We start from the raw sequence: 576716 nt of genomic DNA, 5'->3' as shown, positions 1-576716 counted from the left end.
TAGTGATAAGGGGAACACAGTGACACAATAAATTCAAGATTCAAACCTAAATAACCTCAGGGGTAGGTACTCAATCAAGCCATGCTTCATCAGACAGACCCCTGTCAACTAAATGTCATAATTTTATTAGCAGGAAGAAATTGTAAATGTCTCTGAAAGAAAATTGTTTTGCAGAGGTGGAATTATTAAATACAGAATTGTAAACTGTACCTATAATATTTCAGATGTTAGAAGAACAAAAAGTTTCACATGCAAATCCAAAAAAAAGGATATACAATAGATTTTTCTCCTGAGTTTCATTTGTTCATCAGAAATTTGATATTTTAAAAGTGATATTTGCATGAACTTATTACATAGTTATATTTAGAGAAAATCAAATAAAAGATTTTGGAAGACAGAGGGAAGAACATAAAGACATAACATAGAAAGAATCAAATTAATACATAAAAAGAAAGAAACGGTTGACAATCATTGTCCCTGCCAAATTGGTTCCCAGAAGGGATCTCAAATCAACTGCAAAGTTTGTGTTATAGTCAACAATTTTATATCATGAAACTTACTGCCCTTCCTACATTTGTGCCAGTTCTAAAGATTATCAGAAATTTTCTCCATTACAATAATTATTGCATGGTAAAGTACAGCCAGTCCATAATTGTATAATAGATGAATATATTCAGTCAAAAATATTTACTGTGTACCTACTAAGAGCCTGGCACTGGGCTAGATGCTGGAGATACAGCTGAAGGCAAAACAGACCTCCCTCCCTACCCTTGGGGTTCTTCTAGTCTAGAGGTGCAGTTAGACATTCATCTCACAAGCATGTCATTGCAACAGTGCTTAGTGCCAAAAGGCAAAGGTCCAGGGTGTTATGAAAATGGCTGTCCAAAGGACTTGATCTAAAGCGAGAGGGTGAACAAAGGCGGTTTGCTTTCTGAGTGTCCAGGGAGACAGTGCAGATGAATGCAAATGAAGTCCTAAGGGCTTGTTTTGTTTCCTGTTTCTTAAAGGTCTGCTATCCTAGTGGATTAAATTTGCTCGGCTTAATGTTATATTATACTGTACTATTATTCCTCCACCGCCCAGGGAATAAAAAAGATTTTAAAAATCAAGGTGCTTTCTTGACCTTTATGCAAAGGATCATGGTGTAGATTTCTCCTCTGAGACTCTTCTCCAAAACTATGCCGACATTGTATTTTTTTAAATGCCTACCACATTATAAAACAGGGCTACAGAATGAGGAAAGTGGATGTTGTAAAATTACCTCTTGTTTTGTATAATAAACTATTTATTATGAAAAATAATCTTGATTCTGACAAAGCACATCAAAAAGAGATATAATTCACATAGAGCATAGATTTACATCCTGCAGAAGCAGCAGTATTAATGTCAACCATCAAAAAGATGGCATCATTTTGTCATGGCTATATTGCCAAAATAAAAGTGTTTAAATATCCAAAAGCTTCCAATTCTGCTCAACACTATTTAGAAGTTTAAAGATGAGCTTAACTTTGTGAAAATATAAGGCTAATTCATCCTGAAATTTTCTGCGCTTGTGAACTGAACTTAGTGGATTTGAAAGTTTTGATATTTTTTCCAGTTTTTTTTTTTTTGAAGTATAGTTGATTTACAATGTTGTGTTAACTTCTGCTGTTTAGCAAAGTGATTCAGATATAGATAGATAGATAGATAGATAGATAGATAGATAGATAGATAGATAGATAGATAGATATACACACACATACACACACACATATATATACATTCTTTTTCATTATGGTTTATTACAGGATATTGAATATAGTTCCCTGTACTATACAGTAGGACCTTGTTGTTTATCCATCCTATATATAATATTTTGCCTCTGCTAATCCCAAGCTTCCAATTCATCCCTCCCCCACCTCCCCCTTGGCAACCACAAGTCTGCTCTCTCTGTCTGTGAGTCTGTTTCTTCTTCATAGATAGGTTCCTTTGTGTTGTATATTAGAGTCCATGTATAAGTGATATCATATGGTATTTGTCTTTCTCTGAAAGTTTGAATATGTTAGAAATCTAAGATGGATAAGATGTACTCAACCTCCTTACCTTATCAGATACTTGTTGTTCATTACTGAGAAAAATGGGGAATCAGTGCATGTACATGTGCATTCAGAGAAACATTGTTTCTGCTTGGATGCTCTGAATGGCTTAGCCTTGAGGGAATGTCCACAGCTTCCTGGTTCCTACTCCCCTAATCCAGTTCCTCTCCCCTTTGTTGTTACAGAATCTTTTCCAACTTCCATATCTTTTCACCTTCCTGCTAATGAGCTCGGAGAGTATGGGCTCAACTTCTGGCTTATCCAGGTATTACATGTCTCCATTTCTAAGTATCAAGGAAAGGATTAGAGCTTACTTCTCCTGTCCAAGTTCAGAAAGCAAGAAATATGGAAAAATTAGGAAATTCCTGGCAATATGAGAGACTGTGATAATGGAACCCTAAGGTAAACTATGAACTTTGGGTGATTACAGTGTGTCAGCGTAGGTTCATCCTTGGTAAAAAATGTATCATTCTGGTGAGTGATGTTGATAATGGGGAGGCTGTGCATGTCTGGGGAAAAGGGGGTATACAAGAAATCTCTGTACCTCCATCTCAGTTTTGTTGTAAGCTTAAAGCTGCTCTAAAAAATGAAGTCTTTGAAACATAATAGCAATATCACGAAGCATAGCTTAGACAAAAAGACAGAAAGGAAACCCCAAGTGATCAGAAACCATAAAAACTCAAATCCAGGATGAAAAGCAAAGCTGATGATGTACAGGGACCGGGGGGAATCAAAAGGACATCGGTCATGGTTTCCTTTGATGTTTGTCTTAAATTTCACCCATCCTTATACCAATCAGTATTCTCTATTCTTATCACAAAAGCTATTTTTATTTTATATGTTCTCAAATAATTTTTAAAATATTTTTATTACTTTGAATGAGAACTGTATTAACTTGTGCTCTTCTTAACATTTTATAAAAGTCAGAAGAAACATGATTCTCAAAAGAGTGAGAAACCTTGTAAAAAATTTTTTATATAACTAATGTCATTAACAGGTCTACTTTGAAGAAGACACACTTTAATAATCATTAGAACCATAAAATATAAATTAAAATCCACAGGTTTCAATTTCCACTGGCTTGACTATAACTCTGGGAAATTCACTTGATATTTCTCTGTCTCAACTTAGCCATTTGTAAAACCAATTTAATAATATTCTTAATTTACTTCTAATGTCAGTAGGAAACATAATTAATGTTGGTAAACTAATTTTCTTTGCTTAAAAAGGCTAGATAATTATGCACTACTTTTTAATTTTGAAAGTATTTTAAGATGTTTAAATGATTAAATCTGCAAACTTTTTAAATGATCTTTATTTTAATTCAATTAGTCACAACATATTTTAATTTTTAAAACATATCTATGGCTTTTCAAAGTGACAAAATCTCTTAACATTTGACTTAATACAAACTACATCAAAATATTCTCTCCTAAATTTTAAACTTTATGTACCTCATTTCTAACATGTATCCATTGTTCTGTTTTTACTTTTGTTCAAAGCCAATATAATTGACATAAGAGGATTCATTTGTCAATTAAGAATATGTATCAATAGATTGTAAATGAGCTTTAAATGCTCACCTCATTCATCTTATTCCTTCAAATATGGTGTGAATATATGTGCATATATGTGTATGATGGGGTCAGGGGACAGATATAAGTTCAACATATGTGTGTTAGAAGTAAAGTTCATGACAAATGTAAAGAAAAATAGGTAAAGAAAAATAGGACTTGGGTATTTAAGAATAAGAATATATATTGTCTTATCATATCTCTTCTTCCAATGAGTTAACAAAGAAAATAATTTAAGGAAAGTGATTTTTGCCTATGGTTTATCCCAGAGCCACTTTCTCCTAATATCCTAGCCTTGGTTTTGCCTAATGCATTTTCCTCACTTCCTTTTATGAAAATCAGATCTCCTTCTGAGAAAAGGCAATGTGGAGAAAACTGCCTTAAAATTAGCTTTTCACAAAAGATGACATAAAATATCAGTGCAAAGAAAGAGATAATAGGAGATCTAGGGAAAGCATGTCAGAGTAGGTATTCTGCAGCATTTCCCTGCCTTTCATAAAGAAAGGCAGAAATTGTCAGTCCACTAATAATAATTTTGATGTGATTTGGGTGTTCCAGGAACGGTGCTGAGGGATGTTGGTAAAGTCTGCCGCACCAGCTGAGTTGCTTTCTACATTCCCTGGGTAAGGACAGCCTGTGTATTCACCTTGTCCCATTTAAGAGCATCTGTGCTCGTCATGGGCCTGGTGCCTCTGTGCATTCCTCAGCCATTAACCTAGCGACCTGTCCTGTCTCACTAAATCTCTCAGCAAAGCATTTGTTGGTTCTTTGGAGGAAAGACAAAATGTGGTCAGGTCTCAGCTATCCACATGGAGATTCTATGCTGCACATTGTCCTTTTACTCCCTCTCTGCGAAATTAAAGGGTGAGTGGGGAAGGGTTACACGATATAATGCTGGAAAGATGTGTTGAAGTCAAATCATGGAAGCCCCAAATGTTGCCCCAAGGAACTCTGTACTTGATGAAGGATGGCAGTGGGGAGCCACGGAAGGGGTTTGAGCAGGGAGGATGATCTTCTAATTGTACTTAGAGGAGATATGGAGAAGATTAAGATAATTTAATATCATTTTTTTTTAATTTACAACTAGAGAAAATCACAGAACCCTGCTGGCCGGTCTTACCTTAAATTTACAACGAGAGATCCTAAAGGGTTGTTCGGCATTGCCCAGCTATGAAATCATCTTGTGTTAATTTCATACTTAACTCTCTACTCTCGGACATGATTTTTTAATAACTTCTGTCTTCTTAAGACTCTAATCCTTCTCCCCTTTTAATGATATTAAAAGATAATGTCATTTTATCTTAAATAGATTAAAAGGATGGAGATTGAAGCAGGGAGAGTAATTAGGAGATCGTGTTCATCAGTGGTCCCAAACTAAGATGACGCTATTGGAAATGGAAAGAAAAGGGCAGGGGGGCGGAGAGCTCAGAAGTGGAGGTTGGAAGAGTCAGAGGTGACCCCAAGGCTTTGCAAAGAGTGCCTAGGAGGACTGGGGTGGTGATAACAGAAGGAAGACCTGGGCGTGCTGAGGCTTTAGAAGCCAGTGGGTCAGCCGGGTGAGACAGGAAGGGGAGGGAGATACAGGCTACTGAGAGCATCCTCAGAGAGCATCCCTGAGGTGGAGAGAGGGTGCCAGAGCCCCGGAGACAGCAGGGGGAGGGGAGGGGGTAGGAAGTCCACCCCAGGGGGAGGTAAGGGAGGTGTGGAGTGGGCAAAGTTCTCCAAAGAAAGTTCAAGAAGGAGAAAGGTCCCCAGTCTCAAAGGTGGTGAGAGGTCAGGGAGGAGGGTATGAAGCGGGGCTGTGGCCTGGCAAGCTGGGAGGACCATCCACTTCTCAGGCATCCACGTCACCACTCTCTCGGGCACGAGGGACTGATATAGACTCTAAAGGCACATCAACGCTGCTGTGTATCATTGCTGCTCTTCCCCTTGTTTTATAGCCTGTTGTCCTGCTTTGTCCCTTGAACCTGGATTGTAAAACCAACTTTGAGAAGTTCAGTTGCTCCTCAGTTCCGTAGGATGCCGGGTACCTGGGGTCTGAGTGACACGGAGCGAGCACTGCCCAGTTAGGTCTTCTCCAAGGAGCAGTCCTTGGTTAGCATAATCCTGGTCCTTTAGAGGAGTGGGTAAAATGCTTTATTTCAAAACAGAGCTTTGGTTTTCCGGGAAGGACTTTTTATCATAATTGTGTAAGCACTTTTCTAGGAGTAGATGCCAAATGACCTGTTCAGAAGTGGCCATTTACTTAACATAAGTGGGTGACCTCTTTCCATCCATCGTACAACAAGTATCATGTCCATCAGGCCACTGCTGTCTACTTCATTACCTAAGTGGATACGTGTGCTTAAAACCATGGTTGGCCAAGCAGCAGCCTTTGCCACGTGGTATTTAAAATCACCTGTCCTCTAACAAAGATAATGGCCACCATTCTCCCCGTTTATTTCACAGCCAGCTCCATAGCTCTGGGCTAGCATGATACTGGGCTCCAGCCAGGTAGATCGCCAGATACCAATGTGGTGTGTTTTATTCTCAGAGGTTGATTTACTAAGAAGCTAATGAGGGTTAAGCTTGCATAGGTCCGTTCCATGTCACCTGTTATTATTAAATTTGCCAAACTGAGAGATTTTAATGCTGATCAACATTTGGGCACTGTCTCTTTCCACCTTGACATCCCTCCTCCCCCAAACTCAATCTCATGTTCCCTCCTTTCTGTTGGTGTTGGGTATCTTTGGAATCCAGCCGAGAGGAACTTCAGTTTGGGAATCGTTCTGTTTGAGATGTCACTCCCATGTTATTGCCAGCTGTTCTGGTGAAGGAACGGCCTCAAGAAGCACTCCCTGTCCCAACTCCTGTGCCCGCTGCCCCAGCAACACAGCAGGAAATAGGGCTAGAGGTCACACTGCTGCGAGATCGTGTCCTAGAGAGCCTAGCACTGGAAGCGTGCCAGTGACACGAAGCCTCTCCGTGGAAAACAAATCCCACAGCTACTATGAGAAAGAAACTCAGTGCTTTCCCCAAATTTGACAACAGCCCTGAAAATATGCACAACAACGAGTTGTGATGCTGAAGTTTTTTCTAAGCCGCCAATAATTCAACAAGAGACAAATTTCAATCAAATGTGCTAAAGGGAAGACAGAATTATTTTTCAAGTCTCCCTATTGAAAAAGATATTATGTAAAAGCGATATCATATGATATTTGTCTTTCTCTGTCTGACTTATTTCACTTAGTATGATAATCTCTAGGTCCATCCATGTTGCTGCAAATGGCATAATTTCGTTCTTTTTATGGCTGAGTAGTATTCCATTGTGTATATGTACCACATCTTCTTTATCCATTCATCTGTCAATGGACATTTATGTTGCTTCCATGTCCTGACTATTGTAAATAGTGCTGATGTGAACATTGGAACATTGTGAACATTGTATGTATCTTTTTGAATTATGGTTTTCTCAGGATATATGCCCAGGAGTGGGACTGTTGGATCATATGGCAACTCTATTTTTAGTTTTTTGAGGAACCTCCATACTGTGCTCCATAGTGGCTATACCAGTTTACATTCCCACCAACAGTGTAGGAGGGTTCCCTTTTCTCCACACCCTCTCTAGCATTTATTGTTTGTAGACTTTTTCATCACGGTCATTCTGGCCGGTGTGAGGTGATACCTCATTGTAGTTTTGATTTGCATTTCTCTAATAGTTAGTGATGCTGAGCATCTTTTCATGTGCCTGTTGGCCATTTGTATGTCTTCTTTGGAGAAATGTCTATTTAGATCTTCTGCCCATTTTTTGATTGAGGTTATTTTTTTGATATTGAGTTGTATGGGCTGTTTATATATTTTGGAAATTAATCCCTTGTCATTTGCATCATTTGGAAATATTTCCCTCCATTCTGTGGGTTGTCTTTTCATGTTGTTTATGGTTTCCTTTGCTGTGCAAAAGCTTTTATAGTTAATTAGGTACCATTTGTTTATTTTTGTTTTTATTTCCATTACTTTAGAACATGGATCCTAAAAGATATTGCTGCAATTTATGTCAAAGGGTGTCCTGCCTATGTTTTCCTCTAGGAGTTTTATAGTAGTCAGTCTTAAATTTAAGTCTTTAATCCATTTTGAGTTTGTTTTTGTATATGCTATTAGAGAATGTCCTAATTTCATTCTTTTACATGTAGCTCTCCAGTTTTACTGTCTTTTCCCCATTGTATATTCTTACCTTTTTTGCCATAAATTAATTGACCATAGGTGCATGGGTTTATTTCTGGGCTTTCTATCCTGTCCCATTGATCTATATTTCTGGTTTTGTGCCAGTACCATGCTGTTTTGATTACTGTAGCTTTGTAGTATAGTCTGAGTCAGGGAGCCTGATTCCTCCAGCTCCATTTTTCTTCCTCAAGGTTGCTTTGGCTATTCAGGATCTTTCGTGTTTCCATACAAATTTAAACATTTTTTGTTCTAGGTCTGTGAAAAATGTCATTGGTAATTTGTTAGGGATTGCACTGAATCTGTAGATTGCCTCGGGTAGTAATAAACTTTATTTACAAAACCGAAATAGATCCACAGACATAGAAAACAAACTTATGGTTACCAAAAGGGAAAGGGGGAGGAGGGATAAATTAGGAGTTGGGGATTAATGTATACACACTACTATATATATAATAGATAACCAAGAAGAATCTACTGTATAGCACAGTGAACTATACTCAATATTTTGTAATAACCTATAAAGGAAAAGAATCTGAAAAAGATTATGTATATATATAAATATAAATATGTATATACATATATATGTATAACTGAATCACTTTGCTGTACACCTGAAACTAAACAAGATTGTAAATCAACTATACTTTAATAAAAAATTTTAAAATGAAACAAAACAAAAAATGATGCTACAAAACAGTCATCACATGAAGTGGCAATGAAAGAGTTTGCAGCCAAAAAATGTAGGGAAACCATATCGTAGATGTGGGTCCATGATTAATAAAAATGTATTATATTTCTGTATTCTGCAATGCTGTTAGGATGGGCTTGGGGAGAACACAGCCTGTGAAGTCACATAAGGCCCTGCACTCAGAAGCGCCTGGTGCCAGGTTTAATGCCCTGCTGTCACCGTCTTGAAATCCTTAATTTTTGACCAAGGGGTCATGGATTTTCATTTTACCCCTGCCCCTCCCCCCCGACCCCAAGTTATGTAGCTGGTCCTGACAGCATCTCTCTGGTGGTGGTGAAAACAGAACAGGATTAGTGCAGTATTTGAAATGAGAAATGGCAGGTCCTAGGAGGGGAAGTATTTCTCAACTTTTAAAAATATGTAATTCCCTGTGATTTCTCGTTCTGAATAATTGTACACGTTCACACCTATTATTGATTTCATAAACGGGTCTTCTTCTTAAAGAACCCACCCCCCAAAACATGATATCTGCGCTGGTCCCCCACCCCCAATTCCCCCACCAGGGCGTGTCCTTCAGGCTTTAGTGACCCAGAGCCGAGCAGAAGCTGGTACCTCGTTCAGTTCAACTTGTGCTCATTTCTCAGCTTTTTAGCTTTTACTTTCAGCAGAGGCTGCAAAGAAGCGATGGGAGGAAAAGCACAACTTGGCCGGTTCTCATCATTTTTGAAGAGCTCCAGAAATCAAAGGGGTATTAGTATTGTTCACTGCTTTCCTCTAGAGGGGGGCTGCCCCGTACCTTGGTTTCCAAGCTCCACGCCGGAAGGAGGGGTGTTTGTCTGTCTACTAATATTCCTGTCTCCTCTGGCCCACGGAGCGCCTTGCAAGTCTCAGAGCATGTGTCTCTGCTGTGAATTTCCCTGGTCAGTTTCCTTCCTCCTCTGTGCGCTGGTCGCTGGTCGTGGTAGAGAAGCTGGGGACCGCAGCCCCCTCCTTAACTAGGCTGCAGGAGGGTTGGGTGTCCATGAGCAGAGCCAAAGTCTGGGTCTGTGTGGCCTTTCGCTGCATCCTTGCTCTCTCCATCCCTGAGGCCCCTACGTTCAGCCTCACGCTGGTACTGCACTCTCCTTCCAGGCTATTTTAAGGCTGAATTCACACAGATTTTATTTTATTAAAAGGCAAAATTGTTTTCTTCAGCTGGTAAAACGTGAAAGGCATTCATGCCTTTGGATAATGTGATGACTTGTCTCCTAATATGCACAATGGCTCTGCACATCATATTTACCACGGTCAGTACATGCAAAAATCAAAGGATATGGAAAGCAATGATTAAGCTCCAATTAACTTTCCTCAAGAAATCGATTACCCATGAATTCTAAAGAACTGAGGAGGAAGCTAGCTAGTAATACAGGGAGTTTCTTCAATATACTAATGTCTATTTTTTTAGAAGAGGTTTTAAATTAGACTCAGATTGCAAATTACAGCTTTGTATAGGCTCCCCACTGCTCGCCAGTGAAATCCTCTGGCTTCTGGGGATGAAGCAATTTGGCTTTCCCTAATAGGACCACGAGAATCTTATTTCCCACTGGTAGAATTATACGTCCGCAGTCTGAAATGCAGGAATCCAACACAGGTCACCAGTAGGGATACATTAAATGCAAAGAAAACAGGTGTGGAAAAACCGTGATCTGCCTGTGCATTTCAAATTTATCCTCAAGCCTGCCCTCCTGCATCGGTTCCTCAGATGTGGCTCACAAAATTGTATTTTCCTGTCTGTGAAAGCAGTTAACCTCCAGGTGGCTTCTGGGCATGTGATGTGCATACACAGTGATGGATGCCCCAGTGGTTCTTTGTCCAGGCGCAAGTGAAGGTTCTTTCCATTCACAGACCACTGGATGACAAAACACGTGGTGAGTAATTGCTATGTGGGCACCTTTTTGGGCCTTTAGGACTCACTTAGGAGCTGGCTTACGGGACACACCTTCCACGTTTACGAGTTAAATATATACCCATTGAATGCCTGCCTTCACAAGAGACCACAAATTCCTCTCTCTCTAGGGGATATTTCCCAGATGGAGGCCATTGATTCGGTCAGAGAGTCTCATTCTTAAATATACCACCTTCCTCAGAGTTTTGTGGAAATTCCTGCACAGCTTCAATTAACCTTCCTGCTTCTTTTGGTTATTGGGGGCAGGGGGTGGGGGGAGGAGGGTGGACCAAGGGATGCAGAAAAAGAGAACAGATTTTATAATAGTTGATCAAAATTGTTTGGCCTCGTGTGGCTTCTATTGCCCTTTCTGCTGTGTCTCTGAGTGTTTGGAAACCATTCATGTAGCTCTAAGACTATTTTTCTTTCAGAAATTCCTGCATTTGAAATTCACCTCTCAACAGTCAGCAGGTTGTTTGCTCTGACTGTACCTTTTCAGAAGGCCCTTCACAGGGTCCCTGGTGGCATATTCCTCAAACCAGAAATTTTCTTACTCCAAAAGCCTGGAAGGCTCCTATTCCAGCTGGCGGGAAGAGAGAGGTTTAAAACAGTGGGCTAATCCTTCTCGCTTCCACTCAGCAGTTCCTCCTGAGAGTTCTTTGCCTCAACCTCAGGCAGTATCCTCCCTGCCTTCCCACCCCTGTGATGGCTTCATACCCTGGTTCTGTCTTGCCCATCCCTGGACCTGTGGATGCAGCACCCAGCTAGAATGAGACCTCAGGCTTAGTAACTACCCAGGAAACATTTCTCAGTCTCTTTCTCTCTCTTTTGGCATCACTCTCCCTTTAACATAAGCTTGGTGGTGCTTTCCAAGAATAAAAAGTATGAGATTTCTAGAAACCCATCAACCGATATACCAGCACAAGTCATTGCTGTTGTGGTTAAATTTATTTGCAATTAATAATTGAATTAGATTGGTTTAAGATAGCGGAGTAGGAGGACATGCTATCAATCCCTCTTGCAAGAGCACCAAAATCACAACTAACTGCTGAACAGTCATTGACAGGAAGACACTGGAACTCACCAAAAAAGATACCCCACATCCAAAGACAAAGGAGAAGCCACAATGAGACAGTAGGAGGGGGGCAATCACAATAAAATCAAATCCCATAACTGCTGGGTGGGTGACTCACAAACTGTAGAGCACTTATACCACAGAAGTTCACCCACTGGAGTGAAGGTTCTGAGCCCATCAGGCATCCCAACCTGGGGGTCTGGCAACAGGAGGAGGAATTGCAAGAGAATCAGACTTTGAAGGCTAGTGGGATCTGATTGCAGGACTTCGACAGGACTGGGGGAAACAGAGACTCCACTCTTGGAGGGCACACACAAAGTAGTGTGCACATTGGGACCCAGGGGAAGGAGCAGTGACCCCAGAGGAGACTTAACCAGACCTACCTGCTAGTGTTGGAGGGTCTCCTTCAGAGGCGGGGGGTGGCTGTGTCTCACCATGAGGCCAAGGACACTGGCAGCAGAAGTTCTGGGAAGTACTTCTTGGCGTGAGCCCGCCCAGAGTCCACAACTAGCCCCACCAAAGAGCCCAGGCAGGCTCCAGTGTTGGGTCACCTCAGTCCAAACAACCAACAGGGAGGGAACCCAGCCCCACCCATCACCAGGTAAGCAGATTAAAGTTTTACTGAGCTCTGCCCACCAGAGCAACAGCCAGCTCTACCCACCACCAGTCCCTCCCACCAGGAAATTTGCACAAGCCTCTTAGATAGCCTCATCCACCAGAGGGCAGAGAGCAGAAGCAAGAAGAACTACAATCCTGCAGCCTGTGGAACAAAAACCACATTCACAGAAAGATAGACAAGATGAAAAGGCAGAGGGCTATGTACCAGATGAAGGAACAAGATAAAACCCCAGAAAAACAACTAAATGAAGTGAAGATAGGCAACCTTCCAGAAAAAGAATTCAGAATAATGATAGTGAAGATGATCCAGGACCTCAGAAAAAGAACGGAGGCAAAGATGCAAGAAATGTTTAACAAAGACCTAAAAGAATTAAAGAACAAACAAACAGAGATGAACAATACAATAACTGAAATGAAAACTACACTAGAAGGAATCAATAGTAGAATAACTGAGGCAGAAGAACAGATAAGTGACCTGGAAGACAGAATGGTGGAATCACAGTTGTGGAACAGAATAAAGAAAAAAGAATGAAAAGAAATGAAGACAGCCTAAGAGACCTCTGGGACAACATTAAACGCAACAACAGTCGCATTATGGGGGTCCCAGAAGGAGAAGAGAGAGAGAAGGGACCCAAGAAAATATTTGAAGAGATTATAGTCGAAAACTTCCCAAACGTGGAAAAGGAAATAGCCACCCAAGTCCAGGAAGCACAGACCCAGGCAGGAGAAACCCAAGGAGAAACATGCTGAGACACATAGTAATCAAATTGGCAAAAATTAAAGACAAAGAAAAATTATTGAAAGCAGCAAGGGAAAAATGACAAATAACATACAAGGGAACTCCCATAAGGTTAACAGCTGATTCCTCAGCAGAAACTCTACAAGCCAGAAGGGAGTGGCATGACAAATTTAAAGTGATGAAAGGGAAGAACCAACAACAAAGATTACTACCCACAGCAAGGATCTAATTCAGATTCATTGGAGAAATCAAAAGCTTTACAGACAAGCAAAAGATAAAGAATTCAGCACCACCAAACCAGCTCTACAACAAATGCTAAAGGAACTTCTCTAAGTGGGAAACACAAGAGAAGAAAAGGACCTACAAAAACAAACCCAAAACAATTAAGAAAATGGTCATAGGAACATGCATATCGATAATTACCTTAAACGTGAACGGATTAAATGCTCCAACCAAAAGACATAGTCTGGCTGAACAGATACAAAAACAAGACCCATATATATGCTGTCTACAAGAGACCCAATTCAGATCTAGGGACACATACAGACTGAAAGTGAGGGGATGGAAAAAGATATTCCATGCAAATGGAAATCAAAAGAAAGCTGGAGTAGCAATACTCATACCACATAAAATAGACTTTAAAATAAAGAATGTTACAAGAGACAAGAAAGGACACTACATAATGATCAAGGGATCAATCCAAGAAGAAGATATAACGATTATAAATATATATGCACCCAACATAGGAGCACCTCAATACATAAGGCAACTGCTAACAGCTCTAAAATAGGAAATCGACAGTAACACAATAATAGTGGGGGACTTTAACACCTCACTTACACCACACCAACGGAAAGATTATCCAAACAGAAAATTAATAAGGAAGCAAAAGCTTTAAATGACACAATAGACCAGATAGATTTAACTGATATTTATAGGACATTCCATCCCAAAACAGCAGATTACACTTTCTTCTCAAGTGCGCACGGAACATTCTCCAGGATAGATCACATCTTGGGTCACAAATCAAGCCGCAGTAAATTTAAGCAAATTGAAATCACATCAAGCATCTTTTATGACCACAACGCTATGAGATTAGAAATCAATTACAGGGGAAAAAACATAAAAAACACAAACACATGGAGGCTAAACAATATGTTACTAAATAACCAAGAGATTACTGAAGATATCAAAGAGGAAATCAAAAAATACCTAGAGACAGGGCTTCCCTGGTGGCACAATGGTTGAGAATCTGCTTGCCAATGCAGGGGACATGGGTTCGAGCCCTGGTCTGGGAAGATCCCACATGCCGCGGTGCAACTAGGCCCGTGAGCCACAACTACTGAGCCTGCACGTCTGGAGCCTGTGCTCTGCAACAAGAGAGGCTGCGATAGTGAGAGACCCATGCACCACGATGAAGAGTGGCCACCGCTTGCCACAACTAGAGAAAGCCCTCGCACAGAAACGAAGACCCAACACAGCCAAAAATAAATTAATTAATTAAAAAAAAAAAAAAACCTAGAGACAAATGACAATGAAAACATGACGATCCAAAACCTATGGGATGCAGCAAAAGCAGTTCTAAGAGGGAAGTTTATAGCAATACAGTCCTACCTCAAGAAACAAAAAACATCTCAAATAAACAATCTAACCTTACACCTAAAGAACTAGAAAAAGAAGAAAAAACAAAACCCAAAGTTAGCAGAAGGAAAGAAATCATAAAGATCAGGGCAGAAATAAATGAAATAGAAACAAAGAAAACAATAGCAAAGATCAATAAAACTAAAAGCTGGTTCTTTGAGAAGTTAAACAAAATTGATAAACCATTAGCTAGACTCATCAAGAAAAAGAGGAAGAGGACTCAAATGAATAAAATTGGAAATGAAAAAGGAGAAGTTACAACAGACACCACAGAAATACAAAGCATCCTAAGAGACTACTACAAGCAACTCTATGCCAATAAAATGGACAACCTGGAAGAAATGGACAAATTCTTAGAAAGGTACAACCTTCCAAGACTGAACCAGGAAGAAATAGAAAATATGAACAATGGGAACATATGTATATGTATAACTGATTCACTTTGTTATAAAGCAGAAACTAACACACCATTGTAAAGCAATTATACTCCAATAAAGATGTTTAAAAAAAAATATGAACAGACCAATCACAAGTAATGAAATTGAAACTGTGATTAAAAATCTTCCAACAAACAAAAGTCCAGGACCAGGTGGCTTCACATGTGAATTCTATCAAACATTTAGAGAAGAGCTAACACCCATCCTTCTCAAACTCTTCCAGAAAATTGCAGAGGAAGGAACACTCCCAAACTCATTCTATGAGACCACCATCACTCTGATACCAAAACCAGACAAAGATACTGCAAAAAAAGAAAATTACAGACCAATATCACTGATGAATATAGATGCAAAAATCCTCAACAAAATACTAGCAAACAGAATCCAACAACATATTAAAAGGATCATACACCATGATCAAGTGGGATTTATCCCAGGGATGCAAGGATTCCTCAATATATGCTAATCAATCAATGTGATACACCATATTAACAATCTGAAAAATAAAAACCATATGATCATCTCAATAGATGCAGAAAAAGCTTTTGACAAAATTCAACACCCACTTATGATAAAAACTCTCCAGAAAGTGGGCATAGAGGGAACCTACCTCAACATAATAAAGGCCATATACTAGAAACCCACAGCAAACATCATTCTCAATGGTGAAAAACTGAAAACATTTCCTCTAAGATCAGGAACAAGACAAGGATGTGCACTGTTACTGCTATTATTCAACATAGTTTTGGAACTCCTAGCCACAGCAATCAGAGAAGAAAACAAAATAAAAGGAATACAAATTGGAAAGGAAGAAGTAAAACTGTCACTGTTTGCAGATGACATGATACTATACATAGAGAATCCTAAAGATGCCACCAGAAAACTACTAGAGCTAATCAATGAATTTGGTAAAGTAGCAGAATACAAAATTAATGCACAGAAATCTCTTGCATTCCTATACACTAATGATGTGAAATCTGAAAGAGAAATTAAAGAAACACTCCCATTTACCACTGCAACAAAAAGAATAAAATACCTGGGAATAAACCTACCTAGGGAGACAAAAGACCTGTATGCAGAAAACTATAAGACACTGATGAAAGAAATTAAAGATGATAGGAGAGATATACCATGTTCTTAGGTTGGAACAATCAATATTGTGAAAATGACTATACTATCCAAAGCAATCTACAGATTAAGTGGAATCCCTATCAAATTACCAATGGCATTTTTTACAGAACTAGAACAAAAAATCTTAAAACTTGTATGGAGACACAAAAGACCCCGAATAGCCAAAGCAGTCTTGAGGGGATAAAAATGGAGCTGGAGGAATCAGACTCCCTGAGTTCAGACTCTACTACAAAGCTACAGTAATCAAGACAATGTGGTACTGGCACAAAAACAGAAATATAGATCAATGGAACAGGATAGAAAGCCCAGAGATAAACCCACGCACCTATGGTCAACTAATCTATGACAAAGGAGGCAAGGATATACAAGGGAGAAAAGACAGTCTCTTCAATAAGTGGTGCTGGGAAAACTGGACAGCTACATGTCAAAGAATGAAATTAGAACACTCCCTAACACCATACACAAAAATAAACTCAAAATGGATTAGAGACCTAAATGTAAGACCAGACACTATAAAACTCTTAGAGGAAAACATAGGAAGAACCCTCTTTGACATAAATCACAGCAGGATCTTTTTTGATCCACCTCCTAGAGTAATGGAAATAAAAACAAAAATAAACAAATGGGACCTAATGAAACTTAAAATTTTGCACAGCAAAGGAAACTACAAACAAGACAAAAAGACAACTCTCAGAAGGGGAGAAAATATTTGCAAACGAATCAACGGACAAAGGATTAATCCCCAAATATATATAAACAGCTCATGCAGCTCAATATTAAAAAACAAACCAGCCAATCCAAAAATGGACAGAAGACCTAAATAGACATTTCTCCAAAGAAGACATACAGATGGCCAAGAAGCACATGAAAAGCTGCTCAACATCACTAATTATTAGAGAAATACAAATCAAAACTACAATGAGGTATCACCTCACACCAGTTAGAATGGGCATCATCAGAAAATCTACAAACAACAAATGCTGGAGAGGGTGTGGAGGAAAGGGAACCCTCTTGCACTATTGGTGGGAATGTAAATTGATACAGCCACTATGAAGAACAGTATGGAGGTTCCTTAAAAAACTAAAAATAGAATTACCATATGACCCAGCAATCTCACTACTGGGCACATACCCAGAGAAAACCATAATTCAAAAAGACACATGCATCCCAATGTTCATTGCAGCACTATTTAGAATAGCCAGGACATGGAAGCAATCTAAATGCCCATCGACAGATGAATGGATAAAGAAGATGTGGTACATACATACAATGGAATAGTACTCAACCATAAAAAGGAACGAAATTGGGTCATTTGTAGAGATGTGGATGGATCTAGAGACTGTCATACAGAGTGAAGTAAGTCAGAAAGAGAAAAACAAATATCGTGTATTAACGCATATATGTGGAACCTAGAAAAATGGTACAGATTAACCAGTTTGCAGGGCAGAAATTGGGACACAGATGTAGAGAACCAACGTATGGACACCAAGGGTGAAAGCAGGGGGCGGGGGGTCGTGGTGGTGGTGGGATGAATTGGGAGATTGGGATTGACATATATACACTAATATGTATAAAATGATAACTAATAAGAGCCTGCTTATAAAAAAATAAATAAAATATAGTTCAAAAATTCAAAAAAAGTATGTGATTTCTAAATCTTAAGTAATCCCAACTTCAATCAAACTTACCAACCCATGTTATTCCATTTGTAATAGTCTCTTGAACTACTCAACTTTGTATAAGACTAGAATTATCTTTAACATCTGCTCATCCAAAAGGGCCATATTTACTACATTCCTCAGGCAAGGGGGTTGGGGGAGGCCATAGGGCAGTGGCCACAAGGTGTGGATATTCCTGTGTCACGTGTTAATACCCACCAGAGATCACCCACCACAGAAGAGGCAGTAAATAAGGGGACAGAGAAGGACCTAGCCAGCTTTCAGCATCAGCTACCCCAGAACCGGCTCTGATGCACACGGATGCCATGGAGGATGCACGGGGACCCAGCAGCCTGACGCCCACTTCACAGACCCCATCCAGCCCTTCCGCCTCTGACCACCCAACCTCCTGGCAACAGAACCCAAACTGAGCCCCGGTATGGTTCACCCCTCAATGAGACCAACTGGCCACTTGGTGGCAAGCTGACTACTTTGCACCCCTTCCATCCTGGAAGGGCCAGTGGTTCCCCTTCACAGGGCTAGACACCTATTATTACCAGCCAGGGTTCTTGGCCTCCTTAATCAATAGAAATTGATATGAGGCCAGACAAGAAATTCAGGCAAGGCTTTATTGGGACTCGTGCTGTAGCACGGGGAGTCGAAACAAGTAACAGGTGCCCTTGCTCGATCCCCGGGGGCGGGGGGGTGGGGGGCGGGCAGACCCAGGGGTCAGGCCTGAGGGGTGCCTTAAGTGGTCTGCCCACCCCCTGGTGGGGCTCTGTGCAGGGATCTGTGTTGTGCTCTGGACCCTGCTTTTGCTCCTGGCACCTTAGAAGCGGCAGTTGGGTGTTTGGTCTTTTTTGCATCTTGTTCATAATTTGCCCCAACTGAGCATGCGTGCAGTTATTTTTAGTCCCTTATAGTTTCTTTGTATTTCGTTGCTCAAGGAGACGTTTGTCCAGGTGCCAGCCCTGCAGCAGAGGGGCCCAGGTCCCAGCCTGTCTCACTGTTACACACATGGTTTTGTTTTTGCTGTCCTCAGACCCTCAGCCAACACCCTCTCTGGGGGCTGACATGACACCTAATCCACTTGGGTTTGGGACCCACACAGTAGCGTATCCGCCGTGGGGCGAGCTTAAGGAAAACGTTGAGAGCAGCTGTGGCCGCCCCCAGGATATAGTGAAGCTGGGGTCCGATGGAGAGGGGCTGTGGAGCAACTGGAGGAGGAACGCAGACACACGCACCTGTTGTCCCGAAGCAGGAGGTCTGGCAGGAAAACAGTCCCAGACACTCTCTCCACTTTCTCTCCAATGTCCTGCCTCTGCTCCCCACCCAGCCCTTCTCCAGCGCCTGAATCCAACCTGGTGATGCCATCCCAAAGGGTCCGCCTCCTGGTGTGCAGCGCGAGGCGTGGAAGGGCAGAAAACGGACCCGGGAGGGAGGGTAAGTAGACACACCCCCCGTTCCCCCTACCATTCCACAGCCCAGCGGGGCACACGCCCACGTCCCTGGCGACAGCACACAGCTGCAAGCCTCACAGAGCCCAGAAACGACTTTCCGAGGGCCAGGCTGAAGTGCCAGCTCTGGGGTAACGCTCTGAGAGATGGGGTGCCCTCCTCCGTGGTGCAGCATCTACCCTAAATCAGAGTCCTCTGTATGGCACTCTGTCCCCACAGGAAGAGCCCACGGGTCCAGGAAGCGACGGGTAATTCTCCCTGTGCCACAGCCTGAGCGTCTGAGGAGGGTGTGATTACCACGGGCTCAGCCCCGCAGGTATAAAGGTTCAGACCACACGTCCCAAAGGTGAGCCACCGAGACCTGCTAGGTGACAGCGGAGGATGATGGGGATGCAGGCAGGACGAGCACCGAGGTGGCCCTGAGACCAGCTGTGGTGACGGGACCTCGGTTTGTCCCTAAAAGGGGGACCCGCCTCTCTGAAGTCTCTCCTCTGGGGAAGAGGCCCACGGCGATCACGGAGGCTCCATTCCCAAGCCTGGTGGAAGAGGAGGTCTGTGCAGCGCGGGGCGGGGGCACAGGGGGTGTGCCTGCCGCGAAAAGGAGCTTCTGGGATGTTTTGCGGCAGAGAACATTCCAGATGCCGCCCTCCCTCCTGCCGAGGCCGCAGGTGCCCCCGGCTGCTGCCCCCTGCTGACAGCTAAGCCCAAGGACACGGGACACAAGCTCTTCCTGGGGGACCGGAACTCCTTCCACGGGTGCAGGTATCGCCACTGTGCCAGCCGCATCCTTCCCGGAACCGTACCTCGTCCCATTCTTCCCACCCAGTCTGCTGGCTTGCCCACCTCTTTCACAGGGTGTGAGCTCCCTGCGCCCTGTGCCCTCCCTAACAGTAGGGCCAGCTTGCTTGGCTCAGTGACCTGTGTCGGTTCAGGTCCTTCACGAAGCAGATGCTAAGATGGGACCAGGCCTGAGATCGATGTGCCGGGGTCGGGGGTGGGGGAACCCCAAACGCAGAAGAAAGGGGAGGGAACCAGAGGGGGTGATTGAAGGGTGGCTTGACCTATGCCACCCCGGAAAAGATATGTCCATGTCCCAGAACCCGAGTCTTTGCAGATGTAATTGGGTCGGGGATCTTGAGATGACATCATGCTATGTTATCCAGGTGGTCCCTAAATCCAAGTGCCCTTATTGGAGAAAAGGTAGAGGGGGACTTAGGAGAGAGAAGGGGAGATGGCCATGTGACGATAGGGCAGAGACTGGGTGACGCAGCCCCAAACCAAGGAACCCCTGCCGCATCAGAAGCTGGAAGAGGCCGGGGGAGGGTCTCCCCTGGAGCCTCTGGAGGGAGCGCCGCTCTGCCGACACCTTGACTGGGGCCTCTGGCCTCCGGAACTGTGAGATGACCCGTTTCTGTTGCTTTAGGCCACCAACTTTGTGGTCGTCTGTTACAGAAGCCCTAGGAAATGAACAGAAGTGTGCAGAGCCTTCAGGCCACAGTGCAGGTCAGACCATACGAAGAAGGGGGGAAGGGAGAGTCCCAGACTGAACAGCAGAGCTAGAAAGCCTTTGCTAAGCCCTGGGGAGTCCTCCCACCCATTAGAGAGGGCTCCCCTTCGCAGGCGTTCCAACCAGTGAGCCAACACACACAGTACAAGCACAGCAGGCTAGCCTTGGAAGAAAGCACGCAGCTGTGCTGTATTCACATTCAGGCCACACACAGGCAAGGAAGCCTCTGTCGTTTAGGGGTGTCCACAGAAGTGGTACAGCTGTAAAAAGAACAAGATACTAATGATCACAGAAGTCATGTTAGTGCTCACCTTGGGGAGGGAGGGGTACTGCCATGAGGAAGGGTACACGGGTCCCCTGGGAACGGGCAGAGTTCTGTTTCTTAAACCACGTTGGCCCAAAATTATCCAAAGTTCTGGTTAAACAAAAATTGAACCTACATATGGCCAAAAACCTTGAGAAAAGAAGTTCAACCTCACTAGTATGCTGAGAAATGCAAGTTAAACCAAGAGGAATGATTTTTCACTTATCAATTTGGAAAAGACATGAAAGAATAACAGTACCCAGTTCAGGCTCATGATGGGAGGAAATGGATAAGTTTATACCTTCAAGTTGGGGGGTCAGTATACATCCCGACAGTTGTTCTAGGCAAAGTTTTTGCAAAACTTAAAAAAATGTATCCTTTTGGCTAAAAGACCACAACTTTTAAGTGTATTTTAAGATAATAATGTTATTAATATTTTAATTTTTAAATTATTTTAATTATTATTTATATATTTTTATAGAAGTATAGTCGATTTACAATGTTATATTAGTTTCAGGTATACAGCAAAGTGATTCAGTTATACATTTTTTTTCAGCTTTTTCATTATAAGTTATTATAAGGCATTGAATATAGTTCCCTGTACTATACAGTAGACCCTTGCTGTTTATCTGTTTTATATATAATAGTGTGTATCTGTTAATCCCAAACTCCTAATGTGTCCGTCCTTCCCCTCTTTCCCTTTTGGTAAGCCTAAGTTTGTTTTCTATGTCTATGAGTCTATTTCTGTTTTGTAAAAATATTCATTTGTATCTTTTTTTAGATTCCACTTATAAGTAATATCATATGATATTTGTCTTTCTCTGACTTACTTCACTTGGTATGAGAATCTCTAGGTCCATCCATGTTGCGGCAAATGGCATTATTTCATTCTTTTTGATGGCTGAATAATATTCCATTGTATACATGTACCACCTCTTCTTTATCCATTCCCCTGTTGATGGACATTGAGTTTGCTTCCGTGTCCTGGCTATTGTAGACTGTGCTGTTATGAACATTGGGGTGCATGTGTCTTTTTGAATTATGGTTTTCTCCAGGTATATGTCCAGGAGTGGGATTGCTGGGTCATATGGTAGTTCTATTTTTAGTTTTTTAAGGAACCTCCATACTCTTCTCCATAGTGGCTGTATCAATTTACATTCCCACCAACAGTGTAGGAGGGTTGCCTTTTCTCCACACCCTCTGCAGCATTTACTGTTTGTAGATTTTTTGATGATGGCCATTCTGACAGGTGTGAGGTGATACCTCATTGTAGTTCCGATTTGCATTTCTCTAATAACTAGTGATGTTGAGCATCTTTTTATGTGCCTTTTGGCCATCGGTATGTCTTCTTTGGCAAAATATCTACTTAGGTCTTCTGCCCATTTTTTGATTGAGTTGTTTATTTTTTTGCTATTGAGCTCTTTGCATATTTTGGAGATTAATACCTTGTCAGTTGCTTCATTTGCAAATATTTTCTCCCATTCTGCGGGTAGTCTTTTTGTTTTGTTCATGGTTTCCTTTGCTGTGCAGAAGCTTTTAAATTTAATTAGGTCCCATTTGTTTATTTTATTATTTACATATTTTTAATAGTTATTTTAAGAAAATAATCAGAGAAATGTATCAATTCATAAGTACCTGTATAATAATAAATATATTATTACACATCCATATGATGGAATACTATTTAATCATGACAAATCATGATGTACAAATTGACTTATTAATTCACAAGGAAAGATCCATGGTAGGTTAAGCAAAAAGAAACAGGTCTGAAAGCAATACATAAAGTAAGATGGTGTTTTTGTAAAAACACCTGTGTGTGTACACACATGTGCTCATATATAACACTGAAAAAGTCTAAAAGAACAGAAAATAAGCCTAGTTATCTCATGATGAGATTATCGTGATTTTTTTTTATACTTGTCTATATATTACAATTTTCTTAAAACTGACAAATAGTATACTTATAACAATGAAAAAAGTAAAATATTGGAAATATTCTGATATGCCCGGACCTGGCCTCACATGAGCCAAAGTAAGTCCTCGATTGGATTGAGGATTTCGTTTATTGGAGGAACACTGGCAGTGCTACTGTGTCCATAGTTTTAGATGAATATTATTTCTCTTTTCCTGAAAGTTCTCAATATTCCTATCTACCACTTCAAAACACTGGAGAGGGGCTTAAGTAATTTTCATTTTTACACGTTATCATAAGAAAGATGGTTAAAAAGTTCTAGAAACTAAAAATTCTTGCAGGAAGGGCTCACATCAGTATTCAAAAACTGAGCATTTCTGGTCCAGTGGCGGGAGAGAGTTGAATAAATATGACATGACAGTACAGCAGGATGAGTTGGGGCTTACAGGAGGGCTCCTCAGAAGGAGTCCCATCTAGTCCTCTGGGCCTTGCCGTCCCCCAGCTCCTCAGGGATTCCTGGGGACACTCAAGGAGCTGAGGCCTCCTCAAGGAAGAGCATGTCTTCAGGCACCTTCTGATACAGGTCTGCAGACAGAGAAACGAAGAGGACACCACTCCCAAATAAGCCTCATTCCTCTGACGCTGCATCAGCAGGGAATACACATCATCATCTGAGTAACTTCCCCTGCCACGGGGTTCAGAAGGATATCCCTGGATGCGGTGCAGACGGTGGAGGATTAAACCCCATCTGGCACCTGATACAGAGAAGTTGTTGGATGCCCTGTAGTGTAGACAAATATGCTCTCAATCTGTTGGCCAGGCAACAAGTCCAGGGAAAGTAACAACTCTTGATTTGGAATGTCACCTTTCTTCTTGTCACATACACACACTATATTCTGTAAAATGGATGTATTGCAGCCTATGCTTATTCATGAGGATTTCTCTAATTACTGCAAAATCCCAGATGTAAATCTTACTGCTGCCTGGGTGATTATATTAAAAAGCTTCCACGCTCTTTGTGCAGTTTCTCACATTGACATTAGCGGTTCATTAATATTAAAGAGACCTGCAACACCGTGAATATTAGCTAGTCACACCGAAGACTATCTTTGGAATCTGTCAAGCTTAGACCTGGCTTCTATTTTTATAGCTTGATGTGCACAATAGGCTGATCTATTTTTAAGACTATCTATCAATCCCACTTTGATGAGGAGAAAATTGTCTGCTTTACGATACATGCTTTAACCAAGGTAAATATCACCAGAGATTAATATAATTTGAATTGCTATTTTTGAGCAATAAAACATGGGAAATACGTATTCTGTTCAGTTCTCTAGGCTCTCAGACCAACTTTTGTAAAGCTAAAGTGGTATGTCCCTGAAGAGTTTGTGTAACATGAAAGCGCAAACAACACCCACCATCCATCGGGTGCCATGTAGCCCCCCGGCTCTCCCTTTCGGGGGCGGGGGTGCAGGTACATTTCACATGAGCCTGAATATTCCTCTGCACATGGAGTTATACCATTTGGTCACGTCCAGGGACCATTCAGAACTGAAGAGCAGAACGTCAAAGTCCGGATGCAGAGAATACTTTTGTATTGATTTCATCCTCTGGTCACTGCACATGCAGAGAAATGATATCAAAGGTTCCTTAGATCGATGCAGTATTTGCTACGTGAGTGATCCTTGCCCTCATCTTCAATAAGAAATCAACCATTACCACATGCCTGCTTCATAAAAGGTGCCCTGCTGGACCCTGTGGGAAAATCAAAAAAGCCAAGAGAGAACCTGCTCTCAGGCCCCTACAGCCTGCTTGGGAGACAAGAGATGCTGGGACCCCACCAGCAAAAGGAGGCCTGGGTGGATGGCGTCTGTAGACACCAGGGAAGATTCTGTGAGGGAAACCTTTCAAGACCTGTTTATTTGACACTAGGCAAAAAAGTCCAAATGTTGGTGTTATCTTACACTGGTTAATTCTCCCTGATCCTTCATTTCCTTACCTTCCAGAAAGCAATTCCTCTGTGTTATACAGTCAATAAGTCAAAGAGCCAGGACTCAGATCCTCACTGGAAATTCAGAATTCTTTCATTGTTTGGAAAAGCAGGGATTTCAAAAGAAGCATGCTACCTGCAGAAGTGAGTGCATTTTTTTTACCCTTATTTTTTTTATATAACAGGAGGGATTATAAAAGAATTTCATCCTCCATAAAAAGTCAAGGTTAAGTAGTGATTCATAAAGGATGAAGTTCAGCACCAGAGCAATAGCAAAATCTGTGAAAAAAAAGGCAGGTTTATGGTGTTTCTTTTAAAATTTTACCCTAATGTGCTTCTCTGTTTAATTCCTGTAGTTTATGTTTAAGATTAATCCTTACCATTATTTTAAGGTCTTTATTTAATTAAAAAAAAAAGAATCCATGAGTTTAGAAACATTTGTCTCTCTAATTTCTGATATTTTGAGAAAGCTGAAATAGCTGGTGTCACAGCCCTGGTCTTCTAGAAGGCAGAGCCTGAGGCGAGGATTAAGTTGCTAAGGATTTATTTGAGAAGTGCGAGCCCAGGGTGGTGAGTAAAAGGGTAAAGGAAGAAGTAGACTGTGATGGAAAGTGGTCCTCCTCAATGGCTGTGGCTTCACAACTGGCTTCGGAGAAACCAAGAGACACTCAGCAGATGTGCTCACTCAGCACATGGAACTTTTCCAGAACACTGGGAGGAGGAAGTGCCCCAAGACGTGTCCACACACCAGACAGCAGAGTGGGGATTTTCACTCTACCCCCTCCCATCTCCCTTTTCCCTTTGAGCAAGTTTCTCCCCCCATTGGAGGCTAACTCCCCTCAACTTTGGGGTTGCATTCCATCAGCCCCTCAGTGGGTACTCAGATCCTGAGCAGCCCCAGAGGCACTGCCAGCCCCACTCCATGCAAAGATGTTTCATCCAAGTCCAAAAGTGGGCCCAACCAGCGCAGGAGGGAAAGAGGAAGCATTGAGAAAACTGGAGAAAGTGTGCAAGATTTGTGCCCAAGGCAGATGGTTTACACAGCGTAACTTTAATCTCTCATAGCATCTCTCGTAATATTTAACGTAATATCTTTTAAACAGTAAGTGCTCGATAGCTATTGATTCAGTGAATTAAAAAGGGGTATAAGGCACCTCTGGGTCTACTGGTGGCAATCACCGAAGTTTCAGGTTCAGAGTCTGTAGCAGGCAGAATAGCGGCCCCCAAAGGTGTCCTTGTACTAATCTCTAGAACCTATGACTATGTTACCTTACATGGCAAAAGGGACTTTGCCAATGTGATTCAGTTTGAGATGGGGAGGTTGGCCTGGATTATCCAGGTAAGGTCAAGCTAATCACACGGGTCCTTAAAAGTGGAAAGGGGAGGAAGGCAGGTCAGAGTGATACGATGTGAAGACTCGTTGCTGCTCTGAGGGTAGAGGGAGGGGCCACCATCAAGGAATGGAGGCGGCACCTAGACGAAGGGAAAGGCAAGACACAGATCCCACCCAGAGCCTCCGAAGAGGAACCCAGCCCTGCCGACATCTTGACTTTAGTCCAGCGACACCCACGGCAGACTTCTGACCTACAGAACTGTAAGATAACAAAACCGTGTTATTTAAGCTGCTGAGTTCATGCTAATTTGTTACAGCACCAATAAAACACTAATACAGCGTCTGGGGAAAAAAATCAGGCTCTTTATTCGAGGCTGTTCTGTCCTTCCATCACAAGCCTTAGTTCATTCTCACCGTAGGATCACTTGTCTCAGGAAATATGACTTAAATGGGTATGTTTTTATATGACTTAGGTTTTATAACCTTTATAATTAGTTAGAAAAGTAACATGCTATAATGTTTAATGATGCAAATTAAAAACCATGTTCATTAGTAGAAGGTAAACTTCTGAGATGGTGAAAGAGCCCTTTACAAGAACCGGAAGAAAAAGGAAATGTGCAGATAGCATCATTGTTGGTCAGATATTTATGTCGAAGAAAGGATACTTACGGGGGCGGGGGGGACAGAGCAAGGAGGTAATTTGGTACAATGTAGATTTGACCCAATGTAAGGAAGAATTTTCTAAAAACTGAGTTGCGCATATAGGAAACAAACTTGGGAGATGGCACTCGTTCAAACACAGCTGATAAACATTAGAGAGATATGGTCAAGGAAATTCAAGCTTCCAATGGGTTATTGGGCTGGATGACCTTTATCATTCTTCCAACCTTGAAATCCTGTGATTAATCTAGGAAATAATTTTATTGACTTTATTTATATTCATGACATAAAAAAGAGAAAGAAAAACAGAACCTAGATACCACAAATATGTCTACAGGTAAATGCAAAAGGAAAGAATCAAAAGAAAAGTCAAGCTGAGATAATAGGAAAAAATAAAACTCCAAAATGAAATGTCTATTATACCAGCCATATCTGGAAAATTATATTAAGATTGATTCCTGTGCGGTATCTCTCTAAAAGAAAAACAAAAAATGTGCTATGTTCTTGGGATTACTGAGACATAGTTAAAATAAGGAAATGGTAGCAGGGAGGATATGTCTACAGGTAAATGCAAAAGGAAAGAATCAAAAGAAAAGTCAAGCTGAGATAAGAGGAAAAAATAAAACTCCAAAATGAAATGTCTATTATACCAGCCATATCTGGAAAATTATATTAAGATTGATTCCTGTGAGGTATCTCTCTAAAAGAAAAACAAAAAATGTGCTATGTTCTTGGGATTACTGAGACATAGTTAAAGTAAGGAAATGGTAGCAGGGAGGATTCAAAATATCAAAGAGCTACATATGTTAGAAAGACATAAACATGATAAAGAGGAGATGGGTGACATTAATGATGATGGATGACATAATATTTTATAAGAGAAATGGTGATATTAGAGCTCTGGTTGACAAAAGGAAATAGTTTTGGCAGAATCTGCAATACGGACAAAAATAGTAGAAAGCTAATCCTTAGATATGATGACATGGTGAGAAATGCATTTTAGGCTAGGTTTTCTGAAAATTATGAAAGATGGAAATGACAAGACCATTGATCACAAGAGCTCTTAATTGACCAGAAATTGTTTAGAGGCTATGCTATAGGAAAAAATTAAGGAAAATCTGTTCCCTAAACGTGCTGAAATGTGTTTACAGCCTTACATAAATTATTGAGCAGTCAGCATCCTGAAAGCACACTCACACTGTCGTCCTTGGAAATGAATCAAACATGTAACGAGGAGGAAGACTGGAGCAGAGATGCTGTAAAAGGATTCCAGCCTGTCGACACTCACAGTCTAATGGGCTTCCTGGGATTAAGATGTGGCTCAAAGGTTGGCATCACTAACCTCTTTATGTCTCATCTTTCTGTGCAGTAAAGGGTCTGACTAAACAGGCTCTGTGTTTCTTACAGCACAGAGTCGAAGGGGATGCTGGTTGGTAATGGCCGTATAATATTCCGTTGGTCCCAATCTAATTTGTTAAACTTAAGCCTCACTGTGATCATTTATGCTCGTCTTTAAACTTCCACTTAGAATAATTTGAAACGTCCCTCTTTCTTACACATTCATACTGACTTATTCCTCGGCCTAATGTCATATTTCACAGATGACGATGAGGATCCTATCTTGTAACCGTACTCCGAACTAGCCTGGAGTTGTTTTCCATCTCAGTCACTCACTCCATCACCCACCCCTGGTTACATTAGTTTCTGGACCACAGGTAAACCTTCGAACCTGTGTTAGTTCTCCATTGCTGTGTAACTGGAGTAACAGAGGGGGCTGCGATTGGGTGAGAGTGGAACAGGGAAGAACAAATCTGACTCATTGCATCTGTTTCTTTTACTTTAACCTTTGTGTTCTAGTGCTTTTGCTACACGTTAATCACTAAAGGGATGTGCCTATAAGCTTAAATTATACATAATGGCCCATCTCCAGAAACCCCACCTCCCATGCCTGAGTGTTAAGCTAAAATACCTTTGTTTAGCTCACAGGAAACATCCAGATCAGGATCACCTGTGAATGGTTGCAGGAAAGAAGAAATTAACACATCCCCTCCGGAATCTGGCCGGAACCAGGAACTATTTGCAAAAACGTATCGCCTTTTTTACTTTACCTCCTCACCTCTCCTTATTTGTTCTATAAAAGAAACTAGCATCCAAACCCAGGTAAGATGGTTCTTTGGGACACGAGTCCACCGTCTTCTCGGTCTGCTGGCTTTCCAAATAAAGTCGCTATTCCTTACCCCAACACCTCATCTCTCTATTTATCGGCCTGTCATGTGGCAAGCGGTATGAGCTTGGACTCGGTAACAAGAGGAAGAGGGAAGGGCAGGTTCCTTGAAAGTCTATACAACAGCGGTCCCCAACCGTTTGGGCACCAGGGACCGGTTTCGTGGAAGACAATTTTTCCATGGAGGTGGGGGGAGGGAGGAATGGTTCAGGCAGTAATCCCAGTGATGGTTCCGGTGGTAATGCAAGCGATGGGCAGCGATGGGCAACAGCAGATGAAGCTTCACTCGCTCACCTGCCGCTCACCTCCTGCTGTGCAGCCTGGTTCCTAACAGGGGGTTGGGGACCCCTGCTGTATAGGAATAACTGTAGAGTCCAGACTCCCAGCCTGAGCCCCACTTTCCAATTCTCACCCCAACTCCAGCACTAAGAGCACCATGGGGGTGTTTTACCCCTAGGCAGGCGGAGGGCTCCTTCCTAAAGAAATTGAATTAACCATCTGGAGAGCTTAAGGCTTCAGGCATGCACACTGGCGTTTCTGCACACAGGAACCCTCTGAGGTGAGTTCCCTTATTATCCCCATATTACAGGTGGGGAGACTGAGGAGATGGAGTCAGCTAAGTCACTTGGCCAAAATCACATGGCGAGTCAGGGGCAGAGCCAGGATTTGAAGACAAGCAGGGAAGGACAGACAGTGTGGAAGGTCATGAGCAAGTACAGGCGGTGTGGACTCACTGACAAGGGGCAACCCAGTGTGACAAGTCGGGAGAGGCCAATTTGCTCTCATTTTTCCCTGTCAATTGTCCTTTTCAGTCTCCCTGGGTGCCCTCCCCCTCTGCTCTGACACATGCGTTCGGCTATAACCAAAGGTCCTGTGCGGTGCAGGGAAATTCTTCAATTCTTAATATGTCTCACTTTGGAACCCAAAGCTTTTCTCCATGTTCAACACTTGACAGATTTCCTTCCTATTAAACTACCATCTTCTTTACTTGCTTTCAGTTGCTTGATGCTTATTTATTTAACTTATCCCTGTAAGATTAGTAATGCTTGACAATACCTCGTCACATGGCATCTTAGCTACTAATTGTCAGGAGGATGTCACTCCCGGGGCACACTGCAGTCGGCCAGATGAGGGGAAATGCGTGCACACAAGTTTGGGGAGGGGAGCTATTGCATCCTTAGAACGTGAGTTTCCTTTTCCTTCAATCGTTTTTTTTTTTCTTCCCCCAAACTAATACTTTGCATCGTTAAGAGGCTTTGATTAAAGGTTTATAGATCCTGAGTTGCCTGTGGTCAGTTCAGCAGATTTTATGGCAAATGTAATTCATTTTCTTTTTCTCTTGCTAGTCGGGAATTAAGAGAAATCAAGTAAACAGACTCTTTGAAAGAACTGTTTGACATAAAATAGCACTTCCCATGCAATGCAAATGAATAATTAAAATTTTCTAGGAGCAGATCCTGCCGTTAAAAGATATGAGACTAAGAAAAATAAGAGATGTTGGTTATATCTGTTGAAGAAAAAACTGCCTACACTGAAAAAAATGTGCTTGCAAAGATAACTTATGGAAGGAGTACAAGTAAAAATCACAAGTATCCCTTACTTAAATACACTGATTTTAAATTCAGAAACAAGCATGGAATCATAAATATATATATACTGTAAAAGCATCTCCAGCATAAGCATTTCAGTATAAGGAATGTCATTTTCCATCGAGCTTTGAAGAAGTGAATCTATTCTCTTCCTAGCTGCTATGCAGAGAGAGAAGGCTGTATTCTACAGGGGAAGCAGGTGTGGCCTGGATTGGGACACGTGAGCCTGTTTCTGAGGTCTGTCATGTGTGATCTGGAAAGCACAGAGTTAAGAGTTAGGGAAACTTGGGTTCTGGTTGTGTGTGAGTCACTAATACTGAGCAACTTCAACGGTTTAACATTTATGGGTCTCAGTCTCTTCATCTGTAAAAGGAGACCATTTTATTTTTAATTTTATTTAATTTTATTTAATTTTATTATTTTAATTTTATTGTTCATTTACAATGTCGTGTCAGTTTCAGGTGTACGGCAAAGTGATTCAGTTATATATATATTATATATATATGTATATACACACACATATATATGTATGCTTCTTCAGACTCTTTTCCCTTATAGGTTATTACAAAATATTGAGTAGAGTTCCCTGTGCTATACAGTAGGTCCTTGTTGTTCAGCTATTTTACGTATAGTCGTGCATATGTTCATCCCAAACTCCTAATTGATCCCTCCGCCCACTATCCCCTTTGGTAACCGTAAGTTTGTTCTCTATGTCTGTGGATCTCTTTCTGTTTTGTAGATAAGTTCATCTGTATCTGTTTTGGTTTTTTTTAGATGATCCATGAGGCCCATTCCAGCTACAAATCTGATGATCAGATCAGGTCAGGATTCCACCCTTATGACCTCATTTGACCTAGTTACCTACCTGTCTGCAAATCCAGCCACACTGGGGAATTAGGGCTTCAACATATGAATTGGGGTGGGGGGGAACACCTTTGGTCCATAACAGATGGATAACTGATAGATCCACCCACCGCTCTCCCACCTGGCCAACCCCAATCTCCATTCTAGCCTCAGCTTAGCCTTCACTCACTAGTGACACCCTCCTTGACCACCATCCCCCCGGCCCCCCCCCCCAGCCCACCCCGCTGTACCTCTACCTGCTTCCTGCGTGGATTACCCACACGGCATTGTATGTATGCTGTCGGTGACTGGGTCTGTGTCCCCTGAGGGAAGAGATGCTCACTTGTTATTCAGGCCCCATCCCCAGCCCAGGCTAAGTACCTGCTGAGCTTCCATGATCTCATGGCTGAAAAGACATGGGTCTTAGAATCAGACAAACCTGTGTGCCATCAATTTGCCACTATTTCTTAGCTGGTTGACCTTGAGCTAATTTTGTTTTGGGGATAATCTGAATCTCAGATCCTCATCTATGAAGTGTGTAACTTTCAGGGTTGCTGAGAGGATTGAGAAAAGTGTACCCAAAAGTGCCAGCACTGGGCCTGGTGTATCTGAAGAGCTACTTTCCCTTCTCCCATAAATCTGAGATTGAATTAATCAACAAATAGATATTGAATACACCCCCCCCCCAAAAAAAGTACAAAGATTAGCTCTTCTTCAGATTTATGAAAAATAAACAGGATATATTCTCACCAGCTGTGAATAATCTAGAAGTAGACATAACTTCACATTTGACACCTTCAAGAACTGTGTTAGTTTTTTTGCCTGAAGAAATAACTGCTTTACACACAGCAAGGAGGAACTCTCTGGTAGTTAAAAGTGCTCTAAAGAATCACTATTTGTTGCCACCAGTTAACCCAACCAACTGAGGCACAGCCCGAAGGAGTCTTTTAATGGAGTGACTCAAAAGTCCCAAGTAGCATTTTTAAATGCTTGTAAAAATGAGCATCCCACAGCGATGGAGTTTTAAACACTTAAGGGTAAACGAGTGTGCAGAGCACAAAATGAAGTCGGGATCTGGCAGCTGTCCAGCCCGGGCAGCTCTCTGCTGCAGAGGTAACCCCTGACCCAGGAGAATCAGCCTCCCTAATGGAGGGCCCTGTGCTTCACCACTGCCCCCCAACCCGGTGCCGACAGAGCCCCCTGCTACAGATACAGAAGCTCTCAGGTAACTCAGACGGCAAGTGGATGTTTGGGAAGAATCCACAGGAAGCCCACGGAACCAGGATCAAGCCAGGAACAAAGCAGGGAAAGGCACAGCCTAGACCTACCACCAACACCTCCTTAGACAGCCGCCCCTGAACCCTGGCCACTGGCCCCTGGCCCCGCTGGACTCCAGGCTCAGCCTCAACCCCTTTCTCAATTAATGTCTAACTGCCTTCTCAGGGCTCTCCATCAGGAGTCGGCAGTGCTCTCAGGAAGCAGCTGGTGATTCTCTTCAGCAAAATCTACTTGCCGCCTGGGGTTCTGGCTCCTACAGATAAAGAGAGGAGATATTTCCCCTTTCCGTGGGGAAAGGGTCCATGTTTCCCATCTGTTTCAGGAGTACGTCCGAATTTAAAGGATATTTGGCTTCTGTGTAGCCAAATGGCGAATCTCTGTTGCAGGACCTATTACCCCCTGTTTCACAGTGAAGGAGACTTGCCCCAAGGCCACAGGGAACGGAGGAATGGCGCTCACGTCTCCACCGTGCACCTCCCACTGCACTCACTGGCTAGCCAAGTTTGATTTTCTTAACTGATTAAATTTATCAGCTTCCTGCCAAGCCTTTTTTGTTGTTCTATAAGGACATTGCTTGGGATTTATAATTGTTCCAGTTCTTCCAGCCACTTAACTGCTTTTCTTTTCCCTTTTAAAGGCATTTCCAGATATGACAAAATCTGGGAGTCTGCATCTTCTTCTCCATCCGAGAATAAATCCCAGGGGTGATACCCTCAAGTTGTTACTGAACCAAACTTGAGTCCCGCATGTGGTAAAGCCCATCTGCTGACACTGGGTTGTGGTGAAGGAAGGTGCAGCATTTGTTGTAGGCACCAAAAAAAGAGTCCAGGCAGCTAATGCTCAAAACACCTGAACTCCCCGATGGGTTTCACGGAAGCATTTTCACAGGCCAGGTGAGGGAGGAGTGTCCCAGGATATGTGACCAGCTCGGTCACAGTTCTCTGGTTGGTTGATGGTGAGGTAACCAGACGGTGTCACAGGGCTTAACGTCATCAGTCCTCAGGCTCCAGTAGGTCTGGGGGCTACGTGCTCATGGTCATCATGTAGTTAACTTCTTCCATTGGTGGGTGTTTAGCATCTGTAACACAGCTCAGGAATGTGTACCAGACACCATCATCTGGATACTTCAGGGAGGGGCTAAAGCCGAGGATATGGGGGAGGGGTCCGTCCCGGGACGGCCCCATAGGGTCCTGGTCCATTACAAAGTTACATGAAAACACACAGCTGACATCAGCCTGACTCACTCAGAAGCAGCTGCGCTTTGCGTCCGGATGCTTTATTACGGAGCTAAGTGAAACCATGGGTCTCACCCTATCAAGGTCAAAGAGCATTTAAATGGATGGCTGTATGCGTGACTCATCACAGAAATCTGGGATCAATTCTGGAAGTTAGTCAATCCTGAAATTTTATTTACTACCCAACACAGATGTTTACCTTCACTTTCAGATTTCATAGTCAGTTGGAAAATGTATGTAACTACCTCCCCAGATAACCGTCTCCAGGTGTGATCTTTCATGCCAAGAATTTGCAGCAGTTTGGTGTCTGCTGTAGATCTTGGCACTGGATGGGGAACTAAAGTTCTGGGAGAACTCTGTTGTGAAAAGTAACATAGGCTGGCTCACTCAAACCCATTTCAACCTTAGTTCCTTTTCTTGCTTGACTATTGCTGCTCAAAAATTCAAATTCACCTTTTCTGACTGCCTTACCACTAAAAAGCTCACGCTGTGACACAGTTCAAGTCAAAGAAGTAAAAGCAGATTTCCAGGAGTGTCTGAGCAAGTCTCTGATTCCCTGATGCAGGCACCACCCCTGCCTCCTTCCCCTGTTTCTTCTTACCTGGATCATGGACGTGTTGACAGGAGCTGCAGCAACCACCAAGGGATCATGAAGCAGGAAATGAAGAGAATTGCAAAGAAGTGGACTCAGATATAGCTTGAGCCTCCAAACCACTCTGGACTTGCTGCATGAAGCAAAAAATAATAATAGTAAATAAACCTACATGTCTTTAAGGCTCTATTAGTCTGGCTATATCTTATGAACAACTAAAAACAACCCCTCCCTTTTAAATCTGATAAATGAGAAGTTACTAATCTCCCCTGCAGGACACACAGTCACCTTGGAGGGTGAGATTAAGTGTTGTCCTATGATGGCATAAAAATATGATGGTTTCTGCCTACACCAATAGTATGGATTTAGAGGCCATTGATCCCCAAAAGCAAAACATCATCTAAACCTAGCATACTAATTGGAAATACTACCTTTAATTAAGGTCCTACTCTCAATCAGATTTATTCTGAAAACTGGCCTAAAGCCATCAAAATCTGCTAAGTGAGCAAAATAATTTTATGTAAAATCATGGTTCATCATTTAAACTCACTTTTTAATCCTGAAAAGGCCTTTGGCATATAAAATTAAATATGCCCTATTGTTTTCTTTGATCCTTTTCCTGAACAAAACACTTCAATAGTTTCTTGGCATTCAAGGAATAAAATCCAGCTCCTTGCCATGGCCTAACTAACTACCCTCTCTCACCTTACTGAATGTCTTCTCCCAGCCATACTACCTCCCAGCCCCATCACCCTTTCTGCCCCTAAGTCTGCGAGGCAGACCCAAACCTCCCTGGGATTTTGTCTCTTCCCCACTCTATTAAATATAAGTCTCTAGGACAGGGACTTTGCCTGTGTCCTTGAAAACATAAACTACAGGTCAGAAAACAAATTGTTCATTGGGCTGTTTCATTCCTCAGCCAGGTGTTTCTCAGCAAGTCGACAACATCTCAGACTACCTGTTTTTTAGATCATGTGTGAAACTAAAAAAGAATGATAACAGCCGTTGACGATGCAGCTCTTACGATGTGCTGGGCAGTGTTAGTGCTTTATAAGTATTAACTTAATCTCCACAACAGTTCTGTGAGGTAGGAACTATCACTGTAATCCCACTTTACACGTGAGAAAAGCAGCAGGTGGCTAACGTCACACGGCTGATGGGTGGCAGAGTCGGGACTGACCTCCAGGCCCCTCAGCTGAAGGGTCCTTCCACACAAACACATCCCTGCTCTACTTTGCCCTCCCAATAACGACTCTCTTGCACTGATGCAGTGCTTGCCTGGTTAAGAAATTCTTTCAGACATGTTATACTAGACTTGCCAGGGATGCTATCAATAGCCTTGTTCTACAGATGAGAAATTTAAGGTGCAGAAAGATGAAGTGATTTACTTAGGATCATAACATCACTTGGCAGAAGTGGCCCAGGAGTTCCAATTCCTGGCCCTACCTTCTTTCCTCGGCATCATGCTGCCCGTGGACCTAACACAAATCTACATGATGTGTTATCCCCCATAGGAGTCCCTGTGAAGAATCCATTTCCAGTGGATGTTTGATTTCTCTCCTACATGACAGTAATCAACATTTACATTTGCTTGTGTGTGGACCTTAAAAAGAATCTTTTAGATGCAATCCTGCCACTACATGCTTATATGCTGATATCATCCCAGACATAATCATTTTCATAATGAATATGAAAGCAATTGGAAGCTATAAGACATTTTACAAGCATGAATATATTGGAAGCCACTGACTTCACATCAGTAATTATTCTGATGACTAGAGATTAGAGAGCAGCATGCTGAGAGGTTTACCACAGTGTGAGTGATCCCATGTGTACAGAGCTCTCACAGACCCCCTTGTTAAAGTCTGAATACCTCCCAAGTGCCTTCTCATTTGTTTTATTGTTTTATGACTCTCATAGTTAAACACATACTTGAGCTCAAATATTTTTAAAATATTAAGTTGCATGTGTATTTAAAGCTAGGGTCTCTTAAAGTTGTTCTAGGTGGAAACAAATGTAAATGTTCTCTAGGGAATGGTAACATCATCCTAAGTGTCAGATTTTTCTACAGTTTTGCTAATACAATGCCTAGCACTCAATCAAAAATAACTAGACAGTACATATGTTCACCAAAGATATTCTTAGCTACACTGCTGGTTAAAACCTCAAACTGAAAACTACAAATAATATTCAATAGAATGCTAAATAACTTGTGGCATAAACACAATAGAATACTAAATAACAGTGAGAATGAACAAGCTGAAGCTACTACATGAAATAGTATAGATGAAGCTCACAAACACAACGTTAAATGAAAAAATCAAAACACAAAAAAATGCATAAAATTCATATAAAGTCCAAAAATCAGGCAAAAACTCACCTATGCCATGACATAACAGGGTAATTGTTCTCCTTGGGTGGGTGCAGGAGAAGAGAAGGAAAAAATAATTTCTGGAAAGTTTCAAACAGGACTTCTAGAGTGTTGGTAATGATGTGTTTTTCGATTTAGGTGAAAGTTACATAAATGTGCTTAGTTTGTGGAAATTTATCATGCTATATGCTTATATGTGCACTTTTCTGTTTGAATAGCATACGTTAATAAAATTTTTTAAAATAACAAGGTATACAAGGGTATAAGTAAGTAAAATGTGATTAAAACCCTGCCCCCAAAAAAGAACAATATTTACACCCACAGAGGCTCCAACCAAATATTTTTGTTATCAGACATAGACTTTTAAATAATTAGGATTTTATGTTAAAGGAGATAAAGGATAATTTTTGTGGAGTTCTGAAAACTATACAAAAAAGAACAAAATGAGAATTCTAGCCCCAAAAATACAAAAACCAAAACAAAGTATTCCATTAATGTATTTAGCAAAAGATTATACACAGTTGTAGGAGGAATTAGTGAACTGGTAAATAAGTAAGAAGAAATTATTCAGCATGAACTATGGAAACTCAAAAAAGATGAAAAATACAGAAGAGAGGGCAGAGACATAAGGGATACAGTGAGAAGTTCTAACATAGGTGTAAATTGAGTCCCATTAGGAGAGAAGACAGAAAGTGGGTTAAAAACGGTATTTGAGGAGGCGATGACTAAAAGATTGTTCTAAAAATGATTAAAAACGTCAAGCCAAAAACTCAAGAATTCCTACAAATCCCAAACAGCATAAACAAAAAAAATTGTTCAACACACCATAATAAAACTGCCAAAGACAAAAAGAAAATTCCTAAAAGCAGCCAGAGGAGAAAAGACTGATTAGCTTCAAAAAAAAAAAAAAAAAAAACCGCAATTAGACTGACAGTTTAGTTCTTAACATAAGCACTGGCAATAGAAGCTAGAAGTAAATGAAATAATGCATTTAAGTGCTAAAAGGCAATAACTGCTAACCTATAATTCTATATACCATAAGAATAGCTTTCACAAATGAATGTAATGTTAAAATATGTTCGGATAAAGAAAACCGGAAAATTTGTCATCAGCTGACCTGCACTAGGTAAAATACCAAAAGGCATCTTCAGGCCCAGTGAAGAAGTTCCCGATGAAAGTCAGGGATATAAGAAGATATAAGAAGGAGTGAAAAGCAACACGTGGCCTCAAAGGGCTCTGTTGGGGTAGGACTCGTCTCTCCTTCCTTGTTATCAACCACGTCTCTGTTCTTGCGAGAGAGGGGGCAGACGGTGACCAAACTCCCCTTTCTCATCCTCTGTGTCACGCTGCTGTGGACAGTCAGGAAAGCCTCTCTCACATGGTCAAATGTGTGTCCAAGAAAACGCCTGAGTCTCTAGAACTGTCCAAGGCAGCTCCAGGTCAGACTCCAAATAAAAGTAATTTCCACAGGGGGTAAGTCAGTACCTCTGAAATGCAGCCCCATTTATTGGACAGGACATGAGCACAACATCCTCTACCTCCGAGCAGTGTTCATCACATTCCAGCCACGGAGTCACTGGGGAGGAGACTTGGCTGAAGCTCCTGCTGACGCCCAAGAGGCCATCATCCCAGATGCCAACACCTCCCTGAAGACGCTGGTTTTCTCGAGCACACCTAACTGGACCTGTGCCTTCAGTCTACAGCCCAGCACCCAGTCACAGCTGGTATTCTTTGAATTCCCCATATTCTTTCAAGTATTCTTTTCCTCCTGGTTCAGCATTTCAGGTTTTATCTGAGTTTCTCAAAACCGCCTGCCACTTTTTGACAGTTTATTTCCACTGCCTTGAGTTCCTAAATAAGCCTCTCTCTCCACTACATCCACAGATGCTACTTTCCCCCCCTCACCCCTGAGCGCCTTCATTGCCAACAGGCATTTGTAGCTCTGATACTCATCTTCAGTGACAAGAAACTGGGTGTCTAGTCTTCTGAAAGGTTAGCGCTCCTCACATGTGGATTACTCACATCTCTCTGACACCATAGGAAGTCAAGTGTCCCCAGGAACCTTCAGAGTGGAGCTGAAGATACCAAGGGTGCGTTCCTCCCTGATTACGGTGAGGCTGCTGACAATTGCCCAGATGTCGCTCCCCACCCCCATCCCAGAGGGGTCATCCAAGGCCCCACCTTGTAGGCACCTGGCTTCTCCTTGGAGTCAGAGCCCCCTGGAGTTATCGTCAACCTCCAGGGTCTTCTCCGCTTCTCCTGGGCAGCACCAAGCAGCAGAGCTGGGAGGCCCTGACGGATGCTCAGCCTCCTGAATCCGCATCCACTTTCGGTGGCTGGCACAGCGCTGGCAAATGCCGTGCTCTCGGGACATGGCAGCACTACTGGACATCTGCTATCTCACCTTGACCCCAGACCTCCTCTGGCTCCTTGACTCCTGACCTTTGAACCTCCCCTTCTGAAACAGGGATCATCTAGAACTGCCATCTTACAAATATCACCTTAACACTCCCTTAAAATTAGCACTACCTTCTTAGTTCTACACTTTTACACCCTCCTTTGCTTCCGCTGATTCAGGGATCTTTCCGAAAGGGAGATCTGATCATTCACTGACCCTAACGCTTTCCATGATGCTCCTTCTTGAAGCAGAGTGATATTATTTCTGAAATGGACATCTGTGCTGGCACTCCCAGGATCTGCCTGCACAGGGTCCTCAGGTTTCAGTCCAGTTTTTGTCCTTTGGGCCTGTCCTTGCCTATCCAGCCCCATCTCTTACCATTCTTGGCTTCTCCACTCACAGCCTCTTCTACTCCACATCTCACCCACGCAGAACTGCCTTTTAGTTCTTTGAAGACTCCATACTGTTTCATCAATCGGGAACACTGTTTCTTCTCCCCAGCCTGGCTAACTCTCACTCCTCCTCGACTTAGGTGTCACCTCCTCCAGGAAGTCTTCCTTGCCCTCCAAATCTACTTTCAGTGCAAATGAGCACACTGTACCTCCCTTAACACACTGAGTTTTTTTAATGAATGGGAGAAAAAAGAATGAGTGGGAGGTAAGACGACAGAAGAAGTCTAGATTTCTCTAAAAGAGAAATCTTTTAGAGATTTCTAAATCTCTAAGGGTGGGGGTGGGGAGTGGCATTAAAAGTAAATATAAGGAATACGAGATCACAGTCATGGCAGACTGAAGTTACCAAGGAAAAGGCTATTGTTGATGGCCTCGGGACCCTGAGGAATGGGCAGAGAGTAGATCCAGAGCTCAGACAGCAAGGTTAGTCTCAGATAATTATGACAGCAACTATCTACTGAGTACCACCACACACTGGATGCTGATTTAAGTCCTTTGCAGACAAAAAAGCAAAGCGACAAGTTCACGCACCTGGAAATTACACAGCTTGTAAGTCAAAAGTCAGGACCCAATCCAGGTGGCCCAGCTCCAGAGACAATGTTCTTAACCAGCCTACAAAACTGGATTTAAAGAGGTACATTTCCCTCTTTAAACCCGAGGGAGGATGTTTAACCACATTATCTAGATAATGTGGGATTGAGAGTGTGGAGAGGGAGCAGGTCCCTGCCTGATGGCTCCTGCATTTTCAAGGAGAAATTAATGTCATCTGAGGGGAGGTGGGGCTAGGGGTGGGAATGGGGCAGGAGGAACTCGGAGGCGTAGAGAATTCTGGAGCTCCGGCTGCATTATTTTGGGGCGTCTTATTCACAGGTGAGTCTCTTAGACCTGCGTACTCAGAGTGTGGTCCGTGCACCAGGCCTGGTTTGCAAGCTTTTTGTTGCCTTTCCCCAGCTCATTTAGGACAGAGGTTGAAGGTTGGCATTTAGAGACATTTATAGCAAGTTGGCATTGCTGCAGAGCCAAGTGCATGAGACAAGTGCCTTGTCTCCTCAAAGAGGATACAGATGACTTCAAATGTCAGAGAACTCACCAATGGAGCAAGAACACTGGCAATTTAAATAATAATAACCATTTTACAAAACAGAAATAGACTCACAGACAGGAAAGGGGGCAGGAGGAAGAGAGATAAATTAAGAGTTTGGGATTGGCATATACACACCACTACATATAAAATAGGTAAACAACAAGGACCTACTATGTAGCACAGGGAATGTACTCAGTATCTTGTAATAACCTATAATGGAAAAGAATCTGAAAAAGAAGAGAGATATGTATATGTGTATAACTGGATCATTTTGCTGTACACTTGAAACTAACACAACATTGTAAATCAACTATACTTCCATTTTAAAAAATTAAAAAATAATAATAATAACCGGAGAGTCTGAGAAGCATGGGTTAGGAGCAAAGGAGCAAAGCTCTGGAGGGCTGTACGGCTGACTAATTCCCACAACGATCCCACGTGACCCCTGGCATCACATTCCAGGCGACAAGGAAACGCAGCTCCTCCGGAAATGGCTTTGCACACACTGGGAGATGCTGGAAATGAACAAGTGCGGTTCATGCAGAAACTGAAGGTAAAGACGGGGGTGTCAGAATAAGGAGACCTTGCTTCTAGTTTCAGCTCTGCTTCTGACAACATCTGCAATCTTGAGAAAAGCACCTTTAATCCTTTTGAGCCTCGTGTGTTCATCTGGAGGAAAAAAGTGTGTATGAGGTGGAAGGGGGAGAGGGGTGTTGCCCCAGACAATATTAAGACTTTCCTATTCTATCATTATCCAAGCTATTATTCAGAGAAATTTCTATCCATAAACACTACAGCACACTTAACGTGTAGCTGCTCAAGCAACTACAATAGAAACACAAAAATTATAGTGTTTCTTTTCTTCTTTTTTTCTAGATATTTTATTTTTTTATTTTTTATATATTTTAAAACATTTTTATTGAAATATAGTTGATTTACAATGTTGTGTTAGGTTCAGGCGTACAGCAAAGTGATTCAGTTATAAATATATATCCATTCTTTTTTAGATTCTTTTCCATTACAGGTTATTACAAGGCATTGAGTTTACTTCCCTGTGCTATGCAGTACGTCCTTGTTGGTTATCTATTTTATATATAATAGTGTGTATATGTAGTTGTGGCTTGCGGGCTCTAGAGAGCAGGCTCAGTAGTTGTGGCACACTGGCTTAGTTGCTCCGCGGCATGTGTGATCTTCCCGGACCAGAGCTCGAACCTGTGTTCCCTGCAGTGGCAGGTGGATTCTTAACCACTGCGCCACCAGGGAAGTCCCCAGTGGACATTTAATAATGAGAAAAACGTATGCCATCTTGACAAACAAAAACGCACAACGGCTGTGCCCGTACAATCAAGTCATTTCAGTGTTTGTGAATCAGCTTTCTCCTCTGCTCCTTGAAGAAGAGGGAGGTATTTAATACCAATCAGAGATGCATTTAATACCTCTCACTGATGTTGGGCCATCTGTTACCACTTCTCTTCAACTTACACTTCTGAACAAATCTTCTTTAATACCTGAATTGTACACCATTTCAGAGTTCATATTCACTCACTAGCATCTTAGAAATATAAAAGTTTATCCATATTACAATATAGGAAATTATTTGATATATCAACTTTAGATTGTTATCTAGGCAATAAGACCCCCAGTTTTTAAAAAGAGGTGAGGGGAGAGGCTTAGAGAAGATTGAAAAGATGAGAAGGGACCCGAATGAGTCTGTGGAATTGAGAGATGAAATGAGAAACGGTGTCCTTCCTCCCAATATCTCTTTTATTCCCAACTATCTCGTTTAATAGTTTGAGTCACTGCTGCCTGCCTTTTCTCATTTGCTCATTTTTCTCTAACTTCTATATCCTGTTATCCTGTTGCATCATCCCTGTGTTTCTTCCTCATCCTTATTAGACATTTGCTTATCCCATCATTTAGTATCAATGAAAGAGGACTTAGTTGGAAGGAAATGCTTTGACTAATCCCCAAAGGTTGAAGCTGACCTCAGATCCCACCTCTAAGGTGAAACCATTCCCAGCTCACAAGGAGACATCCTGATACACCTCTTAAGGGGGCCTGAATGTGGAAAGAACATTCGAGAACCAGGGGAGAAAGTTTCTTTCCGGTTGCACCACAGAGGGGAGGGAAGGCGAGCCAGGAAGATGGTGAAAGGCTGAGGCTTCCTTAATTCGACCCCTCCTTGCAAACCCTAAATTCTCAGAAGAGTTACTAAAATGTATGCAATGTTGGAAATCAGAGAATTTTTGAAAATGATGAAAGGACTGGGCTTTGCACCCAAATGAATGTGGCCAAGACTGAGGCAGCATCTGCAGGGGTGAGGAAGCACAGAGAGAACAACAGAGAACAAAGCCAAGACCCGGGGGAGGCTCTGGGAGGGTCCCACCAGGTGTGCAGAATTGTGTTTGGGCCAGGTGCCCAGGTTTCCAGGAAAGCCTGCCCCAGCCGGCATGGCTGCCCTGGTCAACTAACATCAGGCCTGTGTCCCTCCCTCGTCGCTCATAACCAGCCTGGTTCCTCTGTCTTTGAAGTGCTAACCTCAGGGGCACTTCTTGACACACCACTCATTTTTCTGCCTTGAACTTGCAAATAGTAATGTGAGAGGGTCCTGCCAGTTGTGGACAAAGGTCAGGGAGGGATAAGGAAGAGAAAGGCAACACTAAAACCCAGAACACTTCATGCACTGCTGTCTCTATGTTCCAGTGGGCCTGCAAATATTATTATCTACTCAACATTATTTTTAGGTAATGATTTTAAGTACTTTAAAGACTTGCATGTGTCTTCAGGAAAAAAAATTTATATATATATATATATATATATATATATATATATATATATATATATATATATATGTATCATCATAATATATATATTAATAGTAGAGAAATATATATGTCAAGAAAATGCCCTTTGAATTATCATTTATGACTAGAGCAGACAGACATCCCACAGTAGCCAAGCCTCAGGATGCTCCCCACCTTCCTGACTGTCTAATTGTTTCCACCCACTAGCTCTTGCTGGAGACAATGGCCCTGTCACTTCACACACAAGTAGGACTGTGTTCTAAACCACGTGGCCAGGCGACTTGGGCAAGATGTTCAGACCACAAAGATACTAGGTAAAGGGCAATTAGTGTATAAGTGACCCAGCCACCTAGAAAGGAGGCTGGTATGAAAATTCTTCCTAAATTAACAAGAAAGAAAGGAAGAAAGGAAGAAAGAAAGAAAGAAAGAAAGAAAGAAAGAAAGAAAGAAAGAAAGAAAGAAAGGAAGAAAGGAAGAAAGGAAGAAAGGAAGAAAGGAAGAAAGGAAGAAAGGAAGAAAGGAAGAAAGGAAGAAAGGAAGAAAGGAAGAAAGGAAGAAAGGAAGAAAGGAAGAAAGAAAGAAAGAAAGAAAGAAAGAAAGAAAGAAAGAAAGAAAGAGAAAAAGGGAGGGAGGGAGAGAGGAAGGAAGGAAAGGAAGAAAGAAAGAAAATGGGGATTAGCTGGACTTACCGGATTCCCTCCTACAATAATTTGAATTTAACCACAGGAAGGAAGTTGGGCAGTGGATTGGGGCAAGTAGTAGTGAGAGCACACAGGGACAGAAGGCAGTGTGAAGACTCCAGCTCTAAAGAAAAGACACCTAAAGGAAAAAAAAAGACAAGTGGGTGTACAAAAGAAGGATGAGTAAAGTCCTAGAGAGCAAAAGTAAGTGGCAATGTGTTCAGTGGGTCTTCTTTCTAAACTTGTCTTCGATTCTTTCCCACAGATCATGAGGTAATATTCTGGGTGGTAAATTGCTTCTACTTTTTAAGCTACACATTTAAGGAAGAAGGGTGGTAGGAGATACACGGGCTTATGAATGAGAGCTCAGAAGTTTCCTTTAGAAAATGAACAGTTTAATTATTTCCATTGCTGCTGTTAGTCTTCCTCACGGGGAAGTAAACAACTGTATCTGAACATTTCTGAATGGTTGAAATTGTAAATAAGATGCTTTGTACCTGCTCAGTTTTCTATGACTGTGGCCATATGCTACACATTCAAAAGGATATGTTTGCCCAAAATTGAATTATTGTTCCCACATTCAGATTATTGTCTTCCTTGAGGGTCTGCTCCTGCAATACTGTTGGGCCTTCCAAGTCAAGTATAAACCTGACGATGTTTTCTTTTCCATATGGCACGACCTGCCTCTCTGTCCAGCTGTGGATTCTTACCTGGGGAACTGAATTTACTTCACACATCCTTACTGAGCGCTCGTAAGTGTAAGATGTCCTGTTCAGCACGCTCTAGAGAAGCTTACCAAAGTCACCTGGTGCTAAGAACCATCCAGGGCACTTATTTTTTGAAAATTTTCTAGAGGCCCAATCCAAATTTACTGAACCAGAATTTCCAGGTAACAAGGGGCCGCGTTATTCTGTTCTCCAGAGAGGTTGGGAAACAGTTTACAGGGGATGGAAAAGTGAGCAAAGAGTCCAGTTCAAGGATGGGGAGAATGAGATACGTCTGAAAGAGGAAGGTGAGGCAGAGGAAGATCACATATGGGGGGAGGGATGGTCATGATGAAGCATCACAGACGGGTTGATGGATTTCACGTGGCAGACACTCCGGGGTTTCACTAGGCACGTGCAGACAGCAGCAGGTGGCACGTAGAAAAGTGTAAGATTTGCTTGGGAAATAGGGAGGTGGTCCGGCCTAACCGCACTACAGGATGTGAGTTTGGCACAGGTTGGGCACACAGAAACAGTGGAGTGGGGGAGATACTGACACATTGCAGAGGTCTGGAGTACTACCAAGGGGAAGGGTACCTTTTTATGCAGGGGAGTAATGTGATTAAATCTGTTCCTTAGAAATACTAGTCTGCCAGAGGTAATTAGAGCAGTTTGAAGTAATTCAAGACAGTAAACCAGAAGCCCCAGAAGGATGTCCTTTCAAAGGACCAGAGGACAGGTGACAAAGCGTGGTGAGGAGGGATAAGCAAGACCATCATTTATGTGAGGTCCCTGGAGCAATGCTGGTACTTCATCCTCACCGCCCTATTTCTTTTTTAATGCAAATGTATTCAGTATTCATTCCAGAAATACTTAGTGAGAACTCCCCATATGCCAGACACTTTGTGAGGCTCTGGGGCCCCTGGCTGGGGGTTACTGTGGCAGACAGAGGAAAAATCAGCCAGCACAGCACATGGCGGGGAGTGGGGGCAGTGGTGAGGGGAGTGTAAGCAACACCTCGTAACTTTCCTGCTGGGGATGCATGGCATGGGCATTTCCTCCACTCTGACCTACAGTAAGTAGAATGTCTTCCCCTTTTCCACTGAACATATTAATCTCAATCCACTGAAGCTGAAAGTTAGGAGACAAGAATCACCAGACCTAACCTTGGAGAAGGTCTCTGTGGCTTGTGGCATTCCCAGACCGGACTGCACTGTCCTCAGACACCACTTTGTAAGGGCTGCTGCTTCCCTGGCCCATCCACGCTGGGCTTCTGTCAACCACGATTGTGTTTAATTCCCACGATCCAGACACCTTTCTGAACCACACATGAACGGGTTTTTCATCCCAATCTTAAAAACAATAAACAAAAGAGGTAACGATTGAGAACTGGTTGAACTCTACTTGTCATGGAAAATGTTAAATGTCCTGAAAGTCTGTATGTGTGGGTATAAATACACACACACAGTAACTGCATTCACTGTGCCAACATATTTACCCAGGTGTCGGGGTGTAACTCACCAGTCCTTCCATCAGAGCACTAGTAAGCCCTGACCTTGTGGTAACGCTGAGCTTGCAAACACATGCTATGGATTCCGTTTGGGTCAGTACTTTCTGTTTCCACTATTGTGTACAGCTCACCACGGATCCATGCCCATGCCATGCCAGCATACATCCCCTGGGTAAGTGCTGTGCTCTTTCCTTGGAGCTGACAGGCTAACTGTATAGCATCCTCAGTCTGCATACAACTGTTCAAATCTCCATCCTTCCACACTTGATCTCTGCAAATGGAAACAGATGCTTCAAAAGGAACCCCTTGCATAGAGGGAACTTACCTCAACGTAATAAAGGCTATATATGACAAACCCACAGCAAACATCAATCTCAATGGTGAAAAACTGAAAGCATTTCCTCTAAGATCAGGAACAAGACAAGGGTGTCCACTCTCACCACTATTATTCAACATAGCTTTGGAAGTTTTAGCCATGGCAATCAGAGAAGAAAACGAAATAAAAGGAATCCAAGTTGGAAAAGAAGAAGAAAAACTGTCACTATTTGCAGATGACCTGATACTATACATAGAAAATCCTAAAGATGCCACCAGAAAACTACTAGATCTAATCAATGAATTTGGTAAAGTAGCAGGATACAAAATTAATGCACAGAAATCTCTTGCATTCCTATACACTAATAACGAAAGATCAGAAAGAGAAATTAAGGAAACACTCCCATTTACCATTGCAACAAAAAGAATCAAATACCTAGGAATAAACCTACCTAAGGAGACAAAAGACCTGTATGCAGAAAACTATAAGACACTGATGAAAGAAATCAAAGATGACACAAACAGATGGAGAGATATACCATGTTCTTGGATTCGAAGAATCAACATTGTGAAAATGACTATACTACCCAAAACAATGTACAGATTCAATGCAATCCCTTCAAATTACCAATGGCATTTTTTACAGAACTAGAACAAAAAAGTTCACAATTTGTATGGAAACACAAAAGACCCCGAATAGCCAAAGCAATCTTGAGAAAGAAAAACGGAGCTGGAGGAATCAGGCCCCCTGACTTCAGACTATACTACAAACCTACACTAATCAAGACAGTATGGTACAAGCACAAAAACAGAAATATAGATCAATGGAACAGGATAGAAAGCCCAGAGATAAACCCATGCACCTATGGTCACCTTATCTTTGACAAAGGAGGCAAGAATATACAATGGAGAAAAGACAGCCTCTTCAATAAGTGGTGCTGGGAAAACTGGACAGCTACATGTAAAAGAATGAAATTAGAAAACTCCCTAACACCATACACAAAAATAAACTCAAAATGGATTCGAGACCTAAATGTAAGACCGGATACTATAAAACTCTTAGAGGAAAACATAGGCAGAACACTCTATGACATAATTCACAGCAAGATCCTTTTTGACCCACCTTCTAGAGTAATGGAAATAAAAGTAAAAATAAACAAATGGGACCTAATGAAACTTAAAAGCTTTTGCACAGCAAAGGAAACCATGAACAAGATGAAAAGACAACCCTCACAATGGGAGAAGATATTTGCAAACGATGCAACTGACAGGGGATTAATCTCCAAAATATACAAACAGCTCATGCAGCTCAATATCAAAAAAACGAGCAACCCAATCCAAAAATGGGCGGAAGACCTAAATAGACCTTTCTCCAAAGAAGACATACAGATTGCCAACAAACACATGAAAAGATGCTCAACATCTCTAATCATTAGAGAAATACAAATCAAAACCACAATGAGGTATCACCTCACACCAGTCAGAATGGCCATCATCAAAAAATCTACAAACAATAAATGCTGGAGAGGGTGTGGAGAAAAGGGAACCCTCCTGCACTGTTGGTGGGAATATAGATTGATACAGTCACTATGGAGAACAGTATGGAGGTTCCTTAAAAATCTAAAACTAGAACTACCATATGACCCAGCAATCCCACTACTGGGCATATACCTTGAGAAAACCATAATTCAAAAAGATACATGTACCACCATGTTTACTGCAGCACTGTTTACAATAGCCAGGACATGGAACCAACCTATATGTCCATTGACAGATGAATGGATAAAGAAGATGTGACACATATATGCAATGGAATATTACTCAGCCATATAAAGGAATGAAATTTAGTTATCTGTAGTGAGGTGGATGGACCTAGAGTCTATCATACAGAGTGAAGTAAGTCAGAAAGAGAAAAACAAATACCATATGCTAACGCATATATATGGAGTCTAGAAAAATGGTACTGATGAACCTAGTGGCAGGGCAGGAATAAGGACGCAGACGAAGAGAACAGACTTGAGGATACGGGGGGAAAGGGGAGGCTGGGATGTGGTGAGAGAGTAGCATTGACATATATACACTACCAAATGTAAAATAGATAGCTAGTGGGAAGCAGCCGCATAGCACAGGGAGATCAGCTTGGTGCTTTGTAATGACCTAGAGAGGTGGGATAAGGAGGGTGGGAGGGAGGCTCAGGAAGGGATATGGGGATATATGTATACATATAGCTGATTCACTTTGTTATACAGCAGAAACTAACACAACATTGTAAAGCAATTATACTCCGATAAAGATGTAAAAAATAAAAAGGACCCCCTCAAGATGCGGGTTGCAAAATACTAAACAGTGTCTTCCATGTCCCCTTCCTGCCACGGTTTGTGTCAGAAAGCAGGAGACTTCAGACGCTGGAAGTCCCCACCTCCTGAGTCACCACGAGAAGTGTCCTCCACTGCAGCGGCAAAGTGAAGAGCAAGTCCACTGAAACCTGGCCAGTCTTTGTGAACACCTGGATTAGACATAGAGTCAGGGAAACAGAGTAATTAAAGGGGACATAATAATTCCATCAGGTGGAAGAAAATACCCTCCAAGGTTTCTAATGAATTATTGAGATATTAGATTTTTTTTCTCTTTCTACTTTCCTACATAGTTCAAATTTTTAATAAGCCTTACATCTTTATAATGAATATATTGTTTTTAAGAACCAGATTGTGTTAAAGGGATATATATTGATTTTTGCTTAAATATGCATTAAATTTATGGAAGTAGATGCAAGAAACCAATAACATGAGTGCCCAGGGAGAGAGGAGCTGGGTCGCTGAAACACAGTGGCAGGGGAGGCAGGGAGATTTCACTGTATGCTGTCTTGTGTCTTTGGGGTTTTGAACCATGTAAATGTATTAATGAGTCAAAAAGTTAAACTAAAACCCAAATCATTAGATAAGCAGGAGGATAATGAGGAGAGAACTCATTCATTTGGACATTCATTCAGCACACACCATTGACTAGACATGCCAGGCAAGGCACTAGGTGCCAGGGACATGAAGATAAATTCAACCGTGGCTATCCCCACAGCTCACAGTAACTCCGACCTGGATATGATGCTGCCATAGCACCTTTCTTATTACTTTTTGAAAACCAGTGAAGAAAAAGTCTCGGGGTATTTTGATGCCACTGGTATATACAGAAACATCCGTGCTTTCCCTTCGAAGCTAAATTCCCTGGTTAAATGCAACTTGGCCTTCCAAAAATAGGGTAGCCTCTTCATGACTGAAGAGGCAGCTAGGTCTGTACTGAAGAGCCTGGTTTTTGGAATCAGATGAGATTTGAGTTGGACCATCAGGTTTGTTCCTCTCTACTCCCTATGTGTACTTGGGTAAGTTATTCAATGTTTCTAAGCCTCATATTGTCTGCAGAATGAACGTTCTTGTGGTGCCTAGCTCATAAAGTTGTTGTGAGCATTAAATTTCCAACGTATGCAATGCACTTTTCATAGTCATCATTATTATTATCTGGAGAGGAATCTTGGCTTTTCAACAATAAAACAAGTCTACTACAAACCTCTCACAAAGGTTTTTGTTAAAGAAAATAGGATTCCATTTCTGCTGGCAGACTCCTCTCCAAGATGCTTATTGTTTTTCCTCCTATGTCTTTTGCTCCCCAAAATGAACATTTGGCTGAGAGCTTAGCCAGAATACAGGATGGCATCTCCCAAGGAGAGGAGGGCACCTTCCAAAAATCCATGATAAATATCCCTTGGCTTGACTCAGAGGCAAAGAGTATACAAATCAATTTTCACTGCAAAGTAAAGGAGCTGCTACAGTGGAGGATTACTGGACTGAATGTCAATATTATGACATAGTATGAGTGTGTTTCATGTTTGGTAATTGCAATCATTGTTGCTTTTGTTGTGGTCATCCATGTACAATTCTTGGTGTCAGTCTATTTATCTCTTGTAAAAATAAAATACAGGGGCTTCCCTGGTGGCGCAGTGGTTGAGAATCTGCCTGCCAATGCAGGGCACACGGGTTCGAGCCCTGGTCTGGGAAGATCCCACATGCCGCGGAGCGGCTAGGCCCGTGAGCCACAATTGCTGAGCCTGCGCGTCTGGAGCCTGTGCTCCGCAACAAGAGAGGCCGCGATAGTGAGAGGCCCGCGCACCGCGATGAAGAGTGGCCCCCACTTGCCACAACTAGAGAAAGCCCTCACACAGAAACGAAGACCCAACACAGCCATTAATAAATAAATAAATAAAATTTAAAAAAATAAAATAAAATAAAATAAAATAAAATACAGTGTGTGTGTGTGAAAAAAACAAAAAACAAAAAACAAAAGAAAAAAACAAATAATACCACATCAGCAAAAAAAAAAAAAAATCCCTTGGCTTTCTAACTCCATGGGCTTAAGTACTACTTTGTAGCCAGGGCCTGCATCATTAACCTTCTTGGCAGCTTCAAGCCACACACTGTGCAGAAATCAATGTCTTTGGGGAAAATATAATACACACTGGAGCACATTAATACCCATGATTTTTCTGCATCTTCAGCACATGTTTTTTCATACTTTAACTTTACACTAAAAGAAGTCCACAGTGCCATGAAATAAAAGATTGATACACTTTACTACATACCCAAAAGGAGTCCATCTGCATAGCAAAATAAATAAATGGAGAGAAATATTTGCCACGAATATAACATACAAAGCTAATCTTGCTAAAATGAAAGGGCTCCCATAAATTGAGAAGAAAAACTTCAATCCAGTAGAAAAGGGTCAGACAATCTGAACAGACAGTTCACAGAAAAGGAAATGCAAATAGCTCTTAACATGAAAAGAGGAGAAACCTCATCTGATATATCAATTTTCATTTAAGATATTGGCAAAAATATAAAAGATATTGGCCCAAAATACAAAAGCTCAGTAATATATGCTATTTGGTGAGGCTGTGAGGAAGAGTCACCCTAACCCACCACAGTTTTACTGTGAATTGGCAAAATATCTATGGAGAGCGATTTGGCAATATCTATTGGTAGGGGATTGATGAAGTAAAGAAATTATGGCATATCCACACAATAGAATACTGAGAAACTGTATCAATAGACAGAGAGATATTATAATTTTTAAAAGGAAAGTTATCTATGTACCATTATGGAAAGAACTACTATATATTTATTGGATGAAAAAAGTAAAATTTAGTAGTCTGTCTTCTCTGCTACATTTTATGTAAAAAATGGACACCCAATTGGAGACAATAATAATATTTGCTTGGGTGTGCATATAAAATCTCTACGGGCAGTGATTAGGCAGGAGAGGGTGGAAATGGAGCAGATCAGGGCAAGAACAGGAAGAGAGAAAATGAACATTTTCTTCATACGTTTTAACTTTTTAACCCACAAGAGCTAACTTGAATTTTAAAAAATAAAATAAAAATTTTAAACACTATAGCTTTTCCCTTGGAATATTCTTTCAAAGATGACCCCCCTCCAGGCCCACTGTGAGTGCCTGGCAGACAGACGACCACCAAAGTTGCCCTCCTTGGGTCAAGGCCAGTCATCTTATTAGAGGCATGAGTTCAGAAGAGGGGTCTGAACATAGACATAGAGAACAGACTTGTGGTTGCCAAGGGGGAGGGAGGTGGGGGAGGGATAGACGAGGAGTTTGGGATTAGTAGATGCAGACTGGTATATAGAGAATGGATAAACAACAAGGTCCTACTGTAGAGCACAGGGAACTATATTCAATATCTCGGGGTAAATCATAATGGTAAAGAATATGAAAAAGAATGTATGTATATGTATAACTGAATCACTCTGCTGTACAGTAGAAATTAACACAATGTTATAAATCAACTGTACTTCAATAAAATAAATTTGCAGAGAACAGAAGCCAAAACCTGGCTTGAATCCTTACTCCCTGTGTGACTTTGGGTAAGTTTCATGGCTTCTCTGGGCCTCAGGTTCCCCGTACGTATCACAGGGATCACAATGGCATGTATCTCATAAGGTTACTTTGAGGATTTATCAGAAAGCTCAGAAGGGAGCATGCACATTGGGAGTTGCAGGGAGCACTTCCTGTGCACAATGGGATTCAAGCCCAGCCCAGAGGCAAGAGCTGACATGACAAGAGAGAAAGGAATGAAACCCTGAAGGGACACACGGTTCTAACTGTGTCCATACACCCTCCTTGTGTTCAGTGACGAAAGCATCTCTTCACTTCCTGAAAAGCTGCAACATGAATCTCCTACTCAAAGCAAAACCATTGACCCTTCCTAAAGCAATATGGCTTCTTGCATTCTAGAGAGGCCACCACTGCTCATGGTTGAACTGGAGAGAACAAGGACAAGAGTAGAGGTGATTCAAAACAAGGACGAATCCACCATCTTTTCACCCACGTGTCTCAGTACACGGAGCCTGGATGTGGACCTAAAACAACTTCCTACTTTGGACCCAGAGGAACTAAAAGGATGATCTAGTTGCTCAGATGGGAGATGCTCAGCCCACCCACCTTCATCCGTAAGGTGAGCCCTGTGGCATTGGCACTCAGCACAGCCATCATCCGGAGTTGTCAGCACTGCAGGCTGGGAACTGATACAGCTTGCTGACTGCCCATGAAAATAGATGCAAGGCCATCTTTTCTTGGGCCTTCCATAATGCACAAATTCCTGAGTTCGGATTTTTTGAGCATGAGCCACCCATTCTCCTTGCTTGGCCCTGCAATAAACCTTTCTCTGATCAAAAGAAGAAAAAGAAAAAGAAAAACCTACAAAATCCTGCCTACTACTTTCCACTAATTTTAATTATTCTGAAATGCAATCTGTAATTTTTACTGTTACAATGTTCTATAAGTTATATTATGACATAGAAATGATAACAAGGGTCTAGCCAAACTATTCTATTAAAATTGCTATAGTAACAATGAATAATAATGTATTCATACCAGTACATAGAGTTACAAACAAAAGTTGCAAACCAGCCTGGATATCATTTGGAAGTGAATTCCAGCAGCTGTGGCTTCAAGATACTCTTCAGAGACTCATGTCTGGGGTGAACCCTGGCACGTTACACAATGCTATTGGAAAGCTGTGTACGTGATTCCACATCCTGTTATGTATTGAGGTCAATAATCAGAGACAGCATGGAAAGCAAGTGAGTGGTTTCTAAATTATTGTGTAGGAAGATACTATTTAGATTTACTCTGCTTAGATTTTTTGATCAATTAACAGGTCACGACCAAGCCGAGATTACATTATTCCAAGTGCTGCAATGAACAACTTCCCTCATTAATAAAATGCAACCATCCTAAGTTCATTCAAGCAGCTGTTGCATTTATCATACTTATATTTACAAATGACTATAATGATCACATAATGTTGTTATTATCACTTTTTGGAAATGATCCAGGATTTGTTTTCTTAGAACTCCTTCCATTTCAAATGTAGAATACATAAAATATTTAGTGTATTTCTATTGAGGAGAGGAAGTACTTTTCACCAATTATTTAGATGTAATAAATATACAATAAGCCAGATGAAGCTCAGTCCTTTCAAGTCCCACTTATCACAATATAGTGTCATAGGAAAGATTAAGATCCAAAGCTGGGGAAAATCGACTTGCTATTATACTTTCTAATAGCAGGGGTCAATATTTTCAGACAGCTTCAATAAATCCAAACCTCACAAGTGAATGTATGTTCCATCATAATTCTCAAACCTAAGTGTGGTTTACCCTCCCCCTGCCCACAGCAGCCATCTTTGTTTTCATCTGGTCGACTAAGTCTGAGTCGGATGGTTCTAAGTGTCCTGAGAATTTCGACCCCATCACAGGCAATTTCACGGGAAACTAGAAATGTACGCTAATACATTACACATCATGATCATCAGCTCAACCCCGGCACTGGTATCTCTACAGCATAACACATTTCCTCTTTAAACTAAGACAAAGAAACTGTGACGATAATGAGGGAATCAGTATTCAAAGCCTTCTTTCTACATCTTGAATAACAATGTCTTACATAGCTTTAAATTATATTGTGATGTGTTTTCACACCTTCAGTGTAAAACAAAATAGCTTTATCAGAGAAATATATCAATTCAAGAAGAGAGGAAAGAAGGGTTAAAGTGTTGTTTATTTGGGTGAAACAGAGGGTGGTGATGAAAGAATCACAGAATTCCTACTGGAATTAACAAGATAAAAATTCCTTCCCAGGGAAGGGGCCATCTCTCTTCCCTGCCCTTTCTCCTCCCCTTCAGCCCCTCCACCACCAGCAGGGTGTTCTCTCATATTCTTCCATCTGTTCAGACAGCTTTTCAAGACAGACTATTTTGGATTTATTGATTTCTTCATAAATTAATCACTTTGCAACAAGAATATAGCAAATTAAATTGTTTTATCCATATAGGCTTCTGTGAAAGAAAGTAAGTTATACACATACGCATACATACATATGCACACACATACAAACATACACACACGTACACACACACACACATGCACACATGGAGAGAGAAGCATTTTTCCCTCTCCCTAAGGCCTCCTTTCTATAGTATATGAATTATTTATGATTTTATATCAGTCATGACACTTCAATAAAGAAAATGCCCAGGCAATAGTGTTTATTGTACAAAAGTATTTATGGTTGTTGTTTTCACTAAAATTGTTTTGCTAAGGTGGTTTTTGGCCCTTGTGTATGTAGTGCACTATAAAAATCTCTATTTCAAGACTTTCTAACTTGAGACACTAAATATGTGTGTCGCTTTAACTGAACAAGACAATACCCTTGGGAAATGATCAGAGTATTACAGCTTTTCCAGAAAACAACTCATTAAAGCTGATTTTTGAAAGCCAAAGTACGTATGCATTTTGTTTATTCATCATTTATTCACAGTAGGGACATGATTTTAAGACTAGTAATTAAGCAGTTACTTCTTCTTCAGTCTGTGCACTGAATATTTTATTATTAGAATTTATCATTAGTCTTATTGTTAGAGTTACAAAAATAAAGGCTCCAAAACAAATAAGCTGGTGGCAGCATAGAGGAACCAGATGCACATGGGAAGCATCAAGTGCAGGATGTCACACCCCTTGTGTGAGAGAGATAGGGTGAAAAGGGGTAGGTTGCTGGTGTCACTGTTGTACCTCTGTGGCCAATAACACATCTTTAAAAGTTGCTCCCCAGGAAAAGTCTATCAGTTGTTTTGGGATCATCTGAGGTTCAAAGAGTGGGGAAAAGAAAGAATACATCCAGAAGAAACAAATTTGGGTTTGTTTCATGTTGTTTCAGGGCACAACCCAAAATGTGCAAAAATGAAAAATCGTGACATCACGATCATGGCATCATATGTGATTTGAATGCCCACTCTTACTTTGCCATTCAAAATGTGCAGATGCATAGTTTTTACTGATTTTATTCAATCATTGTTATCATTACTTTAAGTGCTAATCTGTTACTAATTCTATGTTCCTATTTTTAGTGAATATGTTATCTCATGAGACCCAGTTGAGCTGTAGAAATCCAAAATGTTGGGAATGATGATACATACACATGAATGAAAGCTATGAACAGAAGTTGCACAACAGGATCTCAAAATCATTTGAACAGTTATTTTGCTGTCTGTCTATACCCACATACTCTTCATTGATCCTCAAGGAGTAATGAGTGTTCTTGGCAGGAAATTCAGTATCCTGTATGATGCTGATGATACACACGAGAATTCCTAGACATAGCCCCTCCCTCTCCATACAGTCAGCCCATCTCTGCAAGTGCACAGTAGACCACAGAGACATATATAGTATATTTACACACACACAGAAACAAGGGGTTTCAGGTTGGTTGGTTTGTTGGTTGGTTGGCTGGATAGGTTTTAAATAGAATATTTTCCCTCCTTTATGGAAACTTGTCAGTAAAGTCTCCAGGTAGAAAATGTTAATCATTACATGAAAAAAAAGCCACCAACACTAGGCATCCTCTCTGTGGCCTTGAGCAGGCCACCTAACTTCTTAGGGCCTTAGATGCTTTTGTTTAAAGTGAGGAATTGAACTTTATAATCTGTAAGTTTCCCTCCAGCTCTGCGGTTCTAAATCTAGATCTATTACCTCCTTAGCACAAGACCAAAAAGGCCTGAATTCTCTGGTAACTCAGATTTCTCATTTTACACCCAGGTGGGATGTTACCTAGGGACTAGGTAGCACGCATATGTGAGTGTCATAAGGAGCCACTTGGGTCCTGGAAGTTACAACTGAGCTCTGCTTTCGAGATGATCAAAGGAGCCAAAAAAGGACTCCCTTTAATTATATGAGGCTGTGAGAATTTCCAAGAACCTACATTCATCAGTGCACATATTGGAAAGCAGGTCTTCCGATTTTCCAGATGGCACAGAGGGTGACTGGGGGATAATTCTAGAGAATAATGCAAGTTACCCTCAAATGGGGACCTTCCAAAGGAGAGGGCCAAAGTAATATTTTCCCTCAATTATAGCTCTCTCTGCCAATTCCCGTATTTTACATACCACGAGTATGCAAATGATCCTTTCGGGAGAAATGTTAACAAGCATATTGGAAAGAAAAGATGGCAAAGCTGGGATGTAGATTAGCTATTTTAATAATACAGGGGGACACTTGCTTATTCTTTGGAGACTACAGCAAGTAATTAAATTCCTAAAGGGTCAATAAAACGAATGTTGATTACACCCAACCTAAGAATCTGTAATAAAACAGAAACAACCTTTTTTTTTCCCCAGCATATATTTTCAAGCTTGTGGCATAGGTATTATATATGCTTATTTTCTGTTTTTATAAAATAAGACTTGTTTTCAATTATTAGCGAGAAGCATTAAAATTCTGGTTTCAAGAGAATTATCTTTAAAAGTTGGTAAGTTTCCTTTGAGACAGTTGTAGTTTTGTTTTCCATCATCCAAGTCTTAATGTTCTCAAAACATGGCTAAGACTTTTATGCTACCCAGTGTTCCAAGTCAGAATTTCTACACTTAATCCCTAAATCAGGAGCACAGGAAACTTTAATTTAGTTTGCAGGGATCTGAGCATTTTGCAAAGGTTCCAAAGCTCAAAAGTGTGTTAAGATAGAATACTTCATATTTCATACTACTCCTTCCAAAAACGACTTTTGTGTAACGTTCCAAATTAGGCCTTGGAAATCTGCTGGGTAATTTTGAAAATGAAAATATGCTTTGTGAGACCAGAGATTGTAGATAACAATTGTTACAATATTAAGAAATCCTAAAAAGCGGGAGCATTTTTCTATTATCAGCCAGGGTTGGACAGAACATTTGCCAGCTAAATCTCTGAAGTCAATGCCCAAAATCTGGACACAAGAAGGAGAAGATTTAATGTCCCCTGAGTAGCACTAAATATATTGAATGCCCCATATGGGGGCTCAAGACAGCATGAGCCTCAGCCACCTGGAAGTTTGGAATAAGGCAAGGAAATGGTTTGGTTCAATCTGAGCTTTTATTGAGGTCAACACAATCTCTCTGAGTGCTGATTTCAGAGTCTGGATATGCTATCTTAAGAATCTTTCGCTGAGCAATACAAAAATATGATCATACACAAATGACTTTGCAGTCTTAAAAGCATTCAGTGCTTGTTACCCTGCAGTGTTGTAGGGAAGGGTTTTATATGTATCAAAGACTTTTATATGTATTACCTTTTCAATTTTCAAAACTCTATGAGGTAGGTCGGAAGGGTACTCTCACCTTTGTTTTACAGATAAGGATGCTGAGATGCACAGAGGTTAAGAAACTAGCTCCAAAAGACAGGGCTGGTAATGAGTTGACCAGAAGGCCCACTCACATCTCCTCTTCCCATCCCCAAATGCCTTTCACCCCCCTTCCCTGCTGCAGTTTCTCAAAGAGGTCATTCACATCTTCCTCAACAAACAGAAAGCTCTAGAAGAATCAGTGTGTCCAGTGGGCAAAGACCTGGTATTGGAACACCCAAGATTCTGACCCCCTTTCACATTCAAGCCATTTTTCTGAGAAGTAACTTGGTCTGTCTTTCCAGTGACCTGATTCCAAATAACTTGAGAATGACAGTTCTGTTTCACAACATCAGGGTTTATCGTTTTTCATTTGGAAAGCTTTTTTCCATGGTCAGGTACAAGCCACAGTTGTAAAAAAATTATATATTTGTCGATGTCTTCTTAAATGTGGACCCATTCAATGCAGTTCTCGGCGGCTCATTACCCAAGAGAGACTGGAGGGCTGGCGGCTCACGTGACCTCATTTTCTGGATGTGCTGCAGTCCAGCTCACCCATTAGCTATCTAAGCCATCTCAGTGTGAAATTAGCTCGGGGCATGGGGTGGGGGCAATCTGGCTGTATGAGGGGCTGCATCCTAACCCGGGACTGTGCAGGTCAGGAAGCCAACAGGTCAGTGCTGGGTGTCTCTGAGGAGATGGCATCTTTGGCAGAGCCGATGGCAGAAACCTGTAACTTGCCTGGTAACTGGTTCCAGCAGCATTTCCTGGGGTAGGTGTCTAAGGGTTGAAATAGCCAAGGCTTTCATTTCTCTGTGCTGGTTCCAGCAAGAGCCAGCACTGTTGGAATCAAAGCTTGCTCTGAATCAAAAGGTGCGCTGTCTTTTAGGAACTTATTTTTATCACTTGACATTAGTTTTCAAAGAGTGATTCCTTTTACTCTCACCCTTCACATTCCTCCTTTGCTCTTGAAACCTGTTATGCTTGATACCTGAGGACGAAGCAGCTGGAAAGAAGAGTCATTTCCATTCTCCCGCATCTTTCCTTTTCAGACATAAAACACGAAAAAAAAAAAAAAAAAAGGAAGGCTCTGTGAGTGAACTGTTGCCACAGGAGTTTGATGGCGATGATTCCCTTGATCATAATTATAACAACACAAATAGGGATGTGATGGCAGGTGAGCATGCACGCGCACACATTCTCTCACTAACGCACGTGACCTACAATTAATGTCCTCTGAAATCATTGCCAGTAGATCAGAGGTCACTTTTTCAAGGAGAGGAAAAGAGGCTTTCTTCAGCAGAGCACTTTTGATAGCTCTCTGGCATCTCTGAAGCAGATTTTGTCAAAAATACAAGAGTCAGCCTGAAAGCCCCCCTCTACACACACACACTCCACAAGCCCTACTAGTTGCATGGTGTGTATTCTCTTGCATATTCATAAAAAACTCGATTGTCCTACTTCAGGGAATTTTCCTTGCTTCATTAAAATCCCATATGTTAGAAGGGAACAGGTCTGCCATCTTGTTTTTCACACAGGAAACCACAGCACGGGGACCATGACTTTGCCAAGACCCCGTGAAGGTGGCCGCCGGGCTTTGCATCTCAGTGCAGCTTCCTTCTTGGGGAACAGAGTCTGAAATATTTCATTCCTTCCACAGACACTGGCCAGTACTCTGTGGCTCTAGAGAGGGCCGTGGAAAAGATAGGAAAAAAACAAGATAAGAACTAGTCCTTGAGGGTTGCTCAATTCTTAGTGGTTTTTGTATTTAAAGAGAGACGCTAAGTAATAAATATTTTGTGTAAGATGAAAATGTTAAAGTTATAATTTTTCCTGTGTTTGGTGATGTTAGAGAAAACTAAGATTTAATATCCATATAGATACCACCCACAGTGTAGATACTCTTGAAACAAAATGAATGTCTTCGAAGGTTAGAAAAGAATAAGTTGACAACACCTTAGAGAGTTTTCAGAAATTAAAAAAAAAAAAATTGTACCATTTGCAGCAACAGGAATGGACCTGGAGATGATCATACTAAGTGAAATACGTCAGACAGAGGAAGACAAATATCATATGACATTGCTTACATGTGGAATCTAAAATGTGATACAAATGAACTTATTTACAAAACAGAAATAGACTCACAGACATAGAAAACAAATTTATGGTTAGCAGAGGAGGTAGCGGGGGCAGCGCCAGGGAGGAGATTAATTAGGAGTTTGAGATTAACATGTACACACTACTATATATAAAACAGATAAAAAACAAGGACCTACCGTATAGCACAGGGAACTCTATAATATCTTGTAATAAATTATAATGGAAAAGAATATGAAAAGATATATATACATGCATAACTGATTCACTTTGCTGTACACCTGAAACTAACACAACACTAAATCACCTATACTTCAATTTTAAAAAACACTGAATACGTTCTATTTGTACCCATTCATATATGTTTATGAATCTAACATTAAATTCATAAACATTCAAACATCTTCCATTTTATAACCAAATTCTATCAGAAACACATGGACATAAAACATTAATGGGTTTAACCTCCGCATGTTATTCCCTGTTCCGGTGTTTGGAAAGGTGGCGTGCATTGGGCCCATTAAATTTGGGGGAAAAAAATCTCTAGATACCAAGTCTTTGTTTCCCCTTCTCCTCCTGCATTTCTGAAGTCCCGTATGAATAGAGAGACACTCTCTCCCTGTTAGAGGTGATGCCCCCGGAGCCTTCCGCCAATGGAGTCAGGTTGGAAAGCCGTGTCTTGGGACTCCCTTCCCTTTTCTTCTGTGCGCTCCACTTCTTCATCATCTGTAGTTTCAGCTTCACTTTTGAGTGGCCTTGGGTTCAGTGAAATAGACAGAGCATTAAATTCAAAACAGGAACAGAATCTGAATAGGCCTTGGGTGACTGACACATAACCTGGGGATGCAATCTATTTCACTGCAAAAAAATGCTACTCTCTCTGTCTCCAGGCTCTTTGAAGGTTTTCCCATGAATAAAATCTGGCTGCTGTGTACCTGTGATAGCTGGTGACCCACAGCAAAACCTGGCACGTAGATACATTTTCCCCTGGGTGTGCTTTGCTTTTTTTTTCTCCTTCTTGCTATTGTGGTCCTTTAACAATCCCCACAGCTTTTCCTTTTTAATTAGAACAATAATAATAGTGATCAGTATTAAATATTTACTATGTGCCGGCACTGTGCTAAACGCTGTATTTCACTAAAACTGCACAAGTATACAAGGTAAATATTTGTATCCCAATTTAGACAAGGGCTTTAGTAACTTAACCAATGCCCCATAAATAAATAGCAAGGTGGGGGACACCAGATTCCAATGTCCATGCACATGATCACTATGCTTATCCCATAGTGATAGCTAAAGATTTTCTAGGTTTGTCACACCAACTTTCACCCCCAAGTTGGCTTTCCACCATCACTGAGCCCTGCTGTAAGGCTGACTCATCCATCTAGTGGGTTCAGAGTACTGTAAAATGGACCTAAGGAAAACACAGTTAATTTCAGAGAAAACCTGAGCACAGTTGTATTCATTTTCTATTGCTGTGTAACAAATTACCACAAATTTAGCAGCTTACAACAACACAGGTGCATTATCTCATCATTTCCAGGGGTCAGAAGTCTGGCACAATTTAGCTGGGTCCCCGGCTCAGGGTCTCCCCAGGCTGAAACCAAGATGTCAGCTAGAGATGTCATCTAGAGCCTCGACTAGAATAATTTCTGCCACGCTCCCTCATTTCCTAGTGGTTGTAAGACTGAGGTCCCCGTTGTCCTGCTGGCTGTCAACCAAGCAACATCCTCAGCTCCTAGAAGCTGCCCTCAGCTCCTTGCCTTGTGCTTCTTTCATCCCAGCAACAGAGCACACCCCTTGCAGGAATTCTACCTGCCATGGCAATCACATCTTATTTCTTAATCTAATCCACTGCTCTCTTCCTTTATTTGAAGAGCCAATAAATATTAAAGAATGAAATTCCACCATAATGGAACTTTTCACCCACAGATTAGGCTGGATTTGAGCGCATGTGTGGTGAGGAGAGCCCTTCTCTTCTGGCTCTGCGGTCACGGCCTTACTGTGTACATCATCCAGTAGGATTTTACCTTCCTGTACCTACCCACAGGCCCTCTAAAGGAACAGCCTCAGATAAACCTGATGTTCCTCCTGTGAAAGGCACTAAGGAAACACCTGTGTTGAGGTCTCCATCAGCACCCCCATCACTCATCACTGGTCCACGTTTCATATCAATCCTGGGACACACCCACTGAGAAAGTCCTCACTCCCATTTGGTGATGGAAGGATTTTGTGGATGACCATCTTGCTGAAGGTGCATGATTTCAGAATAAAATAACACATTATTATATCTATATTTAATTATGTTTTTGTATTTCAACCTGAATTTCAAAGAATGGGTTTTAAGGGGCTATCCTATCAATGTTCTTTGTAAATTCAAAGACCAGCACCATCGTCCCCAATACAGCTAAGACCCCAGTGATGCCAAAATATATGCCAATGTATCATCTTTACTATTCTCCACAATCTTTGAATATTGCATTTGTTTTGCTACATAGTATGAGATAAATTGGGAAGGTGTCCCTAAATAAATTCCTTTAAATAAGAAAGAATTGAGAAACTCTTTGAAGACCTGAAGTCCCAAATGCATATAATATGTTTGATCAACATATATTCAATTTGAGAACATGTTAGCAAAACTTAATTCAAAAAATGGAAAGTTGTATGACTAGGAGGCAGGAAACCTGGATTCTAGTTCTGGTGCTTACTGGTTGCCTCCGCTGTAAACTAAAACGGTTAACTAAGCCAGGCTCCAGTGGGTAAATGCAAACTATCGATTTGGGGTGCATGGTGTGCTGCAGCAGGACACCAAACGCCAGCCCCCAACACTCTACTCTCGGTTTCTCTGTCGACGGGAGTAATCTTCTCCCAACGAAACAGAACATTGTTAAGAGGGGTTGAGGGCTTGAGGAAGGCAGAGGGACTGTCAGACAGCCTCTAGCTGCTCTCCGTGGCTTCAGTCTTGGGTCTTGATGAATTACGTCCCAGAGGTGGGAAGACCAGCAGATAAGGTCCCTGACCCACTGCCTGGGCTCCATGCCTGAAGATGGGCAAAGATTGTTCTCATTTTTGTCAAAACTAGAAATTTTATAAACTGTAGACAGTTGTACTATAAACTGCAGCTAGATTCCAAGATTACTTCTCCAAAGGATGGTTTGGGAAGGCTTAGGAAAGGACGCCTGGATCACCGGGAACCAGTGTAGATTCTTAGTAAGAACAAGTATTGACAGGCCGACCATATTTCCTGTGCAGACTGGGCAGAGGAGGAAAGAAGATGGAGGGCAAATCTTTTTTTTTTTTTTTTTGATGTGGACCATTTTTAAAGTCTTTATTGAATTTGTTACAATATTGCTTCAGTTTTTATGTTTTTGGTCGCGAGGCATGTGGGGTCTTAGTTCCCCAACCAGGGATCGAACCCACATCCCCTGCATTGGAAGACGAAGTCTTAACCACTGGACCGCCAGGGAAGTCCCAGAGAGGGTAAATCTTGCATCTGTGTAACAAAAGCTCCCAGACGGCAGAGAAGGGGGGCGGGCATGAATCTAGATGTGGCGGGAGCGGGTAATGGGCAGAGAGACAAAGAAGAAGAAACAGACTGAGAGAGACGGGAACAGGGAGGGGGCCCTGGTGGAATCAGAGGGAGTGGAAGGCAGCTGAGAGGAGAGAAGTCTCAGCCCAGATAAAGAGCAAAGGAGCAGCTTCCCTGGAGAAGAGACCCTAAGACGGGTCCCAGCCCGACCCCAGAGGGCAGCCCGAGGCCACCCCACGTCTCAGCGAGGGTGAGGCAGGAGGGGTTTTCCCGGATGGAGGATGGAGGTGTCCATCCCCCCAAAGGGCACTGGGGCTCCAGAGACCAGCTGCTGCAGGGAGGGGACCAGCCGGGTCAGAAGATGCTGAGCCCCGCGGGGCGACCAGGATGCAGACAGCAACCAGCGCCCCATCTGGGCTACAGGGGGATACCTTTGGGCGTGAGGGAAGAACAGAGCCCCTTATTCTCTGCCAAGGTCAGGAAGACTCGCACATTCTCATTTCTGCTCCCTCCAGGAAGCGTGAAGCTCTTCAGCAAGGCGAGCAAGGACCAGTTTTCCAAGGTCCCCCTGCCTGGGGTTGGATCCTGCTGTTCCATTTGCTTGCAGATCCTGTGCCGTTACTTACTTCCCCCAAGCTTCGCGCTAAAATCACGTCCCCAACAGGGATGCTCCGAGCATTAAAGGACAATCGTCCATGTAAAGTGCTTAATAAATATTAGGCGTCGGTAATACACCAGCTCCAGCTGATGGTGCCTGAAGAAATTATAACAAAGTCTCTCGTGAGGTATTTGTGGACCAGATGGAGAATTGGGGAAGAGGCGGCAACGCAATTTTATGGCTCGTAATGGGTTAAGTGGCAAGGCAAACGACTGCAAATTAATTCAAGAGTGTCCATCTGGAGGATTGTTGTCTATTACAAAAGACCTCCTGAGGGGCTTCCCTGGTGGCGCAGTGGTTGAGAATCTGCCTGCCAATGCAGGGGACACGGGTTTGAGCCCTGGTCTGGGAAGATCCCACATGCCGCGGAGCAACTAGGCCCGTGAGCCACAACTACTGAGCCTGCGCGTCTGGAGCCTGTGCTCCGCAACAAGAGAGGCGGCGAAAGTGAGAGGCCCGAGCACCGCGATGAAGAATGGCCCCCGCTTGCCGCAACTAGAGACAGAAACAAAGACCCAACACAGCCAAAAATAAATAAATTAAAAAAAAAAAAGACCTCCTGAGAGTCTTCAAAGTGTTCGCAAACTGCAGGTCCTGGCTTTGATGCTTAGAGACAAATAACACGATGAGTAACTCCAGAGACCCTCCTTTTTAGAGTCTCTGAAAAGAGAGCTACTTACAGTAACTGCTAAATTAGTTATCAGAGATTACTAAAATTTGATATTTGCACACTAAAATGAGCCCATTACTAAGATCACTGAGGACGCTAACTCATCATTCTCTGGGAGGTCTTCGCTAGGGGCCCCATCACACTGAGCTGGACTAACGTTTCCTGTGCCCGGTGAGCTCAGCGCCCAAAGCAACCTGTATTACCGTATAACACTGTATAGAAGCTCCCCTGGCACCATGTCACTCAGGCCCGGTGTCCGCCTTCTGTGTCCTGTGGTCCCCGTTGTGCCAGCGCAGGGGTCTGGCGGGTCTCCATGCCTGCTCCCCTGGAGGCTTCCCACACGTGCTCAGCAGAGTGTCCAGTGCTTTCCCTTTGTGCTCAGAATAAAATCCAAATCCTCTGGCAACGATGACATCAGGTTCCTCTCAAGCCTCTTCTTCCATCTCCCAGCACTGCCGACCACCAGCACTCAGGTGTGTGGCATCCCAGGTGTTCACTTTTGTCTCCTGCCCTTGCTAGTCTCCCTAACCTCCCACCGTCCATCACGAGCCAGCCCAGCTCCACGTCTTCCCAGAAGCCGCCCAGGCCCCCGGTCCTCCTCCAGCCCCTGCACTCCCATAACCAATACCGCCTGGCAGGTGGAGGTGCCCTCCTCCATCTGACCCCAGCCTTCCTCATGCCAGTTTCTAATGCACCAAATTTAGACTGTCCGCCCTCTTAGAGAGTCCTGGTGGGCAGATGCACCCAGCAGAGCACCTGACAGATAGTGAAGGCTCAGTTAATACTGAATGAGTCAATCAGCGTTATCTCATCCATATGAATCACCTGTAGGCTTTATTTTTTAATTTTTATTGAAATATACTTTTTGGTTTGTTTTGTTTGAAAAAATATTTATTTTTTTGTTCACTTTTAAAGGGTAATTTTGCTGAATACGTAAATCTAGGTTGGCAGCGTTTTTTGTTATTGTTTTCTTTCAACATTTAAAGATTTCACTCCAAGCTTTTCTTGCTTGCCTGGTTTTTGATGAGAGGTCCACTGTAATTCTTTTTTTTTTAATTTATTTTTTTATTGAAGTATAATTGATTTACAATGTTGTGTTAATTTCTGCTGTACAGCAAAGCAACTCAGTTATACATATATATATATATTCTTTTTTATAGTCTTTCCATTATGGTTTATTCCAGGATATTGAATCCCTATGCTATACAGTAGGGCTGAAATATATTTGATTTACAGTGATTGGTTAGTTTCAGGTATACAGCAAAGTGATATATATATTCTTTTTTAGATTCTTTTCCATTATCGGTTATTACAAGATAGGCTTTAGAACCCGAAGTTGTTCATTAGCTACACAAAATGAAACACCAGCAATGAGGAAAGTATTAGGCTCACCTTCCTCTGCGTGAGTCAGGCTGACCATGACATTCCACATGTGGGCGCCACCCTTCAAGGAGAAAGTGGATACTGGAGCCCATCTGGTGAAGCCAAAACAGAAAAGTGAAGGGTTGGAAACCATGAGAGCTGAGGATTAAGGTTGAGGATTAAGGAGCTGGAGAAACTAAGGTTGCTTACCTTGGAGAAGGCAACCTTCAAATTCTTGAGATGATGCCCTGCGGTCCCAAGGGGGCTGAACCACATTTCAGAAATTCCTACCAGTCAGAAATGAAAGGACGAGAGGGCTTCGTGGACCTGAGCGTGTGGCCATCGCTGGGGGTGGTAGAAAGGCTGTGAGCACCACAGGGGTGCTCACAGTGGAGGTTTCCTGCAGATTCTCCAACCCTGACGTTCCAAGATCCAAATTAATTAGCACGTCAGGCACTGGCTCCTCAGCAGTCCTGGCCCAGCCTGGGCTCGGTCGAGCTGGGGGGTGCACTGGGCACTGAGCAAGACCCCCACTGCCAGGCCTATCTCTGCCACCTGAGTGGAGACAATTCCAGGCAAACCTTTCAGCATGACCGGATTTCTTCTCCCTTCCAACTGTCTGTCAGTGATTACAAAATTGTATATTTTGCTTTGTCAGACTGTGACAAACGGCCTTAAAAGTGATGCAAAAAACAAAACAAAAAACAAACAGCAACTACTTATTTTCCTAAGAAACCTTAGAATGAGATTCTGACCAATTCCTCGGCTGATATCGTGCTTTCTCGTTTGCACATAACATTGTCATTATTTTCCAGCTGACATGTTTGATTTATGGTGCTTAATACCTTGGAAGTAATGCACTTGGTAATTGTAGTCTATTGATTTTCATAAAACTACTTTATTTGCTGTGAAGCCACGTCTAAAGCCGGTGAATCATACTCTCCATCTCCAGCTGCTTGGGTGGTAAAGTAAATATTCGAATAGGGCTTACCGCCAGCTTTAGACACTGTTCACTCTGGAACTGTAGCTTTAAATTCCCTAACGAATCTATCTGTTAATAACTGTGTGTTACTAACCAGTTCACACAGCCTTGCTTTCACTCTCTCCGGTATTTTATGTGTTCAAATAAAAAGGTGTTCCAATAAAGGTGATCAGACAGAACAAAGAAGGAATTAGCTTACCTTCTGAAAAACGCATGCAGTTATTAACTCTTATTTTAGGAAAGGAAGGTCAAAACTGCTAAGGAAGAAAATGGTAGAAATAGACCCTGATGTTTAATCTCTCTCTGTTAGAAGCCCTAGTCCTTGCTTGAGATGAGTTTTCTTGGTGGATTTCAAAGGCGTTCAGCTGCTGGGTTTGGTCACCTGTTGTGCATGCCTGTGTTGCCCTGTGAGGCCCACAGACAGATTTAAAAGTGCCCATTTCACCCTTCCTTAACGGGCGTGCTGCTCTCGCCCTGCGATTTGCTCAGCTTGCCACCACCTGTATTCAGAACACAGCTTTGGGGACCAGGCAGCACGGTTGTCTATAGGTACCACCACAAGGAGAGCACTGGATGCCCACGCTGATGGTATGGAGCCCGGCTCAGGTCAGGCAGGTTCCAGTCTCCGCAGCTTTGCTCGACGGGCCCTGATCTGTTTTGCACTGGATGCCCTGGAACAGCCCTGCATCGGGGGCCAGAGGAAGGGGCTTTGCTTCCAGCTCCTCCACCAACCAGCTGGGTAATAACAGTCAAGCCAGCTTCCCTCAACCTCTGTCTCCTCTCTGTAAACAAACAACTAATTCTTCTCTCCACCTCACCAGATCGATCTGAGAATCCAGTAATACAGATAAGCAAAAGAGCTTGATAAGTAATGTCACTGATCAAACATACAGTCACAGCATTTATCATCCAAGATGCTGTGGGGAGATATCTCCCACCATGCCTGGGAGGAAAGGACGATGCTGTGTGGGGAAATGACATAAAGGGGAAGTGTCACATGTGAACACATATGGGTCCGTGTTAATTCCACAGGACTTTTATGTGATTTAAATCTGGGTCAGTCAAACGTGGGACCTTCATAAGCACAGAATCAGATGTCTCCCCAGATTGTGCTGATGACAAATACAGGGCTACGTACACAGCTACCCACAAGCAAAATCACAGAAGGGGCAGGACTGGGGCAACCGATGCTCCAGATGAACGTGCCAGCCTGGTGGCACTGCAGCAGGGCACTGTCTCCAAACCCCTGAGGGCAATGACTCTGTCTGTCTTACTCACCCCTCTCCCTCACCAGTGTAGTTTCCTGGGCTACCTGTGAGTAGAACCAGCTGACTCTGTGTCCAGTGAAACTAAGAGATGAACGTACATCCAAACTATAATCTTGAAGGAAGGCCAGCCAAATGCTGGGCAGGGCAGACGGGACCTGGAAGATGCTGACGGACCTCTGGGCCCACGAAGCTGGCAGACTCCCAGGCCCCTTCCCGACCTCAGACCCTCCAGCCATGGGCCTAGGAATCCACATGTTAAAAGTTCCCTTGGTCACTCTTACAGACCCCAGGGTTTGAGGACCTCGGTGGAGACTCTGATTCAGAGGCTCTTGTGGCCAACGTCCAAATGCCTCCACGGCCAAGACTTGGGTCTGAGGACAGATTCCGCATCTCCCCAGGAGCACAGCCGTGCGTGAGTCATTTAGCTGAAGTCTCATTCGTAAGGTGGGAATGACAACCTATCCTCACAGCGTTGTTAAAGGGGGCAAAGAGGAAAATGCATGTCAAGTGCTGCATAAACTACAAGAGTCGCACCAGTGCTGGGTGCAGCTGCATTTTTCGCTGCTGGGGTGGCGGCTGCCTGAGCCCTCAGACACTGGCCGGCAGAGAAAGATGACCTCTGACCGCAGCCCCGGAGTGTGGGGGGCTGGCCAGGCGACGCAGTCTCACAGCTCACAGCTGTGGGACGGCCCCTGCCAATCCTCTCACCCACAGTCTCCTCTGGGGTCTCAGTATCAAGAATCGGGCCCTTCTCATTAGGATTTCATTAAAAAGATAACATTCCTCTCTATCATAAGCTTAATGTTATGTATTTACTAAGTGCTACTTGCCAGACATTTTATGTACATTACCTACTTTACTCCTCAAAAACCCAGCTGAGGTAGTATTATTGGCATCTTTATCCGCTTTTTATAGAAGAAGAAAGCAAGACACAGAGAAATTAAGAACTTGCCTCACAGCACACTTTTATTGGTGGCAGTGTCGGGGCTGGAATCCAGGCAGCCTGACCCCAGAGCCCATGCTCTCTGCATCGTACCCCTCATCCACGGGCAGAAAGCATCCTAGCTCAAAGACACGCAGACAACCGAGGCCCAGAGAAACAGGGGCTACGAGCCTATCGGCCTGCTCAGCGTGCTTCTCGCAGCACCGAGCTGACAGCACCACTTGCGGCCCAGTGGTTTAAAAATATATATTATGCTGTAACTAGATATTGTCGGTGTTTAAAGCACTCATGTGCATCTTTGTATTCATATACATGATTTAAATTTTATGTCTCAGTTGCATGAAAAAAAAAGTAACTTTGAAATTTAAAATAAAACTACTTTAATTTAAACAAAACACCAGGACTTCCCTGGTGGTGCAGTGGTTAAGAATCCGCCTGCCAACGCAGGGGACACGGGTTCGAGCCCTGGTCCTGGAAGATCCCATATGCCACGAGCAACTAAGCCCGTGCGTCACAACTACTGAGCCTGCGCTCTAGAGCCCACGAGCCGCAACTACTGAGCCCATGTGCCACAACTACTGAAGCCTACGCCTAGAGCCTGTGCTCCACAACAAGAGAAGCCACCGCAATGAGAAGCCTGCGCACCGCAACAAAGAGTAGCCCCTGCTCGCTGCAACTAGAGAAAAGCTCACACGCAGCAACGAAGACCCAATGCAGCCAAAATAAAATAAAAAAATAAACAAAAAACCAGAGGAGACTGTGGGTGAGAGGATTGGCAGGGGCCATCCCACAGCTGTGAGCTGTGAGACTGCGTCGCCTGGCCAGCCCCCGACACTCTGGGGCTGTGGTCAGAGGTCATCTTTCTCTGCCGGCCAGTGTCCGAGGGCTCAGGCAGCCGCCACCCCAGCAGCGAAAAATGCAGCTGCACCTAGCACAGGCGCGACTCTTGTAGTTTATGCAGCACTTGACATGCATTTTCCTCTTTGCCCCTTTTAACAATGCTCTGAGGATAGGTTGTCATTCCCACTTGACGAATGAGACTTCAGCTAAATGACTCGCGCACGGTTGTGTGTGTATGATCGCATCACTGTGCAACCCTTCTTTAATTTCTCTTTTTTGTTGTTGTTTTCATTTTGACTGTGGTTGCATACAGAAGTAGTACAAGTATGGCCTTGATTGTATTAGTCCCAGTTTAGGAAACCACTGATATGCATTCATATAAGAAAATTACTGGAGAACCACTATGAGTCTTGCAGCTAGAATGTCATACCTTGAGAGCAGGAAATGCCTGGAGTGTGAGCCTCGGAATTGAGCACGGATTGGCCTTTTTTCAAGGAGAGAGCTGCAAGCTCTTCTATTGTTAGATATAAAAATACGGAGCTTTCAGATCTCATAGGAATAGTTCAGGATCTAATTAGTTTTCTCAAGAGTGACTAAAAGTACTGACACAGTTTCTTTTCTTTTAAGGGGCAAAGTTTCACCCATCATCATGGATTAATATCCAGAGGCATTCTTCAGAGTCTCATGTGGCAGGCAGTGCCGGCAACCCAGGGGGCAAGGGGCTGGGCGTGCACATTTCCTGAACCACAACAACAGAGGCCTGGAAGGTGGGGTGGAGCTGGAGATGGGCCCAGGATTAGACGGTTCCAACAGCAGAGTAAGAGGTCCCTAGAAAAGTTTTATATGGCCAAGTCAAGGTGGCAGTTCTTCTTCTCTAAAATATCATCTAAAAGCAATAAGGAGGATGAGAGACAGAAATGCAAATTCTATCTTCACTGAAACTAGTACTGAAGTAACAGCAGTCAGATGCATGACAGTCGAGATGGGTCCTGGAAGATGCTGAGAGAGGATGCCCACGGCTACAGAGCTCAAACCCAAGGAAAAAGCACGATACTATCAAGTAAGTGGTACCATCTGACGGGCAACGTCAACAGGAAGGGTGCATATGGGAGAGAGGAGGGAGCTTGCCTAGACCTGGTTTGGCACAAAGGAAAGTTAGAGAAGATGGGAATGAGTAAAGAACCATACAGATGGTTTATACATGTAGGACGTAGCGGGTCAGTGAGACAAGACAGAGGAGTGATACCCCAACAGGAGGAGTTTGCAGCTGCCATATCAATTAGGAAGAGAGAAATCAAGATCAAAATAATTCACACTTATAAGACTATAACATAAGGAGAATTCCCGAAACATGGCACCTTGAAAATGTTGCCATAAGACAGATGAGGTTGTGAGCTAATATACCAGCAAGAATTCATAAACATATTAAGAAGCAACTGCCAGGTTAAACGGGGAGCTTGCAGCAGAGCCAGGACTCAGATGGAGCCTGGAGAGACAACACAAGGAGTTACAGCATCCAGGAAAAAAGAGAAAAAACAGTAGCATTACCAAAATGAAGGCCACGCCAAGAGCAGCTGCCAAAGATAACAGACACCACTAAAACCACCAAAAGGGACCCAGAGGATGGGACTGAGAAATACAAGCAAATAAAATGGAAATGAAGACTAAAAAATAATTACAGCTAAACTAATAAATATAGAAGATTTTAAAAGGAGATCTAACGTGGTTCTCTTTTGCCCACCACCAAAAAAAGAACTTTTTAATTGAAATAATAGAACAGGAAAGATATAATTCAAGATACTTTTAAAAAAATATTTTTAGAATTGAATTACAGTTGATTTACAATGTTGTGTACAAGACACTTTTCAAAAACGAAAGTTAGATTTGAACCTGCACTTGAAACTACATGCCATGTCCCAAGGGGGAAAAAAAAAGTGAAACAAAACCTTAACACTGTGACATATCCTGGAAATGTGACTGAACTTCAGAGATAACGAAAGAATTATGTGGACCTCAAGGCAAAACATTCATCTATTAAAGGAAAAATGTCTTTTTCCTGAGACCCTAGAAAATAGTATAATAGTCCAAAGCCCAAAAAGTTACTAAGGAAAGAATATATAACTCAAGAATTTATACCCAACAAATTATTGTTCAAGTATAAACAGAAAAAAATCCCAGAGAATATAGCTGCTACAAGCAACTCTTGAAGATATTGTTAGAGGACACCTTTTAGCCGAACAAAAGATGATGACAAAACTACGAAGGACAGACTGGCAGTAAGTCCTAAATCTAACTATAGGAAAAAAGCTAAAACAAATGTAGGGATTCTGGTTGAAGAACAGAATCTAAATAAATAAATATAGACAATATTACCATGATATAACTAATAAAATTTAGGAAGAAAAGAACTGAACGGTGAGAGATAAAGTAGTACACTGAATTCCTCATGTTTTACAGATAGGGATAAAAATAGCAATTAAAGATATTAAACCACTAGGAAAAGGTTTAAGTGTGTCATATGTACAGGTAAACATATCATCAACATAAAGCATGGTGGAGGCAAAAGAAGAAAGAATGCAGAAACTGGAAGTATAGTAATTTCATCATTTCTCACAAAGATCAAAATTGAAGATTAAAAATAAAGCCCTTTGGCAAACTAGGAATAGAAGGGAACTTCCCTTAACTTCATTAAAAGTATATACAGAAAAAAACAAAACATAGCAAATACACGTTATCCTGGAATGCTGAAAACATTACCTTTGGGATTAAGAAACAGAGATGCCTCCTATTGCCACTTCTATTAGACCTTTTCTAGAGGCATTAGGATCAGAAAGGATGAAACAAATCTGTCATTATTTGCAAATGCCACCTTGACTTGGCCATTTAAAACTTTTCCGTGGGCTTATTACTTTGCTGTGTTTCTGTGTGAAAACACAGAAGAAGGTACACTTTTGCTGGGTAGTAAACCAATATTAAGAAGTCAATCGCTTTTCTATTCACCATGCGTGATTAGCTGGAAATGGCTTTTAAAGACACCATTTTCAATAGCAATAAAATTATTTAATAGCAACAAATTATTTAAGGAAAAGTCTAAATATGGGAAAGCCAATAATGAAAATAATCATAAATTTTTTTTAAAGCAGTAAAAAAAAACCAGTAAAGTAACATATATAATATATTATATATATATATATATATGTTATTGGCTAGGAAGACTCAATATTTTAAATATGGCAGTTCTTTCCCAATTGACTTATAGATTAACTGCAATTCAACAAAACCCCAAGCAGGATTTTTTTTTTTTAACATCTTTATTGGAGTATAATTGCTTTACAATGTTATGTTAGTTGCTGCTGTATAACAAAGTGAATCAGCTATATGTACACATATATCCCCATATCTCCTCCCTCTTGAGCCTCCCTCCCACCCTCCCTATCCCACCCCTCTAGGTGGTCACAAAGCACGGAGCTGATCTCCCTGTGCTATGCAGCTCCAAGCAGGACTTTTTGAAGACTTGATAAACTCTCAAATTTCTATGGAAGAGCAAAGCACTAAAGGAAGGATAAAGTGGAGGAATTGGTCCCATGAGATACGAAAACTTATGAAACTATAGTAATTAAGATAGTGCGGGGCTTCCCTGTTGGCGCAGTGGTTGAGAATCTGCCTGCCAATGCAGGGGACACGGGTTCAAATCCTGGTCTGGGAAGATCCCACATGCCGCGGAGCAACTAGGCCCGTGAGCCACAACTACTGAGCCTGCGCGTCTGGAGCCTGTGCTCCGCAACAAGAGAGGCTGCGATAGTGAGAGGCCCGTGCACCGCGATGAAGAGTGGCCCCCGCTTGCCGCAACTAGAGAAAGCCCTCGCACAGAAACGAAGACCCAACACAGCCAAAAATAAATTAATTAATTAATTTTTTTAAAAGGCAACATATTATATAATTCATAAAAAAAAAAAAAAAAAGATAGTGTGGTTTCAAGGTGGTCAAGACAGGTTGACCAGGAAGAGGGAAGAGAGTCCAGAGCAGAACCACGCAGGTATGAAAACTTGACTTATGATAGAGAGAGAGCTGAAGATCAGTGGTAAAAGGAGAAACTATTCAATAAACCACCCAATAAAAAGTAATGAGCCAATTATTTATCCACAGAGTGAATACGAAATGGGATTCCTACCTCTCACCATATAAGAGTTTAACTTCAAGCAGATTAAAGACTTCGATATGAAAGACAGAACTCTAAAACTTTTAGAAAATAGTGTAAGAATCTACCTTTTTTACATCAGGGCAGGAAAGGATTTCATAAATAAGTATAAAAGGCATAAATCATAAAGTTCAGGGTGGATACATTAAATGAATGTAAAATTAAGAACTTCTGTTCATGGAAAGATATCATAAGGAGAGTAGAAAGATAAGCACAAAGTTGGGAGTGATTTTTACAACACGTACACTTCACAGAGGACTGGTATCAGAATATTTTAAAAAAAGACAACCCAGTAGAAATTGGGCAAAAGACACAACTGGCATTTCGTTGGTGAAGAACCAAGAACGGTTCATGGATACACAAAGAAAAAAATGTTCAACCTTACTAGTAATTAGGGAAATGCAAGTTAAAACCACACTGAAATATTATTCCCCCTTCACCTACTGGAGTGAGTTAGAAGTCTAACAGCACTAAGTATTGGCCAGGAGGCAGAAGGCCACCTCACAGACCGACACTCCCTAGTGAATTCAAATATATCTGCTCTCCAAGACCTTGGAAATCGACTCATAGGTAAAGACCCTAGAAAAACTATTTGTCCCCTGTCAGAGTGGCAAAGAGCAGTAAGTTCAAAGATCCACAGACTTGCGTACATGGCTGGTGGAAGTGTAAATGATACAACCTGTATGGAGAGCAACTTGTCGATCTATTTCTAAATTAAAATTGTATATTCTCTTAGAGCCTCCATTTCTACATCTGAAAAATTATCCACCAACGTGTGAAATTAGGTGCAAGAAAGAGGTTCATTTCAGCATTGTTTGCAATATCAAAATATTAGAAATAATCTAAATGTCTTTCAAAGAACACAATAAACGACTATGTAGACCTTAAAAAAATAACTGAGCCCAATATGTACTAATGTGGAATAATCTCCAAGATATATATTCTTAAGTAAAAAAGACAAGGTGCATACGCTCCATTTGCGTTTTTGAGAACACGAAAAACATATATGTGTGTGAGAGTGCATATATTTACACATATATGTGTGTATGTATGTATATGTGTGCACAGACACACACAAGCATAAAATATCCCTGGAAGTATGTACGAAAAGCTGATTAGAGAAACTGACTTCAGGGATGAGGACAAGTGAGTCAGGGTCAAGTTTGAGAGGGGGTTTCACTTTTCATTGTACACTCTTTTGTATGTTTTGAATTTTGTGCAATGTGCATTTATGACCTACTCAAAAAACCAAGCACTTTTTAAAAGTAAAGTAGCCGTCGGTTAAGGTGGACCCAGGGGTCTGGAATCAAGGGATCAGGGCAGAGGAGGAACATGGCTGCTTCTCAAGGTCAAACCCAGACATTAGAACAACATGAGGAGATGCAGATAGCAAATGTCAGGGCAGCACAAGTCCACAGTTGTGGGGTTTGGGGGGGAGGCGGCTACAGGATGAGGCACTCACATTCCACTGGGGAAAGAAGCCAGAACCCAGATGGTCTGACCCTGGGCACCAGCATCATTCAAGTTCTTGATACTGAGCCAACACTTTGTCAGGAATCTTTTGTTACCAAACGCAAGTTTGTGTGTCTGATGCATAGTGTGGCCAAACAATGCTGAAACGTCAGCGTTTGGAGCAGAGAAAGGTTTATTATAGGGTCATGCAAGGAGAACAGGTGGCTCGTGCCCCAAAAAAACCCCGAACTCCCTGAAGGGTCTCAGTAAAGCATTGTTAAAGGCCAGGTGAGGAAGGGGTGTGGTTGGTTGTTACAAACTTCTTGGTGTAGGAATCCTTTGTTCTTGCAGCTGTCCACATAGGTCAGGTCACATGTTCCCCGGTAGACCTCAACAAGACAAATGTTATTCTCTGTTCTGCAACTTTGTATCGCTCTAGGAATGTAAATGTGTTATACCCTTAAAGGTCAGAGCCTTGAGAATGGGTTCTCCTGTATATTTCAGGCTCTAGGCAACATTCTTAACTTGAAGCAAAAGCAATAGAATACAAAGGTTAAAGTAAAAGAAACAGACCTAACATGGAGTCAGATTTGTTCTTCCTGATTACACTTTCATGTGCTTCCAGCACCACAGGGCAAGTCTCCACCACCACAGTGCAAGTCTCCACCTTTAGAGAGCCAGGGACGAGCTGGTGGAGGAAGCTAGGAATGGCCAGCTGGACCGGAAGGGAAGGGGCAGGAAATTGGCCATTGCCAGCAGGCTGCAGAGACCGATCAGCCAGGCAGGGCCCAGTGCAAAATGCAAATAAGGGTCCCTTGTTCAAAAAGCAGGGGGAAATGTGTTGTGAAAGGTACTAAAACATAAAGCTTTTCCCTCCTGCACACTCTCTTGATTTGTCATGGTGTTTTATAAATGCTATGTAATGTCATTCTAAGTAAAGAGAGATTAAAATTTTAAATTACTGGCATGCATTTTACTATTCATCTTTATATCATGTGATGCCCGTTTAAATGCAAATAGAAAAGGATTTAACTCAAATGCTGAATCACTGAAATTACACAATTCATTTCGTAGCTCATGTGTGCATATGTATTTTGTTCTCACCCCAGCAGTGGAAATGCCACACAAAATTACCTCGACTGTTTTATTTCACTTCTTAATATGCATATAATCTATCAACACTCTGTACCTTGAGCTTGTTAATGAGTAAGGATGGCCTGAAAGGAAAAGAACTGTGGGTCACCCAATCTTTCCCTGTCCTTTATGCCATTAATATCACCAGTGAGTGGTTGGCTAACACAAGGCAGTGACAAGAGGGAAAAAGGGTATGATTGGGTTTGTTGGTCATTCATGTACTTAGAATGCCAGTGTCTTCTTCCTGGGCTTGAAGCAAGTTCTGGTTCAAATGGAAGCGCAGCCTCTTGGGGCTGGCAGCACCCCCAGGTGCTCGGTCCTGTACATGCCGTGCTCACCTGGTATTCCTTTGACTCCCAAAGCCCCATGTCCTGTCGGTCCCTGGGATTCCATTCGCCATAGAATGGGGCATCCATGGGGCATCACCCCATGGATGGGGCATCACCAACACTGCAGGCAGGTGGGCCCAGACCTACCCGACAACAAACAAGCTCAGGGATAAAATTATTAAGAATTTCCTGATGATAACAGCAGAGCATTAAAGCAAGCAGAGGGCCTTTGGAGCTCGGGGCCCAGTGCAACCGCACAGGTGGCTGGGCCATGAAGCCAGCCTTCCAGCCAGGAGTTTGCTGTTAAAGAAGAAAATCAGGATACGCAGAGGTGGCTCTCCCTCGCCAGCATCTTTCTTGTCTCTTTAATATCATAATAAATGTTTAGGAGATGCATTATTAGAGTCATCATATCAAAAACTGAATGCCAAGCTTTATGCTGTAAATTCTGATTTTCCAAGGTCCTGTTTTTCAGTCCATTATCAACCTGTCTCTATGTGAGAGAACAGAATAATCTTCTGAGGGTTCTTAGCAACATTGCTACTGAATTCTTATGATTATTAATGCAGGGTATGGAAATTTCCCCTCAAGAATAAGAATGCGTTCTTAAGTCTGGAGTTACTCTTCAAGGAATAAATTCAAGCTGATGGGCAGTAGGCTTGGAGGTGTACCTGCCCCTCCCCAATCGGCAGCTGGTGGAGAACGACCCGGGTTTCTCTGCATCGTGTGTTTTGCAGTGTAACTGAGACCAGACAGCCGGAAGAAGATGCTTCTATCATCACGATGCCTATTCTGTTGAGAGCTTTTCAAAATATATTGACTTCCAGTTGCCCCAGAACCAATGTCGGCTCTATTACAGAAAGTGACCAGATGTCCAGGATGGGGAGGAAAGTCTCTTCCTTTTTGCTAAGTTGTATTGGGTGCAAACACGTCTGTAGAAAGGGTCCTTGTAAGTGACCTGAGGCAAGTCACTGAATTCCTCAAGTGTCTTTACACTTGAGGCTGGTAACGATAGTATTTAGCGTAGGGGCTTTGTGTGATGTAAATAAGATACGAAAGACTGAGCCCCGCACCTGTGCATAGAAAGTGCTCATAACTGTTAGCTCTTGTTATTGGCTGTCGTCCCAGGTGATAACCTGTTCATGTCAGCCGTGTAGAGGAAGACATGGTGACAGCAACACACAGGTTCCTCTCCAGCCGCCCGCTGCTTCTATCCTGATGAAACCCTCATGGGTGTTCATAGCAGAACTCTCCAGGCACAGCCTCCACCCTTAGAGAACTGTTTCCTGGACTTCATCAAAAGGCCCAGATGACACACAGGCTGAGCGGCCTGCTCTCTGGCCCCTGAACCCACAACCCGGCACAGAAGCTCACTCTTCCCCTGGGACCAGTCCCAGAGGCCCCTGGGGACTCCACTTTGTCTTCGACTCATATCAGAACTTCTATCCCTTGAGGGAAGGAAGGTAAAGACTCAGTCCCTCAAAATATTAGAATACGTATCACCATATACTGTAATTGTAAAGCAGTAAAAATAACACTGGAGATAAACAGTGTGCCAACAATATGGACCACAGAAATCCTTTCTCAGAGAATGCTGCAGGTGCCTTCAGCCCTAAAAACTGGAAACGTTTACAATCAAGGTACCAGGGGCATCCTCTCTACCTCTAACTGGGAGGCTAGTCCCAGAAGCTTTTGATAAGGAAGATCACATAGCAACATCTAGTCAATAAAATTTCATTTGGATTGACTAATCAGTTTAATAATTATCCTCAAAGCATCAGCCTTGTCCTCATCTTCTTTTTTTTTTTAGAGTTCAGTAAAGATCTTTTTTTATTTGATGTCTGTATATATTGCAAAATGGTCACCACAATAAGTCCAGTTAACATCTGTCACTATACTTAGTTACAAAATTCTTTTTCTTGTGGTGAGAACCTTCCAGATTCACTCTCCTAGCTACTTTCAGATATGCAGTATGGTATGGTTAACTGTAGTCACCATGCTACGCATTACATCCCAGGACTTATTCACTTTATGACTGGAAGGCTGTACCGTTTGATCCCCTGCACCCATTTGACCCAATCCACCCCCCCATCTCCTCTTATATAAATGCAGAAGTAAATGCAAGTGCAACAGGCAGAGGGGCCAGGAAGACTGCCTGGAGGGGGAAAGGTAAGAGCTCACAGGAAGAAAAATAATCGGAAATTAAGTAACACACTGTTAAATGACTCATAGATCCAAGAATCACAAGATATATTAGGAAATGTTTCGAACAGAATAAAAATTAAAACACCCCATATGAAAATGTGTGGCATGAAGCTAAAACAGTGCTTAGAGGGAAATTTATAGCTTAATTGGCTTATATTTGAAACACGAAATGCCTAAAAGTCAATGATCTGAACTTCCAACTTACACACCTAGAAAAAGAAAAGCACATTAAGCCCAAAGTAAGTATAAGGAAGGAAATAATAAAGATAAAACAGACATCATTACACCAATGAAATAAATAATAGAGAAAATCAACAAAGCGAAATTCGGTTCTTTTAAAAGATTAACAAGATTTAGAAATCTCTAGCAAAGTCAGTTAAGAAAAAAAAGAAGAAAACACAAAACACAAATTACCAATACCAGAATGAACTAAGGGCCTAACTACTGTAAAAAAAAAAAAAAATTAAGACCACTATAATTTTTCTTCCTGACACTGTTCAGCCTTCCCTCAATTGCCAGGTTCTCCATAGGTGTCAACCCTGGAGAGGTTGATTGGGCAACAGCTCTTGTCCCCAGAGAACAGACTGTGAAATCCGTTATCGAGCCAGCCAGGCAGCCCCAGCACCAACTCCTTTTCCTTGGTGATGGACCCAGGGAGCAAGCTTTTAGGAACCTGGCCTTTGTCCAAGGGCCTGAGGACCTGATAGTCATTCATCTGAACTTGGCCCAGGCTGGTTTTAAAGGACAATTGCCACGAGGAAACCTTACTGAAGGCTGGAACATTTCATGTCCTCAGTAAGGATAATCTCATGACAGACTGACATAGGAGAAAAACGAGACAGCTAAACTGAATGTGTTTGGGTTTTGTTTCTCTTTTGAGACACATACCTCACACCATAATGCTATTTTAATATAACTCTGAAGTGTGTTTATACGAAATGAGAAAAACACTGAAAACTGTGGTGGCACCATGGTGTCTGTATCACCCGACCCAGAGTATTAAATACTAATAGATAAGAAAGGGCAGGGATTGTAACGTCTGTTCCCTAGAGGGGCATCTGGACTTGGGTACGCACTTGATAAATATCTGTTGATTACTGATTTTTTTTTTCCCTTGGTCCTAATAATTCCATTTTTAGTTAAGGAAGAGAACCCACATGTCATAAATAATGCAGTTTTCACATTCTTTTTATGCAAAGAGAATAAATGACCAGACCCCTTTTGAACTACAAAATGCAAATTTGTTTTCTGTTTTGTTTAGAATTCCTCAGCCTCCTCCAGCCATCACTCTGGAGATTCAGGATCCCCCATCTTTAATGATCTGCTGACCGAAGCCCGGGGCATAGATGCTAGTGGGCAACTTCCCAGCACACTGGTTGTTAATAGTAACAGCAGATACACTGCTTCCTGGCTGGGAAATCAGTAGTTCTTTGTTGATTAGTAACTGATTTCTCCACTGATCAAAACGCACAGATCAGTGCACTGCCCCACCTCCCCTCCCTTCCATGGAGCCAAACTGCAGCAGGGGTCCCTGCCATCCTACTCAGGTTTCATCCTGCTCGGAGGATGACCGAGACCCTCCACAAGGATCAGGAGGGTTGGACCACACCCGGAATCCCGCTTCCAAATTTTAGAGCCAGGTATGTGTGCACTACCCCCCACTTCCTGTCCACCAGATGGCGCTGCAGACCCGTGTTTGTAGCAGTTCACTGAGCTTGAAGAGTGAAAAATACGGTCAGATGAAACGACGTGGGAGGCTTAAAATTTATGAAAGTCAATCCTTTCAACATTCTGGCCTTGCATGTGTCTTGGCAGGCCCTTAAATAAAAGGTCCATCCAAATGAATGGAAGTATACAACATGCCCATTTATTTATCACACCAGCAGCCTTGGCTTCCGTGTCTTCAGAACGTACCTCCTGGCACCTCTGTGTATAAAATAAAGCAGCTGTTTACGCAGTGCATAACAATGAATGCGCTCCCTAAAGGGTATAATTTATGACACCGAATATGGAAGAGAAAGTCTGTGATCTCCTGAGATGCTGTTCAGTAAAACCAACGGGTTGTCAGACCTCACACTCATTAGCTGCACTTAGTATCCTAACACCCAGGAGAAAATTGGTAGGAATTTAGTCAGAGGTGAGCCTCTGTGTTTCCAGGAACCACCTTCTCTTTAGGACTGAAGATCAAATTCATGTTAGAATCCCAGTTATTCAAGGAAATCTTGGCATTTCTTTGGACTAGGAAAGAACTTCCCCTCTGGTTATTGCTGCCCACATTTTGCTGGGGGACTAGGGAAGGCTAGCTGGTAAGTGCGGCTTATTTGGAGAGCAATCTGAGTCCTCTTCTGTACAAAGGCGACCTGTGTTGCTCTTTCGCACGCTTTCCCTTTGCAGCCCTGAGGGCCCCTCTCTGCAGTAACATAATCAAGCAGACTTGGCTGGGACGCAGCTGCCAGCTTCCTGTTCACTGGACAGAACGGCGTTAACCTCATTCGCAATTGACCACCGCCTTCTCACCGATTTTGAACTGTTTGGTTAACTGGCTTTGGGAAGGAGTATCAATAATTCAGCATTAGCGGGTTGGCGTGTCACCCTGACAGATGGGACCAGAGACAGGGCCATCGATTCCAGGGCAGGAGAGAAATCCCCTCTGCACCCCGTCTGCGACCGTGGAATCAGTGGGAAGAGATGGTTCCAGCGCAGTCAGGAAAGCTTGTCCCAATCCAGATGGCAGCCAAACATGCACACGTGCCGGGATGTGGGCAGCCAAACATGCATATGGACGCACCTGAGGGGAGATCTGAGGGCCGGCCAGGGGCGCCCCCAAAAGCCCTGAGCCTGGACCACCCTCTGCCTCTGATCGGCTTCTCGCTGGCACCTGAGCAGTGAACAAGGGGGTAAAGGGGTGTGTGAGAGAGAGAGGAGAGATGGGAAAAGTGTAGCGCTAAGTTGGAGACCCTGTTTGTTGTGGGCTTTTCATCCTCCCCTGTTTGTCCCTGCTTGGGGAGGCGAGGGCAGCAGTGCCATCAGCCTGGCACACCTCGCCAGTGGCTGAAGGCCTTGGTCCAAAGATGGGCAACGCAAATGTTGGGTTGGCGAATATGGTTGAAATGAACCTGTCCCCGTGTTTGCTTTATGTTTCAGCCGTCTTTGAATTCATACAAATGAACAACTCTATAAAGATTTTGATCATACCACCTAGTGTTTCTATTCTTCATCCTCCAAAATAGTGTCTTTGAAAGTGATTAGAAACAGATAAGGGTGTGAATATATTTCTGTAAAGGAAAAAAAAAAGGTGTTGTTTGACCAAAGCACCGTCAGTTTCTGGGCACCTGGAAACACTTACCTTCGGTTGGCTCCTCTAGGTGTCTTTGCTGGGTCCCGCTGAGTCCCCCCCCGCCCTGGTGCCTGGACTCCAGAAGCACATCTGTTTCTGTTACTGCTGGTCTGTCCCGCAGCACCCTGTCAATGGGCAGCATTGACAGGATGGTCCCACCTTGATTCCACACGTCTCTCAGGGCCCCCTCTCCAGTCTACCCCTCCCCCCGACTCTCCCTGCTGATTTGGGAACCCCCTGCCCCCCTGCCCCCTGCAGCGTGACTTCACTACCTGATGTCCTTTTTCTCAGTGAATGGTCACTGAAGACTTTATAGGTGGCACTGATGAAATTGCTAAAGATGTTAAGAAGAACAAGTGCGTCCATGTCTTGGAAGTGAGAACAAGAGGGTATAATGAGTGTTTAGCCATTTCATTTCCTCTCAGCTAGAAACATTGCCTAGCCTCCCAAATGACATGATCAATCTTACTGATGATTTGCTCTGACAATAGACTTACTAGACAGTCTTCTGCCCAATCCTAATAACCTATGTTTGCATCAAGTTTTTAAATTTGCAAAAACTCCTTGGTTACTGTTACTCACTTAATTGTCGCAAAACCCTTTGATAACACATTGCTTCTAAAAATCATGAACACCGGGGTTCAGTAGAATTAGTGATCTGGCTATAGAGTTTTGTGGCTGATCAATGGCAGGGCCAGGTCATTTGAGTCTAAATCCCGTATTCTTTTTCCTGCCTCTGTCTTAATAATGGAATTCACTGGCTTACTATTGCCAAGTTAATTACCTGACTGTGTTGGAATAATATTGGAAATAAATTACAAAAATGTTGCAAAAATATTGTTTAACTTGCGAATCTATGGAGGTTCAACAGTAATAAAGTAGGATCATAGCAGAGTGGAAATCGCATGAGATTTAGGGTCTGACAAGCCTGCTCCAATCTTCACTACTACGTGCTAAGTGTTCAACAACCCTGGGCCTGTTTCTTCATATGTAAAATGGAGATGATAATTCCTACCGAATACACTTATGAGGATTAGAAATCTTAACAAATACCAAAGAACTCCTGTTAGATTTACTGGCACCTAATAAATGCTAGCTTTTATCAACTATTACGATTCATTTTTATTAACTTCAATATCATTATCATTGAAAAAGATAGGGATTTAATACATTTCCAGGATAATCTGTGAGCTTGGGGTGATGATTTTAGTAGGTGTAACTGTACAGAATAGTAGAAAATTGGCCTTTCATCTTGATGGGTGGTAAAGATTGGCTGATAGGCTCTTACTAAAGATGTAATGTTTTTCCATTCTCTGGATACTGAAAACTATTTTATTGTCCGTAAAAATAAGTTTGGCCGTAGAAACAATTATTTCCAGAACTATGGACACCCTGGAAGACACTGGGCAATTTGTTTTGCTAACCGTCTGCCGGTGATACACCGAACTCTGCGTCTGCTTTTCCCCTTGTCCCTGTCATTGTCAATTACTTTGTATTATATCAGGATTTGGAAAACAGTTAATCAGCTTGGATTGCTAGGCAGCCTTGAGTCTGCCTTTGATTTAATCACAAACACATGCTCCTGCATTCATCAATTTTCCCTTGATGTAAGCTTCTTCATTATTGTGACACTTTACCATTGTCCATGGCAAATGTGTTTGCTGATTTCCATGTCAGAGAAAAGAAATGCGATATAAACAGAAGAATCCATGTGAAAGGGCAGCCAGAACAAAGGTGTAGAGTGCATTTAAAGACGTAACTTAGCAGAAAATCCAACTAGTCCAAATCCATGAAGTCTGTGCAAGAAAATGTGAGCTGTCACGAGACGGTAACAGCAATTCTTGCATTCCGTCAGAGTAGAAGTATAATGAAAACATAAGGAAGCATTTCAAAAACGGGCTGAAAGCATTGATCAAAGAGTACCGCAACCATTGCATGGCGAGAAATAGATATCGTGCACTTAAGATATGTTAAGAGGATAGATCTCATGTTGTGTTCTTACCACAAAAAACGGGGAGACCAAAAAATTCAGGGAGGTGATGGCTATTTTTATTACCTTAATTACCACCTGTGTGATGGTAATATGAGGTATACATATGTCCAAACTCACGAAATTATACACATGAATTATGTGCAGCTTTTATACACCAATTATACCTCAATTAAGCTGGAGGAGGGGAGGATATTTATTGAGAACACAAAAGAAAAAGATTGCATGGAGACCCTGAAAGTAAGAAGACCATGGCAATATTCTTTTTTTAAGACCATGGCCTTCCTTTTTTAATTAAGGGCTATTGTATTTTTTTGTAAGTGACTTTAATGACAGCATCTTTGAGAGCATCTGTGTACGAACCAGGGAGACTCACCCTCGCTGACCGTTGCTGGACCACGGCCACTGCAGCTGGAAAAGGGAGAATGTGAAGGCTGCAATCCCATTGTTGGTGTGGCACCTGCCCCTGGTGTTCCTGACGCTTTTCTGGGGCTCACTTTCTGTTTACAATGGGGAGTTTAGACTCTGGAAGTCCTTCCCAATCCGCCGTTCACAAATGTCTGCAGTGTCGGAGCAGTGGTTATCTCTCAGGACGCCCATTCATGCTTCTGAAGCAGGTCAGGAAGGTACAGTTTTCTCCATGCAGCCCACGGAGGAATCATCGCCAGAAACCACTGCCCATCAGTTTGTGCTGGTGAACCCTGGCCCCCAGGGCCTGCTCACCGTAGGGGAGACAGGAGGTGCTGCCAAAGCTCAAACAGGTTTGGAAGACCCTTTGGAAAAAAATTGTGAGACACACACACCTGTCTCGTTATGGTCAAACGGTACACATAAAGGAGTGTGGGCTCACACATGTCTGTGTGTGTGCGCGTGTGTGATGTTACCAAAACACATTGACCCCGCCTTGATCTGTCACCGTAGTCACAAGAAGTGACTTCCGGGGCTCTTGGAAGTATCCAAAATTCAAAGCCATCTTTAAAGGTAAAATGTGATGTTCAAAGGGAAATGTATGCAGTAGGTGCTACATGTCCATATGTGGTTAATTTAAATAAATAGGAGACACGCTCTGGAGACAGTTACAGATTCTCTCCTGCTCTCACTGTCGTATTTTGAGCCGTCCCATTTTTAGATGGAAGGGGAGTAGAGAGCTAGTGTCTGTGGCCACTGGTGCATGTTCACTGGGTCCTCGGTACCCGAGAGGCCTCATCACCATCGCTAATAACCAAGGAACCTGAGGCCTAGGCTGATACGGCGGCTTGGTGGTCAGTGGTGGAGCCAGAATAACTACCACTCCTTTGCCCTTAAAAGCCAGTGTTCTTTGGACCACACTGCCACAGTTCTGAAGGTGACAAAGTTCATTTTGGAGGTATAAGGGTATTTTTAGTCATATATATTTATATATACACATATATATCCTTTTTCAGCTTCTTTTCCCATATAGGTTATCACAAAATATTGAGTATAGATCTCTGTGCTATACAGCAGGTCCTTGTTGTTTATCTATTTTATATATAGTGGTGTGTATATGTTAATCCCAACCCCCTAATTTATCCCTCCCCCCCCGCTTTCCCCTTTGGTAACCATAAGTTTGTTTTCTATGTCTGTGGGTTTATTTCTGTTATATATATAAGTTCATTTGTATCATTATTTTTTAGATTCTACATATAAGCGATATCATATGATATTTGTCTTTCTCTATCTGGCTTACTTCACTTAGTATGGTAATCCCTAGATCCATCCATATTGCTACAAATGGCATTATTTCATTCTTTTTTATGGCTGAGTAATATTCCATGGGGTGTGTGTGTGTGTTTGTGGTGTGTGTGTGTATATATATAAATATATGTAATAAATATTGTAAATAGTGCTGCAATGAACATTGGGGTGCATGTATCTTTTCAAATTATGATTTTCTCCAGATATAGGCCTGTGAGTGGGATTGTTGGGTCATATGGCAGCTCTATTTTTAGTTTTTTAAGGAACCTCCATACTGTTCTCCATAGTGGCTGTATCAATTTACATACCAACAGTGCAAGAGGGTTCCCTTTTCTCCACACCGGCCTCTAGCATTTCCTGTTTGTAGACTTTCTGATGATGGCCATTCTGACCGGTGTGAGGTGATACCTCAGTGTGGTTTTGATTTACATTTCTCTAATAATTATCAATGTTGAGCATCTTTTCATGTGCCTTTGGCCATATGTATGTCTTCTTTGGATGGAGGTATAGGTTCTGATACTATATACTTTTGAAATGAACTAAATTCCTTTATAATCATACCTTATATTTCAGAGATGTCATTTTATGGGGACTTTGGTGTATATATAGCTCAATGTCATTTCTTTTCACAACTGTACTTTCTTGGTTTCCATTTATCTTATGTGGCTTATACAGTGTTATTTTTATCCTTTCATCTGAATTAGCTAACAGCAAAACCCAAAGCAATTCTTAGCGATCTAAGTGATGTTTGACATAAAAAATGCAAGCTGTCAAAAACCATGCCCTAATCTGAGCAGATCCCACCAACTTCACTACTTCTCTACCTTCCGAGTTGCCACAATACATTCATCCCATTAGGTTCTCCCCAGTGGGTGAAGAAAAAAGGAGAGCCCTTTTTTTTTTTTGCCATTATCAATGTTTCATTACATAAAAGGAAAATGTCAAACAAACAGATTGGGTAGGGTAGTATCTTTTATAAAAGGAAGTAGGGCACACAGTTTATCAGGCAGAACAGAGAACTTTAACAAAGGTGGAGGATTTGGAGAACAAAGAATGCATTCTGATTAAACACACGTTCTTCACCAGCTCAGCTCAAGTCTGTCATTAACCCCCATGAAGGCCTTTCAAATGACACACCTAGAAATGAGTGAAAAGAAACATTCTCGAAAGATGACATCCATTTTTTAAATCAAGGCAAATGTTTAAAATAAAATATTAAATTGTGCCTGGCATCAATCAGCGTTGTTTTTTTTTTTTTTGATTTTTTTTCAGTGCTTACTTACTTGATTTAAGGTCTGTGCACGACGTGGACATTGTAACACCTTTCAGAGGGAAGCTGTGAAAAAAATCTGGCATGGTTGGAAATGATTTGCTGCAAACACAGACATACTCAGAGGTAGTTAGCTATAGAATTTACAGAATGTTAAGGCATACTTTCATGCATATTTTCTTCTTCCTTAAACATTAAACATTCTTTTCAGAGACCTGACCTCGGGTGTAGTAAACCTATATTTTCCATAATGGCAGGAAACAATAGTACCCCTAGAACATGTGTACCATTTATCTTGGAAAATACATAAATCCCATGTATTTATTATCATTAGGAATGTTATATTTGGATAAAGAACATTTTAGGGAAACGAAGGTTATAGCTGAGGTGATAAAACTTAAGGAGACACACAGCACATACAGGCAAACTCACTCTAGAAAGAAGTCTGCCCATCTATCCAGAGAAAACTCTAATTCGAAAAGATACGTGCACCCCAATGTTCATAGTAGTACTATTTACAACAGCCAAAACATGGAAGCAACCTAAATGTCCATCGACAGATGAATGGATAAAGAAGATGTGGTACACACACACACACACACACACACACACACACACACACACACACACACAGTGGAATATTACTCAGCCATGAAAAAGAATGAAATAATGCCACTTGCAGCAACATGGATGGACCTAGAGATTATCATACTAAGTGAAGTAAGTCAGACAGAGAAAGACAAATATCATGTGATATCACTTATATGTGGAATCTAAAATATGATACAAATGAACTTATTTACAAAACAGAAATAGACCAACAGACATAGAAAACAAACTTATGATTACCACAGGGGAAACAGCAGGATAAATTAGGAGCTTGGGATTAACATATTCACGCTACTATATATAAAATAGATAAACAACAAGGACCTACTATATAGCACAGGGAACTATACTCAATATCATGTAATAACCTATATGGGGAAAGAACCTGAAAAAGAATATATATGTATATGTATAACTGAATCACCTTGCTGTACACCTGAAACTACCACAACATTGTGAATCAAATCTACTTCAATAAAAATTTTTTTAAAAAAAGAAAGAAAGCAATTATGACCAGACCGTCAAGCTCAATTAAGAGGAAATAAGTTTATGTTTTAAATATGAATGATGTAGTAAAAAGTTATGAGACATTCAAAAATAAATAAGGAATAAAGAGGTCTGCCCAACACGTATGCACGTCTCTGCTTTGGGAACCTTTGCTTGACGCTGTTATAGACTTTGGTCTCCACGTATAGCGTTTGGTTCTCAGCAATGACCTTCCGTGCTGTATCATATTATTCTTAGCTTTCTGTGTATTAGGATGTTTTGCCGTCTTAAAGAACACCTGTGGCTGGGGAGAGTCTGCCCTCCCAGGGTGGGCAGTGGTTAGGGACAGCAAAGGGCCCAGCTGGGAGAAGGCCTTTGACAAGCCAACTAAGCAATCCAGGGTCCACGTCCTCTCCCCCGGCCCATTGTCCCAATATTCCCCTGCCTCCGGAATGCCAGGCCAGGTACCAGGCAACCAGACACACCCCGATAACCCAAAGCCACCTAAAGTATTCAACCTAGCCAGTCCTAAACTCTTTTTCCTGCTCTGCCTTACCTTTCCCAAGGAAACCCCAACAAATGGCTCCCAGGCCTAAACGCCCGCCCCCCGTCATCCGTCTCCTGACCACCCCGGTGTATCTGCCACGCGGCTGCACATGTGAGCCTCCTGCCTCTAGGACATGAGCATATAATCACCTTGGTTTTCCTGAGTTCTCTTCCGTCTCCTCCTGTGGCTGCACCGACTGACCATCTCATTAAAAAGTACAAGACAACTGCTGATAGAGGATGTACGTAAATTTCCCTAAGTGACTGTATTTATATACCTGGAGATGCTGTTCTTCTCTCTGTCATGATGGCTGCCATCCCTCAGGATGCTGACCCCCCAGGTCTCCCTCATGTGCCCACACCCACGAGATCTCACACTCACACAACAGACACGTCACCTGCCTTTTTCTCTCTCTCTCCCTCATTCCATCTAATTCCCTGCCTTCTGAACCCTAGGAAGTACTGAAGACCACTAGAGGAACCAGACATTCAAGCTTGCTAAATCGAGTCTTATGTAATGTAGTGCAAAGTGTGTCCCAAGGCAGCTTCCACTGCATCCTACAGAATGTCCTCCCTTCCCACTTTCTTTGCAGTGTGTAGGGATGTGGGGAATCATTCGGAGTGTCAGGTACCCAACCACCAGACAGAGATGACTTTTTACCTGTATCCAGTGATTGAGTTGAAATGTCCTTCTTTATTGGAGACTAGCTATCCTCACCAGGATCTAATTATCCTGTACATTGGCAAACAAGAGTCCTTTTTCCAAATCCTCTTTTGGACAACTTTAATGTATTGTTTCTACTAAAAATACATGATTTGCTTAATTTAAAAATTCCCAAGCAGTATTTTACTGAGTTTTCACAGACAAATTGAGTATGAGAGAGCCATTCCAAGGTTTTCATTCCACTTTAGGAAGGCGTGATCTCATCCCCAGTGGTACCACCAACAGCCCCAAAGGTGTGAATAATAAGATCTCAGTCAGGGGCTTCCCTGGTGGCGCAGTGGTTGAGAATCTGCCTGCCAATGCAGGGGACACGGGTTCGAGCCCTGGTCTGGGAAGATCCCACATGCCGCGGAGCAACTAGGCCCGTGAGCCACAACTACTGAGCCTGTGCGTCTGGAGCCTGTGCTCCGCAACAGGAGAGGCCGCGATAGTGAGAGGCCCGTGCACCGCGATGAAGAGTGGCCCCCACTTGCCACAACTAGAGAAAGCCCTCGTACAGAAACGAAGACCCAACACAGCCAAAAATAAATTAATTAATTAATTAATTTTTTTAAAAAAAGATCTCAGTCAAAATAATTAACTAATCAGGTGAAGTGACCTCAACAAGAAGTCTTTAATTAAATATCTGTGTTTCTTTGTGAGGATGTGGTGAGGGGGGCTTGGTTTGCTATCAGTCACTGTGAGGAAAAAGAAATGAATGGCTGACAACCAAACTGAGAGAAGAAATTTAAGTTTTTTTAGATCAGCTTACAACGTGTCCTGGGGTCACACAAATTCAGCCTCATCTCTTAAAATGTAAACGTCTCCGATTATGGCCCAATTCAAATGGGTGTTCACAGTGACACCCCTGGCCATTGTGAGAGGCTTAGTCACCTAAGAAAAAATCAATTATGTTCAGTACTTTCCACTGACTAGGGTCAAAGAGCAGCATGATAACTTCAAGAAGCTTCTTAGCAATAGTTGAACCATAACCGTCTTCTGATTCATTCTGACTTGACCATGGGGTGCACTTGACCAGAATTACCTCTGTATCAAATAAGGATCAAAGTCTTATCATAGGTTTATTCCCTCTTAAAAATATTTTCATACGGTTCTCAAATGTCAATTCTATTATATGTGTGCTTTCTGAAGTTTATGTGTAGCCTACCTTGTAGCAGAAAAGACCTGATTGCTTATAAAATTCAAGTAATACAACCAAGTAAAATGCATTCAAAATAGGTGTAAAAACACGAGGCATAGATATAATAAAAGCAGGAAAGTTAAACTGGGACCAGGAGTGAGGTAGACACAAAAATTTAGGCTATAAAACCCTTCACATTTGTGAGTATAAATTATAATTTTGCCTTTAAGCCTTTAGCAGCCAAGCATTTGCTCTAGAATTCTTCAATTTCACAGAAAACCAAATAAAGCTATTGTGTTCAAGGTAGTAAGCACCCATTAACATTAGTTTAAAACCAGCGTCTGAGATTCCAACAGGAAAATTAAACAGGCCAACAAATTTCTAACAAACTTTGTATATCATAAAATGCAAGAAGCATAGTGCGAGGGGCTGGGGGTAAGGAGTGGGAGTGGGGCGGTTTTAATTCTGACTCACGTCTCCAGAATTCAGGCTGTTTCAGTCTGTAAAGACATGAGTCTTAGCAAATAAGACAGCAAAGGAAAGAGGCACCAGCACCTGACTTTGCTCACCAGGCACCCATCACCCTTCCCCTGTCACTGCGAAATACTCTCATTGAGAAGATTGTATCTTGTCTGTTTTTCATACAATCTGAAAAGAGCCTCAAGGGTAAAAACCTAACCAGTGGAAACTTAACTAGTGCAAAGTAAAAAATAATAATAAGGCCCATGTATGGCAATCAGCTTCATTAGTTTTTCCTTAGAATATCATGACTATTGAGATAATAATATTCATTCCAAAATTAATGAACCTCATTCATATTACTTGGAATATCATAAATGTTGAGGTTCCCTCCCTGATAATAAGAGTCAGGCTCTGGAGGCCAGGGCAGTGCCCTGGTGTGGCTACCAGAAGGGGTTTCCTAGGAGAGAGAAAGGTGGATCCTGGCAGACAGCCTGAAACCCCATTCTGACCCTAAATGGGGCAAGGCAGAGAGGCAGTGGCAAAGCCTGGAGTCAACCAAGCCAGAGACGGGGGCAGGGGGAGGGGAGGACGAAGTCCTGGCAGGTGGGAGAGTGCTGTTCACACAGCAGTCTCTCCACTCCTCAAGGCCACTGCTATTGACCAAACGGGAGCACTTAGAAGGAGCAAACAAGTGTGAGTGTCAAGAGGCTCCACATGCCATCTCTCTCACACACACACACACACACACACACACGTCCATCCAGACAGAGTGGGCTCACAGAGGATAATGTTACCGAACCAAACTTGGGTCCACTCACCCACAAACACAGTAGAGCCAATCTGCTGACACCGGGTCGTGGTGAAGGAAAGTGCAGTGTTTACTGCAGATGCCAAGCAAGGAGTCCAGGTAGCTAGTGCTCAAAACGGCCTGAACTCCCTGATGGCTTTCAGGAAGGGGTTTTAAAAACAGGGTGAGGGAAGGGGGTGTGTGGTGTGTGATCAGCTTGTGGACATTCTTCTGATTGGCTGGTGGGGAGGTCATTGGGAGTCGGCATCATCAACCTTCTGGTTCCAACCAGTCTGGGGTCTACGTGCTTGTGGGCAGCATGCAGTTAACTTCTCCCACCTGGTTGGGGCTTCAGCATCTGCAAAACAGCTCAAGGACAAGGCTCAGAATATTATCTACAGCCCTTGAGGAGAAACTAAAAGTCCTTGACTTTGTTTAATGGCTAAACTATTATTATTTTGTCTTGCTTGACTGTTTTCCCTTGTTTCTGCATTTTCTCACTTCTCTGATTAAATTTACCCTTTGGAACTCAGGGAAGACCTAGGAGGCTAAAGTTTTCTACAGACAAGAGGCAGGCAGAGGACATGGGGGTGGATCTGTCCCAGGAAGGCCCCACAGGGTCCTGCTCAGTTACCATAATAGCTATCATCTCATGAAGGTTTGGTGTTACACATTTTTCCATCAACTTCATGGCACACAAACCTTGGTTTATAATCCAGTCAACATTTTCGACCACCTTCTAGGTGCAGAGCCCTGGCCTCGGTGTTCTGGGGTCAGGGGTGACAAAAATGCACAAACATGGCACTTCCCCTCTCCACCCGGAACTCACTGAAGGCCTGGAGCTGGGAGGAGGCTGTGGGGAAATGACAAACACATAGAAAGTGCTGGGCAAGACATGCTGGTGCACCCTGTCACCAAAGGGCAGCCAGGAGGAGAGGTCACCACACAGAGGAAGCAGAAAAGACCCTTCAGTTGTCCATATGGGATCCAGGCGTTGAACTTGGGTTAGGACTCCAACAGGAGGGCATTTCAAGGCAGCGGAAGCAACCTCAACAAGGCAGGAAAGTGAGTGAAAATACGTGGAGAGAACAGGGACTTAATGTGTCCTGGTGGTCATTACACAGTCATGTGATTGCTGTTTTAATTTTATTTGTAAAAGACTTATTCAATTGTCTTGCAACTTACCCCAAAAGATCAATAACACCTTACGTAATTAATTCTAATTCTTATGCTAAGGCCAGGAAAGACTCAGTGTTTCACATATAAATATTCATGGTTCTTAAGAACACTAACTTGCCTATTTTGCGGCATTCTGCTTCTGTAAATTTCTAGATACACTGAGGAATGTCCATGAGAAACAATCACAAAGCTGTTAAATTAATCCCTCTTACAGAAAAATCACATCTTAGCTTCCCAATTTAGGTGTGGCCAAATTGGCAATTGCAGTCCCTGTTATGGTCAATTTTGCATTTAATAGTTACAGTGGCTACCTCTCATGAAATAATCAATTTATATACAGAGGAGTGAACTGGTTTTGCAGCCCAGAAGTAGTGCCGTAAGCAAATGAAGCAGAATGAAACTTGATTAAAACAAAACTGATATGGTAGGTGACATATTTAATAAAACTCATGGCTCTTCATAGATAAGGAATTCCTAATAGAGATGCATCAAATAAAATGTTAATTGTGCCACTGGAGAATTATACAATATCTCTTCTTTAGTGGAAAAGATAGGAAGACTACATAATTGCCTCACTGAAAAATTAGATAGTATTCTTCTTATAAAAAGTAATGCCAAGAAACTTAATAAATTCTGAGCCTACCTTTTCTGAAAAAAGTGTATTTTATTTTTAAGTGGTGCAATACACAGCATTTTAAGTAGATGAAATAAGTATCGCAGAACCATTTGAGATTCATATTTCCAAACGGCAGAACAATTAGGAAATGAATTCACTTATTTAACATACTTTTCCAGTGCGATGAATCAAAACCGTTCCACTGTAGGGATAAAAAAAATTGACTTGCAAAGTTAAATTACTCTCCTGGGCTTCCCTTCTAAGTCAATGTAAGTTAGGTTAAAGCTTAGATAGCAGAGAGTATTCGTTGGGATTTGATTCCTGAATTTCATGCTCTTATTTTCCAATGAATTTGGTACTTAGAAATATTTTCTTTCCCGGAGGTCCATTTTAGTTCATTTATATCTTAGTTTTCCCCCAAAATTATTTGCAGTGATTTAGAAAGATACATAAAATGTTGCAAGATAAAAGTTGAGGAGGATGAAGCAAAAGTAAAATAAGGAGAGGAAAGCAGTGTGAAATAAAATTCATATTTTATGGTAAGACAAGAAATATTTAAACATAAAAAATCCTTCTCTGCCCTTTGGCCCCCTCTCTCCCCACACTGTGCATCGTGTATCTCCATTAAGCATCAACCAACCTCCCCATCGGCAGGAATACCTGCTCAGCCATAAAGAAGAGCATTCTCAGAGCATCAACAAGACAACTCCTTAAAAGATAACATTCCCTCTTGATCTTGTAAGGGACCACAATGATGCTTAGATCTGGATTGTGTAAACTGTCAATAATATGTCATTTAATGTACAGCCCTCTGTCTCAAAAAACTTGTATAACTGCCTTGACTTCTAACGGGTGGAACAGTTCTCAGAGCTTTCTGAGAGGCTATTCCCAGGTTATAATCCTCAATTTGGCTCAAATAAAATTGTCCGTGTCTTTCTTAGATCGACTGATAAGTTTTTCATCAACAGCAGTGTGAAGCCAGAGTGAGGGAGTGTGTAAGATGCAGGTGTGAGGTCCTGGCCACAGATTTGCCTCTAGGGTTTCTAAGTAGTTACTATAGAGAGTGGACCACGTGTCAGAGTCCTGCGGCCAATCATACTTTCCAGAAACGTACTCAGCAGCGTTTCCCATCCCCTGTGCTTCTCTGGAACCTTGTTCCCAGTCAAGAGGTGGGCTCTATCCCCCTCCCCTTGAGCCTGGGGAATGACTCTGTAGCTGCCCCAGCACGTGGAAGACAACAGAAGTGATGCTACATGGCTTTCACGGCTAGACCATTAAAGATGATACAGCCCCTCCCAGCTCTCTCTCCCTTTCTCTCTCCGGGGATGCTCTCACACTTGGGACCCAGCCACCATGTGTCAGGAATCCCAGGCCACAGAGAGAAACCACATACAAGGGTTCCAGCCAACAGCACCAGCCAAGGTCTCGGCCAAAGTCGTCATCAGAAGGATGAGCTCACAGACGATTCCAACCCCCAGCTGAGACCCCAGACACTGTGAGCAGAGACAAGACACCCTACTGTGTGCCCTGGTGGAATTCCTGGCCCACAGACTTCCTGAGCATAATAAATGATCATTTTACACCACTCAGTTTGAGGGTAATTTATTATGTGGCCATAGCCACTGCCATAGTCCTTTAGAGGAAAACAAATCTGGAGAAGCTCAACCATTCCCAGCTCTGAGACCAGAGCCAAATTTCTCTTCTGGGTCTTCACTGAGAGAGCACCGGGAGGTGAGGAACAAAGTTCTCAGTGATATTCGGACAGCAAACATGGGCATGGTTTCCTGGGTCTCACCTTATAATAATTCTCTGATTATTAGGCTGATTGCATCAGAGTAAAGGGCAGTGTTACAAAAGCCCTGCTTCCTGCTTTTGCAGGAAGGCAGCATCAATGCAGTTCACATCTATAGCTCTCTTGCGGCCTGACCTGCTGTAGAGATAGGTTACGATGGGGAAAGTGTGCACTCAGACATGACTCAAAGACGCCAGTAGCAGAGGGGCGCAGGGCTTAGCACAGAGGGTTGGAGAAGCTGGCGGCCGGGGGGGTCGGATAAAAGTGGAATAGCAAGGAGCCTTTATTTCCTACTCTTCATTGCTGTTTGAAAATTTTACCCTAATCATGTCCTTACTTTTAAAAAAATTTTAAGTTAATGAGGCTTTGAGTCTCATATGAGAAATCTATAGTCTTCTAAATTTGCCTCTTTTTTTTTAATCTGTTTTAACAAGTCTCACTAATATATTTTGCCCTTGTCATGTTCTCTCCCAAATATAGGTATTTGGGGATGTATATATTCTTATTTTTGTGCGTTTGTCCTAACCACAGGCAACTCACTGTTGTAGTTGACCCATATTGCTTCTATAGTGCTACATGAATTACCACTATCCCTTAGTTACTGAATTCTGAGAGCTGGCATCTGTGTGATGACCAAGGCATAATCAGGGGATTGTGGATTCTGATTGGTTGAATTCCCTGGTGTTCTAATTAGTCAGAATCTCAATCTGTGATGCATCTTCCCAAACGAGTACTTCCAGTGACATGAGGTTGAGTTCATTTTCAATTTTAAATGGCACATAGAGTGTTTATTTGTTTTAACTAGCTAGCAGTGGCTAGTTGCAGAGATCTAAAGATTAATAACAGGGTCTCTCCCTGCAAGACTCTGTCCTCGCGTATATTTTATAATGTGTGCCACACTCATGTGATTGAGATAGAAGCATGCCTGGATGAGACCCACCCCACCCAGGCAATGCCTCAGAGGTGGCCAGCTTCCTTTATGGGATGTGTGAACTCCACATCCATCTGGCCATCCACCATAAACATCCTTTCTCTCAGCAGAACTGTTGATTCATGGAAAGCTTGAAGTTATATCCCTTGAGAAGTTACCTGAAATGCAGTATCTCTATGTTGTGGTTAAGTTCAGAGACTGAAGTGGGGTGGGTTTGGCATCTTTGGGAAATTGGGACGGGATGGGATAGGGTGCCTACTATGTGACCTGCCTCTCCAAACACTGCCACTCTGGGTGTCACACTCTGACCCAGACTGGTCTTGGTAACTGTGTCAGTAAAGGATTTAACCTTGTCCAGGGAGATGTTTGGCCTTTGCCCTTGGATCCTGGAGGTAATCTCTAAACCCTTGGAGTATCCTGCCTGATGAAATTGTATTTGTTTACCCGGGGGCTTTGGGTCACATCCACAATGTGATGCAAGGGGCGGGGGGCTTTCAGTCAGTGGTATCAGCTCGACCTCCCAAGGGGCTGGAGGTTGAAGTCAGCCTTGTGGGTGACCAACCAGGTTTACACAATTGAGCCCCTGTAACGATTCTGGACACAAAGGCTTGGGTGAGCTTCCCTGGTTGGCAATTCTTCCTGTGTGTGTCCTGCATCAACGCCAGGAAAGTGATGCTGTCCACCAGGAGAGGATAACTGGAAGCCCTGAATTTGGAACTTTCCAGACACTGCCCCATGGGCTTCTCCTCTGACTGATTTTAATCTGTGTCCTTTAGATCTAATAAACCAGGACCGTAAGTCTAACAGCTTTTGGTGAGTTCTGTGAGTCATTCTTGTGAAGTATTGGCTCTAAGGGTGGCCTTGAACCCCCCGACATTTGCAACTGGTGTGGTAACAGCAGGGAATCCTATACGCTTCCTGAACTGTATCACTGGCACTGGGCAAACAACAAAGATTATCAAGGATCGCAGGGAAAATAAAGTAGGAGGGCACATGTGAGCCAAAGAGCAGTTCCTCAGCCAGAGCTGTTGGGACCCCTGAGTCCGGGTGCGAGGGTTAAACAACCAGGCCAAACAGAAGGTATCAGACACAACCCGTCATGGGGAGGGTCTTGGGAAAGGACCCACATATCTACTGGGAGAAAAATGCCCAAGTTGGAGACTTGGTCTAATCTTAAAGGGACTTCAGGTGCTGTACCCTTCAGTAGGAAGCCACAGGGTTGGAAAAACCCAGACTCACACGTCTCCCAGAATCCTAATACCTTCCCTAGACGTGCCAAGGTCCAAGGGTTAGACCTGCCTTTCCTTTATACCCTAGTCTTCTGAGAAGGTTTGGGGAGGCCCAGTCTAGATACTAATTAGTTAAGAAAGTCACCCAGCTTAGGCGGAACTGAGTTAGTTATTCAGATTTAACACTTGCTCAAGCCAATTTCTCATGAGGGAGCCACATACCAAGACCATCTATTATGGCTCTGCCATCGAAGGAAGTGACCAACGTGGAATCAGGCCACCATGAGAATGAGACCCAGAGGCAAGAACACTATCGTAACACCTGAGCTGGCCCCCCACCATATCTGCCCAGGTCCGGAATCAATTGGTCATCGAGGTCAGACCAGCGTCTGTGCGTGGAAGTGTGACCTCTCCCCTGCCCATGTGACCTTGCATTCTGGCTCACGACATCATGGACACAATTTGTCCAAACCTCAATGACTTTAGGTACCAGAGACCACTAAGATACACAATCGAGATGACTTTTAGGAGCCATCATTGTCCCCTAAGGACAAAACCCATGCATCTAGAGATTTACACCTGCGGGTCTCCTGAGGCTCATTGGAGGCATTTGGGGAACCTGCTCTGAGTGTGGTGGGAAGTCCACAGAACAAGGCTTCCTGCAGCTGTGGTCCCTGGACCAACAGCCGTAGCATCACTCAGGAACTAGTTAGACATGCACATTCCCAGGCTCCCCCCAGACCTGCTGAATCAGGGACTCTGGAGGTGGAGGCAAGCCACCTGCATTTTAGCAAGCCCTCCAGCTGGCTGGTCCTGATGCACACTCAAATCTGAGCACCGTTGCCAGGGAGAGAATGGGAGGGTCACTGCCAGAGCCGGGAGAGAGGGATGGTGTGCGGCTTCACTTCTGTCGCCCCGTCTGTATCTATCCCACTGACCATTGAAGGCTACTTTAAAAGTGAAGAGAAGTGTAACAGAGTAGGAGGAAGGGAAAATTGCAAATAAGACAATAAAAAGAGGGGGTAAATTTAACAGAGAGTAAACAAGGAATCAAGGGCAAAGAGAAGGAAGGAAAACAGAAAAGGAGCAAACATTTTAAAAAGGAAGTAAAAGACAAGATGGATGCAGGGAATTCCCTGGCGGTCCAGTGGTTAGGACCCGGTACTTTCACTGCCAAGGACCCTTGTTTGATCCCTGGTCGGGGAACTAGGATCCCACAAGCCCCGCAGCATGGCCCCCCAATAAAAGAAAGAAAAAAAAAAAGACGATGCAGGAAGCGTGACCTGGAGAGATACAGTCAAGTTAAACGAGGCACCAGAGCTAGAGCTTCAAATCATGTTCAGGATTCAGACAGGGCTGTACCCAGCCGCTCCACCACTCCCCAGTTAAATGACCTCTCAAGGCCTCAGTTTCCTTATCTGTAAAATGGGTAGTGTTGCTGTGAGGATTCAGTGACATAAGACATGTTTAAAGTGACTGATACATAATAACTACCGAATCAATACTGGTTCTTTTTGTTAGAAATAAAAATCTATCACTAAAACAATGGCACCACTAAACCATGGTAAACTCTGCGGTATAGAAAGGTATATTTGTAAGGAAACAAGTAAAAAGCAGCAGGGAGAGAGGAAGAGGGAAAGACAAGAAGAAAAGAGAGGAAACAATTAGTCCCAATTGAGACACACGACTGAGACCCTCATGAAGTGCTGGGTGGAGCTGGCTTCTTGGCCTCCACCTCCTGCTGCCAGGCTGGATCCAGGCTCTTTTCTGAGTGCCTCAGGGGAGCTGGTAACACCCTTCAGCTGCATTTTGTCTCCCGGCTTGTTCCGGAAGGGGAACCTCATCTACACCTGCTCCAGTCCGGGCCACAGCTTTTGGTCCAACCCACCCTGGGTGAGCGGTTCTAATCTGATTGGTTTGAGACCCAAATCTCGCAGGGCCCTGCACCACAGAGGCACCCTTAGGCTCTGCGTTCCCCTCCCTCCTGACTCACTTCCTGCCCCCAGAGGGAACCCAGGTGGCCGGGCAGCCAGGCTGGGCAGGGAAGCCCTCTCCTTACTCTCTCTTGGGTGTGCAGCTGGAGGGAAGGGACCAGGTTTTCCTTGGAATACAGCCGGCTTGTCTCCTTTCTCCCTGCCTGCCCTTCAGCTGTGCCTATGCTGAAGGTCCCCAGGTTTACATGCATGGGGTGAGGGTCCCTTTTCAAAACTCCCAACCCAGCTGTATATTAGAGCTCAGCGCTGGAGTATCAGTGGTGGCCCAAGTATCAATACTCGAGTGTTTTCATTCTGCTACTTCTTGTGTGTATTGTTCCCTTGGTAATCGCTAAGGCAGGTGGGAGTCAAGCTGCTTGGGGTCCTTTGTCTATTTTTTTGGCTGCGCCGCACGGCATGTGGGATCTTAGTTCCCTGACCAGGGATGGAACCCATACCCCCCGCAGTGGAAGCACGGAGCCCTAACCACTGGACTGCCAGGGAAGTCCCGTGGTCCCTTGTCTTAACACAGACAAAATTTCACCCTTAAGCTTAACAACAGAGACTGGCCCCTTTTAAGGGGGAGGCGGGAGGGGGACCCCTGTCAAGGAAGGTCCCGTCCCCTTCAGTAAACAGGTCTCTACCTTTGTGAAGCTTCAACAGCCCAGGAACCACAGCAGCAGGACTTGGTCAGCTGTGCGCCCAGGAACTTTGGTCATTCGTGTGAGCGCTTAGACTTGAGGCTTTAATTGTTAATACTTACAGGATGCATCTATATAGTGGCTGAGTTCATTATTTCAGTGTTTCCAAATATTCGTTCATTCAACAGACGTTCATGGGCCACCTACAAAAACCCATAGTAGGCATACTGACTGCCATCACAGTGCTGGGCTGTGAGGACAAGAAACCAGTCACAGGGGGGCCTTTTCAAAACTATTTTGGGCGGGTATAGTGTGGTGCACAGAGTCCTTGGGCAGGGGTGGTGGAGAGGGGAGGGTAACGAGAGAAGAACATAAGAATTGAATTCCAGGGCTTCCCTGGTGGCGCAGTGGTTGAGAATCTGCCTGCCAATGCAGGAGACACGGGTTCGAGCCCTGGCCTGGGAAGATCCCACATGCCGCGGAGCAACTGGGCCCGTGAGCCACAACTACTGAGCCTGCGCATCTGGAGCCTGTGCTCCGCAACAAGAGAGGCGGCGATAGTGAGAGGCCCGCGCACCGCGATGAAGAGTGGCCCCCGCTTGCCTCAACTAGAGAAAGCCCTCGCACAGAAACGAAGACCCAACAAAGCCATAAATTAATTAATTAATTAATTAATTAATTTTAAAAAATTAAACAAAGAATTGAATTCCAGATTTTAGGAATTATTTGGAAGTTCCAACCCATGGGCCAGAGCTGATGACCTGATTTCATTTCATCCAGCTCCAGGCAGGCTGGCGGCAGTCCTGTTTATGTCTGCACTGGGGGTACAGAAGGAAGCAGTGCCATAAAACCTGGGCACCTGGCTCTGCGTGGATCCCAGGGATCCGTGTGGGTCCAGACTGTGACTCCACCTTCTCCCCCAGGTCTGTCCCTGTGCCCTTTCCACCTCCCCTTGTCTCTAGCCCAGCACCCAATAGCAACATGATGCAAGCCAGGGATGTTTGTTTGTCTGTTTGTTCATTTTTTATTGCAGTAGAGTTGATTTACAATGTTGTGTTAGTTTCAGGTGTACCGCAAAGCGATTCACTTGTGTGTATATATATATATATATATATGCCTTTTCAGATTCTTTTCCCATATAGGATGTTACAAAATATTGAGTAGAGTTCCCTGTGCTGTACGGTAGGCCCTTGATATTTATCTATTTTATATATAGTAGTATGTATCTATTGATCCCAGATTCCCAATTTATCCCCTCACCCCCTTTCCCCTTTGTAACCCTAAGTTTGTTTTCTATGTCTGTGGATCTACTTCTGTTTTGTAAATAAGTTCATCTGTATCATTTTTTTAGATTCCACATATAAGAGATATCACATGATATTTGTCTTTCTCTGCCTGACTTACTTCACTTAGCATCATAATCCCTAGGACCATGGATGTATTTTAAATTTTCTAGTAGATTAAAATTTTTTAATTAAAAATTTCAGTAGATTAAAAAACTAGAAAGGAAAAAGTAAAATTAATTTTAATAATACATTTTATTTACCCCAGTCCATCCAAAATATTATCATTTCGACTCATCATGAGGATTATAATTAACGAGATATTTTACGTTCTGTTTTTTGCACTAAGACTGTGAATCCCTGTGTGCATTCTACACTGACAGCAGGTCTCAGTTCAAATGAGCCACATTTCAGGTGCTTGACAGCCATGTGTGCTGGCCAGTGGCCACCCGGCTGGACTGCACAACCTTGGCCCTGGCTCTCTCCAGTTTTCTCCTTTCTCCCACCCCCAACTGTCTCGCTGCCACTTCTGCTTCTCTTGTATAACTTACAAGCATCTGTCCATAGTGTTAAACTTTTACAGAGACTCTCTTGTATAACTTACAAGCATCTGTCCATAGTGTTAAACTTTTACAGAGACATTGTTCTTATTGCTTGTGTCAGAAACATAGGATTGCTCATTCGCATCACCACTTATAAAGTGTGTTTTCAGACGTGTGCAAGTTTCACCTTCACAAGAGCCCCCAGAGCAGGCAGAGCTGGCTGGGATCGCTTGATCCTGTCTTGGTCCGTTTGAGCTGCTTAACAAAATTTTGTAAACTGGATGGCTTACCAACCACAGACACTTATTTCTCCCAGTCGTGGAGGCTAGACATCTAAGATCAAGTGCAGCACGGTCAGGATATAGGGAGAGCCCTCTTCGGGGTTGCGAACAGTTGGCTTCTCATTGTGTCCTCACGTGTTGAAGTGAACTCTTAGCTCTTCATCCCCTGGTAAGGGCATTAATCCCATCATAAGGGCTCTACCCCTAACACCTCATCCAAATCTAATCACCTCCCCAAAGCCTCTCCTCCAAATATCATCATGTTAGGGATTAGCTTCAACATACAACTTTGGAGGGGGACACAAACATTCAGTCCAATAGCATCTCTCCTGGTCAGTTTCTCTAAAAATAGCAATAATAACACTAACTAACACACAGCACTTACCGGGTGCAAGCACTGTTTGAAGAACTCCACTATATCAGCAAACAACATGTTAAATGAATTTTTAAATTTATATTACAGGAGACTTTTTCCCTAACAGTCAAATGTCCTTGTTAAAAAGGAGAAGAAGAACTCATTTTTTAAATCCAAGCTTGTATGCCACATTACATGAGTTACAGACAGTGTGTAAACATCCCTTCTCCTGTTGGCAGCAACAAAGAGAAAAGAGAGTATCAGTAAATCCTTAGGCCCCAAAGAGATTACCTTCTCTAAATATTGACCAGCATTCTTATAGTGTTGTACCAATACCAACAGAATCACACACGTAGTTGAAGCTAATCCTCATGAAAACCTCCAGGTAGTTCTTCTTTTTGTGAGTGACAACATGGGAGAGGCCAAAACTGGGACCCTGATCCGTCGGACCTCAAGCCCAGGTCTCTTCCTCCCACCAATGTGTGCTTTTGTGTAACAATGACCACTTGATTACTCATCTTTTTAAATGTGTGTAATCAATCCTACCTAACTGTTGCTGACACTGCATATTCAGAGGCCAAAAGTGCACCCTCCATGATGATTATCATCCTCATCATAATAGCAGCAGCCACGCTCACTAAATCGCTACCATGTTACTGTTCTAAGGGTTTGACACCTACCAACTCAATCACAAAGACTTTAAATCCTAAAATAACTTACATTTACATATTTCCTACTATCCATTCAACTCTTGTACATCTGTGGAGAACAGCTATAGAGGAAAGAATGTTGGCTGTGGAATGAAAAAAAAAAAAAGAATTGGATTCAAATTCAGTCTCTTATACTTACTGGCTGTATGACCTTTGAAAAGTTTCTCACTCTCTGTACTGATTTTGCAGGGTTGTTGTGTTGAAGTATGTTTGGTGCATTGAACAGAACCTGGTTTGTGACAGTCCCTACAGAGCATCTCTTAGTTTTAGAAGCAGTAGCAGGAGGCACGTACTGGTGTCATATTCATCAGGTAGGTAACATAGTGGTTGGGTATCCAGGATATGGACTTGTGTCCCCCTGTTCTGAGGCAGCTTTTTATCCCAGGTGCCATGTGCCACCCTCTTGACAAGGTTGGCCTGGGTCTCAGGTAACTTCTAAGCACTGTAGCCACAAGAGCTGGCAGATAGCATCCTCACACTTAGGCTTCTGTGCTTTATTACTGCCACCTTCTAAATAATCAAGTGCTACAGAGTGACAGCACCTTGACTGTGACAGCCCTGATACCTAGCTGCTTGGAGATTATATTAGAACATGGACTTCATCTGGAATTTGAGGGCTTTTGTTTTTGGTTAGTTGAAGTGAGACTCTAAGCAATTATACCATAGTTTGGAAATAATGATTGCACTGGCTTAATTGCATTCTATTTGAATAGAATTCCAAACACTTTTCTTGAAAAATAATGGACTCAACTTTGCAGCCCTTATGCTATTTCTGCTTCAGAATCAAGAGCTCTTAATGAGCTTCTTTTCTGACTAAATCTGGGTGAGTAAATTCTTAGACTGAGGCTATAAACTCCTGATAGGCAGAGGAATAAGGGCACAAACTCCCTGTTCATTTTGTTTAAAGGATTCATATTTCACTTAGAACCCTGAATACATGTCCAAGCCAAATCATACTTAATTTGGCACTTAAGAAACAGAAACTAATAAATGTAGGCATTTCAGTTGTCCAACTGCAGGCTCATAAATTAATTCTTATGAAAATAGAATGAACTAATTCAAGCCAATGAGCCACCATATTTAGAAGAAATTACACTTAAAACACTGACAGTGTTCTATTATTTTAATTCTTATATTTTGGAGGCGGTATGCTCATATAACATGTTTTTAACCTACATGAACAAGGTTTACTTTGAGACAGACAGGAGATACTTTCTTATTTAAGAAGGTACTGCAAATCCTCTTCAACCTTGTGCAATGTACTAAATGTTTGTGTCCCCCTAAAATTCATGTGATGAAATCTAACCTCACAATGTGATGGTATTAACAGGTGGGGTCTTTGGTAGGTAATTAGGTCATAAGAGTAGAGATTTCAAGAATGAGATTAGTTTAAACCTTAAAAGATCTCATCGCAAGAAAAAAGTTGTAACTCTGTATGGTGATAAATGTCAACTAAACTTATTGTCGTGATCATTTCACAATATATACAAATATTGAATCATTATGTTGTATATCTGAAACTAATTTAATGTCTATGTCAATTATACCTCAACTAAAAAAAAGGGATTAGTACCCTTATAAAAGGGACCCTAGAGAGCTCTCCCACTCTCTTTCTGCCCTGTAAGGATACAGTGAGAAATCAGCGATCAGCAACCCAGAAGAGGGCTCTCACCAAACACCAAATCTTCTGGCACCTTGACCTTGGACTTCCCAGCCTCCAGAACAGTGACAAATAAATGTCTGTTGTTTAGGCCACCCAGTGCCTGCTACTTTGGTGTAGCAGCCTGAAGGGTGGCAGGATATGTCACCCCAAAATATACCACTTTGGCATAAGGATTATTTCGAGTTAAAGGCACTTGAAAGACAGCAGGTACAAGAAGGACCCTCTGCTCCTCCCCTTTTCTTCCTGAAAGCAGGAGATAAAGCTCCCATGTGAAAGCTGTATTCCCTACACCAGGAGGCAAGAGACATTCTTATCTTGATGAGGAGAGATGAGGAGTCGAGGTCAAGGAAATTCTGTACAAACAGACCTTATTAAAATAACTCGTATCTTTCTTTAGCCTCCCTATATATTTTAGTTGCTTTTCCACAATGCCTCTCTGTTCAACCTAGTATAAAAGCACAGGTTTTGCCACTTCTTTGAGATCATCATTTCCTTATGAGGGCTGCCATGTCACATACAACTTATATATTAAGTAAGCTGGTCTGTTTTTCTCCTGTTAATCAGTCTTATGTCTATTTAATTCTCAGGGTCAGCCAGAGACCTTAGGTTTTTCCTTCCTCACAGTTTCTGTACGATAAGGATGTGACATTAAGAGGCTGGCATGCCCACTCCTGCTCTCTCCAGAGCCGGTGGAGGGGCTCCTGGGAGAACTGACAAAGGCTGGCAGAAGGTAAAAATTCTAAACAAAATCAGCTCTCCTGAATCTCTAGCACTGGTCAAGAGGAAGGTAAAATTTTCTTCTTGTCCCATCCTTTCCAAGTTCAAGTTGGCAGGAGAAAAACATTTGTAAAAATAATTGGTTCTCCCTATCAAACTACCAATGGCATTTTTCACAGAACTAGAACAAAAAATTTCACAATCTGTATGGAAACACAAAAGACCCCTAATAGCCAAAGCAATCTTGAGAAAGAAAAATGGAGCTGGAGGAATCAGGCTCCCAGACTTCAGACTATACTGCAAAGCCTCATTAATCAAGACAGTATGGTACTGGCACAAAAACAGAAATATAGATCAATGGAAGAGGATAGAAAGCCCAAACATAAACCCACGCAAATATGGTCACCTTATCTTTGATAAAGGAGGCAAGAATATACAATGGAGAAAAGACAGCCTCTTCAATAAGTGGTGCTGGGAAAACTGGACAGCTACATGTAAAAGAATGAAATTAGAACACTCCCTAACACCATACACAAAAATAAACTCAAAATGGATTAAAGACCTAAATGTAAGGCCAGACACTATCAAACTCTTAGAGGAAAACATAGGCAGAACACTCTATGACATAAATCACAGCAAGGTCCTTTTTGACCCACCTCCTAGAGAAATGGAAATAAAAGCAAAAATAAATAAATGGGACCAATGAAACTTAAAAGCTTTTGCACAGCAAAGGAAACCATAAAAAAGATGAAAAGACAACCCTCAGAACGGGAGAAAATATTTGCAAATGAAGCAGCTGACAAAGGATTAATCTCCAAAATATACAAGCAGCTCATGCAGTTCAATATCAAAAAAACAAACAACCCAGTCCAAAAATGGGCAGAAGATCTAAATAGACATTTCTCCAAAGAAGACATACAGATTGCCAACAAACACATGAAAGGATGCGCAACATCATTAGTCATTAGAGAAATGCAAATCAAAACTACAGTGAGGTATCACCTCACACCAGTCAGAATGGCCATAATCAAAAAATCTACAAAGAATAAATGCTGTAGAGGGTGTGGAGAAAAGGGAACCCTCTTGCACTGTTGGTGGGAATGTAAATTGATACAGCCACTATGGAGAACAGTATGGAGGTTCCTTAAAAAACTAAAAATAGAACTACCATACGACCCAGCAATCCCACTCCTGGGCATATACCCTGAGAAAACCATAATTCAAAAAGAGTCATGTACCAAAATGTTCATTGCAGCTCTACTTACAATAGCCAGGACATGGAAGCAACCTAAGTGTCCATCGACAGATGAATGGATAAAGAAGATGTGGCACATATATACAATGGAATATTACTCAGCCATATAAAGAAATGAAATTGAGTTATTTGCAGTGAGGTAGATGGACCTAGAGTCTGTCATAGAGAGTGAAGTAAGTCAGAAAGAGAAAAACAAATACCGTATGTTAACATATGTATATGGAATCTAAAAAAAAAAAAGGTTCTGAAGAACTTAGGGGCAGGACAGCAATAAAGAAACAGATGTAGAGAATGGACTTGCGGACACGGGGAGAGGGAATGGTAAGCTGGGATGAAGTGAGAGAGTGGCATGGACATATATACACTACCAAATGTAAAATAGATAGCTAGTGGGAAGCAGCCGCATAGCACAGGGAGATCAGCTCGGTGCTTTGTGACCACCTAGAGGGGTGGGATAGGGAGGGTGAAAGGGAGACGCAAGAGGGAGGAGATATGGGGATATATGTATAGGTATAGCTGATTCACTTTGTTATACTCCAATAAAGATGTTAACAAAAGAAATCAAGATCTGTGTTTGTGTCTCTCTGTGTTTCTATGTATGCATGTTGTGTGTATGTGATCTTTTTCTTACCTCCAGATGATATTGCCAAGAAAAGTAACTTAAGATGATGGATAACTTTGTTTAATGTCTCATGAAATTCTAATGATCAATTCAAGCATACTTGTTAAAAACAAGTGAATTAAATGGATGTAAGTGGGACAAAATTTATAAGTAAACTTTCTCAATAATGATTATGTTTTGTAAAATATGTCTGCTTAAAAGTAGTTTCGTGGGCTTCCCTGGTGGCGCAGTGGTTGAGAGTCTGCCTGCCAATGCAGGGGATGCGGGTTCGAGCCTTGGTCTGGGAAGATCCCACATGCCGCGGAGCAACTGGGCCCGTGAGCCACAACTACTGAGCCTGCGCGTCTGGAGCCTGTGCCCCGCAACAAGAGAGGCCGCGATAGTGAGAGGCCCGCGCACCGCGATGAAGAGTGGCCCCCGCTTGCCGCAACTAGAGAAAGCCCTCGCACAGAAACGAAGACCCAACACAGCTCAAAATAAATAAATAATAAAAATAAAAAGGAATTCCTTTTAAAAAAAGTAGTTTCCTAACCTTTTTTGGTATCTTGAAACCTTAAAGTTATACTAACTTAAATAATGGATAGTCATTGAATATCTAGGTCCTTTCCAAATAACATAAAATACTGAAACACTAATTGCTAAACATAAGTTTATCTATTTTTGACATCTTAAGTTTTACAGAGACAAAGGATATTTGAGCTTACTAATACACATGTTCCTTTTTGTCACGTGGAAAAACTGTAGTATGAAAAAGAATGTACTTATAAATCATGAATTGGTATATTCATAAAATGTGTTAATTTGTTACAGAATGCTAGTATATGACAGGCAATCAGTATACATAAATGAAACTACTAGAAACCAGAAAGGTGAAGGGAAACAATTCCGTATGCAAAGTTTGAAAGGAAAGTAGGATGTATTTCTCATTTAAAAAAAGAAAAAAAACTATATGAGATATGAAGTATATGTTTTGTTAAGGTAAAAAGAGACAAATTTTGTCCTAAAATAAAATGTCTGGTTGTTCTAGTCATGAGCAATGAGAAATGGAAAAGAGAAGGACAAAACCTAAATGGATATAGGAAGTTGCAGAAGGTCTGTGGGGAAAAAATTTTTTTCTGTTGCAAGGTCAAAGATGACTAAGATGAAATGGATTTATTTATAAGCGCTTTCTAAACAAGCTCAATAATACTGATGAAAAGCTAGTATCAATTTTCTCTCAGTTAAAATGACAAAGTTTCAGCTCCACTTGGTCGGGGATCAAGATGGTGGGGCAGGAAGACCTGAACTCACCTCATCCCATGGGCACAACAAAACTGCAAGTACATACAGAGCAACTGTCTATGAGAGTGACCTGCACGCTAGCAGAAAAGATACAGAGGAGCCACGAGATGGGCAGGAGGAGTGGAGATGTCGTTTGTGGGGTCAGCAACCCACAAAGGGAGGTAAAATCACAAGCATAGAGGTCCTCCCTGAGAGCAAGGGGTCTGAATCCCACATCAGGCCCCCCAGCCTGGGACTCCCGACGTGGAGAATGAGCCCCAGAAAGCCAAGCTTTGAAAACAGGTAGGCTTATCTTGGGGGAGCAGGAGGGCTGTAGGAAACAGAGACTTTGCTCTTAAAGGGCACTTGCAAAATCTCACACACTCCAAAGCCCAGCACAGAGGCAGTAGTTTGACAGGAGCCTGGGTCACACCCACTTGCTGATCTTGGAGAGCCCCCTGGAGAGGCCGGAGGCTGGGTCACACCCACTTGCTGATCTTGGAGAGCCCCCTGGAGAGGCCAGAGGCTGGGTCACACCCACTTGCTGATCTTGGAGAGCCCCCTGGAGAGGCCGGAGGCAAGTGGAACTCCCCCCGGGGACTGAGATTCTGCCAGCAGCCACTTTGGGATCTCATTCTATCGCGATAACACCAGCGCTGGCAAGAGCCATTTTATTTATTTATTTATTTATTTATTTATTTATTTGCATTTTTAATTGAAGTATAGTTGATTTACAATATCGTGTTACTTTCAGGTATATAGCACAGTGATTCAGCTATATATATATATATATATATATATGTTGAAACTAATGTGTTAGTTTCAGGTGTACAGCACCATGATTTGGTTTTCTATATATATAGATAGATAGATAGATAGATAGAATATATTCTTTATACATATATATATATATAAAGAATCTGAAAAGGAATATATATATATTCCTTTTCAGATTCTTTATATATATATATATAAAGATTATTACAAAATATTGAGTATAGTTATTACAAAATATTGAATAGAGTTCCCTGTGCTATACAGTAGGTCCTTGTTGCTTACGTATTTTATATATAGTAGTGTGTATATATTAATCCCAACCTCTTAATTTATCCCTCCCCCCTCTTTCCCCTTTGGTAACCATAAGTTTTTTTCTATGTCTGTGAGCCTATTTCTGTTTTGTAAATAAGTTCATTTGTATCATTTTTTTTTTTTTTTAGATTCCACATGTAAGTGTTCTCATATGGTATTTGTCTTTCTCTGTTTGACTTACTTCACTTGTATGATAATTTCTAGGTCCATGCATGTTGCTGACAGTGGCATTATTTCATTCTTTTTTAAGGCTGAGTAATATTCCATTGTATATATGTACCACATCTTCTTTATGCATTCATCTGTCAATGGCCATTTAGATTGCTTGCATGTCTTGGTTATTGTGAATAAGTGCTGCAATAAACATTGGGCTGCATGTATCTTTTCGAATTATGATTTTCTCCAGATATATGTCTAGGAGTAGGATTGCAAAATCATATGCTAGCTCTATTTTTAGTTTTTTAAGGAACTTCCATACTGCTCTCCATCGTGGTTGTATCAATTTAAATTCCCACCAACAGTGTAGGAGGGTTCCTTTTTCTCCACACCCTCTCCAGCATTTATTATTTGTAGACTTTTGATGATGGCCATTCTGACTGTTGCGAAGTGATACCTTGCAGTTTTTTTGTTTTGTTTTGTTTTTATAAATTTATTTATTTTATGTACTTATTTTTGGCTGCGTTGGGTCTTCGTTGCTGCACGCGGGCTTCCTCTAGTTGAGGTGAGTGGGGGCTACCCTTCGTTGCGGTGCACAGGCTTCTCATCCTGGTGGCTTCTCTTGTTGCGGAGCACGGGCTCTAGGCACACAGGCTTCAGTAGCTGTGGCACGTGGGCTCAGTAATTGTGGCTCCCAGGCTCTAGAGCGCAGGCTCAGTAGTTGTGGCATACCTGCTCAGTTGCTCCGCAGCATGCGGGATCTTCCGCACCAGGGCTCGAACCCGTGTCCCCTGCATTGGTAGGCAGATTCTTAACCACTGTGCCACCAGGGAAGCCCCCTCATTGTAGTTTTGATTTGCATCTCTCTAATAATTAGCAATGTTCAGCATATTTTCATGTGCCTTTTGGCCATCTGTATGTCTTCTTTGGAGAAGTATCTATCTAGATCTTCCACCCACATTTTGATTGGGTTGTTTGTTTTTTTGATATTGAGCTGCATGAGCTGTTTGTATATTCTGGAGATTAATCCCTTGTCATTTACATCGTTTGCAAATATTTTCTCCCATTCTGACTGTTGTCTTTTCATTTTGTTTATGGTTTCCTTTTCTGTGCAAAAGTTCTTAGGTTTAATTAGGTCCCATTTGTTTATTTTTGTTTTTATTCTCATTACTCTAGGAGGTGGATCCAAAAAGATCTTGCTGCAGTTTATGTCAAAGAGTGTCCTGCCTATGTTTTCCTCTATAAGTTTTATAGTATCCAGTCTTACATTTAGGTCCTTAATCCATTTTGAGTTTATTTTTCTACATGGTATTAGAAAGTGTTGTAATTTCATTCTTTCACCTGTAGCTCTCCAGTTTTCCCAGCACCACTTATTAAAGAGACTGTCTTTTTTTCCATTGTATATTCTTGCCTCCTTAGTCATAGATTAATTGACCATAGGTGCATAGGTTTATTTCTGGGCTTTCTATCCTGTTCCATTGATCTATATTTCTGTTTTTGTGCCAGTATCATACTGTTTTGATTACTGTAGCTTTGGAGTATAGTCTGAAGTCAGGGAGCCTGATTCCTCCAGCTCCGTTTTTGTTTCTCAAGATTGCTTTGGCTATTTGGGGTCTTCTGTTTTTCCATACAAATTTTGAAATTATTTGTTCTAGTTCTGTGAAAAATGCCATTGGTAAATTGATAGCAATTGCATTGAATCTGTAGATTTCCTTGGGTAGTATAGTCATTTTGACAACATTGATTCTTCCAATCCAAATACATAGTATATCTTTCCATCTGTTTGTGTCATCTTTGATTTCTTTCATTAGCATCTTATACTTTTTGGAGTACAGGTCTTTTGCCTCCTTAGTTAAGTTTATTCCTAGGTATTTTATTCTTTTTGATGTGATGGTAAGCGGTATTGTTTCATTAATTTCTCTTTCTGATATTTCATTGTCAGTGTATAGAAATGCCACATATTTCTATGTATTAATTTTGTAACTGCAAATTTACCAAATTCATTGATTAGCTCTAGTAGTTTTCTGGTAGCATCTTTAGGATTTTCTATGTATAGTAGAATGTCATCTGCAAACAGTGACAGTTTTACTTCTCCTTTTCCAATTTAAACTTTTTATTTCTTTTTCTTCTCTGATTGCCGTGGCTAGGACTTCCAAAACTATGTTGAATAATACTGGCAAGAGTGTACATCCTTGTCTTGTTCCTGATCTTAGAGGAGATGCTTTCAGCTTTTCACCATTGAGTATGATGTTAGCTGTGGGTTTGTCATATATGGCCTTTATTATGTTGAGGTAGAGTCACTCTATGCCCACTTTCTGAAGAGCTTTTATCATAAATGGATGTTGAATTTTATCAGAAGCTTTTTCTGCATCTGTTGAGATGATCATATGGTTTTATCCTTCAATCTGTTAATGTGGTGTATCACACTGACTGATTTGAGGATGTTGAAAAATCCTTGCATCCCTGGGATAAATCCCACTTGATCATGGTGTATGATCTTTTAATGTATTGTTGGACTTGGTTTGCTAGTATTTTGTGATGATTTTTGGGTCTAAGCTCAACAGTAATAATGCCCTGTAAGTTTCTCTTTTTCTGTGGTTACTTTTGTCTGGTTTTGGTATCAGGGTGATGGTGGCCTCATAGAATGAGTGCTGAAGTGTTCTTTCCTCTGCAATTTTTTGGAAGAGTAGGAGAAAGATAGGTGTTAACTCTTCTCTAAATGTTTGATAGAATTCACCTGTGAAGCCACCTGGTCCTGGACTTTTGTTTGTTGAGAGTTTCTTAATCACAGATTCAATTTCAGTACTTGTAATTGGTCTGTTCCTATTTTCTATTTCTTTCTGATTCAATCTTGGGAGATAGTACCTTTCTAAGAATTTGTCCATTTCTTCTAGCTTGTTCATTTTATTGGCATTTAGTTGCTTATAGTAGTCTCTTATGGTCCTTTGTATTTCTGTAGTATCAGTTATAACTTCTCATTTTTCATTTCTAAATGTTTATCAATTTTGTTTAACTTTTCAAAGAACCAACTTTTAGTTTCATTGATCTTTTCTGCTATTTTCTTAGTCTCTATATCATTTATTTCTGCTCTGATCATTATGATTTCTTTCCTTCTACTAACTTTGGGCTTTGTTTGTCCTTCTTTCTCTAGTTCTTTTAGGTGTAATGTTAGTTTGTTTACTTGAGTTTTTTTGTGTTTCCTGAGGTAAGCTTGTATCGCTGTAAACTTCCCTTAGAACTGCTTTCTTGCATTCCATAGGTTTGGATCATTGTATTTTCATTTTAATTTGTCTCTAGGTATTTTTTACTTCCTCTTTGATTTCTTCAGTGAACCATTGGTTGTTTAGTAGCATATTGTTTAGGCTCCACGTGTCTATGTTTTTTGCAGTTTTTTTCTTGTAGTTGATTTCTAATCTCACAGCATTGTGATCATAAAAGATAGTTGATATGATTTCCATTTTCTTAAATTTACTGAGGCTTGCTTTGTGGCCCAGCATGTGATCTATCCTGGAGAATGTTCCATGTGCACTTCCAAAGAATGTGTATTCTGCTGCTCTTGGATGGAACACTCTATAAATGTCAATTAAGTCCATCTGGTCAAATGTGTCATATAAGGTCTGTATTTCCTTATTGATTTTCTGTCTGGATGATCTGCCCAGTGAGGTAAGTGGTGTGTTAAAGTCCCCCACTATTATTGTGTTACTGTCAATTTCTCCTTTTATGTCTGTTAACATTTGCCTTTTCTATTGAGGTGCTCCTGTGTTGGATGCATATATATTTACAATTGTTATATCTTCTTCTTGGATTGATCCCTTGGTCATTATGTAGTGGCTTTGTCTCTTCTAACAGTCTTTATTTTAAAGTCTATTTTGTCTGATATGAGTATTGCTACTCCAGCTTTCTTTTGATTTCCATTTGCATGGAATACCTTTTTCCATCCCCTCACTTTCAGTCTGTGTGTGTCTCTAGATCTGAAGTGAGCCTCTTGTAGACAGCATATATACTTGTCTTGTTTTTGTATCCATTCAGCCAGTCTGTGTCTTTTGGTTGGAACATTTAGTCCATTTACGTTTAAGGTAATTATCAATAGGTATGTTCTTAATGCCATTTTATTCATTGTTTTGGATTTGTTTTTGAAGGTCTTCCCACCCCCCTTCTTCTTCTTCTTTTGTTCACTCCTCTTGTGATTTGATGACTGTCTTTAGTGTTATGTTTTGATTCCTTTTTCTTTTTTGTCTATATATCTGTTATAGATTTTTGGTTTGCAGTTACCATGAGGCTTTTGTATCACAATCTGTATATATAGTTGATTGTTTTAAGTTGCTGATCTCTTCATTTCAAATGCATTTTTAAAACCCTGCATTTGTACTCTCCTCCTCTCAATATTACTGTTTTGATATCATATTTTACATATCATTGTTTTGTGTATCCCTTAACTGCTTATTGTGGATACAGTTGCTTTTACAACTTTTATCTTTTAACCTCCCTACTATCTTTGTGTGTGGATGATTTCCTACCTTTACTGTATGTTTGTCTTTACCGGTGAGCTTTTCCATTTTTCAATTTTCTTGTCTCTAGTTTTGGCCTTTTCTTTTTCCTAGAAAAGTTCCTTTAACATTTGTTGTAAAGCTGGTTTGGTGGTGCTGGACTCTTTTAATTTTTGCTTGTCTGTAAATCTTTTGATTTCTCCATCAAATCTGAAGGAGAGAGCCTTGCTAGGTAGAGCATTCTTGGCTGTAGTTTTTCCCCTTTCATCACTTTAAATATATCATGCCATTCCCTTCTGTCCTGAAGCATTTCTGCTAAAAAATCAGCTGATATCCTTATGGGAGTTTCCTTGTGTGTTATGTGTTGCTTTTCCCTTGCTGCTTTTAATAGTCTATCTTTAATTTTTGTCATTTTGATTACAATGTGCCTTGGTGTGTTCCTCTGCAGGTTAATCCTGTGTGGAACTATCTGTGCTTCCTGGACTTGGGTGACTGTTTCCTTTCCCAGGTTAGTGAAGTTTTCAGCTATTATCCCTTCAAATATTTTCTCAGGCCCTTTCTCTCTCTCTTCTCCTTCTGGGACCCCTATAACATGAATATTAGTGTGCTTGATGGTGTCCCATTTCTTTTCATTCTTTTTCCTGTTCAGCAGCAGTGATTTCCACTACTCTGTCTTCCAGCTCACTGATCCATTGGGTTTATATATATATATACATATATATATATATACACATATATATGTGTGTGTATATATATATATGTATATATGTGTATATATATACATATATATATACATATATATATATACACATAGGAGTATAATTGCTTTACAATGTTGTGTTAGTTTCTGCTGTACAACAAAGTGAATCAGCTATATGTATACAAATATCTCCATATCCCCTCCCTCTTGCGTCTCCCTCCCACCCTCCCTATCCCACCCCTCTAGGTGGTCACAAAGCACCGAGCTGATCTCCCTGTGCTATGTAGCAGCTTCCCACTAGCCATCCATTTTACATTTGGTAGTGTATATATGTCAGTGCTACTCTCTCACTTCATCCCAGCTTCCCCTTCCCCCACTGTGTCCTCAAGTCCGTTCTCTACATCTGAGTCTTTATTCCTGCACTGCCACTAGGTTCATCAGTACCGTTTTTTTTAGATTCCATATATGTGTGTTAGCATACAGTATTTGTTTTTCTCTTTCTGACTTCACTCTGTATGACAGACTCTAGGTCCATCCACCTCATTACAAATAACTCAATTTCATTCCTTTTTATGGCTGAGTAATATTCCATTGTATATATGTGCCACATCTTCTTTATCCGTTCATCTGTCGATGGACACTTAGGTTGCTTCCATGTCCTGGCTATTGTAAATAGATCTGCAATGAATATTGTGGTACATTTCTCTTTTTGAATTATGGTTTTCTCGGGGTATATGCCCAGTAGTGGGATTGCTGGGTTATATGGTAGTTCTATTTTTAGTTTTTTAAGGAACCTGATCCATTCTTCTGACCCATTAAGTTTACTGTTGATTCATTCTGTATAGTTTTCATTTCAGTTATTGTATTCTTCATCTCTGTTTGGTTGTTCTTTATATTTTCTAATTCTTTGTTTAAAACTTCTAATTTCTTGCTCTGTGTAACCATTCTCTCCCAAGTTTTTTGATCATTTTTATGATCATTACTCTGAAATCTTTCTTGGGTAGGTGCCCATCTCCACTTCATTTAGTTCTTTTTCTGGGGGTTTATCTTGTTCCTCATCTAGAACATATTCCTCGGCCACCTTATTTTGTCTAAGTAGCTATTTGTATGTTTATGTATGTGGGAGATTAGATTACGTTTCTCAACCTCGGAGAAGCTGCCCTCTGTAGGAGACATCCTATTCATCCCAGCAGTGCACTCCCCTCTCATCACCTGAGCTATATGCTCTAGGGGTTCCCCCTAAGAGGGCTGAATGTGTCCTTCTGTGTGGTGGGCTAACTATGTGGGTGACATGGCAGGCTAGGTTGGCCCCTAGCCCAGTTGGTTGCCAGGCCCTGCCTTGTGCAGATGCTGCTGTTTAGTGGGTCCTGGTCACAAGCCTGCTGGCTGCAGAACCCTTGGAGCCCCTGGACTAGTGCAGGTTCACTGGTGGGAAGAGGCAGGGTCCCAAAGACTCTGGAGCTGTTCCTCACCCACTGATGGGTGAAGCCAGATCCTGGGGTTAGTGCTGGACTCCTGGCAGGCAGAGCTGGTTCCTGGAGTCTGGCTTCAGGGCTCACAGATCCCAGAGCTCATTTCAGATCTTTGGGTGGAGGTTGGGGGGGGGGGTTCCTAACAAAGTTGAGTATGGGGTGTTGGGTGTCCCAAAGCATGCACTGACCTGCTATGGGGTAGGGCCAGAGCCCAGCTGGTCCCAGTGTAGGGTCTGGCCTGCTGTGGGAAGGCTGGGTCTACAGACTGTGGAACTGTAATTTTCTTGTGTCGGTGTCTGCCCAATTTGGGGTGAAGCTGGTCTAGAGATTTGTGCAGGCTTCCCAGTGGGAAAGGCTGGTGCCTGCCCACTGGTGGGTGGAGCTGGGTCCTGGCCCTCTGGGAAGCAAGGCCAAGTCTAGGGGCTGTGGATTCAGGAAGTATTTAGGCATCTGAAGGGTGGGGCTGTGTCCCTGCCCAGATAGTTGTTTGGCCTGAGGCATCCCAGCACTGGAGTTTACAGGCTGTTAGGTGGGCTTAAGCCTTGGCAATAATGAGCCAAGATGACAGTTGCCAGCAGCAGTGTTCGTGCAGTAGACTGTTCCCCAATATGGCTCTCACCAGGGTCTGTGTCCCCAGGGTGAGCTACAGCCACCCCCCGCCTCTCCAGGAGACTCTCCAAGACTAGCAGGTAGGTCTGGCCCAGGCTCCTGTTGAATTACCTCTTTTGCCCTGGGTCTTGGTGTGTGTGAGATGCTGTGTGTGGCATTTAAGAGTGAAGTCCATTTCCCCCAGTCCTGTGGGGCTTCCAAAACTAAGTTCTGCTGGCCTTCAAAGCCAGATGCTCTGCGGCTCCTCTTCCTGGTGCTGGACCCCTGGGTTGGGGAGCCCGACGTGGGACTCAGAATTCTCACTCCTGTGGGAGAAGCTCTGCAATATAATTATTTTCCAGTTTGTGGGCCACCCACCTGGGGGTATGGGACTTGATTATATTGTGAGTCTGCCCCCTCCTACCTGTGTCGTTGTGTTTCCTTCTTTATGTATTTAGTTGTAGAAGATCTTTTCTGGTAGGTTCCATCCAGTCTTTTTCACTGATGGTTGTTCTACAGATAGTTGTGATTTTGCTGTGCTCCTGAGAGGAGGTGAGCTCAGGGTCTTTCTACTCTGCCATCTCTGCCACTCTCCTGAGATTCCTTCTTAAAAGTTACAGCAAAGCAGACTTTAAAAGGGCCTATACGATAAATCACTATTCTTCTTGTACTTATGTAAATAATCAAGCCAATTTTCATGAGAGTAGACTTGTTTTACAAAGAAATTCATCTTCCTCCAATTATCTTTGGTAAAAATGGGGGTGACTGTCTGGGGAAAATTCTGTTTCAGTGAAAGCTGTGACACACCCACGTGGCTGTTGAACAGTGCCATGTTCACCGACTGGGCTTTTTCTCCTCTTCGTAATCTCGTTCCTGCCATTTTGTGCATTTCGTCAACAATTAATATTTCCAATTTTTCTCCCACCCTCTTGACCTAACATCACTAAAAACTAAAGCTGCCCTTTTTCTGAATCCCAGCAAGCTGAAGCTGGACGACTTGATACTAAAAAGAAGAAACCAAGGAAATCACAACAGATCATGTATAGACAACCTTCATGCTGGGTGTAGGCCCCTCAGAAATTTCACCATGATACATATCACCTGATGCCATCACCAGAGATAGTCTAATTACCAAAAAAAAAAAAAAAAAAAAAAAAAAAAAAAATATATATATATATATATATATATATATATATATATTAGATCACCGCTACCTATCCTCAGTCTACCATCTAAAGATGTTTCAAGCCCAACCTCTAAAAATCTTCTCGACTGACTGCCCTCTGGACTCAAAAATTCAGTTTATAGTTTGTTCTAATCATTAACCTTTTTCTTTTATTTCCATAGACATGCCCCTTATTAAATGACTGTTACTCGTACTATATTAAGGCCTAATTTAGATATCCCCACCTCACAACTTCCACCTACACCATTGCCTCATGAAATAGGACATAACTGTTTAACTGACTAACCTAGTCTCTGGACCAAGAGACTGATTCCATGAGATATGGCATAATCTACCCACCCAGCTTCTGGGTCCAGCAGTCCCATCTTGGTAAACAAACGGTAGTACATAATCACTTATGTAGTTTAACCTTTAATTATGGAAAATTTGAAACATGTATAAATAGGTCCAATAATATTAGGAACCACCACGTGTAATATCCTAGCTTCAACAATTATCAACTCATGGCCAATCTTGTTTCATTGTATTTTGCATGTATAAATGACTTTATAGTGTTTAACATATTTTCACCTGCATTATTTCTTTTGATTCTCATGACAACCGTGAAAGGTAGATTATGTAGTTTTACGGTAAAATCTTATTTCTAACAAATTACCATTTTCACGTAAATGCCAATACTTAAGATAGTGAGGGAAAAAGATATAAAGGATGCTAATATGCCTTATGCATGTTTTATTGCTCTTTTGTGCATCCTAATTCATTAATAAAGAGAAAAGGAGGAACACTGGCATGTTTTATCTTCTGCTATTATTCAAACTAAATGAAATTATTTTTCAATAAAATCGTTAGGATAAACTGCCAATTTCTAATTTTCGAGGAAACCACTTTTACTGAATAAACTTGATCCCAACCCATCTTACAAAAATAGAGTTTTACTGACAAACTACTTCTAATGTCACATTTTGTACATAATAGCTGCAAATGTCTACAATTTTACGGAAGCATTAAAATTTAGAACAATTCTAGGCCAAAATTGATATTTGAAAAGGATCCAGATGCATGAAAATAAATTAACCAAATGAGCCATTTAATTTGTGGTTTGGATGTCATTTTTCTGACAGTGATCAATGAAACTGTCATGTATCCCTGGAATTTGGGACTATTCGAAATATTTATTTTGACATCATTCTTTCACATAATTGTATCTGATATTTTATCGGAAAATATTTATGTTCACACACACATGGGTATTGATTATCAATCCCGTCCCCATTACATTATTATTCCCACATGAGTTAGTTGATTCTTCTTACAACCTGATTTGCATACCCATAATATTATACAGATATTTACAAATACCTAATTGTGTATAGCTTTTTTTCTTGATCTCCTTCTCACTTGACTATCAAGGAAGTTCCAAAATGCTCACGTTAAGGTTGATTTAGTCACACTAGCAGAACCCCGGGCTCAAATGTCAAATGGGATCAGTTCTATACAGAGCACTAATCCGGCTGCAATCTTTTTGCTGCCGAAGTAACAGTTGCATATTACTCACCAAGGCAAAATGCAAATGTTTAGTGATTATGCAATATGTTTTCTGTTAACTCCCCAGATGAGGTTTGTTTTTTTTTTAACCTTTGTTTATTTGAGAACAGCAGCTGAATGCTGAAACACAGTAGCTGATGCCAGCAATCCAAGGCTTCATTAGTACAGAAGAAGCAATGCTCACTTTGTTACACAAATAATTAGAGAGATTAGATGAAAATAAACACCAAGAGGATATACAGAAGCTCTGAAGTTAGGTAATCATTTTAATTACTCTAGTGACTTTCACCAACCTTCATTATCAGCTGCAGATCACGTTTAAATTGTTTCATGTAAGAAGATTGTAAACAAATATGGAAAAGTACTACAGCTACCAGTGATTATGCTTCAGAAAAATGACATTTTCTTCATGCTTCCATGTAAAGAAGCTGTTTCCATTCTAGCACCTGATAATTCTCTCAATATTTTTAAAGCGTGATACATTTCTGCACTCGAAAGTGTTTTACCCTGGTTTTGGGCTTCAAATGGACATTCTTAATAATTTTTATAGCTTTATATCTTCGCTCAGATTTGGTCATGAAGGATGTAGGTCCACATTTTTGAGGCACTGAATGTAGAACAATGTGGCATATTCAGTTGTTTGAAATAAGTGTCACTTGGAATCATGTCACCCTTATTGTGTGACAAGGGGTACCCTGTATTTGGGGAAAGTTGATTTTCTCTTTCTTCCAGTCCCTACCCCACCTCGGGAAGACTCTACCACACACAACAACACCTTCTCCACAGGTGCGGGTCCTATTTCGAGGCATTGTCATGAGGATCACACAGATCCCCTGGGGTGAGACATTCCTTTGAGGAAGTGTTAACCTGTGTTTAAATACCATTTATTGACTGCTGCATAATGCCAGCTCCTCTGCAAAACACTTTACCTAACGTATCCTATTTAATCCTTACAAGATTTCGATGGCGTATGTTTTATTAAGTCCATTTTCCAGATGAGGAAACAGGCTTTGAAAAGCTCATTGACTTTCTAAAGTTGCCCAAGCAGCCCAGCTGGGGATCACACCCTGTTCGACCTGACTCCAAGAAACATGATACTCCCAGCAGATGACTGGATGAGATAAACCTGGGTGCAAATGCTGACTAAGGATAACAGAAAAGATGCACGGACCTCCTGGATGTGGGTGTGCTGGTTAAGTGTTGTGTTGTATGACACCTGCGAATCCTGGGCAGCAGTCAAAATCCCAACAAAAATTCCAAAATTTGATCGATTTTGAAAGTGTCTCATCCCTGAACAGTCCTGGTTGCTGGAAAAGAAGCAATTAGGAAATATGTTTTATGGTACAGAGGGAATAACCAAAAGGTCCCTACTAACGAAGGTTAGTGACGCTTTTAAGAACAAGTCTGTAACCACTCCAACTTCACTACAGGTAACACACAAGGCATTTCTCTTCAACTACATTTTAAAAAATTCCAACAGGCTGAAAGAGACTTCAGTAATCTTTGCAGGGTGGGCAGGTGTGTGTGCTGCTTTCCAGTATTTGAGAAAAGTCGCCACTGAATCCCCTCCCCCACCCTCATCCCTCTGCCTCCCCCAGGATGCTGACCTTGACACCCCCGGGGCCTGACCGGGACGCGTTTTCCCGAGGTTGTGCTATTTTCACAGGCCCGTTAAGCTATCCGCGAACATGGGAAGGGGTCTGATGGATTCATTGTGTCCTATGTCTTGGAGGCACTGATTTGCCGATTTAAAGCATGAGCTGTAGGTGATACCGGGAGGTGGAAGAGAAGGTTAGCCCTTGCGAGGGCGGCGGGCGGGGTTAGATCTATAAATGTCACTCTCAGGCTTCAGACTCTGGGCGGGAAGTTAGGGAAATTCACGGACGCGCCAGGGCCTGAGGACAGGTGGCAACAGCCAGGGCATCCAGGGCAGGGCAGAACCAGATTCCTGGTTCTGAGAAAACCGGGAGCGGCAGAACCGCCGGACAGAGGGGCCTCCGCCCCAGAGCGCTCCCCGCGCGCACACTCAGAGCGCGATCGCAGGGATTTACTTGCGAACGAGCCTGAGGAAGACAGACAGCCGAGGGAAGATGGGCTCAGAAATTATTTATCGTAGTCTGGGGGGAAAGGCTTTCCTGCTGCTCTGCGTGCGAGCACCTCCCCTGGACGTGACTACGAAGCGAGGTACCTCTTCTTTCATCCCCGTCCATCACAGACGGCCAGGGACTTAGCCAGGGGGTACGCTAGATAGAAAAAATCCAAACCAAGCTTCTACGTTTACTCGTGTCTTCCAGGCACTGTCACGGTTCCCACACGTCACCGTGCGCTCCGTTTGGTTTCGAGTGCACCATGCTGACATCTAGGGGGGCCGGCCCGCCCGGCGGGGCTGTGTCGGGAGAGGCTTCTGCAGGCCGCGCAGAGAAGAAGCCACTGGCTAGACTCGGGGCATCCGCGTCCCGTTTCCTCTGGGCCAACGCCACCAGCCTCGGAGCTTCCTCATGCAGAAAACGAGGTGATTCCACTCCCCAGGCCTTCTCGAAAGGATCGTTGGGCGGGTCAAACGGAATAATTATGATGGCAGCCAGCTGTGAGGAAATGGGACTCCAAATTAAGGAAGGAAAATAAGTTCAACGTACTCGGCTGGAGTTTTAGGAATTTTCCCGCAATGATCTAACTGCAGTCAGGCAGCAAATGTTCGGATTGATTCTTTCTTCCGGGCCCTCTCACAAGCCAAAGACCCGTGTAGGCACCCCTCCGTCTCCCGGGGCTTCTGTTGATCTCTGCCTTTGGGTGAAAGCGCTTTTTGTCGGCGCTGCGCGGTCCACCCCCGGCACACGAACCCCGCGGCCAGGCGCCCGAGAAGGCATCCTTCGCCCTCTCTCGCCTCTCCTCTCCTGTCACTCTCCACCCGAGGTCTCCCGAGTTTTCCGCACGTGCCTGGGTTTTCCTGGCTGGTCTCCAAAGACCCTGTAGCGTTTCAGGAAGCTAAGAGCGCGCGGAGACGGGCGAGCGAGCATCCATCCCCTGCCCGGGGCCGTGGCGCCCGCGGTGGGGGGGGGACCCTCCTCCCGCTCCCCACCGGCGGTGCTGCAGCAGCCTCCGGTGCCGGCTGGCCGGGCCCCCTCCCCGCCTCCCCCTCGCAGCCCCTCTCCGCCAGTAGCAGCGCTGCTGTCTCCCCACAGGAGCAATGGGAGGACGCTGGAGTCCGCAGCGCCCCCGCCCCTCGCCTCTTCTCTCTTTCCCGGCTTTGGGATCTTGCTGCCGGAGCCGGGAGAGCTTCTCCGAGGAGCAGAGCGGAGCGAGGGATCGGAGCGCAGGCTTCCGCTGCGGCGCGCGAGCAGAGCTGGGCGCACGGCACCCCCGGCGTCGCCCTCCGTCCTCGCCGCCGGGGCTGGGATGTGACGAAGGAGAGCCCTCGGCGCCTGCCCCCCGCCCTCGAAGGTGCCCCGGGCAGCGCATCGGGGGCCCGCGGCTGGAGTCCCTTTTCCCGCAGCGCCGCGGGACGGCTCCCAGGTCCCACGCTTCGGAAAGAGCGCGGTGGGATCGCCGCCTTCCCGGCGCTCGGCGTAACTCCGGGGCCGGCAGCGCGCCGCTGGACCGAGCCCCGCTTCCCGCCGACGCCCCGGAGTAGGGGCATCGCCGCCCGCCCGCCCTGTAGCCCGAGCTCCTCGGCACCTGCGCGGATCCCCCAGGCCCGGCTCCGCGCCCCCGCAGCGCCCCGCCACCCACCCCGTGGAGAGCGCGCGGGCCGCGGCTTCCGGAGCGCCGGCGCCGCCGCCGTCCAAACTGCGCGCTGGGGTCCCCCGGCTCGCCCCGCTCCGGGGCGTCCGAGAGGCCGGGGGAGAGCGCGCCATGAAGTCAGTGCTCTTCAGCCGCTTCTTCATCCTCCTGCCCTGGATCCTGATCGTCATCATCATGCTCGACGTGGACACGCGTAGGCCCGCGCCCCCGCTCACCCCGCGCCCCTACTTCTCGCCCTACGCCGGGGGCCGCGGGGCCGCCCGCCTCCCGCTCCGCCGGGGCGGCCCGGGGCGCGGCCGGGAGCAGCGCAACGAGTCGCGGCCGCCGCCGCCGCCGCCGCCGCCCGAGCCGCCGCTGCCCACCATCTATGCCATCACGCCCACCTACAGCCGCCCGGTGCAGAAGGCCGAGCTGACCCGCCTGGCTAACACGTTCCGCCAGGTGGCGCAGCTGCACTGGATCCTGGTGGAGGACGCGGCGGCGCGCAGCGAGCTGGTGAGCCGCTTCCTGGCGCGCGCGGGGCTGCCCAGCACGCACCTGCACGTGCCCACGCCGCGGCGCTACAAGCGGCCCGGGCTGCCGCGCGCCACCGAGCAGCGCAACGCCGGCTTGGCCTGGCTGCGCCAGAGGCACGGGCACCAGCGCGCCCAGCCCGGCGTGCTCTTCTTCGCCGACGACGACAACACCTACAGTCTCGAGCTCTTCCAGGAGGTAGCGGCCGGCGCGCCCCGCCGGGGGTGGGGGGGAGGCGGGCGGGAGGGGCCCCCGCGTGCCGGTCCTGCCGCCGCTGCGCTGGGCAGTGCTCACCTACCCCGGCGTGCACTCGGGACTCCGGGCGCAGAGCTCCGTAGCCCCCCGCTGGCCCCGGGGGTGGAGGGGGCGGGAGGACCACTGTGACTCGTGGGGGGGAGTCTGGCGGGGGCTTTGCTGCCCCCCCGCCCCGACACACACACACACCGGCCCCACGATTGGGCCGAGGCGGTGGCGCAGGTGTGAGGCGCGGGGATGATTTCTAGGAACTGGGCTCTGTCCGGCCTGAGGATGGAGCTCCGTGGGGCCGGGCTGCAGGAGAGACCGGGGAGGGACCCAGCGCACTGGGGGCGGGCTCGGTGGTCTCCGAGGCCCTTCCGCGCACACAGGTGTGATTCTGAGTCTAGAACCATATCGGGAGGACGGTGGAGAAGGAAACTAAAAATCAGCCCAGAGACACATTTCTCTCGTACAGTTCTCTGGCACGGAAATGGTTACTAGAGAAAAGCCTGACTTCTAAGGGGTCCTCCTTCCATCTCTTCCCGCACCCCGCAAAGGCCCTTTCTGACTCTAAAGATGACCTCCTTTAAAAGGAAGCCCTCTGGCAACTGAGTTGAGACTGCCCTGCCCTGTGGTTCTGTCTCTCTGCAGTCCGAGGTATCAGCTGGACTGCCCGTTTCCTTTTCCTTACCCTTCTCTAGGACCCTCTTTGGCCACTCTGGCACCGGGCCATTGCATCCTGGTGCCCGCCATGAGGTCCTCGGCGCAGCCCGGCCTGCTGCTGCTGCTGGGATGGCACAGTTTCCCTTGGAGGCTACAGGTGCACAAAGCCATCAGGCACCCGGTTAGAACAGGTGTTAGTTCTTGAGGCTGGTCTATTGCAGCCTGAGTGTGTGCGCACGCGCGAGCGTTGTGCAAATGAGGCTGGATTGCGTAGTTTTCACTTTTCTTGTTCCTCGTCCACACATATAGCGGAAAAAAAATCTTGGGCTTTTTGACATATCGTGGGACTGTTGCCTTCCTCTCCCCCAAATTCCTGACATCCTGCCTCGGAGACGCCTTCATCCCTCCTCTTCCGCCAAGTAAACTGGACAATCTGTACGTCTAGAAATCACAAACGACCCATGCTTTCATCCTGATATCTCAGTTTGGCTTTCATAACCTCAGGACGGAGCTATTCTGTACCTCTCCGGCTTAATTTTTCTGCCTGTGTGGCCTTAAAAATCCATTTCTTAAGGGCAATTGCTGCCTTCATTTCTATTCATCCTGTCCTGCTTCATGAATAAAAGGACCAGTCATTGCTCCCATCTTTTCTTTTCCATGCTTTCGCGATGAAGGGCTTTCTTCACGTGTTTTTTTTCCCCCCCGAAGAAATCAATAAGCTTGTCATCTATAGTATGGTCTTTATTATAACCAAGATTAGAGATATCATCTGATTTTTTAAGTTGGGTTCTTATTGTGATCCTGTTTGTGTACTCCTGCCCCCAAAAGACGTGGTTTGTATTCTGAAGCAAAGACCCTTACATTTCAGTACACCATCATTTTAAACCCCAAAGTCTTTTTTAAAAATAATATTTATTTATTGCTTATCATATTCTAGTAGGATCTTGGGTTTAGTTTTTTTTTTAAACATATTTATTGGAGTATAATTGCTTTACAGTGGTGTGTTAGTTTCTGCTTTATAACAAAGTGAATCAGCTATGCATATACACATATCCCCATATCTCTTCCCTCTTGTGTCTCCCTCCCTCCCACCCTCCCTATCCCACCCCTCTAGGTGGTCACAAAGCACCGAGCTGATCTCCCTGTACTATGCGGCTGCTTCCCACTAGCTATCGTAAACCCCAAAGTCTTTTTTCCTTCTTCTACAACTTGGAAGTTGCCCTACCTGTGAAAATGTGTGGTCTTATGTAAGCAAAATAGTGAACATTATTATTAATTAACCTTTTAAGGGGACGGGCTATGAAGAGCCGTGAATTTCAGTTTCTTCCAGCTTCTAGCCGGTTGGTGTGAGGTACTGGATTCAATGGAAGAGTTGGCACAGACGGGCAGAGAAACGGCTCAGAATACAGTCTTCCTTTGATGCTTCCCAAACTGAAAGGAAGGCTTGGTGGTGGTGCATATGAAGCAGCAAGAGAAGAATGCAGTAGGTTTTTTTTTAATTGGTCCATGGGAGAGAAAAGAGAGAGAGAAGATAAAGAGGCGAGGGTAAGGAGAAAAAAATAGCATTGGCCGAGAGGAAACTATATAGGAAAGAAATGCAAAACTTTCAAGACACTAACGTTTTGTACAGTTGGAAGTAATGAAATATTCAAAATAAACTTAAGAGCATGTGCAACTGTTATTTAAGGAGAGGTGCCACATATACAAAATACACAAGAGAAGGGATTTTTAAAAGAGCATGATATGCATGATACACTTAGAATTTAAGTTCTGTAGCTCCTAGAGGTTCCTCCCAGACAGGCATTTTAAGACTAATCCCGTTCTCACCCACCATCCCTCCCCCAACACAGTGTTTTTGGACAAAGCAGGCATCTCTCTGTTCGCCAGGCATCTATGTTGAGACATGCAGTTTTCTTTTACAGCACATTCTTTTCCTGGCAAGCAGGATTGCACTCTCTAAGAAGTCAGATTAGTGGAATTTATGCATCCTTAGTCTTGTGCATTAATGGGCTGGCCTACTCTCCACCAGTTCTAGGATTAATGATTCCATGCGGATTGCAGTCTAGACAGTGCTCTCTTGGAGAAAAGGTAGGACCAGTTAAAACATCTAAAAACTACAGCTCCTTGGACGGGAGGACAGATGCTGATCAGGGATGCTGTAGGGCCAGGCGTATATCTCAGCCCTTTCTGTGGTGCACACACAAATTCGTTTTTAAGTAATTCACAGTACCTAAGGAAAGAGTGTCCTGAGTTAGTCTTCATCTTTTTTTTTTTACGGCTGTGTTGGGTCTTCGTTTCTGTGCGAGGGCTTTCTCTGGTTGCGGCAAGTGGGGGCCACTCTTCATCGCGGTGCGCGGGCCTCTCATTATCGCGGCCTCTCTTGTTGCGGGGCACAGGCTCCAGACGCGCAGGCTCAGTAGTTGTGGCTCACGGGCTTAGTTGCTCCACGGCATGTGGGATCTTCCCAGACCAGGGCTCGAACCCGTGTCCCCTCCATTGGCAGGCAGATTCTCAACCACTGCGCCACCAGGGAAGCCCAGCCTTCATCTTTTATTCATGGTGCTCCTCATTTCCACGGTTGATGTTAACATAGATAAGATAAAAGGAGGAAAATGAACTAGGTACAAATTAACTCACTAAGCATTGGCTGCAAATGAAGGAAAGTAAAAGCTGAAAGGTCTCCAAATTAAATTAAAGGTGCAACAGGCACCCTGTGTACAATTATTCCTCCCTGGTAGCTGGAATGGAGCTTTCTTCTCCCATCCAGCTAGCTAATTTTCAGGCTCCCCTTTCAACTGAGCTGTGCCACCAGGAGAGAAGTGTTTGCATCGAACAATCCTATGCTTAATAGCCAAATCCATTTGCAAATGAAGCTGTGTGAATTGTAGCCGCAGAAACTGGGCTGTGCATTGGAGAAGGAGGTGCCTGGAGTTTTCCACGTTGCCAGTAACTCAGCATGGCCTCTTCCTGTGGCCTTGATGGGGTCTTGCACCGTGGCTCACAGGTAATCCTGCTGCCTGCCGCCTGCACACCCCATCGACATAGCTCTCCGGAAACGCTTATTTGCAAAGGATTTACACGGCTTTCATAAAAACGGCGGCCACAGACTAATGAGACTGTAGCTGGTCACATTTTCAATAACACTATTGATCAGATTTCTGTCCTTTGCTAGAAAACCTTTCAAGCGCTCTTGAGTTTAAAGCAGCTGCTTTTCAGGTGAAGTTACTTTCACCTTGGGAAACCCGTTGAGTCGAAAGGTTAAAAAATAGCACTTTCCAAGCAAGAAAATGAAACTTTTAAAACTTTAAATTGAACAAGGTGAGGCTGGAAGACAAGCTGACTCTGAAACACCTTAGGGGCTCAGGAAAGGGCTCAGTTAATGAGACCGCCTGTGGAAGACGTTTCTGGCAAGCAGTGAACTAGAGGGGCCCTTTGTTTGGATGCTGTGTTGGGAGCACTTAAGCTGTTTGTGTGCTGGGAGTGGTGAGGGCGAGTTCGTCCTGCTCTTTTCTGATCATTTATTCATATGTTCCTCCCTTTACATGCAGCTCACTGGAGCCCTAATCCAAAGGATATTCAAATTTACAGTGTTTGGCACTTTCCCCCTAAATAGTAGATTCTGAATGTATTTCCTGAAAGGAGACAGGAGATCTCCCTTTCCTTTTTCCCTTGAGGCAGTTACTTGGTGTAGGGTAATTATCTTTTCAAAGTGAAGAAACCTCCAAGATTCTCTTAGGGAGTAGCATCCAAAGACGATTTTACCTGAAATGGTCCCCTTGTGTTTTCTTTCTTCCCACCTAAAAGCATGTTAATAGTCGCGCCATAAGTCTGATCAAATGTGAGAATTGTGTAAACTGGATTTATAAAACTATGGGCAGCTTTCTTAGGCTATCAGTGTTAAATCTGTACATTTTCTTTACTCCCGCTGGGTGTACAGTACTTGAGCTGTGGTTCATTTTGGACAGGGTTTTCCTTGGACACCAGCAGTTTTCATTTGGATTTTGATATTTAAATGGGCCAGAAATAACTCGGTTTAAAAGGCCTTCTCCCTTCTACCTCTTCCTATTGTCTTTTTCCCATTCTTCGTCCTCCAACCTACTTTTCACCGATTATTCTGTCTCATGAATAGACATGAAGGCATGCCCGGGCTATTGTTGGCTACAATGAATGTGTATCTTTTAAGCATTTAGACTTTGTCTGAAGCTTCTTGGAAACTAGTGGGCGACTCCATTTTCTTCCATCTACCCCACTTGCCTCTAGATTGCAGGCTTGTAAATTTTCTTGTGTGAACAGTAATGGAATAGTAATTGCTTTTAAGGCATGCTACAAAAGCAGAATAGAAGAACCGAAGTCAACGGCCTTATTTATTAACTATTCCGGGTGCTACTCAAGTAGTGGGTTTTTTTGGTACGGAATTCAATAATCTTCAGATATATCTATTCAGACCTCTTGGACTCTGATGAAATATTTGCTTGGTCTGCATAAATTAAGATAACATTATTTATCTTCGATTTGCAGTGCTGTTGAAGCATGCCATTTAAGTTTTGCCTGGTTCTCAAACTCTCCCCTGAAACACAAATAAAATCGTCATACCAATCCCTAGGTAGATAGGTAGGCTGCTAAGTAGGTAGGTTTAGATTTCCAGTTCATAGAAATAAACTAAGATAATCCATTGTTCGTACCAGGTAATTTTTGTGGACAACTTTAAATAAATGTGTAAGATACCCTTTACCATGGATACAAGCAAAATGAGCACTTACTGTGGGCCACGAACCATATTCATATTTAGGGTTTTATGTGTATTAGCTCATTTGATCCTCACATCAGCCTCTGAGGTAGGACCTAGTATGGCCCCCATTCTCCACCATCCTAATGCTGATATTTAGGCATGAACACAGTTCTTTGGTGAGTGCAGGGATTTTTAAAAATACAGCCTGAATCTAATATAGTCGTTACCCTGATCACTAGAATCGTGTCCCCATTTGACAGAAGAGCTGAAGTAGCAGGAAGTTGCTTACAGGGTCATGGAGCTGTTCCAAGACAGGATGGTGGACCCAGTGCCCCGGTTCTGGAGCCTGCCCTCTGACGCCCTGCAACCCATCCCACTAACGTGTACAGGCAGGTGGGCGCATGTCATTGTGATGAGTAAAGCATCCGATCATCAGGAGTTCTCTGATACCATTCTAGCTTCTGCCATACTTGAACTCAGGTCTGTCTTCTTTTCTAAGCACTTACTTTAATTAACTTATTTTGTATTGAGGTCTAGTTGATTTACAATGTTGTGTTCATTTCAGGTGTACGGCAAAGTGATTCAGTTTTACATATGGGTCTGTCTTCTGGGCTGTTGTCAACTTCTAATGTTCTCTCTTGACCTTTTCTTCCTGATGTAATTTGGTCTTATGAAAATTTTATCTCCTCCCTGTCTCACTAAGAGACCATTTGATTTTTAGATTACTTTTTCAAGTCAGGTGAAAACTGCCAAGTTAGCGCGTAACCTGTAGTCTTATATGTTCTTGAACTATATATTCATGGGAACAAGTAAGAATTAATTTCTGCAAGAAGATAAAACATTAATTTTTTTCCTCAGTTGATATGTGTACATCAGCAATGGTATCTGCTGGGCATGTACCCTGTCAGGGCAGACAGATTGAAGGGAAGAATAATTTTCAGGATAGAATGATGATGGGAGGTGATGCTGGATTGTTCCAGGTGGGCTCAGTGGTTTACCGTCAGGACAGAGGAGCGGGGCTGGGGACCTCAGCCAGGCTGAGCTGCAGCTGGTGTGGTGACACACCCCGGCCAGTTGCTTCCTCCCATGGGCGCTGGAGCAGCTCCCCCCACCCTGGAGCACAAGATGAGCGTATAGGAACCTTTGAGGTGGTCATGCTGGCCACTGCTAGCCCACACTCACAGATTCACCAGACGACTCCCTTGTGGGTAGGAGGTTTGTTAATGGTCTGATTCTTCTGGTACTAGAAATTTCCCTGGATTAAAAACAAAATTGGTAAATCCTGAGCTGAGTCTTTTTACATCCTAAGAAAACCTTGAGGATGGCTGTTCTTTACCACAAGTCAGATTATTTGGTCTTTTTCCCAAAATACCTAAAAACTCAGTAGTTTTTGCCCCACCTCTATCCATCTCCTCCATCAGTGGAAAGAGAACTTTAAACAGTATGTGAGTTACGTGCAGGATCTAAGACCGTCGTTCCTGCTGCCCGAATGGTAGGTATTTGTCAATTGTCTCTTCATCTCTGTAATGAAAGCTGCATGTGCTAAATGCTGAATGTTCGCCATTAACTGGGTTTTCCCTGATCTAAGTGTATTTTAGCAGTAATAGTGTATCACTCTGCCAGATTCCTGTGCCTACTTGAGCTTAAACACGACCATGTTCAGAAGATATTTGAATGTAATGAATGCGTATCCTCCTCCTTCACTTAACAGATGTTAATTGAGCACCTACTATGTGCCGGGCACTGTGTTAGTTACTGCAGGGCGGAACACCGCTGTAAACGCAGAGCGTCCGCGCCCTCTCAGATTGAGTATCTGGACCACATCTGCGCACTAAGATCAGGGCCTGTTGAGAGAAACGCAGGTGCCTGGGTGGGTAAAGCAGAGGCCCCTGATGGAGCTGTAGGTCTTAGGAGGGAGTGACATTTGAGCTGACACCTAAAGGAGGAGGGCCGGGTGGGGCATGGGGCAGGGAGGAAAGAGCCCTCCAGGCAGAGGAAGCCATGCTCGCCAACAGTCTGTGAATTTGGAAAGTGTGGACACAGCAGTGTGAGGGACATGCCTTTATTTTTTTACATCTGCTTTTCAGATCCCCCATCAGGCAAATCTTTGACCTTTACGTTCTTAATTAGAACTTGGATTAGGTGGGTAGTAAATTAATAGAAAAATGGTAGAGATATATATTTGTCCATCTAGTTGTACCAAGGAATTGTTAATATAGACAGTTGTGATTCATCATGGCAGCTAACGTCACTTTATGTAACGGAGTGCAGCATGTGTATTGCAGTTCACCGTCTCTCCTGCTAGAATATAAACTCCGTGAGGGTAGGAATTTTCTTCTGTTCACTGCTGTGTCTCTAGTGTCTGGCATTTAGTAAATGCTCACTCAAAACCTGTGGAATGAATGCGTGGGTTGTAGGAAGCTTTGGAGCTGAGGGACTCTCTTCCCTCCCGAAGGAGGCTGTTCCTGGAAAGGGGCCCCGCGCAGAGACAGTCAGATCACAACCTTGAAGTCTGTGTGTGGGCCTAGGGTTACACTGAGCCCTTTAAGTAGTAACTGGAAGAAAAGTTGGCCCCTGCTCTGACTCTGAGAGCTTTCAGTGCTAAGGAGAGGGGGAGAGAGACCCGTGAACATTAGTCTGTAGCCAGGCGTCCCTGTGGATGCCTTGAGGGCGAGGGGAGGGGTGTGGAGCCCGCGGGGTGTGTGACCGCTTCCCACGTGTGAGGCTGGAGGCTGGTGGGGGGCTCGAGCGGGAGCTCGGGGGTTAAACAGCCCCACGTTCAAGTCCAGCCTCGCCGCCTAGTGGTCGCGGGACATCGGCGAGGGTTGCCTGCCCTCCTACGATGGCTCCCGGTACTAAACAGAGGCGCGTATAAACGTTCTTTTCCCCTGCTTCCCTGCTGTGGCTGCCCGGGGGACGGGTCTCCCGCAGAGCTGCGCTGTCTCACTTGGGTAGCTGCCTCTGAGTCTCCTGAAATCTGGACTGAGTTTCTGGAGCCCTGGAGGGGAGGAGGGGGTAGAAGTGCTTGATTTTCCCAAGTTAGTCTGTATCCGGGGGCACTGGGAAACTGGGGATCTGAATTACACCACTGGGTTATGACAGTGATTAGAGAGACAAGAGTTAAACAGGGCTTGTCGATAAAGGGTCCTGGAGGAGGTGAGATGGGAGAGAGTAGAAAGCAGCTTAAGGAGGTTTTAGGCTGGGAGGATGTAGAAGGATGTGCTCCTGCGGGTCAGGAGGTGTGGGGCTGGCTGGGGAGTGTGTGAAAGCTCGCAGGTTGGCGTGCCTGGGTCTCACGGCAGGACATACACGCAACTTCCTGCAGCTCCTGGGTGCGAGTGTTAGTTATGGTTGGGGCCCCAGCCTCTGGCGTGGACCTAGGGTGTATTACATGATAGGTTCTTTCTGGCCTGAATGAACGAATCAAAGAGGTAACACGTTTCAAAGGAGAGGGCAGCTTAATAGGAATGAAATGAATCCACTTTTCAGGCACATGATTAGAAGCAATAGCTTAATTTTTTTAGGGTCGTCTGCTGGGTGGGAAGGTTAGCTGTATTGGGCTCCCCGGCACCTGTTGACAGAGGAAGCAGGGAGGATCGACTGGACAGGCCTTCCCTGCGCCCAGGCCCCTCCAGCCTTGGCTGGAACACTGAGGGGCATCAGCCGCCTGGCACTTATGGGGAGGTTCACCCTGAGCTGCTTTCTCGTTTTTCAAATGTTGCTTAAATTTTCATAAAGAAAAACATTTTATAGCCCATTTCCTGCCATCCTGGGGAAGATGTAGCAGTTGGAGTGGGGTGTGTGTGTGTGCGTGTGTCCGCATCTGTCCACCCGCAGGTCCCTGGGCACCTTCTGGGCTGTATGGGTGCAGACGGTTCTCTCCTCTCCCTGTTCTTTCTTCACAGAGTCTGTGCCATCCAGGTTAGTCTCTGACCAGAAGTGTGGTCACACCCAGGGGTCTTTGATATTTTCTGTTCATATTAACTCCTAAAAGAATTCAGTAAAATTACATTCCCTCTAGGATATTTTCAAATTGATGTCTAAATTTTAAAAATCATTTAAAATAGCTGCAAAGCATGTGATTTCTAGTGTATTATAGTGAATCACTCTGTTGTACATCTGAAACTAATATAATATTGCAAATCAACTATACTTCAATAAAAAATGGTCTCTGTAGGATTGGGTTAACATTATAATTAGGAGGCGTAAACAAGTCATCAAAACAACATAAATGTTACAAAGTTGGATAATTAAGTATAAAAGCTACATTTCTTGGAACTTGATTTCTTACTGAAATAGATGAAGCATTTTGTTGCTATTGATACATACTTTGTATCATTGTTGAGTGTTACTTATTACTAAAAGAGGTGGGGTTTAGCATAAGTTTGGTTGCCATTGGGTCACCCTTGTTTAGATGAAGAAGTAAATAAGGTGGAAAGCATTTTCTTCTAGCAGTGTTCTTCACGTTTTTGAACCCTCAAGTTCTAAGCCAAAAGTCATATGTTGATCTCTTAGCAAAAATGATTTTAATAATCTGTTGATGACATTCGTTCAATTTTGTTGAAAAAAATAATGTAGAAACATTCTGTCTTCTAAAAGGACTTATTACCCATTCATTAGAGAGGTTCGTTTTCTTAATAAGACAGCAGTATTTCTAACTCCCTTTGTTTGGTCCTGGAGCATATTTAATATGATCCAGGATGGATATGAAGCTGGAGCAGGCCGACTGGGGCAAGGATGGATGAAAGGCAGGACCTGCCCCTCCATCCAAGGAGCAGATTTAGGGGAGCATATGGAGGGTTGCCCAGGGGTTGAGAATGTGTCCCCTTAAAGGTATCTGTGCTCACATGGTCCATGAGAGTCTTTGTAGACGCCCGAGGCCCAGGCACCCCCAGGCTGAAAACTGCTGTTTCGGTAGAAGAAGCACTAAGTTAGGAACTGGAAACTGGGGGCTCCAGGCCCGGCCGAGCCAAAGCCCTCGGCCCTCAGCCCTCGTGACCGCAGGGGTGTTGGCCCTTTGCTGTGTGCTAGGCCCCATGTTAGGCGCTGAGATGTTTAATTCTCCTCATGTGTCTAAGGAGGGAACCAGGATGTCCTTTTTACAAATGAAGAGAAGCCCTACTATTCAACTTCCTCACGGGCCTGGGGGTGACGTGTACAGTTGTAGGGACTCCGTGAGGGGATACATGTGTCACATGGGTCAGAAGGGCAGCTTCCCAACCCACCTAGATATCTGCTGTCCCGGGGGTCTGGCCCCAGGAGCTGGGGAGAGGCTGCAGAAGACACGATGCCCCAGCACCCCTTGCTGCCATGGCTGCACAGCCCCAGCAGTCGGCCGACGGGGTCCACGTGTGGACACGTTATCATCTAGATAAACTCGACGTTGCAAGACTAAAATGCCAGTGTCCTTCTTAAAGGTCAAGTGACAGTTTGGGGATATTTCTGTAACTTTGAAAAGTTCCTCCACTGCATCTGTTCACGCTGGCGAAAGTGCTAGAGGCGTCCTTGGGAAGTCTGTCTGCCAGGGGAGCTGCAGCCTCACTTTGCAGAGAAGCTCGGGTTCCCACTTTGCAGAGAGCTGGGGCCTGGGACTCTTGCTTATTGCCTTTGATCCCTGCTGTGCATACTCAAAAGACAGGTTTTATGATCTTTACCTGTTCTGGTCTTGCCTTTCCCCTTTGTTTAGGGATTTTAAAAAGATTTAAAAACAAAAACATAATAAGAACCTGCTGTATGGCACAGGGAACTCTACTCAACACTCTGAAATGGCCTATATGGGAACAGAATCTAAAAACGAGTGGATATATGTACACGTAGAACTGGTTCACTTTGTTGTACAGCGGAAACTAACACAACACTGTACATCAACAATACTCCAAGAAAAATTAATTTTAAATAATTTTTTAAAAACCCCCGAAGCATTAAAATAAAGTCGTGTTGACAATGCTTGTGGTGTCTGTGGGTGATGATTTGTGGTTTTACAGCACTCCAGAGTTTCCTCTGAAAACCGGTAGATCGTCCTGTAGATTAAAATATAGGCATTCATTTCGTTGCTCTTGGAAATCCAGTGACATAAAAGTAAACGCCTATTCTCTGTTTCTTGTTATGTCTCTCTTCCCTCCTTGTCAAGGGCCGTGGGGCAGAAACAAAAGTTGAGTATGCTTATTAGAATTTGTATTATGGTAAAATATGTATAACGTGAAGTTTACCATTTTAACCGTTTTTAAGTGTGCAGGTCCGTGGCATTTAAGTGCATCCACTCTGTCGTCCAATCATCACCTCTGTCCATCTCCAGAACTTCTTCATCATCCAAATTGAAACTCTGTACCCTTTAAACAATAACTCCCCAATGGCCCTCCCTTCCAGCCCCTCATAACCTATAATCTACTTTCTGTCTCTATGAATTGGGCTATCCCAGGTACCTCATATGAGGTAGAATCATGCAATATCTGTCCTTTGGGGTCTGGCTTATTTCACTTTACGTAATGTCTTCAAAGTTGATCCACATCGTAGCACGTATCAAAATTCCATTCCTTTTTAAGGTTGAAAACTATTCCGTTGTATGTACAGACAATATTTTGTTTATCCATTCAACCACCAACGGATACTGGGTTGTTTCCACCTTTTGGCTGTTGTGAATGCATCTTTGAACGTTGGTATACAAATATGTGTTTGAGTGTCTGCTTTCAGTGCTTTTATGTGTACATATTCAGAAGTGGAAAATATGGTAATTCTGTGTTTAAATTTTTGAGGAACTGCCATACTGTTTTTCCAACTGTTGTTTATTTTTTATAATAGCCAACCTAAGGGATGTGAAGTGATATCTCGTGGTTTTGATTTATATTTCCCTAGTGATTAGTGATGCTGACCATTTTTTCCTTGTGCTTGTACTATTTGTATATCTTTTTTGGAGAAATGTCTAGTCATGTCCTTTGCCCATTTTTGAATTAGGTGTGTTTGTTTTTTTGTTTTGGTTGAGTTTTAGGAGTTCTTTATATATTCTGGATATTAGTCCTATATCAGATATGTGATTTGCAAATATGTTCTCCCATTCTGAGAGGTGCTTTTTTATTCTGTTGATAGTGTCCTTCGATGCCCTAAAGTTTTAAATTTTGATGGAGTTCAGTTTATCTATTTTTTCTTTTGTTGCCTGTGCTTTTGGTGTCATGACCAAAAAAATTGTTGCCAAATTCAATGTCATGAAGCCTTCCCCCTGTGTTTTCTTCTAATAGTTGCAAAATTTTAACTCTTTTGTTTAGGTTATTAATGTTGATTCATTTTGAGTTAATTTTTGTACACAGTATTACGTGGTATCTTTTGCATGTGGATATCTAGTTTTTCCCAGCACCATTTGTTGAAAGGACTGTCCTTTCCCCATTGAATGGTATTGGCACCCTTGCTAAAAGTCATTTGACCGTATATATGTGACCGTTTATTTCTAAGCTCTTTATTCTACTCCACTAGTCGATATGTCTGTCTTTATGCCAGTTCTATACTGTTTTGGTTACTGTTGATTTGAAGTAAGTTTTAAAATCAGGAAGTATGGGTCCTTCAGCTTTCTTTTTTTTCAAGATTTTGTGGACTATTTGGGGTCCCTTACGATTCCATTTGATTTTAGGATGGATTTTTCTATTTCTGCAAAAATCACTGGAGTTTTGATGGGGATTGCATTAGATGTGCAGATTGCTTTGGGTAGTATTGGTATCTTGACAATATTAAGTCTGTGAATTCGTGAACATGAGATATCATTCCATTTATTTATGCCTTCTCTAATTTCTTGCAGCAGTGTTTTATAGTTTTCAGTGTACAAATATTTTGCTTCCTTGGTTAGGATTATTCTTAATTATTTTGTTCTTTTTGATGTTACCTGTTAGGGGTTTTAATAAGTTAGTTTTGGTCTCTGTCCTATATCTGAAAAATATTATCATATGCTACTAATAGAACTAAAAAATCCAGGACTGAGGGAAACTTTAGGTGCACAGAGCAACATAAGGAGATCTTAAAAATATGGTACAACATAGAAAAAATGGTGAAAAAAAATCTATTCCACAGTGCCATTTTTTAATGTATATTTAAAATACAGCACACAAAATATTACTCATTTCATGAGGACACACACAAATAAAATAATTCAAGATTTTCTGAGTTGTGTTCTGTGGAACAGCGGTATCTGGTGAGACATTTCTAGGCATGATTTTAAACGACTTGATTCTTGTTCATATTCATATTCAGGGCTGACCTTAAACATGCATCAGAGATTAAACTTGTAAATCCTGACACACAGAAGGAAGGGCACCCTTTAGTCCAGGCCTGGATTTGTGGAATTTACTTGGTGCAGTTTTTCCTAGAAAATAGGTGTCTTTTGTTTCTTAAACATGTAGGAAAAGGGTTTCCCTGGTGACAGGTCCCAGTGTCTAAGCCAAGGTTGGTGAATCTCTGCCCCTGAGCAACATGTGATGACGGTGATGATGACAGTGATGCCAGCAGACACCGATACAGCACTTGTCTATGTGCCAGAGTCGTAAGAGCTTTACACTTTTTTAAAAATTAATTCATTAATTTATTTATTTATTTTTGGCCGTGTTGGGTCTTCGTTTCTGTGTGAGGGCTTTTTCTAGTTGCGGCGAGCGGGAGCCACTCTTCATCGCGGTGCGCGGGCCTCTCACTATCGCGGCCTCTCTTGTTGTGGAGCGCAGGCTCAGTAGTTGTGGCTCGTGGGCTTAGTTGCTCCGCGGCATGTGGGATCTTCCCGGACCAGGGCTCGAACCCGTGTCCCCCTGCATTGGCAGGCAGATTCTCAACCACTGCGCCACCAGGGAAGCCCAAGAGCTTTACACTTTTAACTCATTTACTCTTACAAACAGCCCTATGAGATGTTGCTAAAATGTAATCATACCCACTTATATGGAAACAGACACAAAGAGCCCTACTCACCTGTCTGCTACCACACAGCTAATTAGTGGTGAAACTGAGATTTGAATGCTGAGGGCAGGGGAGCTCGAGCTTTTCACTTTGCTTTTTCTCTGTTGCCTGCCTCTAATGCACTTATTTTTTGTTTGTTTGTTTCATTTTACCCTTTTATTTCCTCCCTTCCTTTATTTTTGATTTAATTTTTCTTTTAAAAAATTTATTGAAATGAAAACTTAGATCTTTAATTTTTCTATCTTCTTTTCTAATATATGCATAAAGCTATACACTTCACTCTAAACACTGCATCCCACAAATTTTGACTCTGTGCTTTCATATTGTTCATTTCAAATATTTTCTAGTTTCTACTGATTTATTTTTCATATCTTTCTATAATTTTACTAAATCATTCAAAGTATGTTACTTAATTTCTGAATACTTAGTTTTTTATTATCTTTGGTTCTGGTTGCTAGTTTAATGCTTTGTGGTCTGAAAACATAGTCTAGTTTCACTCAATTGAAATTTATTGAGATTTGCTTTATATTCCAGCATATGGCTGTTTTGGGTGCATGTTCCATGTGTACCTCAAAAGAATGTTTATTCTGCTGTTGTTGAGCATAGGGTTTTATATATGTCAGTTAGTTGAGTACTGCTTAAATTCTCTGTATCCCTGCTGATATTTAGTGAGCTTGCTCTGTCAAACACAAAGTGAACTGTGTTAAAATTTCTCACTGTGATAGTGAATTTTTCTTTCTCCTTTTAAACTTACTTATTTTTTTCTTCATATATTTTGAAGCTATGTTATTTGGTGCACACACCTTTAGATTTGTTATGTTTTTCTTGATGAATTGATGCTTTCGTCATTATGAAATGACCCTCATTATCTCTGGTAATCTCTTTGTCTTGAAAGCTACTTTATCTGATACTAATATAGCCACGATAGCTTTCATATGCATACTGTCTGCATGGTATTCCTTTTTCCATCCTTTAATTTCATCCTATCTCTGTTCTTTTAAAGTGTGTCTGTTGTAAATAGCATAATGTTGGTTGTATTTTGTTGTAAGTTGGACTTTCTAAATTAAATTTCCTTTCAAGACTCACCTATATCTTTACTTTTGAGCAAAGTAAAGATTGGTCATGATAACCAATGGTCTTTGTAAAATGACCTTTTACTGAGGCTACAAAGAGTTTAACTTACTGTTCTAGGGAATGTCCTATAGTATTCTTCCTTTTCAGTATTTTCTGGGAGTGCTTAATAACTTCTGTAACCTTAGAGGCTTCACTCCCTGTTCCTCTTTTATTCATTTATCACATGTTCTGAATATGTTTTCTACCAGGAGAACCTGAAAATTTTTTTCTTTTCCTTAGATTTCAGGTACAGATAGAGTTGATCTTACTTCCCAGTTCTAAGCTGCTATCAGCATCGTCCTGTGCAAGTTTCCTCCCTTGTTCTATTGTTTGTTTCCTTTTATCCTTATCTTCAGGCATCTATCCTAATACACATGCTGTGGATTGTTTCATTTGTATGTGTCCTTATGAAAACTACAGTGTTGTGTGTGCAGTATTTCAAATGTATATAAATGGCATTATGGAATATATTTTTTTCTATTTTTCCCTGCTGTACCATGTTTTAAAAGATGTATTTTTATTGCAGTATGCATCTCTAATCCACGGCTTCTGTGAAGCTTTTTTTTTTTAATTGGAATTCTCATAAATGCTCTGTTTATTTGGGAAATTAGAATTTCTCATGAGGTACTCTGCTGTATTGATCATCATAGCACTCTAGTGCTTTATTAATCGGTGAAAAACATTAAAACTCCAGACCTGCTGCTAAGAGACTAATTTAGTCAAAAACTCTACCAAGATGGAAGGTTCCCACTTTCTTGTGAATTCGGTGAACGTTGCAGAGATGACCTGTACCTCCAGCCCTGGGACTAGCTCCCTGGGGAGGGTGCCCCTGACACCTTGGCCTCCTCCACTCCCGTTCACATCTCTGTTGGAAGCCTTAGGTTTGTCTTCATACAAGCATACCATACTTTTCCCTGATTCAACAGTTAAAGCTTTTGTAATGCTGGACCAAACTAACAGCCCCAAATAGCTACATCCGGGGAGCTACTGTCAGGGAATGTCACTTTGGGCACGAGTGTGAAGAATCCTATATATTTTTTGAGACTTCTGGTCCAAGAACATGGCGAGTGTAGACACCCCGGTGCTTCCGTCTTGTCACGGCACCGTCTGTAACACATGGCTCCTAAGATCACCCTGGTAAGAGAGGAGGGCTGGTGGATTGCACCAGTTGTTTGTAAGGGCCGGAGTCAGTCATAGGGCTCCATCCTAACTGCAAGGGATGCTAAGACATGGAGTCTTCCTGGGAGGCCAGGAGGAGGAGGAGCTGTAGGGAACAAGGAGCCACATTCCCATATCAGGAAGTCCAGATGGAGAGCAGGGTTCAGGGCTGGCTGACTTAGTCCCATCTGTCTGCGTGTTGCCATCCTCAGAATGTCAGCTTTGTGTTCTCGCTCTTTTCCTCCCAGTTATGAAATGGCTGCTGCAGTTCCAGCCATCACATCCAGACATGGCTATGTGCTGAGTTCCTTAGGAGTGGGGAAACCTTTCCCAGAAGCAGCCCAGCGCACTTCCTCTGATGACCAGAACTGCCAACATTCAAAGTAATCACTGGCAAGTCAGGATTTACCCCTGACCTTGAGAGAGAGCCACCCTCTCCTCAGTCATGTTTTGGGGAGGGGGTGGAGAAGGCTGGTCGCCACTGAGCTAAACTGAAGCTCAGCCAGTAAGGAAGCGGAGGGAGGCGGTGTTGGGCAGGTAACCAGCAGTGTCCGTGGCACGTGGTCTCTGCCTTCTGTCACATCATTTCCTACCCTTAGTGAAGGTTGTGATCTTCTGCATTTGGTTCTCGCACTGTGCTCAGTGAGTTTATGCCTAGCATTTCCTACTTGCTCTTGCTACAGTAGTGCTATTTTCCACGGTATTTGCTGGTGTATAGGAAAACTATTAGTTATCAGTCACCTCTGTTCAATTTTCTTGTATCTCTGTAAGTTTCCTTATATCCTTTTTGGAGTAACATTAGATATTAATTAAATACTGGGAAAGAAACCCAGAGGTGTAAGGATCTTAAATGGAGCAGGGGACAGAGCTGAAGAGTGAGAAAGCAGAGAATATTTTATTATACTCCACTTGTATGAAAAGACAGTTGTTTTTGTCGCTGCTGCTGCTGTTTTTTCCGGGTTCCCTCCTTTATCTGTATTTCCCACCTTTGGCGGCGTGGAGATCCGCAGAACTTTTGCTCTGCTGTAAAAATAGTCTCCTGGGTTTCCATACTCTTTATATGTCACACCTTATTTAGTCTACAAAGAGAGTTTACATCTCACTGCCTGAGGGAAAAGTGGGATTGCCTTTTTCAGAACTTGCTTTAAGACACTGCTGTGTGTGACAGGAAGGTGCGATCTCTTTAATGTCCCAGAACATTGTACCTGATGCTGAAGCTGAATGATGAATAAACAACATCTTTTAAGAATATCTGATGGCGGAGTAGAAGGACGTGCTCTCACTCCCTCCTGCGAGAGCACCAGAATCACAACTGGCTGCTGGACAATCATCGACAGGAAGACACTGGACTTCACCAAGGAGGATACCCCACGTCCAAGGACAGAGGAGAAGCCACAGTGAGACGGTAGGAGGGGCGCAATCAGAGTAAAATCAAATCCCATAACTGCTGGGTGGGTGACTCACAGACTGGCGAGCACTTATACCACAGAAGTCCACCCACTGGAGTGAACGTTCTGAGCCCCACATCAGGCTTCCCAACCTGGGGGTCCGGCAACGGGAGGAGGAATTCATAGAGAATCAGACTTTGAAGCCTAGTGGGAATTGATTGCAGGACTTCGACAGGACTGGGGGAAACAGAGAACCCACTCTTGGAGGGCGTACACAAAATAGTGTGTGCATCGGGACCCAGGGGAAGGAGCAGTGACCCTGGGGGAGACTGAACCAGACATAACTGCTGGTGTTGGGGGGTCTCCTGCAGAGGTGGGGGCTGGCTCTGTTTCACCGTGGGGACAAGGACACTGGCAGCGGAGGTTCTGGGAAGTACTCCTTGGCGTGAGCCCTCCCAGAGTCTGCCATTAGCCCCACCAAAGAGCCCGCGTAGGCTCCAGTGTTGGGTTGCCTCAGGCAAAACAACCAACAGGGAGGGAACCCAGCCCCACCCATCAACAGTCAAGTGGATTAAAGTTTTACGGAGCTCTGACCGCCACAGCAACAGTCAGGTCTACCCACCTCCAGAGCCTCCCATCAAGCCTCTTAGATAGCCTCAACCACCAGAGGGCAGACAGCAGAAGCAAGAAAAACTACAGTCCTGCAGCCTGTGGAACAGAAACCACATTTACAGAAAGAAAGACAAGATGAAAAGGCAGAGGGCTATATACCAGATGAAGGAACAAGAAAAAACCCCAGAAAAACAACTAAATGAAGTGGAGATAGGCAACCTTCCAGAAAAAGAATTCAGAATAATGATAGTGAAGATGATCCTGGACCTTGGAATAAGAATGGAGGCAAAGATTGAGAAGATGCAAGAAATGATTAACAAAGACCTAGAAGAATTAAAGAACAAACAAACAGAGATGACCAATACAATAACTGAAATGAAAACTACACTAGAAGGAATCAATAGTAGAATAACTGAGGCAGAAGAACGGATAAGTGACCTGGAAGACAGAATGGTGGAATTCACTGCTGCGGAACAGACTAAAGAAAAAAGAATGAAAAGAAATGAAGACAGCCTAAGAGACCTCTGGGACAACATTAAACTCAACAACATTCGCATTATAGGGGTCCCAGAAGGAGAAGAGAGAGAGAAAGGACCAGAGAAAATATTTGAAGAGATTATAGTCGAAAACTTCCCTAACATGGGAAAGGAAATAGCCACCCAAGTCCAGGAAGCGCAGAGAGTCCCATACAGGATAAACGCAAGGAGAAGCACGCCGAGACACATAGTAATCAAAGTGGCAAAAATTAAAGACAAAGAAAAATTATTGAAAGCAGCAAGGGAAAAACGACAAATAACATACAAGGGAACTCCCATAAGGTTAACAGCTGATTTCTCAGCAGAAACTCTACAAGCCAGAAGGGAGTGGCATGATATACTTCAAGTGATGAAAGGGAAGAACCTACAACCAAGATTACTCTACCCGGCAAGGATCTCATTTAGATTTGATGGAGAAATCAAAAGCTTTACAGACAAGCAAAAGCTAAGAGAATTCAGCACCACCAAACCAGCTCTACAACAAATGTTAAAGGAACTTCTCTAAGTGGGAAACACAAGAGAAGAAAAGGACCTACAAAAACAAACCCAAAACAATTAAGAATATGGTCATAGGAACATACATATCGATAATTACCTTAAACGTGAATGGATTAAATGCTCCAGCCAAAAGACACAGGCTTGCTGAATGGATACAAAAACAAGAACCATATATATACTGTCTACAAGAGACCCACTTTAGACCTAGGGACACATACAGACTGAAAGTGAGGGGATGGAAAAAGATATTCCATGCAAATGGAAATCAAAAGAAAGCTGGAGTAGCTATACTCATATCAGATAAAATAGACTTTAAAATAAAGAATGTTACAAGAGACAAGGAAGGACACTACATAATGATCAAGGGATCAATCCAAGAAGAAGATATAACAATTATATATGCACCCAACATAGGAGCACCTCAATACATAAGGCAACTGCTAACAGCTATAAAAGAGGAAATTGACAGTAACACAATAATATTGGGGGACTTTAACACCTCACTTACACCAATGGACAGATCATCCAAAATGAAAATAAATAAGGAAACAGAAGCTTTAAATGACACAATAGACCAGATAGATTTAATTGATATTTATAGGACATTCCATCCAAAAACAGCAGATTACACGTTCTTCTCAAGTGCGCACGGAACATTCTCCAGGATAGATCACATCTTGGGTCACAAATCAAGCCTCAGTAAATTTAAGAAAATTGAAATCATATCAAGCATCTTTTCTGACCACAACGCTATGAGATTAGAAATGAATTACAGGGGAAAAAACGTAAAAAACACAAACACATGGAGGCTAAACAATACGTTACTAAATAACCAAGAGATCACTGAAGAAATCAAAGAGGAAATCAAAAAATACCTAGAGACAAATGACAATGAAAACACGACGACCCAAAACCTATGGGATGCAGCAAAAGCAGTTCTAAGAGGGAAGTTTATAGCTATACAAGCCTACCTAAAGAAACAAGAAAAATCTCAAGTAAACAATCTAACCTTACACCTAAAGAAACTAGAGAAAGAAGAACAAACAAAACCCAAAGTTAGCAGAAGGAAAGAAATCATAAAGATCAGAGCGGAAATAAGTGAAATAGAAACAAAGAAAACAATAGCAAAGATCAATAAAACTAAAAGCTGGTTCTTTGAGAAGATAAACAAAATTGATAAGCCATTAGCCAGACTCATCAAGAAAAAGAGGGAGAGGACTCAAATCAATAAAATCAGAAATGAAAAAGGAGAAGTTACAACAGACACCACAGAAATACAAAGCATCCTAAGAGACTACTACAAGCAACTTTATGCCAATAAAATGGACAACCTGGAAGAAATGGACAAATTCTTAGAAAGGTATAACCTTCCAAGACTGAACCAGGAAGAAGCAGAAAATATGAACAGACCAATCACAAGTAATGAAATTGAAACTGTGATTAAAAATCTTCCAACAAATAAAAGTCCAGGACCAGATGGCTTCACAGGTGAATTCTATCAAACATTTAGAGAAGAGCTAACACCTATCCTTCTCAAACTCTTCCAAAAAATTGCAGAGGAAGGAACACTCCCAAACTCATTCTATGAGGCCACCATCACCCTGATACCAAAACCAGACAAAGACAGTACAAAAAAAGAAAATTACAGACCAATATCACTGAGGAATATAGATGCAAAAATCCTCAACAAAATACTAGCAAACAGAATCCAACAACACATTAAAAGGATCATACACCACGATCAAGTGGGATTTATCCCAGGGATGCAAGGATTCTTCAATATATGCAAATCAATCAGTGTGATACACCATATTAACAAATTGAAGAATAAAAACCATATGATCATCTCAATAGATGCAGAAAAAGCTTTTGACAAAATTCAACACCCATTTATGATAAAAACTCTCCAGAAAGTGGGCATAGAGGGAACCTACCTCAACATAATAAAGGCCATATATGACAAACCCACAGCAAACATCATTCTCAACGGTGAAAAACTGAAAGCATTTCCTCTAAGATCAGGAACGAGACAAGGATGTCCACTCTCACCACTATTATTCAACATAGTTCTGGAAGTCCTAGCCACGGCAATCAGAGAAGAAAAAGAAATAAAAGGAATACAAATGGGAAAAGAAGAAGTAAAACTGTCACTGTTTGCAGATGACATGATACTATACATAGAGAATCCTAAAACTGCCACCAGAAAACTGCTAGAGCTAATCAATGAATATGGTAAAGTTGCAGGATACAAAATTAATGCACAGAAATCTCTTGCATTCCTATACACTAATGATGAAAAATCTGAAAGAGAAATTATGGAAACACTCCCATTTACCATTGCAACAAAAAGAATAAAATACCTAGGAATAAACCTACCTAGGGAGACAGAAGACCTGTATGCAGAAAACTATAAGACACTGATGAAAGAAATTAAAGATGATACCAACAGATGGAGAGATATACCATGTTCTTGGATTGGAAGAATCAACATTGTGAAAATGACTATACTACCCAAAGCAATCTACAGATTCAATGCAATCCCTATCAAATTACCAATGGCATTTTTTACGGAGCTAGAACAAATCATCTTAAAATTTGTATGGAGACACAAAAGACCCCGAATAGCCAAAGCAGTCTTGAGGGAAGAAAACGGAGCTGGAGGAATCAGACTCCCTGACTTCACACTATACTACAAAGCTACAGTAATCAAGACAATATGATACTGGCACAAAAACAGAAACATAGATCAATGGAACAAGATAGAAAGCCCAGAGATAAACCCACGCACCTATGGTCAACTAATCTATGACAAAGGAGGCAAAGATATACAATGGAGAAAAGACAGTCTCTTCAATAAGTGGTGCTGGGAAAACTGGACAGCTACATGTAAAAGAATGAAATTAGAACACTCCCTAACACCATACACAAAAATAAACTCAAAATGGATTAGAGACCTAAATGTAAGACCAGACACTATAAAACTCTTAGAGGAAAACATAGGAAGAACACTCTTTGACATAAATCACAGCAAGATCTTTTTTGATCTACCTCCTAGAGTAATGGAAATAAAAACAAAAATAAACAAATGGGACCTAATGAAACTTAAAAGCTTTTGCACAGCAAAGGAAACCATAAACAAGACGAAAAGACAACCCTCAGAATGGGAGAAAATATTCGCAAACGAATCAACGGACAAAGGATTAATCTCTAAAATATATAAACAGCTCATTCAGCTCAATATTAAAGAAACAAACACCCCAATCCAAAAATGGGCAGAAGATCTAAACGGACATTTCTCCAAAGAAGACATACAGACGGCCACGAAGCACATGAAAAGATGCTCAACATCACTAATTATTAGAGAAATGCAAATCAAAACTACAATGAGGTATCACCTCACACCAGTTAGAATGGGCATCATCAGAAAAATCTACAAACAACAAATGCTGGAGAGGGTGTGGAGAAAAGGGAACCCTCTTGCACTGTTGGTGGGAATGTAAATTGATACAGCCACTATGGAGAACAATATGGAGGTTCCTTAAAAAACTAAAATTAGAATTACCCTATGACCCAGCAATCCCACTACTGGGCATATACCCAGAGAAAACCGTAATTCAAAAAGACACATGCACCTGAATGTTCATTGCAGCACTATTTACAATAGCCAGGTCATGGAAGCAACCTAAATGCCCATCAACAGACGAATGGATAAAGAAGTTGTGGTACATATATACAATGGAATATTACTCAGCCATAAAAAGGAACGAAATTGAGTCATTTGTTGAGACGTGGATGGATCTAGAGACTGTCATACAGAGTGAAGTAAGTCAGAAAGAGAAAAACAAATATCGTATATTAACGCATGTATGTGGAACCTAGAAAAATGGTACAGATGAGCCGGTTTGCAGGGCAGAAGTTGAGACACAGATGTAGAGAACAGACATATGGACACCAAGGGGGGAAAACCGCAGTGGGGTGGGGATGGCGGTGTGCTGAATTGGGCGATTGGGATTGACATGTATACACTGATGTGTATAAAATTGATGACTAATAACCTGCAGTATAAACAAACAAACAAAACAACTAATACTAAACTTTCATTGGGTTATTTTATGGAAATATGTTAATATAAATGTTTCAGACATTACATGAAATTTCTAAAAATCTTATATGTTCTGGTATAATGTTATAAGTCATAATCTTAGTTATTATTTTAAAATGTATATCTCAGAAATAACTAATTTTCTTGTCAACTGCATTATTATGAACTTTCATCAAATCTTTAACCGTGGTCATTTTTAAGTCTTTTGTCATTTACAGACAGTTCTGGGTGTACTCTGATGCTTTTGTAAATATGTTCCTATAAAAGGGTTTCATCTTCAGGAAATTCATGGAAAAGACTCTGACAAGTACAGGTTTCTGGTACCTGACTGTACTGCTGAACTGAATGAATAAGCATTTTCAGAACTCTAATGAAAAACTGATGAGCTCATAAAAGTGCTAACAAAAGATCAAGATGAAAAAAAAATTAATTACATGGGACTGAGTGAACTGATGAGGATGAGTATAATTTTTGTGACTTTCTGTTTGAATTTAAAAAAAGAAAAAATCCCACAAGGACTCAGAGGCAAAGAATATACAAATCAATTTTCACTGAAAAGTAAAGGAGCTGTTACAGTGGAGGATTACTGGACTGAATGTCAATATTATGACATAGTATGAGTGTGTTTCATGTTTGGTAATTGCAATCATTGTTGCTTTTGTTGTGGTCATCCATGTACAATGCTTGCTGTCAGTCTAGTTATCTCTTGTAAAAATAAAATACAGTGTGTGTGAAAAAAAAAAAAAAAAGAATATCTGAGTGTTTTAGGGACCTCCTTTCCCCACTGTTCTCTCTGAGAAGTATGGGAGATGGGTAGTTTTTTTTCATACGGAGAAATTCAGAAACAGAAATGAAAGAATTTTAATTTCCTCACCTACTCATAGTACTGAGCAAACCAGAGCAGAGGCCTTTAGGGTCAGTTCTCATTTAGGAAAATATATTGAACACGGCCAAGGCCGCAGCTCTAGGGAACTCTGCCACCTCCCATGCAGTGATTGATGGGAAGGGGTTGGGAAATCCAGTATATGCCCCCAGTATCCCCGCCCTACACATACAGGCACACACACACACAGCACTATAATTCTGAGACCACAGTCATTTCTTTAAAGCTTTTCAGTCAGCAGTATTCATTTATAACTTTTTTCGAAGTGTGGATTAGCTCCTTCGTATCTGAGTCTGTCTGTTACATGCAAAGGATGGTGGACTAAGAGACCAGCCACCAGATGTGGGTTGGAGCTCCAGATGCCCGAACTGAGTGAGCTGTACAGCTCCTTTATGGGCTGGACCCACGGCCGCAGAGGGGAGGGAGGCGCTGTCTGCCATTAAGTAACTCGGGACTCTTGAAACGTGGTGGGGCCTGTGAGCCAAAGGAGCAGACTTTAAAGGGGGAAACTACTTAGAGTATTGAACTATGTTAGCATGCTGATTTGTGGAAGTTTTCTGCAAACCTAACTAGACATTGGATTTTTTCCCCCTTTTTTCAGTTACTATTGCCTTTTAAAAAAAGGTTTATACAATTTTTAAAGGTTACACTCCATCTACAGTTATTCTAAAATACTGGCTATATTCCCCGTGTTGTACAGTACATCCTTGTAGCCCATCTTACACCCAAGAGTTTGTACCTCCCCCGCCCCTGTGTTGTCTCTCCCCTCTTTCCGTCTCCGCACTGGTAACCACTAGTTTGGTCTCTATACCTGTGAGTCTGCTTCTTTTTTGTTATACTCACTAGTTAGTTGTATTTCTTAGATTCCACGTATAAGTGATATCATGCAGTATTTGTCTTTCTTCCATCTGACTTATTTCACTTAGTGCAATGCCCTCTAGGTCCATCCATGTTCCTGCAAATGGCAAAATTTCATTCTTTTTTTCTGGCTGAGTAGTATTCCATTGTGTATATATACCACATCTTTATCCATTCATGTGCTGATGGCCACTGAGGATGCTGCCACATCTTATACATTTGATTTTATGTAAAGTTTTCCTTTTTGGTATCCAAATAAGTATTATCAGGGTTGTTGGCAATTAATTATGCTTATATTTTCAATAAACATCAAATTTTACTAAAGTGTATAGATCTATACAAGGAATAGTGGAATAGATGAAGCTTATTTTGATTTTTTTAGAAAGAACATATCTTAACCTTGATGGTGGGAGAGAGGATGGGCGCATGTGGGTGGGAGGACCTCCAAAGTAGAGGCCTTTTCTCACGTCCTGTCCGGTGTTGTCACGATAGCATTACACCCTTAGGCTGGAATTCTTTTCTGCAACAGTGCCTACTCTCCTAGAAGCCTTGAGGAAAATAGAAATTTAAATAGTCCTGGATTGGGCTGTGATAAGTCCACACAGACAAAAAAAAAAATGCATTTGACTGGTCTCCCTCACGGTCATCTGTTTCCTCATAAATATATTCAGGCCAAACCTTTTCAGCAAGGACACCACAGAGACGCCGTTCTCATCCTCCTCCTGCATCTAGTGACGTGGTACCAGTGCTCAGGTCACCTTATGGATGGTGATGCCAAGCTTGACCACTTGGTCGAGGGAGCGACCACCAAATCTCTCCATGGTAAAGGCACATTTTTCTTTTGTAATTGATGAGTAACCCATAGATTGATATTCTGAGCCAGTGTGAATATCTTCTTTCCCAACAACTTTTACCCAAGAGTTCAAGCATCCAGGGATGATTCTTGCGTGAATTAGTTATTGCCGTACTTTGGGGGCATCCAGTGGTGCTTTTCTCTTTGTGTCCTTTCTTCTGCACTTGTTAGCTGGCATTCTTCTTAAAGAACAGTTTCTCTCTCACACAGCCCACCCCCAACCTATAACCATAGATCTTAGGGTCCTTTTTACCCCTCAGTTTTTTTTTATCTGGCCGCATTGCGTGGCTTGCAGGATCTGAGTTCCCTGGCCAGGGATCGAACCTGTGCCCAGCAGTGAAAGCACCGAGTCCTCACCACTGGACCTCCTGGGAATTCCCCTCCCCCTCAATGTGTGTTGTTTGTTTTTTTTAAATTTTATTTATTTATTTATTTTTGGCTGTGTTGGGTCTTCGTTTCTGTGCGAGGGCTTTCTCCAATTGTGGCGAGCAGGGGCCACTCTTCATCGCGCTGCGCGGGCCTCCCACCGTCGTGGCCTCTCCTGCTGCGGAGCACAGGCTCCAGACGCGCAGGCTCAGCAACTGTGGCTCACGGGCCCAGTCGCTCCGCGGCATGTGGGATCCTCCCAGACCAGGCTCGAACCCGTGTCCTCTGCATTAGCAGGCAGATTCTCAACCACTGCGCCACCAGGGAAGCCCCCCTCAATGTGTTTTAATCTATCAATGTCATCTTTCTGACCCTCAAATTGTTTACAGCTTGGCCAGCCATCTGGCAGACCAGCTTCTGTCTTTATTGTCTGTCTTTGAGCACTTCTTTGCTTCTTTGGTGCAAAACATTTTAAACTCATATTTTCCCCATGCCAGACCTGGAATCGGCCACTTCTCCGAGGAGCCCTGGTTCCCTTTAGTGGAGAGTGGTATTTACAAACCAAGATTTCGGTGTTCGGTGTGTTTATTGCTGCTGGGCTGTTAATATTTCTAAGCCCTGTAATCATGAGTTTGTATTAAAACCTCCTAACTACTTTGTTTTTATTTTAAATCAGCTTCGCTGTGGTGTAATTTACCGATAATAAAATGTATTCATTTTAAATGTAGAGTTTGGTACCTTTTAGCCCCTCGCACGCTTGTATGCATCACCTGACTTAGCTGTTTGCAGGCAGTTGTCACCACGTGTGGCTCTAATCTGCGTTCCGTCACTGTAGATGACTCTGCCTATTCTAGAGTTTTGTAGAAGTGGAAGAATGCAATATGCAGCCTTTTCTCTGGTTTCTTTCACTCAACATTGTGTTTTTGAGATTCATTCACGTTGTTATGAATATCAATAGCTCATTGCCTTTTATTGCTGACCAGTAATCCATTGTTTGGATGTATCACAGTTTATTTATCTCTTTACAAGCTGATGTGCATTTGGGCTTTTTCCAGCTTGTGGCTGTTATGAATTAAACTGCCATGAACATTTAGGTATAGGTTTTTGTGTGGCCTGTGCTTTCATCTCTCTTGGGTGAACACTTAGAAATGGAATGACTGAGTCATACGATCAGTATATTTGTTAAGTGTATAAAAAACTGCCCAATTGTTTTCCAAAGTGGTTGTACCATTTTATACTTCCACCGGAAATGTTATTCTACATCTGCATTAACACTTGGTGTTGGTAGTCTTTTAATTTTTGCCATTGTAGTGGGTGTGTGATGGTATGTTATTGCGGCTTTGATTTCTGTAATGACTGAAGATAGAGAACATCTTTTCATGTGCTAAATGATCATTCATTATTCTTTGATTAAGTGTCTGTTCAAATCTTTGGCCAGTTTTTAAATTGTCCATAGATGTTTTGCCTTAGGCTTTATTATTGAGCTGTAAGAATCCTGTGTGTTCTCAATACAGGTCTTCGGTCACGTATTGGGATATTTTCTCCCACTTGGTGACTTACTTTAAAATTTTTTAAACAGTATCTTTTGGAGAGTAGAAAATTTTAATTTTGATTAAGTCCAATTTGTGAATTGTTTAGGGTTCATATTTTTAGGACGTGTCTAAGGAATCTTTGCCTACCCTGAGACCACAAAGAGTTTCTTTTTATTTTAAATGTATTTGACTGAAGTATAGTTGATTTACAATGTTGTGTTAATTACTGCTGTACAGCAAAATGACTCAGTTATACATATATATATACTTTCTTTTTTATATTCTTTTCCATTATGGTTTGTCACAGGATACTGAATATAGTTCCCTGTGCTGTACAGTAGGACCTTGTTGTTTATCCAGTCTATATATTATAGTTTGCATCTGATAATCCCAAACGCCCAATCCATCCTTCCCCCACCCCTCCACAAAGACTTTCTTTTATATTTTCTTCTACGAGTTCTATAACTTAAGCTTTTGTGTTTATGTCCATGATTCCATTTTGAGTTAATTTCTATGAATATTGTGAGATACAGGGATGGAGGTTATTTCCCTTCCCCACCCCCGACCATAGATGTCCTTTTGTTCCAGCACAATGTATTAAAGATTATCCTTTCCCCCACTGAGTTTTCTTGGCCTCTTAGTAAAAAAAAAAAAAAAAAAAAAAATCAGCCAGTCATCTGTGGGAAGAATTATTTTTGAACTGTCGAATCTCTTCTGTTTACCGAAGTGTCTGTCTTTACACTGACACCACAGTGTCTTGATTACTGTAGCTGTACGATAGGCAGAGCCAGGCCAGCTCCTCCCAGACGCTCTGTACCAGGATTCACAGTCATGTGCCTTCAAGCAAGTGACATAATTAAGTGAAGCTGGCCATGTGTGAGCAGTATTGCTTTTTTTGTATTAAAACTTAAAGGACTAAAACTTCAGCCTGATTTATTTTCATTTACTAAGGTTTTTAATTACGTCCCTTTCCCGTATATTTCTCATGGTTGTTATTATTTCTAACGGCATCTTTTGTACACATGCTTTGCATATTAAATATACAGGAACAGTCCTCGTTCCCATCCATATAACCGTGCTCCATCCCTGTGTACTTGAATGCGGGGCCCATTTGGTCTGTTTTCCAGTTGCCCACTTTGGAGAGAGGACCATCCCCCATGACAGCACAGACTGGTAGACTCGGCTTTGGGGCTGTGATAGGGATGGTGGGGGGGCCTGCGGGGAGCAGGGGAGGGCTGGCCTGGTGCTGCTGGAAGGGACATAGCCCTTGACGCCACTGTTGCCGTAAAGGAATCCAGCCCACTGTGCCACATCTTCAAAGAGGCCGGACATCTTTGGCTTTTAACACATCTCTGTTTAAAATGCAAAAACTTTTGCAGGCCAAACCAACCTTTCCTCTAGGGCCACGTATGGCCCAATGCTCCAGCTGTGACCTCTGGTCTGCACAGTAAATAAGGGCAGAGAAAGTGAGTGAAAACTTGACCCCAGGCTAGAGATTAAGTCTGCATCATACCCGACAGGGCTGGACAGAGAAGGAATAGTCACCTTAGGTGCTTTGAAAAGGGATTTTTTTAAATAATAGACTTTTGTTGTTGTTGTTTTGCATTGGGTCTTCGTTGCTGCACGTGGGCTTTCTCTAGTTGCGGCGAGCGGGGGCTACTCTTCATTGAAGTGCGCAGGCTTCTCATTGCGGTGGCTTCTCTTGTTGCAGAGCACAGGCTCTAGGTGCGCGGGCTTCAGTAGTTGCAATACGCGGGCTTCAGTAGTTGCGGCACGTGGGCCCTAGAGTGCCTGGGCTTCAGTAGTTGTGGCACACGGGCTCAGTAGTTGTGGCTCGCGGGCTCAGTAGTTGTGGCGCATGGGCTTAGTTGCTCCGCGGCATGTGGGATCTTCCCGGACCAGGGCTCGAACCCGTGTCCCCTGCATTGGCAGGCAGATTCTTAACCACTGCGCCACCAGGGAAGCCCCTCTATTTTTAATACAGTTTTAGATTTACAGAAGAACTGAGAAAATACTAGAAAGTTCCCGTACACCTCACACCCAGTTTCCACTGTTAACATTATACATTGATATTTATATGTTACATGTGTTATAATGAATGAATCAGTATTAGCTAAAGTCAGTTCTTTATTCATGTGTCCTTAGTGTTTACCACCTGGTGTCCTTTTTCTGTTCCAGGATCCTATTCTGGACACCACATTACGTTTAGTCGTCATGTCTCTATAGGTTCTTCTTTGGCTGTGGCAGTTTCTCCGATTTTCCTTATTTTTGATGACCTTGGCAATTTGGAAGAGTTCTGGTCAGGTATATTGTAGCATGCCACTCTGTTGGAGTTTTTCTGAGGTTTTTCTCATGATTAGAATGTGGTTATGCGTTTGGGGGAAGAAAAGTGCCATTTTCATAATATCAGGTCAAGGGTACATACTATCAGCATTAGTTTATAGCTCACATTGTTCCGGCTCTGGCCGCTGGGAGCTCTTTCAGTGGGCTGTGTTCTTTTCACAGACCCTCAGCAATGTGGGTTTGTGTGAGGTCTTTGTTTATTTTATAAACCCCCCCTTACTTTCTGGCACTACAGGATGATTTAGGCTCATATTGTTTATTTTCCATCTCTGTCCTAGCATCGGCCATTTCTCCAAGGAGCCCTGGTTCCTTCTATTAGAAAGAACCTAAAGCAACCATACCCCAATAAAAATTAATTTAAAAACAAGGAAAGAACGAAAGGAAGGAAGGAAGGAAAGAAAAGGAAAGGAAAGGAAAGGAAAAGAAAGGAAAGAAAAGGAAAGAACCACACAGGTTAGAAAAGACCACAGAGGGAAAGTGCCATTTTCAGCACAGCACATCAAGGGTGCATACTGTCAACATGACTTAAAATCGTGGATGGTAACTTTGAGGTTTCTCCACTGTAAAGTTTCTTCCATACTGTTGTCTCTAGAATGAAATTACTATGCAGCCCATAACCAAGGAGTGGGGAGTTAGCTCCACCTCCTTGGGTGGGAGGAGGGTTACCTACATTCATTATTTGGAATTCTTCTTGCACGGGAAGTTTGTGTATTCCCCATTGGCTTATTTATTCAAGCATTTGTTTATATACTTCGATCATATTGGTGTTTGGTGTTTATTTTCTACTTTAGTTTGTAATCTAATTTTGTTGCTCAAATTGTTCCAGCTTTGGCCATTTGGTAGACTCCCGTGGGCCTTTTTGTATGCCCCCATCAACGTGTGTTTTTTTGTGTGTGTTTTTGAGTGCTTCCTTACTTTCTGGCTCTAAAGGTACCCCGGGATCATCTTGTATAGTTTCTGCCCCAGCCCTGGAGTCAGCTGCTTCTCCGAGTAGCTCTGGTTCCCTTTATTAGAGCACAGTGTTAGGAACCAAGATCTGGGGCCAGGTGGGCTCATTGCTGCTGGAGTGTCACTGCTTCTAGGCCCCCTCAGCTGACAGAGCAAGGAAGTAGGTGTGTGTACTGACCAACATGTGTATGCACACATATCTATGTATATAACCATCTCTATATCAAGCTAAACATGAGTTCATACTGATGTCTCCAACACTCATCCGTAATCACATGAATAGCGCTAGCCTTCTCTTTTGCTTATCGGTAAGTTCTCACTCCAATGGAGAGAAACCTGGCTCCCAGCAGCCACTGTCCAAAATGGATCTATTTTTTATTAAGGAATGCGGGGGATGCTCCTGTCCAGGGCCTGGAGCACTTGAGTTGCTTTCTTCCTGGAAAGTCTTTGTTCTTCCTCTCCGCAGTGGTCAGTGCTTCTCATGCTTTAGACTTAGCTCAGGTCGATGTCCTCAGGGAAGCCTCAGCAGGTCCCAGATCAGGTCAAAGCCTCTGCAACATGCCTCATGGCACCATCTGCTTCCCTTACAGCCCTGATTATCAGCATCGAATTTAAGTAGCTCATCTTGCAGTTGGTTTTGTTACTGCTTTTTCTTTTCCGGAACGTTGGCTTCACAGGCAAGGACCTTGTCTGACTTGCTCAGGGGCTAGCACTGGACACACGTTAGGTATGTGATCAGTATTTAGTGAAAAGATACAAGAGGTATGGAAGAAATGTGAGGCGTGGTCTTCTAGGTCTTCTACCCAATGACACAGGAGAAGAGTTGAGAATATAACATTAGGGACGTTTCTGCTTCTAGAATTCTTAGCTCCTTTAAGTAATTCGCTTCTGCCCCTCAGAAGTTCATGCTCTGGAAATGGTTGTGTATGGAAATCAGAAGAAATCCAGGGCAATGTACAGTTACATGAAGGACACTGGAGTGAATAGCACTGAGCCAAGTAACAATTAGTTGAGGGAAATGGATGCTGAATCAGATGCAAGAGAGAAAGCAGGCATGATGTTAATTTTCAGACTTGTTCCACAGAAAATGTATGGGTGTGTTGGATCATATAAACGTAGCTAGCTTCTGTGTTGGAAAATACCGGATGTTTATGCACAATAATATTGGAAAAGACCCTGGGCTCCAAGTCCTCACTCTGTGCTCCACCATGTTTGCACTGCTCTTTCCGTCTTTAGCTCACTGGATCCTGCCCCATTGAGGGTGACTTTTTTTGTTTTGGCTTTGGGGTGTTTTTTTGCCACTGAAATTATTAGTTTAAACAGGAGGATACCAAATGTAAACTTCTTTATTGTAATTCTGCTCCTTGAGGTTGCCTATGGCATTTTATATTTCCTAAGATCAAGGATTTTGTTCATTTCCCTTTGGAAAAAATAAAACAAGATTTCACCTACTGGTAGGTCTTAAAGGAAGCTAAGAGGCATTTGTTTAACTTTTTCTGTTTTACTCTAAGGGCATTCTGATGATCACATATGTGTGATCTTCTGAAGCGTTCCAGTCGTGGAACGCTGGCCGCTAGCCGTCTCCCAGAGAGGGGCCAAAGCCATGCAGCTTAAAGCTGCAGGAAAAACGTTGGCTAAAGAAACAGGAGCGGGTTGTTGGTAAGAGTCACCAGACCCAGGAGTGCACAGCAGTTCCCTGCCACCCTGCTTTCCTGGAGAAGATGCAGACAGACCGGCACCACCTGCCCTGGGGGAGTTTGAAAGGCATGTAGCCTGGAGGAGCATGGCGATGTACCACATGCATCTCGTGGTCCTTTTGGCCATTGGATCTGCCCGTGATTTGGACTTGCGAGTCCTATCCACTTCACTGGGGGTCACAGCGGGAGGAGTAAGTGACAGAGTATGACTCTAGCGTTGAATAAATAGGAAGAGGATGCCTTTGGGGGCCGGAACTGGTCATAATATTGTCCTATCAATACGTGAATTGCTTCCTCTTCATCTTAACATCCAGTGCTTTACTCCTCAGTTTTAGACCCGAGCTCACACCGGGTACCGGAAGATGTGTCTGTGACGTAACTGCTGTTTTGTGCTAAGAAAGTAACAAAGCTTTTAAATATGGAGAATATTTTAGTTACAGGAAAGTGCTTTGACTTTTAATAGTAACAGTCATTGTTACGTTTCCCCCTCTCAGAAAAGAAGGAGGCTGCTTAGGAATCCTTAAAGAGCATAGATGGAGAGAAAAGGACACAGGACAAAGGATGGATCCCAGGGGTGACGAGCAGAAGTTCTGTAAACAGCTGTGCTATTTTCCTTTGAAATGCCGGGCACAGTCTGTGTAGTGTAGCGGTCATGTGCCGAGGGGCTGTGTGTCTAACTCTGGAATGAAGGATTCCACACTGAATCTCAGAGCCGTGCATACACGGCAGGGGCATCTGGATCTTTCTGAAGTTTTAAACTACAGTCCTCCCTAGGTATCCACGGGAAATTGGTTCCAAGACCCGCTGTGGGTACCAAAATCCAAGTCCCATCGGATTTTAGTACCTGCCCAAGTCCCGTCCTGGGCCCTCTGTATCCGCAGGTTCCGCATCTGCAGATTCAACCAACCACAGATAGTGTAAAGGATGTGGAACCCGCGGATGTGACGGGCTGCCTGTATTTAAATGACAGACTTTTAAAAATGTAGCATACTTGGAAACGTAATCCTGCCACGTCACCTGCATTCAAATAGTCATTGCATTTCCTTTAGCACCGGACCCTCTGAAAAAATGAAACATGAACAAATGTTCACTCTGAGCTGCTCTCAGAAATTTGGAGCATGCTAAATAAAACCTACACGCTCTAGCATGAAACTGGCGCAGAAGTGTGAAGTGTTGCTTCTTTGATGCATCTCATTACCCGGAACCCTAGGCCATTCTGTAGTCTGTGGGGAAAATCCTACGTGTCTTTCACGGCCCTACTTAAGTGGAAAGCCAGGCACCAAACACGTCTGGCCATGTTTGCTTGTCCCGGTAGGAGCGCTCCCACAGTTCCGTGTGTTCTCGTCTGTAAGGGAATTTCTCTTTTCCTGTTTCCCCTTTCCTTCTGTTCTTTTCCTGTCTGTCCTCCTCTTGCCTGTGAGGTGCCCCTTCACAGCACAGCATCCTGATTGCTTGCTACATGTGGCTCAGGTCTCAGGTACCACGTGGTGCTTACACACTTATCAAGAATGTTTTGGCACCTGCTGTATGCAGGCACAACCTATGCATTCTCAAGAGGATACCCAGGTCTGAGACGAGGTCCACTTACCAGCTTTTCAGATTTGAAAATTTAGTGCGCCAGGAAAACGCAGTTTAGGAGCTGAAAAACCATAGGCATTTTAAGGAAATATCAAAAAAAGGACACAGCACTATTTTCAGTACCTTGTTAGATACACGGCCATTCTGTCACTGTAAGAAAAACATGTACTAGATTTAACTTGGTTTCTCAGTATGTTTGGCATATTTGAGATATCAAACCAAAAAATGGAAATTTTTCATTTTCTGCAGTGTGTGAGGGAACAGGGGTGGAGTGAGTTGAGGAGAGGGCTGTATTTTTGTGAAATTTTTAATAAAATTTCTGGCTTTTTTCCCACCTATGGCAAAGATCTAGGATACAAAAGCATTAAATGTTAATACTGATTCAAAATTAAATCTCCAAAACCTGGCTGAGAGAAATGAAAGATCTAAATAACTGGAGAGAGAGAGACCATTTTCATGGATTAGAAGACTCCATATTGCTACGTTGTCAGTTCTCACTGAATTGATATATACATTTGATGCAGTCCTGATCAAAATTTGCCAAAATTTACAGACTGACTCTGAAACTCATATGGAAATAGTCAAAACAACTCTGATGAAGAAGAACAGAGATGGAGGACTCACACCACCTGGTTACAGCGGTTGTCATAAAACCACGGTAAATCAAGACAGTGTGGTATTAGCATTAGATCACCAAGTAGACCAGTGGGTCAGGGAGAACGTCCAGAAGTAGACTCACACGTATGTGGCCACTGACTTTTGACAAAGGTACAAAGGCTGTTCTGTAGTTCTGGGACAATTAGATACAGTTGGAACAGTTGGATATCCACATGCAAAAAAATAAAAGAAGAATTTCAGTCCCTCACATCACATACACAAAATTAACTCAAAATAGATCATAATTAAATATAAGACCTAAATCCATAATAACTTCTAGAAAGGAGGAGAAAACTGGGGGTTAGGCAACAGTATCTCAGATATGACACCAACAGCATTATTCATGAAGAACAAATGGATGCACTGGACTTCATCAACATTAAAAGTGTCTGTCCTTCCAAAGATGATCCATATCTCCCAAGAGGGAGGAGATATAGGTATACATACAGCTGATTCACTTCGTTGTACAGCAGAAACTAACACAACATTGTAAAGTAACTATACCCCAATTAAGAAAAGAAGGAAAAGAAGAGATGAGCCATAGACAAGGAGAAAATATTTATGTCACATATCTGAGAAAAGGATTTGTATGCAGACTATATAAATACCTCTCAAAACACAATAGGAAAGAAATAAACCATTTTAAAAGTAGGCAAAAGATTGGAACAAATACTTCACCAAAGAAGCAATGCCATGTGGCTTATAAGCACATGAAAAAATACTCAACATAATCAGTCATTAGAAAAATGCAAATTAAAGCCACAGTGACATACTACTAATACCTATTAGAGTGGCTAAAATGAAACACCAGCCACACCAAGTCTTGGTGAGGATGTGGAGTGATTGGAACTCTCACACACTGCTGGCGGGATTGTAAAACGGTACAACCACTTTGGAAAATAATTTGGCAGTTTCTTAAAAAGTTAAATGTACACGTACCATGTGATCTAGGCATTCCACTCTTAGGTATTTATCCAAAAATAATGAAGCCTGTATAGACTCATACACCGATGTTCATAACAGCTTCATCTGTAATATCCAGAGGCTTGAAAAAACCCAAAAGTCCATCAACAGGTAAATGGATTTAAAAAAACAAAACAAAACTGTGGCACACCCATACATCCATACGATAGAATACTACTCAGCAATGGGAAGGAATGAACTGTTGATACACATTGTAGCCTGGCTGAATCTCCATATCGTTATTCTAAGTGAAAGAAACCCGATTAAAAAAAAAAATAGTATACACCATATGATTCCATTCATATAAAATTCTGTGGAGATCATCGGTTGCCTGGGGTTAGGGGATGTGGAGAGGGTAAGAGGGATGGCTTTAAAAAACAGCACAAGGAAACTTGGGGGTGATGGATATGTTTATTATCTTCATTTTGGGCATGTGTTCATGGCCATTTACATAGGTCAAAGTGTATCAAATTTTATGCTTAAAAACATGCATTTTATCCTTTCAGGGGTCCCTAAGACTGCCCACATGCTTGGTGATTTACTGGGACCCCTAGCACCCAGCATGTATTGCACTTGTGGAAAAGATGTGTCACCGGGATGCAGTAAGGATCCGTAGGCACATCAGTGAGGGAAAGATGAGAGGAAGGGTTTGGAGGAATCCATGTGCCACTTCCTGTGTCCTCTGCCCCCCATGAGGGACCACAGAGCGTACCTTCCCTCCAGCAGCAAAGCTGTAACTATGGAGGTACAGTGGTTATGTCCACTGAAACCCATTTCAGGTTCAGAGTTTTTGCTGAGGGCTGGTCACATAGGCACCTCTGCCCACCAGTATTTCAGATGCCTGAAAAGAAAACGTGTTCAGTGGCCCAGGCAGGCAAAACAACCTCATCAACGTAGGAACTGCTTCAAAAGCCAGATTCCCAGGTGCCAGCCAAGGGCCAGCTTATAAGCAGGCTTTTCTGAAAATCATAGTCTCAGGACTGTTCATTCTTTTCTGTAGTCAGTTATACCTCAGTAGCACTTTTGTTTTTTTTCAGTAGCACTTTTTAAAAAAATGTAAGTTAGTATGGGCTAGCACAAGGCAATGGTGATTAATTTACTGAAAAAGTGATAGACTATAAAAAACAGTCATTTCAGATTTGTGGAAGACCAATAGAATGGGATCTTCATTACCTGGATTGCTTCATGCTCTAAAATCTGCTCTTTGGAGTGAAGTGGGATATTAATAAATAAGTAAAGTTGGGATACTTGCTAAATGGGAGCTTCGAGTTATATTTTCATTAATACAGTAGTATAACTTTTAATTTGAATTGTACTTGAAAATCTTTCCCAAGAATATAATTTTTCTTCCTTTCATTAAATAATTCTTTGATTGATAATCTTTATTTTAATCATTGGTTAACTGACCATGACCCAGTTCTATAGCAAATAAAAGGTCAAGCATTGGTGTTGAAATTATAACGATCCCAACAACGGGTCCGCCCGGTGCAGTGGTGTGGCACACCCAGCTGGGAGAGTAGGCACTGCTGAGATCCAGCCTGTGTTTTGATGGCCAAGCCAGGGGCCCCGGCATGGGTGTGTCCGCCTGAGAAAGGGGCAGCTCTTTCTAGTTTGCAGAAAGGCGCCACATGGGCTGACTTGGCCCCAGCACGTGTCCCAGAAGGAGGTGGTGGTGACCGTGATGGTTTTCCCCCAAAGTGCTACCCGCTAGAGGCCAGCTTTGTTAGCAACGTGTCTTTGTTTGTTTTTGCTTTTTTGTTTTTTAATTTGTATTGGAGTATAGTTGCTTTACAATGTTGTGTATCAACATGTCGTTCCCCTTAAAGAAATCCAGGAGATAACTGCCGGTTGAGGCCTGTCTTTAAGAGCATGTATCTGGAGAGGACCAGAGATTCCAGCCACCCGTGTGGGCCTTTCCTCTCTAATTTGGCCCGATCGCCTTTGAAAGGCAGGTGAATTTAGAGGACGTTTTTCTTTCTGTCAGTCCGGAGGGCACCTGATGTCTCTTCTGTATCTGGATCCCATTATGAATGTCCCCAGACAAGATCTCTCTGTGTCTGTAACAGTAAAAAAAAAAAAATCAGAGACAGGCAACCCCTGTGGCTCCTCTGAGAGGAATTGCTGCTGGTGCTGAGTAATAAGGTTCCCTAAGGGGCAGTCAGCCTCCTCGCTTGCGGAGGGACCACGCGTAGCTGAAGATCCAGCTCTGAGACAAATAGACAGTATTTGATGGTCACAGCTCAGCTTCCGACGAGCGATGTTCAGACGTGGACCCACTTTATCTCTCAGCCCTGAGCCCCTGGCCGAGTCCGTGAGAGCACAGGGCAGTGGCACCAGGCAGCCACACGGCAGGGAACCGGGGAACAGTCTGCCAGCAGGACGGCTCTGATTCTGCTCGGAAACCTTCGCCTTTTGGAAATCTCCACTCCCCCCGTTTCTGCTGTGGCTCGCATTCCTTTCCTCGTTCAGGTTCCTTCCCCTAAGGAAGCTTCAACTACATCTCTTTCCCCTTTTGTAGATGCGAACAACGCGCAAGGTCTCTGTGTGGCCAGTGGGCCTGGTTGGCGGGCGGCGCTATGAACGTCCGTTGGTGGAAAACGGGAAGGTCGTCGGCTGGTACACCGGCTGGAGAGCAGACAGGCCTTTTGCCATCGATATGGCAGGTGAGCGCGTAGATCGTGGGGTTTGCTCCTGCCGGGTTGTTCCTGCCGGCCGCCCCGTGTGTAACTGGACTGCAGGCAGGACGCTTTGAAAGACCGCTTTGGTTAAACCCTACGTTGTGTTATGTTCAGCAGATGAGCTGTCTAAACCTTCAAAGCAGGCTGGTTGGGTGATTCAAGGGGAAATTGATTTGGGGAGTGATTAGGAAACACTCATTCCATTCCATTCATCACCTGTCCTCGCAGCCATCCCTTCATCCAGGTGCTGGGCTGGGCGGCGGGGAGCTGGGCGGTGAGAAACAGACCTGGCCCCGGCCTCACAGGGCTCTACAGTCAGCACCTGTCCATGCCTCGCTCTACAAGTCCGACTGGTTGTAATATATCACATGCGTACTGATAAATTTAACAGTGATATGGTATAGGCAGGCTAATCATTTTGATGCTTATTGATACATTTAAGAGTGAAAATATAAAAATTGGATTACTGGTTTTTCAAACAGGTATTAATGTTGAGTATAACTGTCTTTCAAAGTTTTTACTCTCTGACCAACCAACTAAATTGAATAAAACCTACTGTAGACCACAAATTCTAAAATGCTGCTTTATCATAAAGTGACTCATTCTCTGGGGGTTATATAAAATGATGCCTGTGATAACTGTGGAACGATGCAGTTTGAAACATGAGTCTTTGGAGGCAAAAGAGAAAAAAAATCGCTAAAATCACTGATGTCTGTAACCTAGAAGATGAAGGCAGAGAAGCTTCAAAATTGATCTCATCCATCTCAGCGCCGAAACAGAGCTCTGTCTGTCTGTCAGCCTGTGCGTGGCCAGTCTTTTTGTGTGCTATTTCCCAGCTGTAGTCAGAAGCACTGCTCAGAATTGTGATGGGATGGAGGCTGTGTTCTGACTGGCTTCATCACCTTTATTCTGACAATACTATAAATTTGAGGGAGCGAGGTTATGAAGAGCACTGGAAGTAAAAGCTGCTGGGGAAAGCTTTGGGGATGGCCGATCAGCTGCCCCGCTCCGTGGGAGAAGACCAACTAGGGTATTTTAACTCAACATTTAACAGCATTTCCTGAGTGCCAACTTTGCGGGATTGTGTGTCATGGTCTCTGACTCAAGGATGGTCTAGATCTCTGACCCTTCCCTGACCCCTGCCCCCTCCCTGCGTCCTGACCTCTCTGTCCTTCTTTCAACCCAAGCCTTATTCCTCGGTCCCCGGTTCTTGCAGCCACGGAGCTGAGCTGGCATCTCAACCAAAGAATCTTCCTGAAGGCAGACAGACAGGCAGGTCAGCTGTATTTGGAAGGTGACAAGGATTCTCAAAAGAGGTGTCGCCTCAATCAAGTCTGAAACTATAAGGCCGACCCTAACGTGTCTTGAAAATCAAGTTTTTCGCTGCTCAGAAGTGTTGAGTGTGAGCAGAAATCTTGAGGAACGTTGGGCAAAACCTTGTGCTTCTCTGGGACTTAGTTCCCTCGCGTAGAACGAGGCAGTAGCGTGAATGACCACTGAGGTCTTCGCTGATGAATTCTTCCTTTCCCTGGCTTCCCATCTTGGGAAGCTCAAAGAAAAGTCCAGGTCCGTGGATTCTAAGTGAGGGTGTGACTGCTAACGCAGCCAGCTGGCAGATGTTTGGTTCTTATGGTCCCCAGGAGTTTAAGTCTCCCACATGGGATCTCTGCCCATCACCCTTCAAGCTAACTTCAAGGTGAGGGTAACATAGATACGTCTTCCTGGATTTTGCTGTAAGAACTTTATGTAGATGATCAAGTATCCAGTAAACCCACTGAGTATTTTGCATTGTTCCCCCCAGAATTTGGATCCAAATAGATATATCTAAAATTCAAGAAAGGCACGTGGGTTTTGTGAATTAGGCCTGACTAGTGACAAGATATTTGATACTCTTTCACTGCCAGAATCTCTGGGAAACTTTTCTCCATGACATGACTGATGTTTGGATTTTTTAAAGCACTTTAATATATTTTCAAAGCATAATATAAGACCTATTGTAAAATAGGAATGATTTGCTTGTTTTTATTAATTATCCTTATTTAAAAATAGGAATAACATTTCTGTCTCAAAGAAAACAACTTTTGAAACGCTGAATTATTTTCTTTACACATGGATTTGCTTTGCAAATTAGTTGTCAGTAAATTATTGATATTTTTGGAAGCCTTTAAGTGAGAGGGATTTGGTTGATAAGATAAAGATCTGACTTTGAGCAGTTTGTTCTAACTCTAAAACTTGAAATTTTACAGCTTTGTTTAGATTCCATATGATTCATTTATTAGCGGGAAGAGAGAACAGGCCTTTTGGATGTTCATATACAAATGGTACTTCCCACCTCATTTTCAAGAGACACACACAGACACACATACACTCACAATCTCTAGAGAGTAGAAAGGTGGAAGCCCACTTCCCTGCTATACCCAGGAAAGCCTGAGAATCACTGCTTTAAAAGTGGTTCTGATGGTTGAGTGAGGGGACTGCATTGGAGCCTGCGTCTCGCTTGGACTGACACAAACTGATTAAAAAACATGAAACTGGGAGAAGAAGATGGCGGAAGAGTAAGACGCAGAGATCACCTTCCTTCCCACAGATACATGAGAAATACATCTACACGTGGAACTGCTCCTACAGAACACCCACTGAACGCTGGCAGAAAACGTCAGACCTCCCAAAAGGCAAGAAAATCCCCACGTACTTGGGTAGGGCAAAAGAAAAAAGAAATAACAGAGACAAAAGAATAGGGACGGGACCTGCACCAGTGGGAGGGAGCCGTGAAGGAGGAAAGGTTTCCACGCACTAGGAAGCCCCTTTGCGGGCGGAGACTGCGGGTGGCAGAGGGGGGAAGCTTCGGAGCCACGGAGGAGAGCGCAGCCACAGGGGTGCGGAGGGCACAGCGGAGAGACTCCCGCACAGAGGAGCGGTGCCCCAGCACTCACCAGCCCGAGAGGCTTGTCTGCTCAGCCGCCGGGGCGGGCGGTGCTGGGAGCTGAGGCTCGGGCTTCGGTCGGATCGCAGGGAGAGGACTGGGGTTGGCGGCGTGAACACAGCCTGAAGGGGCTAGCGCACCACAGCTAGCCGGGAGGGTGCCCGAGAAAAAGTCTGCAGCTGCCGAAGAGGCAAGAGACTTTTTCTTGCCTCTTTGTTTCCTGGTGTGCAAGGAGAGGGGATTCAGAGCGCCGCCTAAACGAGCTCCAGAGACGGGCGCGAGCCGCGGCTATCAGCGCGGACCCCAGAGACGGGCATGAGACGCTAAGGCTGCTGCTGCCGCCACCAAGAAGCCTGCGTGCGAGCCCAGGTCACTCTCCACACCGCCCCTCCCGGGAGCCGGTGCAGCCCGCCACGGCCAGGCTCCTGTGATCCAGGGACAACTTCCCTGGGAGAGCGCATGGCGCGCCTCGAGCTTGTGCAACGTCACGACGCCTCTGACGCCGCAGGCTCGCCCCGCATCCATACCCCTCGCTCCCACCGCCTGAGTGAGCCAGAGCCCCCGAAGCAGCTGCTCCTTTAACCCCGTTCTGTCTGGGTGGAGAACAGACGCCCTCAGGCGACCTACAAGCAGAGGCGGCTCCAAATCCAAAGCTGAACCACAGGAGCTGTGCGAACAAAGAAGAGAAAGGGAAATCTCTCCCAGCAGCCTCAGAAGCAGCGGATTAAAACTTCACAAACAACTTGATGTGCCTGCATCTGTTGAATACCTGAATAGACAACGAATCATCCCAAATTCAGGAGGTGGACTTTGGAGCAGGATATATTAATTTTTCCCCTTTTCCTTTTTTTTTTTTTGAGTGTATATATATATGCTTCTGGGTGAGATTTTGTCTGTATAGCTTTGTTTTATAATAGCTTTATTTTACTTCACTATATTTTATCCTCTTTCTTTCTTTCTTTCTGTTTTTTCTCCCTTTTACTCTGAGCCGTGTGGATGAAAGGCTCTTGGTGCTCCAGCCAGGCATCAGGGCTGTGCCTCTGAGGTGGGAGAGCCAACTTCAGGACACTGGTCCACAAGAGACCTCCCAGCTCCACGTAATACCAAACGGCAAAAATCTCTCAGAGATCTCCATCTCAACATCAAGACCCAGCTTCACTCAACGACCAGCAAGCTACAGTGCTGGACACCCTATGCCAAACAACTAGCAAGACAGGAACACAGTCCCATCCATTAGCAGAGAGGCTGCCTAAAATCATAATAAGGCCACAGACACCCCAAAACACAACACCAGACGTGAACGCGCCCACCAGAAAGACAAGATTCAGCCTCATCCACCAGAACACAGGCACTAGTCCCCTCCACCAGGAAGCCTACACAACCCACTGAACCAACCTTAGCCACTGGGGACAGATACCAAAAACAACGGGAACTACGAACCTGCAGCCTGTGAAAAGGAGACCCCAAACACAGTAAGATAAGCAAAATGAGACGACAGAAAAACACACAGCAGATGAAAGAGCAGGGTCAAAACACACCAGACCTAACAAATGAAGAGGAAATAGGTAGTCTACCTGAAAAAGAATTCAGAATAATGATAGTAAGGATGATCCAAAATCTTGGAAATAGAATAGACAAAATGCAAGAAACATTTAACAAGGACGTAGAAGAACTAAAGAGGAACCAAGCAACGATGAAAAACACAATAAATGAAATTAAAAATACTCTAGATGGGATCAATAGCAGAATAACTGAGGCAGAAGAACGGATAAGTGACCTGGAAGATAAAATGGTGGAAATAACTACTGCAGAGCAGGATAAAGAAAAAAGAATGAAAAGAACTGAGGACAGTCTCAGAGACCTCTGGGACAACATTAAACACACCAACATTCGAATTATAGGGGTCCCAGAAGAAGAAGAGAAAAAGAAAGGGACTGAGAAAATATTTGAAGAGATTATAGTTGAAAACTTCCCTAATATGGGAAAGGAAATAGTTAATCAAGTCCTGGAAGCACAGAGAGTCCCATACAGGATAAATCCAAGGAGAAACACGCCAAGACACATATTAATCAAACTCTCAAAAATTAAATATAAAGAAAACATATTAAAAGCAGCAAGGGAAAAACAACAAATAACACACAAGGGAATCCCCATCAGGTTAACAGCTGATCTTTCAGCAGAAACTCTGCAGGCCAGAAGGGAGTGGCAGGATATACTTAAAGTGATGAAGGAGAAAAACCTACAACCAAGGTTACTCTACCCAGCAAGGATCTCATTCAGATTTGATGGAGAAATTAAAACCTTTACAGACAAGCAAAAGCTGAGAGAGTTCAGCACCACCAAACCAGCTTTACAACAAATGCTAAAGGAACTTCTCTAGGCAAGAAACACAAGAGAAGGAAAACACCTACAATAACAAACCCAGAACATTTAAGAAAATGGGAATAGGAACATACATATCGATAATTACCTTAAATGTAACTGGATTAAATGCTCCCACCAAAAGACACAGACTGGCTGAATGGATACAAAAACAAGACCCATATATATGCTGTCTACAAGAGACCCACTTCAGACCTAGAGACACATACAGACTGAAAGTGAGGGGATGGAAAAAGATATTCCATGCAAATGGAAATCAAAAGAAAGCTGGAGTAGCAATTCTCATATCAGACAAAATAGACTCTAAAATAAAGACTATTACAAGAGACAAAGAAGGACACTATATAATGATCAAGGGATCGATCCAAGAGGAAGGTATAACAATTGTAAATATTTATGCACCCAACATAGGAGCACCTCAATACATAAGGCAAATACTAACAGCCATAAAAGGGGAAATCGACAGTAACACAATCATAGTAGGGGACTTTAACACCCCACTTTCACCAATGAACAGATCATCCAAAATGAAAATAAATAAGGAAACACAAGCTTTAAATGATACATTAAACAAGATGGACTTAATTGATATTTATAGGACATTCCACCCAAAAACAACAGAATACACATTTTTCTCAAGTGCTCATGGAACATTCTCCAGGATAGATCATATCTTGGGTCACAAATCAAGCCTTGGTAAATTTAAGAAAATTGAAATCGTATCAAGTATCTTTTCCGACCACAACGCTATGAGACTAGATATCAATTGCAGGAAAAGGTCTGTAAAAAATACAAACACATGGAGGCTACACAATACACTACTTAATAACGAAGTGATCACTGAAGAAATCAAAGGGGAAATCAAAAAATACCTAGAAACAAATGACAATGGAGACACGATGACCCAAAACCTATGGGACGCAGCAAAAGCAGTGCTAAGAGGGAAGTTTATAGCAATACAAGCCTACCTCAAGAAACAGTAAACATCTCGAATAAACAACCTAACCTTGCACCTGAAGCAATTAGAGAAAGAAGAACAAAAAAACCCAAAGCTAGCAGAAGGAAAGAAATCATAAAGATCAGATCAGAAATAAATGAAAAAGAAATGAAGGAGACAATAGCGAAGATCAATGAAACTAAAAGCTGGTTCTTTGAGAAGATAAACAAAATTGATAAACCATTAGCCAGACTCATCAAGAGAAAAAGGGAGAAGACTCAAATCAATAGAATTAGAAATGAAAAAGGAGAAGTAACCACTGACACTGCAGAAATACAAAGGATCATGAGAGATTACTACAAGCAACTCTATGCCAATAAAACGGACAACCTGGAAGAAATGGACAAATTCTTAGAAATGCACAACCTGCCAAAACTGAACCAGGAAGAAATAGAAAATATGAACAGACCAATCACAAGCACTGAAATTGAAACTGTGATTAAAAATCTTCCAACAAACAAAACCCCAGGACCAGATGGCTTCACAGGTGAATTCTATCAAACATTTAGAGAAGAGCTAACACCTATCCTTCTCAAACTCTTCCAAAATATTGCAGAGGGAGGAACACTCCCCAACTCATTCTACGAGGCCACCATCACCCTGATACCAAAACCAGACAAAGATGTCACAAAGAAAGAAAACTACAGGCCAATATCACTGGTGAACATAGATGCAAAAATCCTCAACAAAATACTAGCAAACAGAATCCAACAGCACATTAAAAGGATCATACACCATGATCAAGTGGGGTTTATTCCAGGAATGCAAGGATTCTTCAATATACGCAAATCAATCAACGTGATACACCATGTTAACAAATTGAAGGAGAAAAACCATATGATCATCTCAATAGATGCAGAGAAAGCTTTCGACAAAATTCAACACCCATTTATGATAAAAGCCCTGCAGAAAGTAGGCATAGAGGGAACTTTCCTCAACATAATAAAGGCCATATATGACAAACCCACAGCCAACATTGTCCTCAATGGTGAAAAACTGAAACCATTTCCACTAAGATCAGAAACAAGACAAGGTTGCCCACTCTCACCACTATTATTCAACATAGTTTTGGAAGTGTTAGCCACAGCAATCAGAGAAGGAAAAGAAATAAAAGGAATCCAAATCGGAAAAGAAGAAGTAAAGCTGTCACTGTTTGCAGATGACATGATACTATACATAGAGAATCCTAAAGGTGCTACCAGAAAACTACTAGAGCTAATCAATTAATTTGGTAAAGTAGCAGGATACAAAATTAATGCACAGAAATCTCTTGCATTTCTATACACTAATGACAAAAAATCTGAAAGTGAAATTAAGAAAACACTCCCGTTTACCATTGCAACAAAAAGAATAAAATATCTAGGAATAAACCTACCTAAGGAGACAAAAGACCTGTATGCAGAAAATTATAAGACACTGATGAAAGAAATTAAAGATGATACAAATAGATGGAGAGATATACCATGTTCTTGGATTGGAAGAATAAACATTGTGCAAATGACTCTACTACCCAAAGCAATCTACAGATTCAATGCAATCCCTATCAAACTACCACTGGCATTTTTCACAGAACTAGAACAAAAAATTTCACAATTTGTATGGAAACACAAAAGACCCCGAATAGCCAAAGCAATCTTGAGAACGAAAAATGGAGCTGGAGGAATCAGGCGCCCTGACTTCAGACTATATTACAAAGCTACAGTAATCAAGACAGTTTGGTACTGGCACAAAAACAGAAATATAGATCAAAGGAACAGGATAGAAAGCCCAGAGATAAACCCACGCACATATGGTCACCTTATCTTTGATAAAGGAGGCAAGCATATACAGTGGAGAAAAGACAGCCTCTTCAATAAGTGGTGCTGGGAAAACTGGACAGATACATGTAAAAGTATGAAATTAGAACACTCCCTGACACCATACACAAAAATAAACTCAAAATGGATTAAAGACCTAAGTGTAAGGCCAGACACTATCAAACTCTTAGAGGAAAACATAGGCAGACCACTCTATGACATAAATCACAGCAAGATTCTTTTTGACCCAGCTCTTAGAGAAATGGAAATAAAAACACAAATAAACAAATGGGACCTAATGAAACTTAAAAGCTTTTGCACAGCAAAGGAAACCATAAACAAGACCAAAAGACAACCCTCAGAATGGGAGAAAATATTTGCAAATGAAGCAACTGACAAAGGATTAATCTCCAAGATTTACAAGCAGCTCATGCAGCTCAATAACAAAAAAAGAACAACCCAATCCAAAAACGGGCAGAAGACCTAAATAGACATTTCTCCAAAGAAGATATACAGATTGCCAACAGACACATGAAAGAATGCTCAACATCATTAATCATTAGAGAAATGCAAATCAAAACTACAATGAGATATCATCTCACACCCGTCAGAATGGCCATCATCAAAAAATCTAGAAACAATAAATGCTGGAGAGGGTGTGGAGGAAAGGGAACCCTCTTGCACTGTTGGTGGGAATGTAAATTGATACAGCCACTATGGAGAACAGTATGGAGGTTCCTTAAAAAACTACAAATAGAACTACCATACGACCCAGCAATCCCACTACTGGGCATATACCCTGAGAAAACCATAGTTCAAAAAGAGTCATGTACCAAAATGTTCATTGCAGCTCTATTTACAATAGCCAGGACATGGAAGCAACCTAAGTGTCCATCATCGGATGAATGGATAAAGAAGATGTGGCACATATATACAATGGAATATTACTCAGCCATAAAAAGAAATGAAATGGAGGTGTTTGTAATGAGGTGGATGGAGTTAGAGTCTGTCATACAGAGTGAAGTAAGTCAGAAAGAGAAAAACAAATACAGTATGCTAACACATATATATGGAATCTAAGGGGGAAAAAAAAAAAAAAGGCCATGAAGAACCTAGTGGCAAGACGGGAATAAAGACACAGACCTACTAGAGAATGGACTTGAGGATATGGGGAGGGGGAAGGGTGAGATGTGACAGGGTGAGAGAGTGTCATGGACATATATACACTACCAGATGTACAATAGATAGCTAGTGGGAAGCAGCCGCATAGCACAGGGAGATCAGCTCGGTGCTTTGTGACCACCTAGAGAGGTGGGATGGGGAGGGTGGGAGGGAGGGAGATGCAAGAGGGAAGAGATATGGGAACATATGTATATGCATAACTGATTCACTTTGTTATAAAGCAGAAACTAACACACCATTGTAAAGCAATTATACTTCAATAAAGATGTTTAAAAAAAAAAGAAATATGTATGATTTTATTTATCTTTTTAAGAAATCTTTTCTTTTCTTTTCTTATTGAACTATAGTTGATGGATAGTATTATGTTAGTTTCAGGCATACTACATGATGATTTGATATCTGCATAACTTATGAAATGATCACCACAATAGGCCTAATAATCATCTGTCCTCAAAGTTATTACAATATTACTGACAATATTCCTTATGCTGTATATTATATCCCCATGGCTTATTCACTTTATAACTAGAGAACTGTACCTCTTAATCCCCTTCACGTGTTTTGCCCACCTCCCACCTCCTCCCTTCTGGCAACTACCTGTATGTTCTTTGTATCTATTAGGATATTTTCATTTCGTTCTGTTTTGTTTAGAGTCCACATATAAGTGAGGTCATATGGTATGACTATCTCTAACTTATTTCACTTAGCCTTATACCCTCTATATCCATGCATGTTGTCACAAAGGCAAGATTTCATTTTTAATGGCATCTTTAGGATTTTCTATATATAGTATCATGTCGTCTGCAAATAGTGACAGTTTTACTTCTCCCTTTCCAGTTTTGATTCCCTTTATTTCTTTTTCTTGTCTAACTGCTGTGGCTAGGACTTCCAATACTATGTTGATGAGTATGGCCATTCTTATCTTACTCCTGATCTTAGAGAAAATGCTTTAAGCTTTTCACCGTTGAGTATTATGGCTGTGCTTTTGTTGTATGTGGCCTTTATTATATTGAGGTACGTTCCCTCATTACCAACTTTGTTGAGAGTTTTTATCATAAGTGAATGTTGAATTTTGTCAAAAGCTTTTTCTGCATCTATTGAGATGATATGATTTTTATTCTTCAGTTTTTTAATGTGGTGTATCACATTGATTGATTTGTGGCTATTGAACCATCCTTGCATCACTAGGAAAAATCCCATCTGGTCATGGAGTGTGATCATTTTAATATATTGTTGAATTCAGTTTGCTAATATTTTGTTGAGATTTCTGCATCTATGTCCATCAGTAATATCAGCCTGTAAACTTCTTTCCCCTTCCTTCCTCCTTCCCTCTCTCTCTCCCTTCTTTCCTTCCTTCCTTCCTTCCTCTCTTTCTTGTGTCGGTGGTGTCTTTGTCTGGTATCAGAATGATGCTGGTCTCATAGAACAAGTTTGGAAGCATTCCTTCCTCTTCATAATTTTGGAATAGTGTGAGAAGAATAGGTATTAACTCCTCTTTAAATTTTTGGTAGAATTCACCTATGAAGCTGTTTGGTCATGGACTTTTGCTTGTTGGGAGTTTTAAACTTACTGATTCAAGTTTATTAGTGGGAATTTGTCTGCTATATTTTCTATTTCTTCCTGGTTCAGTCTTGAAAGATTGTACATTTTAAGGAATTTATCCATTTCTTCTAGGTTGTCCATTTTATTGGCATATGATTTTTTGTAGTAATGTCTTATAACCCTTTGTATTTCTGTGGTGTTCATTGTAAGGTCTCCTCTTTCAGTTATGATTTTATTTATTTGGGCCGCCTCTTTTTTTCTTGATGAGTCTGGCTAAAGCTTTATCAATTTGTTTATCTTTTCAAAATACCATTCTTAGTTTCATTGATCTTTTCTATTTTTTTTTTCTTAGTCTCTGTTTCATTTATTTCTACCCTGATCTTTATGATTTCTTCAACTAAATTTTGGTTTTGCTTGTTCTTCTTTTTCTAGTTCCTTTAGGTGAAATGTTAGATTGTTTATGTGGGATTTTTCTTGTTTCTTGAGGTGGGCCTGTATCCCTATAATCTTCCCTCTTAGAACTGCTTTTGCTGTGTCCCACAGATTTTGGTACTTTATGTTTCCATTTTCATTTGTCTCCAGGTATTTTTTGATTTCCTCTGTGATTTCTTCAAGACCCATTGGTTGCTTAGTAGCATGTTGTTTAGTTTCCACCTGTTTGTGTTTCTTGCATTTTTTCCTGTACTTGATTTCTAGTCTCATAGTGTGTGGTCAGAAAAGATGCTTGATATGATTTCTTACATTTCTTACATTTATTGAGACTTGTTTTGTAGCTATCATGTTATCTATCCTGGAGAATGTTCCATGTGCACTTGAAAAAAATGTGTATTTTGCTGTTTCTGAATGAAATGTTCTCTATATATCTATTAATTCTATCTGCTTTAATGCGTCATTTAAAGCCAGTTTTCATTATTGATTTTCTGTCTAGATGATCTGCCCATTGATGTAAATAGGGCATTAAAGTTTCTACTAATATTACTATAATTTTTCTCCCTTTATGTTTGTTAACATCTGCTTCATGTGTTTAGGTACTTATAATGGGTGCATATATATTTACAATTGTTGTTGTTGGATTCATCAATTCTTGTTGGGTTGATCCCTTTATCTATATCTATAATATTCTTCTTTGTCTCTTGTTACTTCTTTGTTTTAAAGTCTTCCATCTGATGTAAACATTGCTATCCCCGCTTTTCATTTCCATTTACATGAAATACCTTTTCCATCCCCTCACATTCAGTCTTCATGTGTCTTTAGATCTGAAGTGAATTTCTTGTAGGTAGCATATATATGGGTCTTGTTTTTTACCCATTCGGCTCCTCTGTGTCTTTTGATTGGAGCATGTAGTCCATTTACATTTAGTGTAATTATTTTACATCTTTTTGTTTGTGTATTTCTTAACTACTTTGGTGGATACAGATGACTCTATACTTTTGTCTTTTAACCTTCCTACTAGCTTTATAAGTGGCTGACCTTACTACATTTACTATATGTTTTCTTTTACCAGTGAGATTTTTCCTTCTGTAATTTTCAAATTTCTAGTTGTGGTCTTTTCTTTTCTGTATAAAGAAGTCCCTTTAACATATCTTGTAAACCTAGTTAGTGGTGCTGAACTCCTTTAGCTTTTGCCTACCTTTAAAACTCCATCTTTTCAAATCTGAATGATAACCTTGCCAGGTAGAGTATTCCTGGTTGGAGGTTTTTTCCTTTCATCACTTTGCATATGTACTGCTACTCCCTACTGGCCATCAAAGTTTCTGCTACAAAGACAGCTGATTGTCTTATTCCCTTGCATGTAACTAGTTGCTTTTGCTGCTTTTAAGATTCTCTCTTTAATAATCGCCATTTTAATTATAAGGTGTCTTGGTGTGGACCTCATTGGGTTCACCTCTTTTGGAACTCTCTGTGATTCCTGGACCTGGATATCTGTTTCCTTCCCCAGGTTAGGAAAGTTTTCAGCTATTTTTTTTTCCAAATAAGTTATCTGCCTCTCTCTCTCTCTCTTCTCCTTCTGGGACCCCTGTAATGAAAATGTTAGTACACTTGATGTTGTTCCAGAGATCTCTTAAACTATCCTAATTTTTAAAATTCTTTTTCCTTTTCTCTATTCAGCTTGGTTGATTTCCACTACTCTGTCTTCCAGATCACTGACCTGTTCCTCTATATCATCTAATCTACTGTTGATTCCTCCTAGTGTATTTTTTATTTCAGTTATGTATTCTTAAATTCTGTTTCATTCTTATATTTTCTAGCTCCCTGTTGAAATTCTCACCATGTTCATTCATTCTTCTCCTAAGTTTGGTGAGCATGTTTATAATTATCACCTTGAAATTTTTATCAGGTAAATTGCTTATCTCCACTTTGTTTAGTTCTTTTTCTGAGGTTATCTTGTTCCTTCATTTGGAACATATTCCTCTGTCTCCTCCTTTTGCCCAATTTTGTATACTTTTATGTGTTAGGTGGGTCAATTACATTTCCCAGTCTTGGGGAAGTGGCCTCATGCAGAAGATGTCCTATGAAGCCCAGCAGCCCCTTCCCCTCTCGTCTCCAGAGCTACATGCTTTAGGCATGCCCCCTCTGTGGGCTGCATGCATCCTTCTGCTGTGGCCAGGCTGGCTACTGTGGGTGTGATGGTAGCAGGCCTGGGCCCTGGCCTGGCTGGCTGTGAGGCCGTTCCTCTTGCAGGGATGCAGGCCTGCTAGAGGGCGGGGTAGTATTCTCACATGGTTGGCTGCACGTTCCGTGTGGGCCTCCAGGCTGGTGCTTGCCCGCTGGAGGGCAGAGCTAGGTCCCCATGAGGCTGTCAGTTTCATGTTTTTTTTTTTTTTTAAAACATCTTTATTGAAGTATAATTGCTTTACAATGGTGTGTTAGTTTCTGCTTTATAACAAGGTGAATCAGTTATGCATATACATATGTTCCCATATCTCTTCCCTCTTGCATCTCCCTCCCTCCCACCCTCCCCATCCCACCCCTCTAGGTGGTCACAAAGCACCGAGCTGATCTCCCTGTGCTATGCGGCTGCTTCCCACTAGCTATCTATTGTACATCTGGTAGTGTATATATGTCCATGACACTCTCTCACCCTGTCACATCTCACCCTTCCCCCTCCCCATATCCTCAAGTCCATTCTCTAGTAGGTCTGTGTCTTTATTCCCGTCTTGCCACTAGGTACTTCATGGCCTTTTTTTTTTTTTTTCCCCCTTAGATTCCATATATATGTGTTAGCATACTGTATTTGTTTTTCTCTTTCTGACTTACTTCACTCTGTATGACAGACTCTAACTCCATCCACCTCATTACAAACACCTCCATTTCATTTCTTTTTATGGCTGAGTAATATTCCATTGTATATATGTGCCACATCTTCTTTATCCATTCATCCGATGATGGACACTTAGGTTGCTTCCATGTCCTGGCTATTGTAAATAGAGCTGCAATGAACATTTTGGTACATGACTCTTTTTGAACTATGGTTTTCTCAGGGTATATGCCCAGTAGTGGGATTGCTGGGTCGTATGGTAGTTCTATTTGTAGTTTTTTAAGGAACCTCCATACTGTTCTCCATAGTGGCTGTATCAATTTACATTCCCACCAACAGTGCAAGAGGGTTCCCTTTCCTCCACACCCTCTCCAGCATTTATTGTTTCTAGATTTTTTGATGATGGCCATTCTGACGGGTGTGAGATGATATCTCATTGTAGTTTTGATTTGCATTTCTCTAATGATTAATGATGTTGAGCATTCTTTCATGTGTCTGTTGGCAATCTGTATATCTTCTTTGGAGAAATGTCTATTTAGGTCTTCTGCCCGTTTTTGGATTGGGTTGTTCTTTTTTTGTTATTGAGCTGCATGAGCTGCTTGTAAATCTTGGAGATTAATCCTTTGTCAGTTGCTTCATTTGCAAATATTTTCTCCCATTCTGAGGGTTGTCTTTTGGTCTTGTTTATGGTTTCCTTTGCTGTGCAAAAGCTTTTAAGTTTCATTAGGTCCCATTTGTTTATTTGTGTTTTTATTTCCATTTCTCTAAGAGCTGGGTCAAAAAGAATCTTGCTGTGATTTATGTCATAGAGTGGTCTGCCTATGTTTTCCTCTAAGAGTTTGATAGTGTCTGGCCTTACACTTAGGTCTTTAATCCATTTTGAGTTTATTTTTGTGTATGGTGTCAGGGAGTGTTCTAATTTCATACTTTTACATGTATCTGTCCAGTTTTCCCAGCACCACTTATTGAAGAGGCTGTCTTTTCTCCACTGTATATGCTTGCCTCCTTTATCAAAGATAAGGTGACCATATGTGCGTGGGTTTATCTCTGGGCTTTCTATCCTGTTCCTTTGATCTATATTTCTGTTTTTGTGCCAGTACCAAACTGTCTTGATTACTGTAGCTTTGTAATATAGTCTGAAGTCAGGGCGCCTGATTCCTCCAGCTCCATTTTTCGTTCTCAAGATTGCTTTGGCTATTCGGGGTCTTTTGTGTTTCCATACAAATTGTGAAATTTTTTGTTCTAGTTCTGTGAAAAATGCCAGTGGTAGTTTGATAGGGATTGCATTGAATCTGTAGATTGCTTTGGGTAGTAGAGTCATTTGCACAATGTTTATTCTTCCAATCCAAGAACATGGTATATCTCTCCATCTATTTGTATCATCTTTAATTTCTTTCATCAGTGTCTTATAATTTTCTGCATACAGGTCTTTTGTCTCCTTAGGTAGGTTTATTCCTAGATATTTTATTCTTTTTGTTGCAATGGTAAACGGGAGTGTTTTCTTAATTTCACTTTCAGATTTTTTGTCATTAGTGTATAGAAATGCAAGAGATTTCTGTGCATTAATTTTGTATCCTGCTACTTTACCAAATTAATTGATTAGCTCTAGTAGTTTTCTGGTAGCACCTTTAGGATTCTCTATGTATAGTATCATGTCATCTGCAAACAGTGACAGCTTTACTTCTTCTTTTCCGATTTGGATTCCTTTTATTTCTTTTCCTTCTCTGATTGCTGTGGCTAACACTTCCAAAACTATGTTGAATAATAGTGGTGAGAGTGGGCAACCTTGTCTTGTTTCTGATCTTAGTGGAAATGGTTTCAGTTTTTCACCATTGAGGACAATGTTGGCTGTGGGTTTGTCATATATGGCCTTTATTATGTTGAGGAAAGTTCCCTCTATGCCTACTTTCTGCAGGGCTTTTATCATAAATGGGTGTTGAATTTTGTCGAAAGCTTTCTCTGCATCTATTGAGATGATCATATGGTTTTTCTCCTTCAATTTGTTAACATGGTGTATCACGTTGATTGATTTGCGTATATTGAAGAATCCTTGCATTCCTGGAATAAACCCCACTTGATCATGGTGTATGATCCTTTTAATGTGCTGTTGGATTCTGTTTGCTAGTATTTTGTTGAGGATTTTTGCATCTATGTTCACCAGTGATATTGGCCTGTAGTTTTCTTTCTTTGTGACATCTTTGTCTGGTTTTGGTATCAGGGTGATGGTGGCCTCGTAGAATGAGTTGGGGAGTGTTCCTCCCTCTGCAATATTTTGGAAGAGTTTGAGAAGGATAGGTGTTAGCTCTTCTCTAAATGTTTGATAGAATTCACCTGTGAAGCCATCTGGTCCTGGGGTTTTGTTTGTTGGAAGATTTTTAATCACAGTTTCAATTTCAGTGCTTGTGATTGGTCTGTTCATATTTTCTATTTCTTCCTGGTTCAGTTTTGGCAGGTTGTGCATTTCTAAGAATTTGTCCATTTCTTCCAGGTTGTCCGTTTTATTGGCATAGAGTTGCTTGTAGTAATCTCTCATGATCCTTTGTATTTCTGCAGTGTCAGTGGTTACTTCTCCTTTTTCATTTCTAATTCTATTGATTTGAGTCTTCTCCCTTTTTCTCTTGATGAGTCTGGCTAATGGTTTATCAATTTTGTTTATCTTCTCAAAGAACCAGCTTTTAGTTTCATTGATCTTCGCTATTGTCTCCTTCATTTCTTTTTCATTTATTTCTGATCTGATCTTTATGATTTCTTTCCTTCTGCTAGCTTTGGGTTTTTTTGTTCTTCTTTCTCTAATTGCTTCAGGTGCAAGGTTAGGTTGTTTATTCGAGATGTTTACTGTTTCTTGAGGTAGGCTTGTATTGCTATAAACTTCCCTCTTAGCACTGCTTTTGCTGCGTCCCATAGGTTTTGGGTCATCGTGTCTCCATTGTCATTTGTTTCTAGGTATTTTTTGATTTCCCCTTTGATTTCTTCAGTGATCACTTCGTTATTAAGTAGTGTATTGTGTAGCCTCCATGTGTTTGTATTTTTTACAGACCTTTTCCTGCAATTGATATCTAGTCTCATAGCGTTGTGGTCGGAAAAGATACTTGATACGATTTCAATTTTCTTAAATTTACCAAGGCTTGATTTGTGACCCAAGATATGATCTATCCTGGAGAATGTTCCATGAGCACTTGAGAAAAATGTGTATTCTGTTGTTTTTGGGTGGAATGTCCTATAAATATCAATTAAGTCCATCTTGTTTAATGTATCATTTAAAGCTTGTGTTTCCTTATTTATTTTCATTTTGGATGATCTGTTCATTGGTGAAAGTGGGGTGTTAAAGTCCCCTACTATGATTGTGTTACTGTCGATTTCCCCTTTTATGGCTGTTAGTATTTGCCTTATGTATTGAGGTGCTCCTATGTTGGGTGCATAAATATTTACAATTGTTATACCTTCCTCTTGGATCGATCCCTTGATCATTATATAGTGTCCTTCTTTGTCTCTTGTAATAGTCTTTATTTTAGAGTCTATTTTGTCTGATATGAGAATTGCTACTCCAGCTTTCTTTTGATTTCCATTTGCATGGAATATCTTTTTCCATCCCCTCACTTTCAGTCTGTATGTGTCTCTAGGTCTGAAGTGGGTCTCTTGTAGACAGCATATATATGGGTCTTGTTTTTGTATCCATTCAGCCAGTCTGTGTCTTTTGGTGGGAGCATTTAATCCAGTTACATTTAAGGTAATTATCGATATGTATGTTCCTATTCCCATTTTCTTAAATGTTTTGGGTTTGTTATTGTAGGTGTTTTCCTTCTCTTGTGTTTCTTGCCTAGAGAAGTTCCTTTAGCATTTGTTGTAAAGCTGGTTTGGTGGTGCTGAACTCTCTCAGCTTTTGCTTGTCTGTAAAGGTTTTAATTTCTCCATCAAATCTGAATGAGATCCTTGCTGGGTAGAGTAACCTTGGTTGTAGGTTTTTCTCCTTCATCACTTTAAGTATATCCTGCCACTCCCTTCTGGCCTGCAGAGTTTCTGCTGAAAGATCAGCTGTTAACCTGATGGGGATTCCCTTGTGTGTTATTTGTTGTTTTTCCCTTGCTGCTTTTAATATGTTTTCTTTATATTTAATTTTTGAGAGTTTGATTAATATGTGTCTTGGCGTGTTTCTCCTTGGATTTATCCTGTATGGGACTCTCTGTGCTTCCAGGACTTGATTAACTATTTCCTTTCCCATATTAGGGAAGTTTTCAACTATAATCTCTTCAAATATTTTCTCAGTCCCTTTCTTTTTCTCTTCTTCTTCTGGGACCCCTATAATTCGAATGTTGGTGCATTTAATGTTGTCCCAGAGGTCTCTGAGACTGTCCTCAGTTCTTTTCATTCTTTTTTCTTTATTCTGCTCTGCAGTAGTTATTTCCACCATTTTATCTTCCAGGTCACTTATCCGTTCTTCTGCCTCAGTTATTCTGCTATTGATCCCTTCTAGAGAATTTTTAATTTCATTTATTGTGTTTTTCATCATTGCTTGGTTCCTCTTTAGTTCTTCTACGTCCTTGTTAAATGTTTCTTGCATTTTGTCTATTCTATTTCCACGATTTTGGATCATCCTTACTATCATTATTCTGAATTCTTTTTCAGGTAGACTACCTATTTCCTCTTCATTTGTTAGGTCTGGTGTGTTTTGACCCTGCTCTTTCATCTGCTGTGTGTTTTTCTGTCGTCTCATTTTGCTTATCTTACTGTGTTTGGGGTCTCCTTTTCACAGGCTGCAGGTTCGTAGTTCCCGTTGTTTTTGGTATCTGTCCCCAGTGGCTAAGGTTGGTTCAGTGGGTTGTGTAGGCTTCCTGGTGGAGGGGACTAGTGCCTGTGTTCTGGTGGATGAGGCTGAATCTTGTCTTTCTGGTGGGCGCGTTCACGTCTGGTGTTGTGTTTTGGGGTGTCTGTGGCCTTATTATGATTTTAGGCAGCCTCTCTGCTAATGGATGGGGCTGTGTTCCTGTCTTGCTAGTTGTTTGGCATAGGGTGTCCAGCACTGTAGCTTGCTGGTCGTTGAGTGAAGCTGGGTCTTGATGTTGAGATGGAGATCTCTGAGAGATTTTCGCCGTTTGGTATTACGTGGAGCTGGGAGGTCTCTTGTGGACCAGTGTCCTGAAGTTGGCTCTCCCACCTCAGAGGCACAGCCCTGATGCCTGGCTGGAGCACCAAGAGCCTTTCATCCACACGGCTCAGAGTAAAAGGGAGAAAAAACAGAAAGAAAGAAAGAAAGAGGATAAAATATAGTGAAGTAAAATAAAGCTATTATAAAACAAAGCTATACAGACAAAATCTCACCCAGAAGCATATACATATACACTCACAAAAAAAGGAAAAGGGGAAAAATTAATATATCCTGCTCCCAAAGTCCACCTTCTGAATTTGGAATGATTCGTTGTCTATTCAGGTATGCCACAGATGTAGGTACATCAAGTTGATTGTGGAGATTTAATCCGCTGCTCCTGAGGCTGCTGGGAGAGATTTCCCTTTCTCTTCTTTGTTCGCACAGCTCCCGGGGTTCAGCTTTGGATTTGGACCCGCCTCTGCGTGTAGGTCGCCTGAGGGCGTCTGTTCTCCGCCCAGACAGGACGGGGATAAAGGAGCAGCTGCTTCGGCGGCTCTGGCTCAGTCAGGCCGGGGGGAGGGAGCGGTACGGAGGAGGCGGGGCGAGCCTGCGGCGGCAGAAGCCGGCGTGACGTTGCAGCAGCCCGAGGCGCGCCGTGCGCTCTCCCAGGGAAGTTTTCCCCGGATCACGGGACCCTGGCTGTGGCGGGCTGCACCGGCTCCCGGGAGGGTCGGTGTGGAGAGTGACCTGTGCTCTCACACAGGCTTCTTGGTGCTGCAGCAGCAGCAGCCTTAGCGTCTCATGCCCGTCTCTGGGGTCCGCGCTGACAGCCGCGGCTCGCGCCCGTCTCTGGAGCTCGTTTAGGCGGCGCTCTGAATCCCCTCTCCTCGCGCACCAGGAAACAAAGAGGCAAGAAAAAGTCTCTTGCCTTTTCGGCAGCTGCAGACTTTTTCCCGGACTCCCTCCCGGCTAGCTGTGGTGCGCTAGCCCCTTCAGGCTGTGTTCACGCCGCCAACCCCAGTCCTCTCCCTGCGATCCGACCGAAGCCCGAGCCTCAGCTCCCAGTCCCGCCCGCCCCGGCGGCGGAGCAGACAAGCCTCTCGGGCTGGTGAGTGCTGGTCGGCACCGCTCCTCTGTGCGGGAATCTCTCCACTTTGCCCTCCGCACCCCTGTGGCTGCGCTCTCCTCCGTGGCTCCGAAGCTTCCCCCCTCCGCCACCCGCAGTCTCTGCCCGCGAAGGGGCTCCTAGTGTGTGGACACCTTTCCTCCTTCACAGCTCCCTCCCACTGGTGCAGGTCCCGTCCCTATTCTTTTGTCTGTGTTTTTTCTTTTTTCTTCTGCCCTACCCAGGTACGTGGGGAGTTTCTTGCCTTTTGGGAGGTCTGGACATCTTCCGCCAGCGTTCAGTGGGTGTTCTGTAGGAGCAGTTCCACGTGGAGATGTATTTCTACTGTATCTGTGGGAAGGAAGGTGATCTCCGCGTCTTACTCTTCCGCCATCTTGCCCTATCTCCTCCATACATATTTCTTTAAAAAAAAAAGAAACAGGAACTTAAAGAGCCCATGCATAGCATTTCCACAGCTGTCTTGCTTTGAGGGGTTGAACATACATTCAGCAGAAGCCCCTCGGGGTCTGTCCTGTTTGTATTTCTGTGAAGCCACAGCCTAGCCTCCACCAGAAGCTTATTTGCATATCAGGCATCGGAAGTGGAATGTTTCATGTCGTTCGTGGAGTTTGACTCTGTGTCTGTCTTTATTTTGCCACACTGAACACCACAGATGTGAGTTTTGCTCTGAGGTGAGAAAACCTGGTCCTGAAGTTTTCTTGTACGCACAGTGGCAGTGGCAGAAGTCATGATTATCCCTCTTGCATGGGGACATAATTTTTAAAATTCTAATGTTTCCTATTGAAACAAGAACTAAGATACTCACCCACAGGATAGAAAGACCGCATCAGAGGCAGCCCTTGCCCTGGCTGTGGCGTGCAGTTGGCTTCAGCAGTTGGTCAGTGGCCACCCCACTCTGCCAAGCCAGTGAGCCCTGGGACTGTCTACACTAGCCTGTGCCTCAGGCTTTAATTCCAACACCCCAGGCATCTGGCCACTGGCTAGTTCTCAGTGCCTGAAAGCAAGGCAGTGCACACAAAGCTTTTAGTTTTAGTTTTTAGGGAGTTGCTTTCAAGTGACAGACTCACTTTGGCTGCTTCCAATGAGGTGTCAATAAGAACCATTGCTCAAAAGAACCAAGTTTAAAGTAATCTTCAGCCTCACTTGGAGGTGTAGATTTGATAAAATTCAGAACTTAAGGCTGAGATACTTATTTCGAGTTTTCAACATTTGCATGCACCTTATTCTTAGCTCTGGGGGGTGGCAGGCAGGGCACTATGCTCCCTATGTGAAGTACGTATCATTTCCAGTTGAGTCCCTGGCACGCTGTAAGGACTTTATTCTGGTAAAAATCCAACCGGGTGTACTACAGTTCAGCTCTGGCCCTAACCACCCAGAGCTAGCCCAGACCCCACAAGTTAGAGGGCGTGGTCCCCTTCCTTCAGACACCAGCTCCACTTTGGGCGTCCCCAGGCCATCTGCACTTCTGATCAATGGGCTATAAATTTGATGTTTTCCTCTCAGGTTTGATCATTTAATAGAAGGACTCACAGAACTCAGGATAGCCTTCAACTTGTTATTTTAAAAGATACAAATTAGCATCAGCCAGTGAAGCGACACACAGGGTGAGGTCTGGGAGAGAAGGAAGAGCTTCTGTGCCTTTTCCACGTGGAATCAGGATGCATCACCCTCCCACCACATTCATGTGTTCAGAACCCAGGAAGCTCCACCAAATCCTCGTGTTCAGAGTTTTTATTCGGGTTTCATCCTGTAGGCGTGATTGAGCCACGTGTTTGGGTTCAGTCCCTCCCCAGAGATTGGGATGGTGCAAGCCTCCAACCATTTAACCATGCAGCCGGTCCTTCTGGTACCCACCCCCGTCCTGAAGCCACGTAGGGTCCACCTCGAGCTACCTCATTAGCATAGCAGTCACCCCTGTCACTCAGGAAGTTTTAAGGGTTTTACACGCTCCTTGCCAAGAACCTGGCATGAAGACCACACTTTTTTATTACCAGGCTCAGTAAAGGATCGCTTTGATGTCATAAAGAAGAGTGCTCCCATCTCCGCATTACTAATACTCTCACCCTCAAAAGCAAAGGGTGAGTTAAGGGGTGTCCTGGGGTCACTTTGTCATGGCTGATGAGACATGACTATACAGTGATAAAACTATTTCTCACGGGCGGCTTACAGAACGGAGCGAGGGTCTTGGCGTCCTGTGGGTGGCGTGTTGCAGCCCTGGGGATGGAGTGGCTCCCACGAGGGGTGGGGGGGGAGGGATGCGCTCCCACGGGGAGGCCGGGGGTGGCCTCGGAGTGCGTCCTGGGAGCAGCCACGGAGTGGGGCCGCAGGGGGAGGAGCCCCGGAAGGGGGCGGGGCCCAACAGGGAGGAGTTGGGGGGACGGGTGACCACAGTCCCTGGAGAAGAGGTGGAGAGTCGTGAACTCGGCTGTCGGGCGTCTCGTGTCTCGGATGTGGACAAGGAGGGGCTGGTGAGAGGGGAGAGTGCCGGACGGTTGGGAGACTGTTCCCTGGAACGGGGGACAATGGGAGGACAAAGGCCGGACAGCAAGGGGAGTGAAAGGTCAGCAGGGTCGTCCGAGCAACGTCAGGTTTCTAGCAGAGCAGAGAGAGAGGGCAGTTTGATCCGTGAGTGGCCTGAGGGCTGCCGTTTTGGCGGGACAGCGATTTCAGAGGCGGGGGGTGGGGGCGACACGGAGGCGCGTGTTAGGAAGGGTGGGGCCGTCTGAGGTCCCTGCCCGGCCCACGTTGGGGTGAGCTTGGCAAGTGCTGCTTCTGAGGACCGCAATGCTGTTCGGGGGCCACCCCGGGGATGACACCCACGGGTCATCCACAGCTTCCCCACACCTTAGGGCGCATCACGGATTCTAGTGGGTGGTAGTTTCTAGTCTCTGGAGACGCGTGAGAGCAGGAAAGTGAAGCGATCAGATCCATGACTTAGGAGAGGCCTTTGGGGGAGCGGGGTGGACGGTGGGCACGGGCGGGGCGAGGCATCACGGAGAGGCTGGAGGGCCGGGGGCGCTCGCGGCAGGGTTGAGAAGGGCAGAGAGGCGGCAGCAGTTTCAAGGGGAAGGAGAACTTTTCTCTTTTTTTCCTTTAGCGACAGAGTAGAAGTTGAGGTTTTGAGGCAGAAGAGGTAAGTGTTGAAAGTCCCAGAGGAGAGGAAACGAGGGGGACTCGGGACCTTAGATGGACGCGTTCACCTGGGCAGATTCTCCTCTTCCTCCACGTGAGGAGCCACGTTGGACGAGGAAACAAGACCCAGGAAGGTGAAGGGCTGCGCGTTGGGGGCCGGACGTCCGCAGGGTGTCCACGGAGCAGAAGTGACAAGACACTGAGTTCCCCGGAGGCTGCTGGGCAGAGGGCCGTCGGGGGTGCAGGGCCCGCTCCGCCCAGCGTGCGCCCAGCAGAGGGAACGGGGCGACAGCGCGTGACCGGCTCCCCACGAGACACAAGATGAGGTGCAGGTGGATGCTTTGGGTTTACGTCTAAGGGGCACCTTCCACGCGGGCCAGGGCGGGGCAGCGGGGTGGGCGTGGAGGACCGCAAACCCGTGGCTCTAAGGGAGAGGGAGCTGGGGTCGGGTTGTGAGGCCTGACTAGGGCGGGTGGAGACCTCTGCCCTCATCTCTGTGGCCTTGGGGAGTCTGTGGAATGTTCTGAGTAGGGCCTGGAGTGTGGCAGAGGGGGGTCTGGAGGCTGCTGGGATCCAGGTGCAGGACGCCGAGGCCGAGGTGAGGGAACGGAAGGCGAGGGCAGCTCTTACGGGACAGCTGTCGGGGGACTTAGAAATTGTAACGAGCCGTTTCAGATTCTGCTCACAAGTCAGCAGAAATTTAGGTCTTTTTAACACTCGAGTGGTATGGGGACAGCAGATATAGTCCCTTTAATTTGGGGTCGATTTAATTGGTGTGATCTGTTGTGTTACCTTTGAGTTGTAACTTAGGAGCAGAAGATATGGTCATCTTGGGTAATTAGAATATTCTGTTGACCAGAATAGTAGTTGTTTTAAAATAGAAAACTGCATATTAGGGGGGAAAAAGGTCACATCCCTGGACTAAAGTTTGTGGGTGTGCTGTCCTGCAGGCCTGCAGATGCAGGGGAGACCCGGCCCTGCCCGGGCTTCCTGGGGCCACACTGCTCCCCACTGCCCCCCGCTCGGCTGGGGCGTGCAGAGCATTGCTCCTGTGCTCGTGGGGCGAAGGAAACCCCCTCCCCTCCCTGGCTCTCCCCCCTGCCCTCCCCCCTCCCACCTGCCCCAAGGCCTCCTCCAGCCCTGCTCGGCCTCCGGGGCTCCCGCACACCCTACCCCCCAACCTCGGGGCCCACACGGCGCCCCTGCCTGTAATGTTCTTTCCTCATCTCAGCCCTGCTCACCCTCTGGTCCTCATCTTCAGGGTCCCTCTATCAGCGGAGGCTTTGCGGGCACCCAGATCAAGATAGCCCCCTAGCCAGTCATTCACTCCTGGAAACTCCTGCTCTCCTGCTCCAGTGCTTTCCGCAGCAGTGGTACCTCTGTAACTGCGACTCTTGACCACAGCCTCTGCAGGGGCAGAAGCCTCCGTGTCCCGGCCTCTGCTCCGTCCTCAGTTTGGGGTCCTGTGTGCCCTGCCCCCGCCTGCAGTGGGCGAGGAACTGCCCTGCACCAGCGTCTCTGTCCCACCCCAGCTTAGCAGGCAGACCTTTTATGTAAAAAGGTGATTATAAGTGATGACTGATGAGGGCCGAGGGATGGCAGGAGGACCACCGAAGCTCTCTCAGGGGGCTTGGTGGAGAGAATCGTCGTGCAGGGCCTTCTTTCTCTTGGCACTTGTTGACAAGGACGTTAGCCTGGGTTAATTTACTTGGTATAGATGATGCAGTAATAAACGTTGGCCCAGCCCAGATCAGGTGATGATCAAAGCCAAAAGAGCTCAGCCAAAATTGACAAAGTTCGACCTTGCTCTGTGAATATAAGCACTGCAAGAAAATGGGGAGAGTGACCTTCTTGCCACTTGGGAGGCATCTGTAATTTGTGTGCGGTTTTTAGCGCGTCATTGAATGTTCTCAGCAGAGTGACTTGGTGGGTCCCATGGTACCTTTCGGTGCAGGATCTGGAGACCGAGGTGGGACTCTGCCCCTAGGTCAGTGCAGTGTGGCTCTCCCTGCAGCGGCTGGTCCTGACAGCAGGCAGAACCGCAGGAATGGTGGCGGAGGTTAGGGCAGCCGGAAGCCTGGAGCCCGTTTCTTATCCATCCCCAGAGCGAGGTGCATATCCTGGAGACTTGCAGGCATTCGCTGACTGCGGCGGCTTGTTCAGTGCTTTCCACAGGCAGCATGACCGTGCCGGGTAGAGGTGGGCGTGCGAGTTAAGGGGCATCTGTGTGCCCGTAATCAGGGTCCTTTCCTGGGGTAGCTGCGGACGGGGCAGCCGTATTGGGGCTGGACGAGGGGGAGGGGTTGCAGGGGGAGAGGGCAGAGGGATGCCGGCGCCCCATCTCACTTCAAACAGAGCAGATTGTAACTTCCTTCAAAATCTCAGTGGAATAAGACGTAGTTCCTGTCGGACTAAGACTTGTGAAAACCACAAGGTTTCCCTGATGGCAGCGTAGCCCGCAGACTCGGTAATTGCTGTTTACTGAGCCTTTACCGGGTGGCAGGCGTCCTCAGGCGCTCTCGGTGCTTGCTTATTGAACCCTCACTCCACGCGGCTCGCATTATTATCCTCGTTTAAATATAAGGAAATGGAGGCCCAGACAGGCCGAGTAACTTGTCCGAGGCTGCACAGCGATTAAACGGTAGAACCGGGGTTCAGACTCAGGTCCGGAGATGGCCCTGCCACCCGGCTTTGAATCCCATCCCACCCACTTACAGCCAAGGGACTGGACCCTCGATCTGAGCCGCTGTCCTCTACATCCTCAGGTCAGAGTCCGTGGGGTTCTTCACAGGATGAGACAGCACACGCGGAGCACAGGCTACAACACTGTAGACACCCGCCGACCGGGATGTCTGGTGACCAGGAAGCAGGATGCGCTCAGCGCCGTGGGTGTGGGACCACTCCGCTCATGGTGGGGTCGCATCTGTGCGGGCGGGGCGCTGACCCCGGGCCCCCCCTGGGCACAGCAGGCTGTACTTCTTGGTTTCCTCACCTGTGGATTAGGGATCAGACCGGCTGCCCTGAGGGCTATGGTGAGGCAGAAAGGAGAAGAGATACCTGCGAAGTTCCTGCTGTTCCGTGAAGGTTTGACTCTGCACCCACGTGTCTGTTTCAGATCCGCCTGGAAGGTTCATACTGAAGACCATGCGGACTCCGTGCTCAGGGCTCTTGGTGAGCTGCTTTTCTCCCCTGGCTGGTGGGCCTGCGTTCGTTACCATTCCGCGAATTGGCTCAGCGTGCAGGACGGCATGTGGAGATAAACACTGGCCCTAACTTTAGAGAAAATATCTCCCAGAGAGAGAAAAACAAGCCTAGAAAGATCATTTAAGAATTTAGAAACAAATATGTACTCATTTTTGTAATTCCCCAGCTGAAAAACTAAACAAACAAAAAGCAGTTGAGGTTTCAAAAGAAAATGCCATTTGTAGCATGTATCGATAGATTTTCAAGGTGTTGGGTGTGGCCTCTGTTCCCCCCCCCCCCCCCCCCCCCCCCCCCCGCCACGCTGCGAAGAGGGAGCCTTGTTCTCTGCGCAAATACCGATGGCTCCGGGGGAAGGTTTACAAGATGATTCTCACGTTTTCTAATCAGGTCACGGCGGGGCGCGGGAATGTCCTTTCTACCACTGTGACCTTCCTGAGAGCATCCATAGATGTACTTTTCACATGGAATCTGTTAAAGAGGCAGACAGTCTGTTGGTGGAAATGATGAGAATTAAGGACTGTTGCTCTGCCCTGCTAACCTGGGGCTGCTGCTGAGGCTGGCTTCAGAGGGTAAAGTCAGCTGGGTTCTCCCTCCACCCCAGACCCTCTGCCCTCAGCCCACCTTATCTCAAATCCGCCGAGCTTCGCCCTAAGCTGGTACCACCCCGCAGCCCGGAATACAGATCGTCTCTGTCTTCTCACGTTTGCCTGGCTACCTTCTTGTCACCCCTCAAGACCCGTTCGTGGCGCCAGCATCGCTTTCTCTGGGAAGTTTTTCCTGATTTTCCCTCCAGCGTAGACGCGCATCCCGCGTGCTCCCCCGAGCCCTGCACTTAGGCGCTCCTCCTGAAGGTGGCGCTCGCGTGGGACTCCTGCCGCCCCGCCCCCTCCAGGCCTGGCCCCGTCCCTGACGTTGTAGCTGGAATAATGTCGGCTGAATTCATGAATGTTTACTCGTCTTCCTTTTCTAGTTTAAGGATTATCAGGATTACAAGTTTTACAAGCTTCTTGTTCCTCTGAGACCACATTGCCCTTATCTCTTAATTGTGATTTTTTTTTTTTAAGGGGAGGATAATGAGCTATACTCCAGACAGCTCCCTAAACAGGGTCTCCTTCAGTGGTTCTCAGCCTGGCTACGCCTCAGAATGACCCAGGGAGCTTTGAAAAAAAATACCGAAACCTGGGCTCCATCGCTGATCAATTAAACCATCACCACTGGGTGTAGGCCTGGTGTGGGGGAGTGTGTATATTTATTTTAAGTCTTGAGGGGATTATAAAGTGGTGCAGGCGGTCAGAAGCTGCATGTTCCCTCCTCTGGTTCATTCTAGTTCATTCTGTAGGCTGGATCCCTTCCATGCTGATCTCGGGTGGCCTCAGCCTGCAGCAGCTTGAAGCAGGGTTTCGGTTCCCGGCCAGAGATTGAGGTCGGGCCACGGCAGTGAGAGCACCGAATCCTAGCCACTAGACCCGCGGCCAGTGACAAGGCCCTGGCCCTTTGGCTTTGCAGAAGAGAATTCCCACAAAGATGGAAAGTAGTGAAACAGGTCAAGTGTTTATCAGGAGGAAAAAGAGTACAGTACGTGTGGGTAGACACATGGGCGGACTCAGAGAGTCACACCCTCATGGCAGTTTGAATTACTTTTATGGGGCATTTCTTCTGGGTTTCCTTTGGCCAATCATCTTGCTTTGCCTGGTTCTGAGTCTGTATTTGGTTTATCTTAGGGTCCTCCCATGTGTGCATGAGCATCTTTTAGCCAAGATGGATTCTAGCGAAGAGGCCTATGGGTAGGTTGACATCATTTACTATGGGGTGGCACCGCCTCCCTTTTGACCTTCAAGGAGCCTTTCTGCACGTGTGTAGTTGGGGAGGTCTCCTGACTTCAAGAATGAAGAATATGTGGTCTTTTGTCTCTTACCTGGGCAGGGCCCAGCCTCTCCTATTACCCTCCTGTGGTCTTCATCTTGGAGCATCTGGTCCACAGGGGACAAACTCCAGATGCTCAGCCTGGGGCCCATCTACCTCCTGCCTCAGTGCCACTCCTTGCGTCAGTCTGGGGGTTTGAGCTAGGATAGCACCATGCTACGAAAGGTTTGAGAATGCTTAATAAAATTATTTCCATAGAAGACACTTCCATTGGTCAAGCAAGACTAGACCTGAGCACAGAGAGTAGTTTTGAAAATCATAACAACTGAAAAGCATCATTAACAATATAAAGACTGCCTGTATTCACTGGGAATGCAAGATTAATCTATTTTTTTTATTGTGGTAAAATATACATAAAACTTACCATTTTAACCATGTTTAAGTATACAGAGGCATCAAGTACATTCACACTGTTATGAAGTGTTCACCACTGCCCATCTCTAGAACTTCTGCTCCTCACAAACCAAAACTCTGTACCCACTTGTCGACTGACATAAAAAGCACAACCTAGAAGTTGAGAGTTATATTTTATTTGAGGACATTACTGAGGACTATAGCCCAGGAATTGGCCTCTCAGATGGCTCTGAGGGACTGTCCCAAAGAGGTAAGGGAGGAGCCAGGAGATATAGGCATTTTTGCTGGGAAAAAAAAAAAGGAGTCGAACATCAAAAGATTACTGCTAATCACAAAAAACACAATGCAAGTTAGTGAATTCTGTGCTTTTCTATGTATGGGAAGATGCAAGAGTCTGGGCTCGTTGAAATTATTCCCTTTAATATTTATGCATCTTAACTATCTAGGGCCAGTATCCTGTCTTTCTCCATCCTGAATTTCGTCAGGGTATGTGTCAGGGCAACCGTAGTGGCTGATGGCTTCATGGCTGCAACATTTGTTGTTTACTGATTTGGCAGGTGATGTATTTTTTTTTTTTGTCCACACACTAAACAGTAACTTCCCACTCACTCCTCCAAGTCCCTGGTAACCACTGTTCTACCTTCTTATCACTATGAATTGGACAATTCTATGTTCCTCATATAAGTGGACTTATACAGTGTTTGTCCTTTGTTGAGCCAATAGAACTACCTTCCCCTCTACAGAACCTTTGATGTTAGTATGCCTCAGTTCTTTGCCACCAACCTACTAGAAAATCATTTGTGGATATTTTTAGTATTCAGTTAATTAAACCTCCTGAATTTATCTTTTATTCTGTGGATCAAGTTTTCCATCCCTGTTCAGCATCCTGATTGTTTCCTCAGAAGATTTAGTTTTCTGTGATGGTTTATTGTTTCCAGAGTAGAGATTTAAATGAATTGTTTTTAGATTAAATAAAGAACACTTCTTAGAAATAAAGAATGTTTGTTTTTTTTTCCCCACAAAGAACAATGGCTGCTAAAAGGCTTTTGAGAAGTTTTAAAAACTAGATGGTAATAAAGACAAAACAAAACAAAACAAAAAAACAGTTTACCCTGAAGCAATCATACAGCTTCAGGCAGTATTCTGGAGCAGATTAACAGACCTATTTAAAGGCCAGGCCATGCTTTTTCATTCCTATTCTGTGCTAGAGGAAAATCACCCTAAAGTATATCTGGAAGTAAGTGTGGAAAGCTGTAGTTCTGTCTGCCCCTTAGGAAGCAGGAGATTAGGAAGGAATCATTCTCATGGTCGTTAAAGAGCACAGCCTGGCATGCAAGCATTCACTCTTAGAACCATGAAAATCTGTAGTTGAACATTTGCATGAAAAAGTGGCAATTTAGAAATGATAGTAAATAGATAAAGGACACATTCCTATTAGACAGCCCTTTTTTTTGCTTTCTGTATCTGATTTAAGTCTAGTGAAAATGATTCTTGAAACACTACTGTTAACATATTTGTTTTTTCAGTTGAATTGTTGGCAGATGCTAAGACTGGAAGGAATAAGATTATGAAAAAATGTACTTAAGTATCAGTTTTCCATTTTTTAATAGAGATATGATTGACATATGACATTATATTATTGTCAGGTGTACAACATGATTTGTATTTATATATATTGCAAAATGACCACCAGAATGAGTCTAGTTAACTTCCATCACCACACATAGTTACAAATTTAATTTCTTCTTGTGATGAGAACTTTTAAGATTAAGGTGGTACTCTCTTAGCAACTTTCAAATATATGATAGAGTATTATTAACTATAGTCATCATGCTGTACATTACCTCCTCAGGGCTTATTTTGTAACTGGAATTTTATACCTTTTGACCACCTTTACCCATTTAGCCACCCTCCACCCCCCACTTCTGAACCACCAATGTGTTCTCTGTTTCTGTGAGTTTGATTTTGGGGTTTTTGTTTATTGGTTTTTTTTAGAATTCATATATATGAGAATCATGAGATCATATATATTGTATTTGTCTTTCCCAGACTTGTTACACTAAGTGTAATGCCCTCAATGTCCATCCGTGTTGTCGCAAAAAGCAAGTTTCCTTCTTTGTAGTGGTTGAATGATATTCCATTATATGTATATACGTACACCACATCTTACAACATCTTAACTGTTGTAAATAGTGCTGCTATGAACATTGGGGTGCATGAATCTTTGTGAATTAATGTTTGCATTTTCTCGTGATAAATACCCAGAAGTGGAATTGCTAGATCATATGGTAGTTCTATTTTTAAATTTTTGAGGACACTTCATACAATTTTCCATACTGGCTGCACCAATTTACATTCCCAGCAGCAGTGCACAGGGTTCCCTTTTCTCCACATCCTCATCAATACTTGTTATTTCTTGTCTTTTTGATAATAGACATTCTAACAGGTGTGAGTTGGTATCTCATTGTGGTTTTAATTTGCATTTCCCTGATGATTAGTGATACTGAACACCTATTCATGTACCTGTTGGCCATCTGTATGTATTCTTTGGAAAAATATCTATTTAGATCCTCTGCTCGTTTTAAAAATCAGATTGTTTTTTTGCTTTCAGTTCTTTATATATTTTGGATATTAACCCTTTATAGGATATATGATTTGCCTTTTCATTTTGCTGATGGTTTCTTTTGCTGTGCAGAAGCTTCTTAGTTTGATGTAGTCCCACTTGTTTATTTTTTCTTTTGTTGCCTTTGCTTTTGGTGTCAGATCTAAAATATCATTGCCAAGACTGATGTCAAGGAGCTTACCACCTATGTTTATGATTACTAGGAGCTTTATGGTTTCAGGCCTTATGTTCAAATCTTTAATCAATTTTGAGTTAATTTTTGTGTATGATGTAAGAGAATGGTCCAGTGTCATTCTTTTACCTGTGGCTGTCCATTTTGCCAGCACAATTTATTTAAGAGACTGTCCTCTTCTCATTGTATATTCTTGGCTCCTTTGTCGTAAATTAATTGACCATATATGTGTGGATTTATTTCGGTGCTCTCTGATCTTTTTCATTGATCTGTGTGTCTGTTTTTATGCCAATACCATACTGTATTGATTACTATAGCTTTGTAATATAGTTTGAAATCAGGCAGGGTAATGCCTCCTGCTTTGTTCTTCTTTCTCAAGATTGTTTTGGCTGTTTAGGGTCATGTGGTTTTATACAAAGTTTAGGATTGTTGTTCTGTTTCTGAGAAAAATGCCTTCGTAATTTTGATAGGGATTTTATTGACTCTATAGATTGCTTTGGGTAGAATGGAAATTTTAACAGCATTAATTCTTCTAATTCATAAGCATGAAATATCTTTCCATTTGTGTTGTTTTCAATTTCTTTCATCAATGTCTTATAGTTTTCAGGGTATATTTTACCTTCTTGGTTAAGTTTCTTTTTTTTTTTTAATTGATGTATAGTCGATTTACAATGTTGTGTTAGTTTCGGGTGTACAGCAAAGTGATTACTATACATACATATATATCTATTATATTTTTTTAGATTCTTTTCCTGTATAGGCTATTACAAAATATTGAGTATAGTTCCCTGTGCTATACAGTAGGTCCTTGTTTGTTGTCTATTTTATATATAGTAGTGTGTATATGTTAATCCCAAACTCCTAATTTATCCCTCCCCCTGCCCCACTTTCTTTGTTAAGTTTCTTCCTCAGTATTTTATTCTCTTTGATGCAATTGTAAATGGGATTGTTTTCTTAATTTCTACTTCTGATAGTTTGTCATTAGTATATAGAAATGCAACAGATTTCTGTGTATTGATTTTGTATCCTGCAATTTATTGAATTTGTTTATTAGTTCTAACAATTTTTTGGTGGTGTCTTTAGGGTTTTCTGTATGTAATACCATGTCATCTGCAAATAGTGACAGTTTTACTTCTTCCTTTACAATTTGCATGCCTTTTATTTCTTTTTCTTGCCTGATTGCTCTGGCTAGGACTTCCAATGCTACATTGAATAAAAGTGGCAGCCTTGTCTTGTTCCTGATCTTAAAGGAAAACTTTCAACTTTTCACTATTGAGTAGGATATTAGCTGTGGGCTTGTCATATATAGCCTTTATTATGTTGAGGTACATTCTGTCTATATATACTTTGTTGAGAGTTTTTATCATAAATGGATGTTGAATTTTGTTAAAAAGCTTTTTTGGCATCTACTGTGATGATCATATGATTTTTATCTTTCATTTTGTTAATGTGGTGGATCACACTGATTGATTTTCAGATATTGAATCATCCTTGCATCCTCAGAATAAATCCCACTAGATCATGGTGTATAATTCATTTAATGTATCGTTGAATTCAATTTGCTAATATATATATATATATTTTTTTAACTTATCCCTTTTTTAAAATTAATTAATTTATTATTATTTATTTTTGGCTGTGTTGGGTCTTCGTTTCTGTGCGAGGGCTTTCTCCAGCTGCGGTGAGCGGGGGCCACTCTTCATCGCGGTGCATGGGCCTCTCACTGTCCGGGCCTCTCTTGTTGCGGAGCACAGGCTCCAGACGCGCAGGCTCAGTAATTGTGGCTCATGGGCTTAGTTGCTCCACGGCATGTGGGATCTTCCCAGACCAGGGCTCGAACCCGTGTCCCCTGCATTGGCAGGCAGACTCTCAACCACTGCACCACCAGGGAAGCCCCTCAATTTGCTAATATTTTTTTGAGGATTTTTGCATCTATGTTCATCAGGGATATAATTTTCTTTTCTTATGGTATCCTTGTCTGGTTATGGTATCAGGGTAATACTGGCCTCATAAAATAAGTTTGGAAGTGGTCCCTCTTCTATTGTTTTTGGAAGAGCTTGAGAAGGATTGGTATTAATTCTTTGGAAATGTTTTCTAGAAGTCACCAGTGAAACTCTCTGGTCCTGGACTTTTGTTTGTTGGGAGGTGTTTGATTACTGATTCAATCTTCTACTAAAAATTGGTCTGTTCATGTTTTCTATTTCTTCATGATTCAGTTGTAGTAGATTGTATGTTTTTAGGAATTTATCCATTTCTTCTAGGTTGTCCAATTTGTTGGTGTATATCTATTCACAGTAGTCTCTTATGATCCTTTGTATTTCTGTGTTATCAGTTGTAATATCTCCTCTTTCATTTCTGATTTTATTTATTTGAGTCCTTTCTCTTTTTTTCCTTGGTGAGTCTAGCTATAAAGGTTTGTCAATTATGTTTATCTTTTCAAAGAACCAGGTCTTAGTTTCATTTGTCTTTTCTGTTTTTTTTTTTTTGTTTTTTTAAGTCTCTGTTTCATTGATTTTTGCTTTGGTCTTTGTTATTTCCTTCCATCTACTAATTTTTGGCTTTATTTGTACTTTTTCTATTCTCTTGAGGTATAAAGTTGGATTGTTTGAGATCTTTTTAAATTTCTTGATGTAGGTATTTATATCTATGAACTTCCCTCTTAGAACTTCTTTTGCTATATCTCGTAAGTTTTGGTATGTTGTATTTCCATTTTCATTTGTCTCAAGGTATTTTTTGATTCCTCAGCAGTTGTTCACTTTTAACCTTCATGCCCTATGTAACTGTAGCTTCTTCTTCCATGCCTGTCCACATCAAAGGATTATAATGGGACTGGGGGTTTGAAAAAAGAAAGGCAGTGCCCTCATTGGTATTGGCAGAGTAAGGATCTCTGAAGAGCCTGTTCTATATAAAAGCAATGAGAATACTGCAAGAATTGTCAAAGTCAACTTTTTCAGGACTATGGAAACTAATCCAAGGTGTACATCAATCTGGAGAGTGTTTATTCAAGAAAAATGGCTATTATCTTTGTAAGAACAGTGAGCACTGCATTGTTTCAACTTTCCCTATTCCCACCCATTTTCCCCAGTGCCACAGTAGTCTTGACAATGAAGAGCCCCACAGTCATGGCAACAATCAACAGCTACTGACCCTAGCATTCACTGGGAGGAAAGAACAAGGTTGGAACTCATTCAGAGCTCTGCTCTAAGAAAATTGACATTATTTGACATAACAGTTCTCTAGAAAATTCCTTTCACAAAGCTTGTCTTTTTCTGACCTCACTCAGAGCTCACCCGGGGCAAACGGCCTTTTCTCTGGGGACATTTTTTCAAAAACAAAAAACAAACACAAAAATCCCAAGACAACAAAACCAAAAACAAACCAAAATAAACAAAAAACAGAAACAAAATATTGATTGTTTACCATCACAGCTCCATGAGGCAATGATTATAGTTGTGGCAAACATTAAGCTGAGCAAAACATTTAAAAGAAAAAGTTGGGGGGATATTTTATTCCATAAGAGGCTTTGAAAAGCTCTGACATATTACTGGAATTCTAGAAGGCCATGTGTATGCTTAGGTCTGTGTGTATGTCCAGAGCTGTGCATGTGCTTAAGAAAAATGTTTCAAGGCCCTGAGTTCTCCTCTCTGGCTGATCAAGCCTCTGTGCAAGCAGGAAGTTATGAAGGTTAAGGCAGAGTTGTAAACTGCTTGGCTGAGTGTTGAACACAGGCCCAACATGCACACAGAGCCCCTTGGCAAAGACTGAGAGCCTCTTTGGTTCCAGGAATTTAAGGAAACATATGTCCAATATTTACCTGACCTGTAAGCTGACTGAGCAGAGATTTCAGTGGCCACACACAGCAAAGAACACAGACTTTACAGAGTTAGTTCAAGAAAGTCACAAACAGTAACAACAACAAACAACATAGAGCAACACCTCTAGTAGAGGGGTGAGAATATCTGATGTCCAGAGTTGCCACATTCTATTATGTAAAATGTTCGGTTTTCAACAAGAAGTTACAAGACATGCAAAGAAACAAGCATGGCCAATACACAACTAATAGAAACTGTCCCTGAGAAAGTCCAGACATTAGACTTACTAGACAAAGACTTTAAAGCAGCTGTTTTAAATATATCCAATCAACCAAAGGAAACCATGTCTAAATAACTAAAGGAAAATATGAGAATGCTGTCTCATCAAATAGGGGATATAAAGAAGTAAAAATTAAATTAAAAAATTAAAAAGAACCAAGTAGAAATGCCAGAGTTGAAAAGTTCAATAACAGAGATGAAAAATTCCCTAGGAGGATCAAAGAAGATTTGAGCAGACCAAAGAATCAGTGTATTCTAAAGATAGGTCAATTGGGATGATTGAGGAAGAGAAAAGAATGAAGAAAAACGAACAGAGCCTCAGAGACCTATGGGTCAAGGGTACAAATATATGCATACTACGAATCCGAGAGAAAGAGAAGGAAAGGACTAGAAAGAACATTTGAAGAAAAAATGGTCTTCCCAAATTTGTATGAAAAGCATTAATGTACACATCCAAGAAGCTTAATGGACTCTAAGTAAGATAAACTCAAATAGTACATCATACATCATAATCAAACTATTGAAAGACAATGCTGAAGAGAAGCTTGACAGCAGCAAAAGTGAAGTGACCTATCATGTGTAAATGATCTTCAATAAAGATTAACAGCTGATTTCTCACAGGAACCACTGAAGCCAGAAGGCAGTGGTTTGACATATTCAAAATACTGGAGGAAAACACTGTCAAACAAGAATTCTATATCTAGCAAAATTATCCCTCAAAATTGAAGGAGAAATTAAGATATTCCCAACATACACATGCCATGGAAATTCATTGCTAGCAAAGATGACCTACAAGAAATACTAAAGGGAGTCTTTTAGGCCAAAATGAAAGGACATTAGACAGTAACTCTAATCCACATGAACAAATAAAAGAACCAGTAAAAGTTACTCTATAAATTCAAAAGACAGTATAAATATAATTTTTACCTGTAACTCTTTTTTCTTTCTCTGATTTAAAAGGAAACTGCATAAAATGATAATTAGAAATCTGGGTTGAGAGACACACAATGTTTATGGATGTAATTTGTATGACAACAGCACAAAGAAGGAGGGGAAAGAATGGAGTTATGTAGGAGCAAAATTTTTGTATACTAATGAAATTAAGTTTGTACTAATCTGAACTAGATTGTTAGAGGTTAAAATACTAATTGCAATCCCCAGGGCAACCTCTAAGTAAATAACTCCAAAAACTATTGTAAAAGAATGATAGATAGCAAAATTGTACACTAGGAAATACCTATTTAATGCAGCAGAAGATGGTAATGGAGAAATAGAGGAATGAAAATATATTAGACACATAGAAAACAAATCGTAAACTGGAAGATGTAAATCTTAATTTATCAGTAATTACATTACATGTGAATGGATTAACCAATCCAATCAAAAAGCAGATGGACAGATGGGTAGAAAAATATGATCCAGCTATATCCTATATACAAGGCAAACATTTTAGATTAAAAGACACGAGTAGGTTGAAAGCAAAGGAATGGAAGAAGACATATCTAAACAGAAACCAAAAAAAAACAAACAGTAGAGTTGGAGTGGCTATATGAATACCAGAAAAAATAGACTTTAAGACAAAAGTTGTTACCAAACACTAAAAAGTTTGTTTTATAATGATAAAAGTGTCAATAGGGACTTCCGTGGTGGCGCAGTGGTTAAGAATCCGCCTGCCAATGCAGGGGACACAGGTTCAATCCCTGGTCCAGGAAGATCCCACGTGCTGCAGGGCAACTAAGCCCGTGCACCACAACTACTGAGCCTGCACTCTAGAGCCTGTGAGCCACAACTACTGAGCCCACGAGCCACAACTACTAAAGCCCCCACACGTAGAGCCCGTGCTCTGCAACAAGAGAAGCCACCGCAATGAGAAGCCCGTGCACTGCAACAAAGAGTAGCCCCTGCTCGTCGCAACTAGAGAAAGCCCACATGCAGCAACGAAGATCCAACACAGCCTAAAAAAAAAAAAGGGTCAATCTATGAAGAAGATAAAACAATTATAAATGTGTACACATTTTAAAATGGAGACCCAAAATACATAAAGCTAAAACAACAGAACTGAAGGGAGAAATAGACATTCAAAGATAATAGTTTTAAACATCAACATTCCACTTTCAGTAATAGAACAACTAGACAGAAGGTCAACTGGGATAGAAGACTTGAAAAGCACTATAAACTTACTAGACCTAAGACATCTATAGAACACTTCACCCAACAACAGCAGATTACACACTCTTTTCAAATGCACAATTGAACATTCTCTAGGAGAGACCATAAAATAAGTATTATGTTAAGCCATAAAACAAGTCTTAATAAATTTAAAATAATTGAAAGTGTTCAAAGTATGTTCTTGGGCCACACTGGAGTGAAATTAGAAATCAATACCAGAAAGGAGTCTGTGGAATTCACAAGTATGTGGAAATTAAATAGCATACTCCTAAATACCAAGAAATCACAAGGGAAATTGGAAAATACTTTGAGATGAATGAAAATGTAAACAAACATACTAAAACCTATGGAGTACTTACAGGAAAATTTATAGCTCCAAATGCCTCTATTAAAAAGAAGAAAGATCTCAAACCAATTACCTAATCATTTACCATAAGAAACTAGAGATAGAAGAGCAAACTAAACCCCAAATAAGGAGCAGGAAGGAAATAAAATAAGAGAAAAAATAACTGATATAGAGAATAGAAGAACAATTGAGCATATCAACGAAACCAAAAGTTTGTTCCTTAAAAGCATCAACAAAATTGACAAATCTTTAGTTAGACGGCCCAGGAAATAGAAGAGAAGCCTCATATTAATACAAGATTCAGGGACGAAAACAGGAACAGACTTTTTTTTTTATTATAAGAGAAAACCATGAAAAATTGTATGCAAACAAATTAGATAACCTTAATGACATGGACAAATTCATCAAAAGGCTATTAAAACTGACTCAAAATGAAATAGAAAATCTGAATAAGCCTATTAGAAATACACTGAATTAGTAATCAAAACTTCTCACAGAGAAAAGCCCAGTTCTAGATGGCTTCACTGGTAAATTCTACCAAACATTTAAAGAGGATTTAAGAAAAATCCTCTACAAACACTTCCCAAAAGATAGAAGGGCAGGAACACATTTGAAGTCATTCTATGAGGCCAGTGTTACCCTGATTCAAAAACCAGGCAGCACAAAGGAAAAAACCTATAGACTAATATCTTTTATGAATATGGATGTAAAATTCCTAAACAAAGTACTAGTAAAGTTAATCCAGCAACATATGAAAAAGAATTGTACACCATGACCAGATGGAATTTATCCCTGGAGTGTAAGGTTAGTTCATATATGAAAGTCAATAAGTCAATAATATACCATGTCAGTAGAATAAAGCACAAAAGCCACATAAATCAATAGATGCAGAAAAATCATCTGACAAAATTCAACATTCTTTCATTATCAAAACACTAGAAGATCAATACTGGGGAGTGGAAAGGAATTTTCTCAACTTGATAAACAGCATCTACGAAAAACCCACAGCTAACATGATACGTAAGAGTTGAAAACTGAAAGTTTTTCCCCTCAAATGAAGAAAAGGATGACCCCTCTTGACACTTGTATTCTCCATTGTACTATAAATTACAGGGAAATTAGGTGAAAAAAATTAATACAAGGCATCTAAGTTAGAAAGGAAGAAGATCTTTTACACAGTAAAATGGTCTCTTACATAGTAAATCCTCAGAAATACACACATGTGCATGCATACACACACATGTACACACACAACCAATAGTGCTATAAATGAATTTATCAAGTTTGCAGGATGCAAGATCAATATATGTACATCAGTTTTATTTCTGTACACCAGCAATGAACAATCTGAAAATGAAATTTAAAAACAATTTCATTCACAACAGTGTCATAAATAATAAAATAGTAATAAATTTAATAGAGAAAGTATTAGACTTGTACACTGGAAACTGTAAAACATTACTGAGAGAAATTAATGAAGAACCAAATAAGTGGAGAGACACGTTACGTTCATGGATTAGAAGACTTAATGTTATGGGGAAGATTTATTAATATTACCAAAATGGCAGTGTTCCCCAAATTTATCTACAGAATCAATGCAATTCCTATCAAAATTTTGGCTGCCCTATTTGCAGAAATTTACATGGTGATCTTAAAATTCATATGGGAAAGCAAGGGATTCAATGGCCAAAATGATCTTGAAAAAGAACAAAGTTGGAAGACTTACACTTCCTGATTTGAAAACTTACTATAAAGCTGAAGTAGTAGACAGTGTGGTACTGCAAAAAGATAAGCATATGAGTCAATGGAATAGAATTGATTGTCCAGAAAGAAACCCTTCATTTATGGTCAAGGGTTTTTGCCATGGGTGCCAAGACCATTCAGTAGAGAAAGAATAGTCTTTACCAAAAATGGTGCCCAGAGTTATACCAAAAGCCACTTAATTCGTATCCTTTTAAAAAGGCATTTTTCAATAGATGAATTATATCTCAATAAAGGAGGGTAGGGAAGATTCTCACACACACACATGCCCAGATGACACTCCAAAAGGCAGTGTATGCTTTGCTGGGAAGAGAGATGACAGGAGAGTCGACCACAGAAAAAATTAGAGAAGAGAGGAGAGGAGGTGTTGGACACATATCTTTCTCCAACAAGTTCCCCGAGACTATTGTGGGTATACATTTTAATTGGGAACTTGGAATCTTTTCTTCTTCTTGTTTAAAGTGTGGAGAGAGAGAGAGAGACTTTTGAAAGTACTTGATACTTACTGGCAACAGCAGAAGTGTGTCAAGAGCCTAGTGTTCTAGTACAACTAGTCAGAGTGACTGTTCAAAAAAAAAAGCCATTAGTATCTTTCTTGTGACCAGACAATAAAGGAATTGTTGCCAAAAACTATCTTTTGGGAACTGGAAATAGTTTTGATCTGTAAGAACCTTGCTGAAATTAGATTATGTGTAGTTAGAAAAGAGAGCATGTGCTAGTGAGACAAGTATATGCAGGGGAGACTAAGTTGATACACAGTAGAAGGAACTGATAAGCACTACTGATGCTGTTAACATGGCTGAATGGGGAAGAAGAGGTTTACTGGACTTTGCTTTTTCCTTTCCAATTTGTCTGCCTTTTCTTTCTTTCTTTTCTTTTTATGTCTTATTGCAAAGGCTAGGACCTCCAGTACATTGTTGAATAAAGGTTGAGAGCAGACATCCTGCTTCATTCAATCTTCAGTGGTTTAATTAACACCCAATATTTCACCATTAAGTATACTGTTGGCAGTAGGTTTTTTGTAGATGCACTTTATCAAGTTGAGGAAGTTCACTTCTATTCTTAGTTTGCTAAGGCTTTTCTTTTTTTTTATTTGTAATTAATTAGTTTATTTATTTATTTATTTATTTATTTATGGCTGTGTTGGGTCTTCGTTGCTACCCGCGAGCTTTCTCTAGTTGCAGCGAGCAGGGGCTACTCTTCATTGTGGTGCGCAGGCTTCTCATTGCGATGGCTTCTCTTGTGGAGCACGGGCTCTAGGCGCCTGGGCTTCAGTAGTTGTGGCGCACGAGCTCAGTAGTTTTGGCTCGCGGGCTCTAGAGCGCAAGCTCAGTAGTTGTGGCGCACGGGCTTAGTTGCTCTGCAGCATGTGGGATCTTCCCGGACCAGGGATCAAACCCGTGTCCCCTGCACTGGCAGGCGGATTCTTTACCACTGCACCACCAGAGAAGACCTGAGAGGCTTTCCTAAAATCATGTTTAGATGTTAGATTTTGTCAAGTGCATTTTTTTCACCTATTGAGATAATCAGGTGTGGGGTTTTTTTCTTTCTTTTTTAAGAGCCTCTTAATTTGGTGAATTACATTGATTGATTCTGTAAGGTTAAGCCAACACTGCAGTCATGAAATAAGCCTCACTTGGTCATGATTTGTTGTCTTTTAAATTTTTGGCTTCAATTTGTTAGAACTTTAAGAATTTTTCTGTTTGTGTTCATGTGGGTTGCTGGTCTGTAGTTTTCTTGTAATGTTTCTGTTTGATTTTGGCATCAGGGCACTACTGGCCTCAGAGAATTTGAAAAGTATTCCCACCTTTTCTGTACTCTGGAAAAGTTATATTATTTCTTACTTAAACATTTGTTAGAAATCACCAATGAAGCTCTCTAGGCCTGGAAGGTCTTTTTTTACCTTTGCTTTTTGTTTGTTTTGGTGGGAAGATTTTAACTATAAACTTAATTTCTTTCATTGATCAAGGGCTATTCAGATTATCTAATTTTCATGAGCGAGCTTGATGGCCTGTATCTTTTAAGGAATTTGTCCATTTTTCTCTAAGTTGTGAAATATACTTCCATCAAGTTGTTCATAATATGCTTTTATTATCATTTTGATGTTTGTAGAATCTGTATTGATACTCCTCTTTCATTCCTGGTAATTTGTGTCTTCTCTTTTCCTAATAAGTAAAAGTAGATATCGATCAATTTTATTCACTCCCCCCCTCCCCAAAGGACACAGTTCTGATTTCACTGATTTTCTCTATTGTTTTCTACTTCTATTTCAGTAATTTCAGATCGTATTTATCAGGACCTTTTTTCTATTCACTTTTGGCTTGTATTTACTCTTCTTTTTCTAGTGTACAAAGGTGAGTGATTAGTTCATTGAGCTGAGACCTTTCTTCTTACCTAATAAAAGTGTTTAGTGCCTGATGTCAGCATCACGGCAGCATGAGATGCTCCCTTTGTCTCTCCCTTCAATCTACAAGGTTTCCTCTGCCCAACATGCCAGGATGCCAGCGATCTCCACACATCTGTACATCTAAAGGTGGGTGGCCTAGAGCAGACAGCCAAGGCAGAGCCTGTGATCCTGACCCTGGGAGTGTGGCAGGTGAGCCTGCAGCCCCAGAGAACCCAGTAGCAGCAGGGGAGGCCGTGCATACGAATCCAGATTCCTGGTGCAGCAGGGCCCTTGGCCACAGGAAACCAGGCAGCAGTGGCAGCAGAACCTGTGACCCCGTCCCCCCGCCATGGAGGCACCTGCGACTCTAGCCCCCCACCTGCAGCAGGAGCAGCTGCCCAACAACCCCTTATGTGGCAGAGGCACCCACAGCCCCAGCTCCCCCACCACCCGCTATCTCCCCTCATGGCTGTAGAGCCCCTGACCCCAGCAACCCTGGACGAAGTGCAGGCACCCACCATCCCAGGGTCCCAAGCTGTGGTGCCAGTGACAGCAGTGATACTGGCAACAGCAAGGCGCCAGCAACCCCAGAGACACAAGCAGCAACAACAAGGGCACTAGGTGACACCTCTGGCAGGGGCAGTGGAGGGAGGAAAGTGCTGACTCTCAAATATAGCCAGAGGCAGCCTAAGTGAGAGAAACCAAAAACTTGTGCTGTAGCGCCGCCTACTGAAAAACAAAAGAAAAGCCTCTAATTTCTATCCTGTTGAATTGTTAGAATCAAGTTTTTTAAAGTTTTACCTAAATAAGAAAGGTGTTCGCTACTTTAAATGCACCAGCAAAGGAACAACTCTTCAAGTACCGTAAAAAGAACTGTGGTAACTCAGCATCACAAAAAGAAAACGACAAATCTCTGGAAACCAAATTTAAAGTCATGGAATACTGCCATCTAACTGATAGAGAATTCAAAACAGCTGTCATGAGCTGTCATGTCAGTGAGTGGCAAGAAGACTCAGAAAGGCAGTTTACTGAGCTCAGGCATAAAATGAACGAACAGAAGGAATAATTTACCAAAGAGATTGAAACTCTAAAAAGGAACAAAACAAAAATTCTGGAGCTGAAGAACCCAATAAAGGAGATGAAGAGAACACATTAGAAGACACTGGAAACAGAGCAGATCGGATGGAAGAGAGAATTAACAAGCTCGCAGACAGAAAAATAGAAATGATACAGGTGGAAGAGGACAGACAACTAAATCTAAAAAAAAAAGAAGAAATTCTACCAAAATTTTGAAGAATATTTAATACCTATGCTTCTCAAATTCTTTCCAAAAAACTTGAAGAGGAAGGAATGCTTCATAACTTAATAATAATGAAGCCAACATTACCCTGATACCAAACCAGACAAGGAAACACACAAAAAAGAAAATTACAGGCCTGTATCTCTGATGAACATAGATGCAAAAATCCTCAACAAAATATTAGCAAACTGAATGCAATACATTAAAAGGATCATACACCATGATCAAGTGGGATTTATTCCAAGGATGCAAGGATGGTTCAACATCTGCAAATCAATCAACATGATACACCACATTAACAAAATGAAAAATAAAAATCGTATGATCACCTCAATAGATGCAGAAAAAGCATTTGACAAAATTCAACACCCATTCATGGAAAAAACTCAATAAAATGGGTACAGAAGGAACATACATCAACATAATAAAGACTATACATGACAAACCCACAGCTAACATCATATTCAACTGTGAAAAACTGAAAGCTATCACTCGAAGATCAAGACAAGGATGCCCACTCTCACCACTCTTATTAACATAGTATTGGAAGTCCTGGCCAGAGCAGTCAAGAGAAATACACAAAAGGCATGCAAATTGGAAAGGAAGAAGTAAAACGGTCACTATTTACAGATGACATGATATTATACATACAAAACCCTAAAGTCTCCACCAAAAAACAGTAATAAGTGAATACAGTAAAGCTGCAGGGTACAAAATTAGTGTTCAGAAATCTGTTGTGTTTCCATACACTAACAATGAATTATCAGGAAGAGAAATTAAGAAATGCCATTTATAATTTTAACAAAAAGAATAAAAAAATACGTAGGAATAAATTTAACCAAGGAGGTGAAAGACCTGTATACTGAAAACTGTAAGACATTGATGAAAGAAATCGAAGAAGATGCAAAGAAGTGGAGTTAATCCATGCTCATGGATTGGAAAAATTAACATTGTTAAAATGTCCATTTCACCTAGTACAATGTACATATTCAATGCAATCCCTATCAAAATCCCAATGACATTTTTCACAGAAATAGAACTAAAAATCCTAAAATGTATATGGATATACAAAAGACCCCGAATAGCCCAAAAAAATAGTGATAAAAAAAAGAATGAAGCTGGAGGTATCACACTCCCTGATTTCAAATTATACTACAAAGCTATAGTAATCCAAACAACATAGTATTGGCAGAAAAACAGACACACAGATAAATGGCACAGAATTGAGACCCCAGAAATAACCCCACGTGTATATGGACAGTTAATATATGACAAAGGAGCAAAGAACATGCAGTGGAGAAAGGACAGTCTCTTCAATAAATGGTGTTGGGAAAACTAGACAGTCACATGCAAAAGAATGAAACTAGACCATTATCTTACATCATACACAAAATTAACCCAAAATGGATTAAAGACTTGAATGTAAGATCTGAAACTACAAAACTTTTAGGTGAAACCATAGGCAGTATATTTTTTCATCGACCTTAGCAATATCTTACTGGATGTGTGTCCTCAGGCAAGGGAAACAAAAGCACAAATAAACAATCGGGACTACATCAAACTAGAAAGCTTCTGCACAGTGAAGGAAACTATCAACAAAACCAAAAGACTACCCACCAAATGGGAGATGCTATTTGTAAATCATACATCTGATAAGGCACTAATATCCAAAATATATAAAGAACTCATACAACTCAAGAACAAAAAACCTAACATCCTGAATACTTTTCCAAAGTAGACATACAGATGGCCAACAGGCACATGAAAAGATGTTCAACATCACTAATTATTAGGGAAACGCAAATCAAATCCACAATGAGATATCACCTCACGTCCATTAGAATGGCTACCATCAAAAGGGCAAGAAAAACAAGTGATGGAGAGGATGTGGAGAAAGGGGAACCCTTGTACACTGTTGGTGGGAATGTAAATTGGTGCAGCCACTATGGAAAATGGTATGGATATGGAGATTCCTAAAAAAATTTAAGAATAATTAATTTTCTAGCTATTCTACTTCTGAATATTTATCCAAGGAATATGAAAACCCTAATTCGAAAAGGTACATGCACCCTTATGTTCATTGCAGCATTATTTACAATAGGCAAGATATAGGAATAGCCTAAGTGCCCCTCAGTGGAGGAATGGATAAAGAAGATGTGGTATGTATATACAATGGACTCAAGACATAAGAAAAACAAAAACAAACAAAAAAAGATGAAATCCTGCCATTTGTGAAAACATGGGATGGACCTTGAGGGCTATTATGCTAAGTGAAATAAGTCAGAGAAAGACAAATATGGTACGACTTCACTCATGTGTGGAATCTAAAAACAAACAAATGAACCAAACCACACCAAACACACACACAGATATAGAGAACAGAGTAGTGGTTACCAGAGGGGAAAGTAGGTAGAGGGAAGGCCAAATGGGTAAAGAGGGTCAACTTTTGGTGATGAGCACACTGTAGTGTATACAGAAGTTGAAATATAATGTTGTACACATGAAATTTATATAATTTTTTTAGTGATTCAGTTATATATTTATATCTTCTTCTTTACATTCTCTTCCATTATAGGTTATTACAAGATACCGAGTATAGTTCCCTGTGCTGTACAGCACTTCCTTGTTTATCTATTTTATATCTACTGCATGTGTGTATATTTTAATCCCAAACTCCTAATTTATCCCTCCCCTCCCCTTCCCCTTTGGTAACTGTTTTCTATGTCTGTGACTGTTTCTGTTTTGTAAATAAGTTCATTTGTATCATTTTTTAGATTCCACATGTAAGTGGTATCATATGGTATTTGTGTTTGTCTGACTTACTTCACTCAATATGATAATCTCCAAGTCCATCCATGTTGCTGCAAATGGCATTATTTCATTCTTTTTTATGGCTGGGTAGTATCCCATCGTGCATGTATACCACATCTTCTGTATCCATTCATCTGTTGATGGGCACTTGGGTTGCTTCCGTGTCTGGGCTATTGTAAATAGTGCTGATGTGAACACTGAGAGGCGTGTATCTTTTCAAATTATAGTTTTTTCCAGATATATGCCCAGGAGTGGGATTGCTGAGTTTTCATTATGGGATTATAATTTCCTGCTTCTTTGCACATCTGGTCATTTTTGTATCTCAGGCATAAAAAATTTTATGTTGCTAGGTTCTAGAAAAAAAAATGTGTCTTGTTCTTTATATTTCATTGTATTTCTATATATAAAGTGTGTAACATACATTTATTTTACATACATATATACACACACATATACTCGCAGGTGTGTATATGTGAGTATAATTATATGTTTGCATGTTATATATGTATTTGTTTATTTAATTTACTTTTAGCTTTTTTCTGGGATACAGTTAAGTTACTTAGAAACATTTTGATCCTTTCCTGGCTTACTTTTAAAGTGTTAGGCAAACCAGCTAAGCCTTCATTTCAGGGCTAGTTTGGCCTCACAGTGGACCAGTGGCCGTGCAGGCACTCTTCCAGGCACCCCAGCTGTCGCCCACTGTGCCCTGGCCGTGGGGCACGTGGCCTGTCCCAGCCCTGAATGGCCTCCAGGGATTGACCCATCCACCTGTTTCCCTCCACTGGTTCCTTTCTTGAACTCAGGGCGTCTCACCAGCATCTACTGACCAGACTCAGCGGGACTTGAGGCGAGCCCTCTGCAGACAGCCGCACTCTCTGCTCTCGGGTGACGCCCCCTGAATTCCAGCTGTCTTGGCCTCCCCGAGTTCTCCATTCTGTTTCCTCAGCTCAAGGAGACAGCAGAGCTGTGTGTGCTCCCCTCCCAGGGGCGTAGCCTTCAGGCGGGAAGCTGGGGCAACTGTAGGGCTCACATTTGTCTCTTCCTTTCAGAGATCTCTGTCCTGTGTGCCTTTTCCCCAGGGCTAGAAACTGGTTTTTCAAATGTTTTGTCTGGTTTTTAGCTATTTAAGACAGTAGGGAAAACTCAGTCCTTGTTGCTTCCGCCATCTTGTCCGTAAGTAAGTGGAAATGGCCTGATGGACTTGGAGCTGCATCTATTCATCAGTAAACATACACTGAGCCGGGCGATCCTTCTGACTGGGAGGGACTGGGTCCCCACCACTCACCCCGTCCACCTGAAGAAGCCAGGAAATCCTGCTTTCACTGTGAATAACCAGTGTTCATTTGCACTTTTTTACACAACTGACCAGGACAGAGACTCCTACTTCCACGATTTTTATAAAGCTCCTAGTATCTCAAAGGCTTCTGAGAACATCTTTTTTTTTTTTTTTTTTTAATGATCAGGTTTTTTTCCTTTAATATTTATTTATTTATTTAATTTATTTGGTTGCACCAGGTCTTAGTTGCAGCAGGCGGGCTCCTTTAGTTGCAGCTCGCTCACTCCTTAGTCAAGACACGTGGGCTCCTTAGTTGTGGCATGCGAACTCTAGTTGCGGCATGCATGTGGGATCTATTTCCCTGACCAGGGATCGAACCCCGGCCCCCTGCATTGGGAGCGTGGAGTCTTAACCACTGCACCACCAGGGAAGTCCCTGAGAACATCTTTAAAACTAAATTAACTTCACTGACAAAAGGGAAGGGTACATACGACACTTGAGGTGTAAGTGCTTGGAAATGAAGAAAACTCAAGATACCTATCTTGGGTTGGAAGCAATGGTTTAGGAGCGAAAAACTCCTTGTCCGATTTTCAGAGGGAGGATTCTAACTCCCAGGTTCACAGCAGGTCAGGTGGTTCCCCGGAAGGCAGCCCAGGGCTTGGCCTAGTTCTCGAGGGGTTCCCGGTGCTGCTGTGACCTGCTTCCCTTGAAGAGCTCACTGAACAGGGCCTGGTGAAGACAGCGGAGAGGGGAGGCGGGGGGTGGGGGGAAGAGGTGTGTCTGAACGGCCCCCTTCCCGCTTTTGCACTAAATAGAAAACCACTTTGCCGCGGTGGTGAGCCGGCTGCCCGCCTGCACCCCATTCTCCAGTGGGACCAGGAAAGGGCCTTGCAGCAAAGCAGGGTGTAGCTTCACAGCTGGCTGTCAGCTCTGCCTGAACGGTAGACTTCGCCATATTATAACTGCTTTAAGAGCTAGCAGGATACTCCCGAGCTACAGAAAGCAAGAAGACACTCTTAGTCTGAATCCTTCAGTGGTCACGATGATGAATGTTAGTCTGAAGGAAAACGGAGGAAGTCAGATCCAAGGGGCTTCATATAATTTTCACAATGACTTCTGCGCAACTCGGATCCTGGTTTTTTTTTCTTTGTGAGAATGGGGAAATAAAATCAGTACCTTGAGGCCACGTGAGAAATGTATCAGGAGCTTCGGTATGGTTAAAATGGGCAGACTCTGAACTAGGAAAAAAAGGATGAGGCTTACTTAAAGCACATGAAAAAAACCCCAGAAATCTTTTCATCCTAAGATCTGAGTTGACCTAGTAGAAGTCACTTTTTTTGTGTTAATCTGAACCTTTGACTTCCTGTTGGGGCCCGGGGCTGTTGAAGCCACATCCGAGGAAGGCTTCAGACTTGTTAGCCAAGTGGGGTGAAACGCGGGTGGCCTGGAACTTTCCTGAGCCTCTTCCCGGCAATGCTGTTCTCCAGCCATAAGCCGTGGCTAATGCCATCTCCCCTCATGATAGTATTTACAATGGTAGTGGCATTTATCTGTCTTAGGGTCCTCTGAACAGAGCTTTGCAGTTAGTGAAGTCTTTCTGTTCGCTAATTTCACATCGGACTGAGGGGAGGGGGGTGTCACGCCACCCTTGCGGGTGAGGAAACGGGGGAGTTTCAGAATTGAGAGAGGCTGAGTGACTTGGCTGGTTCTCAGCTGCAAGGACCCACGAGAAAACGGAGGTGCTGACTCCGAATTCTGCCTGGACGTGCTGCCCCGCCAGGATTGGTGGAGATCCAGGGCCAGGCCTCGGGACAGTGCTCTGCAGCACCCGTCTCCGTGTTCGGGCTCGCTCAGCACCTGCGGTACCCACCTGTGTCTGTAGGCAGCTTCATGGTGCGTTCTCCCACAGGGGCAGCGGGGTCGGGAGCGTGGGTCTGCAGTCCCGCACCTGGAGACGTTCAGAGGATGCTGGCTGTGCTCTGCTCACAGCTCCCCCGCGACTAACTGGAATCATTTGATACTAGCTTTGCTAACTATGCGTTTGCAAAAAGCAGCGTAAGTCAGCTCAGTTAATGTAAGGAAGGGCAAAAAGTTGCTAAGAAAACGTTCCTGGAGATTGATCCTCCTAACTCTGGAAGGGTGCCTGGCTTTACAGTGTCAGCTTAGTCATGAAGAGCAGAGGTCGGGGTGCAGACTTTCACAACAGTTAGGACGGCTGTGACAGCTGCTTCCAGAGATGGCTTGTGGAGCGCTTAATGGCTAAGCCTGTAACACAGAGTTTGTTAAACTACAGACTAAAGAGTAATGATTTTTCATAACACCAAACCATTTAAGGAAATTGACACTCAGTTGTTTCCTTGAAAAATGAACTGCAAAAACCAAATTTGCCAAATGGCCTGATTTCATCTCCTGCACTGATTTCCAGCCCCCCCATGCCCCGCTTTTCAGATTGAATCAAATTGGAAATTTATATCAAATGACTGTATTCATTTCCCAGCTAACTGACCGGACTTGGATTCCTCCGTCTTCTAACCTCAGGGTCCATCAGAGCAGTGCTGGCTTTGGTAGGAACACATGGAGATGTCAGAGGACAGGCAGGGCGAGTCTGTGTGCTTTTCACGTGTATTTAGTTCTAGTTACTCCCAGAGGCCAAACGTGCGGGGGGGCGGGGGGGGGGGGCGGGTGTGACGGCCTCTGCGACGTGCACCCTTTGTCATCAACAGGCTACGTAGTGTCCAGAAGCCACCCCCTCCACACACAGCCTCAAACAGGGCGGCAGACGTGCTCTATTGTAAACGTGGGCTGTCCTTCTGAGACGGTGATGATGCAGGCAACACTCCTGTTCAACTCTGTGAACCGACTTAGCCCACGGTAGATACTGAAAAAAACGGGTTTTGATGTGACCAAGATTATATAGAAAAAAAGAGAAGTACACCAGTATTTTACTTTAAAGACTTTTTTTTTTTTTTTTTTTAACTTTCACAAAGGATTTGCTGTAAGCCTTCAAGTCATCTTGTCCAACCCCAAAGCTGTATTTAAGCGTCGTGGGTCCCAGCCCGGGATGCAGGAATCTGACTTTCTAAAGCAGATCACGACCGTCGAAGAACTGGAACCGAAAGCAAGTAACTGCACCAAGGTATTCATTTCACTCGTGCCGCTTGACCTTGCCGTGTGTCCCTTGAGAGCCACTCGTGCCACTTGACCTTGCCATGTGTCCCTTGAGAGCGTGGCTACCCGTCAGGTCTCCTCCCCGCAGGTCCTCGTGTGGCACACTCGGACAGAGAAGGTGAACCTAGCCAACGAGCCCAAGTACCACCTGGACACAGTGATGATCGAGGTGTGACGGAGCCGCAGCTGGTGCTCTGGCGGGCGTGCGGGGTAGGGCTGCAGGCACCCGGGGGCCGTTTGCTCTGCTCTCCTCCCGACGGGCACCTGCTTACAGGGCGGTCGTGTCCGGAAGCTGAGCGCGGGTAGAGACATCCGCTCTTGTCTCCATTTGTTCTGCATGCTCCCTTACAACCAACCCGGAGGGTCTCTGTACAGCACAGCTAATGGCACGCAGGCTAGTACCATTCTGAGAATCTTCTTACATTTTTTCCCATTTGGCCTTATAATTAATTGGTAGAATTGAACAGGTTTTCAAAACAAACAGATGACAAGTATTCTGTCAACAACACGTTCCCAATTTGTGACTTTGCAACGTGAAGTAACTTCTGTAAGATTGGTGGCAGTATATATCATAGGAAATAAAACCCACAAAAAAAGGTCTATGGATTCATCTGTTTAATACAGGGATATGACATCTGTCAGTACTAGGCACCATAAAATGTAAACACAATTACTGTCATAAACCTGGATACACCTTCAAGGGTTGAAGTGGCTTGTTGTTTAGTTACCCTGTTTGCATCTAGTGCAGAGAAAGGTCTCGTGTTTGTTAGCACTATGTGTACACAGGAAGAGATTCCCAATTACAAGGGAGGCAGGTAAAATCTGACTTCTTCAAACATTCGTTAAACAACTAATTTTGTAGTAACATCCAGGTTTATCTTCCTTTCTCTAACCACGTTCCCGGTTAAGCACATCATAGCAACAGCACAGTGACGTGAATGATGACATAAAAGAATCTGGATACACTAGAAAACAGTGCTCAGTGATACATTGACATTCTATTTATATGATTAAACATTTGATCATACAGTACCTTCCTACAGGATTACTGGCTAATCTGAGGGTGGGGTTCATACTGTTAGAGGTATTACTAACAAACATGATAGCTACTTCCCTTATATGCAAACACGAGAGCTATAATTTCATCGACAGGGAAACTGATTATGCACGTTGACCGAGCAGCTTCCCAGATACTGTGTCTATGAAATCCTGGGAAATGTGAGCAAAAGCTGCCCTCGACATGAAATGGTTTCTCAACCTGCTTTTCACCACAGCAAATTTAATCCATCAGTACAGACCAACACGGTCAATCAATCAATCAGATAATTCTTAATATGAACAAATGGGGAAAAAAGAAAAAAATATTATGTACACGAATGAACAGGGGCACCCGGCTGCATCTCCGCCGGAACGTCGGGGGGGGAGCGCGGTGGGCCGTGCTGCAGGGTCACTTCCACAGCTGTGTGCTGAGCGTCTGACCTGACGAGCCCCCCGACCACCCTGCTGCCCCCGCCGTGGTGCTGGGGGGCTGGCTGAAGCCCGCCGCGGGGCTTGCGCTGCCCAGGCTCAGGCCAGCCATCTGCTGGTTCACCTGTGAACACACAAAAGGCATCCTTCACTTTTCAGGCCTGGTTTCTTCAGCCACTGCTAGACATTTTTAATAGCCAGCCTATTTTAGTAGAAGCGGGCCTTTATTCGAAGTTGATTTACTCAGAGAGACACGGATGCTTAAGAGCAACTCTAAGTATTTTTCATCCATGTGAAAAGCTGTCTGAGCCCTGGGGTAAAAGCAGACGACCACACGATGCTTTCTCCACAGAAAGCAAATAGCCACCGTGTTCCCTTCTTGGTTGCTATTTCCTTCCGCTTTTCAGCCCTGTCTATAAAGTGGTCTCAAATCATTTTATATTTATTCATTTTCTGGACTCAATTTCTTGTCCCCCAAAGATTAACCACTGGAAAAAGTACCAAAGCAATCTATGAATTCACATCTGCATGTGCTATGAGTCTGCTATTCGAACTTTCAACTATACTAGCATATACTTCCAACTATATACCTTCTAGGATATACTTTCAACTATAGTTTAACTACTAAGGACTAAGGAAATGTTTGAAAGTAAACTACTCCAAAATTATGAATTGTATATGATGGCAATTGTTCTGCCTTTATTCAAGTCTTAAATAGCTCTGTATGCTTTCTAAATATTAAAAAAGGTCATAAAACATTTTTCTTTTGCTGTAGCCAACCATATAAACGCCTATTATACGACAAAAGGTGTAAGATTACATGTGCTTTTCTTCCAGACTGGAGTCGTGTGTACATAAGCCTCCTAACCCTCCCCTGTGGTGCTCTCACTTCTAAGACTGATGGTAAGTGAAGGAAAGGCAAGGAGGTGTACCACTAAGTAGAGGGGATTCAAAACCTATGCTCAGGGTTGGACTGTATTAGTAAAGTTCGACCGTTTGCAGTTCTGAGTTCTTCAGAAGCCCTAATAGTAACCACATCACTGAGGAGGCACAGGGTCTGGAGGGGCAGGTCACTTCTTCCTAGGTACTAAAGGGTGTTTAGTGCCTGTCATGGCCAGCAGACCCCACCAAGAGAGAGCTGGGGAAGAGCACCCGCTTCGGCGTGCCCGGAAGTAAGGTGGGGTAAGTCCTTACGGCTTCAGCAGGCACCCTCACCTGAGCTGGTCTGCTCCAGCATTCCCGCTGCACAAAAGCCATTACTGACACTTGGCACTTACAAGTTTTGAGATTCCCAGAGTGCACAGACCAATGTCATATAGATATTCCTTTAAATAGTGACAGTAAAAAATAACTTGGGACATTCATGGGATATACAGTGATTTTGCTAATGTTGGTTAGAAATTGCTATATACTATTCCCTGAATGCTGACGAGAACAGAAGTCAAGGGCATCAAAATACCAGAGGAACATCAAATAAGGAAGTGTACAAGGAAGAAGAGTGGGACCACGAACCTACGTCTGAGGCCTCTGTCTGTGAAGCCAGAGGAAAGTCAGAATGGATTTGAAAGAGGTAATACTAAAATGTCGTCTCCTGGCTCTAAACTAACTTAGGCGGAAATAGGATTTTGTAATACGAGGGGATGTAGGACACAAATATGGACTGGTTCATATCTTACGGGAATTCTTGAACTAGTGTATATTCTTTTTAAACATAAATGTGACTATAAGTAAGAAGAAAATACAACTTTACAAATGTATTTGAACAAAAAGATTTTTTTTAAATCCATGCACAGCCTAGATCTCTCAAAAACAGTGCTTTGAGGATATGAGGCTGGATTTTTTTCTAATTTGTGAAAGTTTCCAAGAACCCCCAAAATTATTAGTGAAAATAGGTTGGTCTAAGTGGTCTATACAAACAACCCACCAGGGGGCTGGGTTTAAAGCTTGGTGCTAATTTCAAAAGATGCCCAAGATGATTTCTAGCTGTGACAAACAAATGAGGGACATTCACCATTACAGCTGTGTTATAATCAGAAATGAAAAAGTGCTTAACATTCTCTACAGAATATTCTAAATACAGGAACAATGACGGCTCATTTGTCTATTTGATTAGACAGTTTTTACCTTTTATAACATTATCCCTACTCAATTCTTTCTGCCAGATTGTTAGATTTAAAAACAAATAAAACCATTTAGAAAAAAAGATCTGGTTTCTCTGATTTTGGAGAAGTTGGAGAGAAAGGACCCTACCTGGGAGAGGTTCCATGGGGGCTGCTGAGCTGGCGGCAGGCCAAACTTACTCTGGGCTGCACCCACGTGTCCCACCATCCCTCCTGGGGGGCCGACCACACTCTGCGGAAGTGGCATCACCCCAGTCTGTGCGTTTCCCATGAAGCCGTTGGGCAGGGGCACGCCCACCATCACGCCCGCGCTCGGCCCCATCACGCTTCCCGCAAGGCCAGGAGCTGCAGGCACAGGCCCGCCCATGGACGGGAAGCCTTGAAATGCAGCCGGTGCTTGTGAGGGAAACGGTATATTTGTGGGTCCCATAAACACACCTGCAGCAGAAGAACCAAGCAGAGAAAACACATGAAGAGAACAGGGTTACCGCATACCGCTGCACTCACCTCTGTCAGCACAGAAACAGGCGCGCCATCTTCCTGAACTACCCACGGCGAAAACTTTAACTCCGGTCTGGCTGCTCCTGTCGCTCAGACCAGCTCACACCTACACCCTCAGAGCTGGCTGCTTCCAGGAAGCAGACCAGTCAGCTACGAGCCTGAGCAAATCTAATTAGGATAAATCAATCTTGTGCAACAGCTACATAAAATATCCATTGTGAAGACCACACTATATTAGCGTGAGACTGTGTTTCTGCTGATTTGCACCACTGGTCTCTCATTACCAAGTAAACAAGTCAGAGTGGACTGGCTCTGGTTTTAATGGAAGCAGCTGAGACGTCATATAATTTCAGCTCTTATGTGAAATGCAGCCCATTATTTTAGAGGAAATGACAGATTAAAATTGTGCAAACACAAATCTTTATCGTGCTAGTATTTCTTTTTGATTATATTAAAAAAGAAAACCTCAAAGCTTTTTTTGATTTCATGTGATATTTCAGACTTATTGTTTACTTGCAAAAAGAATACCATACTGTACAGAGTTATAAACTTCAGGCAAATCAAATTTAAATAATTCTTCAAAGATAATCCTTGTCCTATAAGGCTTGTGAAACAATATTAAGTGACATGGGACCAGCTTGTTAATCCTAAATGAATAAAGTTTTGTGCATCCTGTATATGCTTTCTAATCCTAATGCTTCTTTCATTTCAGTTTTGTAGTTGTGTAAACCGCAACAACAAAAGCACTCATTACACAGGAAAAACAAGGAAGAAATATAATTGGCATTACATAAGCACAAAGGATACACTTCTAGTGATGTCACTGCAGTTCACTGAGAGCAGATTTCAAATGCGTTACCAGGAGCGCTGTGCTGCTGGATGGCCCCTGTGCCGTACAGAGATAAGATGGAGTCCCTGGAGAGCTGTTTCTTGGCCACCTCTTCTGACTTGGTAGCTTGCTCAGTGAACAGATCCAGATCCCCAGATGTCACTGTAGACAGAGCGGCAGCTGCTGGTACAGAGGACGTCCCCTGAGACAGATACCAAAACAAGCTGTCGAATTCTGCATAATAAAACATAGCTCATCCATTCCTTGAAATCCAAATGAAGTTATGAAATTAGAAACTAAACAACTGTAGAAGGTAACATGGTGACACTAAAGGGAATCACGGACAAGCCCATGCAAAACCTACATGCAGGAGAGAGGAACATTTCCTGTTTTGAATCTGTTAATGTAAAAGGAGTCGATAGAGCCTCTCTGATGCCGAGTTCTGCCCATCACATCCTGACCACAGTGGCTTCAACAACGGGCACGTGGTGCTGCCTGAGGACCAGCATTCCTGGGAGATGCTCGCACATCTCCTGCAGCAATCACTGCTGCCAAGAACTGGTATCCCTTGGAATGAAGAACATTTCTACAACTACAGCAGACTGCAAGAGGGTCCTGCAATGGCTGATTTTGTCTTCTTTGGGCAGGAAAAAAAAAGGTTTTGTTTTTCAAAAGCGACACCATGATATTTTTATGAACCTAATCTAATCCGTTTTAACCACAACATTAGAATGCTTCCAGTCTACCCAGATATGAGGTCCGGCAAAACTGCGACCACCTGCACTCTCCCCTACACCTTGCACTCCGCTTGTGGACAGGGGCAAGAACACGAATACAGATAAGCATGTGGATACTGTGATACAAAACAAAAACTTCACTCCATCTCCTGTATCTTGCACACAGATAGTACTACACAGTCACAACTGACGCCTCACTTTAATGATCTCTGCGGTCACTAAATATTCAATCACATTTGCGTATAGGGAATTGACTTAGATATGAAGAGTTTCAAAGAAGTCTATGAAGACTAGTAAGAACTGGATAAGAGTCTTCTCAAACTACAGAATGAGGTGAGCAGCAAGTAGAAGTTAAATCATAGTGTACATGATTCGGCTTGAATTTTTAAAAAATCAAACATTCAATGCCTTGGCTAAAAAACCTTTCAATAAATTGGCATCCAAGCATTATGCTCACAGACTAACTTAAGCAGAACAATATTTTGAATCTATTATGACATTAAGCAAGAATTTTAAGACAGGAAAAAAAGCCACATAATTTTGCAAAAGATCTGAAATGTGTAAGAAACCGGACATGATGGAATTCAAGTACAACAGTGGGCCTGAATCAAATATATCTGACGTGCCAATGAAGCAGCAGAAGGCAGAGGCCGAGAGCGCGGGCCCTGCAGCCGGCCTGTGCCCTTGGGCCTGTCGCTCCGCCTTGCCACGCCCTCTCTGGGCCTGGGGGGAGCTACCTTACAGCCGTGCCTGACGGCCACAAGCAGCACTTTGCAGACGGCAGTGCCGACTGCTGATGTCGCTAGATAACAAGGCAACCGCCTCACTAGACGATCCTCCTTCACATGTAGTTTCTGTTCAATCTAAGAACCTGCTCAAAACCCTGGGGTCTATTCCCTGAGGGGGACACAGACGTGTGCGAGAACCCGGAGTGCTTGGGAAAGCTGCTATTATTCCACCTCACGCTAGAGCAGCCCTGCGCTCCAGGCGCCTACGTTTCTTCTGATGACCGCCTGCCTCCACAGGGACACAGTCTAAGCACAGCCACGCCAGGCAGCCTGGCTAGCAGGTGCTCCAACGGCCATTTACGGGCCGGGTGATGGGGGCGCCCCACGGGCCGGCAGGGCCACTCCAAGGTAAAGGAGAACCACTGCTGCCTGTGGGTGCGCACTTTCCAGAGGCCACAGGACCCCCAGCCAAAGGCTCTCTGGCCGTCTGGGATCTGGGGCCACACCGAGGACAGGCCACAGCACCTGCGTGGGTCTAGATGCTGTGGGGATGTGGATATTATGGACAGAACAGGAAAGGGAGGGCTTCTATGTGTCACCTTGGGGGACACTGGAACGACGCCCCTCAACCCCCACTACATGCGTGCTCTCGGGTCAGCTGAGCGTTCCCCGCCCCTTTCTCAGGGAAGACCGCACAGCCAGACAGGAAAGCAGACGGTCACATCAACCCAGCTCATATTCACGTGAGGGGAAATCTTCAACCAGGATTTGCACCACACTCAGAAAATCAGGACTGACAGAAGCAGGGTTCAGAGTAATTCCTAGTGGGGTCCAATTCAATTTCACAACATAAAAAGCCACCAAATTAGTAAACTATGTACAGTGTGTGTGTGTAAAATGTGTGCTTGAACCCACCTTCTCTCTCCCTCCCCCAATTTTCAAAGACATTATATTTTGACAACATGTCTGGATTAGAGTCTTTACATGTAGTTTGGATGGAAGATAATTCTGTTCACCAAATTACTTTAGAGGGCTCCATAGAACTGACACAATTTTGGTCCAAAAACATGCCAGAAAGAGAATGAGGTGTGATTCTGAAGCCCCGCCGTGTTTCCTCTCAGTTACAGACGCCAGGGCAGCCCTGGGGGCACGAGGAGGAGCCGCAGGCGCGCACACGGCGCACGGCGCGGGGCTGAGGTCCGCACTGTCCGCTCGCTGCTCTGACTGCGCAGAACTCGCGGGGCCTCGCTGGCCGTGGGGTCTAACGCGCAGGCAGCTGCAGGGCGGCTCCCATCCCGCAGCGGAGTCCAAGGAAGGCGGGCCGGCCGAACGGCCCCGCTAGCACGCTAGACCAAAAGAAGCTGCTTCTCACACTCGGACTGTCAAGTATCCCAAATACTTCTTTCCACAGCCAAAATGTTAGCGTTAGACTTTTTTTTTTTTTTTTAACTACCACACGCATACCCACGCCTGCACACATTCACAAGGTAATTAATGTTAACTGAAACAACACTAGCAACACTTAGTTCCTCTTTTTATGTGCTGGGGGAAGGAGAAGAGGCAAAGCCATAAAATAAAGCTATCTTTTCTGAAAATAAACAGTAATGCTGAAGATAACTTTTGATAAAGCTCCACTTAAACTAATGATTCCTCAGAAATCTATTTGCTCAATTCCAGCGTTAATTATACAATGACTATCATAATGACAATAAATATACATAATAAAAATATATGTTAATTCGTCTTCTTAATAAGACATTGGTTCTTTCTTGTTAAAACTTTCCATCCAAACAATTCCCATTTGGCTCAGGTTTTCTAGAGAAACAGAAATATTTTACCTCAAAAATTATACTTTACTACAACAAACTAGTTGCTTATTTGTAAATTTAAAACAGAATCTTAAGTTGTATGCTTAAGAGTAACCTATGTCCCTGAAAGTTATATATTAATATCTCACCTTAAAGACAAATACTGCACGGTATCACTTATATGTGAAATCTTAAAAAAAAAAAAAAAAAAAAAAAAGGCAAACCCATAGAAACAGAGCAGAATGGTGTTTGCCAAGGGCTGGGGGGCAGGTACACATTTTCAGTTATAAGATGTAAGATCTGAGGATCTAATGCATAACATGGTAGCTATAGTTGATTATACCGTATTGTATAAATGAAATTCAATGAGAGTAGATTTTAAGCATTCTCATGAAAAAAAAAAAAAGGTAAATTTGTGAGATGATAGATGTGTTAATTAACTTGGTGGTAGGAATCTTTTCACAACGAATACATATATCAACATATTACGTTATACATTTTAAACATATAATTTTATTTTTCAATTATACCTCAATAAAGCTGAAAAAATATTTGAAATATTTAACAAAAAAAAAGATGTGACCGACAAGGGATTAATCTCCAAAATATACAAACAGCTCATGCAGCTCAATATCAAAAAAACAAACAACCCAATCCAAAAATGGGCAGAAGATCTAAATGGACATTTCTCCAAAGATATACAGATGGCTAAAAAGCACATGAAAAGATGCTCAACATCTCTAATTATTAGAGAAATGCAAATCAAAACTACAATGAGGTACCACCTCACACTGGTCAAAATGGCCATCATCATAAAAATCTACAAACAATAAATGCTGGAGAGGGTGTAGAGAAAAGGGAACCCTCTTGCACTGTTGGTGGGAATGTAAATTGGTGTAGCCACTATGGAGAACAGTATGAAGGTTCCCTAAAAAACTAAAAATAGAACTACCATACGACCCAGCAATCCCACTACTGGGCATATACCCAGAGAAAACCGTAATTCAAAAAGACACATGCACCCCAATGTTCACAGCAGCACTGTTTACAATAGCCAGGATATGGAAGCAACCTAAATGTCCATCGACAGAGGAATGGATAAAGAAGATGTGGTACATGTATACAATGGAATATTACTCAGCCATAAAAAGAATGAAACAATGCCATTTGCAGCAACATGGATGGACCTAGGGATTATCATACTGAGTGAAGTTAAGTCAGAGAAAGACAAATATGATATGATATCACTTATATGTGGAATCTAAAATACGACACAGGGACCTCCCTGGCGTTCCAGTGGTTGAGACTCCGCGCTTCCACTGCAGGGGGGCGCGGGTTCGACCCCTGTAAGGTCCCACACATGCTGCGTGGTGTGGCAATCAATCAATCAATCAATCAATCAATAAAATACGACACAAATGAACTTACTTACAAAACAGAAACAGACTCACAGACATAGAAAACAAAGTTATGGTTACCAAAGGGGAAAGGGGGGGAGGGATAAATTAGGAGTTTGGGATTAACATATACACACTACTATATATAAAATAGTTAACCAACAAGGACCTACTATATAGCACAGGGAACTATACTCAATATTTTGTAATAACCTATAAGGGAAACGAATCTGAAAAAGAACATATATGTATAACTGAATCACTTTGCTGTACACCTGAACCTAACACAGCATTGTAAATCAACTAGACTTCAATTTTTTAAAAAAAGAATAAAGGCAAAAAAAGAAAAAGAAATTCCATGTAATGTTAAGAAGGCAAGTCAAAATTTCTTTACCACTGATACTTTTTAAAAATCTTTATCGTTAATATTACGTGCTAAATAATTTTTTTAAAAATCATTAAAATAAAAAAAGGCAGGTTTTAAGGCTAAGAAATAATGTGTCTTCATAAAAAAGCATATAAGTACTGAGTTTGCTACAATTTCTCGTTCTCGGTTTTCCTGCACCCGGAAGGAAACACTGTCCTGGGCTGGCTCGACAGAGCACAAGAAAAGAACTACGGGCTTCTGGTCCATGTTCACACACCGAACAGTTCAAAAACCTCTGAAGTAAGTAACCTTGTGGATCGCAGGCAAGGCTAAAACAGTCCGAGTTTTCCCACTTACTCATTCTAAACACCGTTTGCCTAGAGCAAGAGTTAGCAAACTTTAGACAGTGACTCTTAGGCTCTGTGGGTCATAGAATATCTGCTGCAACTACTCAACTTGCTTTTGCAGTGTGAAAGCGGCCACAGACAGCATGTAAGTAAACAGAGTGGCCGTCTCCAATCACACTTTATTTGCAAAAACAAGCTGCAGGCTTAGTTTGCCAACTCCTGGCCTAAAGATCTAGAGGCTTTCAAGTTAGAAACAATTCAAAATTGAAACTTTCCAAAAAAAAAAATACAGTGTAAAACCATACTCTTAACACATACCTGAGCTGGCGGCAGGACAGTTGCGGGTAAGGGATTAGAAATCATCGGTCCAAAGATGTCCAGATCATCGTTCAAGGCCTGTCCCGTGGCTGTGTTCCCATTAGTCACTGGCACCTCAGCAGGGCCGTCTGAAAAAAACATAGATTCTTGTCTTAAAGATTCTAGAATCTCTTAAATTACTTGAAACATGGCTTTATTCTAAAAATATATGGTTAGAAGTTCAAAAAGTTAACAACAAAATGTATGCCCTCCTTCTACCCCAGGCTCTCTCCCCTTTCCCAAAGAAACCATTCCCAGTTTTGTTTGTTCTCGAAGAAACCTTCTTTACCCACCGGTTTCTAAGTATATGTGAAAACCCCTTTTTAACAAACGGTATTATACTATTGACATTATTCTGTGTCCTGATGCTTCCTTACATGTAAGGTACTGTTCTGAGTACTTTACATATATTAACTCATTTAATCCCATAACCTTATGAGACGAGACTGGCACTACTTCTGCTGTCACTGGTTAAGCTGGGATATGATACCATGTTCCTACGAAGGCTGCCTCTCCATAAATATGCACGTGTGTGTGTGTGTGTTTCCAATATTACTTCATATCACGTTTACCTACCTTGGAAATAAATTTTAATGATTTAAAATGTCTGAAATGTTAAATTTTAAAGTTACATAAGGAAAAAAACTGGACAGAAAGAAAACAAACATACACTATATACTGATTCCGTAGGAAGTATCCACAAAACACTGAAACAGACCCTTTCTGTATTCAAGTGCGGCCACCTTCAGTGTTGGGGGCACCGAGCCGCCGGGCGGCGCCGACACCCCAGATCAGCCTCCTGCCCACCCTCAGAGTTCTCGTCTCCCCCTGACGTCGGTCCAGCACTCACAAGTGTCGGGTGGGGGGGCCGGGTCGGGGGCGGTGCAGAGAGCTTGCAAGCCCGGGGTTTCAGGGAGCAGGACAGCTCACACAGCTCAGTTTTCCGCGGTCACGACCCAAGGAACAGTTCAGAACACCACAACGCCAATCTCCGAGGACTTACATCCTAAGCGAGCTCCCACTTGACAGCTTTTTACAACCTCACCTGACGCCTCTGATGAGCCACACACTCCTCAAAGGCAAATGAGGCGTCTTCCAAGACGTCGTCGACAAGGGGGGATGGACATCTTGCACAGAGTAGATCCTTGAATACTGGACAGACTGAATGGAAGATCTACCACGTACTAGGTATTTCTATCACAACCCACAGAGACTCACAGATTTCTTCTCTTTTTTGAGGTGTAACTATAGAAATTAGTATCTTTTATTTCCCTGTTTAAGCTTCAGTGAAACAAATTATCGTTAATTGCAATGAATAAATGGTCACAGTAAAATATTCTTTACTACTTAATTTATAAAAGTGTGTGTGAAACCCATGAAAGGTTAGTTTGGAAGAAACCAACTGCAAATATTTATCAATAATTTTCCATGACACATTATCAGAGCCATGAAAAAAATATACTCAGTACATACGTTTATGCGTTACACGTTATATCTCTATAAGCACTACGGACAATTTAAAGGTGAAGCAATAAAAGAATGCGGAGATTATTACTCATTTATAATATACAGAATTTTAAGCTAACACCCAACCATGACATAAAAGAATTCAAATATGACTCATACATGAAAGTAATTTTTTCCATTTCTAACTCATTCAAAGTGGCAACATTCATTCTGAAGTTAGACTTCTTTCAGGTGCTGTTTTATGTTTTCCAGCCCATTCCACATTCCATTTACCTGATGCGTAGTACATCAGGTAATATGAACGAGAAATAAAATATTTTAGAAGGACAGGGTATTCTAGATTAAAAACACAACTAAAGGAACATCCCTGTGCCATCCACAACTCAGTAAAGAAACTCAAATAACACTGCCATGTGAGTCAGTGGTGCTTGAACCCCTAAGCTGCAGAGCTGAGGACAGGGGGACAACCTCATCAGACAGACACGTTCATTCTATCACGTGAACACGGAAGCGCTTTATTAGCAGAAAATATGACTGTATTGCATGCAACTTAAACTCACAGACAGAAGCACATGTCCTCCAAGATAAACCACAACCAAGAGGAACAAAAGTAAAAATGAGCATAAGTAACTATTCCCAGTTTTTCAGTTAAAACTTTTTGCTGTTTCAAGTAATAGCAAACACTAACAATTAGGACAAATTTATATTAAAAAAACCCTTAAACACGAGAAAATGCTATCATTAACTTATTATTATTACTACTATTATTATTTTTGGTGAATTGGGGAAAAAGGTATCAATCTATTTTTTGCCCCAGGACATGTCAATTAGCTTATACAACACCAGTGAGCTCGGGATGCACTGTGTGAGAACCAAGAGGCTCATCGACTACAAGCAAATAATGCATTTGCATTACTTTATAAACTGAACATGTTTCAGAAATTTTAAGTCTGTTCAAAGTAGTACAGTCTTTTAAGTCTCTTCAAAGTCCCCCAGTCTTCTCCCCACACAATCCCCTAATATGACGGATTAGAACTCCCATCAATTCTCCTTGTTACTAAAAAAGCTAAGCATTCACAGAATTGTCAAAAAACAAATCCTTAACTTACATGAAAATGTCTCGACCTTGCAAAATCAGTAAACAAATTCCCAACGAGTTTTCCCACTGGATTTCAATATCTGCTAATTTGACTTACTACATTTGTCTTGCTAAAACACATCCTCTACAAAGGACTGTTTCAATTCGTTTCAAAACTTGTGTTTTTTATTTTCAGTATTTAAAAAGGACAGGGGAAGGCTAGTTACCATTACCATCACTATAAACATCACCTGCTTCCTGGACTTTTTAAAAGAACGTTTCCATGTTATCATTTCTGTTTCCATGGAGGATGAGAAGGCATCTCCTTCCATCACCCCCAGTTACAGAAACCAGGGCACAGAGAGATTAAAGACTCAATGTCGCCTCCCTAGTGAAGCAGCAAAACTTGTACTAGAACGAAGTCTTCTGAGCCCTGGACCAGTGAGTGCTCTTTTCTTTAAGCCACATTGCACAAAAGTCACGTAGTTACAGCTGTAGATAAAGAAATCACTTAAAAGTCTGAACATTAAAAACCAACCCTTACATAGTTAATAATTATTAGTACTAAGTTAGAGAAGCAGTGGCGTCAACAGTTCAGAACCCACTCCGCGCCAGCCTGTCTCCACACACACACCCCCCGCCCCCATCCTCCTGCCAGGCCCAGCATCTCCTCAGGGTACAGTGAGGGGCCCGGCCGGTGCGGCCATGGAGGGGCACCTGGGACACGGGCAGCCCCATCACAACCACTGCAGCTCGATGCGGCCTCTCCATCAAGGGTTCACCAGCAGCACAGTCCTGGCCGCCGATGAAACAGAAGCTCAGAGGCCACAAAAGCCATAGAATACCAAGATGTTAAAAGCAGTTTTTCAGATAAACATTTAAAAATTTAGAAAGAGTAAGTCTTATTCCAATTAAATGGTTTAAACAGTGTAAATGTTTACATTATCACTATAATGTAAGAAAAATAGTTCAATCCACACGGGTTACATTTTGAGTGTACAGATACGTGGGCACACGCGCACACACACCCAGACCAATGGAAACCTCCCCTTCCAAGGGCTGGGGAGCCAAGGGCCAGGCCACGCAGCGCCTCCAGGGCGGGAGGGGCCGTCTGCGCACGCACAGCACCTCCCAGTGCGCACGGGCTCCCCGCTCGGCTGCAGGGGCGGGGGGAGCAGCCCCCTCATCAACATGCAGAAACAGCAGCCGGTGGACACAAACAGAACGGGAGCGCCAGAGTACAAGAACAGCCTGCGGCAAACGGCAGAGACTTAGCTGGCACACCACCAGAAAGAGCGATAAAGAGGCACAAAGGACCCCTCGAAGAGGAAATGAGCAAACAAGAAATCAGGACAATGCAGTAAAGCAGGGGAGGAATTTCAATTTTACAGGCAAGGCATCGAGCCTACAATTAGCTGTTTGTGGGCAACTATTTTCTTTCTACGTTACCCTAAGATTTCAGACTAATGTTTGGTCTGAAAACTGAGTTGGTAGATGACTGTTTTATACTGCACACATACCAGAAATTCACAAGAAAAGCTTGAACGTTTTGAGCCAAAGAAAGAAAGTTGTTAAAAATCAGTGCTACATCTCACACGAACAGGCCTGCCTAGCGCGCAGTTACTGGCCTCCTTCACATCATGACACTGGTAGATGCTTAGAAAGAAGGTAGCATTTCAAATATCACAACGTCGTGAAGGCCATTTCTATCATCTAGAAGCCTTCCATGTAGCTGTCGATTCTATTAATCGTGGCTATACCAGAACTCACCTGACAGCAAAAACCCAAATGAGTAAAGGTAAACAAAGTACTTAAAACAATATTTAGTGTCTTCTTCTTGGCCCATTCCAAATGCCTTTGAATGATACCATGTATAAACTAAAAGGAAATAAGAATATAACACTTTGGATTTTTAATAACACACTATTAATACTAACACTTTTAAGTTCTGTTGCCAGGTACTCTGATCAAGCTCTATATAAAGTGTCTCAGTTTAACGCCCCCATCACCTCCAGAGATTTTGACACAATAAGACTAGGATTTCAACAGAAGTCCGGTGGTACAGCTGGAAAACTCAACTGCTATAACCATTCTGAGCAGCCTTTCCTGGTTCCCCCAAACAGAAGCAGTGCCCCTACCCCGTCCAAGGTTGAAACAGTTCCCCGGGGCAGCTGCCCCGCCTCCCGAGAAGAGGGCACAGAGGGTGGGGCTGGCCGCACCAACGAGCCGGGCGCAGTCCTGGGCCCCAGCTCCCTGCTGAGTGCACGAGGCGCAGCCCCCTCCCCTCCGCCACCCCCCCCCCCCCCGCCCTGCGCCCCCTTGGCCCCGCCCCCTGCGGTCCCACCCCCCGCGGCCCCCACCCCTCCGGCCCCCCGCCCTGCCCCCCTTGGCCCCACCCCTCCGGCCCCGCACCATCGGCCCCGCACCCCCGCCCCACCTGGCCAGGCAGCCTCCCAACTCCTCCCCCCCAAATCCAGGGGTTGCAAAGCGGCAGCCTTCCCAGGTGCCTTCCTATCAGTAATGTCATTTTTGGTTTTTGTCGTCGTGTGAACACACTGAGTGTGACGGGCACGCCCCACATGCTCACACTTGCACCACACTGACTGCCTAGGCCCTGTCCCCCCATCCTCTGTCAGAAAGAGGGCGCGGCTGTCTCCTCAATCAGCGCTGGCACAGAGCAAACGCTCCACAAATGACTGGTGAATTGAAATGCTTTCCAAACAGATCACCAGAGGGTTTCTCGGGGACAGCAGAGCCGTGGGGAAAAACGACAGTCAGGGGGGCGATCCTGCTTCTGTTGGGAGAAGAAGGGAAATAATGACACTGACTCTGAAAAGAACCAGTGGTCTGGTTACAAACCCCACTGAGTCTCTGCCCTCTCCACTCCCCACATCTGGCCCTCGCTGACCCTTGCTCCCTGGAAACCTCCTCCTCTGAGTCCATATTCTCCTGGAAGACCCTGCAACCACTGCTGCCGGTATCCCCGCCGTCTCCCTTCCCGGTCTCACGGCCTCACGCCCAGGCGACCGGCCACCTCGCTACCGCGACTGCATCCTGGCTGGAACCCCTACTCCGGGCCACCATGGCAGTGAGGCTGCAGTTCTCTCTCTCGATCACAACCCTGTCCTCCAGCACCACTGTCCACAGCTGGGAGCATCGCTGCAGCCACGGCAACACACACACACACACACACACACACGACAGCTCACGCCTGGCTCAGCCTCCTCAGCAACCCTACTCCCCTCTCCACAGCTCTGCTCCAAGCGCCATCACAGCCCTGACCCGTCAGTCGTCCGAAGCTGTCTGCTCAACAAGCAGCAGACGGGCTTTAAATCACAAGATGCTCGACAAACGGGAGGCAAGAGGAGCCCGTGTGTCTGGGGGCTCGCTCGCCCTTCCCGGCTGCCACTCACTTTAAAGATGACCCCCAGGACACATGAGATTTTGCCTGACATCAGTTTGCACAGCATGAAAAATTCATCTGCTCCTCCTCTGACTAGCAATAGCAAGAAAAGTAACCTCTGAGTGGAGGAAAATAAAATGTAAATTGTGAATTTTGGCATTATGCCAGGTTTCACGCTGAATTTTCATAATCATCTCTCTACCACAATCCCACTCTTCCCTGAGCAACAGTCCTCTGTCTTCTCATTTCCAGACTGCACGTGGATGCATCCCCACTTGTACTACTAGACACACACACAGCTGTGTTCTCTCGTGTTTACCAGAGTCCCGTGAACTTGGCTGGTGCTCAGTAAATATTAATTGAATTCATCCTTTACTTGAATGTCAGAGGCATTAGCTGGTCATCATCTATTTGCACAAATGATAAAAAATGTCAAGGAGCAGCATGAGATTTTGTGTATTACTAACCTAGCGTAAGGCAGAGAGGAACATGCTAAGTAAGTGGATATGATATGTTTTTTATTATTGCTCTTGACTGACCGTGAACCCTCAGCCTGGAGCACACCCTGGCTACAATGAAAGCTGCCAAGTCTAATTCGTCACCTGTAACTAGTGAGGCGTCATCCTGAGAAGGAGCGAATCTGAAGTGGAAACAGCACTGAAAGAAGAAGCCTGCTTCCATGAGACGCAGCGATGCTCTCCTTAACGGCAAAACTCCTCTTCTTAAAGCTTTGCACATTTTCACGTTACTCAAACAGCCCTTTTCATTTTCTACTCAAGAAACCATTTAAAGCCTTTTCCTTAATAAAAATGTTACTTGGAATTCCTTTGTATTAAAACACACACTTGCCTTATGAAATGAAATAAACTCCCACGTGTGTTACCTTGTAAACTCAAGTCACAGACGTTCATTTGAAGCATATTAAAATTTTCAAGCTTCAAACTGTTCTCAAAAGCTTAAAAAAAGATGGCTGGGAGTCAAGTGGAATTATTTATTTTTAATTTTTAGTTAATTTTTCTTACTGCTAAGTAGGTGGCCTTTAGGCTAGCCTACTGAAATGACTGAGTGGCCTTAACAGTTGCTGTGAACCTCCTGCTCTGTTTACCCCTTCCTTCCCGAGCCCCTCCTGCCGCAGGTCCCTGCAAGCTGGGGGACTTCGGGGCAGGGGGTGCCCTGTGGACGGGTACGACAGCGCTGAGAGGGGTCCGCAGTGCCGCCACCTCTCAGGGGACACACACACTGACCGAGAGCGTCTGAAACTGCTGAGAAGCGGTTTCAGAAGCAAACGTCGTAGAACTGACTGTTCTTTAAAAATTATATATAGTTTTCATATGTATATAAGATATATATCTCAAACACTTCTGTACCACTTTACAGCCTCAAGAGACAAGAACTCTGCAAGTATGAAGCCAGACCGTATAGGACAGGTCAGCTCTCTCTGCAGCCACCGCTCTCCCCGGCACCTCCCGCAGGAGCCCCGGGCGCCCCCGCCCCCCGCCCCGTCCCCACAGAGACACGTGCTCCCCCCTCTGTGCACAGTACTGTGCTGCCTCTGTCACACTATCCACTCGTTTACGCTCTGGCCGACAACCACGGAGAGGCTCTTGCGTTCACTTCCCGGTGAAGACGCCAGAGCCCAGGGCACCGCCTCTAACTCCAGGGCTCCCCCGTGCCACGATGCTGCCAGCTGTCCCCTGGACAAACGGGCCTAATGTCTGTCTGATGTGACACAGTGTCACCTGGCAGTCTCGGAATTTCATTTCCTATCAGAGCTCAACACAGTGTAACAGTTAAGAACACGGGTCAGGCTCTGTAATCTACCAACGGTGTGACTTTGGGCAACTCACTTAACCTCTCTGTGCCTCAGTTTCTTCATTCGTAAAACGAAAACAATGGTAGTTCACCAATTTCAGGGCTGTTGCAAAGATCCAATGAATAAATGTCTGCTAACACTCAAAAACAGTGGCTGGCACATGGTAGGCAATATCTCAGTGTTTCTTGAAGTAACAAGATGACAATTTAATTACTACTTGAGTCAAACATCTTGCTGCGGTTCATCTACGAGCCGAGACTGGACTGTGAAGTCAGGGAGACCTGGGTTTGAACCCAGTTCTGTCGTACAGAAGCCGAGCCTTGGAAGCCAACTTCTGTCAGCTTCAGTGTTCTTGTCTGTTTAAAAAAAAAAAAAAAAAGGGGGGGGGGAAGAAGGAAAAGGGGCAAAGGTGTGTGTGTGTGTGTGTACGTGCGTGTGTACAGTATGCTCCACGCTGAAGGGCCGTCGCAGGCTGACACGCACCCGGGCCAGGTGCTGCGCGGAGGCTTCCTGCCGACAGAGCCGTCTCCACTGCAGAGGCCTCGCCCGCCCTGGAGAGAGGCCACGGAATGCAATTCTGGCCCAGCGGGTCCCTGACAACTCTGCTGGGGGATCTTCTGGGAGAAGTTTTCCCTCCTGAGAAAAGCAACTGGTGCAGGGAAACCACCAAAGTTTGGACGTGGTCCTGAGGCCGGGGGGCTGGGGCCTGAGCTTAGAGCCAGGGCTCCGAGGGGGACGGGACAGGGGGCAGGAAAGAGGAGCCCAGCTCCCAACCTCACCGCCCCCCGCGCCGCCTCCCCAAACTGCTCACCCGCTACGATCATCAGACACCGCCCGTCTCAGCCACGCTCAGGCGCTCAGCCACCTGCAGTCACAAGGCGCCTCATCCACAGCCGTGTTCGCTCCTTCAACACCTGAGCGTCGCCTGCCTGCTTCCTGTCGCCGGCACAGTCCCCGGAGGCCCGCGAAGCTGCCCTCTTGCTCTCGGCCCAGGTCTGGCAGGGCCGCACCCTCGTCCCCGGGTTGTGGTGCTGGTCCTCCCGCTGGCCTGCCTGTCACCCTCGGCTGCCTCCCAGCCCGGTCTCGGGGCCACGCGGGGAGCTGCCGGCAGCCGGGTCTCCCCCAGCGACACAGGCCCCCACCTGCCTGCTCTCGCTCCACAGGTGTGATCACACAAAACTACCACCGATTCCCAAGACCTGCTTTCTGAAAGGGTAATAACAGTCTATAATCGTTCGCGGACCATACGCTTGGCAGCAGAAAAAATAAACATTTTTATCGGGTTTTAAGCCGCAGCTGAAAAGCATAACAGACTACAAAATTACTTCGGGCACTCACGCTAGACAGAGCGGCCCTCTTCCTCCCTCCCTGGAAAACAGGGGTGGCACACAAACTACCCCGACCCCCAGATCTGTCGAGTATACAGCTCCGGGCCGCAGGCGGGGTCCAGGTCTGGGCCACGGCTGGCATTCTTTCGGTCCGCCCAGTCACAAGCTTGTTTCACTTTACAGCGTATGGCCTTTGAAAAACAGAAATCTCCCTGCAGGAATTTTCTGCTTTAAAGGTAACTAGTGTTTTCTGTGGGTGTTTTATCCTTTAGTTTGTTCTCTGTCCAGAAAATCTTATAAAAACAAAAAAATTTAGAGGAAAAAAAGTAATACATTCACCTCTCATTATATAAAACTGGAATATATATATTACTAGATAATTAAGCTGGTTATTTACTAAAAACCACGTTTAACTAGCATTGTCAACCCACCTGAACTTGGCTACTGTGATAAGCTAATGCTTTTATTTCCTGAAACACAGGCATGAAGCAAAGACTTTAAAACTTGCCCAAAGCTGTACTGTATGTTCCTTTGAGCTTTTCAATTAAGAAAAAACTGAGGAAGCCTCTATCTAAATACATCTCTATAGTTCAGTATGATTTTCATCACCGAGCTCACACTCGATTCTCTGTGAGCTCTTCCGAGGTCCCCGAGTCACACACACACACACACACACCCCGCCCCCCCATGCCCAATGGGCCTGCGCTCGGAGCCTCCTGAGCAGGGAGCAGGCGGCCGGCGGCGCCCACACGGAACGGGAGCTGAGGACGGACAGCGCGGAGGGCTCCCACCTCTGGGGAGACTGAGCTGAAGCCCGCAGTTTATGACGCTGCTCAAGCCTTACACTCAGAGCCGATGCTCACCCCTGAACACTCCAATCTCAGATGGGATCTTCTACAAAAAGAAAGAAAAAAAAAGCCTGGGGGATTATCCTGACCAACTGCTAAGCGGTCTGTCAGTTTTCATCACGTGAAAACTAAGTCATCATCACCAAAGCACGGACAGGAGCACACAGTGTAGGGGCGTGGCAAGCACCGCCCCACCGGCCCTGGAAGCCAGTTTCAATTCTCTTCTCACACAGCGGGGACACATTCCAGGCCAGCGGGTCTGTGTCTGGAGCATCCAGGGCTTGTTCATTCTGGGCCTCAGTCGAGAGGGGCCCTAAGATCTTGGTTATTTCCAAGATCAGAGGGCAGGTAATAACCAAGTAGTTGACCCCACTTCTGATATCAGACAGTAAAGCACTGAGTAAATAGTATTTCTACAAGCTTCCAACGTGAGTTAACACCTAAAGACGAAGTCACCCTTGCAGGTATGATCAGGAGCACATCTTCAAGTCCAGCAGAGCTCAGCCTCGCTCGCCGCCCACACACTCGTGTACGCTACGTGCCCATGACGGGGCAGAGCTGAGTAAGGCCTGCAAAGCTAAAAATATTTGGCCCTTTTCAGAAAAAAATTTGCTGACTCTTGCTGCTAAAAAGTATACAGACAGCATTTTATGTTTGACCTTGGGACGGGGAGTAGATCTGGAAAGGTGAGCCGAAGAAAACAGGTTGAAAAAAAGACTTGCCAAAGGGCCGTTTAAAGGGGAGTTCGAATTTCTAAAAAATGATCTTGACTCTTACGCTATAGGAGTCTACTGAATGTGATCCTGAATGCACACAGTAACCCTGGGATTCCTGGCCCGCCATGGCTGTGTAACTGAACTAACCCTGTGGGGATTTTCTCTGTATTTTCTGCAAATGTTTTCAGTTTACGCCTGTTCTGGTCTCATTCACATGGGGATATGCCATCTTTTCTGCACGACCGTAAATCAGACTGCAAGGCACCTGCCCCTCCTCCCCACTGTGTCTCACTTTACAGGGGAAAACCAGAGTGCCACGCTTACCTTGGGCAGCAGAAAAACAGTCTGCTGCCGGAGGGAGACACCAACAATCAATCCTGGTTTAGGAGTGCTGTTCTCTGAAAGTCTGAAAATACCTTCTGAAGGAATTTAGGTTACTGATAACCAGCAGGAGGGAAGAGCTGTAATGTGCTCTGGGTAAGGCTCCCGGCCTCCTGCTGCTACAACTCCGTCAGCAAGACCCCCACAATCCCTCTTTCTGACCCCATCGCCCACCCTGCCGCCTCTGGAGCTGCTCCAGCGCATGATCCAGAACTGTCTATCACCCACAAAGCCCTCTCTACGCCCTTAACCTCTCCCTCAAACACTCCCGCTCCGTCCTGCCCTAAGCGGACCTTGGTTCTCCCCTAAGGACACGGGTTCCTGACGCTCTCCCCGTCTAAAAAGACAGCAGCCCTCCCGACTCACAGGCCTGTGAGTGAGAGAAGCGGAACTGCTGCCAGCGCGGCTGACTCTCCCAGACACTGACACCAGAGGAGGGGTGCTGCCGTCCCCAAACCCTAAAACCCAGGGACTCTGAGCCTGGGCGGTGGAAGGCAGGGACACACGGACAGGAGCTCGACAAATGGAGACACCGTGTGACGGCGAACGGCTGGACGGCAGAGACGCCCGCGCTGACCCACGCGCTGAGAGCGAGAGGGACAAGCGTTCACCGAGGTCAGGGGTCGAGCTCCAGGCTCGCGACTACACGGCACCACCGCACCAAGGGCTGGGCACCCGAGGCCCGTCCCGCCACCCGTCTCCAGGGCCCCAGCCCACGCGGCTCCTGGGGACTGCCTAGCAGGCCCGCCTGTCCCGCAGGGTCACTCCCCGAGGGAAACACCCTACAGCTTCCACCGGGCAGCAAACCCCACTGGCTCTCTCTCTAAAACCAGGCCCAGAACCGGCTACTTCTCGCAACTCCTGTGGCCACCACCCCCCCCCACCTGTGTCACCGGCCTGCACCTCGCCTTGCTACACTATTCTCAACAGGGTGGCTGTAGGGCTCCTGAAAAACCCAAGTCGGATGAGGTACTTCTTTGCTTGAATCCTCCCGTGCATGTCCAGGACACCCAGAGCAGCAGCCGAAGTCCGGTCACAGTGTCACTCCCAGCCGGCCCCGCCAGCGCATCCTCCTCCCGGTCCTGCCCGCTCACGGCCAGGCAGCCCCGCCTCCTCAGGTCTTCGCTCCGACGGTATCTCAGGGGGCCCCCAACACCCACCCCCCGAACCCTACTTTAAATCACACCACTGCTTTTTGTTCTCTTTTAGCTACAGCACTTAGCAAACATGACCCATGACGTATTTTACTTAACTATCTCTTCACCGTTTCCCCAGACAGGGGTCAGGTACTTTCATCTGTCTTCTCTCACAGCTCTCTCCCCAGTGCCTACGACGGCGCCCGGACACACGGCAGACACTTCAGGAGGAGGTGCGGTGTCAGTGAGCGAGTCTGTAGGGTAAGGCCCAGGCCTGGCTCAGCTCTTACGTTTCTAAGTTATGGACTGATAACCAGGCACTCAAGGCCAGAAAGGAAATGCTGCCGCCAAGACAAAGGTGCATGGAGTCCTAGTAGGATCTTTCCGTACTGTGGCAGTAAGTCTTTTTTCTCATTTATAGCAAAGGAAATAAAATACAGAAATTATGAGAACTAGTATTCAACACAATTATATTTAGAGCCCCTGGACTGAGCCCTATTTTTATATTTCTGATATACCACTTATTTTCACCACCATAGAAGATGTTTATCTATAGGGAGTATATCTGCATGATACACCAGTTTCCTAAGTAAGACAAAAACATCCAGTTGTAATTCTTAAGACAGAAAACAATTTTCTCAATAAGAACAAAGATCAATTTTTAGAAAAGCAGTGTATGAAGTTCGACTCTACCTTCCAACTATCTTTCACTGTTTTCCTCTGTCATTAATCTTTCCCTAAACTAAAAAAAATTTCTAAATTAATTACTGCTGAAGGCTCAGATATTACTAAAAATAACCATTTATCAAGCTATTTTAAAAGGAAGAGGAGAAAAATGTAAAAAGAGCTGACAGTATTTGTAGATAAGGACAGTACAAGCACTCCTTGAATGGAAGTCTGTTTACTCACCAGGCAGACAACATCTATCTGTCGGCCATGAGAATAAACATGACATTAAAATGAGCACAGAAGTTCTTACTGTCATCAGACACATAAAATGAATCTAGCCACTAGATCTAGGTATAAAGCATGTTGCTTCAGCTAACCAAAATTTAAGTGGCCTTTAAAATAGCATGTTATAATAAGGCTACACCATAATTATTTTGCTAAGGGACCCCTCCTCCAACAAAACTAAATAAAGAGAAAGGGGGGGAGAAAAAACAATCTACTCTTCATTTCAAATGCTGAGATGTCCCAGTCCACCACGCCTTTGAAGAGTACTTTGATATCCTCTCTCCCCAAGGAACTCATTACTTGTATTTCCATGAAGGCACTGCTGACAGACACCAGCTCCCTTGTTAAAGATTTCCCTTTTGGTGGGAACTCAGCAAACTAATCATACCATTTTCAAATTCAGTTAACAGGTATCTTTTGGCACACTGACGATAAAGCTATTATATTCGTTTCAAGTAAACGTTTCAACTGTTTTGTAACTCTAATTAATGATGACTTGTATTGTTTTATTACTTACCGAGTCCTAAAAGATCAACGGTGGGCTCTGCAACTTTTTTAGGGCTGGTACTTTTTTTAGGCTCCAATTGCTGATCTTCTTTCTTCTGCAGCTTTAAAGTAAATAATCAGATTTATTATTTTTTTCAAATAAACTGAACAAGACTTTTAAGCCCCAATTAGGCATAGTTTTGATAAAGTTAGCGTAATGTAGCCTATGAAGAAGCATAGCGTGGTAAAGGGTAGAGAATTTATTATCATAAACTTAAACACAATCATTGAACTTGAAATGATAAACCGGACACATGAGGACCCCAAAATAGTGAACGTAGAAATTTAATCTTAATGTAATTGTTCCTAAGCATTTAAATCCTTCACGTGAACATTCTACACGTCGTAGTATTACACTTGCTTGCTCCTGCTGCCGCGCAGGCCCCGGGGTCCTCGCGAGCAGAGCAGAGGCCGCCGGCACTGATGGAACCTGATCTGATGTGCAGGCAGACCTCGCTGTACTGCTCTTCCCTTTACTGTGCTTCACAGATCTCACGCTGCTTACAAATTGAAAGTCTGTGGCGACCTGCGTGGAGCATTCTTCCAACAGCATTCGCTCACTTTGTGTTTCTGTGCCACATTTTGGCAATTCTCACAATATTTCAAACTTTTCATATTCGCTACGGTGATCTGTGATCAGTGATCTTTGATGTTACTCTGTAATCGTTATGGGGGAGCCACGAACCACACCCATATAAGACTGCAAACTTAATAAATGTTGTGTGTGTTCTGACTGCTCTACCCACCGGTGGTTCTCCATCTCCCTCCCTCTCCCTGGACCTCCCTAGTCCCTGAGACACAATACAGAAATTAGGCCAATTAGTAATCCTACAGGGGTCTCTAAGTGTTCAAGAAAAGGAACAGTCACATGTCTCTCACTTTAAATCAAAAGCTAGAAATGATTAAGCTTAGTGAGGAAGGCACGTTAAAAGCCCAGATTGGCCAAAAGTAGGCCTTCTGCACCAAACAGCCAAGTTGTGAATGCAGAACAAAAGTTCTTGAAGGAAGTTAAAAGCGAATAGTCTTAGTGCTGATATAGAGAAAGTTTTAGTGTCTGGACAAAAGATCAAACCAGCCACAGCATTCTCTGAAGCCAAAACCCAATCCAGAGCAAGGCCCTGACTCTCTTCAATTCTATGAAGGCTGAGAGAGGTGAGGAGGCTGCAGAAGGAAAGTATGAAGCCAGCAGAGGCTGGTCCATAAGTTTGAAGGAAAGGAGCTGTCTCCATAACAACAAAGTACAAGGTAAAGCAGCAAGTGCTGATGTAGAAGCTGCAGCAAGTTATCCAGAAGGTCTAGCTCAGATAATTCATGAAGGTGGCTACTCTAAAACAACAGATTTTCATGCAGATGAAACAGCCTTCTATTGGAAGAAGATGCCATCTAGGACTTTCATAGCTAGAGAGGAGAAGTCACTGCCAGGCTGTAAAGCTTCAAAGGACAGGCTGACTCTCCTTTTAGGGGCTAATGCAGCTGGCGACTTTAAGTGGAAACCAATGCTCATTTACCATTCCAAAAATCCTAGGGCCCTTAAGAATTATCCTCAATCTATGCTGCCTGTGCTCTATAAATGGAACAAAAAGGCTGCATGACAGCACATCTGTTTACAACATGGTTTACTGAATGTTTGAAGCCATGTACTGCTCAGAAAACAAGGTTCCTTTCAAAATGTGACTGCTCGTTGACAATGCACCTTGTCACCCAAGAGCTCTGATGGAGATGGACAACGAGATTCATGTTGTTTTCATGCCTGGTAATATAACATCTATTCTGCCGCCCCTGGATCAAGGAGTCACTTTGACTTTCAAGTTTTATTCTTTAAGAAATACATTTTGTAAGGAGACAGCTACCATAGATAGTGATTCCTCTGATGGATCTGAGCAAAGTCATTTGAAAACCTGGAAAGGATTCATCATTCTAGATGCCATTAAGAACATTCGTGATTCATGGGAAGAGGTCCAAACATCAACATTAACAGGAGTTTGGAAGAAGTTGATTCCAACCCTCATGGATGACTTGGAAGGGGGTTCAAGACTTCATGGAGGAAGGAACTGCAGATGTGGTGAAAACAGCATGAGAACTAAAATTAGAAGTGGAGCCTGAAGATGTATGGTGTTGGCCAAAAGGTTCGTTCAGTTTTTTCCGTAAGATGTCTCTAGTAGCACTTAGATGTCTTTAACTTCATTCGAAACAATTTTGTTAGATTGTATGTGACAGCTGTCATATCAGCATGCATTTTAAAAAAAGACATCAAAGATGTCAAATTCTAAATTGTGCTTTATTATTTCAAGAAAGGTAAAAACGCAACTGAAACACAGAAAAAGATCTGTGCAGTGTATGGAGAAGGTGCTGTGACTGATCGAACGCGTCAGAAGTGGTTTGCAAAGTTTCCTGCTGGAGATTTTTCGCCGGACGATGCTCCACGGTCGGGTAGACCAGTTGAAGTTGATAGCGATCAAATTGAGACATTAATTGAGAACAATCAAAGTTATATAACATGCGGGAAATAGCTGACATACTCAAAATATCCAAATCAAGCACTGAAAATCATCTGCACCAGCTTGGTTATGTTCGTCACTTGGATGTTTGGGTTCCATGTTAAGTTAAGTGAAAAAAACCTTGGTGACTGTATTTCTGCATGCCATTCCCTACTGAAACGTAATGAAAATGTTCCGTTTTTAAAACAAACTGTGACGGGCGATGAAAAGTGGACACTGCACGACAATGTGGAACGGAAGAGATCGTGGGGCAAGGGAAATGAACCACCACCAATCACATCAAAGGCCGGTTTTCATCCAAAGAAGGTGATGCTGTGTATATGGTGGGATTGGAAAGGAGTCCTCTATTATGAGCTCCTTCCAGAAAACCAAACGATTAATTCCAACAAGTACTGCTCCCAATTAGACCAACTGAAAGCAGCACTCGACGAAAAGCATCCAGATTTAGTCAACAGAAAATGCACAATCTTCTATCAGGATAACACAAGACCGCATGTTTCTTTGATGACCAGGCAAAAACTGTTACAGCTTGGCTGGGAAGTTCTGATTCCACCGTAGTCACCAGACATTGCACTTTTGGATTTCCAGTTATTTCGGTCTTTACAAAATTCTCTTAATGGAAAAAATTTCAATTCCCTGGAAGACTGTAAAAGGCATCTGGAACAGTCCTTTGCTCAAAAAGATAAAAAGTTTTGGGAAGATGGAATTATGAAGTTGCCTGAAAAAATGGCAGAAGGTAGTGGAACAAAAGGGTGAATATATTGTTCAATAAAGTTCTTGGTGAAAATGAAAAATGTGCCCTTTATTTTTACTTAAAAACCGAAGGCACTTTTTGGCCAACCCAATAACTAAATTGCTGCAGTCTCAGGATAAAACTCTCACAGATGAGGAGTTGCTTCTTACGGAGAAGCAAAGAAAAGTGTTTCTTGGGATGGAATCTACTCCTGGTGAGGATGCTGTGAAGATCACTGGATGATAACAAAGGATTTAGAATATGACATAAACTTAGTTGATAAAGCAGCACAAGGGTTTGAGAGGAACAACTCCAATTCTGAAAAAATTCTACTGTGGGTAAAACGCTATCGAACAGCGTCATATGCAACAGAGAAACCGTTCCTGAAAGGAAGCGTCAATCCACGCGGCAAACGTCATCACTGCCTCACTTTAAGAAACTGCCGCAGCCGCCCCACCTTCGGCAGCCAGCACCCTGATCAGCCAGCAGCCACCAGCACGGGGGCAGGACCCTCCACCTGCAAAAAGACTACGGCCTGCTGAAGGCCCAGATGATGGTTAGCTTTCTTTTGGCAATAAAGTATTTTTAAATTAAAGTATGGCTGAGTAATATTCCATTGAATATGTAGCCTACCTCTCCTAAGCCAAGAAAATAAAACATTCATTCATTCGCTCATTTACTTCTCAAACCACTCCCGCAAGATCATTTCTTCACCTGCCTGAAGAATGCATAGCTCAGCTGTTACATGAGTTCATTTTTTGTTAGCTGTAGAAATGCATAAATTTCTAAGAACATATATCTCCCCTTACTTGTTTCTGGTCACTTACTGTCTCCCCCTCAGAATCAGCTTTTTAACTAATTAGCCTACCAATCATCATAGATATCAATTCTTTAGTAACCTTCTCAAAGACACAATTATCAGCCTGTAACTATATAGTTCTCAGAAGTTTAACATAATTCATTTTGCATTCTCTTTTTCAGCCTCCAATAGAGGTAAGACTTACCTTGCTTTTTAGCAAAATAATTTCAAAGAAAGCACAGTTTGTAGTAACAAAGTAAGCAATCTTTTCAACTGAATACTTAAAACTGCTAGACCTTCCTTCCTTCCCTTTTTTTTTTTTTTTTTTAAACTAGACAACCTATGTTACTGTAAACACTTAAAGCTGCAAGAGAAATGGGGGATTAAATGGCCACGAGCGAGCAAACAAACTTCAAATCCTCCCGAGGCAGGTCTTCCCTGGTCACACTCCTTGCAGTACTCTGTATATTATATCTGCAAGTGTCATATGTTTAGATGGCACTTAAAAATCTAATCCCTGATATAACTTAAAATCAGAAAGGCTTAAAGTTGAAAATAAACTTAGATAATATGGCCAAACTCATTCATTCTGCATTATTAACTGAGGTCAGATATTACATGCCAAATAGGGATAGAGTAACTAAAATTTATTTTCTGTCCCTCAATTCAGATTGATTTCTTTGGTATAATATTTTACTGAATCTTCTTCCATGCAAAGAAGCACAGAACAAACCTGTGACAGATTCCTTCCTACTCACTTTCTACAGTCTAAGAACCCAGAACCTCTTCAGGCTAAAATGATTTCTTTTTAAAAATTCAAATTCTGGTTATGAGTTATCTTCCCACTCAATTAGAGAACTACCTTTGAAAATATTACTGAGTATGAACTTACCCGCCCCCCCAACATTTGGAAAGGGGAGAAAACGCCAAATCAAGCAACACAGAGGCCCTCCCATAAGCTTGGCTCCCACCCTCAGCACTGCTGCAAACAATCTGGAAAGTATCTTTCCTTCCAGACGTCACACACCTACACGCATCCCAAGAGTTTCTCTTCTTCCTTGGATTTCGACTGCATCATAGTTTTAAACGGGTGTATGTCAACCATTTCCACAGGAAACTGTATAACAGAGAGCACGTGTGTAGGTGCACAGGGTAAAGAGAAACATGGAGGCGAGAATAAGGAAACGTCCGACACAGAGTTCATCAAACCACAGATGTGGCCCACCAATGGGTTCTTGAAGCCCCTTTTATGTATAACAACTAGATTTTTTATTTTTTTTGGCACTAAAAGAATGAAATAGAACATAAAACAGAGTGCACTGCACAAAGTACAGGTAAGCACTCATGAACTGTTTTGCACATTTGTGCACATATGTGAGCGCATGAAGGCTGGACCATAACGTAAAACAGATTTCTTACCAGAGTCATGGGCTGAGAAACACTGTTGTAGAGATGGTCTGCTCCTCTGCTGCTACAGTGGGTCAGCTTACTTGAGTGAGCAGTGTCTATGCCCTAAACCTTACCGACCACTCCAAACAGAGCTGCTCTACATGGATTTCAATAATTCAGACACGAGTGACCCTTATAGCTGGCATCTCATAGGCTCTCCCACAAATCAAAATGGCAAAATAGTTGATCACTTTAAAAACTGTTTTGTATCCCTTCAACCTCAAATCCTGCTGAGGCAGCATCGTGAACACATCGGTGTGCGGCGGAGATCATTTTAGAGATCGTTCTCCTGTAACTGCACAGTAATCCAAGTACTGCCTTATATGCAGTAGTGAGAACTACAAAGACTGAATTCAGAGGCTACTCTTCTTTGCCCATCAATGTAAACATAAGAAAGTAGCCTCATTGTTTTCATTTTAAAACATATTAAAAAATTGAAGGACATGTACCACAGCACCAAACTACATAGGCAAGACATCTTCCTGAAATTCTAGTCAGAATAATACTTATAATAATACCTTTTAGAGTTAAACATCCATAAAAAGATTTCAATTTTCTATTCCATTTCTTTGAGTGACTTTCCAATAACTAAAATTTAATCTTAGCCATATTTATAATTATTTTCATAGATCTTTGTGTAAAATGACAGGAATAGCCTTCCTAGCCTTAGGTGAGTAATAATATGTAAAAAATATAGAGCCAGGAAATTCAAAAAATCTGTGTTTATATATTACCATTATGGAGGTTCAAAAAAACTCTAAAATAAAATCCTCTAAATCCGCCTGTGACAGTCTTTAAACAGCCTGGATTTATCAAGAAAAGAGAAGCGCCCTGAGTTCATCCTGGAAATCCTGTCTAATGGCCACTCTGAAGTCTACTTAGTTTCTACAGCTAAACATAGTTGGCACTCCCTATCTTTATGTATGTAAGAATATATACATATGGAACCAGGTTAATGTCAGAGAAGAACTACAAGTAGATTCCCACAATGTATTCCAGTTAAACACGTTGCGTGTTTAATAAACAAACAGGTGTGTAACAGGTTATGCCTTCCTGAGCAAGCTCTTCTGAAATGAACACACTTGATTTCTACCACACTTGCTTGTAACACAAGCAGTCCTATTTATCACATATTTTCAGGATATAAAAACAGTAAACCTCAAACAAAAATATTAATACACAAACTATTAATTTGACCTTTTGCTCTACAGTGTACCAATTCCATTGTACTTTGCAAAGAATAAAGATAAAATTGAGATATTTAAAATATAGCTATCATATAAAGCCAAATTTTAGAAGACTTAAGAATGAAAATGCTATTGTCTTGTTAGATTTTGGGGCAGACATAGAACACGGTGTCAGAACAGTAAGTCAAGACCTTGAGAGGCACATTTTCCCTCATGTATCTGTCACCCTTTTGATATTCAAGCAGTATGTACAGAATCATTCCACTTCAAATTCTCCTGCTACTGAAAACACCACATATGAAATTTGCCTTTTAATAAGTGAAGAATGCAGTCGGCTGTCAATGGTAAAATTAGGCAATCTATAATTTATTAAACAAACTTTCCTAACGAGCAAGAACCCAGGTCTGCTTAGATAAAGCAATTTTATAAAATGTAATTTCCTTAGATTCATACCGAGCAAATGTCTCATTCAAATTATTAAAACCTGTATTAGCAGAAACTTCACTAGCCAATCCTTTCGTAACTCATAAAACTACATCACAGAATGTAACTGAATCAAAAACCACTTAGTTTCCAACTCCTACATTTACCAGCATTTCCTAACCCTTTAAGTAACAGAAATAACAGCTAAGCCTCTAGAATGTGATTCACTATTCTTCAGTTGACCAATTAACGTAAATAATAGTGTTAATATGTAAGAATAGGGAAGCTATATAACTTTCTAAGGTCTATGTAATTATTAGAATTTTTCTTTAAAAACTGACTACATCACAAATTATGCCTTAACTAGTCTGTCTATAATCAGTTTCCTTTAACATTCATAGACTCATACAACTAGATGAGACAAAACATATTGTTTAATTCTCTCATTTTCAAGTTAAGGCTATTACAGTGATGCAAAGGCAGGGAGGTCTGCAGGGAAGACAGGAAGGAGTCTGAAAGGCAGCAGCTGGTCAAGGCGCCCTGGGAAGGAAACCGAGCGTGGAAAAGACGGCGGACCCACCTGCCTAACCTGGAGGTCTAGTGTCAGGAAGTAATACAAGGTAACGCTGCAGAAGTAAGCTGAGGCACGTTGCACAAGGACCCAAAGAGCCCACCAGACCTAGGAACTGGACCAATTTTCAAGGCAGGTGGCAAAAACAAACCTACTCCTCGCGGGGCAGTGCGCAGGAACGGCCCTGAGAAAGGAGATGACCACTGCCACCGCGGGGCAGGGCGTGCGGCCACGACCCGAGCAGAGCAACAACACACAGTTCCCAGGATACTACCTCGTCCGGGTGCCTTCTGAAATCCTCATGGTGGGATTTTACCTTTATTACAACTTTTAGTAAAACTTTAAGAATGACGGGTTGTACATCATCATCTATTCTACTCTAAAGTAGAAACAGAAGTCAGACTGTGTCATCCATGCTGTTCACCCATTGAAGCCGTTCAATGGCATAATATCAATAATTAATAAAAATCACTGTCTTACGTTCCTACTATATTTTAAAAAATTCCTTTACTGTAGGTTTAAGAGGTTTGGGGGAAGAGCTGAGCTAAATACAGGTGTTTAAGTTGCTGTCTTTTTTTTTTGGCAGCACCACACAGCACGCGGGATCTCAGCTCCCCGACCAGGGATCGAACCCGCGGCCCCTGCAGTGGACGCGCGGAGTCGTAACCACTGGATAGCCAAGGAAGTCCCACATTCCTACTATATTTTGATAGTTATAATTACCATATGTTTGTATGCGTGTGCTTTCACAACCAAATTATATACAACCTGAGAATTAATCTTGCACGTAACTCTTGTTTATTCCCCAAATCTTCCTGTTTTACTTATTTAGAATCTTGTTGAAGTTTCCCTTTTTCTTCTTAACCATTCTTTATAATATACATATGGATCTTTTTCCCATTAAACCTCTCATTACACTGGTTTTGAATTTAATATTCTTTCTTAAGTTGTATTTTGAGAGTTGGATTTCGAACTGTAATCTACATTTGATTTCCCCAGCAACAAGGACATCTTTCAGTAAATGGCTCTCATGGCCTAGGGACACTACAACCCCAAACAGTATGTCCCTGGGCTGGAGAAGCAGCAAAGATTTATATAAATTTGAGAACACAAAGGCGCCTCAGACGACATTTACTCAACTCATTACATGGCGCGTGAGGCACCACTGGGACGTGTCACGTACAGGGCCACTCTGGGTAAGAAAATCCCCCGGCGCTATGGAATCACTGGACGTGATGACACAGCACATTGTACATTCAGACAATCTGAAGACGAGAAAGTTTCCTCCTCAGGCAGCCTGTAACAGCTACCCGCTTACCCCGAGTCTCCGGACACTGCCGTGCAGCAGAGAAATGAGGAGTGAACAGACGGGGCACCAACTCCCAGCAGCCACGGCAGACCACGCGCTCACACCAGGCCCTCCGCCATCTAAAAGTCCCTGACGTTTTCTTCTGTGCTATCATATTCAGGGCAGTTGAGGTGCCGGTGCCTTTACTTCAGAATCTTACTGTTACCCAATTTGTTGGTACTTTGTATCTAAGACTTTCTGAGGGACTAAATTCTATCGTGCAATGGCTTAACTAACCTTTGTTGCCTGGTCATCTGAAAATGCGAACAACATGACAATGATACGCTGAGTGAATAAAAACGCTGACGAGAGCGAAGTCCAGGGTTGAGCCCCGCGGAATGCAGCGAGCTCCCTCGACACTGACTTCACTTCTGCTCCCTGCACTTCTCCGGGCACAGCCGTCCATCCGGCGTTCAGTCCACCCACAGCCTGCTCACCAGGCCCAGCTGCCTACCTCTGGACCAGAAGGAGATCTGAGAACCCCGACCACTAAGCTCAGTCTGACAGGAACTGTTCTTAGGGAACCCATGCAGGCGACTAGTGAATGTTGCTAACACTTTGAAGAAAGGACTAAGTCATTAAAAAGAAAATTCCATTTGAGTTCTGCATAGAATTCACGCCAAGCTCAATGATACAAGCATTCATGATCCACTTACATTTTCCTTCTGAAGATCTGGACAGTTGCCTCTCTCCAGACTCCTGGGTCCTGTCTTAGGGCTTACTTAGTTCGGACAGCTTCTCCAAGAGGGGCCTACGTGCTTGACACATCGGGCCTGCAAAGTTCCTCACTGCTCAGCACAAACACCGACTGCCTACACGGGCAAGCTCCCTTAAAAGAATACTGTGCAGAATTTTTGTGAGGGTTAAAATACTAGACAGAGTCCTTCTCACAGCGGCTGCCACATAACCGGTGCTTCCAAACCGGCAGCTGCTGGTGGTTGTGAGGGTGCCTTTCATAAATACGCGCCAGAAGCGTAAGCACTAGGGACACAAGGATGAGTAAGACGTGGCTGCTAAGCTTAAGAGGCGTATATTGTGGTCAAGCAAACGGACACAAACACAATTCCAGTTCCGTGTGGAGCGGCGCAGTAATGGAGTCAAGGCTCAGAGGAGCTGCAGGCCGAGGCCCCACACGCGTCCGAGAGGTGGCCTCTGCGACACGTGGCCCTAGGGTGGGAGGGCGGCCCGACGCCCCAGTCTGCTCGGGACAACCCCACTCAGTGCTTGTGATTCCGACTTCCGGTTTCACTCTTAGAGGGACCCAGTTGCGAATACCCACCCCAATTTCTTACCCTTGTCTACACAGTAGTCTGGAGGTTTGCAGAGAAGGAAAAAGAAGGTAGTTTTTTTATAATTCACCACTTACTTGTTAGCAAAAGTATGAAAGAAAGAAAACAATTAAATGGGGCACCGCTGAGAGGGGGCCACCGCCCGCCCGTCACACACGCACATTCCTGGGACCTGGTGCTAAAGCATTCGGCCAGCCTGCTTCTGGGTCAGGCTTTCCCTCACTGCGACCTGCTGAACGTCAGCCCTGGACACCAGGGTTTGGAAAGAAAGGAAGGAAGGGAGGGAAGGTGGGAGGGAGGAAAGGAAAAACAGCCCAATTTTAAACCCAGTCTGTATGGGAACCTTCAACAGGTCACTTAACACCTCTGATTAGGGTCACTTCACAGGCATAGGCGGCACAGCCCCCAGAGCCCACAGAGGTTTAATACTCTGCAATTACATCTGGAAATTCTTCATTTTATCTTTGAACTTGATCTTGTAAATGCAAAGAGACGAGGGAAGGTAAGCTGACGCTCCGGAGAGGCTGCGTGTGTCCCCTCGGTTGGTGCCTCGCTGCCCGCTTCGTCCGGTGGACCAGGGCCCACGATGCTCCGTGAGCAGAGACCCCCGTGCGGGACGAGGGCACGAGGTACACCGGGAGGTAGGGCTGACGCCCTGCGGGCCGCGCCTTCTCTTCCCAGCGCACAAGGCGGCAGGGGCGGGATCCTAAGGCCCAGGAAGGACCCGGAACGCCTTCCTCGCCTCGTACTCAGCAGACCACTTCCAGTGAAGACGTGACAGAGGAGGAGAGAGAGAGAGCCACCCACGGCTCCTCCTCCCCTCGGTCTCCCTCACCCACCAGTTAACCAAAGCGGGAGAGAGTGGCGCAGCGACACAGACACGCGGCAGTCGCTGTGGAACACTGCGCCTGGCAGGCTGGGGCCCTCTAGTGCCTGCAGCTGTGGACACGCGGCTCCTCCAGCAACAGACAGGAAGAAGTTACCCGGGACCAAAAATACCTGTGTGCACGTGCAGCTGGGGCAGTGACGACCAGTAAGACACAAAGAGGCCACAAACCAACCGCCATTTCTGAGGAGCTGGGAGCAAAAGCAGGTCCTGCGCGTGAGCCCTGCACACAGCGCCACCAGGGGCAGGCAGACCGCCTGAGCCCCTGCCCCTACCCTCGCCCCATTTAAGGGACCCGCTCGCCACCCCTCGGGGCGCGAGCCAGGGCACCTGCTTCCTGGTTCTGCTCCCTGGGGTCCCAGTAAAGCCTTGCCTGAATCGCTCGTCTAGCTTCTTATCCATTTCTATTGATTAAAGAGTCCGAGGACCCGCAATCCCTGGCCTAGGGAACCAGTGCCCACTGTTCCCACCTAAGAGCAAAATTCATGGGCATGTACACGCTAAGAAACACAAACTGTATGATCTAGATGATTCCACATCTATGTGCTCTTGTGTTTGCAATGAAGACTTTCACTGTACAGTATAAAAATGAGTGATAAAATTCATGTTAATTATGTAAATTTTTAATTTTTCTACCATTAAAAGCAAATCAGCTTTGAGAGACAAGTGGAGAGACCGCAGAAGAACAAAAAGAGCTTTATAGGGACTCCCTGGCGGTCCAGTGGTTAAGACCTCACCTTCCAATGCAGGGAGTGCGGGTTCGATCCCTGGTCGGGGAGCTAAGATCCTACATGCCTCACGGCCAAAAAACCAAAACATAAAACAGAAGCAATATTGCAACAAATTCAATAAAGACTTTAAAAATGGTCCACATCAAAAAAAAAGAGCTTTATATTTTAGTACCTTTAATGGTACTTTTTTCTTGTTTTTGAACAAGGGGCCTCTAATTTTCATTTTGCAGTGGCCCTGCAAATTATGTAGCTGGCCTTGTCCCTGGGCCTCAATTTTTGGTTAGTGAAAAAGGAATAATTGTCATATTGACCTTATGACTACTAATATAATAACTAAGATAAATATACCCAGGCTAGTTTTTGGTCTAGCATGTGAGCAGCTGGAAAGTCATCACTCCATCCTAACAACAAGTAAAAAGCTGAAAAAACTGAAAAGTCAACAACTCTTCTTAAATCCATCAGAGAAGTAAGGTCACGGTCAAACTATAGCCGCTCCCCAAGCCTCGCCCCAGACTGGAGAAGCCAGGAGAATACAGAGAATTATAACTCACTAGAGCAGACACCAACACCACGGTAGTGCTGGGGCCCAGGACAGGCTACCCGAAAATATGCCTCAATGACATACTGATTATTTTAAATCAAAGCTGCTTGAGGAAAAAAAAGATATTAATTGGGAAAAAAAGATATTTTCTTAAAAGATATTAAGAAAAAGCCCGAAACACTCTGACCCTCCTCTGTCCGCCTGAAGCGGGAAATAAATCTCCCATGTGGAGGCATCCTCCTTACAACCTGGAGGAAAGAAAGGACTCTCACCACCATTTAGGCAATTCAAGGCTAAGAAAGCTGCATAAACAAACTCTGTTACTTGGGGAAGGGAAACAGGCAACTTCAGCACACCGCCCCCGCCCCCGCCCCCGCCGGCCATCCCGTCCCACCTACGGTGGGGAAGACCCCGCCCCCGCCGGCCATCCTGTCCCACCTACGGTGGGGAAGAGCAGAGGCACTTGTGGAGTTCACAGCCCGGGGACACAGTCTCAGCAAAAGACCAGACCTCTTCACAGGACTCGCGAACACCGCCCCGCCCTCACACCCCACTGCCGCGTTACTACAGGCTTATTTACTGGAGTTCTTTGCCAGTACGTTATGTTCAGCCTCAACAGAAAATTACAAGGGGTACAAAATGGCAAAAACACAGTCTGCAGAGACAGAATGAGCATCGGAACCGGATCCAGATACAGCAGGGATGTGGGAATTACCAGACTGAATTGAAGAGAACTATGTTTAACATGCTAAGGGCTCCAATGGAAAAAGTAGACGGCATGCAAGAACAGACGGGTAACGTAAGTAGACAAATGGAAATTTCAAGAAAGAATTAAAAAATGGTACCGATCAAAAACATGTAACAGAAATGAAGAATGCCTGTGATGGGCTCATCAGCAGACTGAACACAGCTGAAGAACGGAAGAACATTAGAGGATGAATAAGTGAGGGTAATAAGATAAGTATTACAACAGTGCTTTGTAAACTGTAAAAATGAAAAAATATAAACATTTGAGATTTTAATGTTACTATTATAACCTGACTCTTCCTGCTCTCTTTCTTCACTAATATCTCGGAAGCTGGTGGCTTTATGTATCATCGTACCATCAGGTACTAGGAGAGAACACAGTATTACCAAACACACTTGAGTGGTACCACATGAACGTCAGCCTGCTTCATCAGATACCTGATACTGTTTCAAGATTTCCTTCATAGCCAGCTTGGGAACTCTCTAGAAATTGCAGCAATTTATGACTAAATCACAAGAAACCTAGAGGTTTTCATCCTTCCACTGTCTGCATTATGATGATGCATTAAGTCTACAGCGGAAACAGAAACCGAGTGTCAGAAACCACTCACTCAACTCTCAAACACAGAGGGTGTTTGTCTATTTAAAGTTCTTGGTTCTGGTAAAGTAAAATATCTGTTAATAAAATGAAAACATTGTTAGCAAAGAACAGAACTGATATTTTATAGCTACTTTATTTCAGAATGTTATTTCACATATTATTAGGAGATAACATTATTTGATACTTAGTATGTCTAAATCATGCTACAAGTATTCTAGTAATTTGGTAAGAAATCCAGCCGAAGGTATAATTTAACGTTAGCACAAGCAACACAACCACAATGAACGACTGCCGCTTACGCAGTTCACATGCAGTAAACCCATGTTCTAATTTTTTTACTTTTATCAGTTAATGGCAGACTCTAAGAATCACCTTGATGTGTAAGGGTTTGGAGACCGTGCTCGCTCAGACAAAGCACAGTGAGCTGGAATGCTGTCTTGCCGCCACAGTCACGAATACCACTCTCGCCTCTCCACTGCAAGCGCCACTACGATTACCTCTGCCCTTCGGCTCCAACCCCCCGCCCACTACCGTCCAACCCAAGCTGGCCTATTTTCCTTTTCTCCTGAAGAATGGATATCCTCTCTCTTGGGCACTTGGCTGCGGCTGCTTCAGAATAATATGATGCTGTCTTTCAACACTTCGCTTACAGCTTTACGTCTTTTCCTTAAAGCAGGGAAAAGGCAGATAACCACAAGCTCCTGTCTCATGGTCTGCCAGAGAAACGTGGGCCCTCAGCTTAGTGAGGCTACATACGGAAGGACGTGAGGAAAAACCTGCATGGCTACCAAACACATTGTACAAGTTATCAGGTGTTTTACCAACAACCAATGAACAGACTACTGTGTATGAAAAACTACTGCTCCAGTTCCAAAGTCAGAGACAAAAGCAAAAGCTGCAGAGTATTTCCTGCAGGTCTAGGTAATGGATAGAGAAGGCTGCCTGCACCGCTGGACCGCACGCTCACTGCGAGTTCCAGGTGCACTGCTCCCGATGGAAGACGGCTGCTCCCAACACCTTACCACTGGCAGAGCGGGCGTCCGGCCGGGAGCCGTGGGGCTTCACCGCGGCACCGCTTCCAGGCGGTCTCATCACACTCAGCTCGCAGCCGCTTACGTCCCGACCAGCTCTAACACAAATAAATATCTCGTCTCTACAGAGCTCCTGTGTGGGTGCAGGCACCCGCTGGGCCTTCCCAAGGGCTAGTGTGTACACTTCCATACGGCCTACCAGCCACTGCACCAGAATCTCCAGAGCAGGAAAACACCTTTTTAAATGACAACGCCCATATATTAGGTATTCTAAGATATATCATTAAAAGACATAAATTAGCTTAGCTATCAGCACCATATTAACTAATCCTCTTAGAATTGCAAAGATTTATTGATAATTCATTTGCTAGGAACTTTTTGCGATAATAGCTACAGATATTACTTTTTAAAAATACCTTCTACAGTTTGGCTAAATACTTTCCAGTATTATAAAGGTGGTTTTATCTTTTTTCCCTATTTAAAAAACAATTTCCCTACGGTGGGTTATTAAAAGTATCAGTTAGAGAGAAAAGTACCCTGAACACCAAGCTGTTTGTACACCCCCTGCAGGCTCAGTGGTTGTGTTACGTGTTTAACCACAGGTGTCGCCTCGGTTCATTCAACACTCACCCTGTCTAGTAAAGTGACCTGACAGGCAGCCGTCTGCATTACAGGCAAAGTCGACAGCCAGGAACTAAACTCCTCTCTTGTCTGAAGTTGCAGTGGCCCTTCCCTCAGCTCCCTCCACTCCCCTAAACTGTGTCAGCGTCACGTGCGACCTTCCCACCAGCACATCATCAAGAGGATCATCTCTGCCACCATCCTTTTCCACAAAGAACGCTGGCTCCACTGAGAGTCACTTTTTCGATAATTAAGCCATCACACACATGCCTGGCAGTGTCCAAGGCACTGACATTCCACAGTTTGCATTTTGGGGATGGGGGGAGGAGGCGCAGAGGGGAGAAGCAGACAATAAAATGAACGACCACAAATAAAACCGCAAACGGTGTTACGTGCTGTAGGGTAAGTTAGAAAAGGGCACCATAATCAAGAATGACTCAGGACTACTTTGAATTAGGCGTTCAGGGTAGGCCTCTGTCTAAGGTGTTTGTTTAAAGTAAAATCTGAATGACAGGAAGGCAGTGCCCATGAAAAGATCAGGAAACGCGACTAAGTACACTTGAGTAGACTGTAAGCTCTACAGGGCAGGGATTTTTGTCCGATTTGCTCACCACTGCCCCCAAGGCCCTCCCCGTGTCCACCACAGGGCAGGCACTCCTTATGTATCTGCTAATGGTCTGGCTGCGTCTTTGGAACTGGGCAGGTGAGTGGCCCATCCAAAAACATTTATCAACTATGACTTCTAATTACCATTTTAAGCTTAAATTTTAATCATGAACACTGAGGTCTTTCTGACTCTAAAGGCCATATTCTCTTCAGGTACCATACTGCCATTACTTAGCAGAGATGGAATGCTGAACCAGGAACACTCGCACTAGAAACCGTGGGCCTAAGATAGAAACAGCTCGCTACTCCCCGATGGGTGTTAACAGCTGTTTAAGTTAATCTACGGCAGACACACACAGGAAGACAGTAACTCCCTATCAGTGGCCTCCTTTTTAGAAAGACCTGCTCGACCACTGTGGGACCCTGGGTAAATCTCACTCTCTGAATCTTACGTTTCTCCTAGTGTGATGACTGCATGATGACTATGTAGGGTTTCTGTGAGAATCAATTAGCACACATAAAATGCTGCACAACGCACAGCCCTTAGTAGACGCTCAGTTAATCCCTTGACTATCCTCCCTTCTTTCTTTCTCCGCTTTTGGTTGTAACAGTAACACACTGAGGGGCTGTAGTTAAGAGCAAATACTCTGAAGGCAGGACGTTCAGACTCAAATCTCAGCCTGGCTACTCAATAGCTGTGTGACCATGAATAAGTTACCAAAGCTGCCTCTCTCAGGTTCTCAGCAGTAAAGGAGGATAAGAATGGTGTCAAGCTCATGGAGCTGCTCTGAGGACGGTGAAATAACACACACTGAGGGCTCAGAACAATGCTGGCAGGTCAAGCCCTCAGGAAGCATGGACTCTTTTTAACACCTGCAATGACCCATCAAATCTAACTGCTGATCCTTCCACCTTGGCTGCAACATTCTTAAGCACAGGCTTTAACTTAGTACGACTACCCTTCATCAGAGCGTTTATTGAGGAAATATTTCTCTTATTTCCCATTTAAGGACACTTTTCATTTACTGAGAGGGACTGCAACGAATACATACTTACTGACCAGAGTTTTCCTTTCTTTCATTAAATAGGAAATGAATGCTTTGCACATAAATTGGATTTCTTCCCTTTTTATTGCCTCACTTGCAATAAAGCTTTAAATGATTGCAAAATCATTTTAGAAATTCCATGAAGAAAAAAAGAATGTTTCCAATTTACTCTAAGCCTGTCATAGAACCTGAAATATGGTTTTCTGCCACAATCTATACACTCTTTATCATCCCAGTTACTTTAATAATGAGGAAGTATTAAAAAGCTATTACAACTTCGGCTGGTTCCTTTTTCTTTTAGGCTCGAGGGCATTTTAGCCTACCTTATTTAACAAAATAAGGGTGCTATCACCTTGTTATTGCTCCTGTTCCGCTGAAAGAAAGAAAGACGGTTAGGAAGCCGGGGAAGGGGGAAGAACGGAAGGGGACTGAGGGGGGTAGGCCTGAGACAGACTCCACCTCAGCATCCTACCCACCCCTACCCCCCCATGACTATCCCCTGGACACCGAGGTCTAACAGGAATCCCTACTGTTTTGTTTGCAAATACATTTGCATGTGGCAAAAGGGATAACGTGAAAACCACAGCAATGGGCTTTCACTGTAAGCAAGATTTGCATGTACCCTCCCCATTTTTAATGTACTAGCATATTTAAAAATAGGATTTAGCGACGGGGGTAGTGAAAACAAGGGAGAAATGGGATGCAGAGAAGCTCCTGCTGCCGGGCTCTTGAGGAGCCGGGTCACAATGTAGCCGGTCACTGCTGGCCGTTCAGTTGAGGGAGACACATCTTTTCAACTAAGAACACAGTAAACTCAAACCCACAATCTGTTCTTGATTTGTTACCACTACTAGCAACTTTCTTCTATAAAATGACAGGTGTGGGGAGTAAACAACTTAAATCTGAGAAACTATGTTATATCTGGAGTACCCTCAGGACCTATACTGTAATAAAACATCCTCTTCCATTAAAAGGCACCAGGGCTCCCTAGTAAAATGGATACAGGTCCGGGGCAGGCAACGCAGAAGATGAGCTTAAAACAATTACCACACCAAGTATCAAGGACATTATCATACGACTACAGTTGCATCACAGATACAGGAGCCAATATGAAGAGGTTCTCCATCAAAGGATAATAACTGCAATGGATGGTTGCAAACATACTATACCTGCTTCAATCCATGAATATGCAGTGAGACCCCCCCCAAACCCTAACTGGACACAACGAGAGGATGCTAACGAATCAACTTATTATTTTGAAAACTGGTCGATTAGGGAAAGAATCAAGCTGCCTCTCCTATATGAACTACCATGTAACCCAAACGAGTAGAAATATTTCAACTACTAAAAAAGAAATAACAGAATTAGGAAATCATCATTTTGCAGAGCCTGACGACTTGCTAGAAACAGGTACTGACAGAAAGAGAAAAACAAATACCGTATGCTAACACATATATATATGGAATCTAATTTAAAAAAATGGTTCTGATGAACCTAGGGGCAGGACAGGAATAAAGATGCAGACGTAGAGAATGGACTTGAGGACAAGGGGAGGGGGAAGGGTAAGCTGGGACGAAGTGAGAGAGTGGCATGGACATATATACACTACCAAATGTAGAATAGATAGCTAGTGGGAAGCAGCCGCACAGCACAGGGAGATCAGCTCAGTGCTTTGTGACCACCTACAGGGGTGGGATAGGGAGGGTGGGAAGGAGGGAGATGCAAGAGGGAGGAGATATGGGGATTTGTGTATATGTATAGCTGATTCACTTTGTTATACAGCAGAAACTAACACGCCACTGTAAAGCAATTATACTCCAATAAAGATGTTAAAAAAAAAAAAAGAAACAGGTACTGAGGTGAATGGGCTAATAGAATGAGAAACAGCCAGACGTTACATGCCTCTTGACGGAGAAATAATAACACCAGTCTACGTAAAATGAAACAATAAATCACATGGGAATCCGAAGGACAAAGGGACAACGGGGATGCCGATCAACAAAACTGAGACTGTGGGAGGGAGAAGACCCCCTCCCTCCACAAGTGAGTTACAGGAAACAGAGGTGAGGGAGGGACTGCTAGGCTAAGAGGCTTAAACGACAAGCCAGCCCGATCTGCAGCTTGCCGCGAACTAACACACTGGGGGAGAACTCATGACTCGTGTAAGATAACCGGAAATATGAATCCTTTATAGGGCATTTGATGAGGAATAATGAATCACTGCATTTTTTTTTTTAGTATACATGGATAATGGCCTTTTATTCTTTTTAAGAGACCCTATCTTTTAGAGATATATAATGAAATATTTATGTATGAAATGACAATTTCTGGGACTTATTTCAAAATAGTAAGGGTAGAAATGAGGTACCACTTCACACTGGTCAGAATGGCCATCATTACAAAGTCTACAAACAATAAATGCTGGAGAGGGTGTGGAGAAAAGGGAACCCTCCTACACTGTTGGTGGGAATGTAAACTGGTGCAGCCACTACGGAGAACAGTATGGAGGTTCCTCAAGAAACTAAAAATAGAGTTACAATATGATCCAGCAATCCCACTCCTGGGCATATATCCAGACAAAACTATAATTCAAAAAGATACATGCACCCCTATATTCATAGTAGCACTATTCACAATAGCCAAGACATGGAAGCAACCTAAATGTCCATCGACAGATGAATGGATAAAGAAGATGTGGTATATATACACAGTGGAATATTACTCAGCCACTAAAAAAAAAATGAAATAACGTCATTACAGCAACAAGGATGGACCTAGGGATTATCATACTAAGTGAAGTAAGTCAGACAGTGAAAGACAAATATTATGTGATATCACTTACAGGTGGAATCTAAAATAGGACACAAATAGAAGAGACTCACAGACCAGAGAACAGACCTGTGGTTGCCAAGGGGAGGGGGGTGAGGGAGGGATGGAGTGGGAGTTTGGGGTGAGCAGATGCAAACTATTACACACAGGATGGCTAAACAACAAGGTCCTACTGTACAGCACAGGGAACTACATTCAATACCCTGAGATAAACTATAATGGAAAAGAATATGAAAAAGAATGTGTATATATATATATATATATATATATATGTGCAACTGAGTCACTTTGCTGTACAGCGGAAACTAACACAACAATGTGAATCAACTCTACTTCAATTAAAAAAAAAAAATCCCCAAAATAATAAGGGTAGAAAGAGTAAAGGTATAGCTGACACAAGATTAGGTAGGTATGATTTGATAACTGTTGAAGCTGAGTAACAGGTGTGTATACATTTGACATTTTCCAAGTAAAGTTTCATAAAATGAAATTTTAAATATGTGGAATAAATTTACACTTACAGATAATGTATACTTTGAGAAACAAATCCCAAAGATTTATGATCTTGTAATAAAGGCAATTTTATGCCTAAATGCCTATATAATTTATGCCTAAATTATAACAATTTACCCTGGCAATTTTTTTTTTTTTCAGATTTTATAATGTAATTACAAACACTTTTGCTTCAAAGACAATTCTCAACATCCTTGGGTCTTCCAAAACGGGTTTCAAGGGAACGCTTTACTCCCTTATGGATCTTATTGGCTTCTACTTGGTTTTCAGGGAACTCCAAGTAGCCAGGCAGTGAAAAATAAATATTAAATTCATTTTCTGACCTCTCTTTACAAATCAACAAAGAGATGGAGTCAAAGAGGTTTTAAACTTTGTGAACAGCTAATCAACTATACTCCAATATAAAATAAAAATTTAAAAAAAACACTTTGTGAACAACTTTGAGAAATTAGAAATACACCGTTACAAAGGGAATAATAAAAAAGAACAAAGAAGAAACAAAGAACGCTCTCAGTAAGTCAAGCACCTAGACTGTTTGTCATTTAAAAGGTCACTAGCCACTGCAGTCGCTGACCTTCAACACCCACTGAAAGAAGTCCAGGGTGGAGATGAGGAATGAGGCCCTCTGTGCTCTGGGAAAAAAACGGCAGAACAGAACTTCACATAGTTAGATATTTTCTGGAGAAGATTTTATGAGCCCGATTCTTGCATCTCCTCGTATCTAGAAAAGCACTAAAACCATTAATGGTGACGTCTGCTCCTCACGACTAGCAGCAAGCCTCTGCCTAAATGTGTGCTTGACTGCACCTTCCCCCTTCACTAAAACCGTACAGAATACTGCCCTTCCCCCCACCTCTTCCGAGCAGTTCCTCAGAGCTACCCAAGAGGCTGTCTCCAGGGCTATAGTCCGCATTTTGCCCCAAACAATTCACAGCTCTCAGGCTGCGCATTTTTTTCAGTCGACAAGAACATCATTAAGGACTAACGTTGCTGTTGTAGAGCTCGTCCTTAACATACAAACTCAGGCTGTTTCTCCAAGGCAAGATGCACTAACAGGCCCCCAAGCAAGCCACGGACCACCTGGCCAGAGAATCATAAACCAGACACCCTGACCCTCAGAACTGTGATTAAGCAATGTCACAAGACGACGGTTAATCCCAGCCTCTTTGTTCCCCCCTTTAAAAACACCCCCAACTCAAAGACCAAGCAGGAGCGGCCCTGAGGCTGGTCTCCCACTCCCTTGCTTGGCGCCTCCATGAACCCTTACTTCGCTGTCAGTGTGGCTTTCTGCACCTCAGGCCCCTGCTGGTAACTCCAGGGATCAGAAGATTAGCAGAAACCAAGCAGATTTTTCCCCAGATGTCTTCAAATCCGTGATGGAGAAAGGAGTGCTTCCCCTACTATCAGTTCCACACATTTAAAGTTTACACGCCACAGAAACAAGAACCTACGGTGTAGTAAGAAAAACAGGGACCCTGAACTAGTCTCCTCCACTCAGCCGTCACAGAAGTTTGGCTTCGGCAGGATGGACGGTTGAGAAGCAGAGTAAACGCTACCTACCGCCTCTTCCCGCTGCATTTCACCTCCATTAGAGTCTGTGTGTTAACACACAACATGTGGGGCCACTGGATCTGCTGGGTCACACTAACTTGGGGTGGAAGGAGTCTCACACAGTGTTGGAACTACTGCTTCGGGGATCCTGTCACTAACACCCAGCTATTGGCTGGGGGGAGAGATGGAATTGGGAGGATCTGTTATACTCAATGCAATGTCTGTAAATCACCAATATATCTGAAAGAGACATCTGCTAAAATTCCTTGAAAAATAAGTAAATGCATATTCATCATTAAAATCAAATGACTAGATCGTTAAAGTCTTTACCAATGCTATAAGTTTAAAGTCTACCTTTCAGGAGATAAAAATAGAGCTGGCATCGTAATGTCTTTTTAGGCGTTTGGCTAACGTAAAGGTGGTGGTGGGAATTACCAAACAGCACACCAATATATTGTATTGGTAAAGAACCTTACATGCATGTGAAACGATTCTGTATACATTCTAATATGAAGGCAGGAATTTTGGTTTTGTTTATTACTGTATCCCTGGTACTGTGTATACAGTGATTGCTTAATAAATATTTGTTGAGTGAATCTGAGACAACAACCCGTTAGAGTCTGACAAGGCTATTCATTAAAAAGCCAAGTAAAATGTATTACAAGTAAAAAGTGTGTCAATCGTTCTTCCTCAGGAAGCAGATGACGACAACCTCCAGCCAGCAGTCGACGTCAGGCCCTCACTGTCTCTTACTGCCTGGACTACACGTTACGGCCTCTCCTCCCATCAATACATCTCCTGCAACCGGGGCACCATCCTACTAAACCATCGTTCAAATCAATGTACTTCCCTACTCAAAACCGGCGGTCTAGCGTTTATCAGGAAACTTAAGGCTCTCTCAACATCATCTCTGCCGTCTTATCCCCCGTCACTGTGCTCCACTCTAATTAACTGAACTAGTCATCATTGCCAAACTACACTTCCCAGTGCCAGCCACCTGCTCACGCCACTCCCTCTGCCTACTGCCCTGGGCTCCTCCCTGACAGTCTTTCACAGCGCACGTCAAGTGTAAGCACCTCCATGAAGACTTTCTTAATAACCCCATGTGTTCTCTTTCACTTCTCTGAGCCTCCACCCCCTGTACCTCCCCAGCTGCCCTGTAACAGCCTTTGCTAAAGTGATTTTTCCTGTCATCCCCTTTCAATCACTTGGTCTTTCTGAATTTTAAGATTCGTGAGGGTAAGCTCTGTCTTCATTTTTAAGTTCCTTCCAACACTTTAGCTGCCTTGTACACTGCAGGCATCCTAACAGTTGCTACATTCAATCCAAATATTTCCTCCCAGAAGTCTTTCAACATACCTCTCCCCTGGATACAGAACGTCAGTAGCATTTAATCTACTGAAAGGCAACCAAACTGTCAGATCAACTCCCTCTTACGGTTACTTTTATCAGCCTTACACTTACACCACACACAGAATACCACAGGAGCTGGCACAGCGGCACCCACTGGTCCTACAGCACACTTGACACAGTCAAGAGAGGAGGGCTGAGTCTGGGTGGGGGTTAAGAGGTCAGTCGGGGACTCAGGGAACTGCATTCAGGTGAACCGTGGCCACAGATGTAAGATACAGGCACACAGGAGCTGTGCAGCCCGGGAAGCTCAAAGGAAAAGCATCCAGTGACGAAAGGCCTGGAGAGCCCTGGGCACAGAGGCTGCACCGTGGTCTCGCTAAGGCTCTTCATTCACTGCTTCCAGTGTCTGCACCAGACTCTAGGGATGTTCTCACCAGCTGGTCAGGGATGAAACTTGTTCTCATGATCCACACATAAAAACAATGCCTCAAGACTGCCTACCACGTCCACCAGAAAAGAGAGTGTCTGTCTATTTCTCCAGATGCGCAGCTAAGAAAGTGAAACACAGTATTAATAACCCGGACAGGCTGACTGCAGGAGGCCATGAGCCCAAACAAGAGAGGCCTGGGAGAGCCAGTGAGTGGCCCTCATCGGAAGGCAGCAAGGCAGGGAGAATCGTAACCCCGGGCCAGGGCTTCCTGTGCTCCGCACAGGTGGGTACTTTTTTTTTTTTTTTTAAATAAATGTATTCATTTATTTATTTATTTTTGGCTGCGCTCGGTCTTCGTTGCTGTGCGTGGGCTTTCTCTAGTTGCAGCGAGCGGGGGCTACTCTTCGTTGCAGTATGCGGGCTTCTCATTGCGGCGTCTTCTCTTGTTGCAGAGCATGGGTTCTAGGTGCGCAGGCTCAGTAGTTGTGGCGCACAGGCTCAGTAGTTGTGGTTCGCGGGCTCTAGAGCGCAGGCTCAGTAGTTGTGGCGCACGGGCTCAGTAGTTGTGGCTCGCAGGCTCTAGAGCACAGGCTCAGTAGTTGGGGCACATGGGCTTAGCTGCTCCGCGGCATGTGGGATCTTCCCAGACCAGGTCTCAAACCCGTGTCCCCTGCATTGGCAGGCCGATTCTCAACCACTGCGCCCCCAGGGAAGTCTCAGGTGGGTACTTTTTAAAAACAGGGCGGGGGTGCCTCCACGTGAATGAAGAAGCACCCCAGCCTCTCATCACTGTGCATTTTTTACTTTCTGGTCAGATATTACTGCTTTTAAGTCAAATGCCACCCGTCAAATTAAGGGACAAAGAACATAAAGAAAATCTCTTCAAGTTAAATAAGAAACATGTTTTGAAACTTTTCTTGACGTTTTTGTGTATTTAGAAAAAAAAATTTTTAAGAAACAAGTAATTACCAGGGAAAGCATGTGTTAATATAGCCAGAGCACTGTAAGTTTAGGACAAGTATAATTCCTTCCCCACCAGTTTTTTTTTTTGGGGGGGGGGGGGCAGGAGGGGAAATAGGAAAATGAAAGGTAAAAAATGATACATCAGATTTTTCTGTTCAGAAGTTTCACATAATGAAGAAAACATAACACGGAGCTTTAATCCTTCTGAGCAGCGTGTCACGGCGTGTACATGGCTGGTGGCGAGAAGCAGCTCACAGCACGAGATGCACTCATCTCATTAAATAGGTTACGCACAAATCCGTATGACGTAACCCTGGTTTACTTTCAGTTCATTATCGTTCTCACTGGTAAGGATGGCATAATAAACGGGAAGGTAAACTGCCCTTATCCACATCTGTTACGTGGCAGGTGGTCACTGCTCGGGTGGACAGACGGACCCTCCCCCGGATCCTCTGGATGCCTGGACTCCTTCCCCACACCAACACAGGGAGCACCCACAGCGCCATACAGGGCCAATCAGTTATGCCTTGTCGTCAAAGTTTAAACGTCATATTTAAGAGTAATTTTTGAAACACCATGGTTACAAAAGAAAAGGCTGTAACTCAGATAAACAGAATATTCCTCTGAAAGGTAGCCAAAATAAATGCCACAATTCATGAGTCTGAATATGTATTCAAAAGAAAAACATGAGAACATAAAAATTTTATACCATAAAATTCATTAAAATTGGATTATAAAGGAAAAGCTGTATATATTTACAAAGTACGTTTAAAGTTTTATTTACTAACTTTTAAATTGTGGTAACAGCCATTTCTAAGCACAGAGTTCAGTAGCATTAAACATTCACACTGCTGGGCAACCACCAAAGCCATCCATCTCCAGAACTCTTTCCATCTTGCACAACTGACACTCTGTACCCATTAAACAACTACTGTCCTTCCCCCCATCCCACCCGCACCCTGGCAACTGCCATTCTACCTTCTATCTCGATGAATTTGACTATTCTAGGTACCTGCGTGAGGTACCTAGAAGTAGAATCACACAGTATTTGTCCTTTCGTCTTTATTTCACTTAGTATAATGTCCTCAAGGATCACCCATGTTGTAGCCTGTGTCAGAATTTCCTTCCTTTATAGGCTGAATAATATTCCATTGTACATACACACATTTTGTTTATCCATTTATCCACTAATGGACATTTAAGCTGTTTCTACATTTTGGCTATTATGAATAACGCTGCTATGAACACGGACATACAAATATCTGTTTGAGTCCTTGGTTTCAATTCTTTTGGGTATATACCCAGAAGTGGAACTGCTGGATCAAATGGTAACTCCGTGTTTAGTTTTTTGAAGGATTACCAAACTGCTTTTCACAATGGCCCCACCAGTTTACATTCCCACCAACAGGGCACAGGGTTCCAATTTCTCCACACCCTCACCAACACTTGTTATTTTCTGGTTTTTTTGACAGCAGTCATCCTAATGGGTGTGAGGTATAAAGTACCCTTTTAAAATCCTATAAAAATTTTCATTTCTACCTATATATAAGAATGCCACAAAGTGAGCTAGAAATTTAGAAGATACAAAATCTTATTAATGTAGTCCATACACTAAAATGCATGGTAATACAAATATTGGATAAGAAAACGCTCATTATATAATATTAAGTGAGGGATGAGGGAAGAAAAATATTTTAAAAAATAGTCATAGGTTAAACGTGATGAGACTCTGGATAGTAAGATGACCGGCTTTCGTTGACAGTTTTTTCTTGTATTTTCCATGGTTTGTAATAATAAGGGGAAAATGGCTATAAAAAGAAATATGGCTGATATCATTACCACAATGATAAAGATTTAGGAGGTGATGACCTGGTCAGGGAACGGGTGCAGAACCGAATCAGCTGAGAAGAAACAAGACCTTCTGCTGGTTCAGAAGCCAGCACCTGCTTGGTTTCCCCGGAACTTGTATGTGCAGATTTGAGGAGGGACTGACCAAAACAAAAAAGTGACGACAGGTAGCGGCTAGACTCTGAAGGGCTCAGGTACTTTATTCGATAAGCAATTAGGCTCAGTTATCTCTTAATCTTTCCCAGTGTTCGGGCCCCCACCAAGTTCGGATGAAGTTGGAATTCTTTCTTTTCTGCACCCAGTTTTTCCGGCAAGGCAATGCTCTGAAATAAATGCAGTAATCCAGACAAATAACTGCAAGTACCACAGAAGTAATCTTCCAGAAGAGGAATAACAACAAAGTTTATGGCTACAGGGCTAAATGCTGTCTATGGCCCAAGACCATGTATCTAATCCAATTTTTATCCTAACATGCTGTTCTGTTTTTACCTCCAAAATGCAGATGATTCCGTTTTTTTTAATTTTTTAAAAAACTTTATACAATTTTTCAAGGTTACTTTCCATTTACAATAATTATTACAAAATATTGGCTATATTCCCTAAGTTGTACAATACATCCTTGAGCCTACCTTACCCCCAATAGTTTCTGCGTCCACTTCCCACCCCTGTATTGCCCCGCCCACTAGTTTGTTCTTTATATCCAAAATGCAGATGATTCTAATCAGATGGGAACTGGATGAAACGATGTGTGATTTTAAAGGATAAACTTGACTCTGAGTAACTTCTAATTAAGAAAACGCCGATTTCAGTTTCAAATGCGCTTATATTTTACCTCCCACTTAATGGCATTATTATAAACTTTTTTCATATGTATAACTATATTATTTCCTTTCAGCATCTGAGTAAATCTGCTGAGAAAAGGATTTGTGTCTATATCCAAAAGAGCCTCGATCTCACTCATGCTCTCCGGCGAGTCGTACAACAGGCAGGCTTTCATTCTTCCACCGAGATCAGTTTCGTGGACCTGGAATTTGAATCAGTGATTCTGAAGTGAGGAGCAATTTTGCCCTCGGGGGACGCGCAGCGATGTCTGAAGACATTTTGACTGCCAGGACTGGCAGGATAGCGCTAAACATCCTGCGAGACACAGACGTGCCCCTGCCACGCTATTCCTAGTATGTAAAGTAATGCTTGGCATGTGGTGGGTACAAAAATGCCCGTTGAATTAACAGTTTTACATATGAGGAAACTAGGGTTCAGAGTGGTCAAATATTTAGTAGATAGCAGAGAATGGAATTAAAGTCCTCTACCAAGTCCAGGCTCTGCCATCTTTATCTTCCAGTAGCTCGTTAGTATTTTTCAAAAGACTTTTTAAAGTCCAGATCCTTTGACTCAGCAATTCCAGTTTTAAAAACTGATCCTAATCAGTTATCACACAGCTGTACACTGATTATTTGTACAGATTTTCATTATTCAGAAGACATAAATTTTAAGAAGAATCTCTCTTTATTCAGAGGAAGATAAATTATGATACACCCATTCAGTGGAATGCTATTAAAGATAGAAAAGCATATGCATATTTATCAACAAGAAAGGATATTCAAGATACACTGTTATATGACAGAGGAGCAGAGTAGGTTACAAAATAATATGTGTAGTAGGATTCCGTGTGGATACATATACTTCCGCGGGAAACAATCTAGAAGGATGAACATCAAAACGTTAGTGACGGCTTCCCTGGTGGTGCAGTGGTTAAGAATCCGCCGGCCAATGCAGGGGACACAGGTTTGAACCCTGGTCCGGGAGGATCCCACATGCCATGGAACGACTGGGCCCGTGCACCATGACTGCTGAGCCCGTGCTCTGGAGCCCACGAGCCACAACTACTGAAGCCCGTGCGCCTAGAGCCTGTGTTCCGCAACGGGAGGGGCCATGCAGTGAGAAGCCCGTGCACCGCAAGGAGGAGTGGCCCCTGCTCACCGCAACTGGGGAAAGCCCACGCACAGCAACGAACACCCAATGCAGCCAAAGATAAATAAATAAATTTATTAAAAAAAAAAGTTAGGATCATTTTTCTAAGTCGCTAGATCTATGGTGATTTTTTTTCTTTTTGCTTATGCATGGTTTTTAACTTCTTAAAATAGACATTGTTTGGGCTTTACGGGCTGTAGAAGGGAGATGCTACTAAAAAATCCACTAGGTCTCTATGTACTCAGTCTCCTGGTTAAAGAATGAAAAACTATATATTTACTGGACAGGACGTATGATTTCTTTTTACTTAGGAGCAGCACTGTGATCTTTTCTTTCTCAGAGAGAAAAGACTTATTTAAAAAAAGAAACCTAACAGCTAAAGAAAGAAAGCTGTCAACAGGGACTAGCAATCTATGCCCTAATAAAATGTGGACCACAGAGAAGCAGGACCAAAATGCTTGCTAAGCCTAAAGCACAGTAACGTTGAATATATTACTTTTAATCTACAAAGAGTATTATCAAACTAATCTCCAGTGTCAGGTTTTTAGCTAGAAATGAAATGACTGTGGAAAATACAAAGAATCTTCCAAACCCACTTATAAAAATGCTCTGTAAGACATCTGACCTGCTTACTCACCTAGACAATGTGTTTCCATGATTTCTACGAAAGCATTAATTACTGGAAATATCTTATCATCAAATGCATACACGCATCACATGAAATGTTTATTTAGCCTAAATTACACTGAGAGCTTGGTGGCTGCGTAAGTGTCTCTGTCAGACTGTTAAACAACATAACCTATCAATTCAGCATCTGGCAATGAGCCACTTAATTTCACTTTAATGGTTTACTAAGAACAATTTATTTGATTTACAACTGGTTGCTTACTTTTACAAGGCTATATTGAAATTTCAAATTCAAGAGATTTGCAATTGTACCTTTTGCTTATATTGGAAGGTAGACCATTTATATTTATCAAGTAAAAATGTACTTTTTAAAGTTTTATTAACATAAAGGTTTGTTCAAAAAAGCAACTCTGCTGGTTGTTTTTGTTTTTTTCCCAACTAGTTAAAAACAATCACTATTTATCTATATCATCTTCTTAAAGATTTGAATACTTGTCATATATTGAGATCACTTTTTGATGACAGTGAGTATGATCCAAAGTAGGGGCCGTCTCTTTCCCACAGCATCACTGCTCCTCCACTTTTCCTCCTGGAATTTTTTATTTTACACTGATACACGTTGTGAATTGACTTTCTCTCATAAACTTCAAGAAGCTAGTGGCCAAATATCTACACAAAAAACACTTTAAAAATATTACATTAAAAAAAAATTACAACACATAGTTGGGGAACCACATGCCATTCACACAAATCTCTTTAAAGTAAAGAATTCCACCAAGGCACATACAAGAGACTGGTAAGAATACACACATGTGCACACAAGCACAGAAAGTTATACCACAAAAGGTTTAAGACAGTCATCCTTAGGTAGAGGGATTATGAGAAGTTACATATTTTTTTAATGTTTGGCCTGTTTGTATATTTTATTTTCTCCTACACAGAATATGTAATACTTAATAAATAAATAATAAAAGTTTGAATATTAGAAGAATTTTAACTCATAAAAACATAAAATTATTCCAAGATAGGTGCATAATTATGTCCTAATCTGTCATTATAATTATCTCAGAGAGATTTTAAGAAAGTCTATGAAAATATAAAATCGTTACTTTGATAGAATAATCTAAATTATCCCGTTAATGCACCCATTATACATAAAACCAATGATGCAGTAACACCTGTACAGATAGACACCTAAACAGAAATACCTACTACCTTAAAGTAAGCCCATTTTTCTGAATACACACACACACATACGTGTTCTATGTAAATACGGAAGTAGCTTGCCTTAGGAAGAACTGAATACTCTTTTCCTAAATTAGACTGTGTGTTTTAACAGGAAAACTAGCTGATTAAAATATAATAGCAACTAAGGTGAGTGAAAAACCAGTCTGAAATAATAAAGAGAATTCATTGAATAAAAACCAACTCTGTGGAGTTGTAAAAGCCATCTTTAAGGATACAGTCGGATGATTTTAGGAATCTGCCCCTATGTTCAGTAGGTGTAATAAGTAATTCTAAATTTAAAACTATTTATTACCATAAGGATCTCTAGAGATCATCTAGGCAAAGCTTGTCATTTAATATATGAGGAAAAAGCAGATCTGGGCAGTTAACTGACTTTGCCAAGACAGTGAACACAGACCAAGGCTTGAACCTGGCTCTCCTCCTGACCCTGCTTCTCCCACTGCAACCAATTCTCAGCTGTGGGGAGGCGTGAGGGGGACGGTCCTCAGCAAACTTGGCCACCTGTTTTTGCAAATAAAATTTCATTGGAACACACTCATTTACTGCTTTTGTGCTACAAAGAAAGAGCTGAGTAGTTGTGAAAGACAACCGATGGCCTAAAATATTTACTCTCTGGTTCTTTACAGAAAAATGTTTGCTGACCCCTACTTTAAAGGTTTCTTAGCATATAATTCTGAAGTTTCAGAACTTAAAACATAATAACCCATATTGTAACAAACCGTATTATAATAAATAGCAATAAAACCAGAACCACTACTGTGGTTATTACCTTAAATTACCTTAAAAGGGTTTAACTTCCCCATCCCCAAAATTGACTTATTTGTCCATTTTCCATGTTTTGATATGCACATCTTTAAGAAAAGAAAAACTATAAAACTCAGACCCTCCCAAAGGAGAAATCAAGATCTGCTCATATAAACTGAAAGAGAACTCATGTACATTCCTTTAATAGAGTACTTCTCATCTACATAAACATATTTATAGATCACTGGCTACTTGGGAGATAGCCTAGTAGATAAATCTAAACTAAGTGAATTAGAAATGTCAAACGTATGACAGAATATTTTAGAAAAAGTCAAATTTATACACAATTTTCCAGCAGAATATCTAAAGCACAGCAGAGAGACATCTATTTAAGTGTCAAAAGCATCTGCCCTATTAATCACTTGATTCATTAAATTTTTAGGTTTTACCTTTCTCCTCTCAGAAAAGAAAGTAAGCCTGGCTCCAGCTAACCCCGCTAGCAACAGATGCTCACACAACACAAAACGTAAACCTTAGGGAGACCTAGGTACAAAATATAATTTAAACAAAGTGGTAGACTGCTCAGGGAAAACAAGTGTATTTACAGAAGGAAGAAGTCCCTACTAGACGCTAACAAATCAGTAAAAATTATGAATTCACTAGTTAGGACAGTATGGGATGGCGTTGTATATAAACACACTGTTCTTTTTTAGAGAGTCTGGACTGCTCATTATAAAATGATGTAGAATGTACAAAAGGACTAAAAATTGCATCAAGAAAGGAAACTGAAGACATATATGTCAAATCAAAACACACATACACACAACGTGGGACTTAAATCAGAAGAAGCCATGGGTTCAAACCCCTGAGTTGTCACCAGCTGTTAGCACTGAGCAAGTCACTTTTCAGTGACTCAGAGTCCTTCTGGGATTTAGTTAACTTTTTTACAAAATAAGAGAGGTAAGGTTCCTTCCAACCCCCCAATGAACATACTTGTAAGTAATCATTTATTAACTCACTGCTGCGTGCCAAGAACCATACTAATGGCTTTAATTGCAAGTGGATTCAGAACAAGTGTTCTAGGAAAAAATAACACCTATCAAGCATCATTCTTTTAAACACATAAAGAGACATAAGATGGAGTTTAGCCTTTAAAAAAGAAATAAAATCTATTTTTCCAAACCAGACTCCATAAATTCTCTAACTAAACTAGGTGACATTAGGCACATCATATATGCTCCCTGATTCTTGGTCCCTTCACCTCCAACAATAACTGTAGCTTCTGTAAAGGAACGAAGATAACACATACAGCTTTCCCTCTGATGTCAGGAACAAGACAAGGGTGCCCTCTATCACTGATTCACAAACCAGAAATAAAAACAGCAATAAAATTAACCACAGAGATAAGATATTTGCAAACCCCTAACTGGAAAAAGACTAGTTTCCTCTTTGTATGTGTGGAAGTGTGTGTGTAGATTGTTACAAATCAATAAGGGAAAGGTAAGCAATCCAATTTAACAACAGGCAAGAGATCTGAGTCAGAACTCCAAAAGGGGGATTCCAAATGGGCAATAAACATATGAAAAGGCACTGGGCCTCATTAGTAATATAAGAAATGGACATGTAAAATACAACGAGATATCCTTATATACCCATCAGACTGCAAATAATAACACCTCTGACAATACCAAATGTTGTAAAGAATGTAGTGTGACCAGAATACATTTGGTATACACATTGGAAAACAGTTAGACATTATGTAGTAAAGTTCAAGATACAGATACTTTGTGACTCAACAAGTCCACTCCTAAGTACATCCTAAAGAAATACATGCTTAGGTGCATGGACAAAAGTGTTCAAAGCAGCACTATTTATAACAGCTAAAGCCCGGATATAATCCAAGTGTTTATCAACGATGGGATGCATAAAGTAAGGAACATATAAGTAATGGAATACTACACAACAATTAACTGAGTAAACTGTATCTATATACAACATGATTAACCCTTACAAAAACAATGTTGACTGAAAAAAGCAAAACACAAAAGAATATTTGTGGCATCATTTCATTTGTATGTTCAAAAAATAGAGAAAAACAGTATTTTCTAAGTAATATTTCTATTATTTAGAAACACACAGAGAAGGTAAATCTATTTCTAAAATGCAAGGAAATGATTATCTCTGGGGAGAAGAGAAGTGATTTAATTGGGAGGAGCTGGGGAGGGCAGCTTCTGGGGAGCTGGCCATGCTCTGCTTCCTGACTAGGTGGTAAATACATGGCTGGTCACTTCACATGTAAGTGTACACGCACAAGTGTGCATGCAAGTTGTACACCAGCCCAGCTCCTGGCAGATGCCAGACAGCCAATAAAGCCAACTCTTACTTACTTATGAGAATGATATTCTGACTACTATTGCTATGATTTTCACTGCTATTACTGCTAATTTCTCCTCTAGATTATACATGCCCCCTGAAAGTATCAGCTCAGAGAGAACACAAAGAAAAACGCCTAATGTGAATGCAGTAAAGCTTGTTTGTGCTATTGTTCTTTCAGTTTCCCCACTGTTACGCTTGTAAATGTACCTTCCTCCTTATATAACCTACAATATCCTGACCACGAAATTCTGACAGGAACTAAAGCTTTTCCCTCTGGGTGATTATTCCTTCAGCAAGGTTCCCACCATCGGCAACAGGAGTCCTGACCTCTGCAGGGTGAGCAAGAATAACAGGTGAAGTGTGAACTGGGTTTAATTAAAACCTAAGTACCGGACTTCCCTGGTGGCTCAGTGGATAAAGAATCTGCCTGCCAATGCAGGGACATGAGTTCGACCCCTGGTCTGGGAAGATCCCACATGCCGCAGAGCAACTGAGCCCGTGTGCTGCAACTAAGGAGCCCGCCTGCCACAACTAAGACCCGGTGCAACCAAATAAATTTATTTAACAAAACACAAAAACCACACAAAACCTAAGTACCGAAGGGAAATGGTGACGGAAAAGTGCTGGATTCCTCGCTGTTCACACGCCCTGAACTGCTCTTCTCAAGCTTCCAATCCAGAGACTGTTCCCAGGTAACCCTGGCGGCCCCTCTCCACAGCAGGCAACAGAAAGCAAGTGTTCACATGCAAGACCATGAAACACACACGGTCACTACATCAAATGCTCACTATATTTTGATGGTAAATATTTTTTTAAGAGAAAAAATAAATATATGATGTTTTAAAAGTGGTTAAATTTTATATCTTGCCAAGTACAACAATAAGGCATTATATAAACTCTGATATTTCCAACTTTTGGAGACAAAAGATAAAACCTACTAGTGATTTTTAAGTTCCTTTGTAGTCAAATAGGAAATTGTAAGAGATTTCACTTACAGCTTCTTACTGATGCATGCTGAAGAGAAAGTTTCCAGAGCAGAATTAAAGCTATCTAAGTAATCAGGTTATCATTACCAACTTAATCACTCCTTTTAAAAAGTTTTATAATAGTTAACATCTAAATTTAATTTGGTGAAAGGTAAGAATCTAATTCAGTAAACAATCGTTAAAACAATTAGTGATATTCAAAAAAACTAACTTTAACTGAAAAGTACTTCAAAAAATATCTCAAAGAATTCCACTTAGCAAGTCTTCAGTATTTAACAAATTAATCAGAAATAAATTGCAGTTTATTAATTGTTCTGCATGACCTTGGGATCAAAACATTAACAGGAATTATGAGATGGAAAACATCAACAAATCAATGTACATGTATTTATCCTAAAGATCTGATATACACAAGAAACTGTCAGAAATACAAAGAAACCTAAGACTTATTAGTCCCCAGCTGATTGATCCGTAATCTCAGGAAACAGAACAGGAACATGGATGCATCTGTGTTAGACAAAGAAATTTATCTAACAATACAATTAAACAATAATATGAGGCAGGAAGTAATAAAATCAAATGTACGACAATGTCACCAGAATATTGAGGAAGGGAGAGAGCCTATCTAGTTGGGGTGTTTAGAGGGGCTTGATGGACGAGGAATGAGTAAGCCTAGATAAGAGGTGGGGAGAGGAAAGGACATCCTTGGCCAGGCAGTTCAGTGACCAGAGGGATGGCAAGTGTGCTCAGGGGGCAACAGACAAGTCTGCCCGGTATGAAGAACGGGGGGGCGACTGCTAGGAGGGAGGTGAAGGGGCAGATGGTGGATGTGTTTGGTTGCTACATAAAGGACTAAGGAGCCTTGGGATACTTAGCACGTCTTAAATGCAGAAGGCATGTTTATAACTCTCTGAAGGTAGAGACTGTTCTAATAAACATGATGGGAAAAGAACCAGTAAATACTGACTCGTACACTTTAAATGGATGCACTTTGTAGTATGTAATTGATGCTTCCATAAAGTTGATTATTAAAATTACAACAATTAAAATCAAGGATGCTCCCTTTACTGACAATTCCCTTACTGTGCTTCCATTCTTGTACGAGGAAATGCATTCAAGCCAAGCCATCATGATTATTTAACCAAGCGCGTGACAGAAATCTAATGTTCTCTCTACCTCTAGCAGGCCTGATCGCTTCTATCCTGCTTATCACTGCAAAATAATCTTCCAGTAGAACCCTTCTGAATTAAACGCCGCCCACAGCCTTTCCGTCAAAAAAGAATCAATCTGGACCTTAAAGTTCCCTACAATTTGAGCTGAATCTACCATTCTGGTCTTATTTTTCACTACTTTCTATACACAGACATAGATCTTTCTTCAAACTCCACTAACTCACTTATTTTTCTAAAACATACTTTGTCTATTTCCAGTTTCCATGTCCTCAACGTTCTCTCCACAGGATACACTCCTGCCTCACACTTTAATCTTTCCTACCTACACTTCAAAACCCAGCTCAAGTGCTACCTTCAGCATGGAGTCTTTTCTGAAGGCCCCTGCAGGTATGTCTCCGCATCCTCTCAACTTTCGCTGAAGTCTGATTGTGCATGAAGCTAAAACCACCACTTCTTTATGTCAGGAATAATACTTGCCCTTGAGGAACTCACATGAATCTATACCCACACATATCTAGCCGATTACAAATCATACAGGACAAGCTAGACGGACATGCTTAGCACACAGTATTCATGCCACAAATACTTGTTGAAAGAATGATTATTTGCATGTAATGAATATCCCAAAAGTCATTCATATATAACTATACAAATACGGTCGTAATCTTTGTAGATTAAAAAAAAGAAGAAGAAATTTTACCTTTTCAGTTGTAAGAGGTTTTGCAGGCTTTTCTGGCTCTTTCTCTCTCTTTTTCTCTTCCTTTTTTTTTTCTTTTTCTTTCTAAAACATAGCCAAAAGTTTTGATAAGTTTACTTTTTAAAAAATGTTAGCTCTTAACACATTTTTATTTTATTAGTTTGAGTCATCATTTGAAAAGGGTACAAATAAATATTCAATGATGACAATATCCAGTGATACTGAGATATAAAAGTAAGCACAGCAAATTCATACTCTCATTGAGTATGTTGATAACACAATAAAGAATAACTTTTCTAAAAAAGAAATTAATACAGAAGTGAGACAATTTAGAACTTCTTTGATATTTTAGAGTTTGTTTTAAAGAAATGAGACCTCTATTCAATAAATTCTCACTGCATCTTTACATAAGGTCAGGCTAACAGCAATCATAAAGTTGAAATTTGAATACAAAGAAAAAGCAAACTAACTGATGGAACAGAATTCTTTATCACACAGATGAAGACCAGTTACAACATGTAAACATGAGGAGAAAAGGGTAAAAACACTTTAATTTTTTAAAATAACACAAACCTTTTCAGTCTGTTACCATAGTGTTGTGATTTTTAAAAGTGCAAATACAATAATTTTCTCATGAAAAGAATGGTGGAGATAGTGCTTGGGGACCAGAGCCAGCTGACTAGTTGGCATATTTAATCCAATCCAGTCTAGATAAACTATAATGGTATTATAATGTTCACAATTTCCAAGAAGGTTGAAATAGGATATAATGATAAAAACTTAAGGTCCATAAAGATGCCAAAAAAGGAAAATGAAGTAAAGATTAAACAAAGAGCATTCATAAGGCATGTAGAGGGAAAAGATGCCTAGAAACCTAGAATTGGGTGATACTGCAACTGAGTGCTGACCTAGTTTCCTGGCAGCAAACATGAAAGATAAACTGGTGAACCTAGAAAAAGCAGAATAATAAACACATGAAACTTAGTCAAAATGCCTAGAGGTCGCATTTGCACCTGTGCCTTTAGAAGGGTGTTTGACACCACCTCTCTCAAGAGTAGAATTTTTGCTATTTGTAAATCAAGAAAGCCAACACCGGCAATTCCTAGGCCATAACGTGAGAGATATAATTAAAGGTCCCCCCGCTATGGGCCAGGCACTGTGATAAGCACCTTACTGTCTAACTTAATTTTTACAGTGATGTCTGGGAAAAAAGTCATTATTGTCATTTTACAAATGGAGAAACAAAATCTCGGGAAAGTAACACACAGAGCTAATCGTAGTAGGGCCGAGGGACTGCGGGGCCCAGACTCTCGCACGTCGGTGCTCCCTGCCGCCCAGCGGAGCGCTGCCCTCTATGCTGTTTTTCTTCCCCATGGGGACAGCTAACGCTTACTGGGCCCTTCCCATGTGCCAGACACCATGTGACTCATTTAAATCCTCACAACAACCGTATGAGGTACGCAATATCACCGCCACTGTGTAAGTGAAGAATAAACGAGATGTGCAAAAATCCCTCATATATTGCAAAATGTTTTCCAGATACTAGTCAAGCTTAGGGAGGAAGGCAATGTGATTGATCATTCTCACTACTATGCTGGGGATGAACGGTTCTGTCACTGCTCAGAGCTCTCAGTTATTTCTCAAGGAAGTCACCGCCATGAGATGGGGGAGAAGCCAGTCTTTCTAATCGCTATGATTGGTGGGCACATCTGAAATCACCAACAATAGATTAAATTAGTCAGCTATGTTTAACAGAGGGAGATGCTCTTGAACACTGGAATTTCAGCTGTCAAAATATGGCTGTAATCTACTGATGCCAGCAGCAGTTTTAGAACACAGGCTTTGAAGTAACGTTAAAAACGTGGGCTCTAAACGCATATCATACAGTTTGACCTACAGATGACCCCCATCTTTAGAATCAAAAGTTGCTGAAAGATCAAAGAGTACTGTGAGAAGCTAAGTTGTTTTAAACTATTTTCTCATCAAGAATAAAACACAGTGGTGTTTGGTATTGTAAAACAGTAGTTCCTGAAACTCGGTTACTATATATCCAAATGATATAGTGAAACAGGAAACCTCCTGCAAAAGAAAACTGGAATAAATGTTCACGTCCTATAAGACAGAGAGAAGTACATCTTGGATTCATTATAATCAAACTACACTTGAGTGATTTAATTAAAGATACGGTCTCTAAAATTTTTTATGCACTCTTATCTTAAAAAGTTGGGAGCATATATACTCTACCACATGTATGTATGTATTTATAAAGCACATATAGCACTATATCATACACATTATAAAACATACATAAAAATAGAAATTTTAAAAGGGTAAGAAAAAGAAGGCACGAAGAGGCATTCTAGTGGACTGTCCTGTGGGGCTCCCCAGTGTCTAAATGCTATCAGGCACGATGATTAATGCTCGGCTGGATCAGACCCCTGCTTTCTAGGACCTGGTGGCAGGCACCACACAGCACAGACACGGAAACTGAGGGTTTCCACCCTCTGAACCAGGTGTCGCTGCCATCCTTCCACCTCCTCGGGCCACTTCCGCCCTCCTGCGGTGCTTCTTCCCTGGGCCTGCCTGCTGACCTCTGACCCCTACAACACTCTGACCACTAAAGCCTGTTCACCTCCAACCATGCCCTTCATGCTCCAAACTGTCCCCCACTGTCTCCTGGGGACCTCCCCTCGCTCTGCTAACTCTTCAGTGTGCCCAGCTTTCCACTCTCATGGCTCTCCCCAGGCTGCCACCTCCCTCCCCGCTTCTCCGACCCGGATCTCTCCTCTGGCCTATAGACCCGTACATCCAACCCCCGACCAGACACCCAGATGTCCCACCGTCACCTCACGCTCAACATACCCAACCTTTAATTCCGCCCCCTCCCTGTTCTCTCCTCAATCCTGCTCCTCCTCCTCAGCTTGGATCCTTTCTCACTGGACAGCGCCGTCATCTACGGGGGTGCTCAGGCCTGAAGCCGGGAGTCATCGAGGCTCCCAAAGCACCTCCACAGCCCACTGATCACAAACCCCACGGACTCGACCTTCTCGAGATCTCTGACAGCTGCGCTCTCCCTTTCACTCCCTCCGTCTCCACTTTAGCACCCCTCCCACCATTTATTCATGGACCAGCGCAACAGGTCCTTAAGGCTTTCCACACCCATCAGCACGAAGTTCACTCTCCAGAGACAGTGAAGCAGAGTGCTATGACCTGAAAATCCGATCTGGATACTCCTTCTACCCCTGAAACTCATTAAAGTGCCAGGGCCTTCAGGACGAAGGCCAAACGCGCCAGCAGGCTCACAGGAAGACTCCTCTCCACTTCTCTTCCCGTCCCACGCGTGTCCCGGCCACGCCTTTCTCCCCGCAAATCCCCAATCATCCTGCTCTGCCCACAGGCTTTTTTCACAAGATGCTTTCTCTGCTTGCACTGTGTCCTAGTCCTCACAACTAATGTTTGTGAAGAGTGTAAGACGCATGAGAAGGACGCCTGCTGCGCTCAGAGCAGCACCGTGAGCGCACGGCAATCACAGCACACGTTCTGTCGCGCTAGAAACCTCTGTAAAGTTCTCTGTTTTCCTCTGTTAGATGGAAGACTCTCCCGGGCAGGGGGACACACCGTGTTTATCTTTGTATCCCCCATGTCAAAGCACAACATTTATCAAGGAGGAGACACAGAAACAGTGTGAGTTGAAAGGATGTCTCAAACTAACTCACTAAGGTCAGGATGACAACAACAAAAAGATAAATGGTCAAAAAAATTAAAACCTTCAAATATTGGTAGGGATGACTTTAAAAATCCATAATGGTAGTACCATGCACCCTAACCACTCCTACCCCACACACATTCCAACAATTATCACTGATGATTCTACACTCCTACATTTTATCTATGTGATGGATACTATTGTTTAAAAAAAGAAACTTGACATTAACTTTCTTCAAGTGCTTATAATAACAGAATCATAGAAAGAAAACATTTTTAACCAGAAACCTTCCTAATAAATCAAAGAATTCAAGAGCAACTATAGAAAAGCTCCTTTAAGCATAAGGTGGTAATGGAAACAACAAAAAACTAATTGCTTATTAAATGTTCAGATATATCTACGGTAACAATAAATTAGTCATTCTGAGATTAAATACAGATTAAAACCCTGTGATCCTACCTGTGGCATAGAAAAGTATTCTTGTTGTATTTAACATTTTTAATACTGGAGACCATTCAAAACATAAACAACTATTACAGCATCCCAAACGATGGCACCTTTACCGCCGAGTGCTATGGAATGAGGCTAGCTAAAACACTACCATACCTCCAATTTGTTCTTCTCAACAGCAGCTTGTAGAGAAGGAGAGGATACCAAAGGCTGAAGAGGAGCATCAGAGGAAGAAATCTGTGGAATGCAGATGGAAAGTCAGGAGAAAAAAACAAAAAGAAGATAATCAGAATTATAGGCACAGGAAAGAAACACACTCGTGTATTTCGGAGATACAGAAGCACTTAGAAGTATGTTAAATGAAAATAATGGATCAAGAAAAAAGTCTTGCTTTCTAAATACTTCCATGTGGAATTTCTATAAGTAAAAGTATTTACTATAGAAGAGTGTGTGATTTAAAATGGATTGCACTATGACATAAAATATAAAATGCACTCAGACAAGATCGTCCCCCGCAAAGTATGTGAAAAACAATCAAGCGTCTCTGGTGGTTGGTTCTCGTTCCGTCAGCATTACTGCCGAAGCGCTCGTGCTCTGAAGCGTGAAGACACACCGCTCCAAGTGGCCGGAGAGCACGAGTGAGCTCTTGTTCTTACTGACCGTAACTGCTTCAAGAATGGAAAATAACACAGAGCTGACACAGGAAAAGTCAACTCAAGTTTTAATCAACTGTTTAAGAAAACAGAAAGAAGGATGGGAGAAAAAAGAGTGGATTAGTGGAGCACAACAGCTGAGCAGCAGACAGACTCATCGTGAAGCCACTCCTACACCTCCTTCTTTAAGCTCTGTGCACACAGACACCATCTCCAGGGCTGCACTGGCTGAATCACCCCAAAGCACTATAAGACAGTTGCATATGCAGCAAAGGCAATTTATACATGGAAACAATTTCATCTAAAAGCCTTTTCACACATCTTCCTACCCAATTCCTACATGCGTAGTTCATCACTCTAATGGAAGCGTTATCTTCCTGCCCTCTTTATTGCCAAAATATAACTGAAATACGTTTACAAAATATGTAGTAGATCTTTGGAGCCGTAAAACTGACATCTCTATATTGCCCTATCATATCAACAGTGCCTACAAGGAATCTTTAAAAATAAAAGGTGCGATTATAGAAAGGTCATTATGCAATGTCAAAATAACAGTGTGAGATGACAAGTCCTCATTCAATCTGCTTGTTACTGAGTTAGTTACAGCTGCAATTCTTGAATCACAACCCAAGCCTATAATCTTTAGGGGCGTTCTCCGCTGGCACACTGTTAGCTCTGCTAAAAGTATGCAAACTAGCCATTCAGTAACTACTGATTCAAATTACACATAGAAGAAAATATTTAAAAAGACAAACTGTGCCTTAAAGCCCAGCTTCAAAGCTGGTTTATCCCACTGGACATTTACTTGCTAGAGCTATGTAGAAAACAAGAAATTAGAAAAAGCACCTAAAATCACTTAAGATAATAACCTGTATCATAAAGACCTTTTTGCCCAAATTCATGTAAAAGCGGAACATAAAAATGTAAGAGAGGAATAGGGACACTTAATATGTCGAGTGTTACTAATTCCACATAATTCACTGTAAAAGTGCTTGTTCTCCTTTCCAGAGGATGACAAACTGATTTGGCCACTTTTAAAATTCAGAACGAGCAACATAAAGCTATTCAATAAATATCCGTCATTTAACAAAGCATTTTAATGCAAAAAAAAAAAGCATTAATACTACGTTCCAGCTAGGAAAAAACAGAGATGCTTGTTCAGTAGGAAACACATCTGAAAAGTCAATGGACAAATCCACAGGTGAATGTGAACAGACTGGTGTACCCATAAATCAAACTACTATCAGCCAATAAAAAAGGGATGGTCTAATAGTACACATGAAATCAGGGGTGAATTTCAGAAACATGCTGAAAGAACCCAGACGCCAAAGAGTAAACAGGGTATGATACCATTCATATGAAGCTCCAGCAGAGACAAATACAATCTACCGTGATAAAGAGCAGATCAGCGGCTACCTGGGCCAGGAGTGGGAGGCCAGGGGCACAAAGCAACCTTCTGGAGTGAAGGAAAGGGTCTACATGCCAATCAACTGTGGTCGTGGTTACACAGAGTATTTATTTTCCAAAACTCATTGAACTATAACTTAAACTGTCTGCCTTTTATTGTATGTAAATTCTACCTCAATAACATTGATTTTCTGAAAAGTCGACGAGCAGGGTAAGCTCCATCATACGAGCCAGGAATGGAGAACTAGAGTCTACATGTCTTGCTTCGGCTGGAAGCAAGAGACACGACAGAACAGAGAGAGAGATGGGGGAGAAGCAAAAGGCAGGTGGGAGGAGGAAAGAAAAAAACGCGGAGGCAAGAAAAACCAGGCGCTCGTGTGTTGCTTCCAAATCTCTCAAAAGTGCTGCCCAGCGCACCTGCACTAACCACCAGCAGGAACCCACCGTCCTCCAGCACCTGGAATAGCATTCCTCACGGGTCTCCTTGCCCAAGTCTTGCTCTTCTGCAAACTGTGACAATATCAGATGCAAAGGTGATCACCACCTAGCCCTACTTAGGAGGCTAGAACAGTTCACACACATTATACAAGGCCAGAGTCTAAAGCCCTTAACTAGACCACAGGTCCTCTGCCTGTCCCCTCCTTCCCTGACCTGCGACCAGGCATCTAGCCACACGCAACTCCTCTGGTGCCGGCGCTCCAGTCTCTGCTCCAGCCTTCAGGGGTCTCTGTTCCTGCTGCTTCCTCTGCTGGAAGCACCCATGCTCCTAGCGGGTCCCACCCGTCCTGACATGGCCTCCTCCAGCAAGTGTCCCTTCATCCTCCAGTCTCCTACGACGCTTCCCCCTGGCAGACACGATCACGTGATGTCCGGTACAGACGCAATTCCTTATCGGTATTCTTTGTTCATCTGAAGTTCTCTGAGACAGACGTTGTTTCTATTCTGTTCACCATCTCCAGCATGTGACATTCAACAGGTCTCCATAAATTTTTTTTTAATTGACGAAAAGGAAACAGGAGGATGAGAGCATCTCAGAGGCACAACCAAAAGGAGGCTCCACGTCAGCAGTTCTCAGCGTCCTCTGAAAGTGCACTGGCTTGCTCACATACTTCTCTGAAATCTCATGTAAGTAAGTTATCTATTGGGTGGGCCAAAAGATTCGTTCAGTTTTTTCTGCAAGATGGCTCTAGTGGCACTTAGTTGTCTTTGACTTCATTCAAAACAATTCTGTTAGATTGTACTGTGACAGCTGTCACATCAGTGTGCATTTAAAAAAAAGACATCAAAATTGGTGAACTTTTGCGTAACCATTTTAATTTTGAAGATGGAAGAAAAAAAGCATCATTTTCGGCACATTGTGCTTTATTATTTCAAGAAAGGTGAAAACGCAACTGAAACACAAGAAAAGATTTGTGCGGTGTATGGAGAAGGTGCTGTGACTGACTGAACGTGTCAAAAAAGTGGTTTGCGAAGTTTCATGCTGGAGATTGCTCGCTGGATGATGCTCCAAGGTTGGGTAGACCAGTTGAAGTTGACAGCAACCAAATCGAGACATTAATTGAGAACAACCAACATTACACCACGCGGGAGATAGCCAACATACTCAAAATATCCAAATCAAGTGCTGAAAATCATCTGCACCAGCTTGGTTATGTTCATCGCTTTGATGCTTGGGTTCCACGTAAGTTAATGGAAGAAAACCTTCTTGACCATATTTCTGCATGCCATTCCCTACTGAAACGTAATGAAAATGTTCCGTTTTAAAAACAAATTGTGACAGGCGATGATGAAAAGTGGACACTGCACGACAATGTGGAACGGGAGAGATCACGGGGCAAGGGAAATGAACCACCACCAACCACACCAAAGGCCAGTCTTCATCCAAAGACGGTGATGTTGCGTATATGGTGGGACTGGAAGGGAGTCCTCTATCATGAGCTCCTTCCGGAAAATCAAAAGGTTAATTCCAACAGCTCCCAATGAGACCAACTGAAAGCAGCACTCGATGAAAAGTGTCCAGAATTAGTCAACAGAAAACGCATAATCTCCCACCAGGATAACACAAGACCGCATGTTTCTTTGATGACCAGGCAAAAACTGTTACAGCTTGGCTGGGAAGTTCTGACTCATCCGCTTTATTCACCAGACATTGAACCTTCGGATTTCCATTTATTTTGGTCTTTACAAAATTCTCTTAATGGAAAAAATCAATTCCCTTGGAAGACTGTGAAAGGCACCTGGAACAGTTCTTTGCTCAAAAAGATAAAAAGTTTTGGGAAGATGGAACTATGAAGTTGCCTGAAAAATGGCAGAACGTAGTGGAACAAAAGGGTGAATACGTTGTTCAATAAAGTTCTTGGTGAAAATGAGAAATGTGTCTTTTATTTTTACTTAAAAACTGAAGGCACTTTTTGGCCAACCCAATACACTCATTGTCAAATTCAGATTTTATTTTGTAACTAGATGATAATTCCATTTCACTGGATTCCAGTACTTTTGCAGAGAGAGGGGACAGGACTTTGACCTTGAAAATGGCGTGGGGAATTGGTGGCGTTGGCAAAGGCAGTCATCTTGTTTGACTGTCCCTCTATTCCCCACCCTTCTCTCCCCCACCCCCAGCCATGAGAGAACACGCAGTGGGAACCCAGTAACGATCTCCTTCGGGAATAGGAGCTAACGTCCTCCCTTCGATTATTCTTAAGACCAGAGGTTCTTCTCTAGGCCACCACCGAAGAAACTCCCAGAGCAATCCAAGTGTACAAACGCACCTTCTGCAAAAGGAAAACTGACCTGGTAAAACAGGTTTCCAACTACCACGTTCCAGGATAAGGTGAAAAAGTATCAAGTATTCTAAAAATACCAGTATGATTATTTGAAGGTAGTAAGGCAAAATGCTCATCTATCTTTTCAAGAAAAAAATCACATTATTTTCTTGATGATTTTTTCCTTTTACTCTCTCACCCTTTTTGACAGAATAATGTTATAATAAAAATCTGGTGCTCCAAAATGCTGAAAAATACCTTATGGATTAATTGCGAGCAATACATCACTTCAAACCCATTTTGGAAATTCTTGAATATATTTTCCAAGTGAAGATTTTATCACAGCAGTTCTCAAATGGGCTGTCTCATGACCTTTCAATATACTGTGAAGCTTAACTTTTTCAGGAGTTGAGAAATCATTTAAAAAATATAGTTTCCAAAGTAAATTACCTTCCATGGTATGTGTTAGATACAAAAGCTGAAAATACATTTACTGAACTAAAGTCATACAAAAGAAACCATCAATTAAACTCATCAGTAGAGGAGTTAAAAGACTTTTTGACAAGCTTAACTAAGTCACCATAGCCACCAGATATGCAGAAGAAGCCTGAATTTTAATATGCTAACTTTAAAATCATTGGATAAGTCACTAAGAAATGCAGAATTCTGGAGAAATTTCAAATAGAAGTCCTTTAATTGCCACATCAGTCACCTGGCAGCCCATAATTTAAAAAGGGCTGACTAAACTGTGCAGTATTAATCCAACAGAACTCAAGTCAATTGTGCCAATGAGATACAGCCTCACGGTTGGGTCTGAGTGTCCCCATTTCTAAACCTCACCCCACCCCTGCGCTTGGACTCCTTTGCTCCTGCCCCCTCCTCCCTCCCTGCCAAGGTGCTCCTCCCAGTAGCTTCTGTTTATTAATAAGCACTCATGTGCCAGGCACTCAATAGAAATGCAGCAGGCCCTACCTTATTTAAATCCCATCAGAATACTATCAAAAGTAGATACCATGATCATCCCTATTCCACAGAAGAGGAAACTAAAATTGTAACAAAAAGAAGTAACAACAACAACAAAAGCCCAACTTGAAACTGCTATTTCAGGGTAATCTTAAATCACCACCTGATCATTCATCATCTAAGTTTCTCATCCCCATCAGGAAGGACATCTTAAAATTTATTGCAATTCACACTGTCTTAAAATTATTGCTCATTTATCTTAATGAATTATATAATCACCAGTTAACTGTAAACAGAGCTTAATGAAATTACTAGTGCTAGCTCTTTTATTATAATACAGTACAGAAACATTGTTTCCACAATTTCTAAGTTGAAATAATGGATTTAATTCTACTTTTGTTGTACTAAATACTAGTCTTTATACATATATGTGTGTATATACATATATACATACACACATATAAAACAAAATAAATGAAAGTTTTCCTGTTTTTAAACTTTTATATAATACTCAATTATATGGCAACTGATTGGAATAGTAATTTCATGTGATATTCAGACTGGAGAATTAAAACCCTTGTGTGACGCAAACTCAAGCATGTACTCAAACTGAGTTCAAGAGGTTACTTGTGAGGGATGAGAAGTGGCAAAGGAGGCAAGAAATACGTAAGATAAACTGAAACAAGAACAAGTGAGCGCTCATTTTAAAGCTACCAACTCCCAACAACTATCAGCTGTTTTTCCAAGACAAAACTGAGCCAGTCGGGGGTAAGGATTAAATAGTTAGGGTTACCTATACTTTTCCTGGGGCAACAGATTTTCTTTTTGATGATTATAATAGCAAATGAATCACGTGAGGATGGAAGTATGTGGTGGGGGAAGGGAGGGGGTGGGGGGGGAAGAAGAGACGGGGGAGAGGGGAGAAGAGGAAGAGCGAGGGGGGAGAGGGGAACAGAGAAAAGTTGCTGCTGGAAAAGGGCAAACAATATGGCAGGGCTCAACCTCATCTGCTCGACACCTGCTAGATCTCCTGAGAACTCACCTGACCAGTGTTGCCAGCTGTGATGCACCACTACTTACGGGGAGTGAGGGGCGGACAGACAGGACAATTTCTGTACTCAGTTTTTCAAATGTCCCCTATCACTCATTCATTAAGGGACACCAGGGAGGGCAGACTCATTCGGCATCCCCACGGCAGGAGAATTCTAAGACGTCCACCAAAATTCCCACCCCTGGTTTACACACCCTGTATTGTAAAATGATTTCTTAAAATTTCATATGAAAATATATTACTTATGATTTAAAGTTTGTCCTTTTTCTCCCACAATGCTGTAAGTAAACTTAATTTCATGGATGTGATAAGCATCACTCTCAATATTGTCAATTTTTACTGATCTTTCAAGAGATTTCCTCTCCTACACCCACCGTAAATGCAGCCTAAACTCTATCAAGGGTACCTTTGCTCCAAAATATACATTAATCATACTTTAAACATTGTTTTAGAAGATTTTTTTTAATGGTCAGAGACCATGTATTATAATATCCTTACTTTGTTAGTATTTGGTTGAATTTTTTAGTATATTGCTTCTCCATATGGACTGAAAAGGAAAACCAGCTTATATGCAAAATGAGAGGAAATTATTGTCTCTAAATTGCCTGACAGATGACTTAGCCACACAATTAACTGGTTTATAGCTTTATTATTAATCTAGGAATCAAAGACTTAAAAAATGACTGCAGCAATAAAGATAATTAGCCTTAAACAGCATTTAACTGGGATAGGAAAATTTAATCAGAAAAGAAAAACTTAAAAAGGATCAGTGATATAACATATTTGATCACTACAGTAAGGTCTCAACTATTACTTGATAATACTTGATAATAACCAATTAAAACACCATGTTTTAATAACCTTATATCTGGACAGATCCACCAAAGCCCTTAAAAGAAGACAGATTTTCCTTTTTCGTTCATTTCCCGAATCTAGTAAAAATAATTTTCTCTCCTCCATTTTTCAATTAGTGACTTTATCTTTTTGCAAATTTCATAAAACTAACTTAATTAAATGCCATTTAAGCAGTTATTAGACTCTTACATAGAATATGACCCTTTCTGAATCAAGGGTTCTGCTTTGGGAAAGCTCATTAACATTATGTGACAAAAACTTCCAATATTCAAATTTTTTAAGTATGTAACTAGCACATTTTTACAATAAATAAATAGAGCTGTATCACATGTTAAAAGTTCCAGATCTACTCAACAAGCATCAATTGGCAATAGAGATGAAGATTTTACTTACATTTGTAATAGCTATAGCATTTTTATCGTAGTATTTCTTCTTTTCATATTTATCTCTGATGAAAAATTCCACTGCTCTGAAAACAGATAACTTAAGGAAAAGCATGAGTTCAGTGACATGTACACTCCCCTTTATTCATTCGTCTCCACAAAGCCGAGACTTTAAATTCAATTTTCCTACTCTCCAGTCTGTATTTTACTCACACAGTATTTCTGCAACTAAATTCTGCAACCTACTTTTCTTTCTGCCAAAGGGTCTATCTCTTTCAGGAAATTTTCCCCACTCAACCTGATTCTAAAAAGAAAAGTAACCACATTTCTCAATTCCACCACGCTCCACAGCCCTCTACCCTGACTCAGCTCTAAATTCACTTAATGTTCATTTTGGATTCTCAGTGTAAGTAAAGAAACTAACGCCCACGCAGTAACCACAGCGTACCAGACACTGTGTGCTGTGCACTGTCTATAGTTTTTTTTTTTTTTGGCTGTGCTGGGTCTTCGTTGCTGCATGCGGGCTTTCTCTAGTTGCAGCAAGCCGGGGCTTCTCTTCATTGTGGAGAACGGGCTCTAGGCGCGTGGACTTCAGTAGTTGTGGCGCACGGGCTTAGTTGCTCCGCGGCATGTGGGATCTTCCCAGACCAGGGTTCGAACCCGTGTCCCCCGCATTGGCAGGCGGATTCTTAACCACTGCGCCACCAGGGACGCCCCCATCCATAGTTTTTTCCTTTAATCCTTCCTCAACACAGTAATGTGCACATTATAATTTCCACATCATAGATGAAGAATCAGCAACTTGGAAAGATTAAACAATTGTGATTTCAATACTTATGTCCCTTCCACCATACATGGCTGCCTGTGATTGTATCAGAGTAGATTCTCTGTATATTAGAAGAACGGTGTCTAATTTTTTTCCTGCAAAGCTTCTAGAAACGGAGAAGTCAAGAAGCTAAAACCAAGGTGAGAACTATTCAATTTTCTGAAGTTGGGGGGACCAGCCCTACCTGTTGATAGGTGAGTCATTTCTAGTGGGATCCAATAGCCCTGAGTTATCTTACAGAGATGACTTCTCTTAGCAGTCCAACAACCATGGCTTTACCATATTCTACTAAAATGGGACTTCTTCCATCAGGGATTCTTAACTTTTTAATTTTTTAGTACCATGAACCTCTTTGATAGTCAAGTAAAGCCTGTGGAGATAGTGCTTTTAAATGCATAAAATAGTATAAATTGGGCACTGACTTAATAAAAACAAATAAAAGCCTTAAAAAAAGGGACTTCCCTGGTGGCACAGTGGTTAAGAATCCACCTGCCAATGCAGGGGACACGGGTTCAAGCCCTGCTCTGGGAAGATCCCACATGCCACGGAGCAACTAAGCCCGTGCACCGCAACTACTGAGCCTGTGCTCTAGAGCCCGCGAGCCACAACTACTGAGCCCATGTGCCACAACTACTGAAGCTAGCACGCCTAGAGCCTGTGCTCCGCAACGAGAAGCCACCGCAATGAGAAGCCCACACACCACAAAGAAGAGTAGCCCCCGCTCGCCACAACTAGAGAAAGCCCACGCACAGCAACGAAGACCCAACGCAGCCAAAATATAAATTAATTAATTAAAAAAAAACCTTAAAAAAAATAAATGCATAAAATAAAATACGTAGAATTACAAAGGAAATGAATTACACTGAAATACAATCTCTCTGTGGATACCCAGGTTAAGACATCCTGTTCAAAGAAAAGTTACCTGAAGCAGTAAAACAATACATTTTCAGTCAAAAGCTCCTTATTAGAAATTAATAAAAGCTCTTTAAATTGACAGTTGAGGCCATAGGTAATAGAAAGAGTTGACAGACCACTATACAGTGGGTATTAAAAGAAAGCACTCCAAGGGGGCCAGGGAGGGCAAGTAAGACAGAAAATCTAAACGTTCAATTTATTAAGTAAGCTGAATAATTGAAAGCCGTTTTTAAAGATGGATTTTTATAAATTGAGTATGTGAAAGGTACTTTATCTCCTTTTGTCCTCGTAAACTATGAGGTAGGTGCCATTTTACAACTAAAACCAGGCACAGAAAGTTTTAAGAAGTTCTCTGGGATTCTACAGTACAAGGAAGGGAGAGTTGTGATGATTCGAAGCCAGAATGTCTGACTTCCACTTTTTTCAGAATGTTACTGGTCATCACAAGTTCATTTGTGAATCAGTCATTTATTCCTGCTAATGATAATAAATGCTTTCAAATCTAGAGAAGAAGGTCAAATGTGGAGAGTGCCTTTTATTTTCAAGGTAGCCTTGGAGACCCTTTCAAGTGAAAGGCCCCAGAGCCGTCAGAGGCTGATTATTTATTTAGATATGTGAACATTTTGGCAGCCAGTACCAAAAAACTACCAAAACATCCCAAGATCTTCATAAAATGCAAGAATGTTATTTTATTCCAACTATTTCACATGTAAATAAGCTAAATGTTAAGTTCGCACATGACTGTAAATCCATGTTCAATATTATATTATTCTATTTTTCTAACAGGAAAAAATGAAACAATCAAAAAAACAGGCCCTTTGGATGAGGTGTGTGAATGTGGTGTATTGAGCAACTTTCACTGCAGAGACAACTATTTACCACCACAACAGGGAAGAGAAAATAGAATTTACTTAGACTGATGTCATTTCCACTCCAGATGATAGGAAATATGTTTACTGTTTTAAAAATTGTATACTATTTTTAAAACAGTAATTATATTTATTTCTAGATATAAATATTACATATAACATGCATATAGTTATTTCTTAACTAAGAAAATTTTGGAAATCTAAATTCTTAAAGTATAATTTTTACGTTTAAATATCTGGGAGGTGAACAACACTGATATTTTTCCTCCTTAAAGACAGAAACAATGGTCTATTTTGGATATTGTTTAAAGTGTACTACGTATTTTTTTAATATTTATTTATTTATTTTGGCTGCGCTGGGTCTTAGTTGCGGCATGCAGGATCTTCGTTGCGGCATGCGGGCTCTTAGTTGCAGCATGCAGGCTCTTAGTTGTGGCATGCGGACTCTTAGTTGCGGCATGCACGTGGGATCTAGTTCCCGGACCAGAGATTGAACCCGGGCCCCCTGCATTGGGAGCACGGAGTCTTAGCCACTGGACCACCAGGGAAGTCCCTCAAGTGTACTACATATTAAAGCTTGGAAAGATTTTAATACTCTCATTTATGAAATGTTTATGACAAAGGAAAGATTGTTGTTTATGACCAAAAAAAAATTTAGCTTTAGAAAACTAATCATTAAGATTAAAAATAAAGTATATAAAATAATTTAACCACCATTGTAAAACTAAAATATTGAAAACTATGATGGTTTTATAAATACCGAATTTGAAAAAGGCAAACATTTTAAGTATACAATCTTTTGGAGTGAAAAACAATACTAACATCTGATGAAATGATATGTTGTGTGAATTTTCAGAAATGACAGATATCCGTGAAATCTTAATTCATACTTAGTGTATTTTAAATAAATAATTCAAATATAGCTGAGTCTGGTTACTGTTTATGATTTAAAAAAAAAAAAACCCTCTCAGAAATTAGCTAAGCAGTTAAGTAATTTTAAAAACTTATATGAGATGAAAGTTGATCTGTTTTGCAAGGACATAAAAAAATTAAAGCATCAAGGCAGGACAACGTACTAGGATATTCCTCATTATTAACATAAAACATTGCTTTTTAAAAAGCAAACAAAGCACACCACAAAGTGAACTTTTAAAACTCAGTGGAGTCACCTGAGAAGAACTGTGATTCAGGGAACATGCCACATCCTTGGATGCTCTCAGGCCCTACATGGCCTCTTAGGCCAAGAATGTATCACATGGTCCTCATGTATTTTTGTAAAACGTCCCAAAAGCAAGCCAATTCTTCACTGTTAATTCACCTAAAGAAACGCTGATTTATTCCAGGGGTCAGCAAACTTTTTCTTAAAGGGCCATATAGTAAATATTTTAGGTTCTGTGAGTCAGTTGGTCTATGTTGCAACTACTCACTTCTGCATTTGTAGCTCCAAAGTAGCCATAGAAAACTGATAAATGGATGGGTATGGATATGTTCTAATAAAACTTTATTTACAAAAACAGGAGTTGGCTCATGGGCCTGCAGTCACTGATGCTTGAATTCTATTCCAACTCTAGTGGGCCAAGAACAGCCCAGTTGGATTTATAGAGGGTCTCTGTGGCTGCAAACTGCCACTGTAGACAATGTAAGGGATTTTCAAGGGAAATTTGACAATAATTTTGCATTATATGCTGACTATAGCACTAATTCTCAAAGAAGGTGGTCTCCAATGCACACCCTCATTTCTGGTACCAGTAGTGAAAATGACAATAATACTCCATATCTTACCAAGCTGTTGACAGTTTTGGGGATAATATAGATAAAGCCCTCAGCATAGTACCTAACAAACAGTAAGCATTCAATAAATGAAGTTAGCTTTTATTTTTGTATAACTTGGTGTCAGTTTCCTCACCTTTAAAATGGCGATAACACCACGACTCACCTCGCAGGATTAAACACGCTAGCGTGTGGAAAGACCTAAGAGCAGTGGGGGGCAGTGACTACTGTTTAACCCTCAGCTCTTGTTATCAATCACCGTGCTCTGACAGGCAGCTCTTTTAAACACAGGGCCCACAGCGGAGGAGGAAACAGAGAACTGCTGAGTCCAGGCTAGGATGGTGCGCCCATCGTCAGCTTCAAACAGATGAGCACATGAGAAGCAGCAAGAAAAGGACCGACAGATGTGAAGACCAGGGAACACGCATCTCCACTTTCCAGCCTCCAGGCGCCATGTGAGACAAAAGGACTTATTACTGACAGAGATCAATAATACAACTCCTCCCCGCAAAAAAGAAATAGAACAGTAATATTTTCAGCAAATCAAGGTAAGGAATATACCAACGACAATGCAAGTTTAGGTGGCTGATCTGGGATTTAGTAAACAAACAACGAAATACCCCAGAATACACCCCACACCTTTGGTCACAAAACATTCAGCACGGCACCCTTCACTGTCCCAATCCTCAAAACTAACAGACAGCAAGCACTATGGAAGTCCAGAAAAATGTTCACAGCACTATGTGTTTTATCTTTTAACATGTATTTATTTGTATTTTAAGATTTTTCCTTTCTTTAAAGATGCCACTTAAAATACAAATTAATATCTATTCCCAAGAACAAAATATTCCAGTTCCAGACACACAACACTGATAGCAGTAAAATTTTCAAAAGCTCCACGGAGAAGCACCGCTGATTAGCTCTGGTGCACACCAGAACTCATGGAACTGAGGTAATTAAAGTTTTCAGTTAAGATGAAAGATCCTAATGAAAAGCTTTAATGTAAAGCTTTATCGCTTGTCATGCACTCATACGTGCCGCGTAGAATTAACCACATGCCACATGAGAAATTACACTTTCACAGCAGCTTCTGCCTAACTTTTGTAAATTGCAAAGCTTTTAAGAAGTAACAAATCTTGTTAAGAATGCAGTGAGGTCCCATATTATGTGAGTTTTACTTGCCTCTAAGGATGAGACAACTACATTTAAATCAGTAAAAGTGCAGAGATGTTAGGCTTCTCAAAGAGCACTGAGCTTTAGAATGATTGATGAAATAAAGAAAAAAAGGGGACTGGTTTTCTTACTAGTCTTCCTAATAATAGCTCCAAATCAGTGTTTCATAATTAAAAGAAGGGATAAAAGTGACGTAGCTGTAATAACTAAGGTAAAAAAACATTTTTAACATCTTTGTTGGAGCATAATTGCTTTACAATGGTGTGTTGGTTTCTGCTTTATAACGAAGTGAATCAACTACACATACACTTATATCCCCATATCTCCTCCCTCTTGCGTCTCCCTCCCACCCTCCCTATCCCACCCCTCTAGGTGGTCACAAAGCACCGAGCTGATCTCCCTGTGCTATGCGGCTGCTTCCCACTAGCTATCTATTCTACATTTGGTAGTGTATATATGTCCATGCCACTCTCTCACTTCGTCCCAGCTTACCCTTCCCCCTCCCCGTGTCCTCAAGTCCATTCTCCACGTCTGCGTCTTTATTCCTGTCCTGCCCCTAGGTTCTTCAGAACCATTTTTTTGGGTAAAAAACATTTTTGAAGACTATAGTATTACATTAGATATAGAAGCTGGTCTCATGGTCCAAGAGATGTCATCTTATACTCTTATCATTAGTAGTCATCTATCTCAAATGTCTTTAGGCAAAATCCCTCTTTAGTTTCTGACAACCTTAGGTTATCTTTCTGTAAACAGCAAGAGGTCAACACCTCCTATGAACGTGACCATAATTTTCAAACGCTTTACAAGTAACATTTAGTTTGAAAAATCAAACAGACATGCTTGAGCTAACAGTAGCAAAGACACACATTATCTAAGAGCCTGACCTGAATCATAACAGGTACTCAAAAATTGACATTTTCACCTAGACCTTATGGTCTTAGCTGCAAAGAGTCCCAAACTATAAGCCTATCTATTTTTAAAAGCCATCCACCAGGACTCAAATGTGACAACACTGATTTTACTCAGACTATCATCATTAAGTATAATAATATCCAAGTGTCCTTACACATGAGGGAAAGTCTGGAGGCTTTGGGAAGTTTCTTAACAGCTCTTTGAGAACCCTACCCTCTCGCCTGCCAAGAATAAAAATATTATGCTCTATCTGAGCTGCTCTGAAAATTTAGAAAGCTAATGTACATAAAGGGCCAAACTCAGGGCTTGGCACACAGCGAACCCTCGCTGAGCAGGAAAGCTACTGCAGTTGTTTCCAATGCCACACCCTCACTGTGTCAAAGGTCAAGGACTTACTGATACCAGACACCAATCAATTCACTATAAAAATCTCATCTCTCCTGAAATGTTTAGATAAGGACCAAACATTTAAGGACATAGCAAAAAACACCAGAAAAAAGAACTCACCATCTCACTAATCCTTTACTTCTATTAGGTTCACCATAAAACGGATCGTAATTACTTAAGAAACAGAATTCCTACCAATGTGTACCAAATGGTACACAGAAGAGGGCAGTGTAAGAGGACACCGAGGTCCTGTCCTCCCCTGAATACCTTCAGGGCTTTGTCAAAGCAACACGGCATCACGGGGATGAATTAAATACCTTGGAAGCCACATTCAACCACCAGATACCACATAAAGGACACTACCCCAAATCTCAAGAACCTCAAGTAATTTACCCTCTTAACGTTCAAGAGAAGTCCAAAAAACCCAATTCAAACCAAACCAACCCCCCCCCACACACAAACAAACACACACATACACACAAACTTCCAAACAAGGGAGCTTCTTCAATCTGAGGGATTTTACATGTTAACTCAGGCTTGGGGGCGAGGAGCAGAAAAGGAATAAGCTAATACGACTAGCAAGCAGTGGTAACCACCACCTGGAACACAGTTTGTTTGCTCTGTGGTATCTCCTTCCACCACGCTCTCTTCCCCAGGATTCTGCCCTACGCCCTCACTTTCCAGAGGAGAAGGAAAACAGCATGCCCAAGATTCTCAACAAAACCCCAAAAAAGAATACAGGACCAGGGACTTCTCTGGTGGCGCAGTGGTTAAGAATTTGCCTACCAATGCAGGGGACACTGGTTCGAGCCCTAGTCCGGGAAGATCCCACATGCCGCGGAGCAACTCAGCCCGTGCGCCACAGCTACTGAGCCCGCGTGCCACAACTACTGAAGCCCGCACGCCTAGAGCCCGTGCTCCGCAACAAGGGAAGCCACCGCAATGAGAAGAGTGCCCATGCATTGCAGCAAAGAGTAGCCCCCTCTCTCCACAATGAGAAAGCCCGCGCGCAGCAGCAAAGACCCAAGGCCAAAAGTAAATAAATAAATAAATTTATTAAAAAAAAGAATACAGCACCACTGCCCTAGGTAAACACAACTTTAGCAAGCATTTTTCTATCACCTACATGCTAAGTGACTCTCCAGTCTACACTGCATTTCCTGCTTTCTTTTAGGGTCCAGACTCCTGTTTCCAGCTTCTAGATGGGCATCTCCATGCATGTGTCCCACAGACACCTCATCCTGCCCAAAGGGATGGCTCACTGTCTTCAACCTGCAAGCCTTACACCTTCATCTGGTACTGAATTCCGTCCCCGATGAAGACGTTTCCCTCACTCACAGAACCTTAGGCAAGCTGGGAAACGTGGGGTCATCGCAGTGTCTTCCCTGGAAACAGAGGCAATCTGAACCTAACCCAACTGCTCCTGCCTTCCCAGCTCCCCTCCAATCTCCCCAATTCCCTCCTGCCTGTTCTCCAGTCTCCTACGTAATTCATCTCTTCGGCACTGCTCCTCTCAGGGCTGCACTAGTATTCTACGTGCCCTCTGTGACTCCACGACCTCCTCCAACGCATCTTCCTCATGGTAGAAGCTAATATTTCTAACGTTTCTCCTGCCTCAAAACTCTTCATGGCTTTTCAAATCCTTCAATCCTTTGGGCCAATGAAATGAGGTACTGCTCTATATGCTACCTATATGCTGCTCTATATGGTACTGAAAACCCTTCACAATCTGGAAAAATGAGCTTCTTCTGCCACTGGCCCCACAAAACTTAAATCTTGTCATATCAAAACTTTAAAATGTCAAGTGTCCTCACACCTTCATACTTCTGCTCACACAATTTTTTATGCCTGAAATGTACCACCCACTCCTACCCTAGGATCTTGCTATAATAAAAATAGCCTGGGATGTCAGACTGCTAAAGGTGTGGGAAGGAGGTGGGGGAAGCAGAAACAGGACAGGACAAATACGAACTTCTTGAATATAACCCGAAAGGTTTCTATACAAATATGAAAATATATATATAATGGCCTGTATCTCTGAGAAAAGATCAATTTTTTTCATTGTTTGATCACACAAACTGTTTTAGTATACACATGGGTAGTACACAACTGTTGTTTTTTTTTTTTTAAGCTACACATAATTTTTTTAAAAATATTTATTTACTTGACTGCGTCGGGTCTTAGTTGAGGCATGTGGGATCTTTCGTTGTGGCACGTGGGCTCTGCTCTTCCTTGCGGCATGTGGGCTTCTATCAAGTTGTGGCATGCGGGCTCAGTAGTTGTGGCGTGAGGGCTGCATAGCGCACGGGCTCCGTAGTTGTGGCACACAGCCTCTCTAGTTGTGGCACGCGGGCTCGGTAGTTGTGGCACACAGGCTCTCTAGTTGTGGCGCATGGGCTCGGTAGTTGTGGCGCACAGGCTCTCTAGCTGTGGCATGCGGGTTCGATAGTTGTGGTGCACAGGCTCTCTAGTTGTGGTTTACGGGATCGGTAGTTGCGGCACGCAGGCCTAGTTGCACCCCCACCCCGGCACGTGGGATCCTGGTTCCCCGACCAGGGATCGAACCCGCGTCCCCTGCATTGGAAGGCAGATTCTTAACCACTGGATCACCAGGGGAGTCCAGTATACAACTGATCTTTAAGAAACTACATTATATTGCCAAAATCACAAAAATCACCTTTGGATAAAATCACATATACCTACAATCAATTAGATAATCTTATTCTGATGAGCTTTTTCTCAAACTTCAATATGAGTTCAAGGAATCCTATAAAATCAAAGGATTTCTCTTTAACATGTGAAAAAAAAAAATCCTGACTAAAATGCCTGTGAGAAAATATTCCCCTCATTCATTAGGTCAGATGTGAAAGCAGACAGAGCCGTGCAGCCTATGACCCACGGAAGGTCAGCAGTGACACGACCCCACATCCCTTCCGCCATCCACGTCCACCGAGTATGGGATTTGTCTGTCAACTGCTTCACATAAACATAATTACCACATAAAGGTGATCAAAGGAAATTCCTCCAGGGACTTCCCTGGTGGTCCAGTGGTTGAGAATCCGCCTTCCAATGCAGGGGACACAGGTTCGATCCTTGGTCGGGGAACTAAGATCCCATATGCTGTGGGGCAACTAAGCCCATGCGCCACAACTAGAGAGCCCACGTGCTGCAACTACTGAGCCCGTGCACTCTAGAGCCCGCATGCCACAACTAGAGAGAAGCCCAAGTGCTGCAACGAAGACCCGATGCAGCCAAATAAATAAATAAATATTCAAAAGAAACTTCTCTGGAAATGATTTTTCAAAAACACTCAAGATGCTCACAAATCAAACCTCTAATAATAGTCTAAAGTAATAAACAACCTATATGCTTCAATCAAGAGTTGGAGATCAATCAAGAGGAATCAGTTATAATATTTTATACTTAATAATAATTACATAAAAATATTATATAGATCATGTATTACCAGATTCCTATTAAAAACTTACCATATACTAAGCATAGCTCAGGGCAAATCAATTTCTATTTTTCATGAACAACAGTATGATAAAGGTCACATCTTCCTAAATATTCAATACAAAGTTAAAATATGAACTATAAAAATGAGCTGATTCTTTTAAACCCCACAATAAAGAAATGTTAAAGGATACTGATCTGTCTGTGGTCTTCGAAAGTTCTCTGGAAGATTGGCTTCATATAGTAGTCTTGCTTTAGTATTTCCCATATCTTGCATGCACTATAATAAAAAAAAAAAACACATATTTTCATTACTCATATAAACATTAAAAAGTAATTCCTATACACACATACATACAAACACCAGACATTTATCATTTCCAATATATATTCTTTAGAAAAATAATTTAAATCACAACTATGAAATGAATTACTCAAGTTCAAAACAGAAGCATAGTTTTAATCCTTCACACGTCTTCAACATACGTGGATCTGCAGTTTTCTAATGTCTTTTTCCGTGACTACAATACCACCTTCATTTACACTCACTACTTCCTAAAAGTGGATTCCCTGGCAGTTCGTGGTATTACTATTGTTTTAAATGTACCACTTGAACAACACTGCCATTTCTAAGGCCAATAACTCAAGATCAAAATTTCTTTGTTTTGAGCTTCCAAATACTCTGAGGTTTTCATGATTTACAATCAAGGCCACAATGGAGAGGAGTTAGGCAGAAATAGGGCCGCCCTAGAACACAATAGAAGTGGATTCACTTCTCTGGGGTTATTAATCTCTTTAAGATTCTGCCAACCGCTGTGGATCCTCCTCTCGCTACCAAAAAACTGTGCCTAATGGCCAAATTTTACATACAAGTTCAGGAGTTCACAGGACTCTCCCTAAAATCTATCAACCCCAAGAGTAAGACCACTGCCAAGGAGGCATAAGATAATTAAACTGGTTGAAATGATTATTAAATTAAGTTTCTGGATCATCTATCAGTAAGGACTAACCAAAGAGTACTTCCAGGATATTCTATTACATGAGAAACTGAACTAACATTTACAAACAAAACATTATTCTATCACTATTTTACATCATTTTCATAGAGCTTCAGTTCCTTAAAATGTTTTAACTGGTTGAAAGATCTGCTTTTGTAACTCCTTTTTCCCCTGATTTCCTAAACACACCCCCCCACGTCCCCAAGAAGACAATCCAGGCTTAACAGATCACTAGATGTCATCCTTGAGTTGTAGCCCTCAAGGGGATACAGAACCACCTTCCTTCAGATAAAAAAATACAGTGACTTTTCTCCCAACTGAGAGTTCTCAGTTATGCAAGATACTAATGTAAACCCATTTCTGGATACCTACACCACCCAACCTCAACATAAGAATTCTTTCAGGGTCAACAGGATTTCTAAGCCATTCCTCTAGAGATAGTGAGAAAGTGAGGTAATAAAGGGCTGGGAACCATTAAGGGATAGTAAGGTGAAAAAAAAGAAAACGTTTTGCTATTTCGCTCTGGAGAGGAGAGAGTAGGCCGAGGGCTCGTCCCTGTCATGAGGCACAGTGGCATGGAGTCAGTCAGTGGGAGGGGGGCTAGGGAACAATCCTGTGAGTGGGGAGAAGAGCGGAGAAGCTTTCAGGACAGCTAACCCTTCCCGAAAAAAGGAAAACTGTTTTCCATCGCAAGCATTCAATGACGCCGCACCTTTGTGCGGGGGCACGTGGGAATTCAGGAGTAGAGACGACCAACTCACGTCATCATAAAAGCATCAAACATTTGGAAAGAACGAGACCAATAGAAAGTGTGCATAATATATGCAATGAAGCAAAAAGTAACTTAGATACAGCTCACAGAAACTACAAAAATAAGAAAATTTGAAGTTTCTAACACACAAACAAGAGTACATAAAAATTTTAACAGAAAATTTAGTAAGACTAAAAACATTATCTGCTATACGTGCCATATCTCATTGATCCAAAGTTACATTTTTCTTCATATTATAACATTCATGAAGTAGAAATACATCTTACAACTGATCGTGTCTTGTAAGTGATCATTTTTTTCTAATTAGTCCATAAAATGTAGGTGTTTCTTACAATCAGTGATATTATCTTATATTCAATAAATATGACTCTATACATTTTATATAAATATTCTCTTTAATATAGGTCATTAATATTTTGGCAAAATAAAAAATTAAGAACAAGGCATACATGTACATTATACCAAATTTTAAAATTTTGTTCTAGGGATGCTATCCATCACAGTTAGACAGGAGGAAAAAAAGGTATAAAATCTGAAAGGGAGAAGTGATGTGAAACTATGAGCCATTTCTACAGGAGACCACTGCCAAAAAGTGACTTGATGCAGGTGCTCATGTGTGTGTGTGTCTCTGTTAGCTGGGACTGGGGGAAACAAGGATTCAATAACATCACGGATGTAGAGAGATCATTTTGTAAGGAGAAGGAAGACACTAGTAACCTCAGATAATTTCTAAGTTTCTAAAAAGTAGAACAGAGCAGGGTGGAAGGAAAGTCTGCAGTGAAAGGATTAGTGGAGATGAAACTGCTTCAGCCACTGGAGATGGTTAGAGTGAGGAGAAAAAAACAACAGGAGCTGGCATTCTGGGGAGGTGATAGGAGTGTGGTACAAACTAGCTGTCCTCAGAGTGTCAAGACACTATAGGCAAGGGCCCTATAGAACACGTGAAAATTTATTCTATTGGACTTAAGAGCAAATTCTGGTAATTGGCGGAAGAAAATAAAGAAACAGCCTAACAGCTACACTAACAAGCATTAGCCTCAATATCTTATTAATATATATAAATAATATAGTATTATAAATTAGAGGTATTATATATAATATATAAATTGCTTATATATATGCCATTTAAAAGTTTTTAAAATCCTGATTTAGATATTATTACCCTAATTTGACAGGAAAGGAAACTGAAGCTGCAAGATGTTAAGTAACAGGCCCAAGAGTCTCCACTAGAATTTAACTCCTGACAGAATCAACATCGGCCATTGGCAGTCTAGACACCTCAGGCTGCAGCCAATGGAACTGGGGACCATATCACGCAGGGCTCAAGAACACCAGGCTCTCTGCTTTAGAGACTCAGTTTTCATTTTACAGATGAGGAAACAAGCACAAAGAGGTTCCCTGCTGGGTAATTCAAGGAATCAGTTACAGAGTTTTAAAAACATTTTAAAATAGATATTTATTTACATAGTAAACTATAGTTCATCTCAAAATTGATTTTTTAAAAACAAGCCAAGCATCCAGTGAGCAGAAATGTATTGATATTCTTGACAAACCATTGTGAGAATATATGAAATACAAAGTCAACATTCATTTTTACTTTAAGAAAAATATATTAATATATTGAAGAATAAGTGAAATGTGCACTCCGCAGTTATGATAAATTCCACTTAGGCAGGACATATTTAAAAATTAATGTTATTTACTATGCTTATTAAATTCAATCTGTCCTCCTTTTATACTTTATATGGTCCTAGAAAGATGAATTTTATATTGTACTTTTTGATGAACGATCTTCATCCAAAACCACCACCATTATAACCGCAAAGGAAGGCTTCACCTGGAAATGGCATAATAGGACACACTTAAGAATCCCAAAGCCCACTATTAAAAGCCCTTGAGGGCTTTCAGTTTCTCCCCCACAATCCAGTACACATAACAACAGTTGCCCAAAGCCTCACACATCACTTGAGATTCAATTTTTAAAAATACTGTTTGAATCGAAATGCTGAAAAGCCTCTATGGGCTAAACACATTGTCATCACAATCTAATGTAGATGAAGCATTTCTATTTCTGAAACTTTCTAAGTAGACAACATATCACCCAGTCCCAGTTTTTGCACTAAAAAACAATAAAACTTACATTCTAAAAGAGTTCTAAACTTTTTAACGTTTTACAGAGACTGAAGAGAACTGAGGTTGTCAATTTAAAGTTTTAATTGGCATTTATTTATCGGATTGTATAATTTAATAAACATACCCAAAAACTAAAAAAAACAAAACAAAAAGTGGGAATAGATTTTTAAAAGGCATAATCAATGAGTAAGCATACAAATGTAATAGGAAATTTTATTTTTATGTAACACTACTGTGTATGTTTAAAAAAAAGGCATTGTTTTATGTCAATGGGGCATCTCCAGTGGAAAAACATGGTAAATAAACAGCACACAAAAACAGTTTTACTGCAAAAAGGGCCATGAAATGAATGCAAAGATAAAAGGCAACAGGAACGTACAGAAACAAAGTGTGCCCAAGTTTAAGTCACTGTCAATATCAGGAAATAATAAAAGACAAGATAAATGACAGGCCACCTGAAGTTCCAACTCAATGATTCGTTCTCCTGAGAATAAAATTTGTCACATTTCTTCTTTTCTTTAATCTTCCAAAATCCTGGTTTGTAGAATCTAACCACGTGACACCACTGCTCCAGGGCATGGCTGCTCCTATTCGTCCTAGGCCGCGCACACCCAGCACAGGCCAGCCCAGGGCCAGGGTCTGTGTTTAGGAACCAGGCCCCTGGGCCTCCCTCCCCTCTCCTTCACCTTGTGCGCCCTCCTCTTTGCTCAGCACCTACCCCAAGTGTCCCTGGAGCGTCTCCTGCACTTTCTCTCTCTTGGCAGCAACCATTTATGAGCAAACTAAAACCCACACTAATGGACTGTTTCAGGAAGCTATCTGCATAGTTTTCATAAATTTTTATGTGTGTACTGACTTGCCCTTTGGGGTTTACTGGCTATTTTTAAAAATGGAATAAGTGGAAAAAAGAATAACAGCTACAAAATAAAGGACTGAGATGACTAATTGCTTTGTTGCAAATGACTAGGTTACAATGTGGCAATTAGATCTTCTAAATTCCCAATGGCAAAAATGCAAAACATCAAAATAATCAATAGAATCTTACACATTAGCATGTTATGGAAGGACGCTACAGGTCTATGCTAAATCTGGAGGAAAAAAAGGTAAAAAACTATGTAAATTAAAACACTTCTACCCATCTTCTGAGAAACAGATGGGGCGGGGGGGGGGGGGGGGGGGGGGAAGACTCTTACTCCCAGGTCAAAAGATTATTGTGTAAGGATATGAAAATAGCTAAAAATGTGTATCACCTATATGTTTGTATATATGCATAAAACATTTCAGGAAGAATATACAAGAAACTGAAAAATAAGGTTGTTCCTACAGAGGGAAACTGGATGACTGAGGGACAAAAACGGGAGGGAGACCACCCATTTTACACCTTCTGTACCCTCTGATGTTTGTACCATGCCCATATGTTTCCCACTCCCCAACACAAAATAGTCAGAGGGGGGCTTCATTAATCCTGCACTGTTCCTAAATAAAATACATCCAGAGGGAGCTTAGCCAGGGATCCAAGCAGCATGTGACTCAGAGCAAGGAGACCTCCTCTCACTAGGGCCCTCCACCTCCACTAAGAGAACAGGGTCTCCTGACGATCAGAGACGCTATGATCGAATAAAATTAATACATTTAACAAATCCCATCCAAGAATATCTTACAGTCAAAATACATTCAAAATATAAATATGGCATTTACATGCCAGGTGTTTTCCCAGTATCATTACCTTCATTATTGTTGCTGAAGATGACATCATTGAAATTTCAACTCTTAGTTTCTGCTTCTTCAGAGTTCAATGTATTTGGTTTTGTGCGGGAGAGGGAGCGCTACTCGCTCTATTTTCTATTCATTAAAATTTTTAGAACACAAAGACTAAACTTTCCAACTGCCTTAGCTGAACATATGTGTGTGTGTGTGTGTGTGTGTGTTTATGTATGTACAAATATATTTTAAAACCTCATAATTAAAAAGAGAAATTGTAGTCCCTGGTAATTCTTCATGTGAGTGACTCACCTCTACTACCACTTGAAATTTTCCAGAATAGTTCTCTATCTTCCTCTCAAAAGCCACCAGGATTTCTTGCATAGGAGCAAGCTTTTCAGGACTGGTTTCAAGATCTTTTGGGTTCCAGCTGCTGGAAAAGAAGGGCCACTGTTTTTGGTCTCAGGAACTCTTTGGAAATATTTAATACAGAGTCCATTCCTTCAGTTTTCATGAAATTGTGTTTTAGGGGAGTCGATCTCTTTCTGTTTTAATTGTTGTTTTTAAGAACAAAGTAAGTAAACCACACGTATTTAAAAATTAAAATTGTTAAATGATGATGTGGAATCAGAGGTACCAGTTTTCCTATTTTTCACAATTTCTAGATGTTCTCAGATCTTGATTCATATGTTGCAGCACTGGCTACTTGCTACAAATTCAGAGAACGAATTCTTTTTTTTTAAGCAATAAAATCAAACACTGTTATGACAAAACTGGAAAAGTGTCACATTACAGTCTTCTGTCCCCTCTACTATGAAGTTCGTACCATCTGAAGCCCAGGGATAAACCACTGCTTTCGTCCCAGGTGCTTAAGGCCCAGCTCAGGAGTTGTCTGGACTCTTGCCCCTTCTGTCAGAAGTCTTAGTGATTCTAACTTTAACATTTTTGTAGGCTTACCTCGTTAATCAACCTCATTGCCACTACTTTAGCTGAAGATCTAGTCACCCACTGCCTAGGCCACTGCAGGAACAAGCCCCTCGGATTTATGTTCTTAAAAGGAACATAACATTAGACGTCGCTCTTCAACTGAGAACACGTTAAGAGCTCGTAGGCTGTCCCTCTCCCCATCCCCCATCCCTCACAGGATCAAGGCCAAACCAGCGCCTGTCCGCAACTTTCACCTTCACCCCCTATGCACATACAACTGCCCCCAATAACTACCTTACTTTCTCAAATACGACATATGTTTTCTATCTTTCTGCCTAGAAGGCCCTCTGCACACTGCTGCATGCTTTTAGAAATTAATAAATAAAGGTCACTGTCAAAAAGGTAATGAGACACTTAAAATATATGCTTAGAACTTATGATATCTCTAGACACTGAGGGCATTTTTTTTTAAGGGAAAAAAAGGAGCCACTACTAAGTAACTTGCTGAAGATGGCCCGCCATTTAGCCAACAAAGCCTAACCCAGAGCCCACGTCTACAGAGTCCCAGGCCAGCGCTCTGACCACACCTGCTATTCTCGATCACTTTACATTCACACAAAGCAGGAAGAGAAGCAACCTCGCCTCTAAAATACTGTGTGCAATGAAATTAACAATAATTGTGTTCCCAGATGATCCACTCAACAACTTCCTACCCAACAGAGCACTCCCTATGGGACAGAAGCCCTTATCTTCAAGTAGCTTGTGATTTCTTTGGTTACACTCTCAGCCCCACCTCGACAGTATGGAATTAATAGGGTTAATGAGTGACTTGAGCCAAGAACTATAGCCAGTCACTAGGAAAAGGGAACTCTAAAAAGCATTACTGATATTTTTAAAAGTTTAACCTCAAAAACAATTAATAAAATCAAGAGAAAAATCACAATCGTGCACGTTCAGATTCAAAATAAATGTGACCTTTTCCCCCAATGGACTGTTTAAAATGCAAACCTCCTATTAAACTTCACAGATTAAATTTTGTTATAGACAGTATCACAGTTCTTTCTTCACCTCACTCTGCACATCAGGTAACAGATAAACCCAGCATGTGCTGCCACCTTGCTCTGCTTCTTTGAGGACACATTTAACGATCCTGGCAAGGAGTTGGCATAAGTTGAATCTCAGTCAACTGGTTTGCAGGGCAGAAATTGAGACACAGATGTAGAGAACAAAAACGTATGGACACCAAGCGGGGAAAGCGGCAGGGTGGTGGTGGTGGGATGAATTGGGCGATTGGGATTGACATGTATACACTGATGTGTATAAAACTGATGACTAATAAGAACCTGCTGTATAAATAAATAAATAAATAAAATAAAAAATACAAAAAAAAAAATACAAAAGCTTCCTCTAAGCAGTTTGAGAATGGGCCATTGCAGAAAATCTGTAAAATGGATACACAATTTAAAAAAAAAAAAAGTTAAGTGTATACATGAGGCCACAATTTGAGAAATTTCATCAGCTTGATGGAATTATAATGAGTACTCCTCCCACAAAATAAGAAAAAAGTTGTTTGACCAGGGGTGTCTTGAATAAGTGTGTACCAAGAATTGTGTACTGAAAGCTTATTATGTGTCTGGTTATATAAGGCACTATGGAAATTTATCTAAGGCTCAAAACCTTGAGAGGTTAAACAACGTTCTCACACATACAGGTCAAATGTGGTTAAATCATAGAGTGCTTCAAATTAGCTTTTTTAATGACAACTTTATTCTATTAAATATTACTTGTCATGGGAATTCTGTAACAGCAGTGAGTTTCTGAAGCTCTGAGAAGTTCCTCACAAAAAAAAAAAAAAGAAAGTAGTACTAGATTAAAAACACCAAAACCCATGCACAATATTCACACCGAAATTTGGTGATGGAGGATCCCCACAAATCCCGAGATGCCATCAGGTAAGGACGAGGCATAATGACCACTAGACCTGCCTGCAGCTAATGAATGAGGTGTCAGGTGGATCTGAGAACAGAACACTAAGACAGTGGAGAAATACAAACTGGAAACTGCTGTGAAGCAACGTGAAGAAGGCAGATGAAGCTGAAAGGGATTTTACCCACCCGAAGAGCAAGGAAGTGCAAGAAGCTGGGAATGGGGAGGCGCTCCTATGAGGAACCACCAGATCTCCCTTCCAGGACAGGGCCCTACACTGAGTAGCAACTCCTGGGAAACGATTCAAAATGGAGCAGGACAGAAATAATGGAGATAAAGGACGAGAAGGTCCAGATAAAAGTGGGAGAGGGAACAGAACGATCATCTCAGAAAACAAGTGGTTTTACTTTTTAAACATCATGTGAAAACAACAGAAGAGAGAGGTCTGTGAGGTTAGAAAAGCTAGCTTGAATATGAGTTCCTTTTAAAGGTAATGAAAAACCAATGTCACATAAAGATGATCAACAGAAAACAATCAAGGTCAAGTCTCATACAAAGTTATCAGAAAAGGAGAATAAGACGTGGAACAACGTCTCTGACAGTGAAGCCACACGAGAACAAATACACCCAGGAAACAGATCAAAACGGTAGCCTACTAATTCAGAACAAGCTAAAAGACATAAATACAAAATACGAAAGAATATGTAAAATGAGTTCAAGGACATGGTGTTATGAAAGAACAACTAAATCAGAAATTAGAAACATGCAGAATTAAAATGAAAACTCAGGAAAAGAATTAGAAATAAAAGAAAAAATATTTCAGAAATGAGTATGAAATTAAATAGATGACCAGAACAAATAAACACAGCAAACAACAGTCTAAGAAAACTGGAGAGGCAAAAGAAGAAAACAATTTTAATGAAAAAAAAAAAAAAAAGCAATGAAAAGGATAGAAGAGAAAGTGACAAATAATAGAGTCAGGCAATGAAGACCCAACAGCCAGGTAAGAGAGTCACTGAAAAAGGAAATTCAAACAAAAAAACACGATACTAAAAAACTAGTTTTTAAAAAGTCACTGAAATAAAAAATTTGAAACTACATATTGGAAGAGCATACCACATGCAGGCATTTCCTGTCTAAAAGAAACTTCTTATATTTCAAGACTGAGACAGGTCAAACATAAAAGCACGAAAGAAGACAGATCATGCAAACATCAAGCAAAAGAGGGCTGCAGTGGCTCCAGATGACCGTATAACAGCCGTGACACATCAACACCACCGCTGGGAGACAGAAAGATAATGAGCCAGTTACAGTGTTTTACATGTGCCAGTAGCCTCATTTAAAAACACAGGTACGATTACTGTTAATAATATGTTTTATTTAATGCATCTTTCTCCTCTGCAGAACTCCCAGGAAAACATAATAACTTATCTCACCTGCACCTAAAGACTTAAAATGGTGCCATAATGCCATTTTTTGCAATGAACTGACAATTTAATTACTCACCAAGAGCTAAGACCAGGCCCGGAGAAAGGACCAATGTGATACACCCTTGGATCCTGTTCCAAGTAAAACAAACCTGCACAACCGCATGATTCAAGGAAAGTTTAAGTTTCGATTGCCTAACAACACTCTAGTTCCCGGTTTCCATTTTTTAAAGACGGCAGAGGGAGCTCACAGGAGGCTGAACTTAACATCAACTGCAAGTCGTTTCATTTCACAAAATTAATATGCTTCTAGAGAATAAAATTTATCATAACTCCATCCAAAACATACTATGTCAGAAAGTGAAAGAGGAGAAAACTTCGTCAGCGTGTTCAGCCACTTTCATCCCCAACCTCTTAAATCTTTTACACCCCAATTTTACCCCGGAGGATGCACACAACATGACCACAACATAAAAAGTACCTGTCATTTTAGTTGCTCTTCTACCTACAGAGAAGTAGTTAAAGTAACTATCAAGTCCCTTTTGCCTATTTTCCCTGATTTGGCCTGATTAGGAATTGAAGCTGAGGTGACAGAATACAGCAAAGCTTACTGATGAAGATTAGCCAGAAATCCATGATGTTAGTAGCTTCCTTAGGAAAAATCCTTTTCTAAGAAAAACCAAAAGTTTAAATTAAGACAAGCAGGTCAATGCTATGACACATCTATTGCCAAATTAAACTAAAGGCTACACCAAGTTACCTTATAGTAGGTTTTTCCGGGAATGACAAGGTTATCATAGAAATCTATACCTATTTATTTAGCTAGTGATTTTCTCTTTATGAAAGAAAATATGAAGAGCAAAAAAGTTTGTCCAAAACATTTTTAGAACCCGTCTTTCAGACTTAACCCAATAATCTTGTCACATTCTTTTGAATTACTGGAGAGTTCAGAAAATTTTTATCCTCTGGGGTGGAATTTGACTTTTGGAAAAAGTTGAATCACATCTCTAACTGTGATACACCGTCTCTATTCTAACACAGATAATGAAAATGTATTTTGAACTGCTGTGGTAACCAAAGATGACTGGGCATACAATCAAAGAATCTCAAGCGTGGAAGAGACTTCAGTCGTCCAACCTGCTCCCCACCTGCCATCCACTGCTTGAACCCCAGCTACGCACCTCCAGGTGCTTGTCCAGCCTCTGCACAAACCATCCCAGGGACGGTAAACTGACTACCCTCCAAGGCAGTCAATTTCAGTGTGGGACGGCTTGAAATGCTGAAAAGTACTGCCTTCTAGTACCTGCATACATTACCCTGGAACTTCCACACACTAGCTTAAGTTAGATTCCCTATGGCTGCCGTATTTTTGGAATTTCACAAGTATATTGGAACATGCGGAGAAAAGGGGGAAAAATGGAAAGCAACAGAAACAATGAAAAAATTAAGAACTGATGGAATACAAAGGCACAGGAAAGAAAGCCAGTCTGGACATCCAGATGATTATTTACATTTTAGATGTACCAAGCTACAGGTAAATAGACATCTACCAATCTTAACATTTACAAATGTACACATTAATTACTATGACTGTGGGCAAAATTTTCCATAATGAAACACTGAAACAATTTCATAAATCCTTTTTTCCTGTTTCCATATGAAACTTCTAGAGGTTCTGTTAATACTGTTAAAGAGCAGCTGTTAATTCTGATATTCTGTTCTTTATTCTACTCAAATGCACCATGTTATCTAGCCAAAAAAAAAAAAAATCCATGCCTGGTCACATCTATTCCTTTCTCTTAACTTCTATCATCGCATTAGCAGTCGGCTTTCTATGTTTTATGCAAAACATTTTTCACAAAGCAACAAGATTTTTAATTACTTCACAAGAGTTCTTCAATATACAAATATGAGTAGATAATGTAAAACCATGTTGAAATTCCAGTGCCTTGGAATCAACCTAACGGGCTAACTCCAGCCTTACCAAACACACTTGGGAAAATTACCAATTACTTCATGCCAAGGATATCCGAGGTTTCTTAAGGCATGATGAATCCATGAATACCAAAGGTTTTGAACAGACAATCTAAAAGAAGAACTGAAACTCCACAAAAGTCACTACTGGAAAGAGAGGGAAAAACCATCTGCACAGAAAAATACCGGCTGAACCCATGAGAGTAACTGAGTTTTCCACATGGAGAAAGACAAAAGAGCAAAAAGGCTAAAGACAAAACTGTAAAAAGTCTCCAGCAGGAGGGAAAAGCAGAAAAAGAAACAGAAAAAACTACAGCGACTAAATAATGAAACAAAACAAAAGATGAGGATAGTAACTTTAGCTTCTCTTACACAGAAAAGGCTTCAAGGAGGCAGCGATGAGTGTCAGGGAAGCAGGGAGTCCAAGGCGGAGGTGGACGGAGAGCTGGATCACGCCTGTGGACACAGGAGTGACTGTGTTCTTTGTGAGCGCAAACTCAGCAGAGTGGCGGGAATGAAACGCGCTAGCAGAGGCAGAAGTCAGGTAAAGAAATGAAACAGAAGGTAAAGACCTTACTCAAGAAATCCAGCTGCTGAAGGAAGGAAAGAGCTAGTCGCTGCAGGACAGTGGCCGGCCACCGTGAGTCCTTGGCAAACGCTAACTGGTGAACAAGCCAACCAGCGAGCCAAGGAGCACGACAGAGTCGATGGCTGTTTGTTGGGGGTCAGAGGGCACAAGGGAAACTTTTATGAAAGGGGGGAGTGAGGCAGCGTGTTTCAAAGAGGAGGAAAGAGTTTAAAGATGTCTCCAGATGAACATAATTTTTTTAATTAGGTGGAAAAGCAGGAAGGAAGGCCGAGAATGAAAATAAAGGCAGAGAACCCGGCACCCACCACCTTCCTCCACCCTGCCCCTAGACCAAGAGAACAAACAGCTGGAAGTCAGATCGGAAACATTTGGAGGATGGGTGGACAGAAAATGAGAGGAGAGCTTCTGTTCTTCTGTTGTAACAGTACACGGTGATGTGAGGAGAGCTGGGTTCAAAGAGCCCCCCTTCTAGTCCAAAGTGTAGTCCAAAGCTACAGCACAAATGGTAAAGCTATAAAGACACGGAAGGGAAAATGCCTACAAAATGTTGAAGGCAAGTCCACTATGCCTAGGGAGACTGGATATATCTTATACATGAATACATTTTAGTTGTGTGGGCTTGGTGTTTCCAAAAAAATACCAAGTACCATATCAATAAATGACACTAGTAAGTAGTAAAACAAAGAGCATGTGAGAGAAGATTACTAAAAGATTTATAGATACATAAAATATTAAAAGTGGTCCAAAAGTTATCAGTTTAAACACCAAATATACGGAGTACACTTTCCACTATGGACAAAGCCTCACTAAGGTGTTTTATTGGACAACACAATTTACACGACTATCTACAAAGTGAGCTAAGAAACTTTACTCTTCATTTTTTTTAATCCCCATTTCTTTTTTTTTAATTTATCTTTTTCATTGAAGTACAGCTGATTTACAGTGTTGTGTTACTCTCTGGTGCACAGCAAAGTGAGTGATTCAGTTATACATATATATATATATATAATTTTTTTCATATTCTTTTCCACTATGGTCTCTTGCAGGATATTGAATATAGTTCCCTGTGCTATACAGTAGGACCTTGTTGTTTACTGTATTCTTTATTTTAACTCCTTCAGTACAGACACTGAAAAATAAATAATTAAGAATTTTTAAATAATGGGGAAAAATGGTAATCAAGACGTGGAGTTGATGAACCAGTACAAAATTTAAAAGAAAAGCTATAGTATTTACAAAAGTATTGAAACATTGATCCTTTCCAAAAATTTGAGAAGTACCCAACAATAAACCCAAGATCAAAGACATTTAATCTATGAACCACGATTAAAAAAACTTTTATTAAAATTTAAGGTGAATAACTCTATTTCCATTCTATCAAAATAAAAATAAGTTTTGGTAGATGAATTATTTTCTTTTAAAAGTAAGCATACAGCAATTCTAACACAGCTATAATATGACAGATGCCCTAAACACTGACTGCCACACAAACATATATATAAATAACTGACATAAATATGATGTATATATAATATCAGTTGATAAGAAGTCCTGAGGCAAAACTTAATATGTTAACAAAAACCACTTTTATTCAACAGGGTGACGGGGCTCAGAGATTAAATCATGTTTCCACATTTACTATAAAAGATAAAAAATAAATAAATAAAACCAAAACGAAGTATCATCTCTGAAAATGAGAGACACGATCCCCATGACATGTCCGGGTGGTGGTGGGGAAGACCCAGAGCAGAACTGACCACACGCAGTGAAAGCACTTCTCTTACTCTATGAGCAAGTATCGCCCACGCAGTTCCTATGTTAAATAAATTCTTACATCGTAAGGATATGGAACACTAAATCACACTGCAATCTTCACTTTCCCCAATCTGAACCTAGACTCAGAGTTAATAAGAACGGACTCCAAAAGACAAAAGTTCCAATGCACAGCAACCTAAGGGAACAGAAATCAGTGCAGCGGCTGCCCCTGGGGGTCCTGACTAGAAATGGACACAAGGAACCTCTCCCTAGTGATGGACACGCTCAGAGTATCTGTACCGGGGTCCTACTGATGCACACAGTCAGCTCTGCCCATGCGCGGCCCCGTGTCGAGGAACTCCACCATTTCAGGTAAAGGACTTGAGCATCCACGGATTTCGGTGTCCGTGGGGGTCCTGGAAGCAACCTCCCGAGGATACAGCTGGACGACTGTAAAGACATCTGCCAACGTACGTAAAACTCACTTTTATCTGGATTCTCTCTGTAATTATACCTCATTTTTTTTTAAAGTAAGTAAATAAGTAAATAAATAATGCCAAGGGTGGATAGAATTGGATTGTAAGGAACACACCTACCACCACAGGAAATAGGATCTGCTTAAAGCTGAATAAGGAGTGACCACAACAGACAACGGATGCCACTACCTAACCACTCATCTCCGAATGCCTTACCATCCAATACCACTAAACGTGAATTACTTCTCACAAATATTCTCAAAAAGTAATTCTCCTATACTCAGTAATACCACACGATGGGTCCGTTTGTTTGTTTACTCAGTAGTACCTTTAGCAACCAATTCATCACGGCAGATTCACTAGGGAAGCTAACTGCTTAAGATCAGAAAGATACTCGAAGCAGCAACAGCGAGGGTTCGCACGGTGAACAGAGGGACTAATCCTACCGGTAACCGACAAGCCGACGTCACTGAGCGTTCACGACGTGCCCGTCTAAAAAGAGCACAACACTGTAAATCAACTACACCTCAATAAAAAGCGTGCCCGGCACCGCTGTAAATGCTTTACCCACGCTAGCTTAGCTGGTCCTCACGGCCCCTGCAGGGGGACAGTTGCCACCCCACCTCGCAGACAAGGGCGCTCAGGCACCTGCGCTCGGGCATCCTGTCGGCACCGCCCAGGCCCACCTGGCCATCTGGCTCCAGAGACAACTTTCTCAATCACTTTGCTCTGCGGCCTCTCTAGAACCAGCGGCCTTAAAACAACCCCTGTGCTCCGCAGTGTGGAGCCTGGGGTCTTGGCCAACCGCTTCTTCCTCTTCACCGCACAGGAGTCCAGGGCCAGTTTCCAAAGAACAACTCTGGCTTTGCCTGCAAGCGCCGACAAGCCCCCCACAAGATCTGTCCGTGTGGTTAGGCTTCCCTGCTCTTCTTTAAAGTGAAACTTCATGGTCTCCTCCATTTGACTTTGCAGGAGTGCACCCTACCTTTACCCTCCTCACCTGCAGGAAGAGCCCCACGGCTTACGGAGCCACACAGAGCATCCTCTGTGAGAGGTACTCATCAAAAATCTTGCATTCGAAAACAGTAATTCTTGTTTGAAGAAGCTGACAGTTGGAATCATGCAAAAGTGTTCAAATACAATTTCAAAGACTGCCTATTACTTAATAATTGCTTTCAAAATCCTTACATACAGGATCTGGCTTTGTACCTATAACCAATCCCACAGAAAACCAGTGAACTACAGCCCTCTGTTTGGGAAGTTATGCTCTAAACTATTAAAAAAGAACAGCTGCCTACTTCACATAACCTGCTACTCAACTCCTTTCAGCAGCCTAGTTGAGAAAAATAATATTTCTGGAGAATCTAATTGTCCAGGGATTCCATGTTTTCTCTTAGTTTGAAATGAACCATTAAAAAGGCAATACACTTGGTCTTGAATGTTTTGTACCTCCATAATCCATTACAAACACCAAGTTATATTTTCAAGCTACACGTTTTCTTGAAGACAACTTAAACAATGTCATGAAATCTGTCACCACAGTTACTACAGAGATGTTACTAAGAACACTGCCTCGTATAAAATGTTCAAAAAGCTCTGCTTCCTTGATTAACAAGTAAATTTTCTCCTCGAGGATCTCGAAAATACACAGTTTCATATTTCCTTTTATGCTCTAGCCAGCAAAATGTTCAAAAACTAGTCTAAGACTAAACTAAGTAAATTATGCTTGACTTTATGGCCTGAAAAATCTCTTCTATTTTTTTCCTTTGAGTATTTTTGAGGTTTAATTTTTTTTAATATTTAAATCTTTGCTACATCTAGAACTTACTTTGGCATAAATATGTCTTCAGGATAGAAATTTTACTTTCTTTAACCAAGTCTATGTATCTTTTTTTAATGACCACTCCGTCCCAGAACTCTATTCTATTCTTTCCACCCTGACCCCACCTCACCCATGCCAACTTTTGTGTTGTTTTTGTTCTTTATGATTGAGGTGTGTGTGTGTATCACTGAAGTTCAACTACATATATCTGTATATTTAGGCGTCATGCTGACTAAAAGTAATTTGAAAAGGTCATAAGAAAAAGTTATGTAATTTCACCGTGAACTATAAAATAAAACCAGTAGAAATCATCATTTTTACATTAGCAATTAACCTTAAGGACTAGCAAGTATGATTTTGAGAACTTAATACTGTCACACTGGAAAAAGGGTAAACCCTTAAAATTACAAATTTATCTCTAAAAAGCTAAGCCGCTCGAAACAAGCCCAAATCAGTCACGAGAACATTTGCTAACTGGGCTGTCTTCCGACTCCTTGGCCCTGTCTGCCTGTGGAGAACACCCACCCCTGCACAGAAGGGAAGGCCTCCCAGTTAGCGCTCAGAAAGAGGTCGTTTGTTCTTTGTCTTTACCCAGGCGCCCTCTACTGACAGCAAAGCAAAACAGACTACAGAATTACACCTGCAAATTTCATCAGCACAAGGAAAAGAAATCTATTTTTTAAATACTTCAAAATCAACATTTTAGGTAAAAATAGATTAAAAACTGACTTTACTATAGAATCAAGAAAAAATGCACGTCTGTGAACTGACAATTCAGATAACACTCAAATTTTGTAAGTGGCATATTCCATATTTCAATATACTACTTTTCAATGTTAATCCTTAGGTGAAAGAAGGATTAAAAATGGATTATAAATCCATTTTAAATATTTTCAATAATTTCTCGGTAGGGAAATGTTTACCTGGATCTGTTCCGGTGTCCATTGGTCTAGGTTGACTGACTTGACCCTGGATATATGAACCCCAAGATTCCTATGGATGCCAGCACATCTGATGCAAATAAACACACCAATATTCCAGGAAGCCCATCGAGGACCTAATTACGGAGAAGAAACAGAGAAAAGCTAGTATTAAAAAATAAAATAAAATATAACAGCATGTAAGAAGCATTCTGGTTCTTTATACAATCGTAATGGAGGGTTACAGAATTCACACGTTCAAATTTTCAAATGGCACAGCAGCAGCTTGCTAAGAAGATGTGTGTCTTGGCTGTGCTGAAAGGTTATAAATCAACCTTCAAGAACCTTAACGAGTTTACTAATTTTCCTTTCCTAGGAGCTTCCCCCCAAATCTGTCTAAGAATTCAAAACTACTTTATGTGAACAGTTTACTCACTCACCATATTTGAACCAGGAGTAGTAATATCCCACAGTAAAAAGTAAGTCCTTCATTAAATGTGTGGGGTATTGCTTAAAAGATTACCAACAAGTAAAAATCAAAGAGGTTTTAAAAAATGAAACAGAAATTAGTAGGAAACAGACAACCAACCTAAACAGAAAAATGGACAAAAAGATACGAATGAGTAATTCACAGAAGAAATATATGGCCAATAAACACATAAAAACATGCACACCCTCACTGGTAATTAGGAGGAAATGCCCTTGAAAACTACAACAACTTCCATTTTGCAATCAACACACTGGGTGGGGGGGGCGATTTTTTAATCGATTAATACTAATTGTAGGATGAGAAACAACAAGGACTGCCTCAAGAAGCCTTGTATCAACATGAATAAATCTCAGATAGAACCCTGAGATTAAGAAAAGTTATAGATGAACTAAGGTGTGTTATAAAATGTTAGCTCTTTGGGTCATGGTCAAAAAACTCTGAAAAACACTGTAGGGAAACTCACCTAAGTATACAAGAATACAAGGCTCAGCTGTACTATTCTTCATATCTTTGAATGTATTATTTCTTGATAATTTTAAATGCTCTTAGGATTACCTTCACATATTGCCTGTACAATTAAAGTAAAATGGAAAATAGAAGTACTATCTGGAAATTATATCAAATATTCAGAAGCTTATATATAACAGATTTCTATAAATCACTTGATTATGAAAAAAATACAGTAAGAGGTATCAATAAAAACCAAGCTTTTTCAAAAATTTAGGTTTCTGTTTAAGTACATACTTTTTATCTAAAGGTGAGAGTGAATCTACAAAATACCACTGAGGCCAATAATTTCAACCCAGTAAAACTAAACACATTCCCCCAAAATTCCTTAGGAGGGAGGTTACGCATATACAATTTATGCCAAAATATCCTGCTTTTAAATCTGAGAAGTGACACCTATAAACTGACAAACATCTGGGACACGCTCTGCTTAAATATGTTTGACTGTCGACAGTGTCAAAATGAGTTAGCAGTCAACAGACCAGCACTGCCCACGTACTCGGCCACCTGTGAGCTGCATAAATGACCCTGGACGAGTAACAAACTGAGCTACCAGGTTCCCACCTGGTAAACGGAGTTAGAGTGGCTGCCCCCAGTACTTAGGTGAGACATGTATGGAAAACATCTTTAAAGTTTTAAAGCACTACTTAAGCGCAAGTTACTGTCATGTTAAGAAATTTCGATAATCAAAATACAATACTTCTCTTTCTCTAGAGAAGTTCCTACATTGGTCTGTAAAACAACTGTATCTTAACTTTCCCTCTCAGGCAGTGGGTCCAGAGCATGAGGAGAAAACAAAGATTTTCAACACGCTCCAAGTGGGGCTTCACTGTTCTTAAAATAGAATGATTCCCCTCAGAATAATCTGCTGCAACCTCAGCCAAATACAAATGGAGACTTTTCTATACAGCACGATTTTCCTGATGTGAACGCTATGGCTGAATGAACTTGCATAATGGGATATGACTGTCCATGCAGGTAAAAAGCTGTAGCACCCAATACAGTGGTGCATTTTTATAACAACAAAAGAAAGGGACTTTAATGTAAAAAAGCCTTGTACAAGAATAATGCTAGCAAAAATTTTTAAATGGCTATATTACTATTGAGCAAAAGCTAGATATAATTAAATGTTAGATGATGTTTAGGTCTTACGAATTTAAGGCTATGAAAACCATTTTATTGATTCCTCCAAGGAAAAAAAAAAACTTGTTATCACTTGTGGGAAACTTTAGCCCCAATCACTTTTTACCAATTGAAATAATAATGTAATTTTGTCAATGTATCTTTCTTTGGAACATAACTATCATAACTGAACAATACAGTCAAGAACCCCTAAAAACAGACTTTTAAAAGCCTAACCGAAATTACAAATGGGTTATCCACTCCATAAAATTAGCCTTGTGAGCTTACCTAAAGCTGGCTTGATAAAATAGTAGTTGCTTAACATGGTGGTCATGCAGTTACAGGTATGAAATCCTCATTTTCTTTCACCAAACTATTCAATGAGTACTTACCAATTCTGTGCCAAGTAAATGCTTTAAAAGACCATGGACACATGATAAAAAGCTAAGTTCCCAGACTCGGGAGGCCACACCAATATAAACAGGTATAACCATTTAAAAAACAATTTGGTGAAATGCAATCAAGTTCTAGATGAATAAACCCTTCCACCAGACAATCTATTCTCTCTCTCTCTCACACACACACACACACACACATGCTGACACACATACATATGTTTATCAATTTATAGTCATGATATGACACATCTATGTACACATATACGTTCACACATACACAGCACACCCTACAGCAATATTTTAAACAGCAGGTCACAATTCATTAATTTAATCTCAACAAGTATTTATTTTTAGAAGGAAAAAAGATATGAGTGCATCACACAAAGGGTACATATAACTTTGTTAAACTTTTTTAAAAAATCAGTTGACATACATATATATATACAGAAATCAGGTCACGTTATAAAATGCTGTTTCTCTGGATCACAGTCAAATAAGGCTGAAAACACTACAAAGAAACTCATACATATACTCGGGACCTCCCTGGTGGCACAGCGGTTAAGAATCCACCTGCCAATGCAGAGGACACGGGTTTGAGCCCTGGTCCGGGAAGATCCCACACGCCACGGAGCAACTAAGCCCATGCGCCACAACTCTAGAGCCCGCGAACCACACTACTGAGCCTGGAGCCACAACTACCGAGTCTGTGTGCCACAACTACTGAGCCCACGCACCGCAACTACTGAAGCCCGCACGCTCTGAGGCCCGCGTGCTGCAACTATTGAAACTCACGCACCTAGAGCCCGTGCTCTGCAACAAGGGAAGCCACTGCAATGAGAAGCCCGCGCGCCGCATCGAAGAGTAGCCCCTGCTCATCACAACTACAGAAAGCCCGCGCACAGCAATGAAGACCCAACACAGCCAAAAATAAATAAAGTTATAAAAAAAAAACTCATATATATACTCAAGAAGCCATGTAACCAGAATATTTATAGCAGCATGATTTCTAAAAAGATTGACAATACCTTAAAAACGTTCACCAGTATGATTATCTCCATACGTGGAATATTACACAACAGTGAAAATGAATAGGCTGCACACATCAACATGGTTGAACGTTACGTTTGTGATCAATTTTAGCACAATGTAAGATATACATAAGGGGCAAGGAGGACCCCAACTATGGAGACAGTCTGCTGGAAGGCGTGCAGGTCTCACAGAGAGCTTGAAATGAAGTTTAAAGGCTGCCTAGGAGGCCGCTGGCACAGAATATACCAAAACACGTCTTGGCAAAGGCTAAACAAGGTGAGGATGGTAGGGGAGTCTGAGAGAGCTGAAGGGCAGGGCATTAGAGTAACGGGAAACTTTCAGGAGCTGACAGCGGAGGCCGCACAGCAAAGCACCTCACACAGCAGCAAAGGGACAGGCCCAGACCCCGCGGCAAAGGCCCGCTGTCCTCCTGCAAGTTCACCACGGCACTCCCACTCACACATGCCCTTTCCTGCCTTCCTGCCTCTGCACGTGTTGCCCCTCCGCTCCGAATGTTCCCTCCAGGCCGCGGCAGGCCGGGCTCACTCGGCCACACGCTGCCTGCTCCAGGTGACTTCGGTGACCCCTCCAGCTCCAGCTGCCTCCCCCAGCTACTCTCCATCGTTCACAAGACTTACAACAGTCTCCTCTGAAGTTCACCTAAAAATCTAAGGTGAACAAAAAGACAAATACGGAAAAACACAAATAGATAAACAGCTGGAGGGTTTAACTATTTTAGCACCTAAGTCTCCTACTAAGAAAAAGAAAAGAACTGCACAGTCAGTTCTAGATCGGTGTCTCCCAGCATATGCACATCCCTGGGGATGTGATGAAAATGCAGATTCTAATCTGGTAGCCCTGGACGGTGCCTGAGACTGCAATCCTGACAAGCAACCCAAGATACCCATGCTGCCACCACAGACCACATTTAGAATAGCAAGAGTCCAGATTATTTTTTGTATAAAATGTCCCATAGATAAAATAGTCCTTTTTCTGCTGAGAGCATCTATCTTCATTTGCCTATATGGTTTCTGTCCTTTTCCTCTTCCCATTTTATGTTGTTTGTTACCTCAAATTATCCCTTTTTGTGTTGTGATTTTGTTACCAAATTGAAGTAGCTATAGTTATTTTTACTGCTTTCTTTTCCTTTAGCCTTTATGCTGTATTTAAATGTTTAACAACCTATTCTGATATAGAGTCACAATTTTCTGATTCTGTTTACCACCTTACTCAGAGTTTGTGTACTTTTGCCTTTTCGGTTCAGGTAGAAGAGCTCCTTCCAACATCTCTTGTGAGGCAGGTCTGGCGGTGATGAACTCCCTCGGCTTTTGTTTGTCTGGGAGAGCCTTTATTTCTCCTTCATGTCTGAAGGGTAACTTTCCTGGACAGAGTATTCTTGGCTGACGGTTCTTCTCTTTCGGGGTTCTCACAATATCACTCCCCTCTCTTGGCCTGTAGAGTTTCTGTTGAGAAATATGCTGGTAGCCTAATGGGGGTTCCTTTGCAGGTGACCATCCTTTATTCCCTGGCTGCTTTAAAATTCTTTCTTTGTCATTGACTTTTGATAGTTTTAATATAATGTGTCTTGGAAAAGGTCTTTTTGCATTGAGACAATTAGGGTTCTGTTAGCTTCCTGGACTTGTATATCCAGTTCCCTCCCCAGGTTTGGGACCCTCTCAGCTATTATTTCTTTTTTTTTTTTTTTTTTTTTTTAAGTTAATACTGTTTTTTTGTTTTGTTTTGTTTTGTTTTTTAAAGGTTTTATTTATTTATTTATTTATGGCTGTGTTGGGTCTTCATTTCTGTGTGAGGGCTTTCTCTAGTTGCGGCAAGTGGGGGCCACTCTTCATCGCGGTGCACGGGCCTCTCATTATCACGGCCTCTCTTGTTGCGGAGCACAGGCTCCAGACGCGCAGGCTCAGTAGTTGTGGCTCACGGGCCTAGTTGTTCCGCGGCATGTGGGATCTTCCCAGACCAGGGCTCGAACCCGTGTCCCCTGCATTGGCAGGCAGACTCTCAACCACTGCTCCACCAGGGAAGCCCACAGCTATTATTTCTTTAAAAAAAAAAAAAAAAAAAAAAAATTTATTTATTTGGCTGCGCCGGTTGCAGCACATGGGATCTTCGTTGTGGCATGCAGGATCTTTTAGTTGCGGCATGTGAACTCTTAGTTGCAGCACATGGGCTCTTAGTTGCGGCATGTGGGATCTAGTTCCCTGACCAGGGATTGAACCTGGGTCCCCTGCATTGGGAGTGTGAAGTCTTAGCCACCAGATCACCAGGGAAGTCCCACAGCTGTTATTTCTTTAAATAAGCTCTCTGCTCCCCTCCCCCGCTCCTCTCCCTCTGGGACACCCATCACCCTAACACTGCCCTTCCTAAACGAGGCAGACAGTACTCGCAGAACTTCTTCATTTTGTTCAGATCTTATTTCTCTGTCCTCTTCCACCCATATCATTTCTATCTCTCTGTCTTCAAGCTTGCTAATTCTCTCTTCCATCCGATCTGCTCTGTTTCCAACGCCTTCTAATGTGTTCTTCATCTCCGTTATTGAGCTCTTCAGCTCCAGAATTTCTGTTTGGTTCTATCTTAGCGTTTCACTCTCTGTGGTAAAGTAATCCTTCTGTTCATTAATTTTATTCCTGAGCTGACTGAACTGCCTTTCTGACTTTCCTTACAGCTTGCTGAGTTTCTTCATGACAGCTGTTCTGAACTCTCTCTCAGTCAGACTGCAATATTCCACGACTTGAAGCTTGGTCTCTGGAGATCCATCGTTTTCTTTTTGCGATGCCGTGTTACCGTGGTTTCCGTGTCACCTGATGAGGTGTCCCTCTGCCAGTGCATCTGAAGTAGCGAACTCCTCTCTTCTTTAAGTAAAGCTTTCTTCCAACTTGATTCTAATGATTCAACAGGTTGGTAATTAGAGGCCTTTCTTTTGTTTTCCAGAAGGTGGCGCTAGGGCCCCAGTGTTTGGTTTCTCTTACCTGCACTGCCTCTGATCACATAGGAGGCTCTGCACTTTCCACCCTCCCACCCCCGTCAGAGGTGTCCCTGGTGCCCTCCGTGATGCTGCTTGTGCCTCCAGGGTCGCTGGTGCCCTGATGCTCCCGGTGCTGCTCTACTGCGTTGCCACCTACGGCATGGCGGCATCGCCACCTCGTCCAGGGTCTCCTGGCTTGCAAGCTCTGCTACCACAGGGGAGGGTTTAGGGGGCAGCCAGGGCCATGGGGTTGGCAGGTATGCACAGGCCGCCGAGTCAGGGGCGCCACCATGACTGGAGGAGCAGGGCTGCAATCCCCCTCCACTGCTGCCCGGCTCCCCGTGACCATGGGCGCTGCTGCAGCCAAGTGGCCAGGCGTGTGCACGGCCTTCTCTGCTTCTCCTGGGTTCTGTGGGGCTGCAGGCTCAGCCGCCACGGCTTTGGGTCCGGGCTCGCAAGCACTGCCTCAGCTGTTCCCCGGTTCAGCCTCCTCTGCATGTTCCATTCCACTCGCCTTTACATGGACAGATGTGTGGAACCCCCCGCATCTGGGGTGCTAGGCGGTGGACCTATGTTGAGCTACAGGCGTTTTACTGGTTGTAGACGGAGCGGGGGAGACAAAGGGGGTGTCTCATGCTGCCACGATGCTGACCTCACCCTCCGACTCTAGATTATGCTTGACAAAGTCTTCATCTCAAGCACTCAGCATACTTCCTGATCTGCTTTCATTATTCTTATTGAGTGTGTGACTTAAGCTGTGAAAATTTATTTTAACAAACTAAGAATCAAATCTGCTGAGGAAAAGAAGTCAAAAGTTTATTGAGAATTCAAATACTGGGTAATATTAAGTTATCCATATCACCATCTCACTAAACACAACACAAACAAGCTAGCACCAACTCAACTAATATGAGTCAGCTGATAATCTCAACCACACGAAAGCAAAGCTCCAGTAACAGAACAGAAGGTACTATCTGGCCTCACTGATGTTATGGCACCTTGATTCATAGTCATCATCAGTGAATCCTCAAGGACCACTCACAATCCAAACACACCCTGTTCAAAGACTGATAAATGTGGCAACAGTAAGAATGGAAATGAACAAACGTGATGAGAATCACCAGGAAGAACTGACAAGACTTAGTGACACAGTGGTAGGGAGAAGGCACAGACCCAGATGCCTGCAAGTTCTGCTTTAAAGCATAAAGGGATCTAAAGCATAGAGGTCCTTGCAGAGTCACAAAGCTTTGCAGGAAATGTGTTGAGTGCTTTAAATAACAGCGACGGATGGAGATGAAAATGTCCAGCAAGCAATCAGGAATAGAAGACTAAAGCTCAAACTGGAGGTATATATAAGCACTGCCTTCAAGAGGACACCTGCAGCCCCAAGAACAAAAAGAGCAAAAAAAGAAGAATACTGAGTCTTATGGAGAAAATGAGGAGCAGTGCAAAACCAGAGAAGGCCCGAGTTTAAAAAAAAAAAAAAATTTGGTCAAAGTGTCAAAAATTTCAGAGAAGTCCAGAAGAATGGGGCTAGGACAGAACGTGTGGATGTGTTAACTGAGAAGGCATACGTGACCTCATGGAGAGTAGGCAGGGAAAGAGGAACTGAATTCATTCATTCTGAATTCCATTACCAGGTGGAGGGGGGCAGGAATTTACCTGATCTGAATCCCATTACCCAATTAAACTCCTTCTCCATTTCAGTGTCCAACTCCAAACCTTTACCACATCTATAATCTTGATCCTTCATAAATCAACTTTATTTTGCACTACTCCAAATTACACACTCAGGGAGACAACTGGCTAGTCAGAAATCAGAAGACTCATTGCTTTCCCTAGAATACAACTCAGTTACCCAGTCTTGAAACTTTCCTGCACACCATTTCCCTTGCCTAGGATGTTCTGCTTGTAACCACACAAATCCTACCTCATCTTCAAGGCCTAACCAGAGTCCCATATTCTCCAAAAAACCTTTCCGCATGACTCCATACCTCCATTCTCCCTTCCTACAAATGTCTATAGCCCATGACAGCTTCTCTCACACAATACACAACAAGTACCTGCTGTTTCCTCGTTTGTACTTAGTCATGTCTACTACAGTAAATGGTAAAGTTCTCACCAGGAAGGCTCTCTATGGCCTGCATCACCCAGCCTAAGGTCTAGATAAAGGAGCAGGCAGCACAGTAAAAAATCTGCAAAGTCTGATGACTTGGTCAAATATACAAGTTCTTTAATACCTGAAGCAATCCATCTGTTTATTTAAAAATGGAAGCAAAGGCAAAACCTATGAGGCACAAACTGTTCTTTTTAATATCCTTTTGCCATTCTTCCTTTTACTTAAAAAAAAAGCCCCCAAGTTTTAGCTACAGACATGGCTGCCCAGACAGAGACTCCATTTCTCAGCCCCCGCTGCAGCAAAGTGTGGTCACATGACCAAGTCCTGGCCAGTGGAATGTGAGCTGAAATGATGTGTGCTGCCATTATCCATACTGGGCCTGTTCCCCTTGCCTCTTCCCCTTTCCCATGAGCTGAGAAGATGGTAAGAAGTGAACCTGCTACCTTGGATCCAGATATGCAAGCCTCATGGTGAAGAGGACAGAACTACTAGTTCATCTCCAGACTAATGTGAAGAAACAAACTTCTATCCTGTTGAAGCCACAGTATTTGGGGGTCTTTTTGTTACAACAGCTAAGCCTGTAATCTACCTAATTCAATGTGCAGTATATTTGCATGTTGGCAGCAGTCATAAGAACGTACCAGAGATTTATTCCTTACTTCAGAGCCAAAATTGTAAGAAGAGGTGTTTACGAATAATAAAGCACATTTTCATCAAACCTTAGTTTTCTAGACTCAATTTAAATCACCAAATATGTACTAAGTGTCTAGTTTCACCAAAGTATTAAATGAAGGAAACAAAACACAGATCCTGCCTTCACAGAGCTTGCACTCTAATAAGTCATTCAGTGGTTACAGTGTAAGCGCAAAGGATGTGGAAACACAAGAGAGGAAAAGATGAATGTAGGGCGGGGATATTAATACAGGCTTTGCAGAGACAGTGGCATTTAAGGTGGTCACTAAAACGTAAGTCCAGTTACAGCAGGTAAGGTCTGGACAAGGTATAAGGACAAGGTACATTCTAGGTAAAATGCACAGTGGCCCTCCCACCTTGAAGAGCTTCAGCTGTGCTGTAATGCTGTAGCCAAAAAATACAATACCGCAGCACCTGATTTCTGCTGTTTCTTTATTTAAATACTGATTTGATTTTTTTTTAGGTTGTGATATATATATGCACCTAAAATTTGTATAGTACAAGTGACTACTAGCTTTCAGATAGAGATTAAAGACAGTTTTAAGACACAGAAAGTAGAAAGAGTGAGATTTCCTGAATGATAAACCATTATATATCTAAAGAATGTAAAAACATACTATATATCTAAAAAAAAAGAACAGGAATTTTACTGAGAATTCAGTATACTTTCCTTACAGATCTCATACCATTTGAGAAATAAGGTGAAATCGTATGCTCTTCTGAGAAGAAACTTCTCTTAAGTTTCTGATTACCATGACAGACTAGCAAACAAAAAAGCTTCTTTGAATTTTTTATGAGGAACAAAGAACATATCACTAACTGCTAACGTAACTTCCTGTCAAGACTTAATCCTTCCATAAAGCCTTCTCCCATTCCCCCAAAACTTATTAAATAACATTTATCACAGTGATTTACAGTTAACTGTTTTAGCTATCTTTTCTGTGACACAGTGATCTCTTTGAGCATAGAGACTTCATTTTATTGCTCTTTTCATGCTCTGTACCCAGCACAACGTCTGGTATAAAACCGCAGGCAGTCTCTAGCTTACAAATGATACCTAAGACCTTGTACCACCGGAGTTACTGCTGCCAAAACATGCAGGAAAGTATTTTTAGAGGAAACTAACATCTTACTGAACATGCAAGACATTATTCATTGTATTTCCAGGAACCCTGCCTGATTTAATCCTAATAAACGTATGAGGTAGATAATATTACCACACCATTTTCAGGACTGAGAAGTTTCAGGCCAAAACAAAGGAAAAATGCTAGAAAGCGGGAGAGAGAGCTAAGAGTATGCCATGGGCAGATGCCAGACTGCACTTGTGAATACCCTGTATCTCCTACTATAATTCCATCCTTCCAAACAAAATTCCCTTCCACTGGATGACTGGTTTGAAATGCCAAGTCACTTACTGTTGAAACTAGTAATACAGATTGCAAATAATCTCTTTATCTCTATAGAAGTATCAATTCTTCCCACATTATTATAAGTTCATTTATTTGTTTCCTCATAATACCCAAGATTAGAGGCAGTAAGAACTGTATTTGGTCTGGTTTTATTTGTTGGAGAAGGAAATTGCCAAGGATAGAGAATTTTGACCAAGGGGAACAGAGGGGAGGAGGGCAAAATCACCTGGGACGGAAAAGGTAATCCACACGGCAGCACCGTATGAGTGGTGGCTGGGTTTCTAGGGAAAGGGAGACACACCAAGCAGTAAAGGGGTCCTGAAGAGGAGCCACGTACACCAAAACGCAGCCAGGACCAAGCCTGAGCTGAGGATGAAGCTCTTTCTCTTTCGCTGCCGCGAGGCGCTTCATTCCTCGCCCAAGAGCACTGACTGCCTTTCACGGCTCACAGTCGGCTAAGTTATGGGCTAGGTCTGCTTAAGGACGACCAAGAGAACCAGCAACAGCCCATGAAGACATGTCTTCCGCATGTAAACAGCTAAACCACTAACCTGCAAAAGAACCAGTGTGGAGGTAGGAGTGGGGGGCACGAGCCTGCGGGTAAGCATGAGGGATCTTTCTGGAACGACAGAAATGTGCTAAATGTGCTAGCGGTGCCAGTTACAAAACTCTGCTAATACATGAAAAATCACTGAAGTATACACTTAAAAGAAGTGAATTTTTTTTTTTTATAAATTTATTTATTTATTTATATTTATTTTTAGCTGTGTTGGGTCTTCGTTTCTGTGCGAGGGCTTTCTCTAGTTGGGGCAAGTGGGGGCCACTCTTCATCGCGGTGCGCGGACCTCTCACTATCGCGGCCTCTCTTGTTGCGGAGCACAGGCTCCAGACGCGCAGGCTCAGTAGTTGTGGCTCACGGGCCCAGTTGCTCCGCGGCATGTGGGATCGTCCCAGACCAGGGCTCGAACGCGTGTCCCCTGCATTGGCAGGCGGATTCTCAACCACTGCGCCACCAGGGAAGCCCAAAAGAAGTGAATTTTAAAGCATGTAAATTATCATCGCAGTAAGGCTGCTTAAAAAAAAAAAAACCTTATACGTGTCTTTAAATGTGGGAATGAAATATCATACATTCCTTTTACTACTTTTTCTTTAATTTACCAGAAAAGGAAGAATGGCAGCCAGTAGGGGAACCAGTAGGCTGAAGTTGAGAAGACGCTACAGGGTGATCTCAGGACGTGAGGTTCCAGCAGATACACAGAAACGTCGGCCAGGAAGACACGGACACAGATAGTGTTAAAACGGTTTCATAATTAAACCCAGAAGTTTAAACAGAAGTTCCATTAATACTATTTCAACAGCTGTTATTTTAAAGTGCCAAACCGCTTCTTCCAGCAAACATACTCAACAGAACGTGTAGTTCACTTTTTTAAAAAATTATTTCTGGGCTTCCCTGGTGGCGCAGTGGTTGAGAATCTGCCTGCCAATGCAGAGGACACGGGTTCGAGCCCTGGTCTGGGAAGATCCCACGTGCCGCGGAGCAGCTGGGCCCGTGAGCCACAACTACTGAGCCTGCGCGTCTGGAGCCTGTGCTCCGCAACAAGAGAGGCCGCGATAGTGAGAGGCCCGCGCACCGCGATGAAGAGTGGCCCCCACTTGCCCCAACTCGAGAAAGCCCTCGCACAGAAACGAAGACCCAACACAGCCAAAAATAAATAATAAATTTATAAAAAATTAAAAAAAAATTATTTCTATACAATTTTTAAAGGTTGCACTCCATTTACAGTTATTACAAAATATTGGCTATAATCCCCATGTTGTACACTACATCCTTATAGCCCATCTTACACCCAATAGTTTGTACCTCCCCCTCTCCCTCCCCCTCCCCCTATCCTGCCCCTCCCCCCTTTCCCTCTCCCCACTGGTAAACACCAATTTGTTCTCTATATCTGTGAGTCTTCGTTCTTTTTTATTTTATTCACTACATTGTTGTATTTCTTAGATTCGACATATAAGTATTTGTCTTTGTCTGACTTATTTCCCTAAGCGTAATACCCTCCAAGTCCATCCATGTTGCTGCAAATGGCACTATTTCACTCTTTTCTATGGCTGAGTAAGATTCCATTGTATACATGTACCACACCTTCTTTATCCATTCATCTGTCGATGGACACTCAGGTTGCTTCCACATCTTGGCAAAGGTAAATAATGCTGCTATGAACACTGGGGTACATGTATCTTTTCGAATTAGTGTTTTTGGTTTTTTAGATACATACCCAAGGGTGGAATTGCTGGGTCATACGGTAGTTCTATTTTTAGTTTTTTGAGAAGCCTCCATACTGTTTTCCACTATGGCTGCACCAACTTACTGGGCTGGCCGAAAGTTTTGTTCATTTTTTTCCGTAAGATGGCTCTAGTAGCACTTACTTGTCTTTAATGTCATTCGAAACAATTTTGTTAGATTGTATGAGACAGCTTTCATATCAGCGTGCATTTAAAAAGACTTATCAAAATTGGTGAATTTTTGTGGAACCATTTTAATACTGAAGATGGAAGAAAAAAAGCAACATTTACAGCATATTATGCTTTATTATTTCAAGAAAGGTAAAAACGCAACCAGAACACAAAAAAAGAGACTTGTGCAGTGTATGGAGAAGGTGCTGTGATGACTGAAAGTGTCAAAAGAGGCCTGCGGAGTTTCATGCTGGAGCTTTCTCACTGGACGATGCTCCACGGTCGGGTAGACCAGTTGAAGTTGACAGTGATCAAATTGAGACATTAACTGAGAACAAGGAACGTTACACCACGCGGGAGATGGCTGACATACTCAAAATATCCAAATCAAGCGTTGAAAGTCATTTGCACCAGCTTGGGGATATTAATTGCTTTGATGTCTGGGTTCCACGTAAGTTAAGCGAAAAAAACCTTCGTGACCGTATTTCTGCAGGCAATTCTCTACTTAAACGTAATGAAAACGTTCCATTTTTAAAACAAACTGTGACGGGCGATGAAAAGTGGATACTGTACAACAATGTGGAACAGAAGAGATTGTGGGGCAAGGGAAATGAACCACCACCAACCACATCAAAGGCCAGTCTTCATCCAAAGAAGGTGATGTTGTGTATATGGTGGGATTGGAACGGAGTCCCCTATTATGAGCTCCTTCCAGAAAACCAAACGATTAATTCCAACGAGTACTGCTCCCAATTAGACCAACTGAAAACAGCACTCGACGAGAAGTGTCCAGAATTACTCAACAGAAAACGCATAATCTTCCATCAGGATAACGCAAGACTGCAAGTTTCTTTGATGACCAGGCAAAAACTGTTACAGCTTGGCTGGGAAGTTCTGATTCATCTGCTGTAGTCACCGGACATTGCACCTTTGGATTTCCATTTATTTCAGTCTTCACAAAATTCTCTTAATGGAAAAATTTCAATTCCCTGGAAGACTGTAAAAGGCACCTGGAACAGTTCTTTGCTCAAAAAGATAAAAAGTTTTGGGAAGATGGAATTATGAAGTTGTCTGAAAACTGACAGAAGGTAGTGGAAAATGGGTGAATATGGTGTTCAATACACTTCTTGGTGAAAATGAGAAGTGTGTCTTTTATTTTTACTTAAAAACGGAAGGCACTTTTTGGCCAACCCAATACATTGCCGCCAACATTGTACAAGGGCTCCCTTTTCTCCACATCCTCACCAACATTTGTTATTTGTGTTCTTTTTGATGATGGCCATTCTGACAGATGTGAGGTGATATATCATTGTGGTTTTGATTTGCATTTCTCTGATTATCGATGTTGAGCATCTTTTCATGTGTCTGCTGGCCATCTGCATTTCTTTTTTTATTATTATTAACTAATCTATTTATTTATTTATTTATTTTTGGCTGTGTTGGGTCTTCGTTGCTGCGCGCAGGCTTTCTCTAGTTGCGGCGAGCAGGGGCTACTCTTCATTGCAGTGCGCAGGCTTCTCATTGCAGTGGCTTCTCTTGTTGTGGAGCACAGGCTCTAGGCGTGCAGGCTTCAGTAGTTGTGGCGCATGGGCTCTAGGGTGCGCAGGCTTCAGCAGTTGTGGCTCGCGGGCTCTAGAGCGCAGGCTCCGTAGTTGTGGCACAAGGGCTTAGCTGCTCCTCTGCATGTGGGATCTTCCCGGACCGGGGATCGAACCCGTGTCCCCTGTATTGGCAGGCAGATTCTTAACCACTGCACCAGGGAAGTCCCATCTGCATTTCCTCTTTAGAAAAATGTCTGTTCAGTTCTTCTGCCCATTTTCTAATTGGGTTGTTTGTTTTTTTGATGTGGAATTGTATGAATTGTTTACATATGTTGGATATTAACCCCTTATCAGTCATATCATTTGCAAATATCCTCTCCCTTTCAGTAGGTTGTCTTTTCGTTTTGTCGATGGTTTCCTTTGCTATGCAAAAGCTTTTAAGTCTAATTAGGTCCCATTTGTTTATTTTTGCTTTTATTTCCTTTACTTTTTTAGGAGACAGATCTAAAACATATATTGCTGTGATTTATGTCAAAGAGCGTTCTGTCTATGTTTTCCTTTTTAGTTTATTTTTTTAAATACTAAATATTTTAACATACAATGTTTTCCTAAGAAGGAAATAAAATGTTCTTTAAAATATCCTTTTAAAAATCTGAAAGCAACATTTTGGTATGACCTACTTGTCGACGGTTGATCTACCTCATATTCACGTTTTTCTGTAAAGTGGCATCAGTAATGTAACAACATGACAGGTAGGGATAACATCTGACAGAGTTTGTGCACAACTTTTCAAGATTCAAAAAGAGTCATTACGATGCCAATTAGAAGATAGGTTCCACGTGCTATTTTAATCAATCATTTTCTGGAGGCCAGAATATGAAGCACTAATACAGGCCAAGCGAGTGTGATCACTTCAAAATGAGTTCACAGCAACTTTCTACCTTAGGTAACTAATTTCTTCTCAAATTTGTCTGAAACAGGACTGACATTAAATAGTTTTAACAAGGGGGGGGAGGGGATTTTTGCTTTATTTTTTCAACAAAAGCAACGACCTGGGCTTCACTGGTGGAGCAATGGTTAAGAATCTGCCTGCCAATGCAGGGGACACGGGTTCGAGCCCTGGTCCGGGAAGATCCCACATGCCGCGGAGCAGCTAAGCCCGTGCGCCACAACTACTGAGCCTGCACTCTAGAGCCTGTGAGCCACAACTACTGAGTCCACGTGCCACAACTACTGAAGCCCGCGCACCTAGAGCCCCTGCTGCAAAACAAGAGAAGCCACCGCAATGAGAAGCCCGTGCACCGCAACGAAGAGTAGCCCCCGCTCACCGCAACTAGAGAAAGCCCGCGTGCAGCAACGAAGACCCAGCACAGCCAAAAATAAATTAAAATAAATAAATTAAAAAAAAAAAAAAGAAACGGCCTTTAACACGCTACAGTCATCATTCTTCAGTACCTTAGTTTGGTAAGAATCTTACACAGAACGAAACCAATAACATAACAGAAAATAAAGCTGTTGAAAGAAAAGCTCTAGAATAAAGAAATTTTTAAAACCTTTCTATTCAGAAAGATGGCATTTAAGTTGTAATATTTAAATAATTCCCTCAGAAGTGCCTTTTTTTTATGTCTCTTACACTCACACTCAGAATAGCAGGACATGCATTTATCCAACAAGTACTTATTGCATGCCTAGCATTTCAAGGCACTACTGTTCAAGGCTCTGGGGATTCAGTGGTGAACAAAACAGATAAACTCCTGCCCTCCTGGAGTTTATACTCCAGTGGGAAGGGGTACTCAACAAACAAACATGTGAAAGTAACAGTGTGTCAATGGCAGTAGACATTAGGGACAAAAATAAAGGAGAAATGGACAGGAAGTATGGGTGGAAAAGGGCAGGGGAAGGTCACTGTCGTCTGGTCAGGAGAAGTCGTATTTGACCAAAGACCTGGAGGAGGCAGGGGAACAAACTGTGAAGCCAGCTGAGCAGGTAATGGAGGCAAGCGGACCACATGCACAAAGGACTGAGGAGGAGGAGAGGCTCCCCAAGTTCAAGGCCTACCTTGAGGCACACCTTAGGAGGTGCTGAAGGTGTGTCTAAGAAACACCAAGGAGGTTCGTGTGTTTGTTTTTTACACTGTCTATGAAGGGACACTTTTACATCCCTACATCAAATACAGTAAAAACACGTACTATGAAGCAGTTTTAAACGGCTGATTCGGAAACAGTCTACTTATAGTCTCTAACAGTGAATCAGCACAATCAGTACATATGTATAAATACACTTCCGGTATTTTATTTCAGTGCCCAGCACATGCTTAGTAAGTATAAAAGAAAGACAAGAGAGAAACAGATACAGCTAAGTAAGAAAAATAACACAAGGATTCCGCCAAAGAATGCTCTGGGAATGCACTGTTTTCCTCTCAGGCGCTGGAAGGGGCTGCTGCACGGCAATCCAAAAAGGTAATCCACCCCTACTCTTTCCAAAATTTCAAGTCTAACCGCAGGGCACAGGGCAGACAAACACGCTCACAGAGGCCCACGTCCATTAATTATCTTAAGAAAGCTGGCTGTGTTTACAAACGCTCTGATTACAACCCAAAGGTTTGCTTATTTATGTGACACTGTCCTGCATTCGTATTCATTGATCCTGACAAATCAAAAATTTATCCCTGACATTATCGGGACAGTTGATGAAATCTGAGTAAGGTCTATAGATTAGGTAACAGAATTGTACCAACAATAATTTCCTGATTTTGATAACTGTACTATGGTTAAGAAAATTCCTTGTTTTTAGAAGACACTGAAGTTAGGGGTATAGGAGCATTTTGTCTATAACTTATTCTCAAATCGTTCTGAAAAAATAACATGTTTGTTTATACAGGAAAAGAAGAGAGCAGTGTGGTAAAATGTTAACATTTGAAGACTACTAGATAAAGGATGGCGGAGAGTACTGCACTAACAGTTGCCTTCATTTCATTATATGCTTTCATTTGGAGAAAAGAATAATAAATGAAAATAGTAGAATACTTGTGCATGACCATTCAACAGACAACCATAATAATAAAAATTAAGAAAAAAGTTATCCCTGTATTTACACAACTTCTCTGAACATCAGTTTCTTCTCTGAAAATAAAAATACCACCATCTCCCATATTCAAAAGATCGCTACGAACATCAAACGCAAAATACATATGAAAGCACTCAGTATCTACAAATCATTTTCTCTGTATCCGACAACTTTCCTTGCTAATTTCATCTACTACTGTTAGAGGCCATGATTTTGGCTCCAAAGTCCACAATTTCCTTAATCATGCTATTTCAATAAGTATATGACATAAAATAATCTTTTTAAGGAGAAATAGCACGTTAAAGGTACACATTAATTACGAGACACTTCTCAAGATGAGAACACAAGAAAGTACTTTTCAGAATTGAGGAGATGTGGTGTCTCTCTAGCACTGACCTCTTCTGTAAGCGTCAGATTCTTAATAACCAACCTGGATACCAGAGCATCTCATCCAATGTGGAGCTCACCTCTCCACTTAGCCCCTCCCTCCCCATGCCTGTCCCCGCCCCCCCAGCTCTATCCACCTAATGACCTGAGAAATAAAGAAGCCACTCTCACCCCTCTCTTTCATCACCCATAACCATTCAATCAAACAAACGTCTTCATCATTTTCGGTTTTGTTTTGGAGGTGCCGCACAGCTTGCGGGATCTTCCCTAACCAGGGAACTCGGGCCATGGCAGTGAAAGCCCAGAATCCTAACCACCAGGCCACCAGGGAACTCCCCACTTTAGTTTTAATTGTTTTTCAGATCCATGACTTTAATCGCATTCCAGCTGGGCCGCTGCCCCAGTTCAGGAGCTCACCAGCTACCACCCAGAGACATGTTACTACAGCATCCTCAGAAAGAGCTTCCTGGCTCCAAACGATACCTCTCACATTTATGAACCCATCAGATAAAGTTTAATTCCCCTAAGCATCACCTGCAAGGCACTTCTGCCTCACCTACTTCCCTAGCCCCATCTTTTGCTAGATCCACTTCTATTAACAACAAAATATTTTTAAGATTTCTCCTAACCACCTAATTATTACATTTGGGGTTTTATCTTCTAGTTTTGTTAATTCTTCTGTTTCTTTCTAAAGTTTCAGTATAAACTTTCTGAAAACCTCAAAAAGATTTATGTACACATTCCACAGCACAGACAAAATTAGGAAATTCTCTAACTCAGAAGCCTTGTGAGAAGAATACTACTAAGAAAAATGGATCATAGTTATCAGAAGTACAAGGCTAGTCTGGGCCTAGGGGCAAAAAGCAAATGAGGCAACGGGAACCAACCTAGACTCAAGAATCTCCTTACGAGTTTAAAACTAATGTAAGACTATATATATTGATGTGGCCAGTTACCACTGAACAAAGAAATTTAAATTGAAATGGGAGAAGACTGTATATTGATTTAGCCTAGTAGCACTGACCAAGAAAAAACAGAAATGCTAGAAAGAGTTTGTGGAGAGGAGGGAGTAATAATAAAAGACCCTGCTTTAGTCATTTCTTTTACAAAATCTGCGCTGTGAAAGTCAGCCAAGTGGCAAGTCATGTAACTTCTTCTTTCCCAAAAAACAACACTAAAATAGATGAAGGTGGTCAAAAGGTACAAACTTCCAGTTGTAAGATAAACAAGTACTAGGGATGTAGTGTTCAACATGATGACTAGAGTTAACACAGTATGAAACGAAAGTTGGTGAAGAGTAGATCCTAAGAGTTCTCATGACAAAGAAAAACATATATACATATATATGTACATATATTTTGTATCTATGTGAGATGATAGATGTTAACTAAACTTACTGTTGTAATCACTTCTCAATATATGTAAGACAAATCATTGTGTTGTGCAACTAAACTTACACGGCGGTGTATGTCAACTATATCACAATACAACTGGAAAAAATTCACCTAACATTCCTTTTAACTTCAAAAATGTTTAATATAAATTTTTATTTGGTATTACTAATTTAAGTTCAATATCCTTTTGTTACCAATAAGTCATATGCTCCGTTATAGATAATTCATGAAAATTCTAGAGAGTGGCTACAACTGGACACATTCACAGATGAAAAGAAGTTTATTCATTTTGTCAAATTAAAATCAAGCTCAAAATGTTGCACGTTTTTGTGATAAAAGTATAACGAAATCTGATAAATCTAAATTCCAGTACAATATAACTAGAATAAAGTTACTCTAATGGTACCAAAACTTAACTTATTACGAAAAAAATTATTAATGTCAGAAGTACCTGATAAAAACCAACTATTGGTAAGATCATAGGAAAACTCAGAACGACAGGGAAAGACAAATATTTTTGGCAAAATACTAACTGCCAGATTCCTAATCCTTAATTTTATTCTAATATTATTCTAATTCCCAATAATTAAATTCCAGAAACTATACTGAACACTGGTTTACTGAATATACCCTACGCCTATACATTAGCAACTCAATTATTCCACTTCTTCTCTCATTCCTGAATTCTAGAGTCCATTATTACTAGTTTATACATTCATGCCAAAATTCTAACAATACTCGCAACATAAAATAATTCAGAAAACCGTGCGGGCATCTTAATCTTGATTAACAGTGGGCGCCATCTGGCGGCACGAAAAAGATTTTTAAACTTTTTTCCATTTGTTTATTAATACAAAGGCATTTATTAAACACAAGTAGGGTTATATAATTTTTTAAAATTTTAATTATGAAAATATTTCAAGTGTATAGAAAAGCAAATAGAGTTAAGTGTCAGTACAATCTGACCGATAACATGAACCCACTTAAACCTCTATTTTTAAACAGAACCTACAGTGATTTACCAGATCCTCCACCGAGCAGCCAGACAACAGTTTCTCTCAGCAACAGTTTAACATGGTCTGGGGGCTTCCCTGGTGGCGCAGTGGTTAAGAATCCGCCTGCCAATGCAGGGGACACGGGTTTGAGCCCTGGTCCGGGAAGATCCCACATGCTGCTGAGTAACTAAGCCCGTGCACCACAACTACTGAGCCTGTGCTCTAGAGCCCGCGAGCCACAACTACTGAGCCCACGTGCCACAACTACTGAAGCCCGCAAGCCTAGAGTCCGTGCTCCGCAACAAGAGAAGCCACTGCAATGAGAAGCCCACGCACTGCAATGAAGAGGAGCCCCCGCTCGACACAACTAGAGAAAGCCCGTGCGCAGCAACGAAGACCCAACACAGCCAAAAATAAAATAAAATAACTTATAAATAAATAAATAAACAGTTTAACATGGTCTGCCTGGTCCACGTGAAACCGTGAGGAAAGGCAAGTTCAAAACGTGCTACCAGTAAACATGATCTTCACTAAAAACAAGGAATTAGCTCACTAGTTTTAACTTAAAATGAAAATCCACTTGGGAAAAAGACTTTTTTTTTAGTACTACAAGACTTAATTTTTTTGTTTCTGCTGCCAGAATACATGTTGGTAGTTATAAGAAAGAGGGTGCAGGCATGAAAGAACAAAGTAAAGAAGCCAAAAGTGGGTTACTATTTCATAAAGTCAGGGAGTATACACAGCATAGTTGTCAAGAACAGAGATTTTTCAGACTGCAGGTAACAACCCATATGTGTTATATCCATTCTGGGTTAAACATAACAATACAGAACAGAACAGAGTGTGCGACATTACAGTAAGAGTCACTATCCACAAAACAGTTCTTTCAGTCATACGTACGTATGTACTGACTCACCATGTAAAATGTTTTTTCCTCAATGTGTCTCCGAGACAAAAAGTTTGAGCCACTGCTGACTCCACCATTTTATTGTGTGAGTTTGGACCCCTCCCTAAGCTTTGGCTTCCCTATCTGTGAAATGGTGCTGAAAATAGAAAGCTGACAATAATGGTTGTGGAAAACATCAAATGAAACACAGTATCTGACACAAAGTAAGCTCTTGATAAGTATTAATTTTTCATTAATATATAAACCAATTAAGCATGCTAGGTATTACCCCTCTCAAGATTGGCTTAATAGTTAAGATTTTTCATTTTAATTTTTAAGTAAGAGCACTTGGATCATATAAAGACAAAAACCAAAGCAATAAACCCCAACAGTAAGTGTTTTCTTAAAGAAATCAAAATAAGACCCACCAACTTTGCTGTCAAAATCTTGATCTATCACCAGGCCAAGATCTGAACAGAATGGTAAGGTTTGGCGCCTCTGTTTCCCTTTGGGTGTTTCTAATTATACCATTATCCAAAACTTTTTAACTTTTTTCTCTCCCTACCCAAGCGTCATCACTCTTCCCCATTCAGGCCTTCATTCCTCGGTAAACATGCCAAACTGCCACACTTCACACAGTCGTAGTGGACCTTGGGTTCATGAAGTAGTTACTCAATGAAGGCAGCATAACATCTCTTCTACAGAGAAAGACCCGAGTCTGAATAGCCAAGACACTTAAACGGCTGTGAACTACAGACAAATTATGTGACTCCTCTAAACGTCACTTTCCAAAACTATCAAATAGGGCAACTTCATCTACACCTTTTAGGGTCCCTTGAAATTACAGCACCTAGCAGAGGAAACTATACATGTCAAGTGTAGTCCCCTTTACCGACAAGGCCATCCTGTCACTCCTTAAACATTTCAAGTAATAGAATGTTACCATCTTGCAGCCTATATGAACCACACGCAATTATATCTATCAGAAAATTCTCTCTTATACTAATACGAAAATGCCACGAGTTCAGAGGAGGAACAGATCAGGACGAGCTGAAGCAGCAAGAGGCAGTTTCATTCAAAGGCAGCTTCCCGAATGCAGTGGGACCTGAAGTGGGCCTGGGGAGACGGATGAGGGTCAGATGAGCAGAGAAGACTTAGAAGGTTAATCGTTCATTCACTCATTCATTGACTCACCATCATCAAAAATGTGCTGAATGCTTATTATGTGCCAAGAACTTTTAGATGGTGGGGATCCAGAAGGGAAATAGAACACATGAAAGTTCCTGCCCTCATGAGCTACATGTTCCAGCAGAGCAAGAGAGAGACACAAACAAGTTATAAAATGTTTAGGATCTCAGATTGTGATAAAGGCTATGGAGAAAAGAAAATTAAGTGGGTACGGAGAATACCAAGTGCTTAGAAAAAAAGATGGGATGCACTTTTAAATGCAATGGTCAGGGAACACAACACTGATGAAGTAGCATTTGAGCAGAGCCCCAAAGCAAGGAGACAGGCAGATATCTGGGGAAAGGATTCCAGACGGAGAGAATAACCAGCACAAAGACCCTGAGGTAATTCCAGTAGGATTAAAAACCACACACACATGTAGAGTGAAGGCACATAGCATCTCTGGTCAATAGCATCTAACAAAACACAAAGGATAATAGCATAAGTGAAAAATACAGGCAGAAGACACTGCAAAGAGTCTGGACTCCCAAATTTGATTTTATGCTATTAGCAACAAGGACTCACTGAACAGTTATGAACAGGCCAGTGAAATGAATGAAACCACAGCTTAAGAAAAAGCGTAATAAATACTCGATTATTCAGAGTTTACAATTATCTGTTAACTACACATTAACAAAAAGTAACTTGCTTTTTCTTCACCTTCTTCAGATGCTGGCTCAATTAACACCAACTTCCAACGTTAAGTTAAAAATTGAATTTAAAATAATTAGCGTCTTTATATTTTTGAGATATATATTTCATATATTAAAACTATGGCTTTAAAAAAAAAAGCCTTGATATGGGGAAAGCAGAAACTGTTGGCTAACATGATATTCTGAATTAGCTACAAAGTTCAACTGCTTTTTTGTCTTTCACGTTCACAAATAATGGAGATGGCTGATTAAGCCCACTTCGTGTCTTCGGCATCAGTAATAAACCAATGAAACACCGATAAATCACGATTTCAACAAATATCACTGTGGAACATACTAGTCTTGTTTGCATTTTTAGCGTGAAGACTCAATGCAAAGACTAAGCCAAATTCTGTACCTGTTTGAGAATAGCAAGCTATAATTACACAAACAGATGTTTTCAATAGTACAAAAAAGAATGCGATGATCTCTGAAACATGAAATATGTAATAATATGCTGCAGACCATAATCAAATGTTTTAATTTGACTTGAAAAAAAATCTGTGATAGGGCTTCCCTGGTGGCGCAGTGGTTGAGAATCTGCCTGCCAATGCAGGGAACACGGGTTCGAGCCCTGGTCTGGGAAGATCCCACATGCCGCAGAGCGACTGGGCCCGTGAGCCACAATTGCTGAGCCTATGCGTCTGGAGCCTGTGCTCCGCAGCAGGAGAGGCCGCGACAGTGAGAGGCCCGCGCACCGCGATGAAGAGTGGCCCCCGCTTGCCGCAACTAGAGAAAGCCCTCGCACAGAAACGAAGACCCAACACAGCCATAAATAAATAAATTTAAAAAAAAAATCTGTGATATCAGTCAGCAAAGTAACATCAAATTTATATCAGAAGAGCTTATCCTAAGAGACTTCCTCTACAAACAAAGTCAGCCTATGGAGGACGGGGAGGACGGACTTGGTGGCTGGCCCCTGCCGCGTCCACCAGGTCAGCAGAGGCAGGCCTGGAACTGAAACGGGGCAGCAGAGCAGCGGCAACAGCAGTGGTTCTGCCATCTCCTCCTGTGTTGTGTCAGTAGCTCTAAGTATTCCATGAAAACAAATGTTCTGAGAAAATTCAATATAACTATTCTCTCCAAGGAGCCTAGGAAAAGTTAAGGTTTCAGTAAAAAGAAACAAAAGTTTTAAAAGTAATTTTCTTTTCGTGCCCCTTTTCTACTAAAATATTATACTGAGTTCCACGTTTCTAGCCAACATGAAGGAACAGACACTGAGTTTACCCTATTGACTTAAAAAACCTTAAAAACCAAACAAACTATATAAGACAGTATTCCTGAAGAGACTGGGAACGAAGAGACGGAAAAGAAAGCACTTCCTGCCTGGGGAAAGTCCACGCCATGCACCGGGAAGATGAATCAAGGAGCAGCCCGGTGGTCTCCCTACAATGGAGCCAGGAGTCCACAGAGACCAAATGGCTAGATTTCCTAAGGCAGAGTACAGGAGAGGAGGGATGCACACAGAGAATGCCTGTTCTGTAAAAGGTCACCTTCAGGTACACAACCAAGTACTATTAATCTGCAAGTATGAGGAAACCACAGAAGGCAGGTTAAGTACCATCCAAAACAACTAGAGGGAATACTCATAAAGCTCAAAACAGTCAGGAATCGTGTCTGTGCCCACCAGCCAGACCAGAGGACCTCATCACTCATGAAGCATCAGATGTGGAATTCAGAAGAATCTTGCCTTATCAGTGGGGAAAACTAACTCTAGAGTAAATGCTGCTCTAGTTTCACCTAACAAAGCTTACAAGCAAGATCTGAAAGGGTCAGACTATTTCCAAATAACTGCATCAAAAGAAAAAAAAACCCTCAAGAATATTTATAGAAACACAAAAAAATCCAGAACCAACAAGCAAAATTCACAATATCTAGCATCCAATAAAAAATTACCAGGCATGCTAGAAGCAGGAAAATAATATCAATAGAGAGAAGAAAAGTCAATCAATTTAAACTGGCCCCAAAATTACATAATGATAAGATTAGTAGACAAAGACATTATTATCACCTGTGACTTCCATATGTCCAAGAAGTTACAGAAAAGACTGAACAAGTAGAGGCATGGAATGGGATGGGGGGGGGGAAGACATATACATGTATATATATATGTGTGTGTATATACATATGTGTGTGTGTGTGTATATATATATATATATATATACGTATATGTGACTACTACAGATGCAAACTACAATGCCTGAGATAAAAAACACACTGGGGAGAATTAGGAGGAGATTAGACAACACATAAAAATATATTAAAGAGGACTTCCCTGGTGGTGCAGTGGTTAAGAATCCGCCTGCCAATGCAGGGGACACGGGTTCGAGCCCTGGTCCGGGAAGATCCCACATGCCGCAGAGCAACTAAGCCCGTGAGCCACAACTACTGAGCCCGCGCACCTAGAGCCCGTGCTCCGCAACAAGAGAGGCCACCGCAATGAGAAGCCCTCGCACCACAACGAAGCAACTACACTACTGGGCACTCACCAGATAAATGGAAATTTACACAAATGTACAGCGTTATTTATAATAGTCAAAAACTAGAAACAGCCCAGAGTTCCTTCAACGAGTGAATGATTATACAAACTGTAGGACATACATACCATAAGATTCCACTCCTTTTTAAAAATTTTTATTTATTTGTTTATTTTTGTCTGCATTGGGTCTTCATTGCTGTGTGCAGGCTTTCTCTAGTTGCGGCGAGCGGGGGCTACTTTCGTTGCGGTGTGCGGGCTTCTCACTGCGGTGGCTTCTCTTGTTGCAGAGCACAGGCTCTAGGCACGCGGGCTCAGTAGTTGTGGCACGCGAGCTCAGGAAACGTGGCTTGTGGGCTCTAGAGCGCAGGCTCGGTAATTGTGGCACACGGGCTTAGTTACTCCGTGGCATGTGGGATCTTCCCGGACCAGGGCTCGAACCCATGTCCCCTGCATTGGCAGGCGGATTCTTAACCACTGAGCCACCAGGGAAGTCCCAATTCTACTCCTTAATAAAACAGAAACTATTAATACATGTAACAACCTGGGTGAATCTCCTAAGAATTACACTGAGCAAATAAAGCCAATCCCAAAGTATCAGATGTTCCCATTTATATAACATTTTTTAAATGACAAAATTTTACAAGTGGAACCAAATGTAAAATAGACAGCTAGTGGGAAGCAGCCACATAACACAGGGAGATCAGCTCAGTGCTTTGTGACCACCTAGAGGGGTGGGATAGGGAGGGTGGGAGGGAGGGAGACGCAAGAGGGAGGAGATATGGGGATATATATATATGTATAGCTGATTCACTTTGTTATAAAGCAGAAACTAACACACCATTGTAAAGCAATTATACTCCAATAAAGACCTTTAAAAAAAAAAGGTACCTTCCTTTGTCAAAAAAAAAAAAAATTAAAGCCATTTTTATAATCATTAAAGATTCATAACAGTTGAAATTAAAAAAAAAATTTTACAAGTGGAAAACAGATTTGTGGTTGCCAGAAGTAGGGATGGGAGGGGGCAGGGGGAATGGGTGGAAGGCGTGTATGGTTATAAAAGGGCAACACGAGAGATCCTGGTGGTGCTGGAACTGTACAGAAAACATGTGCGCATGCACGCGAATGCAAGTAAAACTGTAGAAATCACCGTAAAATTGGAAATTGATCAATGTCAATATCCTAGTTGTGATACTGTAGTTTTGCAAAATGTTGCCATTGGAGGAATCTGGGTAAAATGTATTCTTTTTAAACAACCAACATATATTAAGTATGATTCACAATGTCACAAAGTCTTAGTTTCTCTACATATGCTCTGATTTATATCTTTCATTCCATCCCAAACACACACCAAAAGGAGAAAGCAGCTATCACCTCAATTAAATGGCACAGAGAAAGATGGCCAATATTTTTAACTTTAACATTAATCTTGAAAACAAGAGAAAGAAAACACTAGAAATGCTCAGTGCTCTACATTGAGAAAACAGTACCGTAATCATTTGGCAATAAAAGCCGTAAATTACATGGTACAAAAAAATCTTAATAAACTAAAATCCTACTAAACATATTCCCTCAGTTTAAACTGTTTTCATGTGAAAAGGGTACATGCCAAAGAAAGAAATTCATTGTAAATGTAAGAACAATGATTACTTCATGAAAATGATAATCCTTGTTATTTAACATTTAAAAATCAGAACAGCACTGTCAACTGAACTTTCTGAGATATGAAAACATTCTTTAATCTGCATTGTCCAACACAGTAGCTATTAGCCATATGTGTGGCTTTCAGGCCTTGATATGTGGCTAGTGGGAGTAAAGAAGTGAATATTTAAGTTCGCTTAAACAGCATATGGCTAGTGGCCAGCCACACTGGACAGAGCAGATCTAGAACTTACAGAAAAGTTCAGAAAAGAATATAAACACACACAATATAAAAATAATCATCAGCGTAGTAGACAGTCATATTTCTCACCCACAGCACTATCGGCCTCTGGGGCAGAACAATTCATCGTGCAGGATATCCCTAAGGAGAATACAGGCCTTTCAAACAATAAAGGTTTTTTTCCCCAAATTTGATTTTTTGGCCACTCTTGATATTACAGGGCATTACTTCATTCAAAGGAATGACTGAAGCTACAGAGTTAAGAGCAATAGTGCATTTTGACCAGCAGAGGGCAGAGAGACGTCACAAACACCACACTTTAGGCCAATTTCAAATGTCTGAGAAGTCCCAATGCATTGAATCCAAGGACACTACTACATTCACTTACACAAAAAGGGACTATACTTGCTGAAGTAAAAGAGGAAATGTGCTAAAAGAAACGTACATTTTTCAAAAATAAACTAACAGGTCTCCCCAGAAAAATTTTGTCAATTTTATCAGTTTATTTAAGAGTTAACTATAATTCCTCAAACAAAATAACCCTGGCAAATAAAATGTCAACCAAGCCTTAATTTCAAGGTCATTTACTTACATATCAACACTTTTCCATGGGTTGCAAAATAAATTCTAAACAATTTTCCTCACAGTGTAAAAGTTGTCAGAATCCATAGGAAAATAAAGCATTTGATTCAAAAATAAACTAAACGCGGAAAACAAAAACAATGGCATTTGGCAAAGGTGCTAAGAAGCGGCCCAGGTGTGCACGAGGACACCGGAGAGACCGGGCACGCTGAGACCCGCCCTGTCACTGCCGACTCCAGGGCGGCTGGGCTGCTCCACTGCACCCCCGCAGAGCCGGAGAGAGACGCTTCCCGTCCACCGGCCCCAGGCCCTCTGCAGCCCCGCCCTCCCCTCCGTCCACCGCCCCAGGCCCTCTGCAGCCCCGCCCTCCCCTCCGTCCACCGCCCCAGGCCCTCTGCAGCCCCGCCCTCCCCTCCGCACCACCAGGCCTCCGGCAGCCCCTCTCCCAAGGCTTCTCCCAGCAGCCCGCCAGCCCCCAGCTCCCGGCGACTCCACCTCCCTCCCGCCCCCTCCCTGCGGCCCCGCCCTCGACCCCGCCCCGCCCTGCAAGCCCCTCGGCGCTCCCGGTGGGACAGGCCTCTGGTGCCCACGACCCCCGAGCCCCTCCTCCCTAGCCTTCCGCCTGGAACGTGAAAGGCCGGTGCACTAAGTGGACACCCGAGCCGCTCCCATCTCCCCTCCCCAGAGTGACGGCCGCTCTCCCCCGCCAAGCCTGCTCCCCCCTTCCTTCCCCAGCTCCCTCTCCAAGGCTGGCCCTACTCGCTGTGCTTTCGGCCCGCCTGTCCCCTTGGAGTGAAGGCTCCTGCGGGGCAAGGCAGGGCAAGGAGGGCTTCTGTCCTAGCCTCTAGCTAATGTCTGCTCTAAGGGACCAGCAGATAAAGGGCAAAAATAAAAGAGAGAGAGAAAGGTAACTGCCTTCTTTTCCTGAGCCTTCCATAAAGTACTCTTGAGTGGGAGTAGTCTCAGGATTTGCTCAATTTCATTGTTTACCAGACAACACATAATTCACAAATGCTTCCTTCAAAGTAGTAAAATAACTACGAGTGCTAAAAAACCAAAACCAAAACAAAGACCTGACTACATTATCAAACCCTTACTTTGTGCAGGACACCACTTCACAAGCTCAGTTAATCCTCAAATCCTGTGACACAGGGATCACCGTTTTACATGTAGTGACACTGAGGCTTAAAAGTTTAAATACCACACTCCCACCACAAGGAAGGAAGGAGGGAGGGGAGGGGAAGAGGCGAGGAAGGGAGAGAGGGAGGGAGGGAGGGAGGAAAAGGGAAGGGGAGAGGAGGGGAGAAAAAAGAAAAGGAACTCCAGAGGCAACAATGGGAGAGCTGATTTCAACACAGAGCTTCCGCCTTCAAAGCCCACGCTTTGAGCTACTGAACTAGGATGCCTCTCAAGGGTAACCGCAGAGCAAAAGTTAGGAAATATATAACTACATTATTTTTTATTATATTTACCTCCTTAAACTTGGGAAGAAAGAATAAATATGTAAGTGAATTCAAAACATCCATAAAGAGACTATAAAACTAAGAAGATTCTTTAGAGAACTAACAAAATCTACAAATACAGGATTCCTGTGCCATTTTCCAAATGTTGATTTACTTTGGCAAAGAAGTTAAACTGTGGTAATCATTTCAGAGTCCGCTGGTCATCAGGATGATATAAGATAAAAGGAGAAAATAAAATGAAGTTTAATTTTAAGAATCAAAAATCTTTGTTTCACCTGACTGTCCTAAAGTTTAAGCCTTGTCAAACCTATTTCTCACTTTGTTCAGGTGATTATCATTCAGAAATTCAGCTTAAAAGTTCAGAAGTTCGAGAAAGCATATTACAGTTTTCCTTTATTTTGTTTACTTTTTAAATAAATATTCTAGTACTTTTTCTTTGCAAAATTTCTCTCTCAAGCAGAAAGATATTCAGTATTTACAACTATCTCTTTTTTAAACTATTCTTGACCCTATTTAAACTATTCTTGACACTATTTCATGAGATGACATGTGCTTTCAGTTAACACAGCAGACACCAACAAACAGCATTCCAAGTTTTAAAGCATGTTTGTATTACAGCTATTGCCAAATCTATGTTTAAATAAACTGGGTAAGTAAATACTTAATATGTAATCATTCCTCATTCAATTTTTTCTTAATATTCTGCCATTACACAGATACAGTTTGGTTAAGCACAAAAACCCAGAATTTACCTCCCTTCTCATTTTGTACAACGGCTGAATTTAAGGAGAATTTAAAAATTGAAAAGCTGAGAGATACCTTTCGTAAAGGTCAAGGGTAACACATTCCATTGTCTGGAAGACCATCTGCTGCTTTGGCCTCACAAAGCAGAAACTGTGTGGTTCACTGCCACATCCTCTCACTGTCACAGCTTGGAGCAAGGCATTTAACCTATTAATTAGTTAATTAATCTCTACTAGGAGATCAGACCAGGTACCTGACAGGGCTCTTCTGTCTCTAAGCTTTTTACAATTTCACAGTTACAAAGAGAGGTAGACTTTTCAGAGACTGAACATCTGTGCAAAGTGCTCGACTGTCACTTATTCACAGGCTTAGAGCACCTAGGGCAGGGGTCCCCAACCCCTGGGCCGCACACAAGAGGTGAGCGGCGGGCAGGCGAGTGAAGCTTCACCTGCTGCTGCCCGTCGCTCCCCCTCGCTCGCATTACCGCCTGAACCATCCCTCCCCTCCGCCGCCCCCCTCCCCCCCCCCCCCCCCCCCCCCCCGGCCACCGGCCGTGGAAAAGTTGTCTTCCACGAAACCGGTCCCTGGTGCCGAAAAGGTTGGGGACCGCTGATCTAGGGGTAAATGGTGTGGCTGGCACCAAACTCAGAGGAATGAATGTTCCTGGAATGACCCAACGACCGGTCAGGAGAAACATGTGAAAATGACAGCCATCCCCACCTCCAAATGAAGGAGCAAATCATAAAAGACTAGAAATGACCAATAGTATATTAAAAATGTTCGATTTAAGAGTGTCAAAAAATGCAATATAAAAGTGTGACACCGCTTGCATCCACCCCATTTACTGAAACTTCTCAAGAACACGAATACCCAGTGACAGGCTGGGGGCCCGCTGGGGGGAGGCCTGGCGGCACAGACACGGCAGGCACTCCCCTGCAGCGCTCCCAGGGCCGCCTTCCACAGCCGAGATCTGCTCTCAGGAAGCTCCGCGCACGCAAAGCTCTGTCTGCAACCACAGGAGTTAGAAAGTAAGTACCCATCACTGAGTGGACACATCAGTTTAAACTACTTTTAAATTAGCGATACCCTAAGATACTCACTATTAGCAAGTATTCTGTGCGGAGAACACCCTCAAATCTCCTTCAGTACCCCCTACCCTCACTCTCGGCAAAAGACTTCACCTAGTTGACCCCTCACACTGCAGACCCTCTCACTCTCGCTCCTCCTGAACGCTTCCACGTTCGTCCTGACCTTCTTCTCCCGTCCAGAGCTAACCACGTCCCCTGTCGGGAACTAGTCTTGTGCTCACGTATTAACTATATACGCCACGCTTCCTTCTTGGAGAGCTTGCCTGCTCTTGGCCATGGAGAAGGAACCCCACCTGCTGTTCCTGCAGCCCCGCTTATGACCCAAAGAAAGAGACAACCACCTACAGGAAGCCGAAGAGCAGGTCAGACAGACTCAGGAGCTGCTGAGGCACAGGCAAACAAACGAACAGATAAGGAGAGTGGTTAGGAAAGGGGAAAGCAGGCAAGGCGAGCCACGCCCCAGGGGCCCAGAGGTGCAGAGCCACAAAACTGGCTGCCGGGGACCCGCTAGTTCCCCAGGTCAGGCTGTGGATGTTCTGCTCACTCGGAAACCAGCTAAGACAGCAGCCATGGGGACAATATTGATCTGTTCATACAACTGCCCACCCCATCCGATTTCTGGGGTGCCAGAGGACGGACGGAAAGCTAAAAAAGCTCTATTTCTCAGATTCCTTTGTAGTTAAGACTTCCGAATGAGAATTAGTTTCTACCAATTAGATGCACTCAAGCACTACCTGAAAGCAAAAGTGAGGTAGAGACGGTCTTCCTGCCTTTCTGGCTGTCTTCTGCAAGAAACCTGGAAGGTAGAAAGTCTAGCCTCCAGCTGAGCCTTGGGTGAGAAGCAGCGGTTCTGAGGGATGACGGGAACGCCCCACACTCCAGTACCGGCTTGTAGGGGCACCAGGGCAGCTGCAGCTTTCTAGCCCCAGGGTCACAGCTAACTTGGGGCTTCCTCACACTCAACAGTCCAGGGACAGCCTTTGGGCTGGCGGCCCCCTGGCAGGCCAGTCCTTCTGTGATCTGGGACCGGCTCTTCCACCCCTCCTAGGCCTTTCACAAGCACCTAGTTTCCTATAGTAAAGCATTTCTGCCAACACACCCGGAGTGTTCTGTTTTCAGAGCTGAAGCCCTACTAAAACAACCTCAACTTAAACATACGAAAAGAATATATAATTCTAGTATTCAAAACCAGTGGCTTTTATAAATCTGAACAAAGTTTTACATAAGCTAAAAAAGAAAAAGTTAGAAAAAGAAAAATATTGAGTGAGGTCTTATTTTCCAGAAAGAGAATCACCAAAGTCACAGTGACCCTCATCAAACACTTAATATACTGCATGAAATACTTCCAAGAACCACTGAGATAAATTAGCTTTTCAGATACTGCTTGTATCGTGGTTATTCAGTTTTCATAAATAAGGTCTTAAACTGGCAGCATACATCGTTCTCGTGCCGAGCATGCTTCTCCCCCTCCTCGGACATTTATTCATTCAACAAATATTTACCAAGCACGACAAAAATCCCTGACTTCCTATGCTCTAGAAAGGGAGACAAATATTAAACAAAATTAAGTACACAATGAGTGAGAACCTAACCTAACCTAGGAGCGGAGGCCAGGCCATATGCACATCTGGAAGAAGAACACTCCAGGGAGAGAAAACATCAAGTGTGAAGGCACGGCGACAGAAGCCTGGTTAGTAAGTATGTTCAGGAGCAGGGAGGGCGGTGTGGACTGCTCTAAGGGCTTTGGCTTTTACTCTGACAGACAAAAATAATGGAGGGTTTCGGGTACAGCAATGACATGATCTAACTAGCTAACCTGACTTTTTAAAGATCATTCTGGCAGCTGGGTTAGAACCGGCCATAGAGGCAAGAATAAAGCTGGGAGACCAATGGGGAGACTACTGCAGTTCACATGGGGAAAATTCCAAAGTTTGGGGGCTGAGCAAAAGGGCACAGTAAGATGGGGAAGACTGTCCAAGGAGCAGGCCTGGAGGAGGAAGATGAAGAATTAAAGTTAAGCCATGTTAATTTCGAGCCTCTGGATGAACAACGCACGCAGTTGGATATATGAATGAGTATGGAGTTCTGGGATAAGATCAAGTCTTTAGTCTGAAGATATGTATCAGGAAGTCATCCACTCACAGTCAGATAATTAAAAGCAAGGGAGAGAATACAAAAGGAAGCGAAGAGATTCAAGAACTGTGGAGTCCTGTTGGGGGGGGGGGCAAGCCTCCCTCTTCTTCTCATCAAACAAACAACAACAACACTCAATGCTGTTTTACTTAGGTTAACTCTAGTTCCTTTTCTATCCCCTACGATGGAAAGTCTTAAATACAGACAGCTCTGGGGTCAGGATTCATTAGCGCCTTAAACAACGTCAATTTGTATGGCAACGAACGAGCAGCCGTGCCTTATGCACAAGAGGTGCTCAGAAAATACATGTGAAATGAATACTTCTTTTTTTAATACATCTCTATTGGAGTATAATTGCGTCACAATACTGTGTTAGTTTCTGTTGTGCAACAAAGAGAACCAGCCATATGCATACATATATCCCCATATCCCCTCCCTCTTGTGTCTCCCTCCCTCCCACCCTCCTTATCCCAACCCTCTAGGTCATCACAAAGCACCGAGCTGATCTCCCTGTGCTATGCGGCTGCTTCCCAATACTTCTTTAAGTAACCCTTGGATAAAATATAAGTTAGGAATCAGCATTAGAGGTTCTGGTGTATTTTCATGGTTTGCTGCCGTTCTTTTCCTTGTGTTCTTAAAAAACAGGATAAGGAAGAAGAGAAATTAGTACCACACTCATCACTACATTTTCAAACACTTTATTAACAACAGCTAGTCAGTACTTAAACAGCTCCATGATAATCCTTTTTCTGATCCAGCATCCTTAAATGAGTAGGGTCTACCATAAAGAGCCAACAGCTAATTTATTTACTCCTAATCACTCTGTCTTTGTAATAATAGTTTATTTGAAAGGTTTTTTTTTTAACTTCTTTTGTTCTCTTGGTATGTTTACACAGACTCCCAGCATGTTCAGAATAGTTGACAGGATGTTGAAAAACAGTCATTCGGTATGAGATTACATAAATGTCCAGATACATACTGTCAGTCAAGACTAGATGACTAATGTAGTCTTCTAACTGAAGAGAGAAAAAAATGCACATCAAGGTGAACTGAACATTTTTTAAATCCAGAAGGGTCCTCCTTATTTGCTGATGGCTTGTTTGAGTTTATTTCTTAGGCACAAAAACTAGAATTTTTTCCTTTTATTATCAAAATTTTTCGAATACAGAAATACATAAAGAATAGTATAGTGAACACCCAAATACCCACTGCCCAGATTCAACAACTGTTAATATTTTGCCATCTTCATCTTTTGTGTGTGTTGAAGCTTCTTAAAGTAATTTCAGGCAAAAGACATCACCCCCCTAAATACTTCAGTATGAAGCTTTAAAAAATGTTTTCTCCCCATAACCACAATTACCACACCTACCAAATTAAGAGTAAGCTCTCAATGTCCTCTAATACTCAGTACATATTCTACTTCCCAAAACTGTGCCTCCAAAAAAATTTTTTTTGTAAAGGACTTTTTCAAAAAGTATAGTGCCTTTTAACTTAGAAGAGCCCCACTCCCAACTTTTTCCTTACCACTGACTTGGTAAAGAGATGTTAAACCCAGGCTTAACATAAATAATAATTACAACCTCCACTTTAAATATTTTCAGGGGACACATACATATATGGAATGTCTTCTGATCAGCATAATGCTCCTTACTTCGTGTGAATTCTAAAAATAACGTGAACATAAATATTCAAGGTGTACCACAAAGATTAAAGCTCAGCTGAGTGGTACTGGTCTAAAGATCTGTCACTCAGCTGGGGCGCATCAGTAAGTATTGTTTGGGACTGATACTCTCCCTCTATAAAAACTTTTAGACTAAAAGAATTTAGTATAGATCTGATGTGAATAAATAAGCTTATTCAATCTGAACATATAGTAACTTTAGCCGTTAACATACTAAGTAATATATACATATGTGTTTTATACATTCGTTTAAACATACGAAAATATTTTTCCAGGTTTTTCCAATTACATTTATATCTCACAAGGTGTGGGCTGCAGACTATCACCATACTTCGAATACCTGATAACAGTTTCACTATGAAATTTAAGAACCTCACGATTTTTTTGCCTTCTAGTATGCCTTGTAGCTTTTTCCTGACGGCCGGACGTGCTGTCCTGGGTAAAAGAAACTGCTGTAAATAGGCCTCAGCAACGTGGTGGTGAGGTGCTGGGGAGGGGAGCGTGCTATAGCCCTGTGACTAGGTTTCAGTTTGCCAGTGAGTCTCTGCCTGTGTACTGGGAACTTCACAAACCTCCGTTTCTTCCCCCCCCCCGCACCCCCCCCCTTCCTTCGGGTGGACAGCACGGCTAGATTAGGCAGGAGTTGGGATCTCCCTTCTACCACTCGAAAGGCTAGAGCTGCCTGGAGTTAGGTACTCGCCTTCCTTCCCCCGGGTCAGTTAAGCTCTACTTAAACAGCTTCTCCCGAGGGCCTACCTTGCTAAAAAGAACAGAATGCTCTGGTGCATCTCAAAACGGTTCCTTCTCCCCTCCTCCTGCCAGAAGCGCGAGGAGCTTTTCTCCCGCATGCACTGCGCTGAGCCCCTTGAGGTTGAGCCCACAAACGTGTGTGGCCCTCCCGAGTCCCCCCAGAGGGAGCCTCCAGCAATTCGTCAATTGCAGTTCGCGTTTTCCCAGCTCAGTACTGGTTCCCAGAGTTGTGATGGAAGTTGATTCTCTGTATTCACCTGTCTCTGCAATCTGGGGGACAGCAGTTTGCCCTGTGACCTCATTTTTCTGATGGACCTAAGAAGAGCTGTTGATTGTTCAGTTTGCTCAGCTTTTCCTTGTTGTCAGGATGGAGTGACACCTGAAGCTCCTTTCAGTCTCGAAGCCACACCCGAATCCGGAAGTCCCCTCCACCATTTTTTGAAAACTAGAAAAACATTTATTTTAGGTAAAAACCACTCACTGTTTCCTGTTGTTTACAGGCATACTTTAACAAATAAGTTAAAAACAATCAGAAGTGTAACTGCCTAAATGTGGGACAAGAGATAAAAGCCCAATACAGAAGGCAACCACCTGATAGCCTTGTCTTATCTACGGAAGTGAAACCGCTGTCTCCACTAAAAAATTCCAAATAACTAATTTTCAGTTAATAATGAGAGGGAAAACTGCTTCTGTACAATAGTTAAGCACAATTTCCACAGGGAAAAAATATTTATTTGAATGTGACAACACGGGGGAAGTAATAGCAGCAATAGACTAGTGACCTTTACATATAAAAATAATAATTTAATGAAAACAGAAGAGGAAACCACATTACAAAGAAGAGAAAGTATCTGTATCAAATATTTCAATAGAATTTATCTTTTTTTTTACTTCCTATAATAACCACATCAAAAAGTTAACCCTTCGGAAGTAATCAATTACATCTATAAACATGTTAAAATAAATACAATTCAGAAAATTTTCACAACAATAAAACTTAGCCAAAATCAGGAGGAAGAAGCAGTTTTCTTACATCTGAAACCTTGGACAATTCTCTTAAAAATTAATTGGGAGGAAAAAGAAAGCAAAAAGTATTTTTTGCTTTATTTTTAAAATTCAGCTATAAAGGGCACTTTAAAACTGTGCGTCTATGACAATCTCTTCAGCATTTATATCAATATGTTAACAAGACTGCCATGTCTTTTCAAATGTGTGTTGCAAAATGTCTCCCTCTGGCATCCAAGCTTTCATTCCCACACATCTGAATTACTCTGAAATCCTTCCAGGTGGGAACACAGAGCATCAGTACAGTTTTCTTACTTCATTACGAAATAAAATACAATGAAATAAGATATAATGAAACAAAATATGAAATGAAAGAAATACAGATTGTCAACCTTCCTACCACTAGATTACCATCCCCCCCCCCCAGACTCCTTCCCCTGGAAACCAGGAGCCCTTTAAGCCTCGCCTCAGTGGGCTCCGAGGAGGCTTAGCCCACCTTCCTTCCTCCTGCAGGTCCCAGGAAGGATCCAGCAGGTGGGCACAAGAAGTCCGCGGGGAGCAGACATGGAAAGGGCTCCAGCAGGGCATCTGAAGTGGCTAAAGCAGTTTCTTAAAACCCCTCATGGTCTGCTCCAGCACGGTCTGCTCCAGCACACCAAGACAAACAGCTCACATGAGAAGCAGCGCAACGGCCTGGAGGGTCTCGTCAGAGTTCGGTCAGAATCCTGGCGCCAAAGCAACTCTGACCAAGTTAAGTCTCAGGGTTCCCATCTGTAATGTGGAAATGTTTATGCCCTTGGGATTGCTGTGGAATCGCACAAAGTACTTATATGAAAGCAGGACAAGACTCTCAGTTCACGGGAGAGAGAACTGACATGGCTAAGTGCTCTGGCCAAGCACAGTAACAGCACAATTCTGCACCTCGAGAGAAGGTACCATGTTTGATTCCTCTTTAAATACCTAGTAAGATGGATGTGGTTGAAATGTGCAGTGAAGTTGTACACAGGACTGCACCTGCTTTCTCTTTATCTTCAAAACTCACTCTGGCAGACAACAGAGTAAGAATTAAGAGATTTCAGGAACTGACTTTAATTACACACATTTCAGTTTATCTCCAATCACACTCCTTTCTACTGCTGTTCAAAAAGCAAGGTTGTTTGTGGATTCACATCCAACATTTACTGACTACTTATACATATCAGACTCTGTATAAATGCTTCATATGCATTATGTCATGCAAAAACCATCATGGATAATCCTATCAATTTACCAACATTTTTATTAAGATTATACAAGTTTAATATGAAACTGGTATACAGGAAACGTCACCATCAAGGAGAAGCAATTGAGGAATATCCACCTATGCCCCACTCACTATTAGGAACATGATATTTAAGTAGAACAGTTTAAAATGCAGAAATTTTCCCTCTTCTTTCCTTTAATGAAAGTCGAACTCTTCTAACGTACTGAGATTTTAGTTTTCATAAGAATAACTATACAGGGTTACAGACATAAAATCATACACACTGTTCTTTGAGGGGGTGTAAAGCACAGTTAAAGCTGATTTTGGAATCTAACCACCTATGTAAGATGTGACTTCTTCATACTCTTAAGACTGGCAGGTACAGTTCCCTATTATCAAGTTCATGACCCATGGTCTGCCATCAAATGTAATGCACAATTCTGTTCTGAGATACCTATTCAAATTTATGTCTTACTAGCATGAGCCCCTATACTGAAGTGGAGTAAGCTATCTCCATTGAGATAAAAAATAGAATTTTACTCAACAGCAGCAAAGAATTATTAAGAAAAGCCATAAACTTAAGGAAAACCCTTCTTTGATTACAAACTCTAGATGCTGAAAGGGCATATTAATAGAGCAATAACTTATTTTTGCAAAGTACAACAGAAAGCCATTAAAATCAGGGAATCTTTGCAAATCTATGATAAGGGAATTCCTTATATGTACAACCACATAACAAGTAAATTTTAATTTTTTCAACAAATTTCAAGAAACTGCAGCAGACACACAACTAATAAAGATACAATCCAACTTAACTACCTTCTGGAACAGGAAAAGATATGTAGGCATAGACCTGCCTTCAAGTAGTTTACTAAGCTGGAAGAGAACCTCAGAAACTGAAGACTCCCAAGGGTCCCAGGTTGCTTATTATGATTTGAATTTCCTTCAAATAATGATTTCCAAGTCTTAGGAAGTGGGCCACTGGTCTCATGACAAAAAAATTCCAATGTCATAGAACGAAAACACTGTATAACTCCTCAGAGTTAAAAGTACTAAGTGGCATTCTTTTGGTGAATATTATGGCAATCTTATCTATACACTGTATTTTCATTACATCCCTACAGATTATCATAGTGCCTAATAGAAAATCCTGCACCCTAGGGGCACCAAAAAACTGACGTTCTAAAGGCGCCATAAGGAACTTTGGAGCTGTGTATGAATAACACGACTTCCCAAGAAAAAACAAAAGGTTAAACCAATAATTTCCATAATATTTTTAAGTACTCATTAGTATTCTGATAGACTTGGAAATGGGGGAGGGGGGGAGGGAGGGGAACCAATCAAGGATCCTTTACCCTTTAAGCCAGGATCAAGAAGAGTACTACTTTTGCAAAATCTTTACTCAGACCATGAAAGAGGAAAATTACTTCAAGAGTGTATATGTTGTACAGACTTAAAGTAATTTAGAACCTGCTATATAATCTACAGCAATTGTTATATTGCCAAATGAATAAAACAATATACTGGTACAGCATTTTACTTTTGAAAAGTAAAATGAGCTACCCTCCCTTACCCCCAATCCCTGGCAAACCCTGATCTATTTTCTATCCCTATAAGTTTTACCTTTCTAGAAGTCCATATAATTGGAATCATATATCATGTAGTCTTTTGTGTGTGGATTCCTCACTAAGCATAACGTTTTTAAGATCAATCCACATTACTGACCATATCACTAGTTTGTTTCTTTATATTGCAAAGTATTATTTCACTGTATGGATGTACCATAGTTTGTTTATCCATTTATCGACTGATGGACATTTGGATTGTTTCCAGTGTTTGGCTACTATGAATTAAAGCTGCTATGAACATTCTAGTACAAATTTTTTCTTATTCTAAATAAGAGTCCTTATCAGATATAATATTTTCTGCCGTTTATGATTTTCTCTTTCATTTTAACAGTGTCTTTTGAAAAGCAAAAGTTTTTAATTTTTATGAAGTTCATTTTCTCAATTCTATCTTTACGGACTGTGCTTTTGTATCCTATCCAAGAGATCTTTGCCTAACCCAGGATCTCAGCAACTTTTATTACTCCTTTCAAGTTAATTTTCAAGCATAGTATGAGTTAAAGGTCGAGGAATATTCTGTTGTTGTATAAAAGATTATCCTTTCCCTACTGAATTTACCGTGGTAATTCTGTTAAAAATCAGCTGACCTTATATGTGAATCTATTTCTTGACTATTGTGTTCTATTGATCTATGCCTCTCCTTAGACCAATACCACTGTCTTGATTACAGTAGCTTTATATATATATATTTTTTTAATTCATTTATTTATTTTTGGCTGTGTTGGGTCTTCGTTGCTGCGTGCGGGCTTTCTCTAGTTGCGGCGAGCGGGGGCAACTCTTTGTTGACGTGTGCGGGCTTCTCACTGCAGTGGCTTCTCTTGTTGCGGAGCACGCGCTCTAGGCGTGCGGGCTTCAGTAGTTGTGGTGTGTGGGTTCAGCAGTTGTGGCTCACAGGCTCTAGAGCGCAGACTCAGTAGTTGTGGCGCACGGGCTTAGTTGCTCCACTGCGTGTGGGATCTTCCCGGACCAGGGCTCGAACCCAGGTCCCCTGCATTGACAGGCAGATTCTTAACCACTGTGCCACCACGGAAGCCCAGTAGTTTTATATTAGTTGTTGAAGACAGGTTGTGTAAGAAACCCAATGTTCTTTTGCTTTTTCAAAATTGTTCAGATTGGGGGTCTCCTTTGCATTTCATTATACATTTTAGAATCAACTTGTCAATTTCTACCAAAAAAGCCTTCTGAGATTTTGACTGGGATCATACTGAATCTACAGATTAATGTGGAGACAACTAACATCTTAAAAAGATTGTGTCTTCTAATCCATAAACATGGTACATCTCTCCATTTCTTTAGGTGTTCTTTAATTTCTCTCAGCAATCTTTGGTAGTCTTCAGCATACAAGTCTTGCATATATTTTGTTAAATTTATCACTAAGTTTTCATATTTTTTTACAATTGCAAATGGTAAGTTTTATTTCAACTTACCAACTGTTTGTTGCTGGTATATAGAAATAGTTAATTTTTCTATAATCACCTTGATTCCTGCAACCTTGATAACTCAATTACTGGTTCTAATACCTTTTTTATAAATTTCTAAGGATTTTCTACATAAATGGTCATGTTGCAAAGAGTTTGTTAAATGACTTGCGTGAATTTGAGATTTTAAGAATAATTTCTGTGAGAATGGCTAATTTAAACTGTACTCACAAAATAAATAAATAAATAAATAAATAAATAAATAAATAAATAAATAAATAAACTGTACTCACTTCACCACCCTATGCCCTCTTAAGTACATCCAGAGCAGTACCTATTATAAAAATCTAGGTTCAATATACAACTTTATCACAAATTCACTTGTGGTAAGCAGAATAATGGCCCCAAAGATGTCCAATACCTGGATCTATAAATATGTTACCTTCCATGGCAAAAGAAACTTTGCAGGAATAATTAAGGACACTGGTGTTCTCCTGAATTATCTAGGTAAAGTCATGCGATGGTGTTCTCCTGAATTATCTAGGTAAAGTCAACGTAATCACAGCAATGACGGAAGCAGAGAGGCAGAGAGAAAGGATCTGAAGATGCAGGAAAGGCGTCAGGAGGCAAACATCTCAGGTGGCCTCTAGAAGCTGGAAAAGATAGGAAAACAGATTCTCCCCTACAGCCTCCAGAAGAAACACCTTTGATTTTAGCTCAGTAAGACTCATTCTGGACTCTAACCTCCAGAACTATAAGATGACAAATTTGTGTTGCTTTAAGTCACTAAGTTTGTGATTATTTGTAATATCAGCAACAGGAAATTAATATATCAGGAATGATCATTTCACTTCAATAAACATACTTCTGCTAGTTTTTTGGCACCATCACCACCCTACACTAAAAGCAACTTTCAAGAGTAGAAATGCATGAACTAAAAAAAATCTAGACCATATTACTCAGCCAAAAAAAGAATGAAATATTGCCACTTGCAGCAACATGGATGGACCTAGAGATTACACTTAGTGAAGTGAGTCAGACAAGGACAAATATATAACATCACTTATATGGGGAATCTGAAAAATAACACAAATTGGGAATTTCCTGGTGGTCCAGTGGTTAGGACTCGCGCTTTCAATGCCGAGGACACAGGTTCAATCCCTGGTTGGGGAACTAAGATCCAACAAGCCATGCGGTGCGGCCAAAAAATAAAATAATAACTAAAAAATAAAAAATAGCACAAATGAATCTATATACAAAACAGAAACAGACTCACAAACACAGAAAACAAGCATATGGTCACCACAGGGTGGGGGAGGGACAAGTTAGAATTATGGGATTAACAGATACAAACCACTTTACATAAAATGGATAAGCAACAAGGATTTACTGTATAGCACAAGAATTAAATTCAACACCTTGTAATAACCTATAATGGAAAATAATCTGAAAAAACATACGTATGTATAACTGAATCACTCTGCTGTACACCTGAAACTAACACAATACTGTAAACCAACTATACTTCAATTTTTTAAGAAAAAGTCCAGACTAAACCATAATTTTTTATAGATTTTCTTATATTGGAAGATAAACCTATCCTAAATACGATCTGCTACACAATTTTAAAAATTCCTTTTATTTTCTTTTTAAGTTTGAGTTCAAGATGATCATTGGTCCTTGAAATGCACTCTTTACAAAAGATCAACGGCAGACATCTGAAGGTCTGTCATCAATCACTCTTAGAAGCAATCACTTGGATCTCTTATAAAACGAAGACCAAAAGTTGTTGGGGAGAGGAGGATGTCGAAGAGAATAGAAGATTACTAGAAAGCTTATAATTCTCTCCCCTCTGGACCCTCAAAGTCCTCACACTTACCACTCAAAATACATGTGAACAAGAAATTAGCACATATTTCCAACAGCACCTCATCTAAAGCTCTGTTTTAAGTAAAATATTTTCAAAAACATCATTTCTATATGATACGATAGCTAAATGCCATTCAGAGTTAACAAAACTCCACCTAACACCTTAGGCAAAAAATACCGACGTTGATAAATGTACACAAGTAATTGAGAATGTAATATACCTATAGGTCTTTCCTTTAAAATGATGAATGAATGCATGTCTTGGCTTTAGTAACTGACTGGAAAAGGGGGCATTTCTTTGATTTTACTCTACTCCAAGAAAGCATTAAAATGAAAACGTTTCACACAACAGGACCTCTCAACCAGTGAGGAATATTCCTGTTAGTTACATGCTATGCCTTGAGATAATTAAAACTAATACCAAGTAAATTTGCTCAGCAAGACCTAAGTCATCAGTGAAAAGTTTTTAAACAGTATAAAGGTTTGATCATGATCCAAAGTTCAATAAGACCCCAAACTATTTCATACCCTCAATAATAATTATACACCCTCAATAATAGAATTTTTTAAAATTAACAATAATAGTAAATACTGACATAGAAGTGACCAGAGGTAGGGAATTCAGGAAATAACACAGACCACGAGGGAGATGAAATAAATCTTTGCAGTAAGGCTCAACAAGGACAGGGTCACCAAGCAAGTTAGAGGCAAAGCTTGTTAGACTCACGCCTGGCTTTACTAAACACTGTCCACATCTGCATACATTTGGCAATAATCTCTCTGAGAAATACCTTAAGTCAGCTTGAAGGTGGTAATCTCTTCCCCAAAACCACCTCTTCTATCAAGAATTTCAACTACAAAAGCATACGTTTTCTTTCAAGCAGGGACCATGCAGTTAACAACATACACTCTGGAGCTGGATCTCCTCGGCTCAAGATCTTGACTCTACAGTCCAGATTCCCACCTCTATCTCATCCCCGTCAAGTCAGAATTATCTTGACTCTACACTCCAGATTCCCACCTCTATCTCATCCCCGTGAAGTCAGAATTATCTTGACTCTACACTCCAGATTCCCACCTCTATCTCATCCCCGTGAAGTCAGAATTATCTTGACTCTACAGTCCAGATTCCCACCTCTATCTCATCCCCGTGAAGTCAGAATTTCCCCTAACGCTCACACCTGCTCCTCTGGGCTGCACCCCCAGGCTGGGCTCTAGAGCAAACTGAGATAAGCTGAGACACCGACATGGTCTCTCAACAACGTACTGGAGGAAAACACACGCTATCAACTATGTTGGGAGGCTCCCAAGACCACCCTCAGGTTTGCTAATCCACTAAGAGGACTCACGAGACTCTACGTACAGTTGTATTCATGGCTGTGATTTACTACAGCAGAAGGCCACCAAGCGTGCTGGCAAAAGGAAAAGGTACAAGGAGCGAAGTCGGGGAGAAATCGGGCACAGACGTGCAGGTGTCCCCTTCCAGTGGAGCTGCACTGAATATGCTTCTCAGCAATGAGTTCTCACAACAGGTGTGAAGTGTCACCAACCAGGGAAGCTCACTAGAGACTCCGTGCCTAGGGGTTTTGCCCAGGGGCTTGCCTACCACACATGCAATTTCCAGACTCCCAAAAGGAAGGCAGGTGTTCAGCATAAACCACACTATTTGTATGAAGAGTTAAGACACAGTGACTGGCTTATCACTTACCGTGGTGAAATCCTTCCCAAATCCAAACCCCCCCCACCCCCCCACCCCTGGCCCGATGCCAGCCAGGGGCCGACCTTGCAATCAGTCCTGCTTCCAACAGACCAACAGATCCTTTAAAATGGACCTCATCTACCTGTTCCTTGATTCATTCCCAGCTCCTAGAAAAGTGCTTAAAATATACGGTAGCCACCGAAAAAATTTTAATGAGAAAATTCCTGGGACTTCCCTGGCAGTCCAATGCTTAGGACTCCGCGCTTCCACTGCAGGGGGCACGGGTTCAATCCTTGGTTGGGGAACTAAGACCCCATATGCCACACGGTGCAGCCAAAAAAAAAAAAAAAAAAACTTCCTGACTCTTCCACTTCTGAGCTGTATGAACTTGGGAAAGTTACTTAAGTTCTGTGTGCCTCAGTTTCCTCATTTGTAAGATAAAATAATATTACCTACCTCAAAAGATTGTTTTGAGGATTAATTATATATGTTAATTAATACGTGTAAAATATATGATCACACCAGTGCCTGGCAAGAAGGAAGCACTATATAATTTATTTGTATATACGTAATATTATTTGCTTTTTTCATTTGAACTTCCAACCTTACAGTTTTACCTTCTCCAAGTCACAATGAGTTCTCCCCATATTAAATTTTTAATGAACCTATAATCTACAAATAGATTAGAATTTAACTGATCATTGTTTCGTATCTATTGAGATCCCTAACTACTTTGTGTGCCACATGCAAAACTTTTTAGCACACCTGACAGTACCTGACATGATGCTTAATCTTTGCAGTGACCAGAAAATACTGGCTTACCAACAAAATTTAAGTCTGTTAAGTCAACTCTTTAAAGTGGTCAGAATGCAAGGCAGGCAACACTTTCGATAATAACTACAACTTAAACAAAATGGCCTCCAAGTTTCTTTGATCTTCTTCTATTGAGAAATGGAGAGAAAACTGAGTTGACTCTATCCAGGGAAAACACTAGCAGCAGCAGCACGAGCAGGAGGAAGAGGCTTGCGTTTACAATGTAGTCAATACATAATTACAGTATCAAATATCTGACTTTGCCTTATAGAAAGCATGGGTTCAAGTCTGTACAGGTCGGTAAGGGCAATGTGCGTATCTTGTACAGCAAGAATTAAGGAGATGTAAATTTACTTAATTAATGAAATCAAGTAGTGAAAGAACATTTTAATCTTAAAAAAAGAAAAAGACAAAAAAGTAGTATTGGGAGGAAAAAAGCAGGGGACCACATGCAGCCAAAGTTATAAACTGATGAGTCAGAGAGACCCGTGGTTTCCATCGCAGCTCCGACACCAGAACCCTGCACATAATCATCAGGGGAAACCTCGGGATCCACAGAATTATACAAACGGACCCATAAGACTGAAGTTTAGCATTCTGGGGGGACTTTTAGATTGGCAGGTCTCTTTAGATGAATTATAATCACAGACTTCTGTTTACATGAATTTATCCTACAAGCATCAACGTCACCATAAACACCTCAAGGTGAACTTTACTTTTTAGTAAGAATTACTTTAAAATAGGTTTATATAAGAACTCTTAAGTATCAAACACTTCATGAAAAATGTTCCCCATCCTCAACTACCCACAGTGGACTCCTAGGACTGGGTCTCACAATCTCCATTTCACGTTTCTAATTTGTGAAGAGGCTAGAAAGCTAAAAGGCTCCCCTGAAGGCAAGGGACTGGACATCAATGAGGTCGGCCAGTGGTCTGCACGTGGAAGGCACAAGCGCAGCAGAGGCCATCTTTCTGCAGTCAGGGCAACCGACAAAAACGTCTAACAGACACTGGCCGCAGCAGCCTCAGTCCTGGTTCTCCGGTCAGTTCGGGGGGGAGAAGCAGCCAGGGCAGTGGTGGCAGGGGCAACAGCGTGTGCCCTTGAAACCAGAAGTCCCATAGTGGCTCCCTGACTTTTGTTCCTCCAGCCCTTTCAACGATGCTGTGAGCAGCCTATTCCTTAATAGAAATTACATGACAGCTACGGTGGTTCTGTTTCCTGCCCTGTGGGCTGACCTACGGTACATTCACATTAAGAGAGTTCAGGTCCTCTTACACTCTTGCCGGGACCACTGTTACAACCAGGTGACTTGCCAGCCAACTCTCACCACTCCAACTCTTCCTCTGACCTGCCACCACCAAGTCTGAGCATGCTTAAAAACACTTTACCTAAAAAAGGATCGTACGGAAACCTCTCATGTTCTTTTATATGCCTGACTGTGCCCCTTAATTCCTTCTCCACCTGGTATATGAAGTCCCACCCCACGTTCAGAGCCGGGCTCAAAGGAGACTGCTTCTGGGAGTCTTTCCCAACAGGTCGCTCCTCATGCCCAAATGTGCACTCACGTCCGCACACCTGCTGCCTGCCCTCAGCTGTGTGCTCATTCACATCCACTCTTTCAAAAGATATTTGCTGAGTCGCATGAACTACTGTATGTCACCCACTGTGCCAAGGGCTGGGCCTACAAGGCAAAACAAGACAGACGAGGTCTCTTCCCTCTTAAGCCATAATCCAACCCTTGATTTCCCAGTAACTATCCAAACAATGTTTAATTACAATTGTGGTTAAGTGTAATAAAGGACTCGGGGTGCGTCCGACATGTATAAGCGGAAGCCTCGCCTAACCTGGGAAGATCAGGGAGAATCCTTTCCCTTAAAGAGACACTTAAGCAGAAACTGGAAGATAGGTAAACTGACCAGGTAAAAACTTGTTAGAGAGCTTCCTAGGCAGAAGGAACATCATGTGCAAAGGCCCTGAGACAGCATTCTAGGAGCTGTGAAGACAACCAAGGCACAAAAGTCAGGGTGCAAGGAGAAGAGCAACCCCAAATAAGTGGCGAGGGCGGCACTCCTCACAACCGCTGTTCTAACACTGAGTACACTGGTTTGGAATTATTCATGCGCAAAAATGCAGCCCCCACTAAACAAGCTCCTTCAGGTCTGAGAAACGTGTTCAGTCCTCTAATCCAATACAGCGCACAGCAGTGTGTCAAGTCAAGATGCCTGGAGTGAAGAAATGAGTGGGTGATCTGGGCCGAGAGCCTAACCTCTCCATACCAGGCAGTCTCCAGGGTTCAAACACCTTCTGCTTCTGAACCCCCCAAAACTTAGACACGTTTTCATGCCAACCCAAACGTGCTCAGAATCACAGCTAGCATTAACCACAGACGAAACTTCAAACACTGAAAGTAAACTTTTAAGTCGGCAAGGGGCTGGCTCCAAATCCTCACTGCTCCTCCATAAAGTGCCACCAACCGGTAAGCAACAGAACCGCTTTCAGACTCCCGCGGAGCCCCGCACGAGGCCAGGGAGAGGAAGGGCGGTACCATCTACCCGCCCTTATTCTCCAGTCTCTCAACACATTTGCTAAGAGTAGGACCAAGAGCAGGAAACTGGCACCTATGCCATCCTTTTCTCCTTCCTTACCTTCCAAATACTATCAAATGGGGAAGCACACATTGGTGACTCATTGGTTGTAAGAAAATTTCACAACCCAAATGACAGACTTCTGCCCGTTAGTAAACGGCAACAGAATAGGGCGATCTCTAGCCCTAAACTTTAGCTCTGGTACAAAGAGCAGTGGAGCAAGCATTCTTTTTAAGAAAGAAAATTGAATTAACTAGGAAGTAGCTTCAAAATATATGGAAAGCTTGATGTAGATTATTAGGCAGTGAGGAAAACATCCATTCATATAAACAATATGGAACCGCTTTATAATAACTGAGCTGTAAAATAAGACCTTTAGCATGCCTTTTAAAAGTACATATAATCAGAATTCCACTACCTACAATTACTGTGTCACCTGGCGTACATAATAATGGATCCAAAATCATGTAATAAGCCAAGAATTCCACTGAGAGAGCTCCCTAATGGAGCTGGATCATGCCAAAGACTCAAAAACTTTACAAAATACATTTACTCATAGCAACTGCCCAATCATGTCAATTTGTTTCAATTATGACAACTATGAAATCAAGTCTCATTCAACCAACAAGTGGTTTGAACTGTAATTTGTTTTCCCCTGAAGGATCAAGATAAAACAGTGAAATAATTCAGATCATCTGAACACTATTCTAGATTTATCAGCAACACGAAAAAGTGGTGACCTTTCTAAATCACGGCTGTGGTGGTCACGCCTTTCACAGCACATCCTTGAGCGCGTGGTACTTACTCTCTTCTCTCCCACCTTCTCCACTTCTCAAACACAAACAAACCCACAAACAGAAGACCAAACAAAACCAAAAGAAAAAAGACATCTATTCAATACATATCTACTGACCTCAGTGGCAATCCAACTACCGAGCAAAACTAACGCTCCCTATGCTTCCGGTCAGAAGAAGTAACGTTTTGGTCCTAATTTGAGACGTACCTGATTCTCCTTCTCCCACCCCAAAAAGAGTAAATGGAAATGTCAACATGTGGTAAATAACGGGTTTTTTTACACCTATAAATTATTTTAGGAAGCATTAGTGAAAATCTGATTTTATAAAATACCTTTTGGCGGAAAGAAACTCGAACAAAAATTATTTTTGAATGATTTCTATACATAAAGGAAGGTAACTGCTGAAACTTATTCAATTTTTAATGAAGAGATGTAATGCTTACTAGCATCTCTATCTAACTATGCTACTTATCACTCAAAATGCATACTATAAAACCTCAGCTCCTTCCTTTTTTGGGCCTTTTAAAGGCCCATTTTCCAGGGTTTTACTAGTGCAGTGGTAAGTGAGCAACTGAGCCTCAGTACCGAACAGTATTCCCCGAAAACCACACACATAATCAATATCAGGTAAACAAATACTAGTGCAATAGTCAGGCGTTTCCAACTCATCACCTGAAAGGTAAATATAAGGTTGGCCCAATCGACCTACTATGATATTGAGAAGTGCTCATCAAATGGTCCAGTTTACAGTCTGGCCACGGGACCTCCCAGTAGCCCAGGAGCTGTAGTAGAGGAACCTGCCGATGCGGTGTGGCTGTCTCATCAAACATTACCTGCCCACTGAGACGTGACTCATTTGTACACTATTGAGGAAGAACAGGAAAGCTTCAGGAAAGGTCTAGGTCAAACAGTGCAGAAATCTTAAATGACGTTCCCAAAGGCTGACTGCTGCTCTGGAGAAGCCCCGATCTCTCACCAAACCAACCAAACCTACAAATAACCAAGATTTTACTGCCAAGCTGTAGGACAGGTTTTTTTTTTTTTTTTAAACTCTGAAACAGTTTTCCCGTGAGATTACTTATAAGACATTAAATATACATCACATCTCCAAAGCCAAAACATACAGACTAAAAATAGCGCCTCCATTTCAAAGGCTGAGGCAGAAGCCCTCCAACTGAACCAACTAAAATTAGGTTCTTCTCGTCTCTGGATCTTGAAACTGCACCTTCAACGTGTAAGGGACACACAAACCAGTGTCCACATACATACTCCCCCCAACTAGCTGGTCGGAGAGAATCGAATTAAAGGCTTCAGGAACAGAAGCCCAGCGTCCAAGAGACTCACACAACGAAATTCCTCCTGGTTCCGCCTAAAAGCCAGACGAGAACACACCACGGATGAATGCCGACCCTCCTCGCCCGCCCCGGCTGCCGTACTCGGTGCGCTCCGACCACCGCACCGTCAGCCCTGCCCCGGGCGCCCAGCGCCGCAGCCCGAGCGCAGGACGCGGCCCGCCCGGCGGCCCCACCCGCGGAGGCACCTGCCCGGCCGCCCGCTCCGGCCGTGCCCGGGGCGCCGGGGGGTCGCTGAGGGGCCCCGACCCCGCCCCGAAAGTCACGCCGCGCTACCTTTAGCCTCGCAGTCGGCGCAGTACTTGTTGTCCTCCTCCCTCAGCAGCTTGGACAGGATGAGCTGGTGCTGCTCGTTCAGCTTCTGCGCCTTCTCCCGGCACGAGCGAGTCGCCATCGCGGCGGCGGGGCGGACGCGGGTGGGGGCCGCGCAGCTGGACGCGCCGGGCGCCGCCGCGGCCGCGAGAACTCGGCTGTGAAGCGGCGGCGGCGGCGGCTGGAACAGGAGGGGCGGCGGCAGAGGCGGCAGCGCCGACGTTATCCCGCCTCCTCGCCCGGCCGGCTCCGCACGCACCGCCGAGCCGGCGAGGGGGAGGAGTCGGGGCCGAGGCTTCCGGGCGGCGCCGCCGGAAGGAAGGAATGGGCGCCGGCCCTCTGCGCATGCGCCGGGCCTCCCGGGAAACCGGCCAGCCGGGTGCTTCCGCTCCGGGCCTGCGCCCAAGTTGTTCCGGGAAGACGCGGCGCGCTACCCGCGATGGGCTTCCCCGCTTTGCAGATACGGTTATCGCTGGGGGCCTCGGGTCCGACCCGCTAAAGGAAGACCTTTCCATGTGCTTCCTTGCCTCTGCTCTTGCCGCACGACATTGGAAAGGCAGAAATAATATGTGATCGGGTGGATTCTTTCATTCATTCAACGTTTCTTCACGGGCACTTTGGAAACAGGCACCGGCCTAGAAGCTAGAGACCCGCATGGAATCAAATAGACAAAACCGCCTCTTACATTGTAGGGGATGTGACGTGTATTGAGGGCCAGCGTTGATTGATGATCACTCTGTGCCGCGAACTGTTAAGTCGTCTAATCCTCTTCACAGCCCTGTTGCTAGTGTTTTCCTCGTGGTGCAGACGAGGACCATGAGGCCCGGAGGAGTGAGGGGACTTGGCCAGGTTACGAGCTGCTCCGTGCAGGAGCTGAGGTTCAGACCCAAAGCAGTAAGGCCTTCCTCCCACAAGGAGGGGAGGCAGCGTGGCCGTGGAACCGAGGGCCCTGGGCCGTGCCGCTTTAAGGAGAAGCTGGATCAACAGTGACCTTTAGTGCAAGAAGAAGAACACCAGGGAAAGAAGACACTCGTGACTGGAGTCCAGAGCTGCCCCGTTCAGGCCCATGGGATTTGAACCCTGGGTGAGGGAGTTTGAATGTTTTGGCGTGTTGTGGCTTATTAGCAATTTCTAACATGGGGCTTATGGAATCAGAATAAACATGGGTCTTGCCTGTGGTGGGGCAGACGCTAAGAAAGGCCCTGGGCAGGAATCTGTGCATTATAGGGCCAATTCCTAGCCGAGGCCCTGCAGAAAGGTGACACCGCCCCCCGCCCCAGTGCTCACCTAGCCCCATTTCTGGCACAGAAAAATGTTTGTGGAATTACATTGAATGGTGATGGCAGTGCGGATGCCGAGTAAATGAACAAATTACAGCTTAAACTGCATGGCTCTAACAAATAGTAACTAGGAGGACATCAGGGTGAGTGCCAATAAACAGAAAAACACTCGTGTGGGAGGTAGAAGTTAGGAGCCACGTCTTGAAGGCTGGCTTGATTAAGAAGGGGGCCAGGGAGGGAGATTCTGGGCAAGAGCAGCAGGCGCAGAAACACAAAGACTTCAAGTCGCTTGGAAAACAGATGCAAGGACAGGGTGCTGCTCAGGATAAGTGAGAGACGAGGCTGGATAGGTCAAGTGCAGGGTTGAAGGAGGCTTACCACACCAGACAAAGCAATCTGGCCTCGATGCAGTTCACAGTAGAAAACCTGTAGATTCTTCAACTAGGAGAGTAGCATGGAGAAAAAGGGGGGAGGGTGTTTTGGGAAAGTCAGTCCAGCAGTAACCAGTTAACAAACATTATTTTTTAGTGTCTTTTCCCCCAGAAAATTCCCCCACTGCAAGGATTCAGAAAAGAAAGAAAAAAAAAAAAGGGCTTCCCTGGTGGTGCAGTGGTTGAGAATCTGCCTGCCAATGCAGGGGACACGGGTTCGAGCCCTGGTCTGGGAAGATCCCACATGGCCGCGGAGCAACTGGGCCCGTGAGCCACAACTACTGAGCCTGCGCGTCTGGAGCCTGTGCTCCGCAACAAGAGAGGCCGCGACGGTGAGAGGCCCGCGCACCTCGATGAAGAGTGGCCCCCACTTGCTGTAACTAGAGAAAGCCCTCGCACGAAACGAAGACCCAACACAGCCAAAATAAATTAATTAATTAACTTAAAAAAAAAAAAAAGGCTTACCACCAAGAAATGATCTACATGATGGATTGAAGGGGTACAGAAATGTCTAATAGAAATATGATGCATGCCACATATGTACTTTCAAATATTCTAGTAGCCACTTTAAAGATAGAAAAAGGAACAGGTGACATTAATTTTAATAGTACATTTTATTTATTCTAGTGTATCCAAAATACTATCATTTCAACATGTAATTTAAAAAATTATTAGTGAGATATTTTTACATTCTCTTTTTCATATTGTCTTCAAAATCCAGTGTGTATTCTACACTTACAGCTCCTTTCAACTTGGACTAGCTGCACTTCAGGGGTTCAGTGGCCACATGCGGCTGGTGGCTATATGACTGAACAGCCCTGCTCTAGCTGGTGAGCCCAGAGGCATGAAAAATCTAACTTCAGGTTGATTGCCTTTTACAGATGTAGTAAGAAGAGCAGAAAAGAAAAGAAGAGACTGGTACCAAAAACAACTTTGCGTTCACTTATGAACATTTATTAAACAACTTTTATTCAGTTCTCTGATCATCAGATGCTTACCGTCTATCTAGGGTGAGACACAAACATGTGAATAGAAGAATGAAGAACCACATTGTAGTCTGCAGCAAATCTAAAGTGCCCTGGGAGCCAAAGGAGCAGAACAGCAAGCAGTAGAGGAATTGGAAGAATTGGGGAACGCTTCACCAAGTACACGAGGCTTAAACTTGGTTTTAACAGATGTAGGAAGTTTTCAAGTGAATAGGGGTAGAGAGGAGGAAAGGGGACAGTTCGAAACAAAATATATATGGACTTCTGAAAGTGCACCGTCTGTGCTGGAAGCAGTGGGCCTGGGAGGAACAGGAACCTAGCATGTGAATGCAGGAAACATCAAGGTGAAGAAGATGAGCCGGGAGGTTAAGAGCTTTGCAGCCAAATGACATAGTTGGAATTTTTTCCTCTGGGCATACAGAGCCTCCAGAAGCATTTACACTGAGACCTGATTAGCTTTGTTTTCTGTAATGACAGTGGCAAGCTGGAGAACGTGGATGTGGGAAAACGTTATCCGGACAACAGATTACAGACCGGGTTGCAAAAACAGTCCAAAGAAGATATGCTGAGCCTATTTTGAGCCAGTAGCATAGAGTTTGGGAGAGACAGAATCCAATGGTGTTTTAAAATTAGAAGCAGCAAGATTTGGCAGCTCTTTGTAGGGGTCGAGAGGAAGGAGGTGAGAAAAACACCGAGGTTTCTAAGTCGGGAGACAGGTACACGGTAATGCCGCTAAGCCAGCTCAAAATAGAAGGGACAGCACAGATTTGGGGTCGGAGGAGAAAAGTTATTTGCTTGAGGGCGTGTTCAGTTTAAGGTGTCCCTAGGTCTGATGGGACTCCGCATAGCTACTTCTAGAGCTCTGTCTAAAGAGAAGCTGGCGCTGGTCATTGGGCGTCATCTGCATTTAAATGGTAGTAGGAGCCATAGGGTAGATGAGATTCCTTGGGAGAAAGAGTGTAGACAAAAGAATTCTGGGACTTCCCTTGTGGAGCAGTGTTTAAGAATCTACCTGCCAATGCAGGGGACACAGGTTCGATCCCTACTCTGGGAAGATCCCACATGCCACGGAGTAAGTAAGCCTGTGCGCCACAACTACTGAGCCTGCGCTCTAGAGCCTGCGAGCCACAACTACTGAGCTCACGAGCCACAACTACTGAAGCCCACGCTACAAGAGCCCGTGATATGCAGCAAGAGAAGCCACCGCAGTGAGAAGCCCGCACACCGCAACGAAGAGTAGCCCCCGCTTGCTGCAACTGAAGAAAGCCCGCGCGCATCAACAAAGACCCAACGCAGCCAAAAATAAATAAACAATAAATAAATTTATAAAAAAAAGAGTCCCAAGGACAAAACGCTGGGGATGGCCAGCTAAATGAGTGGACAGAGAACGGTGAACCGTTGAAGAGAGAGGTGAAGTGTGGCCAGGAAGAGAACCAGAGGCCATGGGAGGAGGGGATTCTGAGAAGTAAGGGTGCACACGAATGCCAGCTGCTCCGGAAAAGTCACTTATTTCCGTTTCAGGCAGCACACACAGCATGTAGTCGCAGGTCTGTACCGTCCACTGTTTTCCTGCATGACTGGCCGTTAGCCAGGAACAAGAGAAGAGAAGTGGTCTGCTGAGGCTCCCCAGGGGACTGTTTCGACACACTGTTGAGGTAGGGGCGGAGATGGTTAGAAGGGAAAAGAAAGGAGAAGAAGAGGTAGGTACATGGGTAGGAAGCAGTGCTAGCATGAACCATGGAGGGTGCAGGAAGGGAGGTGTCCGGGCTGCGTGTGGGAGCAGCCGAGTGACCACAGGCTCCTTGGGGCCAGAGGTGATCAGGTGTCCTTAGGAAATGGATGCTGACAGCTGAAGAAGACAGTGTCTATGACAGCTCTCAGGGAGAAGCAGAACTGGTACTGATGGGGTCTAGGATGTCACAGTGTCTGTGGATGCTTGGTGGCTGGGCAGTGAGGTTGAAGGTTTGTTTCTGCAGATTCTTAGAGAGGGGAGGTCCCTTTCAGCTCTAAAATTCTGTTTCCAGTTGGAGGAAAGAGATGAGGAACAATCTAGAGAGTCTGAACACAATGGAGCCAGTGTTCCACAGTAAAAGAGGGAAAGTGGCAGGGTGGGGAAGTGAATCTGGCTGGAGCAACATGGACGAGAGGGAGCCACGTGCGAGGTGCGGGTGGAGTGTCTGCTAAGAGCCGTGAGGACGGAGATAAGAGTAGGAAGAGCTGCTGGGCACCGATAATCCCCACACCAGCCCTGGCGGTAACTCTTACCATCTCACTGTTCGTACTGGGAAACGTCAGCCAGGATGGGCGAATTCACGCCGAGCAATAAATAACCCCCAAATCCTAATGACTGCAAACAACATGGTGATGCCACGTGTGACTTGGGTTGGTGGGGACCGTGCTTCTCACTCAGGGACCAGACGACTCTGTCATCTTTCAGGGAAAAGGCAAGACGGCGACTGTCTTACAGGCTTCTCCCCAGGGATGACATGTCTGCTCCCACTCTCAACTCACTGGCCAAAGCAAGTGCGTGACCCCTCCTAATCCCAGGGGGACCAACACTGCAAGCCTACCGTGCACCTAGAAGGAAAAATGGAATTCTCACCGACCAGCCCAGAAAATGGGGCTCAGAGATGTTGAGTACTTTGTTGAAAGTTGCCTAGCTATTAAGTAGCATAACTGGCATTTGTGTTCCAGTCCTTTTTGGCATTAAGGCCCTGCTCTCTTCATAAGCTGTGCAACCCACTCCCCTACCCGCCCCCCAGGATGGAAACCAGTAGAACAAAGTTAGATCCAGTAACGATGAGAGTTAAAGAGAGGCCAAGTGTACTGAGGCCAGAGGAACACACACACGCACGCACGCACACGCACACACACGGCGATACATAAACAAACACAACATAGACACCCACAAAGAGAGGAAACCCAGGAAAGACCCGGATTTTATTTTTGTTTCGTGTCCAGCGTTACATCAGTTACATCAGCATGTCTGTGGTTCCTGTAATCGCCCACCTGGTGGGTGGCGCACTCTCCATCGACGTGTAGGGGCCAGTGGACTCTCCTCGGTGCGCGGAGTGTGGTCTGTGCTGCAGGTGTGTGACTTCCAGATGCTTCTCCCCACCCGCCTCCAGAAGGGAGTTGTTTCCAAAGGTGCGGGATTGAGCGAGTGTCTATTACACAAGAACCCACAACATCGCACTGCTCAAGGTGGGAAAACACAATTTCCAAATTCTTCTTTTTTTAATTGAAGTGTAGTTGATTTACAATGTTGTGTTAGTTTCAGGTGTACAGCAAAGTGACTCAGTTATACATATATATTGATATATATATATATTCTTTTTCAGATTCTTTTCCCTTATAGGTTATTACAAGATACTGAGTAGAGTTCCCTGTGCCAGACAGTAGGTCCTTGCTGTTTATCTATTTTATGTATAGTAGTGTGTATCTGTTCATCCCAAACTCCTAATTTATCCCTCCTAATTTCCCCCTTTGGTAACCATAAGATTAAGAAATATAACTTTTTTTTTAAGTTTTTTAAAAAATATTTTATTTATTTATTTATTTATTTTGGCTGCGCCAGGTCTTAGTCTCAGCACAGAGGATCTTTTAGTTGCGGCATGCGGGCTCTTAGTTGTGGCACGTATGTAGGATCTTAGTTCCCTGACCAGGGATCGAACCCGGACCCCCTACATTGGGAGCTTGGAGTCTTACCCACTGGACCACCAGGGAAGTCCCAAGAAACATAACTTTTTAAGTAACTTGAGAAAAAGGGACTCTAATACACAAAAACATGTCTATATTACTCTCAATTCGCTTCCAGCCCTGATCAAGTTTTAGTTAGTGTTTTCCCTTTTCTCCACTTAATATTAGATTTTACAGAGTTTCTCCATCTCAACTTAGGAAGAACAATTTTAAGTAATCAGAAATGCATGGTTAACTTCAAGATTTAAAACAATCACAGTAACAACAGCAAAGCTGGTCTGGGATGTGCTGTAGTCAGGTACTCTGCTTTCACACAGTTGGCCTTGGCAGTAATATAACACAACCCAACCAGGCCTGTTATTTGAGGGAAGACTCAAAGATAAGTGAATAAAGACAATGTCATCTTGTTAAGCAGGAGACACAAACACAAGTCGAAAGCTGTGTGTTCCGCCTTTGTTAAGGTGTTCTGGGCATTTATTGGTTTTGCCCTCCCAGAATCCAGCCCCACCTCTGCAAGGAGAAGTTCCCCGATTTTCCTCGGGGGAACTATCCCCTTCTGCTATTTTTTTTAAAAATAAATTTATTTATTTTATTTATTTATTTTTGGCTGTGTTAGGTCTTTGTTGCTGCACACGGGCTTTCTCTAGTTGTGGCGAGCAGGGGCTACTGTTCGTTGCGGTGCACGGGCTTCTCACTGCGGTGGCTTCTCTTGTTGCGGAGCAAGGGCTCTAGGCGCACGGGCTTCAGTAGTTGTGGCACGTGGGCTCAGTAGTTGTGGCTCGCGGGCTGTAGAGCACACGCTCAGTAGTTGTGGCGCACAGGCTTAGCTGCTCCGCAGCATGTGGGATCTTCCCGGACCAGGGCTCGAACCCGTGTCCCCTGCATTGGCAGGCGGATTCTTAACCACTGTGCCACCAGGGAAGCCCTCCCCTTCCACTACTGAATCCAGTTTTGAAGGAGGGGCTGTCAGCCAAGGTCCCTGTACCTCCCGAGGGCATGTGACCAAATTAGGCCATTCAGATACTTTCCTCTTATAAGTTGAGCTGGAGAGGAGTACCCCAAAGATAGAGACAGCTGGGGATGGATCACCCCTGCGGAGGTCTGTTCACCTGTTTGACCCTGCTTCCTGCATCCTAACAGCTGCGGAACCCCTGTCCTTTCTGGAGACTAGCTCTGTAGCTTTCCTGTGGATTCCTTGACTGCCCCAGTAAGTCTGCCAATGCGTCCCTCTTTTGTTTGTTAGATATAAAAAGTCAAACTAAAACTGATTTATGTGGAGCACCAAAATTATTGATAATGAGCCATGTACCATTTGGTGGAAATGGAGGGGGCGTGTCCTTGGAGAACTCAGCTTCTTTTCCTAGCCTTTATTTTTTTTTTTTAATTTTTATTTTATATTGGAGTATACTTGATTAACAATGTTGCGGGGACTTCCCTGGTGGTCCAGTGGCTAAGACTCCGCACTCCCAGTGCAGGGGGCCCGGATTCAATCCCTGGTTAGGGAACTAGATCCCACATGCCGCAACTAAGAGTTTGCATACTGTAACTAAAGATCCTGCACATGGCAACGAAGATCCCCTGTGCTGCAACTAAGACCCAGCGCAGCCAAATAAATAAATATTAAAAAAAAAACAACAATGTTGTGATAGTTTCAGTGTACAGCAAAGTGATTCATTTATACATATACATGTATCTATTCTTTTTCAAATTCTTTTCCCGTTTAGGTTATTGCCGATTATTGAGCAGAGTTCCCTGTGCTGTACAGTAGGTCCTTGTTGGTTACCTATTTTAAATATAGTAGTGTGTATATGTCAATCCCAAACTACTAATCTATCCCTCCCCCACACCCCAGTCTTTAAAGGAACCCATTCCTTTTCTTCCAGGCCTTTGAGGTTTGGTAACCTTGGTGGAGTGAAACATTTTATACATGAAATTTTCTGTCGTTCTCATTCTTGACCTTCTTACCAAAATGGTGTGTATAATCTCAGTAATTTAAAACTAAAAGTAGCATCATTTTTTAGGACAAAGGGAAAGGAAATAGGCATAGGTTTATTTTTAATTGCCTTACAATATTATTTATCCTTTACCACCTTAGGAGAGGCAGAAATTTCTTAGGACACAAGATGCACTGAGCATAAAAGAAAAAAAATTGAAAATCTGAGTTCATTAAAATTTAGAAGTTCTGCTCTTCAAAGACACCATTAAGAAAATGAAAAGGCATTGTACACATTAAACTTACACAATGTTTAAGGTAAACATTGCATGTCAAGTTATATTTCAAAAAGACTTGGAAAAAAGGAAATATAAAATTTGAAAAATATATTTTAAAAAAGAAAATAAAGAGGCAAGCTATAGATTTGGAGAAATACAAAGAAATACACGAGAAATACAAAGAAATACATGATATTCTCTCTTATTTAGAGAATATATAAGAAACTCCTGCAAATCAATAGTAAAATGACAAACAATCCATTAAAAATGGCAGAAGACTTAAAGAGACATGTCAAAAAGAAGATAACATGAATGACCAATAAACATGTGAAAAAGTGTTCACATCACTAGTCATTAAGGGAATGTAAATAAGTAGGTTGTGAAGCAAGTGGTCCTGTATTGCTGGTGGGTGTATGGGATGTTATAGCCATTTTTAAAAACTATTTGTCAGATAAACATATACTTCTCCTGTGACCCAGCAATTTCACTCCAAGAGAAATGAAAAAATATATTTGCTAAACGACTTACATAAGAATGTTCATAAAGCTTAATTTATGATACGCACACCTGGAAACAACATACATGTCCCTAAACAAGGGACTGGATAAACAAATAATAGTATATTTATGCAATGGAATACTACTCAGCAATTAAAAGGAACAAACTACTGTGCACAAAACATGGGTGACTCTCAAAAACTGAATGCAGAATAAATGAGCCCGACACAGAGGGTAAAACTGTAAGATTCCTTTTTTTTTTTAAATAAATTTATTTATTTATTTTTGGCTGCGCTTGGTCTTCGTTGCTGCACGCGGGCTTTCTCTAGTTGCGGCGAGCGGGGGCTACTCTTGGTTGCGGTGCACGGGCTTCTCATTGCGGTGGCTTCTCTTGTTGCGGAGCACGGGCTCTAGAGCGCAGGCTCAGTAGTTGTGGCTCGCGGGCTTTGTTGCTCTGCAGCATGTGGGATCTTCCCGGACCAGGGCTCGAACCCGTGTCCCCTGCATTGGCAGGCGGATTCTTAACCACTGTGCCACCAGGGAAGTCCCTGTATGATTCCATTTATTTGAAGTTCTAGATGAGACAAAATGAATATAGGGCAATAGAAATCAGAACCATAGTTGTCTGGGGAGGGAGCGGGGTAGGGTGCCCAGGTGGGAGTTTCTGGGCTGATGTAAATGTTTTGTGTCTTAATCAGGGTGGTGTATGTAGTTATATACACAGGTGTAGTCAACACTCATTCAACTATATCCCTAAGAGCTCTACATGTTATTATACATAAATTATATCTCAATAGAAAGAATATTGAAAAAAGGGTATTGGGGGACTTCATACCATATGGAGCATAAATTGGTTTCATTTGTTCCCATTATTCTTGATTCTGTGCTGAGAATTTCCCCCTCTCCTTCCCTGAAACTGCTCTCAGCACTTCTACTCTGAGGAACTAGCACAAAGGTCCTACCCTGGCTCGTGGCCAGAGCTACAGACCTTGAAAGCCACTCCTGAAGGGCTCAGAGAATTTTCCAGGGTCTCTTTTCCATCACCCTCCTCAAACCTTCCATCTCCTCTGGAGCCCTAGCTTCCATCCAATCAGCTCCCACCCAGAATTTACATCTTGGCCTCACACTTTGCACTGGGAGCTCCTCTGACTGTTTGCTCGGCTCATTAGACGCCAAAACAACCTTTCCTTCTCTCCATGGTGCTGCCTCTCGGGCACCTCCCTGTTCCCCCACTACCCCAGGTGCAGGTGTGGGCGAGCTGCCCTACCCCCTCACCCAACCCAGACCCCCCAGACTCTGCAGCCCAGCGGCCATGGCTGGCTTCTCGGAAGAGGGGACCCTCCGTGGACTTCAGTCCTCTCCCACCAGCTGCGTTCTACATCTCCAAGTGCCCACTGACCATGTCCACTGGGAGAGCCTGGCCGCGTGCAGAAATCTGTGTCTTCAAATTCGGGCCCTGCCTTCCGCCTCCCTGCCTCTGAACTGGCATCTCCACGAGCCCAGCCACCTGACTTCAGACCTCAGAGTCACCTTTGACCCATCCCAGGTAAATGAAACGTCCAATAAATGACCTATGCACTTCATTTCTTTTTAAAAATGTCTCCCGTGATTTGGTTCATCAGCTCCTCAAACTCAGATGGGTCTCTTCGTTTCCATTCTTTCCCTGACCCTAATTCACCCAATGCCATTTTCTTAGACTCTGTAGACATCACATCAAAGGGCAGGGTCATCACCTTTTCATCAGCTCCAGGCAGATAAAGTAGCCGAAAAGACCAAAAGTGCCCAAGGTACCAGCAGGTACATCAAGCATCCTTTCTTCCATCCATCCATTCATTATTCACTCATTCCACAAAACTATTTTGAGCACGAACTATACACTAGCTGCTAGAGACACATCCCCGAGTAAAAAGATACGCTTTCTGTTCCTAAGTACCTCACAGTCTAGTGGAGAAGACAGACAATAATCAAATAATCACACAAATAACGCTATGAAGGAAAGGAGCATAGTGCTATGAGGGCATGAAAAAGGGAGATTTGGCCCCCGTCATGGAAATCTCCAAGCAAAGAGAGAACCGAGCTGACAACTAAAAGGTTAATAGGCACACATTCGCAGCAACATGGGTGGACCCAGAGATGATGGTACTCAGTGAAGGAAGTCAAACAGAGAGAGACAAATACCATGCGATGTCACTTATACGTGGAATCTAAAATAGGACACAAATGAACTTATCTATGAAACAGAAAACAGACTCACAGACTAGAGAACAGACTTGCGGTTGCCAAGGGGGAGGGGGTTGTGGGAGAGAGGGACTGGGGGTTTGGGGTTAACGGATGTAAGCTAGTATCTATAGGATGCACAAACAACAAGGTCCTACTGTAGAGCACAGGGAACTCTATTCAACACCCTGTAATAAACCACAATGGAAAGGAATATTTGAAAACAGAATGTCTGTATGTATAACTGAGTCACTTTGCCGTGCAGCAGAAATCAGCAGATCATTGTCAATCAACTCTACTTGAACAAAATAAATTTTTAGTAAAGATTAATAGGGTGTCTGTGTTGGGGAGGGGTTGGAAACATGTAACAGCCATTGTTCCAGGAAGTAACAAAAGACATGTGGAGAGTATGAGACCATAAGTGGCAGCATGGTGCCAGGCAAGGCTGGGGAACCAGCCAGGGAGCCTTGGGGGTGGTCATGAAAGTGCAGGACTCAGGGCTCCGGCCACGGGGGAGCAGAGCTGACTGACAACGTGAGCCGTTGCTCTTCCCGACCCACCACTGTGGTCACCGAGGCCAGGCTTCCCCCGGCTGCTGCCCTGGACAGAGGAGGCGAGGACGCCACTGTGAGCCTCTCTTCCCACCTGGTCCTCCCTCCTGACCCCACTCTGTCAGGGGGTTGGCCGCACACCCCACCTTCCCTATCACCCTCCCCTTTGCTCTCCACAGGCATCCTCCCCAGTAAACATCTTTCGCGTCTAATCCCATCTTAGCAGCTGCTTCTTGGAGAGCTCAAATTGACACAGCCTTTCTGGCCGCGACTGTCATTTCAGTCCTCATCCCAAGAGCTATAGGAAGTTATTGGAGTGTTTCAAACCCAGGACTGACGTGGTCGGATTTATGCCCGAGAAACAGCCATTCCTGGCAGCAGGGCAGGGAGCAGCCTGGAGGCAGGGGGAGCCGTCAGGCATCCTTGGCGGAGGTCTGGATGGGACGGGGATGACTGGTGGTTACGGAGATGGTCAGCGGTGTGGGGACTGGGAAGCATTGGGAAGGTGAAACCAACGAGACCTAGCAACGGACACCAGGGGCAGGAAGGGATCAAGAAGGACCCTGAAGTGAATACGTTCTGGAGATGTAACATGCAACAATGAGATTCTAGCTAAGGATACTGTGTTGTCTCTTGGAAATTTGCTAAGCGGGTAGAACTTCAATGCCATCAGCACAAGAACGAAAGAGAGGAAGAGAGAAATTGGGAACTACGTGAGGTGATGGATAGGTTAATTAGATTATGGTGCATATTTCACAATGTATACATATAGCAAATCATCTAGTTGGACCCGTAAGTATATACAGTTTTAAATTGTTAATTATATCTCAAAGCTGGGGCGAGGGGGAGAATGACCGAGATTTCTGCCTTGTGCAGCTGGATTCATGGTACTATCCTGAGGAACCTATAACGGTGCCGTCTTTCCCACCAAGGTCAGTCTAAAGGAGTTCTCACCCGGGATACGACTTGTGCTTCACTCTTGCTACGACCTCTGCCCGAGACTCCTCCCAGCCTTCTCTGTCTGGCTGATGTCACCCGTCTTTCAGGCTCTTTCCAGCTGTCACGTGTTCGTTCGTTTTATTCTCTCGGCCTGTAACACTCCCCCTCCCCCTCCTACAGTCCTACAGCGACATCTAATCCTCATCTGGGTTTCCCCATGAAGCCTCCTTAGGTGGCTCCTGCCTTCATGGCGCTCAGCCCTCAAAGGAAAGGCCTGCAAATGCATTTTGGTCCTAGCCTCTAACTTGAAAAATTAAGGAAGACACATCTGTGAAAACAAGAGGTCAGGGTTCCTATGCTCTCTTGCCTCAGCCTGTAAAACCGTGTCAGATCATGTAGCTGAGTGACACTGATGGCGATGGGCCCAATTTCCAGCAGCGAGAAAGACTCGTGTCCCTACGCAGCAGCCACAAGGTAACGCCATGGTTGGGGAAAGTCGTTTGACAAGCTAGCCGCCAAACAAGTGCTCCTTGGTATGTGATTTTTAAAATAAAAATAGATACGCTCCCAATCAACTTACAGTACCCATTAGTCCCTTGTCAAATCTCATAAATGGCTAGTCGACCTCATTTTAGAAAAGGCCAGCTCTTCTGTGGGAAACTCATGGCAAGAAAAAGACAAAAATAACTTTACTCCACCAAGCTATTTTCACGCGGGCTCCTGGTGAGACAGCAGGCATCTCAGGGATGCACGCAACATAGAATTTTCTTCAGACGAATCTGAAGCCCTAATCAGCCACATCCTGTTGTACAGTAAACTAATCCCAAATACGAGGAGGGCGTTTGCAAAGAGCTTTAACTCTTTCAAGTCTGCTGACCACAAAATAAATTTCCTGGAACAGCCAGTATGGTTAGACTGAGCTGAATAGAGAGAGAGAGAGAGAGAGAGAGAGAGAGAAACATTCCTAGTTAGAGCGGTCATTTGGGAAAATCTAAATGTGCTTCCAAATGACCTATTTACATTTAAATAGTTTGGAGGTGACAGAAACAGCTTATTATATCTGTCAGGGACCCTCAGCCTGTTCCCAGCCTGTGTTCCCTCCTGCACTGATTAATTAATTCATCTATCATGCAATACCTGAATCTTTGCCTTTCTTCCCTGCTAAGAAATTCTCAGGCATTTCAATTGAGAGGCCGTATAACAGAAAATAAGTTCATAAAGGTAATTTCCTGTGAGGTTAGCCTTAGTGTTTTTTCACCTTCCAAGAATAATTTTTTTACGCACAGTGGTCTTAGTAACTAAGATTCAAATAGGTCAGTGGGTCACATTTTTCTGTGTTTGTTAAAAAGGGGGGAAAAGGAGCGACAGGCAGAGAAATGGAATATGATTAAATTTAGTTTAATTTTAGAAACATTTTAATTGCAATGAAATTTAATGAGGAATCTTCAGGTAGTTATATAAAATTACAAAAAAAGTTGAAAACAACCTAAATGCCCCACAATAGGTAAATGGATAAATCATGTGTGACAGAGCAACACAATGGGCAATCATATAAATATTAAAATGATTTTTATGAAGAATTTATATAACACGTAACTATATGATCACAATTGCATTCTAATTCATTTGCTAGGAAAAAATCTGTAAGAAAACATATCAAAATGATTACAGTAGTAAGCTCTGAAAGAAGGACCTGTGAGTAATCTTTTTCTCTATGTGACAAAATTTTCAAATTTTCAACAAAGAGCATATGCCAATTTTATAATTTGGAAAATTCTACTTTTACAAACAAAAATACATTTTTAAAATTCACATTTTATAGATCATTCACTAAAACTAAATGTAATGACTATAGTACCTAGAAGGCTTTACAGTTTACACCACACTTTTACGTTGATTCTCTGTCATCTACAGCAGCTGAGACCCTAGCACACCACGGATTTCATAGCGAGTCAAGCTAATCGTATTCCACTTTTTACAACATGATATGAAACCCAGCAAATGTTTTGGCAGAAATAGGATAATTCCCAAATGTAATTTTCTTTATGACTGGCCGTAAAATGAATAGTATAGCTGTAGTGAAAAAAAAAAAAAAAAAAAAAACCTTACAGAAATTATCATATTGAAAGTATTTTAAAGCCCTTGGACAAAGTGCTCCATTCCCTTACTGATGCCCCACATGATATTTTAAACCTTTAAAACTCTCCCTGGCGCCAACACTCAGAATCCACCCTGCTTCTATTCCCTCACGGGCCCCATTTTCTCGCCTCTAACTTTTCAGAAGGAAAAAAAGAAACCAAGTATATGAGGCCTGGACTCCCTCATCATCCCATCCTCATACCCAGGGTCAGCGACATGATTTGTAGGATTCAATACAAAATGAAAATGCAGGGCCCCTAATTTTAGAAAGCAAGAAAAGAAGTGCAGTTACAGGCACTAAAATATAAAGCTTTTTCCTTTAAAAATACTTTATGAATGACAATATATATTAGGAGTAATAGTGACAGGTGAATAAAAACATAAACTTAAATTGCAAAAAATAATATCTTTGGTATCATAATTGTATATAATACAATACATGACAATATTTTATTAATGTGACATTCTAATCACAAGATTATTCTGGCTCACTTTTCTACAAGTTCATTTATTAGGTTGGCACAATTTTTACTTTCAGCAGCTTCATTTTCTTTTTTTGAATTTTCTTTTATTTATTTTTTATACAGCAGGTTCTTATTAGTCATCAATTTTATACACATCAGTGTATCCATGTCAATCCCAATCGCCCAATTCATCACACCACCACCACCCTGCCGCTTTCCCCCCTTGGTGTCCATACGTTTGTTCTCTACATCTGTGTCTCTGATTCTGCCCTCAGCAGCTTCATTTTCAATTGATATAATTGAAAGCAACATCAGTTGCTCTTTTCAAATGCAAGATTGCAAATAATTTTTGCTAATTCTTCATTTTGAGAAGGATCCTTCTGCTGATGCAACTATTAGCTCTTAAGAGCATTTTAACAGATGGTCAATAGGCACATGAAAAGATGCTCAACATCACTAATTATTAGAGAAATGCAAAGCAAAACTCAATGAGGTATCACCTCACACCAGTCAGAATGGCCATCATTAAAAAGTCTACAAATAACAAATGCTGGAGAGGGTGTGGAGAAAACGAAACCCTCTTGCACTGTTGGTGGGAAGGTAAGTTGATACAGTCACTATGGAGAACAGTATGGAGATTCCTCAGAGAACTAAAAACAGAATTACCATACGATCCAACAATCCCACTCCTGGGCATATATCCAGACAAAACTATAATTCAAAAAGCTACATGCAACCCTATGTTCATAGCAGCACTATTCACAATAGCCAAGACGTGGAAACAAGAAGATGTGGTACATATATACAACACAATACTACCCAGCCTTAAAAAAGAATGAAATAATGCCATTTGCACCAACATGGATGGACCTAGGGATTATCATACTAAGTGAAGTAAGTCAGAAAGAGAAAGACAAATACCATATGATATCACTTATATGTGGAATCTAAAATATGACACAAATAAACTTATCTATGAAAGAGAAACAGACTCACGGACATAGAGAACAGACTTGTGATTGCCAAGGGGGAGGGTGTTGGGGGAGGGATGGATTGGGAGGCTGGGGTGAGCAGATGTGAGCTTTTATATATAGAATGGATAGAAAACAAGGTCCTACCGTACAGCACAGGGAACTCTATTCAGTATCCTGTGATAAACCATAATGGAAAAGAATATAAAAACAGAATGTGTGTGTATATATATATATGTATGACTGAATCACTTTGCTGTACAGCAGTAATTAACACAACATTGTAAATCAACTATACCTCAATTAAAAAAAGAGTATTTTATAAGCTATGACAACATAGAGATAAATTTCTGACAAATTATTTTGAAATGTAAATTTTAGTACATCTAGAGCTGGTGATTCTTGTGGGACAATTTTTCTAAAAAGTTTTAACCCTTCATACAAATCAGGTCTGTGTTAAGTCTGAATTTAATTGTAAATGTAAATTTATACCATGGAAATGTGCTTGGCAGTGCTGCAGTAGTTTTCAAACCCAGAAATTCTGAACTCTTAGAAATATTCGAATAACTCCCCAATAGGCTTTAATGCAAATCAGTGGATTGCTGCCACCTGTCATGTCTGTGGGCTTGAACTTGAGTGTGTGCACACGGCCACCAGGCATACCTTCTCTGTTCATGTGCATGCTTCATGGTCCTGTTGGACTCCACATACGAGACGCAAGTTCAAAGAGAACATTATTAAGAATTTGACTAATGAGAACCTACTGTACAGCACAAGGAACTCTACCCAGTGCTCTGTGGTGACCTAAATGGGAAGGAAATCCAAAAAAGAGGGGATACATATATACGTATGGCTGATTCACTTTGCTGTACAGCAGAAACTAACACAACATTGTAAAGCAACCATACTCCAGTAGAAATTAATAATAAAAATAAATAAATAAATAAATCCAGCAACCATGTGGTCTAACATTCTGACTTTGGAAAAGCAAAAACTCTTCTCTATTCTCACTACAAATGGCTTTGAAATCAAAATTAAAAATCTGAATATTAATGATTCTTCCAAACATAAAAAAAGAAAATTAAAAAAAAAAGAATTTGAAAGTGGACAAGCCTAGGGCTCCTGGTGAGAGTGAGGCCGGCCACTGCATGGCCGCAGGCCCTGGAAGCCGGCCCTGCTCACACCTCCATGTCTACTGTCTCCGTCCAGCCTTCCTTCCTCTCTCATCCCAGCAGAAGCAACTGTCTTCTGTCCAGCTCTTCTTCCTCTCTCCCGTTACTGAAAGACCTTCTCCATTAGGCATCTCCTTTCTCTCCAGCACTTTTCAATTTAATTTTTTCAAATATTTAAACTTAATTTAAATAAATTTAAATATTTTAAATTTAAATATTGTTCTTTGCTGAGACCTCCTAGATGCCTGTGAGCATGCTCAAATCTCCCCATCTCCAAACAGCTCTGTGGAGAAATACATGCCCATATTTCTCCTTCTCTGCAGGTACCGGAGCACTGGACCGAGATTGGTGTCTTGGTCTTCTGACCTTTGCCTTGATCTGCCATCAGAGTTCTACACTCACAACTTCACCAAAGTTTGTTGCGACCAAGGCCACCAAATGCTTCTTGACTGCCATAAAAAACCCCTTTAATCTTTCTGATGGACTGAATGTTGTCTCCCACAAATTCTTATGTTCGAGCTGCACCCCGCAACGGGATGGTGCTCAGAGGCGGGGCCTTTGGGAGGTGACTGGGTTTCCGTGCTGGGGTTAGAGCTTCTCCTAAGAAGCAGCAGAGAAACCAGAGCTCGCCTGCACTCTGTCTCTGCCTGTCTCTGCCATGTGAGGGCAGATCGAGAGGGCAACTGTTTGCAGGCCAGTAGGCGGTCTCTCATAAGGAACCAAGTCTGCCAGCACCTTGATCTCGGCCTTCCCGGCCTCCTGAACGGACAGGACTAGATGTCTGTTGACAAAGCCCCCGGCCCGTGGTGTTAGTTACAGCAGCCTGAGCTGACTGAGACACCCCTGGCCTTATTGATGATCACTCCCCTTCTGGAAGGTCCTCCCCTAATTTCTGAGACACCACCCCGCCTTGGTTCTCATCTCCCCTCCAGCCCTCTGACCCCCAGGGGCTCCTTCCCTCCACACGTCCCTCGTCTCACCTGGGAGGGTTTTTCTTCTCCCTTAGGCACTACTGCTAAGCAATTTCAGCGCTCAGGCCGGAACAAAGGGGTGTGTGTTCAAATAACTCCTCAGCCCACACCTCAGCCCAAGCCTCTCTCCAGCCCTCCCGACCCATAAAATGCACAACTTCCTGGCCGTCTTCAGCGGGGTGTCCCTGGACCTGGAACAGTCTGCCCGGTAGAAACTCATCGTCCCTGCTCCACGCTTCCCACTCTTGCCCCATCTGCCATCCAAACCCACCCACAGCAGGAAACTGAATCGCCTGGACTCCCCTTTCCCCAGGCTCAATGCTGCACCTAATCGATGCTGCATTTCTCCAGTTTCTTGGCTTTATCTTCTTTTTCTCTGTTTCGCAGGGCCTGCCTTACTCCGGGACCTGGTCCTCCTTTTGCCCGACCCCTGTTCCAGGTGTGTGTCCTGCCTTTCTTACCTTACACTTTGCTGTCAGAGTGATTTTTCCAACACACATCTGCCTACGTCTCCCCTACTGACGACCTTTCAAGGACGCCTCATTGCCTGCAAAACTCAGTTCACACTCCCTCGCTAATAACAGAAGGCCTTCCGTGGTCTGGCCGCTGTGCGTTTCTCCAGCCTCGTCCTGTACATTCTGTGCTCTGGCTGTGTTGAACTCCTAGCGGTCCTCCAAATAGGTCTCTTTATTCTTTCCCACTTTTATCTTCTCTAGCTTAGAAAGCTTCTCCGTGTTCCCTTACACCCTTATTTTCCTCCACACGCTTAGGGCTCATCAAATAGCATATCACAGACCAACAGAGCACGAGATAGGAAGCCACGCACTTTGGGGCAGTCAGGGAAGACCCAGGGGTGGCCCAGGATGGTAGAGATGGGCAGGTTTTCTAACACATCGGATGTGAGACGTGAGACCGAGAGCAGTCAAGGATGACTTGAGGCTTCTGGCCTGAACAACTGGGAAGGTGGAGCTGCCATCAACCCTGGCTGAGGAAGCCTGGATGGTCTGGGCTAGGCCAAATCTGAGATGCAATTAGACACTCCAGCGGAATGTGGAGCAGGAAGTTATAGATAAGCTTGGAATTCAGAAGACAGACCTGGGTCAAAAACAAAATCTGGGAGTCAGAAGCATTTGATGCCAAAAGGCTGAATCAGATCACCGAGGGAATGAGTGGAGGTTAAAAAGGAGAAGTTCAAGGCCTGAGCTCTCTGATATTCAAAAGGAACGGCCAGTGAGATAGAAGAAAATCAGAAAACTCCAACATCCTGGAAGTCGAGTGAAGACAAGGATGAGGTAAGATGAAACCCCTGATAGATGGAGTGAAATGGGGACTGAGAATAAATCATTAGACGTTGCAGGATGGAATTATAGTGGGTGGTAAGGGAAGACTGACTAGAGAGAGTTCCAGAGAAAATGTGAGCAAAGGACTTGGCCGCAGTGAATGCAGGGCAACTCTTTTAAGATTTTTTTTTTTTTTCTACACAGGGAAAGAGAGAAAGCACAGCAGTGGAGGCAGTTGGATAAAAAGTGGTGTTGATTAAGATGGGAGGAAGTACAGCATGTATTGTATAATGAAAGAAAAGAAGAGAAGGAAAATGAGAGGCGGGGGCTGACACAGGAGCGGAGTGAGGGCCAGTGAAGGGGTTGCAGGGGCCGAGTGAAGGCTGGCCGGGACTCAGGCACCAGAGGAAATAAGCTGAAGCTGGAAGGCGGTGTCTGGAAAGTGGAGGGCTTGAAACGGAAGTCCCGGCGGCGCGGCAGTTTGATGTAAATGTTACCACGTACATGACGACCCGGGGTATCTAGGGTCTGGGGTATCACGGGGGTCAGCGGAGGACAAGACCGCCGGACCAGAGGAGAGCAAGGACCGGGAGGCCAGAGCCTCGGAAGGGTGCTGGAGTCTCTGCCTTTCGTGGAAGGACTCGCTGGGGACAGCGTGACGGTGCCCCGGGCGCTGAAACCTTCCCTCAGAACCTCTCTCTCCAAGGGGACTGTTTCTCAGGCTGTCAGCTCCGCCTCCCGTGTTAGCTCAGCAGATGGCTCGCTTCTCGCTGCCCCGCGAACATGAAAGCCGCCTGGAGAGGACCTGCAGGCGCCCGCGCCCCAGCCTCGCGCCCCTGCCTCGCGCCCTTGCCTCGCGCTGCGCCATCCGCCTGCCCTCGCGCCCCTGCCTCGCGCCCCTGCCTCGCGCCCCAGCCTCGCGCCCCTGCCTCGCGCTGCGCCCTCCGCCCGCCCTCGCGCTGGCAGGAAGGACAGCGCCGCTCCCCAAAGCAGCCTTTGCACGTGGCGCCGGACCCGCCCTCGCGCTCCCGGCCTCCTCGCCGCCCTACAGCCGCCGCGAACTCCTCCGCTCAGAACTCCAGGCCGTCCTGGCATCACCGCGCCCTCCTCCTCACCGCCACCCTCTCTGCACTCACCCACGCCCGGACTCACCCCAAAAAGTACTGGCCGTGGTCTCATCCACGTGTTCAAACCCAGCCCGCCTCGAACTGAGTCTCCCGGCGGCGTTTGATAGAGCGCATCGCGCCCACAGACTTCAAACACCTTCTTCGCTTGACTTCTGGATGTCCCGCTCCCGTGGACTTTTCCCCACGGACCCTCTAGACGCAGCCCTTAGACGGCTCCTTTCCGCCATCATCCTCATTTCTGTGGTGACCTCACCTGGTGCCTGACTTAAGTATCATCTCTAGGCCTACGACTTGCAAACTTGTACCCCATCTGCCTCCTCCCCTTGGACTGCCTGCTACACAGCTCCACTGGGGGTTCTAGTAGACGCCTCAAACTCAGTCATGTCCACAGTGGAACCCCCAAACCTGCTCATGCTCCAACACCCCCTCGATGGGTAAGTGGCACCTCCATTCACCTGGATGCTCAGGGTCAAACGCCGGACTCATCCTGGATTCCCTTCTTTCTCTCACACCCAGTTTACCAGCAAACAAGGCCAACGTTACCTTGGGAATACATCACGTATCTGACCTTTCCTCAGCACGTTCACCCCATCACTCCAGACCAGTGCTCTCCAATAGAAAGATAATGCAAGCCTCAGGTATATTTCTACATTTTCTAGCAGTCATATAAAGAAGCTAAAAAAGAAGCAAGTGATCACAAATGTGGAAAACAAACTTATGGTTACCAGGGGGGAAGGGAGAAGGGATAAATTGGGAGATTGGGATTGACATACACACACTGCTATATATAAAATAGATAACTAATAAGAACCTACTGTATAGCACAGGGAAGTCTACTCAATACTCTGTAATGGCCTGTATGGAAAAAAATCTAAAAATGGGTGGATATATGTATATGTATGGCTGAGTCACTTTGCTGTACAGCAGAAACTAACACAACATTATAAATCAACTATATGATGACAAAAATTAAAAAGATAAAAAAATAAAAAATGAAAAAGTAGAAAACTCATTTTTGCAATACATATCAACACGATAAAAAAAGCAAGTGAAATCAATTTTATTTATATATTTTATTTAACCATACATATCCAAATTTTTATCATTTCAACGCGTAATAAATATAAACATTATGAAAGAGATACTTTACATCATTTTTCAGCTATCTTCCAGATCGCACATGTATTTTATGCTTAAAGCACATCTCACTTTGGACCAACCATAGTTCACGCACTCAGTCGCTACATGTAACGCACGGCTGCCCTATTGAACGGTGCGTCATCTCCCATCTGGACGCACTGGTTGTATTTTAATTGATCTCCCAGCTTACATCACGCCTCTCCTCCACTGCCTTCCCACAGGTATTCTCCCCTTATCAGCAACGAGAACGATCCTTTAAAAATGTAAGCAAGGTCACGTCCGTGGCCTGCCCGGATCCCTCCCGTGAGTTCCATCGCACTTAAGAATAACGTCCAAATGCATCATCATTGCTTTAAAGCCCCGCATGATCTGACCTCCTTCCCGGCCCCTCCTTGGGTTCTTCTCTCCTACCACAGACCCCTCGTCACTCTTTGCCACCCCACTGGCCCCCTGACTGTTCTTCAGACATAAACATGCATACTCTCCCCACCAGGGACTTTCAATTGCTGTTCTTCTGCTTGGAATTCTTTTCCCTCAGACCTTTCAGGGTTTACTCCCTCTTTTCATTCAGATCTCTGCTCAGATCAGCCCCAAAGTGGGGCTTCCCCCAAAACAGAACCTCTACCACTGGGCCTTCCTCCCTTGCTTTAGGTTTCTTCCCGGCACTTGACCCTGATGGTCAGCACGGCCTGACCTTGGTTTATGTATTTATTTGTTTGCTTAGTTAAGTCCACACATTAGAATATAATCCGCAGGAGAACACGGACCAGGCTCTATTCGCTACATTCTGACTCATTTATATGAGTTACAAGTAAGTATTCCATCAGTATCTATTGAATGAAGAGTTGAATTGAGAAAGAAGGACACAAAGCAGCACCCTGACATTCAGAGCTCGCCTGACACGGTTGGGCTGTGTTATATTCCAGTCAGGCAAAAAGCATCTCAGAGAGCACCAGCCTCAGGCAAGCTTACTCTGAGATCACGATGAAATGGGACAAGTAAGGCCACTTCATAATTTTGTCTAAGGACAGACATAAGCAAGATCAATGAGCTGCCCCCAAATGCCCCTCTCCTGGACAAAGTGAGTGACTGCTTCTTTACAAAGGACAACTTTATCCTCCTTCTAGCCTGCCCTCCTTATAAAGACTTGAGCTACCCAATCACACAACTGTCTTGCTTTCCGACAGGAACCAGTCTAGGGCGAAACCCCTTGTCCCTGTCCTTAGACCGTCCCCCACATCACTCAACCAAGGTGCTATACATTCTCTCTAACACTCTCTTACTGAGAAACCCCGTGATTCTCCATGGCGTATGGCCCCGCTCACTGCCATGAGTCGTAAGTTCAACTTATTTCAACTTCAGCTGTGTTCCTGGTGGTCTTTGGGGGTGGGTGTTGACAGAAGGAAGGAATGATTGAACCTTTGCATTTGGAAATTATAGATGAGCATTATTCTCTTACTTTAGTCTATTTTTTCCCCTGTATTTTCCAATGTTTCTGTAAAAAAACAAGTAGTATTTTGGAATCAGGAAAATTTGAACACATTCAATTTTAAAATAACAGCTAGTATATCAGAGGCATACCTTCTTAATAGATAGGAGATCTGCTTTTAAAGCCAACTATGACACTTCCTAGCTGAATAAACTTGGGAAGTTTATTTAGTCTTTTTGGATCTCACTGCTAAAAGGCAGGAACTATCTTTGAGATCCCTCGTGGCTCTAAGAGCTTTAATTAAAATTCTTCCAAAGTAACTGTATTTAACTTGACACGGCGATATTCAGGAATGAGGCAGTGAGATGAGCTCTAAAATACGATCATGTGCCAGTGTCTTCTACTTACTTTTTATTACTTTTACTTATTTTTTATTATTTTTTAAATTTGAGCTTTTTATTTTTTTAAATTAATTAATTAATTAATTTAATTTACTTTTGGCTGCATTGGGTCTTCGTTGCTGCGCAGGCTTTCTCTAGTTGCGGCGAGCGGAGGCTACTCTTCGTTGCGGTGCGCAGGCTTTTCATCGCAGTGGCTTCTCTTGTTGCGGAGCACGGACTCTAAGTGCGCCACGGGCTTCAGTAGTTGTGGCTCGCGGGCTCTAGAGCTCAGACTAAGTAGTTGCGGCGAACGGGCTTAGTCGCTCCGTGGCATGTAGGATCTTCCTGGACCAGGGCTCAAACCCGTGTCCCCTGCATTGGCAGGCAGATTCTTAACCACTGTGCCACCAGGGAAGCCCCTGGACATATTATTTGATCAATATTTTTTGAAGTATAGTTGATTTACAATGTTGTGTTAATTTCTGCTGTACTGCAAAGTGATTCAGTTATACATATATATACATTCTTTTTTTATATTCTTTTCCATTATGGTTTGTCATAGGACGTTGAATGTAGTTCCCTGTGCTGTACAGTAGGACCTTGTTGTCTTCTATACATAAAAGCTCACATCTGTTGACCCCAGCCTCCCGCTCCATCCCTCCCCCACCCCCTCCCCCTTGGCAACCACCAGTTAGTTCTCTCTTGGGCAAATTATTTTACTAACTCGACTTCTTTATCCTTACCTGTAATGGATAAGTTGTAACATCCCCCCTTATATGGAGATTTCTGGGTGTCATTCTGTAAATACGTGTGTTTGGTGGGGTATCAGGCATGTTCACGCACCATCTCTGCTCAGCGGCATAGCTATGGGAGCCCAAGATGCTGCAGACACGAAGCTGCCCTTCCCTTAAGAGTCTCAAGCTAGGGGGTGAGCGGGATATGTCAACGGATGGTTGGAACATTGCATGATGCCGTCACTAAGAGATACACTTCCCAGACACAGGAGACGTTAAGTGTTGTGGGTAGGGGGAAAGGTCTTCCAGAAGAGTCACTGAGAATGTGAGGAAGGATGAGGAAAAGCAGACCTCACTGGAGGAGGGCGTTCCACGCAGACAAAACCTTCACCAACATGAAACAGCACGTCGGGTTCAAGGAGACACGAGCCAATTCGTGTTAGTGGAGTGGGGTGAGGGAAGCATTAGGAGGTCAGATTGGAACCCTTAGGTGGTTTAGTCCACATTCCAGCTCAACACAGGGATTTCTTCTAGACTCTCCGGCTGCACTTTCCAAGGTGGTCCCCTCTACCCTCATAGGACTGTTTACATTACAATTACTTACAACAAAATGATTCAGTCCCTCAGTCACACCAGTCTGTTTCTAGGGCTCTTGCCCCTGTGGTAGGGGCTCAGGTCTCGGCAGGATGGACCTAGGATGTTTCCACCCTGCACGAGTCTCCTTCCATTAGAAGGCACTGCTCCCAGTGCGCCTGACACACGTCCCTTCATCTTTATTTTTTTAAATTTATTTATTTTTGGCTGCGTTGGGTCTCCGTTGCTGCGCGCGGGCTTTCTCTAGTTGCGGCGAGCGGGGGCTACTCTCTACTGCGGCGCGCGGGCTTCTCATTGTCATGGCTTCTCTTGTTGCGGAGCACGGGCTCTAGGTGCGTGGGCTTCAGTAGTTGTGGCATGAAGTCTCAGTAGTTGTGGCTTGTGGGCTCTAGAGTGCAGGCTCAGTAGTTGTGGCTCACGGGCTTAGTTGCTCTGTGGCATGTGGGATCTTCCCGGACCAGGGCTCGAACCTGTGTCCCCTGCATTGGCAGGAGGATTCTTAACCACTGTGCCACCAGGGAGGCCCCAGATGTCCCTTCATCTTGCACCTCAGTGTTGGGAACCGGCTACTCTCCAAGACAGCACGTTCCATTTTCAGAGAGATCTACTTGTGAGAACATAATTTTAGATAATTTATCCCATAACGTGCCTCCCTCTGATTTCTGCATAGGACCCCTAGTTCTGTGGATGAACAGAACCCAAGTTTACACTTTCTTCCACTTGGTGGCTCCCTGTCTAAGTTCAGACTATTGTCCTGTGTCCCTCTCTTGTTCTCTTCCTCAGGCTAATCCTCCCAGTGTCTTCTGTGCTTCCTCCCATGGCTGTTTCCAGATTCTTCCTGTGCTGGAGGCCCTCCTCTGTATCCCTCCTAGATGGTGTTCCCCCAAATTGAGCTCTTTATCTCGGTTGTGGTTTGATCAGCAGAAAACAGAACTACTTTCCAGTGCTCCGAGCACTTTATTTCCATAAATGGAACCTAAGTTTATTTTGCCTTTTGGGGTTTTTTAAGCATCTATCATTCTGTGGTGCGTATTAAGCTCATCAGCCACTAATATCCAGTCCCCACTTTCTTTTTAACACAAGTTCCTTTTCTAGTAAGTCTTCCTGAGCCTGCATCACACAAGAAACATCTCCTTTTAAACCTGTTTAATTTCTTGTTGCTGATGAAATTCTGTTATAGGAACAGCAGAGAAGTGAGAAAACTCAGAAAGGTCAAAAATAATTAAGACATATCTTATGATTTATTATTCAAGTTGTCTCATAAAAATATTAAATCAGATATAAAAGAAAATATAAAAAAGACAAATGATAACCTTCGGCATAAAATGGTAATAAAATTACCGTTTGAAAATGGGCTTTTTCTTTCCAATAAATGACTTTTAGACCGTTCTTAATGCGTGTGCTGAATTATTAAGCAATACCTTTTGCCATACTAATACCTCGGTAATGCATAACAGCTTTGGGTCCTCTTTGGAGACACGGGTGTGTGTGTGAGTGCCCACCTGCCAACTGCACGGGAAGGCACACGTGTGTCCCCCTTCCTGCCTCTGAGCGAGGCCCTCGGGAACCAGCCGGGCTGGCTCTGATCCACCCGCAGTCCTTACCTGATGGAGGAAAACTTCCCTTCATTCCTCTCCTTTGGGCTCACGTGTGGAAAGGGCCCTCCTGGACGTTAATCTGGGTTCCGAGTTATTAACATTGCCTTTTGGTCCCCACTCGTCTTTACCTGCCTTTGAAATGGCAATTTCCCCAAAGCAAGATGGCGTGGGAGGTTTGCCACGACAGCTGTGAGTCTCTGAGGTCACCGTCCTTTCTGTTCCTCTGATCTTAGCCTGAGTGTTTCTGCCCCGCGGCCCTGAAGTCGCCTCGCACGTGTCAGGACAGTTTCAACTTGCACACGTCAGTGAGCAGCTGTCCCCACGTGTTCTGAGCCAGCCGGGCCACGGTGGCTATCTTCCTGACTCCAGAAAGCTGACAGCTGAGTATCGGGCTATTCCTTTTTGGGGGTGTTTTCAAGTGACCTACACGTGCTGAGTAGTGACGTGATAAATAACCCCTTAGACGTGATCAGTCTCTCCTTATCCATCCCTCCCTGGTTCCCTGCGACCCCCCAGGAGACCAGTGGGGCAGAAGTAACCGCCTCCCATTCCGTAGGAGGAATCTTAGATTGCAGGAGACAAGGTGAATTGCTCACGATCACACGGAAAGGAAGCGGTCAGCCAGGATTCAAACAGCCTGAAACAAACAGCAAGGGACTTTCTACTCCACCTCGATGCCTTCTCTGCGTTGAGGAAGGGGGCGTTCCTCTAAAATTTTCCCACGGGCTTCAAGATGCTGGCCTTTGCAGACGATCCACTTCATCTTGGAAAGAAATAACCAGACTTACCCTATGGTACTTTCTGATATCCAAACCTCTGGCGACAAAATTAAACACGTGGTTTACAAAATGCGCAGCAGTACCTAAGTCTCAAATCACATGAACAAGCATTTTCTAATGGTCATACCTCAATTCACAGGGGGTTCCTGAAGATTCTCTACTGAACGGTGTAATGCATAAGGATGATATAATAGAATTTTGGGTCTGGGCGGGATTTTCATCTTTTAAGCCTTTTAAAATGGGCTCTTTTTAATTGAAAAGGTAATACACGCATATACGGTTAAGAATTCAAATACGGTAAGAAGGTATATGCCTTCTTATTTATGGGTATACCTGTCTACTTTCTCAGCCCATTTGCATTTTCTTACCCTATTTCAATATTTGAAAAAAAAAACCAACATGTTTAACACCTCCTCCCCTCGAGCTCCGTTCCCCACTCCTCCTCCGCAGAGCAATGACAGACACCCCGCAGCCCACCCCGAGCCGTCCAGGCACAGACCACGACCACAGACAGGAGCCAGCAAGCTGCATACACTGTCCTGTGTCCTGCGTTTTTCACCTAACAGCATATCCTGGAGGCTGTCACTTAGCAGGGCATCATCTTCCAGGGCTACACAGTATTCCACACTACCATTCATTCAACCAGTCCTAATGACAAAAGTTGGGGGTAGCGGACCATATTCAGCCTTTTGCTATTATAACAATAACACAGTCATAACCTTACATACATCTTAAATAAAGGCTGAATAGCAGGGCCAATGTGCATGCATTTTCAGGGGACCCTTTTATCATTGTAACGTCACCATCTTTGTCTAGTTTAATGTTTTTTACTATAAATTCGATCTTGTCTGATAATAGTATTGGGGTCTCTATTTTCTTTTTCTGTGAATTTGTTTGATATATCTTTGACCATTCTTTTACTTTCAAATTGAGTCACTTTTTTAATGTGTGTGTCTTATTTGGTGCTTATTTTTAGGTTTTGCTTTGTAATCTAAATTGATTTCTTTTTAAATTTATTTATTTACTTATTTATTTTTGGCTGTGTTGGGTCTTCGTTGCGGTGTGCGGGCTTCTCGTTGCGGTGGCTTCTCTTGTTGCGGAGCACCGGCTCTAGGCGCGCAGGCTTCAGTAGTTGTGGCTCGCGGGCTCTAAAGCGCAGGCTCGGTAGTTGTGGTGCACGGGCCTAGTTTCCCTGCTGCATGTGGGATCTTCCCGGACCAGGGCTTGAACCCATGTCCCCTGCATTGGCACGCGGATTCTTAACCACTGTGCCACCAGGGAAGTCCGAAATTGATATTTTTATCCTTTAATAATCGAGTCTATCCATTTTACTTTAGTTCTATCATCCAATTTTATTATGTTTTCAGTTTTTACTGCTTCATGTTTTACTTGGTTGCTTCTCAAAAATCTTCTCCCAAAAAGAAACTTAGGAAAGGTAATAAGAAACTAATGACATTGATCATAATGATACATGGAACTTGGGTGGGAACAAAGTTGAAAGAATAAGAGACGGAGCAACACTTTTCTGGGTATAACATGTATAGTTTTTATTCTGGAAACATAAAAGTTTTAAATATTCAAAACTAAAATTACATCAGTAAGGATGTAGATACAACTCTAAAAATGAATATAAACAGAAACAAATTAACCTTGTTGTCTTTCAAATCAACATCATAACTTCAGAGAAAAAAATAAATGAATCCAGGTAATTTTGAACACAGTCTTTTACCCTCAGTGTACAAATAAAAAAGAAATGCCAACAGATATTAAACTCTGTAATTGGTTGGAAATTTCAGTATTTAAAATTTTTTTCACTTTAATAAACACATTTTTAAAGAACCCAGCTTAAGATATAATTCACGACCATACAATTTACCCTTTAATGTAAACAATTAAATGGTGTTCAGTATAGTCACAGAGTTGTACAACCATCATCAGAATCAATTTAGAACATTTTCATCGCCCCAAGAAGAGACCCATTAGCAAACACTCCTCATTCTCCCCACCACCCCAATCTCCCTTCTAGCCTTAAACACTGATGTTCGTCTCTGTAGATTTTATTCTGGACATTTCATATAAATGGAACTCTACAACATGTGACCTTCTGTTACTGGCTTCTTTCTTGTAGGATAGTGTTTTCAGGGCTCATCCATGCTGTAGCAGGTATCAGTACTTCTGTATATACCACAGTATATCGATCCATTCCATGCTGTAGCAGGTATCAGTACTTCTGTATATACCACAGTATATCGATCCATTCCATGCTGTAGCAGGTATCAGTACTTCTGTATATACCACAGTATATCGATCCATTCCATGCTGTAGCAGGTATCAGTACTTCTGTATATACCACAGTATATCGATCCATTCCATGCTGTAGCAGGTATCAGTACTTCTGTATATACCACAGTATATCGATCCATTCCATGCTGTAGCAGGTATCAGTACTTCTGTATATACCACAGTATATCGATCCATTCATCAAATTGGACATTTGGGTTGCTCCCACTTTTGGGGGCAGTTGTGCCCACTATTTAAATTGTTAAATAGAAGTGGTGAGAGCAGATATCCTTATTTGTTCACAGTTGTTCACCATTAATTCTGGGCCAAGTATTGAAGTGGATCCCTGAATCTCAGACCTCCCCACCCATCATGTCAAACGCAGCTCATTTTTTAGTAAGATCTGCTTCACATACAGATCAATAAGAAAAAGACACCTCAACAGAAATAAAATGAAAGCCTGGGCAAAAGACATGGAGAAAACAAAACAAAACAAATAAAAAGTGATAAACATAGAAATGCTCTACCTGCCTAGAAATCAGTTAAGAGCAAACCAAAGTGCCACGCTTGCTAGCCTAATTAGCAGAAATCTAAAATATAACAATTATGTTATGAAGAATGCTGCTATGGCTATTTATTTATAGGTTTTTGTGTGACATGCTTTCATTTCAGTTGCTGGGTCATACGGTAATTATGTTAAACTGTTTACTATTTTGAGGAACATTTTTTCAAAGCAGCTCCACCATTTTACATTCCTACAGCAGTGTATGAGGGTGGCAATTTCTCCACATCCTCGTCAATACTTGCTATTGTCTACTTTTTATTATAGCCATCACAGTATATGTGAAGTGGCATCTCACTGTGGTTTTGATTTGCATTTCCATAATGGTCAATGATGTTGAGCATCTCTCCACATCCTCATTGGTCATTTGTATATGTTCTTTGGAGAAATGTGCATTAAGATCCTTTGCCTATTTGTATTTTTATTATTATTATTGTAAACTTTTTTTAACAGTGATTTTTCTTTTTTTTAATTAATTGATTTATTTATTATTATTGGCTGCTTTGGGTCTTCACTGCTGCACGTGGGCTTCCTCTAGTTGCATCGAGCGGGGGCTACTCTTCGTTGCGGTGCGTGGGCTTCTCATTGTGGTGGCTTCTCTCGTTGTGGAGCACGGGCTGTAGGTGCGCAGGCTTCAGTAGTTGTGGCACGCGGGCTCAGTAGTTGTGGCTCACGGGCTCTAGAGCGCAGGCTCAATAGTTGTGGTGCACGGGCTTAGTTGCTCCGCGGCATGTGTGATCTTCCCGGACCAGGGCTCCCTGTATTTTTATTATTGAGTTAAGTTGTTCTTTATATATTTTGCACATAAGTCCTTTGCCAGGTATATACATTCCGAATATTTTTTCCCATTCTGTGGGATGTCATTTACTTTCATGTTTTCCTTTGAAACACAAAAGTTTTAAATTTTGATGAAGTCCAGCTTTTCTTTTCGTGTCATATCTAAGAAACCATTCATTGCCTAACCCAAGGTCGTGAAGATGCACTCCTAGGCTTTATTCTAAGAGCTTAATGGTTTTAGCTCTTACATTTAGGTCTGTGATCAATTTTGAGTTAATTTTTTGTATACATTATAAGGAACAGGTAAAACTTTATTCTTTCACATGTGGATATCCAGTCGTCCCAGCACCATTTCTTGAAAAGATGATTCTTTCTCCACTGAATTGTCTTGCTATCATTGTCAGAAATCAGTTGACCGTGTGAGGGTTATTTCTGAACTCTCAGTTCTACCCCTTTGATCTATATGTCTATCCTTATGCCAGTACCAGTCTTGATTACTGCAGCTTTTAGTAAGTTTTGAAATCAGGAAGCATGGATCCTCCAACTTTGTTTTGTCTTATTTTTAGTTGCTTTGGCTTGTCTGGGTCTCTTGCATTTCCATTGGGATTTTGCAATCAGCTTGTCAACTTATTAAAAAAAGACAGATGATATTTTGAGAGAGTTTGTATTGAACCCATAGATCAATTTGGGGAGTACTGCCACATTGAAAGCATTAAGTCTTCCAGTGCATGAATGGGGATGTCTTTCCATTTGTTGAGGTCTTTCTTAGTTTCTATCAACAATGTTTTGCAGTTCTCAGAGCAGTTTTCACTTCCTTTCAAAAATTTATTCATAAGTACTCTATTCTCTTTGATGCTATTGTAAATAAAATTGTTTCCTTGATGTCATTTTGGTTTGTTCATTGCTAAGATAAAAATACAATTGATTTTTGTATATTGATCCTGTAGCCTTCAACCTTGCTGAACTTGTTCATTAGTTCTCATAGTTTTTTAGTAGATTCCTTCAGATTTTCCATGTACATGATCATATCATCAGCAAATAGAGATAACTCTATGTCTTACTTTCCAAGTTGGATGACTTTTATCTCTTTTACTTGCTTAGTTGTCCTGTCTAAAACTTCCGGGGCGATGCAGAATAGAAGGGGCAGAGCTGACATGCTGGTCTTATTCCTGATCTTAGGGGGAAAGCATTCAGTCTTTGACCATAAGTATGATGTTAGCTGCGGGTTTTCATAGATTAATGCTAAAGTATTAGGGATAACAGGCATCGTATCTGTAATTTACCCTCTCAAAGGGTACAGAAAGTGCAATAGTGATACGTGTGTGTGCGTGCACTTATGGGGAAAGAGAGAGATAGCAGAGAGTGAATATGATAAGGTCACTGTGGTACAATGTTAACACTGGGGAGTTCTAGAGAGCCACTCCCTTCAGTCTGTTTTTCCTGAGCCCTTCTTTCCAAATGAAAGAAATTACTGGGTGCCATTTTATCCATCTAGAGATGTAAACCATGGGTTTGACAGCCATATCCTTGGTCTAATCCTTGCTGCAAACTTAGTACTTCTCTTATTTTCATCTTTTATTATTTGCAGTTGAGTAGCAGCTGCCTCTCTCAATGCTACAAGTTCTGAATTTCTGGATTGTCTATTCCCTTTTCTTCCTGCTTATGAAGTAGCCAGTTGTCTCTGAACCCATCCATTTTGTGGTAATTTGTGAAATGCGGCAAATATTAACCAATCCCTTCCCCTAAAATTGCAAGTCCAGAGACATAGCATCTGCCTTCCGAGTTCTCCGAGGCAACAGTGTATTTTGCCATAGCATAACACGGATCACCATTTATCCTCCAAATGTTTCCATCTGGCCAGTGGGAGACCTTTGTTTTGAAGCTGGCGCCTGTGTTCTTCTGTTTATTAGTCTTTGAACACAGCCTTACTTTCTGACAAAACTAGATTTTCCAGGCTCGTCTTGTTCTTTCCCTGCCCCAGCCTATCCCCTAAGAATAATTCCCTGCTCAGGGTTAGGAAAATAACATATAACATACACACACATATATATGAATATATACATTTTAAAATCTATCCAAGCTGTCTTGAGAGCATTACATATGCATACATATGTATATCACTAGTAGGGAGAATTATCTTATGGATTCCTTTTTGTAATTCTAAGAATATGTGTACAAACCAAGTAAAAGTAGCAGTCTATTTTTATTTTTATAATTTTAGCGTATCCTGTTTTCAAGCTAATGTTACCACTCTCACAAACTGAGATTTAATTCTACTTGGAGTTAATGAATGTGCTGGTTTGGACTGGTAATTTGCCGTTCAAATTTGAGATCCTTCAAAACATCTTAACGAACGCTAGTGAAAACATAGTTTCCAAACCGTGTGCAGAAACAGCAAGGCGTTCTTCGTATCAGTTCTGCAGATAAATAAATATGTCAATCTTTCATTTGGAAAGGGTTATTTCACAATCACAGGAAAAAATCCATAAACTAGAACCCAGGCCAATGTCCGAAAGCCCCTTGGGAGGTGGACGGGCCAGCAGCTTCCTGGTGGACAAGTCTTCCCCGCCTGGTAGAGGTCAGCCCTCTGACCCAGCCATGGACCCCTGAGGAAGGACGGCTGAGGGGAGGGAGGCTGCTTTGGTGGGTTGCGCCCCTTTATCCTCTCACTGGAGGGTGGGAGACCGCCGAGATCCTGGGCTTCCCATGCTCACCCTCTCTGAGCCAGGTGCCAAGTTCTACGATCCTTCTACATCAGGTTACTTATTTCTTTAAGACGGACGGTCCACCTCGATCAGAAATCTCATCCTCCAAGGATGTGATGAGCCTGGGCTCCTGGCTGCAGGAACCGGAGGGAGGACTCACGTGTCGCGCCTGTTCGCCTTCAGTCACAGCTGCTTCGCAAGCGCCTCTGAGGCAGAGAGCTTCCGGACATCATCAGTATGAATATAAACGATTTAATCTGCTAACGGTCCTTGTGGGCTTTGGCTGTCTCGGGTGTATCACGCACGGGCAGGGTCCTGTTCTGAGTTCCGACGACAGCTGGGGTGCCCCTGGGGAGGGAGGGCAGGCAGCCGCGGGCCGGGCCACAGGGCGAGCTCCCCACCGTCCCGCACCTGTGCCGCCCCCTCCAGCCTGCGCCCGGGGCAGCGCCTGGCGCCTGCGACGCGGACGAGGTGGAGGTTCCCGGGACGTTGAGCACGAGGGCCGAGGGCCTCCGTGCGCGCGCGCCAGGAAGAGTCTGTCCACCTTCACGGTCACCACTTCGGGACGGGCGGCCGTCGTGGGGAAGCTCGAACGTGCTGTCCCAACCGCAGCGTCTCAGGCCACCCCGCGACCCTCACCAGTCCCGGTCCTTCCTCTCTTGGGATGGCCGCCCCGAGGCTGAAGGGAGGAGTGGAAAGGTTTGCCACTGCTCAGTCACCGTCAAAATCACCAGGGTGAACGAGGGCTGGTCCTCCACTCTCACCAGCTACCTGTTCTCAGGAATGCGAACCACACGTGGGTTGGCAGCGATGACATTTTTTAAAATTTTTATTGGAGTACGGTTGCTTTACAATGGTGTGTTAGCTTCTGCTGTATAACAAAGTGGATCGGCTCTACGTATCCATACGTCCCCTCTATTTTGGATTTCCTTGCCATTTAGGTCACCACAGAGCACTGAGTAGAGTTCCCTGTGCTGTACAGTAGGTTCTCATTAGTTGTCTATTTTATATATAGTCGTGTATATGTGTCAGTCCCAATCTCCCAGTTCATCCCACCCGCCCCCCCCCCCCCGCCACCGCCCCGCTTGGTATCCGTAAGTTTGTTCTCTACATCTATGTCTCTGTTTCTGCTTTGCAAATAAGTTCATCTGCACCATTTTTTCTAGATTCCACATAAAAGCAATGGCATTTTTTAGAGTGGCTTCATGTGGTTTTCAATGAATATTCTGTATACTGACTCTTCACCCTGTTAACAACTTGGTTTGACCTAACAAAATGTAATGAGTACCGGGCTTTTTGTTTTTGTTTTGCTTAGTAGTAATGACAGGTAAATAAATAAAGGAAAATGGATGGTTTCATAAAGAAAAATCACCAAAATGTAATTTAGTTTGTATCCATACTTTTAAAACCAAGAAGTAACTGATAAACTAGATGGAAATGACATGTAACTAGGCCACTAGACTGTCGATGCCTGTGCTTCCTGGCGTTAGAGTGACACACGCTCCCAGCCTTTCTGAGGGTGATGGGTGTGTGGGGGGTGAATTCAGGCTGACAGCCACCGCTGCTGCTGCAAAGGGCGGCGGAAGTGCTGACAGTGTCACCCAGATGCTGAAGGCCAGGACAGCAGACTCAGGCAGGTAGGCAGAGAATGCTGTGCTTGACGGCCTCCGTTTAAAGTCCTCTAAGCAGTTAAGAAAGCAAGTAGGGGCTTCCCTGGTGGTGCAGTGGTTGAGAATCTGCCTGCCAATGCAGGGGACACGGGTTCAAGCCCTGGTCTGGGAGGATCCCACATGCCGCAGAGCAACTGGGCCCGTGAGCCACAACTACTGAGCCTGCGCGTCTGGAGCCTGTGCTCCGCAACAAGAGAGGCCGCGATAGTGAGAGGCCCGCGCACCACGATGAAGAGTGGCCCCCGCTCGCCGCAACTAGAGAAAGCCCTCGCACAGAAACGAAGACCCAACACAGCCCAAAATAAATAAATAAATTAATTAAAAAAAAAAAAGATGATACATTAATACCCATTTAAAAAAAAATAAAAAGAAAGCAAGTAGGTTTCCTGAGAAGTTTGAAATGGAGGTTAGCAACTCATTTCTAAAGTTAAGAAGGTATCTGCTTGACTATCAGTTTCATCTATGCCATGTTTTAATCTTTGAAATGGCTACATGTGGACGAAAATATTACATTAACGATCTACCATTGACTCCTCCAATGAAACAAATTCAAACCGGAAACCTGCTCTTCCAAGTTAGTGACATTTGAAAGTTAGTTTCAAGAGCGGCAGTGGGGTCGGGGTGGAAGGAGGTTCTGAGCACTGACTGGGGGGTGAGGACACCTCAGTCCCGGCCCCGGAGCTTCCGAGCAGCAGGGCGACCTCAGCCCGTGCTCTCACTAGGCTCTGCACCTCTGCTGACAAGGCTGCACCCGAGATCAGCTCCGAGCACTTTCTAGATGACAGCCTGTGGTCAGGCTCTAACAGCCGTGATTCCAAGATAAGCATCTTACCTTCACCACACCCTTCCTCAGACCCAGAGTCCCATTCCTGAGAGGCCATCTGCGCCTTGCTGGCTCCGCCTGCGACAGCAGACTCAAGGCGCTGGTCTCAGTTCAGCAGAACCCGGCATCGCCCTCTGGTTCCCACGGCCTCCTTGACATTAATAGGTTATGGCTGATAAGGCTTTAGAGGGATGAGTCAGTGAACCAGTCATTTTCCCTGGGCTGCTACAGGTGTAATTCAGGCAATGGATCACACACAAGCACAGCGCTGAAGAAAAATTTTATCTATGTGAAATTTTATAACTATAAAATAGACTTCCTCTTTGTAAAATGATGCTGCATTCAGATGGCTAAAACCGCCTTAATGATTCCTACTAAGGGAAGGTGCAGGGCAGTTTCCTACAGCCATACCTTCTCGTTGTTTTAAAGGAAAACTTTTTTAAAGTATTCAATAAATCAAGTGGTTTAGCAATTTTATTGATAATTAGTTGTATTATCAAATAGAACTAAAATGCTTTTACACAATATTTTTATGATTTTATAAATATAGTTTGCCCGATGTACCTTATTTCTTGGATTTTTTTTTTCCCTCTGTGCCACTGGGTGAAGATGCTTTGATTACAGAACAGTGTACAGAGGTTTCCATTTTGTCTCTGAGTGGGAGGTTGCTATTTATGCGATTTAAAAAACTGCAGATTTTAGTTTTTAAACTAAGGAAAAATCAGAGTGGTGATATCTCAAATGAATTTGAGCAGAAATGGGGCATTTCTGTAATTTTTATGTAACTGGAAGAAAAAAAGTCCAGCCTCCCATATTCTCAACCCCTAGGGGCTGACTCTGAGGAATGTTTTTCTACCCCCCCCCCCCCCCCCCCCCCCGCTGCTTTTATAGCGTCTGGCAGGGGAACGGGTTCTTCCTACACATTTTATATAGGATGTATTAAAGAAAAATGGTCACTGCAACATGTTTTATTACTAAGCCTGCCGACCAGGAGGAGGTGGCACCTTTGACCAGGAAGTGACCTTGTTTTTTTTGTCTATGTGTACAGAAGCCATAAAAGTTTCGAACGGCAAAATCAAAGGAGAGTATTCTAAAGGTAGAACAGCAGCAACCGTGGTCAGTGAGTGAGAGCATGAGGCACCTGGAGAGAAGCAGCAGCCAGTGGAAGGAAGTGGCGGGAGGTGGGGACAGCCCGGGGAGCGCTGAGAACGCGCCCCTCCAGTGCGAGGGTCCGGACCGCCCCCCGCTCCCCGGCACTCGAGGGCGGCGTCTCCACATTCCCCCACCCCGGCCCCTCGCCCTGGAAACGCAAGCACAGCCCTCTTCCGTGGGAGGTGTGCAGTGGGGCTGTGCAAGTGTCCTGAGCTGTGTGAGTGTCTCTAGATGCGCACAGCCAGGGCAGTCGGGCAGAGCCTCTGGTCCTCAGCCGGCTGATGCCGAGGACAGTCCGCGTGCCACCGGCTCGCCGGGCCTAGTCCAAGGCCGCTGGCTCCTCCTTCGCACCAGGTCGGTACAGGTACCTTGTGCTCTTCTTACGGGTGAAATGTGTTTCCCCAAAATGACACGGTGACGTCCTAACCCCTGGTACCTCAGAATGTGCGCTTATTTGGAAAAAAGGTGTCATCTGTCGAGATGAGGTCGTCCTGGAGGAGGGTGGGCCCCTAATCCAACATGACTGGTGTCCTTACAGGAGATGGCCTTGTGAAACCAGAGACACACAAGGAGAGCGCTAGGTGACCACGAAGGCAGAGGCTGGAGTCGTGAACCTGCGAAGCAAGGGCCGCCAAGGGCTGCCGGCGTGCCAGCAGCAGCTGGGAAGGGGCAAGGGAGGGTGGCTCTGCTGACACCTGGACTTCAGGCTTCCAGCCTGCAGAACTGTGAGAGCATAAATCCCACCGTGTTCCCAGCTTACCCTCCCCCCTCCCCACCCTCGTCAAAAAAAAAAATCCTATTGTTTTCAGCCAGTTTGTGCTGCTTGCTATGGCCGCCCGAGGAGACAAATGCAGCTTTCCAGACTGTGGGCGCGGCACTGCGCCCGGTAGCCTCCCCGCATCCCCCCGGGAGTTTCCTCCGGGCCGCAGCTTGGGGCTGGGCGCCGGGATGTACTAACGGAAGCCAAAGCCTGCGCGCTCCTCCGCGCTCCTCCAGCGGTGGTCGGGTTGAGTCCCCCTCACAGAGCCGAAAAAGACCCTAAGAACACAATCCTGGCCTCGCCTCACTAGGCTGGCGAGGCCACCGCAATGAAGGGAAAGAGAAACCTGAGAACAAAGCCCAGTGGATTTTTTCCTGAGCAACTGACGACGTCAGCGTGCCGCCGCTCCCCGTCCCGGGCCACCCCGACCGCGGCGTCGGTCACCCCCGCCCTCGGGAGAGGCCGGCTCGAGCCACGGAGGGCTAAGGACGCCGAGGTGCAGGAGGTCGGCGCTCCCCGGCCGCGCCCTCAGCATCCCCCAGGGGGGCGCGGGCGGGCTGGGAGCCACAGCAGCGAGGACGCCTCTGCGCCGAGGGCTGAGCCCCACAGGACGCTGGACGCACCCGCTCTGCCGGACACGCCCGCGCGAGAGGGACGCATTCGCCCGGGTTACAGTCACATTCCAGGGCAGACGGGCGACTATCCTGAACGACGCGTGCTGAGGATTTGGAAACGGAGCCTCGCGTAAGTAACACAACAGCCCCCAAGACTTTAACTGCCACTTTCCCAAAGGAAAAGAGATGGAAATATACTATATAATCAAAGAGAACTGAACCCATAATAATGATTTTCCTGAATGTAAGCGATGATGAAACTTTTTAATGTATTTTCTAAAATCTGTGAAATCATCGTCCGTGGTCTGTAAGAGCAGGCTATAAAACAGAGAACCAATGGGCTATCATCGCGCTTACAACAGGATGTTTAAACCCAGTGTAATTGCAAGTATGTTACGTCTAAAATAAATATCTTGAAGCGAATATAAGCACAATCTTCCTATACTGTAGGTGAAACAAAACCTTAAAAGAACAAGACCATTTTTTTGGTTTGCAGTCAATATCAATTGTTTCTTTCTCAGAAAAGATGTATTTAAAAACATCCATCGATTTTTTGCTACCCTAGCCCTGGGCTCATGCCTCCTTCACGCTGATAGCCCCGTGTCACCCCCCAGCTAGACTGGCTGCTCAGCCAGGGACCCATTCTCTGAAATCCTCTGAAACCTTTTTAACTCCTCTATATAAAAACTACACATTCAGTCTGAAGCTGTCTGCCATAAAATATCTCAGAGGGGAGAAAAAGTGTAAGGGGATAATGCAACAAAATTAATAACTGCTGATAAATATCAATAACTGATAAACTTGGGCGATGGGTACATGGGGGACACATTGTATTATTCTTTCTACTTTTGTGTATTTTGAAAACTTCCATAATATGAGCTTAAGCAACAATAACAAAGATGACATGTCTGGTCACATTCCACAGGGGATGCTTAATGCCCAGTGGCAATGAATGCGTGAAAAGTAAAAAACACCGGGACTTGCCTGGTGGCGCAGTGGTTAAGAATCCGCCTGCCAATGAAGGGAAAATGGGTTCAAGCCCTGGTCCCATAAGATCCCACATGCCGCGGAGCAACTAAGCCCGTGCGCCACAACTACTGAGCCTGCGCTCTAGAGCCCACGAGCCACAACTACTGAGCCCGCATGCCACAACTACTGCAGCCCCTGTGCCTAGAGCCCGTGCTCTGCAACAAGAGAAGCCACAGCAATGAGAAGCCCGCGCACCACAACGAAGAGTAGCCCCCACTCACCGCAACTAGAGAAAGCCTGCGTGCAGCAACGAAGACCCAACACAGCCAAAAATAAATAAATTTTAAAAAGTAATGAACACCTTCTAATGAGCTACACATGCTAACTCGCCCCTTAATACCTTTAACTGTGACCAGTAAGGACCCTGAGGGCCTTTGGGAGTGACTCGAATGTGAGGAGTATCGGAGAGTGTAGTGGGGAAAGACTGGGGAAAAGCAAATTTCAGGAGAGGGCTTAAATTAAACCATGATATGTAGGTCTTGAACTGATTCTGAGTGTGCCCTGAAAGATTTACCTACTATGTCCATATTGAAGAAAAACGGGAACTATTTTGCATTTCAATGACTGAAACAGCTATAACATTTCACGCCTAAGCATCTTTTTCGTGACCCGACCCGAGTGGTGACAAGGCCTGCCTGCTGGCCTGCAGCGGGGCTGGCAGGTGGGGCGGAGGGGCCTGGCAGGCCGTCCTCGGCAGCTCACCCCTCACTGCTGATCATCCAAGCCAGCCTGCTCGGTGCCAGGAGAGGAGCTTCGCTTCGGCAGAGCGTCTGAAAATGTCAACGTTATTCTTGTCTGAAACTCTTCTTGCCTTTTACATTTTAATTACTCTAAATTTTGGCAAGTATCTGAACACGGTAAAGAGTTTTGTTCTGTTATTTTGGCACTTGCTGAAGCCGATGCCCATTTCTAGTAATTCTGTTTAGATTTCCTCAATAAAGATTAAATGTAAATAATGTGGGCAGTTTAAGTGAATTTAATGGTTCTAAAAAGTACGTGGGGTCAGCCTTACATAGCCTGAAGTTCTTGGTTCATTTGCAGAACATGAGGGCAATGCCTTGTGGCTCAGCTTACATCCTTATAAAAATTACGCTAAGACCAGGACCGGTCTCAGACGTTTTGTGACCAAGCTTGTTTCCGGGTTAAAGCCTCCCAGCCCTCCTGTCTCCCCTTGGGCTGCACCCTGGCTCGACCTGCCCCACTTCGTCTTCTTAACCGCCGCCTACCTCTTCTAATCCCATGCCCCTGCAACCCAAGTGGAACATTTTGCTACTTGTCTCTTATCAACATTAGAAACCTCAGAAGATTGCAAATCTTTTAGTATTTTGGGTGGTTTAAAGAAAAATGCATTACTCTTTAATAAATAAATTCCAAAAAGAATTTGGGGCATTTTTATAGCAATTTAAGGTTGATTTAGGATTATTTTATCTTGCCTGAGGGACCCAACTGGCCCAATTCTAGAATACCGGGCCAGGAAACATATTACAGGGGACATTGTGAGAAGGAAACAATCCCAGCTTCTGGGCACTGAATGAGACCAGGCTGCAGGTGTTGAAGGAAGGTCAGTCCAGCAGGCTTGACACTGCACACAAAAATGTCACAATAAATAGGTGTAGTTCACACACACGCGGTCCCACAGGGAAAGAGACTCGCCATAAAATAGCAGGAGTGGTATCATGTGCAGACAGAACATGGCAAGAGGGAACCTGCGAGCAGGAACTAAACTTAGTTGTTGATCACTAGGGAGGTGGCACAGGGAAGAATGCCTGCAAGGTAGTAGGGCTTCGTTTCTCCTAAGAAAGACAAGGCAACAGTTTGGCAAAGCAGGTCTGAGAGGAATTTTGTGTACAAATAATGAAGACAAAGATCCACTTAATCAAACTACAAGGTCTTAAAACCAGCCTAGTCATTGCTCCTGAGGTTCAAGGCCAATGCCTACTAATAGCAGCTCGAATACTGTAACAGTTCCCTGTTGCTGCATAAGACATTACCGCAAACCCAGTGGCTTAAAACAACAAACACTATCCACAGCTTCCTTGGGTCCGGAGTCGGGGTACTGGGTAGTTGGGTCCTCTGTTCAGGGTCTCACCAGGCTGAAATCAAGGTGTCAGCTGGAGCTGGGATCTCAACTGAGGCTCAGAATCCGCTTCCAATCTCATTCATGTGGTTCGCAGAATTCAGAGGCTTGTGGTTGTAAGACTGAGGTTCTTGTTTTCTCGTTGGCTGTCAGCAGGGGACCACTTTCAGCTCCTGAAAGCTGCCTTCAGGACCTAGCCAATGGCATTTTCACAACAGAGCATCTTACTTCTTCAAATCCAGCAGGAGAACCTTCCCCCAGTTGGCTGCAGTGGATTCTTACAAAGGTAACTGGAGCCCCAGAATGACTATTCCATCATCGTTGCCATATAATGTAACCTAATCAAGGGAATGACTATCTCATCATATTCACATGCACACCAGGGAGAGGTTATCTCGGGGGCCACTGTGGAGTTCTGCTGGATGATTCAAAACTGAGCCTACGTTTGTTGACTGTTTATTAGATGCCCAGCACCATGCTGCAACTGGGGGTACAAAACTGAATGAAATAAATCAGGAATATAAGACAGATAGGGAAGCCCACAGACTAATGGAGGACGCAGAATTGAAAATTAATTCTAAAACAAGTTAGTACGTCTGTAATAGCTGAATGTGGAAATGACACAGAAAAGATAGTCAAGGAAGTGAGGTATAGCTTGATAGGTGTTTTCTAGGCAGACAGTAAAGAAGAGGGCATTTCAGGCAGAAGGCATGTTTATCCACCAACACATGGAGGCGATGAAAAGCCTGTCTAAGAGGCTGTGAGTAGTGGGGCTTGACTGGGAAGGAGGGGCCTGAACAGATGTAAAGGGGCAGAACAGGAAGGACACGGAACTTAAGACTTCATCAGGGACAGGAACCACCAAGGAACGTGTGAAGGGATATGAGTACATTAAGGTCACAGAGACCAAGTTATACAAAGATTAAAAAATTGACGCCACAAAAATAAGAAAAATTTCAACATAAATAAGCACAAGTGAAAAGCAAAAGTCTCATACAAATTGATAACAAAAGACCAATATCCAACAGAAAATGAGCAAAAGATAAGAAAAAGCAATTAATAGAAGATACAAAAGGCTGATAAACATAGAGAAGAATGTTTAACATCACTTGTGATTAAGAAAGTGAAGATTCAAATAGTGAAACATCATTTTCACTATGAAATTGTTAGGATAACAGATATAAAAAACATGTATATTCACTTAGATTACTGAAGGACAATACATCAAAGGGTAAGCAGGTGTAGAGGTTTTTTTTTTTTAAAGGGAAGAGCTGGATCTTATAGCTACTTTATTTATTTATTTATTTATTTATTTGGCTGTGTTGGGTCTTTGTTTCGTGCGAGGGCTTTCTCCAGTTGTGGCGAGCGGGGGCCACTCTTCATCGCGGTGCACGAGCCTCTCACCATCGCAGCCTCTCCCGTTGCGGGGCACAGGCTCCAGACATGCAGGCTCAGTAGTTGTGGCTCACGGGCCCAGTTGCTTCACGGCATGTGGGATCTTCCCAGACCAGGGCTCGAACCTGTGTCCCCTGCATTAGCAGGCAGATTCTCAACCACTGCGCCACCAGGGAAGCCCAGGTGTAGAGGTTTATACACAATTTTTGTTTTCTTCTTTATACTGTTTTCTAAATTTCCCCAGTGAACTTGTATAAATTCTTAAAATAGTACCTGATATATTCATTTATTTTAAGAAGAGAGCATCTAATGAGAAACCTCAGTGCCTGTCCACCCAACTCGCCTCCAGAGGCAACTCCTTTCAGCTCTTCTAGTATGCACTGCTCCAGGGGGTTTACATGTATTCACTCATTTAATCTTCTCAACTGTCCTATGAGGTGGAACTAGTATTATTTCCAATTTACACATAAGGATACTGAAGCACAGAGAAGTTAAATAACTTACCCAAGGTCACATAAGCTAGTAAGTAGTGGAGCTGGGATTTGAACCCAAGTAATCTGGCTCCAGAGTTAAAGATTTTCTGCTGTTACTGTGGCCTTACCAAACTATAATGCATTACTTAACTCACATTTAAAAAGTCACTATTACCTAGCACATGGCAATAAAATCATTAAAAAAAAAAGTTGTTTTATTTACATTTGTATCTTATAAGCAACTGATTAACTTAAACTGAAACATGATAAATAAAAGTTTGCAGCTCTAATCATCACTTAAATACCCCAATACATTTAAATTAAAATTAATGTGCTAATATTTCCTCTTTCCTGATTTATAGCAGCATATTTTCTTCCAAAGCTATCATATATATTTTTAAACACATTATAGAAATTAGATGACTTAAAGGATATACAGAAAGAAAATAATCAAAAATAAGTTAATTCAGATGTACACAATCAGAAAAAGATACTGAAGTTAACGAATATGTGGTTTAAAAATCAATACAGCGTCCTTTTCGTTCCCAATCTCCATATCGGGTAGGTTCTGGGCCCCTGGGTCCACCTCTTTCTTTGGTAACAGGATTAACATCATCTGGAAATTCTGAAGAAAGACAGAGATGTAAAAAAAAGCAGTCAGTGGAGATGGGAAAAGCATTATGGTCAACTCTGCAGACGAGGTTGCAGAGCTGACAGTTAATAGGCTGCATGCTACTGAAGAGGCTACTACTATGCAGTCCTTAAACAAACTCTCCCCAGAGAGCGGTTCCTCCCCCCAGTGTGAGAAATCACCTTAGCATCCAATCTTCATATCCAATCTACTTTATTTCTGGCATTAGTGACAGAATTCTCAGAGGACTCTCAGGCCCTCATCTGAGAAGTGGCTGGGTTAGAACAGAAGGAAAGGGGTGCAGAGAATACAGAGTACAAATCCACAGGGTTTGGAAGGTTCTGAAACAAGATTACTTTGAAGATTACTTTGATTCAATGCCTTATTTTTCTTAACAGTGAAGTGGAGACAACAATCATACCTGCCTTACTATCTTGAGAAATAAAAAAAGAAATGCATGTAAAAGGTCTAGCACAGTGCCAGGTACATAAGAATGCTCAATTAATTTTAGCTATGAGTATTAATTTTCCTCATCATACGGTTTTGGCTTCAGCAACTGGTTCCCTGAAACTGCCATTTATGGGCATAGCAGCTGTTATTATTGTTAACAGTGTATGTTCATAATAGGAATATCCGTTTTGAGTCAGGCCCAATTCTGAGGACTTTATACATATTAATTCATTTAACCCTCATAATAATCCTTTGGGATAGGAACAATTATTGTTTCCATTTTATAGGTGAGGAAGACGAGACTAAGTGATGAAACTGAGTTTGAATTCACACATTCTGGCTGCAGTCTTGCTCTTAGCACATACACTGTACTGATCTGTACACAGGAAGATCAGGAGAGGAACCAGCTATTAGAAAGAATCCCAATTCTTAAACAATGTCTAATCACTCATTCATTTTCTTTGAAGTATAGGTGATTTACAATATTGTATTAGTTTCAGCTGTACAGCATAGTGATTCAGTTATTTTTACAGATTATACTCCAGTAAAAGTTATTACAAGATAAAGGCAATAATTCCCTGTGCTATATATCATTGTTGCCTATCCAATTTATACACAGTAGTTTGTATCTCTTAATCCCATACCCCTATCTTGGCCCCCTCTTCCCTCTCCCCACTGGGAACCACTAGTTAGTTTTCTATACTGTGAGTCTGTTACTGTTTTGCTATATACACTGTTTGTTTTATTTTTTAGGTTCCACATGTAAGTGATAGAGTATTTGTCTTTCTCTGATTTTTTCACTAAGCATAATATTCTCAAGGTCCATCCACATTGTTGCAAATGGCAGATTTCATTCTTTTTAATGGCTGAGTAATATTCCATTTGTGTGTGTGTGTGTGTGTGTGTGTGTGTGTGTGTATCTTCTTTATCCATTCATCTGTTAGTCACTTAAGTTGCTTCCATATCTTGGCTATTGTAAATAATGCTGCTATGAACGCTGGGGCGCACGTATCTCTTCAAATTAGTGTTTTCATTTTCTTTGGATATATACATAGTAGTGGAATTACTGGGTCATATGGTAGTTCTATTTTCAGTTTTCTGAGGAACCTCCATAATGTTTTCCATATTGGATGCACCAATTTACACTCCCACCAACAGTGTAGCAGGGTTCCCTTTTCTCCACACCCTCTCTAGCATTTATTATTTGTTGACTTTTTGATGATGGCCATTCTGACCAGTCTGAAGTGGTACCCCATTGTAGTTTTGATTTGAAATTCTCTAATAATTAGTGATGTTGAGCATTTTTTCATGTGCCTGTTGGCCATCTGTATGTCTTCTTTGGAAAAATGTCTATTCAGGTCTTCTGCCCATTTTTTGATTGGATTTTTTTTTATATTGAGTTGTATTAGCTGTTTATATATTTTGGATATTAACCCTGTGTTGGCTGTATCGTTTGCAAATATTTTCTCTCATTCACAGGTTGTCTTTTCATTTTGTCCACGGTTCCTTAGCTGTGCAAAAGTTTTTAAGTTTAATTAGGTCCCATCTGTTTATTTCTTTTGCCTTAGGAGACAGATCCAAAAAAATATTGCTACAATTTATGTCAAAGAGTGTTCTGCCTATGTTCTCTTCTATGAGTTTTATGGCTTCAGGTCTTACATTTAGATATTTACTCCATTGAGTTTATTTTTGTATATGGTGTGAGGAAATGTTCTAATCTCATTCTTTTACATGTAGCTGTCCAGTTTTCCCAGCACAGCTTATTGAAGAGATTGTCTTCTTCCATTGTATATTCTTACCTCCTTTGTTGTAGATTAATTGACCAAAGGTTCATGGGTTTATTTCTGGGATCTCTATTCTGTTCCATTAATCTATGTGTATGTTTCTGTGCTGGTACCATGCTGTTTTGATTACTGTAGCTTTGTAGTATAGTCTGAAGTCTGGGCGCTTGACACCTCCAGATTTGTTCTTTTTCCTCCAGATTGTTTTGGCAATTTGGGGCCTTTTGTGGTTCTGTATGAATGTTAGGATTATTTGTTCTAGTTCTGTGAAAAATGTCATGAGTATTTTGATAGGGATTGCATTTAGTCTGTACATTGCTTTTAGTATGGCCATTTTAACAACATTAATTCTTCCAATCCAAGAGCACAGGATATCCTTCCATTTCTTTTATCATCTTCAATTTCCTTCATCATTGTTTCATAGTTTTCAGAGTATAGGTCTTTCACCTTTAAGTTTATTCCTAGGTATTGTAGGTATTGTATTCTTTTTGGTGTGATTTTAATGGGGATTTTTTTTTTACTTTATCTTTCTGATAGTTCATTATTAGTGTATGTAAAGGAAACATTTCTGTATATTAATCTTGTATTCTGCAATTTTACAGAATTCATTTATTAGTGCTAATAGTTTTTTGGTGGAGACGTTAGGGTTTTCTATATATAGTATCATTGATCTGCAAATAGTGACAGTTTTACTTCTTCCCTTCACATTTGCATACCTATTTATCTTCCTTGTCTGATTGCTGTGGCTAGAACTTCCAATACTATGTTAAATAGAAGGGGCAAAGAGTGGGCATCCCTGTCTTGTTCCTTAGTTAGAAGAAAAGCTTTCAACTTTTACTGTTGAATATGATGTTAGCTGTGGATTTGTCATAAATAGACTTTATTATGTTGAGATATGTTCCCTCTATACCCACTTCGGTGAGAGTTTTATAATGAACGGATAATGAATTTTGTCAGATGGTTTTTCTGCATCTATTGAGGTGATCACTTGGTTTTTATCCTTCCTTTTGTTAATGTGGTGTATCACATAATTGATTTGCAAATACTGAACAATCTTTGTGTCCCTGGAATAAATCCAAATTGATCATCGTATATAATCCTTTTAATATATTTTTGGATTCAGTTTGCTAATATTCTGTTGAGGATTTTAGAATTTATATTCATCAACGATATTGACCTGTAATTTTCTTTTTTTGTAGTATATTTGTGTGGTTTTGGTATCAGGGTAATTATTGGTGGCCTTGTAAAATGAGTTTGAGAGTGTTCCGTCCTCTTCAATTTTTTGGAATAGTTTGAGAAGGTTAGGTATTAGCTCTTTATATGTTCGGTAGAATTCTCCTTTGAAGCTGTCTGGTCCTGGACTTTTGTTTGCTGGGAGTTTTTAAATTACAGATTCAATTTTACTACTAGTGATCAGTCTGTTCAAGTTGTCTACTTCTTCTTGATTCAGTCTTGACAGGTTGTATGTTTCCAGAAATTTATCCATTTCTTCTAGGTTGTCCAATTCATTGACATATAACTGTTAGTAGTGTTCTCTTATGATTTTTTGTATCTCTGTGGTTTTTGTTGTTACTTCTCCTCTTTCATTTCTTATTTTATTTGGGTCTTCTTTTCTTCTTGGTGATCCTTGCTAAATGTTTACCAATTTTGTTCATCTTTTCAAAAAACCAGCTCTTGGTTTCATTGATCTTTTCTATTGTTTTGTTGATTTCTATTTTATTTCCCCTCTGATCTTTATTTCCTTCCTATCGCTGACTTTGGGCTTTGTTCTTCTTTTTCTAATCCTTTTAAGTGGCAGGTTAGGTTGTTAATTTTTCTTTCTTGAGAAAGGCCTGTACTGCTATAAACTTGCTTCTTAGAACTACTTTTGCTGCACCCCATAGATTTTGGAGTGTTGCATTTCCATTTTCTTTGGCCTTGAGGTATTTTCTGATTTCCTCTTTGATTTCTTCATTCACCCATTGGTGTTTTAGTAGCATGTTGTTTTAGTCTCTAAGTATTTGTCCTTTTCCCATTTTTCTTTCTGTAATTGATTTCTAGTTTCATACTGCTATGGTCAGAAAAAATGCTTGATATAATTTCTATCTTCTCACATTTTTTGAGACTTGTTTTACGGCCTAGCATGTGATCTATCTTGAAGAATGTTCCATGTGCACTTGAATGTAATGTATATTCTGCTGTTTTTGGATGTAATGTTCTGTACATATCTGTTAAGTCCAAGAGGTCTATTGTGTCATTTAAAACCAGTGTTGCCTTATTGATTTTCTGTCTGGATGATTTGCCCATTAATGTAAGTGTGGTGTTAAAGTGCCCTACTATTATTGTGAATTTCTCCCTTTTTGTCTGTTAGTATTTGCTTTATATATTTAGGTGCTCCTGTATCAAGTATTTATGTTAATGATAACATCCTCTTCTTGTATTGATCCCTTTATCATTATATAATGCCCTTCTCTGTCTTCTGTTATAGTCTTTGTTTAAAGTTTACTTTATCTGATATGAGTATTGCTACCCCCACTTTCTTGTCATTTCTGTTTGCATGAAATAACTTTTTCCATCCCCTCACTTTGTCTGTGTCTTTAGCTCTGAAGTGAGTCTCTTGTAGGCAGCAAATAGAAGGGCCTCATCACCCTATGTCTTTTGATTCGAATATTTAGTCCTTTGACATTTAAAGTAATTATTGATAGGTATGTACTTAATGCCATTTTATTATATGTTTCCTGGTTGTTTTTCTAGTTCTTTGTTCATTTCTTCTTTTCGTTTCTTCTCTTGTAGTTTGATGATTTTCTTTAGTAGTATGCTTGTACTCTTTTTAGTTTTATCTACTGTAGTTTTGATTTGTGATTACCATGGGATTCATATATGTTGACGTATAACTATATCTACTTGTTTCGAACTGATAGTCGTTTAAGTTCAGATGCATTTGAAAAGATCTACGTTTTTTACGCCCCTCCCCTACATTGTTTTTGATGTCATATTTTAGATCTTCATGTTTATCTCTTAACTGTTTATTGTAGTTATAGTTGCTTCTACGATTTTTTTTAAGTTCATCTCTTTCTTTTTAATTCCTTGCCAAATAGTCAGTAACAACCAACAGATATTATTAAGGTTCTGTTTTCCAGCCCTTCCCTTACAGCTACAAGTTCATTAGGTATGTGGGGTCTATGTCCCAGGTCACTGCAGGCAACAGTTAACCAAATGCTTTTACAATTTTTTGTTTTTAATCTTTGTACTGGCTTATTTAAGTGGTTGATCCTCAGTCCTTACTATATATTTGCCTTTCCTATCAGGATTTCCCCTTTCCTACAGCTTACTTCTTTTCCACTCAGAGAAGTCCCTTCAACATTTCTTTTAGGGTAAGTTTAGTATTGATGAACTCTTAGCTTTTGCTCATCTGAGACGCCCTTTATCACTCCTTCTATTTTAACGATAATCTTGCTGAGTAGAGTACCCTAGGCTGCAGGTTTTCCTTTTCGGGACTTTGAATATATCATGCTGCTCCCTTCTGGCCTGTAAAGTTTCTGCAGAGAAATCAGGTGACAGACTTACAGGGATTCCCTTGTGTATGACGCTTTGTTTTTCTCTTGCTGCCTTCAGAATTCTAACTTTTGCTGTTTTAATTATGATATGTCTTGGTGTGCATCTGTTTGGGTTCATCTTGTTTGGACCCTCTTCCTGTACCTCGATATCTGTTCCTTTCTTCAGACTGTGGAAGTTTTCAGTCACAATTTCCTCAAATACATTTTCAATTCCCTTTTCTCTCTCTCTCCTCCTTCTGGGCCCCTTATATGTTATCCCAGAGATCTCTTAGACTGTTTTCATTTTTAAAAACTGCCTTTCTTTTTGCTGTTCTGATGGGGTGATGTGCATTATTCTATCTTCCAGATCACTTATGCGTTCTTCTGTGTCACTTAGCTGGCTATTCATTCCTTCTAGTGTGTTTTTTACTTCAACTATTGAATTCTTTATTTCTGATTGGGTCTTTTTTATATTTTCTAGTTCCTTGTTAAAAACATTGCTGTGTAGACGTATTTTTTTCCCTAATTCAGTTAACATTCTTATAACCAATGCTTTGAATTCTTTATCTAGTCAACTGTTTCATTAGTAGTTTTTTCAGGGGTTTTCTATCGCTCTTTCAATTGAGAGAAGTTCCTCTGCCTTTTCATTTTGCTTAACTTTTCCTGCCTCTGTGAATTTAGGTGAAAGTTACCTTGAAGGAGTGTTCTTATGTAGGAGTGTCCCTATACAGACTGCGTGTGCCCAATGCCTTTTGTGGGAGAACTGAATTTGACATGGACGCAAATCATGTCTTTCCTCAGTGTGTGCTGATAGCTATCTCCTTGGTAGGAGGTGGGCCTGCTGGTGGAGGGGCTAGAGCTGGAGGCAGGTGTGGGGCAGGACTTCCCCTCTGCTAGGTGGCTGTCACTGCCCTATCAGGGGTGGGGTCTGATCCCAGGTTGCTGGAGCAGAAGCCCTGAGGGTCAGGCATGAGCTGGCTCTGTTCCCTTCAAGTGGGTCTCTTCCTCTCTCCTTGCCCCAGAGCAGGAAGTGCTGAAGTGAGTGGGGCCTATGTGGGCTCTCTGCTCATGTCAGCCTCAGACAGAGGTCTGAGCTGTCTCTGATTCACTGCCTGTTCAGGTGCACATATTTGTTTCCCATGCTCCACTCAGATGCAGCCTCGGTACAAGTCCACTTTGACCCTCTCAGCTGATCACTGCCCCCAGCCCGTCACCTCCATCTGGCTGTGGAGCCACACTGCAGCGCTGCAGGGGCCCGTGTGGACTCTTGGCGTGTACCAGGAGTGAGCTGTGGCAGGCCAGCTGCTGTCAGAGGTCTGGGCTGCTTCTGCTGTGCCACTTGAGTAAGTGCCCACAATGGCTGCTGCTACCCCTCCCAGGCTCCACCCTGGGACTGGGCCACCTCTGCGTCCCACGGCTGAGTCTTCTTCCTGGTAGTGGCTGCCCCAGAATGGAATGAGTGGGACCAGAGAGTTGGCTTGGCTTGGGGCTGGGGTGCACGATGAGGCAGCTGCAGGACTTGGCAGCTGCTGGAGCAGACCTCTCTCTGCACTGCCTTTGGGCCAAGCCTGCGTGCGCCCTCCTCACAAGCGGAGTCCAGGTGTCCCTCTGCCCTCCTGGTAGTCCCAGTTGCCCTCCAACCAGCCAAGGGGGCTCGTCTCCCCTGTGGAGGACACCAGGACTAGGGCACCCAATCTGTGGTTCTCAGCACTCACTGCCCATGGTGGGTCTCCGCCATGTATTCTCCCTTTTCTTCTGAGTCCCCTCCCAGGGGCACAGGTCCTGACCTGATCACTTTTCTTCCCTTCCTACCCAATTATGTGTGGATATTTTTTTACAGTCTTAGTTGTACCAGGGTCTTTCTGCTAGTTTCCAGTGAAATTGTTCCATATGTAGATGTATTTTAATGTGTTCGTGGGGGGAGGTGAGCTCCACATCCTCTTACTCCACCATCTTGATCAATCTCTCCAAACTGCGTCTCTTTAGAAAACTAAACGAACATCACCAAAATCATGTCGGCAAAAGAAAGCAGACACGGAATTTACCTTGAAAGATTCAAACATTTATTCATTTCAAAATTCTATCTCCACTGTGAATAAACTGTCCCCACCCTCATTATTATTCTGTTTCTAAAGGACTCCTTGCTTTGACTTCCTCTGAAAGCCTCTCTAGCGGAAGCTTTTCTTCTCCCATATCTCTGGGGCTCACTGGTGTCTTAGTCAGCTTGGGCTACCATAACAAAATACCAGAAACTGGGTGGTTTAAACAACGGAAATTAATTTTCTTACAGTTCTGGAGGCTGGGAGTCTGAGATCAGGGTGCCAGCATGGTTGGGCTCTGGTGAGGACTCTTCCTGGCTCGCAGATGGTCCCTTCTCATTGTGTCCTCACGTGGCAGGGAGAAAAAGACAGAAAGGCCTCTGCTGTCCCTTCTTATAAGAGTACTAATTCCATCATGGGGCCCCACCCTCATGACCTCACTTAAACCTAATTATCTCCCAAAGGCCTTCAACTCCAAATACCATCACACTGGGGGTTAGGGCTTCAATGTATGGATTTTAGGGGCACCATTCAACCCGCAGCAGGAGGGAAGAAGGAGAGGGTCACGATGTCCCTGCTGCTCACTGCTGCTCCCAGCCTCTCATTCGGCCACCGCACCTCTACAGCCCTTCCTCTTCTGAATTCCAAACTTCGCCTCTCCAGTGCTTTTCTCCAGTCTCGTAAGAAACTCAAAGACTCTTCTATCGTCTTGGGTAGGTAGTTTCATCTCTCTTCCCATTGCCCTTAATATCAACATCCACATTAAGAACATCACATACTGGGGCCACAAATGTCCTCAATCCTCTTTCCTAGCAATCTTTATCTCCATTTCTGCCATCCATTTGGGTTTTATTATTTCTTGCATATGTTCCTTCTCCAAATCCCACACTCTTGAGCTGTCTTCTTTCTGACCACAACCTCCTATCCATCCCTCCATTGTCCTCTTCCTCATGTGTGTTTAACCTAATCTTCACCCTCATTATATCCTGTAGTTTTCTAAAACTTTTTATTCCCACTACTTCAACCCTGAATCATGCTCTGAGTCTCATTCTAGACAAATGCAATATTTCTAATTCATCTCTGTTTTCGGACTCTCATGGCTCCAGCCTAACCTGCACAGAAAGCTGAATTAATATTTCTAAAACAGAATCCCACCTCCATACCATATTAAGGGAAAGAAGCCAGACACAAATGATTAGGTACTGTATGATTTAATTCAGTTAAAATCCTAAAAAAAGGCAAAACTATAGTGACAGAGAAGAGATCAATGGTTGCCACAGGGATGTGAAAATCAGACTAAATATAAAGAGGCATGAGCTTCCCTGGTGGCACAGTGGTTAAGAATCCGCCTGCCAATGCAGGGGACACGGGTTCAAGCCCTGGTCCGGGAAGATCCCACATGCCGTGGAGCAACTAAGCCCATGCGCCACAACTACTGAGCCTGTGCTCTAAAGCCCGTGAGCCACAACTACTGAGCCCATGTGCCACAACTACTGAGGCTGCACGCCTAGAGCCCATGCTCCGCAACAAGAGAAGCCACTGCAATGAGAAGCCTGTGCACCGCAATGAAGAGTAGCCCTTGCTCGCCGCAACTAGAGAAAGCCCGCACGCAGCAACGAAGGCCCAACGCAGCCAAGAATGAATGAATGAATGAATGAATGAATTTTTAAAAAGAGGCATGGGGAGTCTTTGAGAGATAGAACTGTGTTATACTTTATGTTGGTTACATGACTGTACTCATTTGTTAAAATTCACTGAACTGTTCACTTAAAATGGGTGAATTTAAAAATGGGTAAATTTTATTACACGCAGATTATACTTTAAGAAAGCCCATTAAACAATCTCCATCTGAGAACTTTCAGTGTTTTCCTCACTGTACACTGCAAACAGCCCATATACTTCAGGCCCTCTCAGATTTGAAACGAATCTACTTTTCTGGCCTTATTTTCCATTAATCCTATACACACTATATATATATAGTGTGTATAGTGTATACACACTATACACACTTTACGCACTGGCTAAGTCTTGCATGTGTCAAGTTCCCAGCCTCTTTCTTTCTGATCATTCCTTTCTCTCTTTTTTGGAAACATCTCCCCACAACTCCTTATCTACTCATTACAATTTCATTGATCCTTTAAACCCCAACTCAAATGTTCTCTCATTTGTCTACCTCTCTCTAACCTCTTTCTGTGTATCTCTCACATCATTTACCACACAATGTCCTGTTCATAGTTATGCAGGCATTCCATTTTCCTTTCCTTACTCATCTTTGCATCAAACAGGGTGCTTAGCTGCAAACAAGCATATCATCTTAGTAACAATAACTACTCTCTGCAAAGGTAACCTATAATTTTTTTCTTAGAATAAAGTATGTAGTAGAGGCAGGGAGACTACATTAGAAGGAAGACAACAAGGAAGAATTAAAGACTTGTTAGGAGACCAACAGAACTAGAGACAGCTTGAATTTAGGCTTTATTAATAGGATGGATAAAAGGAGATGAATTTGAGAGATGATAAGAAGGTAGAACCAACAAGACTTGGTTAATGATTGGATCCAGGACACAGGAAGAGGCAGGAGTGAAGGATTATCCCCAGATTTCAGGCTTGGATGACTTGGTAGGTGGGGTAGACTGAGAATTCAGAAGGAAGAGGATTGGGGTAGGGCTGGTGGGAGGGAACAATGAGAAAAGGATGAGTTTAGTTTTAGACGTAATAATTTGAGATGTACCTGGAATATGCAAACAAAGATGTTACAGTTGTAGGTAGGAGCAGCTCAGGAGAGAGGTCTGACTAGAGGTATAAATGTGTGAATCATCAACACATACGTGATGTTTCAGATAATCTCAGGAAGATATGAGCTCTCCTAGGAATGCTTAGGGGGCTCAGGACAAAGGCTTGGCATACACATACATTTGAGAGTTGGGCAGATGCAGAGGAGCTTAAAAAAGAGCCCAGGAAGAAATGATTGAAGAAATAGGATGAGAAACTGAAGAAAGCATAACCGAAACCAAAACAGAAGATTTCCAGAAGCAGTAGTTAATACCGTCAAAGCCTGTGGATAGTTCAGATAAAATGAGGATTGCAGAGCATCTGCTGGATTTGGTAATGTATCTTCAACAAAAACTTCAGTAACTTGAATATTAAGATGGATGCCTAGCCTTGTGTCAGATAGATGATTACCTTTTGAAATATGCTTTCCTTTTTCTTTGTATTAAATATATATATTTATCATTTTAACCATTTATAAGTGTACAATTCAATGGCATTAAATATTCACAATGCTGTGTAACCATTACACTATACCCCAAACTTTTTCATCTTCCCCAGTATAAACTCTGTACCCATTAAATAAAAACTTTCCCTTTCCCCTTCCCTCTAGACCTTGATGACCTCTAATCTACCTTCTATCTCTATGAATTTGCCTACTCTGGGTACCTGATATAGGTGGAATCATATAATGTTTGTCCTTCTGTGACTGTCTTATTTCACTAAGCATAATATTTCAAGGTCCATCCATGCTGTAGCATATATCAAAATGCCATTCCTTTTTATGACTGAATAGTACTTCACTGTGTGTACATATCACACTTTGTTTATCCATTCATCCATCAGTGGACATCTAAGTTGTTTCTATCTTTTGGTTACTGTGAATAAAGCATGGCTGTGCAGATATCTGTTCAAGTCTCTGTTTTCAATTATTTTGGATTTATACCTAGAAGTAGAATTGCCAGGTCACACGGTAGTTCTATATTTTACTTTTTGGGAAATTGCCAAACTGTTTTCCATAGCAGTTGCATCATTTTACATTCCCTCCAGAAACACGTGTGGTTCCAATTTCTCCATGTTGTCACTATCACTTGTTATTTTCCAGTTTTTCTTAAACTACAGACATTCGAGTTGGTGTGAAGTGGTGTGTCACCGTGGTTTTGATTTGTATTTCCTTAATGATTAGTGACATTGAGCATCTTTTCAAATGCGTGTTGGTCGTTTGTATATCTTCTTTGAAGAAACGTCTGAGTCCTTTGCCCATTTTTGAATTGGGTTGTTTTCGTTGTTGTTGAATTGTAGGAGTTCTTTATGTATTCTGGATATTAATTCTTTTCAAATATATGATTTACAAATATTTTCCCCCATTCTGTAGGTTATTTTTCTGACTTTCTTGATAATGTTCTCAGATGAACAAAATTTCTTAATTTTGTTGATATCTTATTTATCTATTTTTACATTTGTTGCTTGTGCTTTTGGTGTCATATGCATGAAATCATTGTCAAATCCAGGGACGTAAAGAGTCTGCCCAATTTTCTTCTAAGAGTTTTATAGTCTTCCCTCTTAAGTTTAGGTCTTTGACATATTTAGAGTTAGTTTTTGAATATGGTGTAAGGTAAGGGGTCCAATTTCATTCTTTTACATGTGGATATCCAGTTTTCTCAGCACCACTTATTGAAAAGACTGTCCTTTTCCCCATTGAATGGTATTGGCAACCATGTCAAAAATCAATTAAGCGTATACGTGAGTGTTTATTTCTGAGACTGCTGCTTTTGTGTGAGACATTTTAAGGAAATATTTCCTCTCAGATTTTTATGCTTAGCTAAAATCTTTAAAGAAAAATTTTACCTCTAGATTAATGGCAACTTTTTAAAAGCCTCCATCACCTTGGCTGGTTGATCTGGTTATTAGATTGGGCTTGGTAGAGTGCTATAATCTGAAATATTCAATGAATGAGCAAAACCCAAAAGCTTTCATATTCTAGGAAGAATTCCAGACACAGGTCCCTGTATCCTCTACTGGTATCTTCTTGCCTAGGATGCTTCACTTCATAGATGGGTTAGCGCTCATGAGACTGGAAAAACCAGACCAGCAGGGCAGCCTTGCCAAAGTTTCAGACTGGTATGTTTACATCTATGCTGTATGAAATGCTATTTTTTGAATAGCTAATATTTGCACATTTTCCACAATCCAAAGGTACAAAAGGATACAGCATGAAAATAAAGTAGTACTTAAAAAAAAAAAAGCTTTAAGACATGAACCAAATTTTATATATACTGAATACAAAATAATGTTTAGTCTATCATCCCTCCTCCCCCTACAAAACCTCTTTATTCTCCAAAACGTCCCCTTCTCTTTCCCCAGCCATGTGATTACAGTGAGAACAACCACATTTTCACCTGTGACCCAGGCCACTGGCCACTGGTTGATTTAGCTGTGGACATCTGATCCAAGGTAGGCCAATGAGTTCTCTTCTTAAGGAATTTGAAATCAGGACTAAGAAATTGTATTTTCAATCTTGTTGTTCTCTTGAACTGAGTAGCTGCTAGGAGCACTTACTTTCTGCCCAGTGGACTCAGAAGGGAGTATGGAGACAGAAAACAATGAAGAGTAGGTACCAAAGACAAGAGAAGGAAGAACACCTTGGTTTCCATACAGTGTTTAGTCCTGAGGTCCCAGTCTTCTTCTAAGGCCCGGCAGCATTAGTGCCCTAGGGAGCCTCACTTGTTCTCTGTACCTTAATAACAACATACCCTACCTTCTGCTTAAGTCTGTTCAAGTAGGTTTCTGTTATTTGCATCTTAATTCATATATTTTGCCATGGGAATAATGGGGTGTAATAAATAAATTAATCAAACATAATCAATCACTGCCAGGGGCCTGGAAATCTTTTTTTTAACCCATACATATTGATAGTCAATTCAGTAAGTCCCCTACATACGAACCTTCACGTTGCAAACTTTCAAAGATATGAACGTGCATTCCATCAACATCATGCATGAGTGAAATTGCAGCTTGCCCTCTGTCTCCCATTGCTGACGATCCTTCAGCTCTACCATCTCCCACCTCCTCTCCCTCCTCCAGTCAGTAAGTCTTCTTGCCTGTTCACTTGATGCCAGCCCGTGTATGCCAGCTGTTGTACTGTACTACTGTACTTTTCAAGGGACTGTACTGTAAGATTAAAAATGTTTTCTTTGTTTTTTGTGTTTCTTTGTTTTTTATGTATTATTTGTGCGAAAAGTATTATAAACCTATTACAGTACAGTACTACATAGCCGATTGTGTTAGTTGGGTACCTAGGCTAACTCTGTTGGACTTACAAACAAATTGGACTTACGAATGCGCTCTCGGAACAGAACTTGTTTGTATATAGTGGACTTACTGTATGGTAATTTTATTCATTGTTGAAATATTCTTAATTACTGTCAATGAAGAATTATAAACAATAACATGCTTCCTTCCTTTCATTTGCTTCTCAATGACTGAAACACTTTCTTTGAGACCAAAAATTAAGAGAGGAGCTTTACTCTACTCACTTGTCAGTGGTTCTTTCTCTAAATTGGAATCTTCTGGTGCATCAAAACGACCTTCTGGTAACTTTGGCTTCTTAAGGGGTTGTTTGATGGGTTTGGATTTTTCTCCTTGAGAACTTATTTTCTTCAAAGAATGACACAGAATGGGTGATCCTAGCAGAGTGAAGACAGTGAAAAAATAGCTGTTCATTTATTCTACTTCAAAATGTAATACTTTTATTTACTTGTGTTAAGCTTACACATTCACATTTATCAAAATTAAAAAGTACAGAAGGACACATAGTGACAACCCTTCCCTCTGCCCCTATCTTTCAGACGGCCAGTTCCCTTCCTTGGAGGCAACCAATGCTATCAGTTTGAAAAGTAGAGCTTTGAAATGAGTCAGTTAACCATTATCAAAATTGCAAAAACAGATATAAAATACGGATTCCTGGGACTTCGCTGGTGGCGCAGTTGTTAAGAATCCACCTGCTAATGCAGGGGACACGGGTTCGAGCCCTGGTCCAGGAAGATCCCACATGCCGCGGAACAACTAAGCCCGTGTGCCACAACTACTGAGCCTGCGCTCTACAGACCACAAGCCACAACTACTGAGCCCACGCACCACAACTACTGAAGCCTGCGCGCCTAGAGCCTGTGCTCCGCAACAAGAGAAGCCACCACGATGAGAAGCCCGCGCACTGTAACAAAGAGTAGCCCCCGCTCGCCGCAACTAGAGAAAGCCTGCGCACAGCAACGAAGACTCAACGAGGCCAAAAATAAATAAAATAAATTTATTTTTTTAAATTTAAATAAATAAATTAAATTAAATTAAATACGGATTCCTGTCTGAAGCAATGCCAAAAATACCAGGAATCAGATCATTAAAAGTAACTCAGTAGTAGGAACTTTTCAATGACAATGTTTAGTATTTAAATCTCTATAAGTCACAAGACACTGTATTTAGTATTTTTATATTTAAATCCTAATCATGGCCCTCTTTTTCTGCCAATTAAACATCTTAAAATGTGTTGGGCACCTGCAATGGATAAATGAGCTCACTTTCTAGGTTACAATGAGAAAGGTAAGCTTTCAATATTATGAAAGTTATCCAACCCTTGTTGAGATAATGTTCAATAAGGGCAAAACCACTCTGAAAAATGACCTCAGGGTTGGGGTCTTCAACTTCCTGAAGGAATGGCTTTAGAGGCAGACAGAGGTGGGTACCAGTTCTGGTCACACCACTGTGGCAGGCACAGTAATGGCCCCCAAAGACGGTGAGAACCTAATATCTGGAAACTATGTGCAGGCTAGGTCACATGGTGAAGGAGAATTAGGTAAGAGGTGGAACTGAGGTTGCTGATCAGATGACCCTGAACTAGGTAGACCGTCCTGGATTATCTGGGTGGGTCCACTGTCATCACAGGGGTCCTTAAAAGGGGAAGAGAGAACTGGAAGAGAGAACCAGAGAGGTGGCAGTGAGAGACAGACTTGATGATGTTGCTGGCTCTAAAGATGGAGGAAAGGGCCACCAAGTCCAGGAACCTGGGCAGCCTCTGGAAGTTGGAAAAGGGAGGAAACAGATTCTCCCCTAGAGCACCCAGAAGAAACACAAGCCTAACACCTTGGTTTCAGCACAAAGAGACCCATTTCAGACTTCTCACCTCCAGAACTGTAAGGATTTTTAAGCCACTAAGTTTGTGGTAATTTGTTACACCAGCAATAAGAAACTAAAACAAATACGTACTAGTTGTTTGACCTCTGTCAAGTTATTTACCCTTTCTAAATCCATTTCTTCCCCTCTAAATTGAATATAACAGTATCTATCTCATGAGGTTACTAAATAGATTAAACAGGACAATTCATGCAAAGCACTTAGCATAGAGACAGACTGTATCTATTATTATTATTATAGAATTATCTGGAAGCTCCTGATAGCATTACATGTAGTTAGAATTTTCTTTCACTACATGTATTTTATTCATATTCCAACAATGACTACATCACCCTACCACCCCCGCTTTAAAAAATTATATATATATACACACACGTACATACACACGCAAATATATATGCACAAGTATTTGTTTGTATGTATATATGTCTCTGTGTATATATATACACCCTCCACAGTCAATTTGGAATTTACATAAGACTTGTTTGTAAGATTACATAAAGTTAACATTACATACAAACTGCATTAACAATTTCATAATAGTACATCAGGCTGTTAATTTGCACGTCCACTGCATATATCTCAGTGTCTAGCAACATTGCTGATTGTCTGAATGTCTAATTGTAATGCAAATTAGTCTTCGGCCAACAAAATTCAAGGATTAAGAAAATAAATATACAACTGAATGTATTAATAAAGCTACAACGACTTACAGAATTAATATAGACTTCTCCCATCTAAATACTCACTTACATAAAATACTTCACATTTATGATACTAATTGGCTGAGAAGAATCTGTGAATCAATAAAAATTTCTATACACATTAAAATAAACACACTTACCTAAAGTTTTAATGTATTTATTGAGTTAGACTACAGAGCATTTTGCCTTCAAACTTCCACTACAACATTTAAGGGCATATTTTACTTTTAATTATGTCCTCATAATAATACTTAGTTAAGCATTTGCTAAAAATCAAAAGAGAAAAACCTGCAACAATAACATCTTGTAAGGTGGCATTTATTTTTATTAAGAAACTATATGGGGGCTTCCCTGGTGGCGCAGTGGTTAAGAATCCGCCTGCCAATGCAGGGGGCATGGGTTTGAGCACAGGATCAGGAAGATCCCACATGCTGTGGAGCAACTAAGCCCGTGAACCACAGCTACTAAGCCTGTGGTCTAGAGCCCGCGAGCCAAAACTACTGAGCCCGTGCTCTAGAACCCGCGAGCCACAACTACTGAGACCACATGCCTCAACTACTGAAGCCCGAACGCCTAGATCCCGTGCTCTGCAACAAAAGAAGCCACCGCAATGAGAAGCCCGTGCACCGCAATGAAGAGTAGCCCCCGCTCGCAACTAGAGAAAGCCCTGTGTGCAGCAATGAAGACCCAACACAGCCAAAAATAAAAATAAATAAATTTATTAAAAAAAAAAAGAAATTATATGGGTAACAGAAATATGAGTTTCTGATTGTGCTACTATATTTCATATAATAATCTGTTCTTGGTTTTTGTGGTTGACTATTTAGAAAAATATTATATTGAAAATGTTGGTGAATATAAACCATGCACAACTGAAAGACATTCTCGGTCCCAAATCACAGGGTTTGTATCAGTCATTTGCTACCCGAAATACAAGATTCTGTAGAAGTTGACAATATTATATCCCAATTTAGCAACTTCAGCCAGCCTCCACAATAGGAACTTCTATCCATCATATGGTGTCCAACTTTCTATCCATCAACAAATCTATTAGCAATTTGTAAAGCGTTAAAAGTTGTTGGCTAAGTCATGACAGTTTAGTAATAATTAATACAGATATACAGAAAGGAGAATTTTAACAAATAGATTCTAAATGTGGACAGATTTTACATCTACTCTGGCTAATGAGTAGTTTCTGCATTTGGTTACTAATTAAATCTATTTTACTGTACTTTAAATAACTTACTTTGGGGCTTCCCTGGTGGCGCAGTGGTTGAGAATCTGCCTGCCGATGCAGGGGACACGGGTTAGAGTCCTGGTCTGGGAAGATCCCACATGCCGCGGAGCAACTAGGCCCATGAGCCACAACTACTGAGCCTGCGCGTCTGGAGCCTGTGCTCCACAACAAGAGAGGCCACGACAGTGAGAGGCCTGCGCACCGCGATGAAGAGTGGCCCCCGCTTGCCGCAACTGGAGAAAGCCCTCGCTTTCAACACAGCCAAAAATAATAAATAAATAAATAACTTACTTTGAAGCCTAAAATTCAGCAAATATTTAATAGATATCAGTAGCCATTGCTACTGTGCACTCAGCCTTGACTCAACACAATTAAATTCGTAATTCTTCTTTTAGGTCTGGCTGTTTTAGCAAGTTAAAAAAAAAAATCCCTGTGTTGGAAACTTGAAATGATATTCAGTGTAAAAAGTAACCTTGGTATGTTTCAAATCTGTAGAAACTTGTAAGCATTTATGAAAAATCAGGAAAATGGCACAAAATCCCTGGCTGTCAATTATAATGTAGACAAAATCTGACGCTAAAAATTTTGCTTCTTAACTGATGCAGATATATGAACTGTAAATGAGAAAAGTAATTTTATGTTTTAGTTGCTTCCTGTGTGCCAGGCACTGTGCTAGGGGCTGAAAATATGTCAGCTTATTTAAACCTCACAATAAACTGATGAGATGTGTATAACTGTATTTTACAGTAATTCTGTTCAGTATGAACACAGTCATTTTTGGAAAAGTGACATTAGGCAGATTTGGTAGAGACTGCTAAGTGCCACAAGTAGCCACTTTCCCTTCTTCCACTGAGTTCTAGGACGCCCACTCCTGCCTGGCTTGTGATCAAGCTGAGCACCAGGCCACTCGCTTAGAGATTTCCCAACCTTCCCTGCAGCCACGAAGCCACGTGTCCAAGTTATGGCCAGTGGGCTGTGGCTACAAATGACGTGTGCAAATTTTAGATCACCTCAATTTTGCAACAAACCAACTGCCCTAGATTTCTTTTTCCATTCCCTCAGGTTGTAATGTGGACATGGCAGTGACCCAGCTGTAACCTTGCGGATGAGGACAAAACCCAGGGCCAAGTGATACTTAAAATATTTAACAACTTGTATGATATAGACACTGCTCAATCATAATATATGTCCAAGCAATCAGAACTGACACAGGCTATAAATAACTAGTAAAACGCTACTAGCGTGTATGGGTTGACTATTGGCACTGCTTTACAGATGGTGAAGTAACAAGATGAAAAGATCCTGATTCCTGTCCCATCGGCAGGACTGTCAGAGCAGCTAGGCCCTCCCCTTAAGTAATACAATGGAGGAGTAGAAAACGCAAACTAAGGGCACTAGAGTCACACTTGGATCCCAGTGCCAGCCATACCACTTAATAGCAATATGATGCAAAGAAGGTTTCTGCATCTCACTGAGTCTGTTTTCCAATCTGAAAAATGGGGATATATCTCCTACCTTGTAGGGTAGTTCAGAGAAATGAAGCAATGCGTATGTCTTCATGTGCACACATTGAGTGTATTAATAACTTGAGCCTAACTGTGGGACACAGAAGTCAACGTGCACAAGTTTTTGAGTAAAGAACAGAAACGTGAGTGTACCTTGGGGAAAGAAAGAATAGTAGCAAAGTATAAGTTTGAGAAACTGGTCCCTCAGTCTGGCTTTGGGCAGTTCTGAAGGAACTTTATCTACATAAAGAAGGGTAAGAAGGAAAAGCTGAAAGACCAGTTTTCTCAAGGGACTCTGAGACCATGGAACCATAAACAGAACTATTTTTGTAGTTAGGTAAGCGTGTGTCAAAATGCAGAGGAAAAGAATTTCCCTCATTTCTGCACAGTACAAGATCAGATGGGATGCTGCGCTCCTTTTGAGAAACAGGGAAATGCACCATAAAGCCCATGTCTTCTTTTTCAAGGGGTGGTTTGGCCTTATCCAGAGCCTATTCAGAACTGTGTTTACAAGTACATTATGGGCAAGAAGATGACATTCTAAAAGAACTAATAAAAGCAAAGGAAAAACAGTGAATCACCACTAAAAAATAAAAACAACTTTTCAAAACTTCTGTTGGGGCAATTTGATAGAGATGTCAAAACCCTATAGCCCTAAAACATCTAAAAAGGTAAAAAAAATATACAAAACACTTCTAAATCAGAGGAAGAAACTTTAAGGAAGTAAATAATGATAAACTGTCAAAGCAGGCCTGTGAGATAAACAGACACTTAAGCTGCTACATAACCTGTGTCTTTCTCCCCTAGAACTTACACTACAGAGCTCTCAGGACAGCAGGGAGAGCACTGTCTTATGAGTCTGAGCAAAACAAAAAGCCTATTAGAGGCCATGACTCAGGGAGGCTCACGCACTGAGAAAAGAGTGATTTGGAAGATTTTTAAATGTGCACATAAACCACCTGGGGAATATCTTGTTAAAATGTAGATTCTGAGTAGGTCTGGTAGGACCTGAGATTCTGCATTTTAACAAGCTACAAAGTGATGCTCGAGTTGCTGATCCAAAGAGCAAGGAACTAGAAGACAACATCTAGTCAACAAAGAGAACAGGTAAGGAAGAAAAAGTGTCCATCTCAACCTTCATTCTGACTGGAGATGTAAAAAAGAAAGACCCTCGTGATATTCTGAAGCCACTAGCCGACCACACCTGTGTTTATGCCTGATTACACACTATCTGCATGGTCCAAAGACCCATGGGAGCATCTCACTATAAAGTGGATCCAAGTCTAAAGTTGAAGTGCTGTCAGACACATGGCAAAAGCAGAAGCAAATCCTCTGAGGACAAAAACTCTCTCAACCCATGTCTTATGGAAGTCTCGCAGAGGGAATCCCAGTAAAATATTCAAGGAAACAAGCTATCATAAGCAAGATCATAAAGATCTACATACTGAAATAACTGAAATCATAAATAACCACTTAATGTGTTTAAGGAAATAAAAAAGGAGCCAAACAGAGAAAGGAGTAAGAGACTGTGAACACCGACTAGGCCAACATTAAAAACACACACAAAGAAATTTAAAAAGATAACAACTTAAATTTAAAGCTCAATAAAAGGGCTAAATAGCAGAATACACACAGTTGAAAAGAGAATCTGTGACCTGGAATAAAGTTCTAAAGAAATTATACCTGAAAAAGCATAGAGACAAAGAGATGAAAATAATAAAAAAGATGTCAAAATATTTGGAGGATAAAATGAGATCTAACAAATGTTTTTTTAACCATAGTTCCAGAAGGAGATAATGGAAAGACCAAGAGATGTCCAACAGACAGGAATCTTCAGATGTAGGAAGCACAGAGAATTGCAAGTAAAAAAACAAAAAAAACAGAGAAGCAACAAGAACTACAATTCTGCATCCTGTGGAAGGAAAACCACATAACAGAAGACAGACAAAATGAAAAGGCAGAAGACTTTGTATGAGATGAAGGAACAAGATAAAACCCCAGAAAAACAGCTAAATGAAGGGGAGATAGGTAACCTTCCAGAAAAAGAATTCAGAATAATGATAGTGAAGATGAACCAGGACCTCGGAAAAACAATGGAGGCAAAGATCAAGAAGATGCAAGAAATGTTTAACAAAAACCTAGAAGAATTAAAGAACAAATAAACAGAGATGAACAATACAATAACTGAAATGAAAAATACACTAGAAGAAATCAATAGCAGAATAACTGAGGCAGAAAAACGGATAAGTGACCTGGAAGACAGAATCGTGGAATTCACTGCCATGGAACAGAATAAAGAAAAAAGAATGAAAAGAAATGAAGACAGCCTAAGAGACCTCTGGGACAATATTAAATGCAACAACATTCGCATTATAGGGATCCCAGAAGGAGAACAGAGAGAGAAAGGACCCAAGAAAATACCTGAAGAGATTATAGTCAAAAAATTCTCTAACATGGGAAAGGAAATAGCCACCCAAGTCCAGGAAGCGCAGAGAGTCCCAGGCGTGATAAACCCAAGGAGAAACACGCCGAGACACACAGTACTCAAATTGACAAAAATTAAAGACAAAGAAAAATTACTGAAAGCAACAAGGGAAAAACGACAAATAACATACAAGGGAACTCCCATAAGGTTAACAGCTGATTTCTCAGCAGAAACTCTACAAGCCAGAAGGGAGTGGCATGATATATTTAAAGTGATGAAAGGGAAGAACCTACAAACAAGATTACTCTACCCGGCAAGGATCTCATTCAGATTCTACAGAGAAATAAAAAGCTTTACAGACAAGCAAAAGCTAAAAGAGTTCAGCACCACCAAACCAGCTCTACAACAAATGCTAAACGAATTTCTCTAAGTGGGAAACACAAGAGAAGAAAAGGACCTACAAAAACAAACCCATAACAACTAAGAAAATGGTAATAGGAACATACATATCGATAATTCCTTAAACATGAATGGATTAAATGCTCCAAACAAAAACACAGGCTTGCTGAATGGATACAAAAACAAGACCCACATATACGCTGTCTACAAGAGACCCACTTCAGATCTAGGGACACATACAGACTGAAAGTGACGGGATGGAAAAAGATATTCCATGCAAATGGAAATCAAAAGAAAGCTGGAGTAGCGACACTCGTATCAGATAAAATAGACTTTAAAATAAAGAATGTTACAAGAGACAAGGAAGGACACTACCTAATGATCAAGGGATCAATCCAAGAAGATACAACAATTATAAATATATATGCACACAACATAGAACCACCTCAATACATAGGGCAACTGCTAACAACTCTAAAAGAGAAAATCGACAGTAACACAATAATAGTGGGGGACTTTAACACCTCACTTACACCAATGGACAGATCATCCAGAATGAAAATAAATAAGGAAACACAAGCTTTAAATGACACAATACCAGATATAGATTTAATTGATATTTATAGGACATTCCATCCAAAAACAGCAGATTACACTTTCTTCTAAAGTGCGCATGGAACATTCTCCAGGATAGATCACATCTTGGGTCACAAATCAAGCCTCGGTAAATTTAAGAAAATTGAAATTATATGAAGCATCTTTTCCGACCACAACGCTATGAGATTAGAAATCAATTACAGGGAAAAACACATAAAAAACACAAACACATGGAGGCTAAACAAATATGTTATTAAATAACCAAGAAATCACTAAAGAAATCAAAGAGGAAATCAAAAAATACCTAGAGACAAATGACAACGAAAACACGACGATCCAAAACCTATGGGGTGCAGCAAAAGCAGTTCTAAGAGGGAAGTTTACAGCAATACAAACCTACCTCAGGAAACAAGAAACATCTCAAATAAACAATCTAACCTTACAACTAAAGGAACTAGAGAAAGAAGAACAAACAAAACCCAAAGTTAGTAGAAGGAAAGAAATCATAAAGATCAGAGCAGAAATAAATGAAACAGAAGTAAAGAAAACAACAGCAAAGATCAATAAAACTAAAAGCTGGTTCCTTGAGAAGATAAACAAAATTAATAAACCTTTAGACACACTCATCAAGAAAAAAGGGAGAGGACTCAAATCAATAAAATTAGAGGGCTTCCCTGGTGGCGCAGTGGTTGAGAATCTGCCTGCCAGTGCAGGGGACACGGGTTCGAGCCCTGGTCTGGGAGGATCCCGCATGCCGCGGAGCAACTAGGCCCGTGAGCCACAATTACTGAGCCTGCGCGTCTGGAGCCTGTGCTCCGCAACAAGAGAGGCCGCGATAATGAGACGCCCGCGCACCGCGATGAAGAGTGGCCCCCACTTGCCACAACTAGAGAAAGCCCTCGCACAGAAACGAAGACCCAACACAGCCATAAATAAATAAATAAATAAATAAATAAAAATTAAAAAAAAATAAAAATTAAAAAAAAATAAAATTAGAAATGAAAAAGGAGAAGTTACAACAGACACCGCAGAAATACAAAGCATCCTAAGAGACTACTACAAGCAACTCTATGCCAATTAAATGGACAACCTGGAAGAAATGGACAAATTCTTAGAAAGATATAACCTTCCAAGACTGAACCAGGAAGAAATACAAAATATGAACAGACCAATCACAAGTAATGAAATTGAAACTGTGATAAAAAATCTTCCAACAAACAAAAGTCCAGGACCAGATGGCTTCCCAGGTGAATTCTATCAAACATTTAGAGAAGAGCTAACACCCATCCTTCTCAAACTCTTCCAAACAATTGCAGAGGAAAGAACACTCCCAAACTCATTCTATGAGGCCACCATCACCCTGATACCAAAAGCAGACAAAGATACTACTAAAAAAGAAAATTACAGACCAATATCACTGATGAATATACATGCAAAAATCCTCAACAAAATACTAGCAAACAGAATCCAACAACACATTAAAAGGATCATACACCATGATCAAGTGGGATTTATCCCAGGGATGCAAGGATTCTTCAATATATACAAATCAATCAATGTGATATACCGTGTTCACAAATTGAGAATAAAAACCATATGATCATCTCAATAGATGCAGAAAAACCTTTTGAAAAAATTCAACACCTACTTATGATAAAAACTCTCCAAAAAGTGGGCATACAGGGACTCTACCTCAACATAATAAAAGCCATATACAACAAACCCACAGCAAATATCATTCTCAATGGTGAAAAACTGAAAGCATTTCCTCTAAGATCAGGAACAAGACAAGGATTTCCATTCTCGCCACTAATATTCAACATAGTTTTGGAAGTCCTAGCCACGGCAATCAGAGAAGAAAAAGAAATAAAAGGAATACAAACTGGAAAAGAAGAAGTAAAACTGTCACTGTTTGTAGATGACATGATACTATACATAGAGAATCCTAAAGATGCCACCAGAAAACTACTAGAGCTAATCAATGAATTTGGTAAAGTTGCAGGATACAAATTTAATGCACAGAAATCTCTTGCATTCCTATACACCAAGAACGAAAGATCAGAAAGAGAAATTAAGGAAACAATCCCATTCACCACTGCAACAAAAAGAATAAAATACCTAGGAATAAACCTACCTAAGGAGGTAAAAGACCTGTACTCAGAAAACTATAAGACAGTGATGAAAGAAATCAAAGTTGACACAGATGAAGAGATACGCCATGTTCTTGGATTGAAAGAATCAATACTGTGAAAATGACTATACTATGCAAAGCAATCTACAGAGTCAATGCAATCCCTATCAAATTACCAGTGGCATTTTTTACAGAACTGGAACAAAAAATCTTAAAATTTGTATGGAGACACAAAAGACCCCCAATAGCCAAAGCAGTCTTGAGGGAAAAAAACCAGAGCTGGAGGAATCAGACTTCCTGACTTCAGACTATACTACAAAGCTACAGTAATCAAGACAATATAGTACTAGCACAAAAACAGAAATATAGATCAATGGAACAGGATAGAAAGCCCAGAGATAAACCTACGCACCTATGGTCAACTAATCTATGACAAAGGGGGCAAGGATATACAATGGAGAAAAGACAGTCTCTTCAGTAGTGGTGCTGGGAAAACTGGACAGCCAAATGTAAAGGCATGAAATTAGAACACTCCCCAATACCATACACAAAGATAAACTCAAAATGGGTTAAAGACCTAAATGTAAGGTGAGACACTATAAAACTCTTAGAGGAAAACATAGGAAGAACACTCTTTGACATAACTCACAGTACGATCTTTTGATCCACCTCCTAGAGTAATGGAAATAAAAAGAAAAATAAACAAATGGGACCTAATGAAACTTCAAAGCTTTTGCAAAGCAAAGGAAACTACAAACAAGATGAAAAGACAACCCTCAGAATGGAAGAAAATATTTGCAAATGAATCAACGGACAAAGGATTAATCTCCAAAATATATAAACAGCTCATGCAGCTCAATATTAAAAAAACAAACAACCCAATCAAAAAATGGGCACAAGACCTAAATAGACATTTCTCCAAAGAAGATGTACAGATGGCCAAGAAGCACATGAAAAGCTGCTCAACATCACTAATTATTAGAGAAATGCAAATCAAAACTACAATGAGATATCACCTCACACCAGTTAGAATGGGCATCATCAGAAAACCTACAAACAACAAATGCTGGAGAGGGTGTGGAGAAAAGGGAACCCTCTTGCACTGTTGGTGGGAATGTAAATTGATACAGTCACTATGGAAAACAGTATGGAGGTTCCTTAAAAAACTAAAAACAGAATTACCATATGACTCAGCAATCCCACTACTGGGCATATACCCAGAGAAAACCATAATTCAAAAAGACACATGCACCCCAATGTTCACTGCAGCACTATTTACAATAGCCAGGTCACGGAAGCAACCTATATGCCCAACGACAGACGAATGGAGAAAGAAGCTGTGGTACATATATACAATGGAATATCACTCAGGCATAAAAGGGAATGATATTGGGTGATTTGTAGAGACGTGGATGGATCTAGAGACTGTCATACAGAGTGAAGTAAGTCGGAAAGAGAAAAACAAATATCGTACATTAACGCATGTATGTGGAACCTAGAATAATGGTACAGATGAACCGGTTTGCAGGGCAGAAATAGAGACACAGATGTAGAGAACAAACGTATGGACACCAAGGGGGAAAGTGGCGGGGGTGGTGGTGGCGGTGGGATGAATCAGGAGATTGGGATTGACATATATACACTAATATGTATAAAATAGATAACTAATAAGAACCTGCTGTATAAAAAATAAATAAAATTATATTAAAAAGAAAAACAAAAAAACACGTGGACACAAAGTAAAATGAAGAACCCAATATTAAAGGAAGATCTAAAAAAGCAGTCAGATAAAAGACATATTACTAGTAAAGGAACAAAAATTAGACAGATGACTTCCCAATAGCTATAATGAAAGCCAGAAGAGATAGAGCTGTGAGAAAATGATGCAGCGATTGAAATCACCTTTCAAGAACAAGAGAGAAATAAAACAAACCATATTTTCAGATTAAAAATAAAATATATATTTAAAAAAAAACACAGAACTTTATCACAAGACTGTCACCAAAGGGACCTTCTAAACAATGTACTTTAAGAAACTGATCCAAGGACTTCCCTGGTGGCGCAGTGGTTGAGAATTCACCTGCCAATGCAGGGGACACAGGTTTGAGCTCTGGTCCGGGAAGATCCCACATGCCACAGAGCAACTAAGCCCATGCGCCACAACTACTGAACCTGCACTCTAGAGCCCACGCGCCTAGAGCCCGTGCTCTGCAACAAGAGAAGCCACCGCAATGAGAAGCCCGGGCACCACAATGAAGAGAAGCCCCCGCTCGATGCAACAAGAGGAAGCCCGCACACAGCAACGAAGACCCAACGCAGCCAAAAATAAATAAATAAATTAATTAATTAATTAATTAATTAATTTAAAAAGTTGTTAAAAGAGTAAATCCTAAGAGTTCTCATCACAAAGAAAATAAATTTATAAAAAGAAACTGATCAAAAAGTAAAGTGTGAGATAAAATAGACGATAAAAGTTTTATATGTTGACTGTATAAAAGTTTAATAGCAATATTGATTTGTGTTACTACACAATTCCACCCTAACATACACACAACACACACACACACACACACACACACACACACACACCCCTAAAAGGCTGAACAACAGAGGTGGAGGGTGAGTGAATTCAAAGCATTTTTAAGCATTGTACTGTTTAGGAGGAGAATAAAGATATTAATTAACTTTCGACTTCCTTAAGCATGCATTTAGATTTCAAGGGTAACCAATAAAAAGCACTGTGTATCTTCCAAAGCAGTGTGTGTCTTCATTTTTCCCTTTTTCCAGCAGAAGAAAAAAATGAAAAAAGCAAACACTGAATTCAAAGTATGACAAATAGAAGGTGCGAAAAATAAAGATGGTAGAAATAAAGCCAATTTTATCAGTAACTATAATTGTAAATGGATTGAACTCTCCAGTTAAAAGGTATGCTGTCAGACTTCAAAATAAAAACTCACCAAAATATAGCCATATGCTGTTTATATGAAGAGAACCATTATCATGGTTCAAAAAAAAAAAGGGAGCAATGTTACGGACAGAAGGTTTGTGCCCAACACCCCCCCCCCGAAATTCACATGCTGAAATTCTAACCCCTGATGTGATGATATTAGGAGGTGGGGCCTTTGGAAGGCAAGTAGATCATGAGGGTGGAGCCCTCATGGTGGATTAGTGCCCTTATAAGAAAGGCTATGAGAGCTTGCAGGGGCCGTCTGCTCTCTGCCACATGAGGATACAAGAAGAAGACAGCCATCTGCGAACCAGAAAGCAGGCTCACGCCAGAGACCAGATATGCTGGCACCTTGATCTTGGACTTTCCAGCCTCCAGATCTGTGAAAAACAAATGTCTGATGTTTAAGCCGCCCAGTCTATGGTACTTTGTTATTGCAGCCTGAGCTAAGACATGTGAGATGCACCATTTCCACATCTTCTGAAAAAAAGGGGAACCCACAGAAAATGGAAAGAAAAATAACAACAATAAGAGAAAAAATAATAACATAAATAAAAGACATAAAACTAAGAGGATCAACAAAACCAAAAGTTGGTTCTCTTAAAAGACTAAAACTACTGTGAAGTCTTTGGTAAAGCTAATATGAAAACGACAACAACAAAAACAAAAACACCCAAACAAACCAAGAGAAGGCAAAATAAATAATATGAGTAAAAGAGGAGTACATAGCTACATAGAACAAAAGTTTTTTAAAAACCCCAAACCAGGAACTTTATGCCTATATATTTAAAGTATACAAAATGAACAATTTTCTCAAAAAATTTAACTTATCAAAACTGACTTAACAAGAGAAAATCTGATAAATACCACAATAATCTTTACAAAAATAACCAATAATTTAAAATCTTCCCCAAAGAAAAGGGCAGGTCTAGACAGTTTTGTAGGCAAATTGTAGCAAACACTCAAGGAACGGAATATTTCAATCTTAAAAAAAAAAAAAAAATCTAATATAGAAGAGAAAAGGATGAGAAGACTCTTGAATTCAGTAAGAGGCTAGAATAACTTTAATTTCAAAACCAGAAAAGGAAATTGCAAGACAGGAAAATTACAGGTCAACTTCTAAACAAAATATTAGCATACCAAACCCAACATTATATTAATAATATAATCAACCTGATCAATTTGAATATTTTCTAGAAACGCAAGAGTGATTCAGCACTAGAAAAACTTATAATTCACCAACCCACCATATTAAAGGAGAAAAATGAATTAACAAACAAGATGAAGAAAAATTAGTAAATTTCAAGATTTATTCTGTCTTAAAAAACAGACAACTACATAAACAAAAAAAACCCCAAATCCTTCTAGAAATGGCAAGGGACTTCGTTAACCTAATAAAGGGCACATCTACAGCTAATATTACATGATGAAATATGAACATATTCCCTTTACAATTATGAACAAGTATGCCTATCACCACTTCTAGTCAACATGGTACTGGAAATCTGAGCAAGGACAGAAAAACAAGAGAAAAGAAAAAGATATAAAGATTGGAAAGGGAGAACTAGACTTTCATTATTTGCAGGCAATATTTGTGTCTACCTAGCACCGGCCCCACCAAAATCTGCAAATAAATTATTTAAATTAATAAAGTAATTTAGCCAGGTTACTGGACACAAAATCAATAAATAAGTCAACTGTGTTTCTATACATAAGCAGAATCAGAAAATGATAATCTTAAAAAATATCGAGCAGCTGTAACCAAATCCCAACAGGAACTTTTTTTTTTAAGAATTTTATATGGAAAGCAGATATCCAAGAATAGCCAAGACACTTCTGAAAAACAAGATGAAAGGACTTACCCTACTAAATATCAAGAGTTGTTACAAAGGTATGGTTATTAAGATAGGTGTTACATCACAGGAACAGACAAATAGATCAATGGAACTGAAGACAGCCAAGAAATAAACTCGCGTGCATATGCATATGTAAACTTCATTTATGACAGCTGCGTTACATCAGGGGGGAAAGGTCCAATATATATATGGACCTGGGACAACTGGTTACTGACATGGGAAGAAAGTGAAATTGGTTTCCTGCCTCACACCATACATGAAAATCAATTCCTGGTAAAATAAAGGCTTAAATATAAAAAGCCAAACTATAGACCTTTGAGGAGAAAATACAGAAGAATATCTCTACGACCTTAGGGTAGGGAAGGCTTTAAGAAAGACCACAAAGCACAGACAATAAACAAAAGGATCAAGACAAGATTATAATAAAATTATGAATACCTGTTTGTCAAAAGACACCTTTCCTTTGAATCTGTGTGATTGTACAATCAGATCCATTATTTTATTCTGTCTACTGCTGAAGATGATTTTTTTAAAAAGACACCATAAGAGTAACAAAAGCAGCCCACAAACTGAGCTTGAGCTTGTATGGCTGTTAGCGTAAGTGAGGCCATCTTGGGCCCATATAGGCTTTCTGCTGACCCTACCCAGGACTGTACTGCGAAGTAAATCACTCTCTGTTGTCAAGGGCTTAGCAGTTAATCGACATTGTTTAATAATCATTCGGATCAGGTGGCCTCTGTTAGTCCCCAGACAATGAGGAAAATCTTCGCTGACATATTCCGGGCACCCACAAGACCAGTTACCCACTCATAAATCGTAGGAACGCACTTCCTGTTTCCAAGCACATACCTCCATAGTCTAGGTCAACTATAAAACTGTCCCAATGGCCCCCTTAGCGGTTTGGAGTGCGGCTGTTAATTCTTCCTGATGGTTGTCTGACTGCTCTCAGCCTTTACAGGTAAGTTACCCTATGATAAACTGATTCACCGATTGTATGAACCTGCCTGCCGTGTTTTTCAGTCTCAAGATGCCTTCTCAGCTCAGTAAGCACTTTTCATTCCCTCCGCCCTCAAACAGAGCTATCTGCCATTTACATAAGTAAAAAAGGTATAGTGGTCAAATACACGTAAAGAATATAAATAAGAAAGACAAACAACCCAATAAGAAAATGAAGAGATATTTCATCAAAAAAAGCGAAAAACTTTCGAAAAGATGTTTAACTTCTCTAATCAGAGAAATGCAAAATCGTAATGAAATACCATTTCAACACCCTATAGGCAGACAAAAATTAAATTTTCTGATACTATCCAATGTTGGCAAGTATGTGGAGCAACAGGAACTCTAATACTGCTGGTAGAAGTATAAATTGCCAGTAGGAATGGAAAATGCCTTTACAGCTTGGCATCATATTGTAAAACTGAACAGGCCTATGCCACGTATTCCAGGAATTCAACCCCTTGTGCAAGTACACCTACAATGTACACAAGATGTGTAGCAGTCAATCCTGGTGCTTCTAGAGTTACACAATGTCCACTGAGAAGGGGAAAGGAAAAACGTATGATACACTCTCACAACTGAATGAATAATTACAGCATCACATATCAACATGGATGAATCTCAAACCTGTTAGTTGAGAAAAGCAAGTAAAATAAATACAAATGGCATGAAGCCTTTTCTATAAAGATCAAAAGCTTGCAGTTACACAACTGCATCAGGAAGCAGGTAGCAGGTAGCCGCTTGGCAATGGAAATATTCTATTTCTTAAACTGGAGAATGGATTCATAAACGTTGGCTTTGCTTCATAACTCACATGTGTCATGTAAATTTTTGGTATGAAACACTTCATTCTTAAGTTTTGAACATTAGTGAAAAAGGGATATTGAATGAACACGCATCGGAGCTTTACACAGTTATTACCTCGAGGTTTGGATAGTATGGGACTTTTACTGTATATATTATTCATTTCTGGATCATTTAAAATTTTTACAACTAACAGGTAGTCTGTCTGGGGAGAGATGATTACAGAAAGGAAAACAAACTTTATAGGAATCTGGGACCCATCAGGAGGAGGGGCGGAATTATCTTCAACTTACACAATTTCTCCAGGATGTCCTAAATTAAAACTAGGCTTAGCACACTCTGTGGGTTAAGGCTGTAGTATTTTGAGAAAATTTTCCAGCAAAAATGGGTTTTACAAACGATTGGTTTTTACTGAAAGCATGCATACTTTCCCAGGAACAATTCCTGGCTTCACCTAATTTTTATTATACTTATTTGCCTTCGGCCCACTTTTCCAAAATTCTGCACTTTTCCACTTTTAGTACTGTAGACTGGCAGAGATCCTTTTCGCTGTAAATAAATAAGCAAATGATGACTCCACTGCCGCAGGGCCCGCTTTTCCACACTCTCCACGCGCACCAGATGCCGCGCGCCCTGAGAACCCCCCAGGACCCAGGACGCCCGCCCCGCTTCGTGGCCATCGCGGCGGCCGCCGGGAAGCAGGCGTCCGGCCAGCGGGACCCAGCGACTGTCCAGCTCCGGTCCCGCCCTGAGCTCGGGCGGGAAGGACCTGCCGGGGACGAGCGCGGTGGCCGAGCCGGACACGAAGGCTCGGCAGGCCCGGGGCCCCCGAGCCCGCGACACGCCGCTGCCCCGCCGGACGCGTTTCTCGCGGCACCCGGGCCTTCGCGACCCCGCCCGCGACCTGGGCCCCGGGGCCGGGCGCCTTACTTGCCGCTCTCCACGCTGTGGCCGGGATGTGGCCCAGCAACGAGGCGAAGCCCAGCACGACCATGACGCCAGCTCCCGCGGCGTCCGCAACAGCCGCGTCTTCCCGGCACGCCCCGCGGGAGGGGCGTGGAGGGGCGGGGGCCTCCGCGGGTGGGCGGGGCCTGTGTGGGGCCTGGGGCGGGGCCTCCGGGGAGCGGGCGGGGCCTCCGTAGCCAGCGCTGGGAATCCGCGCTCCCGCACCTGGCTGTCTGCAGGAAAAAGTGGAGCGGCTCGGCCTTCTCATGAAGAACAACCCAAACTACCCTGAACCTCGTGTTGATGAAAACCTCAAATCATGGCTGAAGTTGGATGAGGGAATGCTTCCGTTTGTTCCTCTCAACCTGAGGCGAAGGTCTCTTGGAAGCTCGCTGTTCCAGTCCACAAATAGCGGGCACCTTCTACTCTTCTGCCTGTGCAATAGGCTTCTTTCCCCTCAGTTCTCCGTCTTATGTTTTTACATTGCTGCTTGTTCAGCGAACTCTGACCCACTGACCGGGTGACCTGGAAGATGAGGTTTGGGTGCAGCGCAGAGCAGGAGGCTCTCATCTGGTCCAGCTGCTGGGAAGGAGCGCTGCGCATCCGCCCTCCGGTTCCAGCGGCTCCTGCCGTGTTCGGAGTACGTGTGGCAGGTCAGGAGGCTTCATGGGACCTGTGGAAAGTCTACGCAGAATCACAGTGGAGTACTTCGGGTTTGCTTTTTTTTTTTTCTTCCTTCATTCCTTCCTTTCTTTCTTTTTTAGGAAAGTTCTTGGCCAGCTCTCGGGCCCTGGTGATGTCTGACCGAGTAATATCAGGTGGCTATACAATTTGAGTTTCTCATCACGAACCGGAGTCATCTGGTCCCCCTAGATAAGGACTCCTTTCACCAGGAGGCAGTGGTATATTCGGAACGCGGCCAGAGCCAAAACCCAAGCAGTTTTCATTAGCAGGTAGCTCGGTGGCTTACATACACACTTTTCACCCTTAGTTCATATCTACAGCTTAGTGATGAGTTCCTTGTGACCAGCTGACAGAGGGAAAAATTCAAAGCTGGATTACAGAGGGCTTTGCTCAGTATACTGACCAGCTGGCAAATGACTGCTTTGGCATTTTGAGCTGCATTTAACAGAGGCCCTCGAGGAACAGCAGAGAAAAAAAAGATCCTCCCAGAGGGCAGAACTTTATCTTATACTCTTTGCCTGGAAGGAGATATAGCTTGAGATAAAGATCTACATCAGTTCATGGGCACTGAAATCAAGTGGTCAGGGACTGGGAAAATGTAAAGGTTTTGGAATAGGTTTTTTTTGGAATTAGGACCTCTCCAAATGACCCCAAAGCATGAGAACATTTGGGTCCCATTGAGTGCTCAAAAGAAGGCTCCCATGGCAAAAGGGCTCTTAATCAGAACAAGATTACTGCACGTTATCTACTGCTGTCTAACATATTATACCAACATTTTGGGGCTTAAAACAATAAACATCTATTCTCTCGCAGTTTTTGTGCGTCCGAAATCCAGGAGCCAGGGTGCCTCTGGCTCTAGGTGTTAAATGAGGTTGCAGTCAAGCTGTGAGCCGGGGCTCCTGTCTCGCATGGAGGCTTGACTATGGGAAGATCAGCTTCCGAGCTCACGCACATGATTATTGGCAGGATTTAGTTCCCTGTGGCTTTTGGACTGAAGGCCTCCCTCAGTTCCATGCTGCGTGGGCTTCTCCAAAGGTCATTTCACAACATGGCAGCTGGGTGTCCACGGAATGAACAAGCAGGAGAACAAGGGAGACTGCTCGAGATGGAAGCCACAGTCCTTCTGTAATCTAACCTCAGAGGTGACAGCCCATCACTTTTGCTGAACTGTGTCATTAGAAGTGAATGAATTAGCAGATCCAGCCCACCTCAACGGGAGGGGATTACACCGGGGGTGAATGCCAGCAGGTGGGGATCACTGAAGGGTGTTTTAGAGGCTGCTGACCAACATGACCATTCTGCAGGCATTGCTTAGCCTCCTCCCCTCTCCCCAGCTGTGCTTGCTCAGTGCCCCCCTAACAAGGGAGCCATGGTGGCATGGAGACATGCATGTGTTAACACAGTTTCCCCACTGCCAAGACTGATGGGCTAGCACCACTACTTGCAGTGACCAACCCGATCGATCCCTGATATAATATGGAATAGCCTGGTGGCAGCTTTGCTTACAAGGGACTCTACTATAATGAAGGAGATAGCAATTTGTTCTATAGGAATAGACAATTATTCTGGGTTTGGATTGCTTTCCCTGACTTATGCTTCTTTTAACACTTCACCTGTGGACTTACTGAATACCTTATATTCCATACACTTTATGTAGCATCCCATACAACATTGTTTCCTGTGGATGCAGATGCCTGTGGGATAAACCAGTCTCATCACGTATCCCATCAGATCAGAAGCAGCTGGTCTTGTAGGACAGCCCTGTTAAAGGTTTACTCTTGGAACTAGGTGAGAAAATGCTTTGGGATGCTGTCCTAAAGGATTTGGCATACGCTCCAAATGAGTTAACAGTGTTCAGTGATAGCTCTTCTGTTGACAGAACAGGCTCCAAAGAGTAGCAGAGGGATTGACATCTTGTTGTGACGTCTCACACCCTGCCCGTGTATTTTGCTTTCCATTATGGAGAGAAACAGTCTGCCATGGGTCCCGAGCATCCCTGCATATTATTGCTGAGTATCCCAACTGCAACTCATTGCCTGATACTGGGCAGTTTCTGTAGCTGGTCATACGGGCATCTAAGTAGGTCAAGGCAACCACAGCATTGCTACCATTTAACTGCTGCTCTCCTGGGGGAAAGAACTGGCTTGTGTGCTGCTTGTTCAAAAATGGCTTGGCCCTTGGCTCTGGATTCTCCTCCTGTAATGCAATCCAAACTGCTTGGCCCTGGTCCTGCATCGCGTGTACACGCCTCACTTGGCCCTCGGCATCAGCGTGGGAAATGAGGCCCTAGGAGCTGGTGTGAACGTGCTGACAGCTTGGCCACGACTTTGCTGTAATAAGGTCCCCTGTCTCCATGCATCCATGAAACCGCAGCAAGACTGCAAGCAAGACAAGTAGATACAATCTCAGACCCTTCGCTGCTGGCCATCCGTCTGGACGATTCCCGCTTCTGCTGGTATGCTAATTTTTGTACCCAGAGTGGGGTATAAGGGGATAGATAGTGTTTTCTCTGAATTGGAAGTTGGGATTGCCTCCTGGCCATTTGTAGCTCATGCCCCTAGGTAAGGAGTTAGAAAAAGTGGTTAAGGTGCTAGCTGTGGCGATGGGCCCTGATGACCACGGGGGAAAAGGGAGTGGGGAGAGGACTCCGTCTAGAACTTGGGGGACCTCGTCTCCTGGAATAACCTCTCACACCATGTTGAATTGTAAACGTTAAGCAAAGACTATTGCAACCATATAGAGGCAAGGCCACCCAAGCCTCAGATCCTTGGGTCACACAACAGGTAAAGAAATCTGATTGGTTGAGGCGCTGGTTGAGCACAAAGAAAACAGGGAATAAGTGGCACTGGTGACAGGTCATAGCCATCTAGCTTAATGGCCAGTGGCAGAACTGAGGGCTCTATTTACCACAGTTTCGTTTTGGTTTGAAATCAGAGAGCTTTGGGACATAAAACACGCTGCTCCCTACATCCTACCCTGGAGATTCTGCTTCAGTTGGTCTGTCCTGGGGCCCTGAAGTTCATCAAGGAAACTTGCAAAGCACTGCTCTAGCTGTAGTTTCTTCCTCACCGGCTCATGCGTGTGCTCACGTAGTTAATAATTTCTTTTCTCTCCTTGTATATTGGCGGGGCGGGTGATGAAGTCACGGTCTTGTCTGTGGGCTGCACACCACTGAGGCAAGATCATTACAAAACCAGACGAGAAATGGACGTAACACTGAAATCCTGGACTTGAAACTGGATGGGGGATAATAGCAGTATGTCAGGACGAAGCATTTAAAACATGTGTGAATATGGTATTTGTGACGTTGGAAAGGCAAAGAGATGGACTGTATTAGACCTCTGATGTGTTTTTCTATTTGGGGCTCAGTCATCAAACCCATTCCACAGGTTTAGTGAATTCTGGCAGGAGAAACAGTCCCATCTTCTGCTGGGGAAGCTGACGAAGTCCGATATACTCACTGTCTTGGGTGCCTGACAGCCTGGGTGCTGGCACGAGACTAAGCCTGTCAGTCGTATGATCTCACCAGACTCTGAATCTGGAATGAGTGATGCAAGTAAGTGGATGTCTGGGATCCAGTTTTCAGAGGCATCCCTGCTGGCAGAAACATACACAAACCTCCAGCTCCCCTGGAGTTGGAACTTGCCTATAATTTTGGTCATAGTCTAGCTTCCTCGGTTTCTACCAGTTTTCCAAGAGTGGTTCTCCAGCCTCTCCGTCAATTCTGTGAGCTACCTATATTCTTCCAATAAATTCTTTTTCTGCTTAAGTTAATCCCAATGGTTTTTGTTGTCTGCAACCCAGAATTCTTACTGGTATACACTTCAGTGAGATTTATTCTCTAAGAGTCAGTTACGATCATTGCCCCTCTCCCTCAGAATCCCACCCCACCCCTGCACTCTGAATTTGGAGGTGAATAGCATATGACAGTTTCCCTGGTAAATCAGAAGTTAAATCTGTTGGACTTGAAACCATAATCACTGATGTGCTTTTAAAACTATTAAAACAACCAACAACCAATCAACCTACTATGATCATAAGAGCAGTCTTCCCTTAAAAAGAATGATATGATTATGAATAAGAATGAATACTTTGATAAATCTGAAAGATTATTCAAACTTAGAATAAGTTGAACTTCTTTTTTTAGTTAAAAAAAAGAAATAAAAAGAAATAAAAGAAAAAAAGTATGGTATTTCAAACTCAGGACCAAGGAATGTGAAGATGAAAACTGTGTATAGCAAAAATAAAAATACACCTCTAGTATTCTGAAAATAAGCAAGTGTTTCAGCCGTTCCTCCAGATAGTCATTTGTTCATTTATTAGCAGCAGAGGCAACAACACAATGCTAAAAATAAACATGCATCAATTGTACAATACACACTTACAAAAGCCTATCTATCCTTAGTGCATTATTTTTTCCACAAGTAAAACGAGAAAGGAAAATAGTGAATTTAATGCTATTCAGCACCTTGAATAAAGTCAAAAGACTTTACATCTCCATATATCAAAACATTTGCATCTGTATCACCAAACATGTAAAGTTAATTATTTTGTTCCATTTGAAACATGAATTATTTTATTTACATTACTCTTTAGTTCAACAAATTTTAACAATATTTAAAAATTATCTAAATTCATAAAAGTAGTTCATAAATTTCAACATTTAATTATTATGTACATACAAGGAAGTCCATGAAAAAAGTTAAAGAAATGTAGTCAGAAAGTTCAAGCAACATTTCCAAATTTAGCAAAATTCCAACCAAATCAAGGCAGAGGGCATTCAAACATTCAAAAATCTCTAGATGCTGCTAAAATGAACATGAAAAGTTCCAGTAATAAAAGTCAATATGAGAAATAATGTTGAAATCACCAGTAGAAAATATATTTTAATAGGCATGACATATGTTTACTAGCAACAGTAATAATGATTCTTTTATAGAAAATGTTCATAACGTTGTCATATATGAACTACCCGATTTGAGAGGGCAAAAGAGTTGATTTCAAAAAATATATTTTAGCAGCCATAATTTTATTTCCAGTTAAAACATAGTAAAATGTCAAAAGTAAAATTTATGATTAACTAAATAATACCCCAATACTAGAAAATTTAAAATCCCATGCTATTCTAGCAATAATGGCCTCTAATACGATGTGTCTGATGTGAGGATTGTGGAAAGCCAATAATAAACAATCAGACATACATATGGGCTTAGAGTTTCACTGAAATACTTATGTAGCAAAATATATGAAAAAGTAATAGAAAAGTAAAAAGATAAAATTAAAAAAATATTGCACAGCCACATTACCTAGAAAGTAAAGTTGATGTTTAAAAAGCTCTAAACATGGATGATATAAATTATCTTCCATATAAAAAGGTATAAATATTTCTTAGAACTTATCAGCATCTACAGTTTAATATAATACATTATCTGAATCACTGTTGAATGAGGTAATTGTCAAGTCTCTACCAATGCATTTAATCCTAATGGAAATATTTGAGGGCGGCAACCAGAAAGAATTTCTCTAAAAATATTTCCGAATCCAGAACAGCTATATGTGCAGCTCTCCCAATGAGTGAATCAGCTGTATTGGGCAATGCATTGATGACATTATATCGAACCAAGTTACAATCCTTGCTTTGCAGAACCGGGCGAAGCAAGTTGTGGATCATTTCTGAATAGATCTGTCCTATGGAACAAATAGAAAAAAGGAAAATCGGTTCACAAGAAGAACTGAAAAAAAATTCTATGCCAACTTTTATATAATTTATAAAATTTAGTTACATTATTTCCGTTTAAAGCAGAAAATTGTCTTTTAAAAGGTTTTTTTAAAATATCACTTGAATATCACTTTTGAGACTGTTTTAGAGAAAATATAATCACATTATTTATCTAGTCAAGTAAAATAAATTTATCATACATTATTCTTGCCAACTTGATATTTTTAATTAAAAGCAATGAATATAACAGAGCAAATAGTTTTCTTCAACCTTAAGTCAATTATGACTCATTATGAAAGTAAAGGAGCCATGCTGAGACATTCTGATAAAACAAAATTTAAAACTTGAGTCAAGAGCAAATACTTTAAAAAAGTTTCCATGGCAGCCAACGTTATTCCACATATTTCCAAATTATCTTGAGAAAGAAGGGCAACTTCCCATAATGAGAAGAACAATGTGAGTTTGGCTCAAAGGTCAAATTGAGAATTTTTTTTTTTTTTTTTTGCCTGCAGGTTTATTTAATGCTTGGTTTTGCTTTTAATTTCAAAGTTGTGCTCTTCTCTCCCTCTTTTTGGTTAATTCTTACAATGGATTTATTGAGGGCATGCAAAGCATAAAAGGTAAAGGTTACATACATATACACATACAAGCACAAACTGCCTTAAAAGGGGCAAAACAGTTTTTAATGCTCATGCATTACTATATTACTAACAGATGATATGCTAACACATATCCATCAAACGTGAATTTTAGGGAGGCAGGTATTAAATTTCAGGGGAGAGGCAGGATGTAGCCTTGAGGAATGATGAGAAGCGAATAATATACAGAAGCATAATTAGAGAAAGAAGAGAGGTGTTTAAAAGAGGGATCAATATCATATAGATTTCATAAAAAACGGTTTTTAAAAATTATTTACTTCTTTTTTTAATTGAAGTATAGTTGATTTACAATATTATATTAGTTTCAGGTGTACAAACATATTGATTCAATATTTTTATAGATTATACTCCATTTAAAGTTATTATAAAATATTGGCTCTATTCCCTGTGCTGTACAATACATCCTTGTAGCTTATTTATTTTATGCATAGTAGTTTGTATCTCTTCTTTTTTTTAAATTTTATTTATTTTTGACCGCGTTGGGTTTTTGTTGCTGTAAGCGGGCTTTCTCTAGTTGTGGTGAGCGGGGGCTACTCTTCGATGCGGTGCGCGGGCTTCTCATGTTGTGGAGCACGGGCTCCAGGCACGAGGGCTTCAATAGTTGTGGTGCGTGGGCTCAGTAGCCGTGGCTTGCGGGCTCTAGAGCACAGGCTTAGTAGTTGAGACACACGGGCTTAGTTGCTCCGCGGCACGCGGGATCTTCCCGGACCAGGGATCGAACCCGTGTCCCCTGCATTGGCAGGCGGATTCTTAACCACTGCGCCACCAGGGAAGTCCCAGTAGTTTGTATCCCTTAATCTCCTATCTCTATCTTGCCCCTCCCCCATCCCTCTTCCCACTGGGAAGCACTAGTTTGTTCTCTGTATCTGTGAGTCTGTTTCTGTTTCATTATATTTGTTCGTTTTATTTTTTAGATTCCACCTATAAGGGATATCATACAGTATTTGTCTTTCTCTGTCTGACTTATTTCACTAAGCATAATGCCCTCCAGGTCCATCTATGTTGCTGCAAATGGCAATATTGCATTCTCTTTTATGGCTGAGTAGTATTCCATTATGTAGATACACATCTTCTTTGTCCATTCATCAGTTGATGGACACTCAGGTTGCTCTGATGTCTTGGCTACTATAAACAATGCTGCTATGAATACTGGAGTGCACATAAGTTTTGGAATTAGTATTTTCTTTGGCTATATGCCCAGAAGTGGAATTGCTGGATCATGTGGTAGTTCTATAATGTTTAAAATTTTTTGAAACTCCATACTGTTTGCCACAATGGCTGCACCAGTTTACATTCCCACTACAAATGTACGAGGGTTCCCTTTTCTCCACATTCTCACCAGTATTTGTTATTGTGATCTCGATTTGCATTTCCCTGATGATTAGTGATGTTGAGCAGCTTTTCATGTGCCTGCTAGCCTCTGTATGTCTTCTTTGGAAAAATGTCTATTTAGGTCTTCCGCCCATTTTATAATCTGTTTGTTCATTTTTTTGATGTTGAGTTGCATGAACTGTTTACATATTTTGGCTTACTGGTCGTATCATCTGCAAATATTTTCTCCCATTCAGTAGGTTGTCTTTTTGTTTTGTTGATGGTTTCCTTTGCTTTGCTGTGCAAAAGCTTTCACACTGAAAACTTTATTTAGGTCCCATTTGTTTATTTTTGCTTTTGTTTCCATTGCCTGAGGAGCCAGATGCAAATATTCCTGTGACTTATGCCAAAGAGTGTTCTGCCTATGTTTTCTTGTAAGAGTTTTATGGCTTCTGGTCTTCCATTTAGATCTTTAATACATTTTGAGTCTAATTTTTTTACATGGTGTGAGAAAATGTTCTAATTTCATCTTTTTACATGTAGTTGTCCAGTTTCCCCAGCAGCACTTATTGAAGAGACTATCTTTTCCCCATTGCGTGTTTTTCCCTCTTTTGTCATCGATTAATTGCCCATAGGTGTGTGGGTTTATTTCTGGGGTCTTTATTCTGTTCCATTGATCTGTGTGGCTGTTTCTGTGCCAGTACCACGCTGTTTTGATGACTGCAGTTTTATAGTATAGTCTGAAGTCAGGGAGTGTGACTGTCCAGATTTCTTCTTTTTTTTCTCAAGATTGCTTTGGCTATTTGGGATCTTTTTTGGTTCCATATAAATTTTAGGATTATTTGTTCTAGTTCTGTGAAAAATACCATTGGTATATTGATAAGGATTGCTCTGAACCTGTAAATTGCCTTGGGGAGTATGGACATTTTAACAATATTAATTTTTCCAATCCATGAACATGGATATCTTTTCATTTCTTTGTATCATCTTCAATTTCCTTCATCAATGTTTCATAGTTTTCAGAGTATAGGTCTTTCACCTCCTTGGTTAAGTTTATTCCCTAGGTATTTTATCGTTTTTGATGCGATTTTAAACAGGATTCTTTTTTTGCTTTCTCTTTATCATAGTTCATTATTAGTACATAGAAAAGCAAATAGTATCATGCCATCTGCAAACAGTGACAGTTTTACTTCTCCCCTTCCAATTTGGATGACTTTTATTTATCTTTCTGTCTGATTGCTGTGGGTAGGACTTCCAATGCTATTTGAATAAAAGTAATGATAGTGGACATCCTTGGTTTGTTCCTGATCTTAGAGGAAATGCTTTCAGCTTTTCACCGTTGAGTATGAAGTTAGCTATGGGTTTGTCATAAATGGCCTTTATTATATTGAGGTAGGTTCCCTCCATACCCACTGTGATGAGAGTTTTTATCATGAATGGATGTTGAATTTTGTCAAATGCTTTTTCGGCATCTATTTTTAAAAAAATATTTATTTTTATTAATTTGGCTGTGCTGGGTCTTAGTTACGGCATGCGGGATCTTCAGTTGCAGCATATGGGATCTTTAGTTGCAGCATGCAAACTCTTAGTTGTGGCCATGTGGGATCTAGTTCCCTCACCAGGGATCAAACCCAGGCCCCCTGCATTGGGAACGTGGAATCTTAGCCACTGGACCACCTGGGAAGTCCCTTTCGGCATCTATTGAGATGATCATGTGATTTTTATCCTTTGTTTTGTTAGTGTGGTGTATCACATCCACTGATTTGCAGATACTGAACCATCCTTGCATCCCTGGGATAAATCCCACTTTTGGTGTATGATCCCTTTAATGCGTTGTTGAATTTGGTTTGCTAATATTTTGTTGAGGATTTTTGCTTCTATGTTCATCAATGATACTGACTTATAATTTTCTTTTTTTGTGGTGCCTTTGTTTGGTTTTGGTATCAGGGTGATGCTGGCATTGTAGAATAATGTAAGTCTTTCATCATCTTCAATTTTTTAGAATAGTTTGAGGATAGTTGTTATCTCTCTTCAAATTTTTGGTAGAATTCACCAGTGAATCTGTGTGGTCCTGCACTTTTGTTTGTTGGGAGGGTTTTTTTTTTTTTTTCTGACTAAATTTCATTACTGGTAATCATATGTTCATATTTTCTATTTCTTCCTGATTCAGTCTATGGAGATTTTACATTTCTAGAAATGTATTAATTTCTTCTAGGTTGTCCATTTTATTTATTTATTTATTTATTTATTTATTTTTTATAATTGACCTTTTATTTTAAAAAATTACAGGGAGCAACTTCCAGAATCTTATTTTATAAAAGTACTGCCTATATCAAACATTTTATATCACTATTAATTCCACTGAAGAGCTGCCTTTTTTTTTTAAGGTACTAATTCCAATTGATGGGATACATGCCCTTAAAATAGAAAGTTTCCATTTATTCAAATGTCAAAATTAAGATTATTGAGAAGTTTATTGCTTTATGGCTGGGCAAGATGCTACTAGCACATTTTAGGTAAATAATATTCTTTGTTAAAAACTATGAGGTCATTCTGTTGAAAACTTTCAGGATAATTCACAGAAAATAGATATATTTATTCAAATTATACATTGAAGGGCTGAGATATTAGCTATAGGCATTTATACGTGAAGCAGCTCTTTAAAGAAGACACACAAACAGGTCTGTCTTGGTATAATATACATAATTGAAATTAATAAAACCTGGAAGACCAATATTATTACACTATGTTCTGTTAAGATCTTAAAAAAAAAAAATCCCACATTTAGTAGTCCATTTGTGCTTAAAATACTTATATGCATGAGAAGCTTTAAGGAAAAAAAACACCTCTATACATGATGATGAAAATAAAGTAATCAATGTTTTGAAACTGCACTGTTATTTAAAACACTTTCCTAAATTCAGACCCTCCTTTGCAGCCAGCACAATTTTTCAGGTCTAATTGGCAACCTGGGGAGGCCCCTCTAGTATTCGTGAAGTAAAGAAGGTGGTGATAAAAGTCCAAGCTGCTGCCATTAATCCAGGCCTTTGAATTGCACTGGCATCTTCACCTGCATCTTCTCCACTCTCATCTTCAAGCCCATCATCCATAAGACGCTCCATTTCTTCAAGTTCTAGATTGTTTGCATTCTGCACATCATTGTTGACCTGGGCATTATTGTTGGGAGCCTGTTGCTGACCTCCTTCTTGCCTAAAAGGAAACCATCCAGCTCGGTGTAAATAAACCAGTAGCATGGCTCCCATTACCATGATAAAGCGACTAAAAGAGGAATAGAAGTACACGATGCTAGGGAGCACGGCGGCTCGTGAGGACGTGTACATCCAGCCTAGCCGGTCTCGACTGAAGTCTTCTTCGTTTAGCACTGGACCTCCCTGTGCATTCCTCTGAACATTCGCATCCATGGGTCGATTTTCTTGGGCCACTAGGTTTGGAGCCGGTGAGGGTTCTTCTCCAGGAACATGTGCCACATTTAGAGGCTGTGAAGCAGCAGGCTGGGCTGGGTTGGCATTTGATGTGGCCTGAGCTGAAACTGCAGCTTGATATTGCGTATCATACTGATGCGTATACATCTGTTGCCACCACAGCATCTGCAGCGGGCTGAGAGCGGGATACCCTGGAAGTCCAGCCAGAACAGCCTGCTCAGGAAGCTGGCTGTCTACTTCCCTTGCATTACATATGGGAACTGATGACTAGTAATCTCTTATGATACTTGTATTTTTGTGGCGTCAGACATTGTACTATTCCTCTTTCATTTCTTGATGAGTCCGCTTGCTGCCATCTTTGACTAAAAGTAAAGTACAGCCGAACATGCAGCATGACCGTTACTGCAACCACCAATCCCAATAATCCGGAGGAAATTAAAGCATGGATTACTTTTGAGGCAATAAAACGGAGAAGCATTGGTAGTTAGATGAAAAAAAGATTTCAAAAGAACAACTACTGTGTCATTGGCCAAAACATCTTACACAGCAAAAGAAAAGAAAGGAAGAAAAATGGAGGAAGGATAGCTGTTACTATCAGCGGGTGTAAAAGGAAGTCGAAGGAAAGAGAGGACAACAAAAAGAAGGGAGAAGACAACTGCAAGAAAACTTTGGGAGAAACTCATGTGTAGACGTAGCTCTTTGAAATACTTCTAATTTACTTTGTTACCTGACTGTTTGTCCTTTAAAGCTGTCTTGCACATTTCAATGCGGGCAGAATGATAAGGAACGTAGCGATCCTGCAGAGAGCCCACTAGTACAACATTTTTGAAATAGTGAAGCCCTGTGAAGAAAAAATACTGAGTTACAGTGCAATAATTAACCAGATTTGAAATAACTTATTAGCATCATATTAAGTGACCATAAACTTTATTTCCTTGGTAGTACTAAGTTTATGCCTTTTTAAATAACCGATGAATTCTTTCTCCAAATTTCTATACGTTCTCTACCAAAATCCCCAGCTTCCTTATATGTAGTTTATGTGCTGATATGAGAAATGTGTGTTTGCACTGAGTGAGAGCAAGGATTGTGGTCTGGGGGTTAGGGGGAGACTGGATATGGTGAGCTAAAAATTCTATAACAAGTGTTTCATGACGCTTTTACTTTCCAAAGGATATTCATCAATATTTAGGATTATTCCCCAAAGAAACATATATTCTTCCATAAAAACAAACAAAACACCCTATTTAAATCCTTTAAAGCTGACTTTTTATTTTAAGTTTTCATTTGACTCTTGCCTAATATTACTTATATTTTCTTCTTATTTAAGCATGATGTCAAGAGGATAAACACTTTGATTTTTCGTTTTTTTCCAATGAATTTCTGTGATCCATCCAACAGACTTTTGTCAGGTCTATTTTAATTTTTTTTTATTTTTCAGTAAACTACGTGAATTTAGGACTTGTGTCCTTGGGATACTTTGCTAAATAACTCATTTAAGTACTGAAACCACATTCTTGACCTCTTTAATACCAGTAATGTTCTAATTACAGTAATGTACTATTTGGCTCAGACTAGTATATACAAAATCAAAATTTTATATGATAATTAAATAAGATACAAATCAATAATGGTGACACATTAGAATTGGGTGTGTAGTACAGAGAATTTTGTTCTGGAATGTTCCAGAATAAAACTTTGATACTTTATGGGCACTGAAATTCAGACTCTTAGAGACAGGCCAATTGTGGGGACTACTGTGAATCCAGAACATAGGAAGCCTTGGTAGAAGCTCCCTGTCTTCCTTGGAACTTAAGGATCCTAATGATGGGAAGAGTTTAGACTGACACATAGCCAGGTGAAACAGTATATACCCTCTGTGTCAAATATAAGGTATCCCTCCTTTTCCCACTGAGAAGATACTACTTTGTGGCCACTTGAATATATAAAATACTAGAGATATAAGTGAAATAACAGAATGTCTATAACAGGAATTAACTCAGTTGAACAAACATGTTTAAAATATTTTAGAAAGATTAAGAAAAATTGATTTTTTCCCCTTCATTTTCACATTTCACGGGACAAATTCATCCCCTTTTGGCATCACTTGATGACAGTCTTCATTGGCACTACTTTGGGAAACGTCTGTGTGTCCTAGAGCAGAGGTCTGTGAACTGGTATACACTTACCCCCAGGGGTAATTTAAGACTCTCCATGGTGTGGATGGGCATTTACAGCTTTAAGAAAATTGATTTCCAGATCCCAACTTCCATATGAGCACTTTTCTACAAATGACTTTTCCTTCTCCTACTTTACAAGAGAAAGACATTTCTCCAATCTGTTTCAGATCTTCTTATGGTATATGGCCCTGGGGTATAAAATCTCTGGGAGAACCAAGCAAAATATGAACGAAGTCTTCCTCTTCCAAAAAGTAAGCTTGATGTTACCGACTGTTTGACAACAAGAAATGGCTGTGCCAGTTAGATTTTATGGCACATATTTTCCATAAATTAAATGAGCTAAGTCTGTGACTCCAGCTGAACATAGTAAAAATATACTACTTCACATGCCAGAAAATATATCCTTTGCAACTATTTAAAATTAAAGAAAACAGTTTCAGGTGTCACCATAAAATTATACAAGGGGGTACAAACTTTTCCAAAATTCTTTTGAGGGGTAAACAAGCCAAAAATGTGAAAGCCATGGTGGTACGGTACCTCAGCTTCACTTCTAACCCAGTTATTTCAGGTACTGTACTTTCTGAATCTAAGTATGATGCTGTAAACTGAAATTTTATCCCGAACTGCATGAAACCAGCCATGTAACAGCACAGTTGGCTTCTTCTTTTATCTAAAAGGTGTGTATGTGCGTCCTCCATGAAGGCAAGCACACTGCACATCTCCGGGGGCATCACTCCCATCACATCGACAGGAATGACACTGCACAGCCGGTGGCAGCCTTGCTCAGTAATGGTCACCTCTGTACTTCTCCAGAAACCACCAGCATCTTCTAGGTCCCCCTCCCTCTTACCTTATGGCCTTCCTGTCTCACTGGGCACACGGAGGCGTCGGAAGGGGCTTCCGCAGACTCTACCGTAACACAAAACCCACCTCCCGCATCTGTACCTTCTCGCCCTGCCCCCGCTGCTGCCTCAGGCCGGCCCTTTCACTAGTGCACTAGGTCCCACTCCTCCTTCCTGTCTGCTTAAGGGCATGCCTCTAGTTGCTGTGCCATCCTTCTCTCGCATCAACAATTTTCTCTTCTGGATGCATCACTCTTATCAGGATGGAAAATACTACAGTATTATACTTCCCGTCTTAAAAAAAAAGCAGTCCCTCAATGAATCTGTCCTTGGGCTTTATTCTCCCCTCCAATTACCTCCCCGCCCCCCCCCCCACCATTTCTCGGCACTGCTCTATTTCTATAGTTTACATTATAAGAGTAATAGTCATTACATTAAAAATTAAATGTACTTTTCAAAATAATTGCTCTTCGCAGAGATTCTGCTGTGCTTCTACAGAGAAATGGCACTCAGGCTGAGAATCATGGCTTTAGACCAAGACCCTGGAGAAGAGTACCCACGTCTCCCCAGGTTCAGGCAGCTCGGTGGAGAGGAAGCACGCAAATCAACAAAGGGAGAGGAGGGGACGTCCAAGAAACCCTTTAACTCTCAGATTCCATGATGATAAAATAGATACAATCACAGATTCTGACACTGACATAGACACACGATATTGTCATATTTTTAAATGTGATTCCCAAGATAGCACTGTACTTTAAAAATGCATTTTAAACTTAGTAATTATTTTAATAATACTTTTTCAACAACAATGTATTATTACTAGTACTGTGCTTCTGTATGGAAGGTTTGCTTTTTGTATTAGCCAAGAACCAAGTTAAACAGACTCTGACCCTTTTCTGAGTCTTCTGGTTTCCATTCCTGTGTAGCAGTGCTGGCTGGAGAGGGCAGAAACTCAAAGAGAAACATGGTAGCCCCCGAGGCGCAGTGCTGGTGGGAATCATGGCAGCACTTCATCCGAGCTGAAGTCCAGCTGATGACAATGTCTGAGGTGTGTATTTGGGGAGCCTTGTGCTGTAGGTTCATCCTCTCTGCACCTGCACTGATTCTACCTGCTCAGAGATGGTCTCGTCCACTGGCCTTCGGGTTAGCACTTCACTCAGCCCACGGTGACTCATTCTCGGTTGAAAAGTTACCTCTAACTTGGGAAAGTAACACGATTTCCCCATCTATAGAATGAGACAGTTTAACCGGAAAAGTTTCTAAATATTTTAGTTATTTTTCAGGATTGCCAAGAAAAAGATTAAAGTAAATGTTCAATATTTTTCTGGACTGCATAATTACATGGTTTACATATGAACGAACATTGTAATGGTAACTTTCACCTTCATTATCTTAGTCTTCCTGATATTTTTGGCTGCTCATTTTTTTTTCTGAAAAATTTAATGAGTTTTAAAGCAATTCATATTGACTCATCTCTGGTTACTTTCTGGAACTGGCAAAAATAGCAGTTCTGAACTGGTGGCTTTGCACTCCAGGGAACACTTAGCAGTGTCTGGAGACAACGCTGTTTCTCACAAGCAGGGGGTGGGGCGTGTGAGGTGCTGAGGGGTGCGTGCTCTACTGGCGTTTAGCGGGTAGAGGCCAGGGATGCTGCTAAATATCCCACAACGCACAGGAAAGATCCTGACAACAAAGAATGTCCAGCCCAGAATGTCAAAGTGCTGAGGCTGAGAAACCCTGTGCTTTCTAAATGGACACAGTCTACTCCATATTAAACTGTTCTTATTTTTACTCATTTATTTTCAATACATTTGAAAGAATTTGCTTCCTAAAATAATGTAAGCTGATGCTGATGCTTTCCTACACTTTCAGAAACAAAATACAAATGTTAATTACAAATCAAGTGATACCTATTATTAAACACCTCTGTAATCTGCTGGAAGAAAAGATTATCTTGTACCATAGTAGCACAGCAGGAGACTTCTTTAATTGTTATATTTTGTTTGTCAGAATTCAACAGCTGGTAAAGAGATTCTAAGCAGATGTTCGTAGGAAGATCTTAAAATAAGGATATTTTGTTCTTGAAATTCCAACAATGGGTAGATTGTTCTTTGGCTCTTTTTGAGCCCTCATCATGGAATATAGGAGAGCCCCTGGGCCTTCTCTCTATGTAATCTTGACTACTCAGCACTGCTGTCACCTCATCTAGATACAGTATACTGTTTACCTTCCACATTGCTCTAGGTTCCTTCATCTTTCTTTCCCTTGATATTCAATGAGGACATGCTAGCATGCTGCAACTATATTGTGTAAATTATTGATATATTTTATCAGCAATCTGTAGGATGCTATAGGTTTTTTAGTTAAAACCTGCTACAAAAGTTAATCATTGTTATCATATGATATTGCTTATTTGTGGCATCTAAAAAAAAGGGTACAAATGAACTTATCTACAAAGCAGAAATAGAGTTACAGATGTAGAAAACAAACTTATGGTTACTGGGGGGAAAGGGGAGGAGGGATAAATTGGAAGATTGGGATTGACATATACACACTACTATGTATAAAATAGATAACTAATAAGGACCTACTGTATAGCACAGGGAGCTCTACTCAATACTCTGTAATGGCCTATATGGGAAAAGAATCTAAAAAAAAGAGTGGATATATGTATATGTATAACTGATTCACTTTGGTGTACACCTGAAACTAACACAACACTGTAAATCAACTAGACTGCAATAAAAATTTTAAAAAATTTAATCATTGTTTATAATTGTAATGCCTTAATCAAAAAAGATAATTTCCTTTTAAATGTAACATTTCTGTAGCCCTCTACAATATCTATTGTGTTCACAAAACAACAAAGGCAATTCACACTTAATAAATACCTGAATTTTACAAAAAGATAACATTTCTTAATTGCTTTAGAAATCACTCAAATTATTTTAGGCTTTTAAATGCTTCCTTAATTTTAAAATAATGAATAGCTTTCGATTAAGGAACGCTATTAACCAATGATATGTTGCAGAGGAAAAGACTGTTTCAAAATGAAGACCCACAGGGGAGGCTTTGCTTAAATAAACAAGGGAAGAGGGTAGAAGGCTGGATTTTGCTTTAGACAGGTGACTTTACGCTTTCTCAAAAGAAGAGGAAATTGGCCATTCAGAAGAAGCAGAAGCAATAATTGGCTCAGGGCATCAAAGACTTTATGGCTTTAGCAGAGTAAAACACAAAAGACCAGTCATCTCTAGGGCTCCTGATTGTTTAAAAACACCTGAGAATAGCATACTGGCTACGTAAATTGGTTAAGTAGACACTGCTCTATGTGTTCCTGTTTTACTTACTTATGTTTCTGATGTGAACCCATATATTTCTACTTTGTGAATAAAGAATTTTATGTATATATACAGGTGTAGCAGTTTCCTAGGAATTGACTACTCATTTCTCATAATTCTTTAGATGATAAAAAAAAAAGAAAGGAAAAAAACATAGCTCAGAGAGACCTGTTCCAACTCCCATGACAATATTATAATTTTAAAATCAATTAATGAAATATTTGTTAATATTTAAAACTACAATTAGGAAAACCTTCTCAAGTTCTTGAAAGTACACATCACTGGCTTAACACGACCTGGTCTGACCACGCACGATGGCTGTGGTACTAGTTTCTGGAGTGAGGCGGCGTCCGGCCACTCTGGGCATCTGTGTCCTCACCTGCAAAGTGGGGCAACGGGGCTCCTACTTCATAAGGTTAAACACACCCACATGTATGACATGCCTGGGTGGCACCTGGAATATGGTATGTGCCTTGTGTGTTGGCTATTATTTATTTCTATATTTTAGTATTATTTAATGTACTAGTTATTATTAGAAAACACAGTATGCTTTCACGCTATGTTCCATAATAATACTAATTCAATTCAGGTGTATACTAATAAATTCATTTCTAGCTACAAGTAGAAATCTTAAAACACAAAAACAATTTTAATAAGTCATTTGAACAGTTTTTATAGCTAGTAATATTGACAGTTCTGCTAAAAAAAAAAATCTCCTAAAATAGATTTATGATGTTAATGTGAAAGCAAATTTCTATAATCTATAATACTAATACTATTTATTTTAGTTCAGGCACCTCTTCATTTAGAGCTATTTTTACCAACTAATATTTACTGTTTCGTGCTATTCAGACCATAATCATTTTACATGAATTATCTCATTCAGCCTTTAATGGTCTTGTGAGGAAGATACTATTATTCCCATTTTACCAATGAAGAAACGGAATTACTTAATATTTAGATCAAGTAACCTTTGTCAGTGTTTCAGCTAACACTAGTATCTATGTGTGCCTTCAAAGTTCGTCTCTTAAACAGTGCTACACCGGTACAACCGGGGGGGGAGATGAAAGTCCTGCCACGCATTAAAAGGCAAATAATAAATTACTAACTTGTAAGGAAAAGTTTTAACTAATCCTTAAAAAATAACTCAAGTACAAAAGACCTACTCATATCTACTAATAATTATAAACTTAGTGATACAAGTATCTGTTCAGTTGGGAAATGCCATGAATTACAGAATCTTTACAGTAAAAGTTTATACTTATGCTTTCTTTAGTGTTTTTATTTTCTTATGTTGCTACTAGCACTACTGCTAATTAAATCTCACTTTGGAAAATGCAGTGTAAATACACAGGCCCCAGGGAGTACTGACATTCGGCTTTGCCTTTCATACATTTCCTATCCTGGCAGCAGCACCGGTACAAACTCCACAGCTATACACAGTGCTATACACACAGCTACACACGGTGCTATACACGCAGCTACACACAGTGCTATACACGTAGCTACACACAGTGGTTCTGGTCAGGGTCAGTTTCTCTCACATGAGAACTATGTGATGCATTTGATTTTGTAGGAATATCTTGTGGTTTTGTGAATCAAGTATGTATTTCTGTGTACTGTAAATACCTTACTGTTGTCACTTTGTACCCTTAGAAACAAAATCACAAAACTCCACCTACAAAAGAACTTTTCTTTCACTGATTCTAATAACAGACGACACATGAAATAACCATTCCCCATTCTCTTTCTCATACTGACAGCAGTATTTAAGGCAGAATCTTGACAAGGTTAAAACAAGACTCAAATGAAGTGGGCTGTATTCAATGACTAAATCTGTCTAGTGTTCGTATCCAATGTTTCAAGAGCAGGATGGAAGACATGGTGAGAGGAATGAAGATGAAAAATGGATTTAAAAGGCCAGGGCTTAAGTTTACAAGTTCAAGCTACTTCAGCCTTCACCAAATATATGGGTTTGATTTTCAGCTTACCGTACAATATTTGACCTGCTTTTGGGTACCGAACATAATATTGAAAAGATCACTCGTTGATTCAATGGGTTGACAGCGAACGCCTACTAGGAAGAACTACGGTAAATGCTGAGGGTACGTGGGAGGGTGGGAAAGGGTTGTCATGACAGATCCCACTTAAGGAAAAAAGGTTGAGATACATAAAAATGACTGACATGAGATAAGCTATAATGACTATGATAAAAGAGGTTCATATATAATGTTACAGCAGTTCAGAGATGACATTAACAATCTTGGGATGTGGTATGCAAAGGAAAGAAGTGGGGTCAATCAAGGATGACACTGAGGTGTTTCAAACCAAGCAATCTAGGGGACAGAGTAACATTTAGAAAAGGTCAAAAAAAGAGGTAGCAAAAGAAGAAACTATCCATTTTAGACACATTTAGTTTGAAATATTAGCACAGATATGTAGCAGGCAAACGAGGAGTGGAATGCATTACTGCGGTCAGTCCTGAGACGTGAGATTTGGGATATGAAGGCATGTGCTGGTACTCTGACAGCAGAGGAGCACCGAATCAGATAGGGCATCAGGGAAAGCTCCGGAGAGCAGGTGGTGCTGGAGTGTCATTTTAGAAGACGAAGAGAATCAGTGCTACAAAGACGGGCAAACGCACGGGGAGGAATGGTGGCAGAAGCAGCGTGGTGAAGGCGAGGAAGCACAAACACGTGAGGCGTGACTACAGCGAAGGATGCCCGCGTGCAGAGGAGGATACGGAGCCCGTGAAAGGACCAGGAGCCAGATTATACAGGATTTGATGCCCTAAGCCACGGGCTCTACACTTCATCCTGAAAACTATAAGGTACTCTGGAGGATGTTTGAACAGGACCAATACGGTCTGATTTAATTTTTAGAAAATCATTTCATCCAATGAGGAAGTGAGACAGAGGAGAAGGGGGCGTACAGGAGGCAGGGTAACCAGTTTGGAGGCCACAGCGATAATCTAAGTGAAAGTGATGAAGGCTGGACTGAGGCAGTCACAAAGGAAGGAAAGGGAGGCTCCACCAGCTACCAAGCAGGCTGGCGTTTCAGGGCTTGGTAACTCAGCAGATGTGGGGAAAGGGAGAAAGAGGAGTCAAGAAGAACTTCTAAGTTTCTGCCGGGGTAGATGCAGAGAAGTCAATCTGAGGGGAAAGAAGGGGTGTCTGAACACACCGCACTGGAGGCACCCATGAGGCATCTACGTAAATATACTCTGCGGGCAGCTGCACACACAGGTCTAGGTAGGCTGATGCTTGTAGGCCAACAGAAAGCAGTAGGAAAGTCCTTGCTTGACGGCCTTGACTTTCACAGATAGAACAGGAAACAGAGCCATTTGTGGAAGTGCAGGCAGCAGTGGTAGTTTAAGTCTGAGGAAAAGAGGTGGGAAACTTTGAAGGGAATGAGTAGGAAGCTACTAAGAGATAACCAGACAGGGAGGCCACGGATCTACAGCAGTAGTGATGTGCACGCCTGCGTGTCCTTTGTGGCAGAGCTCAACAGGCTAGGTGAAGAAGCGGTAGGACAGGTTTGCTAGCTGGCTAGATAGAAAGCAAAGGGTGACAGTGTATGAATGATGAAAGTGATAATTCACAGAGTCTGAGACGGGTCAGGAAGGGGATGAAACCCTGAGGCACACGGTCATCTTCAGGAGATGGAGTAGGCATCTCAACTGAGTCTAGAAAGCAGGCGAGAATAAGGGAGTGAGAGAGAAAGGACAGGCTATTACAGTGACAGAGTGGAATACTGGTTGAAATTTCTGGGTGGAGTGTAGCCATGGGTAAGGGTTCACAGTGGAGTGGAATGGAAGGTTACCAGAGTTGAGAAAGGCTCTGTAATGCTTGGTGAATCATCTAAAGGGTTGGCTCATCAAATTACCAAAAATGATGCCAGGATTAAGTATATTAAGATTCAAGAAAAATATCTTTTCTGGGCTTCCCTGGTGGCGGAGTGGTTAAGAATCCGCCTGCCAATGCAGGGGACATGGGTTCGAGCCCTGGTCCGGGAAGATCCCACATGCCGCGGAGCAACTAAGCCCGTGTGCCACAACTACTGAGCCTGTGCTCTAGAGCCTGTGAGCCACAACTACTGAGCCCACGTGCCACAACTACTGAAGCCCGTGCGCCTAGAGCCCGTGCTCCACAACAAGAGAAGCCACCGCAATGAGAAGCCCACGCACCGCAACAAAGAGTAGCCCCCGCTCGCACAACTAGAGAAAGCCTGCGAGCGGCAATGAAGATCCAATGCAGCCAAAAGTAAAATAAATAAAATAAATTAAAAAAAAATCGTACAATTAAAAAAAAAAGAAATATATCTTTTCCTAAGCATAACTGTGTAATAAACATTTGTCAATGAACTCTTGTCAAAGTTCTCACTGAAGATGCAAGGAGGGCCCAGGAGAGCATTCTACTGAAGACGATGAGAAGGCTGCGGCTCGAAGGAAGCAGCCTCACATGGCGGTGGAGCGGTCACGACCGGGAGGGATGGAAAGCAAGAGGACGGGCTCCCGCTCTAGGTGGGCCTCAGTAACCGAGGAATCAAGAAGTCCAGCTGCTTCTATGGCAGGCCTGTGTGGTCTGGACTGCTGCCTCTTTTTTTTTTTTGGTAAATAAAGTTTTTTTGAACTGCAGCCACACTCACTAGCTCATGTGTTGTCTATAGCTGTTTTGGGGCTACAGTGGTTATGTTGAGTGGTTACAACTGAGACCCTATGGCCCACAGGCCAAAATGTTTACTATCCAGCCCTTTAGCAAAAAAGCGTGCCACCCTCCGCTCCACAGCCGGGGGAGTGGGCAGGCGGGGGCGGGCTGGGCGATAGCCGGCTTTCAGTGATGGCTCCACTTTCAGCAGGAAGTGGAGATCACATTCCTTGAGGAAGGTACAGACGAGGGCACTCTGTTCTCCTCAAAGGACACAGTGGAAAGAACGTGCCAGGAATCTGTGAGTGTGAGGATGAGTCCGGGAGAGCGGAAAGGTCCCAGCTGAGGTCACTTACAGAGCGTGAGACTGAACGGCCAAGGACCAGCTGGGGACTTCCGGGAGTAAAAGCTTAGAATACACATGCAAGATGGGGAATATATTTAATAACTGGTTGAGTAACAAGATCCATCCAGCGGCGAGAATTTGAAGAAGGAATAACTATTAATAGTTTCGTTTCTGACATTTTCCAGAAATGCTTATAATAGGAAAGTAAAAAAAAAATGTGGCAGTTTAAAACAAAGGCTGAGGACTGGGGTTGGGGGCAGCTAGAAAGACAGGAGGGCTAGGACATGCAGAGGCCTAGTTCAAAAACTTAACTTATAGCTGGTATGAATTATAAATGCCAAATTTTTTAGGATAACTTCAAAGTAGCTGTGCAGCTCACAAAAAATAAATACAATCATGTAAAAAGAAATTAAACCATGCTATCAATTGCTTAGTTTTAACTGGGGGTCTATTTCACTATTAAGAAATAACAACCGACTGATAGTTTTTTAATCACCAGAAAGACATGTTGATAATTGATTTGTTAAAGGTTTATTTTAAAAAAGGTTTTCAAGTGAGTGTTTTCAAAACTGTTTCTATATACTTACCGGCTTTATTACTAAGCTTGTATAAGAAAGTCTGGCGAGGGTCTGAATGATCTCGACATGTCAGTTGCAAAAGAGAACCTGATTTTTTCCATTTCTGCATAAACCACAGACCTAGAGAGTTATAAATGGTATGTGATATGTGAGAGCTATAAACCGGAAATATATAGTACCATATGCCCACGTTATTTATTTTAATATATATATTTCACTTCAAAATATATCTCCCAAATTAGCATTTTGTTGGAGAATAAAAAATATATTTGCAAAATATTTCCATTTTCTGATAACAAATATAAACATACAGACACACAGAGGTTAACGATGGGTTAACGGTGGTTGACAGAGGGCTTGTTATTTATTTCTACCTCATTAGGTAATGAAATAGGTAATGGTCTATGAAGAACACATTTGGGAAAATTACACCTTTAGATATACTCGTTCAAATTATAATGAAGCAGAGGGGGAGAAAACTTTACACACAGTAGTAGATCCACATGTCTGAGCACGGAGCCTTTACAGACGATCACAGGTCAGTCGTGGGAGACTAACTGGATAAGGACCAACTCCAAGGATGAGCAATCGGGTAATGTTTTCTAGTAACAGCTGAATATAATTAAGTGTCATATTTAATTGTATTTCTTTATATCATCAGTTACCCCTATTTACATGCATCTTCCCCTTAAGTGAAACCTCAATCACTCTGGAGCTGGTTTTCAAGATTGTAGACTATTCATTTCTACTTTTGTTGATTCTATTACTGAGGTGAACAGGGGAGGAAAAGAGGGAAAAAACCCTTTAACTGATTAAAGCTGCCAATTGGAAGTCTATCTGGGGAAAAGTTTAGTGAAGAAAGAAATTCAAAGTACTGCATCCGATTCATACTGGGTTCTATTTTGTACTATTTATGGATTTCATTTTTCTCATGCCCTCTTTTTGAAACTGTAAAAATCTACAACTAGCTAGATTTTGAATACCACCATTTGAAATGGGATACAAAGGAAAATGGTATGGTTTATTTGTCAATGAAAGAAGTAGAAGAGAAAATGGAAACAAGAGTTTCAAGGCTCAATGAAAAAAGTCAGAATGAAATCCAATTCTTACAATGGGAATCAACTGACTAAACTATAAAAGCCATTTTAAAATTCTAAAGGAAAAACAAAGCCAAATAAAGGGCAAATCAAGTATCAGATCCTTCTTAATGAGATATTTATTCTAATCAAAATTGGGGTCTTAATTTTCACTTTAATTTCTTTTAAAAGTTTAGAATTTATTTTCTCATAATATCCCTTTATCACTATCAAACCAAAATCAGAGTTAACGTTCTATATAAAATATTTTATAACTTTAAAATGTATTAAGCATAGATATTTATTTGTTATCTGCTCAACTAAGGGAACAACAAAATAGCCTGTTTATAAGACTAACATTTACTGAAAATATTTAAACAGTTTAATGATAAAAAGGGAAAAAATGCTCTTGTGACTTGACAAATATCTCAATATGACATCATTTTCTGAAATGAGTTTTGTCAGCTTATTTCATGTGCATGACAACATAGAAAAATAGATACACCTTTTGTTTCATGAAATTCCAAGTACATGACAAATTTGCTCTAAAATAAACACCAGAAAATATTAAATTTGTATTTAAATCTTCTCTCCACGCCATAATTTTTGTACTGGACAATAAACCTTCTTACCTGTATTAACAAGAGCACTGCTATTGTAGAGCGTACCAAGGTGAGGTCCAGAGAGTGATAGAAAGGTATGAAGTTTGTCAAGGTAATATTGAAACCGTGGCCTTGTAAGCACTGAACGGATTATTAAGTTGCCCAACGAATGTCCAATAAAGCTATAAGAGAAACAAAATGACATTTCCCCCATAGTATTAGTTTTAAAAACAAAATAAAAGCTGCTATCACTATACATAGATGTGAAAAACTAAGAATTTAAAATGTTCTAATATGTTTTAAAACTATGGTTTGATACTCTGAAATGACATAACTTATATTTTGAAGCAAAAAATGTGAGAATGTAGCAGAAAATTCCTATTATTATAGTTTATATACTTACTCTATAGAAATAAGATACTACTTATCAGAAAATTTTTACTCCTAGTTCATAATTGCTTAGAAAGAAATACATTTAAAAGCGTTAATATATTGACTAGATGATAAATTTGCATCTTTAGGTACACACACCAATTATTTACCTGTTAAGTCATGATTTAAAACAAAATAATGAAGTTATACGTATAAGCATGATTTAGGAGACATTATATCCCCATTTCTCTTATTCTCTGGTCCACACTCCAAGGTGGGGAATTCTCTAAGTACTTTCAAGCCACAGGAAAAAAAAACGTGCATTTTCTGACTGTAAGTCTAAAATTATACCAAAAGAATAACTAATACTTATAAAGCATTTCACCTTTATTAAGGAATAGTTTAAATCAAAAGAGCCTTTTTGCCTACCATTATTTTATGATAGTATATGAATCCCTCGGGACAATTAACAGTGAAAGAAGAAAGCCTGAAAGCTGTCTTAAAAGTGGTTTACAGATATAACTAGTTTACAGACATAACTAGTTTACAGATATAACTAGTGAGAAGTTGCAAACTTCCTGAAGCTGTGAAGTAAAGTTTGATAACGAACAGTCAGTCCTCAATCAACCAAATCAAGCTTTTGGATAATGGTTGATTATAACTGACTTATAACTTTTATAATCTAAAAGAGGGCATACTTTCATGGATGAATAGAAGAACTGAAACAAGACTTATTTTCTCATCATAAAATAACAAATTAATAAAAGGAATACAAGATGACTACAGAAAATTTAGTAAACAGATGAAGAATCCATAAATGAAGAGAATGACTAGAACAAGAAAACAATCTCTCTCCACCCTCCACATACTTGCATCTCCCACCATGTTTTAACAGAAATCTGTTTTTAAACAGGGACTTCAAATGAAAACCTGCTCTCTCTGTTCTTTGTCGCTACTCTGTACTTCGAAGTGGAAGCAAACTCTACAAAAGCCTAGAGTATAAAGAGCCAGCTTCTTCCTCTAACCCAGCTGGGATGTGAAACTCATCAGTTTACTCTACTCTTTTTGAGGCAGGAAGATTAGTTTTGACTTTTTCTTTAATTCTTACCGGACTAGAAGAAACAAATGCTTTTCTCTCCCCCATGTCTATTCACAACATCTGTGATTAAATAATAAGACATATTGATTTGATCATCATCTCCTGCTTGTGGAAAGCTGCAAGAAATTTCAGAATATTTCACCACCTTAAAAAGAAACCCTACATTCTTTTTTTTTTTTTAAATAAGTTTATTTATTTATTTATTTTTGGCCGCGTTGGGTCTTCGTTGCTGCGTGCAGGCTTTCTCTAGTTGTGGCAAGCGGGGGCTACTCTTTGTTGCGGTGTGTGGGCTTCTCATTGCGGTGGCTTCTCTTGTTGCAGAGCACGGGCTCTAGGCGCGCAGGTTTCAGTAGTTGTGGCACGTGGGCTCGATAGTTGCGGCTCGTGGGCTCTAGAGCGCAGGCTCAGTAGTTGTGGTGCACGGGCTTAGTTGCTCCGTGGCATGTGGGATCTTCCCGGACCAGGGTTCGAACCCGTGTCCACTGCATTGGCAGGCGGATGCTTAACCACTGCACCACCAGGGAAGTCCAACCCTACATTCTTTAGCTATCACCGCACCCCCCCCACCATCTCCCCTCTTCCCCAGCCCTAAGCAGTCACTGATCTACCTCTATCTCTATAATTTTGCCAATTCTGGACAATTCATATAAACAGAATTATATAATATGTGGTCTTTCCCTAAAATCTTTTTATTTTTATTCTCTTTAAATTAGAATTGCGGTATCCTATATTTCAGAATAGGACAACAAAATTACCAGAAATTCTGTGTGATTTTTCTATTATTCATAAAGATATAAAAACAATTTATGTAATATTATAAAAGTTACCTTATTTTTGAGACTGTTAGACTATATATCTGAATATATTGTATTATCTCGTCCAGAAGGCGATCAGTCATGCTATCAAAATCAGCAAAAGTATCATTCTAAACAAAAGCAAAATCGATACATTATATACTGAATATGTGTAATTACATAAAACACTGAATATAAACATTATTTTTAATTTAGGTATTGAAAATATGGTTAAAGACCAGTGGTTTTTAAAGAAGTTAGTGAATGTAATATTCATTATATTAAAATGAACAAGTAGTGAATTTCTAGGGAAAAAAAAGGCTCACTGTTCTTAACACTTAACACTTCATTTAGATAATCGTTTAGTCCACTATCAACACTGAACATAAGGTTATTTATAATGGTTTAATTAAAATATTTGCACAGAATGTGAAATTCTAGGAATTTTGCACATGTAAAAAGCTCATAAATCAAACTGTAAATCACTTCTACTTCCTCAGGCTATGCGTTAATTGTTAAACTTCATAGAAATCAGAAAAATTATTTCTACTACTACAGGCATTTTGTAGTCAGCAAATATTTAGGTAGAAACTGGTAGAAAAATGTGTGCTTCCACTGAAAACACAGCTATCTGTACCTGATTTCTCTCAGACATAAGAAAATCAATTCTTTCCCCAGGCAGTCCAAGTTCAATGTAAGTTTTTACTAACCGGAGATCTGCACTGTTACCTAGAAAATGGAGAAAGTGAAAGTTATACCTAAGGGACGAGATAAAGCAAAAGGTACAACGCGCACCCTCATACTCTGTTACGCTTCTTGGGGACAAGCGTAGGCCTATGCCAGCTGTGAAGAGACAAGGCCCTGGGAACCAGAATCCTCAGTGTCTATTTCACAGCGGATTTCCATCAGCTGGCAATGGCCTCCAACAGCCTGTCTCTTCAGAGGTCTGGTCGCATTGATGCTCTCGCCACCGCCCCCCCCAGCCCAGCAGTGTGTCTGTCTCCCTCCCTATAACATGGGATAGTGTGTTTCTTGAAGATTTCAAAGGGGAATTTACCAGAGATTCTACTGGGCCAAGAAGCCTTTCTTGGAGGATAATTCTTTGAAAATTTTATTAGTGGGGAGAAAGAGGTTAGTATTAGAGACATTTTATTTCTTAAGAGTCACGGTTTTGTTTTTCTTAAAGAAAAATCTCCAATTTCATAAGAATTTACTAGCTCAGACCTGTGTTTAGCATTTTTATAATCCATAAAATCTTTTGTCAATTTGTTGTTACAGAATCACCTGATAACACAGTAACACTCTGCTAGTCCAGAGATATTTGGTGTCTTCTAACATAGTTCCTAACCAAGAAAAATAGGCTGTTGAGTAACCAAAACAGCTGTCACAAAACCACAGCAGTAAAACAAGGTATTAAGAATTTAAGTTACACCCTGATTAATCAGTGAATCTTTAATTCTTAGGCATTGATTTTTCTTGTCCATAAGGTTTAAAGCAGCAAGCTAAAAGGGAAGCAGAAAGATGATCAAAGGGAGACAAAATGATTGCCCCGAGGTGACAGCTGACAAAAATAATAAAAAGAGAGAAGACAGAAGAATCTGAAGTTAAAATAAATAAAATGTTGGCATGTGGATGTCAACTCCATGGAAAATTTACTTTACAAAGAAATCTAATATTATACTCAGCAAAATTAAGCACACCTCTGTTTTAGAGAGTATTTAAGATTTAATTAATATCAGCAATTTAGAAATCTTTTTTCAGGTCAAAGATGAAATAAAACTAAATGAGATCTACTAGGAAAAGAAAAGATTGAGTTGCTACGGGTTACATGCACAGACGTTACATACCGTCCAGGCCGTGCACACAGACAATGAGATGGACTCCGTGTTCGGAACGGTCCTCCTCCTCCTCCTCCACACAAAAATAGGGTACTGAGGATGCCAGGAGAGGAACATCGCTGTACATGAACCCGGGGAGCTTAAGGTGCTCCAATTCTTCTTTCGCCTGAAGGAAGCTGAAGCAAAGTAGTGTAAAAGACACTTGTTACTAAGTATTATATTCAGTTTTTAGAACCAAAAAGATAATCTGCTGCATTTAGAGAACTGCAGAAGAGGAAACCCAGAAATATTTGATTTTAAAATAATGAAAATATGTGGGCTCACCTAAATGATTTAGAAATCAGAGAGTAATTTTTTTACTATTTTTTAGTACATATTCTGATCAAATACAATGAGTATTTAAAGCCTGACATCACTTAAAATTATTCTTTTAAACTTGAAATCCACGAAGAAAACACTGGGAACGGAGTTATGCTTTCTACTGAATTTTATACTGTATGCATAGAAAAGACGGGAGAAGTACTGCAGAGAGGACAGTCTGATGCCGATCCTGTGATCAAATCTTACCCTCTTTGCTCCTTTTTAATCTTATATAAAAGGAAAAGAAGGAGATATTCTACACAGTGTAGCAGTGAGAATGGCAGGTATAGTATTTAGTGGATGAGGTTATTTGTATTTTTCTCTAAAAATACCAATAAGAAGGAACAGAACTAAGAGGGGGATGTGATTAAATAAAATTGGTGGCATACACTCATTTACTGATAGAATAAGTGACATATCTAATCAACTTGGGGATTGAGAACATCAAAAATTACTATCGTAACATTAGATCATTTGGACTGATAAAAGTAAAACTCCAAGAAGCTGATGAACACTAAACTAAGCGGGACACACTGGGTGAAGAATACAGACCACTGCTTTCACTAATGACTCAGAAGAGTCTGAGGTGCCCAGGAGGTGGTGCAACCTTCAGCTTCCTAGCACATTACAAGTCTTCAGTGGGCTGTTCTCACCTTGCTGGGTTCACTAGCTGTAGGCACCATGGATCTTACTTATGTGTATACACCAGAATGATCTGGGAACTTAAAAAACCTACAGTAGATACGCCCAGACATTTTATTCCAGGGATTATAATTCCATCTGGAATAAGGTAGTAGAAAACCAGTGCCATGCTAGTAAACCTATGTCATGCTCAAAATTTTCCGGATTTTTTTTACTGGTCCATGAAATCCCAATTCTGGAAACACTGACTTAGCTGAGGCAATCTAAGTCTGGTAGGCTTTAGGAAGTTTCTAGCAATTATCTAATATTGTCCTTATTTGCTAGATATAAAACCTAACTTTTGTCTGGGAGTTAACCAGGGGAGAGATGAGGTATTGATGGGAAAAAAAGGGTTTTAACGTTAATTATTCCATACTTCTACCATAAAGCTACCAATGGAAAATTTGTACCAGGCAAGTCGAGCCTACAGAACAGGACAATCACACAGGGAACTGCAGGTCTGTCTGTCAAAGAGCATATTGAGCTCACGGCTCCATTTCAGACAGCTAATCGAAGAAGCACTTTCTGTATTACAGAAACCAGAGAACGTGAAATATGTATGTTACCAGAGAAATATACATATATGTCCTCTCTCTCTCTCTCTTTAGTGGCACGTGCTATTGTGCTCCATTACTTACGCTTGTATTTGAGGTTTTGGTGAATTTTCATACCAGGACAGTGATGAGGTGAAGTTGTAAGAAGTGCTGCTTGGCTGCTTTGTAATGGCATCACGTTTACTCTTAGAAGAATAGTGAACACTACAAGGAGACTCTCGTGGTGCAGACGGGAAGGACAGACAGCCGGAAGCACAGACAGTAGGCATAGTTACACCATCCCTCAGAGAGTCACTGCTAATCTTTTCAGATTGGCTCAATCTGTCTTCTGCCGGGGCACCTCGGTCTGTACAGAGAGCACGTACTGTCCCATCCAGGGCTGAGTCACCTGTCTCCTCATGGTACCCATTTTGAACCACCTGTTGGTCCTGTTCTTCCTCCTCCTCATCTTGACCCCGTTCCTGCTGAAGATTACTAACTTCTTTTTCAGAAGTCTCCTTCTGAGGGCTAACTGAATTGCTGTAGCTAACGGTACACGTGTCAGAAGTATCTGTACTGCTTTGATAGCCAAAATAATTTTCCACAAGCCCTTGCTTTACCATATCAGGACTGGCTGAAAAAGGGTCACCTGTACCCAGGTGAGTGTCATCTTTAACTGTAGGGGCTTCTGAATACATTTGTTTGAGATTTAACACATCGTTATTTTTTCGTTTCACAGTTCTATCTTCACTGACGTCTGTCCTGGTAGAAATGGAAGCTGAAACGACACAAGGGGTGCCTGAACAAACCAGTCCTGAACTTAACGGAACTGCGGTCCCTGCAGGGTCACTAGATTTATCAGGACTCTGGGAGTCTTTACACACAGTGTCCAAGTTAGGTTTGGAGCTGCAACTACTTTTCACATCACCGGAAGTACCTTCATCTGAAAAAACAAATTGTAAAGGGTCTTTAGTGCTTGAATTTAAGGAATGTATTGCTATCGTTTCATTGTCCAAATGCCCTGAAAACACGACACTCTGCTGTTGCAAGAGAATACTTGACTTTTTTCTATCGTCACATTTTGGCACATCAATCGTTCCTAGATTCAACACGGTTCTGCTATCGCTTAGGTGGCATTCAGGCACAACAGATTTCTTAGGGTTTTCATCAGGTGAAAGCTCATCGTCAGAAGGCAGAGAGTTTATGGACGTTAAGGATGACTGGATCTCACTGAAAGCACTTGTGCTCTCAGTACAGTGGCTGCCTAGTGAAAACTTTACATTATGATCCGGCTTCATCAAAAGCTGAGGAAATAACCTTTCGTTATTGTATAGACCCTGCCCTTGTACAGTTTCAAAGACTAGGTCAGGGTTTGGATGTGTTGCAACAGAGCTTGGTTCACTTTCCACACCTGAATCTGAGAACCGAGACGAGGCACACGTGGCACTAATATCTGGTAACTTAATTGAGTCTGCACTCACTACAACATGATATTCTCTTGTAGAAGAAGCAGGTTGATCACTTCTTAGCTTAGCTAATGATTCTCCAACAGAACGACACTTTGCTTCCTGCAAAGCTTCAAGTGTTACTTCTATAGATTTAGATTTACCATTAGATTCTAAGGACTCAAAGTTGGGTAGTTGTAAACTATCCACAAATATTTCATCTTGTCGAAGCTCTGTCCAAGCTCCTATTTTAACAGTTATTTTCTCTCCACTGAAAGGGTCTTTATTAGAGGGCTTTACTTCAATTGTCCTAACTCCCGAAGTGGGGGCAGTTTGATGATCATGGCAATCATCTGATGAACTTCTGGATGCCACACTGTGTTCCACTTGTGCAATTTCACTATCGTCCTGGGAGATACCAAGTTTACCTGAAATGGACAAATTTGCACAAAGATTTAGGCTGCCAGAGTTCAAAGGATCAAACAGGTCTGGTTGCATATTTTCAATATCTGGAGACTTTTGTTCAGTTCTCTCTGTATTAGCTGGCAAATAGCTAGCTTCCTTTTGACTTGTCTGTCTGATGTAGGTCTTTAGGTCAAAATTATATCCACATATTGTGGTGTCCAGACCTTCCTTCTGACTATGTGAAGGATTGCCTTCAAAGCTTTTAAAGAGATCATTTGATGCTGTACTTTTCAAACATTTGTAGCCTACCAAAACCACAGAATCCTTAGAGTTCTGTTTTATTAATTTTTTTGTGTTTTCAGGTTTCATTGTTTTCATGAGCTTAGTAACCTTAACCTTGGATTTATTTGATTCTTCATTCTTTCCTTTTAGAGACTTTGTTAGCTGCTTTTCACCTTCTGTAGACCAAAAACTGGAGGCCCCAGCAGGTCTGACTTTCAACTCTGGGCTGGAAAGTCCAGCTAGAGAGCTTTCTTCAGTCTCACATTTATCCATTCTACTGGACTCTGATCTCTGAAGACTCTGAATTCCCATCCAGGGTGCATCTAAGTCTTTTATCCAAAGAAAAAGAAATTCAGGTTTAAAATGAGGTATAAGAACTCATATGATTAAGACTACTTTCTCTGACTATAACTTTCTAATATCCTCAAAAATAAATAAAACTGGAGGGAGGAAAACAGCCCCACATTAAGGAATGGCTTTATGTATATCAGACAGAATATACTGAAAATGACACACACAGCTTACAAATTTTAGTTAGATTACACTTACCTTCAGTAACTGCATCTAAATACCTGTCTTCAAAGATCACAGGTAATGAATTGAGATCTCCATCTAATTCACTACACTCAATAGGCAGGGGTGGGAGAGAGCTGCAGAAGGAAGTGTTTTTGAGAGCGGTGCACATCTGGAGGTGACTCTGAGCACTGAAAAACATGTCTTACGTCAGACTGCAATCTAGACAATCACACCAATTTCACCTCATCGTCTCTCCAGGACCACCCCTCCTCAAGACACCCTCCTTACGAAAGAGCTCCTTGGTCAGAGATAAAAACTGGTACGATGAAAATTATGGTTTGTTGACAAAAATTACTGACTTATAAAATTATGGTTTATTGATAAATTATTTAATTTCTATTATACTCTTCTATACTTTTAAATGTTATTTCAAAGTGAGTCATCTGTGCTTAATGTCTGAACATCCTAGTAAGCTAAGAATAGCATAGAGGAGAAAGACCAAAAGCTCAAATGCCTGCTAACGATTTGATGATAATGTTGAAAAAAAAAGTTAACACGTACTGATGAATACAATTAACAGCTATTTTAAAAAAGGTATATAACTTTCTAATGCAAAATAGTTTTTAAAAAAAAACTTTCTTACAGAAAATTTGAAACAAATCAAAGTACACAGAACAGCACCATAAGCCCCATCAGCAAACGTTTTCCCTTCTTGCTTTGTTCGTACCTCCACTCACTGCCTACCCACACACCCTATGATTATTTACAGTTGTCTGTTGGGGCATATACTTCACATGCACTGAAACAAACAAATCTTGGCTGCACGATTCTGACAAACGGACACGCGATACAGAACATATTCCACCTGTCCAGAGAGTACTCTCACGTCTTTCCAGGCAAACTCCCAGCCCAAGTCGACACCAAGACAACCATTCTTCTGACTTTCTTCACCTTAGTCTTACGTGTTCCAGAACTTCATATAAACAGAGTCATATACTCTTTACTCTTTTATGTCTGACTTCTTTCACTCAACATAATGTCCTCAAAATATTCTTTAAAGCCAAAGAAAACCAGATCTAAATGTACTCAGTAGGGAAAGTGGAAGGCATCTACTCAGGATATTTGAATTGTAAATCTTTTACATGACAGCAGGAAGTGCCAGTCAGACTACCTGCGAAAATACGTAATACATGATGATAAATGTAAGAGACTCTGACCTGTGAAGATAAAAATACAACAAGATGGCCAAATGGAAGGCTGGAGCCAGGGACTCCCAAGGGTGGGGCAGATCTGTGTGGGGAGGGGTAGCGGCGCAGTACACTTCTTTATGTAAGGGCGGGGTCTTTAGTGAAGTAATGCATAAGATTAAATGCAATTTGACTAAACAGGAGCTTTCTAAACTTCAAATTCTCCTAATTTCTTTCATTGTAAATATTGTATATTCTGTCACTGATAAATTCTGAGATGATATCTTATGTAAAAGGAAATAGAATCATTTAAATTTTGGATTTATGCTACTCACTGAAGTTCCTGGTATGCAATGGCAGCTTCTCTTGGATGTTCAAAACAAAAGAATGCCTCAGAAAATCTGCGCACCTGGAAAATTCCAAAAGGGAGTATGAATAACATGGCACATTTAAAAAGTCAATCAGGAAATGGGTGGCAGGGAAAGAAACCCCCTGTGAGAATTACTCTCCCTCCTCAGGGTCGCCAAAGCACTGTATTTTGGTACTTACTGCAAGAGTTAAAAGAAAGAACAGAATGTAGGTAAGAAATTTAAGAAAAGGAAGAGCAGGAAAGTCACCCTGACCTCCTCACCAACCCTTCTCCCCTAAAACAGGTCATAAAACCCTCATGTGAGAGGTGCCCTCACTATACCCAGAGGAATGGAACATCCATTCCTATCTTCCAAAACAAAGGAATGCCAAGAAGAAGCCTACAAACAGGCCTTGCTAATAAATTCCCTCGGTTTACTACAATTACTTCATACTCCCTAACCTATCATATTCCTCCATGAACTGTCAACTCTTCATCAAGCCTATCATAAAGTACTCAGGTCTGTGTCTTTGGGTCTTCATTTCCTTATGAAGGCTACCTTGTCACATAAAACTTATATTAAACAAATTTGTACACTTCTCAGGGCTTCCCTGGTGGCGCAGTGGTTAAGAATCCGCCTGCCAATGCAGGAGACACGGGTTCGAGCCCTGGTCCGGGAAGATCCCACCTGCCGCGGAGCAACTAAGCCCGTGCACCACAACTACTGAGCCTGCGCTCTAGAGCCTGCGAGCCACAACTACTGAGCCCACGTGCCACAACTACTGAAGCCCGTGCACCTAGAGCCCGTGCTCCACAACAAGAGAAGCCACCACAAGGAGAAGCCCACGCACCACAACGAAGAGTAGCCCCCGCTCACCGCAACTAGAGAAAAGCCCGCGCGCAGCAATGAAGACCCAATGCAGCCAAAAAAAAAAAAAAAAAAAGAAATGTACAGTGAATTGGAGAAACGTTTTATTCGTCATCAAGTTATAGCCAGTTGAGTTTCTGACTTCCGAAGCTTGTCTCCCTGAGTTGGTGAGACTGGGTCTTCAGAGGGACAAGTCGACAGGGGGCAATGAAACATCCGTGGGAAGGACCCAACTGTCTTCACCTTCAAATGCTGCTGACGGCCCCTTCTTCCTCTCCAACACTAAGGGAGACATGAGGAAAACTTATCTGCCTGCCTGTCTGTCTGTCTGTTAGAGGTATTTTCCCCGAGGGCTGTAAAGTGTAAAGAAAGGCAGCCTGAAGTCATCTGGATTCCTGCAGCTGCAGCTGGGCCTGCCTCTCCGCCTTCCTTGATCCCTACAAGAACCATCATTTCTGGACAGCAGCCTCCCTACCAGGCTCCGTGCTAAGCACTTTAGTTTCATTCTTTGATTTGAACCATATAAAAACCCTATGAAGTGGATATATCTTCATTTAAAAAGTGAGGCAAGACAACATAGCTGGGCCGTGATACACATGGGATTCAAATAAAGACTTGAGAAAAGTGTCAAGACTTGTGTTCCAACCACTGATCCCTTCCCTTCTGCATTAAGACTCCCTGTTATCATAAAGTCTTTCCTTTCCTCTCTGCTCCCAGACGAGGTTCTCTGTCTGAACTTGCTCCTGCCCTGATTTCCGGGCAGTGGCAACCCGTGACGGAGAAGGCTGGCAACAGCACTGTGAGGCCATAACTAAGGCATCACTGCCACCTGATGGCAGCACAGCTTAATTCTGGGCAAAAGGCATGCATAGAAAAAAATGTCAAATTTACAAATTCAAACTCAGGATATGAGTAACAGATATTAATACTTTGGTATATATATATCTGTAAGACAAGTTTTGAGTATGTACCCTAATTTTAAAAAATCCACTTATTTGGCAATATCAACTATTCAAAATTTAACTAGGACGTTAAAAAAAAAGGCTTTAAGGGTTCAAAATGGGTGTTTATAGTGCTTTAAAGAGTTAAATGTTCCTTTATCTATGTTCACTCTAATATGTTGTTTAAATTGCTAAACAATGCTTACTATAATAATTTTAATAAGTAGTTAATATAACTATATTTATTATAATTTATTAATCACATATTATCATAATATTTACTATAATAATTTTATATATGCTCATCCAGGTTAGATTCTAATCTGTAGTGCAGAGTCTAAATATGTGATATATTATCTATGTTGCCTTGAAGAAAGAAGGCACCTCACAAATGTTCACTGAACAAATGTTTCTTTTTTCGAATTTTTGAATTTTATTTTATTTATTTTTTTATACAGCAGGCTCTTATTAGTTATCCATTTTATACCTATTAGTGTATACATGTCAATACCAATCTCCCAATTCATCCCACACCCCCGCCCCGCCGCTTTCCCCGCTTGGTGTAAGTACATTTGTTCTCTACATCTGTGTCTCTATTTCTGCCCTGCAAACTGGTTCATCTGTACCATTTTTCTAGGTTCCACATATATGCATTAATATACAATATTTGTTTTTCTTTTTCTGACTTACTTCACTCTGTATGGCAGTCTCTATGTCCATCCACGGCTCTGCAAATGGCACTATTTCATTCCCTTTTATGGCTGGGTAATATTCCATTGTATATATGTACCACATGTTCTTTATTCATTTGTCTGTCGATGGGTATTTAGCTTGCTTCCATGACCTGGCTATTGTAAATAGTGCTGCAATGAATATTGGGGTGCATGTGTCTTTTTGAATTATGGTTTTCTCTGGGTATATGCCCAGTAGTGGGATTGCTGGGTCATACGGTAATTCTATTTTCAGTTTTTTAAGGAACCTCCATACTGTTCTCTATAGTGGCTGTATCAATCTACAGTCCCATCAACAGTGCAAGAGGGCTCCCTTTTCTTCACACCCTCTCCAGCATTTGTTGTTTGTAGATTTTCTGATGATGGTCATTCTGACTGGTGTGAGGTGATACCTCATTGTAGTTTTGATTTGCATTTCTCTAATAATTAGTGATGTTGAGCAGCTTTTCATGTGCTTCTTGGCCATCTGTATGTCTTCTTTGGAGAAATGTCTATTTAGGTCTTCTGCCCATATTTGGATTGGGTTGTTTGGTTTTTTTAATATTGAGCTGCATGAGCCATTTATATATTCTGGAGATTAATCCTTTGTTGATTTGTTTGCAAATATTTTCTCCCGTTCTGAGGGTTGTCTTTTCGTCTTGTTTGTAGTTTCCTTTGCTTTGCAAAAGCTTTTAAGTTTCATTAGGTCTCATTTGTTTATTTTTGTTTTTACTTCCATTACTCTAGGAGGTGGATCAAAAAAGATCTTGCTGTGATTTATATCAAAGAGTGTTCTTCCTATGTTTTCCTCTGAGAGCTTTATAGTGTCCAGTCTTACATTTAGTTCTTTAATTCATTTTGAGTTTATTTTTGTGTACGGTGTTAGGCAGTGTTCTAATTTCATTCTTTTACATGTAGCTGTCCAGTGTTCCCAGCACCACTTACTGAAGAGACTGTCTTTTCTCCATTGTATATCCTTGCCTCCTTTGTCATAGATTAGTTGACCATAGGTGCGTGGGTTTATCTCTGGGCTTTCTATCCTGTTCCATTGATCTATATTTCTGTTTTTGTGCCAGTACCATATTGTCTTGATTACTGTAGCTTTGTAGTATAGTCTGAAGTCAGGAAGTCTGATTCCTCCAGCTCTGGTTTTTTTCCCTCAAGACTGCTTTGGCTATTGGGGGTCTTTTGTGTCTCCATACAAATTTTAAGATTTTTTGTTCCAGTTCTGTAAAAAATGCCACTGGTAATTTGATAGGGATTGCATTGACTCTGTAGATTGCTTTGCATAGTATAGTCATTTTCACAATATTGATTCTTCCAATTCAGGAACATGGTATGCCTCTCCATCTGTTTGTATCATCTTTAATTTCTTTCATCAGTATCTTATAGTTTTCTGCATACAGGTCTTTTCTCTCCCTAGGTAGGTTTCTTCCTAGGTATTTTATTCTTTTTGTTGCAATGGTAAATGGGAGTGTTTCCTTAATTTCTCTTTCAGTTTTTTCATCATTAGTGTATAGGAATGCAAGAGATTTCTGTGCATTCATTTTGTATCCTGCAACTTTACCAAATTCAATGATTAGCTCTAGTAGTTTTCTGGCGGCATCTTTAGGATTCTCTATGTATAGTATCATGTCATCTGCAAAGAGTGACAGTTTTACTTCCTCTTTTCCAATTTATATTCCTTTTATTTCTTTTTCTTCTCTGGTTGCTGTGGCTAGGACTTCCAAAAGTATGTTGAATAACAGTGGCGAGAGTGGACATCCCTGTCTTGTTCCTGATCTTAGAGGAAATGCTTCCAGTTTTTCACCATTGAGAATGATGTTTGCTGTGGGTTTGTCATATATGGCCTTTATTATGTTGAGGTAGGTTCCCTCTATGCCCACTTTCTGTAGAGTTTTTATCGTAAATGGGTGTTGACTTTTGTCAAAAGCTTTTTCTGCAACTACTGAGATGATCATATGGTTTTTATTCTTCACTTTGTTAATATGGTGTATCACACTGATTGATTTGCGTATATTGAAGAATCCTTGCATCCCTGGGATAAATCCCACTTGATCATGATGTATGATCCTTTTAATGTGTTGTTGGATTCTGTTTGCTTGTATTTTGTTGAGGATTTTTGCATCTATATTCATGAGTGACATTGGTCTGTAATTTTCTTTTTTTGTAGTTATCTTTGTCTGGTTTTGGTATCAGGGTGATGGTGGCCTCATAGAGGCCTCATAGAATGAGTTTGGGAGTGTTCCTCCCTCTGCTATATTTTGGAAGAGTTTGAGAAGGATGGGTGTTAGCTCTTCTCTAAATGTTTGATAGAATTCACCTGTGAAGCCATCTGGTCCTGGACTTTTGTTTGTTGGAAGATTTTTAATCATAGTTTCAATTTCATTACTTGTGATTGGTCTGTTCATATTTTCTATTTCTTCCTGGTTCAGTCTTGGAAGGTTATACATTTCTAAGAATTTGTCCATTTCTTCCAGGTTGTCCATTTTATTGGCATAGAGTTGCTTGCTTGTAGTAGTCTCTTAGGATGCTTTGTATTTCTGCGGTGTCCGTTGTAACTTCTCCTTTTTCATTTCCCATTTTATTGATTTGAGTCCTCTCCCTCTTTTCCTTGATGAGTGTGGCTAATGGTTTATCAATTTTGTTTATCTTCTCAAAGAACAAGCTTTTAGTTTTATCGATCTTTGCTATTGTTTTCTTTGTTTCTATTTCATTTATTTCTGCTCTGATCTTTATGATTTCTTTCCTTCTACTAACTTTGGGTTTTGTTTGTTCTTCTTTCTCTAGTTCCTTTAGGTGTAAGGTTAGATTGTTTATTTGAGATTTTTCTTGTTTCCTGAGGTAGGCTTGTATTGCTATAAACTTCCCTCTTAGAACTGCTTTTGCTGCATCCCATAGGCTTTGGATCGTCATGTTTTCGTTGTCATTTGCCTCTAGGCATTTTTTTATTTCCTCGGTGATTCCTTGGTTATTTAGTAATGTATTGTTTAGCCTCCATGTGTTTGTGTTTTTCACGTTTTTTTCTCTGTAATTGATTTCTAATCTCATAGCGCTGTGGTCGGAAAAGATGCTTGATATGATTTCAATTTTCTTAAATTTACCGAGGCTTGATTTGTAACCCAAGATGTGATCTATCCTGGAGAATGTTCTGTGCGCACTTGAGAAGAAAGTGTAATCTGCTGTTCTGGGATGGAATGTCCTATAAATATCAATTAAATCTATCTGGTCTATTGGGTCATTTAAAGCTTGTGTTTCCTTATTTATTTTCATTATGGATGATCTGTCCATTGGTGTAAGTGAGGTGTTAAAGTCCCCCACTATTATTGTGTTACTGTCGATTTCCTCTTTTAGAGCTGTTAGCAGTTGCCTTATGTATTGAGGTGCTCCTATGTTGGGTGCATATATATTTATAATTGTTACATCTTCTTCTTGGATTGATCCCTTGATCATTAGGTAGTGTCCTTCCTTGTCTCTTGTAACATTCATTATTTTAAAGTCTATTTCATCTGATATGAGTATTGCTACTTCAGCTTTCCTTTGATTTCCATTTGCATGGAATATCGCTTCCCATCCCCTCACTTTCAGTCTGTATGTGTCCCTAGGTCTGAAGTGGGCCTCTTGTAGACAGCATATATATGGGTCTTGTTTTTGTATCCATTCAGTGAGCCTGTGTCTTTTGGTTGGAGCACTTAATCCATTTAGATTTAAGGTAATTATCAATATGTATGTTCCTATTACCATTTTCTTAATTGTTATGGGTTTGTTTTTGTAGATCCTTTTCTTCTCCTGTGTTTCCCACTTAGAGAAGTTCCTTAGCATTTGTTGTAGAGCTGGTTTAGTGGTGCTGAATTCTCTTAGCTTTTGCTTCCTCTGTAAAGCTTTTGATTTGTCCATCGAATCTGAATGAGATCCTTGCCGGGTAGAGTAATCTTGGTCGTAGGTTCTTCCCTTTCATCACTTTAAATATATCATGCCACTCCCTTCTGGTTTGTAGAGTTTCTGCTGAGAAATCAGCTGTTAACCTTATGGGAGTTCCCTTGTATGTTATTTGTCGTTTTTCCCTTGTTGCTTTCAATAATTTTTCTTTGTCTTTAATTTTTGTCAATTTGATTACTATGTGTCTCGGTGTGTTTCTCCTTGGGTTTATCACGCCTGGGACTCTCTGCGCTTCCTGGACTTGGGTGGCTATTTCCTTTCCCATGTTAGGGAAGTTTTCAACTATAATCTCTTCAAATATTTTCTCAGGTCCTTGCTCTCTCTCTTCTCCTTCTGAGACCCCTCTAATGCGAATGTTGTTGCGTTTAATGTTGTCCCAGAGGTCTCTTAGGCTGTCTTCATTTCTTTTCATTCTTTTTTCTTTATTCTGTTCCACGGCAGTGAATTCCACCATTCTGTCTTCTGGGTCACTTATCCGTTCTTCTGCCTCAGTTATTCTGCTATTGATTTCTTCTAGTGTATTTTTCATTTCAGTTATTGTATTGTTCATCTCTGTTTGTTTGTCCTTTAATTCTTCTAGGTGTTTGTTCTTTAATTCTTCTAGGTCTTTGTTAAATATTTCTCGCATCTTCTCGATCTTTGCCTCCATTCTTTTTCCGAGGTCCTGGATCATCTTCACTATCATTATTCTGAATTCTTTATTTGGAAGGTTGCCTATCTACACTTCATTTAGTTGTTTTTCTGGGGTTTTACCTTGTTCCTTCATCTGGTACATTGCCCTCTGCCTTTTCATCTTGTCTGCCTTTCTGTGAATGTGGTTTTTGTTCCACAGGCTGCAGGACTGTAGTTCTTCTTGCTTCTGCTGTCTGCCCTCTGGTGGATGAGGCTATCTGAACAAATGTTCTTTAAGTTCTTTTTATACAAACCTGATTTATGCTTACTATTAGATCCAACCCCTACTGGTTTAAGTTATTTGGTTTCTCAATCCACAGTACATTATAAAGAGCAAATGAAACCAAGCAAAAAGGAGAATTAGAGTATACATAGTATATATAGCCATTAAGTATACATAAGTATACTAGGCAAAGGAAATGAGAACTTGATGCTGAAACAAAAAGGCCCCCCTTAAAGAAAACCTAGAAAATTCCCATAAAAAGCAGACAAAATAAGAAAAAAAATTAATATAACTTGGGCCTCTCTAATGGAGGATCTACTATCCAGACATTTTTGAGAGCACAGGACACCAGTGTACTATTAAAGCAGAACACATTACACAAGATTCATAATGATAACTAAGTCACTTTGAAAGGGTTAAATTAGGTTCCACATACTCTGCTTCAGAAGGTAAGCAACCATGAAGCACACTAGAAAGTTTTCTTTAAAATGGTCAAAAATAATTTAAGGAAAAAATCAGCCCTTTAAAAAGCACATATTGGATAATAACAAAATTCACTTTTGGGTAGACTTATTTCTTGAAAATGCTGGGCATGTTTTTTGTATATACACATAAAAGCTATAATACATTTTATGTTAATAATTACATTAACAATGGAAGTCTGCCTAAACCTTGCAAAATAGGAAATGAATAGCATCAAACTAAATATTATAAATAAACAATATGTTCTCAGAAAGTACTTCTATTTTATTAAAAAAGATAGAGCTTAATATATTAAGGTTCATTGATATAGTTGTACTGAAGGAATATCAGATGAAGTAGTTTTAGAGATGAGTTCTTAAAAATGCAAAGTTCGTAATATTTTGAATAGGTAACGCATCATTGTAAAGAAACCTTTAAGTGGGAAAGGATGGCTATACAAGTTATTTCTAACTCTTTCCCTCTTCTAGAGCACAGAAAGCATCAATAGACTTGAAAACGTTATGATCTTAAAAATCTCTGTGAAAGTTAATAAGAATTCCTGACCCTCCACCCTTGTTAGGGGAGTCTAGTGGCTACACATTAGAATCCAGGGTCCTGCTGATCCGTATGGAAGCTTTAAAGGGCAAATTCGAAAAGGTGCTCCTTCAGAACAGAACGGAGATTCCTCAAAAAACTAAAAACAGAACTACCATATAATCCAGCAGTCCCACTCCTGCACATATATCTGGAGAAAACTCTAATTCAAAAGGATACATGCACCCCAATGTTCACTGCAGCAATATTCACAATAGCCAAGACACGGAAGCAACCTAAATGTCCACTGACAAATGCATGGGTGAAGAAGATGTGGTACATATATATACAATGGAATACTACTCAGCTGTAAAAAAGAATGAAATAATGCCATTTGCAGCAACATGGATGGACCTGGAGATGATCATACTAAGCGAAGTAAGTCAGACAGAGGAAGACAAATACCATATGATATCACTTACATGTGAAATCTAAATTAGGACACAAATGAACTTATCTATGAAACAGAAACAGACTCACAGACTGGAGAACAGACTTGTGGTTGCCAAGCGGGAGGGGGTTGGGGGAGGGAAGGAGTGGGAGTTTGGGACTCGCAGATGCAAACTAGTATATATAGAACAGATAAACAACAAGGTTCTACTGTATAGCACAGGGAACTGTATTCAATATCCTGTGATAAACCATAATGGAAAAGAAAGGAAAAAACAGAAACAAAAACAAAAAGGTGCTCCTTCCACAGGCAGATACAACCTGCCTCCAGGGAGGACAGGCCAGATTTCAGTTCCCACTCCCCCCAGTAGAATGCTCTTATTCAGGGAAAAGCCTAACCCTGTTCATCACTTGGAGAATTTAAATAAAATTACCCATGCCTGGGCCCCATTCAGCACTGGTAAGTTTTAAAGTTCCCTAGGTGATTCTAATGTACAGCCAAGGTTGAAAAGCACTATTTAACTTCTACTTAGACCATGACAGAGAAACTAGTATTGGATTGACTCTACTGAAAACAACTTACAAAACTGCACAAGACACACGAGCCACTGTTTCAAGCACTGAAGAACATCAACTAGACACGCAAAGAACCTGGAAGATGTAACTTACAACCAAGCGATAAAAGCAGTTAGTAGAAGTAGACTCCAAGATAATCTAGGTGTTAGAATTAGCAGGCAAGTACTTTTCTTTTTCTTTTTAAATAATTAATAGACTAAGTTTTTCAGAGCAGTTTTAGGTTTAGAGAAAAATTGATCAGAAAGTATAGGGAGTTCCAATTATACCCCAAGCCCCCAAGTTTCTCCTATTATTTACGTCTTGTATTACTGTGATGCAGTTGTTATAACTGACGAACCAATATTGATACATTATTATTAACTAAAGTCCATCGTTTACATTAAGGTTCACCCTTGTTGTGAATTGTACGGGCTTTGACAAATGTATAGTGACATGTATACACCATTACGATATCATAGAGAACAGTTTTACCACCCTAAAAATCTCCTATGCTCCACCCACTAGACTCTCTCCCAATCCCTGAGCCCCTGGCGACCACTGATTATTTATTTATAGTTTTTCCTTTTCCAGAATGTCATAGAATTGGAATCATATAGTAGGTAATTCTTCAGATAGGCTTCTTTCATTTAGCAGTGATATACTTTTAAGGTTTCTCTATGTCTTTTCATGGTTTGATAGCTTCTTTCTTTTTATTACTGAAAAATATTCCATTGTGTAAATATACAACAGTTTGTTTAACCATTCACCTGATGAAGGACATCTAAGTTTTGGCAATTATAAAACAAAGTTGCTATAAATATCTGAGGGCAGGTTTTTGTGCAGACGTAAGTTTTTAACTAATTTGGGTAAACACCAAAGAGCATGGTAGCTGGATTATTATGTAAGAGTATGTTTAGATTTATATGAAACTGTCAAACTGTCTTCCGAAGTGGTTGTATCATTTTGCATTCCCAACAGCAATGAAGGAGAGTTCCTGTTGCTCCACATCTTCACCAATATTTAGTGCTGTCAGGGTTTTCAGTTTCAGTCATTCTTACAGGTGTGCACGGTATCTCACTGTTGCTTTAATTTGCAAATCCCTAATAATGTATAAGTTGGGTATTTTCCTTCCCCCAAGTGAAAGGCTATAGAGGGCTGGAGCTGGGTCCCCCAGGTCAGCTGGACTCTAGAAAAACAGTTTCTGAGGAGGAAGGTCTTGTTAAGAAGGACAGAATGCTCTGGATGTATTTACAAATGGCTATTTCCCCCTCTCCCTGCATGAGGGGATTTCTCTGATTTGAAGTATGTGAACCTGGTAGGGTTCCTGGAGCTAAAACTCACAGAAGTGTGGGTGTCCCCTAAGACTGGGCCCTCCTGGAGTTATTAACTCAAGCTTGTTCACACTGAGCCTCCAGAAATTCATCAATTACAGTTTAAGTTTTGCTCTCCTGGTACTGGCTCCTGGTGACTTCTGTTCATGGGTTGGTTTCTGCTTTGGTAAGATGTGGTTCTCTGTAACTGGCTAGCCATCTCTCCAGTTTGGGGGTCAGGAGTTTATCCTGTGGCCTCAGTTCTCTAATGGACCTAAAAAGATGTGTTGATATTTGGTTTGTTCAGCTCTTTTCTTGCTGTTAGAAAGGGAGTGATGAAGTCCAAGCCTCTTAAAGCTGGATCAGAAACCAGAAGTCCAGCAAGTACTTTCAAGCCATAAGTATAAGCTGGCCAATGACTGGGAGAAGCTGGTCATAACGAATGAAGAGATGAGGAACCTTAGCAGAAAAATAAAACTATTAAAAAAAGAAAAGAACCAAAGGCAAATTTTGGAAGTAAAAAGTATATATCTGAAATGAAAATTTTACTAGACAAGATTTAGAGCAGATTAGACACTACAGAAATGAGTTAGTGAATTCAAAGATGGAACAACAGAAATTATTCACACTGAAGAGCACAGAGAAAAACTACTAAGAAACAAAAGAATATCAAATAGTGTAACATAAGTGAAATCAGAGTGCCAGAGAGAGAGAGTGGAGGGGAAAACTGGGGCAGAAAAATTCTGTAGTTTTAATGGCTAAAATTTTGATAAAAATATCACCCTGTAGATCTGAGGATCTCGGCAAATCATGAGATAAATTAAACATAAAGATAAATACCAAGAAAATATATAAATATATATTTAGATAAATATAAAGAAAATATATAAACTACAAGCAAGATAAATATAAAGAAAACTACAACAAGGCACATCAGAGTCAAATTGCTGCAAACCAAAGATAAGGAGAAAATTATAACAGCAGCTGGAGGGAAACAACAATATAAATGACAACTGATTTCTCATCCGAGATTATGGAGGATGGATGATAAAGGTATGTCTTTAAAATACTGATACAGGAAAAAAAAGTTAATCCAGAATATTGATTAAACAACAACCGTATCAATCAACTTGACCTAATTTATTTATTTTTGGCTGTGCCATGCACCTTATGGCATCTTAGTTCCCTGACCAGGCATTGAACCCAGGCCACTGCAGTGAAAGCGCCAAGTCCTAACCACTGGACTGCCAGGGAGTTCCCAACTGTAAATATATATGTACCCAACACCGGAACACATGAATATATTAAGCAAATACCAACAGATCTAAAGGGAGAAATAGAAAGCGACACAGTAAGTCCCCTACATACGAATGAGTTCTGTTCCGAGACTGTGTTCGTAAGGCCAATTTGTTCGTAAGTCCAACAAGGTTAGTCTAGGTACCCAACTAACACAATCAGCTATATGGTACTGTACTGTAATAGGTTTATAGTACTTTTCACACAAATAATACATAAAAAACAAACACAAAATAAAGAAAACATTTTTGATCTGACAGTACAGTACCTTGAAAAGTACAGTAGTACAACAGCTGGTGCTCCTTAGCAGTACCAGCTGCATCACCGCTGCTTTTACACTTGCTTCCGGACATCCTACGCTTGAAATAAAGATACTATACTACTGTATTCTATACAGTACAGTACAGTAAAATACACAAAAGCACAACCACTTGTAGAGGATGCACGCACGTGACAACGTAGCCAGACATGTGAACTAACTTACGTGATTGGACACGCAAACATGTGTTCGCATCTTTCAAAGTTCACAACTTGAAGATTCGTACGTAGGGGACTTACTGTACTCATTAAAATGCTCTAACATCACTTTTTTAAAACTTACCCTCAAAGTATGGTGCTCTTGTGCTAGTAATAGTCTTAGCTCTTCATGTAGTGTTATAACTTCCAGAAACTGTCCCCATAAAGCCATTAGAAGTGAGCAAAGTTGTGCAAGATTCATATTTATAAGTTCTGCCAGTTCATCAGGATTCTCTATTTTCTGAAATGACAAGGAAAAAAACCTTTACTGCTCTCTGAGAATTACCATAACACATCTATATGTATTACTGAGAATATTAATACAAAGGCAAATTTTTAGTTTTAAAAAATGTGTCTGTGTGTGCTTGCACGTGTGTGTGTGTGCTTGCATGTGTGTGCAGAGAGAGACCAACTGACCCATGGCTTTTTTCTATCTGACAGTTACTACAGCACTCTTCGACCATTGAACCAATATTTCAGTACCGGAGGTATCTTGTTACTGAAATAACATCATAGTCTAAAGTTACAAATCAGGATTCTATACAACATGATCAAATTCAAACACTAAAATACTGGGAATTTTAAACACAATGTACAAATCATGAGGAAAGTTATAAAAATTTTGAAAGATGATGAAATCTTAAAATCTGATTTTTTTCCCAATCAGCTAAGTAAAGTACTTAAAAGATCCGTAACTCCTCGGAAAGGACTGAGACACTCTCTAAAGTACTGCTTTGCCCTCACACCTGTGCTCCTAGATTTTATTTTGCTTGCGGGAATCCTTTCATAGAGCTGTCGGACACTTCCTTCCTTCTCTTTTCTAACAATTCACTCACCCAGCATTTACTGGGCACATTTTACATGCTAGGGCCTACATTCTACAGACACCAAGATTAATATGAAAAGTTCGCAGTCTAATGAGGAAAGAAAAGTGGGTAAACGATTACAATATACTATTATGAGTGTTCTAATAGTGGTATTAAATTATCCCATTTATTTAAATATTCACCTAAACTGATGATGGAAGTTAAGAGTACTGAATGAGACGCAGAATCTTCTAAAAGGCACTTGGTTTTCTTGAATTGATAAAATAAGAAATTCTAAACAAAGAATAACAAAGGACTATAAATCAGAATGATGTTTCTCTTTGGTCAAGCATTTTTATCATGAGGACAGGCTTTTCTTCAATACACAGAGGCAGCAGTCAGTCTTCAGGGAGGTAGTATTTTGATGCAAAAATCTGTCTTTAATTACTAGTAACACTAAGAAATCTACTTTAAATACATACATGGGTGCTGATCTCATTTTCCTACTGTAAAGACGGAAGAAGTCGTCTGCTCAGATTGAAGCTGACAGCCATTCCCGCCTACACACCAATGATGGCCTCATTTATGGCTCTGGATCACATCTCCCCGAGTTCTAGATCCAGCATCTAGTGGATGACTGTACTTGGACAGTTCAACGTGTCCCAAACTGCACTGCACCCTCCCTTTCTAAAATCAAACAAAACCCCCAAATGTTGCTTATCACATATGACCCTCTTTCTCTCAGTTTGTATTGGCTTCTTTTTGAAGTCTGCAATCCAGCAGGCTTTTCTTCCCCAACCCAAGCCAAGCTTCCATTTATCTTCTTAACTAAGAGAACACTTAAAACAAAAACTCAGCAACATTAGTAAGAAAGGAAGGGATCGTGTCTTATTTACTTTTGTGACTCTGGTTACCGGTACACAGTAGTCACTCAATAAATACTTACTGGACGAATAAATGAATGAATGAATAAGGAATTACAGGCCTCAGATAAGGAAAAAGCTCCCAGAATACAAGGACAAACTCAGAAAACGCTGACAAATTCCAGAATTCTGGAATGGAAGCTAATAGAGTCAACAGATGATAAGTACTGATTGATCAACATACACAGAAATTCTACAGAGGTGTTCTGCCCCAGGAAATGGTTTATAAATGTTATTAGAGATGACGCTAACAAGTTTTTCATGTCTCCTAAGAACACACAAAAGATTAAAATGTACTATAAAGAAGCTGAAGCCTGCGGTATTGTTTCAAGAATGATTTTAATGGAGTTAGGAAAAGAAGACTAGAAAAAGTATTTGACAGTAATTAAATAGCACTACGTAGGCAAGCAATGCTACACCTAGTATAATCTACACACAAGTAGAACTAATTCTCCTCCAGAGAGCAAGGCTATCTAGATACCTTGTATTTATTAATGGTATTTCTCAGGGATCATGGCACCAAGGTTCTGAGAAAGGACTTTTAGTATTTTCATTATTGGGAAAAGCATCCCTTCAGGTATAAACAAATTACTCCTTTGGTTTATATAACTCTTTACAGTAAGTGTCAAAATATAAATAATAATCATTTCTTTTTATATTAAAAAGGAAATCAGAATTAAGTTTGACAAGATCTTTTATATGTATAAATGTAGGAATAATAAGACCTTACATTTATATATTTTTTTCAAATAACATTCATTATTTTGTCCTACTCATAGCATTCACTGACCTCGTTTGATTACAAAATGGTGCTTACTTTAATAGACTTGGAAAATGGGGGAAAGCAAAAAAGAAAAAAATAAAGTTCATTTTAGTTTATAGTCTTCAATTTTTTTCAGTTATAGAGAGGAAAAAACCAGAATCATATATAGCTTTATGCCATTTTCACTGGATAACACAGTATGAGCATTTCCCTACATCATCAAACATTTGTTGAAAGCAACATTTTTAAGGTTGTACAACTTTTTTAGATTATGGGTGTCCCATGATTTCTTTAACCATTGTCCCACTGTTGGCGATTTATTTAGGTTAATGTTTTACAATATTATAAGTTACACTACATATGAATCTCTTATTGTTTATTTGGTATAAATTGAGAAGAAATACTCTTTTTGGCTTTGGATACATACTGCCAAACTAATCTCGGAGAAAGATCTACGAGGTACGAGAATCTGTATCTCACCGCATCTCAATAAGCATTATGTTGTTATTAAAAAATCACAGCTAGGTTAAAAATGACGTCAGAATATTTAAATTTTTGTTTCTTTGATAATGAAATATTTTTCATATACTTATTAGCAGTTTTTGTAATTTGGTATCTAACCTATACTAATATGAAAAATGGGGAATAACAGGTTTTCTTATCGATTTGTAAGACTTCTTTAAATATTATTCCACCTCTTGTGTATTCTATCTGCTGTCAAAGTTTACCCTAGTTTACGTTAAATTTTATGACGTCCATTTAAATACTGAAATTAAATACGAGTATATAAAAATTTATTAGTAATATTTGAATACATATGTATTATTTTTTAACACTTAGTACAGATGGATATAGAGTAAAGAATAAAACTTTTCCTTCACAGCCCCATCCTTCATGCTATTGTTTTCTGTATTTTTGTTAACAGTTTGAAATGTATATGTATGTGTATATATATATCCTTTCAAATATTTTATATGTAATCTAATCACACAAATATGATCAAATACATACAGAGCTTTTTTTAACATATAAAAATCATACTCATATTTTTCCAACTTCTTTTTTTCTTTTAAAGATTTTTGACGTGGACCATTTTTTTTAAAGTCTTTATTGAATTTGTTACAACACTGTTTCTGTTTTACATTTTGGTTTTTTGGCCCTGAGGCATGTGGGATCTTAGCTCCCGGATCAGGGATCGAACCCGAACACCCTGTATTGGAAGGTGAAGTCTTAACCACTGGACTGCCAGGGAAGTCCCTATTTTTTCAATTAATATATCCTAGAGAGCTTTTCAGCATGAAAACTGTACCTTGCATCATAGATGAATATATATATCTTGAATTAAAGAATCCATGTCAATGCATAGAGACTTGCCTAATCCTTTCAAATGGCTACATGGGAATTGATAATTCTTTATGTCTGTTGAAATGTATTAGCACTTCTGCGGGACAGATTCCTAAATAAAAACTGTTTTGTGGCAGAGCATGTGCTTTTAATAGATGTTTTCAGAACAGACTGATGAAGTGACCTAAAAAATGTACCAATTTCTACCCTCACCAACAGCATAGGCAGATACTAGTTTCCCTACACCCTTATCAACAATGCAGATTAGCAGTCACTTTCATTTTTGCAAATTTCATGGTCAAAAAACCCTTTTATTGTTTAAATCTGCATTTCCCTGGTTTTCAGTAAGACTTAGTGTCACCTATGTAGCTAACTTCTTCTGCTAAGAACTGCGCTTTGTACATTGCCTCTATGCATATCCCTTTTTCCCAGGTGGTGTTTTGAAACTGATACATAGGACCTCTTTATATATTGTGAGTATTAATCATTTGCCACTTTTAAGTATTGCAAATATTTTCTTCTAGTTTATTGCTTCCTTTCAACTTTATTTATATTTTATTTTGTTTTAAAGAAGTTTCAAATCATCAATACCTTATTTTGTCTTTTACTATTACTCTGAAAAAGTTATTTCATATCCTAAGATCAGATTGTTTATATATACATGTATATGTAAATTTATCTTCCAAATTTTTCTGGACATTTAACTCTTCAAGTCCATTTAGAATTTGCTTCTATAGTATGGTATTTTACCACACCATTTATGTAACACAATGTTTGTGATATTTTATCATATATTCAATTCTCAAATATATTTAGTGACTGCTTCAGTGCTATTTAGTTTCATTGATTTGTCTTTCTAGTCTTTTAGAGAAGTCCTACTCTATTTCCATAACTGTAGTTTTATATATATATATGTTAGCATCCACTTGGGCAAGTCCCTCTATATTATTATTATTCAAAAGTTTTTCTTAGTCATCCTTACCTTTCTTTAAGTGATCTTTAACATAAGTTTAAAGTTTCCAACAGGATTTTGATATAGACGCATTAATATTATTAACTTGAGAAAAACTGGATCTTTCAGAGATCATTCACCTTTCCGTCTGGGAGTATCACAATGTTTATTCATCCAAATTTCCTTTAATATGTCAGTGAAACACTGTAGATTTTTTTTTCCATATTAATCGCAAACATCTTATTAAGATTATTTCTAAGCATATATAATTCTTTGGGGCAACTATTATAATGACATTAGTGATTTTTTAAAGAAAACACTTACCTTACTTGAACCGTGGGGAAAGCCTCTAGGATAGTATATGAAATTGTCTATCCTGCCCATGTATAATTTTACAAGGAGAAGGTAAATACCTTTTTCAAAGGGGTCAAGTCCTCATTTAAATTTACATACAGAAATACAACCAGAAGTCAATATATTTTTGTTTGATTCATGTCTCCGATTTCTTCCATTAATGTAGCTAAACAAGAGTGAAATACATAGGGATCCTAAAATAGTCAAAACATTTAGTTCCATGGGGAAGAAAAAGGAAAAATAAAAATCTATTCAATTTAATTGCAAGAATGAACTAGTGGAAAAATGGTCTGAGACAAACTGATCTCTTGAAATAAAACAAGCTTTCATTTCTAAACAATATCACTTTATAAAAATATGTAAGTTTAAGTAATGCTTAAAAAAATTTTTCCAGAAATTCTTTGAGTGAACTAATAAGAGAAAAAGGACACTTCTGATCAGTTAATTGTCTTTGCTATTTCATTTATATGCACAATAATATACATTTTAAAGATAATTTAACTTCACGTTCAAGTCAAATGTTGTTTGATCAACTAAGTTGTGTTTCTACCTAGATCAACAATTTTATCTTTGCATTTTAGAAAGGATAAATAAGTAATATTTTCTTCAATAAAATACTTAGAAAACAGAATCCACTCAAATAACTTGGTAACGTGAATTTTAAAAATGCAAGTACCTTGACTTCTTCACATAATTCAGTAAGTCGCGCTTCCACATCCATTTCCTCTGAAAGGAGTAAAGAGTAATTGGAGGAAGTATCTCAATGTTAGCTCTGTACACTGTTTTTGAAATTACAGAAATAAATTAAATTACCTTTAAAAAACCAGAAGGTTGCAAAATATCCGGACTATATTAAATGAATTAAATTTCAATGTAATATATTTTTCTAAACACATTAATCATGCAGGTAATGTGATAATTAGTAAATTCTATGTTCTGATTACAGGCATACCTCGAAAATATTGCAGTTCGGTTCCAGACCACTGCAAAAGAGTGAAAACTGCAATAAAGCTAATTACATGAATTTTCTGGTTTCCCAGTGCATATAAAAGTTACATTTACACTATACTGTAGTCTATTAAGTGTGCAATAGCATTATGTCCAAAAAAACAATGTACATACCTTAATTTAAAAATATTTTATTGCTAAAAAAATGCCAACCATCATCTGAGCCTTCAGTGAGCTGTAATCTTTTTGCAATAGTAACATAAAAAATCACTGATCACAGATCACCATAATAAAATAATGATAATAATGAAAAAGGTTGAAATATTGAGAGAACTACCAAAATGTGATACAGAGACACAAAGTGAGCAAATGCTGTTGGGAAAAATGCTGCCAACAGACTTGCTTGCCGTAGCGTTGCCATAAATCTTCAATTTGTGGAAAACACAGTATCCGTGAAGCGCAATAAAGTGAGGTATGCCTGTATTAAGTAGCGGGTTTCTGTTCTCATAAGAGGCTAACACTGTCACGGAACTACTGATTATATACCTCAAGTAACTTGCACAACTGCATCACAGAAAAGATAAAACATACAACTAAGGTTTTATTGCATTTCACATATTATAAATTCCAGTGACCTTAGTATTTTGTATTACATATGTACATGCTTCACTTTTTACAAAAGCTTTGCTTGTTACAGTAGGTATAGTTCAAGTCAAAATAATTTTTATAACCAAAACATATATAAAGCATGCCTGGAATATAAGCTGTTTAACGAAAATGAATGACAAAATCCTTTTCGACAAAAAGTTAAGTTTATATTTTAGTTTAATAAATTCAGTTTTCTATCAGACAGTCTAAAACCGAGGCAATTTTTTCCCATATAATCCTGACTTATTTAATGTATGCTACAACCATTTACAAAGGGGGGGTGCAGATTAATTTACAATCAAAATGGTAATATTTACAAAGGAGTACAGAAACTAACAGAATAGAAGACTTATTAGTTACTTTTTGCAGGGAAGACATTTCGCTAAAGCCTGAAATATCATGTTTAGATATACTCAGTTTTTCTTCAGAAATCAAACTAAAATGAGTTCTCCTAAGAGAACTCTAACAGCATAGGGTCAGCACACAACACTTCATAATCTTGTTGCTGTAAGGGAGTTTAACTGATCATTCTCACACAAAAGCAAGAATACATTCTGTGACATCCCTGAATTCATTCACCAGCTCACTGTCTCGTAAGGTATACTGAATGTTTACTACTTGATAAAAAGAATGATAAGCATTTAAATTTGATAAAATAAGCAGTTACACTGATGTGCTGAACACAACCAAGCTATGATGGGAACAACAAACACTCTGTTGGTAACTAAAACCAGGAGGACACACAAATGTTTTGTAATTCACAAAATATATAAATAACCCACTGATAAGTAAAGAAATCTGCTGAGATTTCAAAAATCATTTCACCGTCAGGTAAATCAGTGGCTTCTAATGTTAGGTTTTCCAAAAAAAAAGAGAATATCTGGCAGACCCTGTATTAAAATCATAACTTCCATATGCCAACATCTGTTTTCACATCACTCATGATGTTTTCCTTTGATAGAAGAAAATCAGCAAAATTGGTCTTAGTAGGTTACATATCCTACCCATGAATTTTTAAAAAATGAAAATAAACTTTCTAGAGTTTTGATACTCTTTTCTCATCTTTACATACAAGAGCCTAAGTGCAGAAACTGGTCCATTTGCATTATGGTTCGTGAGAGCTACTTCAATGCAAACACCTTCAGGGATGCTTCAATGCAGAACTTAACTTCAAAACCTTTGAGTTGAAATGATTTCAACATCATTTAGGATTTTAACTGAGTTTAATTAATTTTTCTTTTAAAAATGCCTATATATCTATTTATACAATTTTATAGAAATGTATACAGGTTATTTTCTTAAAATTTTTCTTTTTGGCCGCGCCATGCAGTGTGATCTCAGTTCCCCAACCAGGGACTGAACCCGGGCCATGGCAGTGAAAGCCTGGAATCCTAACCACTAGGCCACCAGGGAACTCCCTACAAACTTTTTTTTAACTTGGCTCCTCCTGCTGATCGAAGGTGGCAGCTTAGAACACATCCTTCCATATTTTCAAATATATACATATATGAGAGCTGGAGTCACTGTTTTACAAAAATGGGTGTATTTTACAAACCTGCTGCAATTTTCTTTTTTTCTCTCAGCAGTACTCCATGTAAATGGGATATGCAGCCCTAAAGCACTTTTTTCAAATGGCTGCATAATATCCCTTGGTGTGGGTACCTCAAAGTCCATTCTTTGCTGAATGATGGGCATTTATCTTTGTTTTCAGTGTTTTGCCACTAAGAATACTGTGATCAACATGCGTGTACATATACCGTTACATACGAGTACTCCTTTCCGTGCTACAGATGAACAAAAATGGAGTTGCTAGGTCGAAAGGTAAATGTATCTTAAATTTATCTTCTAAATCTATCCACCCTCTCATCTACTCATTCATTCAACAGATATTCATAGCATAGTTCAGATAATGCCAATACACTGCTAGGAGTTAAGGATAAAAGATATCTCAGAAAAAGTGTTATTTAACTAACTTCACTATGTTTTAGTTTTGAATCAAGTCTTTTCCCACCCAACCAAATACTGGGCCCTTCTTTATATAGGCCTTATTATATGAGCAGCGTTTTTTAAAATTATTTAGCATGCTCACATCTAAATTGATAGGCTGACAATACAATAGTTAATGAGAAGTATATTTTTATTGCTAAAAAGAACACTAAAACATGTCATAAACGACCATAATTTCACACCATGAATTCTTTAATTTTATAGTTAAGTTACTTAATGAGAATACAAAATTATATTCTAAAATAATGATCATAAATAAATCTTCAACCTTTCTTTTTTCCTTCCTGATAAGAAGATAAGTTTCTCGCTTCACAGTTTTAGTGAAAACTGACCCAATTTAAGTATTTCTGGGCTAGTTTTCATTTGAGAAATGTGGAGAAAGATTTTGGCTCCTTAATTTCCTTTTGTCCATACTTCTGAAAACTGAGAAACAAGTGCTGTGATTTAATTTTATTTTTTATTTCTACAGCTTTTCGTAACTTTTAAAAAATGTAATAGTGATGGTCTATTCAACGCCAAGTAAAAACTTTCAATATACTTATGGAAAGATAATAAATTAAGTCCTATTGCTGTTCAAGAACAAAAGTCTATAACATATAGGGAAATATATCAATAAAATAACGAGATCACAATATTTCCTTTCAAACGTGTAACATATCTGGATAGTGGTGACTTGATATTACTGTATTTTGCTTTTTAAACTTAGAACAATAAAAAATAAATACAAATTGACTCAAAAAACAAAGCCAGATACTAAAGATGCTTCTCTCTTTAATTCTATAATGCATGAAATTAGCTTCAGTTTTTAAACCACATTTTATTATCCTTAGCCCTACCCAAAGACAAACTGACTTTGAACAAATTTAGGCATTACCATTAAACCAACAAATTCTGGCAATGAACATGGTTTCCAAAAAGTGCTCTTTGTAGGAACTCTAAAATGAATATGTTAAAAGCCAAAGAAATCTTTGCATTTAACATTTCCAGTTTTAAATAAAAACTTCAATATTAAAATTAATTACAAATTAACCAAAGCTTATCTACAAACCAAATTGATTCTAATAGTAAGTTCTTAAATAAGGGTGGTAGGAACATACAATATTAAGAAATACATATTTATGAAATTTGACACTAATTTAAAGCAAAGTTTCCTGCTAATTAAAAGGGATTATTTACTTAACCTATTTGTAAACATACCTAGACAGGTGTCTTTCTGGGTTGGTGGCTGTTTTCTTCTGAGAAGGCGCTCATAAAGGACCTGCATGTTGGCCTTGGCTAGTTACAAGGATTGCACACAGCACTAGTTACTATACTCCTTTTACAATAAAATTTATTAGAATTTTCCAATTTGTTATTAATAGTTTTAGTATTGATCCGATAGTGCAGTTAGCTTAGAACACTAAAGCAAAATCTTTCAGTTAGTTAATTAGCTTATTAGAATTACAAATGATGTACATTCACGTTTATGTTACTTTGTTCTTTTTTCTATTTAAGTGTATGTGCCACTCAACATTTCATAATCCAATATTATTTTTATGTTTTAATTTCTTAAACTCAGAATTCTAGAGTTGGCAGGGGTCTCAGAGGTCAGCGAGGTCAACCCCCTGCCTTTACAAGTGTAGAGACCGGGGCCCCAAAAGGTTACATGACTTGGTAAAGCCTAGATTCCAGAATTCCTGACACCCATTTTCAGTAAGAGTTCCTTGCACCAAACCAATATTTAACTGTATGTCATCAAAAAAATGTACATCATTTATCTACGAGGAAAGAAAAAGACACAAGCAGAACAGAATTCAAGGCATTATTTTTAAAAAGGGAATAGAGTTTAGATACACTCCTCACACCATGGTGGAATTTAAGACTTTTAAATATATACATATTTGAAAACTCAAGAAAAGTGCTAAATAGTAGAAGGAAATAGAATACATCCTCTAATCAAGAACTACTTTACAAACTTACTAAAACTGGTGAATATAATGATGTTTAGTCAACAGTGTTTTACAGAAATATTATCTAGTGCCTACAATCTAATTTTGCTAGGATAAAAATAAACAATGTTAATAGTTCAGAATATGCAATAGTTTTATTTTGAATAGTTAATAATATTTTTAGATGTTTTCCTAGAATATGCCTTCAAGAATAAACTAAAATTCACAATAAATAGAAAATATAAATAATGAAAAGTTTAAGAATAACACAAAGTATCACTGATAAATATTTACTGAAGATGAATCTTGAATTTAAAAATCCCTAGGAAACTACTATAAAGTATGTGCTGATGTCTATGTACTTTTCAATTATCAACAAAAACTGTATTGTGCCTTTTCATTCATTCATCCATTCAACAAATATATTTTGAGTAAACACCATGTGTAAGGTACTAATAATTTTATTCTACCACTATTATTTACTTATTTGAAACTGAAGTCTAGGGGTTTGCTTTAGAATTTTATTTTCTGATAAAATATTTTAAGCAAATAATTTGGAATAAAATTGATATTCATTTAGTAACTGACTCCTGAAATTAAACATAAGGGCTCTTTTAATTATGATATTTTCTACATTATATTAATAAGCCCAAAGTAATATATATGTGCCATAAAAGCCATCCTTACCCCAAAGTAAAAACCTTATAAATAAATGAATTACCATACTGAAGTTAGATAAATTAGCGCTAATACTGTCTAAGTTATTTGAAATAAATCTTTGCCTTTGAAAAGAGATGCTTGTTTCCTTTAAACATTATTTCCTTTTGTACAGAAATATTTTTTTATAAGTTAAAATGTGGTTCAAGTGTTTTTCCATTCGGAAACATTACACGTGAAAACTCTTTGAAAATTCCGTGCACGCAGCATGGACAGGCCCACCTCACACAGGGCTCTCTGTACTAATCCACAAGAACCCCACCCAGCTGTGGGAGTCTCTCCTGTCTCTCTCAGTGCTGAACTGACTCCTTATTAAGGCAACGGGGATGTCAAAGCTCTTCAAAGACCTAGAAGAGGCCTGCTCTTTCCTCAGCACTTTGCTCAGCCCGAAGGAATTCCTCCGTTAACCAGTTTTCCTTGTGGAGCTTCCTCACACCTTCTGCTTTCTGGATGCCCTCCTCTTTCCTTCCTGATGCATTCAGCACGTGTGGACCCCTTCAATCCTCCTGCCCTTAGAATGGAAACCAGTTTGCATAAACAGTCCCAGTTACTTACAGGTAGTAAGGGACAGCAATGGTGCACACATGCACATGCAGTCCTGAGCACTACACGATGATGCCTCCACGAATTCAACATCCAAACTACTAACAGATTCTCCTATAGAAATGCGATTACACATGGTTTCTGTGTCATACCACTACTTCTCAGTAACATGGTATCGCCCTTCATTAACATTATGGTTTAATAGTTTTGTGGTCTGACCATTAAACCTAAATTAACCAAAATTTATCATATAATTCTCCTAAGAAAATGTGTTTGAATCCCAAAGAACCAAATTAAAAAATACATGAAGCATAATTTTCCATTAATTGAGGATTAGTGATAGCTTAAATTAGTTCTATTCTACAAACAATTCTTTCATTTTCAAAAAAGAACATTTTTAAAAGTTTACATTTGAGGCAGTGGTCTCTTAAAGGATTTTCTTAAGGGAAATAGAAGATTCTAAGTACATGAAACAGCAAGGAAAAAGAATATTCCAGAGAATAGTAATCAAAAGGTTTCCGTACTACCATTTTTGACTTGAGGAAGAATACATGAGCAAAAAAGAACAAACATTTTCCTACTGCTTGTAAAACTGGGGATACATTGGCATCCTTGAATTAAGCATTCTAAATAGTCAACTGAATGATATCTGTTTCTAGTCAAGTCAGGAAAGTGTGCACTGAACTGACCGATAATGAAATTAATCCAACCCGTGGGAGCATCTGCTGACAGGCAGCGGTACAACAGCCAGCCTGTTCTCACAGCTGAACCTCAGCGAGGTACGGATCACTTCCTTACAATTCTTTTGTATCTCAAAATAGGCAGTTATAAAAATGGGCTAATTAGTCTCAAACCCAAGAATTATTTTCAGTAACTGACTGTTTTTGATAGTGCATCAATATTGTTAAAAGACTGAGATCCTTGAGGAACAAAGAAATAAATAAGAACAGTAATTAATTTCAGTAAAATTTAAAAAGTAATTTCTGATTTATTCAAGTATGTAATGATGAAAATAATTTATTCTAAAGAGATAATTAAAATGTGCTTTTTATGATGAGCTTATAAAACTTTCATAAAATGTCTGAATAAAAACATTTCTGCAAATCTCAATAATTTATCTTCTGTGAAGTGATATATGTATTTTGCAAACTACAAGTGGTATACAAAATCAAGGCAATATGATTTTTTATTATGTATTACAATATACATGCAGATATTAATGTTGGACAAAAACCGAAGACCGGTGTTTTAAAATTAGTTTTTAAATTTTCAGAATGTTAAAACTGAGTAATGTTATTATTTTCTGAAATGAAATAAAAGAAATAAGATCTGAGATCACTTAAAACCAAACATATTTTAAAAAAAGGTCCCAAGTACCTACAATCTGCTTAGACTGTTAAATATCTGGAAGTATGGATTTAATCTATCTTACCTAATCTACCTAACTTCTCTTCCCTATCTAATAATTCTATGGATAATTACATTTGTTTTCTAGTTAAGCTTTCTGCTTGTATTCTAAGAGAAGTAGTAATACTGACATACTGTTTAAAAAAAATCTATCAAAAGACTCATTTCAAACTTAGCACCAAGAAATTATTTCTCAATATCATACAGTTTTTTTAATTTCAGAAAGTAATTATCAAAGATTGAAAAAGATGGAGTTGAGAGAGAAGTAAAAGTGAAGCACATAAACCTAGTTTTAGTCTAGAAACTATGGCCAAGCTGGTAACTAGCAATATGAGAATGAAGAGAGTGCCTTGAACTAAAGCAGAGGTCTGGCTACTTTCAACATACCCAGTTCTAGTTTCTGACAAGAGGGAAGCTCTTCCGTTACCGTAATGAAGTAGCTGTGCAGCCCCTTGAAGGCCAGCAGGAGGGTGGCGCAGAGGGTGTAATGGAAACGGTAGGCGTGACGCAGGAAGGAGTCTGCAATGACGAAGCTGAAGCCCTAAACAAGGAGTCGATTTGGGACACACTGTTAGTAACCAAGAGTCTAAAAATAGCACACTTGAAGCTTAGAAAAATAAAGGATTTACAAGTCACAGTTAATTCTAAACCGGATAAGAAATCTAGCAATATCTTAGGGAGTTGTTCTCGTTCACACAAGTAATTTAAACACCGGAAACTTTGACTGAGTGGTACTCCACTTTTGTAGTCTGAGCCCCCTTTTCTTTCAGGGGAGTAATGGCTGTACTCATACTGCTGCAAGCTGGGTCTCAACTCTGGCAATGACTCTTTACAAGCGCCTTTGCAATGATTCTACCAGTTGTGTGAAGGGAACAGGGGGAGACAGTAAGTAATAAGTTAAAAAAGGCCCCGGCTGTCAAAGATCTCTATCCATTAAGTCTTGTAAAATCTTGAAGTACCAGGTTCGTTTTCAAAAAAACAACTGGAACCAACCAATTTGTTAAGATCAGATTTAATTAGATCTGTAAGTTGTTGAGCTCAAATAATTAACAAAAGAACGATCACATTCACAAACATAACAGTTAAAACAAATTTCATTCCAAGTAAGAGAGAAAAGAGGATTTATAAACATATCAGTTCTTACGTCTGGTGATAACTGTTTTGTGTAGTTAATACCAAAGACCACACTTTCAAGAGTAGGAATCACAGAATCTTTGTTTTGTGCTGGTGCATTTCTGTTTAACCAAGTAGTCTTCACAGGGCGAGGAAAGCTGGAGGAACAAGCATCACATTATTATTGTCGTAAGAGTCTATTTATAGTGTTAAGTTAAATGTTTACAAAAGAAAGTCTTAGAGGGACAGAATAAAAAGCAAGGGCTTTGCAAGGCTATGATTTCTAAACTCTTCTTAAAGTAACTTTACAATTTTTCCTTTAAGAATTTGAGATAAAGTACTGGCTAACTATAAGAAGGCCAAAGCATTTGACTGGTTGGCAGTTTGGCAAAAGGGAAAAGACAGGAAAGTAAATCAAATGTACCATAAGCAGAGAGCAGCCTTCATTCGCAAAATGAATTTGCTTTGCAAAAATGAAATATCTAGATCCTAGCAACGAGGGTGTCGCAAGTCATTGGTAAATACCACTTGTTATAAAGTGTTTCTTAAAATTGAGTCAAAGAAGCTGTACTCAAAAAAATATAAGAAACAAGTTATGCAAAAAACAAGCAAAGAAAAATCCTAACCTCAGTCATTTTAAATAATTGATTTAATGTCTATAGTTGGGTGGATCATAGAAATTGTTTTATATAAATATAATATTTAGGGACTTCCCTGGTGGTGCAGTGGTTAAGAATCCGCCTGCCAATGCAGGGGACACGGGTTTGAGCCCTGGTCCGGGAAGATCGCACATGCCGCAGAGCAACTAAGCCCGTGCGCCACAACTACTGAGCCTGCGCTCTAGAGCCCGCGAGCCACAACTACTGAAGCCCGCATGTCTAGAGCCCGTGCTCTGCAACAAGAGAAGCCACCACGATGAGAAGCCCGCACACCGCAACGAAGAGTAGCCCCCGCTCGCCGCAACTAGAGAACGCCCGCGCACAGCAACGAAGACCCAACTCAGCCCAAAATAAAAATAAATAAATTAAAATAATAATAATAATGGTTAAAAATGTAATACTGTAAACTAAAAAATTTTTCATCTAGTTTAGAGGACTAAAAAGTCCAGCTATAACAAAACTTCAGGAGAAACCCTGCATTTATAGAAGCATAAATAGTGAGGAACACTACCGTTAACAGGACCCCTCTACCAGCGTGCCACCAGCAAAAAGCCTTCCTTCCCCTTGCCTTGCTTTCCTTCCCGACCCTCTCCTTTACAGGCAAAGAAGGGCACAGCTCTAGCAGCGAGAGAGGGGACATCAGAGCCCAGGGCAGTGACGGAAAGAGCAGCAACCCCAGCTGTCGCAGGCGCCTCAGTCTCGTCTCCAATCGCCAACCAGAGCCAACAGCTAGTCCTCTTGGCTTCTGATTCTGAGCCAAAAATGTCCTCTCCTTGCAGTGAACGGTCTCTAGGAGATGAGCCGCCTCTCCCCACCAGTCTGTGCCAGAGCTGCAGTACCGCAGGAGGAATCGCACACTGAGTCACCAGGATGAGCTCTCCGTACTCAGCGATTAGACAGCGGCACTGATAACCCGTGCTAACCGCTAGGGACTGTTCGCGCATTTCTTCCGAAAAGAAACGAAGCCATTGTTATAAAGAAAAAGGAATGCTAGAAATAGCTTCGTTAGGGATTCTTACTGAAATTACAAAACTAAGAAATTCGGAAAACTACAGGAATGTATTTTATAAACAGATTAAAAACTTTTAGCATTAAAACCTAACAGGCTATTCATATAAAAGTAATATTGTATACTACTTATTCAAAAGTTATATTTCAAAAAAACATACTTTCCTGTCAAAGAAGTTTCATTGATTTATCATGCTGTTAAATATTAATTTATTTAATCAACATCTAAAATTGTTTTGAATAAGTGTATAATAAAATTATATATAATCACAGGAACACTTTCCTGTTTACAAAAGTTATAGCAACTGAGAACAAGCTCTCAAAGGTCTAACAGGAAAGACAAAAATGGCAAAACAACTAGTTCCAGATCTTACTACAGAATAAGGAAGGCAAAGCAGGCCATCAGGAGAAACAGATTTCTTCCTGGCCCCATGCTCTAAAGACATCACGGGACAACACAGGGGAAGTGGGGCTCACAATTTTTACAGCAACGTAAAGACATGCAACAGGCTGTTACTTGGGGAAAATATGTTAAATTGTCTTGGTTTTCTACAAATTCTGAAGTAGGTAATTCTACAAAATCACCTACTTAGTTTTCTGATAAGTCAGTTTAACATCATAACCCTTAAGCATCATCCCTAACATCAGTTGCTGGAATAAAATTTGCATCAGAAATCGTAAAGTAGTTCAGAAGTCAGGTCAATTTGGAGCCTTTTCACATAAGTTACTGATTTAAAAGTGTCTGTCTGTTACCCATGCCACAAGGATGATGTCTTACTGTAAGAACTAAAGAGCTTGAACTGTATTCTTACATTAATGAAAGACAACCCGTCTCCCCATGGAAGTGAGCAGAAAAAACAATTATCCCAATGAATTTATTATGATCCAGAATATTATGTACCTTTAGGCTAACATGATATAGTTTAAAATGGCTTATTTAGTAAAGATCCATAAAATTGATTAATAACTTAGAAAACAAGAATTACTGTACAGATTTAAGAAGATAAATTAGTCTAGAGAAAAGACAAAAAAACTATGAAAAAATGAATACACTTTCCCAGAGAATGAATAGTTGCAGTCAGCATTGCATAAAAACAGAAGTGCAGACTAAACAATGCTGTATGGTTATTTCCATATTGCATTACTTTTCTTGGTCAGTTTATTTGACAAAGAATGCTCCATATTTTTGTAATAAAAAAGTCATCAATCTAATGTTCCCATGCTCTTATATTTTATTAATACTTTAGTATAAAAATGAAAGTATTTATTAAATAAGTGTGACTTTAGAAATTCCTGTTTCAGTTATCTTTATCAAAGTATATGTTTTCATCATCAAAATAAAAGACACTATGTAATTAAGGAGCAGGGAGTGGTTACATTTACCTTATTAGTGGCTGGTGTAGAGCAACCAATGACGCATGGACTGTCACAGACACAACAGAAAGGTGGAAGTAATCAAACATGACATTGACATGGTGATGGAGGCCTCTTTGGAGGCTAAAGTGCAGCTTCAGTGTTCGGCTGCTTATCAGCTGCAAGGCGTTCAGATCATCTGCCCTATAAAAAGCAACACATTTGCTTATTAGTACGAAAATTTCGTAAAGGCCAACATTTTGTAGCATAGTTTAAACTATCAAAACCTTTAATTACTTAATTATTTTTTAAAAACAGAATGAGAATAATTTTTAAAGCATCACATTTGCATTAGACAGCAATATGAAATCCAACAATAAGAAAATAACCAGATCTTACTTCTAGTTTTCTAACTGTACTTACAGTTTCCATGTTAATGGACTGCTTTTCACTAATGCCCCTACAAAACGAGTCCTTTTTGATACTTTAGAAAATACTCTCATCTTAAAATTTTACTCCATAGGGAATACTGTTTATAATAAAGTTGCAGTACAGTGTAGGTCAAATCCTATTGTGATAAATCCCAAAAGGTGTTTAAAATTGTTTTTATGGTACAAAATTTTGTTATTAAGTGTTGCTCAAAAATAAGCAAGTATCAATAATTGGTATATATTTTATTACAGATATTTAATCTGTCATTAGATTTACACATACAAAAATTGAAACAATGCCATGAAAATATGTCCAAATATATATCTATTTTTAACCAATACATACATTATAATTACCTACAGCTAATTAACTATTTACTCATTTCAGCTTACTCCACTTATAGAATTGACTTGGTTTAAAAAAGAATCCCGCAAGGAATTCCCTGCAATAAACAAGTATTACAGAGGAGCAGTAGCCACCATGTAAAAAATGCTTATTCCTCCATGGTAGTAAAGAGGACATCTCACAAGCAGACCTTTGAGAAATGTAACTGCTTAGACATTTATCCCACACGTAGTCTGAATTTATATACAATTTTCAAGAAGTATTTCTACAGGTACATTTGAAATGAAAAAAAACCCCACGAAAATAAAATAGTAAAATGGATCTCTGATTCTTGTTTTAAATGAATACAAGCACAGTTTGTCCCTAAAATGTATGACTGTATGTCCAGATGTGTGGACAAGTTCAGGGTAGCCAGTCCTAAAACTTCTTCATGGACTCTGGAAACAACTGTTAAGTCTAAGAGTCATCAGTCTTGATAACTCTCTGAGTATCAAGACAGTCCCACCTGAAGGTGGCATCACTCATGCCACCAAGAAAGATAAGCCAGCGATGCAGTGGAATAGAGCTCGGTTGTGTTTAAATGCCTCAAGGCAGTGGTATTGTGTTAACCGTGCAGTTTCTAGAGTCTAGGAAATTGTTTCATGTTTCTTCAAGTCGTCTGACTTTGCTACCTGGAGCTCATGGAATCAGCATGGGCACAAAAAAGTACGCCTAACCGTTCCCATGAGACTCTCCCAGAAGGGAGAAGGAGTCCAAAATAAAGAAGGGGGTAGGCTGGGTTCTAAGAAGAAAATGGGGACTCTAATACAGATAGATAACAGTCATGAGTAACTTAAGATTTTTAATTGTTTGATTAGCCTACTTACGAATAATCTCCATCTGTGAAGTGCAGATCCAAGGATAACAGAAAATTCATTTCCTCAAGGGTTTCTTCAATCTGAAGAGAAATTATACTATGAGCTGCCTTTTGAGTATTTTATAGAAAGTTAGAAATATGCCTTGAGGCTTTACAAAAAATATTTATCTAAATATATATGAAGAAATGTTTACCTTTTTTTCATCCAACAACATTTTAACTTTGAAGATCATGACATCATTTAAAACAACTTCCTCATTTTTATATAGAATTTGAAATGTTTTACTGCAAATCAGAGAATCATGAACTGAAGCTGGAAAGGCTAAAGTCATACCTGAAACAGATAAGATATGTAATTGACAGGTAAAAGGAAAAATACAATACAATTATACTTTTACTTTACTATACATTTGATTATATTACTCCAATGCCATTATTTTATATAGCAGTATTAGAACATTTCTGAAAGTTTGTTAATTACTATGATTAAAAAATGAATAAATATGGCTTCCCTGGTGGCACAGGGGTTAAGAATCCGCCTGCCAATGCCGGGGACATGGGCTCGAGCCCTGGTCGGGGAAGATCCCACATGCCACAGAGCAACTAAGCCCGTGCGCCACAACTACTGAGTCTGCACTCTAGAGCCCGCGAGGTACAACTACTGAGCCCGTGTGCCACAACTACTGAAGCCTGCGCACCTAGAGCCCGTGTTCCGCATCAAGGGAAGCCACCACGATGAGAAACCCGCGCACCGCAACAAAGAGCAGCCCCCGCTCGCTGAAACGAGAGAAAAGCCCGCGCACAGCAACGAAGACCCAATGCAGCCAAAAGTAAATAAATACATTTTTTAAAAAATTTGTTTAAAAAAATGAGTAAATAAGTACCTTATAACCATTACAGAACTCTTATACAACTTAATCTGAGAAGGTAAATGAGAAATCTCAAGGTAGATATTTTAAGAGTGAACAATTTATCTGTATACCGCAGAAGAAAGCAATTTAGTTTTCCATAGCTGCCTAGTGAAGAATCTGGTTGGCTTTTGTCCTGCTTGCTGGGAAGTAACTTCTAAACTCTTGGAATAAAGAATTTGGTTGGCTTTTGTCCCTAATTCCTGAGAGTTAGCCTCTAAATCCTTAGAATTTCCCAATGACAGGAGTGTCTCTGTTATTCATGGTGGCCCAGATAGTTTACGGTAAGGAGGTGACTCAGGACGGGGGCTGGCCACACCAGTGAGACCAACCATGTGATTGGCAAGTTGGGGTTTTGAGCCACATGCTGTAAGCCCAACCTTCAGGGCAGGGAAGGGGGCTGGAGACTGAGCCATGTGGGTGATGATTCAATCAATCGCGTCTATGTAATGAAACACCAATAAAAACTCTGGACACTGAGGCTTGGGGTAGCTTCTCTGGTTGGTAATACTCTCTACATTGTCACACATAGATTTTTCTGGGTGGGTAATGCATCCTGACCCCTTGGGGGGATAACAACAGACCTCACAAATCTGGGACCCTCCCAGACCTGGCGCTGGGCATCTGTTCTTTTGGATGGCTCTGATTTGTATCCCTTTGCTATAATAAAACTTTAATAATAAGTAGAGTGCTCTCCTGGGTTCTGTGAGTTGTTCTCGTGAATTACTGAAGCTGAGGGGGTAATGAGTAACTCCCAATTTGTAGCCATGTGATCAGAAGCAAGGGTAGCCTATGGATCCTTAAGTTGCAGCTGGTGTCTGAGGTGAGAGCAGTATCACGGAAAACTGTGTCCTTTACCTGCAAAGTGTGGTCCACCTCTGGGTTGTTGGGTGCCAGGTCATCCCAACAGCCCACTTGCTGTCTTATTACTCAATCCTCCAGAAATAACATGATGGGAAAAGGGGTCAAAGAACCTGGAGATGTTTAATCTAGAGACAATGCACAGTGGGCATCTCCGTGGGCAGGGAGCCCACAGTGAGACACCAGAGTCCACCTGGAGTAAGGAGAGTGTCCCTGCTGGGGTGGCCTGAGGTCCGAGCCTGTGCAGGTGCCGAGGGCGATCCAGGTAGAACAAGGTACTGGGAGCCCAAGCAAGATGAGGGGGCAACTGCATGGGAGGGGACCTTAGGCTGGGGGGGAGGAGGGGGTCCTGGCAGAGGGGCAGCCTGGTACAGGGTTCAAGAGTCCCAAAAGGAGGAGAGAAACCTCTCTCGGGGGTGCAGGTGGGTGTGGGCAGCGGAGCCCGAGTGAGGGGAGGAGAACGTCCCTGCAGGAGGAGCTCCTGGCGGGAGGGCTGAGCAAGTCCGGGTGGGGTGAGGAGGGTGTCACACAGGGACGGGGGCTGCAGGAGGTGCTGAAGCCCGAGAGGTGGACGGGTGCGTCGTGAGGGAGGGAGGCAGTGACAGGAGCTGCTTATGGAAGGGGCTGATCAAGTGAGAAAACACACCAAGGGTCAGGAGGGCCAGGTGCCCTACTGAAACCTTTCAGGGAAGGAAGGTCCACAGATGGAAAGGAGATACAAATATAAAACGAGTCCTGCGGTTTTGGACTAAACTGGACTAAAATGATAAATACTCATATGAACTCGTGGTTTTTACTACATGTTTAGATAAAGAAAAACAGGTGTAAAAACAGATGTAAATGTGTTCATGTATGTGTAAGTATATATGTATATATACGTACTCACTAGCTGAAACTACTCCACTCACAGGGCCTGAGAACACAGCCCCCAGTACCGGTTTCTAATACAATGCTCCACGAAGAAGAACCAAGGCTGTGCAGAAATGGTTGAGTCCAGAGCTGGGGCACACACAGGACAAGATCCATGTGGACCATCTTTTCATACCAGAAAGCAAGTAAGTGCCAGGAGAACGAGGGGACACATCAAAAGGACAGAGAAGCCAGCTTGAAGAGGTTTCCCTGGTCACAGCGGGGATAAACTGAGCGTCAAAGTAAATGACGACAGAAATGGATTAACATGCACTGAATAATACAGAAATTCATAAATCCACACTGATATAAATACATACATACATACCAGAAGTCTGAAGGGAAAAAGAGTGACTTTACAGTGAAGTCTGACAGAGACTTAAATGATCAAGTTAACATCACATTAATGGGACACACAGAAGTCATGTGCCACCTGGTAAGATACACGAGATGAGCACAGCATTGCTTCTGAGACAGTCCTGTCACACACCATGCGGAAATCACAGACCAATGAGAACTGAAGGACATTCTACAAACTATCAGGGTTACAGTCTTCAAAGGCGTTCCGGTCATGAGACTCAAGGACAGACCGAGGAACTATTCCAGAACGAAGGGCACTCAAGAGGCATAGCACTTATTACGAGGCATGATTCTGAACTGATCATTTGCTGCAAAGGACTCTATGGGGAAAACTAGCAAAACTTCAATGGGTCTGAGGATAAAGTGGCAGTAATGTATCGATGTTAGCTTTGTAATTTGATGATTTCATTGGGTTATGTAGGACAATACTCTTGTTTGGAGGAAATACCCACTAAAGTATTTGGGGATGATGGAGCATCGTATTGGCAAATTACTCTTAAACAGTCCAGGAAAAAAGTTCTTTGTATCGTACTTACAACTTTTCCCTTCACGCATATATGAAGGGAAATCAAGTATCAGAAACTTAACTTCCGTAAATTACAGAGAAGAGGAAGAAATTTCCCTTAATGGAAAGTGAATTTTTAATGCACCCAGATAATGCAAAATTAGAATCTGCCGCCTCAGAGAGCGCCAGTAAGGCTACAGCTCTTCCGCGGGGCTGCTTCTCTTCCACGCTCCTCCTCCCACCCGGCCTGCAGCTCCTGTGCTGCCCGCTAGTGCCTGCAGACATCCTCCGTGTCTCCTCCCGACGGCCACCTCCACCACCTTTGAATGCCACGTCGTCACACAGTACCACTTGGCACCTTACTCGTGTCTGCAGTCCCTGCAGAGCCCTGGAAGCCCTTACTTCTTGAAGGCTGTATCTCTTAATTCAAGGTTACTTCCTCCCAAACGACTGCAGCCATCACTGTGGGTGAGAAACCTCCCTGATTCCTTCCCTCCCCACCCTCAGGGCTCTCGCCTTGCAGCCCTCCTGGCTCCCACGCCTGCGTCGTCCCCTAGACTTTTACATGGCCAATGACCGCGATCCCTCTGTAACTTAAGTTCCAATCGACATCCCCTCACACGCCCGCCTTTCTTTCCAGTTCTTTCTCTCTAAGACCGCCAGTTCAACAATCCTTTGACCCCACTGGATCCTACTCCCCTTCATCGCCCCTGCTTCCCCTCAAGTCCCCACTTCCCTCCTTACCCACCTTAACCTCCACCGTTCATGTTATCACTCACCCTTGCACACGTCCTGTTAAGCACACATACTACTCTTGCTTTGTCATATTTGCCCGGAGAAATCTCAACCTTTGTAAACCTAACTCTCTGCCTCCTCCATACTTGTATCCACAAGGTGAATGGAGCTGGGAAGAATACACAGCTCTTCTGACGGACCAGACTTCAAATCCACGATCACTAAGCTTAAACAGGCCCTCAGTGCTGCCGAGCAATCACACTAGGTTTGCTGAATCCATTCCCGCTCCACACTCCTAGATCACTACTTCATAGGCTATTTCTCTGCTCAAACCTAGCCTTCAGCCTCAACTGAGCAGTTTGGTTCTTATTTCATAAGAAGATAAACATAACCAGGTTACTTGGCCCCCTGCACGTCTCACTCTCCTGGCTTTTCCCCCACTGCGCAGGCCATGCCCTTTTAATCATTTTCTTTGCTGTGTTTTTCTTATCCAAGAAGAAGCATACCATAGTACGGTTTTTTTGTTTTTTGTTTTTAAATTTATTTTATTTTTGGCTGCATTGGGTCTTCGTTGCTGCGCACGGGCTTTCTCTAGTTGTGGCGAGCGGGGGCTACTCTTCGTTGCGGTGCGCGGGCTTCTCATTGCGGTGGCTTCTCTTGTTGTGGAGCACGGGCTCTAGGCGCGCGGGCTTCAGTAGTTGTGGCGTGTGGGCTCAGTAGTTGTGGCGCACGGGTTTAGTTGCTCCGTAGCATGTGGGATCTTCCCGGACCAGGGCTCGAACCCGTGTCCCCTGCATTGGCAGGCAGATTCTTAACCACTGCGCCACCAGGGAAGCCCAGCATAGTGGTTAAGGACAGATTCTGGTTGAAATTCAGGCTCTGCCACTTATTAGCCCGAATTCAATCTTTTTGTTTGTTTTTTTATAAACAGGGTAACAGATTTATTTATTTATTTTTGGCTGCGTTGGGTCTTCGTTGCTGCGTGCGGGCTTTCTCTAGTTGCGGCGAGCAGGGGCTACTCTTCGTTGCGGTGCACAGGCTTCTCCTTGTGGTGGCTTCTCTTGTTGCGGAGCATGGGCTCTAGGTGCGTGGGCTTCAGTAGTTGTGGTGCGCGGGCTCAGTAGTTGTGGTGCACAGGCTTAGTTGCTCCGTGGCATGTGGAATCTTCCTGGACCAGGGCTTGAACCTGTGTCTCCTGCATTGGCAGGCAGATTCTTAACCACTGCGCCACCAGGGAAACCCCCAAATTCAATCTTTATTAACCTTTCTGTCTTCTATGCCCCACGTCCAGTCCTTAGCAAATCCCATAAGCTCTACCTACAAACTACGCATATCCAGTATTTACTGACTGAGAGTGATAGAAATGCTCTAACAGAAACAAAGAACACTGAAGTTAGGAGCGCTCAAAACAGGATTCTAAAGCACATGATAAGAAACTGTTCACGAAACAAATTATCCTAAATTGCTTTGCAAGGACAATAATTAACCTGCTCTGAGAGTCACCTATGCCCTCAATTAACATCAATATTTAAAGCTTTTAAAAAGATGTACCAATGACTTAAAGAAAATAAACTTATCAAGTTTTATTCTCAAACCAGAAGCCAAGGGCAAAAGTTGTACAAGTTCCTCCCAGTCGTTCATTCACTCATCCAGTCAACAAATATTTACTGAATAGCTATTACAACAGCTATTATTATAACAGATAGTCTATAAACAGGCACATAATAGACACTTTCTAGGTGTTAGAGATAAAGAGTAAAATTAAAGAGACAAAAATCTCTGACCTTTTGGAGCTTACATACTAATGGGAAGGGTGATAAAGACAGTAAATAAGAAAAATGATACAGTATGTCTGAAGGTAATAAGTGCTACGCAGAAAGATAAAGAGAGGAAAGAGGGTGAGAAAGCTAGTGGTTTTAAACAGAAAAGGCAGGCAATGTTTCATTGAGAAGGGGACCTCTCAGCAAGGACCAGATCCCCACGTCCTCTCCCTGCTACAGGCCTCCTTCACCTGAGGAGTCTGGAGGTTTGTTCCCCAGAGAGGACAGAACAGAGGCCCTCTGAACGGGAAGTCACCTGGCAAAGCTGAGAGCACGAAGGTATAAGCAGAGGCGTTCTGAACCCTGAACGCCGAGGTGCACAGAGCGCTTCCTCTACTGGGTTCCCAGAAGGCTGGCAGTTAAAGAGTCTTACTCTCCAGGAAGGAAACAGGCTAGAGTCTTCTCTGGCATTTCAAGAACTTCTCTCCATTTCAAGGAGCGTAAGATCTAACCCTATTTGCAAGCCAATAAGCTAGCTGGCCAGTGTCATGGATGCTGGCAAGAGACACGGACTCTGGGGTGAGAGTTTCAAGTTCACCTCAGTTGCCCTTGTTCTCACTCGCCCAAGTCACATGGGGTGACACAGGTGGATACCACGCATGCATAGGGTTTGGGTCACAGTTGAAGAACTCTAAGCTTAGGAAACCTTGATCTTTTTTAAGGGGGTATAAGAAAACCTGTCTAACCTTTGAACTGGAGGGAGACCTTATCTCTGCCATACTGGACAGTAAACAAATCACCTTCTGCTCCAGACAGAGACACTACCTACACCTCCCAAAGCTCTTCACTACAGCAACATCCTTAAAAAGATGGTCTGCAACAAAAGCCTTTCAGTGTCCTTGCTCACAAGATGTACGGAAACTGAGAAACCATGGAGAGCTACTTTCAACAACATGTAGGGTAAAATCTCAGCTTCTTCACAGTTCTTGACACAGGGAATCTGACCAGGCCAAAGTATCTATAATAGATCTGTTATGTAAATCTATTTTTATTAGATAAGATCTCAGATACCAACTTCACAGATTCCCAGCAATCAGCTCACCAACACCACCCTAATGTGACATTCAAAGACACAAGTCCCATGTGTGCTCTCCGAATGTCCAATCAGCCTCCTTTCAGTCACGTGCGGCTAACTGAGGACTATCAGACACCTGAAGAAAGCTTCTAACATGCAAGTTAGAAACCAAAACAGAGAAAAAGCAACTTGTAGAGGGAAATAAAACTTAAAAATCTATCAGTATTGTTCTCAGAGAAAAAAAATCGCATTCATGAAATAAGAAGATGTTGCTATAACTGGGGGGGTGGGGGAAGGATGGATTGGGAGTTTGCAATTAGTGGATGCAAACTAGTATATATAGGATAGATAAACAACAAGGTCCTACTGTATAGCACAGGGAACTATATTCAATATCCTGTGATAAACCATAATGGAAAAGAATATAAAAAAGAATGTATATATGTGTATAGCTGAGTCACTTTGCTGTACAGCAGAAATTAACACAACATTGTAAATCAACTATACTTCATACAATAAATTTTTAAAAGGGAAAATGTTGCTATAACAAAGGAACAGTCATAGAACAAAAGAGCACTTGAATTTTAAAAGAAAAAGTGGAATGAGACAGAGTGAGGAAAAGGAGGGAAGAGAGGAAGGAGAGAGAGAGATAGACAAAAAAAGGGAGAAAGAAAAGCAAAAAGCTCAAAAAAGCGGTTACAGCTGAAGAAATAACCTAGTAAATACAGCAAAAAGGCATAAATGGAAAAAAAGGAGAGGAAAAAACTAAAAATTAAGAGAACCAGTGAAGATGATCCACCATCTAAATGACAGAAGTTCCATAAAGAAAGAACAGAGAAGACAGATGGGAGAAAATGATTAACAAACTAAGAAAATTTCCCAGAACTGAACTGCTTCCAGAGGAAAAGGGCCCAATGAGTACTGAGAGACCAGAGGTACATCATCATGTGCCATTAGGGCAGCTGAAACAAAGAGAAGATTCTACAAGATTCTTGAAAGGGGAAAAGAATCACATATAAAGAACTAGCAACCAGAAAAGCTTTGAAACTCTCAACAGCAATGCTGCAACCCAAAAGCCAATGGAGCAATACTCTCAAAATTCTGAAGGGAAGAGATCCAACCTAGAATTCCATACTTAGCTAAACAAACGTAAGAGCATTTTAGACACTAAAGGTTTCAGACATATTTGTTTCCTACACCACTTTTCCCAACAAGATAATGGAGAATAGGCTCCACCAAAATGAGAGAGTAAACCAAGAGACAAAATAGGTGTTAGGAAACAAGATCTAATGCACAGGGAAGGTAGAGGGAATCCCTAGGAAGACGTGAAGGAAGATTCCAAAGAGGTCCCCTGTCTTAGACACAGAGGTGACTGACCAAGGTTGGATCGGTGTGCTCAACGGACAGCTACGCTGAGGTCTTCCACCTGAAAGACCTGTGCTGCCATGGTGCCACTTTTTAACCAAAGGACAGATTAAAAGCTTGGCCAGATTCCTTTCAGCACTTGATTTGTTTGAGGGTGGACTAAGAAAGTTTCTGCCCTATAGCCTAGATCATATGAGGGCAGTCCTTTCCCCTCACAGAGGTTTTCTGCTTTGCCCTACTCCTACGAGTTGAAGGAAGGAAAACTGAACGGTAAGTGTAGATGCAAACAAGCCTATTCCACACGTTGGCTATCTAATACTCCACCACGCCGCGACCTTGGCAGGAGCCCTGGATGTGTGAGTTCACACAGTACTCCATCACACTACGACCTTGGCAGGAGCCCTGGATGTGTCAACTCACACAATATTCCATCACACTATGGCCTGGAAGTGTGGATTCACACAAGTCACTCCTGACCTTGCCCATTAACTCCCCTAAGGGATCCTGAACCCTTTCAGTGCACAGAAGCACACCATAACCCAGGGACTGCTCAGCTTTCTCATGGGAGCAGCTTTCCCTCACAGCTGGGCTTGTGCTTGCTACTCAGTTTTCCCAAACTCAACCAGACACTTCCTTGGCATATACTCATAGGTAATGAAACTATAAGCAAAACAAAAGAATGATTAACACAAAAGTCAGGAGGGTTACACAGGGGGCTTTTCTGGTACTAATAATATTTCGTCTCTTAAATGAAGGGTTTAAGAGTACCTGGGTGTTTATTTTATCACTTAATAAAATAATGTGTTACATTATCTTCAAAAATGTCTGATACATTTCACAATAAAATTTTAAATGCTTATTGCATTATCTATGTCATGCATTGTTCTAAGCTAAGTAGACCAGACTAAACCAAAACAAACCAAAAAACCACTTTCCTTGCCCTCAGCTAATTCTGTAAATTCCATCTGCACTAAGTGTGACAGAGAAGGACAGAGTGCTGTGGCATCTCATAAGATGAGGGTGAACTTCGTCTGCAGAGTCAGGAAAGGCTTTGGTGACAATATAGCATTTGAGTTGAAATACCATGAAAAAGTTAGTCAAAAGAAGACAGAAGGGAGGAGAATTTCAGGAGGAAGGAGCAGAAACTTCTTGTTAGCAACTGCTAACAGCTATAAAAGAGGAAATGGACAGTAACACAATAATAGTGGGGGACTTTAACACCTCACTTACACCAATGGACAGATCATCCAAAATGAAAATAAATAACGAAACAGAAACTTTAAATGACACAATAGACCAGATAGATTTAATTGATATTTATAGGACATTCCATTGAAAAACAGCAGATTACACTTTCTTCTCAAGTGCGCACGGAACATTCTCCAGGATAGATCACATCTTGGGTCACAAATCAAGCCTCAGTAAATTTAAGAAAACTGAAATCTTATCAAGCACCTTTTCTGACCACAACGCTATGAGATTAGAAATGAATTACAGGGAAAAAAACGTAAAAAACACAAACACATGGAAGCTAAACAATACGTTACTAAATAACCAAGAGATCACTGAAGAAATCAAAGAGAAAATCCAAAAATACCTAGACAAATGACAATGAAAACACGACGATCCAAAACCTATGGGATGCAGCAAAAGCAGTTCCAAGAGGGAAGTTTATAGCTATACAAGCCTACCTCAGGAAACAAGAAAAATCTCAAAAAAACAATCTAACCTTACGCCTAAAGGAACTAGAGAAAGAAGACAAACAAAACCCAAAGTTAGTAGAAGGAAAGAAATCATAAAGATCAGAGCAGAAATAAATGAAATAGAAACAAAGAAAACAATAGCAAAGATCAATAAAACTAAAAGCTGGTTCTTTGAGAAGGTAAACAAAATTTATAAACCATCAGCCAGACTCATCAAGAAAAAGAGGGAGAGGACTCAAATCAATAAAATTAGAAATGAAAAAGGAGAAGTTACAACAGACACCGCAGAAATACAAAGCATCCTAAGAGACTACTACAAGCAACTCTATGCCAATTAAATGGACAACCTGGAAGAAATGGGCAAGTTCTTAGAAAGATATAACCTTCCAAGACTGAACCAGGAAGAAATACAAAATATGCACAGACCAATCACAAGTAATGAAATTGAAACTGTGATTAAAAATCTTCCAACAAACGGAAGTCCAGGACCAGATGGCTTCACAGGTGAATTCTATCAAACATTTAGAGAAGAGCTAACACCCATCCTTCTCAAACTCTTCCAAACAATTGTGGAAGAAGGAACACTCCCAAACTCATTCTATGAGGCCACCATCACCCTGATACTAAAACCAGATAAAGATACTACAAAAAAAGAAAATTACAGACGAATATCACTCATGAACATAGATGCAAAAATCCTCAACAAAATACTAGCAAACAGAATCCAACAACACATTAAAAGGATCATACACCATGATCAAGTGGGATTTATCCCAGGGATGCAAGGATTCTTCAATATACGCAAATCAATCAATGTGATACACCATATTAATAAAATTGAAGAATAAAAAGCATATGATCATCTCAATAGATGCAGAAAAAGCTTTTGACAAAAGTCAACACCCATTTACGATAAAAACGCTACAGAAAGTGGGCATAGAGGGAACCTACCTCAACATAATAAAGGCCATGTACGACAAACCCACAGCAAACATCATTCTCAACAGTGAAAAACTGAAAGCATTTCCTCTAAGATCAGGAACAAGACAGGGATGTCCACTCTTGCCACTATTATTCAACATAGTTTTGGAAGTCCTAGCCATGGCAATCAGAGAAGAAAAAGAAATAAAAGGAATAAAAATTGGAAAAGAAGAAGTAAAACTCACTATTTGCAGGTGACATGATACTATACATAGAGAATCCTAAAAATGCCACCAGAAAACTACTAGAGCTAATCAATGAATTTGGTAAAGTTGCAGGATACAAAATTAATGCACAGAAATGTCTTGCATTCTTATACACTAATGATGAAAAATCTGAAAGAGAAATTAAGGAAACACTCCCATTTACCATTGCAACAAAAAGAATAAAATACCTAGGAAGAAACCTACCTAGGGAGACAAAAGACCTGTATGCAGAAAACTATAAGACACTGATGAAAGGAATTAAAGATGATACCAACAGATGGAGAGATATGCCATGTTCTTGGATTGGAAGAATCAATATTGTGAAAATGACTATACTACCCAAAGCAATCTACAGATTCAATGCAATCCCTATCAAATTACCAATGGCATTTTTTACAGAACTAGAACAAAAAATCTTAAAATTTGTATGGAGACACAAAAGACCCCAAATAGACAAAGCAGTCTTGAGGGAAAAAAATGGAGCGGGAGGAATCAGACTCCCTGACTTCAGACTATATTACAAAGCTACAGTAATCAAGACAATATGGTACCGGCATAAAAACAGAAACATAGATCAATGGAACAAGATAGAAAACCCAGAGATAAACCCACACACTAATGGTCAACTAATCCATGACAAAGGAGGCAAGGATATACAATGGAGAAGAGACAGTCTCTTCAATAAGTGGTGCTGGGAAAACTGGACAGCTACATGTAAAAGAATGAAATTAGAACACTCCCTAACACCGTACACAAAAATAAACTCAAAATGGATTCGAGACCTAAATGTAAGACCGGACAGTATAAAACTCTTAGAGGAAAACCTAGGAAGAACACTCTTTGACATAAATCACAGCAAGATCTTTTTTGATCCACCTCCTAGAGTAATGGAAATAAAAACAAAAATAAACAAATGGGACCTAATGAAACTTAAAAGCTTTTGCACAGCAAAGGAAACCATAAACAAGATGAAAAGACAACCCTCAGAATGGGAGAAAATATTTGCAAATGAATCAACAGACAAAGGATGAATCTCCAAAATGTATAAACAGTTCATGCAGCTCAATATTAAAAATACAAACAACCCAATCAAAAAATGGGCAGAAGATCTAAATAGACCTTTCTCCAAAGAAGATGTACAGATGGCCAAGAAGCACATGAAAAGCTGCTCAACATCACTAATTATTAGAGAAATGCAAATCAAAACTACAATGAGGTATCACCTCACACCAGGTTGAATGGGCATCATCAGAAAATCTACAAACAACAAATGCTGGAGAGGGTGTGGAGAAAAGGGAACCCTCTTGCACTGTTGGTGGGAATGTTAATTGATACAGCCACTATGGAGAACAGCATGAAGGTTCCTTAAAAAACTAAAAATAGAATTATCATATGATCCAGCAATCCCACTACTGGGCATATACCCAGAGAAAACCATAATTCAAAAAGACACATGCACCCAAATGTTCATTGCAGCACTGTTTACAATAGCCAGGTCATGGAAGCAACCTAAATGCCCATCAACAGACGAATGGATAAAGAAGATGTGGTACATATACACAATGGAATATTACTCAGCCATAAAAAGGAATGAAATTGGGTCATTTGTTGAGACGTGGATGGATCTAGAGACTGTCATACAGAGTGAAGTAAGTCAGAAAGAGAAAAACAAATATCGTACATTAACGCATGTATGTGGAACCTAGAAAAACGGTACAGATGAGGGCAGAAGTTTGCAGGGCAGAAGTTGAGACACAGATGTAGAGAACAAACGTATGGACACCAAGGGGGGAAGTGGCGGGGGGTGGTGGTGGGATGAATTGGGCGATTGGGATTGACATGTATACACTGACATGTATAAAATTGATGACTAATAATAACCTGCTGTATAAAAAAATAAATAAAATTAAATTAAAAAATTAAAAAAAAAAAGAAACTTCATTTATTTTTTACTTCATATGGTATTAGGTACATGGTCAGCACTTGCGGAGAAACTGGAACTTGTGTGCACAGTTGGTGGGAATGTAAAATGATGTAGCTACCACGGAAAGCAGTATGGAGGTTCCTCAAAAAATTAAAAATAGAACTACCATATGATCCAGGAATCCCACTTCTGGGTATTTATACAAAAGATTTGAAAACAGGGTCTTGAAGACATATATCTGCACTGTACTGTTCATGGAAGCATAAATGTCCATAAACGGATGAATGGATAAAGAAAATGAGATATAAGATGGAATATTTTCAGCCTTAAAAAAGAAGGAAATCCTGTCATACGCTACCACATGGATGAACCATGAGGACTTATGCTAAGTGCAATAGGCCAGACGAATGCTGCGTGATTCTACCTACACGAGGGATCTCAAATCGTCACTCACGGAAGCGGTAAGTACAAGAGTGGTTGCTAGGGCCCGGGAGCTGGGGTAAATGAGGAGTTCTCGGTACACCATGTTCAATGTACAGAGTTTGTCAAACAACAATGTGCATACAGTTAGCAACACTTAACACTTAAAAGTTTGTTAAGAGGGGAAATTTCATGTTATGTGTTTTTTACCAAAAAAAAAAAAAAAAAATGAGTGCTTTACTCTGGAGTGTTAGTAACCCATGGCAATTTATTTAGAGAGAAGCCTTGAGGTTTTCGTCCTAAGGTTAACATTAATTTCCTGACATTCTGCACTTGGGCCTGGGGTGCCCAGCTGACCTGATTACAGACCTTTAATTTAGCCCTGTTTTCAGGCCCGCCTCTCACTTTCCTTCATCTGCTATTCTCATCTGCACGCTTGCAGGGAAAGTGTCCCGAAAAGGTAGTTCAGCTCTTACTTCTGTTTTCTGTCCTTCAAAATTCACTGAAATATTTTTGTTATTCCTTCTTACACTCCTCCATTGCTATTACCGAGGAGTCTTGGAAACAAGAAGACCAAGACATATGTGTGTACTCAGTTTATTGTCTTGAGTCGGAAAGCTTCCCTGCTTTTTAACACTTATTTGATGATAACCTCCGTCCATGAGGTTAGGAACCACATAAACATGTTTCATTGCTTTGATTTACGAGTGAGGACCATGTCTTACACACAATAGGCACTCAGCAAGTAGCTATTGAAGAAATGAACTTTCATCTAACTTCTTAATTTAGTGCCCTATTTCCTTGTTGAAATGACTCTATTTTCACTTTGCCTATCAGTCATCTGCTAACCCAAACATCAAACCTACACTTTGAGAGACTTGTGATAGAGGCCTACAAATACTTCCATTAAATCATGATAATTTAGATTTTGTTCCTATCACCATCTTTCTGCATTTCCGTTTCTTTTGGTTAAACAGCTAGCATTGGTATCTCTCATTTATTCTGTGAACAAGTGAGCATTCATTCAACCATAACTTGCCGCTAAAATATCGAGAACTAAGAGATATGAACATAAATAAGAACACTGCCCTTGTTTTCAGAGTTCCCAGTCTAGTTTGGATAGAAACATTCAAGCAAATAATTGCAGTACAATGTGATAATCTCCTAATTCCTTATTTCCGGAGGCCAAAGCAAATGGCACTGTAATTATCACTGTCTCTTCAGCCAGGTAAAAAGACAACAAATGGCAGTGACAGAAGGAAGCCACTGAATCCAGGGAAAGGAAGTGGAGGCTTGTGATGCCAAATGGACTCAAGTTTCATAATCTATGCAAGAGTTTATTGCAAGAGCTAACTTTCTGGTGAGTTTTCCATTCACAGTTGTTGAAATTTTTCAGTTCCTGGTAACAGTAATGGATTAGTGACATAATATGAATTGTCTCTAGCTATATATTTCTTTAAACTTCCCTCATTTTTACAGGCATTTTTCTTTAATGATTCTTGTTGTCTGTTTGTATTAGAATTCCATTTCTGAATTGGAAAAAATGTGTTAAGATGCTAAGAGCTGAAAGAAGTCTATAGAAAGCGCTATGACAACATGGCAGAGGAAACTTCTCAGTGCCTATGGGAGGCATCTACGGGCTAACAAAGGAGACAATGAGGGGAGGAATGTGCACAGAATAGGAGGGAGGTTAGAGCCCAGCGAATTTGTTCCAGAGAATCCACAGGGACAACGGTGGGAGATAAAGTCAGACATGTAGGATGGGGGTCAAGTCATGAAAAATCTTCACAATTCAGAAAAATCTATCACATCATTTCAGTGTCTGTCAAAGGAAGGCCCTGAAAGGTTGGTGTCTGGGCAGAGCTTAAGGAAACAACTAACAGGGGAGAAAGAGATGGTTCTTCTAGCAGCACTGCAAAATACTGACGCTTCTTTACAAGTGGCCAGTTAGCCACTGCCAAGGCAAAGCACCTGGGCCAACTCTTCCTGATACCTAGCCCCTATTTCCAGACTTCCCTTTTTCTTTTTGTTTTATTAATTAATTAATTAATTAATTTTAATTTATGGCTGCATTGGGTCTTCGTTGCTGCATGCAGGCTTTCTCTAGTTGCGGCGAGGGGTAGCTACTCTTCGTTGCGTGCACAGGCTTCTCATTGCAGTGGCTTCTCTTGTTGCGGAGCACGGGCTCTAGGCATGTGGGCTTCAGCAGTTGTGGCTCGCAGGCTCAGTAGTTGTGGCTCACGGGCCCTAGAGCGCAGGCTCAGTAGTTGTGGCACATGGGCTTAGTTGCTCCGCGGCACGTGGGATCTTCCCAGACCAGGGCTTGAACCTATGTCCCCTGCATTGGCAGGCGGATTCTTAACCACTGCGCCACCAGGGAAGTCCCCCCTTCTTCTTTTCTTTTTTTTTTTTTTAGAATTTATGTATGTATGTATTTATTTATTATTTTATTTTTTGGCTGTGTTGGGTCTTCGTTGCTGCTCACAGGCTTTCTCTAGTTGTGGCGAGCGGGGGCTACTCTTCATTGTGGTGCGCGGGCTTCTCATTGCGGTGGCTTCTCTTGTCGCAGAGCACGGGCTCTAGGCACATGGGCTCAGTAGTTGTGGCGCACGGGCTTAGTTGCTCCACCTCATGTGGGATCCTCCCAGACCAGGGCTTGAACCCATGTCCCCTGCATTGGCAGGTGGATTCTTAACCACTGTGCCACCAGGGAAGCCCCCTTTTTCTTTTAACCACTACCACCTGTATAAAAGCACTGGGTGGTGGTAGGTAGGAAAAAGAATGCAATACATATATGCACAAGGAATCTTACCCAGAATAGACAGCCTTAGAAAAACCCTGGTCAAACACAAATAACTGGAAATTTCCTTTTGGTTCAACCAGGTTTGATTTCTTATTAGTCCAAATGTTTATGTAGTTGTGAAGCTTTTATCAAAGTGGAGAATATACTTTTTTAGTAATAAGACTTTCCCCGCATATTATTGCTTGAATTTTGGGCAGTTTCTCTTTCTTTCTCCCCATAAACAGCAGTCTTACAGAAGAACTAAACAGATTTTTTTTTTTCCAAAGAGGACACTAAAATGGCCAACAGTCACATAAAAAGATGCTCAGCAAGGCTAATCATCAGGGAAATGCAAAACAAACCCACAATTACCTATCACCTCACACCTGTCAGAATGACCGTCCTCAAGAAGAAAAGAGACAACAGTGCTGGTGAGGGTGTGGAGAAAAGGGAACCCTCACACGATGTTGGTGGGAGTGTAAGTTGGTCTGACCACTGTGGAAAACAATATGGAGGTTCCTCAAAAAACTAAAAATAGATCTACCATACGATCCAGCAATTCCACTTCTGGGTATATACCCAAAGGCAACGGAAATGGGATTTTGAAGAGATATATGCACTCCCGTGTTTACTGCAGCATCATTCACAATACCCAAGACGTGGAAACAATCTCAATGCCCATCAACAGATGAAAGGATAAAAAAGATGTGGTGTATATATACACAATGGAATATTATTCGGCCACAAGAAAGGAGGACATCCTGCCATTTGCGACAATATGGATGGATCTTGAGCACATTATGCTAAGTGAAGTAAGTTAGAGAAAGACAGTATGTATGATATCATTTATATGTGGAATCCTAAAAAAAAGTCAAACTCTTAACGAACAGAGAGTAAAATAAGAACAATCTTATCTTCCCACCCCCCCCATCCCCTGGTATGGGGGGGATGGGAAGATAACACTGATGTAGTTTAAGGGTATGAGCTTGCAATGAGTATAGTATAAATAAGTCACAGAGATCTAATGCATAGCATAATGAATAAAGACAACAATCCTGTACTATAATTAGGTAATGTGATAAATATCACTACAATGGCAATCACAGTACAATATACAAATGTATCAAAGTAATACATTGTACAAAATGTTAAATTTATAGTGTTACATTATTTAATAAAAATGTCAAATTTATTCAATAAAAAAGGAAAAATAGCTGACTTTTAATTACTACTTATTACTTATTTATTGCTTCTCACTACTACTACTAGCTACCATCTATAGAGCACTTACTATGTGCCAGGCACTGTGCTTTACGTATATTGTTATTAATCCTTTAGGCAATCTTATAGGGCAGGGATTAATATATCCATTTTATAGATACCAAGCCTCTGATAACGTAACTAAGTTGTCCAGGAAATAAGTGCCACTGCTGTTTGCTGTGAAGCCTGTGCTTGGTCTTTTATGCCACACTGATAAACTAGTTCAAAGACATACCTGCAGTTCACTCTTACACTTACTACAGAGCCCCACACCGGAGGGGGAGAGCTGTCTCACTGAGGAAGAAAGGCCCAGAGAAGGCGCTGAAGAGGGCAGACCATATCAATCAGCTCTCCTGTGTACGAGCAAGGCCAAACCTTAAACACGGAGAAGGGAGAGGCACACAAACGGCTCCAGCAGCTCCCTCTTCCGGGACCGCCTCTCCTTACATCAAGCGGGTGCTGAGATCCTAGAGATCACCTTATTCCAGCTCTTTAACATCTGCGGCAGTTAAAATAGAACGGGAAGCCAGGACAAAGTACCCAATATTTACTGAGCACTACACCGGGCCTCTTGACCCAATTTTTTTGTTTAGTTTTCAAAAAACACACTGTAAAACAGGGATTATTTCCATTTCACTGGTTAGGAAAGGCTCAGAGAAACTGAATAATTTGTTTAAGACCATAAAGCTAGTAAACAGAAGAACAGGACTTGAAACTAGTTATGTCTAAATTCAAATACTCCGTGCAGATTAAGCTAGCTTTATACGAATAGAAATGGAAGCCCAGGTACCCAGCTTTCTGTAATAAGTTATAAAGTCCAGGGACTTTTCTGAGGTCTCTTCCTGCTTTTGGTTTTCTCCTCTTGCCCTTGGTCATCCTGGTTCATGCTTCTTGTCCAAGAAATGGTTTTACTGATTTTTAAAAAAAATTTTAGATGATTTACTTATTAACATGAGATGTTATCCTATGTGCTTAATTACTATGTTGCATAAAAGAAATCATAGAAATCATAGGAAAACATCCAATTAATAATATAAGCTTCAGCTCTTTACAACATTAAATGGTTCACAAATGGCACAGTAAATGAGTCAAACTTGACTGCTTCTTATTCTTTCTTGTATTACTAGAAGCCCAATAACAATATCCTACATGTATATGGCCCTTTACAGTTTGCTGTGAACTTTCACTTATTGTAAAGCAGGTTACGCATTTCACAGATGAGAAACTGAAGCTCGCAGAGGCTACGTGAGTTTTCCAAGGTAACATAAAGGGAAGCTGGTATCCTGATTCCAAGGAACTGCTTTGTTAACCACAACAAAGCTGCACCTTTGACTCTACAACTACTAAAATACCTAAGATATACCTATAGCTATCTCGATTTCATAGGTGACCCAGATCAATACCAAAACGGGAACTAGATTTGCCTTGTCTGGCCAGAAACTTAAGATTCTCCTTCTTTATGTTGGATAGTCATTTCAATTTTATAAACCCTTTCCCTCTTGTGTTACCATGAAAATGTAAATGCTGTTTACTTGTTTTCAACATTTGGAATAAACCCATAGACAAAAACCACAAGATTTAACTACAGTTATAAATCCGAATATGAATGTTAGCAATCTTGATAATATAAAACAAAGGATATGTCCAACAGGTTGGGAAGTGGAGGGAAAGAAAAAATTTGAAAAAAGAGGTAAGATTGTTTATATCCTTACTTTAGAAAGTGAGGGATCTGTCATATGTGCTGAAATAAGAAACAGAGCTTTAAATATTTCATTTGAAGCTCCGGTAATGATCAAAGAGAAATGTGAGAATAATGGTATCTCTTAAAAAATAGGGGGAGAGGGAGGAAGTGGTGTGACATAAATTGTCACAGGACGTGGAAAGTCCATGTAGGGGAAACCATCAGGACTAGAGAAACAGTTAAAAGCGGATGCATCCAGAGAAGGAGCTATGGTTTTCACTACTAATCTTTCTGGACTAATGGATCTTTTAACTCTTTGCTGGTATTATTTGCATAAAAATATTTTTTTCAGAGAAAAGGGACAGATAGATACAAAAAATCAAATAAAACAGTAAACGCTTCTTTTTAAAAACTACTATCACTATTAGAAATGGCGAGTTGTTACTTGACTTTTTATCAAAATTGTACATAGTCTTCTAACATTTCAAACTGGGGCCAGCTTCTCAGAACCGGCAATGACTTCTCTGTTGTAGAAATCTCTGAATGCACTGTTATTATTCCGTTTTCAACAGCCCCACAAATACTCACTGTCTCTCATGACTGATGTTATTATAAGATGACAGCTATGTCCTGGCTCAAGCCTCTCACTGTCAGCACAATCTTGTGCTGGAAATAATTTAAACATGTTGCAATAAGCTGTACAAACCATCTAACCTGCCTACTGCAACTCACAGACAAAAATCATCATTTTTTTCTCTTCTTCTTAAAAGTTTTCCAGAAATATGCACACGGTGTAGGATATATAGTAAAATACAGAGCTGGAAAGAAAAGGTCTTGAGATGGAAGCACAAATTTAAATTAGAAGAAAAATAGGTATGTAACAAAAAGTACAGAGAAAATTCAAGCCCTTGGAAGGAAACGTGAACTGTTAAGGAACAGAAGCGAAAAGAGACTTAAACATATTTATGTGGTTAGCAAGGATGAGTCTAGAAATCAGTGATATATATTTATTAAAACAAAGTCAGCCAAATACGTAGGAGTAATTTCTGGAGGCAGAAAAATTTTGGAAGGATACATTTTCCTAACAAATTTACTAATACTAAAAAGGTATACATACTCCAGGAACTCTTAAATATCATTTTAAAATGAAACAAATCTTAGGGGAGGAAAAATATAAAAAGAGAAAAGAACCAATACCTCTTAGATTGGAATAAACTGGCTGCCTTTCTTTGCTCTTTGTTTTTCAGATTGCTGGTGAGGAAACTCATCTGAACATTATTTTGGATCTACCATACCTGTGAGCCTCTAGTAAGTCATGACATTCCATCAGCCATTATTCTCTATAATTTTCAAACAAACTTAAACATTCAACACCATAGGCTATTCTGGGGTATACTGGCAGGAAATACAATTTGGATGCCAGATTTACATTCCCAGGGAGGTTTCAGAGGATGGTTCAGAAGCTGTGGAACATGACACACATAAAAGGTAACCAAGCTGGGGATGGTCTTGGGCAGGAAAAGCAGCACATCTCACAGTTCATTCAGGGCCACTGCATTTGTAAAAGTGTTGATATCTTTGTGTACCATAGCTCTGATGAACACAGATGCAAAAGTCCTCAACAAAATACTAGCAAACCAATTCAAGAGCACATTAAAAGGAGCATACACTATGATCAAGTGGGATTTATCCCTGGGATGCAAGGATGGTTTGACATATGCAAATCAATAAACGTGATATACCACATTAACGAAATGAAGATAAATGAAGGATAAAATGAAGAATAAGAATGAAGGATAAAAATCATATGATCATCTCAACAGATGCAGAAAAATAATTTGACAAAACTCAACATACTTTCATGATAAAAACTCTCAATAAATTAGGTACAGAAGGAATGTACCTCAACATAATAAAGGTCATTTATGACAAGCCCACAGCTAACAAATCCTCAGTGGTAAAAAGTTCAAAGTGTTCCTCTCAAGTCAGGAACAAGAAAAGGATGCCCACTCTTACCACTCCTGTTCAACACAGTACTAGAAGTCCTAGCCACAACAAACTGGCAAAAAAAGGAAATTAAAGGCATCCAAATAGGAAGAATTAAAGGAATTTAATTCTTTAGTTAAATTAAAGAATTTAAAGGAAGAATTAAAATCATCTCTGTATGCAGATGACATGATCTTATACATAAAAACCTTAAAGTCTCCACCAAAAAGCTGTTAGAATTAATCAATGAATTTAATAAAGTTGCAGGACACAGAATCAACATATAAAAATCAGTTGCATTTCTATACACTAACAATGGACTACCTGAAAGAGAAATCATGAAGAAAATCCCATTTACAATAGCATCAAAAGCAATAAAATACTTAGGAATAAATTTAACCAGAGGAGATGAAAGACCTGTACACTGAAAACTATAAGACACTGAGGAAAGAAACTGAAGAAGACACAAATAAATGGAAAGATAACCTGTGTTCTTGGATTGGAAGAATGAATATTGCTAAAATATCCATACTACCTGAAGTGATCTACAAATTCAATATAATCTCTATCAAAATTCCAATGGTATTTTTCACAGAAATAGAAAAAATTATCCTAAAATTTGTATGAGACCACAAAAGTTCCTGAATAGCCAGAGCAATCTTGAGAACGAAAGAACAAAGCTGAAGGCATCACACTTCTTGATTTCAAACTATATTGCAAGGCTATAGTAATCAAAACAGTATGGTATTGGCATAAAAACAGGCACATAGATCAATGGCACAAAAAAGAGAGCCCAGAAATCAGCCCACCACATATGGTCAACTAATACCTGACAAGGCACCAAGAACACATAATAAGGAGAAGAAAGTCTCTTCGAAAAGTGGTGCTGGGAAAACTGGACATTCACATGCAAAAGAATCAAACTGGACCCCTATTTTATATCACTCACAAAAATTAACTCAAAATGGATTAGACTTAAATTTGAGACCTGAAACCACAAAGCTCCTAGAAGAAAACAAATGGGAAAAGCTCCTTGACATTGGTCTTGGCAATGATTATTTGGATTTGACAGCAAAGCAAAGGCAAAAATAGACAGATGGGACTACATTAAACTACAAGGCTTCTGCACAGCAGAGGACACCACCAACAAAAGAAAAAGCAACCTACTGACTGGGAGAAAATATTTGCCAATCATGTATCTGATAGGGGATAATATCCAAAATATATAAAGAACCAAACAACTCAATAGCAAAAAAAAAATCTGATTTTAGAATAGGCAGAGGAACCGAATAGACATTTTTTGGCAAAGAAGACATACAAATGGCCAACGGGTACATGAAACGGTGCTCAACATCACTAATCATCAGGGAAACGCAAATCAAAAGCACAAAGAGATATCACTTCACATCTGTCAGAACAGCTATTATCAAAACGTCAAGAGATAACAAATGTTGGCCAGGATGTGGAGAAAAGGGAACACTTGCACACTGTTGGGGAGAATGTAAATTGGTGCAGTCACTATGGCAAGCAGTATGGAGGAGCCTCAAAAAATTGAAAATAGAACTTCCAAATGATCCAGCAATCCCACTCCTGGATATATATTTGAAAGAAATAAAATCAGTATCTAAAAGAAAATTCTGCACTCCCATTTTCATTGCAGCATCATTCACAATAGCCAAGATGTGGAAATAACCCAAGTGTCTGTCAGTGGATGAATGGATAAAGAAAATGCAGTGTTTCTTTAATTAATGGAATACTATTCAGCCATAAAAAAGATGGAAATCCTGTCATTTGCAGCAACATGGATGAACCTGGAGGTCATTAAGCTGCATGAAATAAGTCAGACACAGAAAGACAAATACTGGATATTATCACTTACATGTGGAAACAAAACAAAAAAGTCGGTTTCATAGAAACAGACAGTAGAATGGTAGTTGCCAGGGGCTAGGGTGTGGGAGAAATGGGGAGATGTAGGTCAAAGGGTACAAACTTTTAGTTATAAGAAAAATAAGTTCTGCACATCTAATGCACAGCATGATGACTATAGTTAGTAATAAAGTACTGTATACTTGAAATCTGTTAAGAATAAATCTTAAGCCTTCTCTCCCACAAACACACAAAACAACTAACTATGTGAAGTGATAGATGTGCTAATTATCTTGACCATGGCAATTTTTTCACATTGTATCTGTATAACAAATCACATATGTATATGTACTGTACAATGTATGTGTATAACAAATCACATTGTACACTTTAAATATATAAAATGATATTTGTCAATTATTCCTCTATAAAGCTGAAAATATATATAAATAAAAAGGTAGTCCAGAAAAAAGAAGTTTTTCTACAGTATTTTCCAACTGGCAATTTTAGGAGACACAACAGAGCAGGACATATAGTCTGCTGATTAAGGAAGGTCAAAAAGGCAGTACCAATCTGTCCTGTAACATTAGTTGTTTTAACCTGTTTCCTAGAAAGTAGACTTACAAAAGACCTATTGACAATAAATGTATACTCCAACATGTACACCAGGCCAAGGAGAAAATTAATTTTGAAAAGAAAAAAGGTACATATTTTTGGTCATAAGCAATAGGCCTCCCTGAGCATTTTGACAGTCTTCAGAAAGAGTAAACTCTCCATTACGTACAATTCATTAAACTTTAACATTAACCAGCATTTTGGTATCCATAGTACGCTAAGAAAGATAATCCTCAACACTTCAAATTCCCAGAATATATTTTTAAATTTCAAAAATGAACTGAACTGTGCTCAACATAGCTTTAATGTTAGGTATACTTATTATTTTATGATGCTTTGAAAACTAGTAATTCATATTAGAAATATATGATAACTCTCTAGTACGTTTCATTAACCATTTCGTTTTCTAACTGCTTAGACTGAAACAGAGTATACTGTATCAGGAAAGCTGAAAAAATGCCCAATGATTATGTCAGGGCCACCAGTTTTGGCTCCAATCCTTTAATGCTGGTGTGTCTCCTCAGAATATGAGTAATAAAAGAGCTGCTATAACACGTCTATTTTATGCTTTCTGGCCCTTTGTTTTCTAATGAGAGTAATCAACCAGACAAAAAAAAGTGGTTGAAAAATATTCTCAAAACGCATACTATAAAACTTTATCATAAAACACCTTTGTGATCATATGTCAAATTATGTGTCCACATTCACTGTGTATTTGTTAAAATTATATATTACATGATATAAATGATACCACCCCCACTTATGTTTGGTTTCATGGAAATTTCACATACTTTCTTTTATTCACTCATCGTAAGAAACTTAAGAGGGAGACAAGGAACCTATAATCAAGCCTGTTTTACTGAGGCCTCAAATATATTTTTTATAAGAGGTATGAGAATGATGCTCTTTGGCATCTTATATTTGTAATTAAAAGATAAAAATAATTATGAAAAGTTATTATTGGTCATTATAATGTTGCTTCACATTTTTTTTAAAAAGTTGAAAATATTCCTTGGCTTACCTGCTGCATGTAACAAACTAGCTTCTACTCTGTGGGGAACTCTTGGTGGAATTTTCATAGACGCACGAATCTGGTAAAAACTAAAGCAAAAGAGACAAAGAAGTCACTTCAAAACATTTAAAAATATGCAATGCTGCAATTCCTATATATCTATATGTATTAAAAAATAAAGTTGGTCTGCTTCTATCAGTCTCCCACAGTATTTACTGCTGGTGGAAAACAGTGTATCAGATCCACACACAGATCAAATATTAGCATGGCATAAAACCCAAAGGGAAACAGGCGTGTGTAAAGACAGACGAGAGAAACAATCTTACTTTAAATGAGAGAATGCATAGCAACCATAGGAGTTACTAACGGTTCTAAGAGTTTCACTGCTTTATTTGATTTATTCATTTTTTCTTTTAAAAGATAATAAATTATTCTTAAGCATAATTTTGAGAAAATACAGGATTAATAGTAGATGGTTTTTAAAAAATTAGTTTCATACTATAAGATATGTATTTGGTTTAAAGAGTTCAGTATTTTTTCGAGGTCATAACTATTCTGTTTAGTTTATGCACTTTTACTTGCTTATTTATTCTACAAAATTAAGAAAAAATATATATTAAAAAAAATCTACCAGTCATTAATAATATCAGTTTAAACAAAAAATTATGAGATAAAAGTATTATAATATGCTTGTGTTTTAACATCATTACACTACTAGTTTGTGTATGTAATGGAGGATACATGTATCTTTGTACACACACACACACACACAGAGGGTTACTAAAAGCTAAATGAAGATTATAAATCAGGGATGACTTTAGATGGACCCTAGGGAGCTGAATATTTAGTCTTTATTTTTCTTTAATAATTTCTTAGATGATAGTTTAAATATTACATTTGTAAATAATACAAAGATTAAAATATATAAATATATTTATTACTATTATTTCTAGGAAGGTGTGGCCTTGAAGAGAACATATGGTCAGATCACAAAGCCTGAATTAAAGAGTGAATGAAACAGTAGCCAATTAAATTTAGAACCTTTAAAATCACAATTTGGCCTTAAAGAGACATGGCAAAACTCCACAGAGATAGATGCTTAGTTGAGATTAAGATGAGGTCACCTTGAAGACGTGAGATGACTGAGAAGAAAAATCAAAGTGGAAAGAGCAGGAGCCTTGGGACCAAAGGAGAGCAAAGTTTTAATTTTAATTAAAGATTACGTGAAATATTGCTATTTTAAAATATTCAGGTATGTGGTATAAGAGCTTAAGAATAAGCAACTGATAGACATTTCATTTTAAACTTCTTAAGCACAAGAACTATGTCGTATTTGTAAGTGTACACCCTCAATCCTAATATAATGATTTGCACACATAAATTCAGAGACATTTAAACAACACTCTGCACTTACTGTATACTGTTAGAGTATCCTAATTTAAAATTCCCTGAATTTAAATGTGCATGTGGGACTTCCCTGGTGGCGCAGTGGTTAAGAATCTGCCTGCCAATGCAGGGGACACGGGTTCAATCCCTGGTCTGGGAAGATCCCACATGCCGCGGAGCACCTAAGCCCCTGTGCCACAACTACTGAGCCCACGTGCCACAACTACTGCAGCCCACGTGCCTAGAGCCTGTGCTCCGCAACAAGAGAAGCCACCGCAATTAGAAGCCCACGCACTGCAACAAAGAGTAGCCCCCGCTTGCTGCAACTAGAGAAAGCCCCCGTGCAGCAACAAAGACCCAATGAAGCCAAAAATAAATAAATGAAAAAAAAAGTGCCTAAAACATACGGTTCAACTCATTAAAAATAAATGTGTGTGTGTATACATATACATACACGTACCATTAATTCATGACTTATTGAGGACCCACCTATGTGTTAGCCACTGGTCTAAGTTCTAGAGATACAGGAAAAACAAACCACTGGAAGTAATTACCTACATTATATTAAGTGATGTTCACTTTGTATTTATAAAAGCAGTCTATTATGATGGTAAATATATTTTTAATTAAAATTAATGGTACTTTAAAGGTATAAATCTTCAAAAATGAACGAAACTTTCAAATGTGCATATGTTAACTTTTTTTACGTAAAATATCAAATAAGAGATAAAATTTTAAAAGCAAAGGATAAAATATTTCCTTTTCTAAGGGCTGTGGTGAGCTAGGTTATTCAGAACAACTTCTTGCTAAAAAAACAACTAAAACAGCCAAATAAAGTATAAAAATATATCTTTATAAAATTATTGAAGAGGTAACAAAATAGTATGGAATTATCAAACAAAATCAGTCAGGTAGACAACGCAATGAAGCTGCTCTTGTCCTGCAGGCATCTGCCGATCCATTCTGACAAACCTTACTTTCGGCTTTAAAAGCCTGGGTTATATTCCTAATATATAAAGAGCATCTAAAAATTGAGAAGAAAAAGGCCAATTAACCTAAAAAAATGAAAAAGAAAATTAATAAACAGTTCACCAAAAAAGAACTGCAAATGTCTCTTAAATACATGAAAAAATTTTCTATCTTACTTATAATTTTAAAAACTACAAATTAAAACCATAATGAGCTAGCCTTTCTCATCTGTTACATCGAAAGAAAACCAGCAGTTTGACAAAATACTCTGCTGGTGAGGCTCTGGGCAAAAAGGAATTCTTCTGTACTGCTGGTGAGGTAAAATTGTGCAACGCCATATGGAGGGGAATTTAGCAATAAGGAGCCAAAACACATAGACATTTACTCTTTGACCTAGCATCCCACTTTTAAGACTATTTCCCAAAGATACTTTAGCAAAAATATTCAATGAGGTAGCACAAGGCTATTCATTGCAGCCTTAACTGCAACAGGAAAACTCAAGAAAAAAGCAAAATGTCCATCATTAAGGGATTGGCTGAATAAACTATGGTGCAACTATACAATGCAGTACCACATGGTTATAAAAAGTAATCTTTTATATATATATTTTAGTATATCTATATCTATATTTACATACATATATTTAGTATATCTCTACATACTGCAAAGGAGTGATCTCTAAGATACATTTTTTACCAACAAAAGCAAGCATGGAACATGTGTACTATGCTACCTTTGTGTAAGAAGAAAGGACATGATTATATATATTTTTTGCCTTTTAAAAAAAGTAATAAAAGGGAAGCATATACACAAAACTAATAAAAAATAAAATGGTTACCTATAGGTGGGGGAATGGGGTCAGGAGAAGGGACCGGGATGAAAACAAGGCCTCTCTCAATGTATGTACTTCAGAGTTTTGATTTTGGAACCACAAAATATTTTTATATAATAACAAAATAAATTAAATTAAAAAAAAAGCAATCCCCTAAACCACCCTAAAACAACTGAACTTAATGTGTACCTTCTTAACTGCAATTTCACAAAGTTCTTTCAAGTGATTTTTAAAACATAGTACTTTAAGTGCCTATTCCTCATGGCATATATCCTACAATAAAAGAGAACCCCAAAGAAGTTTTAAACAACATTTATAGTCTTGTTGGTGGTGCTACTATTATTTTGAAATTATCGTAGACATATTTGCACACACGTGAATAAAGCAAGTTAAGTAATCATGTTATTAGGAACCAAGATTTTCAGTGTAAATGAAAAGAGATACAAATATAAAATTAAAAAAGTAAAATCCTTGTAATCTAAAATTAGAATAGGAAAATAGTAAAAATTTATCATGTATTTTTCTTAAAAAAAATGTATTTTCTATCTCTGTCAACTGAGAAGGCCTAGAAGCAATGACTCAATAAAAATGTGTATCTTTAACACGTATATTACGATCTCTAAACACTATTTCCTACTAAAAGGAACTACAGCCCGTTGGTTGATTCCAAATCTAGAGCAGGGAATATACTAGAATCTAGAAAAGCTAGTCACAGTAGGAAACACGGAAGCTCTCAAATACTGCCTGGATCACTCCATGAGAAGTTCACAGAAATCAACCTACAAGGCTCTCTCTGAACATCAAGAAGACTAATGATGCAGAATTACCATCAGATACATTAAAAATCCATGAGTTCATATTGGTATAGGCATAACTTGTTTTTATCACACTTTATTCCAAGGTATTGGGGTGGCCAAAAGGTTCGTTCGGTTTTTTCCCATAAGATGGCTCTAGTAGCCCTTGGTTGTCTTTAACTTCATTCAAAACAATTTTATTAGATTGTATGTGACAGCTGTCATATCAGCATGCATTTAAAAAAAGACTTATCAAAATTGGTGAATTTTTGTGCAGCCTTTTTAATATTGAAGATGGAAGAAAAAAAGCAACATTTTCAGCATATTGTGCTTTCTTATTTCAAGAAAGGTAAGAACGCAACTGAAACGCACAAAAAGATCTGTGCAGTGTATGGAGAAGGTGCTGTGTCTGATGGAACGTGTCAAAAGTGGTTTGCAAACTTTCATGCTGGAGATTACTCGCTGGATGATGCTCCACGGTTGGGTAGACCAGTTGAAGTTGATAGCGATCAAATCGAGACATTAGTTGAGAACAACCAATGTTATACCACGCGGGAGACAGCCGACATACTCAAAATATCCAAATCAGGCACTGAAAATCATCTGCACCAGCTTGGTTATGTTAATGGCTTTGATCTTTGGGTTCCACATGAGTTAAGGGAAGAAACCTCCTTGACCATATTTCCGCATGCGATTCTCTACTTAAATGTAATGAAAATGTTCCATTTTTAAAACATATTGTGATGGGCGATGAAAAGTGGATACCGTACAACAATGTGGAACGGAAGAGATCATGGGGCAAGGGAAATGAACCACCACCAATCACACCAAAGGCCAGTCTTCATCCAAAGAAGGTGATGTTGTGTATATGGTGGGATTGGAAGGGGTTCCTTCTGGAAAACCAAACGATTAATTCCAACAAGTGCTGCTCCCAATTAGACCAAGTGAAAGCAGCACTTGACGAAAAGCGTCCAGAATTAGTCAATAGAAAACGCATAATCTTCCATCAGGATAACACAAGACCGCATGTTTCTTTGATGACCAGGCAAAAACTGTTATAGCTTGGCTGGGAAGTTCTGATTCATCCACTGTATTCATCAGACATTGAACCTTCGGATTTCCATTTATTTTGGTCTTTACAGAATTCTCTTAATGGAAAAAATTTCAATTCCCTGGAAGACTGTAAAAGGCATCTAGAACAGTTCTTTGCTCAAAAAGATAAAAAGTTTTGGGAAGATGGAATTATGAAGTTGCCTGATAGATGGCAGAAGGTAGTGGAACAAAACGGTGAATGTGTTGCTCAATAAAGTTCTTGGTGAAAATGAAAAATTTGTCTTTTATTTTTACTTAAAAACCGAAGGCACTTTTTGGCTAACCCAATATTTTGTTTTTTTACAAGTTGAAGGTTTCTAGCAACCCTGTGTCAAGCAAGTCTACTGGCATGATTTTCTCAATAGCATTCGCTCACTTCATGTCTCAGTGTCACATTTTGGTAATTCTCACAGTATTTCAAACTTTTTCATTATTATTACATATGTTACGGTGATCTGCGATCAGTGATCTTTGATGCTACTCTTGTAATTGTTTTGGGGCGCCACAAACCACTCATATAAGACAGTGAACTTAATAAATGTTGTGTGTGTTCTGACCGCTCTACCGACCAGCCATTCCCCCATCTCTCGCCCTCTCCTCGGGCCTCCCCATTCTCTGAGACACATGATATTGAAATTAGGCCAATTAATAAACCTAGAATGGCCTCTAAGTGCTCAAGTTAAAGGAAGAATTGGTTGTTTCTCACTTTAAATCAAAAGCTAGAAACGATTAAGCTTAGTAAGGAAGGCATGTTCAAAGCTGAGGCAGAAAACTAGGCCTCTTGTGCCAAACACGTAGCCACATTGTGGATGTAAAGGGAAAGCCCTGAAGGAAATTAGAAGTGCTGCTCCAGTGAACACATGAATGATAAGAAAGCAAAACGACCTTATTGCTGATATGGAGAAAGTTTCAATGGTCTGGAGAGACGATCAAACCAGCCACAACATTCCCTTAAGCCAAAGCCTCATCCAGAGCAAAGCCTAACCTCCCTTCAATTCTCTGAAGGCTGAGAGAGGTGAGGAGGCTGCAGAAGGAATTTCTGAAGCTAGCAGAGGCTGGTCCATGAGGTCGAAGGAAAGGAGCCGTCTCCATAACAACAAAGTGCGAGGTGAAGCAGCAAGTGCTGACGCAGAAGCTGCAGCAAGTTATCCAGAAGGTCTAGCTAAGATACTTCATGAAGGTGGCTGCACTGAACAACAGGTTTTCAATGTAGGCAAAATAGTGTTCTATTAGAAGATGCCGTCTAGGACTTTCACAGCTAGAGAGAAGTCAATGCCGGGCTTCAAAGTTTCAAAGGACAGGCCGACTCTCTTGTTAGGGAGGATGCAGCTGGTGACTTAGCTTGAAGCCAATGCTCATTCACCATTCTGAAAATCCTAGGGCTAAATCTCCTCTGCCGGTGCTCTCTAAATGGAACAACAAAGCCTGGATGACAGTACATCTGTTTACACCATGGCTTACTGAATATTTTAAGCCCACTGTTGAGACCTACTGCTCAGAAAAAAAAATTCCTTTCAAAATGTGACTGCTCATTGACAATGCACCTGGTCACCCAAGAGCTCTGATGGAGATGGACAATGAGATTCCTGTTGTTTTCATGCCTGGTAATATAACATCTATTCTGCCGCCCACAGATCAAGGAGTAATTTCCACTCCCAAGTCTTATGATTTAAGAAATGCATTTCATAAGGCTATAGCTTCCAGAGACAGTGACTCCTCTGGTCGATCTGGGCAAAGTCAATTGAAAACCTTCCAGAAATAATTCATCATTCTAGATGCCATTAAGAATACTCATGATTCACGGGAAGAGGTCCAAATATCAACATTAAAAGGGGTTCAGAAGAAGTTGATTCCAACCCTCCTGGATGACATGGAGGGACCCACTTGTCAGTGGAGGAAGTCACTGCAGATGTGGTGGAAACAGCAGGAGAACAAGAACTAGAAGTGGAGCCTGAGATGTGGCTGAATTGCTGCAACCTCATGACAAAACGTGAATGGATGAGGAGTTGCTTCTTATGGATGAGCAGAGAAAGTGGTTTCTTGAGATGGAATCTACTGTTGGGGAAGATGCTGTGAAGACTGTTGAAATGACAGCAAAGGATTTAGAATATTAAACTTAGTTGATATAGCAGGGACAGGGTTTGAAAGGATTAACTCCAATTTTGAAAGAAGTTCTACTGTGTATAAAATGATACCAAACAGTGCTGCATGCTACAGAGAAATGGTTCGTGAAAGGAAGAGCCAATCAATGCAGCAAACTTCATTGTCTTATTTTGTCACATTACCACCCCTACCTTCAGCAATCACCATCCTGATCACTCAGCAGCCATCAACACTGAAGCAAGACCCTCCACCAGCCAAAAGATTACAACTCACTGAAGGCTCACATGATGGTTAGCATTTTTTAGTGATAAAGTATTTTTAAATTAAGGTATGTGCATTTTTTTAGACAAAATCCTATTGCACACTTACTTTTTTAAGTGTAAACATAACTCTTACATGCTCTAGGAAACCAAAAATTTCCTGTGAACTTATTTATTGTGATATTCGCTTTATCGCAATGGTCTGGAACTGAACTCATAATATATCCGAGATATATCTGTACTAAATAAAAACTGATGATATTTGAAAGATGCTAGAGCAACAACACAATATTCTGAAAACTAGTAAATAAGGAAAAGAATAAAACATTTGCCATGTCTTTCCCGTATAAACTGTATTTCAGAGTAACCAAATAGAGACAAAATTCTTCTTCACAGAATTATAGCTAATAAATGCAGAAAGAATAATAGAATATCACCATTTTGTAAGCCCTAGTAAAATAAAATAATGACTCTGGACAAAAGTTATGAATAGGTACTATCAATTAAGTGATGGGGAACTTTATAATGGATGCATCAGATTGACAATACCTGAGTCAACCTCATGAAAAGAGGCAGACATTTTATGTCCCCAAATATAATGTAACAGGAAGGACACAGCATCAGCTATGAAGGACTCTTCTCAAAAACTATCAGAATTTAGTCAAGCTTTTGGATCAAACTAGCAATTACAAATTTAAAAAGAAATCTAAGAGACATAACACCGAAATACAACCTGTAAAATTTGGAGGGATACTGATTCAAACAAACAAACTATAAAAACACATTTATGGGCTTCCCTAGTGGCGCAGTGGTTGAGAATCTGCCTGCCAATGCAGGGGACACGGGTTCAAGCCCTGGTCTGGGAAGATACCACATGCCGCGGAGCAACTGGGCCCGTGAGCCACAACTACTGAGCCTGCGCGTCTGGAGCCTGTGCTCCACAACAAGAGAGGCCGCAATAGTGAGAGGCCCGCGCACCACGATGAAGATTGGCCCCCGCTTACCGCAACTAGAGAAAGCCCTCGCACAGAAACGAAGACCCAACACAGCCAAAAAAAAAATAAATTAAAAAAACAAAACAAAACAAAAAAACAAACACATTTATAAGATGACTGAAGAAATGAGAACACTGTTTTATTTGATGCCAAGAAATTATTTTAAACATTTCTTTAAGTGCAATAATGGTTTTGCAGATTTTTAAAAACAAAAGTCTTCCTGTATTAGAGATACTAAAGAAAGATTGGGGAGGAGGGTAATAGGTGAAATAAGGAGAAAAAACTTTGATAATTGTTGGCTAGATTATAGGTATATATGTGTTTACTATACTTTCAAATGTTTTAAACTTTTCTTTAAAGAAACAAAAAGTGGGTCCTAGATTGGTATTTCCCAAAAGGCCAGACACAAGGAAAATCTCTCTTAAAGAATAAACCTGAAGATCTTGGCAGAAATCAGAACATGAAAAAAAAAAAAAAAAAAAGAGATGCACGGGGAGAAAAAAAGAAGAGGGTACATAGAAAGCACAAATATAAGATAATGGATATAAACACAAATATATCAGCAATTATATTAAATATAAATGGACCAAATGCTCCAGTTAAAAGACAAAGAGTGCCCTAGAGAATGAAAAAGATAAATCCCACTGTACGTTGTTTACAACAGAAAAATTGAAAATACAAGGATAGAGAAAGTCTGCAAATAAAAGAATGGTAAAAGGTACACTTTGAAAATTTTAACCAAAAGAAAGCTGATGTCACAATATTAATATTAGACAAAACAGAGTTAAAAGCAAACAGCATTATTAGGATACAGAAGTCTTTTCATAATGATAAAAGCTTCAATTCACCAAATCAGCATTTTTAATTTGTAGGCATCTGTTCTCAAAACATGGGGTATGTCTGTTATAAACAGAAAATTATTGGATTTAAAATCCAAAAGTCTGCCTTTAAACCGGAAAACTTAAAATTATTTGAGCTTTATGGTCACAATAATTTTAAATGTTTGTACTTGTCATCTTATTCTATATTTTTTGTTTTTGATGTTGCTTACTTTTTCCATTCCTTCATTTGTTATGTCGACTCTGGTTAACTTGCTTTTTTTTTTTTGTAATAACCACATATAATCCCTAATTCCATTAGAAAGCAAATAAGTTTTTCAAAAACATTAGTATATAGGTATAGGTTTTTACAGAAAGACATTTTTTAAAATTTTGCTTTTCATTTATGTAAGATGCAGAATTTAACAATTACTTCCCCCACTGTCATTCTCCTTTTCCATATTTTATTAATAAATCTGGAGAACCAACTCACTCATCTGTTTGAAATGGACAGTTTTTAAAAACTCTAAGATTTAATTTTGTAAATATATTTATTATTTTGACTTATTTCTATCATTTCAATAAGTTCCAAAGCTAATCTCCTATTACAACTTCCTTAATTTAGAGTTCTAAATTTTTACTCCCTTTCCTGTTGTTCAAGAACATATCACAAATAATTTATTCAAAAAGAGTAAGTAAAGAGTATATTTTCTAAGACTCTGTATTTTCTTAGAATATCTTCCTACTGTTATAAAAGACAGACTACTTGGGTCACTACATCTTCCCTGCAAAGCTCCGAAGAGGCTGTGGCGTTATTGTAGGATCATGAGTAATTTTAGGAAAAAAGCTTCAGAGCAGATTCTTATTTCCTTTTAGGTAAAATCTTTTGAAACTGGATACTTAACAGAACTCTTTAATTTTTGAAATATAAACTTTTTACCCCAATATGTTAACTTTTAAAATCCATTCTTTAATTTTGTCAAGAAAACAATGAGCTCACTTGCTGTCTCAAAAAGTCTTTATTAAGATCAGGAAAGATCTATTCCTATTGTTTATTATCTAGCCGAATTTACTGGTTACCTCTTTGAGAGCATCTTGTTATTTACAGGTGGAACTCTCATAAAATCCATACAGATAGTCCCTGGGTTAAGTAATATTTGACCCATAAATAAATTCCTCTTTACGCAAATTGTTCCTTAAATTACATATTTGCATTATTATGGAAACACATTATTGTACACTTTGTTAACGAGTACACAAATTCATAAGTTTCATGTTTCTCTTCCCATTGGTGTTTGCATTGCCTTGAAGTCACGTCATCATTTATGCTTTGATTTTCGCGTAGACACTTCTCATAACAACTGTCCTTTAATGGAAAGATTTTCTTCTACTTAATTGACAACATTAATATTAAACTACTTTTTTCTGTTTTCTATAGTTCTTTTCACAGTTCCTAATTTGATTTCTTCTATTTATTTATACTTCAAACACAGATGTGCTCAAGGCCAGTACTGGCTAACTGTTGGTATACTCAGTCAGTATCAGCTCCATCACTGACTGTTATGTTCCATCATTATGATCCTTCAAAGGATGCAGACATCCTATCTCACACAGGCCACAAATGGCAGACCTATACTATGGCATCGATTTTTAAAAATGAGGTAGGACACAATAATGAGAGAAATCCAAAGATTTAGAAGTAGTCTAATAATTGATGTAAATTGCTGTGAGAAAACTAACTTTTCTGACTACAGAGAATGGTTGATTCATTTAAACCTGAGAAAGTGATGAACTTCTTAGATAGTATTCTCAGTTCTTATACCTTACTGAAGAAACAGACAATTTTAGATAGTTTTGAAGGCCTTGAAGAAAACTTGAGGTGGTTTCCTGTGAGTCCAATCAGCACCACTTAATCAGAAGTCCTCAATTTGTGAACTTTATACAACATATACACAACATTATAGACAAGGGATCATTTTTTCCAAGGTTATAATCAATGTCAATAATCCAAAAAATCAGCATGAAATTTTCTGACTCTTTTGGCTGACAATCATTTTTAAATCAAACTATCAACTTCCCATGAGTTTAACAACCTCAGAATCATAAATGAAAGGAATTTAAGATTGCTTTGTTCAGAGCCTTTAAAGACTGTGGTGTGGAACCTGGTTTCTAGGGTTCTACAGGCCTTTCCTAAGAGGATTTCAGCTCCACGGTTTTGTGATGTTACTGAAACTTAAGATAACAATTTCTAAGTCCATATCCTTGATCTTCTTTATTTCCAAATCATAATACATTATTCACCTTGCAGTAGTATAGCTTATGACAAGGGACTGGTGCTAGGACTGACTGGGGAAAGCAGTTGTAGCTACAGGTATGTAATTAAACTGTTTTATGGGAAACCACACGCGAAAGAAAATAAAAAATAACACAGTACTACTATCATCGTTTCAACTTGCACCCCATGGCCGTTTCCCTCATTACTTGTTTTATTATCAGCAGTATGCTGGATTGCTGACTGTCCCAAACACACCTGGAAACAAATCAAACTGATAACATTTCACTTGCTTTACAAAAGAATGTTAAAACATACAACACTTTGCCCAAGTTCCCACACTTTCTAAATATTTGAGAATACCTAACGTTAGTCCATTTGCTTCCTTCTGAAATGAATTAAACTCAACTCCATTCTAGAAGCCATTCACTGATATTCTAAAGCTGTGTTCTTTAAACTGTGGTATGTACACTGGCGCATCTCTGTGACATGTTACCAACCTGCAGTGAAATAAAGCAAACCGACTCCATCTCAGAACACACTGTTTTAGCTAGTCTTTTTTTTTTTTTTTTTCTTCCTAGCAAGAGTTTCTCACTGAAGAAAGCAGTGCATTAATCTACATTCTGGCAAAAGTGCCTCACTTCTTCTTGAATTAGTAACAAACTGTATGCAGATGAGTACTCAATAGCAATATCCTAAAGAATTCCAGAAAAAGATGTTCTCATCATTTTGCAATGGTCTCCAAAGAGAGGAAATTTCCCCTCCAGTTTAATACCTAACTGAAATTGCTACAGCTTCAATTTAATCCCACTCTCTTATCCTTTACGCTGTTGAGAACAGGTGTTTAAATAACATTTTTCCCTGTATATTTAAAAGGCGATCTCTCCTCCCCCTTTGGAGCCCTCTTGATAAACGAATTTTGAATAGAGTCAATTGGGAAGTCCACCAACTTGTAATCATGTACTTCTAGTATAATAAACAACTCAAAACAAGTTAGTTACACTGAGTTCTTATATCTCTCATTTATATAAGACATACGCCCACATACCATTTAATAACATCAAATTTATAATCAGTGCTGTAGAGTCTCAATTTTCTTTTCAGAGTTTACAATCTACCATACTTAAAAAAAGACAGAATAGGTTAAAATGAAAATACAGCTAGTTTTTCTTTAGATTGTTAGTATCTGGGCTATTGGTTTACCATTAAGGAAAAACAATGTAATTATAGTAAAAACAGACCTAGTCAGATGCCACATGTCCTCTCTCTTCTGCGCCTGCCTACAGCTTAGGCCCTGCCTAGTCGGTTCCTTACCGTGTAACAGCAACGGTGGCAAAATTAAACACTACACACTGTGGGCGCGCAGGACAAGGACCATCACCAAACGTGCACAAGAAGCGCTTCCTCAAACTCCACCTCCATTTAGTTCTCGCTGGGCTATGACTCTAGTGCTGTTCAGTAAGATATTTATTGATGTTATTTTAAAAGCACTGAAGTAAAATACTGCACAGGACTACAGGCAGACCTCGTTTTATTACACTTCACTTTATTACACCTCGCACATAATGTGTTTCTTTACAAACTGAAGGTCTGTGGCAACCCTGTGCCGAGCAAGCCTATCGGTGCCATTTTCCCCAGCAGCATTTGCTCACTTCGTGTCTCTGTGTCACAGTTTGGTAATTTTTGCAATATTTCATTTTCACTGTTATTATGTTTGCTATGGTGATCTATGATTGGTGCTCTTTGACGTTACGGTTGCATTTTCTAGCATTAAGGTATTTTTTACTTAAGGTATGTACATTGTGTTTTTAGACATAATGCTATTGCACACTCAACAGACTACGGTTTAGTACAAACATCACTTTTATATGCACTGAGCAACCAAAAACTTCATGTGACTCTACTGCAATACCCACTTTACTGCAGTGGTCAGGAGCTGAACGTGCAGTCTCTCTGCGTTCTGCCTGCATTTCATTACCTGAATTTGTAAGTTTCTCATCTCAGTCTCCTAAACAGTCATTTCATAAATCAGAAAATAAATTGGAAAAGATACATTCTATTTCCTAACATTTAAATATAAATTTAGATAAATTTATCTGTTTATCTATCAAAGCCGACAGTTATTTAACGTAACAGCCAAACACGAGCTCTAAATTAACTTGCTTATGGCAAAGGTAGTAAAGACTCAATAAGAAGCATAAAGAAAAGGTTTAAAAGGCAGGAACTGATAAATCAGAATAGAAAAGAGTAAATTATATCCTTGAAAATATTCTTACAAATAAACAAGTCAAGCAATATATCTAAAGACAATGAGCCTCTAATTATTAGATTTTAGAAAGATCAGTAACATAACAATATTCTTCAAAAGTCCTCAATGGATGTGGAAACTAGATTGCAGAATAACAGAAAATTAATGAAAGCAGCAATCATACGTGCTATGTTTACGACGGCTGACAATAAAATGGAACAACAGTTCACTTAGTCCTTATCTCCACAGTTCCAAACCTCCAGTTATTTATGAACTATCTCTACTTGGTATCTTACCTCAAACTCAACATATGGAAATGAACCAATTCTGAGTCCCACACCATGGCCCCTCTTCAACTTCATTGCTTATTTCAATATCACTAATATTGTCCAAGTCAGTGTGATTTGAAACTTCGGCATTATCTTTTTAAATTTCTTCTCTTTAAAAATTCTAAATTTGCAAAGGTAGAACAGTGCACACATATCCCACTGCCCATTTTTCATCTGTGAAAAAGGTCTTGCCATATTTGATTCATATCTTCATTGTTTTCTTTGCTGAGCTATTTCAAGGTAACCCTAGAGGTCATGTAAATTCACCCTCCACACACATAGTTTTTAATGCTTTTTCTGCCTCTGCATCATCCTCCACATGGAGTCACTCATTAAATCCTACTCTTTATTCCCCAAAATACCTCACAGAAATTAATAACAAAACCCAAAAGATGCTAAAGTGTGTGGTAGACTGACTTTAACATGTCCTCAATTTCTTCCTCCACCCCTGTATCCACACTCTCGCAATAAGACTCCCGTTAAGAAGTGGAGTGTAGTTCCCCATCCCTTGAATCCGGGCTGGCCTTATGGCTTGTTTTGGGCAGTACCATGTGGAGGAGATAACAGTGAGCTAGTTCCAAGCCTAGGTCTTAAAACGTCTTCTTGTACAGTTTCTTTCTCTCTCTTTGGATCCCTGCCTCCTCTATGACAATAAGCTGGAGGATGAGAGATGATAAAGCAGAGCTGAGTGCACCCAGGTGGGGCCATTCTGCACCAGGTAGCCCCCTGCCAGCTGACTGTGAATTCGTGAGCCCAGCCAAGATGAACCAGGCCAGCCCAGATCAGCAGAACCTTTCAGCTGATCCACAGATCTGTGAGCAAAAATAAATGCTTACTGCTGTGATTCCACTGAGGCTTTGTGTTTGTTGTCAGCTGCATTACTGCGGCAATAAATAACTAATACGAAATGGGTACTAACGAAACTTAAAATATGTGGCACTGACTTTGGGACCGAAGTAACGGTTAGTTACAATTACAGAGGCAAGAAAAATAATGTAGAAACTACAGGAGACTTAAAAAACAGTGACCCATGTTTTGTAGTGATAAACTTTTGGTCAGTATGCTTTCAAACAATAACTTAGAAGAAGTCAGACACTGTACTTAAGAAACTTTTGGACTCGAGCAAGCTAATTTCCTGGCAGAATGTTGGAAACGTCACCTGGTTGCTCCTAGCAAAGGTAGTAAGGTTTTGCAAGAAAGAGATGAGCTAAAGAAAGACCTGATCATTTCACAAGCAGAATCTAGAGGAACCAAGACTTCCTGGGGAGGAAAATAAAACTGCTTACAAAGATCTAATCAAGGGAGTGGCTGTAAATCCCTTTCTTAGATCTCCAAAGGAGTTAAGGGCAGTGTCTAAGTAGACATTCTCAGCTTGACAAAAAGGCTTTTAGGAAGTGAAAGGGCGTGATCCCACAGAATTCTGACCTCCAAATAGTAGTGATTCATTGAGAGAGCAGTCACGTCTCAATAAACAATTGTGGGTGTGGGTTTCAGAGCATGGAATGGACTATATCAGACATAAAGTTTTACACTGAGTTTCACTGGCCAGAGAGCCACCGGCCCAGACCTGGCCTGGCCTTGCAACTTGCTTAGGCAGCAGAATGCAGTGAGGAAGGAAGTGTGCCAATACGAGGGACCCCGCCACTTCTGCTCTTTCTTGGCCTCCTGCCTCCACCATGAGAACAAGCCCAGGCTGTCCTGAGAGACCACGTGGAGCAGAGCAGAGCACAGCTGTCTGTTTTTTTCAACAAGATGGCAGAGCCAAGACAGACAGACGAACAACAGAAGATTTCTCTCATCCTACCCCGGTCGGTCACAGCCCCACCGCTACCACTGCCAGCACAGGAATTCAGGTTTGTATCCTGAGACATCGTGAGCACCTCCACACTGCTCCCTGCGCCTCTATTTCTTCTACACGACCCTCCATCCAATATCATCATGCTCTTCATCATGTCAGTAAGTGCTGATTGTAATAACAGTGACAATTTCATCCTTCCTTGGAAACCATCAATGGCTACCCAAATCCCTCCAGACATCAAAAGCCCTTCACAAACATAACCTCTCCTCTCTTTACTATCTTTCCACAACTCTACTAGAGACTATCCAACCTCCTACTACTCTTTAAAATAACCTGTTCATCCCTGTTTCTGAGACTTGATTCATGATGCACTCTCCTACTAAGAGGGTCTTTCACCTTATCCTCTGCCTATCAATCTTATCCATACCTTGATCCTATCCCTCCATTATGCTTTTCCTAACGTAGGAGCCCAGAAAGATATCTTTCTCTTCTGATTCCTGGAGCACTTTCTATATATACTTTTTGAGGAGTCAACATTTTGTGTTCCTACAACATTTTGTGTTTTGGGTATATATGTTATTTTCCCCACACACTGTTAGCTTTGAAAAAGCAGAAATTAGATCTTAAACATTTTCATTAAAATCCTCTCAATGCTCAGTACAAATTCATAAAACACATGTTACATATATCCAGCATTATCATTAAATCCTTGTGAATATACTCAAATATATATTTAGCAATAAAATTTCTCTGAGAAAATAGTTGAACATAGCTCATTGTTTTCCTTATATATGGTGGAACAAAAATATGTAATTAAATTTAAATGAAAACTGTACAATTTATCTTATGCAAAATATATAATTTTCACATTAAAATACAAACCCTCTCTGAAATAAATCCACATTGTAGAACTTGTTTAGCTCCACGGAGAATTCTACCATTGCTTGAACTTCAGTCATTTTTAATTTATACTCAGAAGACAAATCTGGTAACAGCACCTTGGTTAAAGAAGGGAAAAAAAAAATCATGAGAAGCACAATAAAAATGCCAACTTACAAAATCACTAATATTAAACATATTTCAGAGTATGTACATAGGCAGGAAATAAAAATGAAGCTAATTAATTCAGTGCTCCTAAGTTAGCCTGTCGACTATATAGCACCAGAATCTATACTCACTAAATATACTTACTAATGAAATACTTACTAAATAGCACTACTCTAGAAGATACGCCGTTAGAATGCATTTTCTAAGATTTGTTTCCCTTCGTGACAACTATGTGATAATAAATAATATAGCAAATTGCTAAAAGTAACTTCTGACTTTATCATAGATAAAACAGTAACTTTTGAAGAAAAAATTAAGCTACCTAATTATTCTCTTCTAGTTCTACACTGCATATAAAGGCAACTTCAGAGTCAAAACAAAAGAATTAACAGTATTTAATTCTCATTTAAATTCATGAAGCTTTTTCTCTGTCAGGTGAAGTTCTTAACTGACTGTTCATTTTTAAATTCAAAAAAAATTTTTCCCTCATTACAAAAGCCTAAAGTGTTCATTTTCAAGAGGTTAAAAAAAATAGACAAGCAAAAAAACATTCACAATTCTATCCATTGAAATACACACTTTGGTATATATTCTTCATACGTGTGTACATTTGTACAATTTCTATAAAAGTAGGATCAAACTGCATGTACATTTTATAACCTGTTTATTTCACTTTTTTGATGAACACCTAGTTAATAACTATTATACTGTGAATGTTATAATTTAAGCAATCTCCTGCTGTTGGGTATTTCAGTGGTTTCCAACTTCACACTATTTCAAAAAAGCATTATTACAATTATCCTTATCAGTGACACATGCTTTAAAAAGCAGTTTGGAGTAAGAGAGTGTTGAAAGACAATTCTGAGAGTCTTGTGTTTCTGCATGTCTTGCAAGCAGAGGCACTGACTGCCTTTATTCCGGACTATTTTTCAAGGACATATGTTTAGCAAACAGTCTTAGGAGTCAGAGACAGTGTCTCACACTGGAATTAAGGGCAGCTCTGTTTACTGCGCCATGTAATAAAGTCTCCCCTGAGGCACAAGTCAGCAGGCTCATTGCCCATCATAAAAGATTTGGGCTCCTCAGTTCAGGGGTCCCCTCCATAACTCAACCTACTCTTACGCAGGGGGCCTCATACTCTAGCCACTGCTATTGCCATGCATATAAACTATCATTTTCTCTGATCCAGGAATCTCATGTCTCCTGCCCACATCCATGGCGCTGCAGCAGGCTAACTTGTCACTTTGCACGTGGGACAAATTCTCAGACCCTTCAGTTCTTAAAATAGTTCTTCATAGGAATCTGGCAAATATTTTGATCTATTATGAATTAAATGCCATATTCTTACCTCTGCTGATCAAAACTTCATTTTAATATCATTAAATAACCAATGTTGTACTTCCAGTTACTGATTCTTGCTAAAAAAATATTGTTCCCCCTATGAGAAAGAAAAAATAACATCTCAAACAAAATAGCAGACATAAAAATGTCCATTTTCAGGAAACCTATGCTTCGTTAGTTACTTAGTATTTTCAATTTATCTAAAAGATCCATATCCTCCATAAGGCTTAGGAATAAGTTTTAGAGATGTTTTCATTCACAGTTTCACATATAAATATTAACTATTATATCTTTGTTATGATTCACTTGTATATACTTCAAAGTACAATAATAAAGGAGTGCTTTCTGAGTCCAGTGATTCAGAAACAATCTTCATGAATACCCAAAACAGTATAAGCTTATTCATTTTTAAGATGTAAATTCACCATTTTAAATTATGTAATTCCGGAGTAATATTCCATTGTATATATGTACCACATCTTCTTTATCCATTCCTCTGTCGATGGACATTTAGGTTGCTTCCACGTACTGGCTATTGTAAATAGTGCTGCTATGAACATTGGGGTGCATATATCTTTTTGAATTATGGTTTTCTCTGGGTATATGCCCAGTAGTGGGATTGCTGGGTCATAAAAGGAACAAAATTGGGTCATTTTTAGAGATGTGGATGGAGACTGTCGTACAGAGTGAAGTAAGTCAGAAAGAGAAAAACAAATATCGTATATTAATGCATATACGTGGAACCTAGAAAAATGGTATAGATGAACCTATTTGCAAAACAGAAATAGAGACACAGATGTAGAGAACAAATGTATGGACACCAAGGGTAGAAAGGCGGGGGTGGGAGGAATTGGGAGATTGGGATTGACACATATACACTATTGATACTATGTATAAAATAGATAACTAATGAGAACCTACTGTATAGCACAGGGAACTCTTCTTAATGCGCTGTGGTGACCTAAATGGGAAGGAAGTCCGAAAGGGAGGGGATGGAGATATATATATATATATATATATATATATATATATATATATATATATATGGTTGATTCATTTTGCTGTACAGTAGAAACTAACACAACATTGTAAAGCAACTATACTCCTATAAAAATTAATTAAAAAAATATGTATTTCCCTTGGTGGAGTGATTTCTGAAACTTCACACACACACACAGATATGTGAAATGTGTGTGTATATACATACACACGTATGCTATGAGCTATTTAAAATATTTTGACGAAAAAGGTTGCCTGGATATGCTATGGATAGTTTTTTCACACTCCAAATATTTATTGCTTAAATTTTTAAAAAGTCTTTTGCCCTTGGTATAATTATTTAGGTACTAAAAATGTTAAAGACCACATTCTCTCTTCTTCATACATTTTTTTTCTTCTCTCCATCATACAGATATAGACTTTACCACGTTCCATAATTGTTATTTTAAACCTTAATAATCACATCAAAAGATTTTTACAGTAACTATTCCTAAGGAGATCAAAACGATACTACCTTTATATAAGATATGCCCCATCTCATGGAAGTAGCCTCTTCTCTGAGACAGCTTCCCCTGTACATATATTCTTGTGTGCAGGGTTCAGATCATGATCCAGCCCTGTGACTCAAGTTTGCTTAGGTCTCTATGCCTTAACTTACTCAGATATAAAACAGGTATTCATTCATTCAAACATTTATTGAACACTTACTATAAGCTAGGAAATGCAAGAGATCAAGGCATAGCTAAGTTCCCAACACCTCAAAGCGCTCACTAGCCACCAGGAAGAGATAAATATACATAAGTACAGCACAATGGTTAAAACAAGGCTGAGGATCTGAGCCCAGATCCAACATTCTGGTAGTTACCCCTCTAGTGTCTTCATTTCCTTCATGGAATATAGCATCCCTACCACCTAAATTAGTGGGCCTGTTATCTGGGGAAGAAATAAACTTTTTTCTCATTTAAGCCATTTTACTTTTGGATCCCTTTACAGCAGCCTTTTCCTTAACCCAGAAATTAATACCAAAATTAGAGTACTGCCACAACAAAATCCTAAAATATGTGGCAATGGCTAAGTCACTGGGTAGCAGGCAACAGGGAAACAGATACTACTAGGATAATGGTGACCTGGTTATAATGGAGCAAAACATTCCATAAACTGTTGCCTACCCTAACTTACAGAACTTGGTGCCCATAAAAAGCCCAGAACTTCAGGGAAAGTAGGTGAAAAGAACCACAATATTTGTGTGTGTCAGTGGTTCTTTGCTGCATTTACTCAGGCAAGAACTGGCCAGTTTGCAAGGTAAGATGGAAGGAAATATAGAGATTTGGGTCCTTAGTACCTGCATTATCAGGAGATAAGATTATTAGTACTTTTCTCAAAGACTTCTATTAAGACTTTATTTTTCAAAACAAACAAATTTGTATTGGTGCATAGTTGATTTACAATGTTGTATTAGCTTCAGGTGTACAGCTAAGTGATTCAGTTACATATACATATTCTTTTACAGACTCTTTTCCGTTATACTTTATTACAAGACATTGAACATAGTTCCCTGTGCTATACAATAGGTCCTTGCTGTTTATCTATTTTATATATAGCAGTTTTTGTATCTCCTAATCCCAACCTCCTAATTTATCCCTCCCCCCTCTTTCCCCTTTGGTAACCATAAATTTGTTTTCTATGTCTGTGAGCCTATTTCTGTTTCGTAAATAAGTTCACTTGTAACATTGTTTTTAGATTCCACATATAAGTGATACCATATGATATTTTTCTTCCTCTGTCTCACTTACTTCATTTAACATGATAATCTCTAGGTCCATCCATGTTGCTGCAAATGGCATTATTTCATTCATTTTTTATGGCTGAGTAGTATTTCATTGTATATACGTACCACATCTTCTTTATCCATTCATCTGTCAATGGATATTTAGGTCATTTCCATATCTTGGCTATTGTAAACAGTGCTGCTATGAATATAGGGGTACATGTACCTTTTCAAATGATGGTTTTCTCCAGATATATTCCCAGGAGTGGGATTGCTGGATCATATGGTAATTCTATTTTTAGCTTTCTGAGGAACCTCCATACTGTTCTCCATAGTGGCTGCATCAACGTACATTCCCACCAACAGTTAGGAGGGTTCCCTTTTCTCCACACCCTCTCCAGCATTTGTTATTTGCAGATTTTTAATGATGGTCGTTCTGGCCGGTACAAGGTGGTACCTCATTGAGGTTTTGGTTTGCATTTCTCTAATAATTGGCGATGTTGAGCATCTTTTCATGTGTCTATTGGCCATCTGCATGTCTTGTTTGGAGCAATGTCTACTTAGGTCTTCTGCCCATTTTTCGATTGAGTTGTTTGGTTTTTTGTTGTTGAGTTGTATGAGCTGTACATTTGGAAATTAAGCCCTTGTCAAATGCATCATTTGCAAATATTTTCTCCCATTTTGTAGGTTGCCTTTTCTTTTCTTTTTTTTATGGTTCCCTTTACTGTGCAGAAACTTGTTAAGTTTGATTAGGTCCCATTTCTTTATTTTTGCTTTTATTTCCATTACTCTAGGAGATGGATCCAAAAAAATATTGCTATGATTTATGTCAAAGAGTGTTCTGCCTACGTTTTCCTCTAGGAGTTTTATAGCATTCAGTCTTACATTTAGGTCTTTAATCCTAAATGTATATGGTGTTAGAGAATGTTCCAATTTCATTTTTTTTACATGCAGTTGTCCAGTTTTCACAGCACCACTTATTAAAGAGACTGTCTTTCCTCCCCTGTATATTCTTCCCTCTTTTGTCATAGAGGAATTGACCATAAGAGTGTGGGTTTATTTATGGGCTTTCTATCTTGTTCCATCAATCTATGTGTCTGTTTTTGTGCCAATACCATACTGTTTTGATTACTGTAGCTCTGTAGTATAGTATGAAGTCAGGGAGTGTGATTCCTCCAGCTCTGCTCTTCTTTCTCAAGATTGTTTTGGATATTTGGGGTCTTTTGTGTTTCCATACAAGTTTTAAAATTTTTTGTTCCAGAGAACCCTAAAGATGCTACCAGAAAACTACTAGAGCTCATCAATAAATTCGGTAAAGTTGCAGGATACAAAATTAATATACAGAAATCTGTTGCATTTCTACAGACTAACAATTACCTATCAGAAAGAGAAATTAAGGAAACAATCCCATTTACCATCACTTCAAATAGAATAAAATGCCTAGGAATAAACCTACCTAAGTTGGCAAAAGATCTGCACTCTGAAAACTATAAGATGCTGACAAAAGAAACTGAAGTCAACACAAACAGATGGAAAGATACACCTTGTTCTTGGATTGGACGAATCAATATTGTTAAAATAACCACACTACCCAAGGCAATCTACAGATTTAATGCAATCCCTATCAAATTACCAATGGCATTTTTCGCAGAACTTTTAAGACTTCTTGATGAAACGAAGGAATCTAGCGCTGTGGCTAAGATTATATTTTAGGGTGCTGCCATCCCACCCCCCCAATGCCTGCTGTTTCAGATGGCTTCAAGACAGTGGCCATTAGAATGAGATAAAGTGGTCAGCGCACAGACAGCAGTAAATAAGGCAGGCTTAAGAACTACACCAGGAAACAATTTTGCTATAGTCACTGGCACCAGAACGGAATGGAGACAAACATAAAAGACTCCTACTATATTTTTGAGAGAATTGTATTTGTCAGAGAAATTATAAGCTAACCTACAAACACCTGTGACCATGTCACTTGCAGGATAGCAAGCCTGCAGTAGCAGGAAACTGACTATGAAAGCTGTACACCCTCCAAAGTCGGGACATTTTCAATACCAACTTCAGATGTGGTCATGGAGGTTAACATAAGGAAGAAACACCCAGACAGCAAAGACAGGGGTCATAGTGCAATGAATATAGGCATTCTTACCAGAAAGCAGAACTAAGGATAATAGATGCTACACCATTACTGCCCAGCATTACTCTCAACCAGAGACCTCTATGTGTCTCTCATTGTTTACTTACCCAAATGGAAAATTTTATTATTCTTTTCCTGTTTCTGATCCACCATGATATGTTCAGTGTATGTGGGAGGGGTAAGGGAGGAACAAATAACTGTTTTGTCTACAGGTCACTGGACTTGCGGATCTGACAGGAAGTACTGATCCCTTAGTTGGATTAGTGCAACGAGAGGATTGCACCTGGGTTGTCTCCTTTGAGAAAGGGAGCTGGAGTGTTTTCAATAGGTAGGATGAAGGATACACATGGATATTTGGTGCCGAACTGCAAGACTGTGGTCAACTACTTGTCATTTCTGTTTTCCTCTTCCTCACTGCTGAATGGTCACCCAGCCGGAGACTACGTCCCCGAACCACCCTTGAGGCAAGCGTGGCCAATCGATCCTTTCTGTGGACCGCAAACTGAAGCAATATATGCAATGTCTGCCTCATTTGTTTAAAAGGAAATTCTTTGCCCTGGACTTCATTGCTTCCCTTTTTTACAGGCCAGAATACCTTCTTAATAGTGACCCAGTATTGACCACACAGATTAGGACAAAACCTGAAGAATGGTAAACAGAAAGATGGAAAGATTCTGGATTCCTGAATGGTTTCATAGAGCACAGATGTCGAACTTATCTAGGCTGTTCAGACTTTTATGTCTTATAACTCTTTATTACAGCAACTGTACCTAACCTATACCCTAAGTAATACATCCCCCCTCCAGGCTATTTTCAAAGAGGAAGGCAGATGATCTTTTATATTATGTATTACATATATTAATAATTATATGTTATATAATTATATACAGTAATGATATAAAATGCTATATAATGACATATATTATTTGAAAATAATTCAAATTGTCTCTCTTTGTTCTGATTCAAACCCCCAACGGCTTCCCACCACGTTCAGCAGTAGTGCCTTACAATGGATTGTATGACAACCTTATAGAATCTAGATCTTCCATCACTTCTCTGTTCTCATCTCCTACCAGTCTGCCCACTCCAGTCACATGGTTTCCTTGCTATTCCCCACACACACCAAAGAGATTCCTGCTTCAGGGCATTTGCAGTGGTTCCCTGGAACACTCTTCCCTCCAGAATATCCAAATGACTCACTCTACTCCTCCTAGTCTTGATTCAAACGTTAACTTCTCAAATAGGCTTTTCCGAGCCACACCCTCTAAAACAGGACTCTCTCTCCTGACACACCCTATCTCTTTCCTCCTTTATTGTTTCTCCTCAGCACTAATCTCCATTTAACAAACCAAAGATTCTACTTAGTAGTCTTCATTCTTTCTCCCCAGTAAAATGTAAGCTTCATGAAGGCAGGAAATTCTGACTACTCTGTTCACAGCTGTACCCCACCGCCTGCCACACGGCAGGCACTTAATTTAAGATTTTAAGGAACACTTAATAAATTAGCTTTAAATATTCCATAAATATTAACTACTAGTATTTTTCTCCTATTTAAACCCAACCGACTTGAAAGGAATCATTACACTGATGTACTGAAAACAGTCTTGCACGAATAAACTTTTATGATAAAATTCCTTTACCAGTATAAGTCCAAGATCTGTTAGCAATTTCCTTCACTTTTCCTCTCACATCCTGCTGTGCTTTTTGTTCTTTTGTTGATGCCTAATTTTCCTCAATTCATCCCTTTTTACTGATTATTCCCTAAGTAGAAACATATGTGTACAGATATATACAGAGTAATACTGATAAATCTATTTTTCATTCCTCCCCAAAAAACAAAAAAGAATTATTTTTATTTTTATATGTTGGTAGAAGAAAAAAATTCAAAGGAGAAGAAACTAAAGGAAAAGAAGAGTAGGCAAAAAAGAAAGGAAAGAAAAATTCAGAGCGCTCTCAGAGTCCAGGGGGATCTGTGGGACCCTCTCCTCATAAACCGCTCTTCCCCATCACAGGGAGTAACTGCTACTAAGGTCCACACAATCCTTGCTGGCCCAGCACCATCAGAGGCTTCTAAATTTCCAAGTAGATATTGAAAATGTTTTTCCTAAAGGTTTTCACCTAAATTTCTCCTAAATTTTAGATGTTGCCAGCTAGTTAAAAAACAAACACAGACAGAACAAAACCTGTGTAGTGAAAATCAAATTCCTCTACAGGAAAAATTCATTCAAAGTTTGCAATGTCTGACTTCCACAGATTCTCATGCCACTCAGTTCATCAGGTAAAGAATCTTTCATGAAACAGGGAAATCCTGGCCTGTCCTCTCTCAAGGAGGAAAGAAGTTGAAGAGAGGAAGCCTTTCCTTTTACCCAGACGTGCCTGGGAGACTCTCCACCGCCAGGAACTCCCTGCACCACCGGAAGCTGTGAGCTTCACGGCCTCTTGCACAGTCTGCTAGACAGCTCGTATCTGTCACTTTCATCTGCGCCTCTGAAGCTATGGGAACCCTGGCTTACCTGAGACTGTCCACTCTGCTCTCCTGGCCTTGGCAAAGTAGCCTAAACAGAATAACTTGAGAGGTCTGTTCAAGAAGAGTCCCTGCCTGGGCCATTTCCTAGGTCCCTAAGAAAGAACTGAGCTGTGTAAACTACAAACCTCAATCCAAAGATGCCACAGGGGAACCTCAAACAGGAACTGCCCCTGATACTAACTGAGAAACTTACGCAGAAAGGCTCTTAGGTCTGAAGAGGGATTTCTCTGACAGTCAAACCCGACAATCCCCTGTAACATCTCAGGGAAAGGCAGCCCATTCCCAGAGGAACGCGGTCACCTGTCAGACCGGAAGACGGCCTTGGCCCTCAAGAGTCGCTACATCCCACATGGCAGCCAGCAGCCACAATGGCTACTGAACAACAGAAATGCGACTAGTGTGACCAAGGAACTGAATTTAAAATTTTTAATTCGTTTACATTTACGTCCAAACACTGAAGCAGTGTAGACATTTTTTTCATTAAACATAACTTCATTGTTTTCATAGGGCTGTATTTTACTTTAACTGTTAAAGATGAGTGTACTAACTGAGATATACTGTAAATGTAAAGCACACACTGGGTTTCAAAGACTTAGTACAGAAAAAGAATGTAAATATCTCATTAATACGTTTTTTATATTGATCACATCTTGAAATAATATTTTGGATAAATTTTTATTTAATAAATTTTGGATTAAATAAAATATACTATACAAATTAATTTTATCAGTTTGTTTTTATTTTCTGAAATGTAGCTCCTAGGACATGTTTAATTACACGTATCTCACATATTTCTCCTGGATTTTAGTCTAGGAATGCCAAGCCAACTCCTTAATCACTAGAGTGCACAGGAACTGCCCCAGAAACAGTGCTGGGTGCATAAGCACTGTGCCTAGCTTCTAAGACCAGGGATTCTCACACCCATCAGATCAGCTGAGACCTCCGGTATCCGCAAAGAGGAGTCCAGGCGTGGATACCTGGAAAAATGTGGGAGATGCTCCTGCACCACCAATACCCATCCTGAAACAATAGCTAAACATTTTGAGCTCAGCCTGAACTCCTGAGTGTTTCAGAAACCTAAAAGAGGACACAGAAATATCTGAAACTAAGAGGCACAGTTAGTTCAGAGGTTCCTTAAAAAAGACTAGAGACCACAGGCGATGATGAGATCCTTTCTCAGAAAGCAAAGAGCTAACAGTCTTGACTCTTGAACTATGAGCCCAAAATAGATGTTCTGAGGATATTCTTTCTCCTAAGGCCGAGGGTAAAGAAGCTGAACAAATTGGAGATTCCAGACACTCCCTTTGTCAACCTAAGAAATAAAGGCACCACTTTTATCAATTATGGCGCCAATGGCTCCAGCTTCTGAATTTCATTCCCAAGTCAGCAGCCATGGGACAAATGGGTTCAGAGCCTGTAATACTGACCGCCCAAATAATGATGCCCAATCATATGCAGATGTTAGGTACAAAAGATACCACATAAGGTAAAAAATACCTATGGACCAACTTACCCTTAGAAAGGCTCCATGTTGGCAATCAGTACATCATTTCTCAATGAATAAAGCACATGCACTTTTTCTTCTAGCTTTAGAAAAAAAAAATCACTGGTTCTTCAGATGAACACTAGATAATGTAGTAAACTTGCACTGAGGGGCCATAGTGTACAAAAATCTATACATCTTTAAATGTTCACACTCAATGTAGTGAGATGCTCACATTATGATAGACACATAGGAAGTGATACCAAATGAAGGAACATCAAATTCAAGCCCAACCAGATGAGGGACTCACTCTATGACAGATATCTGGGGACTGAGACCGACATTTGGGATCTGGGCCCAGTGAAGGGAAGGGCATCAAACATGTACAGTTAAGTTCAAGTTTGTTAAATAGGAATACGATGGGAACAAAGAAGTCCTCTAGATCTAGAAGGAGGCTAACTCAATCCATTTAATACTAGTCAATTTTGAGTCCATTTTTTTGGGCCTTCTCCCATGAATAAACAGGAAGCCCCAAAGAGGGGCACCCCAAGAAGCCTTCAGAATGCTGTTCTCATAACCTTGCGAATAATACAAGATTCCTGTAACACTCAAGTTCTGTAGCAAACCAAGGAGAGTAGGAAGATGCGTCTCTTGGCGAAAGTACGCTCAGCCGCCACCCTTCCTAAGGACCACTCACCTAGGGCCCAGCAGAACTCCAGTCCGCAAGGGTCCGGCCCTCACAGTCTGTGAGCTAATCTTGACCAAGTCAAACCAGACAGCCATAAACTGAGAACAACCAGCCAGTGACGTCTGTACTAGTCTTGCACCTCTCACCCTGCTTTCTGGTGTAATTCTGGCCACCTAAGCCGGTTAAGTCTGCATTGCTTGGTTCAGTCTAAATATCTGGCCTATGCTCTTGTTCCTTGATTTACATTCAGGTCCTTTTAGGACTGGCTGAGGCCTCGACACCCTGCCCAGCTCTGGAAGCTCCCTACTTCAGGCGCTAAGCATGCTACGTCCCTGGATTACACCCTACTCTAAAACAGCCAAGCCACCCGACACTCTCTTGACTGAGGATCACCACCACTCAGACGGCGTCTAATCTTCTTTTCGCCGCCACGATTACTCGCACACACAACACCCTTTCATCAGTGACATCTCTCATCTTAAAAGGTGATTATCAACGAAGACGAGCTTAAGACACTCGCTAGAGTAAAGGGGACATGTAAAGTGAGGGAAATCACCGGTCTAGAACCTTTTGCTGCTACGCATCACTCATCAAAACGAACTCCTGGGCTTCCCTGGTGGCGCAGCGGTTGAGAATCCGCCTGCCAATGCAGGGGACACGGGTTCGAGCCCTGGTCTAGGAAGATCCCACATGCCGCGGAGCAACTGGGCCCGTGAGCCACAACTGCTGAGCCTGCGCGTCTGGAGCCTGTGCCCCGCAACGGGAGGGGCCGCGATAGTGAGAGGCCCGTGCACCGCGATGAAGAGTGGCCCCCGCACCACGATGAAGAGTGGCCCCTGCTTGCCGCAACTAGAGAAAGCCCTCGCATGAAACGAAGACCCAACACAGCTAAAAATAAATAAATAAAGTAGCTATTAATTTAAAAAAACAAACAAAAAAAACGAACTCCTGAGGGCCACATACCGTACTGCACTAATTATAGAAATATTTAAGAAGAGAATAGAGTACTAAGTTCTTCTCTTCTGGGGAGAGGGTAAGAGGGAAATCCTCCAAAGGAAAGATAAGCAGAACAGCTTGATAGACAAATTATATTTTAAAAAGCTATACGTTTCCCTGTTGATACCAAATATAGACCAAATGGCAATATCAAATACAAACCAAATATGAACACTCAAAACTTTTTGGATTACTTACTCTTATACCAGTAGCTTTTATTACTGCATTTAATTCTCATAAAAATCTGAAAGCGCTATTATTACTCCATTTTACAGGTGAAGAAACTAAGGAGCAAAAAGTTTACATAACTTATCCAAGGTCACACAGTTAGAAAATAATGAAAAGAGGACAAATACCTCAAAAGTGTCAAACTTCATGGCCTATATTTAAACTTGTATAATTCTAAAGTCCACACCTTGTTTTAGGAAATAGATTCAGATAAATATGCCCCTACTACAAGAAAACCTGAAATCAGAACGCAATATTGATGAAAAAATTACACTAGATAAATTAACTATATTCAATTTTCCATGTAATTAACATTATTCCCTAATCATGAACTCTTCAAATTCCTCACACACACAAATACAAAATCTGAAGTTTAAAGGCATTGCTATCTTCTGATTTCTTAAAAATTTGGGTTTAAACAGTTGTGTCTAATAAAAGAGAAATATATTATTATTACTCATCTTAGAACTGACACTTAGATTAAGAAGCACTCTCAGAACATTGTTAATTTTGGATAACTGTATTAATATGATAGAAAATCCATAGAAAAAATAATTTTTAAACATAATGTAGAAAGAACGTTAGTAACTTCTGAGAGTATTTCGATGATTGACTTACTACATGAATGAAGTAAAGAAACTGAGAAACAACTTTTCTTGCTCATTATGGGATACTTGGTAAAAGACACTTTTGACATTACATGGAAAATCGGATTTAATTTATTAAGAGCAGTTCATATAAACTTTTCAGTTGTATATGCCACAAAACAAACCTGGCAGTAACATAATAGAGAACATCTTTGAATATATCATGTTATTATATATCTTAAAAATTCCAGAATAGCCCAAAGTACCAAAACTAGTTACTCCTTTTAACATAAAGAGAAATTCAGACAGAACCACAATCATTATCTATTACCTAGTTCAGGGATCTGCCCAACATTCTGAAAATATTTCATCTTACTAGTTATCTCACAGAGAACAAAACTCAGAACCAGAACAGAAAGCACAATCCTCTCTCTGAAAAATATTCCAAGAAACTAACAATGTTTTCTTAACAGCTTCTGTTTTCTTGCTTTCTTCAGTATACTGTTAACTTTGGTAACAGATCCAGGTAACCTGGATTCTAATTCAGACTCTCTAAGCCTCAGTTTTCTCAAATGGAAATAATATTTATAATTCCTAAGTCAAAAGGACCTGACACTTTTATATTTCCATTAAGAAAAAAGAGGTTGTTATTAAACTTAGCACATCATTGATAACCAAGTATGAACCTGTTAAAAGTGGCAATCTTTGAAAATAAAATGGTAAAACTCACTGTGAAGTCGTTTCACTCTATTTCCCTGAAAAATCTAGACCTGCCAAACAACTTGTGCTCTCCGATTTTTCTGAAAATCCCCTGGGCCCATTAGGAACACTTTTTTCTGTATTACCACTCTGCTTCTTACTCACATTCATTTCTAAACCTTCTTCCTGACAACTCAAGGAAAAAAAAAAAAACGATACACTACTCACTTCAGATCTACATACTCCCATCTCCATCCATTTATTTAAACACACAATGAACATATCACAAAACTCACTTTTAAGCAGTTTTTTCTTACTTACTTTTAAAGCAGTTTTTTGATACTTTGAATCAAAGCAAAGGAAATCCTTGCCCTTTCTATCCCCTAAAGAACCTCCACTCTCAAGGGTCTACATCACAGCAAAGATAAAATATAGGACAACAGAAATTTATGGAAGTAACCAAAATCCTGTTAACTTTACTTTTTCAGTTTATGTAAATGTACATTTTCAGCAAACATACTGAATGCCGCAGTGGCTGTTTCACTGCATATGAACATTAAACTAGTCCACAGTTCATGGCACATGCTACTAAACTTTTCACATAAGTCTGAAATCTAAAAAAAAACATCTAAATTGCAGTGATCTGGGATTTAAGCATTCAATTATACTCTTACGACATAGTCTAAAAGAGATAAAAATTAAGAGTTTATATTGCAATTTTTGCCTGTGGTGGCCCTAAGCATGTTTAAATGATTAGGGCTTACTTTGCTTTTGAAAGATTAGTGGGTAGCCAGCCACCTGTTTACCCACGTATTACAGGGAGACACACCCGAGGTATAGAGGTTAAGTGACTCTACAAACTAATGCCATGACTCATCATAAGAGTGTAGATCTTCTGATTTCTAGCCCCGTGCCCGCTGTCCGCCATGAATCTTTATTTTAATTTCTAAGAGCACAGAATCAACTCACTATAAATACCAACAGGAATTTGTAAGAATTTATTTTAATGAATAGCTACCTAGAAATAGAAAGACTTGCCTTTGAAAGATGGGAAGACTTCCTTCAGAAGCAGCACTTATCTCTATTTGCACTGGAAAAATCATTTTTTAAATCTTAAAAGCTGAGGAGTTTATCACCGCCTACCATACACAGTAACTGCTGGTTCTTCCAAAAGAGATGTGGTTTCACCACCTCAGACCCTAAACAGTGTCTCCTTCTACTTTTACCTCTCATACACCTTCAAATAAGGAACGACACATTTTTGTCTTGGTGCTTCCCTTCTGTACAACAGAAACAGAAAAATTTAATTCCTACCTGACATAGACAACGTAAGGAAGAATTTACTGTTTGTGGACTGCTTTGAGATGCCAGAATGAAATACATAATCCAGTTGCTGTTCGGCCCTAGAATAAACGCAAACTTCACTGAGAGTGACTGCTTCCGCAGATGCCTTCAAAATAAGATCCTACAACATGGTTTACATAGAGAAGTTTTTTGTAAGCCAAATCTTGATCACCATGGAGGAAAAAACTTCCACAACTGTTTACAAAGTTCTTTTACCCAATTCAAAAAGTTAGTACTTCTGTCCCCACATGTTCCTCCTTTAGTAAGGACACTAATTCTGTAAGTTAGTAAAAACTATGCATTTATTACAGAGACCATCACAAAAACGATGCAATCAGTTGCAATAGCAAATGTATAAAATATCAATTAATAACTAATTTTATTTTTTTTTAATTTGTTAAATTTCATTTAAGACTAGTTCTTGGACAACTGTATTTCCCGGAGGACAATAAAATCTCCAAATGTTAACCTTATGTTTGGAAGTCAGCCTTTATATTTTCATCAGCTCTGTCCTCAAGTGGCTTTTCTTGACATGTCAGGCAAACACAATTCTTAAAAATTAAAGCTTCTATCAGTAAGTGTAACAGGTTATTGCTACTGTCACTCTTTTGATGATACTTCCAGTCAGTGAAGAAAGAAAAGGAAGAGATTTTATTAAATTGTCAACTGAACTAAGTATACTGAGTGGACACCTGGTTTAGGTAGAAAGTAAAAGAGACTAGAACTCTTCAGAGATTTCATAAGAAGTAAAACGGATTGGCATTAAGAGGCTCGACCTATGCAAACAGAAAAAAGAAAAAGTTTTAGAGAAAAAAAAGATCACGATTAGAGAGTAGAGAGGGGATCAGGATGGAGAAAGACTGGAGGACAGGGGCCGTCAGACGGAGGCGATGAAGTAGGGACCGAGAGGGAAGGATTCAGGCAGCGAGAGGGGCGTCGAACGAACTCCAGCACGGCGCGATGCCAAAGCCAAACACGCCGTCGGCAACTCACACAAGAGAGAGAAGGTGAAGCACCGAAGGGGGTTAATGGGAAGATCAGAGAGCCAAGGGAGCAATGACAGAGGCGGCGGAGTAGGAAGCCTGGCCGGCGAGGGAAGAGCCGGCCCAGGGATGCACGGGGGGGAGGGGGAGAGAGAAGTCCAGGCGCGCAAGGGGTACCCCGCCTCCCACGGGGGACCACCGGGGATGAAGAGCGGATCCGCGAGGGGGGCACGGGCGGGAGGGAGGCGCGAGGATGGGCAGAGGACGAAGGGCAGTTGGGGGCGCAGGGGGGCGGGCAGGAGGAGTGAGGGGCGGGGGCCGAGGTCGGGGGGCCGGGGGCACGGGGTGGGTGGGGGGCAGGAGTGAGGGCACGGGCGACAGCGGCTCCGCACCCCGAGCGCGTCCGCACCGCCGTCCCCGCCGACCTTCAGCCGCCCGGCGCCGGCTCCCACCCGAGCGGCCGGTGAGGGCCGGAGCGGCGAGGGCGGACCGGGCGCAGAGGAGGCCGCTTCCCGCCGGGCCCGCGGGAAGGACAAGGAGGGGGTCGCGGGGGTCGCGAGCTGGGACGGGAGGATGTCGGCGGCTCACCTCTCGCCCGGCTCGGCCTCCGCCGCCGCCCGTCGGACGAAGGAGCCCGTGGTGTCGCTGCAAGAAGGCGGCCCCGCCCGGGTCAGCACCATCCCGCCGCGGGCCCCTCACATCGCCATCGTAGCCCCGCAACCTCCGCCGCGGAGGAGCCGGGTCGTCAACGCCGCCCGACGAGCGGCCCAGCGCGGCCAGCGAGCATGCGCAGTCGCCCGGTCCCGAGGGAGCCCGGCCGGCTGCACTACCTGGGAGCCACAGGTCCCGCCGCGCGGCCCCGCCCCCGTCCGCCCTCCCCTCTCCAAGCGAGGCTCCGCCCCCCCGGCCTGCGCCCCGCCCCCCGCACGTTCCGAGCGCCCCGGCAGCCGCTCCAGCTCCAGAGCCGACTGAGATTTCGAGAGCTCTGTCCGCCCTACTGGGCTCCCGCTCCCAAGCTCCCGCGAGAACGGGAGGTTTGCGTCAATAAAAAGCGCGAGCGCCTTAGAAGTGCCCGGCTGCGGTTGTGAGGAGGGTGAGTGCCTTGTGGTTGGCACCCAGCGGCGGGCGAGGAGAGGGAATGCGGGGACTTGAGTTGTATTTCTCACAGCGTCCTTCGTTCTTCTGTCTTCCTCACCTCCTGCCTGCGGTCCGGGATGAAGAGCCCGGTCCCCGCGCTGCTCACTTTGCGCAGCAGGAAGGGAAGGGACAGCTGCCGTTGGAGACTCGGTCGCTGCATTTGAGGGGGGAGGTGTCCGTGTTGCTATGGTTACTGATCGGTTACTGATGCCCAAAAGGGCTGGAGGGCGAAGTGAATGTACCTCTTAGGTTCCATGAACGGAGCGCGTGAAGGATAATCCTTCAGTGATGTACTTCACTCACCCCAGTTTCTGAACCTAACCCAGAAGAACCTTTTGTGGTGCGGAAAGCTCAGTGTGTTACAAAAGCAAAGGTGAAAAGAAGGAAGTTGCGGCTGCGGCGGGTGTTTTACAACCGAGGGGGGTGGATAGTGGTGAGGGTGTATAACAGTATGAGTGTGCTTAATAGCACTGAACTGCACTTTTAAAAGTGCTTAAAATGGGGGCGGGGAGAGATAAATTAGGAGTTTGGGATTAGCATATACACACTACTATATATATAAAACAGATAAACAATGAGGACCTACTGTATAGCACAGGGAATTATACACAATATTTTATAATAACCTGTAAAGGAAAAGAATCTGAAAAAGATATATATATATAAATCTGAATCACTTTGCCGTGCACCTGAAACTAACACAACATTATAAGTCAACCATACTTCAACAAAAAAAAAAAAGTGATTAAAATGGTAAATTTTATGTATATTTTACCACAATAAAAATGAATTGGAAAGAAAAAGCTTTGTGCACTGATTTGGGAATAAAACTGATGCCTTGTAGCTTCGACCAGCGGTCCCCAACCTTTTTGGCACCAGGGACCAGTTTCCTGGAAGACAATTTTTCCACGGACGGCGGGGGGGGGGGGGGGCGGGGTGGATGGTTTCGGGATGATTCAAGTGCATTACAGTTACTGTTCACTTTATTTCTATTATTACATTGTAATATATAATGAAATAATTATACAGCTCACCATAATGCAGAATGAGTGGGAGCCCTGAACTTGTTTTCCTGCAACTAGATGGTCCCACCTGGGGGTGACGGGAGACAGTGACACCCGACGTGTGTTGCTTATGTCCAGTCTACTCCGTAAGATGCAGCTTAATTGTCACTTGCCACTCACAGATCGGGTTTTGATATGAGTCTACAAGCAACTGATCTATTATGGTCTCTGTGCAGTCAAACCTCTCTGCTAATGATAGTCTGTATTTGCAGCCGCTCCCCAGCACTAGCATCACCACCTCAGCTCCACCTCAGATCATCAGGCCTTAGATTCTGATAAGGAGCGTGCAACCTAGATCGCTCGAATGCGCAGTTCACAGCAGGGTTTGCGCTCTTATGAGAATCTAATGCCACCGCTGATCTGACAGGAGGCGGAGCTCAGGCGGTAATGCGAGCCATGGGGAGCGGCTGTAAATACAGATGCAGCTTCACTTGCCGGCCCGCTGCTCACCTCCTGCTGTGCGGCCTGGTTACTAACAGGCCACTGACCGGTGCCAGACTGTGGCCCAAGAGTTGGGGACCCCTGGCCTAGACCATTTGGGGGACAGGTTTTGAATATAATTTAACCTCTGGTGTTTCTTTGTGTTATCATGTCTTGTTAACATGACTGTAAGTGCCTTGTTACCCTACAATAACCAGTATATTAGCATTTGCATGAATGGCTTGCTTTCCTCGTTCCTAATCTCTGTCTTTTTAAAAAATGGCCAAGTAGCATTTTACTATCCTTACACGTAAAGGTTTTTTTGTTTTGCGATTTGAATTGTAGCCTCACAACTGAAGGCCTTTTCCTATTTTTTTTCTTTTTTTTTTTTTAGCTCTGGCTCTCTTAGGAAGATATCCTAAATATCCAATGGTTTGCAGTTCCATATCTATGTCTTCCCTAAAATTCACCCTGTGCCAAGATTCCTTCCCTATTAATGTATTCTTTTTGTTCAAATCACATTTTTAAAACATCTATGTGCCAGAGAGTATACTAATCTTGGAGGATACCAACATGAATAAAACAGAACTTGGGTGGAGTGTTTACATAACTGCCTTATGATGTGATGTGTGTAGTGCGGAGATGTGTGCACAGGGAACTACTGGAGCTCAGAAGAGGGTTAATCCAATTTAGGTTGGGAGAGGTCATGAGTCAAGAAAGACTTCCAGGAGGAAATGATTCCAGAGAGTTAATGCAGTGGAACATATGTGTGTATGGGGGTGGGGAGGGGGGAGGAGGAATAGAGGGGGAAAAGATCGCTTGAACAAAACCACACAACGAGAAACTGATCTTTGCACAGAACTAAGACTAAGGAATTTGGTGCCACAATTTGGGGGTGTGACGCTAGAGAACCAGGCAGAGATCAGATCATGGTGAGCCTTTGAAGGATTTCGAGGAAAGATCAATTTAGTATGTTTTCATTACCTAGTCAACGTATGCCAAGCACTGTGCTAGTTACTAGGGTACAGGAGGTTTAAGAGTCACTCCTAACTCTCAGGGAGTTTACAATCTAGTAAGGGGAGACAGGCACCTCAAAAGTCAAAAAGTTGTACCAAGGAGTTAAAATTGGGGTAGGCAGAAGGTTGGTTGGGAGTCCAGAAAAGGAGCTCCCTTCTAACTAACCTAGAGGTTTAGACAAGACTTCCTGGAAATGATTTGTCAATAGAAGAATACAGAATACTCTCTTAAAATTAGAAAAACTATGATATCTCCTGACATACAGACTATTAGAGTGCAGAATGCATTGATCTAGGCGTCAGTTTACCTGGTTCAAGTTCTAGATCTGCAGCACACTGTGTAGTCTGAAGAGTCTGTGTAATCTGTGTAATCCTACCTTCTCTAGGTCTCAGTTTCTCTCATAACAAGAGAATCAGATTATATGGTATCTAAAGTCTTTTAGAAAATTTGTGACTCTAAATTTACTTCCCATTTATCTCCCAAGATTTTGAGTCAGCCTCTATGCTGCTAATTAACATTTTTGTGTCACACTTAACACACTTAACGTTTAAACTAAGTTTTATGTTATATGCGTCATTTTCTATCCAAGCCATGCATGCTCAAAGGATGCAAAGTTGGAATCCTTTCTATCCTGTGGTTTACTATCTATGGTTTACATGATTTCACTTTGGCATAGAATGTATTTGAATCTTTACTAAACCCTTCTAACTGTAGTATTCTCTTAACTGGAGTATTCCTTCTGGGGCAGTCACTCTTGTCTCCATGTAAAATATAGATTTAATCATTTGCAGATATTTGGGAAAGTGCCCACAGTACTCAAAGTAAGTTTTTTAAAGGTTATATAATCTTAACAAATATGAGATGGGGCAAAAAAAAAGTTTCATTACAGGACTTCCTTCGTGGTTTAGTAACAACTACAAACCAGAAGGACAAATATATTACTTCACAACTTAATGTCATAACATTATTTCATGACTTAATAGCCATGGTCTTTCTGGAGGAATCACAATATAAAACTCAATTACCAAGTTTTTCTTCCCTGTAATGTAATAGCAAACCCTCAAAAAAAAAATGTTTTCTTCCTTTCTTTCTTTCTTTCTCTTTCTTCCTTCCTTCCTTCCTTCCTTCCTTTCTTTCTTTCTTTCTCTCTTTCTTTTTAAACTGATAATGTTGGATGCTTCTGAGAGAGAAACTTGGAGAGCTGGGCTTTTGGTGAGGGGAGGGAAAGAAGACTTTATATAGTATATTCTTCTAAGTTCAAAGCTAGCAAATGTATTAAAGAAAAAAATGTTTGAATCTATGTTAAATGATACAGTTTTTTAAAGGTACACAGACTTTAATGATGATATTACAGAAAAGAAAACCTTGATAGCTACATAATCGACTAAAATACAAACAAGTGTTTGCTGTACAGTGTGAAAGGGGTAAACAGTGACTCCTTGGTTGGTTGCAGCTCCGATTATCTGGATTTCCTAAAGACAGAGTGTCTGCTTGGATCACTCAGAGAGAATCTGTCAGACAGAAGGTGTTCCCCCCACCACCATCCCACTGAATCATTCCTGTGAAGTATAATTATCTAGCATCATGTGACAGTAATGAAATGATTTCTGAATTATTCTCTTCCTCATATGCTAGAAGCGTAACATGATTTTTAGAAAGATAATATTTATACTAGTTGCCATTTGATCTGTGATAGCAAACATATTAGGGCAACTATCTCACTCTTCTAATGACTCACACATTTTTATCTCAAGTCCTGATCCTTAACTCCAGTCACAAAACCTCTTTCTGCTTCATATCAGGCCCTGTCACTGAGGTATCCTGTCGACTCCTGTTACTCAACACATCCCAGACTCATCCTGCTCTACTTTCCCCATCACACACAGCTCCATCTCCCTACCGACCTTCTAGTGTCTGTTAATGACCCTCCTCCCCTCCCATTTACCTAAGCCCGGAACCTCACAGCTGTATTTGCAACTTTATGGGTTGAACACATAATCAAAAAATCAAAACAGTTCTCTAATATCTGTGACCTTATACCTTTGCATAACTTTCTTTTCTAGCTTCCTGATCTGTAAGTTGGGTATCATAATAAGAAGCTGCTTCACGAGAATGTTGTGAAATTATTACAAAGATCTTTTACAAAAAAAAAAAAAAAAAAGGTATACATTTCTGATTATTCCTGGCACTGGCAGGAATAATGAGAAGTCATGGAAGATTAAGAGATGAATCGAACTTATAATGTGTCCATAATTAGTGTTTAATTTTCTCTTGAAAAGCAACAGATACAATTCTAAACCCCCATGTCAATTTGAAGACCATAGAGAATGCAAAATTAACTTCATATGTTTAAAATGTCTTCAGTGGAAAACTCTTCTTTCCACTTCTTAGTTTCTGCATTGGGAACATTGATGGGAACGCAATAGAAAGAAAGAAAAAAACTACAATAAAATCATTTTTCTTTATTATAGTTGTCATTATGTTTTATTTTTTTCTTGGGTAACTACCAAATTTATTTATCCTTAGATTTATTTGAAATGTGTAACAGTTGCCAAATTTGTCTCGGGTATTGAAAATAAAAGCTTCTTTGTACTAGGAAATATGAATTTCATTCATTATTTCCATTTTTTTAAAAAGCTACCACTATTTTCGAATTATTCAGAAAAAAAGTAGTTTAAAGTGATCTGGGAGATGAGAAAATAGTTAGCTTTTGGGTGATTCTATTTGTAGAAACTCCTTTAAGAGAACATATGCCTTTGTACTTACTTTTACAAGTTAAGGAAAAATGTTCTTGGCAGTTGCTTTTCTTTTTTCTTGCTTTATCACCATGTAGAATGTAGGAATTAAAAGCTGACAGAATTTTATTGTTACTCCTGTAAACAATATCTTCTACTAATTTTTCGCTGGTTTAAAATGATCGTATAAATAGTATATTGTCAAGATTGAAATTTGTAGATGAAAATTTTACAAGTGCTAAAGCAAAACTTTATTAGGTTTTAAAAATAGTTTATTGAGATACAGTTGACAAAAACTGCACTTATTTACCATGTACAATTTGGTACGTTGATGCCTGTAAAATCATCACCATAATCAAGATAATGAACATATTCACGAGCATGAAAAGTTTCCTTGAGCCTCTTTGTAACCCTATATCCTGTCCCGTTCCCTACCCACACCTATCCCTAGACAAGCACCAAACTACTTTATTTCACTATAGGATAGATTTCATTTTCTAGAATTTTATATGAATGGAATCAATCATACAATGCCTACTCTTTTGTCTGACTTCTTTCACTCAGCACAATTATTTTGAGATTCATCCATGTTGTTGCACATACCAATAATTCACTCCTTTTTACCATTCAGTAGTAGTCCGCTGGATTAGTCAGCTCTGGCTGCCATAACAAAACACCACAGACTGGGTGGCTTAGACAACAGAAGTTGAATTCCTACAGTTCTGGAGGCTGGGAAGTCCAAGATCAAGGTGCTGGCCTGTTTACTTCTTGGTGAGAGCTTTGTTCTTGGCTTGCAGAAGGCTGCCTTCTTGTTGTGTCCTTACATGGTGGAGAGAGGAAGAGGGATCTCTTCCTCTTCATACAAGACCACCAATCCTATTGGATTAGGGTCCCACCCTTTTGACCTCATTTAACCTTAAATACCTCCTAAAAGTCATGTCACCAAATACAGTCTTGCTGGGGGTTAAGGGCATCAATGTACGAACTGGTGGTGGTGGTGGCGTGATCCAGTTCTGGACTATTACAAACAAAGCTGCAATGAATGTTTTTACATGTACTTGTATGGACGTATATCAATACTTTCATTTCTCTTGGATAATACCCAGGAGTGGAATGAATGGGTCATATGGTAGGTGTATGTTTAATT

General features: G+C 41.4%; 4 protein-coding genes and 1 pseudogene across 12 annotated transcripts; 1 reads left to right on the top strand and 4 right to left on the bottom strand.

Moving 5' to 3' along the window:
• The first annotated feature begins 125546 nt into the window (after nt 1-125546).
• On the top strand, nt 125547-216778 carry B3GAT2 (beta-1,3-glucuronyltransferase 2). The gene is made up of 4 exons (XM_061206946.1): nt 125547-126146; nt 165103-165247; nt 216088-216236; nt 216357-216778. Exons 1-4 carry the CDS (start codon nt 125547-125549, stop codon nt 216441-216443), a joined length of 981 nt encoding a protein of 326 aa, XP_061062929.1. The 3' UTR covers nt 216444-216778.
• A 90-nt stretch (nt 216779-216868) lies between these two features.
• Nucleotides 216869-368164, bottom strand: SMAP1 (small ArfGAP 1). 2 transcript variants are annotated; one of them, XM_061206944.1, is made up of 11 exons: nt 367836-368164; nt 316973-317106; nt 299744-299829; nt 289252-289327; nt 281324-281404; nt 277015-277095; nt 240568-240658; nt 226888-227015; nt 221216-221387; nt 219986-220293; nt 216869-217859 (listed from the first exon to the last, which is right to left on the bottom strand). In XM_061206944.1, exons 1-11 carry the CDS (start codon nt 367951-367953, stop codon nt 217716-217718), a joined length of 1419 nt encoding a protein of 472 aa, XP_061062927.1. In that variant the 5' UTR covers nt 367954-368164; the 3' UTR covers nt 216869-217715. The 2 variants fall into 2 exon arrangements, with proteins under 2 accessions (XP_061062927.1, XP_061062928.1); XM_061206945.1 differs by lacking the exon at nt 281324-281404.
• Nucleotides 368165-411092: 42928 nt separating this feature from the next.
• Nucleotides 411093-444780, bottom strand: SDHAF4 (succinate dehydrogenase complex assembly factor 4). 3 transcript variants are annotated; one of them, XM_061207366.1, is made up of 4 exons: nt 444681-444780; nt 426499-426648; nt 412272-412402; nt 411093-411865 (listed from the first exon to the last, which is right to left on the bottom strand). In XM_061207366.1, the coding sequence occupies exons 1-3, from the start codon at nt 444742-444744 to the stop codon at nt 412293-412295; spliced, it is 324 nt and encodes a 107-aa protein (XP_061063349.1). In that variant the 5' UTR covers nt 444745-444780; the 3' UTR covers nt 411093-411865; nt 412272-412292. The 3 variants fall into 3 exon arrangements, with proteins under 3 accessions (XP_061063349.1, XP_061063348.1, XP_061063347.1); XM_061207365.1 differs by having other exon boundaries at nt 411094-411861; XM_061207364.1 differs by lacking the exon at nt 411093-411865 and having other exon boundaries at nt 411923-412402.
• Nucleotides 444781-450059: 5279 nt separating this feature from the next.
• FAM135A (family with sequence similarity 135 member A) lies at nt 450060-570039 on the bottom strand. Of its 6 annotated transcripts, none has more exons than XM_061207067.1 (22): nt 569785-570039; nt 554765-554854; nt 553252-553367; nt 536483-536562; nt 511754-511893; nt 511570-511640; nt 509957-510130; nt 506938-507064; nt 506181-506334; nt 502396-502473; nt 498272-498321; nt 492539-492694; nt 479964-480037; nt 478475-478629; nt 475899-478254; nt 474229-474395; nt 473019-473110; nt 472415-472512; nt 470147-470298; nt 468448-468558; nt 457239-457352; nt 450060-451067 (listed from the first exon to the last, which is right to left on the bottom strand). In XM_061207067.1, the coding sequence occupies exons 3-22, from the start codon at nt 553326-553328 to the stop codon at nt 450862-450864; spliced, it is 4632 nt and encodes a 1543-aa protein (XP_061063050.1). In that variant the 5' UTR covers nt 553329-553367; nt 554765-554854; nt 569785-570039; the 3' UTR covers nt 450060-450861. The 6 variants fall into 6 exon arrangements, with proteins under 6 accessions (XP_061063050.1, XP_061063053.1, XP_061063055.1 ...); XM_061207070.1 differs by having other exon boundaries at nt 475899-477666; XM_061207072.1 differs by having other exon boundaries at nt 475899-476736.
• Nucleotides 455969-456905, bottom strand: LOC133102637 (homocysteine-responsive endoplasmic reticulum-resident ubiquitin-like domain member 2 protein; annotated as a pseudogene).
• Nucleotides 570040-576716: the final 6677 nt, after the last annotated feature.

The sequence above is a fragment of the Eubalaena glacialis genome, chromosome 12 (assembly GCF_028564815.1).
Source record: "Eubalaena glacialis isolate mEubGla1 chromosome 12, mEubGla1.1.hap2.+ XY, whole genome shotgun sequence".
Lineage (NCBI taxonomy): Eukaryota > Metazoa > Chordata > Mammalia > Artiodactyla > Balaenidae > Eubalaena > Eubalaena glacialis.
This window is presented reverse-complemented; position numbering and strand designations above follow the sequence as displayed.

Bases quoted from the DNA above. Each gene is read 5' to 3' on its own strand.
- B3GAT2 (XM_061206946.1), top strand. From the start codon at position 125,547: ATGAAGTCAGTGCTCTTCAGCCGCTTCTTCATCCTCCTGCCCTGGATC. The intron at 126,147-165,102 runs GTAGCGGCCGGC...CCCCTTTTGTAG, and splicing joins GTCTCGAGCTCTTCCAGGAG to ATGCGAACAACGCGCAAGGT. The intron at 165,248-216,087 runs GTGAGCGCGTAG...ACTTTCACAAAG, and splicing joins TTTTGCCATCGATATGGCAG to GATTTGCTGTAAGCCTTCAA.
- SMAP1 (XM_061206944.1), bottom strand. From the start codon at position 367,953: ATGGCGACTCGCTCGTGCCGGGAGAAGGCGCAGAAGCTGAACGAGCAG. The intron at 299,830-316,972 runs GTAAACATTTCC...TTTTTATTATAG, and splicing joins GGACACCGGAACAGATCCAG to TGCATGCAAGATATGGGAAA. The intron at 227,016-240,567 runs GTAAGTAATAAA...TGTTTTTTTCAG, and splicing joins CGTTGATCTTTTAGGACTCG to ACGGCCCTGCTGAGGTGCCA.
- SDHAF4 (XM_061207366.1), bottom strand. From the start codon at position 444,744: ATGGTCGTGCTGGGCTTCGCCTCGTTGCTGGGCCACATCCCGGCCACA. The intron at 426,649-444,680 runs GTAAGGCGCCCG...TCACTCTGCTAG, and splicing joins CACAGCGTGGAGAGCGGCAA to GATCACCCATTCTGTGTCAT. The intron at 412,403-426,498 runs GTGAGTAGAGTA...GTCTTTCTTCAG, and splicing joins AGAGAAAGAACCACTGACAA to AATTTCCAGATGATGTTAAT.
- FAM135A (XM_061207067.1), bottom strand. From the start codon at position 553,328: ATGACTGAAGTTCAAGCAATGGTAGAATTCTCCGTGGAGCTAAACAAG. The intron at 511,641-511,753 runs GTAAACATTTCT...ATTTCTCTTCAG, and splicing joins TGTTGTTGGATGAAAAAAAG to ATTGAAGAAACCCTTGAGGA. The intron at 472,513-473,018 runs GTACAGATAGCT...GCTTTTGTTTAG, and splicing joins TTATGTCTGAGAGAAATCAG to AATGATACTTTTGCTGATTT.